At 45.0% G+C, this 507,852-nt stretch overlaps 3 protein-coding genes and 1 non-coding gene across 6 annotated transcripts; 2 read left to right on the forward strand and 2 right to left on the reverse strand.

The window, feature by feature from the left end:
- Positions 1 to 1,219: 1,219 nt before the first annotated feature.
- On the reverse strand, positions 1,220 to 15,266 carry IL17RB (interleukin 17 receptor B). Its single transcript, XM_068559151.1, is given in 14 exon segments — positions 1,220 to 1,725; positions 1,728 to 1,772; positions 2,985 to 3,045; positions 3,047 to 3,083; positions 4,570 to 4,624; positions 4,627 to 4,672; positions 5,500 to 5,506; positions 6,563 to 6,673; positions 8,150 to 8,198; positions 10,040 to 10,166; positions 10,549 to 10,676; positions 12,164 to 12,304; positions 13,079 to 13,103; positions 15,197 to 15,266. Coding segments are annotated over 14 exon segments (1,398 nt in total). The 5' UTR covers positions 15,257 to 15,266.
- Positions 15,267 to 15,427: 161 nt separating this feature from the next.
- CHDH (choline dehydrogenase) lies at positions 15,428 to 77,034 on the forward strand. The gene is made up of 8 exons (XM_068558786.1): positions 15,428 to 15,716; positions 54,957 to 55,715; positions 56,352 to 56,503; positions 57,259 to 57,388; positions 58,336 to 58,470; positions 75,006 to 75,148; positions 75,620 to 75,722; positions 76,481 to 77,034. Exons 2-8 carry the CDS (start codon positions 55,013 to 55,015, stop codon positions 76,897 to 76,899), a joined length of 1,785 nt encoding a protein of 594 aa, XP_068414887.1. The 5' UTR covers positions 15,428 to 15,716; positions 54,957 to 55,012; the 3' UTR covers positions 76,900 to 77,034.
- A 5,662-nt stretch (positions 77,035 to 82,696) lies between these two features.
- CACNA1D (calcium voltage-gated channel subunit alpha1 D) lies at positions 82,697 to 399,144 on the reverse strand. 3 transcript variants are annotated; one of them, XM_068557862.1, is made up of 49 exons: positions 399,023 to 399,144; positions 396,762 to 397,071; positions 392,902 to 393,007; positions 236,268 to 236,407; positions 227,330 to 227,472; positions 222,914 to 223,066; positions 222,174 to 222,370; positions 215,310 to 215,413; positions 186,607 to 186,776; positions 170,552 to 170,639; positions 170,191 to 170,250; positions 169,191 to 169,217; positions 165,252 to 165,412; positions 164,067 to 164,292; positions 163,729 to 163,936; positions 161,289 to 161,409; positions 158,457 to 158,571; positions 157,865 to 157,934; positions 156,936 to 157,002; positions 156,041 to 156,188; positions 153,764 to 153,893; positions 150,449 to 150,508; positions 147,669 to 147,775; positions 146,078 to 146,165; positions 145,166 to 145,273; positions 145,026 to 145,078; positions 143,500 to 143,646; positions 141,550 to 141,751; positions 139,319 to 139,477; positions 137,892 to 138,002; positions 129,577 to 129,660; positions 122,108 to 122,152; positions 121,569 to 121,697; positions 118,911 to 118,976; positions 117,134 to 117,225; positions 116,084 to 116,243; positions 115,387 to 115,514; positions 115,152 to 115,248; positions 111,636 to 111,738; positions 111,197 to 111,298; positions 106,232 to 106,362; positions 92,994 to 93,110; positions 91,913 to 92,280; positions 91,189 to 91,215; positions 89,843 to 89,992; positions 88,294 to 88,463; positions 85,415 to 85,536; positions 83,464 to 83,784; positions 82,697 to 82,990 (listed from the first exon to the last, which is right to left on the reverse strand). In XM_068557862.1, the coding sequence occupies exons 1-49, from the start codon at positions 399,087 to 399,089 to the stop codon at positions 82,697 to 82,699; spliced, it is 6,552 nt and encodes a 2,183-aa protein (XP_068413963.1). In that variant the 5' UTR covers positions 399,090 to 399,144. The 3 variants fall into 3 exon arrangements, with proteins under 3 accessions (XP_068413963.1, XP_068413964.1, XP_068413965.1); XM_068557863.1 differs by lacking the exons at positions 170,191 to 170,250; positions 215,310 to 215,413 and adding an exon at positions 215,973 to 216,076; XM_068557864.1 differs by lacking the exons at positions 91,189 to 91,215; positions 122,108 to 122,152; positions 170,191 to 170,250; positions 215,310 to 215,413 and adding an exon at positions 215,973 to 216,076.
- Positions 84,530 to 84,602, forward strand: TRNAW-CCA (transfer RNA tryptophan (anticodon CCA)). The gene has a single exon. It is a non-coding gene; the product is annotated as a tRNA-Trp (tRNA).
- Positions 399,145 to 507,852: the final 108,708 nt, after the last annotated feature.

Genomic DNA, 507,852 nt, shown 5'->3' on the forward strand with positions numbered 1-507,852 from the left:
GGGTGCTAATATAAACAACCTTTTGGTGACCTCTGCATTAAGAAAAAGATGCTTTGAGAAAAGTAAAAAGTTGGAGGACTTAAAACGCCACACATCTCTACATTCTGTAATTCTATGGTAGATTCTGTTTTTTATTTAAGTAAACCAGTGCAATAATTCATTTATAAAAAGATTAATTACTTCAAGAGGGCTAACTTCAACATAGGAATTATTTTTGTTTTGAACATGGAAAGTTATGTAATAACCATAAAACTCTGAATTCTGACAGTGACTTCTAATAGGTAACTTTGGGCAAAAGTAGACATCAACTCTGCAAGTGATGTATTTTGTTGTTGATGTTAAAAGTCACCTGTACAAGAGTCAGATAGGACATGAATCTAGTTCTGAGAGGGAGGGTCCTATGCAAATACCAAGTATACAAGTGGTTCCACATAGAGTAGGTCATCTGGTCAGCAAAGACAGGTTCAGCTTGTTATTCCCTATTTTTGTTATCTTAGAAATAAGGACTTGTGTGTGTAATAGAAGGTTTTTCACCTAAGAAGTTATTGAGTGAATTAGTGAGGACTCTTAGGTTTGGCATTCATTAATTAAACTTAGAAAGTTATAGAGCTAAACAATTCTCCCTACTCTGCAGAGCATGGACTATTCAAGACTGGATATTCGGCTGGGAGATGCTTTATCATTGATTATCTGAATGGTTATAGTTTAATAAGTGTTCTTGATTTTTAGGTGTGAAATTGACTTAGCTTTATAGTTACAAATTCAGTTTCTGTTCTTTAATGCCATAGTAGTTAGTAAATTTGTAACAATTTTATTAGCATAAAAACTTTTAATTACTAGGCTAAGGTGTATGTATTCAGTTGTGAATCCTACCTTACTTCCTTTTGCTAAAGCAGGTATACATATGGTTGACCCTTGAACAACACAACTTTGGGCAGATTCACTTATATGTAGATTTTTGCAATAAATACATACTACAGGTCTGCAGTTGGTTGAATCCACGGATGCAGAACCACAGATACAGATGGTGGACTGTAAAGTTATACATGAATTTTCGACTGCACAGGGGTCAGCACCCCTACCCCCTGGGTTGTTCAAGGTTCAACTGTAATCCTCCCTACAAGTAGCCCGTACGGTAAACTTCAGAATCATCACAGATGCTTTCCTCCTGTAATTGGAGCAGTAGGAAGGCTTTAAGGTCTCCTGCTTTGTGGCTGGGCTACAGGGAGGAGCAGCTGTAGTGGCAGGCGTGCACCCTTCTCCCCATCGACACACGTTTGGCATGGAGAAGCTCTGTGCAGAAAGCTGTAGCATCCTTCATGAGGCGGTATGTGGGGCAGACACTGAGCGCAGTGTCGTTGTCTTTGGTATCCTCTGTGAAACAGACCACCACGTATTTGTGCAGATGAGTCTGGCTTCTCAGATCGCTGCAGAAGAGGTTAAAGGCGAGGGGGAACAGGTCTTGGGAGTTCTCACAGGGGCTGCCCCCCCTCTTGCCACAGGTACCATCACACATGGTGTTATCATTGGAAAGAAGGAAAATGACCTTATCCGTGGCTTTCTTCTGAGTGGTAAGCCACTGCACGGGACCCATCTCGGCTATTTTCTTTTTCTGCCATTTTTCAAGGATGACTTCACTTCTGCAGTGGTTTTGAAGAAATTCAGTGAAGTAACAAACTGTGTGATGGAAACATATTTCAGATGGGTAAACCACAAGAACCTTAATGGGGGCAGTAGTGTGGTGGTAGAGAAGGAAGTCTTCTTGATCCTTTCTGTGGGGGAGAAAAGCATTTGTCATCTGTGGACAGCAAATAACAGGCATTCACGCTAGTCTAAACCATCGCTGATGAATGATCCCTTGCTAGGGCACATCAGCTGAGCACCAGGGATGTTATTACTGCCAGAGAGTAAAATACCCCTGATGTTCCTTTTGTACACATCACCTGAAACACACCAATGCTTAAACCTTAAAGATGCTTAAAAGATATATTTTCTAAGTCCCTATCACTGAATTAGTCCTCTTGATTAAGCCCGTAGCTTTTCAAATAAATTCATAGAAACTGTTCAGGTTTAAGATACTCTGTTTCAGGTGGGTGGTTGTAAATTTAGTAGTTTTAGTGCCATATGTGAACAAGGACAGCTGACCTCTCTGCCCTTCACATCGCGTTTTGAGTTGGGTCAACTCAGTAGTTGTTCCATCTTCTACCTACAGGTGGTAGAGTTTCTTTACAGTTCCATAAGGTTAAGTGGTACCCCCATTTCAGCTGGAACTCAACTGGAATTCTGTCCTATACATGCTAAAGAATGGAAACTAGGTATGAAACTACTGTAAAGAGTACAAGTCAAACAATATCCATTAATGTAATAAGTATTCTTAAGGTCAAAGTTCGACATGGCTTGCTTACCTAAGAACATGGGATTAATCTTGTTATGTATACAACATCACAAACAACTCAAAGACTACATTTATATTTCCTTGTCTGTGTGTGGAGGGGAGGAGAAGCAGAGGTTTTCAGTGGGCCTCCCTCTAGCTGTGTATCTATATAAATACTCTGATTTCTTATTCAAGTCTTCGGTGTTTTAGAGGTGGCAAGATCCTTAGAGTATATGAATCCAAGTGAGTGTTGTTCTTATGCTTTGGAAGAATTATTTTTCAAAAGTAGGAACTAGCATAGAGTATCTACCACAGGTAAAATGTAATTTGTTATCAGCTATCTTTGGCCCATTACACTCGTCGTAGATGCCTCGATGGTAAAAAGAAAACAGGTGATAGCAGATCTGGAGTCCCAGTCCCTGCTTTACCTTAGCAGGTGTGGTCCAGTCATTATATTAGTCTTTAGGAGAGCTCTGAGGCATTAAATAAATGTCTGACTCTTGTGTAATGCCAAAATGTGATTGCCTTTGGAGGAATCTCCTTTAAAAAAAAAAAATCAGTGTTATTTCCTCATCTGCGTTTCTTTACAGAACTGAATTATAACCCTTACAATGCCTCCAGGTCAGATAGATCCCAACTGCCAGCACCCACGTGGCCACCAGCAGAGCCAGCCGAGAGGAGGAGAGGCAGCCATCCACCCAACACACTTCTGCCTGGAGAAAACAAAGCTTATTCATCTTCAGCAGAACAGAGCCAAATTTATCTCTTATTTGGAAACTAAAACTTTTTACTCAGTGCTTTGTGGAAGTTTTGGTCCCTTTAAAGCCAAGGGTCAGTAGACCTCCAGGGAGTCTGCAGATCAGTGTGTTTTTCCATAGTGTTCAGGTGTTTCATTAGATTCTCAAAAGGGAGAGGGGGCCAGGAGGTTAGGAACAGTCCTCTAAAATCATTTTGGCCTCTTACTCCACATTTTCACTGTGGTAACCAGAGTTTACGTTCATTTTTTTGTTCTTTGCTGAATTAATGTTATTCTGGGTGCAATTACTTAATACATATGGATAGATGGCATTTTTAAAGGCTGTTTTGTCAGACTGACAGATGTGGGGGGTCATGCCACCTGGTTACGGGAATGTTGAGGATCAGTTAAGCTCCAGCGTGTGAAAGTGCTCAGGAATCCATAGGCACTGTGCCTACACAGCAGTCAGGATTGTTAGGAGGGTGGGTTTCTAAGACCAGCACCTTTTAACTTTTTTTTTTTTTAATTAATTATTTATTTTTGGCTGCGTTGGGTCTTCATTGCTGCGCGCGGGCTTTCTCTAGTTGCAGCGAGTGGGGCTACTCTTCGTTGCAGTGCGCAGGCTTCTCATTGCGGTGGCTTCTCTTGTTATGGAGCACGGGCTCTAGGCGCGTGGGCTTCAGTAGTTGCAGTGTGTGGGCTCAGTAGTTGTGGCTCGCGGGCTCTAGAGTGCAGGCTCAGTAGTTGTGGTGCATAGGCTTAGTTGCTCCACGGCTTGTGGGATCTTCCCAGACCAGGGCTCGAACCCATGTCTCATGCACTGGCAGGCGGATTCGTAACCACTGAGCCACCAGGGAAGCCCTCTTTTAACTTTTGACCCCACCCCTGGGCTAGTTCTGGAAGCATTTTATTTGTCAACCTGGAATGAAGGTACTAACATCGCTAAATCCAGAGAGACATTCTCCAGAACCAGCTGCTCTTAGGCACCAATGATGTGTGTCTCTTGGTGCCACTATTCCTAATTTGTTATCCAAATGTCTGTGTGGCCACAGTGAATCACAGTAACAGCCAGGCCTGGGCCACTGAGACGGATAAGAAAGTCAAAAAGCAGTGAAATGCATGTTCCCTCATATACTCAGTCCCTTTACAGCCGTGGCGTTTTTCAGGAGATCCTTGCGGCACTCTGAATATCAATTTTGCACCGTTGATTTTTTTCCCTTCTTGTGTATATCCTGCTTGGTCACGGATCTTGATCTCATAAATGAAGCCTCATTCTTACTCAGTTTGCAGCTCTCGGGCACAGCACCGCCGTCTTTCCCTGTACCCTGTTCAGCACCTGCAGGCAGGGAGCCTCCCTCACGCTCCCCGACCCCCAGCCTGTTGCATATTGAATGGGGGTGGGGCTGGGGGCCTTCATGTCCTCAGCCTCTTTGATCCTCCCATAGAAAGGGCTGGACACTTACTGTGATCCCGAGGGAAGTGGACACCCGTTTGTGGGCAGAGCCCCACAGTTCTCTGCGTCAGATACAGTCGTTGCCACAGGTATGGAAATACGGAGTCAGCTAAGGAGAAATGAGGGGCTCAGCCTTATTTGTACTCTCACCAGAACTTCTCTTCCCTTTTTTTCTGGCTTCAACCCCTCTCTAGCATTGTAATAGGACATTTTTTTTCCTTGGTCATACTTCTGTCACAAAGCCCTAAAATCCAGACTAGTGACTCAAGACCAAACCTTCTAAGACTCCTGAGCTGTGAAGCTAAACTTTGTACATGTTGCTAAGATGTTAATTTCCTTATGTAAAAGGGTTAGGTCACATCCTAATACATATACAAATATGTCCTCCAAAAAACAGAGCAGTGGGACTCCTCTTGACCTAAGCCAGTGCTTTACGACATGTAAGTCCCTTGGGACTAGGAGAGTCTGGTTCCCTGGAAAAGGGGTGCAGTCCTAACGTGCTGATGGGTATCTGCTCCTCCGGGCGTGTCTGAGCTCTGCCTGTATGTCCCGGGAATGAAGAACAAAAAGGCCCTTATGTCTTGGGTGTAGCTGTGTCCCACCGGGACCCTCCATGGCCCCACAGCATACACTCAGAGTGGAAAGAGCTGTGAGAGCACCTGCTAGCCCAACTTCCTGTTCTCCAGCGGAGTAAACTCAGTCCCCAAGGGGACAGAGTTGCCCTTCAAAGTTCATATGCTGATTGGGAACCCAAGCCTGCTGATTTCAAATCCTTTGTTACTTCATTTTGCAGTGAAAATGGAGGCTTGGGATAATAAAATGGCTCAGAATTCCTCTGTGTTTCTGTGACAGAAAATAGGAATAAAAGCACCTTGGAAAGTCAACAGCCACTCACAAAAGCAGAAGGGACCGTGATGATAAGGTCAGCTTCCTGACCTCACAGCTGTGAAGATGGAGGCCGGGGTTCCCCATCAACCTCACATAATGGCGAGACTGCTGGCAGAAGCGAGCTGGGGAGAGAACTCATCTGCTCCAACTAGAAAAACTCCTCAAAGGCATTGAGTGGCGGTGCAGTGGGTCTTCAGTGCCCCTCCCCTCTCCTCCCCTCCCCAGAGCATCTCGTTCAGCTTTACCTGGACCACAGCACCTTAACGTTCCCCAGTCACTTGAACCACCACGGAAGTTCGAGTTAGTTCCTTCTGGTGCAGGTGAGTGAGACAAAAATCAAGAATTAGGAGCCAGGGACTTCCCTGGTGGCACAGTGGTTAAGAATCCGCCTGCCAATGCAGGGGACATGGGTTCGAGCCCTGGTGCGGGAAGATCCCACATGCTGCGGAACAGCTAAGCCCACGTGCCACAACTACTGAGCCTGTGCTCTAGAGCCCGTGAGCCACAACTACTGAGCCCGCGAGCCACAACTACTGAGCCCACGTGCCACAACTACTGAAGCCCTCGTGCCTAGAGCCCATGCTCTGCAACAAGAGAAGCCACTGCAGTGAGAAGCCCGCGCACCACAATGAAGAGTAGCCCCGCTCGCCGCAATTAGAGAAGGCCCGCAGGCAGCAATGAAGACCCCAATGCAGCCAAAAATAAATACATTTAAAAAAAAAAAAAAGGTATTAGGAGCCATACAGACGATTAGATCAAAGACTGCCAATGAAGACACCGCTCTTCCCAAACTGACTTTGAACTCATTAGACTATGTGTGAGTCAGGATTCACTCCATACTTCTGAGACCTCTACCTTTGGTTGGTTTTAGAGTCACAGGGATGTTTCCAGGGATGCTCCCAGGGACTTGTTTTTCTTTGTCTGAATTAATCAAAATAGCCCAGCATATTTGTACAGCAGACAGTTCTGCCCGTGCTCTCTCAAAAGAGAGCCTGTCCAGGGAATCTGCATTCTTCGACAAGAGAAGGAGAGCTGGAGGTTGAGGACGGGGGTGGTGTTGAGGAAATGAAGGGGAAAAAAGTACTTCCAACACATAAGAAGTCCCAATTACAGTGGAATTTGGATGAGAGCCATATATCTGTTTCCAAGGCGACTGGTTGTAAAGTTCACTTCTACCATGGTCTCATTCTTCTTACAAGCAGTGATGTTTGGATCCCACAGACTTCCTGTGAGTTGAGAGAGAATCACAAGACTGGAGTTGCAAACTCAGCCCTCATTTAAGCCCCCATAAGGGCTTGACAAAAACAGATGTACGTTCTGAGGCACATGTCCAATAGATACTTACTCAGTTACACAGTGTGCCTTTTATTTATCATCTCAAAGTAACCTGCTGCCCAAGAAAGTTTAGTGACCCCACGTCACCGCTTTGCTGCAAACAGCTTCCCTGGGCTGAGGGTGGTGAGAGGCACAGGCCGGGTTCTACTACTCCCTTCTATTCTCAACATCCATTTTGAGTGAAGGGCTGGGGTCAGGATTTCCTCCTTTCCAGGATGGGGAGCAGGAGCCACAGGTTAGGAGACATGTCTAAGTTTATAGAGCGAGGGAATTCAGCTAGAACTAGAACACTGCGTTCCAGGAACTCCATCCATCAGACTACTCTGCCCCAGCTTTACTGGATGTCAAGAAATAAGGAAATATCTCATGCTTAGAAGATACCCAGACAGGTCTACTCTGAGAAAAAGCTGGTTGTTTCATTCATGTGGCTTGCAAATCAGCACTCGGTTAATTTCCAGGAATATGATATAGAATACCGTGTATTATTTTCCCCACCCAGGAGGCCATTTCAAGTCCCAGCTCAGAACTGTCTTTAGGAGTTGGGTTCTAGGACTGATTGGAGGCCCTCAGACCCCCTCACATCCCAGTGTCCTCCAACACTCCACATCTCTTCTGGTGGGAGGCGAGAGAGGAGGCACAATGCTCCAAGTCTGCCTTCCAGCGAGGAGACACGTGCACTCAGTCTGCTGGGGTTCATAGGGATGCCTGTGGCGTGGGGGTGCCTAAGAGGCAGGGACTGATCCCCTCAAAACCACTAGCCTCATTAGCATCCTAAGACTGTATTACCCGGAAATGCACAGAAATCCTTGTAAAACCCTTGGAAGTTGGACAGTTGGGACTGATTATCCTGAATGGGCTTATTTAAAAATGCGAAGGGTGGGGGCAGGTTCTAACAGTCTGGCCTGTAGGATGTGGACCCCCGTGAGGTCACAGGTTGAGAGCCTGCTTCTAGTCACTACTTTAGCTAACGCTCCCACCTTGAATGTTTGCACATCCAAGCAGAAGGTGTGCAGGGTGCCCGTGACCACAGTTCAGTGGTACTGGTGTCTGAGCAGGTGGAGGACTTACAGATTCCCATCCAGGCAGGAAGGGCCTTTGGTTTGGCCTAAAATGTTACTTTAACCAAGGGAGCAGGGTGTTTTTTTTCTGTGACTTGCTCACCATATAAACCTACTAAGAGTCTGTCCATCCCTGGGTTCAGTGGGCACGGCGCTGGCCGGGATCAGCCTTCACAGTCTGAGCAATTGGGATACATAACAGCCCCACTGTAGGCCTCAGTTCCTTCATCTTAAAAAGCTTGAGCTGCGCTGATTCACGCTATAAATTTCTTCTAATAACAAAAGCAAATGCTGTATTTACTTACCTGCCTCGATGCACTTTTTTTTTGTATTTCATTATGTGGTCCAGGCAGCCTGGAAATTTGAAAGTTTATATTTTAGAAAAAGGTATCTCTGCTCCACCCCCTTGCCAACAAGTGTGCACACACATATGCTTACCACACCTGTAATGAATTGCCGGAACATTTCACACGTGAGGTCAGATAGCAGATATAAATGAGATGCTAACATCATACTGTTAAACAGAAGGTTATCTATTCATGAAGTGATAACCAGAGTCTAATTTAAATACAGCCTTTATCAAAACTATCTGTGATCCCCAAGAGAAGACTTAGAAACCAACCATTACTCAAAAATGAGGTTTGGTATTATGTGTAGATACTGCCCCTTCCAGGAGGTGGAGCTTAATCCCACCCTATACCCCCCACCCCAGGATGGGGTAGACTTAGTGATTTGTTTCCAAAAACTAAATTTGGGAAAGGGAAAAATACTAGATTACACAGAGAAGCGTGGCAGACACCACTTAACCAGAGACAAAGGTGAGCACCACCTGTGCCGTCCTGTGCATGTCACCCACCCCTGATAGAGTGTCATGAGAAGAGTGCTTCACCTCTGCAGAATTCTCACCAAACACACCTATATCCCCAGTCTAATCATGAGACAAACACCAGACAAACCCAGATTGGGTTTGCAGGATGCATGGCCATCACTCCTCAAGACTGTCATGGTCGTGAAACACAGGGAAAGACTAAGAAACTGTCACAGATCAGATGAGACGAAGGAGACACGGGGGACTAAATGCCACTGGGACAGAAAGAGGACATTAATGGAAAAGCAGGTGAAATCCAATAAAGTCTGGAGTTTTGTTCATAGAAATGTACCAGTGTTGGACTCTTAGTTTTGACAAATAGACCACGGTAATGTAGGATGTTACCGATAAGGGAAACTGGGTGAGAAGAATATGGGATCTCTTCGTACTAGCTTTGCAACTTTTCTGTAAATCTAAAATTATTCCAAAATATAATTTAAAAAATGAGATTTAGCCTCATCAAGAAAGCTGGGCACTACTGTGTAGTAAATGATGTGATGCCAAGAATACACTGGACCACGACCAAGGAACAATGACAGATTGGAAATTGCCCCATTTGGCTTTGATGCTACACCTGGGACAGGGACAGGCATGGGATACAGAACAGGTGACCCAGCCGAGTGGGGGTGACGTGGGAGCTGCTGGGGCCGGGCACCATGCTGGACCCTCCTCACCCATGATCCCGTCTCATCCCCACCCCAACCCCGTGTGTGTTACTGCAGGTGCGACACCAGAGAGCTGATCGTGTGTCATAGAGCAAGGGAAAGAACCCAGCACTCAACTCAGTGCCACCTGCCTCTTCACTGCAGCTCAGGGGACAAACCTTCTGGAGTCTGTACATCCTCAGAGACCAGCCGCACGCTGTCAAGACTACACAGCCTGCCAGGAAGCTGAGGCTGGAACAAGCGTTTTGCATCATCAACAAAGAATGGCTAAAGTGCATCAGTCCAGAAGGACCAGAGTTTGACCGTCAGCTTCACTTCTGCATGTGTAACCAGGGCAAGTTACTTAAGCTCTCAGTTTCTTTATCTGTAAAACGGGGCTGTCCCAACCTCGGGGTTGTTGACGGCTTAAGTGAGATGATGCGTGTCAAGTGCTCAATCAGTGCCTGACACACAGGAATGGGCTTTCCCCTCCATTTCACCTGACTTAATCCTCTCCTTGTGAGTGAGGTGTGGTTACCGTCATGTCCATATTACACACGAGGAAGCCGAGACTCAGCAAGGCCAAACGCCTTGTCCAGGGTACCCGGCCTCTCTGTACCAAACCACACACCAAACAGGTGTCCCAGCAAGACAGAGAGTAAGAGAAGAGTGAGGAAGTATACCTGGTGAGGTGAAGTTCACAGCCAGGGAGGGGCCGTCTTCATTCATATTTGCATTGGGGATGTTATGGGCCCCAACGAAATAGACCGTGTTCAGCTCTACAGGAAAGCCAATGTAGGAAAACGTCCACTGCAAGGCAAAGCGGGAAGCCCTGAATTTCCAAGTTCTTCTCATTTATAATTTCATTCCTTAACCTACTGCTGAAACTCACGTCTCTAGTCAATGTCTGCTAAGGAAATGGACCCTACACGGTTTGCCAGTGAATTCTAGAGCCAGGATGTAATTTAAGTTCAGCTTCCCTCACTTTGCTGATGGGGAAACTGAGGCCCAGGGATGCTGACTCGCCCAAGGCACACAGCAGAGAAATGGCCCCAAATGGGATTTGAACCCAGGCATCCTGCTTCAGGCTCCAGGTTGTAGCTCTCAGCAGCCTGTATGTGAGCACAACATCCACACCCCCAACAAAGGACCTGGATTAGTGACAATTAGCCAAGTGTCTCCAAGTGCTTACTTTGCCACCAGAGGGTCTGGTCTGAGTCTGGAAGGCGTCAGTGTAATTGCACCTGACGCAGCTGAAGGACTGGAAGTGGCTTTTGCCCGTCATGCAGATCTTGGTGGCTTTCAACAAGCGGATGCTGGCTGCCGAGGTGGGCAAGAGGGCAGTTGTGTATTTAGTGCTAAATCTGTGGATGACTTGATGCTAGACAGCCTACCTGCCTCATCGCACTTCACATTCACTGTAGCCCTCAAAGGTAGGCACGATGATTGTCTCCAGTTTACGGATGGGGTAAGTGAGGCTTAGGGAATTTCAGGGAGCTTTGCTGTGGCTTACAAAGTTCATCAGCGGAAGAATATGGATTCAAATTCCAAAGCCTTTCCTCCTCATAGGTGAGCCTGAATTTCACAGATGCCTGCAAAGAGGAGTCTAACTGCACTATTTTGGGTCTCTTTTAAGAGGAACAGGCCTGCTGTATAGAACACCACAAAGGCCTTTCACAGTGTCCTCAGCAGCCATGCCTGTTCCGTCTGCACCTTTACGCATGCTGATCCTTCTCCCTGGGATGCCCTTTCCTCCTATTCTCTGCCTCTCCAAGTCTTACTCCTTCAAGGCCCAACTCATGCACCACCGCCTATAACAACAGCTAACATACATGAGCCTGCTCTGTGCCAGGGATGAAGCCAAATACCTTATTGCAACATCTAATTTAATGTGGTCTCACCAGGGCCCTCTCCTGCTTCTCTCTCCCCAACCCCCTTCGCAGTACAGGTCTCTCCAGGATTCCCCTGATGGAGTCTGTGCCTGTGTCTGCCTCCCCTTGGCCCTCTGGGAACCCGACTGGCACTCCCAGATTATTGACCAGATGGAATTTAGCTGAATTTAGTGGGTGGAACCTACACACATGGCCTTTAGGTCCCCAGGATTGGTTCATCCAAAGAACTCACAAGGTGCCTCAGAGAAATGAGGACTTCAGGACTTCCACGATGCCCTTTGGGAGGTGGAAAATTTATCTACCCGAGAGAATGTTTTCCTACACCTCGGGGATCATCTCTGGCCTTACCCAATTTTCTTCCACGAAGGACAGCATAACATACAGAAAAGCACACCAGCGTGCCATTTGATGAGTTTTCACACTCATGCAGCCAGTACTTAAGGAACACCCCAGGAGTGCCCCTCAGGCCTCCTTTCAGTCATTCCCCACCTGAGAGTAGCCACTGTCCTGACTTCTAACTGCTTAGAGTAGTTTTGCCTGTTTTGCACTTTTTGTTAATGGAATCATCTGGTGGGTAGGACTGCAGGCCTGTGTGCAGATTTGAAGGTATGAACTCCTGAATCTGGCTTCTTTTGTTTGTGAGATTCATCCACACTGTGTGTAGTTACAGAGCATTCATGCTCATTGCTATACTGGATTCCGTTTTGTGATTCTAATTCTACTGTCAGGCATTTGAGGCATTTTTTGGCTGTTATGAATACTGCTACTATGAACATTCTAGTCTGTGGCTTTGGTGCGTGCATGTACGTATTCTGTTGGATGTGTGCCTGGGAGGGGAAGTAATGGGTTGTAGAGTCTGCCCTTTTCTGCTTTAGCAGACACGTCAGGCCTTATCTTTGATTGATGCAAACTTACCATCTGCCCGGAGTATCCAGCTTATGTTCATCAAAACTGAATAGTCCTCCAGCACAACACTGCTTTTAATAGGCTCCACTCGGAGATCCCTCAAGTCTCCTGGGGTCAGGGTGTGTCAGACCATCCATTCTGGAGATGGTCCTGGGAGAAGGCGAGACTGCCCATGACACCCCGCCCCCCCCTCCCCAGCCCAAACCAATGCCACCTGCTCTACGTGACCCACCCTGACCACCCCTCACTCACAATTCATCTCTTCTTCCAGCTAAGGCAGGCCAGACATTTCTCAGTGCTGGTTGATGTGCAGCCGAGGTGATGCTCAACCTCCGGGCCCCAACCGACAGAGCACGTGTCACCACTCTGGGTCCCTTCACACGTATGTGTGTATCTAATATATTTGACATGTTTACTAGGATCAGTCCTGCCTTCCCCACACCTCATCCTGGACTCCGGCCAGCTGGCCCCCATGACTCTCCCGTCCTACCTCCCAGTCTCTGCTGGTACCATCTCCCCTCCAGCTCACCCTGTCCATCCACATTTCTTGGGCAGAAGCCCACCCAGTCTTCAAATGCTACAATCTCCCACACTCCTTCTTCTCTAAAACATTTGCATCCTGTTCCCAACTGTAAGTGACGTCCCTCCCGTGGCACTTGATCTCCCTCCAAGGAGTGGCAGGCTTCCCTTTTTACCTTGCATGGCGATTCCCACCCTTCCTGTGCCTCTAACTTGCCAGGAGTCCAGCCCCAAAACCCGAAACCCTGGGAGCTCTGCCTCGAGCAGATAGAGGCTTCACCCGCATCAGCTAACGAAGCAATGGTTCACCCTGTGCCTGGTCTCTCATGACCTACTGCCGGGATTCGGGTCCCCTAAAGGTCCAACTGTGCTCTTGATGTAAAGCCCTGTTTCTAGTGCACCTACCGGGTTCAGAGCCACACTGAATCGTCTGCAAGAGAGAAAGAAACCGAGTGCCATGTTGAATACCGTCAAACCACAAGCTTTCATTTGCCAATTAGGCAAAACACCATCTTCTTCCTTAAATGCATATACAAGGGATGAATGCTGAGCTGGTTCCACTTCACAGTTTGAGGGAGACTACGTGGCCCCATGGTAGGCTATGATGGGCCATAGATTAACCACTAGTACACTTGACCCTCAAGCCTGGCCATCACCTCCCTTAAAGACCAGAGGTGGGTTTACCCCTCTCTGCACCTCAGCCGTCTCTGCTACAAGCAGGGGATAACTCTGGACCACCATGAAGGTCCCTTCACACGCTAATGTTTACCTGCAGGCTTTCAGGACAGTCTAGAATATTTATTGAGTTTTCCCAGGTTAAGGACTGGCTGTGCCAAGAAGATAAGCAGAAGAGTGCAGTCCATGGTGCCTTTCCCAGGTGCTTTAAAAAATTCTTCTAATATAAAAGGACTCACCTGAGATATTTACAAAATCATAACGCAACTGTGATTTCATCATGTTATCTTTTAAAAAGAACTTTTAGGGCTTCCCTGGTGGCACAGTGGTTAAGAATCTGCCTGCCAATGCAGGGGACACAGGTTCGAGCCCTGGTCCAGGAAGATCCCACGTGCTGTGGAACAACTAAGCCCGCGTGCCACAACTACTGAGCCTGTGCTCTAGAGCCCACGTGCCACAACTACTGAAGCCTATGCTCCGCAACGAAGAGTAGCCCCCGGTCGCTGCAACCAGAGAAAAGCCCACGCTAGCAACGAAGACCCAGTGCAGCCAAAAATAAAATCAATAAAATATATAAAATTTATTTTAAAAAAATAAAGAGAACTTTTAGAAAAATAAATAATATCATCAGTGTCTAAGAAAGGCCAGTATTAAATCCTTTGGAGTTAACTGCTCATGTCTTTCTATAGGAAAAAATAATTAGTACTTTGGTTTTGTAATAAAATACTGGATCTAAAAGGCAGCCGCAAGTTCCAGTGACATGACACAGTGTGGTTAAGTCCACCAGCTCTGGAATCTGATCCCTCACGGCCTCAACGTTTCTAAACACCTTGTATGACAGAAGGCAAGACTTTTGATAGTTTGAGTAATCTGAGTTGGGTGAAATTGTCAGTTGCTCATCTTTGTCTTTTTAAAGCTGAACTCCAACGGATATCATCAGGCAGCTTTTTAAACAAATGAGCCACGATACTGGGAGCTACGTTCTTGTCAAAGGGCTGGTGAGACAAATTTTAGGAAGAAGCAAAGCAACAGCTCTAAACTTTACAGAGTTCAAGCTGTTGGCCTAACAGCAGCTACTGCAAAGGCAATGAATTCTTCCTCTAGTGGAAAAGGCCAGGGACTGAGGGGATGGGCTCTGAACTGAGACAGAGGACAAGGAGAGTAGCTGAAGACGTAAGGGTAGGGAATGGGGTTTGTCTTTCCATCACCAAGTAACACCATGCTTTTATGCTATGTGCTATGCTAAAAGGGCAGCAATATAGCTTCAAATGCTATTTCGCAGATGAGCTTTTCTTTAATGACCCAGAAGATTGCCTCAGTCCTTCAAGGCACAGGGGACGAAAAGAAACCTGCAGTAGAGTTCAGGAGCTTAGCTCTGAGGACAAGGGCCCCAGTACAGCGAAATTAACAGGGCAAAAAAGGCGAGTGGAATGGAGAAGCAGCTCTTGTGCCCCCAAATAGGGCAGACCTCAAGACCCCAGGCAATAACAATAGTGAACACCTACTATGTGCCAGGCTCTTTGCTGCTGCCTTGCAGGCGCTATAGCTGTCCTTCACTAGATCCTGGTAAGTTAGGTATGACCCTTCCTTACACAGATGAGGACAAGAGGCTCCGTGAGTATAAATGGCTGAATCAAGAGCACATGGTGGCATGTGAACCCAGGTTTGTCTGATTCCCTTGCTCCTGACTCAAGCAGCCCGACACCCGGTGCCCCAGAGCATGCACAGCGTCCCCTTCAGACGGCCCTCCGCGAACGCCTTGGAGAAGCATGAGCTGACGGGTGGGACGAATTTGGGTCCGGGCTCGAGGCACGGGAAAGCGGGAGAGGGGCGCGGACGTGGGCTTACCGGCTCCGGAGGCAAGGCACCGCAGCACAGCGCGGCCAGGCTCAGCAGTACTAGCGACATCGCGGGGCCACCGCCCGCCACCGCTCGTGGTCCCGGCCAGCCTTCGGCCGCGCTGTTATCCCGGCGCCCGGGGCCACACCTCCGGGCTCCGCCTCCCCCAGCACCGCCCAGGTAGGGGCGGCCCCCTGGCGCCCTTCCTGGGTAGGGAAAGAAGTGCCCCGGCCTGCAGGGGCCGCGAGGGATGCCTGGGTCCGAGCGTCTCTCGAGCAGCCGCGCACGCGCCGGCTCAGCGAACTCGTGCGTGCAGTGAGCCAGGTGCACTAGTTGCACGCGCGTCCCGCTCGCCCGAGCTCGGCGGGCCCGCCTGGCGTCCGGTCATCTCCCCGAGCAGGTCGGTCCGAGAGGCCCGCGGTGCCCCTCCTGGCCGCCCGGAGCGCGCGGAGCGCCGGCGCCGCCAGTTAAAGTGTAGCGGGGCCGGGCCGCCGCCGACCGTCCCTGCACTCGGGCCGAGCTGCCCACGGTGAGTAGCGGGGACGCGCTAGACCCCGGGTCCACCCGGCCCGAACGGCCCCGGCCGCAGCCCGGAGCCCCAGCGGCCTCAGGCTGAGAGGTCGGGTGGGACCGGAGGACCCCGGCTGGACGCCGAGGCTGGGGCTCCACTTGACGCTGCGGCTGAGCCCCGGGAAACAAAAACGGTGGGACGGGGACAGCAAAGCCTCACTGAGTTCTTCGCGGGAGCTAGTTCCTCGCAGGAACTAAGTTATATGTAATTCGTGTAATAGAAACCCTCCCTTTCCCCGGGTGTTCTGGTCAACGTATGTTTTCACAAAATGAGGCCTGACACTAACACTTCGGTCTCCGGAGGCGGAAGCCTTCACCCTTTGGGTTTGGAGGCGGGTTTTCGAGTTTCACTGAGCTCAGGATTTATGAGCAGCGTTAAATGCAAATTTTGGGCCCGCCTTTCAGAGAGCCAACCCAGCCCCTCAGGTCCAGCAGGGTCCGGAATCTGCATTTAACTTGACATTGCTGGTAATTCTGCGCAGGTGGACCAGGACCATCCTGTGAGGCACAGTGGTTTGGGGGAAGGTTAATAAAAATCAGCTGGGCCAACAGCAGATCAAAGTGCTTGGAACTTTGCTGCTTCAGCTGCCTGCGTTTGCAAAGGACAAGGTGGGGGTGACCAACTCAAGGTCCCTTAAACTTGTAGGCCAAGTTAGGTCCATTCTTTACATGAGACCAAGGCCTAAGGAGGGATGGAATTGTCAGCTGGTGCGAGGTTGACTTAGTCAAGCAGCTCTTTTGCTGAGGTCCTGTGCACCAGGCCTGGCGCACCTGCCTGATCCAGATTCGGGCCAGCATGGAGCGGGCCCAGCTAGAGCTGGGGGCTCTGGCATGCACACATGTAGGTTTCAGGTGACGCTTCTAGAGGATTGGTCTGGTTTCTAACCAAGGAGAGTGGCTCAGGTGAAGCTGTTGCCTCACCCATGCCTGGGGCTGGGCCACCCTGGGCCCCTCGCTCAACCTCTCTGAGTTGCTTTGAGCCCTGGGGTCCCAGAGATCATTTGCAGCTCTAATAGTTGTCTTTCTTCTGAGCAAACATGCGCAGGGTGCCAGCCCTGGGGTGCAAAGGTGCCTTTGGACTGAGGATGAGGGCGGTGAGAACATGTTCAAGGACACATGTGCCCAGCCTGCTGTGGAAGCGCAGATGCAGACAGCCTCGTCTTCCAGCTCTTGAGATCATGAACTTTGTCCCATGGTGCAGAGGAACCACGGCAGGCGTTTTGGCGGTGGTCAGTTTTCAGTTTTAGAAAGCCCACCTGGGTGGCTATGCTAGGCCGTGGGAGGCCAGTCCCTCTGAGGCCAGCGAGGAGGCAGGTGCTAACCAAAATGCGTTCACTGGACAAATAGCCGAGTCCCTGTGGGCCAGGCTTCGAGCTGTGCCAGCTTTACAGCTGGCCCCAAAGCAGGCCCTGCTGCAGGAGCTTGGGCTGTTGAGTGTGAGGGCTTTGGGGACAACCAGGGATGCAGAGGTTAGTCCTCTATCTGGAAATAGAGTTTGTGAGTCAGACATTTATAGGGGTGGTAGAGAGGGGAGGAGGATAGGTCCCCGGGGAAGGAGAACTCCCTGGAGGTAAAGGCTAGGAAAACCTGAGAGTGAGGGGGCAGCCGAGGTGTCAGATGAGGCAGAGGGGCCAGGGGTGGCCTGGCCTGAGGTGGGCCCCTGGCTTAGGTCCTTGGCAAGAAGGGGTGAGACAGGCAGGGGAGGAAGTGGGTTTGGAGGTGGAGTGGGGTGGTTTTCTTTCAAGAAAGGGCAAGGTTAAGATTATTTCTCCAGGGGAAGATACTGGTGGGCAAAGGAGAGAGGAAACATGAGGCCAGCATGGTGCCGAGGTGGCTGAGCATCGGGTAGGAGGAGTAGGAGGAGGGAGCCTGGGCAGCAGGTGCTGGCCATTGACTTGGGACACAGACTGAGTGATCCCCCAGTGCCCTGGGTCCAGGGTTGGGTGTGTGTGGGCAGAGGTGACACTGCCCTGGTCCTGGTTCTCTGATGCCCACAGCAGGACTGCAGAGTGGGCAGTCCCCCGGAGAGCCCTTCAGCCACAGCTGGTGTTCTCTGTGGGCCAGCAAGGTGTGCCTGCCTGTCTTTTCGGGGGGAAGGGGTCTGCTCTGGCTCGGAAGTTCATTCCAAAATGTGTCCCTCCACAAGATGGCTTTGTTGGTTAAGCATGCAGCCTCCAAGGTGGCCTGCTGGAAGGAACACCATTTGTTTGAATGCCTAAGTCCAACAGTGTCGTGGCTTTAAACAGGAGGCGGGGCCATTGCAGGTCAGGAGGTCTCAGCTTCCTCTCTCTCTCTCTAACCTCTGGAAGTCACTGCCCTTCTCAGAGCCTCAGTTTCCTTTGCTGTAAAGTGGGCAGATGAGACAGTGTAATGGCAGTGAAGTGACTCAAGTCTGTGAGGGAAGTGCAGATGCTCTGATCTTCCCCCTTTGGCCATGAATTCTTCTGGGTCTAGCTTTCTGAAAGAGCCACTGTGCAGTGTGCCTTCAAGTCTTGGTATTTAGTAGGCGCTTGTGAAATGCTTGAATGAACGAATGAATGAGTGCATACCTTCCTCCTAGGCCGGCACCAAAGCCTGCCTGCGCAGGAGAGCTGGTTTGAGTTTCTTCCTCCTCTTCCTCCTCTGGTGGGGTGAAGGGCACCTCTCCTGGAGCCTGGAAGACCACTCTGTCTAGTACCCATGGCTGTGACCCCAGAACCCCTGGGACAGGCTCTGTGCCGCTGCTGGGGGTGGAGAGACCAGGGTTCCAGATCCCTGGCTGTGCTAGTTACTCCCCAGTGCCAGCCTCGTATGAGGCTGTGTGTGTCCTGGGGCCTCAGTTTCCCCATCCATAACGTGAAGCTGACATCAGCCCTGGTGGCCTGGCAGGGCTGTTGGGAGACTCTGAAGAGGTGGGAAAAAGCTGAAGGACTTAAAAGTGCTGTGTAAATTTAGGGGCAGGGGAGGTGGGACAAGAAATAAACAGATGATCTCCACGGCCCAAATAGGGAAATTCCTTTGGACCCAAGTGCAGCGATGCCCTCAGGCTGTCGCTTTCATCAGACCTTTGTTTCTCTGCCCTATCCGTCGGCAAGGGAACAAGACCATCAGGGTTGTTGACATGTCCCAGGCCCAGTCTCCACCCACACAGGTGGAATTTTCCACTTTTTTTTTTTTTCAAATATTAATCAAGGCCCCAGCCAGTCAACAGTGGACCCATTGTCTCATGAAGAGCAAGCTGTTTCTGGCAAACACTGGCCACCTCCCAGGGCCCCGGCAGCCCTCCCGAGCTGGGACGGGTGCTGTTGGGAGCACCCCGCCCTCGGTACCACCCTACCCCCGCCACCCAGTGTTCTGCTCCAGCTGGTTGAGTTTTGCAGAGTCCGTGGCCATGCCTGCTTTGAGCCAGGGACCCTGAGGCCGCACTGAGAGCTTGCCCCCGGTTCACAGCGCAGCGGGGCCATGGTTTCTCTGCTCCAGTGAGGAGGGCTGGCCCAGGAAGGCCCACAGACGCGGGCCACGGTGTTCAGTCCATGTTAACACTACCCCTGCCAGTTCCTAGGGCGAAACCCCGTGAGGCCACAGCCTCTGTGTACTTGCGCCGATCTTCACGTGCGCTGTCACACTGGCGCCTGGAAGAAGGTCCAGAACGCGGAGGAGGCTGGTACTGTTTTTCTCTCAAAGCCCCAACTGTACGTGGGTGACAGAGTCGGCCTCCCAGAGCTTGAGGGAGGATTACTGGAGATGTCAGGGGGTGGAGCAGTGGGCATGTGTGGGACTCATACCAAAGGGGCAGCCACCTATCTCTCCATCAGTGATACTTGGAACCAGGGTCCGTGGATGCTGGTTGATGTCCTACCCTAGCCTTGGTGCCTGATTGATTCCTGCACTTTCGTTCAGTGATGGAGCTGTTCGTAGTTGACACAAGGAAGCAGTGGGCGTTTTTAAGCAGCCGACCTGGCAGTCCGTAGGGCCCTCTGCCGCTAAGCCCCTCCAGAAGCTTGAAAGGGACACAGTAGAGGGCATGTGTGGGAAAGTTGGCTGACTCATATCTCGCCTCTGCTTTATAAAAGGAAGTGAGCTGGCTACCTGCAGGGCTGCTGCCGGGTGTGATCTGGCGTCCCTGTCCCGGCCCCGCCGTGGCTGCGATGGTGCATCGACAGGGGGTCGCTTAGCACCTCCAGGGCATTGCTGGCCTCCGGAGGAGTGTGTCTCCGAGCCTGTGGTAGCGCCTGAGTGAATGCGGACTAAAGATCAAGCAGGCCTTGCATTTCTCTAATGATCAGTGATGTTGAGCATCCTTTCATGAGGTATCACCTCACACCAGTCAGAATGGCCATCGTCAAAAAATCTACGAACAGTATATGTGCTTGAAGGAGGAAGCGGGTAGCAAACCTTTGTTGAATGCCCCGACTTCTGTGGAACAGGGTGGAGTCCCATCAGCCTACATCAGGCTCCGGCCTCCGAGTTTCTCCCACTCTGCCTTCATTCCCTCACTCCTTTAGCAGAGAGATCTGAGATTTAAAGCAGATAGCAACAACGAAAGCCCTTTTTGTTATGGAAAATTTGGAACACATACAAAATTAGCCAGAAGAGAGTATTGAATCCCATATCCCATCCCCTCATGGGTGATCCTGTTTCGTCTGCCCCCCAAATCCCTGGGGTTTTTTAAACCAAATCCCAAATATTGCTTATTTTTTTCTGTCAATCTTTCAGTAGGTATTTCTGAAACAGTCATTTTAAACAACATTACCACAGAACCAGTGTCACATCTGACAAACAGTGACTTCTTAATATCCTCAGATATCCGGTCAGTGTTCAAATTCCTAGGTCCTGAGTGAGATCCACACGTCATTCTCTCATGATCTGTGGATTGCCCTCCATCTCTCTCTGCCTTGTTTCTTTTTCACTTGAACTTGTTAAAGAAATGTCGGGCTTTCCCTTGGCCTGGATTCTGTGTGTGGGATCCCACATTCCTCTGATCTTCGAATTTCCTCCAAATTGGTGGATTTAGAAGTGTGAGCAGATTCAGGTCTGGAGTTTGTGGTGAGGATATTTCATTGTGTTCTCTCATTCACACATATCTCATTCAGACATATGCAGAGGCGAGAGGGAAGGAGCTGCAAACATTAGAGGCCCCCGCAGAGGCTGGCGCCCACTGTCGCCAACAGGAAACCCCCAGCCCGGGTCACACAGAAGTCCTGGCAGAGCTGGGGACAAAAGCCTGGCCTGTGGTTGGCATCATACTTGGGGCTCCTCCCTGGGGTTTTCTTGGCATTCTGAGCAGTCTCTGCCCTGTCCTGTGTCCCACCCTCGGCACCAGGAGGGCGCAAGGACAAGGGGGCCCTGCCCAAGCAGCCAGAGTTATCTCCGAGGCAGCAAATGATTAGCTAATTCAAGAGAAGAGGGGAGAGTTTCTGATTCATTTGTTTGTTCGGCACCAAAATGTGGGGGATGAGAGTTTTAGGAAAAGAAACTTGACTTTTGAAGAAAATGAGTTTTTTTTAATTAAAAAAAATTAAGCTACAACATACGGTAAAGTGTACTGATGGTGAATTTTTATCTGTATATGCACCCAGGTGATCATCACCAGGTCAGGATCCAGAATGTTCCTTGTGCCCCTTATTTTATTTTATTTTATTTATTTATTTGCTGTGGCATGCAGGATCTTAGTTCCCCGACCACGTATCGAACCCATGCCCCCTGTAGTGGAAGCACGACCTCTTAACCACTGGACCACCACGGAAGTCCCTCCCTGTGCCCCTTCTAAGTGGTACCTCTCTCTGTCCCGGCACAGATGTCTCAGTTCAGTGTCCGCATCTCAGACTGCCCAGGTGTGGGAGCTGTAGGCTGCATGCTGGCCTGTCCCCATCATGTGTCTACTCAGCTAGCATTACAGAGTGCCAGACTCTGCGTTGGGGGCCAGGCCACAGAGCCTTTGGCTGGGGCAATGGGCCTTTGACAGCTCATTTCACCTCTAGGGTTGAGGTCTCAGTAAGTGGCACAAAGAGAAGTCCCAGGATGGATGTGGCCAGGGGCCGAGAAAGGCTTCTCAGAGGGAGCATTGGCTGAGCAGGGTCTGAGGGAAGGTGAGAAGTGACCCAGGTGCAAGGAGGTGGGGACCCCGTACCTGGAAGAAGGAGCACACGTGCAAAGGCCCAGGGTGGGAGGGAGGGTAGGTGGTCTGGGTGCCTGGAACCCAGAGAGTGAGGCTCATGGTTGGGTGAGGGGTGATGGGTGAGGCGGGGGCAGGAGGCAGGGCTCCTGGGGCTGTGAGGAAGCTTGCTCCACCATCTTGGGAGGATGGGTGGCCTGGGCTGGAGGTGGGCAGTGAGGTTCCTATGGGGGGAGGGGGCAGCTGCCCAGGGTTCTTCACTGGACCATTACTCCCCAGCCCGGCTACCTCTCTGACCAGACCCTTCCCACCGGGGCCACCACCCCAAACTCCCCTCCTCCCACCCCAGGGCTGGGCGATCAGGCGGCTGTGTCATTGAGAAGGCTTTGCCAGGCTGCAGGGAAGCAGCCGAACTTTACCACTTCTTGGCCTCCACAGCCTTGGGTGGTGACTTGTACCCTTTCCATGTGCTGACGGTGACTTTTTAGCTCCCAGAATGTGGCTGTGTTGGGTGGGTCCTGCCTGTGACTTGAAAAGGGACAGGGGCTCCCCTCTCAGGCTTGTTACTTTTCTGTGATGTGGGACTGATGGTGACGGTGATAATGATGATGAAGCCCGCTCCCCAGGGTCTGTGGGAGATTCAGTGCGTGATAACCCACGTGAAGTGCTCAGGATGGGTGGCTGCCCCTATTATGACTACTTTACTTATAACTCTGTTTGGTTTCGTGGCTTAATGGAGCTCCGTGAACAGACCGTGGCAGCTACGGTGCATTATTCATTTGACCCACACAAAGCCCAGCCTAGAAGGTTGAGAACCTTGTCAGAGGTCTCTCAGGAGAGCAGGTCAAAGCTGGGACTAGAAGGCCAAATCAAAGGCAGGTGGCCTGCTCTGAATCCTGCATTGGAGAACAACCCCTCAGAGACCCCCAGAAAGGCGAGGATGGCGGCACCCTCCCCCCCACCCACCCCCCTCTTTCTGCAGTTCTCTCTCAGGATTGTCGTCACCACCCTGGCCCATGGGCTCAGAGACAGTGCCAGCCCTGGGGCACCAAGGGGCTTAGTGCCCACGAGCAGCTGAGCTTTGTGCCTCGGTCTGCTCAAGCCGTGTCTGTAGTGACAGGGCTACCCAGCCACTGTGTAAATGGTTAACAGCATCCTTTCTTGTGACGGGGCCCTTTTTATGGCTCTGTCCCCCATGGGTGGACAGTGAGGTTTTCACCATTGTTTGCCAGCATAAACAACTCGGGACAGACCTCTAGGCTTGTTTTTTCACAGTTGTGCAGAGTTCTCTTTTGGTTAAATTCTTTTTTTTTTTTTTTTTTTGCCTGCAGCATGCAGTGTGTGGGATTTTAGTTCCCCAACCAGGGATCGAAACCATGTGCCCTGCATTGGAAGCACGGAGTCTTTTTTTTTTCCAGGTGGCTTTGCTGTTCTTTTATTCTGACTCCCAAGTCAATAGTTTTCCCATTGCATCATGTCTTACTTTTTTTTTTTAATTAAAAAATTGTTTTTTATTGGAGTATAGTTGCTTTACAATATTGTGTTAGTTTATATTGTACAGCAAAGTGAATCAGCTATATGTATACATATATCCCCTCTTTTTTGGATTTCCTTCTCATTTAGGTCCCCACAGAGCACTGAGTAGAGTTCCCTGTGCTATACAGTAGGTTCTCATTAGTTATTTACTTTCTACATGGTATCAATAGTGTATACATGTCAATCCCAATCTCCCAATTCATCCCACCCCCCACCCCTTTCCCCCTTGGTATCCATGTTTGTTCTCTACGTCTGTGTCTCCATTTCTGCTTTGTAAATAAGATTGTCTATACCAATTTTTTCAGATTCCACATATATGCGTTAATATACGATATTTGTTTTTCTCTTTCTGACTTACTTCACACTGTATGACAGTCTCTAGGTACATCCGTGTCTCTACAAATGACCCAATTTCATTCCTTTTTAATGGCTGAGTAATATTCCATTGTATATATGTACCACATCTTCTGTATCCATTCCTCTGTTGATGGACATTTAGGTTGGGAAGCGTGGAGTCTTAACCACTGGAACACCAGGGAAGTCCCTCTTTCAGATAAATTGTTAGAAGAAGTGGGATTGCTGAGACAGAGGGCTGCACCTTTAGAACCCTGATGCGTCCCTCACCTTCGGGAAGGGTCTACACGTTCCCCAGCTGTGCCCAAAGCAGAATCATTATTTGCCATTGGCCCTGCCTGGCAGAGCTTCTCAAAGGTTGAAGCTGGTCTTGTGCCCTATTTACGTGCAGGCCTGGCCGAGACTGCTGGCCCCTCTCCAGAGTTCTGTCATCTCTTCTTGGGTAACTGACAAAAGCCAGGACCTCAGTGGCCCCAAGGATCTGATCCTAGTCTGGTACAGTGTGCTGGCTCCGAGCTAGAAAGGAAACACACACACACACACACACACGTGTGCATGCGAAGAAATTGTGAAGAACCCTGTTCAAAGGGTCGTTTTGGGAAGTTTTGTCAGTCCTCCAGCTGTGCAACTCTGGAGACAGACTCTGTCCCAAGCATGGGTACTCCAGATGTGGTGGGTAAGCATTTTATTCTAGGCACAGTTCTTTTGCAATTTGACTTTGACAGAATTATCAAGTTTGTTGTGCAATTGGTCACAAGCTCAAAATTACATGGAAATCTGTCTTGTCATACAAGGCAATCAGTGTTCTGACCACAAAATTTGGCAAATTTTTCCATACCAGTCTTTGCTTACTGATTTCAGAACTAAATGAGAATTGTTAGTTGCTACAGAAGACTATGGTGATGAAAGCTGCAGTACTCAGAAGGACATGGTGGCCCTACGTTTGTTCCCCCTCATTTAACGTCACCTCTCCACTTGACATTGTCTCTCCACATACGCTGTGTACATCACTGGTGTTCAGAGTGGGGGCCAGAATTGACCTAAGCCTTGCTTCCCAGCCGGAAGTACCATAGGGTCCAGGTGTCCAGCTCCAACCTGACTGGCCAGATGCCATGTGTGGCTTGGTGGGCTGCCCTGCACCCCAGGAAGATGAGTGAGGATGAGGATGAGGGTCTTCTCTCCTTGACTGGGAGGTGGAGAGGGTGGAAGTGTCCTGTCCCCCATGCACAGTGATTGGCTGACCCTTCCTCTTCCACTCAGAGCCCCAAGAGTGGACAGACAGCCCTAGACACAGAGCCAAGGCTGGTCGCAGGAAACAGGGTGGGTCAGGGGTACAGGCACCCAGAGTCAGAAGAAAGCCTTGGATGCCCCCCACCCACCTTAACCCGCACCCACGTTGTGACCCCTGCCCCACTCCCCACCCCCAGCCTGCGCGCGCGCGCACACTCTCTCTCTCTCTCTCTTCCCTGTGACTCCTGCCCCCTGTTGGTCAGTCTGTCCACCCTCCCAGTCTGGCAGCCTGAGAGGGCACTGCTAGGGGTTGGGGTGTCCCTGCCCCCAAGGAGTCCCCTTTGGGTAGCAGGCAGCTCCCCTGCCACCCCCATTCTCACTGCCCTGTGAGCGCTTGTAGGTCCTGCCACCTCCCAACACTGTGAGGCCACCGAGAGCCGGGAACCTGAGTGACTTCTCTCCTCTCCTCAGCTCAAGGCCTGGCTTCTGAGGGGTAGGGGAGGCAGCCCCCTTGGATGGGCCTCAGGATCAGGGACATGTTGCTTCAAGGTGGGAGCCTCCCTCCAGGCTTGGGCACCAGGATTGCCAGGGGAGAAGAGGAAAGGCCAGCCCACTCCTGGCCATGGCATGGGGTGGAGAGCTGGCCACATGCACCCCCAGGAAGGGGAAGTGAGACTGGGCAAGTGCCCTGGGCTCTCCTGTCTTCATTATTCAGCAAATCCTAAGCTGGGGATTCTTTGGGGAATGTGGGTTGGGGGCAGAGGCGCGTGAGGACGTTTCTTCTCTGCAGAGGTGGGGCCAGACGGAAACGTCCAGTTTGGTCCCCCCATGCCCAGCCCCACCCCTGCCCAGGGACCAGAGAGATCTGTGCCTAGCTCAAGGCCAGACCCAGACCTTTGAGAACAATGAAATGTGCCCTGCACATTGGGGCATGCCGGAGGGGGTTGTTGGAGAAGAACTGTGATAGGAGGTGGGGTCTGGGGATGACTGCGGCCAAGGAGAGTAAATGACCTGCTGCCACTCCATGAGGAAGGGGTCTGGTAAAAATACATCATATAAAACTTACCATTTTAACCATTCTTTTAAAAAGTGTACAATTCAGTGGCATGAAGTACATTCACAGGGTCGTGCAATCATAGCCACTATCCATTTCTAAAACTTTTCATCACCCCAAATAGAAGTTCCATACCCATTGAACAGTAACTCCCCATTCCCTCTCTCCACAGCCCCTGGTAACTTCTTCTCTACTTTCTTTTTCTATGGATTTACCTCATATAAGCGGAATCATACAATAATTGTTGTTTCATGACTGGTTTATTTTACTTAGCATAATATTTTCAAGGTTCACCCATGTTGTAGCATTTTCTTGTTTTGGTTGATATTCATTTTTATTTATTTATGTTAATTTAATTTTTAATTTATATTGGAGTATAGTTGATTTACAATGTTGTGTTAGTTTAAGGCGTACGGCTAAGTGAGTCAGTTATACATGTACATGTGTCCATTCTTTTTCAGATTATTTCCCATATAGGTTATTACAGAATATTGAGTAGAGTTCCCTGTGCTACACAGTAGTAGGTCCCTGTTAAATATCTATATTATATGTAGTAGTGTGCATATGCTAACCCCAAACTCCTAATTTATCCCCCCTACCTTCCCCCCACCCCCACCCCCACAACCACAAGTCTGCTTTCGAAGTCTGTGAGTCTGTTTCTGTTTTGCAAATAAGTTCTTTTGTATCATTTTTTTTCTTAGAGTCCACATATAAGTGACATCGTATGATATTTGTCTTTCTCTGTCTGACTTACTTCACTTAGTATGATCATCTCTAGGTCCATCCATGTTGCTGCAAATGGCATTATTTCATTCTTTTTTATGGCTGAGTGATATTCCATTGTATATATACACCACATCTTCTTTATCCATTCTTCTGTCAGTAGACATTTAGGTTGCTTCCATGTGTTGGCTATTGTGCTGTGAACATAGGGATGCATGTATCTTTTGGAATTATAGTTTTGTTCAGGTATATGCCCAGGAGTGGGATTGCTGGATCATATGGTAGTTCTATTTTTAGTTTTTTGAGGAACCTCCATACTGTTCTCCATAGTGGTTGTACCAACTTACATTCCCACCAACAATGTAGTAGGGTTCCCTTTTCTCCACACCCTCCCCAACATTTATTGTTTGTAGACTTTTTAATGATGCCCATTCTGACTGGTATGAGGTGATACATCATTGTAGTTTTGATTTGCATTTATCTAATAATTAGCAATGTTAAGTATCTTTTCATGTGCTTTTTGGCCATCTGTATGTCTTCTTTGGAGAAATGTCTATTTAGATCTTCTGCCCACTTTCTGACTGGGTTGTTTTGTTTTGTTTTGATATAGAGCTGCACGAGCTGTTTGTATATTTTGGAGATTAATCCCTTGTCTTTTACTTCATTTGCAAACATTTTCTCCCGTTCTGTGGGTTGTCTTTTCATTTTGTTTATGGTTTCCTTTGCTGTGCAAAAGTTTTTAAGTTTAATTAAGTCCCATTTGTTTATTTTTGTTTATATTTTCATTACTTTAGGAGGTGGATCAAAAAAGATATTGCTGTGATTTATGTCAGAGAGTGTTCTGCCTATGTTTTCCTCTAAGAGTTTTATAGTATCTGGCCTTACATTTAGGTCTTTAATCCATTTTGAGTTTATTTTTGTGTATGGTGTTAGAGAATGTTCTAATTTCATCCTTTTACATGTAGCTGTCCAGTTTTCCCAGCACCACTTATTGAAGAGACTGTCTTTTTTCCATTGTATATTCTTGCCTCCTTTGTCGTAGATTAATTAATTATTAATTAATTAGATTAATTATTTCTGAGTGTTCTATCCTGTTCCATTGATCTATATTTCTGTTTTTTTGGTACCAGTACCATACTGTTCTGATTACTGTAGCTTTGTAGTATAGTGTGAAGTCAGGGAGTCTGATTCCTCCAGCTCCATTTTTCTTTCTCAGGATTGCTTTGGCTCTTCAGGGTCTTTTGTGTTCCCATACAAATTCTAAAATTTTCTGTTCTAGTTCTGTGAAAACTGCTATTTGTAATTTGATAGTGATTGCACTGAATCTGTAGATTGCCTTGGGTAGTATAGTCATTTTTGACAATATTGATTCTTCTAATCCAAGAACATGGTATATCTTTCCATCTGTTTGTGTCATCTTTGATTTCTTTCATCAGTGTCTTATAGTTTTCAGAGTACAGGTCTTTTGCCTCCTTAGGTAAGTTTATTCCTAGGTATTTTATTCTTTTTTTTGCAATGCTAAATGGGATTGTTTCCTTAATTTCTCTTTCTGATCTTTCATTGTTAGTGTATAGGAATGCAAGAGATTTCTGTGTATTAATTTTGTATCCTGCAACTTTACTGAATTCATTGATGAGCTCTAGTAATTTTCTGGTAGCATCTTTAGGATTTCCTATGTTTAGTATCAGGTGATCTGCAAACAGTGACAGTTTTACTTCTTCTTTTCCAGTTTGTATTCCTTTTATTTCTTTTTCTTCTCTGATTGCCATGGCTAGGACTTCCAAAACTATGTTGAATAAAAATGGTGAGAGTGGACATCCTTGTCTCATTCCTGATCTTAGAGGAAATGCTTTCAGCTTTCCTCCATTGAGAATGATGTTAGCTGTGGGTTTGTCATATATAGCCTTTATTATGTTGACATAGGTTCCCTCTATGCCCACTTTCTGGAGAGTTTTTATCATAAATGGGTATTGAATTTTGTCTAAAGCTTTTTCTGCATCTATAGAGATGATCATATGGTTTTTATTCTTCACTTCTTTAATGTGGTGTATCACACTGATTGATTTGCGTATATTGAAGAATCCTTGCATCCCTGGGATAAATCCCACTTGATCATGGTGTATGAGCCTTTTGTATTGTTGGATTCAGTTTGCTAGTATTTTGTTGAGGATTTTTTTGTGTCTATGTTCATCAGTGATATTGGCCTGTAATTTTCTTTTTTTGTGGTATCTTTGTCTGGTTTTGTTATCAGCATAATGGTGGCCTCATAGAATGAGTTTGGGAGTGTTCTTTCCTCTGCAATTTTTTGGAAAAGTTTCATAAGGATAGGTGTTAACTCTTTGCTAAATGTTTGATAGAATTGACCTGTGAAGCCATCTGGTCCTGGACTTCTGTTTGTTGGGAGTTTTTAAAGTACATTTTTTTTTTTTTAAATAAATTTATTTATTTATTTATTTATTTATTTTTGGCTGTGTTGGGTCTTCGTTTCTGTGTGAGGGCTTTCTCTAGTTTTGGCAAGCGGGGGCCACTCTTCATCGTGGTGCGCAGGCCTCTCACTATCGCGGCCTCTCTTGTAGCGGAGCATAGGCTCCAAACGCGCAGGCTCAGTAGTTGTGGCTCACGGGCCCAGTTGCTCCGCGGCACGTGGGATCTTCCCAGACCAGGGCTCGAACCCGTGTCCCCTGCGTTGGCAGGCGGATTCTCAACCACTGCACCACCAGGGAAGCCCTGTTGGGAGTTTTTAAATCACAGTTTCAATTTCAGTACTTGTGATTGGTCTGTTCATATTTTCTATTTCTTCCTTGTTCAGTGTTGAAAGGTTGTACCTTTCTAAGAATTTGTCCTTTTTTTTTAGGTTGCTTATAGTAGTCTCTTATGATCCTTTGTGTTTCTGTGGTGTCTGTTGTAACTTCTCCTTTTTCATTTCTAATTCTATTGATTTGAGAGCCCTCTCCCTTCTTTCTTGATAAGTCTGGCTAAATGTTTATCAATTTTGTTTATCTTTTCGTAGAACCAGCTTTTAGTTTCACTGATCTTTTCTTTTGTTTTCTTTCTCTCTATTTCATTTATTTCTGCTCTGAGCTTTATGATTTCTTTTCTTCTACTCACTTTGGGTTTTGTTTGTTCTACTTTAGTTGCTTTAGGTGTAAGTTTAGGTAGTTTATTTGAGATTTTTCCTGTTTTCTGAGGTAGGATTGTATTGCTATAAACTTCCCTCTTAGAACTGCTTTTGCAGTCTAGATGATCTATTAATGAATGTGGGCTGTTAAAATTCCCCATTATTATTGTGTTACTGTTGATTTCTTCTTTTATGGCTGTTAGCATTTGCCTTATATATTGAGGTGCTCCTATGTTGGGTGAATATGTATATTTACAATTGTTATATCTTCTTCTTGGATTGATCCCTTGATCATTTTGTAGTATCCTTCTTTGTCTCTAGTAACAGTCTTTTTTTTAAGATCTATTTTGTCTGATATGAGTATTCCTACTCCAGCTTTCTTTTGATTTCCATTTGCATGGAAGACCTTTTTCCATCCCCTCACTTTCAGTCTGTATGTGTCCCTAGATCTGAAGTGGGTCTCTTGTAAACAACATATATACAGGTCTTGTTTTTGTATCCATTCAGCCAGTCTATGTGTTTTGGTTGGAGCATTTAATCTGTTTACATTTAAGGTAATTATTGTTATGTGTGTTCTTATTGCCATTTTATTAGTTGCTTTGAATTTGTTTTTGTAGGTCTTTTTTCTTCCCTTCCTCTTGTTCTCCTCTCCTGTGATTTGATGACTATCTTTAGTGTTGTATTTGGATTGCTTTTTCTTTTTTGTATGTGTATCTATTGTATATTTTTGGTTTGCGATTCCCATGAGGTTTTGATACAGCAGTCTATACGTATACAAGATTGTTTTAAGTTGCTGGTCTCTTAATTCCAATGGATTTCCAATATCCTGCATCTGTATTCTCCTCTTCTCACAATTGCTAGTTTTGATATCATATTTGTGTATGGATGATTTCCTACCTTTACTTTACGTTTGCCTTTATTGGTTAGCTTTCCCATTCGTAATTTTCTTGTTTCTAGTTGTGGCCTTTTCTTTTATGTAAGAGAAGTTCCTTTAGGATTTGTTGTAAAGCTGGTTTGGTGGTGCTGAATTCTCTTTGCTTTTGCTTGTCTGTACAGCTTTTGATTTCTCCATCAAATCTGAATGAGAGCCTTGCTGGGTAGAGTATTCTTGGTTGTAGGTTTTCCCCTTTCACCACTTTAAATATATCATGCCATTCTCTTCTGGCCTGCAGAATTTCTGCTGAAAAATCAGCTGATAACCTTATTGGGATTCCCGTGTATGTTATTTGTTGCTTTTCCCTTGTTGCTTTTAATATTTTTTCTTTGTGTTTAATTTTTGTCAGTTTGATTAATGTGTCTCAGAGTGTTCCTCCTTGGGTTTATCTTGTATGGACCTCTCTGTGCTTCCTGGACTTGAGTGTTTTCTTTTTCATGTTAGGGAATCTTTCAACTATAATCTCTTCACATATTTTCTCAGGCCATTTCTCTCTCTATTCTTCTTCTGGGACCCCTATAATGTGAATGTTGGTGCGTTTAATGTTGTCCCAGAGGTCTCTGAGACTGTCCTCATTTCGTTTCATTCTTTTTTACTTTATTTTGCTCCACAGCAGTGATTTCCAGCACTCTGTCTTCTAGTTCACGTATTCATTCTTCTGCCTCATTTATTCTGCTATTGATTCCTTCTAGTGTATTTTTCATTCCAGCTATTGTATTGTTCACCTCTGTTTGCTCTTGAAATCTTCTAGGTATTTGTTAAACATTTCTTGTATCTTCCCTGTCTGTGCCTCCATTCTTTTTCTGAGATCTTTGATCATCTTTACTATCATTACTTTGAATTCTTTTTCAGGTAGATTGCCTGTCTCCACTTCACTTAGTTGTTCTGGGTTTTTATCTTGTTCCTTTGTTTGAAACATATTTCTCTGCTGTCTCATTTTGTCTTACTTTCTGGTTTTGTGGTCTCCTTTCCACAGGCTGTAGGATCGTAGTTCTTCTTGCTTCTGGTGCCTGCCCCCTGGTGGGTGAGATTGGTCCAGGGGCTTGTGCAGCCTTCCTGGTGGGAGGGACTGGTGCCTACCCACTGGTGGGTGGAGCTGGGTCTTGTCCCTCTGGTGGGCAGAGCCATGTCCAGGGATGTGTTTAGAGGTGGCTGTGAGCTCAGTACAACTTTAGACAGCCTGTCTGCTGATGGGTGGGGCTGGGTTCCCCCACCTGCTGGTTGTTTGGCCTGAGGCGTCCAAGCACTGGAGCCTACAGGCTGCTGGGTGGGGCCAAGTCCCAGTGCCAAAATGGTGACCTCCAGGAGAGCTCATGCCAATCAGTATTTCCTGAGACCTCTGCCACCAGTGTCCTTGCCCCCACAGTGAGCCACAGCCAACCCCCACCTCCCCAGGAGACCCTCTAAGACCAGCAGGCAGGTGTAGCCCAGGCTCCTATGGAGCCACTGCTTTGTGCTGGGTCCCAGTGCATGTGAAATCTTGTGTGCGTCCACCAAGAATGGAGTTTCTGTTTCCCTCAGTCCTGTGGAGCTCTTTCACTCAAGCCCCACTGGCCTTCAAAGCCAAATGCTCTGGGGACTACTCCTTCTATTGCCAGACCCTCATGCTGGGGAGCTTGATGTGGGGCTCAGAACTCACTCCTGTGGGAGAACCTTTGTGATATAATTATTTTCCAGTTTGTGGGTCGCCCAGCTGGTGGGTATGGGATTTGATTATATTGCGAAAATGCTCCTCCTACCATCTCATGGTGGCTTCCTCTTTGTATTTGGATGTAAAATATCTCTTTTGGTAGGTTTCACTCTTTCTTATCCATGGTTGTTCAGCAGTTCATTGTGATTTTGGTGTTTTCATGAGAGGAGGTGAGCTCAAGTCCTTCTACTCTTCCATCTTGTCCAGAATCGAAGGGCTGCTTTTAGTTTGGATGTTTGCTGCCTCTTTCCTTAGTGTGTGCTAGCCATTATCCCCTTGATATGGGGTGTGTAGATGTGTTGGCCTGTGAGCACTCCCTGTATGGTGTGGGCAGTGATTGGTGCCCACCCTGTGGGTTACCCAGCAGTGATGGTGGACTGTGCACCCCCGGAACAGCAGGAGCTGCGTTTGGCACCTGCTCACATGTCCCCTAGCTGAGGTGGCAGCCCATGCACCCCTGGGCAGCAATTGGTGCCTACTCCCTGCCCATGCATGCTCCCCGGAGGGTGGGGGCAGTGACTGGCACCTGCTCCTGGGTTTCCTAGTGGTGACGACAGCCCGTGCACTCCAGGGACAGCAGGGACAGTGATTAGGACCTGCTCGTGTCCCGTGAGTGCTCCCTGCATGGCGGGGGCAACGTTTGGCACCTGCTTGTGGGTCTCCCAGTGGCAGCGGTGGCCTGGAATAGGAAGGACAGCAATTGGCACTCACTCCTATGTCCCGAATTTCATTCCTTTTTAAGGCTGAATAATGTTGCATAGTATTTATATACCACATTTCGCTTATCCAGTCATCTGTTGATGGACATTTGTGTTGTTTCCACCTTTTTGCTATTGTGAATAATGCTGCTTAAAAATATTGTCATACAAGTATCTGTTTGAGTCCTTGCTTTCAATTATTTTGGATACATACTTAGGAGTGGAATTGCTAGATCATATGGTAATTCTATATTTAACTTTTTGAAGAATCACCAGTTTTCCACGGTGGCTGCACCATTTTGCATTCCCACCAACAGTGTACAAGGGTTCCAACTTCTCCACATTCCTGTCAACATTTGTTATTTTCCATTTTTTGGATAATAGCCATTCTAATGGGTGTGAGGTGGTATTTCATTGTGGTTTTAATTTGCATTAGTGATGCTGAGCATCTTTTCTCATGTTTATTGGCCATTTGTATATCTTTGGAGAAACATCTATTCCAGTTCTTTGCCCTTTTGTGTGTGTGTGTGTGTTGAGTTGTGTGGTTTTTGTTGTAATTGAGTAGTAGGAGTTATTTATATATTCTGGACATTAATCCCTTACAGAGCTATGATTTGCAAATATTTTGTTCCATTTTGTGGGTTATTTCACTCTCTTGATGGGGTCCTTTGATGCACAAAAGTTTTTAATTTTGATGAAATCCAATTTATCTGTTCTTTCCTTTGTTGCCTGTGCTTTTGGTGAAGCATCATCATCAAGCAAGAAATCATTGCCAAATCCAGTGTCGTGAAGATTTTTCCCTATGTTTTTATCTAAGGGTTTTATAATTTTAGTTCTTACATTTAGGTCTTTGGTCTATTTTAATTTTTGTATATGGTATTAGGTAAGGGTCAAACTTCATGCTTTTGCATATGGATATCCAGTTTCCCCAACACAATTTGCTTAAAAAGTGATCGTTTCTCCATCGAATGTGTGTTGTCATCCTAGTAAAATATCAACTACCCATCTATGTGAGGGCTTATTTCTGCACTCTCTTTTCTGTTGTTCTATATGTCTGTCCTTATGCCACCACCATGCTGTTTTGATTACTGGAGCTTTGTAGTAAGCTTTGAAATCAGAAAGTGTCAGTCTTCCAACCTGTTATGTTCCAAGATTGTTTTGGCTATTTAGGGTCCCTTGAGATTGCATATGAATTTTAAGATGGGTTTCTCTATTTCTGAAAAAACACTGTTGGGATTTTGATAGGGATTACATTGAATCTGTAGAGAGCCATAGGTAGTATTGCCATCTTAACAATATTAAGTCTTCCAATCCAGAACACAGGATGTCTTTCCATCTCTTTATACCTTATTTAATTTCTTTCAGCAATATTTTGTAGTTTTCAGTGTTAAGTCTTTCAACTCCTTGGTTAAATTTATTTCTAAATATTTTATTCTTTTTGCTACTATTATAAGTGGAATTGCTGCCTTAATTTCCTTTTTAGAGTGTTCACTGTTAGTGTCTAGAAATGCAACTGATTTTTCTGTGTGTGATTTTGGATCCTGCAACTTTGCTGAATTTACTTATTACCTCTAATAGTTATTGTGTGCATCTCTGTGTAATCTTTAGGATTTTCTACATGTTAGATCATGTCATCTACAAACAGAGATAACTTCTTTGTTTAAAATTTTGATGCCTTTTATTTGCTTTTCTTGCCTAATTTCTTTGGCTAGAACTTCCAGTACTGTGTTGAATAAAAGTGGCAAAAGTGAGTACCCTTGTCTTGTTCCTGATTTTAGGGGAAAGACTTCAGTCTTTCACCATTGAGTATGATGTTAGCCCAGGGTTTTCATATATGACCTTTATCATTTTGAAGAAGTTTCATTCTATTCCTTGTTTACTGAGTGTTTTTATCATGAAAGTGTGTTGAATTATGTCAGATGCTTTTTCTGCATCAGTTGAGATGATTATGTGATTTTTATTCCTTCATTCTATTAACGTGGTGTATTATATTGATTGATTTTCATATGTTGAACCATATTTACACTCCTGGGATAAATCCCACCTGGTCGTGGTAAACAATCCTTTTTAATATGCTGATGAATTCAGTTTGCTTGTATTTTGTTGAGAATTTTTACATCACTATTCATAAGAGATATTGGTCTGTAGTTTTCTTGTTAGTGTCTTTGGCTTTGCTATCTGGTTAATGCCTGCCTCACATGAGTTAGGAAACTTGCCCTCCTCTTCAATTTTTTGGAAGAATTTGAGAAGGATTGATGTTCATTCTGTAAATGTTTGGTAGAATTCACAAGTGAAGCCATTTTCTCCAGGGTTTTTCTTTTTTGGGAGGATTTGGATTATTGATTCTATCTCCTTACTAATTATAGGTTTCTTCATATTTTCTGTTTCTTCATGATTCAGTTTTGGTAGATGGTATATTTCTGGGAATTTGTCTGTTTCATCTAGGTTATCCAATGTGTTGGTATGCAGTTGTTCACAGTACTTTCTTATCATCTTTTTTATATCTGTAAAATCAGCAGTGATGGCTCCCCTTAAATTTCTGATTTTACTAATTTGAGTTTTCACTCTTTTTTTCTTAGTTAACCTACCTAAAGTTTTGATAAAAATATTTTTTTAAGAATCAACTTTTGGATTGACTGTCTCTGTTGTTTTCCTGTTCTTTATTTCATTTATCTCTGCTCTAATCTTTATTATTTCCTTCCTTCTGCTAACTTTGGGTTTAGTTTGCTCTTCTTTTTCTAGTTCCTTAAGATGTAAAGTTTGGTTATTTATTGAAATCTTTCTTCCTTTTTGATGTAAGCGTTTACAACTATAAATTTTTCCTCTTAGCACTGCTTTTGCTTCATCTCATATGTTTTGGCATGCTGTGATTTTATTTTCATTTGTCTTAAAGTATTTTCTAATTTCCCTTGTGATTTCTTCTTTGACACATTGGTTGTTTAAGAGTGTGTTGTTTCGGGCTTCCCTGGTGGCGCAGTGGTTGGGAATCTGCCTGCCAATGCAGGGGACACGGGTTCAAGCCCTGGTCTGGGAAGATCCCACATGCCGCGGAGCGACTAAGCCCGTGAGCCACAAATACTGAGCCTGCTCATCTGGAGCCTGTGCTCCGCAACAAGAGAGGCCGCGATAGTGAGAGGCCTGCGCACCGCGATGAAGAGTGGCCCCCGCTCACCGCAACTGGAGAAAGCCCTCGCACAGAAACGAAGACCCAACACAGCCAAAAATAAAAATATATATATATATAAATAAATTAATTTAAAAAAAGAGTGTGTTGTTTAATGTCCACATATTTGTGAATTTTCCAGTTTTCCTTCTGATATCGATTTCTAGTTTTATTCTATTATGATCAGAAAAGATACTTTGTATTATTTCAGTCTTTTAAAATTTATTAAGATTTGGTTTGTGGCCTAACACATGGTCTGTCCTAGAGAATGTTCCATGTGCACTTGAGGAAAATGTATTCTGCTGTTGTTGGGTGGGGTATTTTGTAAATGTCTGTTAGGTCCATTTGGTTTGTAATGTTATTCAAGTTCTTTATTTCCTTACTGGTCGTCTGTCTGGTTATTCTATCTATTATTGAAATCTGAGTATAGAAGTCTCCATTTATTACTATAGAACTATCTATTTCTCCCTTCAGATCTGTCAATGTTTGCTTTATGTATTTTGGGACTCTGATGTTTGGTACATAAATGAATTGCATGTTTTAAAACTTTATTTATATAAAGGTGTCATTCAGGTCGTACCGTCTTATATCCTTTGTATATTTTGAATCTATTTTTAGGATTCAACCATACTGATATGAGGTGCTCTGGTTCCTTCATTTTCACTGCCTCGCGGGGTTTCTTTTTGTCTGTACTGTAACTTTTTCTGTGTCATTTGTATTTCCATATACATTTTGAAGTCATCGTGTCAATTTCTAAAAAAAAAAAAAAAAGTCCTGCTGAGATTTGATTAGCATTGCATGAAAATCTATAAATCAGTTGGGGAGTACTGACATAACAATATTAGGTCTTCCTACTTGTGGTATCTCTCTCTATATATTTGGATCATCTTTAACTTCTATCAATAATGTTTTGTTGTTTTCAGTGTATAGGTTTTGCACATATTTTGTTAACTCTAATACTAATTATTTCAAATTTCCTGATGCTCTTGTAAGTGGTATTGTTTTGACTTGTGGTTGCCCCACAGAGAGTGGGATCTACCCCCTCCCACCCATAATTTGTTTGAATGTTGGGACTGATGGTACCACACATGTACCAAGAGGCTATGAAAAGGTTTATTACTCACATAATGGGGCTTTCTGGGTAGAGCAGGGCAGACACCCAAGCCAGTCTGGGATAGCTTGAGTGACAGAAAGGGGGAGTGGCCCTGGGTAGTGGGACCAAGGTGAGGATTCCCACATATGGGCTGGATTTGCATGATTTGAACTTACCCACTGACAGCTAAGGCAGAAATTCAGAGTCTTCTTACTGACTTGCTCAGATGTAGGGCAAGAGGGAGGGGTGGAGCTTGAAAGCTGTCAATGACCAAACATAAAAAATGGACTCAAACTCTTTATTACATTTAAAATTTCAGTTGGTCATTAATGGTATATAAAAATACAATTGAGTTTTGTATGTTGACCTTGTATCCTGTGATATTGCTAAATTCACTTATTAATTCCAGTAGCTTTCTTTGTAAATTACTTGGGAATTCTATGTAGATGATCATCTTGTCTGCAAAGAAGGACACTTATAATTCTTTTTTTCCAATCTGTATGCCTTTTACTTTTAATTAATTAATTAACCTTAAATCCCTGGTTAGAACCTTTCAACAGTGTTGAATAAAAGTGATTAGAGTGAACATCCTTGCCTTGTTTCTGATCTCAGGAGGAAAGCTTTAGTCTTTCACCATTGAGTACAAAGTCAGCTGTGGGTATTTCATAGATTCCCTTTATCAGGAAGTTCTCTTCCATTCTTTAAGTACACAGAGATTTTATGGATGTTGTATATATCCAAATGCTTTCTGCATTAACTATGATGATTGTATGTTTTTTCTTTTTTGGTATGTTAAACCACTGACTGATTTTCAAATGTTGAACTGATCTTACATTCCTGGAATAAAACTCTAGTTGGTTATGATGTATGTTTTTTGTTTGTTGCTGGATTTGATTTGCTAAAATTTTAAGATTTTTGCATCTTTGTTCATGGTGGATATTGGTCTATAGTTTTCTTGTGATATCTTTGGTTTTGATAACAGAATACTGCTGGCTTTATAAAATGAGTTGGGAAGTGTTCTCATGTGTTGTCTATAGAATTGGTATTATTCCATCTTGAATGTTTCTTAGCTTTTACCAATGTAGTCTAGAGTTTTCTTTGTGGGAGAAATTTAAGTTAATGAATTTAATTTTTTTAATAAATATATACAGCTATTTAGGTTATATACTTCTTCTTGAGTGAACTTTGATAATCTTTCAAAAAATGTATCCATATCATCTTAATTATCAAATGTATTGCCATAAAGTTGTCATAATAGTCTTACTATCTGTAGAATATGTAAGGATGTTCCCTCTGTCATTGTCAGTGTTGGTAATTTGTGTTATCCTTCTTCTTTTCTTTGACTGGGTAGAGGCTTATTAATTTTATTAATTGTTTTAAAGAACTTCATTTTGGTTTTATTAATTTTTTCCATTTTTAAATTTGTTTTCAGTTTTATTGATGTGTACTGTTATGTTTATTACTTTCTTCTGATCACCATGGGACCAATTTTCGTTTTTTCTGACTTTTTAAAGGTGAAAGTATAAATCCTCAATTTGAGATCTGACTTTTCTAATGTAAGCATTTTAATGCGGTATTTTTCACTCAAAGCAATGCTTTCCTACATCCCACACATTTCTGTCTGTTGTGTTTTCATTTTCATTCACTTCAAACATTTGCTAATTTCTCTTGTGATTTCTTCTTTGACTTGGGTTATTTAAAAGTGTATTGTTTAATTTCTTAGCATTTAGGGATTTTTTCAGATATACTTTTATTATTTATTTCTAAGTCAATTCTTTTGTGGGTAGAGAACATACTTTGTAGCATTCCAGTCCTCTTAAATTTGTTGAGGGTTTTTTAAAAAATTTATTTATTTTTTATTTTTATTTTTGGCTGTGTTGGGTCTTTGTTGCTGTGCACGGGCTTTCTCTGGTTGTGGCGAGCGAGGGCTACTCTTCGTTGCAGTGCACAGGCTTCACATTGCAGTGGCTCCTCTTGTTGTGGAGCACGGGCTCTAGGCACGTGGGCTTCAGTAGTTGTGGCACACAGGCTCAGTAGTTGTGGCACGTGAGCTCTGGAGCACAGGCTCAGTGGTTGTGGTGCATGGGCTTAGTTGCTCCGTGGCATGTGGGATCTTCCCGGGCCAGGGCTCGAACCCGTGTCCCCTGCATTGGCAGGCGGATTCTTAACCACTGCGCCACCAGGGAAGCCCCTGTTGAGATTTTTATAATGGCCCAGAATACTGTCTGTCTTGGTGATGTACACTTGTGAAGGACATGTATTCTGCTGGTGTTTGGGTGTTCATACTAAGTGTTAATTAGGTCAACTTAGTTCATAATGTTATTTAAGTCTTGTATATTCTTACGGACTTTTTATCTAGTAGTTTTATCTATTATGGAGAGGGGAGTATTAAAATCTCCAAAAGTAATTGTGTATTTATTCATTTTTCATTTCAGTTTTATCAATTTATGCTTCATGCTTTGGAAGCTCTACTAGACACATATACACACACAGTCGTTTTTTCTTTATGATATATTGACCTCTTTATCATTTTGAAATGTCTTCTAAACCTTGGTTAATATTCTTTATACTAAAGTCTACATTGTCTGGTATTAATGTAGTCACTCGCTTTTTTGTTTAGTGTTTGTGTAGTATATATTTTTTTCCATTTTCTTATTTGTTACTTACATCTTTATATTTAAAGTGGGTTTTCCTAGTGGGCATAGAGGGAACCTACCTCAACATAATAAAGGCCATATACGACAAACCCACAGCAAACATCATTGTCAGTGGTGAAAAACTGAAAGCATTTCCTCTAAGATCAGGAATGAGACAAGGTTGTCCGCTCTCGCCACTATTATTCAACATAGTTTTGGAAGTCCTAGCCATGGCAATCAGAGAAGAAAAAGAAATAAAAGGAATACAACCACCAGCCAACTATTTTACATTCAGTAGTGTATATTTGTTGATGCTACTCTCACATTGCCCCAGCTTTGCCCTCCCACCCCATGTCATCAAGTCCATTCTCTATGTCTACCTCTTTATTCCTGCCCTGCAACTAGGTTCTTCAGAACCTTTTTTAAAAATTTTTTTAGATTCCATATATATGCGTTAGCATACAGTATTTGTTTTTCTCTTTCTGACTTACTTCACTCTGTATGACAGACTGTAGGCCCATCCACCTCACTACAAATAACGCAGTTTTGTTTCTTTTTATAGTTGAGTAATATTCCATTGTATATATGTGCCACATCTTCTTCATCTATTCATCTATCGATGGACATCTAGGTTGGTTCCATGTCCTGGCTATTGTAAATAGTGGGCCAGTGAACATTGTGGTGCATGTCTCGTTTTGAATTATGGTTTTCTCAGGGTATATACCCAGCAGTGGGATTGCTGGGTCATATGGTTGTTCTATTTTTAAGGAACCTCCATACTGTTTTCCATAGTGGTTGTATCAATTTACATTCCCACCAACAGTGTAGGAGGGTTCCCTTTCACCACACGCTTTCCAGCATTTACTGTTTCTAGCTTTTTTGATAATGGCCATTCTGACCAGCATGAGGTGATACCTCATTGTAGTTTTGATTTGCGTTTCTCTAATAATTAGTGATGTTGAGCATCTTTTCATGTGCCTCTTGACCATCTGTATGTCTTCCTTGGTGAAATGTCTATTTACGTCTTCTGCCCCTTTTTTAACTGGATTGTTTGTTTTTTTGATATTGAGCTCCATGAGCTGTTTGAATATTTTAGAGATTAATCCTTTGTCTGTTGTTTCATTTGCAAATATTTTCTCCCATTCTGAGGGTTGTCTTTTTGTCTTGTTTATGGTTTCCTTTGCTGTGCAAAAGCTTTTCAGTTTAATTAAGTCCCATTTGTTTATTTTTGTTTTTATTTCCATTTCTCTAGGAGGTGGGTCAAAAAGGATCTTGCTGTGATTTATGTCATAGAGTGTTCTGCCTGTGTTTTCCTCTAAGAGTTTGATAGCGTCTGGCCTTACGTTTAGGTCTTTAATCCATTTTGAGTTTATTTTTGTGTATGGTGTTAGGGAGTGTTCTAATTTCATTCTTTTACATGTAGCTGTCCAGTTTTCCCAGCACCACTTATTGAAGAGGCAGTCTTTTCTCCATTGTATGTTCTTGCCTCCTTTGTCGTAAATTAGGTGCCCATATGTGCGTGGTTTTCTCTCTGGGCATTCTATCCTGTACAATTGATCTATATTTCTGTTTTTGTGCCAGTACCATACTGACTTGATTACTGTAGCTTTGTGGTATAGTTTGAAGTTGGGGAGCCAGATTCCTCCAACTCCGTTTTTCTTTCTCAAGATTGCTTTGGCTTCTGCCCATTTTTTGATTGGGTTGTTTGGTTTTTTGTTACTGAGTTGTATGAGCTCTTTGTATATTTTGGAGATTAAGCCCTTGTCTGTCGCATCATTAGCAAATATTTTCTCCCATTCTGTATGTTGTCTTTTTGTTTTGTTTATGGTTTCCTTTGCTGTGCAAAAGCTTGTATGTTTGATTACGTCCCATTTGTTTATTTTTGTTTTTATTTTTTTTGCCTTGGGAGACTGACCTAAGAAATCATTGGTATGATTTATGTTAGAGAATGTTTTGTGTATGCTCTCTTCCAGGAGTTTTATGGTGTCATGTCTTATGTTTAAGTCTTTAAGCCATTTGAGTTTATTTTTGTGCATGGTGTGAGAGTGTGTACTAACTCCATTGATATACATGCAGCTGTTCAACTTTCCTAGCACCACTTGCTGAAGAGACTGTCTTTTTCCTATTTTATATTCTTGCCTCCTTTGTTGAAAATTAAATGACCATAGATGTGTGGGTTTATTGCTGGGCTCTCTATTCTGTTCCATTGATCTGTATGTCTGTTTTTGTACCAATACCATACTGTGTTGATTACTGTAGCTTTGTAGTATTGTCTGAATTCTGGGAGAGTTATGCCTCCTGCTTTGTTTTCTTTCCTCAGGATTGCTTTGGCAATTTTGGGTCTTTTATTGTTCCATATACATTTTTGGATGATTTGTTCTAGTTCTATGAAAAATGTCATGGGTAATTTGATAGGGATTGTATTAAATCTGTAGATTGCTTTGGGTAGTATTGCCATTTTAACAATACTCTTCCAGTCCCAGAGCATGGGATATCATTCCATTTCTTTGAATCCTCTTTTATTTCCTTTATTAATGTTTTATAGTTCTCAGCATATAAGTCTTTCACCTCCTTGGTCAGGTTTATTCCTAGGGTTTTTATGTTTATTTTTATTTGGTGCTATTCTAAAAGTTATTTTTGTTTCCTATTCTATTCCTTTATTTATTTATTTATTTATTTATTTTAAAATTCCTGTATTATTTTTCTTAACATCTTTATTGGAGTATAATTGCTTTACAGTGGTGTGTTAGTTTCTGCTTTATAACAAAGTGAATCAGCTATACATATACATATATCCCCATATCTCCTGCCACCCTCCCTATCCCACCCCTCTAGGTGGTCACAAAGCACGGAGCTGATCTTCCTGTGCTATGTGGCTGCTTCCCACTAGCTATCTATTTTACATTTGAGAGTGTATGTATGTCCATGCCACTCTCTCACTTCGTCCCAGCTTACCCTTCCCACTCCCCGTGTCCTCAAGTCCATTCTCTACATCTGCGTCTTTATTCCTGTCCTGCCCCTAGGTTCTTCAGAACCTTTTTTTTTTTTTTTTAGATTCCATATACATGTGTTAACATAAGGTATTTGTTTTTCTCTTTCTGACTTCTTTCACTCTGTATGACAGACTCTAGGTCCATCCACCTCACTACAAGTAACTCAATTTCATTTCTTTTTATGGCTGAGTAATATTCCATTGTATATATGTGCCCCATCTTCTTTATCCATTCATCTGTCGAGGGACACTTAGGTGGCTTCCATGTCCTGGCTATTGTAAATAGTGCTGCAATGAACATTGTGGTACATGACTCTTTTTGAATTATGGTTTTCTCAGGGTATATGCCCAGTGGTGCGATTGCTAGGTCATATGGTAGTTCTATTTTTAGTTTTTTAAGGAACCTCCTTACTGTTCTCCATAGTGGCTGTATCAATTTACATTCCCACCAACAGTGCAAGAGAGTTCCCTTTTCTCCACACCCTCTCCAGCATTTATTGTTTGTAGATTTTTTGATGATGGCCATTCTGACTGGTGTGAGGTGATACCTCATTGTCGTTTTGATTTGCATTCCTCTAATGATTAGTGATGTTGAGCATCCTTTCATGTGTTTGTTGGCAATCTGTATATCTTCTTTGGAGAAATGTCTATTTAGGTCTTCTGCCCATTTTTGGATTGGGTTGTTTGTTTTTGATATTGAGCTGCATGAGCTGCTTGTAAATTTTGGAGATTAATCCTTTGTCAGTTGCTTCATATGCAAATATTTTCTCCCATTCTGAGGGTTGTCTTTTCATCTTGTTTATGGTTTCCTTTGCTGTGCAAAAGCTTTTCAGTTTCATTAGGTCCCATTTGTATATTTTTGTTTTTATTTCCATTTCCCTAGGAGGTGAGTCAAAAAAGATCTTGCTGTGATTTATGTCATAGAGTGTTCTTCCTATGTTTTCCTCTAAGAGTTTGATAGTGTCTGGCCTTACATTTAGGTCTTTAATCTATTTTGAATTTATTTTTGTGTATGGTGTTAGTGAGTGTTCTAATTTCATTCTTTTACATGTAGCTGTCCAGTTTTCCCAGCACAACTTATTGAAGAGGCTGTCTTTTCTCCATTGTATATTCTTGCCTCCTTTATCAAAAATAAGGTGACCATAGGTGCATGGGTTTATCTCTGGGCTTTCTATCCTGTTCCATTAATCTATTATTCTGTTTTTGTGCCAGTACCATACTGTCTTGATTACTGTAGCCTTGTAGTATAGTCTGAAGTCTGGGCGCCTGATTCCTCCAGCTCTGTTTTTCTTTTTCAGGATTGCTATGGCTATTTGGGGTCTTTTGTGTTTCCATACAGATTGTGAAATTTTTTGTTCTAGTTCTGTGAAAAATGCCAGTGGTAATTTGATAGGGATTGCATTGAATCTGTAGATTGCTTTGGGTAGTATAGTCATTTTCACAGTGTTGATTCTTCCAATCCAAGAACATGGTATATCTCTCCATCTGTTTGTATCATATTTAATTTCTTTTATCAGTATCTTATAGTTTTCTATGTACAGGTCTTTTGTCTCCTTAGGTAGGTTTATTCCTAGGTTTTTTATTCTTTTTGCTGCAATGGTAAATGGGAGTGTTTCCTCAATTTCTCTTTCAGATTTTTCACCATTAGTGTATAGGAATGCAAGAGATTCTGGTGCATTGATTTTGTATCCTGCTACTTTACCAAATTCATTGATTAGCTCTAGTAGTTTTCTGGTAGCATCTTTAGGTTACTCTATTTATAGTATCATGTCATCTGCAAACAGTGACAGTTTTACTTCTTCTTTTCTGATTTGGATTCCTTTTATATCTTTTTCTCCTGTGATTGCTGTGGCTAAAACTTTCAAAACTATGTTGAATAATAGTGGTGAGAGTGGACAACCTTGTTTTGTTCCTGATCTTAGAGGAAATGGTTTCAGTTTTTCACCATTGAGAACGATGTTGGCTGTGGGTTTGTCATATATGGCCTTTATTATGTTGAGGTAAGTTCACTCTATGCCTATTTTCTGGAGGGTTTTTATCATAAATGGGTGTTGAATTTTGTCAAAAGCTTTTTCTGCATCTGTTGAGATGATCATATGGTTTTTCTCCTTCATTTGTTAATATGGTTTATCACATTGATTGATATGCATATATTGAAGAATCCTTGCATTCCTGGGATAAACCCACTTGATCATGGTGTATGATCCTTTTCATGTGCTGTTGGATTCTGTTTGCTAGTATTTTGTTGAGGATTTTTGCATCTATGTTCATCAGTGATATTGGCCTGTAGTTTTCTTTCTTTGTGACATCTTTGTCTGGTTTTGGTATCAGGGTGATGGTGACCTCGTAGATGAGTTTGAGAGTATTCCTACCTCTGCTATATTTTGGAAGAGTTTGAGAAGGAAGGGTGTTAACTATTCTCTAAGTGTTTGATAGAATTTGTCTGTGAAGCCATCTGGTCCTGGGCTTTTGTTTGTTGGAAGATTTTTTTTTTCTATATTTTTGGCTGCGTTGGGTCTTCGTTGCTGCATGTGGGCTTTCTCTAGTTGCGGCGAGCGGGGGCTACTCTTCGTTGCGGTGCGCGGGCTTCTCACTGCAGTGGCCTCTCGTTGCGGAGCACGGGCTCTAGGCACACGGGCTTCAGTAGCTGTGGCACACGGGCTCAGTAGTTGTGGCTCATGGGCTCTAGAGCGCAGGCTCCGTAGTTGTGGTGCACGGGCTTAGTTGCTCCGCGGCATGTGGGATCTTCCCGGACCAGGGATAGAACCCGTGTCCCCCGCATTGACAGGCAGATTCCCAACCACTGCACCACCAGCGAAGCCCTGTTGCAAGATTTTAAATCACAGTTTCAATTTCAGTGCTCGTGACTGGTCTGTTGATATTTTCTATTTATTCCTGGTTGAGTCTTGGAAGCTTGTGCTTTTCTAAGAATTTGTCCATTTCTTCCAGGTTGTCCAGGTTGTTTTATTGGTATATAGTTGCTTGTAGTAATGTCTCGTGATCCTTTTTATTTCTGCAGTGTCAGTTGTTACTTCTCCTTTTCATTTCTAATTTTATTGATTTGAGTCTTCTCCCTTTTTTTTCTTTATGAGTCTGGCTAATGGTTTATCAATTTTGTTTATCTTCCTCAAAGAACCAGCTTTTAGCTTTATTGATATTTGCTATTGTTTCATTCATTTCTTTTTCATTTATTTCTGCTCTGATCTTTATGATTTCTTTCCCTCTGCTAACTTTAGGGGATTTTTGTTCTTCTTTCTCTAATTGCTTTAGGTGTAAGGTTAGGTTGTTTATTTGAGATGTTTCTTTTTTCTTGAGGTAGATTTGTATTGCTATAAACTTCCCTCTTAGAACTGCTTTTGCTGCATCCCATAGGTTTTGGGTTATTATGTTTTCATTGTCATTTGTTTCTAGGTATATTTTGATTTCCTCTTTGATTTCTTCAGTGACCTCTTGGTTATATAGTAGTGTATTGTTTAGCCTCCATGTGTTTGTATTTTTTACAGATTTTTTCCTGTAATTGATATCTAGTCTCATAGCATTGTGGTAGGAAAAGATACTTGATACAATTTCAGTTTTCTTAAATATACCAAGGCTTGCTTTGTGACCCAAGATATGATCTATTCTGGAGAATGTTCCATGAGCACTTGTGAAGAAAGTGTAATCTGCTGTTTTTTTGGATGGAATATCCTATAAATATCAATTAAGTGCATCTTGTTTAATGTATCATTTAAAGCTTGTGTTTCCTTATTTATTTTCCTTTTGGATGATCTGTCCATTGGTGACAGTGGGGTGTTAAAGTCTCTTCCTATGATTGTGTTACTGTTGATTTCCCCTTTTATGGCTGTTAGCATTTGCTTTATGTATTGAGGTGCTCCTATGTTGTGTGCATAAATTTTTACAATTGTTATATCTTCTTCTTGGATTGATCCCTTGATCATTATGTAGTGTCCTTCTTTGTCTCTTGTAATAGTCTGTATTTTAAAGTCTATTTTGTCTGATGTGAGAATTGCTACTCCAGCTTTCTTTTGATTTCCATTTGCATGGAATATCTTTTTCCATCCCTTCACTTCAGTCTGTATGTGTCCCTTGGTCTGAAGTGGGTCTCTTGTAGACAGCATATATATGGGTCTTGTTTTTGTATCCATTCAGCCAGTCTGTGTCTTTTGGTTGGAGCATTTAATCCATTTACCTTTAAGGTATTTATCAATATGTATGTCCCTATTATCATTTTCTTAATTGTTTTGGGTTTGTTATTGTAGGTCTTTTCCTTCTCTTCTGTTTCCTGCCTAGAGGAGTTCCTTTAGCATTTATTGTAAAGCTGCTTTGGTGGTGCTGAATTCTCTTAGTTTTTGCTTGTCTTTGAAGGTTTTAATTTCTCTGTCTAATCTGCATGGGATCCTTGCTGCATAGAGCAATACTGGTTGTAGCTTTTTCCCTTTCATCACTTTAAACATGTCCTGCCACTCCCTTCTGGCTTGCAGAGTTTCTGCTGAAAGATCAGCTGTTAAGCTTATGGGGATTCCCTTGTATGTTATATGTTGTTTTTCCTTTCCTGCTTTTAATATTTTTCCTTTGTATTTAATTTTTGATAGTTTGATTAATATGTGTCTTGGCATGTTTCTCCTTGGATTTATCCTGTATGGGACTCTCTGCACTTCCTGGACTTGACTATTTCCTTACCCATATTAGGGAAGTTTTCAAGTATAATCTCTTCAAATATCTTCTCAGTCCCTTTCTTTTTCTCTTCTTCTTCTGGGACCCCTATAATTTGAATGTTGGTGCATTTAATATTGTCCCAGACGTCTCTGAGACTGTCCTCAATTCTTTTCGTTCTTTTTTCTTTATTCTGCTCTGAGGTAGTTATTTCCAGTATTTTATCTTCCAGGTAAGTTATCCATTCTTCTGCCTCAGTTATTCTGCTATTGATTCCTTCTAGAGAATTTTTAATTTCATTTATTGTGTTGTTCATCAGTGTTTGTTTGCTCTTTTGTTCTTCTAGGTCCTAAAAGTTATTTTTTTTTTCATTCCCTTTCTGATATTTCATTGTTAGTGTAAAGAAATGTGGGGAAGGGAGGGATAGTTTGGGAGTTTGGGATTGACATTTACACACTGCTATATTTAAAATAGATAACCAACAAGGATGTACTGTTTAAAAAAATGCAACCAATTTCTGAATGTTAATCTTGTATCCTGCTACTTTGCTGAATTGATTTATTAGATCTAGTAGTTTTTGTTGAAGTTCTTAGGGTTTTCTATATATAGTATCATGTCATTTGCATATAGTGTCAGTTTTACCTCTTCCCCTCCAAATGAATACGTTTTATTTACTTTTTTCTTGTCTGATTGCTGTGGCTAGGACTTCCAATACTATGTTGAATATAAGTGGTGAGAGTGGGCCTCCTTTTCTTGTTCCAGATTTTAATGGGAAGGGTTTCAGCTTTTCACCATTGAGTATTATATTGGCTGTGGGTTTGTCAGAAATGGCTTTTATTATGTTGAGATATGTTCTCTCTGTACCTACTTTGGTAACAGTTTTTATCATGACTGGATGTTGAATTTTGTCAAATGGTTTTCTGCATTTATTGAGATGGTCATGTGGTTTTTGACTTTTCTTTTGCTTATGTGGTGTATTACATTGATTGATTTGCATATTTTGAACCACCCTTTTGAACTTGGGATGAATCCCACTTCGTTGTGGTGTATGACCTTTTTTATGTGTTGTTGGATTTGGTTTGCTAATATTTTATTGAGGATTTTTGCATCTATATCCATCAAAGATATTGGCCTGTAATTTTCTTATTTGGTGGTATCTTTGTCTGGTCTTGATATCAGGGTGATGGTGGCTTCATAGAATGTCTTTGGGAGTGTACCCTGCCGTTGAATCTTTTGCAAGAGTTTGAGAAGGATCACTATAAGTTCTTCTTTGTATGTTTGGTAGAATTAACGTGTGAAGCCATCTGGTCCTGGACTTTGGTTCGTAGGGAGTTTTTTTGTTTTGTTTTTTGTTTGTTTTTACAGATTCTATTTCACTTCTAGTGATCAGTCTGTTCAAATTAACTATTTCTTCTTGATTTAATTTTGGTGGGCTTTATGTTTCTAGAAAGTTGTCCATTTCTTCTTGGTTGTCAAATGTGTTGGCATATAATTGTTCATAGTATTCTCTTATGTTTTTTTTTTTTTTAATTAAAAAAAATTTTTTTTGGCCACACCATGCATCTTGCAGGATCTCAATTCCCCAACCAGGGATCAAACTTGGGCCCACAGCAGTGAAAGTGCCAAGTCCTAATCACTGGACTGCCAGGGAATTCCCTCTCTTACGGGTTTTGTTTGTTTGTTTGTTTGTTTGTTTTTATATTTCTGCAGTATCAGTTGAGATTTCTCCTTTTTCATTTCTTATTTTGTTTATTTGGGTTCTCTCTCTTTTCTTCTGGTGAGCCTGACCAGAGGTTTGTCAATTTTGTTTACCCTTTCAAAGAACCGGCTCTTGATTTTATTGATTTTTTTTAAATTTTTTTAATCTCTATTTTATTTATTTCCTCCTGCATCTTTATTATTTCCTTCCTTTTGCTGACTTTAGGTTTTGTTTGTTCTTCTTTTTCTAATTCTTTTAGGTGGTATGTTAGGTTGTTTATTTGAGATTTTTCTTATTTTTTAAGGAAGGCCTGTATCACTATGAACTTCCCTCTAAGAACTGCTTTTGCTGCATCCCATAAATTTTGTATGATTGTCTTTTCATTGTCGTTTGTCTCAAGGTATTTTTAAATTTCCTTTTTGATTTCCTTGTTGACCCATTGGTTTTTTAGTAGCATGATGTTTGGTCTCCATGAAATTATTTTTTTCTCATTTCTTTTCCTGTGATTGATTTCTAGTTTCATGCTGTTGTGGTCAGAGAAGATGCTTGAAATAATTTCTATACTCTTAAATTTGCTGAGATTAGTTTTGTGCCCTAGTATGTGGTCAATCCTAGAGACTGTCACATGTGCACTTGAAAAAAATGTGGGTTTTTTTTGATGTAATATCCTGAAAATATCAATTAAATCTGTTCTATTGTATCATTTAGGATCTCTGTTGCCTTAGTGATTTTCTGTCTAGGAGATCTGTCCACTGATGTGAGTGGGGTGTTAAAGTCTCCTATTGCATTCCCATCAGTTTCTCCCTTTATGTCTGTTAGTATTTGTTTTATGTATTTGGGTGCTCCTATATTGGGTGCATATATGTTGACGAGTGTAAAATCCTCTTCTTGTATTGATCCTTTTACCATTATTTACCATTATTACCATTAGTGTCCTTCTTTATCTTTCTCTATGGCCTTTGTTTTAAAGTCTATTTTGTCTGATATGAGTATTGCAACTCTCACTTTCTTGTCATTTCCGTTTGCATGAAATATCTTCTTCCATCCCCTTACTTTGAATCTATGTGTGTCCTTTCCGTAAGGTGGGCCTCTTGTAGGCAGCATATTGTAGGCTCTTGTTTTTTTAATCCAGTCTGCCACTCTATGTCTTTTGATTGGAGGGTTCAGTCCATTGACATTTAAGGTAATTATTGATATATATGTATTTATTGCCATTTTAAATCTTGTTTTCCAGTTGACTCTATGTTTCTTTTTTGTTCCTTTTTCTTTTTGTGGTTTGATGATTTCCTTTTATTTTATACTTGTGTTCTCTTCTTTTTGAGTCTATTGTATGTTTTTGATTTGTGGTTGCCCTGTTTTTCAAGTATGTTAACCCCTTCCTATATCTTCTTGCTTTAGACTTATAGTCATATAGGTTCAAACATATTCTTTAAAAAAAAAAAACAAAAGCTGCATTTTCTTACTCTCCTTCCCCACATTTTATGATTTTGATGTCCTTTTTTACATTTTCATGTTTATCCTTTTTCTGTTCTTTTGTTTATCATCACTTTCACAAATAGGTTTTTGTTTTTGTTTTTTTCTTTTTGATCTGTATATTGGCTAATTTAAATGATTTACTTTCCAATTGTGATTTCCTCCTTTCTATATCTTCTTGCTTCTTTTCTATCTAAAGACGACCTTTCAATATTTCTTTTAGGTTAGATTTAGTATTGCTGTATTCTTTTAGCTTTTGCTTCTCTGAAAAATTCTTTATTTCTTCTCCTATTCTAAATGATAATCTTGCTGGGTAGAGTATTCTAGATTGCAGATTTTTCTCTTTTAAGACTTTGAAAATATTTTGCCACTCCCTTCTGGCCTGCAGTGTTTCTGTAGAGAAGTCAGCTGATAGCCTTATGGGGTTTCCCTTGTAATTAACTCTGTGTTTTTCTCTTGCTGCCTTTAGAATCCTCTCTTTATCTTTAACTTTTGCCATTTTTATTATCATATGTCTTGGTGCAGGTCTGTTTGGGTTCATCTTGTTTGGGACCCTCTGTGCTTCCTGTACCTGAATATCTGTTTCCTTCTTTAGGTTTGGGAAGTTTTCAGCCATAATTTTTTCAAATACATTTTCAATCCCCTTTTCTCTGTCTTCTCCTTCTTCAATCCCTATTATGTGTAGATTGGCATGCTTTACGTTATCTTATATTGCTTTCATTTTTTTTTTCATTTGGCTTTCTGTTTGCTGTTTTGATTGGGTAATTTCCATTATTCTGTCTTCCAGATCATTTATTCTTTCTTCTGCATCGTGCATTCTGCTATTCATTGCCTTTAGCTCAGCTTTCATCTCAGCAAATGAATTTTCTAATTTTTCTTGGCTTCTCCTTATAGTTTCTAGTTCCTTTTTTACAGTAATCTGCATTTCTCTTGATAGCCTTTCTTAATTCCTTCAGTATTTTCATTTTTACCTTTTTTTCTAAACATCTTTATTGGAGTGTAATTGCTTTACAATGTTGTGTTAGTTCACCTCTTTTTTGAACTTGGTGTCTTTTAGACTGAAGAGGTCTCTTTCATTGTTTGTTCCTTCAGGGGAATTCTCTTGGTCTTTTAACTGGGAGTGGTTCCTCTGCTTCTTCATTTTGCTTATATTTCTCTTACTCTGTGAGTTTAGGAGAAACAATTATCTACTGTAGTCTTGGAGGGCTATTTATATGCGGGAGCATCCCTATGTAGCATGTGTGGGTTTAATTTTTTTTGGTGTGAGGGCTGTTTTTGGTTTGGATGCTTGCTGTCTCTTTCCTCAGCATGTGCTGGCCGTTATCCCCTTGACAGGGGGTGTGCAGGTGTGTGGCCCATGCGGGCTCCCGGGAAGGCAGGGGCAGTGTTTGTTGCCCAGTCAACAGACCCTCAGTGGCAGCAACAGTCCATGCCCGCCTCTGGAGTCCAAGGTGGCAACGGTGACTCGCACCTGGTCTCAGAGCTCCAGTAGGCGGTGCCCTACATGGCGAAAGAAGCTCCTATGGTCGCCCTGCCCCTCTCTTTGCACGCCACCCAACAATGGCACCTTGCCTCTCTGGCGTGCCCAGGCTTTTTCCCATACTCCCTCCGTTGTGGCGAGCACACCCTGGCCCCCTCAGGCTGTCTTGACACAGCCAATCCCAGTCCTCTCCCTGGTCTGACCTCCAAAGCCCAAGCCTCAGCCCTCAGTCCCTGCCGCCAGTGAGGGGACTTAGCAGTGTGCAGAAACATTCCCTCTTTCACAGCTCCCTCCTGGGGGCACAGGTCCTACCCCAATTCCTTTCTCTCTCTCTCTCTTTTTTTTCTTTTGTCCTACTCACTGATGTGGAGATTTTCTTGCTCTTTTGGAAGCCTGAGGTCTTTTGCCAGCGTTCAGTAGGTATTCTGTGAGAATCGTTCCACATGTAGATGTATTTTTGATGTATTTGCGGGAGAAGGTGAGCTTCCTGTCCTACTCCCCCACCATCTAGATCCAATCCTGTATTGTAAGTTTTCTGATGAGAAGTTTGCAGCCACTCTTAAATTTATTCCTCTGTACATATGTTTTTTTTGGGGGGTGGGCAGCTGCTTTGATGATTTTTTCCTGGGGTTTCCGCAGTTTGACTGTGATGTACCTAGATGTGTTTCTCTGTGTATTGATCTTGCTGGGGATGCTCTAAGCTTCTTGAATCTGTGGTGTTTTTGTCTTGCATTAATATTGGAAAAGTCTTAGCAATTATCTCTTCAGATAGCTTTTCTCCCCTGTTCTTTCTCTGTCCTTCTCTGCCTCTCTCTCCCCTTCTCCCTCTGCTCCTCTCTCCCCCTCTTCTTTTTTCCCTGTATCCCTTTCCTACTTCTGGGACTCCAGTTGTCTATACTTTATAGACAGTTTGATATCATCCCATACTCTGAGTTGCTCTTTTCTCTCTCTCTCCCCCTCTTTCACTCCTTCTTCTGTTTTTATTTCCATTTGGACAATTTTTATTAACCTAATGTTCGGTTTCACTTACTGTTTTCTCTGCTATGTCCAGTCAAATTATTCATTTCTGGTAATTAAAATTTTTTTTTTTTATTTTTAGCAGTTCTGTTTGTGCCTTTTTTAATAGTTGCCAACTTTTTGCTGAAATTGCCTATCTGTTCAACATGTCCACCTTTTCGACTAAATCTTTTAAGATGTTAAACTTGGTTATTTTAAAGTCTTTGTTTGATAGTTCTAACATCTGGATGGGTCCCCTTGGTCTGGTTCTGTTAACTACTTTTCTCTTTATAATGAGTCATTTCTTTTTCTTATTTCTGTGTCTATTAATTTTTTTATTGAATGCATGATCTTGTGTGTACCAGGATAGTAGGGACTGAGGCAAATAGCGTTTATGCCTAGAAAAGGGCATGCCTTTTATTCTATCAGGTCGTTAGCGTGGAGTGTTGAGTCAACCCATTTGGGAGTTGCACTGTGGGCTGCTGCTGCCTTGCGCTAGCATGAGGCCTGGAGCGCTGGAAGGTTCTCAGAATTCCTGCTTCAGATTTAGCTTTTAGGAGGCCTTGCTGCCTCTTTCTCCTGTGCCTGCAGGAATGGGGGGGTGTGGAACCTTTCTCTCCACTCTCACCTCTTAGTGTGCCTCCAGTGATAGGCTGCTGCTGTTACTTGATATAGGCTCGTGGAAGGGGTGGAGAGATTTATCAGGGTTTTCCTGTTCTCCCTTGCAGCCTCAGTCTTGGGTGGGCCTTGTGTGCCTGAGCCTCATGGGTGGGGCTTTCTCAGAGGTTCCTGTGTCAGTGGAGGTCTTGATGGGATATCTCGGCTCTTTTCCACCTCTGTGCACTGAGCATGTTGGGATTAATATGAACATTGCTGGGAAGGGATCCTCCAGAAGTTATTGGTGTTTGTTAAAACTCCAGCACTCAACAGAGTGATCTTGAAAGATTGTAGCTCTGACCCCATCCCCTGCTGAAAAGCCCTCTCGTGCACTCTGGGGCCCTTAGGTCAAAGGCTTTGAGCTCTTCAGTCTCCAGCCTCTCACCCTGACCTTCCTTTGGTTATTTATGTTAAGTCTTGTCTGTCGCCCTAGTCCCAGACCATCAGTTTTGAGAGCAGATGTCTTGTTTTCTGAGTATTGCTAGAGAGGAAATGGTGCCTGGCACGTGGTAGGGACTCAGCAACTGCCTTACTGTCTTGAATGAATGAGGAGTGAGGGTAAACCTGGAAAGCCCCTGCTTTCCAGCAGGTAGACTCCTGCCCGGCCTCCAGGTTCATGCACAGATGTCACAGGGAAGCCTTTCTGGGGACCTCGCCACTCCAAGCTTGGGGAGGAGACTCTCTCCTGTGCCCCCAGCCCTGTGCTTGTCGGTCCGTGTGCAGATCCCACAGGACTGATATCCCTGCTTGTGCTTCCGCTCGCTCCTCCTGGTTCCCCAGGGCAGTGACGTGCCAGCCAGGCCTGCGCCACCCAGCGCCCGGCAGGCACCTGGCGGGCCTGCAGGGGCCCTTTGCTGCCCTAGCTTTGGGTTGATTCTGCAGTGCATGCTGAGTTAAACTTTTCAAAGCCTCTTTTTCTGTTTTAGGGAAAGTGAATCATCACATTCCCCTCCGTGGAAGTAAGAGGATTTGGGCTGGAAGCATGTGGTGCATCCTTCGAGGCTGGAGGCGAGGGAGCCTGGGCCCATGGGGAGCCCTGGGGCAGCACTGGCCCCGGGGCATCCGTGCCCTGGCCAGCGAGCGCCCCCGGATTGGGGGTGAGTACAGCCACGTGGTGGTGGGTGCGGGCTCCGCTGGCTGCGTGCTGGCCAGCCGGCTCACGGAGGACCCCGACAAGCGAGTGCTGCTGCTGGAGGCCGGGCCCAAGGATGTGTACGTGGGGAGCAAGCGGCTCCTGTGGAAGATCCACATGCCCGCGGCCCTCGTGGCCAACCTGTGCGATGACAGGTACAACTGGTGCTACTACACGGAGCCGCAGCCGGGCCTGGACGGCCGCGTGCTATACTGGCCGCGCGGCCGGGTCTGGGGCGGCTCGTCGTCGCTCAACGCCATGGTCTACGTCCGCGGGCACGCCGAGGACTACGAGCGCTGGCAGCGGGAGGGCGCGGCGGGCTGGGACTACGCGCACTGCCTGCCCTACTTCCGCAAGGCGCAGGCGCACGAGCTGGGCGCCGGGAGGTACCGCGGCGGCAACGGTCCCCTGCGGGTGTCCCGGGGCAAGAGCGGCCACCCGCTGCACCGCGCATTCCTGGAGGCTGCGCAGGAGGCCGGCTACCCCCTCACCGAGGACATGAACGGCTTCCAGCAAGAGGGCTTCGGCTGGATGGACATGACCATCCACGAAGGTAGCGCGAGGCCTCCGATTCCCCGTCTCCCAGGTTCCTCCTCTAAGAACGAAACGCTGCTCTATCACAGTCCCGTCCCTCCTGCCCCCAACTGTCATGGTCAGAAGTGTGGACAGGCGGGCTGGTTTGAGGTGGAGGGGATGTGACAGATTACACTGGCGACAGGCCACAGAATACCATTCAAAGCCAATGAGAAGTGACTCGGAGATGGTGACCCCTTGGGCATCCTCTGGGCCCTGTTGGTGTGGAATGAAGAGGCAGCTCTCCGGCCACACAGCCCCAAGTTTTAGAGCCTTACAGATGGGCGTACTGAGGCACAGAGCAGTGACGGGTCTCGCAGCAGGGCAGAGGCAAGGCCCCGCTGGACCCAGGGCTCTCATTATCAGCCACCCCTGGTCTCTGTCGTGCTGTCAAGGGTGAGGCATGTTTTCCCACCTGCATCCAGGGGCCCCAGGTAGATGTGGATATCAGTTGGACAGGGTATTTTGGTCTCAGCCTTCCTTTGGAGGCAGAGCTTGCACGGTCAGGGGAAGGGCAAATTCCCTCTTTCTCCAGTCCTTGCCTACCTCCCCCTGCACGATAGGTGCCTAGGGAACAGGCTGGGGCTGTGACTGGTCTCCTTGCTCTGTCCTGCAGGCAGGCGCTGGAGCACGGCCTGTGCGTACCTGCATCCGGCACTGCGCCGCCCCACCCTCACGGCTGAGACCCAGACATTTGTGAGCAGGGTGCTGTTTGAAGGTACCCGTGCAGTGGGTGTGGAGTACATCAAGAACGGCCAGAGCCACAGGGTGAGTGAATTACCACCACGTGGGCAGCTCACATGGCAGGGAGGGAGTGGGCAGTGACCCCGTGGTCAGACTCAGTCAGTGTGGGTGGGCAGGAGTCATGTCCTTGTCTCCATCAATATGATGATAAGGAGTGAGCGGCTGGTGGCAACAGCCTGAAAGACTGTCCCCAGGAGGTGGTGGCCTGGCAGAGGTGAGGAAGCCCCAGTCTAGCCACCTGCAAAGGGCCCATGGTGCCCGGGCAGGAGTGCCCCCATGAACCTCTTTCTGCTATTGCCTTCCACACTTGTCCAGAAATTGATAGGTTTATATTAGAGGCTTTAAAAACCATACCTGTGATCACACCCCCCATTTCTGCACTGTGCTGTGTTCCACTTAGGAGCACGTGGGGATTGTTCTGCATCCCACGTGAAGATCTCGCTCACCATGTGCTTTATTTAAACTGCTCGTTTGAGTGCCTGCTTTCATTTGTCTCATTTAAGCTCTACAGTCCTGTTTTTAAGACCATCGTTACTGTCAGGCTGTTGCAGAATATATCAGAGTATGAACCACGCTTGACTTATGATCACACACGCCCACAGCTGCACGTGCGGGCTACTTGCACCTAGCGGCGCCCTGAGCGTCCTCTTCCTTGCTCTGGAGCCTGTGAGCAGGATCCCCACCCACCATGTGGGTACGTCATGCCAAGGCCATGTTCTTGGGGTTCTGACTGGCTTTTCTGGGAAAGTGTGACCTGCATGGCCCCTCGCCTCTTCCAGGCTTACGCCAGCAAGGAGGTGATTCTGAGTGGAGGTGCCATCAACTCTCCACAGCTGCTCATGTTGTCAGGCGTGGGCAATGCAGACGACCTCAAGCAACTGGGCATCCCGGTGGTGTGCCACCTTCCTGGTGAGCTCCCTTCCCCACTGCGCCCCAAAGGTGTCCCTGTTAAATAAAACAGTTTATTATATTTTATTAGCATGGAGTGGGGAGGGGACAGGAGTCAGGGCTCCTCAGAACTGTTACATTGTTCCCGCGAGCCTGAAGGTCCCCCATGCCTCGCTGGACTCCTACCCCCAGCGAAACCCCAAGCTTTTGTGTTGTTTTCCTCCTTTCCCCAGACATGCCATCCCTCTCAGCAGCGAGGCACCTCTAGCAGGGAGCATCTGCCCGTAAAGCCCACGGGGCCAGGCTCAGGCAGGTCAACAGGGCAGCCCTGTGGCAAGAGGGGTCCGGGCCTTTGTGTTTTCCGTCCTCAGGACACACCAGCTACCCTGACATGCTGTTCATGTTCAGATGGTTCTCCCAGGCCTAATATTTATTTCATAGACTGTTTCTGATGCCCTTTGGAGCCTGGCCCTGTCCCTCTTGCCCTCTCTTATAACTCAAGCTCCCAGAGCTTGAGGCTTTATCATAAGAGGTCTTTGAAAGTGCTGGTCCATGACAGTGACCTGCCCAGTGTCCCCTTGAGCTTGGATGGGCTCATGCTGGGTCTGCACAGCATGACGGGCCTGCTTCCCTCCTTCCCCAGGCCAGGGGTGAGGGTGCAGGGTCAGCCATTCCGGGACAGCTCACTGAGTGGTGCCAGCTGGAGGCGTGGGCACTGGCCCGGTGGAGGGTGCTGCTTAGCAGGAAGGCACCTGGATGGTTACAGGTGCTGCCCTGGGAGCGAGTGTCAAGCAGCATCTGAGAGGGCCAGACATGGCTGGGAGTGAGGGAATGGTGTCCCTGGGAATGAGCAGGAGCTGGCCTGGCAGATAAGTGGGTGGAGGAAAAGTTTTCAAAACCAGGGCATGTTGAGAGGCCAGCTAAGCCCCTTTGGGAGACATTCTCCTAACCAGCCCCTCTGGTTTCAGGAGTTGGCCAGAACCTCCAAGACCACCTGGAGATATACATCCAGCAGGCGTGCACCTCCCCCATCACCCTCCACTCAGCACAGAAGCCCTTGAGGAAGGTCCGGATTGGCCTGGAGTGGCTCTGGAAGTTCACAGGTGGGTGTGCTCATCCATGACTTCGGGGGAGATGTTCTGTGGGCAGCACAGCCTCCCTCCTGAGGTGCTTAGCCCGGGCTGTGGCTCCAGATTGCCGGTTCAAAGCTGAGCTATGCCATTTATTTCAGCTCTCTGAGCCTCAGTTTTCCCATCTGCAAAATGGGGATATGCAGTTCCTGTGTGGCAGGTTGGTGTGAGGACCAGACGCGATACACAGGGCTTGCCCGGGCTGAGACTCTGCAGGGGCTGGGTGCTGCCCTTCCTGATGGATGGATAGGGATGGCCTCATCCTGGACACTGCCTGGGGCCCAAGGGGCCAGGAGAAAATGCAGAGAAAGGGCACTTGACGCTGGACTACAGCTTCTATTTCTCAGCATTTTCCATGCAGTTTCTAGCTGGGTCTCAGAGTACTGAGTTTGGCCAGGAAGTAGTGCTTTGAAATCTTATTCACTCAGCATGCATTTCTCGCACACCTACCGTGTGCTGTGCTACATGGTGAGAAGTGCTAATAAGGCAGGTTTTCTAAGGGCGTTTACGCGCTAGTGGAGACAATGGAAGGAAACTAAGTAAACATGCTAAGTTTTAAGTACAGTGAAGGAATAATTAATTAGGATGTTAAACTAGAGAATGGTGGCAGGGGGTCTGTTAGGCAGGAAGAATACGTGCAAAGGCCCCGGGGCTAGGCATTTGGTGTGCTCGAAGAACGAATTTGTTGGGCCAGGGAGACTGCAGCACCTTGAGGAGGAGGCCGTGCAGGTGTTGCAGGGCCTTCCAGGGCCAGAGAGTAAGCTCTTGTCTAACACTCGGAAAGGAACTGTCCGATGAGACACACGTACTGACAAAGCAAAAGACTTTATTGGGAAGGAACCCCAAGGCGGAGAGCCTGGGGGAACCCAGGAGAACTGCTCTGCCACGTGCCTCGCAGTCTCAGGTTTTATGGTAATGGGTTAGTTTCCGGGTTGCCTCTGGCCAGTCATCTCGCTTGCCCCATCGTCTGACTCAGGGTCCTTGCTGGTGGTGCATGCGTCTCTCAGCCAAGATGGATTCCAGCGAGAAGGACTCTGGGAGATTGGTCTTCTCCTCCCTCTTTTGCCCCTCCCGAATTCTCCTGGGAGATATGTTAGCTTTACTGTTGAGACTTCCCGTTTTGATGCTAATGCCTTTCAAATTATGAAAATTATTAATATTACTGCCGTTAGTGAAATAAATGAGCCTATGGATGAGACAGTATTTCATGTTGTGTATGCATCTGGGTAGTCGGAATATTGTCATGGTATTCCAGATAGACCTAGGAAATGTTGTGGGAAGAAGGTTATATTTACAGCTACAAATATACTTACAAAGCGAATTTTTGCTCATGTTGAGTTGAGCGTATAACCTGACAGAATAGTGGGAATCAATGTACGAAGCCTCCCATAATAGTGAATACTGCTCCTGTTGATAACATGTAGTGGAAGTGTGCGACTACATAATATGTATCGTGAAGGACAATGTCTAGTGATGAGTTAGCTAGGACAATTCCTGTTAATTCACCTACTGCAAAAAGGAAAATGAAGCCTAGGGCTCATATTATGGTGGGAGATCATTTGATATTACCTCCATGAAGGGTTGCTAGTCAACTAAATACTTTTACTCCTGTGGAAATAGCAATAATTTTAATGGCTGATGTAAAATATGCTCGTGTGTCAACATCTGTACCTACTGTAAACATATGGTGAGCTCATACAATGAATCCTAAAAATTCGATTGATATTATGGCTCATACTTACCTATATATCCAAAAGTCTCTCTTTTTTTTCCTGAATAATAATTTACAATATGTGAGATTATTCCAAATCCAGGTAAAATCAGAATATAGACTTCAGGTTGTCCGAAGAATCAGAATAGGTGTTGATATAAGATTGGATCACCCCCTCCCGCGGGGTCAAAAATGGTTGTGTTTGGGTTTCGGGCTGTTAATAGCATAGTAATCCTGGCTGCTAATACAGGTAATGATAATAGCAGCAATACAGCTGTAATTAAAACTGATCATTACAAATAATGGTGTTTGATGTTGGGGTATAGTGGGTGGCTTTATATTAATAATTGTAGTAATAAAATTAATAGCACCTAAAATTGAGGAGACACCTGCTAGATGTAGGGAAAAGATAGTAAGGTCTACTGAAGCTCCAGTGTGGGCTAGGTTTCCAGCTAAGGGTGGATATACAGTTCAGCCTGTACCGGCACCGGCTTCAACTATTGATGATGCAAGTAGTAGTAGGAAGGAGGGTGGAAGTAATCAGAAGCTTGTATGATTTATATGGGGAAAGGCTATATCGGGTGCCCCAGCATTCGTGGGACTGACTAGTCAGTTTCTGAAGCCTCCAATTGTGATAGGCATAACTATAAAAAAAATTATTACAAATGCATGGGCTGTTACAAGTACATTGTAAATCTGATCATCTCCTAGCAGTGTTCCAGGTTAGCCTAATTCAGCATGAATTAACAGGCTTAAGGCAGTGTCTACTATTCCAGCCCAAGCACCGAACAGTAAATATAAGGTACTGATATCTTTATGGTTAGTTAAGAATAGTCAGCGGTTTATGAATGTAGGTAAAATGGCTGAGTAAGCATTAGACTGTAAATCTAAAGACAGGGGTTGAGTCCTCTTTTTGCCAAGTGCTGTGGTGAATTTTACATATTGAATTGCAAATTCAGAGAAGCAGCTTCAATCCTGCTGGGGCTTCTTCCGCTTTTTTTTTTTTTTTCTTCCTGGCAGCAGGAGAAGTAGATTGAAGCCAGTTGACTAGGGTATTTAGTTGTTAACTAAAAGTTTCCTGGGAAGAGATATGGGAACATATTGTATGTGTATAACTGATTCACTTTGTTATAAAGCAGAAGCTAACACACCATTGTAAGGCAATTATACTTCAATAAAGATGTTTAAAAAAAAAAAAAGGAAAAAAAAAAAGTTTCGTGGGAAATGTAATCCCACCAATCTAGTGAGGATTTAGCTTAAATTAAAGTGTTTGATTTGCATTCAATTGATGTAGGATATAGTCTTGAAATCCTTATTGAGCAGGAATTAAGTAACTTATACTTGCTTAGTGCTTTGAAGGCTCTTGGTCTGTGTAACCTAAACTCCTAGTCCAATACTGAAAGGACTGGTGTAAGGGATAAGAGTATTGTGGATATTACAATTACTGTTGGTAGAAAAGTTGTTTTGTCAAATCAAATTGTCATTTTACTTTTATTTATAGAGGGAAATATAGTTAGTGCTGTAGAATACATGAGTCGTATGTAGAAGTATAGATTGAGTAACGCTGTGATGGCTATTAGTGTGGGTAAAATAATATTGTTATTTTTTGTTTTTTCTTGAGTAAGTATTCATTTTGGCATAAATCCTGACAGTGGAGGAAGACCTCCTATTGATAAGAGGGTGATGAGAATGAGGGTTGTAATAATGGGTATTTTATTTTGTGTGTGACAGTGTGGTGGTGACTGAGCTGTAAATGAATAGTATGAATATGGTAAGTGTTATTATGATATATATTAGTAGGTTTAGGATTGTTATAGTTGGGTTTTACAGTATAATGGCTGTTATTCACCCTATGTGAGCAATTGATGAATAAGCTATAATTTTTCATTGTTGGGTTTGGTTTAGTTCACCTCATCCTCCAATTATAATAGATGGTATGGATATGGATAATATTAGGTTTAGGCTGATGGATGGTGAGATTTGGTATAATACTGACAAGGGTGCAAGTTTTTGTCATGTTAATAAGATTAAGCATGCTGTTAATGAGATGCCTTGTGTAACTTCAGGTACTCAGAAGTGGAATGGAGATAGCCCTAGTTTTATGGTTAGGGCTATTGCTATTACTATAGATGCTGTTGGATTAAAGATTTTTGTTAATAGTTCATTGGCTGGAGTATAATAGGTTAATGATAATGGCTATTATAAGTAATATGGATGCGGTAGCTTGTGTTAGAAAATATTTAGTGGATGCTTCTATAGCTCATGCGTTAAACTTTTTTATTGTAATGGGAATATAGCTAGTATATTTATTTCAAAACCGATTCAAATAAGTAGTCAGTGGGAGCTAGTTATTACAATTACGGTCTCTGAGATAATGGTTGTTAGGATGATGATAAAGATGATGGAGTTTAGTAGTACGAGAAGGATATAAACCAATATTTTCGGGGCATGGGCCCAATAACTTATTTAACTGACCTTACTATATATTATGGTGTAATGTGGTAGCACGAAGAATTTTGAATTCTTAAGCATAGGCTCAGTTCCTATGATTCTAGAAATAAGAGCGTTTAAACCTCTATAATTTACTCTATCACAGTAACTCTTTTATCAGACATATTTCTTATGTTCGTGGAGGAACGCTTGACGTTATAATAGGTAGTGAGACATGTCATATGCATATGGCTAGCGTTAGTAGTCAGACGTTTTTTCAAAGTAAATGTATTAGTTGATCGTATCAGAGTCGAGAGTAGGATGCTTGAATTCATAGGAAAGAAATTGTTAGTAATGGTGTTTTGATGATAAGGTTGGTTTTGTATAGTTCTGGTATGTAGGGGTTATGGAACGCTCTTAGAAATAGGATCGTTGAGGAAATGTTTATTATGATAATGTTGGCGTATTCTGCTAAGAAAAATATGACAAATGGGTCTGCTGCATATTCTGTGTTGAAGCCTGATACAGGTTCAGATTCTCCTTCTGTTAGGTCAAAGGGAGCTCAGTTAGTTTCTGCTCGAGTGGAAATAAATTATATTATAGCTAAGGGTCATGATGGGAAAAGTTTTCATAAATGCTCTTGTGTTGTGATGGAGGTTGAGAGGGTAAAAGACCTGTTTCTTAAGAGGACTGATAAAAGAATAATTGCTAGTGTTACTTCATATGAAATTGTTTGTGCTACTGCTTGTAGGGCTTCAATTAATGCGTATTTTGAGTTGGAAGCCCATCCGGATCATAAAATGGAGTATACAGCTAGGCTTGATACAGCTAGCATAAATAATACTCCTAGATTTATATTAATAAGGGGGTAACGTATGGGTAGGGGAATTCATATGTTTAGGGCTAGGGTTGGTGCAATGATAAATATGGAAGTGGAGGATGTAGCTGGTCGTAGTGGTTCTTTAGTGAATAATTAGACTGCGTCAGCAATGGGCTGTAATAGGCCACATGGTCCTACGATATTTGGCCCTTTTTGAAGTTGCATATAACCTAAAATTTTTCGTTCAATTAATGTTAGGAATGCTACGGCTAGAAGAATAGGGATAACAAGTGTTAAGATATTAATGATAAACATTTTGTTAAGGGAGAGGATTTGAACCTCTGGTTGTAAAGGTTTAAGTTTTACGCAATTACCGGGCTCTGCCACCTTAACAAACCCTGGTCTTGAGTAATATATTATATGTATTAATTAAGTTAAGATTATATCATTAATTGGTTTTAAGGCACTTTTTAAAGTGGGCCTTATTTCTCTTGTCCTTTCATACTGGGAGAACTATATAATAGATAGAAACCGGTCTGAACTCAGATCATGTAGGACTTTAATCATTGAACAAACAAACCTTTAATAGCTGTTACAGCATTGGGGTGTCCTGATCCAACACTGAGGTCATAAACCCTGTTGTTGATATGAACTCTAGAATAGGATTGAGCTGTTATCCCTAGGGTAACTTGTTGATCAGTTTTTTGGATCAATTAGTGATGATATGTTTTGACTGGTAAGTCTAGACTTTAATCACTCAGAGCCTTTTTGGTGTTCCAAGGTCACCCCAACCAAAATAAAATATAAAACCCATATAAAATTTTTTTATCCCTTGGTGGTTTAGTTAAGTTTTTTTTGCTTAATTAATTAAAGCTCCATAGGGCCTTCTCGTCTTATTTTGTTATTCCCACCTCTTCATGGTAAGGTCAGTTTCACTGATTGAAAGTAAGAGACAGTAAAACCCTCGTGTGGCCATTCGTACAAGGCCTTATTTAGAGAACAAATGATTATGCTACCTTTGCATGGTCAGGACACTGCAGCCATCTAACAGTTGTCACTGGCCAGGCAGTGCCTCTAATACTAGTTATGCTAGAGGTGATGTTTTTGGTAAACAGACAGGGTTTGTGTTTGCCAAGTTCTTTTTACTTTTTTTAATCTTTCCTTGAGTGCCTGCCTGTGTTGGATTAACAGTGTTTAATAAATAATTTAATGTTGAGTTGTATTTATTTACTGTTAATTATCAGTATATTATTAGTTACTGATGTAAACTTATGCAAGGAGAAATACTTCTTGTTGCTCATAATAACATTATTACCTCTGTCGGTCAATAGATTAGTCCAGTACAAATCTAGGAGTTGATTTGCTTGTTATTGGTATTAAGTTATTGCTGAGCTTGAACACTGTCTTAATCGGTGGCTGCTTTTAAGCCAACTATGGTGTTGTTTGTCTTTACTCTCTAGATAAGATTGTATCCATTTCTAAAAAGTTGTACCTATTTAGATAACATTGTAAAATACATTAAAATTTATAATTATTTTGGTAATTTTAAAAGTTGAACTGAAATTCTTTTCCTGGACAACCAGCTATCATCAGGCTCGTTAGGTTTGTCACCTCTACTTATAAATCTTCTATTTTGCTACATAGATGAGTTTGTTGTAATAAACTGTTCCTAAGTAGCTCGTCTGGTTTCACCATGTTTAACTTAAGTTCTTTGTTAGATGTTCCCTAGTTAAATCATTATGCGAAAGGTACAAGGGGTAAACTGCTTTTTGTTACTTTTAATGCTTTTTTCATCATTCCCTTACAGTACCTTCTCTATAGCGCCAGAGGATATTTTAAATTTCTATCCCCTATACTTTAAATGTTGAGTGAATGTTTTATTTAGTCTGCTTATATTAGTAGATATGGGGAGAGGTGTTGGGCTAGATTTAGTTCAGAGTATTCATAAATTATGAAATCTAGGTGTAAACTAGGTGCTTTACTTAAGCTACGCTTTGATTTATCCAAGCACACTTTCCAGTATGCTTGTTACGACTTGTCTCCTCTTGTATGATTAGTATTTGCTGATAGATTATAGGAAATTATTATAATACTTGACGAGGGTGATGGGCAGTGTGTGCGTGCTTCACGGCCTTATTCAATTAAGCACTCTGTTCTTAATTTACTACTAAATCCTCCTTTGGTTTTTAGTTTTCATAATTCATGTGTGAGAAATATATTCTTGAAATAGAAAATGTAGCCCATTTCTTCCCATCCTGTAGGTTACACCTTGACCTAACGTTTTATGTATGATAATTATGCTTGCTTTTATTCTTTTTTAGAGTTCACTGAAGATGGCGGTATACAGACTGAATTAGCCAGGGCTGGCGGGCTGGCGGGCTGGCGGGCTGGCGGGGGTGACCGATTGTGAAACAGGCTGCTCTGGAAGGGTGGGAAGCACTGCCCAATCCTCTGAGTTTTCAGCTGTTGCTAGTAGAACTCTGGCAAATAATTTTGTTCTTGCAGTTATTTGGGTTTAGGGCTAAGCATAGTGGGGTATCTAATCCCATTTTGGGTCTTAGCTGTCCTGTAGTCAGGAAATACTAAAGTCACCTTCGTAGTCTATTTTAGTTATGGCTTTTTACAGCTTAGTTAAAACTTAACTTCATTTTACATCACTCTTTAACACACTTTACACCGAGTTTCTATTAATTTGGGTTAATTATATGACCACGGTGGCTGGCAGAAAATTTACCAACACTAGTTAATATAACTTAGTCGAACTTTCATTTATGGCTTAATCTTTATCACTGCTGTTTCCCATGGGGTGTGGTTAAGCAAGGCATTATGAGCTACTCATATTGGTGTGCTTGAGGCCTGCTCCTTTTAATCTTAATGATTTAGAGGGCATTCTCACTGGGGCACAGATGCTTACATGTGAATTTTATTAAAAATTAATAGAAAGGCTGGGACCAAACCTATGTGTTTATGGACTTGGTAAGCTCATCTGGGCATTTTCAGTGCCTTGCTTTAGATTTTAAGCTACACTAACAAGCTGTTTTTACATAGTGAAGTAACATGTATATGGTTGTTTTATGTGGTTTATGTTGGATTTAGTGTTAAAATTTTGATAAAAGTGGTCTATATAAATGGTAAATATCTAAGTAGTTGATTGGTATGATTGGGGTTTATTTTCTAGGTCTATCTAATTCTGAGCATTCAGTTCATGTTTATTGAGTAGACGGCTAAGTTCCATGTATTTATATGTTTTTGCCTTGTTTTGGGGGTTTGGCAAGGCATTATAGGCATGTAGAGCATGGGATGTAGTGGGGGGTAAAGAGGGTTTGTTAAACAGGTTATTCATCTGCTTACTGCATGTGTGTGTGTACGTACGTGTACGTGTGTGCATGTGTGTCCGTAATTTCCTTATGGCCTGTAACCATTGATTGAATAACACCTTATGGTTGATGATGTTGGTAAATAATATTCAATTAAAGTCCAGCTACAACTTATTTGACTGTGTTAAGGCCTCAGATGGCCATAGCTGAGTCACAGCATCCCTTTAAAAATTAAAAATTAGCAAATGCGTGAAATCACAGTTATGTGTAAGCATGGGCTGATTAGTCGTTGGTCCGACGAGATGTCTTATTTAAGAGGAAAGAGTGGGCTCTTTCAGGTGAGATGGCCCTGAAGTGAGAACCACTTGTCTGATAAAGTTCATTAGTAGAAACCGCCACAAGTTATGGGCCCGGAGCGAGAAGAGGGACCCCCCCAAGCGGGTTGGTGATTTCACACAGCCTGCTGGTTACACTTGTGACGTATTGGATATGGTACAACACGTTGACTAGAATTGATTTGACTCAATGTTCTGTGTACTGTCAATAAGATAATGTACATGCTTATAAGCATGGGGTAAATAATTAATGTACAATTGTACATATAATGTACTGTGTACTGTCAGTAAGATAATGTACATGCTTATAAGCATGGGGTAAGTAATGCACATTATACATATAATGCATTATGTACGATATGGTATTAGGTACATATTAATGTGGTAGTGCACATATGCACGAAGTACATAGTAGTTTATGGTAAAAAGAGGTTATTTAAAAAAAAAAAAAAAGAGGTTATTTTAATACTGACATGGTACTTAATAATCTTGTAAATGTCCCATAACAAAGTTTCAGGGAATGGTTTAAGTAGAATTTCAGTTTTGGGTGCTGATGGTGGATCTGGAGCTTCTTCCTTGAGTCTTAGGGAGAGAATGTTATTCTCCTTTTCTGGTTTACAAGACCAGGGTAATAGATATACTACAAACAAACACTCTTCATTTCAGGAGATTATTTTCAGTGATGCTAGTTGCTGACATTAGTACCCGAATTAAAAAGAAATATAAAATAGATGCTAGTTGTCCGATAGTAAAGAAGGGGTATTCCACGGGTTGTCCTCCAATTCATGTTAGTGTTAATAGGTCTGCTACTAGTACTCAAAATAGGCACTGGCTGAGAGATCGAAATATTATGGTTTAGAGGTCAAAATGTTATGCTTCGTTGTCTAGATGTATGGAGCATTGGGATGAGTGCTAGAATTAAGACTGAAAAGATTAGGGCCAATACTCCTCCTAGTTTATTGGGGATTGATCGCAGGATTGCATATGCAAATAGGAAGTACCAGTCTGGCTTGATATGGGTGGTGTTTTGAGAGGGTTTGCTGGGGTATAGTTATCAGGGTCTCTTAATAAATTGGGCAAAAATACCACTAACATTATTAGTGCTATAACTAGTAATAAGGCACCTAGATGTCTTTGATTGTATAGTAGGGGTGAAATGGAATTTTGTTACATCAGATGAGATTCCTGTGGGGTTATTAGATCCTGTTTTGTGAAGGAATAGTAAGGGGACAGCTGTTAGTGCTGCAATAATGAATGGGAGAATAAAATGGAAAGCAAAGAAGCGTGTAAGAGTTGCTTTATCTACTGAAAAGCCACCTCAGATTCATTTGACAAGGCTTGTGCCGATATATGGAATTGCTGAGAGGAGATTAGTAATAACTGTTGCCCCTCAGAATAGTTGTTCTCAAGGTAAGACGTAGCCTGTAAATACTGTGGCTATGACTGTAAATAATAAGATGATTCCAACGTTTCATGTTTCTAAAAAAGTATAGGATCCATAATAGAAGCCTCATCCTATGTGAATAAATAGGCAAATAAAAAATATGGACGCTCCATTTGCTTGTAGGCATCGGATAACTCACCCATAGTTTACATCTCGGCAGATATGTGTTACCGATGAGAAAGCGGTTATTATGTCTGATGTATTGCTAGGAATAAGCCTGTTAAGATTCGTAATACTAAACAAATGGAACCGAGATCTCATCATGATGAAATGTTTGATGGGGCTGGAAGATCAATAAATGCACTGTTAATAATTTTTATTAATGGGTGTGATGTTGGTCATTAGTGTTCTTATAGGTGAATAACAATGATGATTTTTCACGTCATTGGCCATGTAAGAATAATGATAACATACACTGTATTTATTTTAAGTACTATTTTTGTAATTAGTTTGGTGGGGTTTTCTTCAAAACCTTTGCCTATTTATGGTGGACTTGGGTTGATTGTGGGTGTTGGTTGTGGGACTGTGTGGAATTTTGGTGGCGCATTTTTGGGTTTAATAGTGTTTTTGATTTATGTAGGGGGGATTTGGTAGTGTTTGGTTATACAACAGCTGTAGCTACTGAGCAGTATCCTGAGGTTTGAGTTTCTAAGAAGACTGTTTGAGGTATATTTCTTTCAGGGTTGATAATATAATTTTCAATGGTATTTTATGTTTTAAAAGATGAGGAGGTGGAGATTGTATTTCAAGTTTAACAGGCTACAGGACTGAGTGGATTATAATACAGGTGATTCTGGACTTTTTAGTGAAGAGGCTGTAGGAATTGTGGCGTTGTACAGTTATGGTGCTTGATTAGTGACTGTCACTGGTTGGTCATTGCCTATTGGTGTTGTAGTTACTATAGCGGTTACTCATGGTAATTAAATAGAACTATGCTTAGGGTGAGGGTAAAGAGGAATGAGAGAAAATATAGTTTGATTAGGCCTTTTTGGTCTGATACTAGTGTAGAAAATTTTATTTGAATGAGGGAGGTAGTTTTTGGTAAAATACTTTCTAGTTAGATTAAATCTAGGAGGGATGATGCTGATTGATATGCTTCTTCCCATATCTAGAGTTACACTATAACAATCATTGATCTCATATGTAACTACATATCATCATTTTACCAGAGGCTCAGTCACACATTTGGTAATGAAAGAAACAATTTCGTAAAACAGGCAATATAAAAAATAATATAGCTAGCAGTATTAGTAAGGTCATATGTAAAAATTTAAGTCAAGAACTTCCATTAGGTGCAGCCCAGTATATCCCAGTTCATCTGACTTAGTCTGTTGTGTACCAGTTCTTATCTTGAAGGGACATTATATATTGGCATTGTCCATAAGGCACCCAGCCTAATTTCCTAGTGTTACTAGGCTGGTTATCCCTAGTATGGTTTAATTTCCCCAACATAAGGGAGCCTTTAAATTTAAATGACCATAGATAGCCTGGTGTTAACCTTCTGGTTGCAGATCCTGGAGCAGCTGATCTTCATCCAAAGATAGATTACTGAGTTAAGCTTCAGAAACAAATTTAGAGGAGTGTCCTTTTAATAATTCAATTAAACTTTGCAACAATATAACATAACAGCAAGGAACTATCTGAGAAGTGAGTCTTAGTGAATACAGACCTCGATAAACAGAATTAGAATTTGATATCCACTGAAACGTCTCTTTCTCCCTAAAATTACCCTCATTTTTATCAGATATAGCCAAATCAAGATTAATTTGTCTGCAAATTAAGTTTGATAAAAGGCCTCCCAAGGCCAGGAAAGCCACGCCAAGGGCCTGTCACAGATTTTGCCTTATAGATTTAGGTGAATCCCTCCCTTTTTGAGGTCCGCAAAATAACTTGAGATTCCTGCACCTGTTAGGAGGTGGCTTTACTAATTTACCTTATAAAGCTGCTGGGAGCCTAAGAGTTTCCAATCTCTGGAGGGATCAGGTAGAAAGAAAAGAGAAGTGTTTCAATTCTGCTTACAAAGGTACAATTTACCAAATTGCTATAAGTCATAATTAGTTTGAGGGGGTTTCTTTATATCTGGAAAACACAGATTAAAAGCTAGTAATGTTTCAGACAGAAACCATAAAAATTATAACCACGTTCGTCAGTTTACTCAATCCTATGTAACTAATCCTTTTTGTTAACAGTTTCCATTAGACTGTTAAAAAAAAAATATCTTACTTGGGACTTCCCCGGTGGTCCAGTGGTTAAGACGCCAAGGGTTCCATCCCTGGTCGGGGAACTAAGATCCCACATGCCTCGCGGTGCAGCCAAAAATTAAATAAACGGATAAATAAATAAACTAACAAAGACATAAATAAAATAGCTACTCAAAAAAGAAAGTCTTACCTAGTTTAGTAGTATGATTTAAAAGTTATCAGAAACCTGTACTTGTCTAAAGCCCTTTCTGTGAATCTTCTTGAAGATGAAGCGGTTTTGCAAAGCATCAGTTTAACTGTCTGTGAATGACAAAAAGTCTTAAAAAGGCAAGGTTAAAGATCTGATTACAATGTTTTTGACAAAGAAGCTGAACCAAGTTTCTGTCACATACAACATTTTAAGATAACTAATATTATAACAATACCAGGACATATCCAAATTTCAGAAACTTTATATAATTTCTAGAATGTGTATATTAATAATATTTATCCATACAGTATATTCTAAGTAGGTTTATCACTAGTGTGATAATGCTCTCCATGTAATTTAACATACCAAATACTACTAGTTAAATATTTCTCTCTGAAATGCCTCAGAGACCCTCTAAAGTGTCCCAAAGTTAGCTGGAGGTCAAAAGAACTTTAATTAAAATTTGGTATTTGGGAAGTTTGTCAAAAGGTCTCAAAACACTTGGTCAAATAAGATCATAGGTCATTGTGAGATAATGCTTATTCCTTAACCAAAGTTACAAGAGATCTCAAAAGCAAATACAGATCAGTTAAAGGCATGGAAACTCACACAATCTGTTATCAAAAGCAGCATTCCAAGGAAACTTTGTCCTCTTACTAAAGAGAGAAAACCAGATCCAGTCTTGTACCAGCCTGCTTTTAACAACAAAATTCACTTAATTAACTGTACTCTACACCTAGCCAATCCTGACCATCCACAAACCCTCCATCACTTTGTGTATCCATATCAGTCTGCCCCCCATTCTCTTCTCCATTGAGAAACAACCAGCTCTAAGACAGACTCACTTTCTTTTCCTTTAATAAAATGCAATTCCATTCTCATACCTTCTTCACTGCAAACACACATCCTCCTTTCCTGCTGTACACTGAAATGCTTCCTTTATTATTTCTATTAGCTTTAATTACATGTTTAAAAATTAGAGCCCTCAACTCTTAAAAACCTTAATTTCTAGTGAAAACTGAGGTAAGCAATTATGAGCTTTTTTTTTTTTTTTGGTTGCACTGGGTCTTAGTTGCAGCAGGCAGGCTCCTTAGTTGTGGCATGTGAACTCTTAGTGGTGGCTTGCATGTGGGATCTAGTTCCCTGATCAGGGATCAAACCCGGGCCCACTGCATTAGGAACGCAGCATCCTAACCACTGCACCACCAGGGAAGTCCCAGCAATTATGAACTTTTACATTAGCATTCTGTAGATTGGTAAACATAAACACTAGTTATAATTTCTAAAAACATTTGATTTCTTATACAGAACATCTCAGGGTGGCACCAATGGTGAATATTCCAGGGTGGCATATTCATTAATAGTCCTAAATACCTTTAGTTTCTCTGTTTAGTAATTGATGTCTCAGTATCTTGTTTTATTTGGGAATCACCTAGCTATTCAATAAACTTCCATCACTTAATTTAGAACAACTCTAAATTTCAAGTATATTTCCAAGTATCTGGAGAGATTATTCTCAAGTAGACATTCCTAAAATATAATTATTCCTAAAAAGTTCACCCAAAAGCTCTGATCTCACTTGTATTTAATTCACTTAAAAAATTTCATCATACCAAGTTATTTTCCTTGCTGACAAATTTCACACAGATATAATAAGATCTTATTTGACTTCTATTAAACCTAGGTTCAATAAAGGCATTATACTTAATGTTGATGACAAAGACATGTCTATTTAAGTTAACAAACTTAAACTAAGTTTAATACCAGATATTGATTTAATACTGAATATTTCCCAGTTTACATGAACCTGAAATTAATTCTGGCCAGTTACCTTCTGTATTTTTGAAAATTTATATAAGTGCTAAATTTCCCTTAAGCCAATTAAATAGAGAGTTCATTAAAAAATTAGTTTTGGTAATAACATCCAAAGGTAAGGACATATATATAACGCACACAGATATATAGACAAACACAACCAGAGATCTCAAAGCTTCATTTTCTAAACTTAGTTATGAATCAGGTATTATAAAACTCACTAGTTTATAAATAATGGTTGGAATAAGTAAAATTTAGAAAGCTTTCCTTCCACATTTTTTTTTTCCCCTCAATCTCAGGAATTATAGATGATCTAGATAAGATAAGTGATCCTGAGAGCCCTGGTCTCAAGGCGCAGGGCGAGAAAAGCAAGTTCTCCCGGGGGAGTTGTTCCCTCAGGGTCAGAATTCTGAGAAGACGTTTTATCAAGCTTGCCTTTTCTAACTGTATATGCAAAAAGAACCAGTTTTGGAATTTTCAAGAGTTTCACCTAAACCAGTTTTCTCTGGAGTCTAAAGAATATTCTGGCCACACAGTGTTATAATAGAATATCATCTTTTGCGTAGTCATAGGCTCATAGCTAAAATCTTTCCAGTCAGACGGAATTCTCCCAAGAGGGCTCTGCAGTGGAACAGAACCAGAATTTCCCATTTCATGAGGCAGAATGGCCATCACAAATCGCAACACAGAACACAGAGGACAAAACACACACACGCACGGCTGTCCTGATCAGACACTCCCTTAAATGCAAGATTGCAGTCTCTCAGAAAACCTCCTACAGAGACAGAGAACTTCAGATCCGAGTACTGACCAACAGAGTAAATGGAAATATCTCAGGTCTTCAGAGATTTCAAAGGGAGGAAAGGAGGGCAGGTTGAAAGAAGAGGGGAAGGAGGGGGGACAAAAGGGGTGGCCTTACGGACATCTCCTGCCACCTGCAGACGCCCAGGCGTTACGGGGCTTTTCTCTGGGCTTCCAGGAAGGGAGGACAGGAACTTGGCCCTACCAGGAACCAGAGACCAGATAATTCAAGTTCTCTGCCCACCGGAGGTGATCAGGCTCTGGCGCTCAGATAACTGAGGCCCTTCAACCAGACTCCGGCATCCAGAAGAAAGGAGGGTAGGATAGGAAGGGTTGAGAAGAGGAAGGGGAGAGGGAAGGGCAAAGAGGTCAGCAACATCTCTTGTTCCTTACCTGGGCGGGGCACTCTGGCCAGTCATCTGTGTCAGGTGGAGATCAGGGACAAGAGGGTCCCAGTGGTGGCCTCTGGGTCTGGTCCGTCGGTAGGTGAGCTGGTGCCTGAGCAGTCAGGATGTCAGTCGTAGTGAAGAAGAGATTCCACCAGAGTCGCCAGCTGTTGCAGGAAGGGAGACCCCTTCCAGGGCCCGAGAGTGGGCTCTCTAGTTGTTAGGGAACCCTTAACCAAAACCACCCGCCTTGGCCAGGCACGATGATAGCCTCTTGCCTGAGGTGCCTCACAACAGGAGGTCCTGAAAAAGAACATGGTGCTGCTGGTGAAAACTAACCGGGAGGATTTGGGAGGGGCCAAAAGAGGGCAGAGACGACCAGCCTCCCAGAATCCTTTGCACTGGGATCCATCTTGGCTGAGAGATGGCACGTGCCACCAGGAAGAACCCTGAGTCAGACGATGGGCCAAGCAAGATGCTTGGCCAGAGACAACCTGGAAATTAACCCCATCACCATAAAACCTGAGACTGTGAGCCACGTGGCAGAGCAGTTCTCCTGGGTTCCCTTACCCTCCTGCTCTCTGCCCAGGGCGCCCCTTCCCAATAAAGTCTTTTGCTTTGTCAGCACGTGTGGCTCCTCGGACAATTCATTTCCGAGTGTTAGAGAAGAGCCCACTCTCGGGCCCTGGAAGGGGTTCCCCTTCCTGCAACAGTGGGAGGTTGGATGGAAGAGGGCCTTGACCTTGATCACGGCCTGTGTGTGAAGGGTGGGCTGCAGTAGGTTTGGGATGCCCATAGGACATCAGGTCCCACAGTCCAGTTGGCAGTGGTGGAGTCAGGGGAAGGGGCAAAGCTGAAGCCCCTTGGCACGGAGCTGATATCGAAAGCCATGGTGTTGGGTGAGCCCACCTGGGGGAAGGAGGACAGAGTCGAGGACTTGGGTCCAGGCACTAGAATACAGGCCAGGAAGAGGAGGAGGAAGTGCCCAGGAGAGAGGAGGCTGGCCCACCTGCCACGCCTGGACTTGCTCTTCTGCCTCATCGTCTTCTCATCCTCAGGGGATGGAGCCACGTCCCATCTGGAAACAGGTGGGTTCATCCGGAGCCAGCCTGGGGTCCCCCACCCGGACATCCAGTTCCACTTCCTCCCTTCCCAGGTGATCGACCATGGGCGGGTCCCCCCACAGCAGGAGGCTTACCAGGTGAGCAGGTTGTCTCCCCACTGCAGCAGCGCCTCCAGGGTGGGCGGCCCAGATGGCGATGCCCTGCTGTCCAGCTGCTCAGGGTGTCTGAGGGGAGGGAAGGGGGGTGGGGAGCCAGAGGTAGAGTGAAGCAGACTGCACGGCGCACAGCAAGGCCACACCCGCACCCAGCTCGGGGCAGAGGCGCCGGGTCCTGAGTACTAGAAATGGACAATGAAGCCGGCTCTGCCAGCCCCTGAACATCTGAGCCATCAGGTATAAAGCCAGGGAGCAGGAGAGAGTGATTGAGGTGGTTTGATGCCTTTTGTGTGTGTTGGGGGTGGGTTGGTAAGATGCAGGTAGATTTTAAAATGTATCTGCTCTTAACTGACTCTGGGTGTTGAGTCCCACGGAGCACAGGAAACCCGGGGCCTCTCTAAATGACTAAGCTGGGGGGTTAACAGGGGTCACCGCCTCTCTGGGCTCTTCCAGGTGCATGTGGGGACCATGCGGGGCACGAGCGTGGGCTGGCTCAAACTGAGAAGTGCCAACCCCCATGACCACCCTGTGATCCAGCCCAACTACTTGTCAACAGGTAATTCAGCCACCGTTGTCTCTCCCAGACCTGGGCTTGTTGGGTCATTGATGGATTGATTGAATGAATGAATGCCTTTATGGGGTTCATATTTGTCCCTGAATCTCACCCCTGGACCCCATTTTTGAGACACAAGTCACATTCTGTTCTCCCTCCACCCCATTATCCTGGGCTGTAAACGTGCACGTGTTGCTATGTAGTGCCCTCGGTCACTTGAACTAACCCTGACACACCATTTTACACAGTAGGCAGGATTTGCAGCTTCCAGAACAATCTACCAAGAGACGCAAGGAGATCTGGCTGTGTATAGATAGCTCACAGAACATTTTTCTTACTGTTCCTGTGAGTATCTTCTAAAAGCAAATTACACTCCTGGGCCTGCCTCTTTATGCACAGCAAAACCGCACGGTCCCCACTGGGCAGGTTTTGCCCAATAATACTCACGCTGTGGCAGAGGCAGGACGTGTAGTCTTATCTCTATTTTATAGGTAAGAAAGTTCAGATCCCTGATTTAAACGTAGGGCCTCTGGGGCAAGCTGTGTCCGTCTAGGATGCTGTCTGTTTGGGCTTCGTGGGACTCTGCTTGGTTGCACTGCAACTGCTGATGGGTAGGTGACAAAGCAACCTGGTGGCTCGGACCTCTATGTCCCTCAACTGTGTCCCCTTGGGCAGCTTCTTGAGCCTCTCCCAGTGGAGAATCTTCCAGCGAGGCCAGCACGGTAAGAGGAGGCATCTAACCTGTTTCTTCTCCTTGACAGAAACTGACATCAATGACTTCCGTCGGTGTGTGAGGCTGACCAGAGAAATTTTTGCACAGAAAGCTCTGGCACCGTTCCGGGGGAAGGAGCTTCAGCCAGGAAGCCACGTCCAGTCGGATAAGGAGATAGATGCCTTTGTGCGGGCAAAGGCAGACAGCGCCTACCACCCATCGTGCACCTGCAAGATGGGCCAGCCCTCCGACCCCATGGCAGTGGTGGACCCGCAGACCAGGGTCCTCGGGGTGGAAAACCTCAGGGTGGTCGACGCCTCCATCATGCCCAGTGTGGTCAGCGGCAACCTAAACGCCCCCACCATCATGATCGCAGAGAAGGCAGCCGACATCATCAAGGGGCGGCCAGCTCTCTGGGACGAGGCTGTCCCTGTCTACAAGCCCAGGACCCTGGCCACCCAGCGCTGAGGCTGTCCCTGAGTAAGAAGGCTCAGCACAGCCCTTGCGCCAAATGTGCTTTCCTGGATCTCTCTAGAATGTTACAATTTGATGGCCAAGAATTGGATAATTTCTTAAGAAATGAAACCAGTATTGGTCAGTGAATCGGGTTCTTTCTTCCCAGCATGTCCCTGGGGGCCCTGTGGGGAAGGCCGGCATTCTGGCTGGGGCCCCTCCTCCCTGCCTCCTGGTAGGACAGCAAAGGGGACGGGAGGCCGGTAGAGAATGGGTAACTCTGGCCAGGTCCTTGTCTGGTGTTCCGCGGCGCTCTCCAACCCAGAGTCCTGCTGTGTTCCCGGGTCCTGATAGGACTTGAGGAAAGTGGTTCTCTCCCAGGCTCCCTCTGGAGGCAAGCCCGTCCAAGAGCAGGGTGCTTGCACCGAGGCCGGGGCACCCTCCCCCTCAGGCTGAAAGCTGCAGCGGAGGCCGAGAGTCCCACAGGAGTTAGGGAGCGTGGAGCTCAGCTGGGATGTGTGCACAAGCCTCCAGTGTCCAGAGGGAAAGCTGCCTGCTGGAAGAAACAGGCTTCTCCTTTCTCTGCCGCTTCCTGATTTCACTCCCAGAGTGAGGCAGGATCTGGTGCTCAGTTGGGTCCCTCTGAGGGGCTTGCAGCCCACCTCTCTGATGCTCTGGTTCTTATTAACACCATCAGCCCGATGAGAGGAGTCCTGGGACTTTTTCCAGGACTCAGGAGTCTGCAGGGCCTTTTCACTACCATGGGTTTCAGGGTTTAGCATTTTTAAAGATTTTCCTGTTGCCAGGAAACCTAGAAACCCAGAGCAGACCTGCATCCCTGGCCCGCTCCATGCAAAGCCTCCCTCTCAGCCTGGGGAGATGGATGGCTCAGCAGTGGCCACGGCTGGCTAATTCTCATTCTTCAGACGTCCACAGCAACAGACCAGGCGGGAGCCAGACTGACGGGAAAAGCAGTCAAGTAAAACTATGATCCTCATCCTGTAAAAAAACACAATTGAGTGAAAGAAGAATAAATTGGCAAAGATTTGAGTTTGGGGGGTGGGGGGGAACAGATACAAAGTAACATTTAAGACAGCTCTCTGATCTTTAAACTTCTTATAATTCAATAATGCAATCCCGTAACTTTTATCTTTGAACTGAGACTGTCATTATCCAGACTGTCTTTACAAGGTAATGAAAACTTGAATGCATTTTGGATTGATTTTTCTGACGATATCCAAAAGCCACTGTCTACGGTGAGAAAGAATGGAAGTGCTATATGGAAACCTGTCATGCTGGACCCAGAATCAGGAGGGGAGGAAAATGGAACATTCCTGGCTTCACCCTGGATCACAGTGGATTGAGGTGCCTTGGAGGCCCGACAGCCGCAACTTAACGTTTCTGAGAAAGATTTCCAGAAGGGTGGAAAGAAGAAAGCCATCACACCATCCTTCCTTTAAAAATCTTTAAGCAAATCTTGTTTAATCTTACCTGTATCTTGCTTTATTTTCGGTTCCAATGGAGGGTCAAGAAAGAAAATTCTACATCTGCCAAGAGATGTCTTTCTCCTAGAGAGGTCCCCACCTGCCCACAGGCCTCCTCTGGGTCTTGGAGCTGCCTGCGGGGGCGAAGGAACAGTAGGAGTGCGGGCGCCAGCCCCCTGCTCTGAGGGCCACGAAGTGACACATCAGGTGTGCGGGGGGTCCCAGGCCTGAGTGTGACTGCGCTGACCTCCTCTGGCGCCGGTATGGCAGGTGACAGGGCCATTCAGTTCGGTCACCTCTGCGTACCGTGGTGCCCTCGGCCTCTGAGACAGTGGCTGACGCGCTGGTGTGCGTGTGTCGATGGGCAAAGCGAAGTGCGTAAGGGGAACCTGTACGGTGGATGGCACCCAGGCCCCCCTCCCACCCTGGCTACGGGGCCTCGTCCCATGCGATCACGTGACACTGCCACACACACACACACACACACACACACACACACACGTTTCAAAGGAGAAGAGCATGAGTGTCGTATATCCAGGACCCAACAGAAAACTGCTATTGGAGTTCAGACCCAGGACAGAATATTCTGATCTGAGGCGGTTCGTCCCTCGAGCCCCGACAGCTGAGTGCTGTGGCCACCTGGGCAGAGTGGAGCAGTGGCCCGTGTCCTGACCTGAAGGCTCTGAAGGGTCCGCCACCACGAAGGAGGCTCCGACCTCAGAAAGAGAGGGCTGTTGGCCCAGGAAGCCAGAGAGGGGAGGAAAGCGCGAACTGGAACTGGGGAGGATGAGCCACAGGCTGGCAGCCCGAGGGGCGTGGAGACTGGCCGGCGCTCAGCCTCTGCAAGAACCAGGAAGACGTCGTTTAAGTCCCTTAGCAAAAAGCCTGCAGTACTCCACAAAAGGAAAAACGCACACTTCCAAAAATGGTTGCAAAAGCCTAACAAACAGAAAGCTGCAAATGTGGCTAGTGGTCAGAACACTGACCCCTCTGAAGAAGCCAGTGTTGGAGCTGCTGCGTCAGCAGAGGGTTCTTCCTGGTAGATTAAGAGCCAGAACACACAGCTAGAGGAGCAGCCTGCCCGCAGGTGACCAGGAAAGGGCAGGTCCCAGAGGTGGGACTCTGGCGCCTTAACGTACGGCCTTGTGCGGCCCTTGTGCAGGCTGCAGGTGCCATTTCCACAAGTTCAAATAGCGTCTTCTCTCCAGCCAAACCGTGTGCCTCCGCCCAAAGGTCATTTCAGATTTCCACCGCACGACTTACCATCAGATCAAATACCTAGGTGCCTTTCTCTTAAAAACCAGAAAAAACACACACCCTTCTCCTCTGGCCCCGTCTTGAGACCCAGTCTCCATCGCATCTCCTGCCACTGTCCCCACAGGGCGCCCTCACAACCATTCTCGGTCTCGTTCTCTGGTTAGAAGCAAGGGCCCCAGGCCTGCTCCTATTTCTCGCCTGCCCTCCTAGGTCCCCAGTAGGGAAGGAATATCAGAGAAGTAAAAACTTTTGAAGGCCATAGCTGGAGTCTGGTTTTGAGTCGGGGAGGCTAGTAAAGGAGTTGGAACTGTGTGTGTGGTGCTAACCAGTTTTCAGGACAAACTGACCACCCAGCCTAACAGTAAAAACCTTTGCAGGAAAACAGGCAACGGGCAAAGACACTTCAGGACTGCAAAACATAAACAACACAGAATAAACTGCTCTGGTTTCTCTCACAAGCGTGGCATCAGCCGTAAAGTGGGTTCATCAGGCAGGTTAAGCCCATCCTGCACTGGAGAAGCTTCTGGGGCCTTCACAACCAACCCCTCCCAGCCACTGGCTGATTCTGGAACATCTCAGAATCAGGCTGGCAGGTGCTGCGTGGCCCAGCCGTCTGGATGGAAATCACAGAGACCATTTTAACGAGGTTCTTGCTGCCATTTCTGTTTTGTGATATTATGGAAAACACAAGATGAAAGAAACTAAATGTACTATTCCTGGGGACACAACAAAATGACTTTTTTTAGGGAGTGGGAGGGGAACTGAAAAGGAGAGACATTTAATCTTAAAAGATTCCTGAAAGAAAAAAACCACGCTCTACAACTTCAAATTTTTCTTCCAAAGAAGCAGGCTTAAAGCAGACAGGTATTAGGAGTGGTGCAGCCTGTAAAAATGCCAGTTAAGTGCTGACTAGAAAAGATCACCGACTATACCAGAAAACTCAGTCCTGTTACGGCAGTTTTGGACTGATGATGGTAAGCCAAGCCACACAGTAAGAAAGACCAGTGCTCGGTGGAGAGACACAGAGTCTGAGATGACGGTGATAGTGGGTTAGCCCCTTAGGAGAAACGGTGCTCTCTGCAGCTGGAATTAAGTTACCATCAGCATGAAGATAAGAAAAAAGGAGAAGGCACCAAGAGGATAAGAAAAAAATCTACATAATTACAGAAGTGCCCTCACAGAGTACCTGCCCCTCCCGAAGCTCTCACTAGCAAACACCAGGTCTTTGCAAGGAGAGCTCCCAAGTACAAAAAAATTATTACACAGTTTTATTCTGAAGATCATTTTGCATTTTAATAAAAAAGAATTTACGTCAGGAAATAGTCATTTACAAACCTTGAAGTGTTTTTGCCTGGATCTGGAGTAAGAATGTCTTAAGAAGAGGTGTGTAAGGTCTTCATAACAAAGTGTTATTTACAAAAAAAAAAAAAAAAAAACATTAACAGGTTATGTAATATTTAAAAACTTTGAACCAAAAATCGCTACCAGTCTTTTTGACTGCAGGGAATCCCTGCCAAGGTAACTTGACAAAGTCGGCATAATTCTGTGAACAGAAAAGGAAGCCTTGATGGGTCTAATGATCCAAAAGTGGGTTTTCATCGAGAAGTACAATTGGAGTGTGAGTGCATTCTAATGAAAACTTCAGCCCTCATTCAGTTGCATATAAAAGCCCTCAAAGAGAACACACAGTACAGCAATGTTTTGTAAAAAGGCAACAATACGATTTGTACAGAGCCCGACGTCTAGTCCTATAGATCATCCTTTGCCCCCTCTGTCCCCAGCACTCCTTATTTCTCTCCTAAGACAAGCAGCCTTACCAGTCCCCAGGGGACAACAGCAGAAGGACTTCATTCACCTGTGTGATTATTTCTGCGCCGGAAATGTCCTGTGGGGGGCAGCTGAGAAAACCACAACTATGAATGCCACCGGGTCAGAGTAACCAGCTCGACCTAGGCTGCAGTGTGCTCATCGGAGAGTTACTAAAGCAAAACAAAAGACAGCTGCAACCCATGGTGGATGGGAAGGTACAACATCAAGTCACAGAACCCCTGCCCCAAAAAAAGACTGCAGACAGTCATCTGGCATCTCCTGTGTAAAGACAGATGTATAGTGACTCAAAATAGTTTAGAAAAATCTCTGTAGTGCCAAGTTCTTTTGAACTTAAAATTTCACCCCCAAAAGATTTCCACTGGATAGATGAGAATCGGCTCTATTTCTTCTACTTCTGTATAGCCCGAGTAAAAACACTAATAGTTTCTAGATCTGAGTGGGGAACTACAATTATTAGGACCCATGGATATTGCTGCATTTCAAATACGGTACAATAATTACAAAATATAGACCATCTCTTTACAAATACAAATTATAGTATATTACAAGTCATATACAGTAAATCTAGAATTTTTAAACAAACTAGCGTATCTAAGTTTACCTGGTTGCGAGTGCATTATTATTCCAGTTTACAGTTGCCCTTTGCCTGACAGTCAGAAACCGACCGTCGGAGTGATGCTCTCTCCTGTAAACTGGCGTCACGTCACAGAAAACCCCGTTTACAGGGTCCCGCTCCCCTCTCAGGATGACGGCTGGTAGGTAGGTCCTGACTTACACACTGTATTTCAGAAGAGCCGAACAGGAATCAGGAAGCGGTGTGTTTTGGGGGGAAAGGGGTTTAAAAATGGATACGCTGGGCCCAGTGAACGTCTGATATGCTAGACCGATGGCTGAGGTAATGACATAGGTATGGTGATCGTCATCACCTTTAAACCTTCCCCCCATGCCCGCGGGTGGCGGGCCAGCGCTCTGGACAAGCAGCCAGGGCTTGTCCGACCTCCTCGCTGGTCCTCTCCAGGAGGGCTGGACCTGCTCTTGCCCACAGCCGGGGCTGAGCATGTGGGCGCGGCTGTCCCTTACCAGATTTATGGCTTCCTTGAGGCATGACATCACTTGTACAGAAGTCTAATTGAATAGGGACTCCACACTAGTGCCTAAATTTTCCTAACTACGAGGCACTTTTCCCCCGGCCCTCCGGCGCCCCACCTGAGGCCAGAGCCAGTCGGCCGCTCCCTGGGGGGCTACAGGGTGGTGATGCAAATCATTTCATCTGCCAGGTCCTCCTCATCCCTCCCGGGGTCCGGCTCCTCGTCGCTGTAGCCGGGCCCGAAGTCCTGGAGCTCGTAGTCCTGCCGGTGTGAGACGGGCCCCACGTCCCCATTGGCCCGGGGATGCACATTCCCGTTCAGCAGGTTGCTGGCTGCACTCTCCATCTCGTCGATGGTTAGGTCACAGGCATCGGCGATTTCGTGTTTTGTCGCTGACACGAATTTTGGGTCCCTCGCATACCGTCCTAAGCCTTCGGATATCAGAACCTGTACAGGAAAGAGGATCGGTGGCACGAATGCAAAAGGACAGAAAAAGCACCTCAAGCACTGACTGCACGATGTGACCTTGGGACTCAGCCAGTTATGTCTGCTAGACCCCATACATGGTAACTAAGAGGGAAGGTGAATGGCTTTGAAAATCTGAAGGAGCTCAAACACTGCACGTGGCCCAACGAGAGTGTAACCCACTGCGGACAGATGTTTCAGTACAAGCTAGTCATATTTGCAGGAACAGCACACACAATCCTAGGTACAGCTAGCTGATGAAACCCGGCAGGGGTGCTGTTTTTATATTCATGCTTTAAGTACCATCCTTGCTGCTAAGAAGTGGGCGGTGTCCAGGTTCAGAAGCCCGGCATCGGGGCTCCGGAGCCCACCTGCCCTCAGAACCACCACCCGCTCCTGCTGCGCGCGGCTCTCCCCAGTTCCGCCTCCCGTGCAGACTCCGCGGCCACACTCACCGCCTCCACCAAGCTGTCTGCGCTCCTCTGCTTGTCGCTGTTTTTGTTGTGGAAGCTGCTGGGGACGGTCAGGCTGGCTGGTGTGAACGTCCGATAGGAGACGCCGGGCTCATCCGTGTACCACGAGCTGCGGTGCAGGGACGGTAGGCTGCCGTTGACCTGGTCCGGGGCCTCCGACCGCTCGACCTGGATCAGTGGGGTGTAGCACGGCGTCCAGTCCCTGTACGACGGGGTCGCTGGCGGGGTGGCCCACGACCGGGTGGAGTGGCTCGGCGAGTACTTCTGGGCTTTGCTGGAATCTAGGCCGGCGACTGCCATGATCTGAGGAGAAAGAGGAAGTGGGGAGACCAGAGGTCCTCAGAGGTCCCGGCCTCGGGCCCCCTCAAAACAGACCAGGCTGGAGGCGCTGTTTTACAGGGGCTTCAGAAGGACACAGCACACTGAGTAATTCAATGAAATGGCCGTAAAAACTTGGCTTTCTAGCAGACCGTGTTTTCTTTTCCCCCAAATGCGTAATATATTTCCTGTGACTGTTCCCAGGTAGGAATCAGTTATTGGTGAAATTGCTTAGAAGCATGAACAAACAGGGAAGACACACAAGCTGTGGGGTATAAACATGCCTCCCGGTTCACTCCGGGTTTGAATAGGGAAGTGCGTTCAGGGCAAGCTGACGGCGCCCAGCGCTCGTAGGGAAACAGGCTGGTTCTCTTTAGGGCAACTCATCCCGCGGCCAGCGCTCTGCTCAGAAGCACGAGGTACAAGCCTGCTTCTTCCACCTCCAGAGGCGCCATGGCAGGTCTGCCCCGGCATCCCACTCTGCAGAGGGGGACGGTGAGGCCGGGTTTATGAACAGCACAGGCCTGTGGCCAAATCGGAAGCCAGGACCGCCTGGGGGAGGCAGGGCGGGGCAGCAGGGGACAAGGCACTGTCACGCACAAGCCCACGTAGACCTCCATGCCTACTTGGTGTGTGGCATGCGATGGCCAGGGCCTTCCAGAGGTTTGTCCTCCGTCCAGGACAAAGCAGCACACAAAACTTAACATAAAAAAATGGAAGGCAGTGGACTTCCCTGGTGGTCCAGTGGTTAAGACTCTGCGTTCCAGACGCAGGGGGCCCAGGTTCGATCCCTGGTCAGGGAACTAGATCCCGCCTGCCACAACTAAGATCCAGCATGCTGCAACTATAACCCGGCACAGCCAAATAAATAAGTTTTTTTAAAAAAGGAAGGCAGAAAGGCAAAAGGTTGGCAGACCTGAACAGAAACTCTGAAATGGACGCTCAGGGTAAGAAGCAAACCATACCGTGTGTGCTCCCACCTGACCCAGACACACACGGACACAAGAGGACAGCATCTCTGATGTGCTCTTTTCAGGAAGACAAAGTACCATACCCTTGTCCTGGAGGCAAAGCCCCGCAGGCCCTCCAGGCCCTGGGCTCCCTCCTGTCCGGCCGCCCTGACAGGCCGGTCTCCCTGGACTACACCCCCCCTTGCAGGCAGGTCGGAGGCTCCCACACCCTCGTGACCCCAGGGCCCGGCCCCCAGAGGGCTCCGTAAATGACGGGGCAACCTCTCAGAGCAAAGGGCAGCACCGATTGTTCAGGGTCAGTCAAGCGGCCGCCACTCCCTGCAGTGTGGCTTGTCCCAGGCCCTGCCTTCAGTGCCGAGGAAGGGTGTGTGCAGCTAGGCTGAGAGCCCGGCTCTGGAAGCTGGCAGCCTGGGACTCAAATGCCAACTCGGCCACTCACCTCCTGTGTGAGCTCAGGGATGTCACCTTCCCTCTGTGATGCTTGCTCTCCGTAGAACAGGGTTCATGATAGTTTCTATTTGGCGAGGTTGTCGCAGGACTGAACCAGAGTGTTTGTGAAGGGTCCCCCTTCCCGCCAGTGCTGGCAGCCAAGGGGGACGGGGTGCCCATCGGCCCTGGGGGCAGGGCCAGGTGTGCCGGCTCACCTGTTGCTGCATCAGGTGCAGAGGCAGGGCCGTGCGGTGGGGGAAGGCGGGGGATGGCGGGACCTCCTCCTGGCTGCTGTGCCGGCGCAGGCACTCGAAGTTGAAGGAGGATCTCCGGGGGGCTGAGAAGTTAAAGCACACCATGCAGCTGTGAAACCGGCCGTCAGGGCCCCGGGGCTCTGGGGTCAGGGCAGCCCCCTGGACATTCAGCAGGGGGCCCAGGAGGAAGCAAGCAAGGCATCCAAGAAAAAGCATTGGGCACGGGGGGGGGGGGGGGGGGGGGCGGGGGTGGTGTCTCAGAACTTTGGGAGGGAGGAAGCAGCAGCCCAACTAAGGGATGTTTTCGAAAGAGCAAGTCAATTTCTCCTCCCTGCCACACCTGTTCTCAGGGGGAGGAGCTAGAGGCAGCCAGAGGGTGGCTGTTCTGACCCTAGGCCCCTGTCCCTGCACGTGGTGGGGACACAGCATTCCGGGTCAAGTACACGACGTCGTTCTAGAATCCCAGAGACGCTTGCTGACTGCCCCGTTCTCACCTTCCAGACATCCTGAGTGTCCCTGGGGGCTGGAGCATCCTGCTGGTGCTCCTGTGTTGTGTTTACACTTCTGTTTGCTACCTGCCCTAATAGCTCAACCAGGTAATAAGCAGAGCCTTTTGGGGGGAAAGACCCAGCTTCCCTAGCCCTGAAGACAGAACAAACAAGAAAGGATACCTGGAACTTTAAAAAATGCGGTTGGCTGCCCTGTTAACAGCCACTTTGAATAGAGGCTTATAATAAACACGTCGAGTGATGACAAGATGATCCAGAACTCGTGGCTTCACAGGGCGCCAGGCCCGGGAGATCAGTCTGAATTCTGGGCCCCGAGCACAGGCCAGAGGCCTCCCCAGGACACGTCCCCTCAGGCGCTACCGCCGTGGAGCTGCCTCGGCAGCCTTACTGGTGGCCTGCGAGGCAGCGCTGGGTCACCTCAACAGTCCTTTCTTGAACTCTGCTTTCTAAGCTCACGGGGCGTTTCTCATGCCCCGGCAACACTCCACACCCCCCTAATTACCGCACTGGAAAACTGCAGGGACCAGCTTGGGGAGGCCCCCGGCATCCTGGGACCGCACGCAAAGCTGCAGAGCCCGTTCTCTGGGGGCCAGGCTCCAAAAGCGCATGGAGACCAGACTGAGCCCTTGCCGGCCACTGCCCAACAGGGAGGGACCAGACAGACAACGAGCCCTGTTTCGCGGGCCCGACGCACACCGTGGGGCCTGCTGGGCCTCCTCATCCAGTTGCCGACATGGGACACGGACACCTGCCATCCGCATCAGACAGCCTTCCCTCCACGTGCCACGCGGGACCGAACTTAAGTGTTCTAAGAGGAGGACGGGCCTCCCTGGTCAGCACCACCTCTCGGACCCTCCTAGGGTCAGATGGTGGGGCCAGAGGATGGAGCCAGGAAAGGAAAACTACCACCGCTGTCATTCAGGCAGCACCTTTCAGCTTTGAAAGTGGATCCTCTCTTTTGCTCTGCACCACCGTATCTAATGGGGGAAGTAATCCCGCTGTGGCTGAGAACACAGGGGCTCCGTGGTCTCCCTGCCTGAGGTCCGAATGGATGGGCAGCAAAGCAAATAAGATGCATTTAATTTATTCACTCTTAAAAATAAAGAGGGCAGCCACTCTTGCCCGCTCAGGGTCCTTGATTCACAGAGGCGGCGCCTGCGAATGGTGATTATCGTGGCCACCAAAGGGAGGAAGGGAGGTCACAGGAGGGCAGTGGAACTCACAGGGCCAGGGGCCTCTGTCCAGCCTTGCCTGCGTGTGCATCACCTGGTACTGATGGACCCCAGAACTGCTCTGTTTAGCAGCTTGTGTTTGGGGCTGTAGAATTAAATATTAACCATGGAAACGGGTCTGATTACACTTCCCAGCAGGGCTATGACAGCTGGAGAGAGATAGGACCTGGGCACCACCCAACTGCACTTGTTACCGCGCACTAGATGGCAGACGCAGAGCCGCTGTGTCTTGGTTATTTTTGGTTACTGATTAGAGTCCTACCCCAAAATATGCCTCATTCTTCAGAAACGCCAGAAGTGGATATTCTTTAACCAGCATCAAAATGTCCTCATGTCCAAAATCAAACTACCCAGCCAGGAACTGGCAGGGGCCACTGCTGTGTTTCCTTCCTCCGCTCAAGTTCCTCACTGGGGGTGACCCAGATCTCCTGGTGGCACCACTGATGCCACCTGCACACGAAAACCAGGTCAGGGAGCAGCCAGCCCCTGCCCCTTCTCTGCGGGACGGGATTCCTTGGCCCCAGGATGGGAGCGCCTACCCTAGAGGTCACCAGCAAGGCCACAACCTACCATGAGCAGAGAGCACCGGCAGACCAAGGCAAAGGTGGGAGAGAGGAGGAAGGGTGGACAACAAGAACCCCCAGCTGCTCCTCAGAGGCACGGGCCTTGGTAAGAGGCCTGGGCTCAAGTCCACTCTGTGCGTGGGCCCATCCTCCGCCCTCTAAGGGGTCACTGCCCCATCTGGGGAGTGGGCCTATCAACACCGTGGTGCATGTCTCGCCTACCTGTCAGGGCAGATCCCAAGCTCAAAGGCAGTGATGAGGCGCACAGAAAACCCCTCATCAGGTGCTACATACCGTGCAACTCTGGGCCCTCACACTGTCTCTCTCTGTTCTCAGCAGGAAGCGCTTTAAGCCCTACCACGTGGCACACAGATGAGAAAGAAAGCCAACAGCATCTCCAACTAGGGGGCGGGTCTCGAGGACTGGAGGCCCCCAACATGGCAGGACCACGTCCGTCACCACCCCCGGGCTGGGGCAGGGGGAGAGGCACACTGCTCTCCGTGAGCCTCGCTCCCAAACAAAAAATCTGGCCTCACATGTTGGGGTGGGAGGGAGCAGGCGTCTCCTTGGAGACCTCCGGGAATCATAGCAGACAGGCGAGTCATCATCCTCCGAGAAGCTTTGGGGGTGATGGTAGCCTCGAGGCCGCTCGAAGTCCAAGCTGCTGCCTGGGTATCGGGTGTAGTAGCCACAGCTGTAGCTTTGCCTGGTGATCGAAAAGGCCAGAAGAGAGAGCAAGGGACACGTGAGAGACTAATTAGCAAGCCCACGTCACAGTCCTCTCCCCACCACCTTGGACACAAGTAGAACAAGGCAGCCCTCAGCTCCATGGAAAATTCTAGATGGAGGGCAAGGGCTGCTACAGGAAGGTTCAGGACGGCAGACCTGCGATGAGTGAGGTGCTGGTGTTTTCCCTCCCTGGGGCAGCCTCAGATCCCGGTCAGATGTGGACTGCAGATGCCCTGCAAGCTTGACTATCACCCGCTCACTTCTTCCCGAGGGTCTGCCCTCGGCCAGGTGCTGGGCGGGGCGCCTGGGACACGAAGATGCATGAGGCGCGGTCAAGGAGCTTAGCAAATACCTCATGCACACGGAATTCTAACGCAGGCTGGCGAAGGTGGGCGCTGGAAGAGAGGGGCTCAGGGTGGGGCTCTGTGGGTTCTCGGGGCGGGGGGTGGGGCATTTCAATTCCAGTCAGAGGAGGGAGGGGCAGGCCCTTGAAGGGAAGGTGGGATTAGGTGAGCACAGGTGGGGAAAGGGCATCCAAGGGGTGGTCATGGTTTGAGCAAAGGCCCTGAAGACGGAAACTCAGAATGCAGCTGGCTCAGAACCAGTGGCTCTGCAAGTCAGGCGTCCAGGGAGGCCTGCGGAAGGCCGTGGCGCAGAGCAGGGTGAGGGAGGCTCGGCTGTGGCTGGCCTGAAAGACGAGGCTGATGTTTAACAACATCTCAGACGCCACAAGTGACCTCACCACAGAACCACGTCCACTTCAGTGGGCCACCGGTCACAGTGGGATGCACTTTACAGAGAAGAGGGTGGTGGGTGGCCTTTGTCCCCCTGCACTGCCTGCTACATGTCCTAAAGCAAAGTGTCCACTTTCACCTCATACCTGCCTTCTTCAGGACAGGAGCCTAGAGAGGCACATCTGCTGAGTGGTGGCACTCTGACCTCTTGTCCCCTCACCTCTAGGAGGGACCACCTGATCGGAGCGGGAAGCAGGCGCGGTCCATTAAGACCGACCAAGCTCTGGGCCGATGACCTGCTACACGGCGAGAGCCCCCAGCCCAGAGCGCTCAGCATTTAGCAAAGGCTCTCATTTCTAGAGCCCATACTAAAGCCTCATGGGTGGGCCCCTGGTGGAAATAAGTCAACAGGCCTGCAAAACCAGCCTCCACTCTGCCTCTCTCCAGTCCTATTTCTCCTGCCCTGGCTTCTCCCGTGGCCTGGAGGCTGTGCTCCTGCTTTGCTTCCCAGGACAGTCCCAAGGGCAGCAGCAGGTGGCCCGTGGCTTCGTGAGCAGGCGGAGCCCCAGGGCCAGGAGACAGCAAGGCCTCCTAAGGTCATCCCGAGCCACAGAGCCCTCACCTGCTCCCGGTGGGCGAGCTGTCGTCCTCGTAGCACTCCTCACTGCTGAAGTACTCCTGCTCCCCCAAGCAGCAGGGCTCCCTGAAGTAGCCGTGTATCTCGGGGTCTTCCCGGCAAATAGCTGGGAACTGCTCGTCTCCTGAGTCAGACCTGCAGTTGGGAGGGAGGGCCTGAGCGGCTGGGCGGGCGGCAGACGCTCCTCGGGCCGTGCCTCAGCGGTGGCCACAGCGGCCCTGCCCGAGGTGCCCTGGCATCTCCCTGCGTGCTCCTGCCTCAAGGGGGGCTGGACTGTTAATGCCTCTGGCAACGGGGCTGTGTGTGTGTGTCTATGTGTGTGCGCACGCACGTACCAGGAAGGGGTTTCTCTCTCAGTGCCTTGACGATGCTAGTGCCACACCACTACCCCCAGAGGCCTGAGAACCGAAAGAGTAGATGTAGTTTGGGAATGGAGCAAGAAAATGGACCTAGAGACCTGCAGTGATGGGCTCCCAGGCCACCTGGTCGGATCCCTGCTCCTCCTTACCCCGGCCCAAGGTGCCTTCAGAGCCTGGAGCAAAGAGGGTCCCAACTTCACACTGCATCTGACCCAGGAAAGGTGACAGGAGTTTTGAGTACAGGGCCCCAGGGGAGGGAGACTCTCCCGGACAATGTCCACCACGTTTTCAAAGACAGCCCTGCCCCAGGACTGTCGTGATGCCTCCCCGAAACCCAGATGTCCTGGCCTCAGCCCTCAGGAAAGCCGGCCAGGCCCTGTGGCATCACTGCTCTCCACACGGAGGACTGTGCTTCCTCCAAGCTCTTCACTCTCTCCCACCCTCCTCCAGCTCAAGTAACTTCTAACTTGAGACCATTAAAGCAGGACATCTATCCTCCCTGTGCCCAACACCATGACCATCCCACCCACAGTTCAACTGGGTTCAACAAACAGGGAGCAGGGTATACTGCCCGTGGGTAGGGGGCTGCCCAGGAGACAAAGGAGAAGGCCTGGCTCCTGGTCTTCAGGAGGTGGGGGGGTCACGCTTTTACAAAGCCTCCACAAGAGGCCTGACCCCAGAGACCAGCACGACTGCCCAGCTCCACAGGCCAGGGGCTCTCCCAGCGCCGCACTGAGGCCTGTGGGGCTATAGCTGTGGGCACGCTGCATGTGAACTTAGGTCCTTGGATGGTAACACAGTCTGTGCAGATATGGATCTGAAAGCTCTGCGTCCACAGCCCTGGGCTGTAACGCCCTGCACTAGGCTAGCTGGCTCCCAGGCCTTTCTCATCTCTCAGCACTCAGAGAGGCCATCTGGTCCCACTTAGAACACACAGTATTTAACACATAAGCACAGGCAATGAGCACATACCTAATGTAAGTTTCATAATAGCGGGTTCTATCCAGGAAAGCATAACAGGGGAGGGAGGGAGAAGATAGAAGTTAAATATTTCTAGCAAAATTTAAAAAGCAAATATATCAAGCTACTCCCTAGAGCAGGGGTCGGCAAACTACGGTTCATGGGCTGAATACAGGCCGTCACCTGTTTTTGCATGGCCCACAAGCTACAGTTTTTATTCTTTTAAAGGACTGAAGCAAAATCAAAGGAAGAAAAATATTTCATCGCACATGAGTGCATGAAGTTCACATTTCAGTGTCCACAAATAAAGGTTTATCGGGACACAGCTGCACCCGTACGCTTACATATGATTTATGGCTGGCTTCTTGCTACGATAACAGAGGTGACTAGCTACAACAGAGACTGTATGAGGCTCCAACCCTAAAATATTTACTCTCTGGCCCTTTACAGGAAAAGTCTGCCAGTGCCTAAGTATGCGGTACAGTCGGGGAAGGTAGAGTTTGCGGCTGCTCCTGTGTTAAGGGGCATCGCGTAGAGCAGGATGCAGGGTGGCAGGTGGCCCTTTATCCTTTGGGTTCATCCCATGGCCAGTGCCTGAAGAAGCTGTGACCTGGAGGCACTCACAGGTCCCAACACCAATGCCCGCAGGGAGCCTCCCACCTGTGCCAGAGACGGGAGAAAGACCCGCCTCGGGCCGACACTACATTACCAAGTGCAAACACATCTTAAACGTTACCTTTTAATACTGGACCTTCTTTGAGGCTCACGGCCATGCTTGTGGAAGGAATGATGCCCATTTTCAGACACATGCTCAAGGTTCCCAATGCTGGGCCGTTTTCCAGGGGCAGCTTTGGACATATTGGCATTATTGAGATTGGCATTTGTTGAGCTGGGAACTTGCTTTCCTATGGAATTATGGTTATGATGGTTATGACACACCGAATTTCCTGCTGGAGGAAACAGCGGTTTCTCAGTATCACTTGCAGGTGGAATTGAAGGCCTTTGGACATGCAGGGGACGGTGGGTGGTATTGGTCTGCTGAAGGGAATCTCTCCTATCACTATTAACATGATTGACATGGTTTCCAAGCAGGGCACCATTTCTCTGCAAAATAATGGGAGACAACACCAGGTAATTTAACAAATATTTGATGCAGGCTAGCTATGTTAGGTAATTTTTTTTCTACACGAAAAACAAATTCTAGGTAAGCTCCATAGAATCCCTGTAAAACAGTCTTGAGTGTCTCAGTGACCAGGGTGACTGTGTGCGTCAGCTGGTCCCCCTGAAATGAGGAAGGTTACCGACTCCTGAGCTGGGGAGCAAGCGCTCGGCTGTCATTCAAGTGCACTCTTCCGGTTGCTCCAAGGTGAGCTGACTTTCGCCCAGCAGGGCTGTCGGCAGCCCCAGTGGCTGAGGTTGGGCGGCAGGCAGGTCTCTGGGCCGGGGGCTGGGAAGTGGAGGGCCCGCTGGCAGATCAAAGAGCCGGCCCGGGGAAGAAGGGGTAGGGAGGGCCAGCAGCTGCTAGGAGGACCCAGGATGCTCATCCACGCCGGCCAGTGGTCGTGACCGAGCTCCTCCGAAGTGGCCGGTGTGGGGCAGAGGAGCAAAAGCTCAGGGAAGGAGCAGGCCTGGCCCTAGAAGGGGTGCTGCTGAACGGGGAGGGTCTGCAGGGGGGAGGGCATGGTCCACAAGCCCCTCTAGGCCCTGGGGCTGGTGTGCATTCTCCAGGCTCTTTGGCAGATGGTTAACTGCCCCAACTGGACTCCTGCCCCGCTATTTCCAAGTGGCCAGTGTGTAGCTAGGCGTGGAATAATTACTTTGAACACATCTTCTTCTTCGTCGCCTTTTGTTTCCTCCGGCTCATCATCTTGCAAATCACATGATATAGCACGCCGGATTTCTGGCCCAATGTCGTGCAGTGTCCTTAATCCCGCCTAGATCAATGAAAATGGCAAAACAGGTTAGACAACACGGGTGGCCTGGGCCCAGCCTGGGTCCTGGCTTTGCTCCTGCCTGATTCAGTTGTGGGAGGGGAAGGTTTCTCCAAAGGACAATCCAGGGAACTGACCACTTGTTTGAATGTAACTGATGGTGTCCCTGCAGCCTCAGGGTTGTAGGGTGTGGTCAGGAGTTCAAGATGGTCCTGGGCTGGGATGCTTGAGGCCAGTGACCGCCTTTTCAAATACCCCCACTCGCAGGGAACAGTGCTTGCTTACTAGTACTAGGGTCTGCCATGGCCAGGAGCCCAGGCCCATGTGTAAATGACCGTCTACAGAAGGACGGCCTGCAAAGCGCCATCTCCCAGAGCCTCGGACGGGGCGAGGAGCACGGCGCGGCTGTTTTACAGGGAGGGTGGCAGGCGCTCGCTGGCTGTGTCCAGGATGAGAAGCCTAGTGCAGGTGCCAGAGGGCAAGCAGACCAGGCAGCCAACGGGGCCGCTGGTTCTGCTTCAAAGCCATGGGAACGAGGGAGGGACACAACACACTGCAGCCACCAGCACACTCAGGACCAGAACGCGATGGACGGACACGCACAGACCTGCGCTGCTGTGCAGGGCCAGGCTCCGTGGCCACCTGCTGGCACCTGGGCCCGCAGCCTGTGCTCAGGCGGAGAACTCGCCAATGGTTGGGTCATCCTCTTGAAGACCACAACCCACTGAAAGGGGCTCCAGCCTCTGGAGGCGGTGCCAGACCTGCCAGGTGACCCCTTCAGGCCCCTCACGGACATTATGCATTTCCCTGAGGCCCTCACGGCCGGCCTTCCTCACCCTGGACCCCGGGTTCCAGTGGGACAGGGCCTGGGAGAAGCCCTCCCATTGTACTTAATTTCTCTAGGGAAATATTCGAGATGCTTATGGACTACCTATGGGGGAGGGGTGGTTGCTGGCTCTGAGAAAATTATGATGTTTTGACCAACAATTTGAAGAAAAATGGCATGCTAATAGGGAGAGTACAGTTACTCTATCCTTGGACACAAAAAGACTGGCATCGGAAAGAGGCATTCCCTCCCTGTCCCCAGTCTAAGGTCACCCGTCCTGTACCCGGGTGGTACCCCCTCACCTGCCGGCCGTCTGTCTGCACCTCAGTAGTCACTAAAGGTGTGGAGAACGTCTGAGGCCGTGGCTGTGTGGGTCTCCATCTGCAGCTAACACCCCCCGGTGTGAGGGGGGGAACCACTCCCTGTCCTTCCTCCACAAGCCCCAGCAGCGGGTGGTACAGGGCACAGACAAAGCATGATGACCACGTTTGAGACATGCCCGGCAGTGGAGGGGGAGGGGTGGGGGGAGGGGGGAGGGGAGGGTGGCTCCCATCTTGCCAGATCCGGCAGGACCAAGCCCACGAGTGTGGGAACACTCAGACCGGTCTCCTGCAGTCATATGGAACCGCCCAAGGGGCTCCTGTGAAAATGGCTTCGTTCGTAATAGCCCTCAGCCTACGAGAGGATCCTTTCAAAGATGGCACACCAGGCTGCGTCTGGTTTGAACCATTCTTTGCATACAGGAGCCCCAGACCTTTCCATTTTATGAACTGTGGGGGTGAGCGAGCTGCCTGGAGTCAAAGCCTTAAGGTTCCCGGCTAAGAGGGCTGTGGTCTCGCAGGGGAAGGACACACGGGTCCCAGGGCCAAACCCAGAACAGTTTGTGGTGTGGTCAGTGAGGCTGCCCCTCACTCACCTGTCCCTCTGATCACAGGCACCAGACACACGCACTCAGACGTGCCCACACGTACACCTACATGCACACACATGTACACGCACACACACACACACACGCTCACTCTTTTCCTCTCTCAGGACCCCGCTTCCAGCACATCTGAGCCTGGGAAATCATCTCTCTTAGAGGCAGACCCGCACCATTCTCAGGGAAACATCAAGAAGGCAACTCTAATGCCAAGTGGATGAAAGCTCTTGCACAGCAGAGCGGCAGGCCTGGGCAGCAAAGTTGAACCCAGTAGTACTGAACAGCCTGCAATTCATCCAGGCAGTGTTCTGTAGGGCACAGTTATCAAGGGAAGATAAACGAAGCCAGAGTTTCACCATCTGATTTTGGATCACTGGAAAGAAAGAGCTGTTACATATCTGAGGCTCCCAAACAAGAGACCAGGTTTGAGACACCCACTTCCATTGCCACAAAACACACACAGGTGACAATGCACCGAGTCAACATCCCCAGGTAAATTATGTACCTTAATCCATGTCCCAAGGCAGTGTGGGCCAGGAAAACTGTTTAAATAACGACAGATAATCCTATTCACTGCCATGCAACTGACTGGACTAGGTCTGATTAGAAGAAATAGAAAACTATTTATTTGGATAATTTTTAACATCATCCTCTGTTGACGGGCTGACATTTCACTGAAATACACACATGACATAATTGCATAATAAAAACAAAAACTGTCTCCAGCATGTCTTCAGTGATACACAAGATTAGGAGAGAGCAGTGAACAAACACAGGACAGAGAATTTGCTTGCAACATAAATCATGGAGGAAATTGAGAGGTGGCCCAAGAGGCCACGTCCAAAGACAAATAAGGACAACACATTTATTAAAGAGACATCAAAGGAGGAGATAAAGCATCACTCTTCCCAGACAGGAAAGCAGAGGCTCAGAAATCATGATTATATTTTGCTTGCTCCACGCAGGAAGGAACACACCTTCTATGAGTCAGAGACTGACTTTACTCTTTTACAGGGGATCTGAGGAAGGACAGACGGGGAGGGAGGGGGGAGGTACTATGGGAAGTAGGGGTGTCTGCCAGGGTTGGGAATGAGGGAAACAGAAGTTCCCAAACTTGAATTGAAACGAAGCTTAAGCACAGCACCCTGAATTTATTACATATCACAAAACATGATAATGAAAAATTTTCTAGCACACATATCAAGCTAAAAGGTAGCTTGGGCTGCTCCAAAAATTCCATAGGCACAAGTTCCAATTCCCAAAGTGCAGAAATCTATCTTAAACTCTTGAAAAAATTACCTTTTTCTCACAGCCCTTTAAAAAAAAAAAGAACATTTTTTTTCTTGAAATAAACACTTTGCAATCAGTAAAATTATCTATTCTTTCATATGGCATATCTGTGTCTACCTCTATCAGCAAAATACTATTTTAATTTGAAATGTGGTCATTAGCATTTAAACCAACACAATTAAAGCCATATAAAGTAATTCCATTAACATCACAGTAGAATTACGGTTTTGAATAAACACAGAATTGCTATAAAATATAAACATTATTGATTTGTTTTAAGATGTCCAATCATATAAAATATTAAACAGAATCAAGCCTAGTTTCTGGTTGATTTTTAAATGCTAGATGTTCTCATAAATATTTTTGTTAAAAAAAGAAATATTGGCGCTTCGCCTGTAGACTGCTGCTTTAAATTTTAGACACCATTTAATTGGAATTTTATAGATATTTACTCTAGTGAATGATTAAGTCACCAAAAAAAAAAAAAACCCAAACTATAAATCTCTGTAAATATCTCTGAAGCAATAGCATAAATGTATGATATTTTAACCTCAAGTAGGAACATTCATTTACCTTCCTTTCTCTTGCCCACTTTCAGGGTTAAGTTTTTCCTACCTGGTGCATCTGAAATGCTTTCACTGCCTGTCTCCCTAAGCTAGCGCCATCACTCACACCGGTCGTCTGCCAGCTCTCAGCTCGTAGAAACGCCCAGGAACCCCTCCTGAACCTACACTGTAACAGTGCAGATAAGAGATGTGAGTCTCCAGTCGGGACTGGGCCAGGCCATCCATCTTCGGGTATGAGTGCCAGGCTTTCAGGCTCCAGCCAAAGAGCAGAGCCCGGTCTCTATCACAGGCAGGTCTCCCGCAGCCAAGGCTGGCCCTGCTCGGTCATCTTGTTAAAGGCGAGTTCTGGTTAACCCTTTAGCAGGCTTCTGCCCCTACCCAATTAGAAGGGATCATTTTAGACTAGCTCCCTCGGCAGAAAGAACTGGAGATTAAATTCTCATAGCATACACCTGCTCATCCATAAGCCATCCCACCTCCCCTGCATCCCCACATGCACACACATCACACACAGGCACACCCCTTCTTTTGTCATTGCTCTCCACCAGGGAAAATGTGATGGTGTGGCCTTTGCGTCCATTATGAGCAGTCCTCGAGTTATATATAAACATAAAGGGCTAGAATTACGAGGAAGGCACGCCCGTGAGTCATGCACAGTGATTCCGACCCTCGCTGCAAAGTCAGCTGTAACATTACCATGTAAGTTACCCTGGGGGTGGCACTCAGCTGTGTACATCGAGTTTGTTACCTTCATTTTGAAAGATAAAGGAAACTTTTAAAAAATTACCTAAAGTGATCTATGACATCTCCCTGCGACTTAAAAAAAAAATTATCTAAAGCAATCTGTGACATTTCCTCTGATCTGACAGAGCTATCTGTTTTAGTTCCACCTTAATTCTTGGTTGTAGTTTTAACACCAACATTGGAGAAATGCTCGCCAGTTTCCTGATAACAGAGAGAGTTTTACTTAAAATGTGGGCTTAGCAGAAGTCACAAATCGAGACCTATCCTGCTAGCATCTGTCTCACTGCAATGTAACATACTTTATCCCACTACATCTTGGGAGGGAGGGCCGGGGAGGGGAGAGCCAAGATTATTCCCATTTGGTTAAGTGACCTGCCCACACTAGTGAAGGCTCAGCTAGGAATCTCGATGCGCAGTTCTGCTGTTCCAATGACACCATGCCACGCCACCTTTTTGGGTCTACGGGGAAGAGTGCCAGGATCCAGTCCCCACCATGCGCTCACTCACGACTGCAACCCCACATGGCTGTGGCTGCCACTCAATCAAGGTGAAACTTCTTACAACTAACTCAGCAGCACTCTTGTATCACGGCAATGACAGAAATCACCAGGGATCACGAAAACTGGTCCTACACTCAGCACGTATCCTTGTCTCCGCCGTGCCACTCTCAGGAGCTGAGATCCTTACAGACACTTCTCTCTCACACACTAATTCATACCACCATTCCTCCAGATCAGCACAGGCAGTGAGACATGGCATGTGGGGCACAGCTCTCAGCCTGAACGTGGGCTGGACGCTGGGGGCCCAGGCAGCTCCGTGTACAGGTGAGTGGGCTGGGATTGGGGACGGGCCTGGGAGTTAGGGAACAGTTCAAGGTAGGGGTGGGAGATTGGAAAAAGGCTCCAGCACCCTTTTCCTTTAGGGGGGGGGATATGGGATCAATCCCCCAGAGAAGCAGTTCTCAAAGTGTGGCCCAAGGACCCTGGGGCCCCCTGAGACACCTTAAGGGGTCCAAGAGGTCATTGTGTTTTGCATAATAAGACAAGGATGCTCTCGGCCTTGCACGCTCTCGTCCTCTCCCGAGAGCACAGTGGGGTTTTTCAAAGGCTGCGTGAACCTTGGGGATCTCATCTCTCCGGCATCTTTGTGCTTGCATGTTCTGCATTTTAAAAATCTCTGTTTTAATCCCTAATGTAGTAAATATTGATACATAAGGGTCCTCAGTAATTCTTAAGCGCATAAAAGGTTCCTGAGACCAAAAAGTTTGAGAACTTGATGATAACCCGCCCTCAGACAGGCAACACCATCTTTTCCTGGCGCTGGGCTCTTCCCCCATCCAGGATTCCTGTGATTTCCCCCGACCTTTCTCTACTTTGGGAAGAAACGTCCTTCTCGTGACTTCTCTGAGTTAGCCTTTGGCATGGGTTGCCTTCACTGTGCCTTAGAATGATGTGCCCTCCCATTACCCCAAACAGCCACCTCTCTCAGGGCTACGGTGTGCCAGGGAGAATGAATTCGTGCAGGTACCTACCCAACCAAGGAACCATGAGTGTTCGCAAGCTCCCGCCTGTGGATAACCAAATCGTGATACGTTTGGGCTAAAGAGGGCTACTAGGTGGGTGTTAGTCAATAACATGCCACAGTAATTAAGACCTTTTGCGATGACATAATGTAACTTTCCTTATTTTTAGTAATTCTATCGTCTCAAAGACTTTTGAAAATAATAATTACTATTCTTAGAGAGGAACGATCTCCTGCCTTTAAGAGTAGAGAATCCAGTACCCAATAATCCTGTGGATCAACTGAATTTTTAATTAGGTCACACCATAGAATAAGCTATCGAAGGGGAGCCTGAGGCCTGATCCTACATCTGCGTCCCTCCGATGGATTCTGGCCTGCACTGTGTCTTCCATCCAGGAGCTTAAGAGTTTAGCACCATGGATTCTGGTGTTGGGCACCGAGTTTGCTGAGTCTGTCAATCTGATGTGTTAAACTTGACTTGTCTTTTACAACTTTTCTACGTTTAAAGCTATACTCTTCTTTTAAGGTCTTAGGAAAAAGGACAGAGGTGTCTGCAGTTGGACTGTAAACCAGGTTCCAGGGAAGCCTTGTTTCCCTTTCGAGCGAGGCGGGAGGTGGCCCCCGCAACGTCTGGCTGTCCTTCACCAACTGGTCTCAGCCACCAGCCACCACCAGGGCCGTCACTCAGCACACAGCCAGGCCCACGTGGGGCCAGATTCTCACGTTCCATTTAGACCGCTCCGTAAATCCCACCTAGAAAGTTACTGTTTTCCAGTTTCTGCTTATTTGCAAGGACTGTGCAGAGAGGCATGTGGAGACACCAGCCACATGGATTGCTTAGAGCTGTTCTGCTGAGGCTCTGGCGTATAGAGACTTAGATCTAGAAGACAGCTGGTCACTGTGGGCCTCTGAGATGGGGTGACGCAGACGGGGGTGGGGGTGAGCACATACACTCCCTTTAGTGTTGAATAAACGACATCAGCGTCGGTCAGGGACAGAGGGATCGTTTGTGATGGTGGATAAACTCCTTACCTGTGCCCACAGAGCTGACCAGCTTCTTTTTCAGGGATGCTACACCACTGACTTCATAACTGGTTTATCCCAGGCACTACCCAGTCAGAGCACAGGTGGGCCTTCAGACCAGAATAAGCTCCCAGAGGTCCCCACTACACCAGGCATTTGCCCTTCAGTTACTGAATCACAGAGGGCTTTGGTGCAGGGCTGGGATGTTAGCAGGGGGTGAGGAGACTCAAAGTGCTGGGGGCCACAGCTGTCAACTAGCAGGTACAGCTGTGCTTCAACATTTTCACAGGGGTCACTCCCACGCCCACGCCACCACCCATGGTGCTGTGTGAAGAGGTCAACCCTGTTCCCTGGCCCCATGGACTCTGCTGTGAGAACCCAGAAAACCCACCACGAGCTCCTAGACTTAAGACAGTCTGCACACATGGGAACAGAATCGGGGGTCAGGCCTGTTTCCCAAGTGGAACAAAGGTCATAGCACAGAAGACGTCACTGGAGCAGACCTCCAGGCTGGGAGGGACCCTCTCAGTCATGCATAGGACGGGCCTGGGGGACTTCTGCTAGCACCACTCTTCCCACTGGCTACACGGCTCCCCCACCCTGCCTGGCTGTGGATGAGCACAGCCAGGAGCCGGGCTTCCCCACATCCTGGGGGCTCTCCATGCCCTGCACACACGCACACATGCACACAGCCTCCAGTCTGCACAGACCAGGGCTTGTAACCCTTCTCTTCTCTAGACATTTCAGGAACTTCAAGGTTTCGCACTAAGGTTACTTTTGAATACCTCTGGGTATCTTGGGCTCAGCATCAGGTGTACTGACTCCTCGACTACTGCTTGGAATCAGCTGAGAATTTCAGAGGGGACCCCCCCCCCCACCCCCGAAGCAACTTCTTGTGCAAAAAATCTACTTTTTGTAAGATGTGAGAAAACAACCTGAAGAGTTACTTCTGTTTACATCTTTATGCATTTCCTAGATATCTCAAAAAGGGGAGAATTCTCTTTCTCGATGGATCACTACAGAACAGAGAAGAGGTCAAAGAAAAACAAGATTTCTTAAAGTTCTGGTAGCAAACAGGCATATGATATTATTATTGTTGTAGTCTTAATAATAAGCAATTATACGTTCAAAGTGCTTTACAATCACTTAGCTATTCCTCACAACAGCCCTGTGAGGTAGGTCGACATTATTACCCCCATTTTACAGATGGGGGAAACTGAGGCACAGAGAGGTTAAGTGTCTTGCCCAAGGTCACACAGCAAGTGAACGCTGGAACTGGGACTAGAACCCAGGTTCCCTGACTCCCAGTGTCCTTGAAACTGGACCACACTGCTTCCAAAGAGGCATCCCCGGACTGGCTTTGAATTAAAGACGGACAATGTCGGATGAGGTTTGGGTGTGGTGGTATTTCCCGCGGACGCGTTAAGATGGAACCTGAGGTGTCGCCTGGGTTGGTTTGGGCATGCAGGTGTATGTGTTAGTTTAAATGGGGGTGTCTGAGCTTCCTGTCCTGTCCACATCTCCCTGCATCCTGCACTGGTCACTGCAGAGAGCGGAGCTGGATGGTCAGGAGGTCATGACGGACTGGCGTATATAAAAGGAACTTTGTCAGCCCAGTGCCAAGGGGCCTGCCAGTCTTTGGTAGTTCAGGTAAACTAGGGATGCAGAACTTTGGAATGGAGTCAGCTGCCCACCTTAGGCAGGTCTGCTTAATCTTTTTAATTTTTTTTTTTTTTTTTTTTTTTTTTTTTACTGGCCAGCATCAGGAAGTTGTGTTCATTTCATTTCTCTGTGGGGCGGCTGCCCCCCTCCTTTGCTCTCTCTCACTCTTTCCCTTTCTCTGAGTCTCTGCTTGGAAGGGAAAACTGTTAAGCCTTGCTCGTTCCCTTTCATGAAAAGGAGCCACCACGAGCAGCGTCCACGACAGGAGACCACGGCTCCGCAGTTGAGCCACGGCCCTGCTTCCACCTTCCGGAGGAGTGCTTTGCTTGGAAGGGGTCTCTCTGGGGCCTTGGGTTTGCTTTTTCCTGCATTTCTCCCGAAATGCTGTTTCAGTAGAAATAAGCCCACTTGAGACTTTTCCCTTTCAAGGCCTTAGCCACAAACGCCTTCCGACTAACGAGCTTGGTGCTGTAGCTCAGGCAGAAAATTCTAAAGCATCCGTTCAAGCATCTGAAACAAATGAATCAGCCAGTGAAATCTCATCTGTTAGCATCTGTTCTTCTCTTAGATTAAAAAAGAAAAAAAAAAAAAGCCTTTTTATGGCTTTAGATGGAATCATGCTTTTAAAAAAAAGACAAAAAAATCTTGCTAATTTTTAGACTAGATAACAGGTGTGGGATATTCTACAGGTTCAATGTTTGTGGAGTATCCCATTTTCCTCTATCTTTATGCCCGAGCCTCTCCGAGGGGGCCACATCAGGGACTGAGAGTCATTTGATTCTGGTCCACCACCCACATTTCTACTGGGCCACCTACACCACCACCTGCCAGCTGGGGCTCAGGCTTTCACATTATAAAACCTAACCACCTAATTCTTTACAAGCTGGAAATGACAGTCTCCTCCTTAAACCCAACTTCCAAACAGGTAAGAAAAAAGAAAAGAAAAGAAAAAAGAAAAATCTATCCCTCTCAAGTCCTCCTGTCCTGAGTCGACGGGCAGGCTCCCATCTGGGATGAGTGGGGGACAGTCTCCCCTCAGTCCATCGGAGTGTCTTTTGCAAAAAGGAAATCCTCGAACGTTGAAAGAAAAAGAAATGAACAAAACTTTCCCCACTCTGGGATCTTTTTTCTTTTTCTAATCCGTGAGATACTGGACTAATTAGCGTCTGTATATTGCAGTCCTCATCTGGAAGATCTGATGAGGCATTACTATTTGCTGGGAAGGGGACAGAGTTTTCGTGGCTGCAGAGCTGTGTTCCTTTATTTACTTGCTCCTTGTGGAAATTTGCAGGTCACTGGGATGCAGCAACAATGGATGACGAGCAAAGGCTGAGTCAAACTAAAGTGAATATGGCACGTGGGGGATGAGTGAGAGGAAAAAAGCAAAGCCTGATGCAGCTTCTCTCTGCTTCCCTCTGGAGAGGGGCTGGAGAGAAGGCTGGCTTTAATGATGAAGATGGATGGACGGATGGAAACTGCACACTCATTCAGACCACAGAGGCCAGAGGACACCAGGTGCCAAGCTCCTACCCACACGTGGATCCAGGAGCTCCTCAAGCCACCCCCCTTCATGTAGAAGGGGCCCTGCAGTTGGTCTGAACAGAGGGAGACCAGATGGAGCCCACAGAGTTGATAACCAGAGTGCATCTGTGTGCCCTCCGAAACCATTCCAATGTGGGGTCGGGGGGGGGAGGCGGGGGACAGAGAACGTGGACTCAGCTCTGACCCTGCTCAGACAGACTGCACCCTACGCAGCACAAGCACGCACTGGCCTATGTCTTGACTGCTGTGCTCACCTGACGCCCACACTCCATTTTTCATTAGTAATTGGGCTTTCAGCCTCCCGGCACCCCTGGCACAGGGAGAAGCAACTCATCCCACTTCTCGACAGGCCGTGCCCACCTTGGGGAGCTTTCTTGAGGATCTGTGTACTCATCCTAGAGCCACGGTTGATCCATTTCTCCTCCCACTGCCATCTGACCCCGCTTCCCTAACTGCCACATCGTCACGTAATGTTTCCTCAAGGCAGAAAGGAAGTGCCTCGTAGTGCTAATTAAACGTAGAGTGACAAATCACATTTGAAGCCCTTTCTAGAGCACAGGAAGCCCAAAATGTGATGAGAACTATCCTTCATGGAAACAGAAATTTTCTGTTTTTAATGTTTGCTGCAGAATCAAATGCATTTTCAGAATGTATCTGTCAAGATTATGAACACAATTTACTAGGCTGGGTACTCAACATAAATTATAGTCACAGCCTCAACTCCCAATGGAACCGTGTGGAAATGTGTTGATACTGGCATCTAACCGGAGATATTTGAATTTCACCAAGGAAACGAAACTTTCTACAATGAAATGAAAACATGTGCAGGGGAAAAACATTATTGTGACACAACGTAACAGAGTCTTTTTAATGATGTATAATGTAGCTTCAGCATCATCTGAACTTTCAACTTAAAGACTCAGTGAAACCCACCCATGAAATGTGATTATTAATTACGTAGCCATGTGTTGTTGTTCAGGTTTTTAAAACATCCAAACACTATATCCAGCCACCAGAGCAAGCACTGAAGCCATCTAATTGGGAAGCCTTGGCCAAGGACTCAGTAAAGGTATAACCCTGTATCCAGATGGTCATCGTATATGCCTTCCGCAGAAAACAGAAGGGTCTCAGCACAGCGCTACCTTGGTTACTGTAAATTGCGACACAGCCATCCATGAAAGAGTATGTTTCCCCCTCCAGAAAAGTCATCAAGCCCCACGAACTAGAATCTGAGAACAGCAAGCAGTTCCCTACGAGGAGGGGATCACAACACTCTGGAATCTGGCCCCCTAGTCGTCCAGGCCCAGCGCTGCTCTAGGGAAGAGCCTGCAGAAACATGATCATCACTCCCTGCCCTTGCACCCAGTCTGGCCACACCGCCCTCTAGAACGTACGGACCAGACCCGTTCAAAGTTTGCAAACACATCTCTTCAGTTTGCTTCTCTCTAAGGCTACTTGTGAGCTGTGATCGGGAGAAAGGCTGCCACTTTTGTAAACTGGATGGGTCAGAGGTGAAAGCTTTACTCAAATTCTGCAGGCTGAGATGGCAATCAGCTATTCAAGCCTGTGATTCACTGAACTCCCTTTAGGAGATGTGATCAGAGGAAGAAAGATCAGAAATTGTCTTTGGTCAGATTCAGCATCCATCCTTCCCCACCCCAGCCCCCATCACTGTCTGGGCAGAGCCCAGGTTGCATGATGAATCAACAGGTCACTGTCACACAAGGTCATCTCCTAACCCGCCATATGCACACACCCCACCCTCCTTCCTTCACGCGTTCACTGTCATTCATGTTCATTCTCTCTCAGCGAGATCACAGACAAGCCTTCACTTTGGTAATTACCATCACTGAGAACACAAGACAATGCAGGGCATTTTCCCCCAGAAAAAAAGCAAAAGACTATTCCATGTTGAACCTTACCCATACCGACAAGGCCCAGTTTAAGACAAATGGTGATAACAGGGACATAAAGGAAAAAGTTCTTTATCTTATGCATAATGGACTCAACATGCTCCGGACAGCAGAGATGACAGGGCTTTTGATTAATTTGGACAGTTGTTTCTGACAGCTTGCCAACCTCTGTAGTTCCATTTTTGTAGTCCCTAGCATCTTTTCCTCATTCCTTCTCCACTCTGCTTTCTCAGTCACAGCACTCACAGACTTCCCTTCCTAGCCCCTCTTCGTGCAGGTCTCCACTGGGACTCCCTTTCCCCACACACCTGCTTCCCACCAGGGCTTTGGGCTCACCTAGGATTCTACACCCTTGAATGCATGGACCCGAGTTAGAACCAGAGGTTCCTGAAACCACATCCCCGCTCCAGGAGCCTGGGCGGGACCCGGGCGGGTGAAGGGACCAGAGGCTGGCTGGGTCGAGAGAGAGCAGCATTTGCACAGCAAGCCTCACGGCCATCAGGAGACAACACGCAGAGACAGACACACCGCACGCGCACACACACGCGCATACACACTCACACACACGCGCGCACACACTCACACACACGCGCACACACGCACACATGCACTAGGAGGTGATGGATGTTACTGAGATGGACCGAAAACCAACAAGCAGTGGGGTAAGAAACAAACAGAAACAAAACAAAGCACTTGCGTTCAGATGGAAAGCTGTTTCGTGGGCGGCTAGGGCCCGAGCCTGAGGCTGGGGGAAGGTGGGTGCCTGCTCGGAGGACGCTGCCTTTGGAGAAGCCTGGGGGAGACAAGGCATGAGGGCAGCTGTGGCTCCCCTCCCGCCAAGGATGTGTGCCTCGGCCACTGTCCTGGGGGCCCTGCCCCACGGGCCGGGCCACAGTGGACGCGGATGCAGGGGCACGCCAGAGAAAGCAGGGAGGGGGAGGCACTTACCTGGTGGCCCAGAAATGGCTAATCCACATTTGGGGGAGTGTGCAGTATCTCAGTTTAAACAAAATCCTGGCGGTACTGTTCAACCATGAATAGTCAGCTCTCTAGTATTTCAAATAAGCTCGTAAAATCGTTAGTGAAAAGGAGAAAAAGACAAAACAACAATTCACCTGTAGGGCAATTGTGCTGTTCTTCGCGGGGTATTTTCCCACCAGTCCTTGTTCTTTCCGTTTCTTGAATTTCCTAAAGTAGTCCTGTATCAGGAAAGTGGCATAGAACTTCCCCACGGTTACCTCATCATCTAAACGGAGAGACCAGACAGAGCTCTCCCGAATCAGCATATTTGCAGCAAGAGCCTAAACACTCACTTCTGGCTGGGGCTGGGGGCAGGGCAAGACGGGGCATGAGGCACTGAGCTCTCGCTTAGGACACGGGAGACTAAATCTAGCGAAAAGCAAGGTTGTGCAAAGCAGTTAAGGCTCAAAAATAGAGTCAGTTAAATAAACTGATGCTCAAAATTGCAGAAAATAATACACTTGTCATGAGTTTAATAGAGCAGCATATTAGTAACACTATGAAGTGCCGTCTTGGTTACTGATTCAAAATAAAAATTACAAAACAAAAAAAGGCTTCATGGGTCATATTTTCACCCCTACGCATAGGGATTTGCATGTGTAATTACCACGAACACCCAGGACAATTAACCATCCAAATCCCAATGCCTGGAGATAAAGATAGAGACCTCAGAAAGGTGACAGACAGGCTTGGAAGGAGAGGACGTTTCTGAAAAGTGACTGCAGACCCAGATTTTCATGTGCCCCCTTAATTCTCTGCCAATAGCCTCCACATGTCATTTCTTGGTTTGTAATTCAGAACTGCTTGTTTTCGATACTGCAAGTGACAGCTCCAACTAACCTCAAAGTTGAGCTGACTTATTTCTGCTTTGTTCAGAAACAACCCCATCGTGTGTGGCTGGGGAGCTGGAACTCCGCCGAGCGTGATTAAAGGTGATGCATGAGGCAGAATAGGGGCTCTGGCTGTCTCCTGGGAAACCACCCTGGCAGTGCCCGTGTGCCCGGGGGTCTCCACAAGGCCTGCTCACCCCCACATCTGTCCAGGGCCCCCGGGGGCTACTGACCACGGTTCACAGAGGCTGGGAGGAGGAACGGCTGCTGCCCTCAGGCTTTAGCACAGCTCCACTTGTGGCCAGGCTGCCCTTGCAACTTACGTGCCATCTTGGGTAAGGGGCTCGGCCTCTCTGGGCTTGCGTTCTCACCCGTAAACAGGCCTAAGCCTCTCGGAGGAGGAGCTGTGAGGATATCGGGAGAAGAGGCCCGTAGAGCACTCTGGGTGGTCCTAAGTGCCAGCGGGCGGGGGCTGGTGAGCCATCAGAGTCACCGTTATTTTACAACCTGCCAACAGTGGCATCCACTGAAATGGATCATAGAGCATGACAGGGTGGGGGACACTGGGACCCTCCTGGGTGGGGTGCATTCTGTGGCCGTGAGGGGGGTATCCCTGTCTGGACACTGCTGGGACATTCTGGTCTTCCCCCGGCCCCCAACTTCCTTGTCAGAAGCTACTCAGTGTTACTGTGTAAGAAGATGCCTGGTGGTGGTCAGCCTTGAGAAGCGTGTAGCATACCTTCTAAACCCAAGCCCGGCAAGTCTGGGAACGGTGTAGGGGCCACCAAAGTGAGCCTAGGGCTTTGGATAGATGTGAAACCAGGTCCCTCATCAGTCTCGGGCTGGTCCAAATGGTCCAACAACGCACTGTCCAGAGGCAGGAAGGCGAGAGGGGAGTGGACAGAGGTTCCATGACTTGCCCCAAGCCAGGTGAGTTGGGATGTGGGACCCCTGGGCCTGGGCTCTCCTTCTTTACCCCACCACCTCCCTGCTCCACCACAAGGGCCACCTGCTCCTTTGGGGCCGCCTCTCCCAGAGTACAAGTCTACCTCCCCACCGGGCTACATGCAGGAGGTGGACCGACTGCGGCCTGAGAATCCCAGGGGCAGCCAGCCTCTGCCGGCCAGGGTTTCCAGTCTTCTCTGTGGGCTCCCACGAAAAACACTGGCTGTGCTCACAGAAGGCCCACCTCATCCCATGCTGGGATGCTTCCAGCAAAAGCAGGCCTAACCTTTCTCTCCCTTCCACCTGGATGGTGCTAACCTAGAGGGGCCAAGGGGGCTCCTGTGGGAGGGTCTCGGCTCTCCCTGGCCCAGAACCTGGGGGGCGGTGTACTCAGTGAAGAGGGCAGATCAGGTTTCTGCCCAAGGGGCAGCTCCAGGGCAGAGGGGCCCACCTGGGGCTCTACAGGGCAGGCCTCTCAAGGGTCACTTGGCCTTTTGCACTGAGATGCTGAGCTACTGAAACTGGGCCCAGGAAGAGTCTTAAGAACAGGAAAAGTCAAAGCTACAGCAGGTCAGAAAAGGAAGGAAGAGGAGTGAGTGCAGTGAGGCCGTCCGGGCTCAGGACTGCGGAGCGCGACGGGGTCGGCTCTGAGCGCTCCTCAGGGCAAAAGAGCCAAAGATCCAGGTCCGGGGCAGAGGCCCAAAGACAAAGAAGAGCCCCTGGGAGGAGGAGGGACTTCTAATTAGGAGGGGGGAAGATCCACGAAACGGCAGGAGACTCGAGAGTGGAGGTGAGAACACGAGCAAGAGCCAGATGGGAAATGAGACAGCCCAGCACGGAGAAAGCGGAGAGGCTGTCACCGCGGCCAAAGGCGCCGCGAGAGCCCGGAATTCTGGCCTGGGTTCCGGGCTCATCCCTGAGTATCGCCTCATCAAGCTCATGATGACCTCGGCGGGGAGCGGGGCTCACATCACCCCTGTGCTGGCAAAGCCTTCTAAGATGGGCACCTACTCTGCTCTGTCACCAGGGCTGTAAGGGACCCCCGAGCGACCCACGTCGACCAGTCACAGGTTCAGGGCTGGCCTGGCTCAGTTTTCTGCCCTCTGACCAGGTTACAGTGGGCGGGACACCGAGCCCCTCAGCCGTGGGAGCTACCCGTCCGCTGGCCCAGAGGGTCGTAAATATGCTCTCCTTTTCTAAGTGCTCCACGGTGTGGGAAAGGCTGGGACCCAGTGGTCTACTGGAAGGTAAAAGAGGAAAAACAAAGAGGCAAAGGGTGAATGCAGATGTTACAACCCTGCGCAGCAACTCAACCAGAGTCTGTCCACCGAAGCCTGAAGTTACCACCTATGGAAGTTCAGTGACGAGAGCACTTATTTGAGATTCAACCTGGATAAGCTCCAGCACATCCACAACCCAGGCCATGGAACTTCTGGAGTGTTCCATCCCTTACTGAGGCACTGTTTTTGTCCCAGGTTTCTCAGTGGTCTTACTGCCATTTTGGAAGAGATTAACCCTTGTCATCCTAACCCCCCAATCCATGCTAAGAAATAACAGAGAGAAAACCAGGGCCCGCTATTGGACCAAGAAAGCGGAAGACTACGTAGCCTTCGTGAGAAGACCAGTAGGGCTAAAAGCTGATCAGCTTTTCCAAGGAAGGGAGCCAAATTCTGGACTTTTTTTCTGGTGAAATGAAAAGAAAGGAAGTTTCACAGTAATGCGAATGACTCTCTCCAGGCGAGACTTGCCAGGATGGGCGCTGATGTGAGAGAGACTGGGCTGTAATGAGGCTGGAGTTTCAAGAGAGACGGGAGGTGCGGGTGCCATGGAGGCAGGTCCCCCCGGACAGGTGGGGCCCGCTACTCTGAAGCATGCGTCTGCATCATGAGAAACATGTAGGGGAATACAACTGGCAAGAGATAACTCCGATTCCATGCCACCACCCTAAAACAGAATTGCTTCAGAATATTCTGAAAGACTGAGACTTGAAAGGAATGGAGGCTGCAGAAAAAGCTCAAGCACATTGTTACAACGATTGGAAAAAGCAATTCGTCTCAGCCATGCGAGGACCTGGGTGTGCAGCTAAAAAGAAAAGAACGAAAACCAAAGGGTCGTTTTAAGCGTGCAGTATCCGTTCTCCTGTGGAGAGCCAGGGTTCTCTCTCTAGGCGGGAGTTTTCGTTTTGGTTTTGTTCTTTCAGTGTTTTGTTTTGCACTCTATCCCCTGATCATTTCTTTGTGGGCCATCTTTCCCAGCTTTGAGCCGGTGGCCCTGCCAGCTCTGGGTGGCTCCCTCCAGCCACAAAAAGCTCATCCTGCTGCTGGATTCATACCGAGGAGCAGAGCTGGCCAGCGTGCTGCTCTCTCCGCCCCCGAGAGCCAGAGGTTGTCACCTTCTCAAAAGGAGAGGCCACCGTCCGGGCTCAGCTTCTGGACCTGAGCCAGCCCGATCTGGAGGCTGCGGGAGCAGTGACACTATAAAATTTCAGTCGGTTACAAAACACACCAAACACCTGTAACGTGCCCAGGGCTAGGGGGTAAAGTGCGGGCATGTTGGCACCGAGCGAACGGATCCTGCACCTTTAAAACTCGAAAATAAAAGTCAAAACACAATCACCTCCACTTGTAAGTCCACGTATACTTAGACAAAAATGGAAATACAGTATCTGTATTATATATATATATATGTGTTATATATATATATATATATATATATATATATATATATATAAATCTGAGAAAAGTTTAGTCAGTTATTTTATGATAACAAAAGGAAATAAGCATGCCTGTTAGTTCCGTCTCTACTCTAAATTCTAAACAAAGGGACGTTTTTGGTAATTATGGTAGCAGATCCAGTCTAAAGAACATTTCAGAAACACCATTTTCTGAAAGCTTTTTTGTGTGTGTGAGAAGTTTTCAACAGTATGTTGAAGGATATAGGAAAACTAGTTTTAAACACTTCATTTTGGGCAAAAAAACAAAAAAACAGGCTTTTGGTTTTGAGGCAGCAAGCTTGTTCTCCTAACATTAATTCCTCCACCCACAATAGAACCCCGGCTTCAACCATGTGGGTCTTGATTTCCTGCTCACTGAAGCCTCTCCTTTGTGTGCAATGGTCTTCACGTTACCCCAAATCATTACACCAATGGCTGAAGGGCCTTTAGCTGTTGGCCTCAGTGCTCTGGCTGGTACCTTAAGCATTCTGCAAACACGCTGGGCTTCCTAGAGACTAGCATTGAAACGAATGCGCTGGTCAAGAACTACTTAGGAAATAAATTGCACTGACCACCAGCTGGAGGGACAACTTGGTCAAGTAGTTTCATGCTGGTTTTCTTCCAGATTTTCTTGATCACAGCTCGGAGTTCTTCATTAGCTTGTTCCAGGTTCCCTGAATTCAAAAAGCAAGAGGGGGGAACAAGCCTTGTTTCTTTTGCCCAGCAATGCCTCTCTGTTCTCACCGGGGCTGCTGGTGGCCCGAGTCACCTCTCAACCTTCCAGGATAAGGTGAAGCACGGAGGGAGGGGAGAAGGGTTGAGGGAAGCTGGTCCAGCCAGTGGGGCCAGCAAGGATGTTCTCACTTCACATACCGCCCCATTCCCTGGGCAGGGGAGTGTCCCCCGCCCCGCATCCCACCTTTGACAAGAAGAGGCCCAGATGGGAATCAAGGTGGGATACGGCCTCCCCTTCCTCTTCTCCCACCTGTCCTGCTTCCAGGGAGGGCTCACCTTCCGTCTTGATTTTAAGAGCCGTTCGGACCAAAGCAAACAGAGTTGCATTAAACATGACTGTCCCATCACTGTTGAGCGGCATGTTCATGGCAACTAGTCTCTGTAAACAGAAAGAAAAGTCCCTTAATAGAACGCAAACGAATGATGACAGCTGCAGCCCTTTTCCTCGTTTGTTCTCTGTTTATCCCTCATCTCCTTTCTAATCAACCCTCGATTCAACTCAACAGCCATTTGCGGGGGCATCTACCATCTGAGGAGCTCTGAGCTGACAAAGATCAAAGCTTGAGTCATGAAGCGCAAACGCGGGCACTCAGAAGATGCATTTTGTTTGTTTTTTAGACTCCCTACTTACTGTGCATGCATTCCTCTCCCTTTCTCATTAACCGGCTTTCCCTGTGTCTTGGGGTCAGGCCTCCATTCTGGGCACATCCTTAAGGCTGTTTGGGGGTAAAGTGATGTACCAGGTATGATGGGCCAGGCACAGAGCCTGGGACAAAGGTCCTCCACCAACAGGGTCCATTACTTTTCCTAACGCAGGGAGTGTCCTTCAAGGACCCTGCCCTGGTGAGACCACTGTGGAGTGTTTCATACAAGTCCACGCGGTTCTATGAGTCCAGTGTTTGGTCTCTCAGAGCTGGATCCCCACATCCTGCTTCTCTTTTCTCTCTCTTCGCCCCTGTAACACCACCACTGAGAGTTGGAGAGGACCTGGGTGAGTGAAACTCTCTGTGGCCCCAGTTACTGCAGATGCCATGCCCACAGCAAAGGGCTGTGCAAGGGTTAAAGGAGCTCACAGACACTTAAGACTCCAGCCAGGTGCCTGGCACATGGTAAGTGCTAAATAAGTGGTACTTAGAACTTCTAACAGTTTCAAATTTCTTACTTTTGGCTGACAAGGCATCCCAAGAGAAAGATCTTAAAGCACTTTTCCTCCTCCCTACTAAGGGACTGGAGTCTTGTGTACACATGATTCATCCCACCCAAATTCCTAGTCCTAAGAGAGCCTGCACAGTCACTTGCTTTTCCTGGCAAGTTCCTGAATCAGCAAAATGGACTACTTTGTGCCTGAAGGACACGTAGATCCTTTACATAAAAGGGTCTGGAAATGCAAACACAAAATAACAGCCACGAGCCAGAACCCATCTTGTTCTTGGAAACAGAAAAGAGGCTGATACTGGGAAATTTATGGGAAAAAAGTCAACGTCTGTGGCTTATACTCTGCCTATATCCAGAGTCCAGGATGAGGAGAAGCGAAGACTCAGGCAAGGACCCCAAGGACTTGCCAACTGGACTTCCAGCCCAGGGAACAACGAGTTTTGGCTCAGATTTCTCTGAAAGCCTGAAATACATTGTAGACTCCACTTTTTACTGTGGGTTCTGTCTAGAGCTAGCCCAGCATCCCTTTGGGGGTAGGGTGAACCCCTGACCCCGAATCCCCTTATATCTGTGGGAAGAGGGGACCAGTTGTTGCACAGACTGGCTGGATTTCTATAGGGTAGAGTTTCAACAGGCAAATCTTGCATTTCTCCTTTAAAAAGGGGGATCTTTTTCTATTGCTACAGCTGACTCAAGGTGGTTCGATGTGAGTTCTATGAAAGGAAAACAAATCTCAATGAGAGCTCACAGAGAGCATGGTCTGACGTGAAAACTTCAGGAATGGGGTGAGGTGGTGACAGGGATAGAGTAGGATAATTAAATAGATAGCTTAAAAATCCCACTGGGGGTGGGGGGGACTTCCCTGGTGGTCCAGTGGTTAAGAATCTGCTTTCCAATGCAGGGGATGTGGGTTTGATCCCTGGTCGGGGAACCAAGATCCCACATGCAACGGGCCAACTAAGCCCGTGTGCTGCAACTACTGAGCCCGTGCGTTCTGGAGCCTGTGCGCCGCAACTACTGAGCCCACGTGCCACAACTAGAGAAGCCCACACGCTGCAACGAAGAGCCCACACACCGCAACGAAAGAGCCCGCATGCCACAATGAAGACCCGATGCAACCAAATAAATTAATAAAAAAAAAAAAATCCCACTAGGGGATTAAAGTCAGAAAGGGAATTCTAAGGGAGTTTGGGAGACTGTTTAAGCAGTGGGAGACAACTCAAGAAAAGAATCCAGTAACCAAGCAACAATCTACATATGTAGTTAAAGTACAAGACAATAGATATGAGATCTGAATCTTGTTATATGAAGTCAGGGAATTAATGGTCCTTGAAGAGTTGCATTTCTGCATGTAGCCAAGACAGGAATATAGATGAAAGGGGAAAGAAACTAGGTGAAAGGGGACATTATACCAAAACCTGAGATGAATTACCATGTTTTAGTATATGTTACCACCCTTTTGCTAATATACATGTCATGTAAAGAGCGCCATGACAGTCCTGGTTAGACCATCAAGGGTTAAAAGAGGACCTAAGGATACAAGCCTTGACGTCTAGCCAAAAATGAGGAAGAGGGCGATCTTCTCCCCTACCCCCTTTTTCTTTGATTATAAAAATGTAGCCCTCTTTGTTCTCGGGGCTGCGCTCCCTTGCCTGCCCGCCTGTATCTCTCACAAGCATCCTATGCTAACTCACTCTTTGCCGGCCACTTTGCCTCACGCTGAATTCTTTCTGCATCGAGACAAAAGAACCTGAGTTTCAGTAAGTCCTGACACCAGGTGAGTGGTTTTAACTAAGAGACAGTGGGTTCAAGTCCCCTCCTAAGTCAGGAGTTGTGGGTTCAAGTCTCAATCTGAGGTGCGGACGGGTTCGAGTCCCGTCCGAGGAGGAGTGCGGTTTCAGCAGGAGATCTGAATCCATCCCCGAGACGCCACCGCCGGATGCACACGAGGGGCACGTCGCTGTGTGCACCATCACACAAGTTAGGAAATGTCCAGGCCACCAAGTCCTCTCCACTCTACTCCCTAAGTAGATCCCTAAGCCATCCCCTCCCTCTCCATGCCCACTTCCCTCTGGCTCTCGGTACTTCACAGGGAGATAATGCAACAGCTCTCCTGGGTGTTCTCCTGTCCCCAGTTCACTTCTCCACTGCCAAGAGTCAACTTTCTAGAATGGACGTCTACTCCTGTTTCTTCCATGGGACTCAGCATAGCACAGAAGGCTCCTCGCAGCTACACTCAGCTTGGGCCTGAGGCCTTCTGCCACCTCCTCTGGCGTTCCAGCCACACCGACTCCCCATTCTCTTGCCTCCACGTCTGGGCTCCCTTTCTGCAATGCCCTTCCCCCTCTGACAAACTCCTACTTCTCTCCTGCTGGACCTGATGCAAATGTCACCATCCCCTCCTTCTACCCAGTGACAAATTACACAATTCCCTTCCTATTCTTATTGTTGGCTGACAGGGTGACCTAAGAGTTACACAGCTGAGAACCCCTCAAGGGCAGCAACCACAGGTCATTCATCTCGGCATCTCCAGTGCCTGACAGCAGGCTCCACAGAACATCACTTAGTAAGGGTTTGTTGACTAAAGCAGGGAGTCCCTGCAAGAGAGGCCGTCAGGGATGCCAACAGGACACTTACCTTGCAGGCTACCCTGTGTGGACACAATTTCCCAAACCCCAGGGGGGGCTGGATGCGGCGGAGCAGAGTGACCACGTCCAGGTGCTTGATTCTTCCCCTGGAGACAAAGTACGGCATGAGGTGCAGGGCAGCAGCAGCAGGCCTGGGCTTTCGGTCCATCCCACCTTCCACAGAAAAGCACACCCAACATCCAGAAACAGCCCACACAAGCCAGATGGAATTCTTTTCAACCTACTTTGCCTCGGGGTCATATTCGGACCATATTCTTTTGAATTCGTCTAAATGGTGAGGCCCCAGAATAGACCAGTCCCGGGTCAGATAATCGAAATTGTCCATGATGACAGCCACAAACAGGTTGATGATCTGTAAAAGCCAATCGAGAGGGAGTTTCAGCTGTACTGGGATGAGCTGGGTTCAACCCTAGTGAGTGCCTCCTAATTATAAGGGCCACAAGACATTTGGACCCATTTCTCCTAGAGAGGCTGAAAATCTTTCATTCTGGAGAACGTTTAAGAAAAAGGCAGACGTCTAGCTTTCCAAAATGGCTTGGGTATAGGCCCAGGGGAGGGCAGGGGGGAATGTACTGTCTGTCCTTTTGAAACACACTGCAGTGTTATAATTTGCCACCAAATAACTCACTCTCGTAAGTCGCTACTATGTGCAGTGGCTTTGAGATTTTTATAAAGGAACCAGCAGCCCTAAGAAGCTGGGGTGGTGAAGCCTGTTAGCGAGCACCCAACCCCTGCTCACACCAAAGCTGCTAGTAACACAGGCCTTGCTCAGCAAAACCTCGACGGCCCAGTGGAGTCTAGGCTGCTCATCAGCATAAAATACCCCACAGCTATTTGACGGGGCAACGTCATTGGTCTGAATCCCAAATGCTACATGAATATGTGTCCATTGGTGGTGGGGTGGCTATTCTGATCACTTACCAGAAATGCGCAGAGCATGTAAAAACTGATGAAATAAACAATGGCAAAGTTGCTCCCACAGGTGTACTCCTCCCCGGGGTTGTAATCGGACTCGGGGTCACAGAGCTTTCCCGGGAGGCAGGCCAGCATGATTTCCTGCCAGGCCTCCCCCGTCGCACACCTTTTTTAGATTAAGCAAAGAAACGAAGAAGGCATTTGAGGCTTAGATCTTTAAGAAATTTTAAGAAAAAAAATTGTTTTTTAATTAGACCAAAACCTAAGTACTTTGGGGGGAAAGCCAGTTGGATTTAGTGAAAATTCCTGCACCGAAATTCCTACTTATTTTCAAATGCAACTTACGTATCATTAAGGGAGGCCCTGTTGCAACTCCCTTTGATTTATATCAGTCACTTGATACAAGCACATCAATTCTTTTTGTATAAAGGGATGTTTGTTTTGTTGTCTTCTCTCCTTTAAACGCTTATGCTACGATTTTTAAACGATTATTATTTTTAATGACCTAACATCTGACAACTGGATTAGATCCCCATTCATTCTGTTGAAAGCAAAGAACTGGAAACTATCTAACTTACAAAGAACTTGCTCTCCAGTCATTAGGACTTGCTTGTATGGTTTCTAGAAAGTTCTCTCACTTTAAGGCGCTTTGTTTACAAAGCTATTAAATGGAGTTAAAAACAATCCCATAAAGTTTGAAGTTGCACATCTCAGGATGCTCCCCACTGACTGTGCAAAAGGCCTCTACATTCCTGCTAAATTTTCATTTTTCTGGTTGTTTAAGCACACGCGCCCATGTGTAAGCATATACCCCATACCTTCTCGGCGGCTCAGTAGACCTACTCACTCCCAAGAGGAAAACCTTAAGCCAATCACAATGGGAATGACCAAAAGCCTGCAAAATTCCTCTGTGACTAAAATGCTACCGTGTCTGTTTAATAGTACAAAACCAACAAATACAAAAGGCCACCATGACCAACTGCTTTAAGAACCCGGGTCCTCTGCTGCTCTGGAGCCCAGGACCAGAGAGACTTGCTCCAGGCTGGACTCACTCACCTGAAAAGCAGCAGCACAGCCTGGGGAAAGGTCTGGAAATTGTTGTTCCTGTTGATCTGGTTGTTATCTCTCATGGCAACTTTCCCAAACATCTAGAGAGAGAAATTATTAAGGGAAAAAAGAAAAGATTTTGTCATACCGAAAAAAAAAAAAAAGAAAAAAAAAAAAAACCCCTCCATATGTGAATTTAGAACTCAAGTTTGGTCAATACCCAGAGTGCCTGGCACTTTATTCATCCCACTAAGATATGCTGGGCTCTGTGCTAACCGCTGGGCACATTCTCAGCTCAAAGAGTTCCTACCCTGCGGAAGGGATGCAAAAAGTAACCAGACAGGCAGCCTCTCCAGATGGGAGCTGGGCTGGTCCAGCCCAACGGGGAAGCACAGAATAGGCTCACAGGATCCCTGAGGCTGGGGGCTGGGGTCAGGGAAGGCCTCCAGGGAGAGAGAGGTTAAGGCCCAGAACTGAAGGGGAAGGAGAAGCCAGTCAGGTGACAAGGAGGGTGAAGAATGCTCCAGGCAGAGGGAGCACGACCTGCAAAGGAGCAGAGGCGACATGGCCCGGGCGCTCCAGGAAATGAAAAGAACGTGAGTGTGACGAACAGCCCGAAGACCAGGCTGCAGACAAGCATGGGGGGCCGGTGGGCCATGGGAAGGAGGGTGGGCTTTGCCTTAAGGGCCAGGAGAAGTCAGTAAATTCTTCACTTGTGGGGATTACAGAAGCAGACTGACATTTTCGAAGATCCTGATGGCCGACAAAGACTCTTGAGTGAACACGGGGGTGGTGTGCGAGATGCGGTTTCCAGTTCTCTGCGACCAGTTAAGTTTTATATGAGGACGTTATGGCAGAAAAGACCCTGTGGGGCCCATGGCGTCACAAGCTACTAAATTACAGGGGCTCAAGCACACTGCCTCTTCGTTCAAACCCCCTGGTAAAAGTCCTAGTCACTTGCAAATGCTTCTCTGCCTTCAGAATAAAAAAGCACGTACCACCATTTCTCTGCTGTGGGAATGCTTCACCTCTTTTTCACTCACAGCCCTCCCTTACCTGAAAGGCTGCACCTGAACCAGCAGAGAGCGTGGCAGAGGGACCCTGGGGAGGTCCAGGGCCACAGGCCCCTCCACCTCCCTCTCCTCCAGCAGGCTCTGCCCCCTCCCCACCCACTCTGTGTTAGGGCTCCGCTGTTAGGGAAGCTCCTATCCCCCCTTCCCCACCTCAGGAGGAGCTGGGGAGCATCCCACAGCCCCTCCGCCAGGACCAGGCCACAGAACAGCCTGGTTTCACGCTTCTTTTTAGAGGGGCGCTTCTGAGGCAAGATAATGGTTCCACTTCAGCCCCAGCAGCTAGAAATAGTTTGTAATACTTTCGGATGATAAACAGACTTTTGTATCACTCAGTATCTTCTTAGCAACTTTGATGTAGAAAATAGGACAACTATGGCTTTTTTCAGTGCAGCATTTGCTGTTGCTACAATCAACGATGGGTTTTCTCAATCAGTTGGCTCCCCTCAGACCCAGACTTGGGGTGGGGAGTGCCCTAAACCCAGCTTCCTCTGACATATTCCAACCTCCCCCTGCCCTTCTGAGCCCGGCTCTCGCTGGCACAGGCTCTCTCCTGCAGGGCTACGTCTTTTTCATCTTTATAGCTCTTTAGCAGCCAAGGCATCTGGCTGAAAAATCATGACCTGTCTTTCCAGTCGACCTGGCCAAGGTACAGCCTGCCACAGATCTGGGGCGACGTAGCAAAGGAGACCCGGGGGAGAGGTGCTGGGGCGTACCTGCATGCCGATAACCGCGTAGATGAAGAACAGCATGGCGATGAGAAGGGCGACATACGGAAGCGCCTGGAAGAGAAGCAGCGCTTGGCTCAGCGCGCGCATCCTGTGCCCCCGGATGGCTTGGGGGCAGACTGAAGGCCCGCGTGGGGCACACGCTCTATTCTTTTCCATGTTACATTGAAAGGACATCAATAGTGAGGAAGAGCTTTTTAAACCCCAGCCCAGCAGCACGGCTTCAGCCCTGAGGACGGCAGCCCACGCGCACCTCGGGTTACGAAGCTGCAGGCACGACGTGCTTTCCACAGTTGTTAACAGTGCGTCCTAATCCTAAACAGTGTCGCTCTCAGAAACTACTGTAACTGATGAAACAATTCCAACATGCTAGACAATTAGATAGCTTCCGCTTTCTTTTGTGGGCGTGTTTGAGGTGGGGGCAAGGGGCTCTTTTGCAAAGGAACATCTTTATGCAAAATCACCTTGCATCTGCTTAAGTACTTCCTTAGGGTGAAGCCTTAGGAGTGGAATTACTGGGTCAGAGGGGAAGAACCACTTTCTGGCTGTGGCTGTAGAAAGCAAGACACCTTTCTTAAAATGCACTCTTTCCGAAAGAACCGCGGAGCTGGGGGCTGGGCCAGGGAAGAAAAGGAGCTAGCTGTGTGGTCACCAAGCCTGGGCTCTCCTTAGGAACATCAAATATAAGCACATGTGTCGGGTCAGACCCCTTGTCTTTTTTTTTTTTTTTTTAATTTATTCATTTTTGGCTGCGTTGGGTCTTCGTTGCTGCGAGCGGGCTTTCTCTAGTTGCGGCTAGTGGGGGCTCCTCTTCGTTGCGGTGCACAGGCTCTAAGTGCGCGGGCCTCAGTGGCTCTAGAACGCATGCACAGCAGCTGTGGTGCAAGGGCCTAGTTGCTCCATGGCATGCAGGGTCTTCCTGGATCAGGACTCGAACCCGCATCCCCTGCAATGGCAGGTGGATTCTCAACCACTGCGCCACCAGGGAGGCCCACCACTGGTCTTTTAATCCAAGGCTCCTCAACTGCTTGTCTCCCTCATCTCAAGTGACAGAAGATTTCTGTGTGCTTGGCACGCCTCCAGGGAGTGCCCAGATTGTTAAACTTAAGGCCAAGCTCACATGCATAAAGCCTCCACTTGCTCTCCTATCTGAGAAAGGTCATCAGAAACCCAGTGGCTAAAAAGCCTTCCGACTTGTGCCAGCTCTGGATCTGTGACTGCCAGCTTGGCCCAGTGCAGTAGCACCATCCTGACAACTGGACTGGTTAACAGGGTCCCACAGGGTTAGTTTCAGGCTGTCCTTGCCATACCAGTATGCGTTTTCTCCCTAGATGAGCAAATGTTTAAGAATTCTGTTGGCATAGTTTCTCAATTTTTATGGACATGAATGGTCATGTATGGTCATGTCTCTGTGACATGAATTCATCTTATAGTGACCACAACTTTTAAAACAAAGTTTAATGTAAGAATGACATTATTGCCTGAATCATTCTATTTTTATAGCGGTTCATTCACAAATGTTGGTACTTTGTATTAATAGCAACCGTCTAGGATTTAATCCCTTTCCAGGACCGAGGCTCACCTGCTCGAGGCCCCCCCACCTGCCCTGCCTCTCTCAGAGCTGCATCCCGGCTCCCCCTACAGTCTCATTTTCCCCAACAGGACTTGCGATTTCCCTTCTTTGAGTTTCTGGATCTACCTCCTTCCCCAGATGCCAACCCTTCTCCTCTTTACCTGTTAAAATTCTACCCACTGTGGAAAAATGTTTCCTGGGATATTAACACCAGTTTCCTCAGAGCCGATGGGGTTGTTCTTTGTGTATCTTCGAATAACTTAATTTGTTAATGTGAGCATTTACTACTTTTTTTTTTTTTTTTTTTTTTGAGCATTTACTACTTTTGAATTAAAAAGTCAAAAGATAAAGAAATGAAGATCCGTGACTCATTTTCTAAAGTTCGTGCACATCTACAAACTCCCCCACGCGGTGCACCTCTTAATAAGAATCTGTGCCCCCCTCCCCAATGGAGTAAGTCCAGAAGACCAGAACATCTAGGGTGGGATGCTGGAAGGTACAGGAGAAGCTGGGTTCTGTTTGGAACAGCCAAGAACCAGCCTGCACCAGGCTGGAAAGCCATAGATGACAAGGGGGACCTGGCTTATACCTAGGTGCCCTTCACTCTGTAACCTTCCCAGGCACTGGATAACCCAGGACGGAGGATGGTGTGCTGGCCAAGGCCAAGTAGTCTCTGATTTGTATCTAGATTAGCCAACGGACAGGACTGCCGCAGCCTTATGAGGCTTCCAGGGGTCGGCTGGGACCCTCCCTCTCTCAGACATCAGCATTCATCCCGGGCATCCTGGGGAGGACTGAGGTGCGGGGAGCCCCGTATATCTACCCATCTCAGAAATGCTGCAGATTTCTCAGCTGCAGGCCTTACTGCTTTCTCTTCTGCTTCCTTAAGCAAGTAATCCTATTTGATTTATCCAAGCAATGCTGGGCCCGTCTCCTCAGCATTCCAGGTCCTCTCTGGACCTAGGTGGTCACAGTGGTCCTGCAGAAGGGAGTCTGGATCCTCCACAGCAGGGGACAAGCACTGACTTACATATGCTCTTTGAAGACAAAGAAGCCCTTGGCATGGCTCTTACCTGGAAGGACTTAATAAAAGTCCACAGCAGTGTCCGGATGCCTTCCCCCCTGCTGAGAAGCTTCACCAATCGCATCACTCGGAAAAGACGGAAAAAGGTGATGGAGATTCTATTGCTCTCTTCAGAGTTCTGAAGGGTTATCATGGAGAGGTCAAACCCAATGGAAAGTAGAACATGCAACACTTTCAGAAAAACAGCAACAGATGCAAACAGAGGTGGCAGAGGTAAGAATTAAAGATGTGTTTCTAGGGCCTTTTCACCTTAAAAAGCATGATATGAAAGGGAAAGTTACATGCTAACAACACAGGGCTTGGGAAACCCTGTGTCCACACAGCACATGCATGTCCACGTGGTCTAGTGTGTTAAGAGGACACTGGGCTGGTCAAGAGTACTGGACACTGGTGATGAATGCAAACCACTGCAGACACTGTTCTGGAAGGACAATCATGGAGAATACAGAACAACTAGCGGAGAACTCGACATGGCCAAATAGACTCAAGGAAAAGGCCCAGCCCCTGGAGACTAGTCACTGATCTTACCCCAGGTGTAGCAGTTGGGACAGGGACATTTTCACTTTCAGTTGGCTTTAAGAAATCAAAGATTGAAAATGTATTAATGAACTGGGAAGGAAGCAAGGGTTCAGGAGGGTGTCCCCCCCTTTTTTTAAAAAAAAATCTGTGGTTCATGTCTGAGGATAACACATCTGCTCCCTCCCTGAGGAAATGCCACAGGAACTGCTTGCAACTGGACTTGTGGGTAGGCAGCCACTGATGCAGGCTCAGACACGACCACTTTCTAATTCACACCCCAGGACATGATGTTTCAAGACTGAAAGACATCCAGTAAAAGACAACGCTGCAAGGCCTCAGTTGTCCCCAAGCACAGAAATGCAGAGTGGGATTCTGCTTCTCGTGGGAAGACTGGTCCTCTTTTTTGTGTCAGGGTTGTGGGTCTGAGCAGCTAACTGCTCCGAGGCAGCCCATTCCTATCCCCGAGGAACAGGACGACTACCAAACAGGGCAGAGCGGCAGCTGCCTGCGGCCCACACACCTCCCCCGCCCCACTCTACTCCTGGGGCCGCACAGCCGGGCGGCGGGCGTCCGATGGGCCCTCACTGGCGGGGCTGCCGAGGAGCTGGGCAGGCTGAGTCAGGGCAAGCGGGAGAGGGGCTGGTTTCCCTCCAGAAGCCTTCGCTGCCCCACCAAGAAGGCTCAGCTCTGGGTGACTCTTGGGAAGAAGCAGCTTAGCACCATCATTCCCTGAGCTTCCGCAGTGCTGTCTCACCCGAGGTCTGGCTGGGCTCCTGTCACTTGGGCCCCAGGGTGCAGAATCCCAGCCCTTGTCGCCCTGTGGTCACCGGCTTCCCCACTCAGTCTGTGAGCCCCCAGGGGGCAGGGACCTTGCCTCACTCCACTCGGTGCCCAGCATGGTGTCTGGCAGTTATTAGAGGTTCAGTAAGTGTTTATGAGAATGCAAAGAGGTTGTAAGCCAACTCACAAATATCAGGAGGCACCTTTAAATTAAACAGTAAAGGCTGAACAAGAGTCAGGAAATGATGGCCTTTTTTTTTTCCCCTTCAGTGGGGTCACCTCTGCTGAAGCAGCTGGTCGACCCAGAAGGCAACAAAGGAAGGAGGCTCTTCTGACTGGGGGCCCAGAACTGCTGGGTGCTCTTCAGGGCTCTAGGGAGCCTCTCTGCACGGTGGGCCTGTACAGCTAAGGGATGTGTGTGCACGCACGGATGCACACCCTAATCTGATGGGTTCTCCTCCCGGGAGACACAGGGAAAGGAAACACTCCGCCCTGGAGTCTCACTCTCGTCAATGGCTGCCTCCTGAGATCAAACCTAAACCTCTATAAAATTCATAAAATAGAAGGAGTTTGGGCACATCAAATCACAACTGAAATTCAACGAGATTACTAAGCCAGGACTAACTGATGGGGTTAAAAAGGAGTCCCTGCTTCGCCTGGGATGCTCGGAATGTGACCTCTGCAAGGGGTTGGTCAAAGCCTGGTCACTCTTTTTACATTCCTTCTATCATCTCATCTCAAAAGGGATCACATCTCCTTAAAAGGACGGATGATGGTTTTTAACCCATGACTTTAGCAAATGAAGGAATTCGTTTTCCCAAGTTCTCATGCTTGCCCACACCAACTCCCTAAGGGCTGTGTGCAGCAGGCTCCAGTCTCACCCATACAGCTGGAGTGTGAGGGGGTGTCTGTGTGTGTGTGTGTGTGTGTGTGTGTGTGTGCACTTGCCTATGCTCAAGGGGACCAGAGTGTGCATAAGACAGAACACTCTATAGTGTATTTCTGCAATGTCCATAACTTGTGTGTTGGACTTACAAGAGAATAAGGAGGCCGGGTGGTCACGGAAGACACTCTTTCTGGCCATGACCTGGCCCAAGCCTCTTCTGCTGGCCCCTCCCTAGCCCACGCCAAGTCTGACAGACCTTTTACACTCCCCTTATGACATGAGAAAGTTAGCAGCCAAACTGACTTTTGAAGGGCACATCTCTTTTTCAACTGCTATCTTTGAAGTATGACAAATCTTGGCCTATGAACTTGAAACCATGGGTAGTCTTTTGCTCAAAAAAAACAAAGAAGAGGAAAAGACAGCATTTGTGGAGGGACAAGGCAGCACAACATGCAAGAAAGGAAGGACAGAGCAAATGGCACACCAGGCTGCGTGCACCCCCAGTGCAGCCTGTGACATCCCCCCACGTGCCTCACTGGGCAGGGAGGACTGGGCAGGGGAGAGTGTCACTGGTAGCACTGGGGGAAAGTGCAAGTTGCCAAAATATCTTACAAATGGAGGGACCCTGAGGATGGCTTTGCCTAAACTACAAACGCCAGCCTGATGAAAAGGGCAGGCCAGCTCTCACCCTGGGCTACCAACTGGAACTGCTTGGGGATCTTTAACAACTCTGATGCCTGGCTCTCACCCCAAAGCTTCTTATTTAACTGATCTGGGGTGGCCCCAGGCTTTCCCAGGTGGTTCCAACATACAGCCAGAGCCGAGAGCAGCAGCCCAAGGCCAGGGTAAAGCTGGGCCATGTCTTCAGCTGGTCACCCCTACCAGCTCATTCCCTTTAGGTCTGGAGGGGCCACACAGAATGCGACCACCAGAAAAGCCCATGCAGGCTGTTACAGCTAAGCAATGTGTTCTTCTGGAGTTGATGAGGTTTCAGTACTCAGATGGATGCAAAGAGAGCAGCTGCCATCCCCATCTTCCTTACAAAGGGTGGAGGAGGCTCAGGTACACAGGGAGCTGGTGAAGGCTGGAAATGGACCAGGAGCCAGCTGCCACTCCTGGGATCAACCGCAGGACCCCCCCCCCCAGAGGCTGTGAGACTAGGGAAGGTCTCACTCCCCAGGGAGTTTTCCAACAACAGCACTAGGGGCCGAATGAATGATGTTTCAATAGATGGAATTCCAGTGTCATCCCAGGGCCTGGACTAGATGACCTCGTTAACTCCTTCCCGAGATGCCACAGTCTTCATCTGGAAACCCTACAGGGAAATGGACCCTCAGCCTTAGGAAGCCAAACTATGTGCCAGAGTCTGGAAAGCTCCTTCCCACAGGGCTCCCAAGCAGGCTTTTGCAATGTAGGCTCTGGGCCAACCCCCTGCAACTACAGAAGGCAAATGAGCCCTGAGTTTCCCAAGTGCAAAGGGATCAGTCTGCATTTATGCATTAATTCCCATCTTTTCCTAGAAAAGCTGAAAGGATGCAGTTTTCCAATTCAGACAGGAAGCAAACCAGTTACCCTGAGGCATCCTGGAGAGTTCTTGTTGGGGAGCCTCTCTCTGACTACTTCTGACCTGGTATGTAACACCTCTGGGATGGAAGGCTTCTGTATTTGGGATTGCTGAGTTTGTCTCCAGAAACCAGAGACCTGGTCCCTAGAAAAGGGTTAGCATACAGCATGGAGGGCTGAACAACCTGACCATGGATTTAGAACAAGAGGCTGAGTGTAGCTGCGGGCCACCTGGTCCACCCCGGGTACACAAGTCAGGGACAATTCTTAGGTCCCTGGGAGTGACCTCCCTACTGACTCTGTGCATGCTCTTAAGTAATAACAATGCAGACATTGCTTCTAAACAAGTGTTTTGCCTCCCCGCCAATAATGATAATCGGAAAGACTAAATGTCAGCAACAGCCATTTCCCAGGTTAGGGAGAATATAATGCTGGATCATTTCTCCATTAAAGGAACAAACAGGCATCGAAGAAGGAGCAAAACTGAGCCTGTCAGTCCTCATCTGACATTTTAGCAGCTTGATGACATTATGACCAACTGTGATGAAGACAAGTCCACGAGAGCTATCAAACCATGACCGTGGCAGGGTAGGGGTCATGGGAGGGGGAGGCAGGATGGAGAGGGCCGGGTGAGCATGCAAGCAGGACAACAGAGAGGGCCATCCAAAATGTTTTCACAAAGAATACAAACGCAAGCTCGATTTCTCATTTCCAGGCCACATCGTTCATTCTTGAAGACTATGCTGCCATGTCACAGAGCCAAGCGTGACTGACCAAGATGGCCCCAGCTCAGGCCCCAGGCTGGAGACAACAAAATAGGGCACAGCAAACAATTTAGATGACCACGACCCACAGCACTCCTGTGAAACTCAGCGAAAACCAAAGGTGGGGAAGCCAAAGACAAGTATACAGTCTTTCGAGTGCTTTTGCTTTAACAACGACTTCACCGTATATATGTTTATATATACTTGCCGCTACAATTTTCTAAAAACAAAACCAACATGAAAATCAATTAGGCAACAGAAAAGAAAGAGCAACAGAGGTTGGGAGAGACAGCACAGCAAGTTAAACATTGCAAAAAATGATGACTTATGGCAGCTAAAAACAGCCAACAATGGACCAAGAGTATTCATGCTCAGCTGAGTCAGGAGTGCGGGGGACAGGGCCACCAAGGGAAATGATGTGTGCTGCTTCCCGGGGAACTCGGCATGGGGGGGGGGGTGTGTGTGTGTAGAGGAACCACCGGCTACACTCAGAGAGTTATGTCACCAGAGGTTAAGGACATCCAGTCTCTCCTGTCTTTGTGCCGTGGCCTGAGGGTCGTAGATGCCCAATAAAGATGTGATGAAGGACTGAATAAATCAGAAGGTGGCCTTGAGCATCCCCTCTTCACTGAGGCCAGCACAGAAATGCTGAGGTCCCCTAAGGTGGTCTTCTACTGGGCCAGGGCCTTGAACTCGCGTTGCTCCCGGCTCAGGAAGGTTTGGTCTCAGGCTCCATCTGACCAGGGGAAAGGTCACGTACTGAAAAACAGTACGAGGATGTTGACTGGTAGGATATTTGAGTCTGACTGAATGCCAGTGAAATCCTGTATTACACAGAAACCCCAAAGTCAAATGCTAACTAAAAAATTTCGTGTGGGCTTTTATAGACCTGTGGCTTTCCTGACTGATGGAAGGTGAAGGCGGACATGTCTGAGACACTGCTGGGCAGGGCTGAACCAGAGGGAAGGCACAGTGGGCTCAGCCCCAGCACGCGGCGAGGCAGCCAGGAAGCCGCGCGTATTGTCGGCGGTGCACCAGCTCGGGGGGGTCAGGCATTAGAGAGCTGGGCTGTCCGCTTGGTGAACAAACCCTGGCCACATCCTGGTGCCCAGAAACTAAGCATGGACCCCACCACCTGCACACCACGTGAAGCACGGAGCGCTCCAGGGAGACCTGCTCAAATTGTCACTTATGATATTTTCACTTCCATTATAGACCACCTCTGACTTACATAAGGGTCTGGTTCCAGAATGTTCACGTAAGTGTACTTTGATGGAGGCTGTAAGTGCTTTATGTGGTGAGATGATTAAGCAGGCAGATGTCTGGTCATAAACTCAGGAGAGAGCCCCTGGCAGCCCAGGGAGGGCCCTATGTTCTCCCATTAGCATCAGATTATTTTATAACCAAGCATAATTCACACATTATGAATGGTAATTTTATACCTGACTTGTGGAATATTTCACATAACGTGGAATTTACATAAGTCTGGGCTTAAGGATGTTGGCAGATCTATGTACCTAAGTCTAGTAAAATACCATTTCAGTACCTGGTCTTGGCATGAATTTGAGTGTCATGAGGCTTAACTCACACCCTCATGGACATGGTAATGTCTTACAGTTCATTTCGCTTATTATTACAAGGAAAATCTATACTTAAAATACCATTGTATCTCCCTAACACTTTGGGAGCTTAAGCAAGTATTTTCACAAATATGCCTATCATTTTATCATTGCAACATACCTATGAAGCAGGGAGGGCAGACATCATTCATCCCAGTGGTTCACGAGGGAACTGAGGCCCAGGTCCAGGCTACCACTGTCCTGCTACTCTACACTCCACAGTCAGCCTGGCCCCCAAAGTGGTGGCATACAGAGATCTCATCATTGTTATTTGGTACAGGCTGTCTGGGCACCAGGATGGACCATATGAGCCCGCAGGTGTCAGCCAGGCAGAGCGTGGCAACCCCTTCCCAGCCAGGCATGTGGGGAGGAGGGCCAGGTTGGCACCATGGAGCAGGAAGCCAGCACAGCACGGCAGCCCACCCCATGCTCCACCTGTCCCCGCGAAGGGCTCCACACAACCTGGGCACCCACGGAGGCCTGCTGATGAACTGGGGACGGACCAGGTGGGCAGGGCCAGTTCTGCCCGCATCAGGCCCTCCCGGTCTGGGCATGGGTCAGATCTGAGAGGGGCCAGTGGCAGGCGGTGCTCCCCTCTCTGCAGCCTCTGAATTTTGAGGAAGGTTCTCAGGATGCTTCCTAAAGGTTGGGCAGGGTGGTCACCCCACCTACCACGCTGCTCCTCAACAAAGGATTCAACTGGGTGCAACAAAGGAGCGCTGACACCCTCTCCTAATACACACGAGGCCCTCCTTCCCCTGGCCCAGGGCAGCCTTCAATCTGCGTCACTATTTGGGGAGCTAGGATAGGCATGTTCCCCAGTGTCACCAGTAGGGCTCAGCAGACACAGGGTACAGGTGAGGACACCCGCAGCGGTGGCCACGTGCTCAGGGCACGGCTGTGGGGTTTCCCTCCTGTGCCTTCACAGACCCACAGTGGGTACCAGGGCACACGTTATGAGCTCTGCTTTCCAGCTCAAAAAACTGAGGCACGAAGCAGCCAGGGGCCCTGCCAAGGTCACCCAGCTACTGAGCGATAATGTTCACATACCCACACAATTAACTCCTAGCCCTTAACATTTTAATTTTAAAAATAATGTTTTCCTTCCAAAATGGCAATTCTACATTTACTTCCCCACTCTCATTCAGGGGAAGGGGATGGGGGGCCGGGCGGGGGAGGGAGGAAAGATGACAAAATGTTCTTAGTCTTTTGAAGCAAATGTGTGCTTGAATTTCTAAAGTGTACAGAGGTCCGTGGGGAGGGTTTCTGGTCTCCTCCGTGTTAGACTTAACGAGGTTATAGGACACAAAATTTGCTACTTACATTCACTTCAGTTATAGCAATATCAACGACGCTACCAACAACAATTAAGGCATCAAAAGTGTTCCATGCATCAGTGAAATAGTGCTGTTAGAGCAAGCATTCAGAAGCCACAGAAGAGAGGAAGCACAACAGGAAAAAAAGAAGAAAAGGACAGTGTTATAAAAGGGGAACATTCTAGCATCAAGCCACCTGGCTACTTGAAAAATCACCCTAAAACAAACATGTTATAGGTACGTCACTTCGGGTATTGCTTCTGACACAGCAGATAAAAACAGTTAGAGACGCCTATCTTGCCCTGCCTACCGCTGACTCGGCTTAACTCTGCAAAACAGTCAGTCCTCCAAAAGGCGATGTGTGTCTAAAGGCCTGGGGATCAAGCTCTACGCTAAAAGGCCTCTTTTCTGCAGCTCTCATTAGAAAACTCCTGGTTTTCGATCAAGTACGACTGGGCTCTGTGACTTGTCCAGGTGATGCAGTGCAGGGCCGGGCGGGTGTGCAGACAGAGACAGGATGGGAGGTGGCCCCGGGCGGGCACATACTCACGTCGGCTTCGCTGAGCGCCACGTCTACAATGCTGCCGATTACGATGAGGGAGTCAAACGTGTTCCAGGCATCACTAAAGTACCCCTGGACAGAGCGGGCGGGGGCAGACGTTTATGAGCACGTAGGAAGGAGAAGCCACGCCGACCACGTGGGGACACACCCGGGCCCCGCAGCAACCACGGCAACCAGGGGGTGTGGGAGGGCCAAAGGGAAGTGACCATACCGTCCACCAGTGCAGAGGGACATGGGGCAGGGGCACCTGCATGTGTGAGAGAGGCCACGGGTGCATGGGCCAACACACACACACACACACACACACACACCACAGACACAGACACACACACACACCACACACACACACACCACACACACACACACCACACACATACCTGCAGGACAGAGCGAGGCACTTGGCGACCCTGCCCTGGCACGCAAGGTCACAACCCCAACCCCTTACTAGCTGAGGGAGGAGAAGGCCCTCCTACTCCTCGCATGGGGTCCCCAATCACCTCCTTCTCTTCTTCCACGTCAAGACCACTATGACCGGCGTTTCACACATTCTCACTGCTGTGCCCTTGAAATAAACCAGTATCCCTGCCCCACCTCGACAGTCCAAGTACTGCAAAGGGTGTGCCCCACGGCAGGATGTCCTCACAGAGCTCTCAGTCTAAAGGGACATGAAGGCTTACAGGGAGACAGGCCAGCGATGCATGCCGTCTAAGGCAGAGGTGTGGCTTGTGGGGCTGCGGGATCAGTGCACAGAAGGTCTCACAGGGGAAGGGGCGCTCAGCGCTCCCACTGTCCCCCAGAGCAGCGCCTATGTCCTGACAGGCTCCTTCTTCCTCTCCAGCTCTGGCTTCCCTCCCCTCCCTCTGCATCCTCCAGGCTGAGCGGACTCCTTTCCATCCCTCAAACCAACACCAGGGTTCTTGCCCACCTCCTGAGGCCTCTGCGATCCCGGCCTCCCCACCCCAACTCTACCTGCCCACGTCCACTTCCTCCTTCACACTCAGCTCAAATGCCAACGCCCTGATGGCACGTTTTCAGATCCTCCTGACGTATACCTCCCATCCTGGGGACTCCGAATGTCTCTCAGGTCTTGATCACTGAATCTGGGGCCTCTGCCCGCAGGTCCACCCCATGGAAAACCCTCTGAGGATGAGGACTGTGCTGCCTGCTCTGCCCCCTCCTCCACTAATCCCACCACCCAGCCCAGAGCCGCGAGCCCGGATAGCGCTTGGCACGCGGCAAGCCTCCTCCTTCCACCAACTTGCACCCTCCTGGTCATGCAGCTCTGCCCTATTCTTGTTATTTCAGGTCCTTGGATCTTGTGGAAGGTACAACATCCCTACGACTGTGACTTACAAATCTGTACATACACGGCACACATTTTGCATCCTCTTCTGGGCTCAGCACAGTAGGTGCTAAATTACTGCCTGTTGTCTCCTGACACCCTCCAAGAAGCCCTCAATCGGAGGGGGTGGTGGGGAGAGCAGTGCACGGAGGCTTCTGGTTGCAAGGTCAACGACTGTCTGCAAATCAACTGCATCTTTTCAACAAGTCAGGACGTGTTGTGGAAATAAAAATTCAGGTCTGAAGCATATAAAAAGGGGCCCAGTGTGCTTACAACGGGGTACACTTAGTGCTGGATCAAGAACACCGGAACAGAAGGTACTTTGAAGTGTCAGGTCCCATGAATTGGTGATCAAGTGCAGGCCCAGAGGAAGCCACTGCAGAGCCCCAGCCTTTTATGACGCTATGGAGAATGTGGGCACGCTGGCTGTTCTAACAACCGGAGGAGGGATGTTTGTTCTAATCACTGTTAATCACCCCAGGTGCATTTATGGGGGACCTGTAACGCTGACTTAGGGTTTGAGATTTTTTTAAAATTTCATCTTAAATAATGTAAGATTTTCCCAACCAACTGCCATGACTCCTGACCCCGACCCCGACCCCGCCCCCTCCCCTGCCATCTCCTCTCTCCTCCTCTCCCACAATCCCAGCACCTCTCTCATAGTTACTTACCCTCACGGACTGACTGCCACCCTCCCAGACCCTCCTGTCAGCCCTCTAACAAGTAAACAAAAGCTCGCCTGCACCAGCTCTGATGATCTGTGATAAACGTCTAATGGGAGCGTCTGCTTAACAAAGACAACGTCTTGTTCCTTACAGCTTCTCTTCTCAAGATGCGGGACTCTTGGCTGGCAAAACAGGAGAGGCGGGCCACGGTGAGGACAGGACTGGTGCCCCTCAGGAAGCCGGCTGTGCTGGTCAGAAAGGAGACCCAGAGCCTGTGCCGGGACATTAAGGCACATCCTGCTTCCCTCCCCGAGGACAACGCCAAACCAGAAAGTCAGCTGGATCACATGGTGCGCTGAGTGCCGCCGCTGTACCCGGGTTGTGAGAACACAGGGTTTGCTCTTAAATTATTTGCATCACTGCGAATGGTAACACACAGTGGGCTGACTGGCGGCCTGGCCACAGAGCACACTCTGAGGTGCAGAGCCTGTCCTTTTCTTCATGGATTTAACAGCAACCCAGAACTGCAGAGAGCATGGTGAGCCTTTCCCTCTCCCCTAGAGAGGAACTGATGCCTTAGAAACGCGTGGTCATCAGTAACAACTGGGGCTCTAGGGCACAGAGAGCAGTGAAGACCCACTGTCCCTCCTGTCCTGTCCCACACCACGGGCCCTGCCCCCCTCTTGCTACAGTACATCCTTTACCGGAGGCCAAGCCCACCGCCATTCAGGGCACTGAATGCCCCTCTTACCTACTTGAGACTTTATTCCTGAATAGCTCCTCTCTCTCTGTATGTCTCTGTGTCTCTGTCTCTCCAGAATGATCAGTATTCACCTTTGGATCATTCCTATCAGCCTGCAAACTATTCTCCAACTGGCCCATCCTGGCCCACTGTGATGTATAAAGTCACTTTAAATCAACACGACAGGGGCTTGATGTTTGGGGTCCTGGAACTCTTTGGTAATCTCATCAACACCCTCTCTGGAGGGTCCACTGCACTCACAGAGTTGTGCCCAAATTCTAGAGGGTTCCTGGACTGACACCCTCATCTAGGCGACAGAAGGCTTGAGTTGCTGCAGGTGGCTGGAATCACAGGCTCTGGCCAGATGGCTTGCTAGGGGTCCCGGGGAAGCAGAAAATGCCAGCCCCGCCCCCTTCTTCCCACATCCTGTTTCCCTGTTTAGTAGCCTCCTAGGTAAAAAAATCACTGTCAAGTGAGTATGACTCAGCCCCACCCCTTTCCCATCAAAGCCGCCGCAGTGTCTGGGTGACCAGAAGGTCAGGGCTTCTAGCACAGTGCCCACCTGCATGCTCTCTCCTCTCAGCCAGTCACAAGTGACAGCAGTCCCTACCAGTCTGGCCACAGTTGGCCCTTATTATTTTTTGTCCAGCCTCACCCATTTGAAAGGATCAAGCAAGTCAGCCACACGCAATAACATTTATTACTCGGAAACACTTCTGACTCCGGGAATTTAAAATCATAACCCAGACTAACGTGGGCTTAGGGCCAGGAAGCTCCCTTGTTTCTAAGAACTCTATCTTGATTGTCCATTAACATCATCTCCAGCTAGACTATAGGCTCCTGGAAGGAGAGCTGGACCCCCAGCCAGGATAGAGCATGGGCTTGGCACACGGTGCGTGGCAAGGTCCATGCAACGGAAACAAGAGAAGCAGCCCAAGTCCAGGATCGTTTCGCTGCCCGGCCTTTTGGGGTTTACTGAGGCAGCCGGATCACTTACCAATTTCTGCCAGGGACTGTCTGGGAAGCATTCGACCCAAGGGATGACCCACGGTGCCAACTTTGAGTAGAAACTGTAATTGACAGCTTTCTAACCAGCATAAGCCTTTCCAAAGGTCAAGTGGAGGCTTAAAGAAAAATACATTCACATTTGGCCACTCTGCTCTGCCCACATCTCCGGTGATAGAAAAGCCGGTAGTGCCTGATGGCAAGAGGCTCGTCCATCCGTTCCTTTCTTCCTTCCACCACTTCCCACGGAGTAACCAGCATGTAGCAGGCGTCGCGGGAGACAAACACAACCCAGCCCTGAGCAGCTGCTCATCAGCTAATGGAGAGGGAGACATGGCGGGTATTGATGTTGACAACGCACAGTGAGCATCTAACAGAAGCACATGTGAAGGGGAGAGCTGAACCTGGCTGGGCTGGGGGGACACTGTGACGGAGGAGCCCACATTCCAGACAGGCCTTAAAAGATAACAAGGTGGAAAAAGGGCTTCCAGACACAGAAGCACGTGCCACAGAAAGGTCCCACATGGTAACAGTGGGGATGGGGTGCAGAGGAGGAATGGCTGGGAGCGCGTGGCCGGAAATGAGGCAGAAATGTAAGTGCGCTAGTGTTTGGTGCAGAATATTCGACTATGAAATTACCTTTTTTTTTTTTTCATACAACAGGTGGCATGGTCAGCTTTCGGTTTACAAAGGGAGTGTGTGGAAGATGAAGGGAGGGGGCTGAGGCCAGAGGCAGGAGATGGTTCGGCAGTCAAGGAATGCAAGAGGGAGGAGGGCAGCGGAGGCTGGGGTGAGATGAGCTGGCCACTGAGGCCCTGGGCGTGGATGCATCTTACCAGGGGAGAAGGGGACCAGGAGGGAGCTCGGGAAGCCCTGGCCTTGAAGGGATAGGCTGAGCCCATGAAGGAGTCTGACATCAAGTTCTAGTTAAGGAGAGTTAACATGTCCTCTCAAGCATTATTTGGCATTAAAATAAATCACTGAGATACATTTATGTGACACATATATATATGTGATCGCTGAAGAACTGCAAAGATAGTGTCAGGGTTTCTTCCCAGGAGGTGCAGAATGTGCTCCAGGAAAATTGCTGGGGCTGATTAAGCAGTCTTATTCCTGCCAGGGACCCTGGGGGAGGGAGTGCTGTCCTGGGAGGAATATGGGACCAGGGGACCCAGTGTCCACGACACACCCACTCTGCACAAAAGCACGAGGACAGCACTAAAGCACTTTCTTCTTTCCCCAAACCCAGTAACTCTCAACGTTTTCCAAGCTCAAGTGGCTGGACAGGTAAATTAGACATTTTCAAGGTACAGTTGACGCTTGAACAACGTGGCTTTGAACTGTGAGTGTCCACATACACATGGATGTTTTTCAAGAGTGAATACCACAGCCCTACGTGGTTCGTGGTTGGATGAGTCAATGGGTGCAGAGGAACCTCGGATAGGGAGCGGCGGCTCCAAGTAATACTCAGATTAACCTGCATGTTGTTCAAGGGTCAAGTGTAGAACCAAGATCAAAATGCTTCGAGGTCTAAGACTTGGGAACAAAGTGTGGCTCCCTGAGGAAAAGCCCACATGGAGGCAGGTAACGTACTTGAACAGGTACTGGACAAAACACCAGATGGGCGGCCTCTGGAAGCACAAAGAAGGAACCTCGGATAAATCAGAAGTGCTCTTTAGACCTACGGGAGTCAGTACTGTGGACAAAGCCCTTCTTCTTCAATCTCCCTCCTTGCAGCAAGAGAATTCACTTGAGAAGTCCAGCGGCTGCCCCTTGGGAGTACTGGAGGGGAAGGCCAGGGGAACAGGACTTGGTTCTTATCTACATCATGGCCCACCTTTCAAAACCCTAGGGCGGCTCAGTCGCTCCAAGTGCACGAGGTCGATGCCCGATGGGTGGGTCTTCCCTGGGGAGCCGACACAACCCACTGAGCAGCCTGCTTGCTCGGCCCTCATTCCTTGGCTCTTTGGCGTCTCACCACCTTCCATGCTTGCCTAACCCACACTCAAAACAACTTTTCCCCTGGAGTGATCCCACCTCCCCACCAGGGAAGCTCCCAGCTCAGACCACATCCCTCTAAATGTGCTCTCGCTCAAGAAGCCCCCTTTACCAGTCAGGCCCTTGAGTATAAAAGGAGTCAGGTTCCCCCACTTGTTTGAACCCTTCCTCCTATGATGCCTTCTCACCTCCCAGGAAGGATTCTAACTTCACCCTCTGTATTTCTATTACAAAACAGCTGCAACCCTATCTCTCCTGACAGATGCTGACAAGTTCTCCCAGAATATGTGCCCCTCACTGTGGAGAACACAGCCCCAAAGGACCCCGCGACAAAGCTCCCCAGGAGAGACAAAGACTTTCTGAGATGAAGCTGATGGGCCAGGTTCCCAGCCCTCTGTCCCTCTGGCCATCTCCTCACAGAGATGCTTCCCTCTGCCACCTTTGCACCACGGCCCCTCAGCCCCACTGCCCCTCTGATGGGTAGGAGGGCCTCGCTGACTTCTTTGTGGAAGACTACCCGCCTGGTCTTGCTTTGCTAACACCAAAGAGGAGATAGGAGAGTCAGGAAGCGTTTTAAGAAGAGCTTTGCTTCTTGGTGAAATGACTCTCTCCGGCTCCTCCAGACACACCGTCACAACACCAAAGCCACCTGCTTCGCAAATGCAGCGACAGTGCCCCTCAAGCGTAGAGGTGCTGCTATTGCTGTTTTAAAATTTCTCTCACTTGTGATCTGAGGTTGTCTTCTGCTGCGAAAACACCTTGCGGAGGAAAACTACGAAGCGGCGCAATTTCTAGCGGAAATCACTCATTTAAAAACTCTGATCGATCAGTACTGATTATAAATTAGCTACTCATTTCCCCTCGGCCTCACCAGCCTGTTCACACGCCACTGAACTCTCCTCCCAGGTTTGGTATCAGTGGTTCACTGGACACAGCCGCTGACACTGCACACGCAGACACACACGGACTCACACACATGCCGTGGGCAAATGTGCCTTCTCAGAGCTTAATCACCAGGCAGGGCAAGACACGGCGAGGGCATCTAGGAAATGTTGCATAGATATGTGCCATGTTGCCTTGATCACGTGCTTTTGGAGTCCTTACTCTGCAACCCTTCCATCAGTCCAGACAAATGTTGATCAAAGACGGAAAGGGGAAAGGGAAGCAAACCAAAAACCTCAAAGGAAATTCAGAAGAGTTTGGTGGGGGCGGGGAAGAATGTGCATGTGTGGAGATATGGACAAGTCACAGTAACTAGCATCTGGCCATGCAAAAATGCCAAGTTTGACCCCACTGCAATCACCCCGATCAATCACTTACAAGCGTCCTTTCTTTTTGGTCCACAAAGATCTGATAAAGATTGCATAGGAATTAATTCAAATTAAAGAAAGGAACAGTTCTGAATTAGAATTCCACTTACGGATGGAGTATGTGAAACCGTCATTTCATAATCCGAGTCTTACTTAAATTAGTGTTGTCAGATACCTTACACCCTGATGAACAGACACTGGGGTCACTGAACTCATTCTCTAACTCTGATGGGTGGAGGCTTTGCTAGAAAAGAAACTGAGGGTCAAATGTCTCACAGCTCGGCCAGGATCTGCTCCTCCGTCTAGGGTTTTAGGATGAGGGAACATCACCACTTGATGATGGGGATGGTGGTCGTCATAGTAACAGTCCTGACACGTCTACAGCATGGGGCTACATGTCGAGCACTCTTGTAAGCGTGGCACACAGAGTGATTCTTGCTCCTCCAACCTGCCCTATGAAGTAGGACTACTAGCGCCCTCATTTCATGGGTGAGGAAATGGAGGCACAGAGCATTGAAGTATCAACAACTTGCTCGGGGATTTGAATCCAGTCTGGTCCCAGAATGGTGCGTGCTCTTCGACACTATACTATCTGTCTCTTATGTTACAGACGTTGACAACTGTGGACTGGAGTCACTCTGTCCTAAAGGAGACACAATACGCGAGCACTCCAACACAGTTTAAAATGCTCATGTCTTGTTTTGTCTTAAAGTCAAGTGAAATTTTTCTAAATTAAACAAACGAAAGATGGTATGGCTGTGAGAGGTCTGCAGCTGGTAGAATTTTCCATAAAAGGGGAAAAAGATGCTGTAGACCAAGAACAAAGAAAACCAGTCTTTATGCTGGAAATGTAAAAGTAAAATCAGGGCCGAATTATTTCTGATGGGTTACGTGAGAACAGTGTCTCCAATGCTCAAGTAATGAGGCGAGTTTCCCTGAGACAGTCTGACACACACTCTTCTAGAAACAGAAAATCAGGTTTCAAAACAATCTCCATTCTGCAAATTCCTAATTCTCTCTTCTTCTTTTTCTCAGAATTGTTTTTGTGAGGTTTCGTTTTCGCAGATTTATTTTCCCATATGTACACAGATGCCCTAATCAGATTTTAACGTTCTCAGGTGATAACCTAGTTAACAGCCAGAACAATTCAGCATAATCCAATAACACAAGACTAACAGGAAGTGGGTGATTCTTTGGAGTGATTCAGCTACAGCCTTTGACAAGTGGGTTCAGCAACTCACCTTAGGTTTAAACGCAATGACTTTCAAAACCATCTCGACAGTGAACACCCCGGTGAAGACCATGTTCAGGATGTCCATGGCGTCATTAAACATCTTGGACTGCTCGTAGTGCTGTGGATGGAAGCAGAGGCACAGTTCTCAGGGGTCCACTCCAGACTCGCAAAAGGAGGCTCCCCAGCCCGCCACCCCTGCAGGTGTCCATCCGCCTGCCACGTGGACAGGCAGGCAACCTCCCCGGTCCAGCACCCCCTCCCAGTGATTCCACTGACGCTGCGAGGGCACATGGTTGGCCCCCCACAAAGCGCAGGGGGCCCTGACAAGATGAGGGTGACCGAACGATGAAGGGGAAAGACATCCACTTCCTCTGCTCGGAATAAAGGGAATCCACCCTTTCTCCCAGCAGGGTTTCTACTCAGGGCCTTGACCCAGGCACAATGCAGAACACACCCACAGGTCTATGGACGAAGGTAGGATTCGGTTAGGATATATTATATGCCATTTAGGCCTATATTCAATCAAAGGCACTGTTATCTTGCCCTCATGCTTTTCCCTACATCAGCAGAGGGTCCTCATTCATAAGGAATTCTTATATTTAAGGAAAGGGCCAGAAAACGTACCCTTGGCTGTCTTTACACTCATCTTCCAGACAGCACTGGGAGTTGGTTTGATTTGCTCAAGTTCTTAGAGCCAGTGGGAAACTGAATCTAGACCTTGGCCACTCTTGTCCTAGTGCAATATCCACTAGACAACGCAAGTGCTGGAAATGCTCACTATCAATACCGCCGTGTAATCCAACGTGGCCAATTGAAGTGAGCTGCATTCCTTGCTCCCAGAGTGAGCAAAGAGTCGCTGTCAGGCAGGTCAAACTCAGTACTCCACGGACCAGAAGACTCCCCAATGCCACGCTGAGAGTGACTTGAGGACAGGAATAACACTCTGTGACAGGCCCAGAGCAAAGTGCCTGACACAAATTACCCAGCATAAACTTTGTTTCCCACTTTACCAATTGACAAAGCCAGGCTCGGGGGATTTAAATAACTTTCCCCGGGTCACCCAGCTGCTAAGGAGTCAAGTCAGGATTGAAGACCCTGCCTGTTCATTTCCACACAGACAGAGCTTTTAGTCCACAACCACTCCCTGGCCACAGAAGCCCACAGTAAAGGTTTACAGGCCTGCAAGCCATGCTAGGGCTCCACAGAAATGTCACTTATGCTCACGCTGTACAGTCTCTTACGCAGAAGAGTGATTGTAAACTCCTGCCATGGCAACTGTTAGCCAGAATGGGAGTCTGGCCAAACTACAGCCCACACTCATCAGATAATCAAACCCTTCCTCCTGTGAGGGGGCGGCATTCCACCCTCAGAATTTGGGGCATGGGGCTGCACCGAAGGCCCAGACGTGATCCACGCGGCTGTCTCCATGTTTACCTGCATGGCCAAGCAGAGTGTGTTGAGCATGATGAGGACAAACATCATGTATTCGAAAGGCGAGGAGTTCACCACGTACCAGAACTTGTACTGGTAGGGGTTTTTGGGGATGTATCTCCGCAAGGGACGTGCTTTCAAGGCGTATTCAACACACTGACGCTGCAACGGCAGAAAAGAGCAACGGGGATCTTGAGCACGTCTATGGAGGAAGGACACAGTTCTCGTCTGCCCTGAAAAGCTGGTGCACACCTACTGGGAGGGAGTGAGAACGAGGGGAAACCGCCAGCACAACCCGCACAGGTACCACTCAGCATCACTGACAAAGGGCCCCCAGATCCATCACCTCATCTGGTCCTCACAGCAGCCTTTGAGGGTAAGCAGAGCACCCAGTTTGCTTCCATTTCACTTATTAAAAGACTGAGGTCCTGCGGTGCATTAAGCAGAGATGCAAAGCCTTGACCCACGTCTTATCCCTGCCCTTCCTTGATGCTGGTGGAGTACATCCGTAGTTCTCCTGCCCAGGGAAGGAAGCCAAGTAACGAGAGGCAAGGAAATTCTCAAGAACCAGAGGGGCTGGGCTGAATCCCTGAGATTGGAGGTCCCATGGCTGCTCCAGGATGGACCCACACAAGACGCCTACCAGAAGCCAGAACGAGCGTGTTAACCCTAAGTGACTAGCGGTGAGTGAGCTGTGTGTCTGTCTGAGAGCTTTAGAGGCTCAGGAGCTTGTCGTGTTCATCTTAGAACCCCCAGGACGTGGTCCATGATGATGGCCAGAGCACTGCCCCGCCCACTGATGCTGGGGCCGAGACCGGTCCACCCTTTGCAGCAAGCCCGGAGGGAGCCTCCAGCCCCGAAAGCCATTTCAGCATCATACCCTACTTGCTCCTAGGCCCAGACCGACCACAGGCTCTCTCTGTCCAGGACCTGGCCCTGCTGTGACCTCACATGCTGACTCTTGGGACCCCCAACTGGAGCCTATCCTGGACCTCGTGGTGACCTAGTTTCAGCTCTGGTTCTGCCTAGGTCTTGCCCTGACACTCTTCTTCCTTGGCGGGGGTTGGGAGGGGTGAAGAGCTGGGCCAGGCCTCCCTCAGACTGTCACTGATAAAATCTGCAGGGACGCCCTGACAACTCACAGCAACGTCTTCCTATAAACCAAGCTGTCCTCGTGTTTCCCCCAGTGGAGATGCTGCAGCCTGAGACAGACGGCCTCACCATGCACGGCGACTTCCCGCCAGGAAGCCCAGGCTGGCAGATGATTCTTGCTCTCTATGTAATCATCAAACAGAGATGGCTACTGATAGAGGGCCTGGGGGAAACTCCCAGAACAGAATCTCGATCTCACAGACTATCTTTTAGGGCTGAAAAAGACCTTTAAAAGTAACTCCTTAATGCCCTCAATTTAGAGAGAAGGGAGACAGCCCAGACAGGAGGTGGAGGCACACCCACAGTCACAGAGCAGGTGCAGGTAGAACAGGACCAGACAGGCCTCCCGGCTCCCTCGCATCAGCACACGATCAGAGCCAAAGGCCCCTGCACCTAACAGACTGGTTAAAACAACGTGCTAGATCAAGAGAGTGATGCCAGTGCAATCTTAGTCCCAAGTTTAAAGTTAGCGACTTTCCCGGTGGTGTGATAGGGTACTTCCTCCTAAGTCAATGGTTCTCAACCAGGGCACATTTGACAATGTCTGGAGATGTTTTTGGTTGTCACCAAAAATGGAGCGGGAATGAGGGTGGGGGGCAGAAGGTGCTACTGGAATCTAGTGGGTAGAGGCCAGGGAGGCTTCTCAACCACGCACAGCAAGCATAACAAAGAATTATCCAGCCTCAAACGTCAATAGTCCCGAGGTTGGGGAGATAAAAGGCTATCCCTTGGGAGGGACTGTGCGAGTGTCACTGGGTGCCTTCTGGCCCCAGGCCACACCATCCTACGTGACTCTGAGCTGTCACTAGTGGGTCATGACCACAGAAGGTGGCCTAGGTATCCTGACTTCTCACTCACATGTCTGGGGGTAAATTTCAAAATTACAGCCTAATCTGCATCTGAGAAACTAACTCTCCACACTGATGACCCACAATGGCTGAGAGTGTGCTGTGAGCAGGGCCCAAGCCCCAGGGACAGAGAGCAGGTGGGCACCCTTCTCTGTACACGTGGGAAGCCGTCAAAAGAGAAATCAGTCCTCTTTGGCTCAAGGGACAGAAGCCCAAACAGTGTGTGACTTTAACCTGATTTTTGTCCAGCTCACAGTTCTTATACTCTTTCTCCCCCTGCTCCTGAAACGTGACGATGACGAAGCCCACAAAGATGTTCATCATGAAGAACGCTACGATGATGATGTAGATGATGAAGAAGATGGAGATCTCCACGCGGTAGTTGTAGATGGGGCCGACGTTCTCTCCGTTTGAGTCAATGGCTTTGTACAGCAACCTGGAGAGCAGAGGATCCAGTGAGCACCAGCGCCGCTCGGCCAGCAGCCCAGCCCCGCTGGCTTCTGACCGCCTCTGCGGGCACTGACGGCTGGACCCCTCACTGGGAGCCCACCCCAAGGCCCCAGGACACGTGGAGGTCCCTCAGGAAGGCTCTTGAGCATTGGGCCCATCAGCCCGGCACCTGGCGGAGGGAACACCTGGGATATTTGTTGACTGACTGCTTTGAAGACTGGAAAGGATTTTACAAATATCCAATAATGCTCCTTTCTAGTCACAGACAGAAGAGAGGAAGGACATCACATGGAAGACACGGGTGGCAATAAAAGCTGTAAACGCAAGACAACGAGCGAGCGGCCAGGGCATTTCCAAAGCACTACGAGAGGTTCCCCAAACTGAAACAGGCACTAAAATTAAGTATGTGCCCGGCAGAACTCTGAGCAGAAAGAGGGGCAACTACTGCAACAGCCTCCAATTCAACGTGCGCTCATTCTGATGCAGATTCAGCCCTTCCAGGCACCCGCCCGAGGCATGCACCGTGCTAGGTGCTTTCACGTCCATCTGGAAAGGCGGACGTACTGTCGTCCCTGTCTTACGGAAGCTCAGAGAGGGATCTAAGTGCCAAGGTCACAGTCCTGGGGGCAGAGCAGGAGTTGAGTCCACCTCCCCTGAGCCCCAAGCCCCAAGTCTGTTCATTTCCCTGCCATCCCTGGTGGCAGCTGCCACCCAGATTTCCTGAAGTGCAGTGTGTAAAACCTGAGATGACAGCTCGTGCCTCTGTAGAGTGCAGGCTCTCTCTCCATGCTCCTCTTCTCGCAGGACCAATCCACCAATGAACAAGCCCCACCCAACTGTCCTTCTACATCGCAGACACCCCACACATCCAGAGAGTCCGGCCAGCCTGACCACCCTCCTCTGGGCATGAGAACTTGACATTCAGAATGCTATCAACATATATATGTTCTGGCGGCAGGAGCTGGGGGGCCATCAGAGAGCAGAGAACAACAAAGGTACAAGAGCTCTCCTTTTGTATTCTACCTTCTTTCCACTTTTCTTACCTCACCCATCAAATTCCTAGCCATTCCTCAGGACCCTATGCTGCATGTCTCTGCCACACCAGGACCCTCCTGCTTGGCTTGGCTGAGGACACTGACTAAACGTGGGCTTTGAAAGGGGGAACCACATCTAGACAGCTCTGTTTCTTCCACAGGGCTTAGCACAGCATGTTGCATGGAGCTGGTATCAAGAGCACACTTTATGAATGAGCCAGTGAGCGCGGCAGTGAAAGACGTGGCACAATGGCGTGTGTTAGTACATGACTAGGAGTGAATGAACAAATGAATGAACGGTCTGGGACACTATCAAGGGCCTCTTTAGGAACAGTGTAGTGGCAGCTTTACTGATGAGGTGACACAGGAGCTGGCCTGAAAAATGCCTCTGGGGACTCCCCATCCACATCCAGCGATGCCCCCCAGGAGCCTGCTGAGAGATACCCCACTTCCACCACCCCAGCTTCCCAAATCCGAGAGTCCTGGCTGCCCACAGGGGTTAATCCTTTGCCTAATCAGACAGGGGAGCCCTGTGGGCCAGGAAGTGGGTGATAAGTGGCCCAAAGTTAAAAAGTCATAGAAAAGGCCTACAAAACTGGAGAAAAGCAGCAGGACTCGCTCTCCAGGAGAGCCGGCTCAGCCCAGAGTGCCCGCAAAGCAGCAGGAGCGCCCCTGGGAGACACACGATCTTGGTACTCACGCGGGCCAGCCCTCGAACGTGGAGACCGTGAACAGAGCCATCATAGCTGAGAGGACGTTGTCAAAGTTGAAATCGCTGTTTTGCCAGATCCTCTCACGGACCACAGGGTTATCGACATCCCCATCCTTGTAGAGGATGAAGAGCCCCCTAGAGGGGAAAGGAAGTGGGCGGTCACCCTGGCAGGATGTGGAATCGGTCACACTGCCCGATCCCTAGGCCAGCCAGCCACTGTTCTGAGCATGGCACAGCCTGCGTTTCTCCATATCTTGCCCTGCATTTAGCCTACTCTACGGTTCAAATAACCGTGCAGCAATGACTAAATGAGTATTCTCCAGAGTGACCAGGCAGACGCCCAGCCTGATCACAAATGAAAACTACCGAACAAGAACCGTCCCTCATACAATGGCCTCAAAGTGTGCAATGAAGAACCGAAAGTTTTGGCCATGCAGAATTCCACAAGCTCTGGGAAACAAGCCCAGGCATCCTCTAATCTACATTTTAGTTTTAATCAAATTCCTTCTCTTATACTAACAGCATTCCCAGTTTTCTTTCCAAAACAATTCTATAATCGCTGGCACACAGTATTTCTCCTAGAATGTCTCTATTTCACAGATGAGGAGGCCGACTTAGCGAGGGAAGGGAAAGCGTCTTCGCACGGCTGCTGCGCTGTCACCTCCGTGGGCACCCCTCCCCCACACCAGAGCATGAACGGGGTGAACGGGGCCCCTGAGGTGCACTGCCACAGTCACACGGCCTTTGGTGCTCTCTGACTGCACCTTCTGCTGAAGAGAAACCCTCAATGAACACAGTGCAAGCAGGCCAGCCTTGCCTGGTGACATCTCAAAAGGACAGGGACACGGGGACGTCTATGCTTCTAAGGTCTCAGAACTTCAGGCAATGGTCTCCGTGTCTACCTTCATAGTCTTCTGGATGCATTGGGATAAGAGGAATGAGTATATGCCACCTGCTCTCTCCTCTGCCCATTATTGTGAGCGAACATATGGCCAAGATGTGGGTGATGGGAGCAAGGAGAAAGAAGCATCCTGGGACCTGTCAGAAGAGGGTGGCCAGATCCTGAACTCCAGGAAGTTAAGCTTCAAGTTCTGGTTTGAGGAAAAAATTGGATACGTGGCTGTAGGGGGAGCTTTTGGGGAGCATTTCATAATTGTTATTTTAGGTTTTAGTGCCCACTCTCTCCCCCAGTTTACTGATTCTATACCAAACATCAGAAGTCATCTGTCCATGCCTTAAGGGTGATGAAAAGCTTTGGAACTAGACAAGAGTTGGTGCTCCCTCCACAATGTGACTGTATGAAATGTTACTGAACTGTACAGTTTGAAATGGTTGATTTTACGTTATGTGAATTTCACCTCAAAACAAAACCCTTCCATCTCTCCAGCCATGAGCTGAGCTCTCAGGCCTCTTGTCCTCCACAACAAAAACTTCTGAAATGCTAGCACGAGCGGATTCTTGAAGCTTTTTATCTGTTCTTCCAAATTCCCCACTCCCACGTTCAGGACACTCACCTGCATTCTTCGGGGTTACTTTTGGCTTCATCTGTGCATCGATAAAACTTTCCCTGGATACAAAACAGACAGACAGTCAAATGTGGGCTCCGCTTGAAGAAGATGGGCTGGGCTCCATGCTTGAAGGCCCTTCCCTGTACCTTGAAGAGCTGCACCCCGATGCAGGCAAACATGAACTGGAGGAGGGTGGTGACGATCATGATGTTGCCAATTGTCCGGATGGCCACAAAGACGCACTGGACCACGTGCTAGGGAGAGGGGGTGGGGAGGGGACAGGGGAGCGTTACTTCCCTGTGTTATTTTAGCCACGGGGTGAACTAATACCAGCCAAGATTTTCTATGATTGTATGCATTTTTATATTATTTGCCTACCTGACAGTCCCTTATGCTTTGTTTTTCAGGTAGTTATCTATGGAGTTACCCCCAGTGCATTATGGCCACCTGGGAGGAACGCCCTGTAAGCAGGTCCCTCCTTGGCTTCCTCCAAAGCAGTGAGCTCAGTCAGAAGAAATGCCATGGGGTACAGCACTGCCTGGCATACAGGCCCACAGGGCCCTGTACCCCATAAGACGACTGAGGAAAATGTAAACCCTCTGGCCTTTTGTACAAACTGCACAAGAATAGATTTAAAGACTAAAAGAAACCCAAAGGAATACTATTAATAATGAAAAAAGTAATGATGAACAGTAATCAAATAAAGAAAAACATCTTAAATTAACAAAAAATTTTAAAAATAATTTTTTTCATGGAAAGGCATTTTATTTTAAATATAGCAGTGTGTACATGTCAATCCCAAACTCCCAATTTATCCCTCCCCCTACCCTTCCCCCTGTGGTAACCATAAGATCGTTCTCTAAGTCTGTGAGTAAAATAATAACTTGAAAAACACCACCAGCACTTAGCAGAGGCAGCTTCATTGGTTAGAAATGTTCTTTTCAAAGGCAAAGCCCACTGGAAAATCCATCAGGCCTCAATCCAGTCCCGGCCCAGAAAAATCAGTGATGACAGCTAAACCCAACCGAAGCCAGCCCAGCCTGGAGAGGAATCCAAACCTTAAGTCCTTTTGCTCTGTTGATTGCCCTGAGCGGTCTCAGGACCCGTAAGACTCTCAGGATCTTCACAACAGAGATGGCACTGGATCTAAGGGCGAGAGCAGAGGAAAGCAAGCCAGCAGAGAGCATTACAGTGAGTAAAATACTGCGAGATGATTTCACTTCAGTACAACTATGGTGGGACCACGTGCAGCAGGGCTAATCTCTCCCCACGGCCCACACACGAGGATGCGTCTCCTCCTTCCGCTCCACGCTCCATGGCACCTCCTAAGCCAGGTCCCCCGCACTCTCAGAGACCCTGACAGGCACACAACTAATGCAGCAGAGACACAACTTAGGAGTTTGCTTTATTCTTTCCACCTGATGTAAACACTAGGCAGTACTTGGCTGAGTTGCGTTGGTTTGGTTGGTTTTCTAAGTTTGGAGGCCTGCTGCAGTGCCCTGGTGCTGGGCTTCTCTGGCCTTCAAGGAGTCCGCTGTTGGGCGGGAGAGATGGGCAACCGCAAGCCAGTGTGTAGGTGTGACAACAGAGGGAAGGCAGCCAGGGGAACACACCTTGGGGAGTCTGGGAAGGCTCCATAGAGGTGATATCAGTTGAGTCCCAAGTGGGTATGGGGTTAGCATATGGCGGGGGGGGGGGTGGTGGGCGGCATCTGGAGAGCGCAGGCACAGCTGCGAGCTTACAGGCGTTGCAAAGATACTCATGAGAATGCCTTTCCGAGCTGTGACTACATGGTTCCCTCTCACTGGGTACTGATGGGAGGTGAGGAAGAGGATTTTAACACAGGGCAGTTTCAGGCAGGGGTCCTCCCCCTTCTGAGGGGGATAGAGCCTCTCATTTCCCTTTAGTTCAGAGGCCATGTGCACACACGTGCTCCCATATGGGGGGCACTGATGGTCAGCACCTGAGCAGAGGTGCTTCAAAGTCAGCAGGAAAGCAAGGCCACCCCTGGACGCTCCCACTGGAGCCTCTGCCCCAAACCCCCAGGTACGGCAGGCAGGCAGTGTACAGCTGGGGCTGTTCCCCACCAGAAATCCCTCAATGCCATGGAAAGGTCCTGGGGCTCTGACTTGCAGCTTTGGCCCCTTCTAGCTAAAAATTTTAGATGCCAAAAGAAAAGGGTCATAGCAGCTGATTTATCCTGGAGAGGAAGGGAAGCCTTCAATATCCAAGCTGGAAAGGCCTGAGAGGTCACCTCGTCCAACCCCTCCTGTATAGAGGGGGAACCGAGATCCTGGGAGAGGAGCCCCCGCCGGCCCCGGGCCCTGGACCAGCCCCTGGAGAACCCAGACTAGAGTCCAGCTGCCCTCCCTCCTAGTCTAGACTTCTTTCACCCTCTTTTGAAAAAAATATCACAGAGAATAATGAGCACAACCCAGCAGAGGGCATAAAAAGAAAAACAGAAACACAAGAAAGCATGAGTTGTCCCAATGCTTTCTGGCATGGGCACAAATTAAGCTTTCCCAGATAACCGAATGCCATAATTAAAATGACGCCTAGGCTTTATGAATTATGTTAAGATTCCTCACATAGAACTTCCTGCCCAACAGTCCTGTACACACACGTTCACACACGCCCCAGAATACTTACTGGATCCCAAATGACACCAGAGACACCCCAACAACCAGCATATCCAGTAAGTTGAAGTAGTTCCTGCAGAAAGCCCCTTTGTGGAGGAAAGCTCCAAAAGTCGTCATCTATAAGCAGAATCATGAGTGATTTAGTGTTTTGTTTTGTTTTTTCTCTCTACAGAGGAAAAGAAACCTGGGCTCTTTACAAAAGCTTGAGCAAAGTATGACTCTATGAACAAGTGTGCATTAGGAAGCCAGAAATGTAAACCAACAGGGCAGAGCAACTGAATGCTTTGTTCAAAAATGGAAAAGGGGCAGCTGATTTCCTATACATTTTAAAAGAAGAGAGCAATTATTTCACTGGACATTATTACAGTGAAAACAAATTTCAATTATGAATATATCGTTGGCATGTCCAAAGGCTCTGTCTCAACAGAGAGTCCACTTGACCAGGTTTGTCAGGATGTAATCGCTGCCCAGACAACCTGGCTTCCCCACAAAACGCCAGTTCCGGCCCTTCTGAGACCCCAGCAGAGCCCACATTGCTCCAACCCAGACTTCCCAAGTGGGGCTAGAAGTGCCCGAGCCCCGGGCTCACATGCTCCATTGATATAGAAACTTGCATGGTTTTCCCAGGCCCCGTATTGCTCCTAACAGCCCTTAGTGATGCACCCATTTTAGAGGCTCCTCCAAGTCCAGCTACTCTAGCATGTGCCAGGTGTGGCTCAGAAGCCGTCACCTGCTAAGTCACGTCACCTGCTAAGTCACGGCCCCGAGTGCCCGGAGCCCACACCGCAGGTTCCCCACTGAGCTTCTTGAATACGGAGCTTAGTGAGGAGGTGCTCCAGAATAAAAACTGCAAAATACATGGAGTTACTGCTTCTTTAAAAAAACAGATGGGAGAAGTTTCAGATAAGTACAGGAGAGCAGAGGCAGAGCTGGGAGCTAATTATACTGGCCCATATGGAACTGCCAATAATTAACCCTCTTTAACCTACCAAAAAAAGGCCGCTTCAAATGGTTTAACCCAGTATCCAAACAGCCTTCCAAATCCTCCCCAGGCCACCAGGAACCACCCTTTCGATGTCAGCTGCTTCTCAGAGATTCTGCATTTTCTGAATCCTTCTTGTTTTAGCTCATTTTCCACTCTATGAGATACTTTCAAAATGAGGATTGATTTGGAAGATTTAAGTCACTGAGGCAAATATATAGAAATTGAAAAGCAATAATTGTGGTTTTTTTTTTCTTTTAAATAAACCTGTTATCTCTTTGCCCTGAAGCCCAAGAGGAACTAAATGCATTGAACAACTTAAAAGTGTGGAAAGTAAAACCTCAATTAACCAGGCTAACAGGCTAAAGATAACATTTTCCTGTTCAGTTTGAGGAGAAGGCAAATTGCCAAAAAAAAAAAAAAAAAGCAGCTCAGGATGAAGCAGAGGCCAGGTGAGTGTCCTTGCACCCCATACCCTGTGCCTTCTGCACCAACGCCCATCACCGTGGAGACGGAGGTAGAATCTGCTCTCTGACCCAGGCAGCATCTCACTTAGGACAACCGTCAACCAAATTTACTGGCCTAAAGGCAGGAAAATGAACTCAAATGCCTAGAAGATTTTTAACAAGGGTTTAAACAGAGGTTGGTTGGTTGGTTTTTTGGTTTTCATTAACCAAAAAAAAAAAAAAAGAGAGAGAGAGAAAATAACTAAATACCCTATTGCCTGGAATGTTAACTGAGGTTTCATTTGACAGAAGATTCTGTGAAGAGCCCAAGTTCCACGGTACATTAAAATACATTTTTTTTTCTTCTTTTGTCCTGAGATGCACACACAAAAACCCCAACATGGTTTAAAGAAACTGTGGTTCCAAGACCTCATTCCCCAGCTTGTCTCTCCGCTAGGAGATGGCTGCCCTGACAGTTGTCCCAGGCCGCGTTGTCCCAGTACTGCGAGGACGCATGCCCCTCAGCAAGTCTGGGGTTCTGGGCTCTCTGCTGTGGGTCTCCAGACCTCTGAGTACATAGGAACGAGCTCTCCCCAGGGTGGCCTTCACAGCCAGTACACAAACCACATGCAGCAATGGCAACTGGCAACTCATGCATGGGCAGCACATTCCGGGCCCCCTGTCCAGGGGGTGCTCTGTTCGTTTGTGTAAATGTAAGCCCATCCATTAAAACAGATATATCTTAACACAAAGAGACCCACATTATCTTGCAAATCCTGTTGCAAGAAAATAGTGTGTTACTCTTTTAGGGCACTGAAAACATAATGCAGTCAAAGAAATGAGAAGAGAGACATTCCCTTCGCAGGAGAAATGCTTTTCCTCTGACTTTGATGTCAAGAAGGGTGGAAGAAAGTTCACACATAGTGTTGTATCTGTTATCAGTTGACACATTTCAGAGGACATTAAAAAAGGAGCAAAATATAATTTCCAATCACTATTAGGAAGCCAAAGTAGCTCCTACATGCATTCAAAGGTTAAAAAGAAACAGCAAAAACAAGTTGAATGGTTACAGGAAAAAAATCCTTTGGTTAAAAAAAAAAAAAAAGCGGAGCTTGATCACAGAGGACAAAAACTGAAAATAGCCAAAAGCACGTCACGCGTCTTGGCCGTGTGTCACACACAGGAGCAGGCCCCTGAAACACACTCCTGTGGCACCTGTTACCTTCAAAACGATCTCAAATGCAAAAGTACCAGTGAAGACATAATCTGCATAACCTAGCATCTGGAAGGTAAACAAAGAATTGCCACCGTTATTGCTACCGCTGCTTTAGAGTATGCGAGGATCAATGAAAAAGCCATTACCTTTAACAGGATTTCAACAGTAAAGATGGCTGTGAAAGCATAGTCAAAGTAACCCAGTATCTGCAAGGCACAACACGTGGAGATGAGAAAAAGGCATCCGGACAAACCCCGACAGCTACACGCCCACAAGCGGTCAGAGACCCGTTCTCCCGGGATATGCCTGCCACCCTGGAGGAAAGTGCAGAGATGCTCAAAGGGCCCCACCTTGGTCCAACCAAGAGCTTTGGGGATACTTACCTCCTGTAACCACTCCTGCTGACACCTCTCCACACCCCCCCCACCCCAGCCTCGTGTTCTGGGCAGACAGAGGCTCACTTATGAAAGCACTATGCTGATAAGTAACTTGTGGCACCAGATAAATTAGTCTCACACACATTTTATTTTTTTAACTGCCTTTTTGGTAGAATGAAATATGCTGTCATTCAGCTGAACTTTGGATTGGAGGGAAAATGTAAACAAAGGTATTAGTGGCACCAAATGGGGCCACGTGTCCCCTCCAATTCCAGCCCATTCAATCAGGGAGCAAACACCCTTCCCCCACTGATGTGCCGGACTGGAGAAATCTGCAAGGAAGAGTTTCACTTATCATCTTCCTCTGCCCGCTGCTCTGAATCTAACACCGCTCTCTCTCTCAAGGCAGGTTTTTTCCTTGCTGGGCCCATTCAAAGAACGGACTGACTTGGCCTCTGAATGATGGTCCAGGCCACTTTATCAGCATTCCTGAGAATACTGTCTACTTTCCAACCAGTGGAGTCCTGCTAACCCTTTCTGGGGTCCCTGCTTCTCCTCAGAGCCATGGGGGCTGAAGGGCGGGCAGGTGGGCAGCAGTGGGCCTGACTAAGGCTGCCCACAGGGAATCCTCAGCCACAAACACAGCAGCCGAGACTCTGCCACTGGAAGAGGCTGTCTTGGCTGCTTATCTGCATGACAACTGGGCTCTGTGGTTTGGGGGAACTGAAGAGAGCGGCCCTGGAAGATAACCCGTGGAGCCCACCCAGCCCAACTCCGTTCATTTCACAGATGTGGATGCTGAGAACAGGGGCAGCTGCTCAGGCCACGCGGCCAGTCTCTGCGTTGCTGAGTGGGAAGCCAGGTCTCCGATATGCCAGTCAAGAGCCACGGGCCCTGCTGTGTCCGTGTGGGACCCACCCCAGGGGAGTCCTTACTACTGTTACACTAAGGCGAGGACCTCTGTTTCAAAGGCAGCCCTCCTTGCTGAAGTTCTCTCTCTTCAGACAGTATTATTCATTTTCCAAACTGTTTCCATTTGGGGATGTATAAATTTTGCTGGAACCCTTCTGTGTATCTGTGTTTCTGGCCAGGCAATGAAAGGTCTTTCCCAGTACACTACCAAGGCTGCCCACGGGGAACCCTGCCCCTCCTCCTTAGCCCCTTCGAGGTCGCAGCAGGGCTGTGCCTGCTGAAAGCACATGGGTAGCCAAGAATGACACAGCTGCCGACAAGCCAACAGCTCAGCCTGGTACCCGGGGTCAAAGCTCTTGGACTCAGGTTGTTCTTTCCTCACTCTGCCTCCTTTCTCTTTTTCACTAATGAATCAGCTAAGGTTTAAAAAAAAAAAAAAAAAAGCACTGTATGATATTAGTTATATGACGTATCTAAAGTAGTGAAACTTGCAGAGAGAAAGCAGAAGGGCAGCTGTCTGGGGCTGGGGGAGGTGGACATGGGTAAAGTTTCTGTCACACAAGGTGAGTGAGTTCCAGAGATCTGCCATCCAACATGGTGCCCAAGGTTAAGGGTACTGTCTTGTATCCTTAAAATTTTGTCAAGGAAAATCTCATGTTAAGCGTTCTGACTACGGTCAAATAAAAACACTGTGGTATTTTAAAAGCAAGACACACATACATATGTACATCTATTAAAAAAGAACAATAACATTCTTGGGAAAAGTGGCAGGGAAATAAAACCATGGGGAAGTAATTACAATAAAAAATTAGAACATGAGGCCCGCATGTAAATTAACTCTTTGTCTATCTGTGTTCTAGGACTAGCTTCTGACCTAGTCCATCACATAATGGTATTTTTTTCCCAAACAGCTTTTCCCCCTTGTGTCTCATCTTTAGGATGGAACCAGTGACACTGAGGGCCTTGTTCCATCTGAGTGTTGAGACAGCCTCGAGAATCTTAACAAAAGCCCTAACCTCTGAGTACAGACTGAGACAGGCTCAGGGCCTTCATCTTTACATCACCCACACATGTTTTGAGGGGAAGATCTTTTAATCTTCGTATCAGGGTGCCCGAGTTTCAGCAATCTGATAGATTGGGTTTGCCAGGCTTCAAACCAAGAGCACTGGAAATGAAAAGACAGCACAGGGCTTGGTTGTCACAACTGAAATCGTGGGACACTGATCTGGTGATTTGTCTAAATACACAAATCTCTAAAAATCTGTTGTACAGAAAGAGGTACCAACCAGGCAAGGCAGCGACCCCTGACGGCCTCGCACACTTGCGGGCCTCCATCCCCGGGCAGCTTTCTGGGCGATCATCTGAAACTGCGCTATGGTATTGAGGCCGGGCGGTCAACAGGCTACCGTCCTCTGAAGCTGTCTCGCCTCTGGACTGTTCTCAGTGCTGACAGCTGACCTGCTGAGACTGAACTGCTCAGGCAGGAACTGATTTAGGTACCAGTCTCTGCCCAACATCGATGCTGGGGAAGGGAGCCAGCCCTAAATTATGAAACTGACTACAAAAACGAGACTAAACCCTCTGCTTGTCTTCTTTGTAAAGCCACCTCCTGCCCCAAACTAACCAAAACTTAGTTCTTCTCCACTGAACCCTTCAGGTCCACATCTGTCATCTCCCTAACTTGTATTTCTTGTCAGTAACAGAACCAAGTAGCTTTGTGCATTTAAGTCTTCCTGCCAACCCTACATAAGAGCTCCCGGGCACGTGACACACCTGGTTTCAATTTTCCTTTCTCTCCTGCTGGACGCTGCCACCAGGCGGGAATCTCAAAATAGGTGTGCATGTGAATTGGACCAGGGAGGGGGAAAGAGGGACCAAAATGTTGGCAGCGAGGAACGGAGAAGTAGAGAAGCGGAGCCCCTGAAAATACTCAGTTATTGCAGAATATTTGAAACGAGGTGTAAAATATACGATTCAATAAAGGTTTGTGCCCGTAAAACAAAACCCCTCTGGCACTGACAAACCTGAAAGAAAATGCCTACAGGTGAACAAGAGGCCCACTTGAGCTTTTACCCTCACGGCCCCTGCGGACCCTGCGCGGACGCGGCCTCTGCCCGAGAGCTCAGCGCCGACCCGGGGAGCCCCGCCCTGCCGTCCTCGCTGGGGGCTTACAGTGTTCCGGAAGGAGTGGCTGCGGATGGGGTCCTCGGCGGCGAGGGCAGCGCTGCTCAGCATGATGAAGACGAGGATAAGGTTGGTGAAGATGTGGTGGTTGATGAGCTTGTGGCAGCCCACGCGGATCCTGCAGGGAAAGCCGCCGCATGGACGCAGCCCCAGAAGGGCCCGGGCCCTCGGCACACTAGGGCCACTCCACGGCGACGAACCAGGTGGAGGACAGCTGTCCCTTTGCCGCCCAAGCCCCCACCCAGCAAACGGACCCACGGGACCATCAGCCCCTGGAAACCCCAGGACGGCAGACCCCAAGTGCTCTGTATGAACACGCCGCAGAGACCATTCACTGAGTCCTTAAAAGTGTGGACATCGTCTTCCTGAAGGTGAAGAAACTGAGGCTTCAGCCTGTGAAAGAACTTTCTTAAGGCGACCCAGCTATGGGAATTGCCCGGCGGTCCAGTGGTTAGGACTCTATGCTCTCACTGCCGAGGGCCCAGGTGTGATCCCTGGTCAGGGACCTAAAATCCCACAAGCCGAGCGGTGTGGCCAAAAAAAAAAAAAAAAAGGTGACCCAGATAGTAGGGACTAGGGGCAGAATTCCAATCCAGGTCTGAGGGTGACACAGCCCTACCATAACGTGAAGCCCAGCTGCTCCCTTTCCCTGCCTTGGAACAGAGACCGAGGTCAGAGCTCATCCCAACAGCTCACAAAGAATGGGAGCAATCCCAGCAGTTGGGCTGTATCAAAACATGACCACGGTAAGTGAGGCTTGGTGGAATCTCCTGTTATGTGGAGATTCTGTCATAAGTGCTATCTTTGCGGGGAGGAGGGGGAGTCGACCCGCAACAAGTACTTCTGAGAAAGTCAAGTGGACGTTACACCATCACGCAAGAATCTTAGAAGGATGCCACTGCACATGCTCAGCACCCCCAGCCCTGGCTCTCACGACGGCGCCACAGGCCATCAGAGCCTTTCCTGATGCCCCTGATGTCCCACGGGCTAGTTAGTGCAGTTAGTGCCTGACTTCCCTTAGCCTCAATATTTGACTTCAGAATTCAAAGTTGTTTTTTTTTTTTTGTCTATAGAATACATGTAGGTTTTCCTTTGAAATGTTTTTTTTCGCTTTAAAAACTGGAGTCCACTTTATATGAAGGTGACCCCTTGCTTCAAATCTTCCCCTTTGGGGTTACTTAATGCTGGGATGTTGTCCCTGGAGGGCCTACAAGCCATCAGCAGCTAGGGAAGGCCTTCCAGTGCTGTGAGGGCAAGAGTGCTCAAAGCTTTGGGGGAAAATCAATCCATTCCTCCAATATAGGCAGACACAATGAGCTGCAGATGTCAGTGAGTCGGCTGAATAACTTTTTAAAAGAGATACCCAAACTGGCAACGGTGATGAATGATAAAGACTACCATCCAGTCTTCAAGTCTGTAAGACTGCAGCCCCCCGTGCTTTCCACCTATGTCTCCCTGGAGCCTGTGAATTTATGGAGTTCTTCGCTGACAGCCCAGAACTGCTTCTGCAATTCTAGAAACCTTTCCAGGAGCCATCGATTCCCCCCCGGCATTTCACTCCTTCCCAGATCATTTAAAACCTAGAAACCAGCTAGTAAATACACATCTTCCTCTTACAGTACTTGTGAGTAATTACCATGTTCTTGGTGAGCACCTGATCATTTTAGCAAGAGAAATGCATTTTAAGCAGGATATCAGGGAGCTGAACTGAATAGCTACCATCTATACAATATCACTGAGCGATTATTACTTTATCACCATCAAACTCAATAGGGAAAAGGAATCAGCTAAACTGGATCTCTGGGTGAAGATACGCTGCAGAAGTTGGTCAAAATCCTCATCCCCCACAGCATCTTAACAGAAGGCCCCCTCGTGAAGAAAGGGTCCTTTGGATGGAAAACACTTCACAGGTGACGACTCACGGCACACCAGAGCTGTGGGCTCTGACCAAGCCACAGTGTTGCACCACTGCTGCCCCAGTGCAGGGGTTGGGGGGAGGAGAATCTGGAACAGCACTTCTCCCAGGACCTGGTCACACCCCTAAGCCCCTGGTCCAGGCACAGGAAGGCTAGGAAGAGATGAACAGAGGGCAAAGGCAAGGCTGGAGCAGGACAGGGGTCCGAGGGGGCCTGGGGGCCCTGACGCTCAGGCGCAGAAAGAGACTGAGAACCATCTTCCCTCACCCCATCCCCAGCCACCCCTCAAGCAACCTGTAGGGTCCTGGGGGAGACGGGGCAGCCGCGCAACTAGAAAGGGGATATTTACGGGTTGGTCTTGCTAAGAATGAAGAAAGCGCTCCCTTCGGGGATGGGGGTGATTTTCTCTTTCATGTTCAACTCAGAGATTCTGCGAGGACGGGGGCCAGCAGGAACCTCGGGTTCGTCCTCTTCCTCCTCCTCTTCCTCTTCACCTACTTTAAAGGAGACACTTTTTTTTTAGGCATGAAATAAACAAAGACTGCATTTGGGTTTCGATGGTCATCCTCAATTTCACATGAATATTTGGCTTAAACTTTAACATCATCTATCAGATTACATTAATCAAAACCCTTCCAAATCCAAACGGAGAGTATGTGGGGGTGGGGAGGGGCTGAGAAACGGGCCCGTCTGGTGACCATGCGTAGCTGTGGGAATGAGGCCCCAGCAGTTTAAGATCTGAGCGAAGGTGAAGGTGGCAGCTGTGGGATTCTCACTGCCCATCCCCCCAGCACCTTGCTGCTTCCCCAGCAAGCCCCATGCTCTGCTTCAGCCTGAAAAACTGTGTGGGGTTTCAAGTCACACACAGGCCCCCAGGCTCCCTGACTCCACGGTCCCTCCTATGTCAGCCAGTAAAGGCCCCAGTCGAGGTGGAAGTATCAGGTGAGTGTTGATAACTGGCCGTCTCCTAGAGAGACGTCCCAGCCCAGTGTGGGCTTGCCCTGCTCCACCTGCGCGTTCTCTCCCCACCCCCTGGAGCCCAGGTTACATAAGCTGCCGGCAACCACGAGAAAAAGCAGAGCTAACCGGCCCACGAGGGGACTGCACCCGTGGCCTCGGCGGCCTCGGCAGCCCCGCGTGTGCCCAGCTGGGCCAGCCAGCCGCAGACTCAGCCGCTGATCAGAGTGAGAGCAAAGACACATGGCTCATGCGCTGAGAGCCTGTCTCTGGCCTCCGCCACATACCTGGCACATCACAAGGCGGGTAGGGGTCCTTGTCCTCATCCTCTTCTCGGTAGTCATCGATGGTGACCTGGGAAGACAGAGGGGTCTTGGGAGGAACGGAGACTGACTTAAATGTACTTGAGAGGGGCAAGTAAAGGCTCAACCCTGCGGCTCAGCACGGGGCAGAGGAGTTTTCTCGAGTGTGCGCTGTATGTAAGTGTGTCGGGACAGCAGGTGCCCCCAGATGGTGACTCTGCTGAAAACAGAAGGTCTGAGGGCAGATGAGGAGCAAACTGGTGTAACCCCTGCCCAGCCATGGACAGCCAGCCCCACCCATGCCTCTTCCTCTCCCAACACTGGCACCCACGCTACGTGAGAACTGCCTTACAGATTCCTGCCGCCCCGCCAGACTGAGAGCCCCACGCACGCAGGGACCTCGCTGGTCTTGGCCATTTCCGATCCCCAGTATCTGACACACAGTCACCACTCAAAAAGTCTTTACTGACTCACTGAATAAATGAACAAATTAATGAAAAATCCAGAGCTGACACGGTGCACGAAGTTTCACAGTAGGGCCCTGAGCGCCCAGACCCTCTGATCCTGAGACACCCACGCACTGGGGACAGACATCTTTCAGCAATCCTTGATTTTAATCCCCACTGAGAAGATACTGACGCAGGTCAGGCCTGACCACATCATTCCAATCAAGAAAAAATAAGCGGTCAGACCAGTTCAGTATGCATCATACCAGCTCTCTGGTGAAATACTGTTAACAACCAGCTAAGTGCCTTAATTCACTCAGACACCCCTGGAAAGCCAGTGTCTATGACGGGGCGCCACACTTTCACTACTGCAAAATATCACACACAACGCTGTCATGGTGTAAAGGGTACATTTATGGTGATATCAACAGAATCATTTTGAAACAAAGTGGAGAATGTAACATCTACCTTGTTGTCACTGTTGGCTATCTGGTTGACTTCTGGTTTGTTGTTCTTTTTATTTTCCAGGCTTTCTTTTCTACAGAGAAGAGAAGAGAACAAAAAAAACCAAGTAACCATACTGCTTTGTATAAAAAAGCTAATCAGGATTCTGAATCAACAGTGGCCCAGTGAAGGACAGAAATTAATTGGAAACAACCCTAATAGCAAGAACATAGCACAACCCACACCCAGAGCTTCCTGTTCACCTCACTGCACTGGATTCATTACACAGATCATCTTATTAAAATTCTCATCCAAGAGCTAATCAGCATGGAATGCATCATTTATTTTATGACGCCAAAATTAACTGCAGTGATTCGTTAAGCATGGGGACGTGTGACTCCTACTCTCAGCTCCGAGGGGATGAGAGCCAAGGGCCTGGGTTCTGCCCAAGAGTCCATCCTCTTTGGTCGGCCCCACAGGACCAGCCAGGATCCCCACAAAGCAGCAGCACAGGAGCTGCAGCTGCTGTGCAGCCGGGTGCCCCGGCAGGCCCCACCTGCGAATGGCTCCCCGGGTCAAACCCCTCAGCCAACCGCCCAGGTGAAAATGGGGTTACCTGGCAATCTTCTTCCTTTCCTTTTCTTCAGCTTCCTCTTTCTGAGCAGTATTCAAACTTTCAGCATCAGCCAAATTGTCTACGGCAATGGCCAAGAAGACATTCAGTAGAATATCTAATTTGAAAATGTTAAGGATGCAACACGGTTCTAAGTGCAGCTACACATGGTCAATAATGGCAATGAAACACCCCCGTGTTCAGGAGGCTGGTGACAGGTAACTGTCCCCTAGTGCTATGTTCACTTGGTAAAGCTAGGAGACCAGAGTCCCATTTTTTTCAAAAAGAACTAGAACCTATAGAAGATAAGCTGGCCAAAAACAAAATTAAGATTCACCAAAACCCATGAAAACCTACGAACGCCAACATTCCCCTTCGTGTGTGTGCATGTATGTGCTTGTGCACATGTGTCTACACATCTAGGTGTCTATGGCTATGACACACATTGCATAAAACAATCTATAACATAAGCGTGTTGTTTTTATGCATTTTGCATTTTGCTTTATGCATTTTGTTTTCTTTCTTTTAAAACACTCACACCCACAACATATCTATCTGGGGTGTCCTTTCCAAATAAGACCCTGTAAAGGCTACACATTATTCAAATGATGATCCCATTGCACAAGGCAGCCTGAGCCTTTCTTATTTGAAATGACCTTCCGAGTCTGCAAATACTTCGTTCATTCATTCATTCCACAAACACTGACTGACTCCAGCGCGCCTGCCTTATTGCCCGATGGCGCTGGACTGCTCCTCTGCATTGTGCCCCGGTGGCTGTATCTTAGACTATTGTGGTTGAATTTCATTTTTGCAAAGAGTAAAAAGTTAGGTGACTGAACAAGTTATCAGGTTTTTGGCTCTTACTATAATGTTCTATGTGTGGTTTCCTTGAATGACTGAAAAAAATATCCTGAATAAGGTTCCCAAATCAGACGATGCCTGTTTCTTACTCGTTAGCAGTTAAGTACATTTTGGAGAAGCACAGGGATCAGAGGGCAATAAATAGGTCAAGACGACTCCCTTCCCTGACTGATGCTTCCCTCTAGCTGACGTACCACCACCTACATGCAAGACAACGGGAGCCCAGGGACCCCGACACAGGAGAGGCACAGCACGGTCCCACACGCCCTCCGCAATCTGAACTCTCAGGCGGATTGCTGAACATGTCAACAAACATAACCTAACAAGGCGCTGATAATGAGCAGGCTTCCAGGGGATGTCATGCTTGACCTATTCAAGTCTTTAAGGAGGATAGAAATGTGAGTGGATTCTGTGAAGACTTTCAAAACACCTTTGATACAGTAGGATTATTTTTTAAACAGAGTGGCAAGGAGCCTGGGGAAGCAGTCTGTCCTGGGCTGGGCGATGGCTTGGCAACACGAGCTCTCCTCTGACGGACGTGGGGTAATCATGGCTCAGAAAACGATTAGTGCTGGGAATAACTGCACTGAGAATCCCTACTAATGATTGCAACGAAGAAATACTGCATCTCTAGTCTTACAATGACACTAGATTCTTTTAGGTAGTAGAAAGAAAATGCAGAGTAATAAACCACAGGAAAATCTTACAAGTTTGTAACAGCTGGTTTCCAAGAGCAAATACCCATTATCTGTTTTTAGAAGCATTACCCACCAGACCCTCCTAAACAGTGGTGTGCTGTGGAATCTATTTGAAAACATCTGTCAAGCACCTCTGACGTGCCAGGCACCGTTCTGGGTGCTGGGGACATGGGAGGAAACAGGACAGACTGGAGTCCAAGCTCCCAAGTAGCATCTATTCTAGTTGGGGGGGGGGGCGGGGACAGAACATAAACTACTTAAGGATTTCAGAGAGTGATACATGTACTACAAAGAAAACACAATATCTAACTGGAAAGTGGCCAGGGAACACTTCTCTGCAGATTAGGGCCAGTATATGGCTGTGGCCTAAAGAATTAATCACGAGGAGAGCAGAAAAAGAAAATACTGATCATTCATTTAACAAACACTGACCAAGGGCTGTGTGTGCATGACCCTGTGGTGTAAGCCACGAGACATGCGAATACAAAAAGAGATCGCTGACTCAAGAAGCCTCTCATCTAGTTGGGAAGATGGAGAAATGCCACCCCAAACTCCAGCAGGACCCACAGGCAGTAGGAGGCACATGCAGAGAGCCTGGCAGGAGAGCTGCCCTCTGGGCAGGGGGGCAGGGTGGTTCCCTGCAGCAGGGCTGTTGGAGCTGCATGAGAGGCTCCTAGGATTTCTATGTGTTGAGAGAGGGACTTCCATAGAATACACTGAAGAACAAAGCATTGTCCCCATAGGTTTGCACTGGGGTTTCCACCCTGAAGAAAATTCACTAACAAGCCAGAGAAGATGAAGGGGAAAACAGCTCAAGGGATGTTGTATGAAATTAAATTTGTTTTCCTCCTCTGAATCTGTCTTACCTCAATCTGATTACTAGCCAGCCAAAAGAACCTGGAAGCTAGAGGGACATTTTTCCTCCCTACACCCTCAAGGGTGATGGCGCGGAGAACAACAGGGCTTTGCCCTAAGCCATCCCTTGGGACCTGTACAGGAGACGGGACGTCATGCCGAGTGGGTGACCACTGGTGCAGCCTACGTGCCGTCTCAGGCTCCCTCCCGTGGCTGCTGTCATTCCTCAAAGCCTAACTGAGACTCTGCTTCTCCTGTGCTGCCCTAGCAACAGCGAAGGAGGGCACAGGAGTGAGGTGAGGGCACTCACCTCCCAACCACAACGGATACCACCACCGCCACGGGGAAACTCAGAGAGGAAGACAGCAAACACGACACGGTCAACAAGGCGGCCCAGGTCAGCCTGAAGGCTGAAGGATACAGTTACCGCAAATGAAGAGGATGATGAAGTAGATGCAGACGATCATTCCCGAAGACGACGGGCCCCCGTACGCCATAATGCCATCGTACATCACAGCATTCCAGTCTTCACCTGTCAGAATCTAAGAAGCCAAAACTGGGATCAGCGGGCAGGTGGATTCACAGTTCCCACGGTTCTCCCAGAGCTCCTGGGGGCTGCCCGTGTCCAGTGTAACCTGCCTTTCACAGTTCAGTTTGCACTGAACAAATGCACCTGTTATCCTATAGTTTTTAAAATGTTATGCTTAATCACATAAATACATGAGTTAACTCTTCTGGTGAAAATAAAAGAGCATTCCATGTAAGACTTGTGTACCCTCTAACTACACCCCAGGCCATTCGGTCCCCTCCCCAGAAGCATGCTGTTGGTGTGTCTCTCCAGGACCTTTGTGCATTTAAACACGTATATACATACCCAGAGAAAACAGGCTGTACAACCAAATAGAAATTTGGCAAATGGTTTGAAAAGGTAAAGCAATTCACAGAAAAGGAACTATAAATGGCTCTTGCTCACATGAGAAGACATTCAACATCACTCCTGACAACAGTAATATCAATTAAAACTACAATGAGATACCATTTCCATCTACCAGACTGGCAGTAATCAAAACATCTGAACACTCACTACGGTGAAAGGGAGTTAGGCAATGGGCAGTCCCCACACCCCATCACTGGAGGATGAACTACCACAGCCTTGAAGAGAATACTTGGGCAAGAGTGTCAAAGTTAAAAATGGACACACACCCTTTCAACCAGCAATTCCACTCGGGGGAATTTATCCTACAGACCTACTGTCACACATGTGCCCCATGGTGTATCTTCAAGGTCATCCACTCAGCCAAGACAAGACACAGTGGAATATTCATCAGCAGGGGACTGGACCCATGAATTCTGGCACACCCACACCACAAAACATAGCAGCACTGAAAAGGAGGCAGCAGCTTTTTACGGACCAATAAAGAAGGTTCTTAAGGACACGCTAGGTGTTAAAAGGAAAGGCAAAAAAAAATCACGTAGGATGAGCTACCATCTGTGCAAATTCATCTGTAGGTAGACAGGCAGGTAGGTATGTTTATTTACATCTGAGCGAATACACTGGGAGAATACCGAAGAATCTGCTTAATGGTGGTTGCCTCCGACAACGGGAAATTGGTGGCTGGGTGGGAGGGAGACTTGTCACTTTATATGCTTTTCTAACATTTGAATTTTGTGCCGTGCACACGTACTACAAAAACCACCACCAGCATGCAGGTTTCTCTGAAAGTACCAAAAAAAAAAAAATGACTCATCCACGGCCAAAAATTAAAACTGAGTTATATTATACTTTATTGCTATAGGCCAGGTCTAGAGCAGTGACAGTAATTCCATTCACTTCAAAATGTCCAAGTAGGAAAGAACCTTAGAGATCATTCCCTAGGCTCTCATTTTTCAGAAAATAGTGACTTTCCAAGGTCACAGAGCTGAGCACTGGAGGAGCCACCGTGGGACGTCCATGGCCGCTGCCCCTCCCGCCAGGCCTTCCGCCCTCTCCCGCAGGACTCGCTGCTGGCATCGCATGTGAAAAGCAACAAGGGCAGATGAGGGCAACAAGGGCGCTGCGTGGCTTGTGGGATCTTAGTTTCTCGACCAGGGATGGAACCCACGCCCCCTGCAGTGGAAGCACGGAGTCCTAACCACTGGACCGCCAGGGAAGTCCCAGGCAGATGGGTCTTTTAAATCTACCTGCCAGGCTCTAAGGAAGGGCTTCAGCTCACAACACACAAGGTGGGGGTGTGGGACGCCGCAGCGTACAGCCAGGTGGGCTGGAGAGGCTGGGCCTCTGAGCGCGGGGCCACCTGTGAACCTCTGACACCGCTGCTCCCTTCTCAGCCCGGTGCCCGCAAAGGCCCCCGCAGCAGAGACGTCCTCAGAGTCTGTGTGTCCCCATTACATCACACGAGGGAGGACAACACAGGGCCAGAAAGCTGTCACAACTCCTTAATCACCCTGATTCCTCTGACTATACACCAAGGCATCAGGGCTTTAGAAGTCACTTCTCTGCATAAATCCATTATAACCAGGATTACAAAACTTGCCTGCCGTCAAAAATTAGCAAACGACAAGAAGAGGATTTTAGAGCCTATGTCACAGGAACCTCAGAAACCTCACACAATCAAACACAAATTTTTGGTTGATTATTTCATAATACAACTAGTGGTCTCACAAAAATGTGAAATCACAGCACATAGATCTGGAGCGAGATGCAAAACAAATGACTTAAATGGCACAAAATTAATCAGAGTGTTATTAGGGCAGAGGTTACTAATACAATAACAATGGAGTGTTTTGTCTTATTGATTCGTGGACGGATGAGAAGGCAACCCCTAAGGTGCAGCCCAGGGAAAGGATGGCGGGGGACCCACCTGGAACACCGTTAGAAGCGCTTGAGGGAAATTATCAAAGGTGCTCCGCTTGGTTTGCGTTTCGTCAAAATTAAACTTGCCGCCGAACAGCTGCATCCCCAGCAAGGAAAAGATGATGATGAAGAGAAAAAGCAGAAGCAGCAGCGAAGCGATGGACTTCATGGAGTTTAACAAGGATGCCACCAAGTTGCTCAGGGAGGTCCAGTGCCTGCAAGTCAAGACAAGGGGGTGAGCCCAGAGCGCCACCTGGGATGGGGCAGAAGGTCCCCCAGGCGGGGACAGGGCTGACCACCACCCACGTTCAGAAAACACCTGCAGTGAGATGCGCATGTCCTCACCTGGTCACTTTGAAAATTCTCAAGAGCCGAACACAGCGAAACACAGAGATGCCCAGAGGAGACATGATTTCCAGTTCCACCAAGATCGTTTCAGTAATTCCTCCACACACCACGAAGCAATCAAACCGATTGAAAAGAGAGACGAAATATGCCTGGAGACCCAAGCTGTACATCTTTACAAGCATCTCGCAGGTGAACAGAGCCAAGAGGACTTTGTTAGCGATATCTAGAAAGACAAGGGGGCACATGTCCTTGGGATCTCATCATGGGAGCGGCTCTGACCTCTCCCTCCTCACCTCCCTCTCACCAGCCACTGCCAGAAGTGCCCCAAGAACCTCTGCCCTTGTCTTTGCTCTTGCCCCAATTACAGAAATGCGGCATGAACGCTTATGGTCTGCTTGTCTGTCGGGCTCTAGTCCTGCTTCTGGCTACTACCCAGACATGTGCCCCTTGGAGAAGTTCCTTGGTTTCTCTGGGCCTCAGTTTCACTGACTGTAAAATCGCGAGGGGCGTCTTACCACATAATCTCTGATACTTTCGAGCCCTGAAAGCCTACAATTCTGCATTTAGGCCATCATGTTGTTTTTGTTTGTTTGTTTTTTTCAATCAGAAACAGAAAAAAATCTGTCGGATCTTGCTTACAGCACCATGGTCTAAGAAGCAGTTGCCTATCAAGGTCACTTCAGAAAATGCCACCCAGCAGGCTGGAGAGTCAAACAGAAACAGATTTGACTTGATGTCAGGCAGGGCTTCACAATGGCTCGAAACTGTTGAACTCAGAATGGGATGAGCTCCCGTATCACCCTGCTGGGGCATTCAAGGTAGATGAACAGCCACCGCTTGCCAAGAAAACTACAGAGGAAAATAAAGCTTCCAGTGGAGACGGGGAGAAGGGATTATGAGGTCCCTTCCAGCTGCCTGATTCCTTGATCCCAGGTTGTCACAGGGTTAAGACAATGAGCTGCTCTGGAGTTATCAGCTTCAAGGTGCTTCACGTGCCACATAGCACAGACCGCACCCCCTCTCCAGGTGCGCCCTGTGCTTGGTTCTGCCGCCTTCCAAGCTACTGCTCACTGGAAATGGTCCTGGATGCTACCCTATGTCCATCAGAAAAGACTAGACTGCAGTCAGCCAGCCTCAGGGATCCCCTACTCGGAACAAAAAGAGAACGGCTTCTGCTTATACCTTGAATCTGTGTCAACCAGTCGGGCTGGTCGTAGTGCTCGGAGGAAATGGTTAAGGTGTTGAGAAACACCAGGACAATCACCAGCCAGTAAAACGTGACGGACTTCACGGCGGCCCTGCACCTCCTGCGACTGAAGCGGTTCCAGCGGCGCCAGCGGCGGCTGCAAGAGAAGCAAGCGTCACTCCCTGGATGACAGATGCAGCACCTCATCAACATCACTGAGGAGTAACTGCAATCTGGAGGTCCCAGCTGGGGTCAGGGTGCAGGGAGGAAAGATGAGAACAAATGGCATAGGAATGACCAGACCTCGTAAGACAAATTACTTTGGTTTTAAAATACAACTTTTGAAAGCACAGTCTTGACTTGATCATGCTATCAGTTTCCTTCCTATGGCTTTAGATAACCCCATAATCTGTCATATGCAGTCCTCAAACCAGTTAGGAAATCTAGATATTCACAGAATCATGAGTTCGTACACATATGCAGTTCATGTGCCCACCTTGAGGCACATGGATCTGTCCGAGCTCTCAGGGCAGAGAGACCAGCCTATCATACATATCTCTCGCAGCACCTCAATCATCATGCGGAATTTACCAGGCAGCGAAGTGCTCCCAAACCTGAGTTTTCCTTTTAGGGAAACTTTCAGTCCTTTCTTAAATCTGGAGGTTCCTCTGGAGCCGGAGAGAGCTGTCGACGTTGAGTACTCCTGAGTCATCAGGTGCCCTTTCTAACTAGGGATGCTCAAAATATACCTTCAGGAGAAAAGCTAATATTGAATCATGTTTCCATACAAATAGAATGAGCTGAGCCAAACAGACAAGTAGCATGTCCTCTACCAATTCGCAGTTGCAGTATGTAATTAGAGAAAGTATTCTTTCCCTTAGCCCGTCTCCCTATAGGAAACGTTCCCTGCCACAGGATGGCTTGGTGAAGGGGGTCCCAGGGAAGGGCCGGCCGAGTGGCAGTGTCAGCTCTGTCCAGGCTGTGCTCAGTGACGGGGGTGGTGGGCGCTTCCTCTAGGTGCTTGAGTCAGAAGAATCTCCAGGCTGTGTCCAGGGCTGCAGCCCTGGCCGACTCAGCTGCACCGATCTGCTAAGAACACTGTAACCCAGGGGCCAAAGAAAGAGTTGTGTCAGCTCTTTGGCAAGACCTGGAACAAGCAAGGTGCATTTGGTTACTGCTCTTGCTATGTGGTTTCTGATGGTAATGGCAGCTGGAAACATGATAACCAGCATAGAAGTCCACTGAGGACACTAAAAACTTTCCCCACAAGACTGGGTTTCTCCTGTGATGCATAACTCAGTACACATAAGCAAGGTGGCCTGGACAAGATCCAGCCTTGGTGGGTCTATTCATGCTGCAGTGACAAGTCACAGGTGTCTCCCAAACCTAGGGGACTGTCTCATCCCCGCAAACCCTGCACTAGGCACGTGGAGATGAAGGCATGGTCCATGGCCCCTGTCCTTGAATAGTATACCGGGCTGTGGCAGGTAATTATAAATCCACACCAAGTGTTACACCCAGGGTACTGGGTACAGGAGCAAAGAGAAGGGAGCTGCAAGGGATCTTTGGAAGAGTTGGGGAAGGCTTCTCCAAAAAGCTGAGGTCTGGGCTGGCTCTCAATAGCTGAGTAAGAGTTAGCCAGCAGCGAGAGGGCAGGGCACTCCACTCAGCTCCCCCAAAGAGACTTGGATGGGAAGAACCTGAGTGTGTGGTACATTTGATGGCTTGAAAGCAGTCCAGAGTAACAAAGTGCAGAGTCTGGGAAGGGTGTCAAAACATGAGACCATGTTTTGGTGAGCTGGGGGCCAAATTATGAAGGAATTTGCCCTCTGGCAACAGGAAGTCCATGAAAGGGGGCTTTTAATTTTTTTTTTTTGGCCGTGCCCCACAGCATGCGGGATCTTAGTTCCCTGACCAGGGATTGAACCCGTGTCCCCTGCATTGGGAGTGCGGAGTCTTAACCGCTGGACCACCAGGGAAGTCCCCTTTTTTTTAAGTCAGGTTTACTGAGATCTAATTTACATATGGTAAAATTTACTCTATTTAGTTCTACAGTTTGTAACCACAATCTAGATGTAGAATATTTCCATCACTCAATAAAGTTCCTTCATGGCACTTTGTAGTTAATCCACTCTGCTCACCTCAGCCCCAGAAACTACTGATTCGTTCTCTTTCTCTATTATTTTGCTTCATCCGGAATCCTATGAACAGAATCATACAATATATAGCTTTTTAAGACTGGCTTCCTTCACTTAGTAAAAATTAGTTTGTGATTCATTTGTGTTGTTGATCTCTCAGTAGTTTTTTCCTTTCTTGTTGCTGAGTTTTAGTCCATCATATGGATGAATTATAGTTTGTCTACCCTTTACCATCTGATGGACATTTGAGTTATTTACAGCTTTTGGCAATTTTAAATAAACATGTAAATGTTATATTTATAAATTATACATATATAATGCTTATGAATATAAACATTCATGAAAAAATTTTTCCTGTGTAGATACCTATCTTCATTTCTCTTATATAAATACCTTAGAAGTGGGATTGCTGGGTCATATGGTAAATATCTTTGCTTTATTATTTTTACCAAGACAGAGAAGTATGGTATTGAGAGATATCTATTTTCATAATCAATATGTGCCTAAATTATATTTAAATCATTTCACTCTGTACTATATTTTCAATAATTATAGAATGTGTTGTTCATCCACTTAAGGGTACATCTGTAGACATAACCTAAGACTGCAGAAGAATCTGAAAGATCCAAACACAGTATGCTTAGAAAATGCAGATTTTGCATCTAATGTATACTGCATTAATAAACGATGTGAAATGTTAAAAAAAAAATTACTGTTTGACTTTATAAGAAACTGCCAACTTGCTTTTAAAATGGCTATGTCATTTGACATGTAGCAATGCATAAGAATTTTCATTGATCTGCATCCTTGTCAAATGTGGGATTGCCAGATTTTTTAATTTGATCCATTCTATAGATGTGTCGTGGTATCTCACTGTGATTTTAATTCTCATTTTCCTAATGACCAATGGTCATTTCATGTGCTTATTTGCCATCTGTATCTCTTCTTTGGCTACTTGCCTATTAAAAATCTATTGTCTATTTTTTATTGGGTTGTTTTCTTATTACTGACATTATTCTTTATATATACTGGGTATTAGTCCTTTATCAATTATGTTTTGCAAATATTTTCTCTTCCAGTCTACAGCTGATCTTTTTCTTTCAAAGAGCAGTAGTTTTAATTTTGATGAAGTCCAATTTACCAGCTTTTCCTGTTACGGCCAGTGCTTTGGGTGTTGTACCCAAGAAACTTTTGCCTAACCCAGGGTCACTAAGGTTTTCTCCTATGTTTTCTTCTAGAATATTTACAGTTTTAAGTTTTACATGTAGTTCTACTCCATTTCAAGTTAAGTTTTGTATATAGTGGTAAAACACTGTTTCTAACTGAAAAATAATACTTATATGGAAAAGTATCAAACCATTGGTATACAGTTCAATGAGTTTTTACCAACTGACTGTGTAACCTGCACCCAGAACAAGAAAGAGAACATTACGAGCAACTCAGAAGACCTCTTGAACTTCCTTCCATGGAAAAGCTTTAAGCAGAGAAGTGACAGGAAGTACCTCTCTCAGAGAAAGGACTCTGGGAGGGGATGTAAAGGGTTGATTAGTAGGCACAATGTTGGTCATTGTTGCATCTTATTGGTCTGTCTGTTTTGGAGGGGGGGATCTTTGGCACCTACTACACTGCTCTCCAAGGCAGGTACTTACTGTTTACTGGGCAGATTGACCTTCTACACGAATGTTAGCGCCCACAGAGTGAAAAACCAAGCCTAGAGCAACTCTATGTAAAATTCATAAGTTTGAACATAAAAAACCCACACAGGCTTAAGAAAAAGTACAGAAAGAAGATACTGACCTGAGCTTGGATTTTGAGATGGCTTGACTGAAAGAAAGACAAAAAGAATATGATTCCTGTTAGGAAGTCTTGAGGATACGCTCCCCCCACATTTCAGCAGAGATATCATAAAAGCCATGCATGGAAGCCTGGACCAAGCACCCCCGGCTCCCGCAGCGGGCCAGCTGGGGTGAGCGCGGAGCAGGGGGCCAAGCGAGAGAAGACTCTTAGCTGCCTGAGCAGCCCTGGCACAGGTGGTGATGCCAGGGGTTCTTCTCCCCTCACCCAAATGCCTCACACTGCAGCCAGCAGGCCCTCCCCTGCCCACAGCTCAGCCTCACATCTCAACAGCAGCACATGCTGCTGCTGCTACAGCAAAAGGAGCCCTGGGCTCGGAGTCCTAGCTCTGCTCTTCCCTCACTGCGAGAGCTGGGCAAGCAGCGCACCTTCTTGAGCCTCAGTGTGCTCATCTGTAAAATGGCAAGACAAACCCATTCCCTGCCTACTTCATGCTACTGTAGGAGGGAAGAGCAAGAGAGAGGAGGCAAATTTACTTCATAAACTGTTGAGTTTCCTGCTCCTAACACATCATTTTTATGAACCTCTGCCAAGGAGATCAGATTCTCTTAAAAACGACACCTGTACTCAACAGACATAAGACCCACAGGACACCAGCAGAAAGCAAACAAAACCGCATGGGCCTCCCCCAAAAGCAGGCGATGCTCTGCACGCTGCACGCTGCTGGCGCACCCGCTGCTGCAGCCCAGCTCGTCTAGAAAAAAGCCAGTGGGTGTTAAAGTGATGGCATCCTCCACGGTTAGGAGAGGGTGATGCAGGGTTCCAGACAAAGTGCGTGAGCCGAGGAGGGCAGGATCTCGTTATCCAGCCACTATACATGAGGTCGGGAGACCCCGTGAGTGAAGGAAACTTAAATATGTAGCACATTCTATCAGCAATTCTGCCATACAAGCCCTTCAAAGCACTGACGCCAGCACCAGGCTCAGAGAATCGGGCCTTTTACCCCCACCGCCGACACCCAGAGGGCCCGGCCTTGGTGGCGCCTCTTCTTCTCCACCAGCACCTAGTGGACACAGGGGAATTGCCGGGTTACCTGGCTCAGCCCGCGGCAGGCTCCACCTCAGCGGGACAGACCGCTTTGAGGGAAGAGGCAGGTGAAATGCTGGGGGTCTGGGGGATCTGGGCTAGGGGGAGGACCAAGGGGTCCAGGGTGAGCCCGCCCGCCCCTCTTGCACCTGAGGCCATGGCTCCAGGGCTCCCCTGAAATCTGGGTGTCTTCTTCATATCTGCTTCTCTAAGAAGCCAGGAGGAGCCGAGAGTTCAGGGCACCCCCCCTCCCCCCTCCCCCCTCCCCCCCCACTCACCAGAGGCTCCCACAGCAGCCTTGGTTCTCGCCTTCCCCACTCACGTTCTCCGTGTTCACAGACTCCGTCTCACTGGTGGGCATGCTGGCTGTGGGGAGAAGAAACGCTTTAAATGGTGCCATGGATGCACTGTGCGCCCGGGGACGGGACAGATGTGATCTCTGCCTCCAGGCTGACCCTTGGGGAATCTGGCAAGAGGGCGAGGAGGGTGATGAAGGGTCCTCAGGGGCTTGACTGGCAAAAGGAAATGCCAAGAAGCCATGCGCCTCCACAGCGGGAAGCCCTCATTTCCGTGATCTGTGGAGGAAGCCCACAAAGTCCCCCGACAGGAAATGATCCTGTCCATCCAACTTCCCAAGAAAAGAAGCCTGGGGACCAAACTGATTCCTGCCGCTGTGCCTGGCGCCAGCTTATTCTTCCGATTTCCAGGTTTGCGCTGAGAGGCCATCAAAACATCTCAGTTACAGCTACATCTTTTCTTGTCCCAACAAGAAGTACTCTAGAAAATCTGTGAACAAACCTAATATTTCACAAATTCTTATTTTAAATATACTGAAGGAGAGGAGGTATTATAGAGGGAGGAGTGCATGAAGGTACCAAGTGTAAGATCTTTTTAAAAATTTAAGAATTTGACTCATTTTCCGTTAATCTATCTGATGTCCTTCTGCCCAGCTTGTGAAGCCAAGATGCAGACGGTGCTGACCAAAGGCACCGGCACTAGAGCACCAAGAAGTAGTCTTATGGGGAGAAGAAGGTTTTCTCCCAACCAGCGGCCAGAAGGCAAAGCTGCCTGTGGTCCCAGTGCTACCAGGGTCTCTGGGCACATCTCCCTCCCCCATAGCAGGATCCTGAGAAGAAGTGGAAGAAATGTTGAAATGCACCTGCTAGTGTCAGGAGGCCCTGGGACCCACCCAGAGACACCATCTGGCACACGGGTGTTCCTTCTCCTCCACTTGATTCAACCCTAGAAACATCACGGACGTGTGCTGGAGACCAGGCAGCAAAGGAGATGCGGGACGCAGAGAGGGAGTGGGCTCTGCACCTGCCCTGGAGGACCCGTGGGAGAGGCAGCCCCCTGGCTGGACTTCAATCTACTGTGACAAGAGCTACCGCAGGGGTCTGAGCAAGTGCAGTAACGACTCATTCTGCTCTGGGGTTAGGAGAGGTCGTCAAAGGTTGAAACACAGGAGAATCACCCAAACCCATGCACTTCTATTCCTTGATGCATAACTTTGAACTGCAATGACCTTATGGTTTTTATAGACCTAACGGTGCCAACAGGAAAGCCTTTCCCCCTGCAAGCTCTGCCCATATGTTTCCTCTTAGGAAGGACGCCTTGGTTTCAGCTGTAAAACCCGGCAGTGGTGCCGGGAGTGCTGTGGGGCGGAGTCTGAGACCAGCTCAGGCACACAGTGCGAAGGCGTGGGACCAGCGAGCTCTGTCTGTGCAGTGCACGCCTGCGGACCCTGCTCAGGGGAGAGACAGGGTGTGAATGACAAGGATGGATGCAGACCTGACTCGAAGGGCCCAGAGAGCTGAGAAACATCTTTTCTGAGGCACCAAAGAAGATCCCTTCCCTTCTGTGAGCACCCAGGGAACTGAGCCTGCTTGCGAGGGGTGGGGCTCAATAGCCACCTCCAGGCACATTTAGGCAAAGGTTTCAAAAGTGAAGACAAAATGATCATTACAGACCCATATAATAATACAGCTGGTATTCTCACAGAATAACCTTTTTCTTCCTTAGTTAAGTCAAAACAAACCAGCTACAAACTTTGATTCACTCTTTCACCATTCCATGCAAAAAAACAGACAAAAACACCACCCACCCGCAAAAAAAAAAAAAAAAAAAAAGCCCACAATCCAATCACAGGAAAACCTTTAACAAAAAGCTCCATCACGAGATAGAAACACACATACACAGGAGGCTGCTCATGCAATTCACTTCTCCATGACTGTTCCATGCTCTGACTTCAGCAGAAAGACTGAAAAATCATAAGAGTCAGCCAAGTTCATTGTTAGAGGTTCCTCCTATAGGGTCACCCTTATCTTCAGGAACAGCACAAAGAAAATCACAGTGGGAGACCCTTACAAATATGAGCATGAGTCGTCTTTGTGGAATGTTTTTCTTGGTGCTTAGTGCCACCACTAAGGGGACAGAAGTTGAGAGCAGCATGGGGCGGGGGTGGGGTGGGTGGGTGAGGGTCCTCGGCCTCAGTTAGGTCCTGGCTCTGCCCTGGGCAGTCCCACCTCTCTTCAGGCTTCAGTGTCCTGCCTGTAAAGTGGGGACACTATCTCTAGACTCCTGAGGGTCACTTCCATCTCTAACAGTTTACTACTTCACGGTTCTAATATTAACAACTATTAATCATAGTGTAACTTCAGTCACTATTTCCGAAAGAGCAAACTTCTTCTGAATGGGCTAAAGCTTTGTGGCTTTTTACTCTCTGGGGCCATGTCCCATGATGACATCAACAGAGTTGCTGCATTTCATTCCTAAAGCTTGTTTTTCAAATGATCTGATCCAAACAGATAAATTACACCACCCTGCCTATGGGAAGGGGGGCAGGGGGGATGGACATCATTTTGCATTTCTGGCTCTATGCCAACTACTAGTGAATGAAATGTACAAGCTGCTCCCTGGACTAGGGTGGGGGTGGGGAGATAAGAGATAAAACTGAACTCCCCAAGCAGAAACTGAGGCTGCACTGGTGGAGAGAATCCCCCTGCTCGCCAAGTGGGCTCCATCCTTCAGGTGGGATGGGACAGTGGTTAAAGCGGGCTCTCAGGTTGGCCAGATCTAAGTTTAACCCCACACTTGGGACCGAACATCTCCAAGGCTTCATTTTCTCATCTGTAATCTGGGGAGTACTTAACCTCATAGGGCTGTTGGCAGAACTGTAAGAGATGAGATACAGAGTGGGTCTGCAGTGTCGGGCCATCAGTGAGGCCCATATATGACGAATCCATCATCTCAGAAAAGCTTTCCTGGAGCTCCCTGGAAGCAAGGCGACACTCTCTAGATGGTCCAAATCCAGTGTCACTTCGCCCTGCCCACTTCTACTACTGCACAGAGGACTGTCTTTTGAACAGTCTTCCGTACTTCTGAACCAGCCTCGGCCAACACCCCTGGTTTGTATCTTTTCTGTCTTAAACTGAGTTATTTCTAATTTAGCCTCTTGTATGGAAAGCAACTTTTCTGGCATCACTGTTTGACACCTACAGAGCCATAGGTCCCTAATAAATAAATCTGTTCCAGAATCATGTCCCTAGGGCTCAGGAGGAGGGGGAGAAGGGGCAGGTGAAGGAAGAGAGCAGTGACCACGCTAGAACGTGGTGACCTCATTTGGTCCCAGAAATGGATCTGGATCCAGTCCCTCCCCCAAAGCCGAGGAGCCAGGCTCTGGCCGGGGCCCTGGCACCCTTCCCGTCCACTCCAGCCTCTCCCTGCGGCCAAAGGAGTGTTTCCTTTTCCAGACGTGTAGAAGACACAGGGCCCAGTGGGCATAACCAAGGAGCTTGTTTGTACATTAAAACATTTCACCCTTCACTTGCACCACGCATTCATTTTTTTAATGTTCATAAATTGATATGGATTTCACTTCACTTAGCCCCAATAGGATCCCATCTACGTCTTAAAAAATCAAGACAGGAGAATCACAGACTGTTAGAACTGGAAGGGGCTTCTGAGATGACATGAACAAACGCTGTGATTTCACAGATGAGAGAACTGACCCACTTGCCTTGGGACACGCAGCTCAGACGTGTGAGGAGAAAGCTCTCCTGAGTCCCTGCCACTGTGCCACACCACCCGTGCGGCTTCGGTACATCCTTAAATATACTGGTGTAGGTTTCAGTATTGGTACATGTTGGTATGTGTATGGGTATATACTTAAAACTCCATACATCAAAAAGTTCCAAAAACCAAGCAAGCGTGTTACCCACCAGCCTTGGTGTCTGGTCCTAATTAGCCAGACCACTTCCAGGAGATCAGCCCAGCAAATGTGGGGAGTACAAAAATCCAGGTGGGACAGGGAATACTGGGACTTCATAAAAATGCAAACAGAAAGAATTATAAAAACCCAAGTAAGTAAACCCAAGGACAAATTATCAGAACATGTGCCCTTCTCCCTAACCGGCTGCTGCAGCATCAGAACTGCCCCATTCAGGGTGACCTCTCTGTCCCCTTGAGCAGGGATTCAGCATTCACTGCTGACCAGTGGCTAGGCCTAATTAGGGCTGCAACAGAGAGACCCCCTCAGACCTACAGGCACCAGACCCTCCTGCAGAAGCCGGGGCCATCTGCATGCAGAGAGGCTATTAGTCCTTTTCCTTTACACGTCGTTTCAGGAAACTTTAGAGCTTTGTTGAGGAAGTTTTCATTTTTAAAATATGAATTTGAAAACACTTTTCAATGACTCCAGCTGAAACCAGGCACTAGAGCAAGCCTGTCGCCTGTGCCAGGATGCTGACTTGCCCTGCAATCTGCCTGCGGAAAATCTGGGGTAGCTCAGGGCCTATGCTTTGCAGTCGATTCCAGGCACTGGGATCTCTGGGGAGAGCTCCAAGGCAGACCCTCAGGCTTCGAGTGTGTGCGCGCTGAGAAGGGGCCCAGAGTCGCTGCTGTCGGCGAGGGGATGGTGCCAGCCAGCCAGGAGCCCAGCACACCCTGGACTGCAAGTGAGAGTCGCCAGGGCCACCCAGGCAGCCTGGGCTCGGCCCCCGCTCGGAGCACTCTCTGTGGATAGCGGGTCACACTATTTCTCTTTAGGATCTAACTGTAGGGCCTGGACGCCATCGTGGGTAATGCCACACAAAATAAGCCAGGGAAACACGCTGTTTCTCAGGCTAGCACAACATCATCTTCACCAACGCGTAAACATTCCTCTATCTACCTTCTCTCTGAAGGACGACGTAATTCTCAACTATATCTGCCTGGCTTGTGAATTCAGAGGGAAATCAACACACAAATACACGCACGCACACGTGCATGGGTACGCACGCCCGGGGGGTCTGAATGAGTCTCTGTGTGGGTCCAAATAGGCAGCCCCCAAATTATGTTCACCACTAACAGGCACAGCAAAATCTCAGACTAACTTCCTTCAGTGATGGAGGCTACTGAGCCCAAAGCCTCTAGGACAGATGTCAGAGCAGCTTGGTCTCTGTCATCGGTGGTACGGGGACAAGTCCCCTTTCCTCCCGGGGCTTAGTTACCGAATCTATAAATGAGCTGTTTGGCAGTTGCAACCTCTAAGACCAATTTACCTCTGACCTGACAGAACTGCTGTAAAGAGGAAACACCCAGGCTGTCTGATTTTACTGCCAGCATCAAGGGGGTTCCCTTCGCATGCCCCCACAGCTCGGCAAGGGGAGCAAGACACGAGCAGCACTGGGAAGCTGCTGCCCACCCCTCAGGAGGGTGGCCAGGAGGCCAGCAGCTGGCCCATGAGAACCGGGTCCAAGTCGCGTCCTGGCAGAGCACCCTGGAGAGTGGAGCGGCACAGGAAGGAGAGGCCTCTGCCAGCCGCGGGGCCAGGGACCACGGGGACCCTTGCCAAGTGAGCCTGGAGCTCGCCAGCCTCCTCCTGGGACAGCCTCGCTCACAGATGTCCTGGGCCTCTAGGACCCTCGCTCCCCTGTTCTCCACGGGACAGGCTTCCTTGCACTCTCACAGCTCTCTTCTAGCACTTCCCTCCACGCCCCAGCAGCCTAAAGCTTCTCACTCGTTCCTTTCAAAGGCAGGGGGGCTGGTGAGGTTAGACAGCTGAGCAGTGGCAGGACCATGGCTGCCTTCCTTGGGGACAGGGGCTCCGAAGCCAAGATCTCGTGTTTTTATCTTATTTTCATGACAAGCACGAGCAGGGCCACGACATCCCCTGGAGGAATTTGCCTGTGCTTGCTAGTGGTGACACGCTCAGCCGTCACAGGGTAACGGACTCTCGTTGCTGTAAAGAAGCCAGACTCGTGTTGGAGAATTTGGGTCAAGGCCAGACCAAGGTTTCTGTGTCTAAAGCAAGAATCATGCCCCGATAGTAACTATTTCTGTATGACCAGTGACATGGGGAGCACAGCATCCCGACAAGGGCCCCAACCCCACTAGCACCACCAGTGACGTCAGGGGCCTTCTTTAGGGTTCCTAGGTAGCTCAGCCAATAAAAGACCCCCCGACCCCAACAAAATACAGAAAGTTTCCTGAAAACATTAGGCTGCTTCCTCTTCCTGCAGATCTCAAGGCTCACCCAGAAGCCTCAAGAATCCTTGAAAAGCCACGAGGCGCAAGCCCCCGCTGAGGAGGGTGGGCACCTATGTGCCCAAGGAGGGGTCTCTGCTCCCCTAGGACGGGAACCACTCATCTGCTCGTGACAACCCCCTGGAGCTGTAGGCGCCAGGCTTTGAAAACTTATTTCTCACGGCCATCACAGTATTTCCTGCTTAGCTGAAGCCCATTTCTCCTGCAGAGGCCTTCAGAGCTGCACCAAGCTTCTTCGCAAACCTCTGCAGGCACTAAAGCTGCGGGAGTCAGCTCTGTCTCTGCCCCCAGACCTGCTCCCTATCTCAGGCAAGTTCCTCCTCTCGGGGCCACCACATGCTCTCAGAGTGACGAAGGGCTCATATCTCATACTCAGTGTCCCTTTCCACTTTTGGGCCTTCTGAAGAGAGTAGGAATCTAATACAACCTTCTTTCGGACCATCCAGGACTTGCTCAAGTCCAGTTCCCATCACCGCTGCGCTCGGCATTCCCACGAATGGCTGAGACCACTCTTCAGCAAACGGGGCAACGTGAACCCTCTGCTCTCCTGGCGGCTGGCTTTGTGTCCCTAAGTCTGAATCTTCTCACGCAGACTCCTCCAAAGTCGTCTGGCCAGGGCCGACCTCGGTGACACTAACCAGGTGTGCACAGGCAAAGCCCTGTGCTGCTGTGGGACCACAGGGGTGGCTCGGGCAGGCAGGGCAGGACACCAGTTGTTTGCATAGCTGCCCTGCATGGGGATGGTCCTGACGCCAACCCCAGGGCTTCTGATGAGGGACCATGTTAAGCATTAGTCTAGAGCACAGATTGATACTCAACTGTTTCCCACATAAGCCCTTTCCCCATTCCCACTTGTAAAGGCAAGGGCCCCCAGACTGTAGCATCCTAGAAGTCTGCTTTTAACTTCATTCTCGAAACTGACACTACTAGCTTTAGCCTGGTCCTGGGCAAACCAGCCAGAGATTGGAAGACCCAGAGGCCATGTGAAACATGTAACCTGGAAAAGAAAAAAATCAATCAAATAACATCATTGGAATTTCCAAACAGTTTAGATTAAAAAGCATCATTTGGGGGAAAGTGTTTAAAAAGTCTGTCTTCCAGTCTAAGAATATTCGTGCGGAATTAAATAAATTTTCTGAGTTGGTTCAGCTGCTTCTTTAAAAGGTACAGTTCAAACAGAGGAAACTGCAATGCTATGTTGGCTAAGACACACATCTGGGGGAAAGACAAGAGGAAAACAACACGGCCAAGTTTCAGAGAAATCAAATGAAAACACAGGCATCTTACAAACATAGCACACAGCACATGCACCTCACACCATGCCCATGTGTAAGGAAAAGGCGTCAGAAGTCTGGGGAGAAGAGTCTCCCAAAGAGAAAGTTCAATCTCAGCAGTTTACCGTGATCTTTAGCCCTGTGTTGGCGAAAGCAGCAAAACCTCCTTTTCTTCTTATCCTCTTTTAGTAAGTCGGCCACTGTGACCCCTTGGGTGGAACACAGGCAATTCCATTATGCTTCAGTAGAGGGCAGCAACAGCAACGTCAGCAGGCCCGAGGACGCCAGAGGTGGCCCCATCCACGGGCTCTGATACACAAACCCCGAAACTACCCTCCTTGCACGGAGAAACCTACAGTTCGGGATCTGACGGGGACAGCGGACGTGCACCTTCTGTAGCTAGTATACATAACGCCGGTCTTCGAAAACCTGTCCTAAATAAACAACCAACTAACCCACTCTGGACAAAGGTTTCCAAGGTCTGGCTTCCCCTGTAGGAAGGGCGTCAGGGAGAGGGCACTTCAGCAGGAGTCTTGGGTACTGACCGGCTCTGTGAGTCTAGCCAGCATCGCTATATGAGGCAGGACACTCAGGGTTCAAGTGGTGGCCTCTGGACCTGGACAGACCAGGTCTAATCCCAGCCCTGCCACTTACTGGCTGAATGACTGTGGACGTGGTACCTGATGGTGTTAAACCTTAGTTTCTTCACTTGTAAGATGTTAATAACAGTTGGACCTGTACTTCACAGAGTTGTTCTAAGAGGTGAATTGTAAATATGGTGAAATATAGTGATACAAGCATTGGCGAGGCGTAGTCAACCATGACAACTCCCCTGTGGCCACTGGGTTACAAGAAAGTGATTCTAGGGTCTCCAGCCTCATCCAGCTCTGTGATACGATGGCCACTCTGGAGTAGAGGCCACACGCCCCTGGGCAGTGCAAGGGCAGCGGAAGGAATGGCGGGTGGGCAAGGGCATGGGGGAAACTTGCACACACGACTGGTGGGAAGGGGAAGTGGTGCCACTCGGCATAACACATACATTTCTGACGTGGGCCTCCTCTGGGACCCAGCAAAACCCTTCCTGGTAATCGCTCCCATGGGACGAAGGGCACGGGTGGTCACACAACTGCTGCATTTGGGGGGATGAGTGGCGGCAAACATGCAGACTGTGGCAAAAGCTTGGCTGGAATCCCAGCTCTGCCACTTAGCAGGCATGCGGCCCTGAGAGGCTGCTTACTCCCTTGTGCTTCGTCTTCCCCCTCTGTCAAGTTCTGGTCTCGGAGCTGTGTGAGGAATAACAGACTCACGTACCCACTGCCTTTACAACAGTGTCTGGCACAAAGGAAGCATGTGATGGAGATTATCTGGTGCTATTTCATTCAACAAGTAACCACTGCGAGCTTGTACGTGTGACAAAGACTGTGCCAGGGGCCAGTCACCCCGTGCAGAACAGAAGCAGACCCCATTCCTGCCCCCACGGAGCTCCCAGTCTCGTGGCAGAGGAAGAGAGCTACCAGACAATCACAAACAAGCGTAAAACTGCAACTCTGACAACTGCTGTAGACTCCATGTGCTCTATAGACTACCCAGTCCATTGCGGCAGATTTAAACTGGCCACTTATTGAAAAGAGCCAAAATGTTGTTTACAAAAACACAGAAAGATGTCTACGGCACACGGTTCAGTGAAAAAAGGCAAGTTACAGGACCATCTGTGCTGGGCGATCTAACGGTTGGGACCAGTGAGCGTGCTGTGTGTGCAAATGCAGGTTCTCATGTGCACAGGTGAGGCCGGAAAGAACAGGCCCCCATTGCCACACCTGCTTCCCTCTAAGAAGAGGGATGAGAGAATGGTCTTATTTTCTAAACTTTGATACTGTATGAATTCCTTACAGTGGGCAAATATTGCTTACGTAATCCAAGTATATTAAAAACAAACACCACCCTGAGTCGGGACTCCACAAACCTGGCTGGAGTGCCCGTGGGGCAACCATCCCCAAGTCCATCTCCCACCAGCTCCCGTGAGGCCAGCCCCAGGCAGACGACGGCTCCCAGTACCACCCAGGGGAGGGGGTGTCTCCCGTAACTCCAGCACTGGGCCCTCTCCAGAGAGGGCAGTTGTCCTGGGTGCATGTTTACCATATGCAGCTCTAACTGCTGCTGTTTGCTTTACAGCTTCTACTTGAATGTTTTCCATGTTGAACTTACACCCTGAGGTGGTTTAACTGTGATGAGAGCAGTTTCATAAATCAAAATTTGAAGACACAACCTTTTACACAGGACCAACAAATTCCCATGCCTTGTGCTTGCAAACAGCTATGCCATCTCTGGTTTTCTGCCCACCCCCGCAAATCAAACATTGTAAAAGGCATCAAGGTGGCATGTGCAGAAGGGAGGTGCCAGCTATGACAACCTTGTACACTGAGGGGGCAGCTTCCCAGTGCAAGGCGGGCAGGAACAATGCTCACAGCCTCCAGGACAGCTGATCTGATGAAGAGAAGACAGAGGCCCTCCCCAGCGGTCAGAGTTGGAGTTTCAGGTATCCTCCCCTCTCTTTCTTTGGGCATCAAATACTCCCACTTACAGGGATTACTGACCATTCATAGTTCCCACAGTAAAATGCCTTGCCTTTCTGGCCAGAATTTTAGAATGAGCTTCCTTGAAAAGGATTTCATTGTTTTTAATGCTATTTTTTTAAAAAACTAATCGCTGACAATGAGAAGAGTTTAAAATAGAATTTTAGGCTTTCAGATTTTAATGGCCCCAGCAAAACTCCATTGTTAACTCAGAAACAGCTGCATACGTCTGAAAAAATCACTTTGAGATTTGGCAGAGTTTCTTAAGAAACTTGAAGCTCAGCACAAAGTTAAATAAATTATCCTTGAAAATTTCCCAAATGCTTAGGACTAACTTCCAAGGGAAGCTTGTCCATTCAGTTAATTGTGTAACACCAGCTTTCTATCAGGAAATTTAGGGAAATGGTGTTGTACATAATCTGTGGACGCACAAAGCCAGAGCTACCTGTCACCGTAGCTACCAGATAGGCATAAAGGAAGGAATGTCTCTCCTTCTGTCTTCTTCCAAGTGTGATATTCAGCGTGCTGGCATTCAGGAGTCCCCAACCCTGGTGTCGCACTGGAACCTCCAGGGAGCCATGCGTGGGTGCCATCACAGACCAGTGAATCAGCGTGGGGTGGGGCACGGCACCAGGATGCATCCTCACTCCCCAGGTGACCGTCACGTATTGGGTTGGCCAAAAAGTGCCTTTGGTTTTTAAGTAAAAATAAAAGACACATTTTTCTTTTTCACCAAGAACTTTATTGAACAATGTATTCAGCCTTTTGTTCCACTACCTTCTGCCATTTTTCAGGCAACTTCGTAATTCCACCTTCCCAAAACTTTTTATCTTTTTGAGCAAAGAACTGTTCCAGGTGCCTTTTAACAGTCTTCCAGGGAATTGAAATTTTTTCCATTAAGAGAATTTTGTAAAGACCTAAATGAACGGAAATCCGAAGGTGCAATGTCTGCTGAATACAGTGGGTGAATCAGAACTTCCCAGCCAAGCTGTAACAGTTTTTGCCTGGTCATCAAAGAAACATGCGGTCTTGCATTATCCTGATGGAAGATTATGCGTTTTCTGTTGATTAATTCTGGATGCTTTTCATCAAGTGCTGCTTTCTTTTCAGTTGGTCTAATTCGGAGCAGTACTTGTTGGAATTAACCGTTTGGTTTTCCAGAAGAGGCTCATAACAGAGGACTCCCTTCCAATCCCACCATGTACACAACATCACCTTCTTTGGATGAAGACCAGCCTTTGGTTGGTTGGTGGTGGTTCATTTAGCTTGCCCCACGATCTCTTCCGTTCCACATTATTGTACAGTATCCACTTTTCATCGCCGGTCACAATTTGTTTAAAAACAGAATGCTTTCATTACGTTTAAGTAGAGAATGGCATGTGGAAATACGGTCAAGAAGGTTTTTTTCGCTTAACTTATGTGGAACCCAAACATCAGAGCAATTAACATAACCAAGCTGGTGCAAATGATTTTCAATGTTTGATTTGGATATTTTGAGTATGTTGGCTATCTCCCGGGTGGTATAACGTTGATCGTTCTCAATTAATGTCTCGATTTGATCGCTGTCAACTTCAACTGGTCTACCTGACCGAGGAGCATCGTCCACTAGGAAATCTCCATCGTGAAACTTCACAAACCACTTTCGACACATTCGATCGGCCACAGCACCTTCTCCATACACTGCACAAATCTTTTTTTTGCATTTCGGTTGCATTTTTACCTTTCTTGAAATAATAAAGCATAATACGTCGAAAATGTTGCTTTTTTCTTCCATCTTCAATATTAAAATGGCTACACAAAAATTCACCAATTTTGATGTCTTTTTTTAAATGCACACTGATATGACAGCTGTCACATACAATCTAACAAAATTGTTTTGAATGAAGTTGAAGACAACTAAGTGCTACCAGAGCGATCTTACAGAAAAAACCGAAAGAACCTTTTGGCCAACCCAATACAGCCAGAGTTGGGTACTGCAGATGCAGAGAGTGACATTTAGTGGATCAGAGAGAAAAGATAATGTGAGTGCATCTCCAAGCACCTGATTTGACATCTGTTCTCTGACACCAAGCATCACCACACTAGAAATGGACTTCAAGGGCCAGAAGGCTGTGCTACCACATCTCGAAAGTGACCGAGTCGACAGATTTGTTTTCCATCAATACTTGAGAACCTTATAGTTCTTCAACACGAAAGTACAGGCATGATCCTAAAAGGGGTCCTCACCCTGAGGTTGAGTAGAGATCTAGTAATTCTCCAAAAAGAATTCTGTTTAGGTCAAGTTTTCTTGGAGTTTAATGACAACAGCAGCAGCAAGTACTGTGACAGCTATGACGACTCTCACCGGTTATCGAACATTTAAGCCTCATGACAACTCTGTGGGCAAATAGTTTTTGCCCCTTCCTGCAGGCAAGGAAACTGGGGCTCAGAGATGTTGGGTGATGTGCCTAATACTCCAGTCCAAATTCCAAGTCACCAAACTCAACTGCAGCCAACTCCAGAGAAGGGACATCAACATGCCCCCTGGCCCCGCCCCTGCCTTCGTTGGGCTTATGACACCTGCTGTTATTAATGGCTTCCAAGAGTCCCCCTCATCTAGGCTGAGTCTCAGCCATCAGGGAGGCTTCTTCTCACACTGTCACTTAATTCCTCCATGTCTGGGAGGAAACTGTCCCAGTGCATCCATGACCCAACTGGAAAGGACAGTCGATGGAGTCAGCATCCTGAGGCAGTGTGGACACAGTCGGGAGCCCGAGGGAGTGCCCCACCCGTTTTCCAGAGAGAATGCAGGGCAGGGCTGGGGTCGGGGTGAGTCTCACACACTCGGGGAGGACAGTGGCAATGCCCACACTTCACTGCCTGCCAACAGGTGACAGAGACCAGACCTGGTGTGTGCAGCTGGTAAGTCAGCCACTGTTCGCTGGTGAGGAGGACCACGTGGGCCGGGGTGAACCATTCTCCCCTGTGTTTCTGGCTGTGGCAAGGAGGAAACGGTTGGCAGCCACGGGAGGCCCCAGGGAAACGCTGACAGCACTGCTCCTCCAGGAGGTCTGGGCTGCGGGGAATGTGCTCCTGGGGAGGAGGCTTGGGGTCTCTTCTCAAATCAGTTAAAACTCAACATGGTTCCCACAGCCTGGGATTTACATCTTCATTTCCAACCATCATCCGTCAAGGCTCTGGGACTCTGACGACTAGGGGAATACTGTAAGCCTCGCTCCACAGGACACCCCAGCACCTGGCAAAGGAGCCACTGAAAAGCCAGGGGGCACTGGAAGGAGGTGCCATTCTGGACCAAGCACCAAGCTGGTCCTGCATGTTCACTTGTACATCACTGCGCAGAGCAGAAGCCACGATGCTGACGTCCCGGAGACACGGCGCAGCTTTCTGGGCACTGGAGCACCGGTCGCACAGTGAATTCTGAGGCTCTGCAACTTTTAAGGGGGCTTTATTTCCTTCCTTGATTACTCTACTAAGTAATGCACTTAAGGGTTTTGAACATGTGTACCTCTGCACCTTGTTTATGCCATTTCCTCAGCCTGAAAAGCACTCCCCCGCCAACCTTCCACAGCCAAAGGCTGCTCATCCCTCAGAGCGCAGCAGGGACACGGCCTCTCCGCGGGGCCTTCCCTGCTTCCCCCACAGCCCGCACCCCCGTGCCCTTCTGGGCTCCCACAGTGGACAGCAGGCCCTGGGTTAAGATGCCAGTTTCTCCACTCTGTCTCACACTAAGGTACCACGGCAAGGTCTCCAAAGGCAGAGGCACTGATTTTGCCATTAGACGTTCCCTTACAGGCAGTGGCAGGACACAGGAAATGGGCTAGGACACAAGAGTGGACCCTCAGGACGACTGGGAGACAATGGCTCAAGTCCAGCAAAAATCCCGACTCCTCAAATCACGGGCCATAGAAACAGTTCTAGCACAACTGATGTTGGCTCCGCTAAGGTAGACAGCTGTCTGTTTCTAGAGGTGGAGCAATGAGGAGACGAAAGGACATCCACCTACAAATGAGGGCCCTGCTCAGCCCCTACAGGACACACCTACGCTGGCAGAGCAAGGTGCTCTGCTCCAGAGAAAGGACAGGACCTTTGCCCGTTTACACATAACAGGTGACGGGCTGGGCTTAGGAGAGCAGGGCAGGGGGCTGGTGGTCCTCTGCGGGGCAGCGTCAACACCGCAGCTTGGGAACGAAGAGGGAAAGAGGGGGGCAGGCAGCCCTGAGCTGCAGGCTTGTGCTGGCCATGCTGCAGGGGCAGAAGCTCTGCGAAGGCCATGGGATTCTGGTGCGAACGCCCCAGGCAGAGCTGTGCCGAAGACACGCAGACACTCCTTACACCTCATCACAAAGTGGGCACGTAACGGGTGTGGAACTCACATGAACGTCCACTTAGAAACTCTCATCCCATAGTCGACAAACCTAGTCTAGAGATCTCCCCAGTTCCCTCGGCCTCAGGGGGCGACCCCCAGGCTTTCCTTGAGGAGGCAGTCGTGCAGCCTGGGAAGCAGGGGGCCTGCATGCACCGGCCTCTCCCCACCATTAGCATACAGGACTGAGTCAAGTGCGCAACCCTGATGACAGGAAATACTCTCCACGGAAGCACAGACTCACAGAGTCCCAGGCTTGGAGAATCGCGAAGGCGGTCTTGGTCAAGAATCCCCTCCACCCTGGGTCTCAGCCTCAGCTTCCACTCGGCCATCCTCCCTGCTTCGTCCCACCCTCACCTGCACACCCTCGGGCCTCCAGCTGAAGGAAGAGCCCATCACAGCCCCCCCGAGCCTTTGTCTGCCCACCTCCACGTCCTTCTCACACCACTGCCTCAATTCAGATTGCTTTTCCTGACATATCTCAGGTCCATTTGTCCTTCAAGGCCCAGGTCCCGCGAGCCCACAGCTATGCCCTAGACCCCTAGGCCATCCCTTCCTCCTCTGGGCACACTGCCTGCCTCCTCGCCCGGCCCACATCTCCGTCTCCTCGTGCCGCATTCACCTGTGTGCGGGCCCGCCCTCCCCAGAAGGAGCAAATCACGTCCCCCCACCCATCATGAGTCCGCCCAGCATCCCGCACCCAGCCTTGTTGAACGAAGGGCTGACTGCATGAAGTTGGAGGGGCTCCGCTCCGGGGGGTGGGGGGGCCTACCCAGCCATCTTCCACGGGGCGGGGCCTAACCTGCGTCCCCAGGCCTCTCAATGGACCAGCGCCCTCGGTCTTTACTATCAACTAGTCTAGATTTGAAACACATCACAAACACCTTAGTCAACTCCACTGCCGAACTTCAATTTCCACTTTTACCTGAGGCACAGATGGCCTCAGGAAGAGTAAGAGCAAGAAAAGCATATGATGAAAGAGATGCTTCAGTTGACAATGACAATGAATTCCAGGGGTGGACCGAGCAATGCCTGGTGTCCCCATGTCAGGTACCGGCTGGGTGGGCTCCGGAGCGGCCCCGCTGACTCACATGCCTCCTAACACCGCCCTAAACAGCGAATTGTTGTCTTCCTGGCCGGTGATGGGCTAAGCATTTGGCGTCCCCTGGCTGGTGCAGGTGGGAGCCACTTCAAGGAGCAGAAGGGACGAAGGCGTCCTGCTCTTCAAGGTCCCTTCCAATAACTCACTCTGAATTGGAGGAACCACAACTTCATCTCCTCTGGTGCAAGGGTGTCTTACTGCACCCCTGCCCCAGAGAAGGGGCTTACTCCATTCCAGAGGGGCAACCGGCACATCCGGCTGACCCTCCCCGACCATAAAGCCACAAGACGAGATACGTATCTAAAGCCCACACCCCAGGCAGAAATCCAGAGTCGGTGTAAATGCGTGGCTCTCGCTGATGTGCAGGCCCAGGAACCGGAGGGCTGGGAGGAGGCCTCAGTCTCAGACCGGGTCAGAGGGAGAGACACCTGCGTGGGCGGGCGTCTGAAGGGCACACGGGCTCTGTCTGGTCCCGAGCAGGAGGGGCGCCACCTACTATTTCGTTTGCTCTCCTCTCCTCCTTCTTCTTCGTTCTCGGGATCAATGTCTTCTGCTTGGGTGATCCAATCCAAGTAGCCCCTGAGATCCTCTTCCAGCTGCTGCTTCTCCCGCAGCTTCTGGAAGTCTCCCCGTGCTTTCGCCTTCTCCCTTTCCTTTGAGAATTCTCTGGGGGAGGCAAAGAGAACAGGCACAGGTCAGGACGTCGCCGGGTACCCATGCCGAGAGCCGTCTGCCCTGCTGCACAACAGTGTTGCAGCAGGACACACGGCACCGAGCACAGCCACATGAGCACAGCAATGGGGGCCACACACGTGGACAGGACACACGACAGTGCCTTCCCAAGCAAGACTGTGGGGGTCAGAGTTGCAGAGACCACACCAACGCACATGCACCGTCCCTCAGAAAACGAACTCCCTTCAGGAGCTCTGTGCTCCCAACAAGCCGAGTCCCAAAACACCACGAGCTGCCCGTCACGGCAGGCCCGTGACCCCCCACCAGGGGCCTGGACTCAGAGATGTCCCACCTCCCCAGAGCCTCCTCAGATAGCCGGCATCACGCTTGAGAGAGAAAGGATTCACGAGGGCCAAGCTGTGGTCACAGACGGCTTCTTCCATATTTTGAGGGAACACTCAGCGTTCCTAATGTGTATCGGCCCCTTTGTCCAAACCAAGAGTCCTGAGACCCCAGCTCCCCACCCGCTGCAGTTCTGGCCAGAGCAGAGGACAGGGTCAGAGCAGACCCACCTCACAGCCCCGTTCCCCCTTCCCAGACAGGAAATGGAGCACCCATGAAGCACTGCTATCTTTCTTAACCCTCACTTCTTGCCATGATCTTTTCCCCAGAAGTCCTCCCTATAGAAGGGGAAAAGGCAGTATGATTTGTTGCCCATTTATGGGAACACCTGCCCTGCAAAGGCTCTGGCAGACATGGAAACGTTCCCAACTGTTCGTTGTTTACTCTACCTTTCCCGTCTGCAAGCCTGGATCTCTGCGTATATACAGAATCCCACATTTGCTCAGGCAAGTCAGGAAGTCAGGTGGATGATTACCCAATTCTCATATACAAGGAACCATCTGCGTTTCCAACCGTGAACTGTTCCAGGAGCCAAGCTATGCGTGTTATGGATTTAGGAAGTACGATTAAAAAGCAGCTAAGAAAGCAGATGAGACGACAGGCAGTGCAGCTTCTGCCCACAGAGCCCTGAATGCTGACGGACCCTGCGTCTGCCTTCCTTCCAGCCCAAAGCCAGCACATCTCCCTTGCAGGGACCTCATTAACCCAACCCAGCCCAAGCCAAGGGACGAAGGGGAGGTGGCCTGCTTACCTAAAAAGCCAACCTCTACTATCTCTCCCCACCCCCCCAACTCTGGACTGTCGATGAGCTGAACAGACACTTGAACACCCAGTGACACTGATGCTTCAGGTAAGAAACCGGAATCCTCACCAAGCTGCCACCCTCTCCCCCCGCCCCATGAGAAAGGACAACCTCATCGCCCTTATATCACCCAGTTTTCAGATGCCCTGGGATCTGTCCTTGGCTCTGTTAGGGCTGGTCTGTCCCACCTTCACCCACTGGCAAGTGAGGAGGCGGCGAGGCTGTGGGGCATCCCGAGCCCGGCTCGCGGGGGAGCTGACTCCAGGGGGTTCGCGTGGGGAGCCGAAGCCCATCAAGGACCAGAGAAGCTTTCTGCACTCTCAGCCCAGGACCTTTCCTCCTGGGGAGAACACCTGCCCTCTCAAAATAGAAAGTCCTTTGCAGGCAGCATCTTGCTGCTCACACGAACCATACCCTGAGAATGATGTGGGGCTTCTCAGCCCTGGCTTCCTGAGATACCGGCCATGCATAACTCAGTCCGGGGTAGGTCCGCCAAATGAATCTGAACTTTGAAAATGTCACACCTGAACCAGAATCTCATTCTTGAACAAGTGGAGGCCTTGGAGTGTCACGTGTCAATATGAAAATGCATCATGTAATCTGTTCTCTTAAATACGCTATAAAGACCAAGTCTGTGGGCCTTCAATTCTATTGCTTACCAAAAGTATCCCAGCGCAAATCTTTCTGCATGTTTTGACTCTGAACTGAGAGTATTCAATTCACATGATTATATACAAACAGGGTATTCTTATTTTGGTTACATATATCATCTGAGTTCTTGAAAAAGAAAATTACTACGATAGCAAAAGAGCCACCCTTAGGTTTCACAGGGGATTTTGCTTTAATATCATATTTCATTAAGATTTTTTACATTAGAAATACAAAACCCCTCTCTCTAACAAGCTGCATCACTGTTGCACATTCTTGGTTGTTGGGACACAGCAAAGCGTGCAGAGGTAAAATCCTACTGTGACTAAAATTTCTGAGAATAAAAAACACTGCCGATGGGACTTCCCTGGTGGTTCAGTGGTTAAGAATCTGCCTTCCAATGCAGCGGATGTGGGTTCGATCCCTGGTTGGGTAACTAAGATCCCACATGCTGAAGGGCAACTAAGCCCATGCACTCTAGAGCCCACGTGAACAACTAGAGAGCCTGCACGCCGCAACTACTGAGCCCGCACGCTCTGGAGCCCACGCGCTGCAACGAAGAGCCCACACGCCACAACGAAAGATCCCACGTGTCACAACTAAGATCCGATGCAGCCAAATAAATAAATAAATATATTTTTAAAAATGTTTAAAACAAAAAAACGCTGCGAAGTCCTGGCTTGTAGCCCATTTATTTTAAATAATAATCACTATTATAACTGTTCATGTAACAAAACTGTTAATATAAATGCTCTGAACTGATTTTAGACAGTTCTGAATGGCCTAATACTTAGCAGGTGCGTAACATTTACTGATTTGGACAGAACTGAAACTGACAAGGCATAAATCTCCTTCTGCTGGCTCTGAGACAGGGTGGAGGTGAAGGGAGTTTGTGATAAACTCAGCTGTCCCATCGGTCCTCCCAGACCACACTGGGCTCTAAGTCAGAAGACCTGGACTCTAGTCCCCACTCTGTCACTTTCTTTTTCTGAGCTTCAGTTTCTTCACCTGCAAAACAGACATGCTACCTGTTCTCCTGTCTCACAGGGATTAAGTCAGACATTCAATAAGATGCTATTGTGAACATCACAAAGCACTGTACAATTGTGAAGTCCAAATGTATAACATTTAGTTGTTGAATCTGGGAATAATAAAAGGCAATTGGAGGAGGTTTCTCAAGTACCAAAAGGAGAAAAATTGCAAACCGCTATGAATGGGCTCTAAGCTGCATGATGCCAGCGGAATAGAGGGAAGCACAAAAGGACACATGGGATCAAAGTGGGCTCAGAGTGACCCTGATAAGCCAGCAAGTGCCCCATCAACCCTGTACCACTATCTGCTCAGTGGAAAATAACTCGTTCCCATCACAACAAACCTTGCATCCCAAGAAATCTCATCTGAGTCCACTGAATCTTTATCAACCTCAGTGGATGATGAAAAAACCAGTTTTCCATTTCACTTAAGAATTTATCATTCTAGAAGCCTATTACTAAGGGATTAAATAACAGTCACTATTATAAAAGTTAATTTAACAAAGCTATTGGTAGAAACCGTCAGACTTTCACAAGTGACTAGAAATTTGACAACTCACATGTGATAGAAGCCTACCTGTTCCAGATCAGAAGGGGAAAAAAAAAGAAAAAAGATTTTAAGAAGTGCTTGGACAAAAAAGCACATATATTGTGCTACCCTTTGGATGCAAAAGAAGAGGAAATAAGGAAACAAACACTACTGTAGGATGTATCTGAAAGATAAAGCACAAAATAAGGGATGGGGACAAAGGGAGCAGATGGGATGAAGTAGGAGTGACACTTTCTATAATTTTGACGTTTAGAATCATGGTAACATTTTACACATTAAATTTTTAATTAAATCAACAAGGACGGGAAGGAGGAAAAGTACCCTTAAAGCGGAAGTGAACTGAAACAAATGAATCTGATTGTACTTCAAATGAATACCATAACCACCCTGAAGGAGAAAGACAAAACTAGTTCAAGTAGTTCATGAACATGTGACTGCATCCTTTCCATCTTGGACAGGACTGGGGGAAGGGCAGAACCACAGACAAATGCTCAACTCTTTTTAGTCAGTTTGGTTTTTTGTAGTGATATGGATGAAACCATGCTGAAACTATTTCAGACGTATTACAGGATTTCACAAATGAGTTAATGCGTAAATGCAGTTGGGAGCCAGTGTTCTCTCTGTGGAAGGACGGATATAGAAAGACGGGAAGGGGACCATTAGAAAGAGCCCTCTGGGGATGGAATGCAACTGGGATACTGATGTGAACTCATGATTTCTAAAGATGTATGCATATGACTACACGTATAAAGGTAGGTACGTGTATGTAAATGCATATACCTCCTAGCTCTGCTGGAAAGATCTAGAAACAAAGATACCCCCATACCCGGTAGTTATGAGCATACCTGGCACCCAGATCTCGGTCTCTATTACCATTTCCCATTAAAAGGACCAGTAGTCTTCAGAGAAATGGCTGATTCCAGGACTGGGGCAGGGTAGACACAGTACTAAGAGAGTAAGAAAGTGCTTAAAAAACAAAACAAAACAAAACAAAACAAAACATGATGGGGGCATGAGAAGCACCTCACGGGCCAAATCTGGTATAATGTGAGCCCCCGAATAACTAAAAACAGTAAGGAATTTTAAAATATTTTTAAAAACCTGTTCACACCCCTTACAGATAAATTAAAAAGCAAACAAGATAAAATATTAATAGAATATTAAGTGAATTGGAGTAAAGGGTACCTGGATTGTTTACTAAGATATTCTTATTCTTGCAACTTTTCTGTATATTTGGAATTACTTCCAAATAAAAAATTTGTTAAAATGTTTGGAAAACGTAACTGCTCTAATCAAATGCAAATTTATGTTGTTTTACATTCATTTCCGCTTACCGGGTAGACTGCAGGCTCCTTGTGGGAATGGACAATGCTGTCCATTTCTTTCTTTCCACATCTCTCTCCTCCAAGAGAGCCCCTCTTCAAGCAGGCACACAGGAGACGAGGTATAAAAAGACATAACACACAACAAAACGAGCCCTCCTCCTTAAAGAGGCCAGAAAGCACCAGGACAGAAAGCCCACGGTTCCTGGGACTGGCCAGAAGCCTGAAACGAATGCGTCTGAGCCTGTGGACACCATCAGGAGCAGTCTCCACCACCAGCCTGCCATTTTCCCTAATCACTTACAGGCTTACGGGGTGGAGTTTCTGTCTCAGGTCGTTAGATTCCCTCCAGGTCTATGTCCCGTAAGGAGCGATTTCTCAGGGAGGAATCTCCCTGCCAGCTGGACTTGACAACTCCCCAGGGTCTCACGCTGGCCAGTCTGCACACACCTCACCCATCGAGGCGGCTGGAGGGGCTGGAGCTGGAGTGTTTCCTCAGGGCCTGCCTCCCTCTTGGCTGGTCACCAGCCCTGCACACCTGGACTCCACCATGGTGTCATCCTGCTCAGAATGCCTCAGGGGTCCTCACTGGTGCCCTCGGGAATCAAGGTCAAACACCCTGGCCCGGCGCTCACCTGCTTCCCGACCTGCTATTCCAGCTTTATCTCCCCTTCTCATAAATGCACACCTTGCACTTTGGCTACACTCCTCTTTGCTTCCCCAACCCTGTGAGCCTCTGTCCACAGAACTCTGTCCACCTGAGCAGCCTTCTCCCGTCTTTGAACTCCAGCTCACCTGTCGAGACCCAGCTTTCCCTGGCTACCCCAGCCGAAGAGCTCTGCCCTCCTTGGAGTCACCACAGCGCTCTCCTCACCGACACCAGCCGTGGATCTGCATGCGTGCCCTCTCCCTGCAGCCTCCTCAGCGGTGTCCTTAACGGAGCCCAGCGCAATTCCTTACACGTCATCCTCACTGGATGGAGAGTGTGAACGGCGAGGCAAGGGTGGCATCACCCTCATTACACAGCAACTGAGGTCAGGGAGGTTGGTCCCACAAGCCCATCCAGCTCCTAAATCCACCCTCCTAAGGACCTCTACATGGGCACACAGGAGGCCGAGGAGGAAGAGAGTAAACACAGGAATGGATAAGGATAAAAAAAAAAAAAATCAGCTTATAGTCAGTCCAGGAAGGGCCTTAAGTCCCAAACTAAGGGACGTGCTTCCCCGTAGGCAATGGGGAACCAACAGAAGTTTGATAAGAGAGAGTCACCATCAGCTTTGTTTTCTAGGAGTGATGTGTGAAGATGAGATCATATAAGGAGAAAAACTGGTGAGGAGGTCAGAAGGTATTCAGTAAGCCCTGGGTGATGGACTAGATTTAACATCAATAAAAATGCGAGTAAAAAAATAACAGGGTCCTGATACAATTCCCAACTTTCTTACACCATTTGGAAAAGCAACTATGAAGCCTGACACTGCTGTCCCTCCAACCACCCTCCACTTTACAGTCTGGTCATTTTCACCTCCACCCTTTCCACGTGGTCCCCTAGGTCTGGCACATCCACCGTTGTCTTCTCAGCTAATATGGACCTTCCTGCAGGGCCAGGTGATACACCACCTACCAGGTGAACATTACCTGCCTAAGCGTTCAGGAAAGAAAGGCAGGGTGGGCAGGGGGCAGAGGAAGGGCAAACAGGAGGTCAGACGGAGAAGAGATGCCACAGAAGAGCCACATCCCTGGTCCTCAACCTCTGGAAGGGCTGCCATGGGAAAGAGGAAGCAGACCCGCTGTGTGCCCCAGGGAGTGGATGGACGTTTCAGAAGATTGCTTTCAGCACAACAGAAGGAAAAAATTTCTAATAGTCCAAGTCCAACAAAAATGGGAAGTGGGAGCCTTGGAAGCAGCAGCTCCCTCGAGGGGTACAACGGGGACCTTTGGTAGAAGGACTAAGCCCTCGGCGGAGAAGCTGGCGCACAGGATGTGGTGAAGACCTCGCCGTCTGTCTTCCCCAGGCCCCACCTCATCACCCTGCCCCCCCTCAGGACAGCACCTGCCCCGCGCTGCGTCTGACCGTAGCTGTAACTCGAGTCTCCCCAGGCTCCGCAATGGCTCAGAGGGATGCAGGACACCCAACTGCTGTGAAGTAGTCCCTTCCTCATTTTCTGTTCCTCTCCCTGGGCAGCAGCCTGGAGCCCCCTCTTAGTGCTGGCAGCCGAGAAGCAGAAGGGCTGAGAGGATTCAGAAGAAAGGGTCACGAGGGGTGCTGCCTGCAGAGCAACGGTGCTGCCCCCGGCTCCCTCCCTGCCCCCACGGGGCTCACACAGATGGAGCGACACAAAGAAGAGGACAAGCGGAAGCTCCGAGACAGGCGCAGCCCGAGCCCTCACCGCCCTGAGCAGCCCCTCACCCACGAGCATGTTGGCCCTGGGCCCCAGCCAACCTCCAGCAGCTCCAGAGGGTCTGCGCCTGCACGGCTGGGGGCTGACTTGGTTTCCCGCGGGGGAGCGCATCAGGCCATGGTCCTCTTCCCCGGCAGGAACGGAGCGAACCCCTTTGGTACCGGGATGTGTGTTTGGAGCCCTCGGAGTGTCTTTACATTCGCTGCCCACAGGCCTCACTGCCTCCTACGGCACAGGCAGGACCAGGATTTTCACTCCCGTCTCACAAAGGCCCAAACCGAGGTTCAACAAGGTGACATTACTGCTCCCACGTCACATGCCGGGTAAACAGGACAAAGGACTCTGAACCAGGCTCCAAACCCAGGGCTCTTTTCAAAGGATTCCCGATCCCTCTGCCTCCTGGCTCAGAAGATGCGTAGGCTTGACACTTACTGGTCAGGACCAGGAAGGGAGGGGCAGGGCAGAAAGCACCATTTACCCTCGCATCCTGATTTTCTTCCAGAGCCCTAACTCGGGCTTAGAGAAAGGTGACAGCACCCTTTCTGCTCATCTCCCCACATGCTGACCTTCACTTCCCAAAACCAGCCAGCCTCCCTCCCGGGAGCCCCTACATAACTTCCCCCACCCCAGGAGCCAGGCACGTGCCTCACGCTCTGCAGAGAGCTCCCCGAACCCTGACACTGACCAGGGTTTACAGGCCCTGCCATCCCCAGCTCTGGGAGCCCTGGCTCAGTCAACACTCCTGGAGAGAGAGCACTTAGCCTGAAGCAAACCATCGCCCTGAAATGGCAGCGCAGGTCAAACGTGACTGCCACCAGTGCAGAAGGACGACGCACGGTCTGCTCCGGAATCTGTTATTTCTCAAATGCCCCATAAAATAAATGGGCCACTGGAAATCATGTTGATTTAGAGATGGAGCTTTTTCTTGGGTTGTAGTACTGTTTATTTTAACCAAACCCACACAAATAAAATTTAGACAAGCTAAATGCTTTGAAATTTATACACACACGCACAGAGAAAACAAACACAAACAAGCACAAAAACCTCCAGTGAGCAAGGCCAATGGAATCACTAGGACTCAGACTTCCATAGAGAAGACTCAGAAATTCATCAAAAAAGAAAACAAACCCCCCACAAAAAGGCTAAGAGGAGGGGGAAGTTGAAGAAATAAGCCACTGATTTTTATCAGCAGAGGGCAATCTTCTTTAGACCTAAATTATTTCCCCTACACAGACATAAAGGAAATAAAACAGGATGAAAGAGCAGTTTGGTTCAAAAACATTTTTGCTTAAATTTAATTTTTTGGAAAGTACATAAGTTCAGTTTGAGTTTGAGGAAATAGGGTGTTTTATTTTAAAAAAATCAACAATAGTGTGTGATGCTTCACACACAAAAAAATTTTAAATTGTTGGTACTGGTTTAGTTCAAAGTTCATCAAAATCATTGGCTTTGTTCCAGTTTTCCCTCAACCGCAGAAAGCCAGGAGCAGCCAAAATGTGTTCTCTCTGCATGAAATAAATAGGCCGGAATGGGGGAGAGGGCTTTGGACTGCAGCACCCCATCGATAAGATCTGCTCCCTTGCAGGTAACTCCCACGGAGGGGAAGAGGGCTAATGGATGACAGTGCCCTTTAACGGAAGTTAGGCACTGGCCACCAAGAAGTGAAGGGGAACCACCGGCGAGCCAAAGAGACAAGAGCAAATGGAGGACCCTTGTTTACGCAGCAAGCAGGTCGAGAAAAATGTTTAACAATCACACTTCCCATCAGCCAACTACATCATGACTATTCTTTGGGAGCTCATTCCTGAAACAAACTCCATGGGGAATCCTTGTGTGAAGGGATCCTGTGCCTTCTAATTTTTCTGTTTGTGACGGTTGGGGAATATTAAGAGATTTTCTCAAAGCAATCCTCCCCTTTTCATGTCCTTCGCTTCTTTTATTGACATCAACGTCTGTGAAGATGCTTTATATAGAAAAGAGTTGCCGTCTTTTGGGAAGATGAACCATTTTCAAAGTAGGTGTTTCCTAGCTCTTAATAACTAGGGTGAGTTATCTTCTGTGAACGACGGCAGGGCAGCCAGAACACACCAAAGCTCAGGGACAGGGCGGCACTTATGCTGCCCGAGAGGAAGGGGGGGATGGACGGAGAGAACAAATGCACGATCTGTCCAGTCTTCTCTCTCCCAGTCCTTTCTGACCACTCCCTGGCTTGAACCCTGTGCTCCGGCCATCCTAAAGTTCCCTCATTTTCTCCAAGGCACGGAGAGCTCTTTCAGCTCCAGGCTGTTCCCGAAGTGAGGCTCAACTCACTACTCTTCCAAATACCACCCCACTCAGCTGGGTCAGCCTACAAAAACATTTCTCCAATTTGCCCTGCAATTTGTTATTTAATATTCGCTCTTACACACCAGACTGTAAGCCCTGTGACGGAGGGGCTGTGTCTGTCCTATCTTTGCATGTTGGTTCCTTATCACAAATCCTGGTCATTAGCAGTTGCTCGATAAGATTAGGCTGAATTAAATATATAGTTTTATAGGCTCAGGCCTTAACGTTAATGATGATCAGGTCAAAGACGTGATTGTGGGCTCTGCATGGGACGTACCTGTAACTTTCTATCACCTGAAACCGCACCCATCGTTGTCACAAGCAAAAAACAAAAACTAAGCCAGTCAGAGTCCTGGACAAGTCTAAGAAGTCACCCATGGAGAAAAAGCCTCTTAGAATGAAGTACACTTTCCTTTCAACACTTTCCACATCCCCTTGTCTGAGGACAGAAGAGCTGCTCTTTCTTTGAAGTTAGTTTCCATGGCTACCAAAGACATTTCCCCAAAAGATAAGAATCCGGGTTGTATGCTGAAAGTTACAGACTTCTTGTTTCAATCTGTTTTCTAAAAAACATGTTTTAAGAGGTGTTCTTCAAAAACATGGGCCTCTTGCTTGACATCACTTTCTCCAAGTGAAATGTATCAATCAAGTGAGCCCTGCCAACTATACCACATCTTCTCATGACGGCTTCAAATACTGCTCCTTAAGAAGTCATCTGAGAACCACACTTCACTAGACTTGTCAGATCCTGGTTTTTAAAGAAAAATGAGAAAAATGTGTACCTGACGTCTGACCTGGGAGGGTGGCAGAACCATTCAAAGTCAACATGTGGGAAGAGACCAGCGAGCCCAGGCCCTGTCCTGCTTCTGCATCAAAACAGTTTGCTGCTAAGGGCCTGGTTAAAGAGCCTGAGATGGACAGAGGGCTGCACCACCTATTCGAAGGGCAGCTGGGGGATCTGACCACAGAGGAGCCACACTGGCCCAGGGAAAAAGCTGGAAGAGAGCCCACCAGCTGGGAAGTCCTCAAAGCAATCCCTGTAGGAATTCCAGCCCAAATCCCACTCACTGGTCACGTCAAAGGCAGACCACCTGGAGAGAGGCACTAAGGGAGATGGGGTCCTCCCTCTGCGGAGCTTCTCCTTGAAGGACAGGATGGGTGAAGTGCCCTTTCTGAACCACCAGACTTACTGGAGAACAAGGGAAGAGCATCCTATTATAGGGGAGACTCAGGGACTCAGAGAGATTACCCCCCACCCAGTAACAGAATCCCAAAAGGACCTCTTGAGATAGACTGGGACTTGTTCACATGAGTTTTAAGAGGTAAAAAACCCCAATTTCTCTGAAGTCTCCATATTCCATGATTCCCCTTTACTTTGAGTAATTAATTTGGGGGAAGAGAAAGAAACTGGCAGAGCATGAAGAATGGAACAGCTCAGGATGTATCAGCACAGAGCCAGTCTGATAGATGGGATCCCCCAGGGGCACCCCCTCATCACACACAGAAAGAGCTTCCAACTGATGAGAAAGCAGCCTGGGCTCTGGAGTCGAGCAGATCCAGATTTCATCCCTAGCTTACCCGGAATTCCTTCCTTACTAGCTGTGTGACTTCGAGAAAAACAAACCCTCTCTGAGCATTGCTTCCCTCATCTGTAAAGCTGAGGCAAAAGACACAGCAACTAAAGTAGCTGAGAAGATTGAATGAAATAAACTTTATATAGGCACCTAGCCCAGTGCCGGGCATAGATCTATATATAACTGACATATTAACAACAATAAGTACTAAAGAAAAATTCCCTCACGTGATCCATACCCCAGAGCTGACAAATCCACAGCTCTCTCCTCACCTGAGAGACACTGACCCTCAACCATCTTCCATGAGGTGTCCTTCATTCCCACCCCAGCCGGAACTCCCACCTCCTCACAGCCCGCTCCCTCTGCCACAGTCCCCAGCCCCAGAGCTCTCCTCACTCTGCTCGGCCCAGAGAGGCACAGCTTTACCTTCCAGGCCCGGCCCGCCTCCGTCACCTTGCTGCTCAAACGCCTCCACAGCTCCCATGAACTAAAGACAAAACCCCGCCTCCGTCACCAGGCACTTCCTTCTGCCCCATGACTCCCAGACAGCACACAGCACCACGACGGCCCCACTGGCCAACTCACTGGCTCCTGAAGTGCGTGCCACACCAGGCCCTGCTCCCCTCGCCGCTTCTGGGGTCTGGGATGCATCCTCCTTTCTTGACATCCTTACAAACGCCTTTCCTTCAACGCCCCACCTGAGTCCAGCTTCCTCAGGAGAGCCCTCTCTGACCTGCCAGCCCTCCACTGTTCTCCCAGGGCACACGGCTCGGTACAGATTGTGCTCAAGTACACTTGACTGAGAGCCGGAGGGGAGAGGGTGCAGGTGCTGGCGTGCACACGGGGGGAGGGCCCTGGAGTTCCTCCGTATGTCCCCGTAAGCCTATCTGTAAGTACCAGCATATGATTCAAGGACAGGTAGGCCTCTGGGAACAGCACACCTCTGGGCAGGCGGTGTGCCATCACCCACTGGATTAGAATCCTTCAGATTCAGTGAAAGCCTCCCAGACTCAGAAGCCGAAAAGCCCCAAACGCTTGGATAACTTAAACCAAGATTTATTTTAAAGCAGAATTTCAAGGGAATGATCTAGTTCTGAGTGGATTAATATTTTATCCCTGAATCCAAAACAAACTCTTATGACAATCAGACTTAGAGAAATTAGGTTAGGTCTTCAAGTGCCACTCCAAGTCCTGGAAAGATGCAGGGCCCTGGAGACAACAGCTGGCACGTGAATATTCAGACTGCAAACAAGAAGGCTTTTCAAATTCACAGGAACAGCCTTGTTCCTTATTCACAGGAACAGCCAATGCTGACCACACCTCACATTTGCAAAGGTCTTTACAGTTTACAAGGTCCCTTCCCATCCATTTCTCTCCTTGGTTCTCAGGACAGCATTGTAAGAGAAACCACACGGGGACTTCCCTGGTGGCACAGTGGTTAAGAATCTGCCTGCCAACGCAGGGGACATGGGTTTGAGCCCTGGTCCGGGAAGATCCAACATGCCGCAGAGCAACTAAGCCCGTGCGCCACAGCTACTGAGCCTGCACTCTAGAGCCCGCAGACCCAACACAGCCAAAAATAAATACATAAATAAACTTATAAAAAAAAAAAAAAAGAAGGAAAGAAAAACTACATGGCAATGGGGCCGTCAACTTTAGGAGCAAGAAGACCCTGACTTGGAGAAGTGAAGTATACTGATGAAAGTCACGTCGCCAGGAAATGTGGCACCAGGACAAGAGCCAGGACTCTGACCTCTGAACTTGAGCTCTTCCCACTACGACATGTGGAAACCAATAACCACAGCAACTAGGAATCCCCTGGGCCAAAGGAGCCACCGCAGGCGGGGCAGCACTCAGGGATCCCAGCCACAGCACTGCCACAACCCTCGGCTGTGGATACACCCGCTGGAGTTACCAGCACCCCCAGGCTGTCTCTGCAGAGACTGAAGCTTCTGGCACACATCTCAGGCCAGGTGAGCCCAGACCACAGGGGCTGGATGACATCACCCCAGACCAAGTGAGCCAGGGTCTCCGTTAGCTGAGGACCCTGCCGCATCGGAAGACCTCACCACCACTAAGCCTCGGCTCTCTTCACTGATGCCGGCAGTCACCGAGCAAAGCGCAAGGCACATGTCCAAGGCCCAGTCCCCATCACCCCGTGCGTTGTCATCCTGAGGTCCTCTGAACTTCCCCATCACTGACTCAGCCTCCTCTCACTCTTCACTCTGGAATTGCTGCTCCAGAGGGTACATTCTCCTGTATCCTCAACCTTTTCAAAGGGACCCACCCCCCTTCTCCTTTGCTTTGATGGAAACCTGGGTCATCCTCAAGCTTACTGCTTTGCTTCCCTTGTAGCCCTTCCAGACCCCACCTACCTCGGGTTCTCAAGGTGGCGTTGACAGCCTCCTTGCTTTTCTGTTCCTCTTCACATGTAGACCAATACTCCCTCATCCTGCTGTAAAAATCTAATAAACAAAAAACCCTACTCCTTTCAGGACAGTGCCAGTAGGCTATGTGACCTTCTCCCCTTCCTCTGTGTTGTCTCCTACTTGCCCCCTAGACTGAAGTCTTAGGCTCCCAGCTCCCAGCCTTCCTCCGCATCCCAAGTCCTACCATCTTCCTGGGGGACTCCAGTAGCCCTTGGTTGACCCTGCCAACACCTGGCTTTTCAATCCCTTGACATATTAATCTCCATGACTATCGATCTCCAAATTTTATCACCCCTAATCATGAATTCAAGCTTTCTGCTCTCTGACCACAACCTCCTCTCAGATCAGTTGACTTGTCTCACTCCTCCCACTATAAACAATACTAACCTCTTCGGAACGTCCAGTCCACTGACCGCCCCCATTTTCTCTCAGTCTGTTAGGCTTCCCCTTCCCTCCTAATCTACCTTAGATTTCATGATCCATCAGTAATCCATTTAGTGATGTTCTTGCTGCTACCCTAAACTCTCTTGCATCCTTTTACTATACAGAGAGAGCAAAACCCTCACCCCAGATGACCTCAGATACTCCCCTTCTCCATACCTGGGTAAGAGCATTCAAACGTGGCTACAGAAAAGTCATACGATGCGATAGACTGACATCAATATGGATTCATCATCGCCGGCTTCAAAAAGGACCTCAATGCTACCTATCATCTACGTCAGTTCTCTGGTCCACTCACTCCCCAACTCCCTGCAACCACCATCTTGAACCTCCCCCACTCTCCAGACAGGACTCTGCCACCCACCCGCTTGCCGCCAGCAGTTAACCCTGCCCCCTGCTTCAGAGAAGCTAGGAATCAGGCAGGAACACTCCCAGCTTCCTACGTTCAAACCAAACTCGTATCTGCCCCATATTCTCTTCCTTTCTTCTCACGACAAAGAAAACCTCCTTTTCTTAATATTACCTGTCTTCTGACATCCTAATAAACTGAGTTTTCCAATCCTTCCATTTTTTGAGGTCTTCTTTAATTCCCTTCAGCAAAGTTTTTTGTAGACACGATCTTGTACATCTTTCGTTAGATTTATTCCTGGGATCTTGACTTTTTTAGGCTTTTTTTTTTTTTTGCATCTCCCATGTCTCTGCTTAACATTTTGAACACATGGAATATAGTTATAATGACTCTTTCATGTCCTTTTCTTCTGATTCTAACATCTGAGTGAGTTCTGGGTTGGTTTCAACTGATTGATTAAATCTTCTAATTATGGGTCACGTTTATCTGCTTCTTTGCATGCCTACTGACTTCTGAATCCCAGACATTTTAAGTTTTATCTTGGTAGATATTTTTGTATTCCTACAAATATGCCAGTGCTTTGTTCTGGGATGCAGTTAAGTAACTTGGACTAAACTGATTGATCGTTTCAGGTCTTGCTTTAATAATCTGTTAGGTCAATCTGGAACACTACTTAGTCTAGGACTAGTAATTCCACTACTGAGGCAAATCCTTTCTGAGTACTCTACCCAATGTCCTGTGAATTATGAGTTTTTCCAGTCTGGCTGGTGGGAACAGGCAATATTCCTGGCCCTATGCGAGCACTGAACACCATCCTTTCTAATCCATTCAAATATTCTTTCCCCAGCGTCCTCACACACATGTGCTGAAAAGTACTCTGCTGAATACTTAAGGGGGAACTTCTGGAGTTCTCTTTCTATGAAATTCTCTCCTCTCCAGTACTCTGTCCTGCATACCTTAGCCACCTTAGTTTTTGCAGACTCTTAGCTTCATCTTCTAAACCCAGGGGGACCACAGGGCTCTGCCTGGGTTCCCCCTCCTTGTGCCGTGGCCCAGGAATTCTCTTAAGCCAGTAAACTGGAACAATTATGGAGCTTATTTAGTTTATTTCCTGGTTCTCAGGGATCACTGTCCTTCATTGCCTGACATCCAGTGTCTTGAAAACCGTTGTTTTACATATATTGTCTGTTTTGGGTTTTGTTGTTGTTTCAGGTGGGAGGGTAAATCTGGTATTTGTTACTCCATCTCAACCAGAAGCAGAAAACTCTTTTAAATCTATTTTAATGGTATTTTAAAATCAATTTTACCATGACACAAGTCACGAACAATAAAATGCACACGATTTAAGTTGATGGTTTGGGTAAGGTTGACACCATGTAAAAAACACCCCAATCAAGATAAAGAACATTTATAACACCTCCCAGAAAGGTCTCTCATTGCCTTTCCCAGTAAACTCTTCCTCTTCCCACCCTAGAAAATCAATGACCTGATTTCTACATTATAGACTAATTTTGCCTCTTCCAGAACTTCACCATATGTTATGTTTTGTACCTGGCTTCTTTCCCTCCGCAAAATGTTGTTGAGCATCATTGATAATGTTGTACTAGTACTTCATTCTATTTTTACTGCTGAATGGTATTCCAAAGTTTGACTTGGATACCACAATTTGATTATCTATTTTACCTGCTGATAGACCTTTGGGTTTTTCCAATTTGAAGCTACTATGAAAAATGCTCTATGAATGCTGACATACAAGTCATTTTGTGGACAGAAGACTTTCATTTCTCTTCAGTAAACAACTAGGACTGGAACTGCTGAGCCATATGGTAAGTATATGTTTAACTTTATGAGAACTTGACAAGCTTTTCCAAAGTGGTTGTACCATTTTATGTTTCTATGAGCAACATGTGGGCATTATCAGTTTCTCTATACTCTTGTCAACACTTGATACTGTCCTTTTGATTTTAGCTATTCTACTATTCTACATATGTAGTAGAATTTCACTGCAATTTTAGCCTGCATGTCCCAGATGATTAATAATATTAAACATCTTTACATGTACCTTGGCTATTTGTATATAGTCTTTTGCAAAGTATCTGTTCAGGTCTTTTGCCAATTTTAATTATTTTTTGTTTACTGTATTGTTTACTGTTTATCTTATTATTTAAGAGTTCTTGTATATCCTCCATACAAACCCTTTGTCAGATATATGTATTGTGAATATTTTCTCCCATTGTGTGGTTTTCTTTTCAACTTCTTATTTATGAAGGGCAGAAGTATTTTTAGAAAACGTTTATATTTTAGCTTTTTACTTAGATCATGATCCATTTCAAGTTAGTGTTTGTGTCTAGTGTGACCTAAAGGTCAAGGTTCATTTTTTTTCTTTTTTAAAGACATATCTAGTTTTTCCAGCATTTCACTGAAAAAAAATTATCCTTTTTCCATTGAATTATTTAGCAGCTTTGTCAAAAAGCAATTGACCATATACACATATTTCTGGATTTTCTATTCCATTCGATTGTTCTGTGTATCTATCTTTATGCCAAAATGACACTGTATTTACTGTAGCCTTATGGAAGTCTTGAAATCAGGTAGTGTAAGTCATCCAACTTTGTTCTTTGTCAAGATTGTTTTAGTTATTATAGGTCTTTTGCAACTTACATAAATATTGAAATCATCTTGTCAGTTTTTTTTAAAAAAGCCATTAGCATTTATGAATGGGACAGCACTTAAAAAATAGATAAGTTTGAGGAATGCAGATAAATTCAACATCTTAAAAATATTGACTCTTCCAATCCAGACCAAATGATCATGAGCCATCATCATTTACCTAGATCATCTTTAATTTTACTAACCAGTAGTTTTCAGTGCAGAGGTCTTCCGTATCTTTTCTTATCTTTATTCCTAAGGATTTTAATTTGTTAATGCTATTGTAAATCATATTTTCTCAAATTTCATTTTCCACATGCTTGCAGCTTGTGTATAGGAATAAAATTGATTTTTGTATCCTGAGACCTTGCTATATTCACTTATTAATTCTAGTAGGTTTTCCGGCAATTTGTTAGGACCTTCTAAGTAGACAATCAATCGTGTTTTCTGTGAACAGAAACAGCTTTTGCTTTCTTTCTAATCTTTCTGCCTTTTATATCCTTTACTTGCCTTAATGTACTGTCCAGTACTTCCAGTATAATGTTGAACAAAAGGGGTGAGAGAGGAATGATTACTTTGTTCTTAATCTCAGGGAAAAAAAAGCATCCAGCCTTTCACCATTAAGTATGTTGTCAGTTACAGTTTTTGTGTTTTTTTGTAGATAACCTTTTTCAGGTTGAGGAAGTTCCCATATATTCCTAGTTTGCTAAGAGCTTTTTATCATGAATATTACAGAAAACTGTTGGTGGCATTTTCTGCATTTTCTGAGATGATCATATGATTTTTCTCCTTCATTCTGTTAATATGGTAAATTACATTGTTTGATTTTCCAAAGGTGAACTAACCTTGTGTTTCCTGGATAAACCCCACTTGGTCATGAGGTATTATTCTTTTAATAATTGCTAGATTTAATTTGCTAGTATTTGAGAATTTTTACATCTATATTAATGAAAACTACTGTTCTTTTCTTATGTCTGTTGGATTTGGTACTGAGGTTATTCTGGCCTCATAAAAATACGTTAGGGAATGTCCCTTCCTCCTCTATTATCTGAAAGAGATTTTTTTCTAGAAATGATATTCTTTCTTTCTAAATTGTTTGACAGAATTCACTTTTGACATCACTGAGGCCCCCAGTTTTCTTTGAGAGAAGGTTTATGATTCTGAATTCCATTTGAAAAGCAAATATAGGGCTCTTCAGTCTTTTCTTTCTTTTTGAGTCAGTTCTAATAAGCTGTGTTCTTCAAGGCATTTGTCCATTTCTCCTAAGTTACTGAATTTATTGTCGTAAAATTATTTATCCTAGTCTCTTGTTATCATTTTAATGTCTGTAATATTTGTGTTGACATACCCTCCATCGTTTCTAATACTGATCGATTTTTCTTTTTTGATTAGTCTTGCTAAAGATTTATTAACTTTATTAAGCTTTTCCAAGAGTCCACTCGTCTTTGTTAACTTTACCTATTTCTTGCATTTTCTCTTCTACTGACTTATGTTCTTATTTCTTTTTTCTACTTTCCTTGGATTTAATTTGCTTTTCTTTTCTAGATTCTTAGATGGGAACACAGACCACTGAATTTAAACCTTTCTTCTTTACTAATATAAGCATTTAAAGCTATAAATTTCTAAGCACTGCTTTAGATGGATAATGCAAATTGAGATGTTGCATTTTTATTATCTTTCCATTTAACAAACTTCTCACTTTTATTGTAATGTTTTTCTGAATTGTAAGTTATTTAGAGATGTATCATTTAATTTTCAGTATTTGAAGGACTTTCTAGACAGCGTATTGTTACTGGTTTCTATTTCAAATCAATTGCTATTAGAAAAAATGTACTCTGCAAGATTTAAATCTTTTGATACTTAGTGAGACTTTGTTTTTTTAATACAGTCCACACGTGGTCTATCTTGGTGCTCCTGAACAGAATGAGTATTCTGCAGTTATCGGATATAGTGTTCTATAAGTACCAGTTAGGTCATTCTGGTTGGTAGTGTTCAGATGTTATCTATATTTAGTTTTTTTCATCCTCTTGCTCTTCAGTTATTGAAAGAACTATAAAATTTTCATCTATGTTTGTGGATTTATTGATTTCTCCACTTAATTTTGACAGCTTTCCCTTCATGTATTTCAAAGTCTATTAGGTACAAACTCATGTAGAATCATTGTCTTCTTGATGAATTGACCCTTCCAGGAATATGAAATGTCTCTATCTCTGAAATATCTCTCTCTGCAAATATTCCTTGTATAGAAGTCTATTTTATATATTTGGTATTAATATATTTATCCCTTTTTTTTTAATCTGTGTCTTTATAGTATCTTGCATTTTTATTCACTCTGACAATTTCTGTCTTTTAATTAAAACACTGTGCCCATTTCATTCAATCCAAGTACTGATACAGTTGGGTTTATGTCCACCATCCTGCTATTGGTTTTTTGTTCATCCCATATGTTCTTTGTTCCTTTCCTGCCTTATCTGTCATCTCTCAATTTGTTTCTATTGACACCCCCACCCCATCTTGATTATGGATCACGTTTTCCTGCTTCTTTTCATGTCCTGTAACTTTCAATGACGTGGGGAAACATTTGGGGAACATCTGGGTTTTTGGTGTCTTCCTTTAATGGGTGTTGACTTGTTTTGGCAGGTGTTAAGTTCGCCACTTGTCCTGATCCTTTTGAAGCTTGTTTATAAGATTTGCAGGTCTAGACTGGGGTAGGTCTAGAGTGGCTCTTACTCCAGGGCTAAGGTAACCCTACCCGTAATGCCTGGCCTTTCCGAGGTCTCACTTGAATGTCCAATGTATCATCAATGTCAATCTATTCCAGCTGGTCAGAATCCCTCTGTTTCCCAACACTGAGATTTCCAGCAGCTCACAGCTTTGTAGTAGCTGTTCTCTACCAATAAATTCAACTGGCACATAGCAGCTTGGTATATAGTCAAAGATTTCAGAGACTCCCTATTCAGCTTTCTGGAGCCCCTTCTCTGCATACCTCTCTCTCTCCAGTACCCTGCCCTGAAAATCCCAGCTGTCTTGACCTCTCTAACTCTGCTCTTTGCCTCTCAAGCAAATAGACCACTGTCCTCCTCTGGGCTCTGCCTCCTGTGCCACAATTCTAAAAGCATCTCCAGGCAGACAGCCAGGACAATTGTGGCACTTACTGCATGTGTTTCCCTTCTCCTAAGGAACCCAATCCTGTGTTGCCTATTTCCATCTTCTGAAAAAAAAAAAAAAAACTGCTTCATATATTTTCGCCAGTTTTATAGTTGTTTATAGTAAAAGGTCCATTCTGGCACTGTTACTATATTGTGGCTGGAAGAGGATTACAATAGCCTTAAATGGTCTCCCCACATCCAGTCTTGCATCCATCCAATCCATTCATACTACTGCAGCCAGAGTGATTTTTATATGCTGAATTTTTCCAACGTTAAGAAAAAAGTTCAAATGTTCATGAAAGTAGGAAGACTTACACGGTGAACAGCCATATGCCTATCACCTAGTTTCCACAATTAACATTTGCTACATTTTCTTTATCTCCTATCTATCCATCCCTCTATCCATCCAGTTATATTATATTTTTTGAAGTATTTTAAGGTAAGTTGAAGACATCAGAAAGCAGAGTAATTTTTATAAAACACAAATATAAATCACATCACTTTGGGCTTGAAATTTATCAGTGGGTTCCTTTACCCTTCAGCTAATGACCAGAATCTGTGATGTGATCTTGAAGGACCTTTGTGATCTGGGCTCTGCTGACCAGTCTGTCTTCTTCTTTTCTTCACCATCCTTTCCCAGCTCCCTGAGTGCCTGCCACCCTGGCTTTCTTCAGTTTCTCCAATGCCCTCTGTTCCTTCCCACTGTCGGGCCTTTGCATGGGTTTCTCCTTGACTGTAATACCCTCCCTGAGCGTCTTCTCCCATCTTGCCTGGATATGATGGCTATTCGTTTGTCCTTCTCTTCCTCCAGGATGCTTCCCTTAGACATTTGTTCTCCCTGTTAAACACTCTCACAGCACCATGCACCTTTCCTTCAAAGAACTTATAAAAGTTTATAATTTTTGTCTCCCTCATGAGATACAAGCTTCATGAAGACAAGACTCTGCTTTGTCTCACCATTGAAACCACTGTGTAGGCACACAAAAAATATTCATTGAATGAATAAGTCCTTTTTTCTTAAGTAGTCTGAGAGAGAGAGAAAAATATCGAGCAAGATTTTCTGTTTTTTAGTCTGTTTCACTGAACCTGATCCAGTGGTAACAGGGTTAGTCCTAAATATCGCCTCCAAGCCAATTATTATAGTTGCCCTCATCCAGATTCTTGGGAACAAATTCATTCAGAAAGCCCTCCAAGACAGGAAATTCACCATTTTTTCAGTGCTCTTTTACACAGCCAATCTAAATTCTCGTAATGCTGTGGATCCATATCTTCATTTGATTCTCAGAGATATAGCTCTGAGTCTCAGAGTTTCATTTTGTTTCAGAGAAAATATTTTTAAAATAGTATCTTTAAGGGTTTAACACCAGACAGCGCCTAACACCTCATTCTGTGCCTCTCCGCACACACTCTTACCTTACACACCAGGGCAATAATGACAGCTCTCCTTTGCTTTGTGGTACCTGCGAACACTGTCTCATACGGGAGAAGGATACTTTTGCCTTGGGTGCATAATTTGCTTAAATATTAAAATGTTCCAGGAAAGGAACAACTGCTGAACTTTAATAAAGAGGAGCTCCCTATACCACAGACATATGGGTCTTGCTATACTGAGCTGTCCTGCTATACCAATATTTGATTTCTGTAAGCGATTTTACCAGCCTATAAGAGGTATTACACGGAAGGAAAAAAAGACCGGCATAAAGTTGACAGTAGCGCCTTAGGGCAATCACAGAAGTCAAATTATTAAATTCATAAACAACCCTTCACTGCAGAAGTAACAGTGATTGTTAATGCCGCCAACGGAATAGGGAACACAGGAAAATTATGGCTTTAATTTCAACCATTAAGGTACCAGTGGCTTTATGAAGAGCTGAGCTCTGCATGAGAGCACTATGATGAATTCGCTTAGTACAGAGCTCGCCGTCGGCAAAATGGGTGTTCAGGAGGAAACACGTGGCCAGAGATGCCTCCTGGGTCCTCAGAGGTTTTTGCCAAGTGTTATAAAAAAGGATTCGGTTAGGAATAGATGATAGCCACAGCTGACAAGTGAGAGAGCTCTCCTGAATCTGTTGCTAGTGCCTGGCTGCTGTCCACTGCTGTTGCCAGGGAAACAGGCGTCAGCTTGATGGAAACAAGGATCAGCGAAAACTTTCACTTACCTCATTTCCACTGATCCCAACAGCCATTTCCATGGAAACAGTCGCTTCGAGCCAGCGGCGGAGAGGTTACCACTCACTTGTTAATGTCAGGTGTGGCTACCAGCCTATGCGCTTCAGGTACCACCGTACCTACAGCAGCCGCATCCACCTGCCAGCCACCCCCGACAGCATCTTAACTCTGCAACAGGAAAGTTCAGTGCTTAAAAGTATATATAAATGTTTAACACGGTTCTTTATTAGAAAAAGGAAATTTAGCGTTCTTCCACGTAAAGCTGAAGTGGGGCTTAATTTCTCGTTCTACCAAAACCAAACCACGTGAAGTTACTAAAGGACCACAGCTCTCTCCCTCAGCTTTCAACCCCACTCCCAACATTACTTCCAAGTTCAAGAAAAGAGACCTCCAACTGTATGGACAACTCTTTCACCTATGAGTCTAGTCAAACCAAAGACAAATCCAGCTAAACGTGTCTGGAATTCTGGCAGCCTGATCATCACTAATTACACACTAGAAAAAAAATTTTTTTTTTAATTGTAAGAACTATCTACAAATACCCTCCACTGTCCCTTTGTTTTTGGACTAGATCTTGGTGTGCTTTCTTAGTCTGTTGGTCAAGCACTGTCCCTTTGTTTTTGGACTAGATCTCAGTGTGGTCTCTTAGTCTGTTGGTCAAGATATGGAATTAATTCATTAACTCAATATAATTTTATTCTGTAAAACAGTGGTAACCAACCATGCTGAGAGCCTGGTTATCCCACTACCTAACTATACCCCTTTCAACGTTGCAAGCAATTCAACTATTCTTCTAAGATGTAGATATGTTTATGTACAGGAAGAAATTCTGTTGTTTATTTTTTGTCAGCAGATGCTGGTCAAATATTTAATGAGAGCTAATTCTAATCCCAGTCATGAATAATTTATATGAATGCCTATTCCGAGAAGGTATGTCTCCACAAGCAAACAACCACCATCTACCTGGTATGTTTTGCCCCCTGAGCCAACGTTCAAGGGGAGGAAATTAGAGGCAATCTCCGATTGACCATGGCTCATAATGGTGTGAATTTAATGGGCCAGGGTGTAAATTACGATGCCCTCCCAAACCTGAACCTATTCAGTACAGTGCCCCCCGCAACACCACCCCTCTCCACTTCCTCTATACCAACAGTAACACAGGTAGAGTAGCCATGCCTGAACCTTTGTCTAGGTTTTTTATCCCAACACTTTCAACCAATCACCAAGCATCCTTCCCCCCAATTATTGTGGATTAAAGAGAAACCAAATGGGTTGAAGAGAAATGGAATGTTCTGGACAAATGTGAATCGAGTCTAAGGATTAGGAGATGAAATTAATCACTTTTTTTCCTTTCAAAAAGTGATTAGGATAGAGGTCCATCTCAATATTGGTCATAGTTTGGTAAATAATTCAAGAGCCTTCAGAGTATGATACTGAATTTATAAAAGAAAAGAAAATAGAGTTTTTAAACATTTTTTGGCAAGGAATATCCAGGCACCAAGACAACAGTATTAAAAACAACTGAACAGAAAAAATATTCATAGCATAGGATCCTAAAATTGCCCTTTGGATTTACTATGAAAAATGGCATGTGGGCCCTGACTTCAAAGGCCGACAGAGAACAGATGCATCGAAGTCTGGGTTACATTACACTAATCTCTTAAGGGTCTTCTATCTAATCTCTTTCTGGCCATTGCTAAGTGCCAGGGATATGACTGCCACTATAATAAATATCAGAGATTATCTAAACTTCTCAGGAGAAATCCATCTAACAGACATCAAAACCTGTCTAGGCATTGTGGGCCCTTAGTCTTTCTTTGGCAGAAACAAAGACAAAGGCAAATCAAATCCTTCCTCAACAAGGACCTATAATTTACCAGCTTCTAAATATTTTCATCTTCATTGTACCTTCCTGCACCTCTGATAGCATTTTTGAACATTAGATCCTCTAAAAGGAAAGAGCAGTAGAGAATACTTCGTTTATTAACTCATGAGTAAAATAGTCATGCAAATTAAACCCAATCTATAGGCCTGGTCACAGGGGAAAAAAATTAGCTTAAAAGAACTGACTTGATGAGATTTTTCTTGCATCAAATCCCGTTTTATATACTCTTATTCAAGCTATCATCATAACGATAACCAAGCTCTCTACACCCTTCAGCTCACTGAATCCTCACGCAACTCCACACGGTGAATATTATTAACATCATTTCACAGACAAGGAAAGTGAAGCTCTAAGAGGTAGGTCATTTCACCAAATCTCACAGTTGGTAAAAGGTAGAGCAAAGAGTCAAGTATTGATTACCCGACTCTAAAGCCAGTGTTTAACCATATGTTACAGAAATGCCATGCCCCTCTATTTGTGCAAAGAAATCACTGTCAGACATAACCTCAATCATGATTTACAGCTGCATCATACTTCATAGCTGACAAAGAACCTCCACGGCCTCCTCTCGGGGGGCACCGAGTACAGTATTACTGTGCATACATAGCTCATTTCTCTTGGTCACTTCCTGGGAAACTTCCAGGAAATGGGACACTTCAGATAGTTTCCAAACAGCCCCTCGGCTGTTCCCACCTCACCCAGGGAGGGGACTGGGAGGAGGTCCGTGGATTTAAGAGAAAGACAGATTCAATGAGTAAAATTCTTTATAGTACATATTTTTCAAAGCACTTCTACATTCATGAGCTGACCTAAAGCCAGCTACCCTATGGTGGGGGGGGGGGGGCGGGGGGCGCAGCACGGCAGCATCTTCCCCATTTGAGGGGCCAAGAGACGGAGGCTTAGGGCTCCTAAGTGACGTCCCAGAGTTAGTGGGTGACGCTGGCAGGACCAGAACCAAGGTCTTCCAGTTTCCTTCTCATCTACCAGGTCCCTTCTTGGGGGTCTGACCCCCACCACAGGGGCTCAGAGGGCCCTCTACCTTACCGCAGGTGGGTCCTGCAGGTGAAGACACAAGCCCACTGTCCACGACCACCATTTCCCCCTGGGAATCTGGCAGTGATTCTAAAGAAAAAGCGCGGAAACACCACTGTGTTCTCTTATTTTACCTATCTACGGACAAAATCCTCAATGGGGACAAGGGTTAAGTGAACAATTTTAAAAGTGAAAAACCATCAAAGCCACCATGAGAACAGACACAGTCTGAACTGTAGACTTAATCGAGACAGTCTTTCCAATCCCTGGTCAAAATGGGATCATCTCCTTAATGACGACGTAATGTGAAATCGCAACTCTAGTTACAGATATTCTCCGCTCCTCCCACAGAGCACGAGCACCAGAGAAAAACGTCTTCATCCAGGATCACGCTTGGCTATGCCGGGTGTACAGTTCATGAACCTCGCACTCACCTTGAGAAGAACGGTCTGCGGTAAAACCAAAGATTTTTCCAAAGCATCAGTCTTAATGCTTTAAAAACGTACCAATGCCAAAACAAGTGTGCCAAAAAAAAAAAAAAAAAAAAGGAGGAGCAACAAATATTTCCAAATGGTTAACAGACTTGAAGACACACAGCGTCTTATAATGATTCTTCATTAGAAAGCAGCAGCACGGTCTTAAGTGTCTAAAACAGGAGAACCTTTTAATTCGGTCCTTTCGGAATTACATCTGTGTTGGTCTGATGGTCCCTAAGGGGCTATGCGACATAAGTTGTCTTCCTTTAAACATTTATTTAAAACATTTTTTGTATTCCCTCCAGTGTGCCTAAAAAAAATTGGGAAGAACCCTAAGACTAAAACTAAAATTTAAAAAAAAATTACATTTCTTTAACAAGAAAATGAATACAAACGACCCATTTCGATTTTGTGTTGCTTTTGGGGAAAGTCAAGGAGGAGTACCCAGGCAGAGAAGCCTGGGTAACTAATTGTTAGGGGAGGTGGGAGCAGTCCCTTCTCCGGTTTCTCCACCCCCACCCCCAGAGACACCTTATCATCTTTCAAGATCCAGCTCACAGACATGCAGCTTTCACAGCCCCTCCATCTCCACCTCTGCTCTAGCTTGGCCATCCTGCACTACCTAACAATGGTTTCCCCCTGCCCCGAGACAATGATTGTCTGAGCACAAGGCCCCCATCTGTGTCTTCGACATCTTGGCACCCTGGCTTCTGGCCCAGAGCCGGGCACTCGACAGGAACTCAGGAAAAGCTGACCAATTTAGCGAACGCGGATGCACGACTCTGCTCTGCAGACGTGGCTCTTCCTTTACACAGAGCACAGCTTAGCATTTCCTACCCAAGTGGCCTTACAGGTGGGGCAGAGTCAGTTGCAGCCCCACATCATGGAACGGACTGAAAATTGCTGCGAAATCTCGGATTTTATTGTAAAAATTCACGCGTCATTTGCGCTCTCCTTCATAAGGGATCTAGTTTTGTTCTGATTCAAAACTGTTTTTAAATTACTTACTATTTTCCCCAAAATATATTTTAGTACACTGGTTGTTCCACCATGGTGTGTGCCTGTTTTTGTCCTCCAGCTTTGGGCACCACCCCCCTCGGAGTGCATATTTAACACCCGCCATTGTAACAAGGAGTCCCTCCCTCCCATTTCCCCCCGTTTTCCTTTTTCAGCGGCCTCATCACGCAGGGGTGGTGTTCCTGCTCTGGGAGTGCAGAGGTAAGGCACGTCACTGGCACTGTTAAAATCAATCGCTTCCATGGCCTCAGTTTAGTTGGGTTTAGGAGGCACGGGGTGCCAGGAATTCACAACAGAATTGCTGTTACCCTCGTACGGGCCGTTTCTGTGGTAAAGTCAACACGATGCTGTTTCTCCAGGGATACATTCCACCCTGACCATCCCGACACTAACCTGAGGCCATGGCGGGTCACTAGGAGGAAGGCACTTTTAAAGTTTTAAGTGAAAGAACATGAGGCTCGAAGAGCCATTTATCTATAGAAGGAAGCTCTGGTTGAGGTGGGGGGCAGGGGGTAAGCTGTCACACCCCCAACTCAGTCCCTACTCCCCTCACTGTGGGGCACGGACTCCAGGGCCATTTCTAGACAGGGCTTCACAGGACAGTGTATATCCATGGTGTAAAGTGACCACGCTCGGTCAAGGAGAATTCTAAACGTGTTATCCCTGAAAACAGGCAGGGTAGGTTAGAGGGAAGATGAGGAAAGCAAGCAGAGATGGACCACTAGCTCTGCTTTCTGCTCTGGAAAAGGCAGTGTGGAGAAAAATGCGATAAAGGTCTCTCCACTGACTCAGCGTTACACGAAGACATCACTTCCCCCAAGATACAAGCTTGGAAAGGCACAGATAGAGTGAGTGAGGAGTAGATAAACTCACTGGGAATCAAGCCTACCAGCAGTATCTCCTGAGGATGTCTAAGCTCAGGGAGCGACAGAGGCTCCTCTGGGGAGATGGGCACCTCCCGGGCCTCGGTCGCACTCCCAGCCCCGACCCCGCCCTGGCAATGGCTATATACTGGCTCTCCTTCTGAGAGACTGGAGAGCCCTGGTTCCCTTCTCTGGGGTACTCCCCTGGCTGGGGTGTCTGTGGGATGGGGAGGACGCAGAGCTGCCCAGAAGGGCTCTGGGATGGCAACTACAGGCAGGGCAAAGCCCCCCTCCTGACCCAGTCTCCACCGAACCCCCTGTCAATCCACCGAGCCAAGGGGGTCAACAAAATGAAATTTCAAAAATGGTGACTGAGTGACATGGACGATGATAAGGCCATAGGCAATTTAGGTGCAAAAGCTGATTATTACCCTGCATTAAAGACAGATTCTACAAGTTAAGATTAAAAATGAATTGAAGGGAGCATTCTCACAGTGACAGCAGCAGAAAACCAACCTAAGAAACGATCCCGATCTGCAGGATGTGAGAGTCTGAAACTATTCAGTATTTATGTGCTAATCTAGGCTTATTTCTCTTTTACTGTGAAATCTGAAACACCACTGGAAATCATCATGATACACTGCAGGTTAAAAGGGCCAGGTTATGTACTAATGGGAAGAAAACCACAAAAGACAAAGGCCCTTTCCTGGGGGAGACCAAGGCTGGGAATCCTTTTACTCACTTTTAATCTACTTCTACACACTGGCATATTAACGTGACTGGCTTCAGGGAAATGGTTCCATTAAATTAATAGTGTTTGGCAAGCATCAGAAACACAGAATCTCACAGACAGATACAAGCAGAAAGAATCACAGTTTAGTCCAAAAGCAACACACAGAGGGGACATCAGAGTCCACATGCATGCAGAGAAAGCCGCAGGGAGCAGCTGGGGGACACGCAGAGCCGCCTGACACATGGCAGCAGCAGAATGTGGAACACGGATCCAACTGCTTACCCACTAAGGACACCAAGAACCAGGTTAAGGACGAAAAATGAGCCAAGGATGATCAGACTAACAAAATACACCCATGGCCATTCCCATCCTATCGCATCATTTACCTGTAAAATGTAAGGAGATTAGTTATCAGATATCCATTTGCTAAAGAGCAGAGCCCCAAGAACAGCTGCTGGACCACTAGGGCTTTGATTAAAGACTGGTGCTCCTAGAAGGGGACGCTGCCAAGGGCCTTCCATTTTCGTTCTTTCAATAAGGACAGGTTCTGCTGCTGAAGCCTACAAATGTGGCCTACCAAAAGTCATTTAGCTACTGTTTTGTACCAATTAATCTGCATTATATCTGGATCCAGGCCAATAACACAATTATAGATGTATCTCCTTTTAGGACAGACAAATGGGCAAGCAATGCCAACGATTTAAATCCCAAGTGACAACGCTGATTAACTTCTGGTCAACAATTATCCTATAGCTTTCTTTCATGAAGGCTGGTAAGGTTCCAGGAAACATCTTGATTTGGGGAAGCCTCAGCAGAAAAGAAAGCATCTTGGAGGACACATAAAACGCTTGGCACCCACCCAGCGGCCCCCATCTAGCAAAGCCTGCGTGGTCTTGGCAACTGTCCTCGGGACTCTGCTTTCAAGATGAAAGAGGTGTAGCTTACCCGCTCAATACACCAAGTACAAGATTTAGTACGAAAAATGACCCAAAGATGACGAGACTGACAAAATACACCCAGGGCAATTCAAATCCCATAGCATCATTCATCTGTAAGAAATAAGATGGTCTCATAGGAGTGGGTTAATAAGAAAATCTAATAAGGAGAGAGGGTTACATTAGAGACAGCATTCTATACATTTAATTAAACATTTACTTAGCTTCAAATCAGACAACAGTAGCCAATGCACATTCATTATATATTCCCAAAACACACACACACACACGCACACGCACACGCACACACGCACACAGAGTCATCAAAGCTTTCAGGGCAAATAACAGCAAACTTTGGCCACTGCTAGGGCAATCAGCTGGGATTTGGCTCTTTCTCACAGGAAACTGCCTTGGTAAGGGATTTTCAGAAAAGATCTTGATAGAAGACAAAACTAGTGCTTAGCTGGAAACTATTTTCTACTCTGCCCAAGTTGTCAGTACTATTTTTGCTTTCAAAATTTGTGATGGTGGAAAAGTCTTAGTTATAGAGACAAATTTGCAACATTTGACTCTATAAATTCTTTTCTTTAAAAAAAAAAAAAAAAACCCTAAAATAATAACTTTCCACTGGAAGCCAACCAATCCAAGGAAACCTAACCCACTTTAAATCTGGATTATCTGCTATCAGTGAGTGCAAGCACAGCTAAATTAATGCAAAGAAGGAAAGTATTCAGAAGTCAACTAGCTGACACATTCAGGGGTGCTTTGGGGAATGACATTTTTTTTCCCCAACTGCACCCATAGGAAGGACCCAGGAGAAGGAAAGAAGCCCTTATCCTCCACACCTAGCTTGAACCTACGTGACCCACCCTGGGAGAGCTGGCTCCAGCTGTGAGCTGTTCCAGAGGAACCCGGTGTCCCTACTTCTAGGACAAGCTGAAGCAGCACAGTCAGACGTGGCCTCCCGGATACACCTTCCCAGGAGAGGTCTGATCATGAGCAGCTTTCATGATGGAGCAAACAAGTGCTTTCAGGTTCATGGCTGGATGGAACTTTCCGGCAGCACAGGTCATGTTAAATTGGGCAAACACTTCTCCCAGGAAGGAAGTGTTAAGGACTGGTGAGGGGACAGAATGAATGACCCCGGGCCTGACTTTGTTGGAACAGCCAGAATCTTCGGCTAATAGAACAGTATATAGTCCGGGCTGATTCATCGTTCTTGCCTTGCAGGGTCAGGCCCTTAGGCCTTTAAGCATGTGCTTTCCTTTACATTATCTGGCGCTAGATTTTTAGCTTTACAGACCGAAGCTCAAGCATTTCACTGCCTGCCTCATGCAGAAACCAAACGGAAAAAGAGAACATTAAAAAAAAAAAAATTACCTAACATCTGTTGCTGCAGTCTAGGGAGAGGGCATTAAATCCCTTATGAAACACCTGTTTGGCCACATGAAAATGGATGTGCTTAATAGAACTGCTATCAGTCTGCACATCTTACATCGGCAATTAGAGTAATGAATGAGGCAGGGCCGTGGCTGCAATTGTTGATCTCATTAAGTTGGATAAACTAATTTCAGCAGGAAGGCCAAGGGTAATTCTTCCAAAGCAACTACACCGCTAAACTTATTTAATAATCCAGATGTGGAGGAGAAGAAACAGGCTGCCTGGTGGAGGGAACAGAGCCCAGCCCGGAGTCAGGGCCTTCCACAGAGACCTCTCTGGGCCTGCTTCCCCTCTGTTGGAGCAAGAAGGGTGCACATGACAGGGGAGAGTGGGCCCGCTCACGGGGAATAAGGATGTGCATGTCCAGGACTCCCACCGGAGACCCCGCTCTCCCACAACTCTGGCAAAGTGGGCCAGCCGTCAGCCGAGCACCTGCCCCACCCATCCTCTTTGAGGCCTCAGTCCCATGTTCCAGAGAATGGCTCCAGGAACAGCTGTCTGCTCCAACTTGGGAGGGAACATTTTTTTTAAGTAAAGAAACTTTTAATTTCTTAGAAGTAAGCGTGCAACAGACCCCCATTTGCTCAAATCAGAAATACCACCTGGAATAACAGCTAGGGGCCAAGGGGAAAACAAAGGCCACAGGAGACTCTATAAATCTCCAGAGGGTGAGAAAGAGCAAGAAAAATTAAGCTTTAAGGGCCAGTCTTTCTCCCAAAGAAATCTCCTCAACCCAGGTCTCTTTTCAGAGGCTTACCATACACATGGGACAAGTGAGAACTGGCAAGTGGGTCCCCGAAGTACCCATAGGAAAACAGAGACTCTGCTTGGGATTGTGTCTGAGTGGTCTTTGTCAGCAATGGAAAAATCGGGATGAGCTCAAGCATTTCAATTTAGATTTTTAAAATATTTATATCAAAGTCATCATGTGGTATCACCCGGTACTCAGGAAATAACCTAGTTTCAGTTTCCCCTCATTTCAAAGGCTGAGACGCACATCCATGTCTCCGAGGAAAGGCTAACCTAGGCTTTTGGTTTTTTTCTAACTGTTGCAACTACTACTAGAAACTTGATATATTGGTTGTCATTCTCCTGAGCATGGAATCAGAGAAAAGGGGCAGAAAGGCAAGCTGCTGGCTAACTAGAGAGGGATTTCCCAGGTACCTTGAATGAAGAAGACGGTCAGCTTGGCCAAGGGAACTTCCCGTTTGAGTCAAACAGCCAGCACTGCCATAGGCATGCTCACTGAGAAAAGAGCTTGGCACTAAGGCAAAAGGCCACAAATGCTTTATATGGATAGCTCTCTTCTGAAATCAATAGTCTTTTCATTAATTTCCTACATCTAAAAACATTTCCTCTGAGCTGAAGAAAAAAACAATAGGATCATGTAGGGTTACTCTGCATCTTGTGGACAAAATGAAAGCCCAGAGAGTTTGGGTGGCCTACCCAAGGTCACACGCCCAGCCCTTTCCAGCTTTAAGGCTCTTTCCTTGCACTACACCTTTCTGCCTCTGTGGACAACAGATGCATGTGGGTCAGATGGCACCTTAATTATGTTTATGGAATTCACTTCGTAAAAGAACACTAAAAAAGTCATTTTTCACCAGAAACTAATAATCCCATTGCCCACACATCCAAATGGTCCTATTCTATGTGTGTCTTTCTGCATATCGGGCCCACCCGCACATCCCTTTTCAAGACCCTGCCACCACTTGCCAGGCACTCTTGGGAACTGAGGCATCCCTGAACTTGAGAACACTGACTGAATATAAACCTGACCAGATGCAAACTCATCCCTGGCAAAGACTTTGTCCACCATATACAAACGCCTAAAGGATTGAAAATTTTGCTTGCCATCAATATTTAAAATCTTATCTCAGGTCTCTCTCAAGATGTTCCCTTTACACTCTAGCTGCGGATAAAAACAGGCACTTAAACATGGCCCATCTATAGTGAGGCAATGGGATCATGCACTTCAAGAGTAACAGTAACTGGTGTTTGCTGATCGCTTGCTCTGGGCCGGGCACTGTGCTGGGCAGGGATGTTCTGTTCTGTGCACAGCTATGTGGCCTCCCATTGACTGTGGCCCATAAAGTATGAAGAAGGATGGGGCCCTGGCTCCTGCCTATCTCCGTGCTGAGATAGTAAGTGTAATCAACAAGTAATTAAAAGCAACCTGATGTGTTTCAGAGACTAAGGTCTTAGTGAACACTCTGGAAGACATCACTGAGCTGCCCCCTAGTGTTCTGAAGGGCTCGAAAACCTCTGACAGTGGAAAAATGCCAAGGAAAGAGCGCCGGGTTCTAGTCTAGACCAGGGGTCACCAAACTATGACCTGCAGGCCAAACCAGCCCACCACCTGCTTCTGTACAGCCCGTGAGCTAAACATGGCTTTTACATTTTTAAATGGTAGGAAAAAAATCTGGAGTATCTCATGACACAGGAATGTTATACAAAATTCACACTTCAGCGTCCATAAATAAATATTGGAACGAAGCCACATGTTTGTTTACATGTCGTCTATGGCTGCTTCCAAGCGACATGGGCAGAATTGAGTGGTTGTGACAGAGACATTACAGTCTGCAAGGCCAAATATATTTACTATCTGGCCCCTTATAAAAAAGTCTGTAGACCCCTGTTCTAAATCAAGTGCCACTTGCTCTAGCGGTAGGACCTTGGGGATGTTCAGGAGTCTATATTCCACTGTTTCCCAGACCTTCTATAATGGGATATAGACTGGAATAATGTTGATAAATTACTGGAGTTCCTCCATCAGAATAAAGATGCCATGTAGTTCACAGAGAATGTAATTATTATGTTGTCAAATTATTAGCTCTGTGATTGTCATATGAAAAATAGAGGTAATAATTATACCATCCTAGGTGATACTTAGAGGTTCTCAGGAAAGCAAGTAGAAACTTTTGTTTCTGGGTACGTGGAGTTTTCTCTCCTTTAATCACACGCTTCCAGAGTTTTCACTAGCTTGGCGATAGGAAGACTGTCATGAGACAATCAGTGTGCAGAAACATAACATAAAGTATAAAATTGTCCATTAGTCAGGGCATGTTGGATGGGCAATGGCAATTCACCGTGAAAACAGGGAGAATAGAGCTGAGAGGAGTCACAGGTTTTTCATTTATTTGTTTTAAATCAAAATGTTGTCTTCTGTACTGTTTTGGGGGGAAGGATCAGAGTTTGGGCTATCTGGATGACGCTTTTTCTATTTATCAGAAACTTCAAGGGAAGACTGGGATTGAGCCCTCTGCTAATCTAACTAGGAGTTACAGCTTAGAAGATAATACTGAAAACAAACCCTTTACCTAATAAGAGGGTCCCCTTGCATGGCCATGGCCTTGGCTCATCCAATATAATCTCCCTCCTTCTTCCTCTTCACAAAAGGCATTGTGTTATGGATATAAATAACAGATGTGCATACCCACACAGACACACACACACACTCCCCTATGACAACAGAAAAAGGAGAGAGAGAGAGAGAAACAAGATATAACATGTTGGTGATGCTTTAAAAACCTTATTACCAAACTAGACTCACACTTTGGGGATGAAAATAAAAACACGTCTTCTTTGCCTAACACTGAACATATATAGGGACTTCTACAATCTTGCATGCATGGAGTTCACTTGTGAAGGGAAGCAAAAACCTATTTACAACCATTATATGCTATGTTCTCTGAAGTTACAGAGTAACGGGAAATCCTATAAAGTGTCTGAAATTTAGATCCTGTCGGAAGCTACTTCTCAACTTGCAGGCCTTCTAACTAGAGACTGACCATTCAAGAAGTATGTTATTACCCATTGCCTTTTAACAAATCATTATTGGATTCCTGGTTAATCCCATTTGGACTTGGACTTAGGCTCAAAATCTGCAAGTCAGCTGTTTTTCCCAGCAACTCTGTGTCATGGAAAATAATTTCTAAACTTCTGTGAGCTTTTTCAAATTCTATCAAACACAGAAGTAAACCAACAAACCCAGCTCTGAGAAATGGCTGTTAAAATATGACTGCTCTTCATTTACAGCAAACCTTTCTGGCTCTGTCAGAAACAAGGAGAGCCAGCCCTGAGCCATACAAAGAGTGTCCAACTGTCTTCATGGACAGGTCCACCAGCCCTGGAAGGGCTTATATGCCATTTTTACCCTCTCTGCCAGAGTTCTATAGCTCCAAAGAAAAAAGGAGAGAGAGCTAAGGGCTTATGCTGGGCTGAATAGTGGTAACACTGAAGATGCAAAAGGGAAATACTATAATAGGGGAAAAAACCCATTTGGGCTTTAAGGCTGTACTAAGCTATGGAAAGCATGAAAAGAATTCAGTTAATGTTCCCTATCTTCCATTTAGGATCTGGTAGAGCAACCTGCCTTTAGGTATAAAAGGTCAGTTTTACTCCATGGAAGTCCAGGAGGCTCTTAACCTGGGGAATGACCTCTGGCTCTTTAAGAGTTTAATGAGGACAGCCCTGGCCCTCTGGAGTTCCTCCAGCAAAGGGGACTACGGGGCACGCTCAGCAGTAAGTCCCCAGGCGGCACTGGGGATGCGAGGGAGTCCACATCCTATAGCAGCTTTCTAGAGCTGAAACCAAGGCCCCAACGTGGAGAGATGATAGGTCTTACTGAGTGAAGAGAGGGCCTGCTTCCCTTCCCAAAGAACTCACTTCCAGGGGGTCTTTTTCAGCCAGCTCCCCAAGGGCTCTAGCTAATGAAACACTTTTATCTGAGGAAAGCATACTCCATCAACTCTCTCCTCAAGCTGCTTACCCAGTAGAGCACGTCTGTCCAGCCCTCCATGGTGATGCACTGAAACACGGTGAGCATGGCAAAGGCAAAGTTATCAAAGTTGGTGATGCCGCCATTGGGGCCAACCCAGCCACTCCTACACTCTGTGCCATTGGCGGTACACTGGCGTCCATTCCCTGAGAACGCACACGGTGCTGGGTCCTCCTCAGCTACGATATCTGCAAACAGCAGAGGAAGGCTTGACCACTCAGGGGAGGAATGAACATCAGGAAACCAAGCTGCAGAAGCCAAGTACCCTGCCCAGAGCCTGGAACACTCTACTTCCCAGCTATGCTATCTTGGACTCCTATTGTCCTTCAAGGTTCAAACTTTCCCTCCTCCATGGAATTTGCCATATCCTCTACTCAGAATCCACCCCTCTCTCCTCTGTCCCCACTCTAACAGCACCTTTCCTCAGCCTATACAGAGCAACACTATTGATTCACCTCACGGTCCAGTTTCAGGGGGTCCCTCCCATCTTGTTTGCCAGAACACATTACATAGGAAATCAAGATAGAAAAGGGAACTAAATTCTCATTTATTCTGAATATAATTCACACTAAGAACTGTCTTAGATTCACCAGTGTATTCGGCTATCTTTTTTTTTTTCCCTGTCTCTCTCTCTCTCATTTTGTTTTAGATTTTCCCCAAACCACAAACGTTGTTTTTGGGAGAGCCAAGCTTTTAAATAGTTAGGTTAGCTACCATTTTTTATTACTCACCTGAGTCAGCAAAAAAACATGTTCTGTGCATTTTTCCAATAAAAAGTTCCAATCCTATAATAGCATAGATTATGATTACAAATAACACCAAAAGGGCTATGTGAAGGAGGGGAACCATGGCTTTTATGATGGAGTTCAGGACAACTTGTAAACCTAGGAAAGAGAAAAAAAAGTTTGTGAGCCAGGAAGATATTTCAGTGATGCACAGATATAATTCCTAATGATGCCTGCTCTGTATAGGACACACAGTAATAAAACTCAGAGGTATTTCTCAGCTTTTAATTAACGTTAAACCTGGATGTGAAGGAAGTCAAAGAGGAACCTTAAAGACCATCTAATCCAACTCCCTCAACTTGAAAGATGGAAAAACTAAGGCCTAGAGAGGGCACTGCCAGATACGAAAGTCATTCATTTATGCATTTGTTTATCCATTCAACAAAATTCCTTGAACATCTACCGTGCAGCAAACATAAGGTTTAGTGCTTTGGGGGATATGAAGATGTATTAAATAATGTGGCTTCTCTCAAAGAGGTTATGCTGCAGAAGGAGACATAAGAATTAAAGACAAATTACTCTCAGGTAGCACAGAGATGCTGAATAAGTAATATCACACAGTTAAAATTAAAGAGGGATGAAAGACATCGCTTCTGAGTCGGGGAGAAGAAAGAGGACTGGGCAGTAGCCTCCCTCTCCGGAGGGCCTGAAGCATGAGTAGGATGGATTTCCACAGGCAAGAGGAGAGAGGTTACTCCAGGCAGTGGAAGAAAGTACCAAAAGCATGGAAGTGAGCTAGCGCCACGTGGGCTGGGGGTGGCGAGTCTCGGTTGGCGGTCATGATGTGGAAAAGGGTAACAAGAAAGACAAGCAGATTGCAGCTGGGTAGCTCTGGGTTTTGAATTCAGATCACAGGGCCAGAGTTTAGTCCATCGGCAAAAGGCAGCCTCTTTATTTATTTTAAACAGGAGAGAATCAAACAAAAGTTTAATAACATGTATACACGGGAGAGACCCAGGAATACTCAAAAGGCAGCCTTTTTAGAAAGACAAGTGGGGCAGCAATAGGCAAGACGGGCAGAGAGGCAGCTGGAGGGTGCTGGGCTCTCCAGGGAGGACAGGGTGAGGAGCTGGATGAGATCAGAACTCAGCAAGTGAGTCTGAGTTAGAGGAAGGTGCCCAGGGAGGCAGGGCAAGGTCAAGAGGCTAATCCTAGTGCCTGAACAAAGACAAGCCTGTCAAAGGAGGCTCCCCTGGAGTGGCGGAGGGAGACGAGGGGCCGAGGAAGGAGAGGGTAAGAGCAACTGTCCACCTGGTGAGTCTGATCACTTAACATGAAGGGGGCAGTGCCCTGAGGCTGAAACGTGGACTTGAGAGATGAGGGAGGGACATGGAAACCTGGGAGCTACCCACGGAGCAACACTGAGGGCCATGGTACAGGAAGAGAAAAGACCATGGGAACAGGGACAGCGGGGCGATACTCTGGACTGGGTGGAGGGAAGCAGGAGCTGGAGGGAGCGCGGTCAGCAGGAAACCAGAGCCGGACTAGATCCAGGCCACCTGACGCCCCTGCATGTGCCCTGCGCTCCTCCCACCACCTCGACCTACCTCAGCTTCCACTCAACTAGCTCACTCTTTTCCCCCTTTTTTCTTTCTCTTTCCCTTCCTCTCTCTGCTGTCTCTCCCTCCTCCAAACTGCCCTTTTCTAGTATCTTCTCACTTTCCCAATACATATTCAAAGAATGAAAGAACAGAAGAGGCTGAGATGCTAGAATTAAATACGTTAGAAGTCAGAACACACCAAGCAAAAATACTTATCAGCGATAACAGCAAAAGTTCACCTTGATAAGAAGCACATGGGAAGAGGTGGGGGATGGGATGGGGAGGGAAGGGCAATAAGAGGGTTTCAGACTCTCAAAGAATCTCTTTCCAGACTTTCATTAAGACAAAACTCCTACATACTGTCTTCAGATACTTAAATGTTCAAATGGTTTCCTTTGGAGAAAAAATGATCAATAGGATGACTTTCAATGTTTCCGTCTTCTATAAGGAATAGATGGAGGGGAAAATAAACATATGCTCTAACCTACTTGGGCAAGGGGTTTTTTGTTTGTTTTTTCATTTGGGTTTGTTTGTGTTTTTTTTTTTTTTAAGACATGGATGGGCCATCCAAAATCATCATCCAGCAGTTAGCTCTTCTCAGCTGTATGGCAGTGAGCCCTATGTTTCATAAATGTGTCTATGTTTATTGTAACTATTATATTTCAGATTGGCCAAATTTATGAAATAATGACATTGTATCTTATTGTGAATGTGTACACTTTCATGACATTAGGCTCCTTTGTATATAACCAATGTGTACAACAGATCTCACAGGCCTCTAACCAGGGAGGCAGTGAAATGCAGCAGAAAGAACACGGGGCCAGGACCTAGGAGGCCGCCGGGCTGGTCCTGTTTGGCCACCCACCAGCCATGAGAACCTGCCCAAGGTTTCGATGACCTTCCTCATCTAAAAGATGGTGACCGTGGACCAGATGATCTTGAGGGTTCTTTCCCGTTTGATGGTCTAGGATTCTGATACATATTTATCAGTTACCTGTGTGGGGCTAGTTAAGAGCTTCACAAACATCTGAAGGACTCTATCTGAAACACATGTTTACCTTCCAATGAATGAACACATATTCACATACACACACAAAATCATGTCTTGTAGGACAGTCTGAGTTCTATTTAGAAGGGATTAGACAACTCCCAGATAAGTATAAACAGTCACACCTTCCCAGGCATTTTTAACAACTTCAAGTATTTAGGAAATCACTAGTCCACAGCTGCCAACTGCATGGGAAAGCGCATGACCCACAGCCCCTGACCCATCTCCCCAAAGCCCAGCTGGCTCTGTTGAGAGACTTGGATGCTCCAGGGCAGTTAATGAACATGAGCTGAGAAAGTCCTCACATATGACTCAGATCCACAAAGCCACCGCACCCGCACGTCTGCTCACAGCACATACTGCAGGCAGGCTGGCCTGTCATTTGCTCTTTGGGGGAAAAAAAAGTTGCCGTGGTTACTCTGAAACTAGATTAAGCTGTAACAACTGAATCTGAAACCTCATGTTTGCTCACTGAACTTCTCATTTAATCATGTTAATGTAACAGGGCCAGTCACTTCCAAGGTATTTCTATTTTTCTCAATTGCTTCCAGACGGTTCTGTGGTTTTGACTTGTGCTGATCTTTTTCAATGAAAATAAAGGAACAATCTGGAAAAACAAGTACACATAAAACACCACTTCCTACATTCTAAAATGTTAAATTTGACATTTTTTTTTTCCAGAGAATTTTTGGTGCGTTCTGAGTGCCAACAGGTTTAATAAAATTTCATGAAGAATTTCTGGAGAGGCAAAAACATGATTGTGCTCTTTTGATGCCTTTATGAGCTGTGAGAAAAAGGCACACCCTGCAACCCCACATCTGTCTTGCAGCTGGAAGCAGGCAGCACCTCACAGCCACAGTCCTTGGAGAGGCACTAAAACTTCCACCCTCTGAAGTTCCCCGCAGGGATGTCCTATCATGATTAGAGCCCAGGGAAGCATATGCCACGCTCCTTATGGAAGTTCCTGGCCAGGGCACAGGCGGAGCATCTGTTCCAACTCAGGTGGCACTGAAACTGGCCTGGAGATCTGGAGCAAGAAGCAAACTAGGGCCTGGCACGGACAGGTAGAGTAGGCTAGCGGGTGATACAGCATCTCTCACACTGAGGGCCCTCTCTGTGCTCCAGACCTTGCGCTGAAGGCTCTCCCTGCATTACTGCATTCAGACCTCACAACCACCTTCAGGCAGGTGCTACTGCGCCCTACATGCAGGGAGGACACAGAAGCATTCACCTCTTCACCCCCGAGTGAGACGGGCACAGTCCCTCTGTGGGAGAGTTACATAGACTTTCAGGATTCCAGCCCCTTGCTGCTCTCACTTTGAAAAAAGGCAGTCAGTTGAGGCCTCCAACACCCTCATCCCCATAACCCACCACGTTCAAAGGGACAGGCCTGAGGGTGGGAGGAGTTGATGGCAGCGGATGTCAGAGGACGAAGACCAGACTGCAATCAGGAGGCCTGAACTCAAGGTCTCCTGCCACCACCCACTTGGTCTCTGCACGAGAGAAGATCCTCTCTAATATAAAATCAGGAAGACAACAATCACTACTGCCCCCCTCCACCCCCCTCCACCCCCGGTCGGGGCTGTCACGGGGACCCGAAGTGACAAGACAAGCAAAAGTGCTTTGTTAATGGCGAAGGCCTCCATGGTCACCTGCTGAGCCCTTGGCTGGTGCCAGCACTCACCTCATCGCACCCTGTTTCATAATCCCGAGACCCACCCAGAAGGAAAAGGATCAACAAACTCCTGGCTTTAGGAAACGAAACGTGCTTACTGGGCACTCCTGATACTAGTCGAAGTGGTCGTAACACTCGAAAGGCGCGGAGGGCTTTGACATCAAAGCCTCCCGATTTGCCACTGGAGTGGTTACCGCCTTCTGTTTCTTTGGTTAATTGTTCCAAAATTACACTAAACAATCTGAAAGAAGAAGAGAGGAAGAAATGTTAGAGTCTGTCACCCAGGGAAGCAAAACAGGATGGTGAGAGTAGTTATTTCTGAACAAGGGCCAATTCTGTAAGGCTGCTGCTTAAGTAAAGGGAAGGCAAAGCAGAGGTAAGAACCAGGCTGTGACTCCTGGCCATGATCCCTACATCTAGAAGGACTAGGGATGGGGACTGATCTCACCTGTTTTCTTGCCGATTTCGCATCTTAGCATGTCAGCGCCCTGGATCCCTGGTGAATCCCCTCTTCCAATGATGACAGTGGAATTGCGCCAGCAGCTGCCATTTATGAGCACTCCCCATGTGCTAAACACTTTACATAAATTATCTCCTTAATCCTCAAAAATGTTAGGCAGTGGGAGTTATCACGAACATCATTTTACACATGAAAAAACAAACTTGGCGAGAACAAGTAACTTGCCCAAGGCCACAAACTAATGGCAGAACTAAAACCTGAATCCAGGTATGTTCCCTGCCCTTAGATTCAGTAAGGGCAGGGAACTGTAGTCTGTGTGTTCCTTTGTTCATTTAGTCTGTTCCAGCCTAGCGCCTAGAACAGTTCCTGACACACAGGAGGCACTCAAAAAATATCTGATGAATAAACAATGAATGAATGAATGACTCCAAAGTCCCAAATCTTAAACGATATGTTATGCCACTTCCAATACAGTCACTGACACATACACACCCCCACCTCCACCTCCAAAGGGCTGTTCAGGGAATGATGTAAATCACAGATGTTAAGGAGCTGTGCAAAGGCCAAAAGCAGAAGCCTAAGAGAAGGAATTCACATCGTCATTTTCTCTTTTGAAATGTGAATAATATTGTATCTGGCAGCCACGACAAATTTTTCCCTACTCTCAGAAGGCTTTTCGGATAAAGCTATTTTCAGGCAATCCGCTCATTTGACAGTTACTTTTGCTCTTTCAAATAAACATTTGTTCTTTGGAATTGTTGCTTGTTTTTCAGAATAAATAGAAATTTGCCCATTTCAGATAGAATCAACTCTGGCCAATCAGATTGTGGAAATGATTGGCCCAGCAACAAAGAAAAGGTTTCCAAAGTTTAATTAGCAGCTAAAGCAGGAACTCTGCACCCACTGGCGTGCCTCTGGATGGCCAAGACGCTAAGTCCATAAAACACAGGGTGGTCTGATTACAGTCCTGATGGGGCACAGTCATGTCATTCTGGAGTGTTTAAAGACCGGTCATTTGTTTTAATAACAGTACCGCAATTAGCAATGAACCTGGCGGGGGGTGGGGAACTGGCAGGGAATAAGTCAGGTCTTTACCTTTTCAAAGCTACAGAAGGTGGGCTCTTTCTGGTTATGACTGGGGAAATATATCAGATTTATGATAGGTCTCTCTCATTAGCATAGTTTTGTAATTACTATAAACCCCTGCAGCAAGGCTAAATAAAGTTAAAAGTCTCCCCTCCAAAACTAGTTCACAGTGTCATAAAAACAAAGCAAAAGGAAGAAAGAAAACCTCAAACTCTTCTGAAATGCAGCAGCCACAGGAATTTTCATCCCAAAGAGTTAGGAAAATAATTTATGCAGGTGGCGACTTAAGATTGCTTTCAAGTATCAGTGTACCTTTGCAATGTACAATTTATGGCCCTTTTATCCGTTCTTCAGTGATGCCCTTGAAAACAGGTGAACAACGTCTCTCCCATCACAGAGGAGCCTGACTCAGAGAGGGAAGCCGGCTGCTGTTTCCAGACAGCTGGAGGGCTCAAGGGGTCAGGGCATGCTTCCATTCCTAAGAGTTAGGAGGCATTAGGAAAGTCCCTCTCCTTCTCTGGGCCTAAGTTTCCTTCTCTGAAAACTGATTAAATGATCCAGAGCCCTGCCCTTCCCATTCTAATATTCTGTGATTCTACTCCTTTCACTGCCCCCACCCAAACAAAATAAGTACCATGTGCCTGAAGAGATGAGGACAAGAGGAGAAAGTATTTGATCCTAGACTGTTGTTAAAAGTTTACCCCAAGACAGGGAGAAAAGGCAAGGAGCTACCCAAACTGACACAAATTAGAAGCACCAGAATGAGCCCCCCATGTTCACCAAAGCTTAAGTGATGAGCTTGAATGCTTGAAATACATGTTTATTGAGAAATTTAGAGGAGTGGGATAAAAGTTGACTCAGATCAAACTTTTCTATAAGAGAATTATATCAGCTCCGGTAGACACGCTGAACCTTCCTGTGGTCACATTATTAACAGTTAACATTTTAGAAATATCAATTACTCTCTTGACGTCTCTGTTATTGGGAATCTTGACAAAAGCAATAGGTCATGGTTGACTTGGAACGGAAAATCCATTGGATTAAGATAGAGTTGGCAGTTGGAAACTTCAGTGAGCAGGAGTTTGATTCACGGGAAGACTTAATAATTTTCTTTTTCTTTTTCTTTTTGAACTTTTCTTCTGCTCTTTGACTACAATTTAGTACATATTTTAGATAAAGGGTAATCTGATGTTCTAAAGTTTTTCATATTTAATAAGAAAAAAAAGACCAAGTCCAGTTCGACTTTAGTTTCCTAGATGATTTTTTACTTTTTAAACCAACTTTATTGCAGCTTAATTTATATATAATAAAATACACCCATTTAAGGTGTACAATGAGACGAGTTTTGATGAATGCATAAGGCCCAGTAACAAACACCACAACCCAGACAGAGAGCCTTCCCAATATCTCAAACAGTTCTCTCATGCCTCCTTACAGCCGTCCTCAGCTCAGCCTGAGGTATCCACTGACTTTATCTGGTTTATCGCTTTAGGTTGTTTTTTCCTTTTCTAGAATCTTACATAAATGGAGTCATACAACATGTTCTCCTTTTTGTTTATCTTTTTTTGTTCTCCATGGTTTTGAGATTCATCCAAGCTGTTACATTTATCAGCAGTTCATTTCTTTTTATTGTTGACTGATATCCCACTGTATGAACATACCACAATGAGCTTATTCATTCACCTGTTGAGGAATACTTGGGTTGTTACCAGTTTTTCTCTTTTATGAATGAAGTCTCTTTGTGAACATATATTCTCATTTATTTTGGGTAAGTACCCAGGATAGTCCTGGTAATATGGTCATATGGTTAGTGTATGGTTAACATTGTAAGAAACTGGCAAACTTTTCCAAAGTGATAGTACCATTTTCCATTTCTATCTATAAGCAGTGTGTAAGAGTTCCAGTTGCTCCATATTTTGGTTAAAATCTGGTATCGTCTGGTATCTGGTCTTTTTACTAATACTAGTGGGTATGTAGTGCTATGTCACTGTTGTTTTAATTGGCACTTCTCTAATTACCAATGACATTGAACATCTTTTCAGGTGCTTGTTGACCACTTACATATCTTCTTTTGTGAAGACCAATTCAAATTTTTTTCCCATTTATGTTCTGGGTCATCTCCTTATCTTTGAGTTATAAGAGTTCTTTATAAAGTCTGAATACAAGTCCTTGGTATGTATTGGGAATACAAATATATGTATTGGGAATATTATTTCCCAATCTGTGCCTTATCTTTTCATTTTCTTCACAGTGTCTCCTTTGAAGAAAAGTTTTAAATTTTGATAAGGTTCAAAATTTCAATTATTTCTTTTATGCCAAGTGCTTTTTGGGTCCTAAGAAATCTCTGCCTACCCCAAAGTCATAAAGATTTTCTCCTAGAAATGTTATAGTTTTAGCTTTTAAATACAGGGCTATGATTCATTTTAAGGTAATATTTGTATACGGTATGAGGTAAGAATGGAGAGTCTTCTTTTTCATATGGATAAATAGTTGTTCCAGTGTTATTTGTTGAAAACTGTTTCCTCAACCCATTGAGTCATCAAGGCACCTCTGTCTAAAAACAATTGATCACATCCATATGGGTTTATTTCTAGACTCCCTATTCTGTCCCATTGATCTTTATGTCTATTCCTTACTCTCATATCACACTGTCCTGACTACTGTAGCTTTATAAGAAGTCTTAAAATCAGGTTCCAGATTTGTTCTTACAGATTTCTTTGGCTAGTCTAGAGCCTCTCTAATTTCCATATAAATTTTTGAATAAATCTGTCAATCTCTACAACAATCTTACTGGGATTTAGATTAGGATTCAATCTATACCTCAATTTGGGAAGAACTGATATTCCAACAATACCGAGTCTTCCAGTCCATGAACATGGTACATCATTCCATGTATTTAAGTCTTCTTTCATTTCTCTCAGCAGGTTTAGTCATTTTCAGTGCACTATTTATCCCTAAATAGTTCATGGTTTTTGATGCCATAGTAAATAATAATGTCATTAACATTTTATTTTCAAATTGTTCATGACTAATATATAGAAATTCACATGCTTTTTTTATACTGACCTTTTATCCAGAAACATTGCTAAATTCATTCAAAACATATAATTTAATATGATTTTAATCTTCTTAAATTCACTGAGACTTGTTTTATGGCCCAAAATATGTCTTTCTTGCTGAGTGTTCCATATGCGTGAGAAAAGAATGTGTATTCTGCTCTTGTTGGGTACAGTGTTCTAAAAAAGTCAATTAAGTCAAATTGGTTGATGGCATTGTTCAAATCACCCTATATCCTTAGTGATTTTCTGACTAGATGTTCTATCAACACTCCTCAAGAGAGGGGTATTAAAATGTACAACAACTGAAGGTTTGTCTATTCCCCCTTTCGGTTCTATCAGGTTCTGCTTCATATATTTTGAAGATCTGCTATTGTGTGTATGTATGCATACATGCAGGCACACACACACACACGTGTGTGTGTATACACACTTAGGATTATTACATCATCGTCGTGAAATGACACCTTTATCATCATAAAGTGTCTTTCTTTATCCTTGATAATATTCCCTGAAGTCTACTTTGTTGGTTATTAATATAGCTTTCTTTTGATTAGTTTTGCATGATATATATTTTTCTGTCCTTTTACTTTCAAATTGTTTATGTCTTTATAAATTAGGTTTCTTACAGACACTATAGAGTTGAGTGTTGTTTTTACACACATATAAAATCTGATAACCTCTGGATTTTAAGTAAGGGTGGATTTTAAATAAGGGTGAGTTTAAATCTACCATCTTGCTATTTGTTTTCTATTTGCCCTGTCCATTGTTCCTGTCTTCCCTGCTTTTTTAAAAAATTAATTGAGCTTTTAAAAAATTCCATTTAATCTCCAATATAGATTTATTAACTATACCGCTTTATTTTTCTAGTGTCTCCTCTAGATCAAGTGTCAGCAAAAGTTTTCTGTAGAGTGCCAGATAGTAACTATTTTAGGATTTGCAGGCCATAGGGTCTCTGTCACAACTAGTCAACTTTTCCATCCTAACACCAAATAGCCATAAACATTAGTGAGTGTGCCTGTCTTCCAATAAAACTTAATCTGCTAAAGCAGACAGTAAAATACTTTGTCAGCGTTGGGGGGCAGGGGAGGCAATAAACCGTTCTTGTTCTATGGGCTGAAGTTTTCTGGCCTGTGCTCTAGGGTTTACAATATACATCTTTAACTCCTCATGGTCTACCTTCAAATAACTCCACCAACTGCAAAGCACCTTCCTATAGTATATGGCTATTTCCTTGTTTCTGTCCCTTGTGCTACTGCTGTCATATATTTTACTTTTATAGATGCTATAAACCCCCCCAATACAATGCTATTACTTTTGCTTTAAATAATCAATTACTTTTAAAAGATTTTAAAATGAGAAAAATATTTTTATATTTACACATGCACTCATCCTTTATGGCATTCTTCATTTCTTTTGTATAGATCCATACTTCTATCTATTGTCATTTTCCTTCAGTGTGAAGAAATTCCTTTAACATTTGTTAAGGTGCAGGTCTCCTGATGAATTCTCAGCTGTGGTTTGTCTGAAATTTTTCTTTCTTGCTTCAATTTTTAAAGATATCTTCATTGAATAAGAGTTCTAGGTGGACATCTTCCCCTAGCACTTTAAAAATGTCGATTGTCTTCTGGCTTGCACAGTTGCTTGCATAGTTGCAAGGCTTTTTCTCTCCTTTTAAGATTTTCTCTTTATCTTTGCTTTTGAGCAACTTATGATCATGATGTGCCTTGATGTAGCTTTCTTCATGTTTACTTTGCTTGGGCTTTGTTGAGCTTCTTGGATTTGTCAGTTTATATTTTTCGTCACATTTAGAAAATTTGGACTACTTCTTCAAATATTTTTTTCTGTCTCCCCTCTATCTCCTATCTTCTGGGACTCCAAATGTATGTATGCTAGATTACTTGATATTGCCCCACAGGTCACCAAGGTGGTATTCATTTATTTTCCATCATTATTCTTTGTGTTACTCCTGTATCTTCAAATTCCTTGATTATTTTCTTCTATTGAGTCTAATCTGCTGTTAGGCCAATCCAGGAAATTTTTCATTTCAGATATGTTTTCCAGCTCTCAAAGTTCCATTTGGTTCTTTTTTTACATTGTCCCATCTTTTCTCACTGTAGTCGTATATTCCTTTTAGGTCCATAAACATATTTATAATAGCAGTTTTAAAAGTCCTGTAAAGGAATTCTCCACTAATCCCATCATGTCTGTCATTTCTAGGCCTGTTTCTATTGATGGAGTTTCCTGCTGATTATGGGTCACAATTCTTCACATGTCTAGTAATATCTGACTGGATACTGAACACTTTAATTATCTGGATTTTGTTGTCTTCCTTTAAAGAGTGTTGAGTTTTGCTTTGGCAGGCACTTAAGTTACTTGCATGTCAGTTTGCTCCTTTTCAGGCTTCTTTTCAAATATTATTAGTAAGGGTTTCAGATGGTTTTTACTCTAGAACAAGAGTTGGCAAAATTGTTTTGTAAGGGGCCAGACAGTAAATATTTTAGGCTTTGGGGACCTAAGCCACACAACTCAACTATGTAAACAAATGCTTGTGACTGTGTTACAATAAAACTTTACAAAAATTGGTAGCAGGTTGAATTTGGCCCACTGACCACAGTTTGCCAACCCCTGCTCTAGAGTTAGTTAGGCCGTACTACTAATGGCCCTTCTGGGGTCTCTACTGACAGTCCAGGGTGTTCATCGAGGTCTTTCCACTCTGGCTGGTCATAACTTGAACAACTCCCAGACCTATGTGAGTCCTAGTTATTAGTCAGCTATAGCCCCCCAGATTTTCTTTTTTCCCTAGTCGTAATCTTTGCCTGGCCTTATGGACTATCATCCCATGTAGGGTAGCTTAGTCTTTAGCCGAAACTCAAGAGGACCCCAAGGCATACTTACGGACCTCTTTCTCTCAATATCTCCCTCGCTGCTCTCATATCATGCCTCTCAAATTTCAGCCACCTCAGCCTCCCTGAACTCTTGTCTCTGTCTCTTCAACTCAATGAGACTACCACACTCTTCTTGGTTCCCTGTCTTTGTGTTGTATGATAATCCAAAAAATGCCTCCAGACAGAAAGTTGATTGTAGGGTAGGGACAAAAGAAATGGAGCTAAGCAGCTCCATACTCTAGCTGAACAGGAAGTCCAGAGTCAGGAGAGTCACAGCAAGATTATTCCAGAACCAGGAGACCTGTAAGGCTCCTGCTTGCCACTCCTTGTTAAAGTTCATCAAATACAGGAAGGCATGGTACACATCTTCATTTTAGTTCATGCTGCACTACCTTTGCCACAATACCTTAGAGTCCAATGTACTAGGGTGGTTTTTGGCAAAAGTTAACATTTTTCTCCATAAGTCTAATCATCCTGTTGGGCTACCACTCTGGATCCCGCTTTAACTTCCTAGGTTTGAAAGAACAGGCTCAAAGTTTATCCCACTCTCCCAATATCCAGCAGTATTAGTCTCCCATGAAAAGCTAAAGGATTCATGATAAAGAATAATCCAAAAGAAAAATCACCTTGCTCAACTGCAGAAGGCATTTGAATGAAGTCATGGAGATGAAAACAGAAAGGCCATTTAACATTCTCTCTCTATAGGAGAAAATATAATTTTAGGAGCAACCCATTTTACAGCTAGGCAACTAAGACTCAGCGAAGGAATAGATCTTATTTTCCTATGTGGGTATTTGGTCCAAAGACCCAGCATTCCTCTGACACTGATTCATTTTCTCTTGCTGGAAACATTTCCAGGTGTTGAAGGACCAGAATAACACAGGCCACTGTTTTTTATTTTAACATTCTCCTTTAACTGAAACTGTTGGTGTCTTCTTCCTGTGACAGGATTCGGGGAGAAGGCTTGCTTCTTTGCATTTTCTGGTTTATTTCATTTCATGTCGGATATCTGACATTTTTCAAACGCTTGTTTTGTTATGTGAAATGGGACAGTAGCGTGCCACATCTTTTCTCCCAACTCAGCAGAAAAAAGTAATAGCTTTCCTCAAGGGATGTTAAATAGCAGAGTACCTCGCTGCTATGAAGGATTTATTACTTTTTTACTGTTTTATTTTGGTTTTTTAACTTAATGGGGTGTTAAGCATAAGAGCTGTTCACGTTGAACTCAAAGCACCAGCAGGGCTGGCCTATTTGTGGAGGCCCAAGGCCCTGTAAGATGAACCCTCTCACATCACAAGCTGAGCTTAAACTTCCTTCCTTAACACGTTACTGAAAGAGGGCGTGACAACAAGAGAATTTCAAATTGGTCTCTGCCCAGAGACCGACAGCAGCATCATCAGGCTTCAAAGAACTCCTGACAGGTTCTGGCAGCAATCACTGGCACGAAGGACCAACCCTGTTCCTTTAAAATACTGTTTTCTGTTACTCCCCACCTCCCATTTTCCAAAAAAAAAAAAAAAAATTTCCTCAAATAAAAGGGACTTACCCTACTATTACTATAACAAAATCCAGTAAATTCCATCCATTCCTAACATAAGCATTAGGATGTAGCAATAATCCATACGCTATAATCTTCAAAAATGTTTCGACTGTAAAAATAATCAGGAAGGCATATTCTACTTTTTCCTGTGAAGAGAAACAAAGAAATAAAAAAAAGGGGGGGGGGGATGGGGAAGAAGAAGAAAAGAAACAGGGATTAGATCAGTATCTCAGAGATATAAGCATTTTTCTCCAAGCAAAGTTTTATCATGAGAAATGGAACAATTAACACTGTACCTGGAGCAAGAAGGCATTTTAATTCTAACTGAATTTCTCATAAGCAACTAAGTGTAAAACACTTTTCATCAGTGGCTATATTACTGCACTTTGCAACCTGCCTTGATGTGTGTGCAGTGACTCTGCCTAGGACACAACAGCACGTTTGTTATTTGCACACATTTGCAAAATGCAGCATGTTTTCCTCCTAAGATTGCCAAATCTGGCCCAGAAAAGCACAAGGATGCAACAAAGACTCCCACAGGGCTTTGAACAGAATGTCCTTTGGAAGAAAGCAAATTGCGTCTGCTTAGACCCTCTCTTCCTCTCGGGTTTCCATCTGACTTCTAAGTCAGGATCATCTTTGTCACTGAGCAGCAAGGTGACCTCGGCAAGTCCCTCCAATCCTTGGGACCTAAGTCTCCTCACCTGCACAGTGAGGGGAGGGGATTCAGGACGGCAAACCCACAGCCTCCTTACTGGCGTGCCGCCTCTCCCGGCTGACACAGCTGATGGGTCACCACGCACGTTCCCAGGGAGCCTGGACTCAGCCCCTGAATCCTCCTCTTCTTCCAGACTCAGCAGCCACTCCCATCTGACTGCCACAGACCTCCGAGATGCCACGCTCAGGCTAGAGGGCTCTTAGGACCTTTCCAGTTCCAACTCATGCGATTCCATGAGCTGTAGAAAATGCATCCATCAGCAGGTCTAAAAATGTTGGCTCTTTCCTCTTTTACAAAGTTTTTCTTTATACAGCTTTGGTTTCAATAGAAATATGGACCACTGAGATGTGTGCGATTAATTTTACAAGAGGCATTTGCTGGCAAAAAGCTATTGAAATAATAACTAAATGAAAACTCGTAAGTAATTAAAACTGTTCCATACAGGCCATAAAGTCCTCTGCTAATATTAATTCTCCTCTGTGAGACCTGAGGAAAGTTACCAATGCTTCAGGAAAATGGAAGTCATAGAATTCATTTATTAAGATGCCTGGTGCAAGGGAGCGAATAAATTTGGCTCAGGAAATGCTTAGTGAGCACCTCTTCTGCGCGATGGGTCCCACACCAGGAGCCAAGGTAAGAAAAATGTCTCCACTGTGGTCCTATCTTCGAAAAGTTTAGTCTGGTGCAAGAGGTAGGGGTTCAATTGTGGTACACAGAGGACATCCCAGGAGAGGGGACTGACAAAGAGCAGCTCTGCACCTTCGTAAGCAGTTCTGCCCTCTGATAAGGCCAAAGGGTTAGACCACTTCTCCCCTGCAAGGACTTGCTTTGTTCCATGTGAGCACCGGTCACACTGAAAAGTCAGTTCATCGGTTCTTCCCCCCCAGGTCCCCGTCATTCCTAACGTGCCCCCAGAGCACCCTTGATCCTCAGAACACCATCCTAGCGGTCTAATAAATTCCTCTGTGGTGTCAGTTGGCCAGAGTCAATGTGTTTTCAATTTTAAAAGCCTAGCTCATCCCCAACCTCCACACTCACGCTTCCTCCAGATCTGCCAGCAGGTCCTGCTCTCAGCCGGGCTCATCCCATCCCATGCACCCCGCACCCCTCAGCAGGCTGCGAGGCCTTCTCGGACCACGACCTACTCCCTCCGCACAGCCAGCCACACCCTCCAGGCTGGGGTGAGCAGCTGAAATCTCCCAGAGTAGCAGCGTGCACGCCCCCTCGTGCCACACGCAGACCTCCAAGGACTCCTCTGTTTACTCTCTGCAGTCCTTGTGAGCCTTGTGAGGGCAAGGGCTCGTCTTCCCGTTCACTGCCACATCCCTGGGTGGTGGGTTCCCACGAGAGGTGCACTCAGGCCACTGTGGATATTCTGAGGAATAGCAACTGACTTTGCTACCAGCTACAGAGGAGAGATCCAGGAAAGCTTCAATGAGGCAGTGACGCTAACTTAGAGAGCTAAAAGGAAACGCCACTCTGTTGCTTTAACAAGAAGCAAAAAGTCCCTGAATAAACCAATCTGTTGTACTCAAATTAGACCCTGACCACCAAAGGTAGATCATCAACATGTTTTTGAGAGTTAGAGTTGTAAGGGAACAAGATCAGCTGGAAACAGCACGGGGATTTTACAATTCCTCTTCCCTTTTTATCCTTTCTGCTTTATTTACTGGGCCAGACGGGAAAAAAAAGGCTTTTGCTGCCATCAATATTCATAGCAGTCATATCCCCATATCAACACAGGGCTATACTGCAGAGCAGACAAACAAGACAGGGAACAGAGAGTACACCTACCAAACACAGCTTGTTTTTCCTCTTTAGCGTTTACTTACAAGTAATTTTGCCACAATAATACAAGGGCCATTCATGCAACTGAATTGTTTAGGGTTCTTTTATCCCCTTCTCTTGTCCTCCTCTCTCTCCTTTTTGAAGACTTTGGTTTCTGTTTCCGAAATCCTCAGTGCATTACTTGATGGAATTGATTATAAGAAATATAACCTTGCTGTAACATGATTCTTTCTTACAGAGACTCTACCATGGTGCCAGCTGAACAATCACAGCCTGGAGAGCACGACAGACCAGTCTCCTCAGAAGCCAGTGTCATCCTGGTCCCCAATCCTGCCATTTAAAAGGACTCCAGTAAAACAAATACACCTCCACATTTAAGCAAATGTAGTGTTAAAAAGAAAATCTTGCAAAACAACAATCATGGGAAGGGGAGGTAATTACTTCACAAGAGGATTGTTCATTTGAGAAAAGAATGTTGGGTTAGTGATCTGAAAGGAAGCCGCCAAAAAAGTCAGGTTCCTCGCAGGGTGGGGTGGGAACGTGCAACTGGCTGAAGGACCGTGAGACGTCGCACAGAAAAGATACGGAGTCAGCAGCTGGGATGGAAGAAACCACAGAGAGGATGAAGGAATGGGATGGCTGAAAAGAGGCGAGCAACAGCCCTCAAGAACTGAACATGAAATGAGGTGGCCCCTGGGCAGGGACTGCACCTTAAAAGCCCTACCCAAGGCTAAACAAAAAGAGTACATGATTCCTGCACCCCAGTTTCCCTGCATTTGCCAGGCACACTCAACCAGCCACCAGCAGGGATCCGCCTCACTAACAAGGGATCCTGGGTGGGCAGGGCCAGCAAACCATCTTTTAAGAAAGCACCAATTCTTCACCAGAGACCACCCTATTATGTGGATGGAAAGTCCCCCATGAGACTCAAGTCACTAGAGAAATAAAGGCTTAAAATCAAATTCTGCAACCTGATTTATCTTCTTTAAACAGTGAAGTTTCACCAAGCAGGAGAGGCTCTAAACCAAGTCTCTAAACCAGTTAACCCCTCACAGAGCCTTGAGAAACAGAAACTGTCAACTGGCAGGGAATAGGAGATGCCAGGATCTTTAACTGTACTTGGTTGTCAGCTGTCCTATTTTTAAGCATCCCTTTACTGTGCTGTGGTACTAGCATCCATCCATCCACCATCAATCTATCCATCCATGCATCCACCATCAATCTATCCATCCGTTCATCCATTCATCCACCCATCCATCATCCACCCATCTATCCCTGAGCACCTGGGTCGTCCTCAGAAAGCCTGACCCCTACCTTCACAGAGCTCCCGGCCTGCTGTCAAAAGATCAACAAAGGCTTGATGAGCCACGTAAGGTTCACCTCTCGGCTTTGCTCATCCACCCACAGGGCCCAAGTCTTTGCAGTGGTCTCCTGGCGTACACCCTGGCAGTAGAAGGTACAGAGTCTCCCCTCCACACACATATCCCTTCTGTGTCCTGCAGTCCCAGGCTCCCCACTGGCAGAGATCATCTCTTACTGTCTTTGTAACCCCAGCATCCAGCACCATACAGGGCACACATAAAGTACTCACAGGTGCTAATAGGAGGTAGAGAAGAAAAAAAGAGAAGGAATTAAGCAACAAAGCCAGACTGAAAGGGGACTATAAAAACATGAGAACTTGGGATTCTACCATATGTACCAAAAAGCAAAACAAGCAGGGTAGGAATCTTTCTAAGTTACCAAAAACCCTTCCTAGAACACACCTGGAATCAACGGTCAGAGTGTAGAGACAATAAATAGCTGATCCCAACGTCTCACAGGCCCTCCCTTTCAATCCCAGCCGGAGCCCCTGGTGAACGCCCTCACCTTCCACCCTTCTGTACCTTCTGGCTTGCTTGCTTCTCTCCTGCAGGAGTGTCCACTCCAGGTCATGGGCCGAGCTGCTCCCTCCCACTGTGTTCCCAAGTCCATGCTTTCCCTTCTCCATGCCTCTGCCCACGCTGCTTCACCCACCTGGTGTGCCTACCCCCGTGTGTGTCCACTCCCCTCTTCGGTGAGCACACAACCCTGACACGGCAGTAGCACGAGCCCAGCACAGGGCTGTGGAGAGAACGCAAGGCTTGGAGCTATATCTGTGTTCTGCTAGCCCCAGCTCAGCCTCTGACTGACTCAGGTCCACATCCAGTTCCCTCGCTGTAGAATGCCTCCCCCCACCCCCACCCCCACCCCAATTCCCGCCTTTTCATCAGGCTAAGTTCTACTTATCCTTCGAGGCTTAGCTTAAATGACACTTTCTCAGCAAAAGCTTTGCTGACCTCCCAGACAAAATTTGGGCCCACTGTCAAAGCTCACCATATTTCTGCATAGCCCTATTCACAATGGAAAATTTTAATTTAAAAAAAAAAACTACCTCTTTGATACTTGTCTCTCCCAATAAATGATAATTTCTTATAAAATCAGAGACCATTTCCATTTCATATATCACTGTATTCCCAAGTCTGTCGCAAAAATAGATACTCGGTATTTATAAATGAAGAAATAAATGAGCAAAATGAGAAGTTTTGACCAAACATTATTCAATAGCCCTTCCTGCTAAGACGTTCCATAATTGTTTTAGTCAGCTCAGGCTGCCATAACAAAATACCATAGACTGGGTGGCTGAAACAAACAGAGGCTTATTTCTCACAGTCTGAAGGCTGGGAAGATCAAGGTGCCAGTTGATCTGATGTCTGGTGACAGCCTTTTCCCTGGCTTGCAGATGGCTGACTTCTCATGATGTCCTCACCTGGCCTCTCCTTGGTGGAAATATACACATTGAGAGAGAGATCTCTCTTCCTCTTCTTCTCAGGGCACTAATCCCAACATGAGGGCCCCACCCTCAAGACCTAATGTAACCCAAATCACTTCCCAAAGGCCCCACCCCCATACAACATCCCACTGGGGTTGAGCTTTAAACACATGAACACGGGCGGGGGGTGGGGCGGGACACAGACATCCCACCCATAACAATACTGCAGGCCCCGCCCCAGGAAAACGCCCACGACTAAACACCTGGGAAGAGCCTCACAGCTCCTGCTCTGCACCCACAGCCTCCCCACCTCTAGTCAGAGGTAGGAGCACCCACAAGGGCAAATCAGTCAAGGGTGATGAGAGGTCCAGGGCTGCGGGAGCACAGGCGTGAGGGGAGGGGGAGGATGAAGGGACCGAGGGACACCATGGACTTGGGGGTGGGAGTGAGAGGAGGTAAGGTTCTAAGGCTGGGTCTCTGTTTCTCACCTGTAAAACAAGAAGCCTGAATGGATGATGTCTTCCAGTGTGAAATTACAATTCTCTATGACCTGATGAGCAATGTCCAGACTCAGGCTTCAGAGGGAAGCCATGTGAGGGACCAGGGACCCCAGGGAGGACAGCCAACCAGCAGCAGCAAGATCCAAGAGCAGCCACTGCCTTGTCAGGTGACCAGGTCACCCGAGGTTGCCCGAGAGACCCTCCCACCTGCTGCCTCACACATTCCAGGAGGTGCCCTCAGGAGCTGCGGCCACTCTTACAGGGTTCTGATGTGTGATTCAACCTCTAGTAAACTCTGCCGGGGATCACGGGAGGGGGAGCAGCAGGCGGCCTCAGCTCAGAGCGCTGGGACGTAAACAGAGGTAATGCTTTCCTCTGCAGGTATTAATGAAGTATGTACTTAGAGGGCCGCCAATGGGTAGCTGACACCACATTCACATGAAGAGACTGGCTGGAATAGTCAGCATGCCTTCCTTCTTCTTCACCTTTGGTTTCTAAGTACAAATTGTAGAGCACATGCGAGTGAGCCCATTTCTTGTGGCACTCGGCTAAGTCATTTGCCCCTTCTGCTTCTCAGTTTCCTCATCCATAAAACCAGGATACTCACCCTTGCCCACTCAGGTGACGGTGAAAATCAGATTAAGTGAAGCGGGAAAGAGCCCTGTGAACCATCAGAAGCTCACCATCAAAGGCCACCCGGGACAGGAAGGGGCAAGGCCGCACTCCCGGGCTCTGGAAGTGGAGTCCCAGTAGGAGGACCAGGAGATGGGACAGAAACGTCATAGGACCGTCGCCAGCCCAGTGACCCCATGACCACCCAGGCCAAGCAGGGTCACTGTCCCGGATGCCGTCCAGAATGTACCCGAGATGACAAATGAAGGTGGTCAGCAGGTGGCCTGGCTGACCGCTCCATGGAGACCAACTTCAAAGACATCTGGTCCATGGGAAGAGGGCAGAGGAAGCTGACAGGGCACTCTCGCTGGATGTGGCCTCACTTATCGGCAGCACAGAGGCAGCTGCTGTTTGGCTGCAGGGGTAAAGCAAGCAGCTGGCAGGGGTGGCTCATTATGGTTCTTGCCACCCAGCAAAACTCGCAGGGTAACAGCACCCTGACTTTCCTCTGAGAATTGCTCCTTTCCTACTTTCAGTCCAGGGGCCACAAGGGTCGGCATGTGACCCAGGTTACTGGTTCAGGGATAGGCATGTGTCCCAATGCCCACCAACCAGGTCCACTTAAAGCTAATCCTGGGTTTCACTCAGACACTAGGCCAGAAGTTCTGTCACTGGCTTGACTTAGCTCTCAGAGGCTATAAGCCTAGAGTTACCAGGGGGACATAAAGATGAAAAGCCAACACCTAGGGAAGCCAAGCCAAAAGATGAGGAGAGAGAGGGCCAAACAGAAGGACAGAGAAGCTCAGACAGAGGAAAGCACCTAGCTCTGATGCTATTGTATGAGCCCCTGGATCAAGCTGAACCTGAAGGCAAAATTCTCCTCCCACTTTTGGGCTTTTCAGTTACAAAAGCCAATAAACTGAGCCAGTTTAGGTTCGGTTTTTGGTCAATTGCAAACAAAAGTCCTAACTAGATACCGGGGGCCTACAGGATCACTCTGCTTCTCTGAAAGTTAAAGCATCTAAAGAGAATCTTCAGCAGCTCCTCACTTCTCAAGAGATTCAACTCCTTGGATGATTCCCTTTGACCCACAGGCTTAGGGATGGTTCTCTGTGCACAGGACCCATAAGCCGTGCAAGTCACTGCCTCTGGGAATTCATCTAGGCTCAGTTTTCCAGATTTCCTCCTTCCATCTCATCCATTCTCTGTTGCTGTCTTCAATTCCAACTGGTTTCTGGGACTCTACACACTCCTGAAAACTTGATGCCTCAGACTTGGCTTGCTTCCCATCCCACTTATCCTGGTACCCCATGGTAGTGGGTACATTCTATGGTTGGCAACCATACACTTCCTCACCCAGCTTCACCACGAAGGCACTGCCCACCTCCACCCCACCTTGCTTGGACCTCAGGCACCCTATTTCAATTTAATTCAACCGTATTCACTGGGTATCTACTCCATACCAGGTGCGGTCCTGAGCACTGGAGATAAAAGATGGCTAGGACAGTGTCCATGTCCTGGTGGAAGACAGCAGATATATACATAAACATTTCTAGACATAGCAGATGACAATCAAAGCTAAAGCAGAGTACTGGGAATCTCCTGTGGGGAGATGTGGAATGGAGCAACTAATCGTGTGTGGAGCATTTGGGAAAGCTTCTTGAAAAGCAGAGGACAGTATCACGTCTCAGTTCCTCCATCTGGCATCCCCAAGGACCTCTACACAATCTGTCTGTGCCCTACGTACCAACAAACAACTGATATGTTACCCCGCCGGGCACAGGGCCTCTGTTCCACCCAACTCCCCTTCCTCCTCCACGACTCCCTGTGCTCCAGTCTGTCAGCTCCCATAACACCCTGCATATATGTCACGCCCACTGGACCCTCTGGTCTCTGTCAGCGCTCTTCTCCATCACTGAAAGCATTTTTTTTTCTATTGATCTAAATCCTGCTCCGCCCTTTCAGAGAAGACTGGGGCATTTCATTTCCTCTGAGCGCTCTTCTGCCCCCTCTTTCAAAGGCATGATGTACTTATCGGGGAAGGCAAATGACCGCTGTGTGCCCACTGCCTCTGCTCCCCAGGCACCCCTGCAGCAGACACCCCTCGCCGGTCTCCAGCCAGCACCCCTCCCACTGCACCCTAACACAGCTTCACACAGTGCCCAATCAGGCATCACCCCCAGACTGGAGTGGGCATGTGAGTCAAAACTATTTGCCAGCCGGAGTTAAGAGTTGCACCACCTGCAGTTAATCATGAAAGTAAATCATAACAACAAATGCTTGAGCACCAACTACGTATGAGGCCATGAAAGAAAGCAGAGAGAGGCAAGGCACTGCCCTGCTTTCCAGAGCTCTTGGTCTAAGCTGGGCAGGTGAACCTACGAGGTTTCATCTTGTATTATTTGTAGATTGTCACTACCTTGAGGGCAAGATCCATTGCATCTACCTCTGCAGACCCTCTCACCATACAGAGCAGGGAAATGAGCACTTAGCCTCAATAAATACCAAGATGGCATCATCCACAAAAAAAGGAGAAAAAAAGCAGAGCCCAATGCTGCATTTCTGAGCACCTGGGCCGAGACCTTGTCTCACTGTCAGGGAGCCCCACCAGCAGTTCTGACACCCAGGCCCAGATCCATTCGCCTCTCCTAGGTGGAATTACAGAGCTAGGCTTTCTTTCTTAACTGTGTCAGGCCTTTACATCCTCTTCTGACAGCTCAGGTCAAGGTAAACGGCAGTGAGATTATGTGCCCTACGTGGGGCTGATCAAAGTAGCTTGCTGCCTCCCTGGGATCTAATGGGCCCAGATCATGTGAAAACTGCCAAACCCCATCATTTTATAAAAGAAGTCTTTTCTTAGTATTGCTTCATTTGCCTGACACGAACCAAATGCTCCCACATGTCCACTTCCTTGGCTGAAAAGAAATGAGCAAACATTTCAAAATGGCAGGAACTGAGTAAGTTTAAAGCCAAACATCTTCATTTTGACAAGAAAGCAGTCATTCCTTTTCTCCATTAACAGAGCCTTTCACATCTGTCTATGGTTAAATTTCCTGACATCTGAATTCTAAATGTAATCTCATTTCACGCCCCCGACGCTCACTTGTACCCCTATAAACACACCATGTGCACACCTGCACAGAGTATTTAAGAAAAGAAACATGTTCCTATCCCTCATCTCAGCTGATTCTCCAAGCTACGGAGTAAGACAGGCAAAGACGGGATTACTATTTCCATTCATGTACGAGGGTCACAGTCAACAGGAACAACGAACAGCAGTAAACGTGCCCTCTGGTTTGAAGAGACCTTACTGCACCCACCTGGTGGGGAAGCATACCTCCTTGCCGGTCCCACGGCTGCCAAGTCTCACCTGGGCTTTCATGGAGCTCCACCAGGACCTCAGCCTCGGGTCATCCAGACAACTTGGACGGAGCAGCCTGAGGACGCACCTTGGGGGCGGAGCTGCCGACTGTAATAGTGTTGGTACCTGGTGGGCAGTGCTGCCCCCATTTAAGAACATTTGCAGTCACGTGTTCACATGCACTCTGACATTGTCCAGAGGACAAAGAGCCTGGGGTCAGCTTCCAGATCTGCCCCTTACTGGCTTCGTGGACTCAAGCAAGTGACTTGACCCCTCCTTGCTGCTGCTTCTTCATAAAGTGAGAATAAGAAGGGCAGAAGTGGGCCAGGTTTGTTGTTGAATGTGAATGAGGCAACACGTGTAAAACACGTGAGCCAGGGTCCGTGTGGCGCGCACACCCATGGACGCTGGCTCACTTTACTGGTGCGTCTGTGTTACGCGCTTCCCTGGCCTGGCCACGCCTCAGGAACAGCACAGGGTCTGGCCCAGAGCACCTGCTAACTACTCGCTACGTGGGCACTGGGTCCAGGGCCCAGCTCGCTGCCCACCCTGCAGGTCTGCACACCGCCAGGGCAGGCATCTCCCCCCATGAGGGGGCCGGCCCGGGGTCAGCACCGGCTCCTCTCTGAGGCAGACAGACGCCCATCTAGCCCAGCTCCTACACCGCCTGGACTGTCCAGCGAAGTCTGCCCATCATAGGACAGGACAGGCAGGAGGTGAAACACGGCCCAGCTCCCAGGCCGCGTGTCAACCGTGCCAGCAAAGGCGGGTCAGGGGAGCAGGTGGCATTCAGCTCCCCAGGTGTGTCTCTCCACCGTAAAAACCAGTCTTTGGGATGAACAATCCTCATTCACGGTCAGCTTCTTTCCAGTAAATGTAATGAGACCACAGGAACATAGATCATTTCTTTCTGAATAAATTCATAAAGTCATGAATCAGTGTTTAAAAATACATAAAGTGTGGAGTCTGTAGCTGAGATAAAATATGTGATACATTTACTCAGGAGATTAATTACTCCATGCCTATAATTCATCACTGTTTTAGTATCAGAAAGTAAAATGAAGTTAATTTCAAAGACACTGGGTGGGTTAAAAACCAGGCACCACCTAACTGTGGTCCTGAAGTAGAAATCAATACCCAAGGCCACGACTAAGCAGAACTGAGTGTCTGCAGACCCACTCCGAGCTGGGGAGCATCCCTCGCATTGATCTGGCCTTGCCAGTCAAACCTCTCCCTCTTCTGTCACTTACCAGCTCCCAGAAGCCGGGGCTGGGGTGGCCAGCGAGGGGGTGCAGCAGGGGTGTCTGCCACCGTCCCCCAAGCTCAGACCCACACAGGCTTCCTACGAGCAATTCCATTCTCAGGAAAACTGGTGGCTCCAGAAGCAGTCACTAGAGGGGATTCCGTTTGGTCAAGTGGCTAGGGTTAGTTCCTAACCTCTACTGTTCTTTTTAAGGAAACTTTTTATTTAGTATCTGCCTCGCTCCAAAAAAGAACTCTAGGCATCAAGAGTATAAAAATTTGAAGTAAATAAGTAAATAAGGGAATCCTAGGTGGCTGTTTAAAAGAAGGCGGGAGATCTACATGTAAGGGCGGGGAAGGATGTCTATGGTAGATTACTACAGGAATAATAGGAATAACATGATCCCTTTGATGTCTGAGGAGATCTCTTAATAAGCCAGTCTGCAGCACAGACACCTGAAAATGAAAAGTCTTGCCTCTGAGAGCAAGATCATGGTGGACTTTCTGTCTCTACTTTTAGGTATGTCTGGTTTGTGGTTTTCTCACTGAGCATCTTTTAAAATCAGCTGGAAGTCTAAATATTTAGGACAAATCATAAGATGAGAAATTAAAATTAACAAGGAAAAGAAAATAAAATGAAACAGGAATAAGATCATAACAAAGATGTGTACTGTGAACACACTTTTATTAATGTGTCTCTGAGATTTCTAACAGCTAATGTGGAAGGAAAGCAGACCAGTGACACAAGTCACCTTATCTTTTGAATGAAATTGTTTCTCAGAACATAAAAATATTTCTCTAGAGGATTTGCTTAGAAGAATCCGCTGACAATATGAATTGAGCACTAATTATAGGAATTAGATTAATTTTTGCCTGTCTTCATGGAATGTATACCGTAATGGAGAAGACGCTTAAAGTGGAATGAATATGAAGTTCATTTTGTGGTTTACATCCAGAAATTTTTGAAAAATGAAATAAAATAGAAAGGAAACTATCGGAATGAATGGCAAATATGAGAATTTAGTGAGAGTAAGTATATTTTCATCAAAGTCATGTTTTCAGATGATATATACATAGATGTTTGGGAGCTACAATGTAAAATGTATCTACTACCTTTGCCCCCCCCCTCAAAAAAAAATGTTGACAAACAGAGCTCTGGAAGCCAATAATCTGGACCCACCACTGGACACCAGGGAAATAATAACCACTCTCTTACCCTCATGCTTGGTTACACACACTCTCCCCTTCCACACACATATCCATCCACAAAACCCCTGAAGTTAAAAGGTATTTAAAGAATCCCTAACTGTGTACAGGGCCAAGCACCCAAGAAGCAAACGAAATAGTCAAAAAGAGTTAACCCAGGAAGTGATGGGGATGAGGTATACATCCTAGGTCTGTTTCTGGAGGAAGAACTGAATCTCCACATAAGGAACCAGAGACGTAGGACAAGCTTGGGCAGTGAGTTCCCTGCCTGTCCTAGGAGAAGAAGTGGGGCCATCTTGGAAGTCAGCTGTCTCTAGGGTCACCTGGAGAGGAAGGAAAGGAGAGTGGCTGAGACCAAGAGGGGGTTTTTATGAGAAGGAAGAAGATACAGGCATCTCAGGGGGGCACTGAAGGGAGGACGGGGTGGGGAGGGCTTTAAACCACAGATCCAGAAGGCACTCCAGAGCCCCAGTAGCACCATCCTCCAGTAGATGGAGAAACTGAAACCCAGAGAGGGAAAGGGCAGCACTGGCACGCCGAGCACCGGGGGCAGGAAAAGCAGCAGAGGACACCTGGGCGCTGGACGTAGAAAGGAGGGAAGGTTCTAGCAGACTTGATCTACCCCACAGCCTGCCCACCTTCTCTGATCCACGTCAAGTCCACATGAGGAATGGCTCATAAAAACCAGACCAGGACAGGGAGTGAAATGACACCCACGCTGGGCCCTAAGTGGGGCATCAGGTCACAGAAGCAGGGTAGGGAGCATGGGGGCATGTGAAGACCTGGGCCATGGTCCTCACCCAAGACCGGAGCTCGTAGGGCAACGAGAGTCACATGTATCTCCCGGCAGGCACAGGGCTGCTTGCCGTCAGGCACACACACCTCCTAGGTGGGAGCAGGGCGATCGGGGCAGGGGCGTCTATAATTCACACAGGAGGGGGGGGACACGAGGGAGAAATGGGGTCCCTCTTCTCTAGCTGCTTTATGGGAAAGGTGGTTGGCTAGGGTAAAAGGCCCTCTGAGCTGGGCGGGCTCTACAGAGCCTGAGGCTGTTCTTCTGAATCATGTTTTTGTGTCTTCATTCACTGGATGCAATGAAGTCTTTCCCCAGCTTTCTTAAGACTCCAGCAATCTCCCAAAAGAACACTCTTTTAAGGAAGCACAAGACTGTAGATAATGAAGAATAGTTTCAAACCCCGGTTGTGCTGGACCAGCTGTGTGGCCCGAGGGAAAGCACTGAAATTCTCAGGCAGCAGTTTCCTCATCCTCTCAATGGGGCCACCACCACCCTGGGGGAATTAAGGATTAATACTGATGGCGCAAATGCCTGGCACATGGCTTGCACTCAATAAAATGGCTGCTGTCATCATGCGGCTGTGTTGTTGAATGTTCACGGAAGGGTCTCCCCAAGCGTCTCCCCAGTCAAGGGTGGGGTTCTGGAAAGTTGAGAAACCACCCTACTCCTTTCACTTTACATGTCACAGTGAGGCCCAAGGGGTCGCACCAAGCACTACCCCTCAACCCCACTGTTTGTACCCTGTGACAAAAAACAGTACTGCAGGCTCCGAAAACATAGGAAGGAGCCTAAACAAACAGGCACCTTGAAATCACAACCACTAAAGTCCTGTTTGGCTACAACTACAAAACCTACATCCATCCTGTTAATTCAGGCATAGGCAGATGCCTTTTTAATGGTTTCATAATCACTAAGATCAATCATCATTTTAATAATGATTAGTGTTGAAAAAGGCAACAGGCTTACTCATAACTGCCTCAATTCAAAATTCATTAACACTCTGTGACCAACTGAAATCATCACACTTGAGGCTCTCAATACTTCATAAGCGTACCTCCTGAAAGAACTGTCAAGCTGCTTAATTTCTATACTCTGTATTTTAAAGCTGCCTCTATATGCCAGTATAGTTCACTTTCCATAGTCACTTCCCAGTGAATTCAGTGTTCAGGCAAACTCCTATCTTTAGGATAACTTTGAGACATATGAACAGAAGATCCCATGAAAGCTTCAACAGCTAAATACATGCTATTTGCTAAATATCTAGGTTCATTATTTGTAAAAACATCCTAGTGAGTTAGGATAAAATGGAGCAAACAAATACAGGTTTTTCTTTCATTACAATAGCGTTGGTGAATCAGACCTCAAATGTCTAGAGATTACCACTTTCTACAACTTGTGATTCTGCTCAAATGCTAAACTTTAAAAAAATCCAAATCCAGAACAAAAGTTCAACTGTAACATCCAGTCGTGCATTTTTCCACAGCCCAGACATATGAGAGCACAGAGAGAGGCAAAGATGTGAGATAAGACTACTCCCTCATTACAGCCAGTAAAAGGTAAATAGGTCCTGTATCACCTCTGTAGGGCCTACAACCCACCAGTTTGCTACTGACTTTTAAACAACCAGACATCCCTCAAGGCAGGATAAGGAAAACTGAAATCTAGCGGGATGACTTCTGACTACCAGTTGTAAGCTGGGTAGCACAGTGAATTTTAGTGTCAGACAGCCTGAGTTCAAAGTTCCTACTTGATCCAGCTGTATAACCTGGGACAAGCACTTCACCCTTCTGAGCCTTGGTTTCCTAATCAGTGACAGTCCTGTCAAAGGAATAAATGAACTAACGTGCAATGCTCAGCGCTTGTTAACAATAAACGGTTATTATTTTACTGGGAATTGAGGGTAGAAGTTCAGGTCTTGACCTCTTTTCTAATACGACAGAAGCTCTCTAAATTGATTTGCTTTTAACCATCCGGTCAGATGAACTGACATTCTTCTGGGTAAAAGATAATGACTAAAGCCCATGCCGTACCAAACCCATGTGGCTCCTAAGTTAATTTCTAGAAAGATTATACATTTTTGTCCTCAACACTTGAGTTGTATGCTTGTTACTGTAACTACCTAACTTAATTGCATGGTGTTTGAAATGATGAAACATGAGTGCAAAAAGAGTCGTTGCTTTTACACAAAAACTCAGCTGAATCCCCCGGAAGTACCTGATAAGGAATGTTGCTGAAGGGTTTGGTGTGGAGTCGGATACAGGTGAGATGACAGCAAAGGAAAAGGGAAAACCATACACTTTCAGAATCGCTCTCTGCTTTCTTCTCATGTATCTTTAAGTTCTTACTCTGATTCAAATAAAACACAATCGGATACTGTAAGTATATTACAGGTGCCGCTTATGCAAGAAAGAAAATGGGCACCCTGACCAGTAGATGCATGATACTCAAAAAAGCCTTTGGGGACTTCCCTGGTGGTCCAGTGGGTTAAGACTCCACACTCACAAAGCAAGGGGCCCAGGTTCAACCCCTGGTCAGGGAACTACATTCCACACGCATGCCGCAACAAAGATCCCACGTGCCACGACTAAGACCCAGCGCAGCCAAAAATAAATAAAGAAATATTAAAAAAAAAAAAAAAAAAAAAAGCCTTTGGCCCGACTCCAAAATATTGGCAAATAAATGTTCAGTTATATAGTCTAGGTTAAAATTATCTTTAAGTGTTTCTATCTTTTTAAATGAGTCTCCCTATAACTGACATTTTTAGAATAACCAACTTAGAGGTCAGATTAAAGGGCAGGAACAGCAGGAGGCTGGAGAGACTAACCAGGGCTCACCCTGTCCTCAGTTCCCATCTGAGGTCCAGCATTTGACTATGCTCACCATGAGTTTGTCTCTAGAAAGTGCATAATAGGGTGCAAGCGCATCGTCGGTCATTGGTGAGGATATATTTAAATGAATATCTTACTGCTCTGGTGACCTGACCACTTGTGTGATGCACTGAGACAGCACCAAGTACCACCCACTAGGGACTCGGGCTTGATGGCGGCAAACTTTCCAAAGCTGAATCCATGTCATCATCTCTCTCCTCTCGTGTGCCAGAGTATAGGAAGTGTGTGTGTGTGTGTGTGTGTGTGTGTGTGTGTGTGTGTGTGTGTGTGTGTGTGTGTGTGTGTGTGTGTGTGTGTGTGTTGGTAGTGGCATTATGTGCTGGGGCAAGACAAAGGAAAGGAGGGAGGCAATGTGAGTGAGCATGACTGAGAAAGAGAGAAAGCATCTGAGCAAGAAAGACCTGCACAGTATCACACATGGGAAAGGAGGTTGGCGGCCCCTGGTAGAAATTCACAACTGGTGAGAATTGCCCAGAAGATCATCCAGGTGCTGACTGCTAACCCCTCACCTTAACCATGACTTCATTTAAGTGGTCAAGAATTCTTTCACTCTCTATTTCCTTGTGTTTGATGCACAGTTCCTGAGGTAGAGTGAAGAGGGGAAATGAGGCATTCTCTCGGGAGTCTACATAAATCTCTGCAGGTGTGATCACATCCTCAGGAGAAGACTGAAGAGCAGCCTGGCCTTACGTCCTCATTAACCATCAGCAGGAGACTTGTGTTCATATAAAGGCCATCAAGCGAGGAGTACTACCTTCTGGGGCTGGATTAGACTCTCAGCGACAACTCAAAACTCATACCTCTCACTACACCAGGGGTTGGTAAGTCGCGCCCCACAGGCCAAGTCTGGTCTACCAGCCACACTTTTCTAACTAAAGTTTCACTGCAACACAGCAGGGCTCATTCATTTCTGTACTGTCTATTGCTGCTTTTGCACTACAACAGCCAAGTTGAGTAGCTGTGACCAAAACTGCATGGCCTGCAAAGCCTAAATTATTTACTATTTGGTTCTTTACAGAAAAAGTTTGCTGACCCATGCTCTGGACCCTTAGTGCCCATGAGATAGAATGCCTTTAGGCTTCGCTTCCCTGCAAGATAAAGAAAAGGAGAATGCTACTGATTATCTAGCCCTGATCCTTCTGCTAAGATGAAGGGTGTAACATTTTTGCTTAATGGCTAAGATACGTGTGAAATACTAGCAAAAATCTTTGCAAACACAAACATTTTTAAAAACAGATTCTGACAGTCCTTCGTTACTGTTTCCTGTGAAAACACACGGGCGCTAAAATTACAGTGACCACCGAGGCTTTGGAAACACACACATGCACCATGACATATGGTGCTTATCTTCACCTGGAGGCACACACTACAATTCAGAATTGCAGGCACAAAAGAAACTGCTACTTAGGGAATATTTTTTAAAAGGCGTTGAAGGACCTGACTCCCCATTATTCCCCAAGAAGCTTTCAGTGTTTACTCTGTATTTAACCAAAGTTCCTACGAGACTATAAAGAAACCCGTAGCCACTGTGAAAATGAGTTAAAATAATAGTTTCTGCCAAATACTTTAAGTGCCATGGCATTCATCCTTTAGAACTGGGTTAGGGAGTACTATAATTTGGTCTGTCAGCACCGATGTCAGCGTACAGAAGACCAAGAACAGCGCATGTTGACTCTCTGAGGTTTAGGGAGTGGGGCCGGGGTGACATTATAAGAGCCTTAAATAAGACTTAACATCCATCCTCTACAAGAAATGGTCCTCAGACTTTGACAAACACCACCGTCACAGAGAGAAAACCAGCACCATGAAAAGACAGCCTCACCTAAAGGGTGCAGGTTCTGCATCTGACACTCATGCATGTGTGCAGAGAGGCAGGCAGTGTGCGTGAGGATGAAAGTCTTAACTTTGTACTTAAAAAGGAGTTGGCTGAGATGTGTGCTGTTACCCAGGTATTAGAGGACAGGGCTCCACGCTGAAAACAAGAAATACTAAGCATCTCATTTTCTAAGTAACCAAGAAACAGGATTCAACACCTCCCCACCCAGGGCTTACTAAGCCCAGCCCTCTGCCGCCCCAAGGGCTATAGTCTAATAAGGTTTGAGGGGAAGACAGAGAGCTGATCGCAGTATCTGGGAGGAGAAGCTAGAAGGGGGCGCCTTCCTAAATTCAAGAGAGTCATGAAGATGGTCATGCTCAAACAAAGGAAACACTAGCTCCTTATCCCCCGGCGACTCTGCATCACACAGTCCTAAGGGCCACTCCCCTTCCCAGAACAGGGAGAAGCAAAGAGGCAGGGCAGGCACCATGCTGCCTTCCGGCCTGGCAGGGACCTGCGAGCTTCCTGCGAGCTTCCCATGAGCTTCTCCACGGGGTCTCAGGCTTGAGTTATCTCTGGGGCCTCACCCGAGGGGACTGGTCACCAAGGGAGGTGGGTCAGCCTAGCGACACAGGCCGTGCAGTAGGGATCGGGGGGCTGAGCCAGAGCCGCGAGTACCAGGTCAGGGTCTCTGGGGTGGGGAGGGCTCAGCAAACCCTCCGCAGAACCCCAGAGACCCCTGCGCGTGGATGCCTGCCAGATGGAGGGCCTGCCGCCCGGCCAGTTTCAGCTACGGAAGCTGCAAACCAACCAGGAAGAAACCCTCAGTCGAGCCCCGTTAGGTGAAAAGGTATCTGCCCTCTTACTGCTTCCTCAAAAGTGGAGCAGCTGGAGCCGATATCGGGGGGTGCAGGCTGGGGGCATGGAGGACAGGAAGGGGAAGAGTAGATCCTGCTCCCTTCCTACAATGGCTGGGGCCGGGGGAAGCCTAAATCAGGCTCTGACACTGAAGTTTCAATAACTGAACGTGACTGGGAAGGTATGGGGCCAGCCCAGGGTGTTGTGAAGAAGGGGGGCGAAGGAGCCACCACAGCCCAGGTGAAAGCAGCGACCGGAGACATCAAACCACGTCACGTCCAAATGTGAGATGCCTCAGCGTGTGAAATACAGAGGGGTAAACTGAGGCTCAGAGAGAAGAAAGAATTTATCTGACGTCATAAACCACAACAGTGAATGGGAGTGTTTCCTTAATTTCTCTTTCAGATTTTTCATCATTAGCGTATAGGAATGCAAGAGATTTCTGTGCATTAATTTTGTATCCTGCTACTTTTCCAAATTCACTGATTAGCTCTAGGAGTTTTCTGGTGGCATCTTTAGGATTCTCTATGTATAGTATCAGGTCATCTGCAAACAGTGACAGTTTTACTTCTTCTTTTCCAATTTTTATTCCTTCTATTTCTTTTTCTTCTCTGATTGCCAAAAACACTGATCCCCAAAAAAACTAAAAATAGAATTACCATATGATCCAGCAATCCCACTACTGGGCATATACCCAGGGAAAACCATAATTCAAAAAGACACATGCACCCCAGTGTTCACTGCAGCACTATTTACAATAGTCAAGTCATGGAAGCAACCTAAATGCCCATCGACAGACGAATAAATAAAGAAGATGTGGTACATATATACAATGGAATATTACTCAGCCATAAAAAGGAATGAAATTGGGTCATCTGTTGAGACATGGATGGATCTAGAGACTGTCATACAGAGTGAAGTAAGTCAGAAAGAGAACAAATATTGTATATTAATGCATATATGTGCAACCTAGAAAAATGGTACAGATGAACCAGTTTGCAGGGCAGAAATTGAGACACAGAAGTAGAGAACAAATGTATGGACACCAAGGGGGGAAAGCGGCAGGGGGAGGGCGGTGGTGTGATGAATTGGGAGATTGGGATTGACATGTGTACACTGATGTGTATAAAATGGATGACTAACAAGAACCTGCTGTATAAAAAAATAAAAAGTAAAACAAAAATTCTTAAAATAAATAAATAAAAATAAACCACAACAGTAGCTACGCTGAAACTTTCCCCCGCAATATGACACTGGAGTGTGATTTTATCCATGTTTGACTTAAAAAAAAAAAAATTAGAGGAACTGGCTCTGGGCCTGGGTCAGGTTACAGCTCTTCCCTCTTTGAGGGCTTTCCTAAGAGCCTCCTTCTCTCTCTCCATGTCACGGTTCAGCCTTTCCCTCTCTGGTCTCTCTCCCATCTTCCATGCAGATGGCCTTTATCACCTGCCATAGGTGCCCCACTTTCCCCTCCATCTGACTGGTTTTGACAATCAGGATCTTACTTTCGGCCAGGTTGTCCCCAAATACTCAGGTCTCGATTACTATTCCAGGCTATTTCTAGATCAGGGCCACCAGGACATGACTCTGCAGCAGGCCCTTCTGGAACCTGGCCATCAGCCACCATGCCCTCTTCACCCCTCTGACCATGAAGGCATAGGCCCAGGTCAGCACAGACCAACCCAAGCCCACTGCACTAAGCCAGCCAGAGTCCAGACTTGGAAGCATCTCTGATGAGCCCTGCTTTTAATTAGGGGGAATACAGTGAGCTTCAGACCCTTCTGCTCTAGAATTCTACTAATTCTGTATATCTTATTGGTCAATTTCCAGCATTTAAGCTCATCTAGAAAAACCCAAAGCAGCAGCACTAGAAACAAAACTCTTCCCTTCCCTCCACAGTTTGTGAATTTTCTCACTTGGCTCCCCTCCTGCCCCAAAGGCAGGGAGCTGGACCAGGCGACCCCACGTGTCCCCAAGTTCTCTCTGCACTGGGCATCCTGAACCTCTGCACACCCAGTCGGCCACTCCCCCAAGACGAGTCAGCAGGGAACCAGCCACCCTACTGTAGGACTCATTTTCTTAATTTGTTGCAAACTCATAAACGGACGTGAAGGTCAAACAGAAATCTGGCGGTCGCAAATTGTCTGTAGTTTTAGCAAATTCCTTTTGTCTATACCTGAGACAAAATGGGCACTTAATAATTAATGAACAAATAAATGAACAAATGTGCCCACCCTCTTAAAGTTGTTTATTATTAGAAATCAGGGCACCAACCTGGCAGAGATGGGAGTGCTCGGGTCGCGGGAGGTACAGGCTTGATGCAGAGAACACCCCCGAATCCCAGAGCAGTGAACCTTCCTGGAAGCGTGAATGGTGCCACCATGGCCCTCACACAGCTAAAGAATAAAACAACTGTCTTCAAGAGGAGTGCTGGAAATGGGACCTAATCAAACTTACAAGCTTCCGTACAGCCAAGGAAATTATAAACAAAACAAAAAGACAACCCACAGGGGAGGGGGAAGGGTAAGCTATGACAAAGTGAGAGAGTGGCATGGACATATATATACTACCAAATGTAAAATAGATAGCTAGTGGGAAGCAGCTGCATAGCACAGGGAGATCAGCTAGGTGGTTTGTGACCACCTAGAGGGGTGGGATAGGGAGGGTGGGAGGGAGGGAGATGCAAGAGGGAAGAGATATGGGAACATATGTATATGTATAAGTGATTCACTTTGTTATAAAGCAGAAACTAACACACCATTGTAAAGCAATTATACTCCAATAAAGATGTTAATAAAAAAAAAAAAAAAGACAACCCACAGAATGGGAGGAAATATTTGCAAATGATGCGACCAACAAGGGCTTAATTTCCAAAATATAAAAACAGTTCATACAACTCAATAACAAAAAAAAACCAACCCCATCCAAAAATGGGCAGAAGACCTAAACAGACATTTCTCCAAAGAAGATATACAGATGGCCAACAAACACATGAAAATCTGCTCAACATCACTAATCATTAGAGAAATGCAAATCAAAACTACAATGAGGTATCACCTCACACCAGTCGGAATGGCCATCATTAAAAAGCCTACAAATAATAAAAGTTGGAGAGGGTGTGGAGTAAAGGGAACCCTCTTACACTTCTTGGTAGGAATGTAAATTGGTGCAGCCATTATGAAGAACAGTATGGAGGTTCCTCAAAAAACTAAAAATAGATATACCATATGATCCAGCAATCCCACTCCTGGGCATATAACCAGACAAAACTATAATTCGAAAAGATACATGCACCCCTATGTTCATAGCAGCACTATTCACAACAGCCAAGACTTGGAAGCAACCTAAATGTCCATCGACAGATGCATGGATAAAGAAGATGTGGTACATATACACAATGGAATATTATTCAGCCCTAAAAAAGAATAAAATCATGCCATTTGCAGCAACATGGGCGGAACCAGAGATTATCATACTAAGCGAAGTAAGTCGGAAAGAGAAAGACAAATACATTTGATATCACTTATTTATGGAATCTGAAATAAGACACAAATGAACCTATCTACAAGACAGAAACAGACTCACAGACAGAGAGAACAGACTTGTGGTTGCCAAGGGGGAGGGAGGTGGGGGAGGGAAGGACTGGGAGTTTGGGATTAGCAGATGCAAACTATTATATACAGGATGGATAAACAACAAGGTCTTACTGCATAACACAGGGAACTATATTCAGTATCCTGTGATAAACCATAATGGAAAACAATATGAAAAAGAATATATATATATATATATATATATATATAAAACTGAGTCACTCTGCTGTACAGCAGAAATTAACACATTGTAAATCAACTATACTTCAATAAAATTTTTAAAATAAAATAAAAAATAAATATTACTAATGGAGAAAGAACATATTGGAAATAAATTATATATTAGTAAAAAGATAAAAATAAATTTTTGAAAAAGTTCTGGAGATAAGAGACGGATGTAGGGTGCAAGAAATCAGCAAAGCAGCACTTCTAAACCACCAAGAGGAAAGTGCAGGAGACACAGCAGAGACATGGCCGTGGACACGTTTATAACCATGTGGCACTGCCAAACGTAGGAGGGGTAGACCGTAGGGTCCATCTCGCCAGCATCAGCACCAGTGCTCAGATCCGGCCACCCTCACTGCCCTTGGGGCTCCCTCCAGCCACTCTTTCAATGCTGGGACATGGAGACCCAGGCATGAATGAAATGTGGTCTTTGCCTCTTCATGCTCTGTACCCAGAGTCCACTGTACTGAGTTCTGTCCACTGCCCATGATTTGGAGACAAGTTAAGCCCTCTTTCCTCAGGGCTGAGAACAATGGAAGAAACCCACGGGCCACTGTGACACTCCTTTGCACACTGACACACACTCTTTTCTCCCCTTCCCTCTCTATCCCTTTATAAAAATAGTGCTTTATAAAAAATCAGTTGATCAGCTTTCTTACACTCCTATTCTATCAATGCAATTTTCACTGTCACCAGAATGCTTTGACTTTCTTAAAGTTTCTCAATGTACCAATGGAGTGTACATTTCTGAGATGCCCCTACACAATCCCACTGTCACCACCTGGACAAGTCCAGTCTTGGGTCTATCAGCTGAGGACCTCACAGAGGTTTTATTTCTGATGACTGATCCCATGAAAGCCACAGCTCAAGGATTAATAACTAATACCAACTAAAAGCCTGTTGGGAGACAGCAGAGCACCTCACCAGAGCCCTTCCCGGGTGAAGCGTCATATAATGGGAGGCAAACATCAGGAGAGCACACCTTGCAGATGGGTGATTACAGCTGGGCTCCAGCTGGCAGGAAGAGGGAGAGCAAAGTCCTGCCAAAAATGTACCTGGGTGGGGAAAGCTCAGCATGGCAGAAGCGGAAGGGGCCAGGAAAGAAGGAGAGTGAACCTGACTGGCCAGAGGGTTTGGGTTCACTTTCTTCTGTTGTTTTCATTATCGTGCAAGACCTAACTAGCCAGCGTGCTGACTCCTTTCTTCTAGTTTGTCTTTCCTGTACTTATTATAACACAGATCAGTTCAAAAACTGGGGTCATTGCAAATGACAATGAGAACAACATTGCTCTGACTTCATTCCAGAAAAACAGAAAAAGGAATGAGTGTTGATCTAATCTGTCCTCAGCTCACTCCGTGATTATCTGCGGTGGTTTGTAACTTCCGCTCCCCACTCAACGGCTGGCCTGGTATCGCTAACTTGAACAGCGTCTCAGGCATTTTTGTCTCAGGCCCTGAGAGTTCCAATAGACGGCCATTTCAGCTCTTGCACACGACATTCACCAGGACACTGGAGGTGGGTCACTGGTGACAGAGGGGAAAGAATGACCCAGTTCATCTTTTTATGTAAATCTTTGTTGAAAAGCTAGAACTTTGTTTTGTTCCCTGAGTATCTTTCAAATTACTTAGTGAACTCTGAGTCTCCCCCCATCACTATTTCCCAATCTCCTTCTACTCGTTGGTTTTTTGTTCTCCGAACAGACAGTGAAAACGATTGTGAAACTACTCCAAGCCCTTAGTACTGAGGGAAACACACCTTCGGGAGTTTACATTCAAGGCGGGAGAGAGAATCATGTGATGAGAAAACTAACCCAAAGGTATCCAGGTGACACAAATGAATCAGAAAGGATGGAAGAATTCTTCTGAATTTGATAAATCAGCTCTATTGCAGAGGCTCCTGTGGCAGATTTTAATGGAATTTTGAAGAAGATAAGCAAAATAGCCCCATGTAACAAAGGGCAATAAATCACAGTTATTTTCCATTCATATTGATGCAAATTGCATCCTCTACTTGAGCAAATTTATTCTAACATTTATTATAAACATTTTCAAATACACAGAAAAGCTGAAAGCATTTTACAGTGAATACCCCTACATCCACTACCTAAATTCTGCAAGTAGGATTTTGCTGTACATGCTTTCTCACATATCTAAGCCACCACTCTACACACCCATAATGCATCTTATTTTTAGATACAATTTTAAATAAGGTACAGACCTCTGCAGAAAAGTTGCACTGAGCCTCTTCCCACTTCCCACCCCACGTTCCCTAGAGGTGACCACTGTTGACTCTTACCACCATAGATTAGTTCTCGGACAGGCAAACCTCATTTAAATGGACTCAGTGTAGTGACGCTTTTATGAAAGGTTTCTTTCATTCAGCATAATGATGCTACAGGGACCAGTAATTCATGCCTTTTTCCTGCCAAGTAGTATTCCACTGTATGAATATACCACAGTTTATCCATTCTCCTATTGATGGATACCTATATAGTATCTAGAATTTTTTTCCATTATGAATAAAGATGCAATAATCATTTGTATATAAATCTTTTTGTGGACATGTTTTCATTTCTCTTGGTTAAACAACCAGGAATAAAACTGCTGTGTCACAGGCCTTTTAAAAAACTGCCTGAGGTTCTTCCAAAGCACTTGTACCACCATCCAATCCCACTAACAATGTGTGAGAGCTCCTAGTTGTTCGACAGCCTCACCGACATTTGGCGTTATCACCTTTTTCATTTGCACACTCTGTGGGGTATGGAATGGCAAATCATTATGGTACGTCTGCATTTGTCTGATGACACTAATGCTGAAAATCTCTTCATGGGCCTTTTGGCCATTTGTATCTTCTATTAAAAATATCTGTTAAATCTTTTGCCAATTTTTAAAATGCAAATGTTTGTCTTTTTATTATTGGGCTGTATGGATGCTTTACACATCCTGAATACAAGTGCTTCATCCGTTATGTTTTGCAAACGTTTTCTCCCGCTGGGGGGCTTGCTTATTCATTTTCCTTACAGCATGTTCTGATGAGCACACGTTTGTCATTTCGATGAAGTCACCATATCAGTGTTTTCTTCTAGTTATTGCTTTCTGTGCCCTGTCTTAGAAACCTTTGCTTATGTGAAGAAAATCAAGGACTTGGCATAAGTGGACTTAACTGATTTGCTCCTCTCCCTCCTCTCCCAAGGCAACTGCTGAGCAGCACACACCTGACTCTCCTCCTCACCACCATCCCCACCACCCCTCCCCCGTCCTCACCCCAGCCCCGAAACAGTCAGCATGATGCGGGGGAGCTGGAAAAGCGGGCTCTGGACACACTCAGGTGATCTCTCCGGAGCTCCCTCCGGCTTAGTTCCAGGGCAGAGATTTTGAAAAGACAGAGACACTTAGTCAAGACCCAGGGTCGCCTAGATTCAGCCTCAAATGGGGGGAGAAGCTGAGGGAGCAGTACCCCCAGTCCCACGCATGTCGCTTTCCATGAATTCCCAGCGGCGGTTCATTCTGTTTTTCTCCTTCACTTGCATTCACAGGTCTCTATCCCAGTGTTTAAGGTGCGTTTGTTTTCATTTGTAATAAAACGGTATCCTCTAAGCTTCTAAGTATTGGGGTGGGGGAGGGTGCCGTGCAGAAGAGGAAGTGGCATTTCAGCCTGGCGTCAGAGGCTCTGTGCGCAACTGTATATTCTCGTCCTCATTTAAGAGGTGCCCTTCCTGCTCCTTCCTCCATGTTCTGGGGCCTAGGCTCCTACGGCAGGGCAGGGAAAGGACACCTGACTTAGTGCCTGAAGATGAGGGCTTGATCCCCAGCTCCCTGCACAATGAGGACGGAATAGCAGTAACGGCCCCCTCAGCCACCTCTGGCGCCGTGGACCAAGTCAGCAGCGGTGAAGGTCCCTGGAAGACGCACACCCGTCTAAGAATGCAGGTTATCCTCTCCAGCACCTCACGGACCCCGGCACCTTACCAATGCCTCACAAAGGTTTGCCAAAATTAATTAATCCAAGGAAATAACCTGAAACTGTGATCTTCACAGAGAAAGGAAAGGGGAGAGAATGGAGAAATTTCCATAACGAATGCCAATTCTGAACGTTAATTTTCTGAGGGCCCAAAGAGATAAGGTACGAGCAAGTTCAAAATCAAATCCCACCTCTTTCTGCAAAGACCGGGTCCATGAGCAGCCCCGTGCGAGGTGTGGTGGCCATGGGGTCAGGAAGGGGGTGGAAATTAGAGCCACACGGCCCGGTGCCCGGTGTTGGTGTGGTTTCTGCATCCCGACCGGACCTGCTGTCACGCTGACACTTCACAGGCATGGTTTCCACATGGAAGGAGGTGGAGTTGGCCAGAGAAACAGGCTCGAACCAACACAGGAGAGATGGTGCTGGTAGGAGCGCCCCTGGGGCCCACTAGCTGTCACTTGCAAAGGGCTACAAATACAGTAGCTCACAAACCCTGTCACATCAGGGTTGTTAACCCCACTTCACCAACGACGCTGTGAAGGCCCAAGCAGTTGCATGCTTTTCCCAGGTCACATGGCTAGAGAATGGCAGAACCAGAACTGGAATCCCAGCCTGTTCAAGAGCAACGCCAACGTTTGCACCGCTAGAGTGTACTGCCGTGCAGATGAAAAGTGCCAGACGGAGGCAAGGACAGTCCAGGGGCTACAGGGTTATAAACTGGAAGGAAAGAATTCACTCCAACCAAGGGGAAGAGACTCCTCGTCACGGACGACATTTGAGCAGGGAAGGGGAAACTGGAAAAGCGTGGTGTGCACAGGGCAGAGGCAGGCACAATGAATGCCTATGTGGACAAACAGGGCTCTGGGTATATTTGGGGACAAGCAAACAGTTGAGGTGGCCGAAGCATGGGTTTTGGGGCCTGCCAACTGGGAGCGAGCAGGAGAAGCGACATAGGAAAAGCCGGTGGGGCCAGAACACCTCAGGGGCCTTGAACGCCGTGCTCAGAGGTTTTATCCTGTGGCCGACCAGACCCTGGAGGCTTCCGACCACCAGCGAGACAGTGAAGTAGGGCCCGCTGTCAGAACGCTCTTGACTCTGACGAGGCAGTAGCAACAGCAGCAAATCTGGCTGTCAGGGAAGTCCCTCAGTGTCAGCACAAACCAAAGCTGTCCACGAGCTGAGCACTCCTGCGAAGCCCAGCCAGCCCGGCCATCTGAGGACAGCCACACGCTGCCCGCAGCTCTGCCAGCACCTGGCGCCCTCCCTGCCAGCCAGCCCCGTCGGACCTTCGTGCTCTGGCCTCTCCACCCAGTTCTCCAAAAGCACAACTGAGGTAAGGCACATGCTGGGTGGAGGGCGGCTGCCAGGAGACCTCAGAGAACTGCATCCCTTAAGACCCAGCCCCTCCTGCACTGGGGGTCCCCGTGACTCTGGGGCCACAGCAGCTGTCAGGGTAACCCAGGTCAGGGGGACAGCCAGCACTGCAGCTCAGGGATCCTAGGCGTTCCTTCCCGGAGGAGGACTGAGTACCTATGATGAGGCTGGCCCTGTCCTGGTGCTGGGGGCACTCTCCTCACGGAGCTTCTGTTCTGTGCTCAGGTCAGGCGCTCTCCTCTCTGCACGCAGGTGCCTCCACCCACCTCTCCCAGCATACTGGGTACTCACGGCCAATAGCCTTCCTCCCCACTGCGCCCCCGACTACCAGCCACCGGTCCAGCACAGCGCCCAGGGGCTGGGCTTGGAGGCAGCACTGAAGAATCCAGTGAGGTAACCATCCACAGTCCGTGCTAGGTGGCCATGGCTGACAATGCAACCCGACGGAAGTCGCCTACTCCCCTCACTTCCTTTCCCTCAACTACAGAAGTGTACTCCACCACCCAGCATTCAGAAGCTCTGCCTCCGAACCCGCCATTTTGCTGAGTCCTTCACAGCCACTGTGTCATTCAACTGTCATAACCCTATGAAACTGCAAGTATCACTCTCAGTGATTTACAAAGGAGGAAAGTGAGGCTTAGAAAGCAAAGTAACTTAACCAGGGTCACAGAGAGTAGCAAGGATGCAACTCCAGCATGTGCTTTGAGCCCAAACACTGAGCTATTCCTCCCTGCAGCCCCACCCCCACTGGTGTCAGAGGGCCTCTGGGAGAATCCGGGGAGACACGGGGCACACAGTAAACGGTGCACACGCGAGCACCACACAGAGCTATGGGGAGGCGGCTGTTTCTCCTGCAGACGGAGAGTACTGAGGGTCGCACTCACTATGCATGGTTGGTCCTGACAGCGTCAAGTGCGTGCTGGGCCTTGAGGGATGTGCAGGATTTGGAGAAGCAGAAAAGAGGACGGGGGCGTTCTAGGCAGCTGCGTTGGGGGAGGTAGGCATCGTATAAAAGAAAGGCCCAGAGGCTGGAAGAGATGTTCAAGGCACAGCAGGTCGAACTGTCCAACTATACTCAGTAACACCAGCTCCAAAACTCCCAATGACACCAAGTCCTACCCCCTTTGCCCTCAACCCAGCAGATAGACACAAAATCAGTGTCCAGTGCCTGCCTCCAGGGAAACCTGCCCAGTACATCCTCCTCCTTCAACCCCCAAATGCAGATCCCAAGTACATTTAAAAAAAAAAAAAAAAGGAAAGGCAAATCTGGCATGATTCCAAGTTTCAGGCCTCCTGCCTCATGTCCTATAGGCTCTGGCATAGTGCTTATTTGCATGGCTGATTGGATAACCAATTATAGAGTAGAATATTTTTAGGTCTTCATCTCAAAAAAAAAAAAAAAAAAAAAAAAAAAACCCAACCACCAGGGAGAGAATAGTGTATTTCCTGACAGGCCTGCTGCAACTGCCAAGCACAGCACAGGCCAGGGGCAGGCAGGAGGAAGGAACTGGAATGGCTATCTCCTCATTAAGGCTGGTTAACTCCAAAGCATCTGTATCTGTTTGGAAAGGAGAGAATGTGCGCGTGTGCACCTTTGTGTCGGGGGATGAGGAGAGGGAAGCAGGAGGCACAGCCGGGAAATGTCAAATTCCTCCACCTTCCCGTTCCGGCCATCTCTCCACAATGAGGCCCTTTCCCATCCCTGCCAACAGGTCCCAATCCACACCCACAGAAAGGAGCACCGATCTTAGAGCCCTGGGGCAGAGACGCAGTAACATGATGCTGGAGGGCCAGTACCCTTCCTTCAGCTCCAGAGAGAATGGAAGTCAAGCCCTGGGCAATGATGATGATGATTGATGATGATGATGATGATTGATGATGACGATGACGATGATGATGATGATGGTGGTGGTGGTGGTGGTGGTGGTGGTGGTGGTGGTGGTGGTGGTGGTGGTGGTGGTGATGATGATGATGGATGTATCGCAGCCCAACCCTCCCACTACGTGACAACCCCTGGCATCAACGGCTCACTTTTACCCACACGGTCCCAAGTGATCTCACGACAACCCTGCAAGGTCACTCAAGTAAGAACACACTAGAAGTGGAAGGTTTTCAAAGGATGATAAGTCCAAACCTCCCACTCTTTGGATCGAAAGTTGAAGATCCAGAGAGAGGAAAGGATTTCCCTAAGGTTGCACATCAAGTCATGATAGAAGGCAGATGAGATAGGTAACGTGAGAATCAACAAGCCAGCTATAACAAGAATACAGAAACTGCAGGAAACCTGGTATCAGTACAAGGTCAAGAACTGTCAGTGCCCTGTCCCTGGAAGTGGCTGGCCAGCTGAAGGTGGAAAGGCTTCTAAAGACTCCATTATGGCACCAGGTGGAAGAGAATACCCTGAAAGGATGGAATTCTGTTTTCCAGGAGGCAGCTTATGCTTTGAGTCGGAAACCAACACACGGTGTGATCTCTTTCGTAGCCAGAATACACGATCCAGAATTTAAGGTGTAGAAGTGAGCGAGGCTCCTCTCACTATTACACCTAACAATCAACTCACAGGATATCTGATTCCCATCTCAGCAACTTTGATCTGCTGGTTTGGAGACCTCCATCCCCAAAGAAGGAACAATTCCACCAGGGTGCATGAATTTGAACACGAGAATACCACCTGGACATTTGGGTCCCTTTATGCCACTGAACCAATGGGCAGGGAGAAGGGGGTTAATCCACTGACTATAGTGACTGATTCTGACTGGCAAGGGGGAACTGGGTTGCTTTTACACAACGGAGGCCAGGAGGCAGTCCAGAAACCAGGTGATTCTCTGGGGCACCTCTTAGTACTTCCATGCCCTATCATAAAGGTTAATAGAAAACTCCAGCAAACCAAACCAGGCAGGAAACGGAAGACTCGGACCCTTCAGGAAGGAAGGTGTGGGTCATTCCACCAGGTAAAGAATCCCGACCGGCTGATACTGTGGCTGAGTGCAGGGCAAATACAGAATGCGTAGCAGAAAAAGGAAGCCACTGATGGCAACTGTGGTCATGTGATCAGTTACAGACGTTAGGACTGTAGCAGATGGGCATATTTTCTACTTGCCTGTTACAGGTTTATTTTTTATTTCTACATGTTAATTATTTTCTTCTCTCTCCTTCCCATTTTGATTTTACGTACAAGTTGTTGGAAGTTAACTTAGTTAACAATTTAGTCTTTAGGTAACAGAGTATTCAATGGGATTGTGACTGAATGTGAGTAGTAATTAATAAAGCCAGACAGGAATACAATGGCTCCTGGGACTGTGTGTCTCCTCATTGGGGTTAAGGGTGAGAACGTCACGTGTAACCAAGTCAGCTGTATCTCCTTAGGTAGAAAATCCTCAGTCCTCATCTTGTTACATAGGAGTTCAAGTGTGTCCACATTCAAAGTCAGCAACAGCACTGGATCGAGTCCTTCTCACTCTTTTCATCTAACCTCTTCTACCACACCACTATAACTGGTTCCTCTGCCCTCCTTTTCTGATTTTAAGTGTCCATGTAATTACACTGGCCCATTAACCCCAGGTAATCTCCCTATCTGAAAGTCTACTGATTAGCAACCTTAATTCCATCTACAAGGTCCCTTTTGTAATATAACATATTCACAGGTGTATCACCCAGAGTGGGGGCAAAGATCATGGGGGCCAAAATTCTGCCCACCACACCATATGATCCATCAATTCCAATCTGTTCTTTTTCCCAAGAATAATAGAAGTGTATGTCCACACAAAGACCTGTATAAAAACGCAGCTTTATGCAGCTATGAAGCAGCTTTATTTGTAATAGCCAAAACGATGTTTCCAATGTTTGGACCCAAATGTCCAACAGGAGTTAAGTGGATAAATTGTGCTGTATCCATACAATGGAACGTCATCCAGCAACAAAAAGGACAAACTTTGGATAACCCACATAAGAGTACATTCTGAATCATTTCATTTCTATGAAACTCAAGGAAAGACTAATCTAACCTATAATAGCAAAAAAAAAAAAAAAAAAAAAAAAAGCAAATCAGTGTTTGCCTTGGGTCAAGAATTGGGGTGGGGGCTTCCCTGGTGGCGCAGTGGTTGAGAGTCTGCCTGCCAATGCAGGGGACACGGGTTCGAGCCCTGGTCTGGGAAGATCCCATATGCCGCGGAGCGACTAGGTCCATGAGCCACAATTGCTGAGCCTGCGTGTCTGGAGCCTGTGCTCCGCAACAAGAGAGGCCGCGATAGTAAGAGGCCCGCGCACTGCGATGAAGAGTGGCCCCCACTTGCCGCAACTAGAGAAAGCCCTCGCACAGAAACGAAGACCCAACACAGCCATAAATAAATAAATAAATAAAATTTAAAAAAAAAAAAAAGAATTGGGGTGGAATTGAAGTGTGGTTGATTGGCAACGTTGTGTTGGTTTCTGCTGTGTGGCAGGGTGATTCAGTTATACACATATTTACATTCTTTTTCATATTCTTTTCCATTATGGTTTATCACAGGATATTGAATATAATTCCCTGTGCTATACAGTAGGACCTTATTGTTTACTCATTCTAAATATGATAGTTTGCATCTGCCAATCCCAGTCTCCCAAACCATCCCTCCCCAACTCCCCATACCCCTTGGCAACCACAAGTATATTCTCTGTCTGTCTGCCTGTTTCATAAATAGGTAGAACAAGTCCTCTTGATCTAAACCCTGCAATGCCTTTTAGAAAAGGATCCTTTATCATCATGTGTGTTAGTAAATGTAGAAAATAACTATACAAGTCTAAAAGCAACTGTGTACCTGGGATGTCTTCTACTAATGGACTGCTACACAGCCTTTTCACTATTATTACTGATATGGCTCTTTAAGCAGAGAAAACAGGGAGAAATTTGGAATTTTTTTTAACTTAACAAAATCCTTCTTAGACTCTGGCCAAGTCACTCCTAACCCTTCTTTGCCTCTGTTGTCCCCTTAGCTCACAGAACCACTGAAAATGTCTCTACTTGAGAGACACTCTGCAGTCGCCATGGATGTGTTAGTGTAGCTGGTAGTGGATGTTGGCATAAAACCGACCTAGATTTGAATCCTGATGGCCTCTAGCAGCTGTGTGCCTAGAGCAAGTCAATCTCTCTGTCTTGGTTTCCTCTTCTGTAAAATAACATCTAATCATAGCTAACCCATCTGTAGTGCTTACCTGCATCATTTTTCATTTAATACTTACAACAATCCCTAGAGGAAGAAACTATAGATGAAGCAACTGAGGCACAGAGAGGTTGAGTGACTTCCCCCAAGGTCACACAGCTGGTAAACTGCAGAGCCAAGATTCTGACGCAGGTTGGAGTCCAGGCCCTAACCACCACACCTACAGCCCCTCCAATTGACAGCAATAAATGAGGACACACCTACTAAGGGCTGTTTTGAGGATTAAAGGAGTAAATGTATGAAAAGCCAAAAAAAAAAAAAAAAAAAAAAAAGAATTGGGGTGGAGACTGACCAGACAGGGCACAAGGGAACCTGATGGTGTGGTGGGACTGTTCTGCATCTTCATTGGGGTGGTGATTACAGAGATGTATACATTTATCTAAACTCATCAGTCTGTACAGTGTAAAGTATACATTTTACTGTATATAAATTATACCTCAATAAAGCGAGTAATTTCCTTCCTCAAGCACTTGTGGGAACCAGATCCACACCATCCATAACCTCTGGGATGGTACAGAAAGTCCACATTCCTTGGCCTGTCACTGTGCCCCACGCCCAGATCCTAGGCACCTGCCATTTCCATGTCTCCCCTCCTGTCTTTTTCTTCCATGGTCAGGGATATTAAAGCAGCCAGCTCCCATCAAGGTGTACCCGTAATAATGTAGTTAAATGTAGTTCACCGTAATTGAAGGTAATCTATGCTGTCACATTTGCTGTAACCAGAGGTCTTGGGAGCCAGAGATTCTGCTCACATTAATTGTAACTGACACCTCTTCCCTCCTTCAGGGGAATCCAGCCCCGGTATTGGGGTTTCTTCACTTTGGGTTCAACTAACCCCAACTGGATCTCTCAATCTCTCTTTTTCTTTCAGTGAAAAATGACTAAGATGGTTGAAAGGTAAAAAAGGAAGAGACAGTTGGGAAAGCCCAAGTCAGCCAGTTCGATGTGGTAGCAAAGCTGACTTCAGCACTTTGGGCCTGTCATTATGTCCAAAAGGACCTGCGTACTGACTCGGTTGATGGCTTTCTCTGACTCCTGTGTAGCCTTGCTGGCGTCTCCTGGCCTTTTACTCCTGGGTCCATTTAGAAAACTGGCTGAGAGTAGAAACAAAGAGGCCCAGGGGCCCATCTCCCCGGAGCCGTGCTCAGAGAATGATGGAAGCAGCTCTGGGGACAGGGCAGACACTACGAGACACAACACCTTCTTCCCAAGTGGCTCGGTCCGCAGGGCCCAGGCCTCTACGGGAAGCACCACAAAGCTCTGCAGGCTCCAGGCCACAAGCTATCTTTGCTTTGGTTTGACTGTCTTTGACACTTTATTATCCTTGGAAGAGGAGAACAGTCCTGCTTCATAAGGATGCTATGAACATTAAATGAGATCATATTTATAAATGTTCTCTGAAAATCAGAAACAGTGTATTATGCTTCTGCTCTAAATTTTGGATTGCTGTGTTTTAAAGCACAGTCCCTGCCATCCTAACTGCTTCTCTGATTTTTGCTACCTGTCTGGCTCCTGAAGGCATCGGAATTCACAGTCCTCGTAGAAAACTATATAAAATGTAAAACGCTCTGCACAGAAGTTATTACCCTTGATTCGTGTGATCCATGGCTGCCTGTCCTCCAGCATGCTGATCAATTACACCACTTCAATTATGTTGAGATCTCTTCTCTCTCTGAATAACTCCTATAGAACCTAAAAGCCTACCATCATTTGGACTAAAGTACTTTAAGGGGCCAGGAAAACGATAGACCATCTCTCTCCCCAAGAACTTCCAAAGCACCAGACACATGGGGAAGCCCACCGTGGTGGTCTCAAGTGCGTGGAAACAGTTGACGTCTGGAAGGATCTCCCTACCTGGGGTGGTGGTTCTTATCTTGACAACTGCTGTGTGGGGTATCACATGTATTTCTAACAGGACAGTAGCAAAATCTGTGAATGATCTATTGTTTCGGGTTTTTTTTAATCAGTTGGATGGATTCGAGGTTACCTCTAATGGCCTCACTCTTGCTCACATGTAGTAATAGAGTAAAAGAGAAAGAAATGGAATCACAGCAGAGCTCTGGGAACTGGGCATAACCAGCCACCCAACTGCAACAGCCACAGGGAGAAACCATCACAGTCAGGCCGTTACAGCTGCATCACAGGAGTCAGCACATTGCCCTGCCCTGCAGTGCCCCTTAGGAGGGAGATACTCCTGCATCTTAGACCATGAAATGGGGGCGATGGTACATGTTCCTAGATCCTTAGATCTGGGGCTCTGCTCTCACTAGCAAGTACTCCCACCTCCATCCAGGGGCAGAGACTGTTCTCTCCTCCAACACCAAGGGGGATGCCATGTCCACATCACAGTGTGAATGGCACCTTACAGCTAACAAAGCCGCCATTGATAACCACTATTTCCTCCAACTCTATGGCAGCTCAGCAAAGTAAGGATACTTAACCCCATTCATAGCCAGGGCCAGCAAAAGCAAACCAGCTGCTAGATGCTGGTCCAAGGGCTATCACTGACCCAACCTGACATCTCACTTAGCTTTTATGAACTCCTCATTAAGAAGCTTTTAAAGACTTTTTAGCTACATGAAGAAGAGGAGAGTAGGGAGATGAGGAAGATCCTTCAAAAAGCCCTCCATTTCTAACCCTCCTTCTCAAGGATATGCCAGCCCCCTCTTTTAATTGAACACACAGCCTCCAGCTTGTTCTTTGCTCCCAGACTAATGAGTTTGGAATGACTAGGCTAACTCCCCATCTTCTGGCCAGTCACCCCAATGCCTGCTCACTGCATCTTCTGCACCGTGCCCTCTGCCTGCAGCTTCCCCTTCTGCAAAATCCCACACCCACAGAGCCGTTTCGTCTACACATTCAGACGTGGAGAACCAGTGTGCCTTCCGCAAACCAGGATCCAAAAACTGCCCACTGCCAAATCTTCGCAGTTACACTCACTTCCCACTCCTCACCCAGGTAACAGTCTCCATCACCACTTTACCCCCGTGGCAGGAGAACCAGTCAGCCAGTGGACACTGACCTCGATAAGAAACAGAGCCAGACTCTTCAGTCCCAGGCTTCAGGTGTCTTTAGATGTCTAGAATTTCTTTCAGACAAGCCTGCCTGTGTAGCCTCTCCCTTATTACCTAATGAACATGTATTTAAATGTAGATGCTTGCTATCAGACCCTCTACCAAACTGTCTTGCAGCCCATTAAATGCAACCAAATATAACCAATATAAATCTGTTAGACCATGCCAGTCAGAGGTTCCCAAACATCAGTCTACAGGCCAGCTGCACCAGAATTACCTGGAGAGCTTTCTGTAAAATTATAATAACAACAAAAACAATGACTACAACTTCCTGGGTCCACCCTTCCCCTTGCCCTCCAAAATTCTGATTCTACTGGTCTGGAAAGGAACCAAGCGCTATGGATTTTGAAGTTCCCCAGAGATTTTAATACACAGCTAAGTCCAAGCATCACTGCTCCAGGGAGCTCCGTCATGTCTGTGAGCTCCCCATCACCTCCAACTGGCCAATCTGACTGCTGCTGAATGAACTGGGATTATCAGCTATAGCTTAAACTAGAATGTTCCATTGCTTCATTTTTTTGCCATGAAGAGTATTTGAATGGTATTTTCCAACTTATGAAGCATTCTCATTTGATTTAGAGCATCAAGTGATCTAACAATATGGTATCATCCATCATATACTATGTCCCAGGAACTATTCTGAGTGCTTATAATGTAGAAAATCACTGAATCCTCACAGCAACCCCGTGGGGTAGGTTTATTATCATCTCCGGTTCTACAGATCAGGAACTGGAGGCACAGAGAGGTTGAGGAACCTGCTCAAGGTCTTACAGTTCATGCCAGAGCTGGGGTTCAAGCCCCTGCAGTCTCTGAACCACTCTGCTCTATTGCCTTTCAGAGAAAGCATGAGCATTATTCCTACTTTAAAGCGTTTAGGTGCTAGTTCAACGAAATATCTGGAACAATTGCTCAAGGGGAGTGCATCTGTTCCACGTGTCAGGTGAGGCCTCTCGGAAAACCCCAGATGCCAAAGCACAATCGAGAGCAGGGTTCCGTTATGTGAAAGGCTCCACTTCCCCTCCAGCCCTCCCGGACTTCACAGCTCCAGGATCCTACCCCTGCCACATGCACAGCACATGACCCAACATTCTGTAACTCACTGTCCAACAGGGACAACCTGTTCGGCTAGCGAGAAAGAGCTTATCAAAGCTTCACCGGCTACATAATCAGCTGAGAGTTCTAGAAAGGGACTTGTAGAGGCCAAGTCAAGAAGCAGAAAGCAGGTTCTGTCTTACATGCCAGCTCTGATCAACTGGCAGAGGATGTGAGGCTTAGCAAAAAAGAAAAAGAAAAAGAAAAAGAAAAAAAAGGGAAAGAAAGGAGGAAAGAGAAGGGAATCATAACCAGTTAGTGGTGGACAGGAAGGGAGCTTCCCAAAGTCCCAAAACCACTTAATGACAGGTAAGACCCAGAACTCAGTCTTGGCCAAGATCCAGCCACCGTCCGCCTATAAGCAGGAACTCTAAGCTGGCATTAACTTTCATTAACTGCTACTACAAAGATAAAAGTCATCAGCTCTGACCACAAACACCTTACCATCTAGTGAATGAGACTACATGCATCAACATACACCCAGCTCTCATTCCAGAAAGGGTCTGTGACAGCAAAGACAATACAGGACAATTCAGGTGAGTAAAACCTCTGTGATGGAGCGCAGTGAGGGACTATAGCATGCACGACAAGCGCTGTGAAGCTGCGGCAGGGTGTCAGGGTTAGAAGCACAGGCCTTCAGTCTCAGACGACATGGGCTAAAACCCCAGCACCTCACTAGCTAGTTGTGAGACATGGGAAAAGCTTACCTCCATAAGCCAGTCCCCTCACATCTAAAATGGGGGTGAAATACCTGTAACAGGGGGTCACTGTAAGAATTAAAAATATGAAAAGTGCCTCCCATAATGCTTAGCACATACTCAGTGGTAGCTACTACCATCAGCATCATTATTACTAACATCACCATTTAACAGCTTCTATATGGAGTCAGGAAAATCATTGGTTAAGCTATAAGAGAACAGTATTGTCAGGGCTGACTGAGGTTTGCAGGGCTCTCCTTCCCTACCCAAAATCATTCTGTTTTTAGAATCCTGGGATTTTTAAAATCCTAGGATTTTTAGGATCCTGGGGTTTGTTTTAATCAGTCTCCTGCCTTCTCCCTTGTTACTGAAACAGTGGTTTCTTAACTAAGGGGGGCACCCCAGAGAGGACACATCTCGGTAAAGTGGATAGGCTTACAGCGGTGGGTGTAGATGAAAGGAGAATATTTAGTATTAGAACGTAATTTCATAGTTTAAAATTAAAACTCTCAATACCTATGACAGGAAGCAAAGCTTGACCTAACCTCTGCTGATGGGATGTAGAGAGAAGAAACACAACCCTCTTTGCACATTTAATGATCCTCACGGAGGATGGGTGGGGAGTGGTGAGCAAATACACAACCCTGGAAAGCATATCAGAATCTCTGAAGTGGGCCTGGAGTTTTTATATTCATGACAAAAGGGCATGACCTTGAAAAAGAGGACAAAAAAACACTACGTGGCGTGTGCCTGAGATGGTTTCCCTCCTCACGTCAAACAGAGCGAATTGCAGAGTTACAGAGCCCATAACCCAACATGTCAGGATTGCCAATAAAGGAAAGAACCCAAAGACTAAGCAAGAGCTGGGGTGGAGATGCGGCATAAAGGTTGTATGTGCATATTATGTAAGGATCATCTAGTTTGATCATTCAGAACAAAATTCTTCAGAGATTTTTGGGCTTTAGATCCATATATCAAGCAGGTGAGTTATTTTCATATAATAACAGAGTTATTTTGTTGCTTATACGATTATGTGAAAATTTCCTCTGAGAACAGGGACCATATCATTTTGTCTCTGCAAGCTCCTGTGCGACAATGGCATAACTGGCGGATGAATGATAAGACCCATAGTGCAGACAGGTACAAAACACACGCTGATAAGCAGGTATTTGTTGAAAGACAGTATCATGTGGTGGTTAAAAGCACCAACAATGGAAGCGTACTCTGTGGGGATCTGAATCCCAGTTCTGCCGTTTACGAGCTGCATGTCTCTGGGCTCGTTCCTCTTCATCCCTCAGTCTCCCAGTCTGTTCCTGTCTCCTGGGTAGTGAAGACTGAGTACAGGAGGTAGGACACACTGTGGAATCTGGACTCCCAAACTCAGCCCAAGCTCTCCTGCCCCACAGCCCTTAGTGACAGCCCAAAGGCCAGATCGCTGGGGTTTCAACAGAAAGCAACTCTGTGTTTAAGGGCCCCCGGGTCTCTCCCTCAGGAAAAGGAGGAAGAGAATCAGCAAATGTCTATCTCTATCAACTAACGAGGAAACTAAAAGGGAAAGGAAATCAAAGCCCTGCTTTCCCAGTGAGAAGCTCAGAGCTCCTCAGAGGAGGAGATGAGGAATCACTTCATGACATACACTGGCCAAAGGGAGAGCTGAAGCGGAGGTGGGGTCCTGGGGAATTGCCAGTTCAGCCATGGACAGAGGTCCTGACCGAGGGCCACACCCAGGCGCCCTTGTTTCCAAGTTCACCAGGCCGGCCCTGGTGCCTGTCAATACCTCGCTATCCGCAGAATTTCTCAAGGCTGAGCAACCAATTTCTTCCACGCCTGGGTAATTCCAAAGCAACTAAATGGACTGCTTCATCTAGCTGCAAATAAGCATGAGACATTTCAGCCTGATTAGTTTGTCTGAAAGTATAAATGTCTGAAGGCAGTCTTTCAGAACTAGGACCGACATCTCAACCCTGGGCACAGTGCACCAAGATGGAGGCAGGCTTGCTCGAGCCCACGGCAGCGGCCCGGGAAGAGGGGGCAGCGGAGGGGGGACCGTGCCAGGCCCCACGCGCTTCTGGCGAATGAGGAGAGGTTCCCGTGCAAATTAACAGACTTCCATAGCAAGAGTTCACATGCAGCCTAGGATTTGAGTTATACTACATGATTCTGTTAATGCTCACATTTCATTTAAGGATATTATTATACCCATTTTATAAAGGAGGAAACTGAGCCTCAGAGATGTGAAATAACTTGAAAGTCTGGGTTCTTGAATATTCAATTATTTCAACATCAAAAATTATCAGTTTTACACCCTTTTAAAAGTCAACAACAAAGAAATACTTTGCAACTCACATCAAAAGCACAGCATTCTGGGACTTCCCTGGTGGCACAGTGGTTGGGAGTCCGCCTGCCAACATAGGGGACACGGGTTCGAGCCCTGGTCCGGGAGGATCCCCCATGCCACGGAGCGGCTGAGCCCGTGCACCACAGCTGCTGAGCCTGCACTCTGGAGCCCGCGAGCCACAACTACTGAGCCCGTGTGCCGCAACTGCTGAAGCCCGCACGCCTGGAGCCCGTGCTCCGCAACGGGAAAGGCCACTGCAGTGGGAGGCCTGCTCGCCGCAGCTGCAGAAAGCCCGCGCACAGCAACGAAGACCCAGCACAGCCAAAAATAAATTAATTAATTAATTTAAAAAAGAGTACTTCTCTAAATAAAATGTACGAGGCTTTCTTAAAAAAAAAAAAAATCACACAATTCTGTATTCTGGATACTCTTTGTTGTGCAATTACAGGTCTAAAAATTTATTCTAAGGAAATACATGGACATTTTGCCACCAAGATATCTAATGCAACATGATTTATAGTGGTGAAAAAAAAAACCCTATATTTCCAACAGACCATGAGTTAAATGGAACAACCATTTTAATGAAATATTATGCAGTCAGCAAGGACAGCTATAGAAGATCACAAAAGATATCAAAGACATTCACAACACATTGTTCAGTTTCAAAAGAGTATATTTCAAATGATTCCATTCTTAAAATGTATTTTTTTTTTTTATGTTTCCTACATGTTCTGAAATGGACATGTTTTACCTTAAAACTCTTCTAGGCTGATGTGAAAAAGGAAATGCAGGCAGAGCCCCCGCTTCAGGAGAAACTAATATGTTAAAAAGAAAAGGATTCCTTCCACTGGAAAACTACTTAAAATTCAATTAACGTGCAGCTTTTTACCAGGAACATACCTGTGGTATTTTGTTTAAAAAAGGAGGCACACTGATAACATATCCAAATTTGGCCACTTAAAACTTATTTACTTCCAGGATTGGCTAATCTGCTAGCGCTCTGAAGAACATTTTCAAATGGAATCAAGTTTCTCAGCTGTCCCAGGGCCCAGAAATGTCTTCCAAGATGACAAGGATACCAACTGCAGAGCTACACCAAGACCCCATCTCTCAGTGCCCAGTCCTGGCACATCCTTTTCCACCAGCTGTGCCCCAGCCTTCACTGATTAACCAGAAGTTCAATTCCTTTCACTGCAGCTAGCCCCAGGGGTTAATTCTTCTGAAGTAAGCCTTTCTTTCGGCTTTGTGTAGAAGTAGCAGTAAGAAGAAATAAAAGCACGGCAACAAAGCTTTTCTGCAAACTCCCTTCCTGCAACAGAAGGCACTGCAAAACCAATCTCTAAAATCTACCTTTTGAGCCTGTGAAGATTATTAACAAAACTTACTAATTACTTATTAATTATGACTTGTTAGTATTTAATACTGAAACAATTTACTTCCATTGGTCTTACTGCCAAGCACCCTTCATTGTCAAATCAGACTTTGATTGAGAAGTGAAGTGAATGGAGAGAGGGGCTCTAAGGAACAATTTTAGACTTTCCCTCTAAAGACATGACAGTTCCCTAGAAAAACATATTTCTAAATGACAGGAAATGATAAACACTGAACTACCAGAGAAAGGCCACGCTAAAGATGCAATGATTATTGACACCATTTTCCGCGGGCTGTGGCTTTGCTCTCAGGCCTCCGCTGAGATGGGATGCTGGCGTCCGCAGGGAACGGAACAGGGGCCCGTGTGCGTGCTGTCCTAGCCCGCTGAGCTGACTGCATTCCTTGGCTCGTCACCAGCACCAGAACTGGCCAAGCTTTCTGGCATTTTTATTGCAGAGACGGGAAGGAGTTAAAAATATGAAATCCAGAATGGCAGCAATTTTTTTTTTTTTTTAAGCAACAGCTGGCAATGGGGACTCCTCTCCCTTCGAAAAAACCCAAATAAGCAGAGTAGAGCAGAGCTTTCTACCCGTCTGAGAGAAAGATCAGATCAGGCCTCTGGATCCCAAAAGACCTGTGTTTAAGCCCAGCCCCCTCACCTCCTGGTGCTGCAATTTTGAGCAAATCCTCAGCCCTCTAAGCTTCCTTCTCGCGCCTCTAACGTGGGTATGACTAGTCCCCCAACCTGCTCTATTTCTTTTCCAGACCAATTATCGGCCTCCAACATCATTTATAATTTACTTAGCTATTGTGTTCACAGTTTATCATCCGTCTCCCTAAAGAACAGAGCCTTCAACAGGGAAGAGATTTTTGTCAAGCCTACTCACTGCTATAACCCCAGCACCCAGAACAGCATCTCAAGTACCTTTTGAGTAAGTTTTTTAAAAATGAGAATTCTAAAATGTTTCTTAGATGGTGATATGAATTAAATGACAAAACAGTGGAAAACACCTGGCACACATAGATTAATTGTCCATTTAAATCCTCTCCTTTTAAACTTTTCAAAGCACTGTTAGGCTTATCTTGTTATCTCACAGATCTAGGAACAGAAGAAACTTGGGAAAAAAACCATATGGTCTAGTTCTCAGCCTTCAAGCAGATAACATTTTTGGCCCCCAATTTAGAATAAGGCAACTAAATTCTAGAGGAGTAAGTGATATATTAGTCTCCTAATGCTGCTGGAAAAAACTACCATAAATGTAGTAGCTTAAAACACAAAATTATTATCTTATAGGTTCTGGAGGTCAGATGTCAGAATGGGTCTCATAGGACTGAAATTAAGGTGTTGGCATGACTGCATTCCTTCTCGAGGCTCTAGGGGAGAATTTGTTTCCTTGCCTTTTCCAGCCTCTAGAGGCTGCCCACCTTCCTTAGCTTGTGGCCGTACCACTCTCACCTCTGCTTCCATCATCACATCTTCTGTCTCTGACCCTCTTATAAGGACTAGGTGAGCCCACCCAAAAAGTCCACAATTATCTCTCTAGCTCAAGATCCTTGACCTAATGACATCTGCAAAGTTCCTTTTGCCACATAAGGTAACATATTCACAAGGTTCCAGGGATAAGGATGTGGACATTTTTGGAGAGCTGTTACTCTGCTCGATTTTCCCCAAAATGGCACAGTAAATGAAAAAGGGAGGACCACCATCCAGGGTCCCTGACTCCTAACAGAGTCTCTTCCAACAATGGAGTCACCTCTCTACAAACTCATGGGCTCGTGTGTGTGTGCGTGCGCACACCCATACACACACACACACACAGTAGAGGAAACAACTGTGAGAAAGCAGGGGTCCCCAAAGGGCAGAGGACGAGGCTGAAGGTCATACAGGAAGCCCGAGGTTACCCAGGTTCTCTGTCCCAGCCCTCCCTCCCCAGCGCCATGTGGTTGGCTCGAACATCAGCCAGAAGGAGCGTTCCCGCAGTACATGTGCTATGAGGCTCTCAGTGCCCCATGGATCTTGACCTCATTCTGTGTTTCTTTCTGATATTAAAGCAGTAAGTGGCTAAGCCTTGTTTCTTTAGTGATGACACAATTCTACAACTGAAAAAACCCCAGGAGATCAAGGAAGTCTATCCTATACCAGCCTGGGCTGTTTGTCGACAACAGATGCCACCATCTAGTAATACATTTTACCATACACACCCTACACCCCCCTCCTGCTCAGCCAGTCTGTCTGAACCACCCGCTGGGTGCATGTCGCAAAATGCCTTTATCATTCATGTCCTCATGAGCACTAGACTGTAAAGTCCTTGAAGGCGAGAACCATGAAAACACTTTTAAAACTTTTTTTCATGAATTCTTACCTGGCATCTCCCTTGCAACAAGTTCCACTGCATTCTAGACAAACAGAGGCTGGTCGGGTGTCACTAGGAGCTGGGGTCACTGGTGTGGGGAATGGGCAGGGAAGGGCCCAGGACAGCCATGGGTCTGGCCTGAGTCAGTGGACTCTGGTGAGCTGGTCAGGGAGCACCAGGGAAGCAATTCCAGATGCTGAGCAGCTCCTGGGGCCAGCTGGAGACTGAGAACCAACACAAGGTCCTTCCTGGGTCTCGGGGCCTCCACAGTGATCTGGGGCTTCGGAGATGGTCATATGTGGGTGACGGTTCTGGGGGTGGGGAGTGGCACTTCCTTCACTCCTTGGTTTAACCTCTGGGGTTCATCTTTCCTTCCACATGGAAGTACTGTTAGCATCTGCCCCTCCCTCCAAATGTCCCTACCAGCCTCCTCTCGTGGATGTGCCCTTTGCCACCTCCAGAGGGAAAAACACTGTCTGGGGAGGAAATGGTCATCACAACCTGACTACTAACCCGAAGACGGGCTGAAACCACAAAGGTGAAACTTCCTGTCAAACAACTGTGTATGCTCGCTGAGCTGAACTAATGAACCATTCTAATGGCTAAACAATTAGCTCCACGAAAAGGGACAACCAGTGGACGGACAACACGGAGAAAATACAAATTGAAACCTGAGGAAAGAATCAATAGGAAAGCAGCAACAGGACAAGAGAGCTGCGAGGGATAAAACCCCTGCCAGCGCACGACTCCAGATCAATAAGGGAAGTCGGGTTTTCACAGCTGGGTGACTGGGGGGAAAATGACAGGAGAACAATCTCCAAGCCTCAAGAGGCTCCGTGCTCTGATCCGAACTCTCTACACCTTGGCCCAGGGGAAGATAAAGAGCCTAGAAAAAGAGGCTGCCCGGTGTGCAAGAACCGACCTGCTGCACACACACAAGTCTGTGGGACGCTGGTACAATGGGAGCAAGGGAAGAGGACTCAAGGACACCGCTGCTCTCTCTGCATGCAGCACATGGTATCCGCTGCCCTTCTTTGTGCGCCAAAAAATCCCCACTTCTTTCTGCATCAAAGCCTTTGTATCTTCCTTCTGCTTTGAAAACTCTGTCCCAGAGCCCCACGCGGCCTTCCCGGCCACCTACCAGGCACCACATCATCTCACTTCATTTCCTCTGTAAAGCAGGTGCTCCCCGAAGTCACCTTCTCTGGCTTACCTGTTTACTGCCTGTTCCCCACAGGAGAACATAAACTCCACGTGGAGCCTGTGTTCACCAAACGGCCCCAGTACGGAGCGCGGTGCCTGACACCTAGTAAGCGATAACTGTTTGTTGAACTGACTGAACTAACTAATGGAAAAAAACATGGCCGGAGAAGCTGGGTCTAACTTCTCAGGTGACTTGAGTCTCAGTAAGCCCAGAGCCCTTGAGGGACTTTGTCTCCACCCTCAAGTAAGGCTCTGACAACCAACTTTTAGACGAGTTATTTCAAATGCCTTAAAGGAAAACAATAACGCACCTTAAAGCTGTTGTCTTAAGTTACTCCTATTAACCAGACTTCACACCTATGGGTGAGGGTCTTTCTGGCCAGGGAGTCTCCCACTTCTTTTACCTTTTTCACACACACACACACACACACACACACACACACACACACTCCCTCCCTCCCCACTCCTAGTCAGACAGACTTTGCCAGGCCCGGTGGGTTCTGTCACTGAACTTAATTTCTGTTCTTCCTTCTTCTAAGATTCTGCCTTACTCACATCTTTCTTTTTTTACACCTTCTAAGAAAAGCAGCAGCTCCCTGAAGAATGGAGTCTAACATCATCATTTCTGACCAAAGCTCTTGCAAAGCTGGCTGGGGGTGCAGTCCCCTCTGTCAGTGACCCAGGTATGCAGGCAGGACACAAGGCCACCTCTCAGCCGGACGGGGGAGGCAGCGCCTGTTGCTTACCTGCTGGCTGGGGGTGGAGGCGGCGGAGAGCAGGCCGAGAAGGAAAACAGCCCAGCTGCTTGGGTGGCCTTGGCGCACAGCCCTTCTCATACTTCAAGGGTGAAGAGTGGCCACGCCTTTCCTCCCTCTTTTCTCTCACTTGCTCATGACCTCAGCACTAACAGGATGTTCCTGATAACTTTACATCCTCAGGCAGAGGGGAACAGACCCTCTTGTACAGAGCTACAGTCAACAGCATTCTCATGAAACGCACCAAGTGCCTGTGGGGTTTTACGGAAGTCTGTCGAATAGCTCCAAGGCTTTGAATTCAGACCTCAGAACACCTCACACTGATTTCTTGGATTTGTTTGTGTCCTCCAAAAGGTGCCTAAATTTTTTAAATAGGTACATACACAATACCATTTTAAAATCTAAAAGAAAAACGCGACATCCACAAAAAGTGTTTGGGGTTCTTTGCTTTAGTTAATAAGAGACAGTTTCGCAGTGACAAAAAAAATAAAAAATAAAACCGCTGGGTTCAGGGTGTATTTCTTCCGAAGTGTTTACCGCTTACACATGTGCCAGGAGAGGGCGAAGCAGGAGGCATGTGGAGCCACTTAATTCCACGCAGGCTCCACTCCTTTTGCTTGCGGGCCTTACCCACAAAGTAATTCGACAGGTGCCCTTCTGCTAAAATACAAGTAACTTCCCTCCTCCTACAACTGAGTTTGTTCAATTTCCTTAAGCTCGTGACAGATGTGGGGTGACATTACATAAATGAGATTGTGCCCCTCTGCTCCTCAAAGCACTCAAATGGCTCCCCATCTAATTCGGAATAAAATCCTAGGCCCTTACAGGAGCTGGGAAGGCCCTATGCAATCTGGTCTCCTAAAATTCCCTGTCTCAGCTCCTCCCACCCCCGCCCACACTCCATTCCCATCAAGCACACCTCCTTGCCGTCTTCCCAAGACAACACACACTCTCCCAGCTCCTTGGGGCCTCGGCACTTGCTGTCCCTCTGCCTCAAATATTGTTTTTCTGGATGTGCACAAGGCTTGCTCCCTCACTTCATTCAGGTCCCTGCTGACATACCGCCTCAGCAAAGAAGCCTTTCCTGGCTCCCCAAAATGTGCAACAGCATGGCCCTACCCCTCTTCTCCTCTTCTCACTCCCTCGCTCTGTCCGTCTCCCCAACCAGAATGTAAAAGGGAAGGTCCATCCCTGCTACGTGTGTCTCTCCCGGACCAGGACCAGCGTACAGCTCTGTGGGAACCCAGTCTGGTTCGCCGCTGCTCCTTGGTGCCCAGACAAGGGCCTGCCTGTGACACAGTAGGGAGGTGCCCGGTAACTCCTGTTCAACTGCTGAATGGATGCAAGCAATGCTGCCTTACTGCAGAGAAGCTCAGCTGTTCCTGGAAAGGCAGGGAAAGAACAGAAAGGGGCAGGAGGGACAAGGTCCTGTCACCTGGTTTTGCCAAAAGTTGGTGACAAAACATGCTGAGTGACATGTATTTAACAAGCATCCCAGGCTACACCTGATACCCAGGTATTAATTAATTAACACCAGAACTAGGTCGACTGGTTATTTCCCTCAGTCAATGAGCTTTTCCTGAATGCCTAGGAGGGACTGAGTTCTTTTATCCTTTGTGCAGTTCCCAGGAAAGAGGAAACATCACTCTCGCCTTCAGTAGTTTATCATTTCAGAATTAGAAAGCAACAAACGAGGGCGAATCAACACGGCATTGAGTGGACAGAGGGCCACGTGTACAGGGTCAACAGAGTGGACACACACTGAGAGTTTGTGAAGCTGGTATTAGAGGCGGGTGGACACAATGCTGCATCCAGGGAAAGACAGAGGGCATCCCAGGCAGAACGAGAGGAGGAAGACATAAAGAGCCACTTATGATGTAAAGGTGGAGAGAAGGCAGTGATGCCAGGAGGGCCAGACACGGGGCACGGGGGAACGAGATGCTATTGTAAAGGTGGACAGGGTTTTGCATCGCAGGCTCGAGAGGGTTCAACGCCTTCTAAAATTTTCTTTTCGATCTCCAAATGTTCACTGAAAGCCCATATGTAAGGGAACAGCATGAAGCACAGGTGGTAGGGCTTTATGTCCGTCCCCACAGTGGTGCAGGACACCTCACAGCGGCAGCAGCCAACACTTCCCGGATGCTCCCCTGTGCCCTGAACCCTCTGTGTGCTGCACGCCTGCATCTGCTCATTGAATCCCCTCAACCACACCAGGAGGTGGGCACTACTGTCAGTCTCTAGATGAGGACGCTGAGTTCTGAGAGGTTACCAGATCCAAGGCCATCCAGCTGTAAGAAGTGAGGTCATGATTGCAATCAGCATCTTGGTCCAAAGCCCATGCCCTTGACTAATATGCCACCGCACCTCCTGACACCAGGGATTATAACGACGAGGACCACAGTGCTTTGGGAACCAAGAACCAGGACACATGCTGACAAAAGATTTTTGAGCCACTTCTGAGTAGGAGAGCTGGTCTGGGAGGTGACATTTGGATGCCATAGGAATAGGATTTCTGGGGCATTTCCTGGGCACGAAGGAACAGCAGGGCTGAAGTTAGGGCTGCCCTGGGAAGCCTGGATCAGGTCTGGAACAGAGAAGCACCACACGATGAGGGACATCACAGGGAGACCAACAGACCAGGACAGGGAGAGACCCCGACCTCAACCAAGCAGTCAGAGAAGGGCCCCCCTATGAAGCAAATGAGGGTTTCAGACATGAAGCAGCAGCAGACGAAGTGAGGGAGGAGCACCCCAGGGAGACAGAACAGGCTCTAAAGAGTCTCTGAGGTGGGAAGGAGCTTGACCCACAGGAACAGAAAAGGCGACTGTGGCCACGAACCAGGGGACAGGTGGGCAGGGGCGGAAGAGCTGGCTCCATTCAGCCAGGGCTGGGGACTTCCTGGAAGATGCAGTGGAAAGGACAAATGGGAAGACGGTTTCTGGAAGTGACTTGAAAGGTCTGGAACGTAGGATGGCCAAGGAGGAAAGCAAAGGTCTGCAGGGGTTACAGAGGAAGGAGAACAGGTCCCAGGCAGCACCAAGCAGGGAGGGGGTGCTGAGGCAGAGGCTCAGGAGCTAGAACACTACCCAGCACGACGAGGTCCCAGGTACGGGAGTGGCAGGGGTGACCACAGGGAGAAGGAGCAAGTCCCTTGAAATGAGAGGCCAGAGTATTGCATGAGACATCAACCATATGGTTGAGCCAAAACAGGCACAGAGGAGGATTACAAGCTGGTTGCCAGGGTCATCGGTGAACCAGGGGCACTCTCTGGCCAGTGGGCAGTTCCAAATGACCCTGAATGGGGGCAAGGGCTTGGCTAAAGCCACCCAGTGAGGACGAGACCAACCTTGACCCACACTCAGCCCCTCTGCCTCCAGGTTCCTGCTCTACGCTCCCTCCAGGTTCCTGCTCTACGCTCCCTCCAGGTTCCTGCTCCGTGCTCCCTCCAGGTTCCTGCTCCGTGCTCCCTCCAGGTTCCTGCTCTACGCTGCCTCCAGGTTCCTGCTCTACGCTCCCTCCAGGTTCCTGCTCTGTGCTCCCTCCCAGCTGCATTCCGTCCAAAATGCTGCAGGGACAGCCATGCACTTAGGACAAGTGCTTTCACCCCCGGTGAAATGTGCGCTCCAGCAGCCCACCTTCTCCCACAGCATCTCTAAATGGTCATTTCTGCACACACGTAGAAAGACGTGTGGCTGTGCTCTCCCCACCCCCCCATTCATTGTCTCTGAAATATCCTCCCTCCTTCACTAATCTCTTAGTTTATAAATTATGCTAATGAGAGGGCCTCATAAACAACATTAATAATGAAATATAAGACATGGAGCTCATTTGATAAAATATTCATTAAAGATTTAATTAAATTGAAAAAAAAGACACTGATTTTTGCACTAGGGAAAACCCTACAGATTTGAAGAATTAAAGAATCTCACATCTGCCACCATTCTGAAGCTTTACGAATTAGAACAGTGGCACTGTGCAAAATGGAAAAGTACACGGGGGAACCCTTCCTAAGAAATGAAAGGTGCTCTCCAAAACATGTGAGCACGACAAAATATTAATCGAGACCTTTTCTCTCATTTTCTTCCAGAAGAGATCTTTACTTCTTTTTCCCCCACAAAGGAGGTCAGAATCTGTTATAGTTTTACATATACATCACGTACCTCTAACTATGAGTAGTTAGATGGAACAACTCAATAAATCATAAGTAACTTAAAATTTCCAATTTTTAGAATGATTTCTCAGGGGCATTAAATAACTTTAAGGTCAGAAAAATGCCTCCTTAAAAAGTCGTACCTCAAAACCTAGAAGGTAAAAAGGAGCTGGCTGGGCACGCGTTGCTGGTCCTCACACGGGCCTCCGCCTGCTCTGGGTGAACCGAGGCTCCACCGGCTGACCCCGTGTCCCTCCTCGGCTAGGGCTCTCTGACTCTGCCAGAGACAGGTGGACGCCGAACGAAGGGCACAGAGCCGTCAGTCACCTCCGCCCGTTCACTTGATGGTCGTGAACTCTGTGAAGCACTTCTCTGCTCCCCAACCAGAAGGAACATCTCCTTCTCGAAACTCCCCCCACCTCACGTAGAACTCACGTAAAGCAGAGCACACCCTTGGTGACAATAACCTATGTCATATCGACCCAGCTATGAGGCTCCAGCCCCAGGCTCCCAGGAGGGCTGGGCCTGAGTCACATTTCTGTTCCTCGTGGCAACAGAGGTGCTCAGCCAGCACCAGTGAGGGGGTGCTTGCTCCCCAAGCCCTCCAAGTACCTCATGGAGGGGATCCTTTCAAACCCAGGTGGGCAACCCTTGGAGGGTTTCAGTGGGAGAGACATGTAGCCCAGCAAGTCCAGGGCTCTCACTGATACGAACAATTGGTCACCTCCGTAACAGTAGTCACGACAGATGTATGTACTCTCGAGCCACAGAGGGTAACCTCTGCGTATCTATCCAAAGAGTTAATCCAAAATTTTAAAACAGGATGAAAGTATTTCAGAATTATTTCTAAGTGTGCCACATGCCACAAGGATCTAATGAAGTGAACTTGGGTAAAACAAGCCATAAAAAAGTGTCACCTCAGAGACCACGTGCCAGCATTCCTTCAACCAACCATTCTTTCTTAAATTAGCAACACTCAGATACAACACTAAGTTCTTTTGTGGGTTCCACTGACCTACTGGATTTTCCTTTCACATTACAGGGGCTTTGCTGAGGCCTGATGAATAGCCTTTATTAAACTGTCTCCAGATGTGGTAAGAACTCCCTCAAAGCTCTGGTTCCTAATAAAGGCTTGAGAAAACAACCCCCCAAGAAGTGTGGTAAAGAAACCACACAATTTGGTGACCTAATCCATACCCACTATTTCAGTGACTCACTTTGTGTCAGCGAATCCAAAATTCACGCCTCCAGCCTCCAGCCCGCTTGTCTAAGTTCCTACCCGATCGCTCGACTTGGTGTTTCACAGGCATCTCAAACTCAGCACATCCCAACCTGAGTCCATGATTCCTCCCTCCTTCCCAACACCGGCCTTTCCCCAAGGTTTCCTAACTCAGCAAACGGCCCCATCATCCATCCAAGCCAAAATCCTACGAGGCTTACTTCTCCTCCTCCATCTACCACGACCAGACAATCCCAAGCTCCTCACTCTACCGCTCATGGTTCTTCACTCTTCCACTTCTGTCCCTCCCCACTGTCACCAGCATCATCTATGTCACCGTTATTTTCCCCCTGAACAGCCCCAGTAGCTGCATGACCAGGCTCCCTAGTTTCATTCTTGCCCTTCCCCCAATAGATATCCACTCTGCTGTCAAAGCTGCCTTTCTAAAACACATGTCAACCCCCTGCCTAAAACCCTTCAGAGGCTTCTCACAGCCTTTAGACAAAATCAAAGCTAGTAAGGCCCCCCTGTAAGGTGACCCCGTGGTCCTCAACCCTGGCTCATGCTTGTCCAGCCATGTGAAGCTCCATCTAGTTCCTTGAACGTGCCATGCCCTGAATCATTGTCATCCCTCTTCTTACTTAGCAAGCCAACCTAGCATCCGGGTCTCATTTACCCACCGCTGCCTCTGGGCAGCCCACCCCGACTCCCAGACCAGCTCAGGTCCTTCTTCTTATATCCCTCAGTGTCTTACATTTGTCCTGGTATTTTTTCAATATCTTTCTTCCCAATTAGATTATAACCTTCATGAAGTTAAAGACACATGCCGGTCTGGTTTTGAATTAAAGGATCCGGGTTTAGTTCAGTTGCTCACTAGCTGGCAAGTAACCTTGGGCAAGGACCTTGTCTTCTCTAGGTCTTAATTTCCCCATCTGTAAATGGATATTAAATATTTCCATCTTATCTAATCCAGAGGGTTTCTGGAAATGACAAGTAAGACAACAGAAGTGAAGACAGTCTAAGGTTTTTGAAGATCTCTACAGGAATGTAAAGGATTATAATAATATATATTACATACTATTATATATAATATATATTATTACTGTTGTTTTTATTGATATAATACTAAATCAGTCTCCAGTTCTTGTAAATATTTTTCGTGGACTATGGTGAATTTTAAAAAGTGAAGAGGGTTAGTTTTGCTTTGCTACCTTTTACGATGCCCATTCTTATCACTGGAGACACTGTAGCGTAAATAATCAAGAGACTCTGATTCTCAGAGAGAATCAAGACAATTAAAGAAGGAAACCAGAAGGCTACTGATAAATAAGCAGGAGAGGCCCCTTGGAAGTAGGAGTTATTGGTCTTCCAAAGGGCAAAACCAGAATAGAGGCAAGGAAAAATCAGTGGGCAAATCCCTCTGCGTGAATTCCTCTGCCTGAGGCACTTGCCGTGGGGTTGTTGCAGCCCACGGGGAACCAGAGCCCTTCCCCTTGTCTCGACCGGGAGCCGTGGGACGAGGATGCTCAAGAGACTTCAATGGCCAGCCTGTCACATGAGGATCCTACACAGGGTGGGGGCTACTTTGCTCCTGAACCTCAACCACGGTTGGAACTGCTTAAACCAAGCTAGGAAGAGAACAAAGGATCTGGAAGGGAGAAGAAGCTTCCCAAGGAAGGGGCTCTGGGTCAGGGGCTCCGACAGGTCCCTGGGGAGAGCCAGCGCTGCAGGCTGTAATCTAGGTCCCCACCACCCGCCTGTGCCAGCTTCCCTTTCCTCCTCTGTGGAGCAAGGATGACACGGCCCACCGGGCCTCCCTCCCCAGGCCGCTGTCGAGGTCAAATGGGGAGACGTGAAAGTACTCTGTAAAAGGTAAAGCCCCGTGCTTGGGCTAGACAGCTGCTGCCCTCTGCCAGGAGGTGCTCCCCCAGGCAGGGAGCAAGCATTTGTGGGGTGGCTCTGGGAGGCACTACCCCAAGGCTCAGCCCCCAGGCCCAGCGGGAAATCGCGCTCCCCCAGATAAGGTCTTCACTCTCTGCCCTGCTCAGATCAGGTGTTCAATTCACGTGACACCAATGAAAGCATGCTAGGGAGGTAGAATCACAAAGCAGGCTTTGGGTAGCGCTGCGATGAAAATAGGTCAACCTGTTTTAAGATTCAAACCTGGCCTCAACCCTGAGTCAGATTTTTTTTTTTAAGTCAAAAAAAATTTTAAAGACAATGACAATTCTTTTGGCATCAGGACTGTAAGTGGGCCAGTTGCATCTGCTAAGAAGCAGATCTATGCTACACACTGTTGATGAATGTCCCAGCCTGACTCCCAGAATCCTGGCTCCCCAAGTGCAAATCCAGCTCCAAGAGCAAGGCCTCCCCGGGCAGGCAGGAAGCCACGCTCACCAGAGTCGTCAGCCCTGTGTTTCACCTTCCTATTTCTATTCATTAAACTTAATTTATGAAGCAAGCATTTCAGCAGAAGTCTAGGTGTGATTAGACAAAGGCACGTGAAGGCAGCAGCTCTGACCCACATTAAAAACGAATTAGGCAGCTTCAACTGACACACCCCTTTCTTTAAAAAACAGAAAAAGTGGTAGAAGCATAAGGATGTAAGCTTTCTCATTCCTCAGGAAAGCCTCAAGCACAGGTATACTTTGGGGATCTCTGCTATTGAGACATTATGTTTTTTTCCCCAAGTCCCTCCCAGCACTCTGGATTTATAAACCAGAACTGAGAGCCTCTCACAGAGACGTCTACGCAATGTGGCAAGCAGGAAGGCAGATGTGCTTTGCAGACACACATTTTTTTAAGCCTATCATTAAGCAAAGACACCAGGACTACAGTTCCAGCAATCCACTGAACAACAAGTCTTTCGGTCTTCCATCAATATCAAAGAAGAGCTTGTCTTTGACCTTCAAGGAGCTTACAGTTAAGCTAGGGAACAAAACCCCCAGAGCAATTTGGACAATGAAAAAGCAAATCAAAGATGAGCTCCCCGAGTGCTGGGACTAAGTCTTTTTTCTGCATTCCTGTCTTAAGGCTTTTCAATGTTGGATGGTGAAGGGATGGATGGATGGACAAACAAGCAGATGATGGAAGGGGCTATAAATGCAATGGGGTTAAAGATGGAAACAAGCGGTAAAGATTCTGCAGGCTTAGGAGGATAGAAAAAAAAAATGGGGGCATCTCCGAAGGAGGAGGAGCATGATTCCAGCCACCTCTCACCCCACCCTTCCACCCCCCGACCAGCACAGGTCTCAAAATACTTTACAACACCTAGGTGCTATGGCCTTCCAGAAGGCTCCCTCAACGTAGGATCTGTGTGTGTTCACTGTCTCCTTCTCGGCACACGTTAGACAATCAGTGAGCTACCAGTCAATGAGCTACTGAATGAATGAGAAAGAGCCAGAGGAGAGGGGTTCATGGGAGTGATAACATGGGGTCCCAGGCCCACCTGGATTAGGACTTGCCCGGCTTGGCTTGTCACCCTAGAGCACTACACGCCACAGTTGTTGTCTCTCTCAGAGAGGCCAAAGCCCTTAACAGTGAAAACCAAACACTTTCTTTGTGCTTTCCCAAAAAGGAAAAAAATGACTTTGAACAACCACGAAGGGGCCCACTCCTCTCCCATGATTTCCCCCGCAGTGCTATAAAGCAGTCTACGTCGAGTGGGAACACAAACGACGCTGCCACCACAGCTCCAAGCTGCTCCCCGATGGGCCACAACTCGCATGCCTACTTAAGAGAACCCCGAGGCGGCTGCCAGGGCCCTGCCCTCTGCTGAGCACCTCACGTCCACCTGGCAGAGCTCCCGATTGTGAACAGTGCAGACTCGCCAAGCAGAAAGCCCCAGAGGAGTGTCCCAACTGGTGGTTTTGCAGCCACAGGAAGCCTTTCACTGTCTAACCCCAGCACAGGCTGCTGCTGGGACAAGCCATTCTCAAGTCAAGGAGGGGTGAGCTGAGGTTGACGAGCATGTCCCCCGCATCCTGCCCCGTAACAGGCGGACAGATACATTTGGGTCCAGCCCTCTACCTGGGATCACGGGGCCTAAGTGTTCTTTTGAGAGAAGAGAGCTCAGACTGCATTCGGCAGGTGAGGGGTAGACAGCCCCATCCCTCAGCTGGTCCCCGTGCTGAGCAGGGAGGGATCAGGCAGGGAGGCTGGCATTGGAAATGTCTGCCCCCCACAGGGCCAGCCCCAAGATCCTAGAGGCGGCCAAATGGTCTACAAAGTCCATTCTACTGCAGGTCGCGTACATGCGGACTGAGACCCACAGCAAAGCTGTTTTATTGCCTGAACAAACACCACAAATGGCACACATTTGACGCCAAGTAGTGGGGCTCGGGGAAGACAGAGGAAAGAACGAGACACAGTCCTATTCCTCAGGGGTAGGGTTTAAGATCAGTGAACGTGCCTGAGAAGAGTGATGGCTTTCCAACTGAATGAAACTTGCCCCAATAAACTTTATATGATCCGAGGATTTTTTAAATGATTTGTTAAAATTAATCCACATGCCAACCTTCTTCCTCCTAGACTGTAAGGTGCATAAATTTTCAAGGGTAACAGAGACCTCTGAAAATTGGAGGGGAATAAATGCACACAGATACAAAATCATGCACACAATTTCAGGTAGTTCCCAGATGACTTGAAATCCACTGGAAGGCACCTAGAGGTCCATGGGCCCCTGGTCAAGAGCCCCGTCCTAAAGGAAAGCTAGTTGCATCAACTGGCCAGGCTATTGGCACCACTAGCACTAAAGTAGGAGCAACACAGAAGATGAGGGAGGTGGTCCCCGAGTCCCGGCCTGCGAAGGGGAAGACTCAGCCTGCTTCTGCTGAGTCCCAGACCCCAGGATTCCTGAAGGTCCTTCCTGGCTGCTCCCAACTAGGGATTCACCCCCGACCCTTCTCATCTCATACTCTTTCTCCACCTGGAATGCTTTCCCCTGCAACCTCCAAGTATTCAAACCCTAATCATCCTTTCCAAGTTGAGCTCAAATGTCCCTCCTTTCAAAGCCTTGCCTGCCCATCTCCCTACCCTCTTGCCCTGAGTATCCAGAGTACTTTCTCTGCCCCTCTCTTGGGTCCCCAGTCACAGTATAAACTGAGCCATAACTTTCCTATATACATGTCACCTCTCTTCAGACTCAGATCCTTCAATTAAAGGCAGGGTGTTCACAGATGCAGAGTCCTCCACAGGAGAGCCGTACTGGGGACCTTACACGTGAAATGCTTACTGGTAAATGAGTGCTCAGTGAGACAGCCACGGAGAGGGAGGGGGTGGATTTACACACTTGTGAGAGAGGGAGGCAAGGACCACCCATAGAAAGGAGGAGCCCTTTCCACTGTGCTTTAAAGGCAAGGAAAGAGAAATGTTAGGACATCTAAATAATAAACACAGGAGAATATATTCCCACCAAGACGAGAACGTTAAATCAAGCACAGAGTCTGTGCCTACGTACAAATGATGGTAGCCAGGAGGGAGGCCCCAGATGTAGACCAATACAGAAATCGGCATAATGTTGAGAGAACAGTCCGAAAGCGCCACTGGAAACAGCTGCTTCGAGATATCCAGGCGCTATCCTGAGACAGAGCAGTACCTCCAAACCTACAGATAAAGGCAGACTGAACCAAGCACTGGTTTATGTGCTCAAAGTGCCAACCCCATGGACCTCCCGGCACCTGCACTCATCAGCAGGCAGCACAAGTGGGCAAGAAGACAACAGGTGAGGTTTTGGGTTTTAGCTCTGTTATCATCCAGCCCTGGGGCCCGGGGCCTGCTTTTCACCCTAGGCCTTAGTTTTCCTGTATTTAAAATGAGAACATTCAATTATAATTCAGAATCTTTCCAGCCCTGAGGTTCCAGAAATCTATTAAGTATTTAGCAAATATCTGCTCTGTCTCACACCAGACTAGGGAAGTCACAGAAGAAATGTTAAGACAACACTCTTTCTTCTCCTGGAATGGGCCATTGCTATGGACTGAATGTCTGTGTCCTCCCCAAATTCATATGTTGAAGCCCCAATCCCCTTTGTGATGGTGATTGGAAGTGGGGCCTTTGGGAGGTGATTAGGTCATAAGACTGGAGCCCCCATGAATGGGATTGGTGCCCTTAAAAAAAGAGAACCCAGAAAAAAAAAAAAGAGAGAACCCAGAGAGCTCCCTCGCCCCTTCCACCATGTGAGGACACAGCAAGAAGGCAGCCGTCTGCAAGCCAGGAAGTGGGCTCTCACCAGACACCACATCTGCTGCCACCTTGATCTTGGACTTCTCAGCCTCCAGAACTGTGAGAAATAAATGTTGTTTAAACCACCCAGTCTATAGTATTTGTTACAGCAGCCCAAGCTAAGACAGAAATTTACTTCAGAAAATTATACACAAAAAAAAATAACTGTCAAAAAAAATAAAACTGTCAGATGACTGAAATCATATCGTGCATGTGTGTGTGTGTGTGTGTGTGTGTGTGTGTGTGTGTGAGATGTGTGTATACACCTGCTTAGGAAAGGTTTTAAATTATTCCACAAGGTTAATGGTGGTTATCTCTGGACTACTGCATATGGATGATTATTGTTTTCATATTTATACTTTTCTGTGATATCCTAATTTTCTACACTGAAGTGTATCTGATTTATCTAGTTATCTAGGAAAAATAAAGCCACCAGTCCTCAGGGCAGACTGGGAAGGAGGAACATACATAGTAGCCACACATCCAATATAACTGGATTCCATCCTGTTTTGGTAACAGGAACCAGTTCTCCAATGGGTACAAGACTTGGCTCTTCCCAAGCATTTCCTATCCCTTTTTACCTCTGAGCTGCATAAACAACGCCCAAGGTTACCAGGGCAGCAACTGGCAACCCCATTCTACAAAGCAGGAGACAGCTGGGTGCAGACAGGACACCTGGCTTACTTAACCAAGGTCTCCAGATTGGCTACTGGCCAAACTCCAGACCTTCTAACTCCTACTCATGGAGCTTTCCTTCACCTACTGCCATTTACTTCATTTCCTGAACAAATACCAAATGACTGCTATGTGTCAATCACTGTGCTGAGCATTGGAGAGGCAGAAAGAGGAGGTGGTGAAGGGGGAAGAGGAGGAGGATGTGAAGGAGAAGATCTTGAGGACTAAAGGAACTTGGAGACACACACACACAACTCTTTTAGAAATGAACTTCTTTTAGAATGTAAGAAAGACAGGTGTATCTCACTCATTTGTTCATTCACTCAACAAATATTTATTACCTGCTAACATACCAAGTCCTGCGCTAGGCACCGGGGAATAAACGCTGAGCAAAATAGAAATGGTCTCTGCCTTCACAGCTCTTGGTGCCAGAAAGGGCCACGTGAGGTTATGTGGATGCTTGAGCACAAAGCTGTCCCTGCACCTAGAAGTCACAATTCACGCTCTACAGATGGTGAAGGTATCTTTCTCCAGACAGGTCAAACAGGATTCATTCAACTGCACATTTATTCATTCACCCAACAACAAGTGCTTACTGTACGAAGAGCAAGACACTTGGTGGCGTGGGAGACACCAAGGAGCTGGCCAGGTGTCTACACTACGTTCCCTATTCGCAGTGCCAGGCATCGTGAGAGAGGCCCTTAACTGACCAGCGCCCACAGAGCACTGCTCACCGTCAGTGCAGCAGGAGCATCGAGATAAAATCAAACACATGGCAATCATCGAGGGCCAAAGAGCACAGGAAGGGAACTCTTCCTTTCTCACCTTTCTGGGCCCCCCATTTATGACATCATGTATTCCTCCACACTCCCTTAAAAAAGCAGGTATAGTCTCCATGTTTAGCATGTGGCACATCTGGATGGTACCAAATTACTCCTTTCATAAAAAGGATGCACAAGTCAGAGAAAGCTATTTTTGATGACCAGGTGTGGGCAACACCACAAGGGCAGAAAGAGCTACAGGGGTCTTCGTACCTCCCTGGAGCCTGTTTTCTATAAAACTTTGAAAAGGTATACCAATCTGTCCATGGGACTTAGTTGAAGCCCTTTAATCTTTCCCAAGACTCACACCCTGGTCCCCTCTGGCCCTGAGCTGCTTCCCCAATTTCAAGATGCCCCAGCACAGCATCTGGGACCTAGACAGCACTGTCTTGACCTCGTGTCCTTGCACCAAAAGTGCTTTGTCCATGTCTGCACCAGACAGGAAATAGTACAGTATTTAAAGGTCAGACCTGCAGGTCAAAACCAGATGCCCTTCTCAGCCCCACTTCTCAAAACACTGCTTACAGCTGGTTGGGACCCTAAATTCAGGGCAACCTTGACTTACTTGAAGGGTGTTTTTGAAAAAATCACTGGGTAAATAGGCAGTCGTGTTAATTTCTATGTTAACTGAACAAAGGGAAATAAACTCCCTCATGAATCTTTGTAGGAGATGAAATAACCTTTTGAAACCTCAGAAAGGATATCATTTCCTAAGTGGTAAGGTTTGGGGGGTGGGGGGTCAGATATCATGTATCAGGCATCTTTAACTGGGGTGCCCTATAATAACAACAAGGTCTTTTAAATAAAAGAAACCAAAATAGGAAACTACTTAGGAGATGTTTCCAAATTCAATCAAGAGAAATGTGATTATGATTAACTGAAGTTCAAGTTGTGATTTATTGTTTTTAACATGATTGCTTGGTCCATCTGTTTGATTCCAGAATGTCTTTTCTGGTTATTTTACATTCGTTGAATGAGCCCGCCAGTGTCAGCTTCAGCTTACTATTGAGAGTAAAAATATTAAGACAGTCTTCTAAATGTCGGTTTGGAAAACCAGCCTTATCCACCGGAAGTCCCCTGGCTCAGAGGGTAGCAGTGAGCATGAGAAGCCCCCAGGTCAAGAGCTGAAGCCAGCCCTGGCTCCTCCCTCCCCCGACCCGTCTTGTTCAGTCTGTGGCTCAGGCTCAGCCACAGGTGTCAGATGCGTCCCCTCCCTCTCCATCCTCATCGAGGCCCCTAATCTCTCTTCTGCAAAACTACGTGAACCTTCCCAATTACTGTCCCACCTCTACCCTCCCTCTCTTCTTCACTCCAGTGGGACATGTTCTGAAGCCCAGCTCAGACCACTACCACATTACCCCACTGCAGGCTACGTCATTCTCAGAGCCCAGCACAGAATGAAAACACAGGGCCCTTTGTTTAAAAGGTACTAAGCTCGGTGCTTTGTGACCACCTAGAGGGGTGGGATAGGGAGGGTGGGAGGGAGGCGCAAGAGGGAGGGGATACGGGGATACGTGTGTACATATAGCTGATTCACTTTGTTATACAGCAGAAACTAACACAACATTGTAAAGCAATTATACTCCAATAAAGATGTTAAAGAAAAAAAAAAAAAAAGGTACTAAGAACTTCCAGAGGACAAAAGCAGAGCATTAAGCTGAGCGTGGGGCCCCGGGCAGCTGCAGAGGTCACACTCCCGTGAAGCCTTCCCTGGAGAACTACCGCCCAGAGAATCACAGCAAACGTCTGAACCTGACATCCAAGGTCCTCTACTGCCTGCTCCCTCTCATCTCCTCCTTGTGAGCCTCGGACTCCAGAAACAAAACTGCTCGTCACCCGCCCCCCGCCCTCCGGTCATCTTTCACCATCCCATCTCTGCCTTTGCTCGCACCCTTCACCACTGGGAGTGAGAGCTGACGACCCCCTTTCTCCAGCCCTCACCAGACCCATATGAACTTCTGTCCAGGTGCCTGTGACTGTGACATTCTTCCTCTACCTCACTGCGGAACTCTTACTTATCTCCGAACGCCCAGCGCCACACACAGAGCCCAAGGATGAACCAGCTCCCTTCCCCTCACCTCTCGTTCCTGCCACCCCATCTTGCTCCCTACAGCCGATGCCTGAGCCAGCTCCCCCATCAGACTCTCCCGCATCCTCCCACCGGGATAGGGTCCTGCTCTATCCCGTGCTCCCCACAGCCTCCCTCCTCCCCAGCAGCACTTTCCCATACTCTACTTCACACCACAGTATCTACACACTTGACCTACTACCCACACCAATTGGCCTGTAGACACCCCAAGAAAGGGGCTTTTCCCTGTTCTTTTCCATCCTCTCAGAACGCCTGAGGGTGCCGTCTGTGGCAGTAATTTTTGACTGAATAACAAAAAGAGATTCAGTGACATTTTCCCCTGCGGGCATCCCCCCTTAATGTAGATCTTTTCAAAACACTTCAACGTTGCAGGTAAGTAAAATTAAAAGGTTATGGGATGTGGCACATATACACAATGGAATATTAGTCAGCCATAAAAAGAAATGAAATGGAGGTATTTGTAGTGAGGTGGATGGAGTTAGAGTCTGTCATACAGAGTGAAGTAAGTCAGAAAGAGAAAAATAAATACAGTATGCTAACACATATATATGGAATCTAAGGAAAGAAAAAAAAGGTCATGAAGAACCTAGTGGCAAGACGGGAATAAAGACACAGACCTACTAGAGAATGGACTTGAGGATATGGGGAGGGGGAGGGGTGAGATGTGACAGGGTGAGAGAGTGTCATGGACATATATACACTACCAAATGTAAAATAGATAACTAGTGGGAAGCAGCCGCATAGCACAGGGAGATCAGCTCAGTGCTTTGTGACCACCTAGAGGGGTGGGACGGGGAGGGTGGGAGGGAGGGAGACGCAAGAGGGAAGAGATATGGGAACATATGTATATGTATAACTGATTCACTTTGTTATAAAGCAGAAACTAACACACCATTGTAAAGCAATTATACTCCAATAAAGATGTTTAAAAAAAAAAAAAAAAAAGGTTATGGAAGTATGAAGAGTAGAATCACCTTAAAGAAGTAGCTTTAGAACCAATGTAAAGAAGCTGCGTTCCCTGGGTAGTAAAATGAAGAGTAGTAGAGGAAGGGCTCCATCCAGGGGCCTCTGTCTGCCAGGCACAGCATGAGGTTCTGCCTGCATCACCTCAGCCCTCCCACTGCTGCCGGGGGAGCCACTGTTGCCACCTGACACAGTCATGGACACCCCAGTCCCACTCTCCCACAGAGAGCCTCCTCCCCTGTGGGAACCTTTTCCTCATGTGGTTGGGACAGAGGTGACTCCATCCTCTGGCCACTGCAGGGCCAAAAACCCTCTTCCCCTGGCCGCGGTGAAAAGGACAAGAACAGGCTGTGCTCCAAGCCAAGGGCTAGACTGCATGGGATTTCTCTCATTTTTCTATTGGAAAAAGGCAGTCTCTTTGGGCTGGGTTGCCAAGCTGATAAGGTAGGTATGAATTTGAAGCTGCCAATGGCCATTGAGCCACCACATCCAAGGAGACAGTCAAGCAGAGAAAAGCACCGCTGAGTCATAGAGAGACAGCCCCTCACCACACCATGAGGGCTGGGATCTGGCAACACCCAAGTAAGCGGCACCCCTGGCTTCCTGCCTGTGTGCATGAACTAATAACCACCACACCCCCTCCATTCTGCACAAGTCAGTTTGAATTGGGCTTCTGCCACTTCTAACTTAGGATCTGAGTGAGTACAATTCTACGAGAAGGTACACAGCACCACGACCTTACAGATGAGGATGCTGAGCCTTAGGGACTTGGTGACGCACACAGTCCACACAGCCAGGACACAGTGGGGATAGGAGTTGAACTCAGGACTCTCTGATGCCCATGTCTCACTGTTTTAAGATGGGGCTTATCGGGCAGAGGCTCGACAGCTCTGAGAGCCCCTATAGCAAGAAGAAGTGGAGAGGGACTTCCCTGGAGGCGCAGTAGTTAAGAATCCGCCTGCCAATGCAGGAGACACGGGTTCGAGCCCTGGTCCGGGAAGATCCCACATGCTGCGGAGCAACTAAGCCCATGCGCCACAACTACTGAGCCCGCATGCCGCAACTACTGAAGCCCACGTGCCTAGAGCCCGTGCTCCGCAACAAGAGAAGCCACCGCAATGAGAAGCCCGCGCACCGCAACAAAGAGTAGCCCCCGCTCGTTGCAACTAGAGAAAGCCCACATGCAGCAATGAAGACCCAACGCAGCCAAAAATAAATAAAATTAAATCTTTAAAAAAAAAAGAAGTGGAGAAAATGTCCTTAGAAACTGTACTGTTGACATGATGCAAATAACACAAAGATGTAAAATAAACACAGGTGAATAATGTAAGCATTTGTCAATTCCATGTAGTGAATCAAATGAATAAGTGTGAAAATTCAATGGGAATAAGGACTTCAGCCCTTCACTGGTGACATGGGTAAATTCTGATTGGCTGCTACTCAGACTGGCCACCACGTTCCACCAGATGGTAAAGGCCAAAAATAAAAACTTTTGCAAAAGCAATTTAGACAAATTTGAGAATAATATGAGTACTGGCTCCATAATAGCTTATTAAGGGAAGTTACCCATGTTTGAACCACTCCCCTAAATTTTTAAAGGTGAGGCAAGAAGGGTCAACAGGTCCTCCCACCGTGACTTTCTTAATTCCACTCTCAGCGTCAGAAGGCCGGACTGGAAAAACCATTAGTCTGACGGAGGATGTAGATGCTTATGTTCTTCCAGGAAATCATTACGGAAAGCAATGATTCTCTCAGTACAATGGCTTTTAGTATTCCTGCACACTGAAGAGTTCACTGAGAATTATCACCTCCACAGACCAAATTTTATTTAAATCTATTTAAAATTTAAGAGGAGTTACTCACCAGAAAAAAATGTGCACTGGCCGCCATTTTGTGTTTTTTGTTTTTTTAATTTTTTTTTATTTATTTATTTATTTATTTATTTATTTATGGCTGTGTTGGGGCTTCGTTTCTGTGCGAGGGCTTTCTCTACTTGTGGCAAGTGGGGGCCACTCTTCATCGCGGTGCGCGGGCCTCTCACTATCACGGCCTCTCCTGTTGCGGAGCACAGGCTCCAGACGCGCAGGCTCAGTAATTGTGGCTCATGGGCCTAGTTGCTCCGCGGCATGTGGGATCTTCCCAGACCAGGGCTCGAACCCGTGTCCCCTGCATTGGCAGGCAGATTCTCAACCACTGCGCCACCAGGGAAGCCCCGCCATTTTGTTTTAAGAAAGCAAACTGTCCTATAAGTCAAACTTGAAAGCCCTCTTGTTATTTTTGTGTAATATGTAACAAATGTAACCAACATCAGTGGCATCTTCCAACTTCTTCATGGGCCACCGTGATGGAAACAAATAGTAACATGCCCCAGGTGAAAGACAGTTGCATATCCCACTATAGGTCATACACATGGCCTGAAACCAAGCCATCCAGGAAAACAAATAAAGCAAAGATGCAACAAGGACCATCAGCTTTGTCTGGTCTCGGTGGTGAGAGGGAAGGTGCCCATGAAACACAAACATTTCCTCCGAACTAATAAATAAAGCGTCAGGAAAATAATTGTAATAATCTTTTCATCTGTTTGGCCATTTGTAAGCTTAATTTAATTTTTAAGCTTAAGAACAGAAAAAAAAAAAAAAAAAACTATGCCAACTAATGGGTGTTTTTCCCCTTTCCAACAAGACAATGGAAGCTTTCTCTTAATGAGCTCTGCTGACCCAAAGGTAAAGGTGTGCACTCTGCTATGGGTATAAGTATTCTCAATACTGCAATTAACAATCTAGAACCAAGTCTTATATCACATCAGTGACTCTAAGTGTCTAGCACCTTTTAAGATAAACAAAGAGAATGGACTGGTGATTTTTTTAAGTAGATGTAATTAGCAAAAAAAAAAAAAAAAAAAAAAAAACTATCAAAATAGATTAAACCAATTAGTGTGTGTCTTTACTCTCATGAAGTAACACTTAATAACCTAAAGGGACACTGCTATTTTCTACTTGGCTGGGTAATCCTATGAGTTTAGGTAACACTGAATGCTGCCTGTACCAGCAAAATGCCCACTGACCTTGGACCCCGCAAGACGACTGTGCACCACGACCGCATTTGTGGGAATTCAGTAATTCCCTGACAGATACTCATATCTCTAGTGAAGTCAAGTCAAACAACAAATGATTAGCGCTGACAACAGAAATGAACATAATCCCAATTAAATCCACTTCCTATCTATCACTGATAAGACCAGACAGGAAGCTGGCCCCAACCACAATCCTGCCCTGCACCCCGACTTTCTGCCTCGCTGCTTCCTCCCGCATGGCCTCTGGCCACACCAACGGACCTCTAGCTTTGACAGGTACCTTTGTGAGCTCTCCCCTAACCTTTCCCACACCCCCACCCCACACAGCAGGTTCCTCTCTCTCCTCGGCACTCCCACAGCCTTCTGTGCACAGAACAGGCTGCATTCATAGCACCGAGAAGCAGTCAGGTAGAGACGGCTCTATCTGCAGCGCTGTACTATAGGCTCCCCCAGGGCCCAGCTATGCTCGAATCCTCTCTGAACACCCCAGACCAACACAGCGTCAGGCCCATCGCAGCGGCATACATAAGACGCGAATTCAATAGAGAAGACCCCAAACACTTAGATGTGTCTGCCCTGTGCTTCCGCCTTAAGACTTCAGTGGGGTCATGAAGAAAAGACACCACTGCAATGTCACTGAGGAATCCAGAGCAGGACATGCAGTGGAGAACCTGCCATGTGGGTTTCAGCAGAGCAGGGTCTGAAATGGTGATATGGATGAAAATGTGGATTTCTATAGAATTCAACAAGCTTGTGAGAAAAAACTTTTAAGGGCTTAAAGCAACCCTCCCTTTCCATTCACCTGGGAGAATTTCATAGTCAATGATTCTGACCCACACTTAACATTTTGTGTTCCATGCAATCTGGTTTACTTTAGAATTAAAAATAACACTGCCCTGCCATCAGTGGAATAATCTAAGGGGCCAAGAGCTCCAACAGAGGCATAAAGGTTCCTCTCCTGATGTGGATCCAGTAAGAAAGGTTCAAAGGAGAATGAGCACTTCCCTTTCACATCATCCCATGAGCTCAAAACATTACAAAGTCACATCCTCAGAAGGCACGTGTGTGTGCATGGTGCATGTGTGAGCATGGGTGTGCATTGCAGGGAAAAGGGGAAACAGAGCAGGGCCCTCGTCATTTACAACCCAGACCACGTAGTACACGTGCCACATTCTTTAGCATCTTTGCAGTGGCCACCAGGCATCCTGTGATGATACTCAGGCTCCTCCTCTCACCCTCCTGCCTTCCTGCACCGCACAAGGCAGGGCAAAGAACACTGGGCCCCAAGTCAAGGGACTGTTATTGTAAACCTGCTTTCCATTCACTCAGTTCCTCGCTTATTCTTGGATTCTTTCATTTCAGAAAAGAATACAGAGCAGATGGTGGTGATGGTTGCACAACAGTGAGAATGTATTTAATGCCCCTGAAGTGTACACTTAAAAATGGTTAACAAGTTACATTTTATGTATATTTCATGATTTTTTAAAAAGTGTATAGAGTGCCCACTATGTGCCATTCGCTGAGCATACATTATTCATGCAATTATTCATTCATTCAACAAACATTTATAGAGTGCCCATGTGCCCAGAACTGTTCAAAGTAAAAGAACAGAAACTCACAGAGTTTTCACTGTCATGGGGAAAACAGAGAATAAGTAAGATAAGTAAAATGTGCCATATGGTAGATAGTGATGAGTACAAGGAAGAAAATTAAAGCAGAGAAGGGCAGCATGGAAGTGTCAGGGCAGGTGCAATTTTAGACACAGGGGCCAGAAAAGTCTTCACCAAAAAGGGTAACTTTGAGTAAAAATCTAAAGAAAATGAGTCAGCCATGCAGCTATCTGGGGTGGGGGGATGGCAGGGGGAACAAAAAACCACGTTCAGGACAAACAGCTCAGCAAGTGCAAAGGGCCTGGGGCAGAAGCAAGAGTGGCACTTCTGAAGAACAGCCAGGAAGTAAGTATGGCTGGAGTGGACTGAAGGAAAGGCAGAGTCACAGGAGATGATTTGGAGACAAAAGGGGATTCCCATGGGCGAGCAAAACCAACACAGGCCTTTCCCCGACAGCAATCAGTACAGGAAAATAACCAAATTAACAAATAAACAATTATAGATAATGCTATCAAGAAAATAAGCTGGGTACAATGAGAGAGAAAAATATGGGGGAACTTTTTAGGTAGTAGAATTATCTAAGTCCTAAAGGAGGTGACACTTAAGCTAGGAACTAATGGATAAAAAGGAGTTTCCAGGTGGAAGGAAGGTGTTTGAAAGCCCTGTGGCCATGAGAGCTTATTATTTTAAAGAAACTAAAATGACATGGACGTGGCCGAAGCATCACAGGCAAAGGAGAATGCAGACAGGGGTGTAGGGGAGAAGGCAAGGATCACACAGAGCCTCAGAGACCCCAAAGGGAAAGCCAAGTTCAATTCATGTAAGAACGATCTAGGAAAGGGTATGTAGATGGATGAGTATCATGCTCGGATGTGTGTTTACAAGGCCACCTGGCCACCATGTGGAGAAGAGACTGGAGGCGCAGAAAAAGATGGAGGTTTAGATGGGGAGGCTGTAGAGATGACGAGGTGTGGAGAGAGTCAAAATAAACCCAGAGGCAGAGAGAACAGGACTGGCTGGTGATCCTGATGGTAGGCTCAGGGATAAGAAGCGATCCAGGAAGTCCTCGGACTTGGAGTGTCAGCACCTAGGTGGGTGGGATGCCATCTCTTAGGACAGGAAAGGCTGGGGGTGGCCAGGCTTGGGGGGATCTGGGCTCCTTATTGGATATGTCGCGTTTGAGATGCCTTTGAAACATACAAGTTGAGACGACTGATAGGTCACAGACAGGTATATAAATTTAGGACTCAACAGCAAATAGATGGCATATGAAGAGGGAAAAACCAACAGACAGACAAAAAGAACTTGGTGACCTCAAACAAATCAGTCCACAGGCTGAGGAGCAGTTTTCTCAACTGTAAAACCAGGGTAATATCTAAGGCACTTCCAGGGAATTTGATGAGTCCCAATCACTCAGGGTCAGAAGTTCCCACCACCTATTATTTAGAGAGTATGTGCTGAGCAGGCCAGGGTCCAGCTATGGTCTGGAGTACCCGTGAGAACCGAACAGCTTGGGATTCATGATCACTGTCACACGGGTCATGCTTTTTCTTGTGTAAGCCTTTACAGTAAAGCTCACTGTCTTACAGAGAGGCACTTAAATTGGGGAGGTCCTAAAAAGACAAGGTTATTTTCCTATTTAGGGTTCATGTTTAACCTAAGCATACACCTGCAGCTGTGGTTCCTCTGGAGAAGTCTGGCTGTCACCCTGTGACATTCACGGCCCCTCCTTGTCCAGCCCCCGACTCCATCTCAGCCTCTCCACCAACAGAGAGCCCCTCGTGACTCACGCAAAGGCCTGTGTGAGACTGCGGGCTCTTGGCCACACCCTCCAGCTAGTACAACCAACTACTGACAGCCATGGTTTCCCAGTAAACAGTCCAGAGAGTTGAGCAAGTGAATCAATATAAAACCACTCTCTGGCCACCCCACTGGTCCCATCCCATCCCTACTACATGGCATAATCTACGTTTGGCTTTCAGTGGCTGGGGGAAAAGTAGTTACGAATGGTTCCATGTTTCTTTCTGTCTAAAGCCTGAATCTCCTTTTTCTTCTCCCCCAGAACCACCCACCACACCACCAGAGAAAAACACACAGCCAAAGGTTGTCCTCACGGACCCATCTCCAAAGAATGAGTCAAACACGCACAGGAAACTAGCTGTTCAAACATTTCCCCACAACAAACTTGGTCCTAAACTCTCCTGCCCTTCCAGCTTAAGAACCCTGCCTCCCCAGTCTTAACCCAAAGTCACAAAACACCCAAAATCACAAGTGGCAAACAAGGACATGACTTAGGAATGGTGAGCTGTGTTCACAGGGAAGCTGTGAGGCGATCGCCAGCCCGATCCTCCCAGAGGTGGGTATGGACTGGCCCGAGAGCCCTCCTCTCGTTCCTGGCTGGACCAGCCTCATCAACTGCATCACACGGAAACACGCTCTGACTCACCCTAATCCAGCTCCAGTCTCACTTTTTCCAGGAAGCTTTCTCTGCCCATTTTTAGCCTCTGCTAATTACACCTTCTTTGAAATCACGGTACTTAAATTTATTCTTTTCATTTGGCACTTACCTCATATTGTCCAGTGATATATATTGGGCTGTATTTTCCACTCAAGATTTTGCTCTTGCATTATCACTGAACAGTGTATGTGTGTGAATCCATGTGGATGCCTGGCCACACACGGATATGTGTGTTTGCATGCACTGTCTCAACTTCCTTGCTCAGACTCCTTTGAACTGGGGTCATTTGCAACCAACTCTTCTCCTCTAAGTAGGTACAATCAATAAATAATTACCATGAACATGGCTGCTGTTGACATTTAGGGTTCGAAGCCAAAAAACTCCTATAAGACATCTTTAAGCCTATACTGCATTTGTATTTAGTAGTATCACCTACACTTCCTACAGCTTACAGCTCAGGGCAATCAATAAAGAAGTTCAGGTAAGTATCTCTAGGTCAAAGACAAGTAACCAAGTAGTGACTGAGCACTCGCTGTACACTTGGGAATTACACTCGGGTGTACATATAAAGGCATTTGAGAAAGGCATCCCCCACAAAATGAGTTCCTTTCTCATTAATTAGTAGATTCAATTCCTCCAGAACATTCCATTCCTAAGCACTCCAAGTAAATTTTACTGAAAGGAGGTCCTTGAACTTTGTAGCAGAATAAATTCCTGAAAAAGACTCTGTAAGTTGAAACAATGTAAATCAAATCTAATTTTTACCACAGAAACAATGTTGTATTAAACAATCATGTTTTCAACCAAAGACGAACTGCCAAGGTCTAAAAGGAAAAATTACAAAACTTTTTATTCCAAAAATCTTAGAATCGCAAGGAATCCTACAGATCATCTATACAGCTGAGGACAGGAATCCTGACGGTCATCATTACTGAACACCTATTATGTGCCAAGAATCATGCTAGATGCAGTCCATAGCCTCAGCATTTAATTTCTCCCAACAGCCCTATGAAACAAATATCTTTTCATTTCACCAATGAGAGAAAACTAAAGCCTAGGGTTGCTATGTTTTGACTAAAGCTCTGTAGCTATTTAGTGGCAGAGCAAGAATTTAAACTCAGAAGGATCTGGCTCCAAAGTTAAGATCTTTCTACTACTCCAAATAGCCTCCCTACATCAATCATGAAGAATATACTTAACACTACATACTAAAAATGTCTGATACTAAACAGTGTTATACAGAAATAGTGATACCATTTTGCCAAATGGATTTATTTAGAGATTTCCAAGAGCGGGACCATTGATGAAGGGCTGCAGCACCATCAGATGGAGAGAGAGCTGAGACACGGTGTGGTTAACAGTGAATTATTAGTCTTCACTGAATAATGCAACCTAACACATCCACTCTCCCAGGTGCAGCAGCTATAGCCGTGAACAAAAGACCTCCCTTGTGGAGCTTCCATTCCAGCGGAGGGCACAGAGATGACAACCACCAACCAGCAAGCACAGCAACAGCCTGTCTGTCGGTGGCAACAAGTGCTTTGGAGAACATGCAGGGCAAGCAGGACAGGACGTGTGGATATACAAGCCTGGAGAGCAGGAGCGAAGCTGAGCTGGAGGGCCAGGGGAGATCAGCCTCTGCATATATTTTAAACTGCAGACTGGGTAAGATCACTGACGATGGGAATGCTGACGGAAAGAAGAGGAGGTCCGCTGCCTGCGTCCCAGAGCACACCAGCAGGAAGAGGTCCAGGAGGACCAGGAAAGGAGGCTGACCAGGGAGCAGCAGGGGAGGCAGAGGAAAACCCAGAGAGTGTGGCAAGTGAGAAGACAGTGTATCAAGGAAGAAGGGGGCTGGATGTGGAAAGTACTTCAGGTGCGTCATATACAGAGAGGGCTGAACATGAACCACTGGACTTAGCAACAGGAAGATCAGGAGTCATCTTGATGAGAGCAGTTTTGAGAGTAACGGTAGCAAAAGCATGACTAGATGAGTTCAAAGAGGAATGTGAGATGAGAACAATACTACGGGGAATATAGAAAATAACTTGAAAAGTTTACCTAGAGAGGAAGAGAGAAATATGGGTTCACAGCTGATGGCTGAAAAGGGATCAAGAGAGAGTTTGTACCTAAATGGGGGAAATAATGACAGCATGTTTATGCATTGATGGGAAAGACCCAGTATAGTAAATAAAACCAACAGAGCAGGAGAACTGCAATGCCAGGTACTTGAACGGGCAAGATGGGATGCAATCTGGAGATCAAGTGAAGCGGCTGGCCTTGGCCAGGGGCATGGGTAACAGGGAAGCAGCAGCAGCACCTGCAGACAGAAAGGCAGACAGATGGGTGGGTATGGCTGTGGGAGGTCACAGAAGTTCTCTTCCAGTGGCTTCAGCTTCCTCAGGCAAGAGGGAAGTAAGGCCATCAGCAGAGAACGAGGATGGGAAAGAGGTGCTGGAGCTTTAAGGATACAGGAGAAGATATGAAATCAGTGTCAAGGAATGACAAAAAGAATGGACTTGATTAAAGATAGTATAAATGCCAGGGGCATGAGGTTCTCACTTGAGGCTGGTGATCATTTTAAAGACTACCAATCAACATAGCTAAATGATGCGTGCAACCATGCTTAGCTGCCTTGGTGCAGGCATGTAAGAGGATAAACAGTTGCAGTTATTCAAGTTTGGGGTCTTACCAAGCTCGTATGCAATACTACCTCACCACCTTATTTTCACAGAAATTCACTGTCCACAAAGAATCACATTCTCTCACTTGATCCAAATATCACCCCCCATGATGTCTCTCCCTGTGTTAAGTAAGGACACTGAGCCTCAATTAGCTTAAAGACTTACTTAGGGTCACAAGACTAGGTCTTCTGACTCCTAGGCCAATGCTCTGCCCAGACCACGCTCCTTCCAGTCAGAAAGAAACCCATAAACTAGAACTCTTCATTCTCTAGGAATTCCTGATACAAGCTTGCCTGGAAAAACTGGCAAAAGCTTTGGCCCTTGCTTCTGCCTAAGTACCATCCAGCCACACCCCAGGCAACTATGCCAGACATGGTTTACATTTCATCACAATCAACTGCTTATTAGTGAGGATGTTCTGAACTATAGACAATTGGCTTCACTTATTTTTTATGAATACAGACTTTTCTATCAGTGGCTGTGTTATCTTCCCTTGATCTCTTACATTGATCCTAGACTGTAGGTTCTCATTCTTCAGTAATCTGTGGAATTAACTAAAGAAACCTCAGCCTAAATTAAAGTCAGGACAGGCTACAGGGTGAGCTCTCACGCTCTGCCATGCATCATCAGTTATTCCAACAGGAAGGTGTTGCCTACCTTACTACCCAGCTCGAGAAAAACTCTCCGCCCAACAACAGCCCAGCCAGACACTGTAGCAGCCCAACCAATGAGAAGCTTCCACACTTTGGACTCCCAGCTTCCTCCAATGAACTCTTGGGTTATTACAGCCTCTCCCAAGTCCCCCTCCCCCACTTTATCCCTACAAAAGCAAGTCCCCCTTCTTTGTTCTCTGGATTGGCCTATGGTCCACCATAGTTTGCATATCCTGTATCTCTAGTTCTCTGGCTGTTCCTGAATACACTTGCTTTCGCTGGTAAAATAACTGGCTACACTATTATTAAAGTTGACAAACACTTGAGGCTTAAACTCTCTGATGAGGAGAGAGTAGGAACATAAGTATTTTGGAATGTGTATGAATTCTTTAAGGTCACAAGGGCACCACTGAATGAAGTAAAAGCAGCTACCTATTTACTCAGAAGAGACTTTGAGGTCTGAACATCAGTGAATATACCAACTACAGAATGGGGTACACGTCTCTCTAATCCCTTTGTCCAGCATCACAGGAGGTCAGGTGAACAACAAAGGCTCTTTCACGATGAGATACTTGTTCCCTACACATCCTGTATGGATAGTGTAAGTAGTTCTTGTAAGTTTAAAGTGTAATTTTTTGACGCTAATAATAATAATAATAGATTTCACGCAAGCCAAAGTTAACTTCAGCCATGTGTGATTGGGGAAACATTTACTGGGTGGGTACCATGAGTTGGGCACTGTGCTAGGCCCTGGAGATTCTGTAGTGAACATGTCTCTTACACAAAACTCAAGAAAAGTACATAGTGGAATTCAGAGTGGAAATGCTACTTCAGCCAGAAGTTTGCATAAGAAGTGACAGTGTTGCCTAATTTACTGCTCTCCTCCTTGGGGAAGACAACTGCTACCTGCATCTTCTGTGAACAGATCGCTGAAGAGTCTACCGTGAGCAAAGCAGCATGCAAGGCTCAGTCCTAGGCCCTGAAGGAAGATGGCAGGGATGACAGAGGAAAAAAATTTAACCCAGATCCTGGCCTCAAAGAGCTTAGTGTGTAATGAAAGAAATATCCATGGAAAGAGCTACCTAGACAGTGCAAGTTTCCATCAGAGAGGCAAGCAAGATGCAGTGTGAAAGCTATTATTTTAGAGGTTGGTCAGGGAAGACCTCTCTGGCAAGATGACCTAAGAGCAGAGACCTGGGTGATTAAGAGTGAATCAAAATATTTGGGGAAGCACATTCCAGGTGGAGGAGGGGCATTCTGAAGACTAATGAGGAAGCCATTATGGCTGGAGCAGACTGAAAAGGGGACCTCAGTAAGAGATGAAGGGGGACCAGCCCTGGCAGATGATATATTTCTTTGGTCCATGGTTAGACTCTGCTATGGTCCGCAGGCTGGAAAGACTTCAGACTGTCAAGTTTTACTTAGGGAAATGGCTTCCCATTGTCCAGGAATTCTCTGCCCCTCAGTCAAAATGAAATAGAAATTATAATTTTCACAAAGCCTTATCATGCTTCACTTTGGACAACAAGTTGGGAAAGGCTATGACTTAGAGCACTGGTATTATTTGAAAGTTGACTGCTATTTGCAGCATAAATGATACTTTCTACAGACAAAAGGGTCACAGGAAAGCAGCGTGTGCCTGAACACGTATCATACACATTGCATTTGATACTCTTCTGATAGAACACCTGGGGGGTGAAAGTATTCCCAGTGGAGGTCCTCTAGTTCAATTTCTTTGATAGAGTCAAAATAACATAAGTACCAAACTGTATATCAGCCATTTAAGACCAACTGGGTGCTGTTACCTCTTACTTGGTGAATGAGGCAACTTAATTCATAAGATGCAATATCTTGTTTTTCAACTTATGGAAAGTGCTTAGAAAAGTGTCTAGCACAGAGAAAGTGCTCCACAAGCACTTGCTAAATAAACTAAAGAGAAAAAAAATCCATGAAGGAAAAGATGAATAAATTAGCTACATTAAAATTAAGAACTCTGTTCATCAAAAGACACCACATAGAACAAAAGGACAAGCCACAAACTGGGAAAAATACTTGTATAGAATATAATTGACAAAGGATTAGTAGCCAGAACATATAAAGAATGTCAGTGAATGAATAAAACAAAGGCAATCCAGCAGGAAAATGGGCATAAGACTAGACAGACACTTCACAAAAGGGGAAAACTAAATGGCTATATAAAAAGATGCTCAACCTCAGTAGTCAGAGAAATAAATATTAAAACCTCAATGAGAAACCATTTTGGAACCATTAGATTAGAAAAATTAGAAAGTGTGACATCAAGTGTTAACAAGAATATGAAAGCAAATCCAACACTTATACATTAGTAGAGGAGAACATAAATTTATATGACCCTCTGGAAAACAAGTTGCTGTCATCCAGTAAAGCTGAAGATGAGCACACACCTTGCCACTCCACTCCTAGGTAATCCTTTGCACATGTGCACCGAGAGAAATTCAGAAGACTGTGCCCTATAGCACCATTTGAACTAGGAAAAAAAGGAAACATCACACATGTCCACCACCAGTAAATGTATAAATAGATCATGGTATATTCTAATACACAGCAATGAAAACAAATGACTGCAGACAAATTTCAGAAACGTAATTGAGAGAAAACTACAAGTTAGAAGGAATGTATTCAATCTAATTCCACTTATATAAACTTCAAAAACGTGCACAACTAAAAATAGGTTGCTGAGGGATTAAAACACACGTGGTTTAACTATCAAGAAAAGTAAAGAAGGATAAGCATAAAATTCTGGATAGTGGTCCCCTCTGTGTGGGGAGAGAAAGGGAAGAGGAGGGGTATACAGAGGAGAGAAGGTAATGGTGATTTATTTAATGGGGACTGTAAGTCTGCTGATTTTCACAGTATCTTGAGTTGAATTTTAAAGTATTTTATAAATATTCTTTAGTATCAATGCAAATAAAAAAAGAAGAACATGATTTCCTTCATCTCTAAACACAGGCAAATTCTATTACAGGCCCAGCTGTCATGCTCTTTTCTTGGTTTTCTCTTCTGGACTCCCACTGGCATTCCGTTCAGCCTTGGATAAGCAAAGCAACGGTAAAGCAAAGTGGTAAGATCATACCTAGGTTCTAACTGTGGCTTTACCACTCACACAACTGCATTATCTTAGGCAGACTGCTTACCCTCTTTGTGCCTCAGCTTCCACAACTGTAAATAAGGAACAATAATGGTATCTATGTCACATGGTTATTCTGAGGATGGGATGCATTCCTATGGTCCACAATCCCTTACCAGGAACTTCTGGGTCCGGATGGGTTTTAGAATTCAGAATTTTTCAGATTGCAGAAAATGAATACCTAACATCCCAGAAGGATCTTGGAAAACACCCTATAACCAAATACTTTTCGTGTTTCTTCAGTGGAACATCTGAAAATTGACACCAAAAGGGACAAAAACTATACTATAGTCTCACACAGGCTCAAGAGAACTTGAGAGGATAAAGAAAATGTTGTAAGACTGAATTGTGGTAATAGTAATACAACTCTGTAAGTTTACTGAAAAATCACTGAATTGTACTCTTAAAGCAGGAAGTCTCACATCAATTCAGGTCATGTTTTATCACCAAATGGGTTCATTAAACAAAATCCAATTCAGTTTTACAGATCTTTACATTTAGAGCTGCAGATCAGAAAATATGGACCTGCATTTGTAGAGCTCTCAGAACATATAGGATGTGCTCAACATGCAAGTGTGCATTATTATCAATACTATTATTTCGTTCAGCCCAGTGTTTCTCGAGAGGGGCTCTACGAAAATTTGGGGTGAGGCAATTCTTCACTGTAACGTAATCCCACACACTGCAGCCCAATAGTGCTCTCAGTACTTGTGACAATTACAACCGCACATTTCTAAGTACTGAAGAAGAGTAATGCCAGTTGAGAACCATTAAGCCTATTAAACTCTAAATTCCTTAATGGTAGAAACCAAGTCTTGCTCATCATGGTAAAATGAGACTACTTTCTACAAGAGCATGTACGAAAATCGCTAGCACAAAGCAGCACTCAAATGTGACTTCATTTCTCCTCTTTTTGATTTTTTATGACTGTTTAACATTTTCCATTTTCATCACATTTGAAAGAACATTAAATCAATGACATAATTAAGTCATGTGATGTGAATAACTTTTTAAAATGCTAGAGTGAACAAAGAAAGCAATGAACATTTTCATATTACCCCATCAAGTCTTTAAGAAATGTTTTACTATTTGCAGAACAGTCTTCAAACAAGGTATACCAGTACTTCATCAAGACCCACAGATTCTTAAGCATTTATTACTGACTTCCACTGATAAGAGTTCAAAGAAAATGGCACTAACTTATGTGGCGAACACTAAATCAAGCAAAGTTCAATCTAGGAGTATACTGTGAAAAACTGAAGATAAAAAAGAAGTACGATGTTTATTCTCTTTTTCTTTATAGCTACAGAGCTCTAAGTCAACAGCCATCACAGTGTGGTCCAGGGCCAGGCTTGCTCCTTATGGCTCTCCCCAGCCCTACAGGCACCGCCTCTTCCCAGGGTCCCTGTCCATGGTTATGATGCTCGCTGCCAAAAATCCATAAAACAAAACCCACGAAACCCACAATGACAGACAGACACTGGCTGGCCCAGTTCCCTATTTTATAGGCAGAGAAACTAGGACCCAGAGAAACAAATGATACATGAACTAGTCCAGACCAGAACACAGAGGTCTTAAGTACCAGGTCTTTTAATGACTTACACAGCTATCAACAAGGCCTCTTTGTAAGGACACAAGTTAAAATGGAGAAAGGGGGCTTCCCTGGTGGTGCAGTGGTTGAGAGTCTGCCTGCCAATGCAGGGGACACGGGTTCGAGCCCTGGTCTGGGAGGATCCCACATGCCGCGGAGCAACTAGGCCCGTGAGCCACAACTACTGAGCCTGTGTGTCTGGAGCCTGTGCTCCGCAACAAGAGAGGCCGCGATAGTGAGAGGCCCGCGCACCGCGATGAAGAGTGGCCCCCACTCGCCGCAACTGGAGAAAGCCCTCGCACAGAAACGAAGACCCAACACAGCCAAGAAAATAAATAAATAAATTTTTAAAAAAATAAATAAATAATAAAAAAAAAATGGAGAAAGGAGATCTTCACTGCCCTAGAGTTAAAAGCAACAGCTCCGGATTTCTGGAACTTCTGTTGCTTTCCTACCTATGTTTCTCCATAACGAGTTAAAAAATAACCCCTTATGATCAAGAATCGTTGTTGGCTAGGGTCAGACAGCCATCCATGACAAGAGCCAGGTGTCAGCAAACTTTGGTCCATGGGTTAAGTCTGGCCAACCACCTAGGAAATGGTAGTAAAAATAAAAAGAATAATACTTCGTGACACATGAAAAGAATAAGAAATTCAAATGTCAGTGCCAATAAAGTTGTACTGGAACACAGCCATCTTCATTAGTTTCTGTATTGTTTATGACTGCTCTTACACAACAATAGCCAAGTTAAGAAGTTATGTCAGAGATCGTATGGTCACAGAACTAAAATATTTACCATTTGGCCCATTACAGAAACAGTATGCTAATCTCTCCTTTAAATTAAAGAAAAGTAAGCTTATTAAATCATAAGTATTATGTGAGAATACCATGATACATGTCATGAACACATCCTAGGATCTCAGAAAATCAGACTTGGTAAACCCTATCGTAGCCAGGTTTTGTTTGATAAAAGTTGATGTTAAGACTAATATGGACGCTCCAGTTCCAGGTAAGATGGATTAAGAACACCCACCTTACCTCTTTAACTGTATGTAAATATAAAAGCTGGGTGGAAAACATGGAGCACCTGAGGACTCTAAAAAGTCAATGGTAGCTGGCAGACTGAGGAAGAAAACTAGAACACAGAGGACCACCAAACCAGTGGTGAATTTTCTGTTGCTGTTTTTGTTCTCTCTGGTATCACCCAGGCTGAATTCAAAGGCCCAGCACCCAGAAGTGCTCACTAGGTAAGGAAAGAATGAACTTGGAAGAGAAACCCTCACATTCCAGCCCAAGGAGCAAAAAAAAAAAAGTAACTCCTAATCTCCTAATGTTCAGAGAAATCCCCTGTATTGGTTTTGCTTTTTTCTGATCTCTCCTACCTCAGCGCCAGACAATCCCACAGAGCCACAGAACAACAGCAGAGGTGAGCAGGCACCTAACTCAGAGAAAGGGGAATGATTTTCTCTACGAGGAACTATAGTTCCACAAACAAGAGGATAAATCCCCACTGCTTCTTTTCCTCACTGGCCTTCTGCTGCTTGCGTCTGCACAGTCACAGAAAGTACATAGCAGAGCAAGAGAAACACAGTCCTGTATTTCTGGTTGGAGGACAGCAAAAGAGGGCCTCAGGGAATCAGAAATTGTCAGAGAGATTGCAGAGAGAAGGGAGCTAAGGGAATTTATCACAAAGTGGTATATTAATATATGGTCTCACCTCTGAACTGTTAACCATGTATCTGATCCTAAACAGCATGCCAACAGCTTTGAGATTTGAACTTTGGAAAGGATGATTGCTCAGGTCCCAGACTGGGCAATGGAATACACACACATGGGACAGATTCAAATGACACGGAAAAGGTTTTGAAAACTGAACTATTGTTAGAAACACAGCTCATGGAATGCAAATCAAAACTTCCAACCAGATCAATCATCTGCTTACAAAAGAAAAAATAAACAGTCTCCGTAAGATATAAACAAGACCCAGAAAAGCACAACATAATATCCAAATGTCTAGAAGATAATTTGAAATTACTCAGCATATGAAAAACCAGCTAACTCTCAACTTTCAAGGAAAAGGACAATTAAAAGACATCAACCTCAAGATAACATAGGTATTGGAATTTCTAACAAATAATTTAAAATAGCTATTATAACCATGTTCCAGGAAGTAAGGCTGAACACTGCTGAAACTAATGTAATGACAGAAAATTTTAGCCCTGCCTCAAAAAAGACATAAAGAAGAACCAAATGGAAATTTTATAACTGAAAAATACAATACTACATTTTAAATGTCACTGGATGAACAAAGAATTACAAAGATAGACAGAAGCCCAGGGACATGTAGAATAATACCAAAAGGTCTAACATTCATGTCATCAGAGCCCCAGAAGAAGAGAAGAAAGAGTGTTATGTGGGAAAAATATTTGAAGAAACACTGGCTGAAAACTTCCCGTATTTGTGAAAAGGCCTAAACTGACGGTTTAAAAAACTCTGCAAACCCCAAACAGGATAATCTCAAAGAAATTCATACCCAGACATATCATAACTGCTAAAAACTAAAGACAAAGAAAAAAATCTTGAAAATAGCCAGAGGAAAACAGCATGTAACATATAGGCAACAGAGGACTTCCCTGGTGGTCCAGTGGTTAAGAATCCGCCTTCCAATGCTGGGGATGTGGGTTCAACCCCTGGTCAGGGAACTAAGATCCCACATGCCACGGGGCACTAAGCCCACGCGCCACAACTACTGAGCCCACGCACCGCAAGTACTGAGCTCATGCACTCTGAAGCCCACATGCCACAACTAGAGAGCCCGTGAGCCACACCTGCTGAGTCTGTGCGCTCTGCAGCCTGTGTACCACAGCTAGAGAGAAGCCCGCGTGCTGCAACAAGGAGCCTGTGTGCTGCAACGAAGGATCCCGCATGCCGCAAGGAAGATCCCACGTGCCACAACTAAGACCCGACACAGCCAAATAAATAAATAAATATTTTTAAAAAATATATAGGGAACAATGATTTAAATGACTTCTCAGAAGAAACCATGGAGGTCAGAAAGTAGAGAACGAGTATTTATAAAGTGCTGAAAGAAAAGAACTGTCAACCCAGAATTCTATTAACATCCTTTGGAAATGAAGGTGAATGACATTTTCAGAGGTTGAAAACTAAGAGAATTCATTTCCAGGAGACCTACTATAAAAGAAATGCTCTGGGGGGGAGAGGGAGGAGATAAATTGGAGATTGGGATTGACATATACACTACTATATATAAAATAGATAACCAATAAGGACCTACTGTATAGCACAGGGAACTCTAACCAATACCCTGTAATGACCTATATGGGAAAAGAATCTAAAAAATAGTAGATATATGCATAACTGATTCACTTTGCTGTACAGCAGAAACACAACATTGTAAATCAACTATACTCCAATAAATTTTTTTTTAAAAAAGGAAAAAAAAATTTTTAATGCTGCCAGCAAATTAGATAACCTACATGAAATGGACAAGTTCTTAGGAAGAAACTACTACTACTGATTCAAGATAAAATAGAAAATCTGAACAGGTCTACGATAAGTAAGGAGATTGAAATAGTAACCAAAAACTTCCCACAAAGAACTGCCCAGGCCCATATGGCTTAACTAGTGAATTCTACCAAATGTTTAAAGAATTAACACCAATCCTTCACAACACTTCCACAAAAATCAGAAGCCTTACCTTGATATCAAAACCAGATAAAGACATCACAAGAAAAAAAAACACTATACATAAAATCCAACAACCTCTAATGAAAAAAACACTCAGCAAACTAGGAATAGAAGGAAACTTCTTCAATCCAACAAAAGGTCATTATGAAAAAACCATAGCTAACATCATACTTAATGGTGAAAGACTGAGGGCTTTCCCCCTAAGATCAGGAACAATGGATACATTTAAATGAAATGCTAACAAATATTCAAATAATCCAAAAGGAGGCAGGAAAGGGGCAAAAGAAGAGTGAAAAAGAGACAACAGAATAATAAAATGGTCGGCCTAAATATAAACATATTGATAATAATTTTGAGTGTAGATGATCTAAAAACACTAATGAAAATACAGAGACTGTCCTTAATGAAATAAATCAAAGATGACCTAAATAAACAGAGAAATACACCATGTTTATGAATTGGAAAATTCAGTATATAGCTGACCCTTGAACAACATGGCTTTGAACTGTGCAGGTCCACTTATATGCGGATTTCTCTCAATAAATACATATGCAGTTCTACATGATCCATGGATGGTTGAATCCACAGATGTGGAACTACGGATATAGAGAGCCAACTATAAAGTTATAAGCAGCGTTTTGACTGCACAGAGGGTCAGCACCCCTAGCCCCTACATTGTTCAAGGGTCAACTGTAGTTGAAGTGTCAATTCTACCTAAATCTATAGATTCAATGCAATCAAAATCACTGTAAGCTTTTTTGTTGAAACCAGTAAGCTGAATCTAAAAATTTATGTGAAAAGGCAAAGGAACTAGAATAGACAAAAACAATTCTGAAAAATAAGAATAAAGCTGGAAAACTCAAACCACTCAATTTAAGACTGACATTAAAGCTACAGTAATCAAAACAGTGTGGTACTGGTGAAGGAATAAATTCATGGAACAGAATAGCAAGTCCAGAAAAAGTCTCAAGTATGGCCAGTTGATTTTTGACAAATGTATAAAGACAATTCAATTGAGAAAGGATAGGCTTTTCAACAAACGGTGTTGGAACAACTGGACACCCATGTGCAAAAAAAAACCCTCAACCTAAGCCTCATACTTTATTCAAAAAGTAACTCAAAACAGATCACAGATTTAAATGTAAAACTATAAAACTTTTAGAAATAACACGAGAAAATGTATATGACCTGGGAGAAAGTATAATCCATCAAAGAAAAAACTGGAAAAGTTGATGTCACCAAAATGAAAACTTTTGCTCTGTAAAAGACACTTAAGAGAAAGAAAAGACCAGCCACAGAGTAGGAGAAAATATCTGGAAATTACTTATCTGATAAAAGACCTGGACCCAGAATATATGAGAAACTCTCAAAACTCAACAGTAAGAAACCAAACAAACAATCCAACTTTTTAAATGGGCAAAAGATGGAAACAGATACTTCACCAAAAAGGATACACAGATGGCAAATAAGCAGATGAAATGATGTTTAGCATCATTATCCACTAGGGAAATGAAAATTAAAACCAAAATGAGATGCCACTAAACACCTATTAGAAAGACTAAAATAAAAGGTACTGACACTATTAAGCGTTGACAAGGATGCGAAGTAATTGGAACTTTCATACGTTTCTGATGGGAAAGCAAAATAGCGCTGCCATGCCACTCTGGAGAACAGTTTGGCAGTTTCTTATAACATTAAACATACAATTACTATATGATCCAACAATTCTACTCCTAGGGATTTACACTAGAGAATTCAACACATATTCACACAAAAACCTGTATGTTTATAGCAGCTCTATTGAAAAATCACCAAAAACTGGAAAAAAATGAAATTTCCTTCAACAGGTGAATGGATAAGTAAACTGTGGTATATCCATAAATGTAATACTACTCACCAGTGTAAAGGAACTATTGATACACACTATTGAACATGGATAAACCTCAAAGGCATTATACTGAGTGACTGTATTTACATGACATTTCTAGAAAAGACAAAACTACAGTGATGGAGAACAGATCAGAGGCTGCCCAGGGTTGGGGTGAAGGGAGAGTGTGACTACAAAAAGGCCAAATGAATAAGTTTTGGGGGTGATGGAACTGTTCTGTGTCCTGATTGTGGTGGTGGATTAAGAATTTATGTATGTGTTAAAGCTCACGTAACTGTACAACAAAAACAAAAAACAAAAAAAAAGGTTTACTGTATGTTAATTTTTTTTAAATAAATAAGAGTCGTCTGGGCAGGGTCTATCCGCATAAGACAGAAAGACTAAGGGTAGAGAAAGGAGCCCTCGGTGAGATGCAGGTAGGTTCTCTGCTGAGAGGCAAACAAGGTCTAAAGAGTCTTCCTTCCCCACAGGTCATCTGCAACTGATAAGAGAGGCTAAGTGAGAAATGAAGCATCACTGAGAATGACTTAAAGAGGAAAACAAAGAGGAGTCAATACAGCAGTAAAGGAAAAAGCTATGAGCTTTAGGTATAGAAAGTCATAAATCCCCCTTTTATACTTGCTTTTTGTTGACTTATTTCTCTATTCCCTGGGAAGAACCTCACAGGAAAACAGAAAAAGCAGCCAGAAGGAAACAGGGGAAAGGGCAGGAGATCCACCCTCCAAACTGAACTCTGTCAGCACAGCCCTATCCTACATCGTGTTCTATCACTGTGACTGAGATCCTTGTTCAAAGGTTCAATATTTTCCACGGTTTTATAAAATATGGGGCCATAAAAAAAACATAGCTGGAAATTTAAATTTTCATATAATCCTACATACTTGCCAATAATGTTAACAGAACGCAAATTTAAAAGGAGAGGGGTGTTGTGATTAAATGGATGCGAGAGCGTCAAGGGGAGTTTGCTATCACTCCACCCCCAACAGAACCCTTTCCCATTCATAATCAGAAACGGTCACTGAACTCAACAGATGCAGGGATCAGCTTTAGCAATTATTAATCAACAAAGTATTTATTGATTTCCTACTGAGTGCAAGACCATGTGCTGGTTCCTGAGTGGTGACAAAGGGATAAAATGTCGGCCGCCAAGGTGTATTAACCTCACGCAATGAAAGCCACATACACTGTGCTGTGGGAGAAGGAACAAAGAACCACCTAATCCCTACCCTTGAGGAGACTAAACTGTGAGCAAGGAGGGATGATGAATGCATTTGAAGAAGACCTAGGAAGTAGTAAGGAGCTCGAAGTGCACATTCAACCTCACAGCCATTCTGTTGGGCTGAAAGAAGGGGGAACAAGGAAAGGAGTCTCTTGAGTTCATCAGGGCAAGTTCACAGAGAAGTGAAGTCTGGGGAGAAAGACCCATTCACGATGTTGTTCCTGGAGAGGAGAAACAATCCCCCCATCTGTTAGGATGATGCGAGGCTCGATGCAGCATGGTTTATAGGAACTGCAGTGAATCTAGTTTTTGTAAAACCAGTTCACTGGCTCACAATTTCTTCTACTTTTGTAAATAATTTTTATTATTTAGCTTACATACCTTTTTCCTGCAGCGTGATACTGAAAATTACAGTTTTAAAACACACATGCACACACACAACTTAAGACACTTTCAAAAAGTATTGATATTTACACAGCTGTGTTTTGTAGCATAATTTTCTAGGTTAACACAAGTTTATAAGTAACAGAAACTTGTATGAGTATGGAAAGCTCCTATCACAAAGGTTTATCATAGTCCCTAGAAGAATCTTTGAACTTAATCTTAACAGTGCTAATTTGTACCTTCTCTTCCAATGAGATACTGGCTGCCAGGGAATCAAATATGTTGACTGAATAGGGCTAAATACTACACAGTCTGGAAGCTTAGCCTATGTGTGTTGTGTGTACCCGTGACTTGCAAAATAGCTGGGAAAAGACCCTATTTAGAGTTACACTGCTTCAACCGCTTTGAGAATAAAATGGTTCTTGTTACAAATTTTTAACGTAACAACTCTCTTTTTTCTAATCAGAAGGTATTTGTAGAAATTTTCGAAATCATACACACACTCATAGAAACACACACACACACACACACCCCCTTACTATGTTCTAAAGAGACACAAGGGCAACTGCGTGGAGTCCCTATATTGTGAATGGTCTAAAGATGCTCATACAGACATATAAACAGGGAAGCTCTATCTACCTAGGAGAATTTTTAACTTTGCCATTATTTCCTCCTCTCCAGTGTATATATGTGCCTTGTCATTACTGTGTGGTCACATTTCAGTAATGTGACCACACAGTAATGACTTTTGATCATAATTCTGGCACCTGCACTACTTTCTACCTGAACCACAGGTAACTCTCAGCTGATGATCATTCCGGACTCCTTCCCCCACCTCCAACCACCATCCTCTAGCTCTTATTCACAAACAAGATGGTAATGTTTAGCCTGTGCTCTCATTCTGGGGGAATGTCTTTCTCTTATCAGTAGGCTCTGATTACTTTTCAGTCCATTGAATGTAGCCTTAAGGGAAAAAAGCCTATTTCCCACACCCAACTCTTCCAAGCTGTGTGATCTTAGCATGACAGTTAACCTCTCTGAACTCCCCCCCTCAAAACTAGGGGTAATAATGGCACCTGTCTCATCGGATTAAGTGGAACAGCACGCATACATTGCTCAGAATACAGTGCAACATAAGAGCACTCGTCAAACACTAGCTCCCATTAGCATGGGGTGGGGTGAGGAGTGGTTACAGCAGCAGTGCTGGTAATATTTCCCCTACCCCCACCAGCATGATGTACCTTTGATGAATGGTAGGGATTTGTTCTTAAAATAAGAGTGAACAGGAAGAGAGCAGAGGTGCTCCTGGAGACTCTGTAGCCAGGTGGTGGTGATTCAGCAGACAGACAGCGTAAACACATTTTTTTATAACTTGATAACTAAGAAACAGGGATTGTGTTCAACACAGACTAGCCTAATTAGACAAGTCACAGAACTCAGGAATTTATTAAAAACTTCACTGAAATGCTCCACTAATTTGTAGCAAGTCCATTCTGAATGACTGTAAGTGTCAACTAGAATACATTCACATATTGAGTTGGCCAAAAAGTTCATTCGGGTTTTTCCATGACAGAAAAACCCGAATGAACTTTTTGGCCAACCCAGTAAATAAAACAGCACTACTGTAAACTTGTTTCCTTAGCTAAGATGGTGTTGCCTCGTGGTGGTTCTTAGTGTCACTGCTTTAATGTATGTGCAGGCAGCTTGATTTGTGTCCGCGAGTAATTTTTTAGTGATCCTGAGATCTTTTAACATAACTTGGAAGTAACTGCTCTCTTATACCAGATCAGCACTGCATCATTCTGTCCTGTGTCTATTAAGCACCCAGCAGGTAGAGATACAAGGGGGACACACAGAAGAATGAAATGTAGTTCCTGGTCCAAAGCTTATAGTTTAGAAAGGAAGAAAATTCACAGGAATACTAAATCTTTTTAAAAGTGTATCATGGAAATCAGGAGTTCAAGATGGCAGCACAGGAAGACCCCAAACTTACTTCCTTCCATGGACACAACGAATTGACAGCTACATATGGAATAACTATCCTCAGAAAAGGACCCAAGGACTAGATGAACAGCGGCTCCATAACAAAAGATAAAGAGATGCACTGAGGCTAGCAAGAGGCAGAGACTCAGTCTCGCCCAGGGCTCCACCCTGGGCATGGTGTCCCACAGTTGGGAAGGGACCCCAAAAACATGAAATTTCCCCTTGAGGAGGGATGGGACTTGCCACACAGCAGGCCCCTGGGTCCAGCACCATAAAAAGAGGCCCCAAAATGTCTGGTTTTGAAAATCAACAGGGATTAAGTCCAGGGGAACCACAGAACTGTAGGGAACTGAGAACCTGCTCCTAAAGGCATGCAGACCACTCACCCTGAGATCCAGCACAAAAGCAACAGTGTGGAAAGTGCCAGGACCATAAGCGAGGGAGAACCACTAATTAAGCCCAAAGTGGCTGCTGTAAAGGCAGGAACCTGCAGGGACTTTCTCTGGGGATGGAAACACTGTTGGGTGCCATTTTTGTAATCTCGTTCTAACTTGCTGGTGACAGAACTGGCGGGCACCACTTCTGGTGCTCTCCCTGTAGCCGGCCAGCACCAGTGGGGGTGCTCCACACCCCACGCTCTCAGCGCAGCAGCGCAGCCCCACCATAGCCGCGAGGGCACACAGGTGGCATGAGGGATGCCCCCTGAGCTCTAGGCTCTGAAGGCCAGGGCAGATTGCACTTCTGGGCCCCACAGATCATCTCTTACACAAGATCACACCTTCAAGACTGGGAGAGGTAGCTCTTTCACCTAATACATACAGACAAACACAAAGAGTCAGGCAAAATGAAGAGACAGAGGAAGATGTTCCAAACCAAAGAACAAGACAAATCCTCAGAAAAAGACCCTAACAAAATGGAGATAAGCAACCTACCTTATAAAGGATTCAAAGTAATGGTCATAAAGGTGCTCACTGATCTCAGGAGAAGAATGGATGAACACAGTGATAACTTCAAAGATATACAAAATGTAGGAAAGTGCCAAACAGAGATTATAACTGAACTGAAAAATACACTTGACGGGCTTAACAGCAGACTGGATGACGTAAAAGCACAAATCAGTGAGCTAAAAGACAAAGCAATGGAAATCACCCAGACAGAGCAGCAAAACGGAAAAAGAATTTTTAAAAGGGAGGATAACTTAAGGGACCTCTGGGACAACATCAAGCAGAATAACACTCACATTATAGGGGTTCCAGAAGGAGAAGAGAGAGAGAGAAAGGGCCAGAAAGATTATTTGAAGATATTATGGCAGAAAACTTTCCTAACCTGGGAAAGGAAACAAATATACAACTCCAGGAAGCCCAAAAAGTTCCAAATAAGATGAACCTAAAAAGAACCACACCAAGACACATTATAATTAAGATGGTAAAAGTTAAGGATAAAGAGAGACTCTTAAAAGCAGCAAGAGGAAAACAATTTATTATATACGAGGGAAACCCAAAAAACTATTAGATTATTCAGTATAAACTTACTAGGCCAGAAGGGAGTGGCATGATATATTCAAAGGCCTGAAAGGAAAAGACTTACAACCAAGAATACTCTACCTAGCAAGGTTATCCTACAGAATTTAAGGAGTGATAAAGAGTTTCCCAGATGACCAAGAGATAAAGGAATTCATCACCACTAAACCAGCCTTACAAAAAAATGTTAAAGAAACTTCCTTAAGCTAAGACAAAAAGCTATAACTAAAAATAAGAAAATACATGAAAGAAAAAAATCTCACTGGTAACAGCAAATATGTAGTAAAGGTAGTGGACCAACTACTTAAAAAGCTTGTATGAAAGTTAAACAAAAGTCATAAAATCAACCATAACTATAATATTTAGTTGAGGGATAAAAAAATTTTTTTTAATGTTAATTATGAAACATGGAGAGGGGGATAGAGTTTGTAGAATACTTGCGAAGTTAGGCAACCATCAACTTAAGATAAACCGCCATATATATATGTTGTTATATATAACAAACATATAACCAAAAACTAAAAACTTATAATAGATACATACACGAAAAAGAGAAAGGAATCCAAACATAAAACTAATAAAAGTCATCAAACCACAAAGGAAAAGAATAAGAAAAAAGGAACAAAGAAGAAGTACAAAACAACCAGAAAAAAATTAACAAAATGGCAATAAGTCATGCCTATCAATAATTACTATAAACAATAATTACTATAATTACTAAACAATAATTACTAAACAATAATTACTATAAATGTAAATGAATAGACTAAATTCTCCAATCAAAAGTCAGAGTAGCTGAATGGATTAAAAAAAAAGAAACGAGACTCACTATATACTGCCTATATACCCACTTCAGATCTAAACACACACACCCAGACTGAAAGTGAAGAAAGGGAAAAAGATATTCCACTCAACCGGACATGAAAAGAAAGCTGGGGTAGCAATACTTATAATCAGACAAAATACACTTTAAAACAAAGACTGTAACAAAAGACAAAGTAGGGCATTATATAACGTTCAACTCCAACAACAGGACATAACATTTGTAAATACATATGCACCTACCCAGGAGCACCTAAATACATAAAACAGATATTAACAGACTTAAAGAAAGAAATTGACAGCAATACAATAATAGTAGGAAACTTTAATACCCTACTTACATTAATGGATAGACCATCCAGACAGAAAATCAATAAGGAAACATTAGCCTTAAATAACTCATTTGACTAGATTGACCTTAGTAGATAGACACAGGACATTTCAACCAAAAACAGAAGAATACACTTTGTTTTCAAGTGCACATGGAACATTCTCCAGGACAGATCACATGTTAGGCCACAAAGCAAGTCTCAATAAATTTAAGACTAAAATCATATCAAGTGTCTTTTACAACAGTATGAAACTAGATATCAATTACAAGAGGAAGACACACAAACATGTGGAGACTAAACAACATGTTATTAAACAACCAATGGGTAAACAAAGGAATTAAAGAGGAAGTCCTGAAACAAGAAAATAAAAACACAATGTTCCAAAATCCACAGGACACAGGAAAACCAGTTCTAAGAAGAAAGTTTGTAGCTATACAAGCCTATCTCAAGAAACAAGGAAAATCTCAAATAAACTAACTTTACAACTTAAGAAACTAGAAAAAGAAAAACACACAAAGCCCAAAGTTAGGAGAAGGAAGGAAATAATAAAAATCAGAGAGAGAATAAAATAGAGACTAAAAAAATAGGGAATATCAATAAAATTAAGAGCTGGTTGGTTCTTTGAAAAGACAAACAAAATTGATAAACCTTCAGCCAGATTAATCAAGAAAAAAAAAAGAGCAAGGGCCCAAATAAATAACATCAGAAATGACAGAAGAGAAGTTACAACTAATACCACAAAATACAAAGGATCATGAGAGAATACTATGAAAAATAATACACCAACAAATTGGACAACCTAGAAGAAATGGATAAATTCCTAGAAATATACAATCTTCCAAAACTAAATCATGAAGAAATCAATTACTAACAATGAAGTTAATCAGTAATCAAAAAACTCCCAAACTAAATCCAGGACTAGATGGCTTCACAGGTGAATTCTTCCAAACATTTAAAACACAGTTAATACCTACCCTTCTAAAACTATTCCAAATAATTGAAGAGGAAGGTACGATTCCAAACTCATTTTAACAAGACCAGCATAACCATAATACCAAAACAAAAAAAGTACAAAAAAAAGAAAATTACAAGCCAATATCACTGATGAATTCAGCAGCAAAAATCCTCAAGAAAACTAGGAAACTTAATCCAATGATACATTAAAAGCATCATACACCATAATTAAGTGTGATTTAAGGGATCCAAGGATGGCTCAAACATCTGCAAATCAATGTGATACACCACATAAGAAATCAGGATAAAAATCATATGATCATCTCAAAAGATGCATAAAAAGCTTTTGACAAAATTCAACATCCATATATAATTTTAAAAACTCTCACCAAAGTGAGTATACAGGCAACATACCTCAACATAATAAAAGTTATATATGACAAACCCACAGCTAACATCGTACTCAATGGTGAAAAGCTGAAAGCTTTTCCTCAGATCAGGAAAAAGACAAGGATGACCACTTTCATCACTTCTATCAAGAGAATATTAGGAGTCCCAGCCACAGTGACTAGGCAAGAAAAAAAATATAAAGCGTCCAAATTGGAAAGGAAGAAGTAAAACTGTCACTGTTTGCAGATGACATGACACTGTACATTAAAAAACCCTAAGGACTCCAACAAAAAGGGCCCCGGCCCTGCCCACCAACAGACAGACACCAGCCCGGCACAACCACAGCTGCACAGCCTGCCGTGGCAGGACCCAGCCCACCGGCCAGTAGTCCAGCACCAGCCCCAGGACCCACTGGGCCCCAACCCCACCCACAGACAGGCCAATACTAGGTCTGAGACACCTTGGGCCCTTCAGCCAGCCACCACAGAATCAGGCCCCACTCACCAGTGGGCTGACACAAGCTTTGGGACACCCTGGACCCCACATGCAGCTGTGTCAGGAAACAGCTCCTCCTACCAGCGGTCTGACACCAGCTCTGGGACCAATGGGCCCTGCGTCCAGAGACCCCAGGACACAGCTCTGCTGACCAGTGGGCAGGCACTAGCCCCAGGATCTCCAGGGCCCCAGCCACACACACCAGCAGGTGGACACCAGCCCCAAGACCACTAAAGCCCAGCAGCCTGCCTTGTTAGAAGAACCCAGGCAACACACTAGCAGGCCAGCACCAGCCTCAAGACCCACCAGGCTCCAGCTCTGCCCACCAGCAGGCCAACTCCATTCTGGGACACCTTGTGCCCTTTGGCCAACAGCCCTGAGAGACAACCACACTCACAGCAGGCTGACACCAGCTTCAGGACCCCCAGAGCCCTGCAGCCAGAGCCCCTGGGATCCAGCTCCACCCACCAGTGAACCAGCACAAGCTGTGGCACCTCCTGGGTCCCAGCCCCACCCACCATCAGGCCAATACCAGCTCTAAGATATCCTGGACTCCTCAGCCAGCCACCCCACTCACCAGTGGGCCAGCACCAGCTCTGGGACACCCTGGAACCCACAGCCAGCCATGTCAGGAACCAGCCCCCCCCCCCCGCCCCCCGCTAGCAGGCCAACACTAGATCTGGGAAGACCCAGCTCAGAACTCAGCTCTACCCAGCAGTGAGCCGGCACTAGCCCTGGGGCCTGCCAGGGTTCCACAACCAGCTGCATCATGACCTGGCCCTACCAATCAGTGTCCAGCAGCCTCCACACAAGGCAGGGCCTGGCAAACAACCAGATCAGGGGCCAGCCATGACTACCAGGCTGCCCACAGTAGTCAGCCCACCACAACAGAAGGAACCATGCAGCCCACAGAGGGGACACCCCTAGAGCATACAGCTCTGGTGACCAGAGGGGAGTGCGCTGCTGGGATTCATAGGATGTCTCCTACAAAAGGCCACTTCACCAAGGTCAGGAAACATAATCAACCTAGAAGAAACATAGAAATAAAAACAGCAAATTAAGCAAAATGAGGTGACAGAGAAACATGTTCCAGATGAAGGAACAAGACAAAACCCTAGAAGAAGAACTTACTGAAGTGGAGATAGGCAAACTACTTGAGAAAGAGTTCAAGGTAATGATCATGAAGAAGATCAAAGAACTCGGGAGAAGACTGGATGAACAGAGTGAGAAGTCAGAAGTTTCTAACAAAGAGTTAGAAAATATAAAAAACCAAAAACAGAGGTGAAAAATACAATAAATGAAATGAAAAATACACTAGAAAGAATCAAGTTAATTAAATGATACAGAGGAACAGATCAATGAGCTGTAAGACAGGGTAGTGGAAATCACTGAAGCTGAACAAAAAAAAAAAAAAAGAAAAAAGAAATGAGAACACTTTACGAGATCTCTGTGACATCAAGTGTACCAATATTGACATGATAGGGGTCCCAGAAGGAGAAGAGAGGGAGACAAAGGGGCAGAAAACATATTTGAAAACCTAATAGCTGAAAATTTCCCTAACCTGGGAAAGGAAACAGACATCCAAGTCCAGGAAGCACACAGAGACCCAAACAGGATCAGCCCAAAGAGGCCCACACCAAGACACACTGTAATTAAAATGGCAAAAATTAAAGATAAAGAGAGGGGGCTTCCCTGGTGGCGCAGTGGTTGAGAATCTGCCTGCTAATGCAGGGGACATGGGTGCGAGCCCTGGTCTGGGAAGATCCCACATGCTGCGGAGCAACTAGGCCCGTGAGCCACAACTGCTGAGCCTGCGCGTCTGGAGCCTGTGTTCCGCAACAAGAGAGGCTGCGATAGTGAGAGGCCCGCGCACCGTGATGAAGAGTGGCCCCCGCACCGTGATGAAGAGTGGCCCCCGCTTGCCACACTAGAGAAAGCCCTCTCACAGAAACGAAGACCCAACACAGCCAAAAAATAAATTAATTAAAAATAATAATAATATTGATAAAATTTTTTTTTAATTTTTTTAAAAAAAGATAAAGAGAGAATATCAAAAGCAGCAAGGGAAAATCAACAAGTCGTGTACAAGGGAACTCCCATAAGGCTATTAGTTGACTTTTCAGCAGAAACTCTGCAGGCCAGAAAGAGGTGACACAATATATTTAGAATGATGAAAGGGAAAAACCTACAACCAAGTACACTGTACCCAGCAAGGCTTTCATTCAGATTTGTTGGAGAAATCTAAAGTTTTACAGACAAGCAAAAGCTAATAAAGGAGCTCAGCACCACCAAACCAGCTTTACAAGAGATGTTAAAGGGACTTCTCTAAGCAAAAAAGAAAAGCCCACAACTAGAAACAGGAAAATTATGAAAGGAAAAAGCTCATCAGTAAAGGCAAATATACATTAAAGGTAATAAACCAACTACATACAAAGCTAGTAGGAAAGTTAAAAGACAAAAGTAGTAAAAATCATCTATATCCACAATAAGCAGTTAAGGGCAACACCAAACACATAGATGTAAAATATGATGTCGAAAACAGCAATCATGAGGTAAGGGGAGTAAAAAAGCAGGGTTGTTCAAATGTATTTGGAATTAAGAGATCAGCAACTTAAAATAATCATGTATGTATACAGATTGCTATATATAAACAAAATGGTAACCACATATCAAAAATCTTTAATAGATACACACACAGAAAAAGGAATCCAAACCTAACACTAAAGATAGTCATCAAGTCACAAGGGAAGAGAAAAAAATTAAAAGAACAAAAAAGAATCACAAAACAAGCCCAAAACAATTAACAAAATGGCACTAAGTACATACCTATCAATAATTACTTTAAATGAATATGGACTAAATGCTCCAATCAAAAGACATAGGATGAAAAAGGAATGAAACTGAGTTACTTGTAATGAGGTGGATGGACCCAGAGTCTGTCATACAGAGTGAAGTCAGTCAGAAAGAGAGAAACAAATACCGTATGCTAATGCACATACATGGAATCTAAAAAAAAACGGTACTGATGAACCTAGTGGCAGGGCAGCAATAAAGATGCAGACATAGAAAATGGACTTAAGGACATGGGGGCAGGGGAGAGGAAGCTGGGATGAAGTGAGAGAGTAGCATTGACATATATACACTACCAAATGTAAAATGGATGGCTAGTGGGAAGCTACTGCATAGCATACACAGATCAGCTCAACGCTTTGTGACAACCTAGAGGGGTGGGATAGGGAGGATGGGAGGGAGACTCAAGAGGGAGGGGATATGGGGATATATGTATACTTATAGCTGATTCACTTCGTTGTACAACAGAAACTAATGCAACATTGTAAAGCAGTTATATTCCAATAAAGATTTTTTTAAAAAGACATAGGGTGACTGAACAGACAAAACCCATATCTATGCTGCCTACAAGAGATTCACTTCGATCTAAATACACACACAGACTGAAAGTGAGAGGATGAAAAAAATACTCCGTGAAAATGGAAATAAAAATAAAGCCAGGGTAGCAATACTTATACCAGATAAAATAGATTTTAAAACAAAGATGGTTACAAGAGACAAAGAAGGACATTACATAATGATCAAAGGCTCAAACCAAGAAGTGTAAATATATATGCACCCAAAATAGGGCCACCTAAATACATAAAGCAAATATTAACAGACATCAAGGAAAAAACTGACATTAACACAGTAATAGTAGGAGACTTTAAAGCCCACTTACATTAATGGACAGATCATTCAGACCAAAAATAAATAAATAAGGAAACACTGGCCTTAAATGACACACCAGACCAGACTGACTTAATAGCTATACAGAGAACGTTACATCCAAAAGCAGCAGAACACACATTCTTTTCAACTGTACATGGAACATTCTCCAGGACTGATCACATGCTAGGCCCCAAAACAAGCATCGGTAAATTTAAGAAAATTTAAATTGAGCAAGTACTGGGTTGGCCAAAAAGCTCGCTCGGGTTTTTGGTATGATCTTACAGAAAAACCAATGACCTTTTTGGGCAACTCAATATCTTTTCTGACCACAACACTATGAGACTAGAAATCAACGACAAGAAAAAAAACTGCAAAAAACACAAACACATGGAGACTAAACAATATGCTACTAAACAACCAATGGATCATTGAAGAAATCAAGAAGAAGCTAAAAAATACCTGGAGACAAATGAAAATGAAAACAAAACGATCCAAAAATCTATGGGACACAGCAAAAGCAGTTCTAACAGGGAAGTTTATAGTGATGCAAGCCTACCTCAGGAAACAAGAAAAATCTAAAATAAACAATCTAACCTTACACCTAAAGGAACTAGAAAAATAACACAACACAAAGTTAGTGAAAGGAAAGAAGTCATAAAGGTCAGGGCAGAAAAAAAAAGAGACTAAAAAAATAGAAAAGATCAATGAAACTAAAAGCTGGTTCTTTGAAAAGATACACAGGGACTTCCCTGGTGGTGCAGTGTTTAAGAATCTGCCTGCCAATGCAGGGGACACTGGTTCCTGCCCTGGTCCGGGAAGATCCAACATGCCGCGGAGCAACGAAGCCCGTGTGCCACAACTACTGAGCCTGCGTGCCACAACTACTGAAGCCCATGCACCTAGAGCCCAGGCTCTGCAACAAGAGAAGCCACCACAATAAGAAGCCCGTGCACCACAGTGAAGAGTAGCCCTCACTCGCCACAAATAGAGAAAGCCCATGCGCAGCAACAAAGACCCAATGCAGCCAAAAATGAAAAAAAAATTAGTTTTTTTAAAAAAAGAAAAGATACACAAAACTGATAAACCTTTAGCCAGTTCATCAAGAAAAAGAAAAGGGGGGGGGCCCAAATCAATAAAATCAGAAATGAAAAAGGAGAAGTTACAACCAACACCACAGAAATACATAGAATCATAAAAGACTAGTATGAATAACTGTATACAAATAAAATAGACAACCTAAAAGAAAAAAACAAATTCCTAGAAATGTAAAATCTCCCAAGACAAACAGGAAGAAATAGAAAATATGAACAGACCAATTACCAGTAATGAAACTGAATGAGTAATTTTACAAACTCCCAAAAAACCAAAAGACCAGGAGCAGATTGCTTCACAGTTGAATTCTACCAAACATTTAGAGAAGAGTTAACACCTACCTTTCTCAAACTATTTAAAAAAACTGCAGAGTGGAGAGACCTTCAAGATGGCGGAGGAGTAAGACATGGAAATCACCTTCCTCCCCACAAATACATCAGAAATACATCTACATGTGGAACAACTCCTACAGAACACCTACTGAACGCTGGCAGAAGACCTCAGACTTCCCAAAAGATATATATTTTTTTTCCTTTTCACTTTTTGTGAGTGTGTATGTGTATGCTTCTTTGTGTGATTTTGTCTGTATAACTTTGCTTTTACCATTTGTCCTAGGGTTCTGTCTATCCATTTTTTTTTTTTTGTATAGTTTTTAGCACTTGTTATCATTGGTGGATTTGTTTTTTGGTTTAGTTGCACTCTTCTTTCTTTCCTTCTTTCCCTTTTCTATTACTTTTAAATTTTTTTCTATTTTTAATAATTTTTTTGATTTTAATAAATTTGTTATTTTTTTTCTTTCTCCCTTTTCTTCTGAGCCATGTGGCTGACAGGGTCTTGGTGCTCCAGCTAGGTGTCAGGCCTGTGCCTCTGAGGTGGGAGAGCCGAGTTCAGGACATTGGTCCACCAGAGACCTCCCGGACCAATGTAATATCAAACGGCAAAAGCTCTCCCAGAGATCTCCATCTCAATGCTAAGACCCAGCTCCACTCAATGACCAGCAAGCTACAGTGCTGGACACCCTATGCCAAACAACTAGCAAGACAGGAACACAACCCCACCCATTAGCAGAGAGGCTGCCTAAAATAATAATGTCACAGACACCCCAAAACACACCACCGGACATGGTCCTGCCCACCAGAAAGACAAGATCCAGCCTCATCAACCAGAACACAGGCACCAGTCCTCTCCACCAGGAAGCCACTGAACCAACCTTAGCCACTGGGGCAGACACCAAAAACAATGGGAACAACGAACCTGCAGCCTGTGAAAAGGAGACCCCAAACACAGTAAGTTAAGCAAAATGAGAAGACAGAGAAGCACACAGCAGATGAAGGAGCAAGGTAAAAACCCACCAGACAGAACAAATGAAGAGGAAATAGGCAGTATACCTGAAAAAGAATTCAGAGTAATGATAAAGATGATCCAAAATCGTGGAAATAGAATGGAGAAAATACAAGAAACGTTTAACAAGGACCTAGAAGAACTAAAGAGCAAACAAACAATGATGAACAACACAATAAATCAAATTAAAATTCGCTAGAAGGAATCAATAGCAGAATAACTGAGGTAGATGAACAGATAAGTGACCTGGAAGATAAAATAGTGGAAATAACTACCACAGAGCAGAATAAAGAAAAAAGAATGAAAAGAAATGAGGACAGTCTCAGAGACCTCTGGGACAACATTAAACGCACCAACATTCGAATTATAGGGGTCCCAGAAGAAGAAGAGAAAAAGAAAGGGACTGAGAAAATATTTGAAGAGATTATACTTGAAAACTTCCCTAATATGGCAAAGGAAATAGTCAATCAAATCCAGGAAGTGCAGAGAGTCCTATACAGGATAAATCCAAGGAGAAACACACCAAGACACACATTAATCAAACTATCAAAAATTAAATACAAAGAAAAAATATTAAAAGCAGCAAGGGAAAAACAACAAATAACATACAAGGAAATCCCCATAAGGTTAACAGCTGATCTTTCAGCAGAAACTCTACAAGCCAGAAGGGAGTGGCAGGACATATTTAAAGTGATGAAAGGGAAAAACCTACAACCAAGATTACTCTACCCAGCAAGGATCTCATTCAGATTCGACGGAGAAATTAAAAGCTTTACAGACAAGCAAAAGCTAAGAGAATTCAGCACCACCAAACCAGCTTTACAACAAATGCTAAAGGAAATTCTCTAGGCAGGAAACACAAGAGAAGGAAAAGACCTACAATAACAAACCCAAAACAATTAAGAAAATGGTAATAGAACATACATATCAATAACTTCCTTAAATATACATGGATTAAATGCTCCAACCAAAAGACATAGACTAGCTGAATGGATACAAAAAGAAGACCCGTATATATGCTGTCTACAAGAGACCCACTTCAGACCAAGGGACACATACAGACTGAAAGTGAGGGGATGGAAAAAGATATTCCACGCAAATGGAAATCAAAAGAAAGCTGGAGTAGCAATTCTCATATCAGACAAAATAGACTTTAAAATAAAGACTATTACAAGAGACAAAGAAGGACACTACATAATGATCAAGGGATCAATCCAAGAAGAAGATATAACAACTGCAAATATTTATGCACCCAACATAGGAGCACCTCAATACATAAGGCAAATGCTAACAGCCATAAAAGAGGAAATTGACAGTAACACAATCATAGTAGGGAACTTTAACACCCCACTTTCACCAAAGGACAGATCATCCAAAATGAAAATAAATCAGGAAACACAAGCTTTAAATGATACATTAAACAAGATGGACTTAATTGATATTTATAGGACATTCCATCCAAAAACAAGAGAATACACTTTCTTCTCAAGTGCTCATGGAACACTCTCCAGGATACATCATATCTTGGGTCACAAATCAAGCCTTGGTAAATTTTAAAAAACTGAAATTGTATCAACTATCTTTTCTGACCACAACGTTATGACACTAGATATCAATTACAGGAAAAAAATGTTAAAAATACAAACACATGGAGGCTAAACAATACACTATTAAATAACCAAGAGATCACTGAGGAAATCAAAAAATACCCAGAAACAAATGACAATGAAAACACGACGACCCAAAACCTATGGGATGCAGCAAAAGCAGTTCTAAGAGGGAAGTTTATAGCAATACAATCCTACCTCAAGAAACAAGAAACAACTCAAATAAACAACCTAACCATACACCTAAAGCAATTAGAGAAAGAAGAAGAAGAAGAAAACCCCCAAAGTTACCAGAATGAAGGAAATCATAAAGATCAGAGCAGAAATAAATGAAAAAGAAATGAAGGAAACACAAGCAAAGATCAATAAAACTAAAAGCTGGTTCTTTGAGAAGATAAACAAAAAACTGATAAACCATTAGCCAGAATCATCAAGAAAAACAGGGAGAAGACTCAAGTCAATAGAATTAGAAATGAAAAAGGGGAAGTAATAACTGACACTGCAGAAATACAAAGGATCATGAGAGATTACTATAAGCAACTATATGTCAATAAAATGGACAACCTGGAAGAAACGGACAAATTCTTAGAAAAGCACAACCTTCTGAGACTGAATCAGGAAGAAATAGAAAATATAAACAGACCAATCACAAGCACTGAAATTGAAACTGTGATTAAAAACCTTCCAACAAACAAAAGCTCAGGACTAGATGGCTTCACAGGCGAATTGTATCAAACATTTCGAGAAGAGCTAACACCTATACTTCTCTAACTCTTCCAAAATATAGCAGAGGGCGGAACACTCCCAAACTCATTCTACGAGGCCACCATCACCCTGATACCAAAACCAGACAAAGCTGTCACAAAGAAAGAAAACTACAGGCGAATATTACTGATGAACACAGATGCAAATATCCTCAACAAAATACTAGCAAACAGAATCCAACAGCACATTAAAAGGATCATACACCATGATTAAGTGGGGTTTATCCCAGGAATGCAAGGATTCTTCAAAATATGCAAATCAATCAATGTGATACACCATATTAACAAATTGAAGGAGAAAAACCATGTGATCATCTCAACAGATGCAGAAAAAGCTTTCAACAAAATTCAACACCCATTTCTGATAAAAGCCCTCCAGAAAGTAGGCAGAGAGGGAACTTACCTCAACATAATAAAGGCCATATATGACAAACCCACAGCCAACATTGTGCTCAATGATGAAAAACTGAAACCATTTCCATTAAGATCAGGAACAAGACAAGGTTGCCCACTCTCACCACTATTATTCAACATAGTTTTGGAAGTTTTAGCCACAGCAATCAGAGAAGAAAAAGAAATAAAAGGAATCCAAATCGGAAAAGAAGAGTAAAACTGTCACTGTTTGCAGATGACATGATACTATACATAGAGAATCCTAAAGATGCTACCAGAAACTACTAGAGCTAAGCAATGAATTTGGTAAAGTAGCAGGATACAAAATTAATGCACAGAAATCTCTTGCATTCCTATACACTAATGATGAAGAATCTGACAGAGAAATTAAGGAAACACTCCCATTTACCACTGCAACACAAAGAATAAAATACCTAGGAACAAACCTACCTAAGGAGACAAAAGACCTGTATGCAGAAAACTATAAGACACTGACAAAAGGAATTAAAGATGATACAAACAGATGGAGAGATATACCATGTTCTTGGATTGGAAGAATCAACATTGTGAAAATGACTATACTACCCAAAGCAATATACAGATTCAATGCAATCCCTATCAAACTAGCAATGGCATTTTTCACAGAAATAGAACAAAAAAATTCACACTTTCTATGGAAACACAAAAGACCCCGAATAGCCAAAGCAATCTTGAGAAAGAAAAACGGAGCTGGAGGAATCAGGCTCCCAGACTTCAGACTATACTACAAAGCTACAGTAATCAAGACAGTATGGTACTGGCACAAAAACAGAAATATAGATCAATGGAGCAGGATAGAAAGCCCAGAGTAAACCCACGCACATATGGTCACCTTATTTTTGATAAAGGAGACAAGAATATACAACGGAGAAAAGGCAGCCTCTTCAATAAGTGCTGCTGGCAAAACTGGACAGCTACATGTAAAAGAATGAAATTAGAACACTCCCTAACACCATACACAAAAATAAACTCAAAATGGATTAAAGACCTAAATGTAAGGCCAGACACTATCAAAATCTTAGAGGAAAACATAGGCAGAACACTCTATGACATAAATCACAGCAAGATCCTTTTTGACCCACCTCCTAGAGAAATGGAAATAAAAACAAAAATATACAAATGGGACCTAATGAAACTTAAAAGCTTTTGTACAGCAAAGGAAACCATAAACAAGACAAAAAGACAACCCTCAGAATGGGAGAAAATATTTGCAAATGAAGCAACTGACAAAGGATTAATCTCCAAAATTTACAAGCAGTTCATGCAGCTCAATATAAAAAAACAAACAACCCAATCCAAAAATGGGCAGAAGACCTTAACAGACATTTCTCCAAAGAAGATATACAGATTGGCAATGAACACATGAAAGGATGCTCAACGTCACTAATCATTAGAGAAATGCAAATCAAAACTACAATGAGGTATCACCTCACACCGGTCAGAATGGCCATGATCAAAAAATCTACAAACAATAAATGCTGGAGTGGGTGTGGAGAAAAGGGAACCCTCTTGCACTGTTGGTGGGAATGTAAATTGATACAGCCACTATGGAGAACAGTATGGAGATTCCTTAAAAAACTAAAAATAGAACCACGATACGACACAGCAATCCAACTACTGGGCATGTACCCTGAGAAAACCGTAATTCAAAGAGTCATGTACCACAATGTTCACTGCAGCTCTATTTACAATAGCCAGGAGATGGAAGCAACTTAAGTGTCCATTGACAGATGAATGGATAAAGAAGATGTGGCACATATATACAATGGAATATTACTCAGCCGTGAAAAGAAATGAAATTGAGTTATTTGTAGTGAGGTGGATGGACCTAGAGTCTGTCTGAAGTAAGTCAGAAAGAGAAAAGCAAATGCTGTATGCTAACACACATATATGGAATCTAAAAGAAAAATAAAATTGGTTCTGAAGAACCTAGGCACAGGACAGGAATAAAGATGCAGACGTAGGGAATGGACTTGAGGACATGGGGAAGGGGAAGGGGAAGGGTAAGCTGGGACGAAGTGAGAGAGAGGCATGGACATATATACACTACCAAAAGTAAAACAGCTAGTGGAAAGCAGCTGCATAGCACAGGGAGATCAGCTGGTGCTTTGTGACCACCTAGAGGGGTGGGATAGGAAGGGTGGGAGGGAGATGCAAGAGGGAGGAGATATGGGGATATATGTATATGTATAGTTGATTCACTTTGTTATAAAGCAGAAACTAACACACCTTTGTAAAGCAAGTATACTCCAATAAAGATGTTAAAAAAAAAAAAAAGAACTGCAGAGGAATGAATACTTCCAAACACATTCTATGAGACCAGCATCACCCTGATACCAAAACCAGACAAATATATCACAAAAAAAAGAAATTACAGGCCAATATCACTGATGAGCTTAGATACAAAAATCCTCAAATATTAGCAAACCAAACCCAACAATACATTAAAAGGATCATACACCACAAGCAATTGGGATTTATCCCAGAGATGCAAGGGTAGTTCAATATCCACAAAATCAATGCAATACACCACATTAACAAATTGAAGAATAAAAACCATATGATCATCTCAATAGTTGCAGAAGAAGCTTTTGACAAAATTCAACATCCATCTATGATAAAAACTCTCCACGAATTGGGTATAGAGGGAACATACCTCAACATAATAAAGGCCATAAATGATATGTCCGAAGCTAACATCAAACTCAATGGTGAAAAGTTGAAAGCATTTCCTCTAACACCAGGAATAAGACAAGGATCCCCAGTCTCACCACTTTTATTCAACATAGTACTGGAAGTCCTAGCCACAACAATAAGACAAGAAAAAATAAATAAAAGTAATCCAAATTGGAAAGGAAGAAGTAAAACTGTCACTGTTTGCAGATGACATGATACTATACGTTAAAAAACCCTAGCGACGCCACCAAAAACAGAGTGCAATGAATTTGGTAAAATTGCAGGATACAAAATTAACATATAGAAATCTGTTGCATTTCTATACACTAACAACAAACTATCAGAAAAATTAAGAACATAATCCCATTTACAATCATATCAAAAAGAGTTAAATACCTAGGAATAAAACTAAGGAGGTAAAATACCTGTTCTTGGAAAACTAAAAGACACTGATGAAAGAAACTGAAGATGACACAAACAGATGGAAAGGTATACCATGTTCATGGACTGGAAGAATTAATGCTGTTAAAATGACCATACTACCTAAGGCGATTTACAGATTCAATGCAATCCCTACCAAAATACCAATGGCATTTTTCATAGAACTAGAACAAATAATTTTAAAATTTGTATGGAAACACAAAAGACCTTGAATAGCCAAAACAATCTTGAGAAAGAACATGGAGACGTCATGCTCCCTGACTTCAGACTATACTACAAAGCTACAGTAATCAAAATAGTATGCTACTGGCACTAAAACAGACACATAAATCAATGGAACAGAACAGAGAGCCCAGAAATAAACCCACGCACTTATGGTCAATTAATCTATGACAAAGGAGGCAAGAATATGCAATGGAGAAAAGACAGTCTCTTCAATAAGCAGTGCTGAGGAAACTGGACAGCTACATGTCAAATAATGAAATTAGAACATCTTCTCAAACCATATACAAAAATAAACTCAAAATGGATTACAGACCTAAATGTAAGACTGGAAACCATGAAATTCGCAGAAGAAAACCTAGGCAGAACACTCTTTGACATAAATCACTGCAGTATTTTTCTGGATCTGTCTTCTAAGGCAAAGGAAACAAAAGCAAAAATAAACAAATGGAACCTAATTAAACTTAAAAGCTTTTGCACAGCAAAGGAGACCACTGACAAAGAGAAAGGACAACTTACTGAATGGGAGAAAATATTTGCAAATGATATGACCCACAAGGGAGTTAATATCCAAAATATATAAACATCTCATACAACTCTATCAAAGAAAACAAACCACCTGATTAAAAATGGGCAGAAGAACTGAACAGACATTTTTCCATAGAAGACATACAGATGCCCAACAGGCACATGAAAAGATACTCAAAATCACTAATTATCAGAGAGATGCAAGTCAAAACCACAATGAGATATCACCTCACACCTGTCCGAACGACTATCATCAAAAAGACCACAAACAACAAATGTTAGTGAGGATGTGGAGAAAAGGGAACCCTGTTACACCGTTGGTGAGGATGTAAATTGGTGTAGCCACTACAGAAAGTAGTGTGGAGGCTCCTCAAAAAACTAAAACTAGAACTACCATACGATCAGCAATTCCACTCCTGAGTATATATCCAAAGAAAATAAAAACACTAATTTGAAAAGATACATATACCCCAATGTTCATAGCAGCATTATTTACAATAGCCAATATATGGAAGCAACGTACAACAGATGAATGGATAAAGAAGATGTAGCATGAATGCACACCCACCCGCCCACCCACACACACACAATGAAGTACTACTCAGTCATAAAAAAGAATGAAATTTTGTCATTTGCAACACAGGAATGGACCTCAAGGGTATCATGCTTGGTGAAATAAGTCAGAAAAAGACAAATACTGTATGTTATCACTTATATGTGGAATCTAAAAAATAAAACAAATGAACGAATGCAACAAAACAGAAACAAACTCACGGATATAGAGAACAAACTAATGGTTACCAGTGGGGGGATGGAAGAAGGAAGGGGCAAGAATAGAGGTAGGCAATTAAGAGGTACAAACCACTATGTATAAAATAGATAAGCTTCAAGGATATACTGTACAGCACAGGGAACATAGCCAATATTTTGTAATAAATGGAGTAGAATTTATAAAAATTGTGAATCGGTATGTTGTATGCCTGAAACTATTATAATATCATAAATCAACTATACCTCAAAAAAATGACAACAAATAACAAGTTTTGGCAAGGATGTGGAGAAAAGGGAACCCTTACGCACTGCTACTTGGAAATGTAAGTTGGTACAGCCACTATGGAAAATAGTATGGAGGTTCCCCCCAAAATTAACAGAACTACATCAGAATCCAGCAACTCCACTTCTGGAGATTTATCCAAAGAAAATGAAAACACTAATTTGAAAAGATATATGCACCCCCATGTTCACCGCAGCATTATTTGCAATAGCTACAATATGGAAGCAACGTAAGTGTCCACTGATAGATGAATGGTTAAGAAGATGTGGTGTATATATATATATATACACACACACATACATATATATATACACACATACATATATATATATATACACACATACACATATATATACACACACAATGGAATATTACTCAGCCATAAAAAGAAATGAAATCTTGCCATCTGTGACAACATGGTTGGACCCAGAGAGTATTATGCTCCGTGACATGAGTCAGAGAAAAACAAATACAGTATTATTTCACTTATTTGTATAATCCAGAAAACAAAAAAACAAAACAGAAAGAGAATCAGAGATTCAGAGAACAATTCTGGTGGTTGCCAGAGGGGAGGGTGTTGGGGAAATGGGTAGAATAGGTGAAGGAGATTAAGAAGTACAAACTTCCAGTTATAAAATAAATACCTCACGGGGATATATTGTACAGCACAGGGACTATAGTCAATAATATTGTAATAACTCTCTGGTGACAGATGGTAACCAGAATCATCAGGATGATTTCATAATGTATAAAAATATGGAATCACTATGCTGTACACCTGAAACTAATATTGTAGGTCAATTACAATGCAATAAAAAATAATAAAGTGTAACATGGCAGTTCCAAGTTCAGACGAGGGTAAAGTGGGAACATGTTATCTTTCCACTCCAAAGTCAAGCAAAATGAATATAAGGTAGTTTAGAAAAAAGGTTAAAAAAAAAAAATACCAAGAGCAACGAAACAAGAAAAGGAAATCAACCTTACACTGCATATGTCAAGAACAGAAACAGAAGAACCTGGTGGAAAGGGCAGTGCGGCAGAGCTCCTGACCCCGGCCCCACTCCTGCGGACATCCTGAGAAAAGAAGGGAGTCAAGAAAATCATGGGCTCCAAGCTGCAGGGAAGCAGGCTGGGGAGGTAAAAGTCCTCAGTCTTTAGGAAGCAGAATAAAGGCCTCAGGAGCGGAACCCCACACAACACTGAGGGCACGGGCAGAGATAAGAAGGGCCCAGGGTTTGTCATCTTCCAGGACACATATTGATACTAAGCTGCCCTGGGGAGTGAGATCACTCCCAGATGGAAGAGTGGGCCGGGGTACAGGTCAGGACACCAGGAGAGGTGCAGGAACCAGGCGCCCAGCAGGAGCCCTTGCCCTTGTCCTGGCTCAGCCCTTGCCATCCAAGACCCCACATGCGCAGCACTCCACCTGCAGCCCCAGCAGGAGACACACTGTTCCAAAAAGGTGGGCAGGACACCTGGGAGAATTTACCCAGCCACCACTGAAGCCACGCACAAGGCTCCTGTCAGATACCCAGCGGTGAAAAGAAACAGCCCAGCAAACATGCAGAGGGGGTTTGGGGGAGGAGCAGGACCAGCCTGTCTGGAATGGATGGAGCGTTAGCTGGGAGTCCAGCCTTCATACATCCTTGGTAAAAAGAGAACTAGTAAAGGTGCCTGACCAGGGGTTTGCAAAGAACTGCAGAATGTTATCAGTGTAAGCCTCAAAGTGTGGTTTCAGGAAAACTAAAACTGGTTGATCCCAGGATCTCCCACAGCAGGTGGCAAATATTAACTACCTCCCAGCTCATTACCAGCACCGAGGATGAGCAAGCACACAAAGTGGGAGCTGGCGATTCACACGCAGCAGTGGCCATGACTGAGTGGGGACGAGGAGGAGGTCGGGTTGTACTGGGCAGCAACCGTGCTTCTGTCCCCACCCCCTCTGCTCACAGCAGGCTGGCCCGGGGACAGAGACTCGGGAACCTGGTGACTTCCTGAGGCTGCACTCACGGGGAGCTGGAGAGCGGTAGCTCCCCAGATGGAGGGCAAGCTGGGGCACTCGACCTGAAACCTGCCCAACTCCAAAACCAATCAACCTTCTGGAAAGTCGCCATGTGACCTTGGCCAAGGAAAAGCGCTCGCTCCTGTGCTGTTTAAGTGTACATCAGCACTAAACTGAGGAGAACATTCTTTTCTGGGATTGAAATCTGGCACCCTGGGGCTTCAGCCCAACGCAAATGTATTTCCTCAACTATGAAAACAGTCATCTAATTAAAAAGTGGCCAAAATAAGTGAACAGAACTGTTATGTTCATCAGCTTAAGATGTTTTTTGGCATAGAAATCCCCACCCCACCCCCAAACAATGCAGCTTTAAAGAAAATCTGGCAAACAATTAGGCCTTAATCACTTTGCCTTGATACCTACTCAAACATTTTAAACAGGAATGATATCATCACTGTAATTTTATTTATTTCAGAGGAAGCTGACAAAACAAATTTCAGAACATATTTCCATCCCCAAGCTAAGGATATAATTGCCCAAGTAAGTAAAAAACACTTCTGGGTGTCAGTCTCTGTCTCTTTCTCTCCCCCTTACTAAAATCTCCATAATTCAAAAATCTCTATTTTCCTCCCAGTTCTCTCTCTCTAGCCACCTCTGGAGCAGATTAGGGTCATGTGGGTCTGGGGAGTTCTCATGTAGTTCTACTCAGACAAGAAGCAATAAAATGAAGATGGCAAGAGAGAACCTCTTTAAAAAGTCTAACAGTGGCTGACTGCAAAGACTACAAAACAACCTATCTCAAAGAACAAATGAAAAATTACCCAACCTTCTCAAACCAGGTTGCATATCCATGGAGAATCTTCAAAACGATCCATGAAATGAACATCTTTTCAAAAAAGAAACTGGAAGTGAGCAGGTCACATGGCTGCCTGACCCAATTATAGGGGAAAGCCTGATAGCTCATTAAGAGTCAAGGAATGCAGAGTCAGAGACTCACCCGCCTCCGGGTACCACGGATGCTGGCTAAGGGAGAGAGATCTGGACCTGGGGTGAAGGGAGAAATCTATGCTGTCAGCCCTGCGCCATGGTTCCAGGGGGAACTGAGCACCATTACTCACTGCCCTTGAACGTCTTGGTAATCAGGGAACATTAAAAACACAGAGGAGAACTGAACCGCTTTCTGCACTGCCTGATCCAGGTGCCATATCTCACCAGCTCAAGACTCAAGCACAAAAACGAACCCTGAAGGCCAGCCAAACCCCCCTGCTGCCACCTGCCCTCAGCAGCAGCCCTGGAAGGGCATCCCTGGCTCCCCCCACTCTCCTCCAGCAGGCCTTGGAGGAGAGTGAAGACACTCTTGTGAAAACACTCTTTTTTACAAGGGGCCACGCAGAACAGGCCAACACCACACACCACCCCTTCCTCACAGCAGCTCTGCAGAGGTTTGAGCACAATGACGAGGCTGCTTTTACCCTTCCATGTATCCAGCTGCAATCTCCTCCACTTTAACTCCTTTTATTGTACTTCTGTCCTATATAGATACGCAGAGCTGCTCAGGAGAAAAAAACAACCCTTTGAGTATTTGAAGTCAGGAAGACTTCTCCCCCATGCTCTCTAATTTACTCAGCATTAAAGGGCCAAGGTGAACACACAGCACAAGAACATCATTAACAGAAAATCTACCAGTTTAGAATTTACAATAAAGTAATATGATACAGGGCTGAAAACCACTTCTGAGCTATCCACAAAGAAAATGCTTGAAAAGCCAATGAAGAATATGAAGAAAAGAAAATTTTTAAAATAAGCAAGACTCCAAGGGCCTATATAATATCCTTCAAAGAATCAACTTGCAGAGAATTTTATGAACCAGTGGTTTACATTTAAATACCCCTGCTTATTTAGTCCTCTTCAGAGCAAGTACCTGTAGACCTGTATCTCTGCTTGCAATCATTTGAGACAGAACAGACTCTCCATAGAATGTCCCAGACCAAAAACTCTACCAGATTTCCTTCCCTCCTCATTTTAAAGTAGAGCAGCTTGAGGCCCAGAAAAGTCAACATTTCTGCTCAGGGCCCCCCAACAAGTTGGTAGTAGAGAGTAAACAGGAGCCTAAGTAAACTGTCTAATCATCTAGAGCTGGGTTCACTCTATCTACAGGGTTTCAAAGGCTCAGGAATAGGTAAATTCAAACGCATAGGTGCATGTCATTTCCATCTGGCAGAAGCAATGTAAATGAATTTAAATCAAGCCCCTAGGGCTTCCCTGGTGGCGCAGTGGTTAAGAATCCGCCTGCCAATGCAGGAGACACGTGTTCGAGCCCTGGTCCGGGAAGATCCCACATGCCGCGGAGCAACTAAGCCTGTGCGCCACAACTACTGAGGCTGCGCTCTAGAGCCCACAAGCCACAACTACTGAGCCCGCATGCCACAACTACTGGAGCCGCGCATCTAGAGCCCGTGCTCCGCAACAAGAGAAGCCACCACAATGAGAAGCCTGCGCACCGTCACGAAGAGTAGCCCCCGCTTGCCGCAACTAGAGAAAGCCCAAGTGCAGCAACAAAGACCCAACGAAGCCGAAAATAAATAAAAATAAAGAAATTCATAAAAATTTTTTAAAAATCAAGCCCCTTTCAAGATGAGGATAATTAGACTGTATAAATGAACACAAATTATGATATCAGTATAGGTATCTATACCTATACTGTTTGTTTAGGTGACTACTGCACTTAACTTTGTTCTAGTCTGAACAGCTGAACCCCAAGCAGCAGTGAGAAGACTACCGTTGTTTTTTTTTTTTAAGATTTATTGATTGATTGATTGATTGATTGCTATGTTGGGTCTTCGTTTCTGTGCTAGGGCTTTCTCTAGTTGCGGCAAGCGGGGGCCACTCTTCATCGCGGTGCACGGGCCTCTCACTATCGCGGCCTCTCTTGTTGCGGAGCACAGGCTCCAGACGCGCAGGCTCAGTAGTTGTGGCTCACGGGCCTAGCTGCTCCGCGGCATGTGGGATCTTCCCAGACCAGGGCTCGAACCCATGTCCCCTGCATCAGCAGGCAGATTCTCAACCACTGCACCACCAGGGAAGCCCTACAGTTGCATTTTAATTCAATTTACAAAGACTGTTTCTCTCATGCTTAAATCCCTTTAAGTGTTGTAAAACAGCACAAAGATTTATGAAGCCCTGTAAATAACCAGACTATTTAAGAATATTCTATGATTCAAACTCTTTCACTGTTACTGATCAACACCCCCTACCAATTATTTTTAATTAATGATGCTTAACAAGTACAATACAAGCCCCCAATGAATGCCTGTTGAATTAATTTCCTGTATTTCAAGCAAGAAGGATATGTGGTCGCCTTCTCTGCTGCTCAGTTCCCTCTTCTGTAACATAAGGATGATGAGGCTATGTAGCTCCTGGCGCTGTGTGGGCATTAAACGGGAACATTTGTGAAAAGCACTATTGCAGTGACTACAATAAGAACCCACTATATGGTAGATGTTGTTGTTACATTTCTAAATAAATTGCTCTCTTGTTCCTAAACACACAGATTAGAAGGGGAGAGAAATGGCGAGCAAAAGTAGCACCTAACATAGTGGAAGGCAAAAAAAAAAAAAAAAAAAAAAAGCCCAGATATAAGAATCAGCAAAGTATGAGACTCCGACGCCTTTTACTATAGGGGCAAACAACCCAAAGGCATCATTCCTCCAGCACAGAATAACCTTCGATGTCCCAAACACTGACCCTGTGTGATGGAGAAAACGTCAGGTCAGGTTTCGAACGGTCTGCTTACAAAGGCAGTGTATGTGTATGGGTAATACATTTCAGAGAATTCCCTTCCAATATGGATTTTTAAAAATAAAGAAAAGCTTTGCTGCTTACAATGGATAAAATTCAGCTTCAGCACTCTGGAAAATTCGGCTCTCTGGAAGGATACAATCTGTGAAGGAACACAGCCAAGGTTGTATATTCTTCTTCAGTTTCTCTGTGCACCAACAACTAAGCCACAAAGCTAGTGTATTTAAGATGATTCTAACCATTCCACTAAATCCTCTTTCAGGAGAGAAAGGTGCAAAGAGGGAAAATAAAGACATGCCATGAGGCAGAATGAATCAAAGGACCAAGAGAGGAAGAGGAAAAACAACCACAGAGAAGTCTGCAAATCACCTCTATTCCAGGATGCAAGGGAAAAAACTTTCCTTATTTGATGAGTCCAGACCTCCCTCCACCCACCCACCTGTGAAATCTAGGATAATCCTCCTCAGAGCCTCTTTTCCGGACCAACCCCTCTCACTCATGCTGGAAAGGCTGCCCAGCAGTGCCAAAAAGCGGTCCCGTTTTACTGCCCCCTTAGGGGAAAGCTCTGGTAGGGAGAGGATGTTAGAGGGAAAAAGGCAGAACTTTACTGCCTTGTCATATCCAGCTCTACTCAGAGCAAGTAAACCAGTACTAAAACTTCACAAATAGGACGAGAGGTCCCAGTGAAAGCTGCCAACATCCCACCATGGGTCATGACAGCCAGCAGGAGAGGCAATGCCCCCGAGGGACCACTGTCATCATCTTTAAGAGCTGGTTCCAAATGTGTCTCCTCGGAGAAAGCTCTCTGTCTCTTCTGTCTTCACAGCCCTCCAGCCCACACTAGTGCATCCTCCACTGTCGCCGACTGCTGAGCACGCACAGCCTCGGGCAGAGGCAGGCGGAACCCTAACAGGCACCATTCAAGGAGCTGTCTCAGGACTTCCCACGAGGAGAGAGAGAGAAAGACGAAGCCCAAGGTCAGGGAGCCAAGTCTCTCTCCACCCCCGCCCCTGGCACGTTCACAGGAGGCAGAAGAGAAAGAGGACCGACTGACACTGTAATTATTACAGTCCGCCTCCCCTGCCAGATCGTAGGCTCCCAGAGGGCGAGCGCCAGGGCCCCCTTGTTAACAACATTCCTAACACCCAGCAGAGGGCCTGGGCACCAGCTGCCCTCAGTCAAGAGCTGCTAAGCAAACAAACAAGGGCGGCAGACAGGCAGGTGAGCCCTCAGGGCCGTGATCAATGAGCCCTAGTGCTCTGCACTCAGCACACAGTGATGGCAAGAGCGCTGGCCTCGTATTACTCATGTGGGCATTTATTCAGTAAATAACCCTGGACAAGTCACAACATCCGGGAGCCTCAGTTTCCCTCCTTTGTCAAATGGTGGCAGAGAGTAACGATTCCTGCCTCTTTCTTGCACACAATTGTTGATGGGATCAAAAAGGAATAACAAAATAAAAGCTCTTTGGGCAAATATTAAGTACTTTATAAGTAGAGTATGTAATGATGCAATTTACTACAAACAACTTTTCTACAGAAGGTCTCACTTTACATAAGAATGCCATCTTATTCTATATACATTCCACCATTTGAATAACTTTTACATATTCTTCTTCATAACCATGCTGTATATTGCTACTGTTATCCCCACCATGAAAATTTTAAAAGTAAAAAAAAACCCAGAGACTCAGAAGAGTCAAGCCACTTGCCCAATGTCAGGCGGCAGGGCCGTTTCCTATCCATTTACTTTGCAATGTCTTTGTACGATGCAACGGACTTAGTAATAATCGTGCTGGCAAGGCCAGGCTGATGAGTTGGGCCCTGTAATGCAAAACTTTCCACAAAGACATTGGAGGGCGGGCGGGGGGTGGGGGGGCTCGGTGTAGGAGACAAGGGGCAAAAACAAATGCAGGAGAGATGCCCGATCATAAAGGAAGCAGGGTCTCTTCAGAATTGGCTTCTCATCCCTGCTAGCCAAATCACGGCTCTCACGGCCTTTCAAAGGCTAAATTATGGCTGTGAGCAGTCGGTCACCAGAAGCCTAAGCCAAAAGCCACTCTACGATAACAAAACCAAGGACAGATTAATCTCAACCCTGATCACCAAACAGCTATAAACTCAGTGCCCACCCCTAGAAGTATAAACAGTTGGTTTGGGGACCCCCACCCAAACTCTGGCCCACTAAGGTGAGGGTCCAAGCATCGCTCCAGGGGATCCTGGAATCACACTGACTCAAAATGCAGCCGCCAGTTCCCCCAGGGCCCAAGCCTCCCTCCCAGCACTTCGACAGAGCAGCCTGACACTGCCCTTTCATGGCTGAACAGTGGCAACATCTAAATTACAGCTCAGCCACCGCGGCCTCCACCACAGCCACAGGCCTTGTGCAGCCAGTAAGCCGCTTTGAAGGACCTCAGGTGCTGGAGGGCCTGGCCGAAGAGGCCCAATAATGCAATACTCATGACCCTGTGACCATCATTCCTCCAAGGAAGAATCTCTCCTTGCCCCATCCTTACACACTCCCCACCCTCCACAAGCTGAAGCCAGGTTTGCATCAGTTATCCATTCTAAAGGGCTCTGATCCACTCTGCTACTGCCTATTTGTCCCTGCTCCTGTAATTGCTTTACAAAAAGGATGCGTGAAATGGAAAGTGATAAACCACAGAGGGCAGGCACAGAATTACATCAGGGCACACAATAGAAACAATCTGGCCTTTCCACTGTTGCCAGAGGGGCTTCTCCCCGCCCCCTGCCCCAACACTGTGCCCTGAATCCCAGCTGCTTTTAGAATAAGAAAGTGTCCAGATTGAGCTAATTGCATCAAACAAATCAAATTCTGACATGATAACAAATGGGGATTTTGAGGTCAGTCTTTACAAGCCCTTCCATTTTCCCCTGAACCCCAAGTTACTTTGTTTTCATTTATAAAGAACACCATGACCTTTTCAAGCTGTCAGGAGCCTGTAAATTACTGCTCTACCATGACAGTCCTAGCCTGAAGCTCTCCTGGGAATCATGTCTCCTGAAATCCTCGCTCAGATCCTCCAAGAACCCCTTTCCAGCTCAGTTTCGCCACAAGGACCAAAGCCCAATCGAGGTGCATCCATATTTCACACATTCATTTTAAACGGACCCCGGCCTTCATTTTCTAGAATAATGTTCTTCTCACAAACTCCGAGGTCTGCAAGCCTGCTTCCTCATCTGGGAAAGTGGCAGGATTGGACATTGACCATCAATGTCGTGGCGAGACTCAAACAAGGAAATATTCTGACCAGTAGCTTGTGTTCAGTGAGACAGTCTTTCAAATGACAGAATTGTACGTGGGGTGGGGGATGGGTAAAATGGGTGAAGGGGGTCAAAAGGTACAAATTTCCAGTTACAAACTAAGTCCCGGGGGCGTGATGTACAGCATGGTGACTATAGTTAACAATACTGTATTGCATATTTGAAGGTTGCCGAGAGAGTAGATCTTAAAAGTTATCCCAAGGAAAAAGAAAAACCTGTAACGATATATGGTGTAAAACAAACCGAAAAACTACAGAATCATAGAATTATAGTCATGGGTAGAATCTAAGAGATCGTTTAGAACCATCCTCTCACTGCTGAGGAAACCGAGGCCCCAAACCACGTCGAAGTGACTTACGTAGGCCTCATCGCATGGTTTTCTTTGTGAGCACAAAGAGAAGAATCCAGTTTTCCAACCTAAACATCCATCTCTCCCCCTCTCTAGAATTATAAAACATTAGTTCGTCTTTATTGAGAACTCACTCTGGGCCAGGCACTGTGCTAAATGCAGGTGTCGTGGGTGGCCCCGCATTCTGCAAATGAGAGGCTGAACAATCTGCCAGGTCACACGGCTAGAAAGCAGCACTGCTGCGGTCGGAACTACTGTAGAGAGCCAGGACCTGGGCCCTAACCATTAGGGGTCACTACCCTCAAGCCATTGTGTCAGCTACCCCAGCCTTTACAGCTAAACATGCATGCACATGTGAGGTGCAGCCTGCTTTATAAATATAGCTCTTCTTTTGATATTACTTCAGAGAGGAAGCTCTAACCACCACCATCACCCCAGCCCCCGACACTGGGAAGAGATACAACAGCAGGTGACCCCCACCAATCACCAAGCAAATGACTGATGACTCACCGGGTAAAGTCCCATCTGATTTTTTCCCTCGCCTAGTCCTCCCAGGACTGGAGGTTCTCACGACCTTTTCATAGTACCTGGAACGTTCTCTCCCAGATTTGCAGGTTTTCAACTGGCTGCGAGCCAGACCCAGTGCCATCAGTCTCCGGAAGCCTCCAGCCACCTCTATCCCCACCACCCACCTCACTCACTTATGAGATCCCAAAGCCGTTACTGTTAGCCCTGCACTTTTCCATATTCACCATACACGCCCCATAAGCGTATGGGCTGCAGCACGTGCCCCTGTAGAGAGATTTTTCTTTAAATGTTTCACAGGAGGGACAGTCTAACAGTTGCGGGAGTAGAGAAAGATTAAGGGGACACTTTGGGCAAGTACGACCTTCCCTGAGATGGACTGTGGTGTGAACTTGTCAGGTCTGTGTCCTGACCCCACCCCCACCCCAGTCCCCAGCCCACGAAACATCCTGATTTATGACTTGGGTGTCCTCAGTCCCAAGGTCCTTTAATGAATTAGCAACGGCCTTCACTGATGGGCTGACATAAGAGGTTGGGTGGACATAAAAATAGATCACAAGGCACATAAACAGACTGGAAGGAAATATACATAAACACTAAAGATGGGCATGCCCATGGGGTAGAGCTATGGGTAGCTTTTATTTTTCTTCTTTGTGCTTTCCCTTGTCTTTTAATCTGCGCTAATTGTGGAATAAAAATGTTATCAATTGCATGTCCCCTCTCCCCTGACAAGAAAAAGTTCAGACTCTGGTGTTGGACAGATCTGGGAGTGAATCTACCCATTGCTGGCCATGTGACCCTGGGCAGGACACCTGACTTCTCTGAATGTCTCCTTGCCTGTAAAATAATAGTAAGACTGCCTTCACCACCTCAGTTGTAAGCACTAAATGAGAAAATGACACCTCCGAGTGCCAGAGAGTTTCTTCCTGCTTTTGTAACAACTACAAAATGTACAGGCCAAGCACACAGTAAACAATCCATACATGTTGTTTATTAGGACAACATTTACTATTCACATATTTGTCTCAGTCAGGTGCTATATTCCTGGGTAAGGCCAGAGCATCTTTACATAAGGACAGGCAAGCACTGAGACCTCAGTAAATACACCTCAATTCCTGAGTATAGACTACAGGCCTACCTGAAGAGAGGGCTCTGAATCCTGCACATTTGGGGAATAATGAATACTAACTCAGCGGTACACTCAAGTTCTTTACCCCACCTCCTCACTCCTGGCATCAGAAAAGGGGAGTGAGGAAAAACACCATTTAAAATCTATATTAATTCTAAATTCAGAGAAGTTACAAAAATTTGAGTTCAATGGGTTTCTGGGCAATGTTTTGGTTTGGTTTTTTTGCCCTGCAAAACTAATAATGTTGCTCCCCTCTTTAAAGGGCCTCTGAACAGCACTGACTCATGTTCAGTGAAGAAGGAAATCACAGTTTCCTCTCTATCGGTAAGAAACTGGCTATTTCACTTACATCAAACTGGCATCTGTTTTAGGACCCTTCCTCCAGACCTGGGAATGCCGTATCATCCATTCTTTTAAGCAACCAGAGAACTTACAGGGAAATCTCATTGAGCCAGCAGAGGAAAAACAGCTGCATTGATTTTTTCAATATTTTTTAACAGCTTTGTTGAGATATAATTCACATGCCATATAATTCACCCATTTAAAGTGTACAATTCAATGGTTTTTAGTGTATTCAGTGATACGTGCAACCATCACCACCAATTTTAGAACATATTCATCACTTCAAAAAGAAACCCGTATCGTTTAAGCTATCACCACCCAACTCCCTCTATCACCCAGCCCTTGGCAACTACTCATCTACTTTCTGTCTCTGTCCATTTCCCTATTCTGGACTTTCACGTTAATGGAATCATATAATATGGGATCTTTTGTAACTGGCTCAGCTGCTTTGATTTAAATGATGCCCTGAGGAGAGTAATACCCAATTAATGGTAAAAGCCCATGATACAAATAAACTACCACCTAAACCCCTCTATGTGATGGTATCTGCTTGAAGACAAACAATAAATCTCATAACCGACCCTCTACCTTCCCCAGAGTATTCACTATTCCCTAGAACACAGGTACTCAGGAAATGTTTGAGGAAAAACAGCTATACTCAGAGAATTTCTAAAGCAAGAGGGGGAAAAAGTATTTCCATTTGAATAAAACCTAAGATCCAAAAGGCTGGTCAGAGTCCCTGCTTTGGTGAGGATGATTACTCAGAAGCCCAAGAACTCTCAAGTGAGTTGTCACAAAAAACATCACAGTCCTTCGAAATGGCTTCTCTGTGCTGATTTTATAGCACAGTTAAGCACCTCCTTACCTCCCTGTTCTTCATGATGTATACTCCACACAGCATAGACTCGCCCAAGAAATTTGCTCCAAACTATAATTTGGCTAAATTAGCGATTTCTTCCTTTGAAATATGGAGAATGATAGGTGTCCATCTTTCAAAAATAATCATATACCAAAACCAGACAAAGATGTCACAAAAACAGAAAACTACAGGCCAATATCACTGATGAACACAGATGCAAAACTCCTCAACAAAATACTAGCAAACAGAATCCAACAGCATATTAAAAAGATCATACACCATGATCAAGTGGGGTTTACCCCAGGAATGCAAGGATTCTTCAATATACGCAAATCAATCAACGTGATACACTACATTAACAAACTGAAGGATAATCTCAATAGATGCAGAAAGAGCTTTTGACAAAATTCAACACCCATTTCTGATAAAAACCCTCCAGCAAGTAGGCAGAGAGGGAACTTACCTCAACATAATAAAGGCCATATATGACAAACCCACAGCCAACATTGTCCTCAATGGTGAAAAACTGAAACCATTTCCACTAAGATCAGGGACAAGACAAGGTTGCCCACTCTCACCACTATTATTCAACATAGTTTTGGAAGTTTTAGCCACAGCAATCAGAGAAGAAAAAGAAATAAAAGGAATCCAAATCGGAAAAGAAGAAGTAAAACTGTCACTTTTTGCAGATGAAATGATACTATACGTAGAGAATCCTAAAGATGCTACCAGAAAACTACTAGAGCTAATCAATGAATTTGGTTAAGTAGCAGGATACAAAATTAATGCACAGAAATCTCTTGCATTCCCATACACTAATGATGAAAAATCTGAAAGAGAAATTAAGGAAACGCTCCCCTTTACCACTGCAACAAAAAGAATAAAAAACCTAGGAATAAACCTTCCTAAGAAGACAAAAGACCTGTATGCAGAAAACTATAAGACACTGATGAAAGAAATGAAAGATGATACAAACAGATGGAGAGATAGACCATGTTCTTGGATTGGAAGAATCAACATTGTGAAAATGACTATACTACCCAAAGCAATCTACAGATTCAATGCAATCCTTACCAAACTAGCAATGGCATTTTTCACAGAACTAGAACAAAAAATTTCACACTTTGTATGGAAACACAAAAGACCCCGAATAGCCAAAGCAATCTTGAGAAAGAAAAACGGAGCTGGAGGAATCAGGCTCCCAGGCTTCAGACTATACTACAAGGCTACAGTAATCAAGACAGTATGGTACTGGCACAAAAACAGAATTATAGATTAATGGAACAGGATAGAAAGCCCAGAGACAAACCCATGCACATATGGTCAACTAATCTATGACAAAGGAGGCAAGGATATACAATGGAGAAAAGACAGCCTCTTCAATAAGTGGTGCTGGGAAAACTGGACAGCTACATGTAAAAGAATGAAATTAGAACACTCCCTAACACCACACACAAAAATAAACTCAAAATGGATTAAAGACCTAAATGTAAGGCCAGACACTATCAAACTCTTAGAGGAAAACACAGGCAGAACACTCTATGACATAAATCACAGCAAGATCCTTTTTGACCCACCTCCTAGAGAAATGGAAATAAAAACAAAAATAAACAAATGGGACCTAATTAAACTAAAAAGCTTTTGCACAGCAAAGGAAACCATAAACAAGACAAAAACACAACCCTCAGAATGGGAGAAAATATTTGCAAACGAAGCAACTGACAAAGGATTAATCTCCAAAATGTACAAGCAGCTCACGCAGCTCAATATCAAAAAAACAAACAACCCAATCAAAAAATGGGCAGAAGACCTAAACAGACATTTCTCCAAAGAAGATATACAGATGGCCAACAAACACATGAAAGGATGCTCAACATCACTAATCATTAGAGAAATGCAAATCAAAACTACAATGAGGTATCACCTCACACCAGTCAGAATGGCCATCATCAAAAAATCCACAAACAATAAATGCTGGAGAGGGTGTGGAGAAAAGGGAACCCTCTTGCACTGTTGGTGGGAATGTAAATTGATACAGCCACTATGAAGAACAGTATGGAGGTTCCTTAAAAACTAAAAATAGAACTACCATATGACCCAGCAATCCCACTACTGGGAATATACCCTGAGAAAACCATAATTCAAAAAGAGACATGTACCACAATGTGTATTGTAGCACTATTTACAATAGCCAGGACATGGGAGCAACCAAAGTGTCCATTGACAGATGAATGGATAAAGAAGATGTGGCACATATATACAATGGAATATTACTCAGCCATAAAAAGAAATGAAACTGAGTTATTTGTAGTGAGGTGGATGGACCTAGAGTCGTCATACAGAGTGAAGTAAGTCAGAAAGAGAAAAGCAAATGCCATATGCGAACACATATATACAGAATCTAAAAAAAAAAAAAAAAATGGTTCTGAAGAACCTAGGGGCAGGACAGGAATAAAGATGCAGACATAGAGAATGGACTTGAGCACACAGGGAGGGGGAGGGGGAAGGGTAAGCTGGGATGAAGTGAGAGAGTGGCATTGACAGATATACACTACCAAATGTAAAACAGGTAGTGGGAAGCAGCTGCATAGCACAGGGAGATCAGCTCGGTGCTTTGCGACCACCTAGAGGGGTGGGCTAGGGAGGGTGGGAAGGAGACGCAAGAGGGAGGGGATATGGGGATGTATGTATACATATAGCTGATTCACTTTGTTATACAGCAGAAACTAACACAACATTGTAAAGCAATTATACTCCAATAAAGATGTTAAAAAAAAAAAAAAGAAAGAACCTAAAAAAATAAATAAATAATCATACTGCAATCCATGCAGGTGAGGTCTATAAAACACTTCACATATAGCTAATTTCTCTGGATGTGGTCAGTTGGACTGCTGGCTCTTTCACATTTATTAACTGAGAGCAAATATTAATATCTATTAATATTTAACACAAGCAAATTGTTGGACCCAGAAATTCTACTGTTTAGAATTTGCTTTATCAGTATGCTCACAAAATTATGCCAAGATTATGCACAAGAGTTTTTTTTTTGCAGCACCACATCTTAGTAAGAAATAAAGCTGGAAACAAAGGTAGATTAGCATATGGATGATGTGGAAAGATCTCTAAAATAAAACTTTATGTGAAAAAGTAAGGTACAGTATTACTCCTTTTGTGTAGATTTTTTAAAACAGAATGTACACAGAAAGACAAAGCTGCAAGGTTTTTGAAAGATCAGATCTTATTTATATACTTTTACTATAGAATATTTCATATCTTTATTATATGTTCTAACCTATCTCAGAGTTGAGGAAGATTTCCTAAAATAAGACATAAAAAGCACAAGAACTTGTTAATCAAAAGGCACCATAACGAAAATGAAAAGGCACAGAATGGGAGAAGATACTCACAACCCACAAAACCAATGAGAACCTGTATCCCATACACATAAAAATGCCTACAAATTAATAAGAAAAAGACAGTTCAATGGAAAAATGAGCCAAAGACTTGAACAGAAACGTCACAAAAGGAAGAAATCCAAACAGTCAGTTTAACATACAGAAAGGTGTTTGACCTCACTGGTCATCAGGGAAACACTGGACTAAAGTCACAGAGAGGTACCACTTCAAATCAACAGACTGGAAAGAAAATTAAAAGTCTTACAGTTCCAGGCGTAGGCAAGGACGTGAAGCAATAGGACACCCACACGCTCTTGGTGAGGGTATCAGATGGTACAACTCTTTGGAAAAATACACATACCTTTTGACCCAGCAATTCTACTTCTAAGTATATACCCTTCAGAAATATAGGTACATGTGCGTCAGGAGACAAGCACAAGGATAGTCTTAGCAGCATCTTTTAACAGCTCAAAACTAGAAACAACTCAAATGTACATCACTAGGAGAATCAATAAATGAATTATGGTCTATTCATTCAATGGAATATCATATTGCAAAGAAAACGAAAACAAATGAATCTTACAATGTTGAATGAAAGAAGATATAAAAGAATTCATGCAACCTGATCCATTTATATAAAATGCACAAACAGACAAAACCAAGCTATATTGCTTACGGATGTAGATATATACATGATAAAAAAAAAAAAAAAAAAAAAAGCAAGGAAGTCGTTATCATCAAAATCAAGAGAGCAGTTATGCTGAGGGGAAAAGGGAGAAGATGTGGTCAGAAAGGGACACACTAGGGTATTTCTGAGCTGCTACCATCTTCTTCTTCTTGACCTAGGTGACGGTTACATAAGTGTTGTACTGTATGCTTTATCTATATGTGTGTTTTTTATTATAAAAAGCTGCTTATTTGTTTGTTTGTTTACGGACATGTACCCCTGAGCCTAGACGGTGTCTTGAAATACTATTTCCCACTTAAAAAACAAACAAACAAACAAAACAAACAGGACTGACTTCTTGGAGAAATGGCTGATTCAACAATACCACAGGGATGTGAAACATCTACGTAGCAAATAACCTGGCTTCTTTGAAAAGTAAGCAGTAAGGAGGAAAAAAGAAGAGGTGTTGAGGGAACATACAGATTAAAATTTACTTAAAGGATGACAATCAATCACATCATGTGAACCTTATCCAGATCCTGATTCAACCAAAGAGTAAAAGAAACTATGACATTTAAAAGAGAACTGGGGGTGGGGGGAGAGACAACTTTAAATAATACCCAGTGTTCAAATTTATATTAATTTGGTTTTTTTTACGTTTTTTAGTTTGCGGTCATGTTTTTGAAAGAGTCATCTTTTAGAGATACATACGGAAGTATCTACAGATGAAATGATGTACCTGGAATTTGCTTCAAAATTAACATGGGAAGTGGGTTCCACAGAGAAAACAGGATTTAGCCATGAGGCGAAAATATCAAAGCTGAATAATGGGTTCATGAGGTTTGTTGTACTCTTCTGTCATAGGCTGTACACATTTGGAATTTTTCATAATAAAAGGTTAAATAAATAACTAAGAGGTATTTTACTAGTGAATTAAGCATTCCATGAGAAGCTGTTTTAAAAAGGATATACATATATATTCTGGTGTAACCACAAAAAGGTTTTGGCATGTTAAATATTAGATTATTGTGTTACCTTTGGGTAGAAGAATTGGGATAGTGGAAAAAGTAGGGGACAGGCTTTTATTTTATACCTTTCTTACACTGTTTGAAAAGTTTCTACCATGAGCATTTTTATTTTTATCACAGAAAACGTGAAAGAGGGTGATCTGAGTAGTGGGATTAATAGGCCATGTGGGTTGTTGTTCTTTATACTTTATTAATAAAAGTTTTTAAAAAGCAAAAAGGCTTAAAGTTTAAAAGCTGAACTTCAAAAAGAAGCCATGTATCAACTAATATACCTTAGAACTAAAATTCCTCACCATCTAAATTCCCCACTAAAATTCCTCACCATCTAGATTCGGGATTGGCAATCTTTTTCTGTAAAATGCCAGCCAGTGAATATTTTAGGCAAGTATTCCATTTGACCTTCTAGCACAAAAGCAGCCACAGACAGTATGTAAACAAATGGGAGTGGCTGTGATCCAAAGAAAAACCTTACTTATGGTCACTGAAATATAAATTTTATATAATTTTTACATGTCACGAAATAGTATTCTTCTTTGGATTTTTTTTTTTAACCATTTAAAAATGTAAAACACCATCCTCCGTTCACAGGCCATGCAAAAAGGAGGCAGCGGGTTGGGCCTGGCCAAGGGCCATGGTTTCCAACCCCTGCTCTAGATGCTCTAGACGTTTCTCGTGCCTCTTGGATCCTCTCTAGTCCGCAGATACCATCTGGACTGCATGAAGCACTGGCTATTTTTACGTCTTTTAACCTGGTAGTTCCCATGCCTTTCAACAATGCTTCTGTGAAAAATCAGTACCACATGCTAACAAGACTGTTTGCAATTATTTCATTAGAGATAGAATCTATCTCCTCGGTTTTTTTTTTTAAGAAGTGAATGGTCAAGAAGACACGGATTTGCTTCAACCCATGCCAAGTTCAGCTTAAAAAATGACCAGAGTAAAAGAAAAATCTTTGACTCTTAACCTCCCCTGTTATTAATTACATGACTTAAGCTTCAAACTCTTTTGCAAAAAATAAAAAAGGAAATTCAAAACTTTTCAGCCCTTTTTGGAGCCATTAAGTCCTTTCAAAATTTCTGTGACAACAATATAGTTAAGTCCCTAAAAGAACCAATGTCCACAGAAGCACAAGCAGCATGTGTTATTTTAAGTCCAGCCATATATTATCTAACAAAATAAAACCAACAAATAAAAACGAACCACCCAGGCCTTCAGTAGGCTTATCAAAGGGTTACCAGTTACTAATATTTATTGAACACATACTCTGTGCTTGGCACAAATTTCCCATTCATCTTCACTACCTCCTACGAGGTGGGAATTTGCATTCCCTTAGAGAGCCGATGAAACCAGAGCCCATGGATGTCAAGTGACTTGCCATCACTATGCTAAAACTCAAGACTCTAGAAACTTAATCCAGAGTTCTGTGTATCTGATAGCCTACAAAACATAACCCAACTATCTTAATCTAAAATGCAGTTCTTCTCTTCCAGAAAAGGAATAAAAATTTGTGGTCCAAGACATACTACAATCTTCTAATCTATCTGCCCCAGCTTTCATCTAACTTTTACGGCTGATAAAATGGGATTTCAAGTTATTCATTTACTTTCCACCAGTCTAGGTGGAAGGGGATCCTTGTTTGCATTTCCCAACCTCAAAAGAAACAACATGTTCTAATTCCGCTCAGCAGAAAACATCAAGAAGATATGTCTAAAGCAGAGCTCTAATTTACAGCCTTGCATGCAAGCCTTCCTACTTGGGAGGTGATGCTTGCCAGTCAATATTCACCCACAGGCCAGGCGGCTAGAATTCTAAGCCAGAGATAGATTTTTATTTACCTTTAAACAGAAGTGACAAGCAAACACCACATAATCTATCTTAATACTGGATTCTCTATTCCGTGTCACTCCACTCATAAGCCTCACAGATGGGCTGGTTTCCCTATCACCCATTTGGGGAAGGGGATCACAAGGGACCACAGGCGGGCGGGCCGGGCTCTGATTGCTCCTGCCTGCCTGCCTTTGCATCAGCAATACACTCAGGGGAGGGTGCCCAGGCTCCACGTTCCCGACTACTGATGTGCTGCAGTTTTAGAGCAGCTAGCAAAAGGAAAATAAAGAGCAGGGCATGAAATTTCAGTTCTTTACTGGTTCCTGCGAACGGCCTCTTGACTGAGCACTTCTGTTCCTCCTCACTCACCCAGGGGTCGGTGAGCATCCACAGACAGGGATTTATGGGGAGGAGAGGGGCCAGCCTATAGGAGCGATGTGCATTGGACAGAAAGACAGCAACACACAGAGAGAAATGCACACGGAGCAGAGAGACATAAAGACAGAGAGAGAACCGATGAGGTGCCTGATGAACATCGGCAGGGGAGCTGGCAGGAGTGGACATTTGCAAACAGTGATCTGACCCAGCGCTGACAGCCAGGTCTTTCACGAATATGTGCACGGAGTAACATGCTGATATTAAAATAAACATATTACATATTTAATTATACCAACTGCAGCTCATGATTTAGATGAACAGATGCTTGGAGTAAAAAGAAATAGTGAGCATGTAAATGTGACAGAAGGTAAGAAAAGCCAGACAGCAAGCAAAGAAGGGCAGGATGGGGATGGGAAGGATTTGGGTCAAAAGAAACAAGGAGGCAGAGAGAGACGGGGAGAGAGGACGCAGGACCGGGTCTCAGAAGAAGCAAAATATGTCAATGACAGATGACGAGGCGGGGAACACAGAAAGGAGAGGTTCCAGAGGTTGAAAAGCACCTGGCCAGCCACCTCCCTGTTGCTGCCAGAAAAAGCAGATTACGCAAAGCCCGTTCCTACCCCCTGGGGATGTGGAGGGCCACAGGAGAAGTGGAAGGGACAGAATGAGCACAGGCCCCAGCAATGCTCTGGATGTGCGAGGCTGGAAGAGACAAAATTAGATAAAATAAAGCTTAAGCCAGCAATTTGTAAAGAAAAGCAATCAGATGAATTACAGAAAGGAATAGCCACAAAGAGGGGAGGAGAGGGGAGGGGAAGCACAGCCAGCCTGCATACTCCACGCCCACAGAACTTCTGGAAGTAACTCCAGCATCTCTTTGGGGGCCACACCAAAGGGCTTAGGGGTCTAAGGTACTTTCTCCATAAGCCCAGACATCTGGAATGACTGAGAAGAGGTGTCCCAATAGGCCCTCACACACAAGAAACACAACCTAGCCATGGGACTCTGCTCCCCTACCTTGTCCCACTGTAACCAGCGTCCTCGGTTTCTGCAGGACCCTCCGTTCCTCTACCGGAGCTGCCCACATCTGCCACTAGGAGTCTTTTCAATAGTATTCCTCCAAAATTTATTGCCGGTGTGATGAGTCTATCCTATTTGTAATTATTAACAACTCTGCTGTCATCATTAAGAGCTTTAAAAATACAGCCCCTATCTCAGTGCCCAGCGTATAGTTGATACCAAACAATTGTTTGTCGAGTGCATAAAAGTTACTTCTAGAAGCCAGGCTGGAACAAAGGGGCAGTGGCACCCAGCAACTAGGCCCCAGATCTTCCCTCTCCGTATTTGAGAAGGATCAGCCAGCAGCTGCACGTGCTCAGTGCCCTCACCCCCAGAGCAGCCTTGGGGCTCCAGGGGAGCTGCCTCAGGCCCCAAGCAAGGCAGGAGAGCGAGGGTACGTGGCCCCCACAAACTCAGGGAATCACAGGTCTGCCAACAAGGTCAGAACTGAAGGTTACCCCACCAGTTCTTTCATAATCAAGAAAATAATTGTTATAAAGAAAAACTTTCCCCCGATGCTTACCCCACATAAAAGGACAGTAAAGTGAGCTGTACAGACCACCTGAGGGCAAATAACATAAAAAGGAGTTTAAATACAAAATGTATCCCAAACTTTTTTTTTTTAAACCCAAGTCACCCAAATCTGTTTTTGTTTGTCTGATGGCTCACCTCCCACAGAAATGATTCTTAAATGTATACCTGACCTACTTCTCAAAATGATTTAAGGTGGATGCAATCAAGGACACAAACAAGAAGATTATCAAAAGAAAAAGAAAAAGAAAAAAAATCATGTAAAAAATATATGTATTTAAAACCTTGGCCAACCCAGCAACTGCAATCAAGCAATAAATTTAGCTCTGAGCTTCTTTGAAGCCAAGACAAAAAGGAAAACGTGATGGGAAACGCAGATACTTGAACAACTCACAGAGAGAGCGCTCCAAAGGGGCACGGCTGAGAGACATCAAAAGAAGTCTGATCTCGTAAACAGCCTGGTTCTCAGCCTACATCTCAACCACCCTCGCCAACCGGCCCCGCAGCTGGAGCCAGTGCCACCAGGACAAAACCTGCTCGGAACCCTACAAGGTCAGTCAAGGGTCCCCGAGAAAAGACCTCGGGCTGGGCACCCAAGCCTGACAACGCCAAGAGTCAGCCCCTCCACCGTGTGACGTGGCACCGGGCACGAGTCACGCAGCTGGGTAACAGGAAAGTGACCAGAATCCAAGTCGGCTGCCTCTGCCTCAGCACACCCACTGCCTCCGCCTCAGCACACCCACTGCCTCCCTGCTCCTCCTGGCTATAAGAGTAACCGTCTCAGACCGCCTACAAAGAATATAAAATCCAACAAATGTAAAGGGTTTTCACAAAACAAATACAAAAGCAATAAACATAAAACCAACACACATGCAAAAATCAGTTCCACAACAGATTAATCTCAAACTCTAGCCAATGATGCTTATCTTAAAAATCAAGAGGTGCTAAAATTTTAGTATTCCTGAAGGGCTTAAAATCCCTTACCCTTATCCATCTCTTCGTTCTCTTCTCCTGCCCTGAAGTGCCCACTTGACACTTCTCTCTGAATTCTGCACACCCACCTCAATACAGCCTCTTGGAGCCGCACGTTACTTCTCTGCCCTGTGGTGTGGTTGTGACTATCGGGGACAGTTCTTGGAACACAGCAGCTGCTCCATTAGTGGCGGTTACTGTGGTTAAGGTCCCACCTCCTCAAGACTCTCCGCTCCATGTCTCCCCCTCTCTCTCTCCGTTAATTATTTATTCCCAGATCTCCACGCAGGACACAGAGTAAGATATCCACTGACTTCCTGTGGCCTTAATGACTTCCTAGGTGTTATACTAATGGGTTTTGTTATCACGGGGCTAATATTTTGTACATGTCACACCTGCCACTGGGTAAACACCATGAAAAATGCCTTTGCAACAATTCAGCAAGCTCAAGGGTACAAGCCTGAGCCTGACGACACTCACCTCCCCTTGGCTATCAACTATCAAGGTCACCCTACCCGTAATGTAAGTAGCCCACTGGGAGAGCACTTACTGTGCGCCTCTGATACGCAAGGACAGAGGGGACCCCTGGGGTAGAGCAAGGAGAAGGCTACTGAGCTACCATCAAGAGCTCCTGCCGTGACACGCATTCTCTCAATCTCTGCCACCCCACCGCCACCATCCTGCAAGGCAAGCTTCCTCGTTCTTCTTTTTAAAAGGAGATTGACTTGCTCAGGATTACACAGCCTGGGATCTGGTGCTGGGGGTGTCTGACTCTGATACCAATACCCAAAAAAACAACTGGCAGAGAAGCCTTAATAAAAAGAGAGCTGGAGTACAGAAACCAAAAGGGAAGAATAACTCAAAAATCCAAACAGAGTGGGTGTGGTGGAAAGAATTCATTAATGACAAGAAAGTACCTCTGCAGAAGAATCTTACCACGGAGTCTAAAAGTACAGGGAATAAGGCAATAATCCAGGGGATCAAGCCGAGAAACCAAGACCGCGAATAACTTTGTTTCTTTTAGCCTAAATTCTCCGCTCTCACACTCATAATAACCTAAATTCTCTGCCTGTTGCAAATGCTTCGTTTCCCATTGTGCAGTATAAGAACATTTTTTACTACTGTCAAGTAAATAAACAAAAAGCCTCCATTCTGTGTCACCTTTTTTAAAAAATCAGACCTAGACTATATCTCTGAAAGAAACCTTCAAAATGTGTTCAAAATGTGTTAAGACTATACCAAAAAATACACATGCAAAACGTAGACCCTAAAGAGAAGAAAAGGGGGGGCTTGAGTAGTTAGGGGAGGCTGAAGGAGGCTGGACTTGAAGTAAGCCTTCAAGAATGACGGGATATGTATGGGCGGAGAGCAAGGAGGGACGTTTCATGCTGGGGGACCACTTTATACATATGTGGAAGTGGTCCCCAATCCCAAGACCTTTTTGATAAGCATCCCCCAGAGGAGCAAGGGAGACTGATACAAGGGGCAACATCAAGGTCAGGCCTGTGGCATCTGAGAACATGCACACCACCCCACAAGCATCGTATAACTCAGTCCACACCCAGGAACTGGGGATGACAGCAGGGGGCGGGAACACCTGTCAATCAGAAGTCACCAGGTGCTCCAAGCAATGTTGTGGGTCCCTGCTTATAGGTGCCATAAATCACTGACCTTCCCAGGATTTTTGAAAAGAAACAGGGGAGAAGATCCTTCTAAATCACATGGGGCCATAACTCCCCCAGAGGTACCATCCTCTAGGATTGGAGGGACTAAAGAGAAGCACAGCAAGTACTGCTGAACACACTGTGTAGGATGTGTGTCTAAACACATCATTCTGAAGACAGAGGTGTAGAAGTTGGCGTGCTTCCTGAAGCATCACAACACACTCCCAAAACTCTTCCATAATGATTCCCTTTTTCCCTGTATTTTTCCTGGATGTGCACTATCACTATGGGAACCAGGATGGCTGCTCCCAATTCCCTCTCACCCACTGCTTACTTAACACAAGATTTCTACTCCACCAAAATTGATGGTGTGTTTTTTTCTAACTCCATTCTATACTGAACCGCTGCTGAGTTAGACTGAATTTATAATCCTTCTTTTTGAAGGAAAGTCTCCCCAAAACAGAAACCACAGCAGCAGTGGCAACCTACAATGCCACTAATGAAAAAATATTTTAATTTTATCTGTGGCCATGTGACCACCTTCATGCAAAATAACTCAACAGGTAAAAAAACACTAGCTGACTTATGAATTTAAGCTTTTATTTGGGAGAAATACAACCAAAAGAGGGTAGAGAGAGAAAAAAAATGAGATTCAAATATTAACATACAATAAAACCTTATTAATTGAATACTCCATAAATTACAAAGGAATGACAATCAGATAGATAATTCATTCCCTCGGTGATAAAAGACATTTTGCTACTAAAATATAAATGCAATTTTAGCATAAGGGGAGGTAGGTGTGAACTGTTCATCCCACTTAAAATATTTTTCAGCATCCATGATAAATTGCTTCATATACAACTAATACACTATTCCACAGATGTTTCATATGTTATTAAAGCAGAAATTCTCAGCTGATTATTAAAACAATTCCACCTCTTTCAGCCAACAGCCATCCCTCTATGCACTTAAAAGTAAGAAAACTAGAACTCTGCAGCCAATCATGGCAGAGCAACTGGTACCAGACTACTCCTCATTTCATGAGGCCAGCAGAACACTGATACCAAAACCAGACAGAAACATTATAAAAAAAGAAAATTAAGACCCCAATATCCCTGAAGAACACACACACAAAAATCCTTAACAAAATATTAGAAAATTAAATCCAGCAATACATAAAAAGGATAATATATCAGGACCAAGTGGGGTCTAACTTGGTAATAACATTTGGTTTAACATTCAAAATTCAATGGAATTTACCACATTAATAGAATAAAGGAGAAAAAGCCTATGATTACCTCAACACACGCAGAAAAAGCACTTGATAAAATTCAACACCCTTTCACAACAAAAACTCTCAGCAAACTAGAAACAGAAGGAAGCTTTCTCAACCGATAAAGGACATTTATGCAAAACCTACAATTAACATTGTACTCAATAATGAAAGACTAACTGCCTTTCCTTTGAGTTCAAGAATAAAACAAGGATGTCCATTCTCACCACTTCCATTTCAACACTGTACTAGAGTCCCAGCCCATGCAATAAGCAAGAAAAATACATACATTCATACATATTGGAAAGCAATAAATAAGACTATCTTTTTTCACAAAATGATTGCATTCATAAAAAATCCTAAAGAATCTTCAAAACAACTACTGGAACTGATAAATAAACTTGACAAGATGACAGGTACAAGGCCAATATATAAAAATCAAGCATGGTTCCACATAGTAGCAATAAAAGAAACTGGAAGGGCTTCCTTGGTGGTGTAGTGGTTAAGAATCCACCTGCCAATGCAGGGGACATGGGTTCGAGCCCTGGTCCGGGAAGATCCCACATGCCACGGAGCAACTAAGCCCATGTGCCACAACTACCGAGCCCTCTTGCCACAACTACTGAAGCCCATGCACCTAGAGCCCATGCTCTGCAACAGGAGAAGCCACCACAATGAGAAGCCCGCACACCACAACGAAGAGTAGCCCCCACTCACCACAACTAGAGAAAGCCTGTGCACAGCAATGAAGACCCAACGCAGCCAAAAATAGAAAGGCAGGCAGGCAGGCAGGAAGGGAGGGAAGGAGGGAGGGAGGGAGGGAGGGAGGGAAACTGGAAGATTCTTTTTTAAATTCCATTTACAATAGCACCAAAAACCAAAATATTAGGGATACATTTAATAAAATACGTGTAAGGCCTCTACACTAATAACATTGCTGAGAGAAACTGGAGATCTAAATAAATGAAGAGATACACTATATTCAATGATTGAAAGACTCAATATTGCTAAGCTGTCCTTCTCCCCAAATTGATATATAGATTCAATGTCATCTCAATCAAAATCCCAGAAAGTTGTTTTGTAGAAATTGACGGGTTGATTCTAAAATGTATATGAAAATGCAAAGGACCTAGAATAGCTAATAGATTCTTGGGGGTAAAAACAAAAGAACCAAAATTGGAGAACTTATACTATCTGATTTTATACTTACAACAATAAAGCTTCAGTAACCCAAACAGTGTAGAAATGGCATAAAAACAAACAGATCAATGGAAGAGAAAAAGTCTAGAAATAGGACTAAATTTATATGGGTCATTGATTTTCAACAAAGGTACCAAAGCAATTCAATGGAGATGGGAAAGGTTTTCTACCTATGTTGTTTAAAGGACATAGATATCCATGGGGGGTGGGGGGATGAACCTTGACCCCTACCTCAGGCCATAGGAAAAAAAATTTGAAATGGGACCAAAGTCCTGAATGTAAAAGCTAAAACTGTAAAGCTTCTAGAAGAAAACAGAGTATCTTTGTGACCTTTCTTAGGACCTAGAAAACATTAACCAGAAAAGAAAAAAGTCAAAATGTTCATTGCAGCTCTATTTACAATAGCCAGGACATGGAAGTAACCTAAGTGTCCATCATTGGATGAATGGATAAAGAAGATGTGGCACATATATACAATGGAATATTACTCAGCCATAAAAAGAAATGAAATGGAGGTATTTGTAGTGAGGTGGATGGAGTTAGAGTCTGTCATACAGAGTGAAGTAAGTCAGAAAGAGAAAAGCAAATACAGTATGCTAACACATATATATGGAATCTAAGGGAAAAAAAAAAAAAAGGTCATGAAGAACCTAGTGGCAAGATGGGAATAAAGACACAGACCTACTAGAGAATGGACTTGAGGATATGGGGAGGGGGAGGGGTAAGATGTGCCAGGGTGAGAGAGTGGCATGGACATATATACACTACCAAATGTAAAATAGATAGCTAGTGGGAAGCAGCCGCATAGCACAGGGAGATCAGCTCCGTGCTTTGTGACCACCTAGAGGGGTGGGATAGGGAGGGTGGGAGGGAGGGAGATGCAAGAGGGAAGAGATATGGGAACATATGTATATGTATAACTGATTCACTTTGTTATAAAGCAGAAACTAACACACCATTGTAAAGCAATTATACTCCAATAAAGATGTTTAAAAAAAAAAAAAGAAAAAAGTAAAAATTGATTTCTAAATTAAAAGTAACAAAACTAGATTTCCCGTCAAATATTCTGTACTTCAAACTCAATTCTTCCCTTTTAGTTATAAATATTGTTTAGTTTGATCTGGCTGTGTATATTTGAGAACATTTCCAGAATGTTCTAAGACCTATGGAAAGAAAGAAAAAGTTGTTGTATGTATTATATTTAACATTATTGAAAAGTACTTCCAAATATAGCTGGAACTCTAGCTTCTCCACTTTAAAGGACTATAGTTGGACAAAACAGAGGTTCTTCAGGATTTATTGAGAGTCCAAAAAAGGGAAGAAAAAACAGGAAATGACATATCAAGACAAGAGAAGGGACTCTTAAGACGAGGAATGTAAGTAACAAAAAACAAATAAGGTCTCTTTCTACAAGGTCTTTTACAACCATTCACATTACATATGAGGGAATTATTCCAAGACCAGAAAGAAACAGCTGAAACAGAATACCAGCTAACACATTCCCTGACCACATCACACACCCATTCAAATGTTATCAATCACATGATGTTATACACGTCAGACCCAAGCAGCCAGGACTCTCCAGTGCCTAGGTGGAAGATGCAGAGGCAAGGTGGGGAGGGTAGAATTCCCACCACCAGGTAAAGAAAAGATGTGCCATCAGAAGCTTCCCATTTCATGGAAGTCCTTTTCTTTAGGTGATGTCTGTTTTCCTTGGCCATTATATTATTTTATTTCATGATGGTTCCAGGACATCTCTTATCTCAGAATGTATGTTGCCCACCTGTATAAACCAAGGTTTCTCCAAACATTTTTTTACTCCAGGTGAGTTCTCAAGCTAACCTTAACTGCAGAAAACCTGTGCTTTTGGCATCATACTGAGTGAAAGAAACCAAACATACAACACTACCTACTGCATGATTCAACTTATAATGAAGCTCATGAATAGGCAAACCTTAACTGATGCTAGTAGAAGTCAAAATAGTGATTTCCTGGTGGGGGTTTGAAGGAGTAGAGGTGGGCAAGGGCACAAAGGAACCCTCTTGGAGTGATGGAAATGCTCTATAGCTTGGTCTGCATGGTGGTTACATGGGTCTGTACATGTAAAAATTCATGTTTGTGCACTTCATGCCCTTCACCATATGTACGGCACACCCCAAACACATCTGCTATTCATTTGAGCTCTGGTCTCAGGTGCTTGGTTTATTACACTACAGGAGATGTCTTCACAGAGACACCTGCATACCTTTAGACTAGAAGTCTGGGTTAAGGCCTTGTGTGTCCTCACAGAAAGCCCGTTCCTAGTGTATCACGAGCCCAGTAATCTGGCTTCAGTCTCAACCCTCAGTCAACTAGATGTTACTCACCCTAAAACCACCTAACAACAGATAAACTTGCTCCAGATGATCTTGCTTTTGCTGGTTCTTGTGACCATTTCACTCACACATGAACAAGAGGGTAACACACAGCCACGTATCATGCACGACGCATTCGATTAATCTGGTCTACATTTTCAAATGTCTTGAAACAGAGAACCCAAAAGACCTACAGACCTCCCCGAGTTACGATGGTTCAACTTTACAATGGTGGGAAAGCGAGAGGCATTCAGTAGAAACCATACTTCAAATTTTGGATTTTGATCTTTTCCCAGACTAGAGAGATACCCTCTCCTGACGTGGGACAGGGCAGCAAGCACAGCTCCCAGTCAGCCATGCGATCAGGAGGTAAACAACCAATACACATACAACCATGTGTACCCAGATAGACATTCTGTTTTTCCCTTTCAGTACAGTATTCAATAAATTCCATGATCTATTTAACACTTTATTATAAAACAGGCTTTGTGGCAGATGATTTTGCTCATCTAAGTGTTCTGAGCATGTGTAAGGTAGGCAAGGCTAAGCTATGATGTTTGGAAGGTTGGGTGTGTTTAATGCATTTTCGACTTACGGTATTTTCAACTTACAATGGATGGCTTCATCAGAACGTAACCCCATCATTAAGTCGAGGAAGATGTGTATATGATAATATTAATAATATTCTAACAATAGTCTATTGGCTGCTAGGCACCCTCAATTTTTCTCAAATAATGCCATCGTAATTACTATCCAGTACTGCAAATAGGCTAGTGCACAATGCTTTGATGGGTGTGGTTAGGAAGAAATGAGCTAGGTGTTAACAGATTAAGAATTTAGCATTTAACTCTCTTTCCCAGGAGTCCAACCTCCCTGAGAAATCTCTACCTTGACCAAGATAAATGACTTGGACCTCAGCAAGGCAAGATTTCCGGTCCTAATTGGAAGCTACTGACTATAACTCTGAAATGTTATAAACTTGACTTATGTTATTTCGTAACAACACAAATTGAGCTAATTTGCTTTAATGGCAAGAGAGGCTTGCAGTACAATCCTGATGAATTAAGCCAGTGAACAAAGACAGACGTAGAAGGACAATTTTATTTTTCACTAGATAAATTCAAGGGTTCTTATTTTGATAAGCTGTACAGTATGGCTTTCCAGTCAAATCCATCTGAAACCATGGTAGATCTCTAACAAATTCAATGAATTATATCAGAAAGGCAAATCCACACTGGAGTAGAAGAAAGCTACAATGGACGTAGGATATCTGAGAAGATCCCTGACAGTAGGACTTGCCCTACAGCTCTCCCACTACGAGGTCCTTGAGTCATAGATGAGCTTCCTTATCTATAAAATGGGAATTGTGACTCCTGCTTCGTTTCATCACGGGCTGTTCTAAGGATCAAATGAGAGCATGTACGCAAAAGTACTCAGTGAGCTACATGGTAAGGGCCATGATGTGTGAGAGCTTTCCACCGTCTCATCCCCAGTGAGGAAGCATCTCTCCAACTATGAGAGGTGTGGGCAGTGGAAGAAAGATGTTCATAGATTTACAGAACGGTCACACTAAAGCAAACTCTAAAGCGATTATCTGGCAGCATCCCCTGCTCATCTGAAAAGTTACGAAATGACAATAGCTACCACTATGGACTGTGTACTATGTTCCAGGCACTGGGCTTCACTCGCACCACTTCGTTTATTTCTCACGACAACTCTGAGCTGGTTACCGTTTTACAGATGAGGAACCTGAAGTCAGGATGTACACCCAGGTCTCTTTCCAAACTCTATCTAAAGTCGGCACCACTCCCCACTCTGCTATTCAAACCCCAGAAAGATTAAAACATGCTCATCTGAATGACGTGGCTGATGGGAGGGGTGCCAGTGCACCACTGTCCTTATTCACCTGCATGCATTTGAGAGTCTCAAACAGTAACCACCATGAAGATGTCCGCTATCAGAGTCAAGGTCCTAGTGCTCCCCTGAAATGTTTCCCTCCCAACCCTGGCAGGAACAATGTTCTCAGGGCAGACAAGGTTTAGTGTCTAAATCCACAGTGCAGCTAAACCGCATGGTAACAAGATGCTCTGCTCATTGTAGAATTAAGTTCTGACCCATGGGTATGTCCGGTGGGAGTACAGCCCCAAGTTCAGCCTGCCCTGACGCTGGCTCAGGCCAGAGTTCAAGCCTGATTCTATTACCTTTCCCCAGCAATCAACATTCCAGTTTCTCTCCATTTTTAGCCCAGGGGCTTAGGGTAGAGTTGGCGCCACCCTGGATTCAGAGGTGAATCACAGGACCAGGGCTTAAGTCAGTCAGTGCCTCACGTACCCCAGCCATGTGACAGGTTCAGGATGTGCACGTGACCCAGCCTGAGCCAATGAGATCAAACAAGACTGCCCAGCAGGGCTGGACAAAGACTCTCACACTCTCTTTTGCTGGAAGGAAGGTGGAAGGAGGCAAGCCTAGGAACTTCTGGCAGCCATCCTGCAATTACAAGGCGAGGGCATGTCTGAGAATGGGATCAACACACAGGAAGTGGAGGCAGGATGGGGAGAGAGAAACCAGATCCTGATGACATCATTTGAGTCCCTGAGCTGACTCCAGATTTATCTCTGGACTGGTCAGTTATGGGAGCCAATAAATTCCTTTTTGACTTAATCCAGTCTGTGCTGGGATTGGGCCCATTACTTGTACCAGAGGAGTCCTAATGCACGGGCTCACTAAGGGCCATCTGTCCCGCACTGAACTGTGAGCTCCGTGAGGTCAGGGTCTGACTTGTTTCCCCTTCCATTAGCGTTCTGTGACTTGAGCTGATCCTTGGCACATTCTGAGAGCTCCAAATATATAGGGATTAAATAGGTCACCTCCAGGCTTTACAGAGCAAAACCCATACCCAAAGCAGAAAATAACAAAAACCTGCAAAACCCTCTATTGATCACTTAATCAGCTTATTCCCACTGTACTCCTCACCTCCCCCACTGCAAAGCCACCACGTTACATATGGCCCATTACCTACTCGTCATCCTGGATCTTTTCCTTCCTAGGAGAAGAAGTTTGGGAGAAGACAGGAATTAGTTCATACTCTGATCTAGCTGGGGTTTTTTTTTTCATATTAAAAAAAATGGGGATAACACTGAATCAAGATGTCCACAATATACAGAAATCACTTGTTAAAGGGCCTGTGCTCACTCTTGACACCAGGTTTCTTACTTCTGCTGCCCCGAAGAGCTACGTAACACCTATGAGTTAGAGGCAAAACTGAGACCTTAGTACAGCATCTATCCTGCGGCTGACTCTTAGGAGGAAGGAACAAGAAGAGCCAAGCCCTAAGTGTTCAGCTGGGAGTCCTCGCTGACTCAAGTGAGGACAGGACACAGACCAACCTCTCCTCTAACTGCCAACAAGAGGCATTTCAGAAACTTTTCTCCCCAAATGAAATCTTAAGTGCAAACCTCAAACACACACCCAAGGGAGGGAGGGAGAAAGTGAGAAGGAGAGAGGGAGGGAGGGAGGGGGGGAGGAGAACTGCTCTGTGGGTGACATGGGTGGGAGGGCACAATTCCATTCTCCCTGGCCGCCCCCCCCCACCCCGCTCCAGGCCCCTGAGTTACCTCCAAAGGACCTCAGGGGCCTGCCCCAGTGTCATTTCACTGCTTCTCAAAAGATATGAAAATCAAAGAATAAGCAGCAAATTAATATATGGTTGAAATTCATGGCGCAAGTGAGTGTTTAAAAGCATTTCCATTTTCCTTGGCTGAAAAGGCCAGATATCCACAGGCTATGTGAAAAAGAAAACAAAGGCAATGATCCAAGTAATTCAGCCTGAAAACTTACTCTGCTCCAACCAGAGAAACTCAGGTCCTGGTAAAAGCTGAAAACAAAACATTAATTAAAATGAACCCAAAAAGAGGCTTCAGATGCCAGACGGACAGGTGCTCTGACCTGGGTCACATCCCTGCTTAATGATCTTGTCCCTGCAGCCTTGTCCCTGATAACTAACCTAAAAGTAAACCAGCTGAGCCTACGATGTTTCAACCTGTGTTTAAGATTGTCGTGCAGATCTTTTGTAAACTGCATTTCTAGTGCTAAACTGGTACATAAATTTACCTTGTAGTTCGGTGTGTTGGCACAGTAGTCATTAAGCCTGTCTTTAAAAAGAACTGTTTGCCACCTCTAGAGGAGAGAGCAGAAAAGTTCCACCACTAAGCGAGATATTCTGTGTTTATGGCCTGGAATTCCTTCCACAATTCCCTGCTTAACCCTCACTGCTCTGGGAATTCTACCCAGCATGTCCTGTTGGGTTCTATATACCTACTGCCCAATTCAGCAAAACGTAGCCCTCACTTTCTTGATACAAACATGAAAGTTATCCAGCTCTTATAAAGTTCAAAGTCAAAATGCGCAACTCTCCCTGCAGACAGAAAAAAATGATCCCATTTCTTCTGGTCACTATTTCCAAATTAGAACTGACAAAGTTTCAGGACCACCTGGAGAAGGGACGTCATACCTCAGAAACCCATCCAAAGGGAAAATTTCCTGAAAAAGGGAAAGTCCACAGATATTCCCTATCTGAACGCGCTGCGTCAGTCCCCAAGTGGTGACAGATGACACTGGCCTTGCCCTCAAGGCTCTCGAAGCCCAGTGAACAAGGCTGACCTCAAAAACAACAAGTCTCTGTTTCCCAACGCTTTCTTTAAAGTCAAGGACAGACCTCCCTGCAGAAAATAGATCCTGGAGATAGGATGTAGAGAAGGAATGAGAACCCTGGGTGATCTCACCTTAATTAAAAGGTTGCTTAATATTTTCAAATGACGTGAGCAGCAGAGGAAGGCTTGAAGGCAAGACCTAGTGCCTCATGTGGGTTAAATTAATTCATGTCTCAGCCTGGGCAACATCTCCAAGAAGTCGCTGTGTTTGTCCCTTGTGTAAATGAAGAAATACCTGGCGTGTGGAATGAGCATAAGGCCAGATGCCACAGGACCCGGGTTCTCATTAGTTTTGCCACCACTAACTTGCTGTGACCTGGGTCAGTCCCTTCTCCTCTCTGATATCCTCTAGGCTCATTTCTGCTCTAATGCTCCAACTTGGTACAACCATGATGTCTTCCATCCTTTTACATAAAGCACGTCCTTTGAGAGTCTTTGTGCAGCCCTGGTGACCTTGGGGTCAGTGCTTTGGATGGCCCTCAGGATTACAGGCACCTGAAATGAAGGTGACGCCACAGGGTGCTAAACAGGACAAGGCCAGCATCTGCCATGTCACTGACTTGGGACACTGGGCTTCCAACTCCTCCTGCCTCCCTCCCTGCATCCCTTCGCAATCTTGCAAATCCTTGGGACCGACTGCCTCTAAAGGGAAGGACCCACTCAAAGACTACCCACGAATGCAACCAAAAGAACTAAACTCCAAAGTTCTTCAATCTCTTCCTCTCGTCCACAGAGCATATTGATACGTTCATTCATTCACTTTCGGGAGTTATAGCCTTTCCAAGAAAGCACGCACCCCCCTCCAAGCATCTTCCAGCTCGACTTCTGCAAGTCACATCCACTGGCTGAAGTGAGGGAACACACTGGTCTCTTTACTAGCAACCAAGTCCAGAAGCTACAGAAAAGCGGCATCTCTGCCAGCAGGACCCACAGACCATCTAATCTGAGGAGGGGCCTTGCCAAGAAGCCTACATACATAGGAAGTCTGAGGGGCAGGTGCAGGAGGAACATACAGAAGATGGATCAAGGCTGTGAGTCCAGGGCACCAGCCTGGGTCAGAAGTGAGGACAGAATGCCGGTGCACAGGGCATAAACGTCTCCAGGCCAGCGCCATCCAACAGCACTTGCTGCAAAGATGGTAACATTCCCTACGTGTGCTGTCCCATACGGGAGCCCTATATGGATACTGAACAATGCAAATGAGGCTCGTGTGACTGAGAAAATAAATTTTAACTTTGAGTCAATTTTAACTTAAGTTCTCATAGCTACAGGTGACTAGTGATGACCACTCCCGACAGCACTGATCTACACTAGTCTCTCATAGAGTGCACCCTCCCAGAGAAAGGACCAAATGTGACAGGACCCTCCTCTATTTTAAAACAAATGAACTATGGGGAGGGGTCTCCATCTATAAGGAGAGCTGAGTTTGGAGTCTGTGGGCTTCTAGGAAGATGGGAATGTCCAGAGCTGCCAACTCTCTCCCTCCTCACCTGAACTTACCACCTTCGGAAACAGTGGGGATGAAACTGAGGCTTCCCAGAGGTTAACCTCCAGTCCTGACTTTTATAGCCCGTGACCTTGAGGAAGGCACCTCCTCTCTGGACCACAGGGCATGTCATCACTAGGACAAGAGATTTAGAACAGGCAACCACAAAGGCCCTAGCCAGCTGTAAGATTCTAAGAATGTACATGCCACTTTGTCAAAATGTAAAACTTCTGTGCTCAAAGGACACCATCAAGAAAATGAAGAGACAACCCACAGAAGAGGAGAAAATGTTTGCAAAGCATGTATCTGAAAAGGGACTGGTATCCAGAACATATAAAGAATTGCTATAGCTCAATAATAAAAAAAAATTTCTTTTAAATGGGCAAAGGATCTGAATATGCATTTCTCTAAAGAATACATACAAATGGCTAATAAGCACAAGGAAAGAAGCTCAACATCATTAGTCATGAGAAATGCAAATCTGTAATGAGATACGACTTCATATCCTAAGATGGCTAGAACCCAAAAGATATACATTAACGGGTGTCAGGAAAGATGTGCAGAAACTGGAACTGTCATACGCTATTGGTCGGAATGTAAAATGGCGCAGCTGCTTTGGGAAACAGTTTGGCAGTTCCTCAAAATGTTAAAGCTACCATACAACCCAGCAAATTCTACTCCTAGGTATATATACTAAGAGAATTGAGAACATAAGTTCACGTAAAAACTTGCACATGAATGCTCAAAGCAGTATTCATAACAGCCAAAAAATTGAAACAACACAAATGTCCATCAATTGACGAAGGGATACAGAAAATGTGACATATCCATACGATGGAATATTATTCAGCCACAAAAGGAAATGAAGTACAGATACAGGCTACAACATGAATGAATCTTGAAAACATTATGCTAAGTAAAAGAAGCCAGACTTGATAGATCACATATTATACAATTTAATTTATATAAAATGTCCAAAATAGGAAAATCCATAGACGGAAAGTAGATTAGTGGTTGCCTGGGGCTGGGGAAGGGAGGGAGTGTTGGTGGGAAATACGGAGTGATGGCTAATGCATATGGGGTTTCTTTTCAGGGTGACGAAAATGTTCTAAGATTGATTTTGATGATGGTTGCATGACTGAATATAATAAAAACCACTGAATTGTATAATTTAAAATGGTGAATTGTATGGTATGTGAATTATATCTCAATAAGGCTACGTAAAAAAAAAAAAATGTGCATGCCTTCATCCCACCTACTTAGTGAAGACCAATTAATTGTTATTTATTGCCCCCAGGGCCCAACGCCAGGTGTCAATGCCGAACACCTGAACCTGCACAGAACATGACTTAAGTCGAAGACGCCCCACTTATAAATGAGGGGCTATTTTTAAAGCAGCCTCCGTCGTCTCGCACACTTCACACAGAGCAAGGGTGGAGCTCTCTTTGCTGTAGCTAAGATTAAGAAGTCTAACCTAACTGGGATCAAAAGTGCATTTTTTTTTTTTTTTTAAAGGCAAGAAAAGAAGAAATGCGGAAACTCACATATCCTTCTAAGCCCAAGGAGCCCTCCTGGGAACTGAAGGAATTCTGTCTACTTGTGTAAATCACCCACATGACAGCTATGAATGGTGCAGTTACACCTGTACCCAGGACCCCCGAATCCCGGTAGGGGTCAGGCAGGTATCCCCGCTCCCAAGAAGCCCACATCCACGTCCCCTGACTCTGGGGTAACGTGAAAGTCTGCCTTGCCAGGGATGGGGGAGGCCTTTAAAAGCCAAGCTACAGCTGGGAGTGAAACACCTCACCTGACCATGTTCCTGGGGCCAGTGGCTAAAGAGGAAAGCCTAGGTGGACGGATTCTTGGCACCAGGAGAAGTCAGGCCAGATGAGACTGCAGACTTAGGGAAGTGTGACTACAAAGTAGGAAGGCTGTTCTGTTTAATCAACACACTAGAATCACATAAACAAGTGTTGTTCTCTTCAAAGGAGGAAGCTTGGGAAGCAGGCCGCACTGTGCTGGGAATACTGCCACCCCTCAGAGCAACTCCAAGATGCCAGTGAAGACTTTCTCCAGAGCCCAGGACACATGCCTCTCAAGAGCCTCAAAGATAAGAGAACATGGCTCTCTTTGAAGACAGATTTGACTTTCTTACAAATATCCATGAATTTCTTTAGGAAAACGCTGGTGAATAAGGTCAGTGATCAACGTGGATCACCCCATTTTTCTCCAGAAGCAGAGAAAAATGAAAAGTAGAAATTGGCTCTGAAAGCAATTCTGAAAACAAGCATTCCTGCACCACTGGGACTAGGGTGCAGCCTCAGAAATAACTGCTTTGAAGAGCTCACTGTGTTTTGGTTTTGTAAGTTCTAATGTTTTCATTAAGCAATCACAGTCTCTCCCTAAGGGAGTATCCCTCTCTCTCTCCCCGCCAACCCATGTCTCTCCCCCCTCCCCCGCCTCTGTCTCTATCTCTCTCTCTCCCCTATCTCTGTCTCTCTGTCCTGCAGCCAGTGCCCCTCCGTCCATCTCCCCAGTGCTCTGTTCCCAGCTTGCAAAGAGAGACCATCAGGCCATATAAAGAAAGCAGTCAAAGCGATAAGGCAACCTCAGAGCACCTGATGTAGACACAGTGATGCTTCACTAAATGGTCCATCGTTTACAAACACCCCATGCCAGGAGCTGAGGAGGATGCAGATGAGGGCAAACTGGGTCCCTGCCCATGAAAGGTCACACTCTTGTTGGAAATAAGAAAGGAGCATAAGACCAAACCCAAGCAAGCGTGTGATCCACGGGACAGGGCAGCTCCCACCCGGGGCTAGTCCATGAAGCTCCCCAGGGAAGGCGCTGGACTTCAAGCTCACAAACCACCAGGATGGGAAGGAGTCAAGACCACACGTCAGTATCTCCAGCCTCAATGGCCGCCCAGCCTCGGGCCAGAAGCAGTGACGAGGACCCCGCTCGAAGAGAAGGAAAGGGGCACGCTCCCCTCCCACCTCCACGGACTAGGCCACACTAAGGAAAAGGGAAACAAAAATCCTAGGGCCAAGAAATGCTGCACTCGTGAGAGAACTGGGGGACTTAACAGGTGTGGCCTGGGGCTGATTTTAAAACCCCGCAGCACCACAAGAGCTGAGGGAAAGGAGGTTCCCCCAATACTCAGACACTGCGGACCTTGAACGTCACTGGGAGGTCAGAGACTACCCTCGAGACCATTCCTGACCGATTGAATAACATCTTTGGTGAACTGGGGCTCGCTCACACGTCATTTGATTCACTCCTCAAAGGCCCCCTGCTAAAGGTGAGACAAGCATGACTATACCCCATTTTACAGATGAGAAAACTAAGGCCAAGGGAGGTAACAATTTATTCAGCCACAAAGCTAGTGGGTGGCAAACCTTGGGACCCAGGTCCAGATCTATTTCCTCCAGAGTCTCTGCTCTCCAAAGGATAGGATAACACAGACTGAAAGGGAAGGAGGGAGGGAGTCAGATAAGGGAAAGCCCTAGAAGCCAGGCTTGACGTGTAGGGAAATTAGTGGTGCAGAACGTTCTCTTACAAAATCCCTTTTGATCGTCTCAACACATGGGGCAGTATTATCACCATTACTCCCATCTTACAGGTGAAGAAAACGAGATCAGGGACTTCCCTGGTGGTGCAGTAGTTAAGAATCTGCCTGCCAATGCAGGGGACACGGGTTTGAGCCCTGGTCCGGGAAGATCCCACATGCTGCGGAGCAACTAAGCCTGTGCACCACAACTATTGAGCCCGCATGCCACAACTACTGAAGCCCACGTGCCTAGAGCCCGTGCTCCGCAACAAGAGAAGCCATTGCAATGAGAAGCCCGCACACCACAACAAAGAGTAGCCCCCGCTCGCCGCAACTAGAGAAAGCCCACGCGCAGCAACGAAGACCCAACGCAGCCAAAAATAAATTAATTAATTAAAAAAGAAAAAGAAACTGAGGTCATTTGGCCAAGAAGGACAAACAATTTCCCAGGTCCTGGGGAGCCCTAGCTCTGGCAAGTCACATCCCCTCTGTGAGCCTCAGTCTCCCAGAAGAACCCCCTGCAGGGAGGCCCCCGATAAGCCCTGGAACTGCGTGTGGTGGGAAAAGCCCAAGACGTCCTACCTCTGCCGCGTCCTGGCTATTTGGTCCAGGGTGGGAGGGGGGATCACTTAACGGCCCAGGCCCAGAGATCTGCTTTGTAACCTGTGAGCAGGAGGACGCATGAGGTCGCAGTGAGAGCACATCAGACGCTCTGGTGGCAGCTCATGGCGCTAGCGGTGACTCCACTACCCCAATTCTAGGAACTGCCCCACCTTCCCTTCTGAGAACGCAGCAATCAGGCCAGAACTCCCCTGACACCTGTTCTGCTCCTTACCGCTTGTTTTCTGTTCTCTTCTGACTAACACTTAAATCAAGAGATGGCCAGGGTCTCCCACCTGGGCCGAGCAGGAACAAGACACAGCTGGTCAAGTGGATTCCCAAGCCGCTGAGAAAGCGGTCGGCAGGGACGCCACCAAGCCTCACGGGAGGATTGGGCTCTGGATTGTTCTCTGTAGAGGGGGGGCTTCAGGCTTCCTGGCTGTGGGAATCAGATCCTGATCGCTAACCCAGCCCCCTTCTTTCCTCGGTGTCCCAAGGGAAATCAGCAGCCCTTGACTGTTGTCTAAGCAAGGACGGGTTGCACTCCAGGTCTAGGGCCTCCTACGACCAGTGGGTAACTTTCCGTCGCTACTTCACCAGGTCCCCCCAACACCGTCTCTGACGGCTACGTCTCAGGCTCTTCAGGGGACAGACGGAATGGGTCTGGCGAAAACATCTTCCGTAAAATGGCTTTGGAAAGCCAACCCCTAACCCAGCAAGCCCTCCGTCCAGGAAACCCGTCTGGCGTGGCTGGAGGGGTCGCTCCCTCATGGACGGACGGGAGCAAGCGGTCTGGCTTCCCAGCCCAGGTTCCTCACCTGTGAGGCTGAGGACGGCAACCCCTGCCTCCCAGGGCGGGCCGCGCGGACGCTTGAGGACACGCCAGACTGTCGCCCCAGCCCCAGGAATAGTGAACCCCGCAACTCCACGTACCCTAGGAGCCAGGGTCTGTGCTAACCCTGCCAGCTGCTTAATCTCCTCTTTCACAGAAGAGGGACAGACCGGGCAAGGAGGCGCATCTGGCCCCTCACAGGCGCCGAACTGCGGGCGTGTGTGACTCGGAGCCCGCGGCCTAACTGCTTGCTCCTACGACCTCCCGCGCGCAAGAGCCCCCGCGCTTTCCTTTCACGAGTAACACTTTTCAAGGAATTAAAATGCAATAAAATCTACTTAATGCCCTAATTTAAACTCCTCTGACTCCCATTTCAACTGGATGGTTCACAAGGCGCTTCAGAAGACAGGCAGAGGGCCACCCTGACTTCCGCCACCTCCCCACCCCACCTGGCAACGCCTCTGGGCGACGGGAGTGCATCACATGCAAGGAGTTTCGGTGCCAGTCCCCGAACCTGGGTTCCAAGCCCTAAGCGAAACCAGGCCGTGAAGCCCGCGCAGAGACCCACCTGGCGGTCCTGCCGTCGCTCTAGCCCGCGGCCTTCCCTGCGCTGCTCTGCGCTGCCGGGCGTTTAAGACGGCAAGAGCCTGTGAGCCCTGACTTGTCTGCACCGCCTGGTGGTGGAGTGTGGGCTCTGAGGTCAGGAAGCCCGGATGTGGACCCAGGCCCTGCCAATTACTAGGCCTCATGGCCTCATGTAAGCAATTCGACCCCTCCCAGCTTTTTTTCCTCACCTGCAAAATGAGGATTTCAGTAGTCTCTTCCTCAAGACTTCACGGTGAGGATTAAAGGAGAACTAAGGAGATTATACACACAAAGCCCACCTAGCTCAGCAGATGTCAGCCATGAGCTAGTAACAAAGGCAATTATCTCTGTGCCTCCAGTTACGGTCAAAAAGACAGGGTATGGCAGCCACCCCAGAACCAGATGACTGAGGAAAGACCCACAGCATTTGTCACCAGGCCTGCTGACTCCCTCCTGCCCTCCCACACCCACTGGCCAGCGCCCTGACTCTTTCCATAAGATAATGAGGCCGTCCATGGCCAAATGATTCCTGCATGTTAACAGGCATGAAGAAAGTAAGAGAATAATTTATGAAGTAAAACAGGGGAGGGAGGAATGATCAAAACTATCTTATGGAAGGTAAAGAAATCAGCTGAATGCCCAGCTTGCTTTGAAGAGACATTCTTTTGGCATCTGATTTTCCAGATGTCACAAGTGCCGCTGGCATCCTCAGACCTACCGGTCAGATGGCAAATGTCTGACTTCAACCTGGATTCAGGGCTGTAACGGTGAGGGTGAGAAGGAAACAGACCCAGAGACAGAAGCCCTGGCCTAAGTCCCCACTTGGCTCCTCTCTCACCGTGCGACCTTAAGCAAGTCGACTGCTGGGTCTGAAGAATGAACGCATCCACCTGAAGGTCTCCGGGGTCCTTCCCAATCCCAACCTCACCAGTCTGTGATTCACATTCAGTACCATCCAGGGTAAATCAGAACCAGCATCTAACCTCCTATTCCCCACCCCCTCATCCCCCATCCCGTCTTTAATGATTATCAATTAGCTTATTCAGCTGGCCAACCTAAAATAGTTCCAAAGCTTTCTCTGCCCCGACCAAACTAGTTGCAACCCCATGGGGCTTTCTAGAAAAAGATTTCTTAAACACCTCTCTTTTACCAAATTCTTGCTGGGTGTCACCACTTCCCCACATTCTAATTTAGAACTTTAGATGTTTTAATTTCACTCCCACCAGATAAAAATTCTGAAAAGAGCTTTAGATAGATAAACCATTAAATTATAGTTCAATAATTCAGAAATTGTGAATGCCCAAAGAGAAGCACACTTTCGCATTATCTCAAAAAAGAAAAAGGACTAAGGGACTAATTACTGTTATAAAAGGGCAGCATTTTAACCATTTACTCAGTCAAGCTGTTTTTGTACAATTTGAAAGGAGTCACTTAAATATAAAGTGTTTCATAATACCCCCTTGTTATCTATTTACTGAAGAACATTCGAGGATGTCTTCTTTTAAAAATATTGGTCACGGGCTTCCCCGGTGGTGCAGTGGTTAAGAATCCTCCTGCCAGTGCAGGGGACACGGGTTCGAGCCCTGGTCCGGGAAGATCCCACATGCCGCGGGGCAACTAAGTCCGTGCGCCACAGCTACTGAGCCTGAGCTCTAGAGCCCGTGAGCCACAAGTACTGAGGCCATGTGCCACAACTACTGAAGCATGCACGCCTAGAGCCCGTGCTCCACAACAAGAGAAGCCACCGCAACAACGAGAAGCCCGTGCACCACAAAGAAGAGTAGCCCCCGCACGCCACAACTAGAGAAAGCCCCGGCGCAGCAACAAAGACCCACCGCAGCCAAAAATAAAAAAAGAAATAAAGAAACTTATTTAAAAAAGAAATACATTGGTCACTTCTTTAGTTCACATCAGAGTAAAATAATAAAACCACATCTCTTCCAAAATGAGGGCTTGGGAGGGGTTCTTTGCATTAATACATACTATCCTTTTGTACTCTGACTTAAACCAAGTTAAGCCAGTAAGTGAATGGTTAATGGACTATATTTTACACGTAATAAATGCTCCAGAAAGTACTTTATGTATGATCAAATGATAGCTGTTTTAAACTACTCTTTTTTTAATCTTCCCAGCTTTAGTTCTATAGTAATTTATATAACCAAAAAGCAAAACTGCTATAGAATACAGAAGAGCCTCCAGTATGCCACAGTTTAATGCTGTGTCCTAACCCTTTAGGAACTCTGAATCCAGAGACCATCTGCTTGCAGGGCATTTATTTCTCGTTAACAAAAGCACAGCGAAGACATGGCTCTCCGTGCCCCAACAGTACCTTGTACAAGGACCCATGCTGTAGATTCCTGCTTGGAACTGCTTCCTAGAAAATGCCTCTCTCAATGAATGTGGCTGCTTCCCATTGTTGAGAGGATAAAAACCCTGTAAGTTAGGAGTGCTCCCTTTCGCCACCACTGCTGGAAAGCCTAACGGCCAGTTCAGTGCCCAGGTGTCAGCAATCCATTCATCTCGAGCACCTGGGCAAGTCTGCTTTTTTGTTTTGATTCCCGGTTGCCCCATCCTTCATCAGCTTCCATTTTCTAAGCCACCTCAGAGCTTCTGGAAACAGGAGGGGGTACAAACCCTATAATAAATACCATAATAATAGCGAGGTTCAATCGCCTGTGAAAATAGAATAATTAATCATCAAAGACCACAGGACAGCAGAAACATACCAGGTGAGATATTTTTCTTCTGCAACTAAAAGGAACATAAAGGAAGAATTCGTCTTAGAACTCAGCTGTAGCCAGCAAACACTGCAAAAGCGAGACTCAGTTTTTTGCCTTAGGGACTTATTTATCTGTTAGCCACCTGGAATGAATGTTTCCCTTGAAAGAAGCACGGTCCCCAAGTGCGTGGCACCCAAAGCAAGGGAAAGAATAATGAGCCTTGGTGCCTTTCATCCAAGTCTGTGGTTCAAAAGAGATGACAAGTCTGGTGCTCAGAGTTCCAGGACTTTCTGCTCGAACCAGATGCTCTGGGTGCCTACCAGACATCCAAGAGAGAGGCTGTACCCTCCCCCCAAGATTTCCTTTCCCATGGCCTAAGACAAGGAAAGAATGACGTCACTCGTCAGAGTTAAAGGACGGCTGACCTCAAGGAGCTGTCGGGGTGGGGAGCGTAAATCGTATGGGCTTCGTGGAAGCCAATGCAGCAGTAAGTATGGAATTAAAATGCACTGTCCTCCCACCCAGAGAGTTCCCTTCTAAGTACTTAACCCAGAGAACAGTTTACTTGTACACACAAAGAGCATACACAAGGATATTCAATGCAGCATTGTTTGAAACAGCAAAACTTTAGGAACTAACCTAACTGCTCATCAGAAAGAGGACAATTAAACAAACCATGGCACATACACGGAATATTTTACGGCAACTAAGGAGTTGTTAGATCTCTACACGCAGATACGGAAAGATCTGTAAGACACATCAAGTGGGAAAAAAGGAAGCTTTATAATGCATGCACTCTGTTTCCACTTGTGTAAAACTTACAATACCCAAACTGTATAGATATAGATTTCAAAATGCACAGATGATATACACATACAGACACAGTGAAAAACAATTCTGAAACTGATTACTGTGATTAGAGGAGCTGGGTAGGGAAAAGGAGACTGTCAGTTTACTTGCAGTGTTTTAATAGTTCAGAAGAATGTATTCGTGTATTATTTGTATAAATTTGAATGATGATTTACTGTAAGAATGCAAAATATGAAAAACAAAGAAGGCCTTTCTCGGACCCCATGTTGTGGGCTTTCCTTATGAAAGGGCGACCGGGCACAGTGAGCCCGCAGCAGCGCCGGCTAGAAATCCGGACACATAAGTCTGGTATGCTCTGCAGAGCAGGTCTCAATAAATATTTGTTGAATAATGGTGCCTTGACTTCCTGTCTTATAAACAAGGGTCCTTACAGCGCTACAAAAATATCTGTGAGTATGCCGTGCTAGACCTCCCCATGGGTGCAGGGAAGGGAGGCACGGTGGGCCCCTCAGAAGATGACCACGGCAGGGAAAGCACGAGCCTCACACCCAGCCTGCTGTGAATCCACAGGCCAAGCTGACCAAGGACACCTCCTCCTTCCTTCCCAGGCAGGGTCCATCTGCCAGCTACATCTTCCCTGAGCAGTCTGGAGCCGGCCTTCCCTCCCTCAGGTCACCCCCTGCCAATTCCCTCCAGCCTGACTCTCATGTTCACTCATTCAATAATTTCAACAGGTGGTTTCTAAATTTACCACTCAGCCAGCAGGGAGGGGAAAAAGAAATTAGCAGAAATAACTGCTTTGAGGTTCTGGAGAAGAAAGTCATTTTCCACAGCCTGGGCAGTGTCTGGAGCCCTGCACAGTTAAAATCTCCAGAAGAGGGCTTCACGCTACAAGGTGTATGTTGTCAAAAACACCCAGCGGTCCATCCACCCACCACACTCTCCCCCAGCTCTCACACACACACACAGAGACAGAGGACAGTTCCTTGCTCAGACAGTTCCTCCTCCAACCCCATCTTCGGCTTTTCTCACTGTGCCCACCTCCCAGTGCCAGCTCTGCCTGCCCAGCCAAACACCTCACTGCCCACAAGAACCCCATCTGTGAGAATAGCAATCTCACCTTTCCTCATTTCAATCACATGGGCAGAACAGGACTTGGGGACACATCCTACAGTGCTGATGGCGGAGGGCCCCAGGAGTGTGAGCATGACAGGAGGCTCACGTCTATTCTGGAATGACCTGCCAACCTCCACTGCCACCCCCCAGGGCAAGGACACCCACCGACGTCGCTTCCCGGGGCACGTCGTCCAAGCAGCAGCAACACTCCGCTCAACCACCAGCATCCCAGGGCCTCTGCAATTTCTTTAGAGACTTTCCTAGGGGAGGAGCAGTTGAGGGTCTGTTCTGGAGTCCCACCCCACCACCACCACCTGTAGTTAACAAGACATAAGTGTCTCTGCAGCTGGGCAAGTTGACTCCTCTGTATCAGGCACTTCTCACGTTTTGCAGACAGTTAACAGTTAAATGCTGATGGGAAAGGTTCAAAAAGGAGACTACCCACAAATCTGCTACAAGGGTCTCCTCTTTCTCACACAATCATTTTAAAATACTGAACTTGAGCTGAGGTTAAGGAAGGAATGCATCTCCCCAAAGACCCTCCCCAAAGTGGGCTGACGGGATGCACATTTCAGGCGGTGTGTGAGAGGGACCCGCTGGAGGCCAGTCAGACTGTGCCTGGGAGACGGGAAGGCTGGGGTGCAGGGTGGGATCCTGAGACCCTCTTTTAAGCCCCCTTTCCAGCTGTGTCTGATAACAGTTTCTACCCTTTGGACTTTTCAGTTACCTAAGTTAATAAATTACAAACACACACATACTTTTTTTTTTTCCCCAACTAAGCCAATATGTGTTTCTGCAACTTGTAATCCAACAAGTTCTGGCCAATACACCAACATACCCTCACTCCAAGACAGGTTCATTTTTCAAGAGTCTAAGCAGGGAAGTTCCAGTGTTCGAGGTGTGTCTATAAAGAAATGAGATTCGCTTTTTAACAAACCAAAAGGGTGAGGACCGTTTGGGAATTCCTCTTAAGGAACTGTAATAGTAGTAAATCTGAATTCCTTAAGACTTGGGTTTGATTTCTGAAAAACTGCCGATACTCAATCCAAGTCTGTTCAATAAAACATCAATCTGGGTAACTTGTTCTTTGTCGACATGAGGCAAGACAACAAAAGAGATGCAATTACGTGTACAAGGCATAAACGGGTTCACCAGCTCTGGGTTAAATGTTACTCCCCAAGTCCATCTATTCTGGGCATTCTGCTGCCCCACCAACCTTTACATGAAATGTGACACTCACACACCCACCCAAGTACAACCTCTCACACGTGGCTCACACACAGTGCTGAACACAGAAGCCAGCTTATGAGGCAGGGATTCAAAAAGTATCAAGCATTTGTCTTTCTTCTCTCCTGCTTCAGATATAAAGAGTTAAATTTGCCAAGAAATATACAATCCTGAAATTCAAGGCAAACTCTGACAGGTGCTTCCTGGGATTCTTATTAATATTGGACAATGAAAGTCAGCCTCTCAAGCAAACATTAATCATTAGCCAATTGCTGAAAATTAACTACTGATCTATAAGGACATGCCATGGAACCCCACACGGTCATTCATTTATGGACCCACCCATTCCACGTGCATTTCCTGATGTGCCTACTGTGCGCCCACACAGGGTTAAGTTCACAACACCATCGAGACCAGTCAGACTCAGCACATGCTACTTTCATCCAGAGTCACTCAGCTCGGGACTTCCATGGTGGTGCAGTGATTAAGAATCCGCCTGCCAATGCAAGGGACACGGGTTCAAGCCCTGGTCTGGGAAGATCTCATGTGCCGTGGAGCAACTAAGCCAGTTCGCCACAACTACTAAGCCTGCAAGCCACAACTACTGAAGCTCGCGCACCTAGAGCCCATGCTCCACAACAAGAGAAGCCACCGCAATGAGAAGCCCGCGCACTGCAATGAAGAGTAGCCCCCGCTCGCCGCAACTAGAGAAAGCCCGCGCGCGGCAACTAAGACACAATGCAGCCAAAAACAAATTAATTAATTAATTTAAAAAACAAAAACAAAGTCACTCAGCTCATCAGCCAAAGAGCCAGGCTGTCAGAGCCCAAAGCCCATGTGCAGAACTGCACCCCACACACCAAGCCACTTCCCACAGCAGTTATAGAATAAGGCGGAAAGGGGTGAATATCTGCAAAGAGGAAAGCGAGTACTACTAGCACATAGGCAGGTGGGGTGGAAGGTGGGAACAAGGATCAGAGAAGGCTGAACTGAGGGCAGCACACAAGCTCTCCTAGAAAAACGGCATCTAGGCGTGCAGAACTACACTCGCAATTCAAACAGAAAGAAAACAGAGCAAAGCCACGGAGATGAGGTACGGAAATAAAAGCCACCTTCTAGGCAAAGCCCAAGGAGACAGGTTATGAAACTGTGTTTCAGGTATTTCAATTCACACCACTCACTATGTGAGATGCTAAACTATGGACCATGCAGAGCCCATGAACTTGCTTTTTAAGCCCAGGAAACACTGCGTGGGAATCTCGGCCATGGAGGAGAGAATGCAATCGAAGTAGGCTGTCCCACAGCGTTCCTGGCCCTCATAAGGCATCTGGTCCCCCTGACAGGAGTCCCCAGCCAGCACTGCTTCCCAGAGATGCTCCCACCACTCTGCTACTCCGAGCCCTGGAGCTGGGGCACAAAACGTACAAGGCTGCTCAGCTCGGACACCCAGCTCCCACGGTGCCTTCAGCCAGGGGTACATGAGAAGCAGGGTCACGAGACCCTCAGCTTTTCAGGAGTAAACACGTGGAATTTCCCACCTACCCCCCGCCAAGGACCTCGAAAGAGTCCGCAGAGGAACCTGCCACACAAGGAAATCCTGAGTACGGCTCAGAGGAAAGACTGGGTGAGGAACTTCTCCTGAGAGTGTTCATTCAGTGGCCCTCAACAACCCGCATTCATGACCATCTTCTACACACCGTCAGGCTCGGCACTATTGGGGTTCCAAAATGATTCACTGTGAGTTGTATTCTGAAGAGGCTTGATAAGACAAAGATAAGATGTGCACATAAATAACCAAAATATAAGGTGTTTTATACGCAAAGTGCCAGCAGAGCAGTTCAGATAAGAGTGTTACTTCTAATCAGGGTCAGAAAAGGCTTCACAGAAGAGACATCCTTTGAGATTATTCCTGAGCAGCTCTAAGGACAGTGACGGTGACAAAGGGGTGGAAGAGAGGAAGAGGTATTTCAGACGAAGAGGCCAGGAGGCGGCCAAGAGCAGGGAGGGGTGTTTACGATCAGCTGGTGGACTAACGGACGGGGGTGGGGGGGTGGGTATGAAGGAGAGGCACAGAAGGTGAACCAGAAAAGGTCGGGTAGACCAAGGAGCACCCAGCCTTCCCTCGGGCAACAGGTCGCCCCTGAAACCTCAGGATCACTCCTCTAGCAAAAGCCATCTGACCGCAACGTGAATGGAGAGGAAGGGGAAGACATGAGGGGCTTTATAGAGGCCAAGTGTCAGCAGTCTAAAAACACAAAGGCAAGATGAGAAAGGGGGCAAAAAGGGGGTCAAAGACTGAGTAAACCTTCTCGTTGAGTGTCACAAGCATTTATTGAGCACCTGGTAAAGGGACAGAGCGGCCTAGGCCACGTGCCCCGCCCTCGGTGGCTGCAGACATCAAAGAAGGTCAGGGCTGGCAGCTGGGCGTCCCTCTTTGGACAGTTCTAATTTGAGGCCGGTCAGCGCTATGGAGAACTGGGCCCGGGGGTGGGGTGGGAATTCCAGTAGCAGGATGCCCAGACTGAAGCGTTCAGTCAGTTTGTGACTTAATGAGAAACTGAAGTTTGGGAAGCGAAATAAAGCATTTTCCAACACAGTGAAGTACAGGACTGTGATCATCCCCACACGACACTCCATAAAGAAGCGCTCCCTGCCCCCCATGCTAATAAAAAAATTAAATAAATGATATACGCTTTCAATAAGTGGAACTGAGGAAATCCTGCTACTGACTGATCTAGGAGGGAGATTGCTGTGGGAACTGAGTTGCACCGTTTCCATGGCTGCAGCCTCCACTAGTCCTTGCAAGTCCACAAATGAAAGCTGCATAGAAACTTGAGATTGTTTATATATATATATATATATATATATATATATATATATTTTTTTTTTTTTTTTTTTTTTTTTTTTAAATCTAACCCTGGGAAAACTTGCTGCCCCCAAGGTAGTCTCCAAATCCCCAAAGCTGGCTCAGTTAGGTACAACCCAGACCAAACGCACATTGGACCAAGGGAGATGGCCACATTTCTTACCCAACAAAAGTAATAATTTCACTGCAAACTACCTGTAACAGGCAGAAACATCTTCCACAGAGCTGGCCCTGAACCGTACTCTAAGCGCTCAACATCTACATTCCCGACAGAGCTTGGAGGCAAAGGAAACCACCAGCTCCCTGACACGTACAGCTTTGCAATCCGTATCAGTCTCTGCCTTTTGTTTTGCCATTCACTTTAATTGAAAGGTATTTACTACAGATGAAAAATAAGCTTCGTTCAGCTGCCTCTAAACCGATCCCAAAAATAGAGCAATCACTTTGGTACAAATTGGGTCAAATGTTTTAAAAAAAAAAAAAAAAAACCGGCTCCCTGGCAGGAGGACTGACATGGCATGGGACCTTGCTAAGAGTCAGGGGGGAATCCCCACAAAGATCTTCCCTTCCCACAGTGAGAAAGGAAATATTTAAAGAGTTAGGCAGAGATTAAACTCGTCTGGCCACGTGACCAGCCAAGTGAACACAAGACACAAACTTGAATGCTATAAGTTTCAGAATGTTAAGAGGTCAAAGAAATATACGTTGGGTTTTTTAGAAAGGATTGCCAAACTAGCACACTGCCCTCTCCCACCCACAAAAGGCCAGTGTTTTAAGAACTGTCAATAAAAGATCCACTGGGGAGGGACTGCCAGGGGGAGGAAGAGAGATTTATCCATTTCCTATGTTTTATTCCCTCACTTATTAGCTGAGAAATCCAAATGGCCCAACAGTACTTATATTAGTGCCCTGAATTTCCCTGGGAAAAAAAATCAGAATATTAATTGACTTACACATGCAGCTACATTAATTATTCCATTGATCTGAATTAATCTGCCTTTCAGAAAGGTATCTATTTTCTAAGTTTGTTTAATCATGTTCTCTTGAGCTACAAAAAGCAACAAACTGGGTCACCATCCACGTTGTTAAATTTGGTAACAAGCCTGACACCATCTGTGGCCTAGACTGTGATGATCTAGCCCCATTGATGGGGGCTTTTCACTACTTCTGCTTTTCCTTTGAAATGACTGTCTAAAGTCACATGTCTACAACTAAATCAGAAGCTATTTAAAATATCCAAAGTCACACAGATCATCTCTAGCACAGTATAAATATATACTAACAGTAAGTCTTTACATGTGTTTCCAACTCCCATTTACAGTTGTGCTTTCAGTAGCAGTATCCAAAATTTTTTAAAATTCCCTACACATCAGACTACAAAAGCCCAAATATGAAGAGACATCACACTACATCTGAAATGTGCCACACATTTTAAATGTAACAGGAAATCCTGTACATAAACCATGAAGTCTAAAATCATAAGAGCATAATGTCAACATCTACAGACCCCGGCAGAGCTCTCCCCTCACTAGTTTTGACTTTACAACACTCAGCTAAGAACATCCAGCCCTACAAAAATACAGCTTCAGCATGAGAAACCAAAACCAAATGGAACCAGCTAGGGAACGCAAACAATAGGGAGAATTTCCTGTTATCCGGGACCAGCCCCTCATTCACCTCCTTTCTGCACGGCCTCCACTCTTGAAGGACTGATCCTTGCAAAGAGGATGCTGCAGCACCAGAAAAATCCTGAAATGGCTTCTGAATCATCAAGGAAAGATTACAGGATGTCAGAGGTAAAAACAACCCTGGTGATCTTCCCATCCGATCCCCCGAAATGACAGGGGGTAAACGGCAATGCAAAAAGGGTCTGGGAAATGCCCCAAAATACAGCCAGTTGACAGTCCACTGGGACAACTCCTAGTCCCACTCCAGTGTTCTTCAGTGCTTTTTTTTAAACTATATCAACCTTTCCCAAAGGAAGTTCCATGAAACACTGTGATGCACTCTGCCAAAAAAATGTTTAAAGAATCCATGACCAATTACTTTTAGGGACTAGCTGAGTTAAACAAAATGAAACTGGTTTTTTAACTACAGACCTTCCTGGAGCTTTTACTGAGTTAATGTGCACTATAAATCTTTAAGAGAGCAATAAGGTATATGGAAGTATCCCAATTTATTTCACCATAGAGTCATTTTATCTTGGAGCATTTCATAGGACTAAGTGGAGAAACTTCAATACTCTACTGTACACTCACCAAATTATGCGCTACGTGGATTAGTTTTGTTGTGTTCTACTTCTGTAAAAATTAATAGTTCAGGTACAGAAGCTATGATAACTCTCTACTTACCAGAAAAATTAACCAAAGTACCCACAACTCCCAAATAACACTAGATTTAAAAAAAAAAAAAAAAGGCTAACATTACTAGGAAAAGAATGGTCGACAAAAAAAGCCTATATGGAGAGAAAAGTTATTTTTAAATCTGCTACAAACCTCTTCCATGAAAAGTTCCACATCTATTTATACAAGATTCATGACTTTAAACACTTTCATTCAGTATAAATTTGAGAATACAGGTCAAAAAAAAAAAAACAACACACCACTGTTGCAAAGCTCCGTGAAACATCACATGCATAGCTGTTAACTTCAACCACCCAGAAAGCCAGCTGCCAGCTTCCAGCTTCAGTATAGAGGTAAATGACAAGCACACATCAGGACAAGCAGCAACTCTAAGGACACTTACCAAGTTATGATTTGTTGAATTAGAATCATCTTCAGGGAATGGGATGTAAATAGCTAAGGCCACACAATTGGCAAAAATAGCCAATAATATAAATATGTCAAATGGTCTGAAAATTTTTGTTAAGGTATATATGTGTTACACCAACATAAACCATCTCTCTCGTCACACTCCTGATCACACCACTTTTGAACTGCTTTTTAAATGAAAATTTTACACACAAATCCTTATTCAACTGACTGCTGTGACTACGAGGTTTCCAGCAGGAGTAATAGTTAGTGGTCAACTCACAGCAGATCTTCCTATCAAATGACGTCTCCACGCCCTTTTCTTCTGTTGCAAGGATCACGTTACACTCATTCTTCTGTTGGACATTTTATATGAAAACCTAAAGGTACATCCAATTAGGGCACTGTGTGAAACAGGTTTCTACTTCGTGTCGTTTTCACAGCAACAAGGGCCTTAGAGGGCTAAATTCCTGGCTGTTGTAGACACAAAGAAAAGCCATCATGAGACAAACCTCTTCCACAAATCCTTGTCACCATGTGTTACAGCCGTTTTCTTGGAGGCTCTTCTTGGCTGGGTCAGTCTGAATCTCTGTCTGAACTGGGATAGGACAAGTCACCAAGGACCTTCTCCATTCCACCTGTGACCGTCTGGTGGCTGTTCCAATCCCTCGCTGTAACAAGCAAGCCAGGCTTCACCTCCCTCCTCCGCTTTCCTTCCTTACTAATCAGCGGTTATCACTGTTTTAGATTACAGCCGGACCGGAGCTCCATTTATAACGTGTTGTTATTGTGTTCAATTTATAAACAAATTAAATAAAAGGCCATAAGAAATCACCACCAGACACTTTCAGAGTTCGATTTAACATTTCTAAATCTCAGGGGTCTGTCTGGAAGAATCACTCTGAGAGCAGCCTTCAACAGATACTTGCTTAAACCTTCTGGTGTTATTATGCGACACTGTCAAAACTGGCAATACAAAATTTGACATCTGCCAAAATGACTGTTTTTCCTCTCTTGGTTTTCAGCCTTTCCAAATGCAAGGTTTCACGAGCACCAATCTAATCTCCAACTCCGGGCTTGGTTGTACGACACTGTTTCTCCCATACACTCACCCACAAAAGGCAAGGCTACAGTTTCACTAAACATCTCCAAGTCCTAAAGCTTTGAGGATATGCACAGACCTTCTCCATTCATCCTGATTTCCTTCTGGGAAATCCAAAGACGCTGAAGGAAACAGAGACCCCTCATGTCTCTGGGGATACGTTGAGTTTCATGAAGCCTCAGCCTCTTGAAGAACTTTAACGCTCACTGAAATATGGACGTGAAAGACATTATTCCCTTACTCATTTGATGGGCTTATTTTTAAAGCCAGTTATCCTTCCCTCATAGTTATTCTTTTAACTCATCTAGTATTACAAAATCTCTTATGTAGGGACCCAACTTTAAGGCAGTCCACCTTAAAAAGACTTCAGAATCTCCTTTTCATTTTTCCTTTTGGCAGTTCCTTCCAAGATTTTAAAAGTCAATTGCCCCAGGGCTATCCTATAGGGAAACACACTTACTGTCTCTCCCCTCCCCCACACCACCATTCTGCCTTATTAATTTCCTGCTACCTAAATGATAAACCAGCAAATCTGAGAAGTACTGATGCTGTTCAGGAAAGCAAACATAAGAGTACTTTTTCTTCATGGTGGTCCAGTTTCAGACTCCAGGTACCGGTGGATCCTCATCCACTGCCACAAGATTCTGACAAGCCAAGCAGAACAGAGCATCAGAGAAACGGGTGGGTCTGACCCTAAATATTCCTTCCTCGTTCCCCAAGTGCAGGACACTCTGCTTTGCCTGCATGTAAAGGCAAACAGCAGGTAAAAACTCACTCTCCCCGTGCTGACAGGGCCTGGCACTGCTGGCTTTAGGAGGCTGCCTGTACCCTGCTCCCTGAACCTGAAGAAAACTGTCATTTGAAAAAAACAAATCGTGTATCGTTTCAGGATCTATTGTGCAAACTTCCCCATTTGTAGGGGCGGCTTCTCCCCGCACTGGCAGCCACAGCCCCTAATTCCTGCACACACGTCTGGCAGTGCGGGAAAGGGAGTCGGCAGCACCATCCAGGAATTCTCTCCGTTCACATAAATTACTATATACAAATTACTGTGCACAAAGAGAAACAGCGCCAGGCCTCCCACCTCACTCCACATGAAATTAATGACCCCACCGAGAGGCCTCTGCTTACTCAGAGTCACGTCAAGCCAACCTGAGGAGGACGAGATCTTTCTGGCTAAGTACAGTCTGTGCCTCTGACTGCTGCCGTGCCACTTGAGGGACCCTGTGGAGCCGGCTCCCTCCTGGGCCGACACCAGCGTTCGTCCTCAGACTCAAAAAGAACCTAAAGAGAAAACACATCCACACAACCCCAGCCATGTGAGAGACACCGCAACTCCCTCTGGAGAGGAGACATCTGTTCTAAAAAGGAAAAAGCACATGAAAACCCCTCAAATCCTACACTTGGCTACTCTCTCCGAAACCTTTCTAGACGGTTACCTCATTTTAACTCTCTGAGAGCACAGAAAGTAGCCAGCTAAGACAGAGGGCGTGCAAAGAGCTGCCTAGCTAGGCACTCAAATGATACGGGGGTTTCAGCTCCACTTTCTAGCCCGGGTCACCGACCCCCTCCCTTTGTAGCATGACCGTCCCTCCCCCCCCCCACCCCCCACCCCCCCGGGCTCCGTGAGGAAGCCCTTTATTCATACTCCTTCCCATGCTTAGGAACTGCTCTAAGGCCCAGGTCAACTCCAAATATACTTCTGGGAGAAGGAAATGCTGTGTTTTACCCAAACGGATGAATCATCTGACTAATTAGAAAGCCATTTGCTCAGAAAGAAGGCCTCAGTCAACCTTTTCTGAAGAGTGGCAGGCACTGGAACCTGGCCTCCAGGTTTAGGGGAGGGAGTAAGCAGGCAGCACACCCTAGTTTTCCAAGATCTGGGCCCTAACAACCCTCCTGGGGCAGTTGGAGTTCAGTTTTAAAAATACAAAGGAGACACCCAGAAATGTAACTCCAGTCCAAGGACACAGACAGAATTTTTTTTATAAAGGCAGCAACTGCAAATTCCTCCACTGAGAGGGCTGTGCTCTAACCCACACGGGCGCTGAAAGAAGAGGCACACACAAACCTCTCTCTTCACATGCTCCCTCACGCTCACGTTTCAAATGCTGTTTTGGAACTTGTCAAAAGGAAATTCCAGGAAGTCATAGCATTGATGAGCAAATTGCTCCCTCCCTATGAAGCAAGTGTACATATTTGTAGCTACCTGAACAATCAGACTCACCAAATGTCAGATCTACAAGCCATCTTAGCATTAATTGGAGTTTCCGAAGCAAATTCCAAACCTCAAAATGAGAAGACTCCACTAAAGGTCAAAAATGTATTTATTTCTAGTACAGTTTTTTTTTTAATCAGCATACCTTATTTGCAATAGGTTCAATGCATACCACTGCCAAAAAACAATGGTGCATTTAAACTAACCATCTAGTGTCAAATGACCAAAGGTTAATTTCATATTTTAATTATCTACCACTTTGAAGTTTCAGGTTGTCACTCCCTCCCCCACTACACACACACACACACACACACACACACACACACAGAGTAGCCTATACCTACCCAGAGAGATACCCCTCTGCACCCAGAGGAGATAGGAAATTATATACCATGAAACCCTCTACACACAACTTCTTCTGCTGCTCACATTCCAAAATGCTATCACTTTGTAAGTGCCATTTCAGAAAGCAAATTCTTTTAAAGAACAGATGGTAAAAGAGAAAACGAGAAAGCCTTCCCCCAAAAAAGGATACTTCCATTCCACTATACTAATGCAGGCTCTTCGGATGGGGTTATTGAGTGACAAACAGAAAAGGGCGCGGGCAGGTCGGCTGTTGGACGAGTTACCCTGTTTTTTGCTCTTGGCGTATTGCTGACGTTTTCTTTGGGAGAGAGATCCTACAGGTGTGGGCGCAGAGGTGCTCATAGTTTGGGCAGCCTTGGCCTGTCTAGCAGCGTCGATCGCGGCTTGCCAAGACAGGACAGTTTGCTTGGAGCTATTCGGCTGAGAAGTTGGTCCCTCACCAGAAGGAGGGAGCCTGGTGCCTCTTGCATAGTTTGCCTCTGGGAAGAAGGAGAAAAAGGAAAATTAAAAAACAAAACAAAACAATGAGAATCCAGTGTCAGAAGAAAGCTAAAGTGGTTTCCCATCAAGAACAGTAGGGAAATCATCCCCATGTTTCCATTTGAAACCTCATGTCCTATTTTTCAGAAGCAGGGTTTGGTCAGCAAGAGTAGCCAGAAAAGTCCACAAGCCCTGCCCAAAGTGTCGGTAACACAGGACCACTGCTGCATCACGCCCAATGGGTTAGTAACTCCCTACATCCGTGTCTTCACACGGAGTCTTTCAGTGCATTCCTTCAGACAAACTGAGGTCATTCCCACATTTATTTCAAATCTTTTCTGACTTTTAAAACCCATGTATCTCTAATGAGTTAACAGATACGTACAACAGCTTTTCTTCAAAATAACTACCATCACAAAAAAAAAAAAAGCAGTGGCAATAATTCAACAGTCTTAATCATTTTCAGGGTGTTACTCCAACATCTTTCCATAGCCACAAATGCATTTTTTTCAGCATGGAAAAAAAAATCCTCCACTGGCACCAGGGCAATACCAAAAGCCCCATAACCAATACCTAGATTATGCACTGACACTTCCTGCAAATGAAAATTCATGATGCTTGGTACTCATTTCCTCCACAGTCTTTGGAAAACAGAAAACATCTTTAGGGCTTTTTTGCATTTTAAATTGCAGCTGCAGCAGCCAAGCCAGCATCCAAAGAAACAGACAAGGCAGGCAGCCTGCACCCTTACACCTAGGATAGACAGGCTGGGTTATGCCAGGGGCCCTCAAGGCCTAAACAGGAATCACCTCAGTGTAGGCTGGTATCCAAGTGTACACAGGGTAGAACCCCAAAGGTGTTCCATGTGCAAAGCCCTCTCCAGCCTGGGGTCAGGCCAAGACCCAGGCAGGTCTCCCCGGCACCTGCCTACCTCTGGTCACAACCTCCTTACTGAGACAGAAGTCAAAGGGAGCGTGGTGGCAGAGGTAGAGGGATGGGCATTTGCAAAACCAATTCTTGCTCAGTAAAAAGCAAGGAAGAGTCAAAGCGAGCACACGTCTGCCTGGCCAGCAGCCTGAGAGGGGGCCGCGGGGTTGGGCAGCAGACGGTCTGAGCCAGGGGAGGAGTCGCCCCAAGTCTTCCCTTGGGGAGCGCTCAGCGGGGAGGCTGCGAGCCCATGGAGGGTTGTGGGGGACTCCAGTGACCTCCAAGCAGGAGTGAAGAGGGCTGGCCAGGAGCTGCGCCCCCTTCCCTCGACCCAGCTGGGCCGGCACGGTAACTGCACGTGGCCGGGCTGGGGCGCAGAGCCTCAGAGCGGCAGCGACTCTCCGGGCATTGCTAGGTTACCGACGTGTGCACAGCGGCGCTGCGAGCGGGAATACGCGTTCCACCCGACCCCCTGGCCGGCGACTCCGAGACCCAGCCTCCCTCTCAAGGGTAGGGGGATTCTTCACCCACGGGCAAGAAGGTTGAAACCTGGCAATCCTAGAATTTTCCGGATGCCACCAGAGACCTTCTTCCTAATTAACCAGGGGCCGGGGAAGGAGATGAAGAGGCTGGAAAGGGGGCTCCGGCTGAAGACTCATAGCCACCCCCTTTCCATCGCTCGGGAGCGTTGGAGGAAAGTTGAGCCCGAGGACACTGAAGCCGAATCACCTCGGCTCGCCGCCCCTACGGCGGCACAGTACTCCTCGGACTCCACGGCCGCCCCCACCCCACAAATGCAGAATTAGCTCTGACATTCAAGGCCTGAAGGGGAGAACGGAGTGGCTGTCACGCATCTCCCCTTTCTATGTAGATGACACCGAGCTAGAAGCATCCTCTCCAACCCCCTCAACCCACCAGCGCATCAGAGATGGGAGGGGGGCGAGAAGGAAGAGGGGGGTGGGAAGAGGAGGACCACGACAAGGATTAGATTTGGCAGCGGGTGCCCAGGCTCTGGCTGCTCACCGTTCGCGTGGTCCGCTTGCTGCTGCCGTTGATGCTGCATTTTTTTCATCATCATCATCATCATCATCCACGAACATTTATTGAGCGCCTACTGTGTGCAGGGCACTGTGCTAGGCGTTGGGGCGGGGGAGGAACGGGTAAGGGGGTGACCGATAGGTAGGAGCCGCGATCCCTGCCCTTATTCAAGCTTCAGCAGGGGGTGGGGAGGGACGGGGACAGATAACAGAAAATAAGAATAATTTATAAAAACCGCTGGCCACCCACGCTCCCTCTTTTTCAAAATCGGAGCAAAATAAACTTTTTTTAAAAAATAAGATCGGATGTATATATTATCTTGATAATATATACATGTAATTTTTTGCTGCAAAGGAGAATTGGCTTGGTCCCCCCCCTCTAGCGGAGGGACGCCGCGAGGATGCCGGCCCGGCCGCCGGGGCCGCTCGGCGCGCCCCCCATGCCCGCCCGCTCGCCCGCCCGCCGCGGTGCCCGGTGCCCGGTGCCCGCCGCCGCCGCCGCCGCCCGCGCCGCCGCTGGCTCGCGACCGCGGGCAGCCGGAGCTCACATCCGGGGACGGAGGCGCTCGCTCGCTCGCTCGCTCCGCGCCCGCCGCGCCGCGCCGCACGCCGGCTTCGCCCTAGCGACGCTGCGCGCCCGCCGCCGCGTCCCCCTCCCTCCCCCCGCCCGCCCCGGGCCTCCCACGGGCCGCGCCGCGCCCCGGCGATCGGAGGCCGACCCGCGGCTGCCCCAGCACGGCCCGCGCGGTCGGGGTAGCCGCCGCGTGGGACTCGGGGGCCCGCCACCCCGGCCAGGCTCGGCAGACCCGCGGGCGCCGAAGGGTTAAGCGCGCTCCAGCCGCGGGCCTCCCGCTTAACCCCCTCGGTACCGCGGCGTGCTCTCCCCTTCCCCCCGGCGGGGCCCGCGGATCCCGCCGAGGCCGGGTGCGGATTAACCGCTCCTCCCCCGGCATTTCTTCGGGGCGGGGGCCGGGGGACGCTTAGGCTCCCGCGGCTGGCCTCGGCTGTCGGCGTCGTCCTCCCCCGGAGCACACCTGGAGGAGGCCCCGCCCCCTGGGAGCACAGGTGCCGGCGGGCGGTTGTCGCTCGGTTGGTGAGGAGCTCTGCCCGGCTCCCAAACCGCTCCGGAGCCGGGCTGGAGCCCCCCCCCCCCACTTTTCCTCGGCCCTTTCCGATGGCGGGGGGATGGGGGAGCCCGGCTGTCTGGAGAGCACTCGCCGCCCCAGGTAACAGCACCTTTAGATCTAACCTGGTTTCCAGAGTGTCCCTCATCCCACCCCGCCCAGCGCTGGGTCTGGCGCCGCTGTGGGCTTTAAGACGGTTGGGGGAGGGGGAAGACAGCTCTCTTTCCCACTCCCTCCCTCCCTCTCCACCCCCACGTGTGTTAGGAGGCAGGTACTGGGAAGTAAAAGCCGAGGTCTTGCAAATTGCTTGTGTCGCGTAAAAGAACAGGCAGTGCTGCTAGCAACTGCAGACTCCCGTTTGGGAGCTGAGGAGAGGAGTTTGTTTTACGGTACCTTCACTGCCTCATTTTTGGGGGTGGGGGTTTTTGCAAACGGCAGTTCCCGTCTGGAGGGGAATCTACTGTCTCTAGTGCATGACTGATATTTCCCATTTAGCGTTGTGCTGGTTGTTGAATAAGGACGTCTGCTTTGTTACTTCACAAGATTCGATTTATTTGCTTTTCTGATCTGCACGTTCCTACAGCGTTTTAGAATGTTTGAGAACAAAGTCTTTAAAGCGAAAATAAAGCAAAAAGCTCAGCGTGAACTAGGAAATTAAGGGAAGGTGCTCCTTGGCCAAAGAAGGCACGCTGGGCACCCTCAATTGTTGGGAGCCATCTGGGGAGAGAGAGGGGGGTACCAAACAGACGTTCCAGGGGCCTTCCAGAGAGGGGCACCGGGACTAGATGGATGGAAACAACCAACTTCCTTGTCCTTTTCCTTTTTTGCTTTGTTTTTGGAGGGGAGGAGAGGCAAGGAAAGAGCCCTGAGGCCTAGTTAGTAATATTTATAAAGCTGGCCTGGGCCACCTCACCCGAGGCTGATTCTGAGCCCAAATCTGAAGGGACAGAAGCCGGTTCCCTTCAGAGAGTTTCCCATCCATGGACCCCTGAGTCCTGAAGCATGTTTAAAATTCACAAGTACACTTGTCGCTTTCAGAACTCTAGGTCTAAAGCTTTGCCTCTTGAGACCTGTTCTGCAAAATCCCACCCTAATATTTGCTCACAATTCAGCCAGCATTCACAAGGCACCTGTTAAGAACAGGGTCTAGGCTAGGTGTTGTGGGGATAAATCTATGGCACAGACCCTCCGTCAAGGACATACACTCTAGTAAAGGAAGAAGAGAGTGTGTGTATCTCTAATAATATTTGGAACATAGGAGCTATAACAGGTATGAAGAAAGTGCTATGCAAGCATCAAAGAGATTCATAATAGAGGGATTCTGAGATATTTTCACAAAAGAGATGGCATTTTAACTGATTCTTAAAAACTGACAGGGAGGGGAAGAGGGAGCGATAAGTAGGTGGAGGACAGGGTGATTTTAGGGCAATGAAGCTATTCTGTATGATACTGTAATGGTGGCTATAGGACATTATTCTTATGCATTTGTCAAAACCCATAGTAGTGTACAACACAAAGAGTGAAGCCTAGTGTAAACTATGGACTTTAGTTAAGAATAATGTATCAATACTGGTTTATCAGTTGTAACAAATGGACCACACTAATGCAAGATGTTAATGAAAGGAGAAACTGTTGGGGGAGAGAGTTTATGGGAACTCTACTTTCTATGCAATCTTTCTGTAAACCTGAAAATGCCCTTAAAAATAAAGTCTATTAAAAACAGGTGATTAATTTTATAGTGTATAAATGGGGTAAGAGGAATGAGCTTTGGGGGAAAGAGTGAAGGCAAGGGAGACTGCAGTGCAGGATAGGATGTGTTTGAAAATTAGCAGGAGTGCAGAGCAGCTGAGGCGCAGGCCTCTGGGCTGGGGAAGGAAGGCTGTGATGGCCAACGAAACGTCAGTGAAGGAAGGCTTGCTGGCTTGCTAAAAAGACCAGATTTATCTTTTCTGCAGTGGGAGCCAGTGAAGGTGTTTAAGCTGAGAAGTGACAAGATTAAATTGTGACTTGGGTCTCCCAGTTTTACACTTTAGATCTTAATGAGTTTATGGAATTAGAATTTTTAACATTTTTCCATCCCAGCTTCTGAATCCCATCTTTGCCGTGTCTCCAGGAAGCTTTTTTTTTTTCTTTTTTTGAGGGCCTTCATTCAGCTTAGCACTGAATGCTTTGGCCCATTGGGTAATTTAAATACTTATATTCCCATGATAATGTGAATTACTGAATAAATAAATAATAATAGCTAATATTTTTTAAAGGCCTCCTATGTGCCAGGCGCAAAAATAGGCACTTTACATGTATTACCTCATGTAATTCTCATAACGAGGCTATGAGACAGGTACTATTAAACTATTAATGCCCTCATTTTACAGATGACAAAACCAAGACACCGAGGAGTTAAGTAAACTGCCCAAAACCACACACAATTATTTAGTAGCTGAAACAATAAAACATGAGGAAAGGCTAGAATAAAAGATTTCACCTCTAAATCAGCCACACATGATAAGACCCAATTATGTCACTAACACACTACTGTGGAGTTTTAATCCCTAGGCCTTCATATATAAAACACTGCCATTTAAAGGCTCCACGCTGGCATTCTAGACGTGGTGACCTGCGTGAATTTCATTCCAAAAACCTTGCTGATACCCCAGGCCAGAGCCTCACCACCTCACACCCCTGGGCCATTAACTAGATGCCCCATCTCCATTCCTCTTCCCACAAATAGCCCATCTTTGGCTCAAAAAACACCATGTCACTTACCTAACCAAAAAAAAAAAAAAAAGCCGGTTCTTCCTTCCTTCCAAGTCCAATCTAAACTCCTCTAACCAGCTTTCAACCTTATCATTTCACACCATTCACCTTCACCATGGTCAGCAGCCTCCTCATTAGGCCGTGAACATGCTGTGCTCATTCCTGACTCTGCCCTGGCTTGTGTTTATTTGCTGACCCAAAATCCTGCCTTGCTGGCCTCTAACTAAACCCTCCCTATTTAACGAGTCCCCAGCAAGTCTTTGCCTCCTCCCAGGAGCCTGCTCAGATTTCTCCAGCGACCGCAAACACGCGTGTGCCCTGGCTCCCATCTCCCCTTCCCTAAAGGCCTACAGCACCTGGTTATTCCTTTGATTACATACCTTCTTGTGTCTTGTTTGATTGCTTTTTGGCTATAAATCCTGTCTCTCCAAGCACAGTTCAGGTCCTTAAGCAAGGATCACCTCCTTAGCCCCCTTTCCCCCACTGCCAAGTGTTCTGCTCACAGCAGGCACTAAATACTCTGGTTAATCTGCACAGGATCATAAAAGCCCACAGATATCGGTAGAAATTGTCAGCTAATATTTACAAAAATCCCATAAAGTTTATGGCAGGACACTTGGCCTTTAGATGGGAAAAAATATAAACAGAGGGAAAAATTGGGTCCTTTGCACTCCAGGAATTCTAATTAAGGAAGACAAATAAACAGATCCTGAAGGCTATATGCACAGTATAGCCATAAACAGACTGTGACGTTGGGTCTAAATGAGTCTCTCCATCCTCAGGCCCTAAGGAGGTAGCTCTGACCCACTAACCACCAGACAGGTGGATAAAGGGGGTGTGGACATGTGTTCCAGGTAGAGGAATGGCATGCACAGAGTCAGGCAGACAAGTGCAGAACATGTGCAGAAATCAGTAAGTAGGTGGTTAGGCTGGAACCTGTGGTTACTTCAGAGACAGTCGTGATAAGTGAGGTGGCAAAGGCAGGTTGGAGTAGAATGGCAGGAATCCCTAATATCTGGTTCACCAGTTTAGGTGTTGTCCTGTAGGCCAGTGATTCTCAAGCTTTTTGGTCTCAGAATCCCTTCACACTCTTAAAAATTATGGTAGGGACTCGCCTGGTGGCCCAGTGGGTAAGACTCCGCACCCCCAACGCAAGGGGCCCAGGTTCAATCCCTGGTCGGGGAACTAGATCACGCATGCATGCCACAACAAAGATCCTGTGTGCCACAACTAAGACCCGGCACAGCCTAAATAAATAAGTAAATAAATATTTTTTTAAAAAATTATGGTAGACCCCAAAGAGCTTTTGCCATGTAGATGGTCTCACTTGATATTCACCATATGCAAAATTCAAACAGAGAACATTTCAAAAATCATTTATAGTTCACTTTAAAATGGTAATAAGCCCATTACGTGTTAACATAATTTTTTAAAGGAACGTAACTCTAGTTTCCAAAACAAAATAATGAGAAGAATGGCATTCTTTTATATTTCTGCAAATCTCTTTACTGTCTGGCTGAAAAAGAAGACAGCTAGATTCTCTTATCTCCTTCAGCGTTCAATCTGTAGTGATAGATTGTGTTGAAATAAAGGACGAATATCCAGCCTGACACAAATATGAATTTGAAAAAGGGAGGACCATTTTAATAGCTTTTTCAGATAATTATGGATACTCTTCTTTGGTATGACACCAAAACTGGACTTTTAAAGGTTAGTTGAAATGTGGAATTTAAAACCATATCAGTGCAAACTTTTTATACACTGTTACATTAAAATCACTCAGTTTATATTGCACTGTGAATGGATCTTTCTACCGATGCAGAATTTGGTAATATCATGCATTGGTCATTTGGAATATTTTGACTCACTGAGTTACACAGATTTTCCAAATATTGACATGTTTCATTATAGTATCAAAAAAAAACAAACCCCACATTCATTGTTATTACCACCAAGCTCATCAGAAAGTCTTTGAGCATTGGGAAGTAGTCAAGCTCTCAGTGGTAGACAGAAGTTTTTCAAAATTCTAATTTTCACTTGAAAGCTCAAATTTTATAATTGGCACAAACACTGTCAAGTTTTTTCTTGGAGGTGACTGGCTCACTTTATTCATTTTCAAGAAAGCATCTGCCAAATACTTAGGTCTCAATAACCAAAGTTTGTCAGTAAAAGTGGTGTTCCATGAAAAAAGCAACCATTCAGCTTTGCACCTCAAACCATCACACAAGTGAGACAACCATTGTATGCAGCAGTAATGTTTTATACATACATCCCAATATGTCACCCAGAATATTAAGAAGACATCTACACAAGGATTGAGATTTAATAAAACTAATCATTTTTACTGCTTCATCAAGGAGATTCTTAAGTAAAACTGGCTTCTTTTTTTTTTTTTTTTTTTTTTACTGTGAGCACATGGCAGAGACTGTGCATCACACGACGTCCACCAGTACACTTTGGTGTCACTGCCCTGATTCATGCTAAGACACCAGCACTTTTAACTACTGTTGATTTCGCACCATCAGTGCAAATGTCAACACAGTGGAAACAGCGAAGAAGTTTTAGTGGTCCTGTGAAAATAGTTTTGACCTCAAAGACCCCTTGAAAAGGATCTTAAGGTCCCCCAGGTAGGAGTTACTAGATTAAATACAGGATGCTCAAATATTGCCTGGGACATAGATATACTAAAAAATTTTCTGTTGATTATTTGAAATTCAAACTTAATTGGGTATCCTATATTTTTATTTGCTGCAACTGGCAACCTTACCTCTGGGGTTTCATCGACCACACTTTGAAAATAGCTATTCTGGGGCCATCTTTGGGCAGAGAACTGGTATCAGAGTTGTGCTTCATGAAAATAGCTCTAACCCCAGTGGGCAGGATGGATCAGAGAGTAGAAACATTTGTAGGTGCAGGAAGTTCTGATGGGTCAATTAAGAATATGTTACTTTTTAACTATAGCTATTGAGAGGGGCAATGCTATTCTTAACTTGGGGAGGAAAACATAAAGACCTGCAGAAGGCAGCTTCCAGCCTGGCAGGTGGGGGGAGGGTCCCCTATCCCACTATTTTAACTAGCCACCCTCCTCCCAACACCCCACCCCCATCAGGACTTCTTGATTACAACTGACTTATACCCCCACCCAGCAAAATACACAGGCCTTTCTTCTTGCGTTGGCACATGGAAAGTAGAGCCCAGCTGGTCTTTATCCTTCATCAACTAACTATTCACTTGAAGAGCCAGATTTATGTTTCATGTCAGGCTATGTAATTCCAGTTCCTTTAACTGGTTCATTCCCATCCCCCTTGACCCAATTCTTAAATCTTATCCATCACTCTCTGATGCACCAAATCCTCTCCATTTCCCCAGTTGGGAAATCCTGGCAAAGTCTAGTATATACAGTTGACACCCCATTATCCACGCTGACTGAGGGAAGCAGCAAAGGGGGCAAGTCTTGTTTCCCATCTGTGAAATAAAGTGGTTATAAAACATGATCTCTAAGGTTTCTTACCATTCTAATACGGTGTATTTGAGAGATTAGACTTTAGAGCCAGGTAGATCTGGGTTCAAATCCTGGCCTTGCCAGCTACTAGCTATGTTGCTCTGGGGAAGTCACTTTCTCTCTTGGGACAAAACAGGAATAGTATCACCCATCTTATTGATTTATTGCGAAGATTTAAAATAATGTTGTAGGGACTTCCCTGGTGGTGCAGTGGTGAAGAATCCGCCTGCCAATGCAGGGGACACAGGTTCGAGTCCTGGTCCGGGAAGATCCCACATGCCATGGAGCAAATAAGCCTGTGCGCCACAACTGCTGAGCCTGGGCTCTAGAGCCCGCGAGCCACAACTACTGAGGCTGCATACCACAACTACTGAAGCCCACGTGCCTAGAGCCTATGCTCTGCAACGAGAAGCCACCGCAATAAGAAACAACGCGCACCACAACGAAGAGTAGCCCCCGCTCGCCGCAACTAGAAAAAGCCCGCACACAGCAACGAAGACCCAAAGCAGCCAAAAATAAATAAATTTTTTTTAAAATAAAATAAAGGGCTTCCCTGGTGGCGCAGTGGTTGAGAATCTGCGTGCCAATGCAGGGGACACGGGTTCGAGCCCTGGTCTGGGAAGATCCCACATGCCGCGGAGCAACTAGGCCCGTGAGCCACAATTACTGAGCCTGCGCGTCTGGAGCTTGTGCTCCGCAACAAGAGAGGCCGCGATAGTGAGAGGCCCGCGCACCGCGATGAAGAGTGGCCCCCACTTGCCGCAATTAGAGAAAGCCCTCGCACAGAAACGAAGACCCAACACAGCCATAAATAAATAAATAAAACTAAATTAAATTAAATTTAAAAAATTAAAAAAAAAATAAAGAATAAAAAATAAAAATAAAATAAAATAATGTTGTAGAAGCACTGATACCTACCATCAACTTGAATCATACACCTTATGTGAATTTAAGTATACGCAGTTGCAAGGAGAGAAAGGAAGGAAGGGAGGGCACCATTTAAATGGTGCTGGCAGGAGTCTGCCCTTCCTTTGGTTGGTCTTAGTTCTTACCTTTATGGCCTGACCTCAAAACTTAACTCTTTGCCCCCATTAAGATCAATCCATTGTGATGACTGTCCTTTCGTTCATGAGTATTCTGTCATTCAATATAGTCCCAAAGCAATAGAATGCAGTCAGATTTTTTAAGTAGTTTTTGTATTTTGCTTTACATATTTTAATTTCCTGTACATGCTTTATTATTTAGATTCAACAGTCAATACTGACAACCCCAAAGGAGATAAAGTAGAGGACAGAGATAATAGTGAAATAGGTATTTACATCCATGCACATAAGTGCAGCCCCATGGCACATACTAAATGTGACAGTGGACACACACACACAGCACATCCAACATTGGGTTTAGTCAGCACTACTGCACAGCCACGTCCAGGTTAAAAGCAGCTAACCGCTGGAAATAAAACTGGTATATTCACACGCTGCAATGGAAAAATAACACAAGCCTGCATCTGACCAAGCACAGGAGCAAATTTACGAGGACCGGAAGTTGTTTGGGAGATCCAGAGAGTCAATAAACGTCAGAAATTTTATTGTTCAAACATTATAGTTTCCTTTCGTTTCTTCAGAGCAGTTGTTTATTCAATTCGCAAAACAAAAACTGAAGCTTAAATGGCACCAGTATCTCTCCGACCTGGCACCGACAATATATGCGGACCTGTTCACTTTTCTTACTACTTTAAAGAAAAATCTAAGTCACAGATTCTTGATACTTATATGTCTTTTCAACTTTTAAATCAATGTTTTGGGGGAACATTAAGTAGGAAATGATAAAAATATTAAGAATCTTTATTTCATTAATTTTAAATTGTTTTCATAACACACAGAAATAAGTGGTAACAAATCTTGAGTGATTTGAACCCCTTTAATCCCCTTTGATTAGCAAAGTAGAGAGTACTGGGCCAATTTAAGAACATTTTCTGTTTGACAAAAATGCAACATGAAAATGCAATATCCTTTCTTAGCTTCATGATTATGGTCACAAGTGTATGCTAAAAATTGAAATTGGACCGTGAGTTTGAAATTTTGATAAAGTAGCCAGATCTTTATATGTCCTAGGTTATTAGGACATACACACAGAAAAAAACAAAACAAAACAAAGCTTCTTTTGAAAGGGTTCCAATTTGAACCAAAAAAAAAAAAAAAATTTAAAAAAAAGGGTTCCAATTTGAAAAACTTTTATAAATGAAAAAAAAAAATTGTAGGAGCCAAAAAGACATTTATTTGAAGAAGAATCATTATATAAACTTATATAAGTCACTAAGGATTATCTGTTTTGTGTCCTAATAACGAGGTTGGCAATGTATTGCATCCAAAAATATGGAACTTCCTATTTGTCAGTTTTATCTTTTTTTTTAGGTTGCTATTTTTAATGTGTGTTTATAATACACTGAAGACATCTCAGTCAATCATGTATTGAGCAAAATAATCACCATGGCAGGGAGACGCACCTGGTAGTCTTTATCGTCAACACATCTATAAAACTGGATAAATATTTGTTAGTGTTCCATTTTGATAAATACAAGGAACACATGGGGCTGAGAGGGAAACATATCCAGAGCTTCATAATTTTTCAAAGACTGACACTACTTTAATAGTAAATAGCAAAGAATGCCAGGGTGGATGGGAGGGGCTTCGCAAACACTCTACATCAGAAACAGGCTAGACTTTGATGTGGCAGAGTAACCAAGTGGCTGAAGGACAGAACACCACACACCTTGTCCTGTGAAGCTAAATGCCTAAGTGCTATGAAAGGTCTTTCAGGATTCTTAACTTTCTACTAGCTTGCTCCCCCTCCCCTTTCCCTCAGCAGGCCTCTCCTTGGCTTCCTTTCCCAGCTCCTGCCTAACTGGGACCCTTTCATCACTCACAGACCTTTCTTCTTAGAAACTTCTTCCCTCTAGTCCCTTTGCTTCCTCCTCCAACTATTTCTTCACAAATCTCCAAAATTCCCCAACTATTATAGCTCACTGCAGACTGCAGAAGGCAAAGTGAATAAAAAGAATCCTACAGGAAGAGTTAGAAAATTGATGGTCACGTTTTGGTCACACTTAGCCAACGTCCTAGAACTCCTCAGTGGTACACTTTAGAACTAGAAAAACGGCCGTAAGAGTGAGGGGCTCTGAGTCCCAGCTCTGCTCGCCACTAGCTGGGTGAACTTTAGCAATCACAGTCTTTCTGGACTTACTTCTTCACCTGTGAAGTACCTGCCTCACAAGGTCACAGGGTGTAAGAGGATCATAGGAGATCACTATGGGAGAGCATTTTATAAATTACAAAGCACAGGACCCACAGTTTCCAAAGGTTTCCTACAAGAGCATCATCAGCTTCACCTGAGAACTTCTTAGAAATACAAATTTTCCAACTCACCCCAGACCTACTGAACCAGAAACTCTGGAGGGTTTCTGGGTGAGGTCCAGCCATCTATGCTTTAACAAGTCCTCCAAGTGATTCTGATACCTGCTAAAGTTTGAAGACCCTGCACTATACAGATGAATTGCTTTTCATGAGATTTCTTCTGGTTGCAGCTTTCTATGGCTCTGAATAGATTCTGCCAGCATCAGGAATGTTAATGCCCTTGTATTGCACTGGTACTTATCACGGGATGAACACAATAGCTTACTCTCCTCTGTTCTCTTCTTGTCTCTCACAAAATTCAACAAAGTAATGCAATTGGATCCATCTCACGGAATCCCAGAGCACTTATAATGTGGATCATACAATTTATGACATCTTTGAGGGCTGAGAATTATTCCACCACAAGGCCAGCCTAACACCTCGATGGAAGACTATGTACTATGGTTTCAAGGATACTAGAAAGATCTAATTCTACACGTTTCCACCCAGCTCACTGATGCCAGAAATTCCATCATCAGAGCTTAAAGCTGTAGTCCTCCACCTGAAATGCCAACATCCCTGGAAATATCACAGCAAACCCTTTATTTCCCAGGTAAATGGTCCTGTTCTCAGGAAGTGGGATGCCCACGCCTGCTTTGGGAAGCATACCCTAAAGGGCTATCTGGGGTCACTACCGGTAACTCTGCTTCCTTCACAATTTTGCCCAAAGCCAGGTGTGCACACAGAACCAGGTGTACATCATAGGTGTGTTAAAACTTAAGGATTGACTTGGGGAGTCTCAGGCTGAAGGAGGAAGAATGAATAGACCATAACAGAGACAGAACCAAATGGGAAGATTCCTCCTTTTTGGTGCACTGGGAAAGAGAGAAAACCTCCCAAACTATCATGGAAACAAATCTTCCGATTTCACTGGGTCCTCTTCTTCCTCATCTGTCTATACATTTGACATTCTGGTGTTCTTTTTAAAAAAAATATTGTATTTATAAAAGTATTGTATAGTTTGCAAAGCACTCTTACAGGCAGCATTTCATTTGCTCTCTACAGCCCATGAAGAAGAGAAAATTCCTCATTTTGTCTAGGAGGAAATTTGTGCAAGGATTCCATCAATAAGTAGCAGAGCTCACTTAGATTTGAACCCTGGTTTTGCGACCCCAAGCCTACTTCTTTTTTTTTTTTTTTTTAAGATTTATTATTTATTTATTTATTTTATTAACTTCTGGCTGCATCGGGTCTTCGTTGCAGCATGCGGGATCTTCATTGAGGCATGTGGGATCTTTCGTTGCAGCACGCGGGCTTCTCTCTAGTTGTGGCGTGCGGGTTTTCTCTTCTCTAGCTGTGGCACGCAGGCTTCAGGGTGCGTGGGCTCTGTAGTTGTGGTGTGTGGGTTCCAGAGCGCATGGGCTCTGTAGCTTGTGGCACGCAGGCTCTCTAGTGAGGCTTGCAGGCTCAGTAGTTGTGGCGCTGCGGGCTTAGTTGCCCCGCGGCATGTGGGATCTTAGTTCCCTCACTGGGGGTCGAACCCGCATCCCCTGCATTGTAAGGCAGATTCTTTACCACTGGACCACCAGGGAAGTCCCCCAGGCCTACTTCTTTTATCTTGGTGTGTATTTTCAGTCTGGTTTGCACCCTATTGCTGAGGTGGTCTGTGTATTACTGGTCAACTCCGACCCTCCCTTTAGGAGAGGGCTTCTGGGGGTGTGGAGCCCTGGTGCAGAGCATGAACCCCAGACTCCCATCATCCAAGCAGGCTCCCAGTTCTCTCCAACTGCATACCTCCTCCCTGCTTTTAGAGCACGGAGCTTGATGACTCCACAGATGGGCAACACTGCCAGCCATGGAAAAGAGATTCTGCTACACATAACTGTATTCTGAAAATATCACTCTGGAAGTGTGTAGCTGAGTCACAGAGTTGGCAAGAGAATAACACACAGGCCAGGCCTTTCTGGCAATGAGCTCCACGGGGCTCTAGCAGGGGGCCCAGGGCATGGCCCTTCCCTGATCTAAGCTGACAGCTGCTGAGGCCAACCTGGAAGGACATTCCTTGCACTGTCATTGAGGTCAGGACACTTGGATCATGCATAGAAGTTTGGCCTAAAGTTTTCTAAAATTCCTTCCATGCCTCCCATTCTAACTTATAAGCACAAAAAGTCTTTACTCTGTTATCTGGACTTCTTGTACCATTTGTATGACTCAGGCTCCCACCTCTGGGATAATGGATCACAAATCCACACTTCTAGTGCTGCCCTTTCACCTAAGCCCCAATGCCCCACCACCTAATGCCTGCCAGATGTAGTTGCCATGAAAACTAAGTGGAAATGCCTTAAACCAAACTAACTCCTCCTTATCCTCTGCAAACCAGCTCTCCAACCCCATAGCAACTTCTGGCACAACTATTTTCTCAACCATCAAGACTCAGCGTGGTGGAGTTGTCTTCTCTTTCATTTTATATATTTGGTTCATTGCCATTAATTTCTCTTTCCTGAGCACACTCTTCATACTGCTGCCTGACTTATCTTTATTAAATCTTTCACTGTGCTATTCTCTGATCCAACATTTTCACTCTTGCTTTATAGCCATGGAAACAGTACTTCTTAACCCTGGCTACAGGTTAGAGCTTCTTAAAACCTTTAATGTCCAAGTCCCATCCCTAGAAAATTCTGATTCAGTAGGCCTGGGGGTGGGGGATAAGACATCATATCATTGAGAACCATTGTCCTGAATGACAGTACTTTTCTAACTTTAAGTTGCACGGGAATCACCTTTGGATCTTGTTAAAATAAAGATTTGGATTCAGTAGGGCTGGGGTGGGCCTGAGATGCTGTGTTTCTAACAAACCCAGGTAATGATGATTCTCCTAGTTCCAAGACCATACTTTGAGTCTCAAGGTCCTAGCACACCAAGTGTAGGAGCTTCAGCATTACCTGGGGGCTTTGGTGACTGTAAGGCCGTTCCTCATTTCCCAGGCTTCCTGTCCTCACTAGTACAGCTCTTGACTCCTCCTAACACACCAGCCCTGCCTTGCCATCCTGATTTACTTGGAAAGCCTGACTCCCTTCTCTCTGCCTAGTTAAATCTTACCCCTCTGTCAGTTTCCAGCCTAGGCCCTCTTCTCCCATTTAGTCTTCCCCAACCACTCCATGGCTCATTCATTTCTTTTTCCTCTAATCTTCCACAACTACAGAAAGTGTGGTGATCATTCTATCATACAATAAGCTCTGCAGCTGACAGCAAGAAGAAAACTGGAAGAAGAGAGATGTGGAACCTAGGAACCATTGTTGACACATTGTGACTGCAGGCAGGTCATTTTCTGTTTCTGAAAAATGCCTTTGAATTCAACAATACATTAAAAAGGTCATGCATCATGATCAAGTGGGATTTATTCCAGGAAGACAAGGATGAGTCAATATCTGCAAATCAGTCAACATGATACACCATATTAACAAAATAAAGGATAATCATATGAGCATCTTAATAGATGTACAAAAACATTTGACAAAATTCAACATCTGTTTATTATAAAAACTCTTAACAAAGTGGATATAGAGGGAACACACCTCAACATAATAAAGGCCATATATGACGAGCCCACAGCTAATGTTATACTCAAGGTGAAAATCTGAAAGATTTTCTTCTAAGATAAGGAATGAAACAAGGATGCCCACACTCACCACTTTTACTCAACATAGTGTTAGAAGTCCTAGTCAGAGTTATTAGGCAAGAAAAGGGGAAAAAAGGCCAGCCAAATTGGAAAGGAAGAGGTAAAACTGTCCTATTTGCAGATGACATGATACTATATACAGAAAATCCTAAAGACTCTATCCAAAAACTGTTAGAACTAATAAATGAATTCAATAAAGTCGTACGATACAAAATTAACATACAGAAATCTGTTACATTTTTATACACTAATAACAGACGATCAGAAATAGAAAATTAAGAACACCATCCCATTTACATTTGCATCAAAAAGAATAAAATACCTAGGAATCAATTTAACCAAGGAGATAAAAGACCTACACACTGAAAACTGTAAGACATTGGTGAAAGAAATTGAAGAAGACACAATAAATGAAAAGTATTCTATGCTCATGGATAGGAGGAATTAGTATTCTTAAAATGTCCACACTACCCAAAGCAATATACAGATTCAATGCAATCTACAGATTCAATGCAATCCCTGTCAAAATGCCAATGACATTTTTTACAGAAATAGAACAAACAATCCTAAATTTATATGAAACCACGAAAGAACCCAAATAGCCAAAGCAGTCTTGAGAAAGAAGAACAAAGCTGGAGGTATCATGCTCCCTGATTTCAAACTATATTACCAAGCTAAAGTAACAAAAGAGTGTGGTCCTGTCATAAAAACAGACACATAGATTAGTGGAACAAAAGAGAGAGCCCAGAAATAAACCTACACATTTACAGTCAATTAATTTACAACAAAGGAGCCAAGAATGTACTATAGGGAAAGGTCGGTCTCTTTAATAAATGGTGTTGGGAAAACTGGATAGTCACATGCAAAAGAATGAAACTGGACCACTATCTTACACCATACATAAAAATAAGCCCAAAACGAATTAAAGACTTGAATGTAAGATCTGAAACTATAAAACTCCTAAAAGAAAACGTAGGCAGTAATGTCCTTGACATTGGTCTTGGCAATGATTTTTTGAATGTAACACCAAAAGCAAAGGCAACAAAAGCAGAAATAAAGAAGTGGGACTGCATCAAACTAAAAAGCTTCTGCACAGCAAAGGAAATCACTAGCAAAATGAAAATCCAACTACTGAATGGGAGAAAATATTTGCAAATCATATACGTGATAAGAGGTTAATATCCAAAATATATGAAGAACTCATACAACTTAATAGCAACAAAACAAAACAAAAGAAGTCTGATTTAAAAATGCGGAAAAGATCTGAATAGACATTTTTCCAAAGAAGACATACAGATAGCTAATAGGTACATGAAAAGATGCTCAACATCACTAATCATCAGGGAAATGCAAATCAAAATATAATGAGATATTACCATACACCTGTCAGAATGGCTATTATCAAAAAGATAAGAAATAACAAGTGTTGGCAAGGACGTGGAGAAAAGGGAAACTTCTCTCCCTTTTGCACTGTTGGTGGGAATGTAAACTGGTTCAGCCACTAGGGAGAACAGTATGGAGGTTCCTCAAAAAACTAAAATAGAACTACCATATGATCCAGCAATTCCACTCCTAGACATATATCCAAAGAAAATGAAAACATTAATTCAAAGAGATATATGCTCATATATGCCCTATGTTCATAGCAACATTATTTATAATTATTATTTATATACATATACATACAATGGAATACTCCTCAGCCATAAAAAAGAATGAAATTTTGCCATTTGCAACATGGATGGACCTTGAGGGCACTGTGTTAGGTGAAATAAGTCAGACAGAAAACGACAAGTACTGTATGATCTCACTTACATGTGGAATCTAAAAAGGGTAAAAAAAACAAGCTCATAGATGCCGAGAACAGATTTGTGGTTGCCAGAGGTGGGGGTGGGCAAGTGGGCAAAATGGGTGAGGGGAGTCAAAAGGTACAAACTTCCAGTTATAAAATAAATAAGTCATGGGGCTATAATGTACAGCATGGTGACTATAGGTAATAATACTGTATTGCATATTTGAAAGCTGCTAAAAAGAAATAAATCTTAGAAGTTCTCATCACTTTCTCCATCATTTTATTGATAAGGAAGCTGAAACCCCAAGAAGAGTATAGTTTCCTCACATGACCAATTGAACAGTAGGAAATTCAGTACCAGAGTCCAGATTCCTTGTTTTGTATGTTTTGTTTAGTTGATCCAGTAACTGCATAGCACTTATTTCAGAACAAGAAGCTCTTGATTCTTCCAGAGGTAGCATCTTCCCAGTGTTTAAGGGGAGCCATTACTGTATTACACAAACAACATGCCAATGCCCTGTGACTAGATGGGCTGGATAAACCTCAGGAAACAATTGTAATGGCAAGATGTTACAGGATGGCAATCTGCAAGGTGAACACTTTATCCATAGCAGAATCCTCCTGCCTTCCATAAGAGGTCGGGCCCTATAGTTCAGTGTCAGACTCTGATGGTGGCTTCAAGGTCCCCTATAATCTGGCTCCATCCTAACTTTCCAGCATCCCTCCCTGCTGGGATGGTATACTCAAACTCAGTGTTTCTCACACACACATTATGCCACTGCTGATTCTTAAACCACCAGAGCACTTCTCCACACAGGAGCCCATGTGGATGGGGTTAAATCTGCTCCATGACCTTTGACATCTTGAAGTTTGGAACTGAGCTAGACAACGGCTCAGTCTGAACATGGGTCCAGACCTCACAATGGTTCCACCCTTTCTGGAGCTGTGGGCATGATCTTTCCAGGATAAAGCAGCTTTTCTTTTATCTTTTGGCTTCCTAATGCCACCTCAGGTGAAGTTCCACTCTGTGGAGCCCAGACAATTGTCACGCTGTGGCCAGAGATGTTTAATTGGATTTTAAAAGATGAGAAAGCAGCAGGGAGCTGATTGTCAGCCCTCCGACCAAGTTGCTCGGCATAGGTGGCCTAGCAGCACCGGGGAGGGGTGTCCTGCCCAGTGTCAATTCCTGTCTCCATCTGGGGGCAGGGAGGGCTGAGAAAAGGAGGGGAAAGCTGGCAGTGGTGGCAGAGCCTTTTGCAAACTCAGTGCCACATTGTCCCATGTTCTGTTTTTACCCCCAAGAATAGGACTCTCTCAGGAGTCAACCAAGGCTTCCTTTTTTTAACTTACCCCTCTTCCTATGAAAAACTTCTCTAAGATGTAATATCCATAATTTATTTTTATATTTTTAATAACACTTTTCCACTTCCATGCTAACCTTTAAACCTCACTAAGCCTGTGAAGTACGTGATCAGGGAAAATATTATCACTGCCAGTTTATGAAGCAGTAAACTAGATTAATTAAGCTGGGACAAGAGTTTGCCCAAGGTTATGTAACTAGTAAATGGTTAAGCCAGAACTGGAGATCAGTTGTCAAAGATCACTGATGAAAAAGTAGATAAAAGCTGTTTCAAACATGACAGGTATACAGCTCCAGCTCCTGCATCTTAATACTATTCCCCAAAGAAATAAAGATCCCTTTGTTGTGACAGTGCGTGGAGAGCAGGCTGTGCCCTAAAGGCTAATTAAAAACAGAGGTTCCCACATACACCCTTCATCATTGGATTGACAGAAACTGTACACAGAAACACAGACATTTCCAGGGCACACGAGGATGTCTATGTGCTCCGCTGCTTCTAAACACAAAGGAGTTTATCGGTTTGTGAGAAAGCTAGTGGTTAAGGAGGAGAACCCATGGATGCTACTCTGAGTCAGATAGTACGTGGTGTGGCCATGAACCCAGACTGCTAGATTCATCTTCAAGAAGAATAGAGCTCTAGTGGATGAGACCTGCCAGTGTATATGTGGTGATTCTTTCACATTATTTTTCTCAGAAAGGTCTTAGATTTGAGAATAAACACAGTTTCCTGATGCTGAACTTTCACACTGATGCACACTCCCACTCATACACCATTTTTAAAGGCTTAAGGGATGATACTTTTCCTGAAACCAAGGACAGCCTTCATCCTTCCGGCCTTGCCTGTGAAAAGATTTTCAGCTCTCTCTCAGGATGATCTACACCTCACTGAGAAAGCATAGAGGGTACCTACAGCCCTGTAAGAAAACTGGCTGAGTGGAGGCCTAGAGCAGTGATTCAGAGAAGACAGGAAGGTTGAAGTTTGTTTCTTAGACAGAAACTAAGCCAAACCAGCCAGAAACACTGACACTTTTCAGAGAGCTTTGTGTGTCCAAACCACCTGGATTTCAACATGCACCATGTTCATTTAGCTCTTATAAATTCACGGTGTTGAGAGAATACAAAAGAGATACTATCCTGGTCCAAGAAGAATTTACAATCTAAACACATTTAAGAATAACTCAAGAGACTTCAGGTTTCAAGAGGACAGAGTAAAAATATTTCCACGTTCATTCACCTCCCAGAAATTACTATAAAAATAATAAGGAAAAAAATCCAACTTTGATGAAACTTAGATAGTTGTAATTCTGAATCACAATACATGAAGAGAGAAAACACATGAAGAAAGGTAAATGACGTAGCAGAGCAGAGGAAGGTAAAAATGTAGTACTGCCAGAGAGAGAATCCAACAGGAAGCAAACCAATACTCTCAAAAGAACAGACAGTTACAGGGATTGGAGCACCAGATACTGCAAAACGCTGTGGTTGAAGTTCAGTGATAACAGTAGAGGAGTTTGATCAAAGTGTCCCACCTACAGATGATTGGTATAAAATCAGGAGCAAAATAACTATTTTTTAACTATGTAAATATTGGAGAGTGACCAAAAGGAGGCAGAAACTGGAGGAACATTAACCCTTGAAAGATGGGAACTGTACTAGGTGAGATTTGATGTTTGTGGCTTTTTGCCTGAGCACACTCCTTATCCGTGCAGAGTGGGTTGGCAAAAAGCTCTAGTCTTACTGCCTTGTGATCTTAGAGGACAGAATTCAGAGAGGTCAGAAATTATAAGGGAAACTCCAGAAAGGAGGGCTCCACAGAGGGTACAGTCCCCAAAATATGAGTATAAACTCTACCCATATCGTTTTGTTGACCACTGTACTATTATTTCATGAGGGAGACTCCAGGGGGATAAATCCCCTCCCGCCACAAAAAAATACCTAGGCATATCGTGTTTAAACTACAAAAAAAAAAAAAAAAAAAAAAAAAAATAGTAAAGCTGAAGAAAAAATCCTGAAAGAAGCCAGAGGAAAAATACACCTCACCTATAGAGGAACAAAAATAAGAGTTACAACTGACTTCTCAGAAAGCATGAAAGTCAGAATGAGTGGAGTGAAATATTTAAAGTATTGAGAGAAAAAAACATCAACCTATATTTCTGTACCCTGTGAAAGTATCCTTCTAAGGTGAAGGAGAAATTAAAGATTTTCTCAAACAAAAATTGAGGGAATTTGTTGCCAGTAGACCTGCCCTGCAAGAAATGTCAAAAGAAGTTCTTTAGAGAGAAGGAAAACAATATAGGTCAGAAATTCAGATCTACATAAAGAAAGGAAGAGCAGCAGAGAAGGAATAAGTGACGGTAAAATTAAAAGTTTTATTATTCTTTTTTTTTAACATCTTTGTTGGAGTATAATTGCTTTACAATGATGTGTTAGTTTCTGCTTTATAACAAAGTGAATCAGCTATACATATACATATATCCCCATATCTCCTCCCTCTTGCATCTCCCTCCCACCCTCCTATCCCACCCCTCTAGGTGGTCACAAAGCACCAAGCTGATCTCCCTGTGCTATGTGGCTGCTTCCCACTAGCTATCTATTTTACATTTGGTAGTGTATATATGTCCATGCCACTCTCTCACTTCATCCCAGCTTACCCTTCCCCCTCCCCGTGTCCTCAAGTCCATTCTCTACATCTGCGTCTTTATCCCTGTCCTGCCCCTAGGTTCTTTAGAACCCTTTTTTTTTAGATCCCATATATATGTGAAAAGTTTTATTATTCTTAATTGATCTAACAGATAAAAGTATGTTCAAAATATAATAGCAACAATGTATTTGGTTATGTGTGCTTATGTATCTATGTATGCTTATGTGTAAGTAAAACATAAAATGAGAAAATGAGAAACATAAAAAAACATAATGAGAGCAATGACACAAAGGATGCAAGGGAGGAATCAAGATAATTTTGTTATTACAAAGTACTCATACTACCAGTGAAACAGCATAGTGTTATTTGAAAGTGGACTTAGATTAGTTGGAAATGTATATTGCAAACTCTAGGGCATCCACAAAAAAGGTTTTGTTTTTTTTTCTAAGGTATAATTGATATTCTAGGACAGGAGAGAAAATGGAATCATATAAAATGACCAATTAAAACCACAAAAGGCAGAAAAAGTGTGGAAGACAAAAATAATAACAACAAGCAAGGGCAACAAATGGAAAACAGTAGCAAATATGGTAGCTATTAAACCAATTATATCAATCATCACTTTGAATGTCAATGGGCAAAATACACCAATTAAAAGACAGATTGTCAGAGTGGATCAAAAAACAAGACCAAACTATATGTTTTCTACAAGAAACGTAAAGACACATATAGATTAAATGTAAATGGATGGACTTTCTAAAATCACAATATACTTCAACTAGAAAACAATGACAAAACTGGGCCCCCAAAGCTCATATATTAGAAAAATAATAAAACACATGTGTGAATAATTAATGTTTTAAAAATCATAATGAATATTATTAAGTAATTAAAACTACTTATAAAATGCAGAAAAATTAATACTTAGATGATGACTTATAGGCCTAAATGTGTATATTAAAATATAATAAATATTGAGAATTATGGGGACTTCCCTGGCAGTCCAGTGGTTAAGACTCTGCACTTCCACTGCAGGGGGTGCAGGTTCATCCCTGGCTGGGGAACTAAGATGTCACATGCCACGTGGTGTGACCAGAAAAAAAAAAGAAAGAAAGAGTTATGATCTACCCAAGCAATTCAAGAACTTAGAAAAAGAACAAAAGATTAAACCCAAATAGAAGAAAATAAATATTGAAGGTAATATAAATTAATGAAATAGAGAGTAGTATCAAACACAGAAGATGTTTCTTTAAAATATTAATAAAACAGACAAATCTCTACCATGGTTGATCAATATCAAAAAAAGGAGACTAGATAAATTAACAATGTTAGCAATGATAAATTTATTATTTAGGTAAGGTTAACTGCTAATAAACTTTAAAATGCCAGTGACTTAGCAAAATAAATGTTTACTTCTCACTCATCTAACAGTTGAAGGCAAACATTCTGGTTAACAGGAGATTCTCCCCGACTCACGGGTTTAGGGAACCAGGCTCACTTCATCTTGGAGTTCTGACATCCCCTAGGGCCTAAGAGTCTTCTTCTTGTTTGAAAGAGCAAATGGATGGAGAAAAAGAAACCATATTAACACTAATTTTAAAAAGCTAAATTTATTCCACTCAAAGCAGACTTCAAAGCAAGGAAAGATATCAGGGATAAAGAGGAGCAAGCATTATCTAATGATAAAGGAGTCAATTTTCCAAGACATAACAATCCTTAATGTGTATGTACCTAACAACAAAGCATCTAACTACATGAGGCAAAAACTGACAGAACAGCAAGGGTAAACAGATAAATCCACTATTATAGTTAAAGGTGTCAACACCCCTCTCTCAGAAATGGACAGATCCGGCAGGCAGAGAAAATCAGTAAAGACATAGTTGGACTCAACAGCAGCATCAATCAACAAGATATAATGGACATCTATAGACTACCTTATCCAACAACATCAGAACACACATTCTTCTCAAGCTCACAGGGACTATTCACCAAAATAGACCACATTCTGGGCTTCCCTGGTGGTGCAGTGGTTGAGAATCTGCCTGCCAATGCAGGGGACACGGGTTCGAGCCCTGGTCTGGGAGGATCCCACATACCGCAGAACAACTGGGCCCATGAGCCACAATTACTGAGCCTGCGCGTCTGGAGCCTGTGCTCCGCAACAAGAGAGGCTGCGATAGTAAGAGGCCCGCGCACCGCGATGAAGAGTGGCCCCCGCTTGCCACAACTAGAGAAAGCCCTCGCACAGAAACGAAGACCCAACACAGCCATAAATAAATTAATTAATTAATTAAAATTAAAAAAAAAAAAAATAGACCACATTCTGGTTCTATTAAAATACACCTTAACAAATTTAAAAGGAAAGAAATGATATAATGTCTGCTGTCAGACCACAGTGGCATTAACTAGAAGTTAATAACAAAAAGATAGATAGGAAATCCCAAAATAATGGGAGATTAAATAACACAATTCTAAGTAACACATGGGTTACAGAAGAAATCTCAAGAAACGTTTTTTTAATATCTAGAACTAAATAAAAGTGAGAACACAACTTATCAAATTTTGTGGGATGAAATAAAAACAGGGCTTAGAGGGAATTTTATAACATTGAATGCACATATTAGAAAAGAAAGATCTAAAATCAGTCATCTAAGCTTCCACCTTAGGAAACTAGAAGAAGAGAAAATTAATTCCAAAATAAGCATAAGGAAACAATAAAAATTAGAGCAGAAATCAATGAAATTGGAAACAGGAAATCAATAGAGACAACAATAAAAAAAAACCTGGCTCTTAGAAAAGGTCAATAAAATTCATAAGTTTCTGGCCAAGCTAACTAAGAAAAGACGAGACAGAGAATACAAATAACCAATATCAGAATGAAAGAAGGGGTATCACTACACATTCCATGGACATTAAAAGGATAATAAAGGAATACTATGAACTACTAACTCTATACTCACAAATTTGATAATCAAGACGAAAAGGACCAATTCCTTGAATGATACAATCTGCCAAAACCCACAAAAGAAGAAACAGACTATCTGAATAGACTTACATCTATTAAATAAATTGAAACCATAATTAATAACCTTCCAAGATAGAAAGAATCATACCTAGATGGGTTCACTGATGAATTCCACCAAACATTTAATGAAGAAATTATATCAATTCTCTACAATCTCTTTCAGAGGATAGAGGCAGAGGGAATAATTCCTAACTTATTCTATGAAGTCAGAATTACTTTAATACCAAAATTAGGCAAAGACATTAGCAGAAAATAAAACTACAGACCAAATCTCTCATGAACATACATTTAAAAATCCTCAACAAAAATTGGCAAACTGAATCCAACAATATACAAAAAGAATAAGACTCCATGACCAAGTGGGATTTATCCCAATAATGTAAGGCTGGTTCAGCATTTAAACAACATTTCATGTCATCCATTGCATTGCAGACTAAAGAAGAAAAATCACATGATAATAATATGAACTAGGAATAGGGGGCAACTTCCTCTACTTGATAAAGGATATCTACAAAAAACCTCCAGCTAACATCATACTTAATAGTGAGAAACTAGAAGCTTTCCCACTAAGATCAAGAAGAAGGCAAGGATGTCTCCTCTCACCACTTCTTTTTAGCATTGTACTAGAAGTCCTAGCTAATGCAATAAAACAAGAAAAGGAAATAGAGGGTATATAGATTTGAAAGGAAGAAAGCAAACTGTCTTTGCTTACAGATGATGTGATCATCTATGTCAAAAATCCAAAAGAATTTTTTTTAAAAAAACTTCTGGAGCTAGTAAGCAATTATAACAAGGTTTCATATAAAAGTCAATCACATTTCTATATACCAGCAATGAATATGTGGAATTTGAAATTGAAAACACAACCCCATTTTCATTAGCATCCCCAAAAATGAAATACTTAGTTGTAAGTCCAACAAAATATGTACAAGAGCTATTTGAGGAAAACTACAAAACTTGAATGAAAGAAACAAAGAAGAATTAAGTAAATGGAGAAATATTCCATGTTCATGATAGAAAGACTCAATATTGTCACGATGTCAGTTCTTTCCAAATTGATCTGTAGATTCAATTCAATCTCAATCAAAATCCCAGCAAGTTATTTTATAGATATCAACAAATAGATTCTAAAGTTTATATGGAAAAGCAAAAGACCAAGAACAGCCAACATAATATTGAAGTAGAAGAGAGTAGGACTGACACTATCTGACTTCAAGACTTATTTAAAAAGGTACGATAATCAAGAAAGTATGGTATTTTGAAAAGACATAGACTGGCTGAATGGATACCAAAACAAGACCCGTATATATGCTGTCTACAAGAGACCCACTACAGACCTTGGGAAAAATAAAGACTGATAGTGAGGGGATGGAAAAAGATATTCCATGCAAATGGAAATCAAAAGAAAGCTGGAGTAGCAATTCTCATATCAGACAAAATAGACTTTAAAATAAAGACTATTACAAGACACAAAGAAGGACACTACCTAATGATCAAGGGATCACTCCAATAGCAAAGATCAATAAAACTAAAAGCTGGTTCTTTGAGAAGATAAACAAAATTGATAAACCATAGCCAGACTCATCAAGAAAAAAAGGGAGAAGACTCAAATCATTAGGATTAGAAATGAAAAAGGAGAAGTAAAAACTGACAACTGCAGAAATACAAAGGATCATGAGAGATTACTACAAGCAACTATATGCCAATAAAATGGACAACCTGGAAGAAATGGACAAATTCTTAGAAAAGCACAACCTTCTGAGACTGAACCAGGAAGAAATGGAAAATATAAACAGACCAATCACAAGCACTGAAATTGAGACTGCGATTAAAAATCTTCTAACAAACAAAAGCCCAGGACCAGATGATTTCATGGGAGAATTCTATCAAACATTTAGAGAAAAGCTAACACCTATCCTTCTGAAACTCTTCCAAAATATATCAGAGGGAGGAACACTCCCCAACTCATTCTACAAGGCCACTATCACCCTGACACCAAAACCAGACAAAGATGTCACAAAGGAAGAAAACTACAGGCCAATATCACTGATGAACATAGATGCAATAATCCTCAACAAAATACTAGCAAACAGAATCCAACAACACATTAAAAGGATCATACACCATGATTAAGTGGGGTTTATCCCAGGAATGCAAGGATTCTTCAATATACACAAATCAATCAATGTGATACACCATATTAACAAACTGAAGAAGAAAAACCATGTGATCATCTCAATAGATGCAGAAAAAGCTTTTGACAAAATTCAACACCAATTTATGATAAAAACCCTCCAGAAAGTAGGTACAGAGGGAACTTACCTCAACATAATAAAGGCCATATATGACAAGCCCACAGCCAACATCGTTCTCAATGGTGAAAAACGGAAACCATTTCCTCTAAGATCAGGAAGAAGACAAGGTTGTCCACTCTCACCACTATTATTCAACATAGTTTTGGAAGTTTTAGCCACAGCAATCTGAGAAGAAAAAGAAATAAAAGGATTCCAAATCAGAAAAGAAGAAGTAAAGCTGCCACTGTTTGCAGATGACATGATACTACACATGAGAATCCTAAAGATGCTACCAGAAAACTCCTAGAGCTAATCAATGAATTTGGTAAAGTAGCAGGATACAAAATTAATGCACAGAAATCTCTTCCATTCCTATACACTAATGATGAAAAATCTGACAAAGAAATTAAGGAAACACTCCCATTTACCACTGCAACAAAAAGAATGAAATACCTAGAAATAAACCTACCTAAGGAGACAAAAGACCTGTATGCAGAAAACTATAAGACACTGATGAAAGAAATTAAAGATGATACAAACAGATGGAGAGATATACCATGTTCTTGGATTGGAAGAATCAATATTGTGAAAATGACTATACTACCCAAAGCAATCTACAGATTCAGTGCAATCCCTATCAAACTACCAATGGCATTTGTCACAGAACTAGAACAAAAAATTTCACAATTTGTATGGAAACACAAAAGACCCCGAATAGCCAAAGCAATCTTGAGAAACAAAAACGGAGCTGGAGGAATCAGGCTCCCAGACTTCAGACTATACTACAAAGCTACAGTAATCAAGATAGTATGGTACTGGCACAAAAACAGAAATATAGATCAATGGAACAGGATAGAAAGCCCAGAGATAAACCCACACACATATGGTCACCTTATTTTTGATAAAGGAGGCAAGAACATACAATGGAGAAAAGACAGCCTCTTCAATAAGTGGTGCTGGGAAAACTGGACAGCTACATGTAAAAGAGTGAAATTAGAACACTCCCTAACACCATACACAAAAATAAACTCAAAATGGATTAAATACCTAAATGTAAGGCCAGACACTATAAAACTCTTAGAGGAAAACATAGGCAGAACACTCCATGACATAAATCACAGCAAGATCCTTTTTGACCCACCTCTTAGAGAAATGGAAATAAAAACAAAAATAAACAAATGGGACCTAATGAAACTTAAAAGCTTTTGCACAGCAAAGGAAACCATAAACAAGAAGAAAAGACAACACTCAGAATGGGAGAAAATATTTGCAAATGAAGCAACTGACAAAGGATTAATCTCCAAGATGTACAAACAACTCATGCAGCTCAATATGAAAAAAACAAGCAACCCAATCCAAACATGGGCAGAAGACCTAAATAGAGATTTCTTCAAAGAAGATATACAGATTGCCCACAAACACATGAAAGGATGCTCAACGTCACTAATCATTAGAGAAATGCAAATCAAAACTACAACGAGGTATCACCTCACACTGGTCAGAATGGCCATGATCAAAAAATCCACAAACAGTAAATGCTGGAGAGGGTGAGGAGAAAAGGGAACCCTCTTGCACTGTTGGTGGGAATGTAAATTGATACAGCCACTATGGAGAACAGTATGGAAGTTCCTTTAAAAACTAGAAATAGAACTACCATACGACCCAGTAGTCCCACTATTGGGCATATACCCTGAGAAAACCATAATTCAGAAAGAGTCATGAACCACAATGTTCATTGCAGCTCTATTTACAATAGCCAGGACATGGCAGCAACCAAAGTGTCCATTGACAGATGAATGGATAAAGAAGATGTGGCACATATATACAATGGAATATTACTCAGCCATGAAAAGAAATGAAATTGAGTTATTTGTAGTGAGGTGGGTGGACCTAGAGTCTGTCATACAGAATGAAGTAAATCAGAAAGGGAAAAACAAATACCATATGCTAACACATATATATGGAATCTAAAAAAAAAAAAAAGGTTCTGAAGAAACTAGGGGCAGCACAGGAATAAAGACGCAGACGTAGAGGACTTGAGGACACCAGGAGGGGGAAGGGTAAGCTGGGATGAAGTGAGAGAGCGGCATGGACATGTATACACTACCAAATGTAAAATCGATAGCTAGTGGGAAGCAGCCGCATAGCACAGGGAGATCAGCTCGGTGCTTTGTGACCACCTAAAGGGGTGGGATAGGGAGGGTGGGAGGGAGGGAGACGCAAGAAGGAAGAGATATGGGGATATATGTATATGTATAGCTGATTCACTTTGTTATAAAGCAGAAACTAACACATCATTGTAAAGCAATTATACTCCAATAAAGATGTTAAATTAAAAAAAAGAAATGAACTATCAACCCATAAAAACAATGGAAGGAACCTTAAATACATATTTACTAAGTTCATGAAGCCAATCTGAAAAGACTACCTACTTTATGATTTCAAATATATGATATTCTGGAAAAGACAAAACTATGGAGACAATAAAAAAAAAAATATGGTTGCCAAGTGTTGGGAGAGGAAAAGGAATGAATAGGTAGAACACAGATTTTTAGCACAGTGAAACTACTCTCTATGATATTATAATTGTGGATACATACCATGGTCAATTTTTCAAACTCATAGAATGTACAAGTCCAGGAGTGAGCCCTAATGTAAACTATGGACTTTGGATGATAGTGATGTGTCAACTTAGGTCATCAGTTGTAACAAATATCTCTCATGGGAGATGTTATTAATGGGAAAGGTTATTCACGTGTAGGGGCCTGGAGTATATGGGAAATCTCTGTAACTCTGTTTAATTTTACTGAACCTAAACAGCTCTAAAAAATAAATTATTTTTAAAAAAAAGAAAAAGAAAGTATGCTATTTTGGTAGAATAATGCACAAATAGATAAATGGAACAGAATAGAGAGTCCAAAAATAGACCCACGTAAATATAATCAACTGATCTTTGACAAAGAAGTAACAGCAATACAAGGGAACAAAGATAGTCTCTTCAACAAATTATACCAGAACAACTGGACATCCACATGTTAAAAAATGAATCTAGACACAGATCTTACACCCTTCACAAAAATTACCTCAGAATGGATCATATTCCTAAATGTAAAATGAAAAAATATAAAACTCCTAAAAGATAACATAGGAGAAAATTAAGATGACCTTGCACATGGTGGTGAATGTTTAGATAGAATACCAAATGTACAATCCATGAAAGAAATAATTGACAAACTGGATGCCATTATAATTAAAATTTTCTGCTCTGTGAAAAACAATGACAAGAAAATGAGAAGACAAGCCACAGACAGGGAGAAAATATTTGCAAAAGATACATCTGATAAAGGACTGTTATTCAAAATATGCAAGGAACTCTTAAAACTCGACAATAAGAGAACAAACACCCTGATTAAAAAATGTGTCAAAGAACTTAACAGACACCTCACCAAAGAAGATATACAGATGACAAAGAGTATATGAAAACATGCTCCACATCATTCGCCATCAGGGAAATGCAAATTAAAATAACAATGAGGATACCACTACACACCTACTAGAATGGCCAAAATCTGGAACACTGACAACACCATATACTGGCAAGGATATGGAGTAATAGGAGTTCTCATTCACTGCTGGTGAGAATGCTAAATGGTACAGCCACTTTGGAAGACAGTTTGGCAGTTTCTTATACAACTAAACATACTCTTACCATATGATCCAGCAATCATTCTCCTTGGCATTTACCAAAAGAGTTGAAGATTTATGTCCAGACAAAACCTGCACATGGATGTTTATAGCAGCCTCATGTATAATTGCCAAAACTTGGAATCAATCAAGATGTCCTTCAGTAGGTAAATGGATAAATAAACTTTGGTATACCCAGACAATGAAATATTGTTCAGCACTAAAAAGAAATGAGCTATCGAGCCATGAAAAGACATGAGGGAAACTTAAATGCATATTACTAAAGGACAGAAGCCAATCTGAAAAGGTTATATACTGTAGGATTCCAACTCTATGACATTCTGGCCAGCCCCTGCCATTCCACCTCCATCCCCTGCCTGACTGCAACTGCCTGGGACACATGGAGCCAGAGACAGCCGGTCAAGCCCTGCCTAATTCCTGACCCATCACAACTGTGGGAAAGAAGAAAATGATTCTAGTTGTTTTAAGCCACAAAGATTTGTGATGGTTTGTTAAGCAGCAATAGGTAACTGAAACATTGAGAATCAAATTAACCAAAAGTTGAGATATAAGTATATTGGATTATAGGAAGAGAAGAGGGGAGTAAAAGAAAACTAAAAAATCTTCATCTACCAATGTTTATGTTAGTAGATAATGTATAAATTTGATAAAGCAGGAGATAGTGTATAATATATATTATATATGCTATAATGTATGTAACTATATATAATATATTATATATAGATATATCATATATATGTTATATAATATAGATATGTATGAGAGAGAGAACAATTTCAAGGAGGAGAAAACAGTTAAAGAGTTAAGAAGTGGTTACTTCTGGGGAACAGATTAGAATGTGAGGTTGACAGGGACTACTCTTTTTTTTAATTTATTTTAATTGTAATAAAATACACATAACATAACATTTATCATCTTAGCTATTTTTAAGAGACTGTATTCAGTAGTAGTGTTAAATACATTCATGTTGTGCAACCAATCTCCAGAACTCTTCATCTTGTAAAACTGAAAGTCTATACCCATTAAACAACAACCCCCATTCCTTCCTCCCTCCCTCTAGCCCTGGCAATTACCATACTGCTTTCTGTCTCTATGAACTGGAGGTACGTTCTAGGTACCTCATGTAAGTGTGGAATCATAAGTCTTTTACCCCTGTTTAACTTTTTAATGTATATTCACTTATGACTGTGTTAAAGATAAAAATTTTAGAGAATAACAGAACACACACAAAAGACTCTTCTCTCCAACCTTTGACAAAGAAATACATGGCCCAGCATTGCATAAATACCATACATTTCTGGTACCTACCAGGTATAAATCACGGTGATGTGCCATCTCTATAGGATAAATGACATGCATGCACATGGTTCTAGACTTTGAAATACTTGCAGTTTGGTAGGGAAGAGAGAATGTGAAAATTAAAAAGATAAACAGCATAGATTACCCTGATTTAATCAGATAAGTGGTATGGGTGGCTAGAGCTATAGGAAGTGAGAAGCTGAGAGTGAGCTCTAAGGTGAGGGAGACTGGAGACGGCATTGCTAAAGAAGACAGGGGGCCCTTACCTTGGGGCTAAAGATAGGACCCAGTGTCCGAGTCTGATTCATTACACACATGTTCTTTGGAACCTCGGGTACCTCAGCTCCACTCTGTCACTCTGTCCACTCTCCAATATTCTAGCGGTACCCTTTCCTGTGTTCCAGTGAGCCAGCCAATCTCAGGGTCCCATATTAATATTATTATGGTAATATTGACGTTAAACTCCTAGAAAATCAGCCATAACGATAATAATAATGACAAAGATCACTTACATGTATATAGTACTTTACATATCGCAAAACATTTAATTTTATCTTCATAACTGTGAAGTAGGCAAGAAATTATTGCACCCATTGTACAGATAAGGAATCAGGAGACTCGGAGAAGGTAAGTGAACCCCCTGATATCCCACAGCAAGTAGATGGCAAATTGGAATGCAAATTCATATCTTGTGACTCTGAGATTGGTAGATAAAGTCAATCCAGCCAAAACACAAAGCGGTATAATTCTGTTCATGCTGCCAGACTCCCTGGTCAAGCCAGAGCCACAGGGTTAGAAAGGGGAAGAAAGGGGAAAAGGTAACTCAAATTTTCACATTATCGATGGCATCTGAACTGATGCAGAGGAGTTAGGTTATAAATATATAATAATACTGTTGAAAGAACCGTGGTGTCCAGTACTCACTGGATCTAACTAAAGGCAAAGGGTATTATTGATGGAAGCAGCAATGGTTAGAAAATAGACTATTAGAGAAAAGAAAAGGAAAATGCAGAAAATGAATGTCAAGCCGTGTGCTCAATTCTGAAAATACAAGGAAAATCATATCTAGGAATGAGCAAGCAGTCTCCTTAAAGATCCTGGGGGAAAAAACAGAACTCAAGAACACTCCCAGCTGGAGATGGGAAATTACATGAGTTTTCAAACTTAAGAGGCCTCGAGGGAGAGCAGAAGTAAAAAGCCAGAAACACCAACACCACTTCTGGGAGAGAAAAGCAGGGAGGATCTGACTTTTAAGCCTAGGAACTAGCTTTCAGGAGGGTAGCATGGCCAGAAAAAGAAAGCTCATCAGTGATTCTAATATTGCCCTCAACCACCTGAAACAGGTGCAAAACCCAACTGAACAAAAGCAGCAAAAGCCTGACCAGATTCCCAAGCAGTTGTGAACTGTGGAATATTTACCAGGATTCAAACCACAACATGAGCAATGCCATCTAACAGTCATTTGGCTGTTCTGAGTTTACCAAGCACTTTAATACACGGTAATTGCATGAATGCAGTCTTTCTCATGTTTGATGAGGAAACTGAGGCCCGGAAAAGTAAAACAACTCATCCAAGGTCATATGGTTATTTAGTAAAACTAGAAATAAAACTCCGAGCTTTGGCATCTCAGCTGACTTTAGCTTGAAAAAATTTTTTTCTTGAAAGGTTTTACTTGTTTTAAAGCTCAGAATTCCGCTTTTCTAAGCACTGGAACAGGTCCCATTTTAATTTGATGACTGATTAGTGCTTGTGTAAACCAGGGGTCCCCAACCCCTGGGCCACGGACCACTACGGGGTCGCAGCCTGTTAGGAACCGGGTCACACAGCAGGAGGTGAGCGAAGCTTCATCTGCCGCTCCCCATGGCTCACATTACCGCCTGAACCATCCCCTCCTCCCCCCGTGGAAAAATTGTCTTCCACGAAAACGGTCCCTGGTGCCAAAAAGGTTGGGGACCGCTGGTGTAAACAGACTCATTCCTGCACTCATAGGTAATAAGAAATAGTGCAAAGAATGATTTGGAATACATAGAGGAAAACCAGGTGGACATAGAATTCTCATCCATTTGAGGGAATGTAAACTTGATAAGCCAGGTGAATTCCTAGGGGAGAGAGAGAAAGCGAGCACCGCCCTATAGGGAGGTAAATATTTCCACTGGCCTCAAGGTCATTCAGAAGCACTATCATGACTTCAGAGCTCACAAACCATTTTCACCATGGAAAAAAATTATAAATAGAAACCTCAATTAAACAGAGTCAGGAGACCAGAAGGGGGAGCTCTCATGCCCTGTGATGATAGCAAAGCCCACAAGAAAAAGAAAGATGCTTCTTCTTCCCTTGCAAGGACTCAGCCAATGAGAAGCCATGGACTTTGTTTACTACAGCCCTCCCCACTTCCTTTCTCCTCTATAAAAGCGTTTTCCTTCCCTTGCCAGGGGGGAACTTGGCATGTGGCCTGCCAGGGCTGCAGACCCTGAATTGCAATTCTCTGCTGATCCTGAATAAACCTATCTTTGCTGGAGAAGTATCTGGCAATCTATTTGTTTTAGGTCAATAACCACTACACCCTGCAACCCAGAGGCTAATAGGTGACAGAGCCAGCACCAGGCAAAAGGCTTAGCTCCTGTAGCTCTGCTTCTCCTTAGAGCAATTTCTTTCCATGCCCACACCATCACTGTCTTCTGATCCTCCTCCCCTTTCTCTCAGAAAAATATATGTATCTTTCTCTCAGAAAAGACTCTAGCTTCAGTCATTTACACCTTAATATTATTTAAGCCTTTGTTATCTTTCCCCCAGGAGTTTGCATTTTAAGCCTTTTCTTTAATGGAAGAAAAACACCAGATTAGTCAAAGGAATTTTAGCATTTGCCAACCCCTTTAAGGAAAATCTGCTCCCCCCAACAGAAATACACCCTAGCTAAAGAAGTTAGCCCCTAAAATATCAAAGCTATCCCCAGTTTTCTTTGGAAGAACAGAGAAAGACTCACACAAATATGTAATATAAGGGGAAAAGAAATATCTATACAGGGTCTCCTTGGCATTAAAAATAATGAACCAGACACTTGAATATGAGGAAAGAAGCAGATTTGGGAATAATAACACAACAAAACCTCTGTACTGATTCTGTGTTCTGGTTATGTCTCCTGTTCCCCAGCCAGCCTGCCTAATGCAAAATTCCAAAATAATTAAATCTACTCTCTATACTCTCTCTACTCTCTATAAATCTATCTCCTCTGGCCTCCTTACAAACAGTAATATGGTGTCTGCTAACAGGTAAATGCATCAGTTTAAATAGCCCTAGCTCTATGTCTAGAAGTTCTTTCTGTGTGTAACATAGACCTGAAGGCTGTTCCTCTCGTGTATACGTTGAATTCGTACAATGGTCTCAGCACTGTGTCTGGTGCCAAATATAAGAACTTGGAGTCTAGTAGGGAAGACACACACTACAAGGAAATTAACAACAAACAAAACAGAATAGTGTATTGGTCTCTCCATCTTCTCATTTCAAATTACTCTTTCCTCCATTCCAATGCAGCAGCCTACCTATCCTCATGATGCGCACGTGCGCATGTGCACACACACACACACACACACACACACACACACACACTGCTTCTGTTTTTCCAGATTCAGACTCCAACCTCCTGGTCTTTTGATCTACTTGCTCAAGTACCCCAGCTATAGCAATTCTTCAACATCACTTTGGAACTGCAATGCACTTTCTCACATCATTTCTCTCTCTCTCTCCCTCTCTCTCTCTCTCTTTCTCACCACTTCCCTCCTATACTCTTTGGATCCCATGTTCCATCTTAATAATCACTTCCTTACAAATCCCCTCAATGCTCTTGCCCCTCCCCTTGTATTGCTGTACTCCCCTGACAAACCTCCCTGCTTGGATGTATTAGGCACCTTCCTTCACCATGCCTGTCCCTGAGTTCTGGAAACAGCATATTCCACATCTGGGAATACTGTTCAAACTCATTTACTAAGTGTCAGGAAGACTACAGGTTTTAAGTAGGTCCAGAGTAGGAAAGGACTCTATAACAAGTCCAAGCAGTGATGCATTGATGCATTCCACACTATACCCTAACCATCCGACCTGGCAAAACCTATGATTCTAGAGGTATTTTTGGTAGGGGGAAAAAATGCCATGAGGAGTTTATGGTAAACTCCTGCAGGAGACTCACAACACAAGTCCCAAGAGTTCTGGAGCAAGGCCATTATATATGCAGCAGAGAACTATATACTATTTTTAAAACTTCTTCTAGTGTGTTACTGGGCTAGGAGAGAGATGGAGAGTCTTGTCATAAGACATCGAGTGACCATACAGCTGAAGTTGCTCCTCATGAACAGGGTTCTGTAAGGCCCACCAAGTCATAAGATGGGCCCACCCATGATACATCATAAGCCTGAAGTAGTACACCTAGGATCGAGCATGCAGAGGGCACAAAAAAATGAAGTGGCTAGCACAGACCCCCAGGTCCTCCCCCACTGTTGTAAGCATTTCTCCCTCAACTCACACCTACGGCCACCTGGGAGTCCTGCATGAACAGCTGACAGAGGAGGAAGAAGGCAGAACATGATTCACAGATAGAGTGACTTGATATGTAGGTGCCAAAAATGGACCACTAGTGCACTCAGGGGTGACACTAAAAGACAGCATCTATGCGTGTTGCACCTGGTCATCCACTGTATGTCAAAGGAGAAGTGCCTTGAAGCAAGAATATACACAGACTTCTGGACAGAAGTGAATGACTTGACTGGTTGTTCAGGGGAATGAAAGGAAAATGGAAGATGAAGGACAAGGAGGCTTGGGGAAGAGGCATATGGATGGAACTATGGGGAGAAACATAAAGTGTGGAGATATTTCTATCACATATTAATTCTCCTCAGATAGCATCCACCACAGAAAAGGCATCAAGCAATCAAGGAGGCAGACTGGTGTAGCCAGCTGACATCAGCCAGCCTCTGTCATTGGCTACTCCAGCGCTGGCATGATGGGCTCATGAATGGGGTAGCCATGGTTCAGGGATAAAGGATATGCATGGTCAACAAAGTGGGCTCTCATTCAACAAGCCTGATCGTCCTACTGCTGCTGCCAAATGTCTATCTTGCTAGCAACAGAGACCAACTCCGAGTGCCTGATACAGCATCATTCTTTGAAAAGACCAACCAGCCAACTGGTGGCAAGTTGATTACACCAGACCCCTTCTCCCTGGAAGGGGTAGCAATTCATCTATTGGAATTTGACAGTTTACCTTTCTCTTTCATGCCTACAATTTCTTGGCCAGCACCATTATTGGAGGGTTTATAGAGCGTTTGGTCTACCAACACAGAATCTTGTGCAACAGTGCATTAGACCAAGGAGGTGACACGGTGTGGCACATAACCATGAGATCCACTGGTCCCACCATATTGTTCATCTCTCTAGAAGCTGCCACATTGACAAAGAGACAGAACAGCCCATTGAAGGTGCAACTGAGGTGCCAGTTTAGAGATGATACCCATAGGGTATATACACAGCTTACACCTAAAGCAATGACGATTACATTGTGCTGTGTCACAAGAGGAAGAATGCATGGGTCAGGGAACCAAGGAGTAAAAGTAGGAGTGTCCCCACTTACTATCACCCCCAGCAACCCACTAGGGGAATGCATGCTGCTTCGCCCTGCAACTTCAGACTCTGTGGGTCTTGAGGTCCTCTTTCCCATAGGAGTAGCACTTCTACCAGGGGAGTCATGAGAGATCCACTCAACTTTAAGCTACAGCTGCCACCTAGTCACTTTGAGCTCCTTGTTCCAAAGACCAGCAGATGAGGAAAGGTGTCTCCAGGCTAGCAGAGGTCACTGATCTTGCTCATCAGCAGGCGGTAGGATAGCTACTACACAAGAAGGACCCGGGTGACCCACTGGTCCATCTCTTGGTATTCCACTGCCCAATTTGATGACACATGAACAAGTACAGCATCCATGGATCTCAGGTATTTCTGAAATGAACAGGGGTTCAGCCCCCACCACATAAAGTAAGCCAGCAGCTGTGTGAGCCAAGGGTGAGGGGAATTTAGAGTGAACACAGAGGAAGGATACACTGAGTGTCAGTTGCAGCCTTGAGACCAGCTGCAGTAGAAAGGTATTTCATCCCACTAACTTTGCTCTTCTAGGTTTTCCCAGGAAAAGAGACCAACCAGAATCTCTGAGAATTTCTTTCCAGGTAGGGTGAATGTAAGTACATCATGTAATGAGGGAGGGGTTTACTTTGAACCAGAAGTCAGGTTGAATTGTAAGCTTGCCTAGACTGTATTTTAACCACTCAAATTGACTGGAAATTTATAGGATCTGCCAAACATTCACCAAGAGGTAGGAAATTGTGTGAACAAGGTTGAAAGCAGTCACTGGAAAAACAGATAGGGCTGTTTCAAGTTTATATCCAAATGAACTGAGAATCCTCGATGAACTGTTTATTCCTGTTACTTGTTTATTGTCTGTCCTACTCCTTTGTAACATCCAGGAGGCAGGAATCACCACATCATCTAGCGCCCAGTACAGCCCTGGTAACAAAGCAGCTACCAAAACATAGCTGTGGCTGTTGTACATATGAAACAAGTCATAAATTGTGTGCAGAAGCTGTAAGATCTGAAAGCAGAGGGAAAGCAGTAAACATGGGTGGACAGAGAAGTCTTCATGGGATTAAACTGGACTCTGAAATGTATCTAAATTTCCCTTCTTTCTCCTTGCAGAGTAGGGTCAGCCCTCTTTGTTTTCAGCTGTAGCTTTTTGATCCCATGTAACTGCACACACAAGTTGTTCAAAAAGATCAATGCTTTACATAATGTATGTGAAGTCTTTAGAAATATAACAGCATCCATACTATTTACAATAGCCAAGACATGGAAGCAACCTAAATGTCCATCGACAGAGGAGTGGATAAAGGTGTGGTACTTAGATACAATGGAATACTACTCAGCCATAAAAAAGAATGAAACAATGTCATTTGCAGCAACATGGATGGACCTAGAGACGATCATACTAAGTGAAGTGAGCCAAACAGAGAATGACAAATATCATAAGATATCACCTATATGTGGAATCTTTAAAAAAAATGGTACAAATGAACTTATTTACAAAACAGAAACAGAGTCGCAGATGTAGAAAATAAACTTATGGTTACTGGGGGGAAAGGTGGGGGAGAGATAAAATGGGAGATTGGGATTGACATATACACACTACTATATATAAAATAGGTAACTAATAAGGACCTACTGTATAGCACAGGGAACTCTACTCAATACTCTGTAATGACCTATATGGGAAAAGAATCTAAAAAAGAGTGGATATATGTATATATATAACTGATTCCCTTTACTGTACACCTGAAACTGACACAACATTGTAAATCAACTATAGTCCAATAAAAATTTTTAAAAAAGAAAGAAATATAACAGCATTGCTCCCAAAAGATTCATCAATTTAGTAATCACTAACTATTAAACTCCTCCTATGCACTTAGTGTTGTGTTAACTGCCTCTTAGTAACTAAATCTCCTTGTGAAGGTCCAAGACAGAGTTAACACGGAATTCATCTCTACAGTTAAGAGTATTGCAGTGGAGTTCTAGGATGATTTGTTTTATGTTTAGAGGTCAGTGAACAAAATTTAATAACAGAACTATGGAAATGCTACTGTCATCCCAAACCTCCCCTTTCAAGTAAACAGAAAACACTACAACCTCTGCCATGTGGATCCAAGGACATTAAAGAGGCTAGATCCTCCAAAGCCAAGTCAGAGAATTAAAAGGTCTGGAATAAGGAAGCTCTAAAGTGACTGGTTCAGATATTTTACTCTGATCAGTAAAATTTTCTCAACAAAACACTTTAAGGGTTTGAAATGTATAAAAACTGAGAATTCCAGCCTTTCTGAATTAGTCCAGCTTCTTTATTTTTAGTTAAAGTAGCTGTGCCTAACATTTCTTAACATTTCTACCAAACAAATCCTCCAATTCTGTGAAATGCAGGGAAAGTTCATCTCTTCAAGTGTGCAGCGGTCAACTTCCAACTTTCTTGGGCAAAGATGTCTGTCTGCTGAGCCTAGGTCCAGTATGCATGGTTTCATGAGTATATACAAAAGCATGGCTCTAACAATAAAATTCAAGAGGAATTCAAAAGAGGAAAACCCTTCTATTCCAAAAAGCTAAATGCCCAGAGCAGAAGCTCTTTCCTATGGCACCTACCCATAATGCTCTCTTCTTGTCCACCTGTGCCATACATGGTGTGTACTGAGCTACCTTGAGTCGTGAGCTCGGTCATAGGCTCCTTGGGGCCATGCGTCTCATGTGATGCCTTGCATAATAAGATGCTCAGTACTTGTATATGAGAGGTGAAGGGTGGAAATAGATAATTGTATAGTCAGTGTCAGTTCATGGGCGTGTGAGAAGCTCCTCTAGAACTAGAACAGAAAATACAGATAGTACATATCTCTCCCGCCGCACCACCCCCTTTTTAATGAAAGGCGGGGTGAGTCTGGAAGGAGAGAAAGAGCAAAAGGAATAAGAGAAAGGAAAACAGGGACAAAAAACATACCCTAATATAACATCTGCTTGTCATCCTAGCTTTTGCTTCCCCCCAAGGGCAAGAATTACCCTCCTAGAATTTTCTATGCCTGCGAGTTGGGTAGATGAATGCGGACTGAGTGTGAAGGTTCATTGTGATGATTATTTCTGGAGCCATAATATTTCCCAACATCTCTTTTATGTAATGGAGAGTTTAGGTTCAAGAACTGACCTCTTCACTAAGTAAACAATTTTTCCCTGAATTAAACTCTTCTAGCATTAGTAACTAATATTAGAGTACTTGTCATCTGCATACTCTAAAATTGTCCTACATGCTGGAGAATTTTCCTATGAAATGAACACACTGACTTTGTGTGCAGTGAACATTTATGTGCTTTTCCAAACTTGGTCAAGAATAGGGCTTTTTTTAAAGCTTGGCAGACTATTGGAAAAAGCCATTCTTTTGAAGTACATACAAAGATTATTCTGGAAAGCTGGAAAGTGAAGGCTTATAAGTTTACCAGATAGTCCAAAGGAAAGATAATTGGTTTCCTTGAAAAGGAGTAACTGCTTTATTCCCTTTCACATCTATAGGAGCAGTAGGTACCTAAGAAAGGAAACAGACGCTTTCTTTTGAACTCATTTACAAGCCATAATTTTATATTTTCTGGTGCATATAACACTCATTTTGTGTATCATTAACTGTTTTTTCATCTTTTTAACTGGTTTAAAATAAATTAAATGGCTTTTAATTTAATTGTGCCTTTCAAAAGCTTTCTTACAATAAAAGTAATATGTACTCATCTTGTTTTCATCATTTAATATATCGTGAGCTCTTTTTCCCATTGTTAAACAGTCTTAACAATCTTTTTTAAATATATTTATTTATTTATTTGTTTGCTTATCTATCTATCTATCTATCTATCTATCTATCTATCTATCTTTGGCTGCATTGGGTCTTTGTTGCTGCACACAGGCTTTTCTCTAGTTGTGGCAAGCAGGGTCTACTCTTCACTGCGGTTTGCAGGCTTCTCATTGCGGTGGCTTCTCTTGTTGCAGAGCACAGGCTCTAGGCATGTGGGCTTCAGTGGTTGTGGCACGTGGGCTCAATAATTGTGGCTAGCAGGCTCTAGAGTGCAGGCTCAGTAGTTGTGGCGCACGGGCTTAGTTGCTCTGCAGCATGTGGGATCTTCCTGGACCAGGGCTCGAACCCGTGTCCCCTGCATTGGCAGGCGAATTCTTAACCACTGTGCCACCAGGGAAGTCCCTATCTCTCTTTTTTTGACTTTTCAAAAGTAACTTCAGAAATATCTCTTTTAATATCTGCATAATATTCCAATGAAATATTGTGGTACCAAATTTTATTTTCCTATGGTTTCTCCAGTTTTGACTATATGTTGTGATGAATGTAATTACACTTCTATATTTGTTCAAGTTTCTGAGTATTCCTTTAAGACAGAGTCCTAGAAAGGCAATTACGGGGTCAAAAGGTATGAATTATCTGAAGTGTTGACTGTACACAGTACTTCTCACCCTCTCCTCCAACCCCATTTAACACTTGGGTGATCTGGAATCCTTTTCCTAATGTTCACCTTTAGTACAGAATCAAGCTGCCTCTGGTAAGATTTTCCATTTGTCATCAATATTTTTAGACTTCAAGCGTATCCCCAAGGAGATGTTAAACATCAGGATGAAAATATCCATTAGGATTTTCAGTACTAAGATGGCCTTCTTCTCTCAAAACTCTCTCCAAAATGAGAAGGAAAAGAAGCAGAAAGAGAAACTCCATATAAAGTCAGAAAGTAGATGTAGGAAGGATTAATGACTTCGAAGAGAAAAAGGTCAAACCTGAGGGCATACAAAAGAAGAGGCCAGTGAAAGAGAAACTAACTCACTCTCAAGAACTCTAGAGGAATTCAGGAAATATTAAGTACCAGATAGAAGGCAGAGGTGAGCCAGAGGCAGCAGGTAAGCTCCAAGACCCCAGCCTTCACCTGGCATATTCAATTAATTCTCCTTCCCATAGGAGACAGAAGATCAAGTCTCTGGTGACACTGAACCAGAGAAGATCAAGTCTAGAGGACATTAGGCCTGGGGAGGAGAGGGGGTTTGGTCAGAAGCAAAACTAAAAACTAAAAGATAAAGTAAAAATTTGCATATTGAATATGAGAACCTCAGCCCCTCCCACTGCATAGCTACAAAATAATGGCAGCCAGGCTTCTTATAATCCTCGGGCAGGAGATTGGATGATCCCCTCTTGGAGAAACTGAAGGACACATGAACAAAGGCCTACAGATGCTGAAATTTGGAGGTCCCCAACAAAAAAGCCAGTCAGCCACCCATCCAATTGTCCTATTGTTAAGCCCATCAGACAACAAATCTTGCACAGCACACTCATTTATTTAATACATATTTATGGGGTGACTACTATGTTTTAATACAAGGGATTCAGCAGTAAAGAAAACAGATAGAAAGCCCTATCTTCATAGAGCTTCCATTCTAGTGGGGGATAACAGATAATAAACACAACAAATAGATAAATGATATAGTATATGGAGGAAAATAAAGCAGAAAAAGGGAAAGAGAGTGTCAGGAATTCTAAATAAGGTGGTCAGAGAAGGGTCCTCTGAGGTGACACTTGAACACAGACTTGAAGGAGATGAGAGAGTGAGCTATGTGGACACCTGGGAGAAGAGAGTTCTAGGAGGAGGAGAGAGAAAATGCAAAAGCCCTAAGATTCCTGTGGCTCTAGCAGAGTGAACAAGAATGACGATGGTAGGAAATGATGTCAGAGAGGTAATAGGGAGCCAGACCAGGTATGGCCTTGTGTACCATTTGTGGCAGAGAGAGTCAAGGTGGCAACTCATAATCCTGACTTCTGATGTTCATGCCTTTGTGTTGTTCCCTCCTGGGTGTGGACAAGATTTGTGACTTGATTTTAACCAAAAGATTATGGCAAAGATGATAGGATGTCATTCTTGTGATTAAGTTACATTGTATACGATTCTGCTCTGCTAGTAGACTTGCCCTAGTGCCTCTCTCTCTCTCTCTCTCTCTCCCCCGCAACCCACCACCACCACCTTGCTGGTTTGAGGAAGCAAACTCCTGTGAATCCCACAACCGCAAGGAACTGAATGCTGCCAACCATCACTCAAGTTAGAAAACAGGTGCTTCCCTGGTCGAGGCTCCAGATGAGAACCTAACCCTGGCCAACAGCTTAACTGCAGCCTTGTGAGACCCTAAGCAGAGGACCCAGCTGAGTCATGCCTGGACTTCGGAGCCACAGAAACTAAAATAATAAATGTGTGTTGTTTTAAGTCTCTAAATTTGTGACAACTTATTACACAGCATAGAAAACTAATACCTTATTGTAAGGACTTAGGCTTTTACTTGGAATAAGATGGGAAGCCATTGGGGCATTTGCAACAGAAGTGATATAATATGGCTTACGTTTTTAAAAGATCACTCTAGCCTCTGTTGAGAATAGTCTATAAGGCATAGGTATGGAAGCAGGGAGACCAATTAGGAGAGTATTGCAATAATCTAGGCAAGAGACAATGGTGGTTTGGACCAAGATGGTACAGGTGAAGGTGGCGAGAAGGAGGATTCTAGATAAATTTTGAGATACACAAATAGACCTTTAGACCTCATCCTTACATATGAAGAGACAGCACAGGATCATCAGATATTTGAGAAATATTAGGAATATTTCTAATATAGTAGGAGAAAAGAAAATAAACAAACAAAACCTCAGAGAAAACAGATATAACCAGGGAGCAGAAGAAAACTCATTAGAATATCAGAGAAATGAGAAAAGCTATTTCATCCTTGAAATAATAACAGAACACTATATATAAAAGTTTTAAAGTAATAATCCAAGAACCCAAAAAGGACTCTTCAAGTTAAAAATATATGAAATTTTAAAATCTATGAAAATGTCCTTAAAAATTGAAGTAAAACAAAAAGACCGACACATGAACAATAATACTGAAAAGGAAAGAAAAGTAGAAGCGATACAGGAAGTCCAATTTCTAAATAATAATTCCAGACAGAGAACAAAGAAAACGTGAGAAGGAAATTTTCAAAAACAATTATTTAAAAAAGATAATGAATTAAAAAAAATTTTTTAAAAAGGGAAAATTTCTGAGAACTAAAGGACATCATCTTCCAGACTGAAATGGCCTACCCACCAAGTGTCCAAAACAGTGACTGAAAAACAACACAGGCCAGGCAAATTATTATAAATGTTCAGAACACTAGAGTTAAATAAAAGATCCTGAAACATCCAGAGAGAAGAAACAGGCTATCTACAAAGAACTGGAAATCAAATGGTATCAGACTTATTGAGAGCAACACTGAAGCTGGAAAGCACTAAAACAATGCCTTCAGAATTCTCATGTGATGGGAAATTAATTTTTATCTAGAATTCTACACCCAAAAAAATGAGAGTGGAAAATAAACACTTAAAATTTTTTTCAGTTTCTAAAGATTTATCTCCCATATACTCTTTTTCAAAAAGCTACTGAAAGATGTATTTCACCAAACTAGAGGATTAAGCCAAGAAAAAGAAAGGTATGAGAGCCAGGAAGTGGGGCTAGAACACAGAAGATGAGCTGAACTGAAGGACTTCTCAGATGATGGAAAAAAGAAGTTCTAGGAAAACCCCATATGTGTTCCTGGAGAAGGACAGGTCCAGACTGGGAGGAAAGGACAGAAGGCTGCCAAAGGGATACCTCCAGGAAAGAAACATGAAACTGAAAGCTAAATTTTGCATCTATTAGAATAGAGACAATAAATAACGTCTAAAACAATAACCCAAGAGATCATAGTACATAAATATTGGTTTTGAAAATATAAAGAAAACCTGAAAAACTGGTTTAATGGGTTGAAGGTGGTTGCCTCTTGGATTGGGAGAAGCCATGGGATCACTGATTTTTGTTATTAGCCCTACTTGAATTTTAAAAATATGTTAATTTATTCTTTTACCAGTAGTAAAAAGTAGTTTTTAAAAATTTAAGTGGCTTATAACCCAGAATTTGGCAACATCACAGCGGGGGGAAATGCAATATTTTGCATTAAAATGAAATATTTAAAAGATATTTTTACAGGTCATTTGCAGAAATAAAATATTTCAACCACAGTTGTTGAGAATTTTATCTCTTTCCTCTCCAGCTTCCCTTCTATCACACTTCTAGAGTTGGCACCATTAGAGTAGAGATGATTTGGGGAATCTGGATAAGGGGAAGTTGAATTGTGGATACATTTAGTTTTGCTTTACTGGGAAATATTTATATGACTCTTCTATGTAGAGTTGTTTTTGCTTTCACTTGTAATCTAAGAAAGACCTCCAGGAATGCTCCTACTGTCCACCATATCAGGTATCCATCCTGATATGAAGGTGCAGAAGTAGGGCCGTGTCATGGTATGAACATGTCCTATGACACCCAGCCCCAGAAGTATGTGAGTGGTGCAGGAGAAGCAAGGTTTGAAATGTACATAACTAGAAGCTAGCCTATGGAAAATTCTTCCAATCATCAGACATGTGAAACTGTGAATGAAGGATAAAGTTTTCATTGATGCCAAGTCAAAAGAGAAGTTTTCTCCTAAAAGAAATATACTTTATAGTAAGGCCAATACAAATATTAAAAAAAAAAACCATTTTTTTTCTTTTTTGGTGGGAATCATACAAAACAGAATTTATCAGAATACTTGTCTTTAAATTTCCTGCTGACTTAACATGAAATATGACTTTGATGAAGACAGTATAAATTAACATTAAGCTACTAAAATGAGAACATCAGTGACAAACTGGTTAATGAGTATTGTCAATTTAAGGGCTACTTATGATTGGTCACTGCACAAAAAAAATTTTTTTATTTTATCTTATAGCTTACATATAAAAGAAACTAGAAGCTTTCCCAAATCTGATAACAATCTTAACAATTTATATGATCATAATGAGCTGTGAAGCTAAAAGAAACTTTTCTAAATCATTACCAATAGAAATGAAATTTGATCAACCATGTTAAAGGAAAGACGGAATTATCCTTCCTTGTCTCCATAGAAAATGATATTTATTGTCATGTGAAGAGATGACCAGAGGATGCTGCAGGGAAAAAGTCTTAGAGAGGTATGACAGGCAGTTAACTAATTTTAAACATAGTAGGTGTTTGTGACGTTTGTGGTACTTATCAGCTTTTAAAATTTTTCTATTTTGTTGCCATTTCTTGTCTCATGGTAAATACATGCCCAAGTTCCTACCTAATTTTGTATTTCTAATTTTGATTCTTTGTTTAAAGACAGGGCCCCCAAATTGAATAAGCTTTGTGTCCCATAATATCTGGATCTGCCCTTGGTGGAACTTCCACAGAAGTAGAACATCATCTAATTCAGTAATTCTCAAGGGAGGCAGTACTGCCTGCACCCCCTTACCCCGACTCCAGCATGTTTTCGAAATTGTGGTGGGTGTTTTTGTTGTTCTCCCAGTAATTTGGAGAGAATCTCCTAGCATTTGGTAGAGGTGGTGAGGGACACTCAACATCTTGCACCGTAGGGAAGAGTCCCACCCACAGAAAACTGTCTCACTCCTCCTCTGACTTCCCAAGGTCCAGCCAGCCAATTACATAAGTGAACGTGTGTGTTTAATTATCTGAGCCTAGAACAAAACTCCTTTCTACATATAAACACATGGGTTTTTTTTTTTTGGGGGGGGGGTGGTTTTTTGAACAGTTTAAATATATACTGACTTTTTTTTTTTTAGGAAAGCAACCCAGAAGGGAAGATCATGCTTTATTTTGTTTGGAACTTTACCAAGAAACGTTCACCATTTTGGAAAATAAAATCACTGACAGCAATGCCGCTAGTTGTATTTGATGGCCAATAAAAATGATAAATGAATGCCAACACCACATAGAGTTGCAGCATTTGTAACTGTCACATTTATGGTGATTTTACGTATAGCTGCAAATATCTGATAACTTTATATCTTCTGGTGTAGGTGGGCCTGAGCATTTACATATTGAAATACATATTATTTTATAAAAAATACTTTCCTTTTATTTTTTTCTGTTACAGTTAAGATACTATATTGATTTTTTAAATCATGTATGTTAAGTAGCTTATATTATCTCTGAATTCCATTTCAGAATAGTAAAAGAGGAGCTTCAAATAAAAGAAAGACAATAATATGGCTGAAAACCACTGATTAAGTTTAACTGCCTCATTTCATAATAAAGAAACTGAGGCTATACCTATTCAATCTCTACAGGTTACAAAGTCTGTCAATAACAGTGCTAGGACCAGAACCCAGGACCCCTCTCTGCTTTCGGGGCCCATAGCACCAGACCAAGCAACTTTCCAATATTCTCAGATATTACCAAGAATCTAACCACTGTTAAAATAGGAATGCCACAGAGAAAGGGAGGTGAAACAATGTCCAACATTAACACCTACACTTGAATGGTATGATCTTATTCTTTTTAAGTGGCCCAGAAGTTTAGAGAAGCTTCCTGCCTGGATCAGACACTGGGAAGAGTGTCAAAGTTGTAACAGTCATTAAGAAAGGATGTGGAGAGAAAGTGACCAAAAATGCCAAAGACAAACGTCCTCAGCAGCAGTCTTTTGCCAAATGATAATGCTGAGAGTAATCCTACTGGAGAAGACATTTCATGTGCCATCTGACCTGGCAGTGGCATTGCCATGACCAGTGCATCCCACCTCTGCAGTCTCAGCACCCATCTGACCTGGAGGCAGGGAAGGAAGGTAATGTCACTAGTCATAGGGACTATCCTAGAAGAATGGCCATTGCTATGACACTTGAGAGAATGCTCATGTAAATGGGCTTAATTCCAACCATCTTGAGTCAGGCTCAAAATATTAATTTCCTGGGCATACAGGATCCTGCCTGGATTGAAGTGCAAAAAAAACAGCTGAGTTTCCCAAGTAACCTAGAAATCCACACTGAAAAAGGAAGGTAGGTACTTTCAAACAATCCAAGGATTGGCAATGAGGATGAAGAAGAGGCCAGACCCGCCACTCAAGCATGAGTAGCTTAATTCTGGTATGTTTTCAAGAATCAGGAAAACCAACCATAAAATTAGCTTCAGTAGATAATATTATACATGCATGTGTCTAAAACCACACTTTTATCCCCCCACCACTACCACCCCAAACCAGCTCTTCCTTCTATTTCCAACCAGGGTACCATTATTCTTATAAACTCAAAACCTCAGCCTTTAGACTATACCTGGTCCCTCACACTGTACATTCAATCAGTTGCTAGATTGCCTCTGAAACTTTCTTATGTCCCAATTTTGTACTCTTTCTGCTACTAGTTTAAGCCTCATGCTCTTTCGCCTGAACACCATAGGAACTGCCTAACCTGTCTTTCTCCCTTTTCTCCATTTGTCTTGCCAGGTAAGGATCCAAAAGGGCAGGACCAATTATATCATTCCATCCACGCATTTATTTGCTCATTCTTTCTTTCATTCATGCATCAAATACTTGGACCATTATGTGCCAGGCAATTGGAATACACTGGTGAGTGTGTCACAGTCCCCCCTGAAGGAGCTTCCTACCTGGAAGTGGACACAGAAAATGCAGCAAGTGTTAGAGTTCAGAGAGATGGGTGGTATGACAGGGTGACCATGGGGGAGGGGGCACCCAGCACAAGGGTCCAACTCAGTTAGGGGACAGGGAAGACCTTTGGAGGAAATGATAGGTGAAACCTCAAGAATAAGTTAGAGTGGGCCATAAATAAAGGGATGGGAGAGAAGGTGGAGACACAGAGGCAATAGAACAGGGAGTTTTGGTGAACAGCAAGTAGCTCATCATTTCAGTGGGTGTGTACCTGCAAGTGGGATGTAGAAGGAATAGGCTAGAAAGACCACTGGAGGGAGGATCAAGGGTATTATAAACTCTGCTAAAACTCTTCAAATACTTACCAAATTAAATGCCCTTTCCTCATCCTGGCACTCAAGGTTCTATCCACTGTGACTCGGTCTACTTCCTGGTCTTCTTTCCCGCTCTCTAGACTTTTATTCTGACACTGACTGTTCTATGATGAGGCTTATACGCCTTCCCTCTTCCTCTCTCCTGGCTCACCCTAACCTTGGCATTGGTTCTCAAAACACACACACACACACACACACACACACACACACACACACACACCCCAAAGGTGGGCCTCACTTTAAGAAAATTCAATATGGGAAATCCAGGAGTGGTAAATAGGTATATAATAGGTTGAGGAAAGACAGGATAAATCATGCCTCAACGTACTCAAAGTTAATCACAGTGATTCTAAGTAGCAGGTCTTGAGTATATGATAGTGTTATCTTATATGCCATGAACAGCTTTACAAAGTCCCTGAGCTGGAGGGAAAAAACTTAAAGCTTAAAATGTAAGGAACTACTTTTGAATCAAAGGCAAATTAGAAATAAAGATAGTCATCTTTCTTCTCTGAATGGGAATCAAGAGGAAAGTCACATTCTATTTACTGAAATTCATCTTACATATCACTTTTTAGAAATGTATTTCTTGCAAAAGTAAAATACACTTGTATTATTCACTAAAAAACTAAATAAATAAATAAATAAATAATTCACTAATACCTTCACTCATCCAACATTTACTGGATACATCCGTGTGCCAGGCAGTACAGTACACAGAAGGGATAGAGACTTGAATAAGGTGAGCTTTGAGAGTATATTATTTGGTAGGAGAAGAGTCCCATATCAGAAAATACAATAGGCCCTAACACTGACCTTGGCAGCCTGTAAGGGTCAAGCAGGAGCCAATTCAGATGAGATGGTGAATCATAGGGTGGGGGTGGGGGGAAGTTTCTGAAGTTCAGGTCATAGTTCTGACTTTGCCAGTAAGTTACTATATGGTTTTAGGGCAAAACGCATAAAATTTGGGCCCCGATTTCTCCACCTATAATGTGAGGAAGTGGATCAGATGATTCTAAAGTCCCTTTAATCCAATAGCAATCAAAACTGAGAATAATTATCAGAGGCTTGGCTTTGAACAGTTGGTAGACCAGTGAATATGCAAGCAACTGAGGATGATCACTGGAGTGTGGAAGGGGACGATGATACTGTGTTTGATGTGATCATGTGTGTACACAGGATGGAACATGAGCACGACGAAGAGATGAAGAAACTGAAGCATCGCAAAATTAAATGCCCAAGATGATACCACAGATCTGCTGTAAAATGCACAAATAATTTGCATGAGGTTGTTTACTATATTACTCTCTAATTGGTCTCCACTTGTTCTCCAAAATGAGTGATTTATTTAGAACTTACATGTATTGATAGATAACCAACAATGACCTGCTGTGTAGCATGGGGAACGCTACTCAATATTCTGTGATAACCTATATGAGAAAAGAATCTAAAAAGGAATGAATGTATGTATTATATATGATAACTGAATCACTTTGCTGTACACCTGAAACTAACACAACATTGTAAATTGCTTCCCCCACTAGAGTATAAGATCCATGTGGGCAGGAACTGTGTCTCCCGTACCTTGAACTGGGCCTGATACAGAATAAGCACTTTATAAATATTTTTGATTTGATAGATAAATGTTAAGTGCTCTGAGAGAGACAAACAACCTAAGATATTTTCTCAACCCTAAAGGACATTTTCAAGAGGCACTTGGAACTATTGAACAATACAGAATACTTAATAAGCAAGAATCAAATTATTTAACATAGACTGTACTGTAGAGTTAAGAAAATAGACTAAAATGATCAGGAAATGCTGTAGTGATTGGGGAAGCTGCCAAAAGAAGTGTAACTTGAATCAGACTCTGAAAGATGAAAAGCTTGGGGTTTGGAAGGAGGGAGTTGGAAAGCAATGAGCAAAAGCCAATGAAAATGGCCCAGAAGACCAGACAGACTTTAAGAGAGCTCCTTTTGGGGAAGAAAGTGGGAAGTCAAGTTGTAAAGGCAGGTGAACCACAGATTACCAAAGGTATCCAAACAAAGAGAAGGGTTTGGACTTGACGTGATAGAGATAGGAAGTCCAGAAATAACAAGATTAAAAACTTCCCTTCCAGAGGGTGTAGAGAAAATGGAACCTTCCTACACTGTTGGTGGGAATATAAATTGGTGCAGCCATTATGGAAAATAGTATGGAGGTTCCTCAAAAAACTAAAAATAGAGCTACCATATGATCCAACAATCCCACTCCTGGACATATACCTGGACAAAACTATAATTCGAAAAGATACATGCACCCCTATGTTCATAGCACACAACAGCCAAGACATGGAAACAACCTAAATGTCCATCGACAGATGAATGGATAAAGAAGATGTGATATTATATATAATTAATATATAATATATATTATATTATTCCATTATGTATATATAATGGAATATTACTCAGCCATAAAAAAGAATGAAACAATGCCATTTGCAGCAACATGGATGGACCTAGAGATTATCACACTAAGTGAAGTAAGTCAGAAACAGAAAGACAAATACCATATGATATCACTTTTATGTGGAATCTAAAATATGACACAGATGAACTTATCTACAAAACAGAAACAGACTCATAGACATAGAGAACAGATTCATGGTTGCCAAGAGGGGGTGGGGGAGGGATGGATTGGGAGTATCAGATTAGCAGATGCGAACTATATAGGATGGATAAACAGCAAGGTCCTGCTGTGTAGCACAGAGTACTATATTCAATTCCCTGTGATAAACCATAATGGAAAAGAATATGGAAAAGAAAATATATATGTATGTATAACTGAATCACTTTGCTGTACAGCAGAAATTAACACAACATTGTAAATCAACTATACTTAAATAAAATAAATTAAAAAAACAAAACTTGCCTCCCAGATTAGATTGCACCAACTCTCCTTTTCTTGGGTCTTCAACAAACAATGACCAGGGCTGGTTATACAGTAGTTATTTAATTAGCACTTCTGATTGATAGAATTTCAATCAAAGACCCTAGTCTTCCATCAGTCCTTTATTACTCACAGACACCATACCACTGGAAAGGGGGAATTGCATAATTTTATTTCCCATCCATCTTTTATACCTTTTTTCATGTCTGCTGCTGTTTACAGTCCCGGGGGAAAAAATGTATTACCAACTAAGTCATTGCCTCATTAGGAAGCAGGGTCTGACCTGAAACCAATTTTTCAGAACAATGACTTGTTAAATGCTGAAAAATGCAGTGTTTAGTCATGGAGAAAATAAAGACAATTCACCATGCAATTGGGGGTTTTTTTAATACTAAAAGATGAGAATTTCAACAAGGGGTCGGGGGGGAACCAGTCCATTATCAAGTCTCTGCTCCTTCAAAAAGGGATACAGAACATGCTCCTTCGTGCACAAAGAGAAAAGGCTTCTTTCTCCCCCCACTCCCTATATTTTCTTACTGAAAACTCAGAATGAATGTCAGCCTTGTAAGAAGGTGAGGGAGCTTAGAAAGAAGGGTGTGCGGCGCTCAAAACAAATCTCTCTGTGAAGGACAAATTGGGTGAGCAATCGCAGGTGAGAGCATGAGGGGAGCGCAGGCCTCCAGGGTGGCCAATGGCGGCTGATTTCTCTAAGAAGGACAGCAAGGTCCGGATGCTGAGAGGAAGAGTTATGAAATTCAGAGAGCGGGAAATCAACTGCAAACATCAGCATGAAATGGACCAAAGGTGATGCCGGTTTTACTTAAGAGGTATCTCAGAATAATTCAGTAGGAATAACTCCCATCCTATCATTTATTTGCTCTCTGAAAGATAAATGGATAGCAAGTGGAAAGCATTTGACCCCATCCATTAAGAAGACCTCTGAAGGAAGAAGGAGACAGAATACTAATGCTACAACATTGTTTTAGCATAGATAGAAAATGTCCCAAGCTATTGCTTAACATGGCCCCGAGTGCATAGGTCAGGGTTCATTTCTTCTGTGAACTAGTTGCTCTCCCTCTGTTCCTGGCCACAGATTTTAACCATAACTCCAACAAGCGAGTCAGCAAAATGTGTACCATATGTCACAAGGGAGACCAGATCAGAGAACGGAAGTAGCTTTACTCAAATTTATGTTCACTTTTGGAGAAAATATCTAAAACATAACTTCAAACTATGTCCACCGTATCAGATTTTTTATCTTTAAAAATAATGTAAAATGAAGAAAGCAGAAAACATCCCTGACACAGGGCAGGCTTTCCAGAGTGTCAAGCAGTTGCTACTCCTTTGTCCCGGGTAGTCCCATGCCGGTCCTGTTGAAGAGGATTGTGGAAATGCAGGCTTTCAGGGGCATAGCCCTAACTATTTCAGACATATTCATCCTTCCCTTCCAGCTCTGAGAGTGTGTAGGACTGTAGATCCACTTTTAATTTAGAGCTACATGGTTTGGCTCTTAATTATATAAGCTATATTATCATTATAGTTTAATGTATGCATCTTAATCTCATCTCCTCATCTACTGTAAATTGTAAACTCTTTGGAATGAGAGGTTATCTTCACTTTTGTGTTTTCCAAAATGCCTATAAAAACGTTGGGCATACATTTTGGAAAACACGTTGGCAATTCTTCAAAAATTTAAACACAGAGTTACCCTCTGACCCAGCGATTCACTCTTATACCCAAGAGAACTGAAAACGTACATTCACAAAAATGTGTACACAAATATTCAGATCAGCATTGTTCATAATAGCCAAAAATTGGAAACAATCCCCATGTCCATCAACTGATGAATGGATAAACCAGATGTGGTATATCCATACAAAAGACTATTGTTTAACCATAAAAAGGAATGAAATACTGACACATACTACAACATGAATGACCCTTGAAAGTACTATGCTCAGTGAAAGAAGCCCAGCACAAAAGGCCATATATGTGATTCCATTTATATAAAATGTCCAAAATAGGCAAATCCATGGAGACAGAAAGTAGCTTTGTGGTTGCCAGGAGCAAGGCGGGAGGGAAGAGTGGGGAGTGACCGCTGATGTGTATGGAGTTTCTTTTGCGGGTGATGAAATGTTCCGAAATTAGACTGTCATGATACTTGCACAAGTTTGTGAATATAGGAAAAAACCACTCAATTGTACACTTTAATAGGTGAATTCTACGGTATCTGAATTATATCTCAATTTTTTAAATGTCGGGCACATAGAAGAATTAGTGTTTGAAAGTGACTTGTTTAGAAATATTTTAGGGGAAAAAAACCCCAGAAACTATGCTTAGTGACTTTGGCACAGTTGTTCCTTCCTGTTACCATGTTATAAGCTAGAGGCTTTCTCCATGCCTGGACGCTTCCTGAGAGAGGCTGTGCAGCGGCCAGGAGAAGTGCCCAGGCCCCCTGCAGCAGGGGCATAACTGACTGATGGCCCAGCTGCTCCTGCTCTACATTGGCCACCACACTTGTGCCAGGCTTCTGCTGGCCGCTCGCAACCAATGACTGAGGACAGCAGGGCTACTAAGGCAGGCTCATTCCAGCAGGACACACAGTCTTCCAACAGGCAGCTTTGGCTCGAGGACTCTCCATCCACCTGGCATCACTAAGTTGAGTGGTAGCTCTCCTCGGCGGGCCAGAGCTCATGATAGGAAAGGTCATCACAGAACCAGGCTTGTTAATATCTGTGAGGATGATGGGGTCCAAAGCCACAGTGGCCCAGGGGGCAGTCAAGGGGGCTTGACGCTCAGAGAGTTTGGAGATAGTTAATAGAGCATAGTGTTCCTGGAGGTGAAATAGATAGGCAGCCATCAAGAATGCTACTTAACTTAACGTCGATAAGGGGGGGAAAGGGCAAGAACGGAGGAACAAGAGGCTGAGGGTGGTCACCTCAGTAAAAAGTCACTTTCCCTTTCAAGGCAATTTGTAGATCTGGAATCCACTGCCTTAAAAGACGTGAGGCGGACAGGTATGTAGGACCCACAATAGCACAGCAAGTATATACTGTAATGATTCCTTCTGCAAAGGACCTAGGGCCATTTACTCATGTGATTATATGGATACGGAAATTTCCAGGCTTTTTGAGAACTACCGGACACAGGATCTGAGTTGACATTGATACCTGGGGACCCAAAGCATCATCACGCCCCCCGTTGTTACCTTGGGCGGGGCCACGTAGTAAATAGATCCTGGCGATCATCCGGCTCTCAGTGGGCCCAGTGATCCACCATTGCCCCAGTCCCTGACTGTATGATGGGAACTGATATACGTGGCAGTTGCAGTAACCCTCACCCTGGGTCCTTGGCCTGTGGGGTAAGAGCTATCAGAGTGGAAAAGGCCAGGTGGAAATTCGGAAACTGAGTCCCCACAAGCCAAGATAGTAAATCAAACACAATATCACTTCGTAGGGATGGAGATTAGTGTCATCATTAAAGACCTACAGGATGGAAGACCTATCATATTTTCAGTTCACCAGTCTGGCCCCTGCAGAAACTGGATGGCTTCCAGAGGATGCCTGTAGACTACAAGCTCAACCAAGTAGAAGTCCCGACTGTAGCTGCTGCTCTGGGCCTAGTATTAATGCTAGATCAATCTAACAAGGCCTCAAGTACAGAATGTGTATTCGATTTGGCTAATGCATTCTTTTCCATTCAGCATTCAGCATTCGTGGGACCAATGACAATGTTCATTTACAATAATGCCTCAGGGTTATGTTAATTCTCCTGCCCTCTATCGTGATATAGTCAGAAGCCCTCTGGCCACCTGGCCATCCCACAGAACATCAGACCAAAACATTCCATCAATGACAGGATGAGCAAAAGCTGCTGGTACACTAGAGGCCTTGATAAAACACACTTGTGGCAGGGATGGAAGGTAAACCCTTTGAAGCACCAGGGACCTGCCACTTCAGCGAAGTGTTTAGAGGTCCAATAATCAGGGGCATGCCTGATTTGGGTGGAGCCCAAAGCAGGAAAGGGCTATACGGCAGGTACCACAGACCTGTCCTGATACTTGGGCCATACTGTCCAGCGGACCCTATCATGCAGGGGGAGTTAGTGGTAGAAAAAAAGACACGTTGTGGAGTCTATGGCAGTCCCCAGTGGGAGTATCACAAGGTAGGCCCCTGGGGTTCTGGAGCAAGGCCATGCCATCTGCAGTGGAGGGTTTTATGCCTCTTGAAAAACAGTTCCTGAAGGGGTCCTGATAGAGACAGAATGCTTGGCCCTGGGGTAACCAATATAGCTGTCCATGGAGAGCTGCATCTGTTGGACCTGCCAAGTCTTAAAGTGGGACAGGCCCAGGCTCAGCCCATCATAAGATGCAATGTGCATCTGTAATTGAGCTTGAGCAGGAACAGAGGGCACAGTCCCCAGATCACCCACCACAGCTGCTCCAGTGCCTCTCTCTGAGCTTGCATCGATGGCCATACAGGGAGTTCTACACAACCAGCTGAAAGAGCAGGAAAAGGCCCAAGTCTGGCTTTCCAATGACTTACAAATTTGTACTGTATGTGAATTACGTCTCAATTTTTTAAATGTTTGGTCACAAGCTGTATGTGGATACTAGCTGAAAATGGACAGCAACTGCACTGCAGCCACGTTCAGAGTTGGTCTTGAAAGACAGCAGAGGCAAAAAATCTTCCCTGTGGGCTGAGTTACGAGCAGAGCTCTTGGTCGTGCCCATGTGGAGAAGTGGCCCAAAGTAAGAATATGCAAAGATTCTAGAGCGGTGGCCAGTGGCTGGCCCTTTACTTCAGGGGACCGGGAGAGGGTCTGGGGTAGTGCCTGCTGGTACTGCCTCGCCTTGTAACTGTAAACAGATGTGTAGCAACACCAGCCTGAGAAGGGTATGATTACCAAGAGCTCAGGCCCTTGAGATGAAGGTTTGGGTCACAATACCAGTAAGTTGCCGCCACCTACCAAGGTAATGGCTGAGGGTGAAGGGAATTTAGGATGGATGATGGAGGGAGGAGAGGATGAGCCCTACTTGTGGCCCAGAGACCAACCACAACAATGGGTCATTGTTCATCCCATTAACCTCTTCTAGGTTCCCCTCAGGAAGAGAGGCTGACAGGAGCTATGCAGAAGCTGCTCCCTGAGCTGTGGAAAGCAGTAGATCTGTGCAGAGCAAGGGATGGACCCTGGTGGCCCTGAACATGCACAGCTCAGACCTCCTGCTGTGGGGTGGGTGATTGACAACAATTAAGCACAGTGGGGAGATTAAGGTGACTCACTCCAGCAAGAGGCAGGACCTCTCCAATGTGTAACCGGCTTGAGGACTCCCCATCGGCCTGGCTGAACCTCTTTTGACTGTGTTGTCGTCCAAGACTCTTCTTCTTTCCTTCCTCCTTCCTCGGGTGTCAGATCTACATCACCGTGTCTGCCTTCTCCTGCTCCCCACCTCCCCCTCAAGAACGCTCTTGTGTGTCTAATGCCACCCTGGAGTCTGCTTCTCCACAGACTTGAACTAACACAGGCTGATTTTAGTTGGGCTCTGTGAGCAGAGAATAAACTTGTGAACAGATACTATGTGGATGCAGGGGATTTTTGTCATTATCCACTCTGCCCCAAACAGGTGTCATCATTACCTCCTACCAGGAGCTGAGGAGTGATGGAGTGGCGTGCATTAGCTATCATCTAAAACACTAGAAATGATGAATGAGGTAAATTTCAAAACTGCATTTTATCAGTTCTCTTTATCCACTCCTTTTCTACTGAATAGACAGTGAGAAGTTCCCATCCGTTCTTCACCTGCCCGGTCAGTCCCTAACACACACTGCCAGGAGTGCCAGGATTCGGAGACCTCTGAGGGACTCTGGGTTTGTGCAGAAACACAGATGATTTAGAATCTGACTAGAAAAATAGGCAAGCTCATTTATTGCTGTAGAAGGGCTCCAAACCTCCCATGAGCAAACCAGTGAGCCACAGCCCACTCAACCTAGCTACCCTAGCCAGTGGGGCACATGTCAATGTAGAGCCAGGGCCCATTGGTGTATTTTCAACATTCTCACAGATCTCCTTCCTGGGATCCCTCTCTTCACGTCGGGAGGCTCCTCCCAACATCTTAGGGTGTGAATGAGTGATAGCAACTTAGTACGCTTTCTTTCTCAAGGGTTGAGCACTCTGAAAAGACTTCCAGTGGAAAACAATTTTAACTGTAGGGAAACTTTTCTGGAAAAGGAGGAATCCTTCCACCCCCTATCACTTGTAGCAGGTCCTACTGTGCACAGGGAACCGTGCTAGGCTGGCTGAAGCTTTAAAATCAGAGATCAATTTCAAATACGTTGTCTAACGGCTAATGAGATCCTCAATCAACAGAAGGCAAACAGGGCAGGGACTGGCATTCTAGTTCACAGAGAAGGAAAGAGGCTCAAAGGTGAAATGATTTGCTCAAGACCACAGAGTCACAGCCTGTTCTTCTCACTTCCCGACTAGCTTGCCCACCCTTAAAAGAGCATTTAGTCTTTAAGTTTACTATTTATTCTTTACTATGAAGACAGTCACATCTATTTCATCAACAAAGGCAGATGAGTCTGGAGATGTCACTTTCAAGATTTTAAAAACCCTAAGTAGTGCCTGTGTTGGATGCTCTGATACTCCACACTGATCTCCCTTCAGGGATGAAGGTCACTCCCAGGTCCTAGGAGTGCAGCCAGCAAAAAGCCCTCAGCTGTGAGCCCCTACACAAATCACCCTGGCTGATGACAGCCACGTTTTCAAGCTCATGGCCCCTTACCAAAGCATCTTGCATCCAATGACTTTTTGACATGGCGGTTTAAGACTAAGCTCTCTTGCCCCAACTTGGGGCAATCCTAAAGGGTCATGGATCTCAGCTTCTGAGCCCCCTCTGGGGTCAGCTGAGGCCTCCACTGAGACTGCATCACGGCTCCATTTCCCTTCCCTTCCACAGGTTTTGATCCTAAGAGCAATTCCTAATAAATTGTTTGCATGCTAATCTTAAGCTGGCACCAGGCATAGTCAGAGAAAGTGGACATTAGGTTAGGATTTTGGAAGTGGATCACCCAGTTGGCAACGAGGATCCCATCACTAGTGGCACTGTGTGGTACTAGGTGGCATAAGGTAGCGCTGTAATTGTTAAAATTTCATCTGTGGCGAACGGGGATGCTACACTGGTGGAAAGGAAGGCATTGGCTGGCGTGATGTATCATGCATTAGAGAAATAGTAACAGTAAGGGTAATGAAGTTGCATGGCTATTGCTAAACACAACTGACACTATGGAAAAAGATAATGAGGGCTTCCCTGGTGGCGCAGTGGTTGAGAATCCAAAGGGGACACTTCGATCCCTGGTCCGGGAAGATTCCCACATGTCGCGATGCAACTAAGCCCGTGCACCACAACTACTGAGCCTGCGCTCTAGAGCCCGTGAGCCACAACTACTGAGCCCACGTGCCACAACTACTGAAGCCCACGCACCTAGAGCCTGTGCTCCGCAACAAGAGAAGCCACCACAATGAGAAACCCGCGCACCACAACAAAGAGTAGCCCCTGCTCACCACAACTAGAGAAAGCCCGCGCGCAGCAACGAAGACCCAACGCAGCCAAAAATAAATAAATAAATTTATTTATTTATTTTTTAAAAAATTAATGAAAAGCTGAGAGCGATTAATCATCAATTAAAAGCTGAGTGTAGGGACTTCCCTGTGATCCAGTGGCAAAGACTCCTCACTTCCAATGCGGGGGGGGCGCAGGTTCGATCCCTGGTCAGGGAACTAAGATCCCACATGCCGTGTGGTGCAGCCAGGAAAAAAAAATTTAAAAAGCAAAAAGTTGAGTGTAAAAGCCAGATGGCCTCTTAAATAGCATGTGAAGAGGCTGTCATCATCTGTAGTGGGAGGGCAGAAAAGGCTGAGGGTTGGTCCCAGGACTTAATAGTAAGAGCAGCTGAGCTCCAAGGTACGTTAAAGTCCCGACCAGTATAGATTTGCTATACCAAGGATAGGGTCCTGGTTGGGAAAGAACGGGACCATGACTCATAGGATGGAGGCATCTGGGTTGATCCACCTGAAAATGCTAAATTCCTATATTTCCCCTAAACTTCTGAGCCTGCTGAAGTGGCCCACTCCTCCCTATTAGGGGATAGCACTCCTCCTTATTAGGGGATAGCACTCCCCTCTCGCTTGGAGGTGACACAGAGGCTCCTCTCCCACAAAACAACGTGTTTTGGATTCAACCTCACCTCCCCTTCCCATCATTAGGCCAATAACAAGGTTTAAGTCACAACATAATCCAGCTTTGTAACTGTAAATAGTAAATGCTGTTTAAGTGCAGGCAAGCTGGGAGCAAAGTCGGGGGAAAGGATCTGGCCGTGGAAAGGGAGGAAGGGGCCACCAAGGAGCTGCAGGTCCTCGCCAGCACACAGGAGTGAGGCGGGCACACAGGGCTGCATCCTAAGCGTGCTCCGTCAAGGAGGGCAGAACACAAGGCTGAATAATGGAGAGTTTATCGCTTGGAGAGCACTCTCCTGGGATACATGATGTAACACCCTGGCAAGGATCCCAGGAAATGGTGCCGACACATTCCTAGCATGATTCCTAAAAGCATAGAAAAGGCAATGGGTCCCATTAAGTGAAGTAGAAATACCAGAACTGCCATGGCAGACCACAGAAGAAGGGTTGAAAGGCTGGGGTGGGTGTCGCTAGATGGATAGGAGGCCAGAAAACCCACCAGAGGATGCAGCACTTACCAAAGCTGAGAAGTTCAATGGTGGCTGCCTTCTGTGGGCCAGAGCCGATGGGAGAGATGCCATTACAGAACAACTCGTTGATAGCAATGAGGATGGGATGATACAATCCACGCCCACCACCTTACCCTACCTCCGTGGCCAGGTGGCAATGCTTAATGGTCAGAGGGAAGGTGGATGTAATTATCACAGTGAGCCGCAAGGTTGGGGGCAGCCAGGAGGCCTGAGACACAGAGTTCTGGAGATGATTAACAGAACACAGGATCCCTAAGGACAAAATAAGTGGGGCCCCAATAAGCATATTACTCAAACTGTAAAATCAAAATAAATCAAGGATGGATAATCAGGAAGCTGAGCTCCATTACCCCAGTAAAACGTCATGGTCCCTTGCCAGTTTCTGAACCTGAGCTAGTTTTTTGACACAGAAATAACTGCCTGGAAGAGAAGACAGATTCCCAAATGGAAGGATCCTGTAACATCCTGGCAAGCATACATGGTGATGTTTCCTTATGTTTTCTCTCCACATGGGCCTCTAGAGCCATTACTCAGATAACCATGCACTGAGGAAAGGGAACTGCCCAAAAGGACTGTTGGACACAGGGTCGAAATTGGCATTAGTTTCCAGAGACCTAAAACAGCACAAGCGCTCCCACCCCATCCCTTACAGTGGGGTCATGTGGGATTTAGGTAAAAACTGAAATCCTAGCCCAGGTCCTATTCACAGAAAGTCCACTGGGTCTACGACCCATGTAACAGTCATTTCTTGGATCCCCAAATGTATAACTGGAAGAACACGCTTATTATTTGGTAGAACTTCCATATCAGTTCTTCGCCTGTCAGGTAAGAGCTATCATCATGGGAAGGCCAAGTGAAAACTCTGAAACTGACCACCACCGCTTGGCTTACAAATAAGCCCAGATAGTAAATCCAAATCAATATGGCATCCTGGGGAAATGCCAAAAAAATAGTGCCTCCCTTAAAGATCTAAAGGATGCAGAGAGGATGGTCTTCATCACGTCCTCATCTAATTTACCAATCTGGGACCCTGCAAAAGATAAGACAAATGCTGGAGTATGAAAGGAAACTACTGCAAATTCAACCAAGCAGTATCCCCAATTGCAGCTGCTGTTCCAGATGTGCTCTCTTTGGTAGAGCAGATTAAGGTGGCCTCAGGTATGTGCTATGATCCGCAAATTGCGTTCTTTTCTACTCTCTTAGAAAAGACGATCAGAAACGGTTCCCATTCACTTAGAACAAAACAACAGTATACATTTATAGTCTTGTATACAGGATACATCTACAGTCCTGCCCCAGAGCTATATTAACTCTCCCACTCTCTGAAGAGACCTGGTGGTCTGGCTGAAAAGCCCATAGAACATCACACTGCTGCTCCGTACAGATGATGGTTAGTCAGACCAGATGGACAAGTGGTTAGCACACTGCGGGTCTTAAGACATATGCTCTCCCAGGGGTGGGAGATAAAGCCTACAAAGATTTACTGCCGCATCAGTAAAATCAGCTTACCCAGGAGGACAGTCCAATTAGAATCCTAGAGGAGTTTCCCCCAGACCTTACACAAAAGAGGTGGATCTGAGCAGCACAGAGCTAGACCCTTATGAACACTGAAAAGGAAGGAATTACACTGCTGAGCAGACTGCCAGCAGGAAGCCCTCCACTGTTAGTCCCCACCAGACCCCTGCCGCTGGGACTGCCTTAGATGGAGATTGCCACCTCACCCAAGGTCACGCTTCCTCATCCAATCAATGATCAGTGGGAGGTGTAAAGGCCAAACCCCCTGGTCCCCATGGGATCAACCACAGCATCCTCTGAGATGGCATCAGAGCTTCTCCCTCTGCCCAATCCTGCTTTCTTCCCTTCCCTTTTACAAGTGTCAATCCCAAAAGCACTCCCAAATAAACTTCCTGAAGGTTAATCTCAGTTGCAGAATCTGTTTCCCAACCTAACCTGCAACAATGACGAAGCTGGAATGAGCCTTGAGATGTGATTCCAAATCCTGACTGTGACATCACTATTCGAGAAGGAACTGAGCCCACCTCTACCATAGTCCTGAGTCTACATGCAGAGAGAAGAGAGAACTCCTGCTAGTAATTTTTAAGCTTTGGGGGAAGAGGGGTGGCTATAGGCTCCTTTGAAATTCTGATGAATGATCTGGACCCTTCCCCACCTCCACCAATATATATACACACATATATACATACACTCACATGCATCAAATACTGCACGAATTTCAGATAGTTCATGGAATATCTAAAGACCCCAAATTAAGACTTCCCAAGTTACCTCATCTCTAATAGACCCTACCTTTCTCAAGATTGAACCATATATCTCATGGTGAGACATAGTCTAGGCATCCAGTAGAAGTTTGCTGATTTGCCTTTCATAGGCACTCAGTAAATGCTTGCTGATTTGGTGTGACTTCTGATATAAAGTGAAGGACTAAAACAAAAACTTCTTTCTCTAACTTGCCGTCCGCCTCCCACCCAACAGTGATAACGTCTGGAAAGTCCACCATTGCACACCTTTAGCTCTTCCTCTTGAGGCTTTGCTTCAATTAAATGAAGCTTCTCCTGGGGACTTCCCTGGGGGTCCAGTGGTTAAGAATCCGCCTTCCAAGGCAGGGGACACAGGTTCGATCCCTGGCCGGGGAACTAAGATCCCACATGCCGTGGGGCAACTAAGCCCGCGCGCCACAACGAGAGAGACGCCGGCGCACCCAAAGAGAAGACCGCGCACCGCAGTGGAGGATCCCGCGTGCCGCAACGAAGATCCCAGGTGTGGCAACTAAGACCAGACGCAGCCAAAAATAAAAGAAATAAGTAAATTTTTTTGTTTTTAATGAAGAGGCTCCTGAAAGACATCAAAATAGCTTATCACAAATCAGTTTACCCTAGCCTGCTTCAGTCACATTCAATCTTGAACACGGCTGTTGCTTAGAAGTGAGGGAGAGTCATCAAGAGGGCACTGGCTACCAGATGGGACTCAACAGTTGAAGGGTTGGGAATAGATGAAGACAGGGAAATTGCTGGAAAGGAGTATCAACTTTACAGCCTCAGCTGTTTTGCACAGGAGGATGCGTCCTGAGCCCAGATCCATGTTGTGCCAAATGCAAGCCCAGAGGCAACGATGGTACCGCGAATTTTGCCCGATAAAAATATAGAATTACTTTGTGACATTCGTTTCTTTGTAATTTTTATTGAGTATAGCTGCTTTGCAATGGTGTGTTAGTTTCTACAGTACAGCAAAGTGATCAGCCATACGTATACACATATCCCCTCATTTTGGGATTTCCTTCCCATTTAGGGCCCCACAGAGCACCGAGTAGAGTTCCCCGTGCTCTACGGTAGGTTCTCATTAGTTATCTGTTTTATGCATAGTATCGATAGTGTACACATGTCAATCCCCATCTCCCAATTCATCCCACCCCCGCCCTTTCCCCTTTGGGTGACATTCTTTTTAAGGAAAAACAACAAGCCCGTTATCATAGAGCCATGGTATCAATATAAGGATTCTGTATTAAGTTTAATTTCCTAAGAGGTACGCAAGAGCTTTTTGAGGTCACGTGATTCTCACCTGCCTCTCTTATTTTCTCCCCCTAATCTCCCCTTCAGGCCCCCTGGCTGAGTCGGCCTGGATGCTAAAAGCATTACACAGGGTCACAGATCAAGCAGCTTGTCCTGATTCCTGACATGCTCTGGGGAAGGGAGAAGTCACGTGCATAACACAAACCACAGTTCCAGGCGTCCTGGCTTTGTTTTGAAACCATTCTTTCTACGAAGAGCCAAGGGGATGCAGTGGAAAGGATTCTGGACTAGAAGCAGAAGATCTGCTCTGAAGTTCCAGCCCAGCATTTACAGACTAGATTCTCAGGCAAATCACTTTCCCTCTATGTCCCCTAAAATAAGAATATCACCTGTCTTACCCAGTAGTGTTCTTTGAGGACCAAATGAGATAATATACGTAAGCTGGGATGCAGTAACACTCAGGTAAGTTCTATTTCTATCACCTCTGAGCACACGTCCCCTTCTCCTCTTCATCTCACCCTCCAAGCCCCACCACCCTCTCTGAAATCTCACTATCTCTTCTACCTTCTTTAACCAACTCTTTTCTGGGTTTCTCCTCTGTGTCTAACACATTCCACACAATCCTGCACTTTACATACCATCTTATTCTCTTCACTGTCTCATGGATATTAGTCCTCTCTGCAATTTAAATGTAAGCTCATTGTAAACAAAGACCACGTCACATAGTCTTAAACCACTCTTCTTTAGCTGAAAACATGATAGGTCCCCAATAACGAGGAATTTGATGAGCTGATTCTAAAATATATATGGAATAAAAAGACCACTCAGCAGTCTTGACAAGATCTGAGGGGAAGACATAGCTTTGGAGTTTGAATCCTGCCAAGGTCAAGGGGCTGGGAATGGGCTTGCCACAGAAACGAGCTTTGCACAGATCTATCCTAACAAAGCATAAAACTAACTCTGCACAAATTCAAGGTGACCTGCTGGTAACTGAACTGCCTGATAGAGCAAAAATCACCACTCTTCAGATGAAGACAATAAAATCCAGGGTCTCTACAATGTATCAGCAACAATCTCCAGTATGCAGTTCAAAAGTATTAGACATGCAAAAAAAAAAAAAAAAAAAAAAGGCAGGAAAATGTGACCCCGAGTCGGCACAGATGTTGGATTTTGCAGACAACTTCAAGCAGCTATAAGTGTGTTCCAGGACTTAAAGGAGCATATTGTCTTACTGAGTGAACATATACGGAATCGCAGCAATAAAACAAAACATTTTAAAAGATCTAAATGGATATTATAGAACTGAAAAGAACAATAACTGAAATGAAAAATTCACTGGATGGGCTTAATAGATGAACTAAGTGTTAGCAAACTTGAAGACAGATCTTAAAAATCATCCAATCTGGGAGGGAGACGCAAGAGGGAGGAGATATGGAGATATATGTATATGTATAGCTGATTCACTTTGTTATAAAGCAGAAACTAACACACCATTGTAAAGCAATTATAATCCAATAAAGGTGTTAAAAAAAAAAAAAAAGAACAGAAAGAATAAAACTCAGCCTCAGGAATTTATATGACAATTATCAAATAGTCTCACAAACATGTTTTCCAGTTTTTGTAAATAAAGTCTTATTAGAACACAGTCACACCCATTCACAGAGTTGAGTAGTTCCAACAGAGACTGTGTGGCCTGCAAACCTAAAATATTTACTGTCTGGCCCTTTATAGGAAAGGTCTGATGACTCGTAGTCACAAGGGACAAAGGGAGAAAACAATGTTCTAGAAGCGCATGGACGACAGTCACCTGGCAGAAGCTGGAACCACAGTGGCCTGTCCAGAACCTAGAGCCAGGAGGAGACAGCCACAGCCATTTCCAGAAATACTGCTCAAGACAGAGGGGGAGAAATACCTGGCTTCTCTCTTCCTTGTCCGTCCAATCTCCCCCCAGTGCCTCCCACTCACCAAACCCAGTGGACACAAAAGCCTGAAGCACACAGCCTGCAGGGGTCAGCCTCCTGTAATACAAAGCAGATCAGCAGAAGGGCAAGAAATAGATCTGAGGGTAAATCCAACCAAGGACTGCCAAATACCTTGGAGAAACTCTTGTACATCTGCACCAAGAGACAGGGACAAGAATGTTCTAGCAGCATTATTAGCAAAAAACTGAAAACAACCAAAGTGTCCATCAACAGGAGAATGGTTAAAACACTGCAGAATATTCACACAGTGGAATATTACACAGCAGTAAGAATAAATGAACTGCAGCTACACACAGTAACATTTGTCTGAAAAATATAATGCTAAGTAAAAAAAAAAAATCCAGATACCAAAAGAAAACACACTATATGATATAATTTATCTAAAGTCTAAACATGTAAAACTAAATAATACATTGTTTTGTGATATATGCCTATGTATTAAAATTATAAAGAAGGGAATTCAGGATAGTGATTCACTCAGGTAGGTTTGGGGAAGCAGAGGAATAAAATAAAGGAGAAATGCAAAGGTAGTTTCAACAGTATTGATTACATTTTATTACTAAGTTGAATATCAGCTTCATTGGTATTTTATTTTTGACCTTCATAACTTACATACATGTTTGTGTGTGTGTACATATACACATATTTAGTTAAATATCAAATTTTTTGTAATAACTTTTTCTTGGCCGTGCCACGTGGCTTGTGGGATGTTCCCTGACCAGGGATTGAACCTGGGCCACAACAGTGAAAATCCAGAGTCCTAAGCACTAGGCCATCAGGGAACTCCTATAATAATTATTTTTAAAAAAAGAAAACTAGGGCTTCCCTGGTGGCGCAGTGGTTGAGAATCTGCCTGCCAATGCAGGGGACACGGGTTCGAGCCCTGGTCTGGGAAGATACCACGTGCCGTGGAGCAGCTGGGCCCGTGAGCCACAACTACTGAGCCTGCGCGTCTGGAGCCTGTGCTCCGCAACAAGAGAAGCCACGAAAGTGAGAGGCCCGCGCACCACGATGAAGAGTGGCCCCCGCTTGCCCCAACTAGAGAAAGCCCTTGCACAGAAACGAAGACCCGACACAGCCAAAAATTAATTAATTAATTAATTAATTAATTAATTAATTAAAAGAAAACTATGTTTTCTAGCTAGACCTTAATTCTCTGCCTTTGCCTTAGGGTTTTCAAGGCCCCTACAAAAGGAGAATTACTCCATTTGATTAGAAGACACAAAGAAGGGACTTCCCTGGTGGCGTAGTGGTTAAGAATCCGCCTGCCAATGCAGGGCACACGGGTTCGATCCCTGGTCCGGGAAGATCCCACATGCCGTGGAGCAACTAAGTCCATGAGCCGTAACTACTGAGCCTACACTCTAGAGCCTGTGAGCAACAACTACTGAGCCCACGCACCACAACTACTGAAGCCCGAGCACCCTAGAGCCCACATGCCACAACTACTGAACCCACGCACAGCAACTACTGAAGCACGCACTCTAGGTCCTGCGTACCACAACTACTGAAGCCCGCGTGCCTAGAGCCTGTTCTCCGCTGCAGAACAAGCCACCACAATGAGAAGCCCGCGCACCTTAACGAAGAGTAGCCCCGACTCGCCGCAACTAGAGAAAACCCATGCGCAGCAACGAAGACCCAACGCAGCCAAAAATAAAATAAATAAATAAATTTATATTAAAAAAAAGACACAAACAAGAGGCTTTGTCCCAAAATAGCCAATCATAACTGTAGTATAGACCATAGGTGTTCTGAGAATATCACTTTTCTTTCCTAGATGAGACATAGAAAAGCACAGATACATTTTGGAAGGAGAAGTAGAGAAGATAGAAAGATACGAAAGGGTTGCCATAGAAGGCAACTATGTGCTACACTCTGCTTGAGACACTCAAGAAGCCTACAACCTAGTTGTGGAAACGAGACACAGTACAAAACTGTGTGACCAGGAGCCTGGAGGCTGGGTTCTATAGGAAAGAGGTGGAGAGACCAGTAATGACTGGGAAGGGGAAGGAAGGTTTCTCAAAGGAGAGGAGACTGTCAGGACCTCAAGGGATGGATGAGATGCCATCCTTTCCTGGAACCTGGGATCCCCAGTTTTGTCAGTGACTTGCTGCATGATTTGAGCTGGCCTATTCATATCTATATCTCAGGTTCCACCTTACGGGGAGATAAAAGCCTGTCTGCTTTCAAGAGATGTTTAGGAGAAAATGCCTGGTGATGTGGAAAATTAAGAAAACCCTTTAAAATAAATAAATGAATGAATGAATAAATAAATAAACAAATAAAAACCCTTTATTGGGAACCCTCCTGCACTGTTGGCGGGAATATAAATTGGTGCAGCCACTATGGAAAACGGTATGGAGGTTCCTTAAAAAACTGAAAATAGAGTCACCATATGATCCACCAATCCCTGGGCATGTTATCTGGGAAAGACGAAAACTCTAATTCAAAAAGATACATGCACCCCAATGTTAATAGCAGCACTCTTCACAATAGCCAAGACATGGAAGCAACCTAAGTGTCCATCAACAGATGAATGGATAAAGAAGATGTGATGTATATGTATACAATGGAATATTACTCAGCCATAAAAAAGAACGTAAAATTGCCATTTGCAGCAACATGGATGGACCTAGAGTTTATCATACTGAATGAAATGAGTCAGACAGAGAAAGACAAATATTGTATGATATCACTTACATGTGGAATCTAAAAAACAATACAAATGAATTTATTTACAAAACAGAAACAGATTCACAGACATGGAAAACAAACTTATGGTTACCAAGGGGGAAAAGGGCGGAGGAGGGATAAATTAGGAGTATGGGATTAACAGATACACACTACTATACATAAAATAGATAAACAATAAGGATTTACTGTATAGCACAGGGAACTATATTCAATATCTTGTAATAACCTATAATGGAAAAGAATCTGGAAAAAATATATATGTATAACTGAATCACTTTGCTGTACACCAGAAACTAACACAATATTGTAAATCAACTACACTTCAGTTTTAAAACCCAGGAAAAAAAAAAAAAAGAAAATCCTTTATTTATATGATTAAAAGGAAAGGAGACATCATACACCTAATACCAGCACCTGCTCACCTTGTTCTCTAAATTCCTGGGAAGTCAGTAAAACAACCCTAGGCTTTGCTAGGGAACAGCAGCTTTTTTTCAGGGTGAGGCATCCTGCCAAGGCCTCCCAAGGAAGTCCCCTGCTTCTGGCGTACTGGTGGCAGTAAGAATGATAGAGTGCTTTTAGATCTGGGCTCAAGGCATAGCAGAGGGCCTTGCACATGCTAACTGATTGATGCTGAATGAATGAATGAATGATCTCCCAGCTGGCAATTCACAGTGTGAGATGCTTCCTTGGATACAAATTGCTTGGAATTCAACACACCCAGATATATTAAAACTGTAAGTAATGCCTAAGAATTTAACTGAAACATTTAATAGTTCAACGTAAACATATGCAAAATGTGTAGCAAATGTTTATATAAAGGATCTCGTTCTCGAAAATAGTATATTTAATGCTTCACAAGTTATATTAATGCCCTCTTTTTTTTTTTCAGGCTAAGGCCAAATTAATCTTTCAATAGCCAAACTTCAAAGATAACTCAGCCAACAGGCCATCAAAACAGCTTTATTTGTGCAACCTAAGGGGCCCTGGGAATGTGGGTCTCGGTAAAGGAACACACCTCATGTGTTAGGCTACCTCTCCGGAGTCCCCAGTCACTTAGGGTGTGACACACTAACCCCAAGATGAAGTGGAGTCAGCATTTTACTTTACTGAGATGGCAGATGGCTCAAGGACAGAGGCTTAATGAATGCAGGCGCACAAAGGGAGTGGAGCCAGATAAGGTCTGCGTGAGGGTTTCCAGTAGCCCTGGCTGAAAACACTGAGCTCTTTCTTCTCTAGATTAGCGCATCCACTTTATCACTCCACAGCTGGTAATCAGATTTAAATCATAGGAAGGAAAATCAATAATGCAAAGCTCTCCCCGCTCACCTATTTACACCACAGTCAGCTGACTTTGTGGCTGAGAACCAAAGTTCTACTTAAAGATCCTCAAATTTGACAAACCTTGTCTTTTTTTCGGCCGTGCCGCACAGCTTGTAGGATCTTAGTTACCCAACCAGGGATCGAACCCGTGCCCCCTGCAGTGGAAGTGTGGAGTCCTAACCACTGGACCTCCAGGGAAGTCCCTGACACACATTGTCTTAATTGCTTAAGATTCCACTAAACACAGGCTGCTCAGGAGAGCTACCTAGAGTACAGATCCTCTACAGATTCAGGCCAGTAAAGGATAATAATAACTTACATGTTTCTTCCCCCTTACCAGCCTTTGCCAGTGGGCTATAGGACCTCCAAAGTCTAACACATTCTTTTTATTGCAGTTAAATCATATATATATATATTATATATGTGATTTATATTATAATATAAATATATGATTTATATATATTTATATAATAATATATATAATTTTCCATTCTAATCATTTTAAGTATACAATTCAGGGGCATTAATTGCATTCACAGTCTTGTGCAACCATCACCACTATTAAATGTAGATTCGCTTGTCTGAGAGAAAGAAGAAATTAAGGATAATTTTAACATTATCCAAAAAATCCATCTTGATGGAACAAAGTTTCTCTTGCACGTTCTGTCAGTAAACTTCAGAGGTTGTTAGAGGGATGGAGGCATCCTTGGGGAGGATGACTCAAGGGGGAAGAAAAAAGGGGACACCAGTTATGGATGATCCGCAAGCTGACCCTGTCTGCTAAAGTTAGCGTATGCCCGGGTTGATGAAAAGGACTGACTCACTCGGAGAATGATAAATAACAGCAATCACAGGCATTTGTAGAGTATCGATTTCCCGAAGACTTCCACAAGTTTTTGTATGAATAATCTAATTTATAACCAAGCGGTTCCTGTGACGAGTCTGATGAATATCCTGTATGAGTCTCTGGTGTTCCTCACATCTCGTAGAAAAGGAAACTAAAGGGAGAAGGTACGAGGCTTCCTAAGCACCACATGGGATCTATACCAGATCTCCAGGACGCTGAAGGACGTCCAGGTCTCTGAAGGACGCTAGAACAAATGGTTCCAGATTGCAAGGGTGACCCATAGTTAAATCGTCAAATGCCTCCAATAGACCCTCAAATCCAGTTAAGTCTAAATAATTGTTGTTAATATAATTCTTGTTAACGTCATTGTAAATCTGAATGCAATCATCAAAAGAGTTCCTGAAAGAAATAATACACAGTGTAAAATGGTAATTTAATAACAATAAAGTAAACACACGTCTTGTTTACTATATGCCAGGTACTGTTGTAAGTGCTTTACATATATAGTTGTCCCTTGGCATCCACTGGGCATTAGTTCCAGGACCCCCGAGGATACCAAAAATCCATGAATACTCAAGTCCCTTATATAAAATGACTTAGTATTTGACTATAACCTATACACATCCTCATGGACACTTTGAATCTTCTCTAGATTATTTATAATACCAATACAATATAATTGCTATGTAAATAATTATAAATACAATGTAAATTCTATGCAAATAATTGCCAGTGTGTGGCAAATTCAAGTTGTACTATTTTATTTTTTGGAATTTCTAGAATTTTTAGAATATTTTTGACCTGCTATTGGTTGAATCCGTGGATGTGGAACCCACTAATAGGGGGGGCCGACTGTACCACCTCATTTAATCCTCAGATCTGCCCTCTGATGACGGTATTATTATTACCTCCATCTTTCAAAGGAGGAAACTGAGGCAGAGAAGGTACGTAGAAATGTCACACTGTTGATAAGGGAAAGAGCTGGGATTCAAAGTTTCTGTTGCACGTTCTGTCAGTAAACTTCAGAGGTTTGATCACAGAAGAGTAAACATGCACACAGTAAAATCAAACAGAATTCCAAATGACTGCCCTCAATTGGAGGTCTGGTTCCAAAATCTTAACCACCATTCTAGACTTCCTCTCATACTGCTAACAATAATCCAAAGTGATATTCCTGGAATATATCTACAAAAATTAGCAATGTTGGGGGAAGGAAAGGGGAAGTAAAACAGGCTTTTTTTTTTTTTATTTTACTCAAAAGGAAATCAATTTTGTTCTTGAATTTAATCATTTGAGGAAAAATACATTCAGATTTTAGAGAATTGGAAGGAACATGAGGGAATTTGGGGGTGATGGTAATGTATATCTTGATAGGAGCTACATGGGCATATGCATTTGTCAAAACTCAGTGGATGTACACTACAAATTTGTGCATTTCATGTAAATTTTACATCAAAAGAAAAAAACTGTAAGTAAATATTAAGGTCTGGTTAATCGTATTAGAGTACTGAAGTACTTTGGGGGAAGTATACAAATGTTTGTAATTTACTTTTAAATGCATCCAAAATTAAGATGGATTGATGGATGGATGGAGGGATAGCTTTTGCTATGTGTATGATAAAGCAAGTATAGTAGTGTGTTAATGGAACACTTGGTGAAGTATTCTCTGGGTACCCCATACTAATCACACCTTCCAACTCTCCCTCTAAAAATATAATCACCTTCTTGTGTTACTTTATGGTTTTATCACCCAAGTGGGCACAGTAGTTTAGTTTGCTCCCCTTTTAACTTGGCATATCCCCCTCCATCCCTTTCTTTCCCTTACAGTGTATCTGTTGAAGGACCTGGGCTGTTTAACCTGTGCAGTTTCCTCCAACCTGGACTACTATGACTGCTTGCTTAAGGTACATGTTGGCATATTCCTCTATCCTCTGTTTTTTCCTGCAAATTGGCCACCGGATCCAGAGTATTAATGAGACTCAGATTCCATCTCTTTGACAAGATTAAGTGGTGGTGTATTCTTTCACCAGGGTTTTTGTTTTCTTTTAATGTTGGCAGTTAGTGCTCAATGCCTAGGTTAATTAGTTCATTTGAGATAGTTGGAATGGTGATATTCTAATTCTATCACGTTGTTTTTATTTATTGGCTGGAATCATCTAATAAAAAGATACTTCCCCTTATTTACCATTTGGTTACCCATGTGTTTGCACAATTCATAAAGGAGAAACAAGATAAATAGTCGATTCTTTGTTTTTATTCACATAGTTTTCAAAATAATGAATTGGTTATCTATCATCCTCAGAAGGTGACCAATTAGTTTTCTTTTTAGATACTACTATGAAATCATGGATTTAAACATATTTCAACATTATTCTCACTAATAATGTGGAAGCCTCTTCAGAATGGCCCCTGAGCCTTTTGTCTGCCCCTATAGTAGTCTTTGATAGCCTTCTTGCCCCATTCTATGTCAAGATGCTCCAGTTCTTATTGTACATTTCCTACTCCAGATCTGGAATCAGCCATTTCTCCAAAAAGCCCTGGTTTCTTTTAGTGGAACATGGTATTTCAGGGCCATACTCTGGGCACTGGAGCTACTCATTGTTAATAGGGGATTGCACCCTTTCTTCCATACCAAGAATCCTAGTCTCAAGGATCCAGAGGGTGATAGAATTAGAATATCCCATCATTTACTCTGAGCTATAATAATTGTACAACAGTCTTGGAATAATAATAATACCATCACAAATTATGATTAGAGAAAACACTTTAAAAAATGTTTTTCGGGGACTTCCCTGGTGGTCCAATGGTTAAGACTTCACCTTCCAATGTAGGGGGAGCGGGTTCGATCCCTGCTTGGAGAGCTAAGATTCCACATGCCTTGGGGCCAAAACAACAAAACATAAAACAGAGGCAATATTGTAACAAATTCAATAAAGACTTTAAAAATGGTCCACATCAAAAAAATCTTGGAAAAAAAATGTTTTTCTTAGGCTAACCTCATTCTCTCCTCTTTTTTAATGGTTGTACTAGATCTGTGTTGACAGTTCATATAACCTTTAGATATTATAATCTCCCGCCTTCAACCCTCATTAAGTCCTAGTTCTACAAGCAACCATGTATTTCATGCTCACCGCCAGTTCTTGTGTCAGCGTCTCTCTAATCTTTGTGGTGGACTTGATCTCTAGTGGACACTTTAATAAGGGCCCATGAGAACAATATTCCCCGAGTTCTTGCATGTTGATCACAGCTGGTGTCAATCTTACTGGATATAAAACTTTTTGCTCAGATTTTGTTTCCTCGAGTATCTTAGTATATTATTCCACCTTCTGGCTTAAATGTTTGCTGTCAGAAAGTCTGGTAATACAGTGGGGAGGGGGGAAGGGCAATAAACAGGTGGGGGAGTGGGAGGTACAAACTATTGTGTGTAATATAAGCTCAAGGGTGCATTATACAACACAGGGAATATAGCCAATATTTTGTAACAACTATAAATGGAAAGTAACCTTCCATATAAAAGGTTTTATATAAAACCTTTGTATAAAAAAAAAAAAAAAACTTTGTATAAAAATTTTTTAAAAAATTAAGTCTGGTAATAATCTAATTTCCTTTCTTTCATAAGTCACATGCTATTTGTGCCTTAAAAGAAATCTTTTATTTTTCTTTAAAGTCCAGCAATTGTTCTAGAATGCGTCCTGGTATTTGCAGTTCTGGGTCAATGTAGCTCTTTCAATCTGTAGTTCAAAACATTCCAGAAAATATTTCAAGAAAGTTTTCTTGACTTTCAATTTTAACACTTGTTCTTTCCGTTTCTTTGGACTTCTTCCCCTCCCATTATCTGTATTTCTGACCTTTCTTATCTCCTACGTATCACTTCTCTCAAGTCCTTTTAATTTCTTTCTTCATTTCTTTTTTACTGTTAAATTATATTTCTTTTTACCTTCTACTATCTCTGTTCTACTGTTCCTTCTGGTCTGGTCTTCTTTTCTAAAATGATTTTTTTCCCTTCTATTTCTAGTTCTGTCTTGAAGTTTGTCACCTCATTTGTAAGTTTTTCTAAATCTGATGAATAAGGTTCTTTATGTCTTTTATAATTTTCTTAATCTCTTTTAGTTCTTCTGTAATAGTATATGACTATATTTAATGATATTTCCAGCATGCCTTCTGGCAAGCTCTCATTGTCTATATTCCCTTCATCTTTGCACAAAAACATTGAGGACCAGAGAGTGGTTACTCATACAAGTTCACTTTTTGAAGCACAAAAAACAACTGAATTTTAAAAATAAATTTGCATCCTAAGGTTTCTTTGGAGAAGAGTAAGGAAAAGCAGTTCACAACACCAGTCAACAACACTCTAAGAACCCCCAGAGATAAGTCAGCTTTGCTCCTGAGATGAGGAGTTTCTTTCAGGTAACTGTTTTTTCCTTCCAGACTTCAAAAGCAAATAAACTATCAATTTAGTCAGAGGAAAGTGCACCCACATAACACACTTTCAAAAAGGCCTGATGAATCTTTTTTCAAATCTTCTTCAGTGTCAGTTCAGCTTCTGCTTTTGAGGTCCTCCCGACAGAAAAGAATCATCTCTGTTCCTTTGTGTGAGTCAAAGAGAGAGACGGATGACATACTGAATTAATGTGAAAGGGAGTTTCAAACGCAGACACCATCCAACAGAAACTCTGAGCATAAAACTGTCTTCATTGAAATATTTGATGAATTGTTTGATGTCACGCAGTATTATTTAATTAGATGCTTGTCTCTCTTCACATAAAAAGACAGATTACTGTATTATACAGAGGAATGAATTTTAAAATGTCCTACCAATAAAATAAAAACTTTGCCCTCAAAATGTTTTAACCACTTGAACTTTAAAATGCAAATTGTCTCCACAGTTACTTTCTATTTTCTTTGAATTGATAAGAATAATTTATTTAATATTAAGATAAATACCTATGACTCAAAGACATAGAAAACAAACTTACAGTTACCAGAGGGGATAGCAGGGGGGTGGGGGTAGAAGATAAATTAGGAGGTTGGGATTAATGTATACACGCTACTGTGTATAAAATAGATAAACAACAAGGACCTACTGTATAGTGCAGGGAACTATATTCAATGCCTTGTAATAACTTATAATGGAAAAGAATCTGAAAAAGAATATATATATGTATATATATGTATAATTGAATCACTTTGCTGTACACCTAAAGCTAACACAACATTGTAAATTAACTATACTTTAATTAAAAATGGATAAAATACCAACAAATTCAGAAAAAAAAGATAATTACCTATTAAAAATAATTATCTTGCATGGCAGTATAGAAAACACCCAAGCACTCCTTTGATTAAAGATAAAAATCTCTGAGCAATTGAATATAAAAAAAGAAGCTGTTAGACTTAAATAATTATGGCTGAAAAACTTAGGTTTTTGTTTTCTTTTTTAAAATTTTATTGAGGTATAGTTGATTTATAATGTATCAATTTCTGCTATACAGCAAAGTGACTCACTTATATGTATGTATATTTTTTCATATTATTTTCCATTATGGTTTATCACAGGATATTGAATACAGTTCCCTGTGCTATACAGTAGGACCTTGTTTTTATCCATTCTCTATATAATAATTTGCATCTGCTAAAAAAACCACAGTGTCTTGATTCCTATTCCTTTATTTTTTTTTAAACATCTTTACTGGAGTATAATTACTTTACAGTGGTGTGTTAGTTTCTGCTGTATAACAAAGTGAATCAGCTATACACATACATATGTCCCCACATCTCCTCCCTCTTGTGTCTCCCTCCCACCCTCCCTATCCCACCCCTCTAGGTGGTCACAAAGCACAGAGCTGATCTCCCTGTGCTATGCAGCTGCTTCCCACTAGCTTTCTATTTTACATTTGGTAGTGTATATATGTCCATGCCACTCTCTCACTTTGTCCCAGCTTACCCCTCCCCCTCCCCGTGTCCTCAAGTCCATTCTCTACATCTGCATCTTTATTCCTGTGCTGCCCCTAGGTTCTTCAGAATCATTTTTTCTTAGATTCCATATTTACGTGTTAGCATACGGTATTTGTTTTTCTCTTTCTGACTTACTTCACTCTGTACGATAGTCTCTAGGTCCATCCACCTCACTACAAATAACTCAATTTCATTTCTTTTTATGGCTGAGTAATATTCCATTACATAGGTTTTGCCACCCAAATAAGAGCCTGTGAAATCCAAAAAAATCCGTAAAGAATTTCCCAGCAGTAATTTCCTGCCCATCACCGTACTTGCTCCCAAGTCTTTGTCACGTTCATTCTCAAAGAGTAACAAAGACTGTCGCTCTGTCCTCAGGCTACCAGGTGCTAAGCAATCCATCAGGGAACCACCAATAATGTTAAGATATGAGTTGAGGAGGGAAAAGAAAGGAATATGGAAGAAAAGAAGGGGAAACTAAAAAGGGGAAGATGGAAGTGGAGCCATGGAGTAGGACAAAAGGAGAGAAAGAAATGTTTGAGGGCCATTAACCTCCAGCTCCTAACAGAGACACCTATCACCATTGTTACCACCCTCATCATATGATGTCAACATTTGCTTTGCACTTAACTGTGTACCAAGCACTGGATTTGTGCCTTACATGCAGCCTCTCACTTTATTCTTGCAACAATCTCATAAGGTAGCCATTCCCATTTAAAATCATAGATTGATTTGTAAATGTGTGTTCATGGTAGGATTGTTCATACTAGCCAAAAAGTGAAAAGAACACAAATGTCCATCAACTGACGAACGGATAGACAAAATTTGGCATATCCATACAGGAATACTATTCAGCAATAAAAAGAAATAAAGTACTAATACATGCTACAGCATGGATGAACCCTGAAAACTTTGTGCTAAGTAAAAGAAGTCAGTCACAAAAGACCAAATAGGGTGTGATCCCATTTATGCGAACATTCTAGAATAGGCAAACCTATAGAAATAGAAAGTAGATTAATGGTTGCCTAGGGTTGGGAGCCGGGGGCAGGGGGAGAATTGGGAGTGACTGTTAATGGAAACAGGGTTTCTTTTTTGAGTGAAAAAATGTTCTGACATTGATTATAGTGATGGCTGCACAATCTACCCATATATTAAAACCACTGAATTATATACTTTAAATGGGTGAATTGCATAGTATATGAATCATATCTTAATAAAGCCGTTATTTAAAAATTATAGATTGAAAAAATCATAGATTGAACTGGTATACAGTCACTCCTTGAAGAAGGGAGCCCACGATTATTTATTTAAGAATAACAACTGGCCCATTTCTGAGCTATTTAAGGGGCCCTAAAAATATGGTAGAAAAAACTTCTCCCCATCTGGGCTGGGAGCCCGGGATCTGAGTTCTAGTGTTCCACTAACCTGCTGGTAATTTTGAATAAGCAAAATCTGGAAATATGGGGAGGCACACAATCCGGTGTTACTAAAGGAAATACCATGCATGTACTGCTTTGTAGGTGCCTTAGCTTATAAAGTCAACCTCCACCTCCACCTAATCACCAAGTACTGGAGAGTCTATCTCTTTAACTCCTCTCCCATCTGTTTCCTTTTCTCCATTTCCACCACCCCCTGTCTTGCTCAGGCCTTTATCATTTCTAGGTTACTGTAATCACTCTTAACAGGGTCTCTCTGCCTCTACTCAATGTCCCCTTCCATTTCCCCAAACACTGGGTGCCAGGGTGATCTCTTTAAAAGTAAGGTCTTAATCATTAGGGAAATGCAAATCAAAACTATGATGAGATACCACTGCATACCCATTAGGATGACTACTATCAAAAAACAGAAAACACCAAGTGTTGACAAAGATGTGGAGGGACTTCCCTGGTGGCTCAGTGGTTAAGAATCCGCCTGCCAATGCAGGGGACATGGGTTCGAGCCCTGGTCCAGGAAGATCCAACGTGCCGCGGAGCAACTAAGCCCGTGTGCCACAACTACTGAGCCTGCGCTCTAGACCCCACGAGCCACAACTACTGAGCCTGCGTGCGGCAACTACTGAAGCCCGCAACTACTGAAGCCCGCAACTACTGAAGCCCCCCTAGAGCCCGTGCTCCGCGACAAGAGTAGCCACTGCAGTGAGAAGCCTGCGCACCGCAATGAAGAGTAGCCCCCGCTCGCCGCAACCAGAGAAAGCCCGCGAGCAACAACGAAGACCCAATGCAGACAAAAATAAAAGAAATAAATAAATACATTTATTAAAAAAAAAGATGTGGAGAAATTGGAACCCTTGTGCGCTGTTGATGGGAATGTAAAATGGTATAGCTGTTGTGGAAAATGGTATGATGATTCCTTAGAAAATTAAACAAAGTATTACCATATGATCCAGCCGTTCCATTTCTAGGTATATACCCAAAAGAATTATGAGAGTCTCAAACAGATATTTGTATACCCGAGTTCATAGCAGCATTATTCACAATAGCTAAAACGTGGAAGCAACACAAAAGTCCATCAACAGATGAAAGGATAAGCAAAATACATTTACACAAAATACTGAATACATACAAAGGATTCTGCCTTAAAAAGTAAGGAAATTCTGACATATGCTACAACATAGATGGACCTTGAGGACATCGTGCTAAGTGAAATAAGCCAGCCGCAAAAAGACAAATACTGTATGACTCCACTTATGTGGGGTACCTAAAGTAGTCAAAATCATATGGACAGAAAGTAGAATGATGGTTGCCAGAGACTGGGAGGAGGGGAGAATGGGCAGTTATTATTTACTGGGTAGAGTTTCAGTTTTGCAAGATGGAAAGAGTTCTGGAGATGGATGGTGGTGATGGTTGTACAACAGTATGACGGTATTTAATACCACTGAAATGTACACTTTAAAATGGCTAAGATGGTAAATTTTATGTTGTGTGTATTTGACCTCAATAAAAAGATTGGGATTTTTTAATTAACAAAAAAAACCAATTAAGTTCACTGGTCTTGGTACTAGTACCACTACCCTGCCTGAATCTCTTCCATACTCCTTTTGTCTTATAAGATGAAAGTCAAGTTGCTTGACTGCCCATCCTTTACTGACCTGCCTCCTAGCCTCACCTCTGTCAAACTTCCATCCAACAGAGATGACACTCCCTCAGCCCCAGAGGTACAATGACCAGAGGACAGGAGGTCCCTTACACATATCACAATTGCTCACGTGTCCATGCCTTTGCACGCTGTTCCCTCCGTGGAATTGCCTTTCCTCCACTCTTCCTATTGTAAATGTCTAGACCAAAGACCATTCATCTGGTTGCCTCTGAGGTGGTGGGTTGGGGCGGAGCACTGGCTGGAAAGGAGCACAAAGGAACTCTCTGTGCTGATGAAAATGATTTATATCTTGATTAAAGATCAAAATGCACTGACACGTATTACCATCTGTGCATTTTATTTCAACTGTTTATAATGGGAAGCAACACGAAAAGAGTCAACCCAAAGCATCATTTCTTATAAGAAGTTTTCCCTGAGCCCCACAGGCTGATTCAGATAACCCTCCCCTGTGCCCACATAACACTCCATGAACCCTTCTACTGCAGGACTTACCCTAGCCTACTGTATGTACACAACTGTTGAAGTCATTTGTGTACCTTGCCAGGCCAAAAGCTTTAGCGGGCAAAGACCATGTCTTAACAGCTTTATTTCCCTAGCACCTACTACACCGTTGTGGTATCTCCCGCACCACCAAAAGCACTCCGTAAACAAACATCTATTGGATGGATGCAAATGAGAGACGATGATGGGCAGAAGATGGTGGAGGTGCAAGAGGGAGACAGGAAAATATCTCTGAGGTTGTAACAGAACCAAAAAAATACTACCTCACAGTGAAATGTAATCACCAACCGCAATTAGGATCAGCTTACAAATTACCCCCACCACTGGCTACCACTCTCCGTCTGCAGACTCACATAAACACACCATCACCATCACTTTCTTTATCGTTCCCTTTAAACAGTTTACACCAAGATTAGCGTGTTTGGGGATCATGGGGGACATTTTCCCAATGTGATGTGAGACTTGTCTGTTTATGCCCCTCCAACCTGTATCGACAGTCCTGTAGAAAAACGTCTAGAAGCCATTCCCACAGTGAATTTACATGCTGCTGAGTGATCAGCAGGAATGGTGGCAAATCCGTTTTCCAGGAAAGGCTCCTTGTTTCCTGCTCCTCATGTAGGAAATTCATCACTAATCTCCTCAAAGCACATGTGTAAGTGAGCTTTATCATCCCTATAATTAACCTAATTTAGATAAATATTAGTCTCCATAAATTTTACATCATAAGCTTGGCTACAGCTGAATGCTCCAGGAGGCCCCTATGTGCTGCAGGTATCGATGAAATGTTAACTAGCACTGACATCTCAGCAGGTGCCGCGGAGGAGAGAATCCAGAAAACGGTGGTGCTACACCAGGCATCTCTGTCCCACCTCATCAAGGGTACCTCCTGGCCACTCTTCCACCTCCATTTACTGACCCAGAACCACAGCCTCAGCCTGAGCAGACGGTGACATTCCTCCGCATCTGATACCCTTCCCCATTCCCCTGCCCACTCAGCCCATCGAAACCTCTGTCTGGAAAGAACGGGGGACTCAGCGCTTAACGGTAAATTGACTGATACAGATCCACGTTCTCCCATGAGCAACTCCAAATCCCCAAACTCTGAAAACCAAAAAATGTTTTCTTTTTCTCTTTTTTAAAACAATGTTTTTAACGTCTTCTCTATTTAAAATTTGTTTTCATTTTTTGTTTCTTTGATCCAAAAAACTTTTTAAGGCTTAAGGCAAACTCATTTGACAGAACGTCCTGGCCTGAACTGACAGGAGACCATTTGTAATCTTTATCCCACGTGGCCCAAATACTCATCTTTGATTACAGACTGCTGCCCCAGGCCGTGTTGGCAGTATTACATAATATACGATATAGGCAATGTATCACCTTTCTAAAACCCCAAAATGTCTGGATGCTAAAATACATCCAGCACCAAATATTTTAGATATGGGACTCTGGGCCTGAACCCACGAACAGGCCAATCAGATCTGTTTGTGGTGGGTGCCCATAAGGACATTTCTGGGGCCCGGGTGGAAAGAGCAATCACAACGGTACGTAGCTTCTGGACGTCTAACATTGATGACAGAGCAGGGAGTGGGGCATGCCTGCCTGGCAGCTCCATATCTGGCTCGGAGCATCACGTCTTCCAGGGGGTTTATATTCCAGCAGCCCCAATGCACAGGAGCCACTCATTAGCCATGCCCTTGCTCTGCAAAACAATGATTAGGAGATGGTGAAGACGCACTCACTGCCTCAGAGACAGGGCCCTGATGCAGAGCTCAGAGAGTGCCTACAAAGTTTGGCAACAAACTTTCAGAATGGCTGTGGCTGGGTGTCATCTCCACAGCAGCAGGTCAACTCAGTGGATTCTGGTCCCCATTTAATCACACCAGTTTGTCGATATCATAAACACATACGTATATGGAGGTTGAATTGAATTGTTTTCTTGTTATTGAAACTTACAAACATGCAGAACGGTGCACATATCATAAGCATACCACTGGATGAATTTTCACAAATTGAACATACCCATGAACCAGTGTCCAAGTCAAAATATACAATATCCCCAGCACTGCAGAAACCTCCTCCATGTTTCCTTCCAAGTCATAACCATGCCTCTCCCCACCAAGGGCAACCACAGTCCTAACTAGAATCCTAAGAGTCTATTATTTCCAGCTTGATTTTTAGATTAAATTCATCAAATGTTTTGCCACTGTGTAGACCCAATTTTGGTGATGACCAGGTTTGCTCCCTGCCTTCTGAAGGTAGTACTATAAAATTAGCTGGGCAGCAGGTGAGGCAAAGCAACCACAGTAAAGTTCTGATACAACTCAAGAAGCACATGCCCTAACCCCAACCTGGCGTTGCCTCAAAATCAAACTCTGACAATGGCCATCATCAAAAAAATCTACAAACAATAAATGCTGGAGAGGGTGTGGAGAAAAGGGAACCCTCTTAACACTGTTGGTGGGAATGTAAATTGATACAGCCACTATGGAGAAGAGTATGGAGGTTCCTTTAAAAACTAAAAATAGAACTACCATACGACCCAGCAATCCCACTACTGGGCATATACTCAGAGAAAAGCATAATTCAAAAAGATACACACACCCAGTGTTCATTGCAGCACTATTTACAATAGCCAGGACATGAAAGCAACCTAAATGTCCATCAACAGAGAAATGGATAAAGAAGATGTGGTACATATATACACTGGAATATTACTCAGCCATAAAAAGGAATGAAATTGTGCCATTTGCAGAGATGTGGATGGACCTAGAGACTGTCACACAGAGTGAAGTAAGTCAGAAAGAGAAAAACAAATATCGTATAATATCGCTTGTACGTGGAATCTAGAAAAATGGTACAGATAAACTTATTTGCAAAGCAGAAATAGAAACACAGACGTAGAGTACAAATGTATGGATACCAATGGGGGAAGGTGGGGTGCGATAAATTGGGAGACTGGGATTGACATATATACACTACTATGTATAAAATAGATAACTAATCAGAACCTACTGTATAGCACAGGGAGCTCTGCTCAATGCTCTGTGGTGACCTAAATGGGAAGGAAATCCAAAAAAAAGGAGAAATATGTATATGTATAGCTGATTCACTTTGCTGTACAGCAGAAACTAACACAACATTGTAAAGCAACTATACCCCAATAAAAATTAATTTAAAAAAATCAAACTCTGACAGATACAAAAAGAGGCAACGCTTGCTTGCAATAAAGAGCACAGAAATCTAATTTAAATAAGACTATTCAAATATACGCATCACTTAAAACTTGTAAAATGCCATTTTTTTTTAACTGAGATAAAATTCAATTAACATAAAATTCACCATTTTAGCCATTTTTAAATGTATAACATAGTGGTATATTCACAGAGTTGTACAACCATCATCACTAACTGCAGAACATTTCCATCACACCATAAAGAAACCCCTTATCTGTTAGTAGTTACTCCCAATTTCCCTCTTCCCCCCATCCCTTGGCAACCACCAATCTACTTGTGGTTTCTATGGATCTGCCTATTCTAGACATTTCATATAAATGGAATCATACAATATGTGGCCTTTTCTGTCTGGCGTCTCTCACTTAGGAGAATGTTTTCAAGGTTCATCCATGGTGTAGCATGCATTAGTACTTTGTTCCTCTTTATGGGTGAATAATATTGCATTTTATGGATACACCACATTCTGTTTATCCAATGATAATTTGATGAACATTTGGGGTTGTTTCCTCCTTTTGGCTATTAATGCTGCTATGAGCATTCATGTACAAGTTCTAATGCACTTGTTTTCATATGAAAACATATGTTTTCAACCCTCTTGGGTATGTACCTGGGAATGAAATTGCTGGGTCACAATGATTACTCTAACATTTTGAAGAACTGCCAATTCTGTCTTACAAAGTGACTGCTGCATTTCACATTCCCACCAGCAATGTTTGAAGGTTCCAATTTCTCCACATCCTCACCAACACTTGTTATTTTCCATCATTATTATTTTTATTATTATTATAGCCATTCTAGTAGGTATGAAGTAGTATCTCATTGTGGTTTTGACTTATTGCCCTAATGACTAATGATGTTGAGCATCTTTTCACATTCTTACTTGCCGTTTGTGTATCCACTTTGGAGAAATGTCTGTTCAGATCTTTTGCTTATTTTTATTTTTTTTCTTCCGGTTTTATTGAGATATAATTGACATACAACCCTGTATAAGCTTAAGGTGTACAGCATAGTGATTTTTTTTCCATTTATTTTCCTTTGTTTTTATAATAGTCTAGTTTTATTTTATTTTATTTTATTTTTTAACATCTTTATTGGAGTATAATTGCTTTACAATGTTGCATTAGTTTCTGCTGTATAACAAAGTGAAGCAGCTATATGTATACATATATCCCCATATCCCCTCCCTTTTGCATCTCCCTCCCACCCTTCCTATCCTACCCCTCTAGGTGGTCACAAAGCACCGAGATGATCTCCCTGTGCTATGCGGCTGCTTCCCACTAGCTATCTATTTTACATTCGGTAGTACATATATGTCAATGCTACTCTCTCACTTCATCCCAGCTTACCCTTCCTCCCCACACCCGTGTCCTTTGTTTTAAATTCTTTTTTTTAATTTAATTTTATTTATTTTTTTATACAGCAGGTTCTTATTAGTCATCAATTTTATACACATCAGTGTATACATGTCAATCCCAATCTCCCAATTCATCACACCACCACCACCCCCCGCTGCTTTCCCCGCCTTGGCGTCCATACGTTTTTTCTCTACTTCTGTGTCTCTATTTCTGCCCGCAAACCGGTTCATCTGTACCATTTTTCTAGGTTCCACATATATGCGGTAATATACGATATTTGTTTTTCTCTTTCTGACTTGCTTCACTCTGTATGACAGTCTCTAGGGTCATCCACGTCTCTACAAATGACCCAATTTTGTTCCTTTTTATGGCTGAGTAATATTCCATTGTATATATGGACCACATCTTCTTTATCCATTCGTCTGTCAATGGGCATTTAGGCTGCTTCCATGACTTGGCTATTGTAAATAGTGCTGCAATGAACATTGGGGTGCATGTGTCTTTTTGAATTATGGTTTTCTCTGGGTATATGCCCAGTAGTGGGATTGCTGGGTCATATGGTAATTCTATTTTTAATTTTTTAAGGAACCTCCATACTGTTCTCCATAGTGGCTGCATCAATTTACATTCCCACCGACAGAGCAAGAGGGTTCCCTTTTCTCCACACCCTCTCCAGCATTTGTTGTTTGTAGATTTTCTGATGATGCCCATTCTAACTGGTGTGAGGTGATACCTCATTGTAATTTGGATTTGCATTTCTCTAATATTAGTGATGTTGAGCAGCTTTTCATGTGCTTCTTGGCCATCTGTATGTCTTCTTTGGAGAAATGTCTATTTAGGTCTTCTGCCCATTTTTGAATAGGGTTGTTTGTTTTTTTAATATTGAGCTGCATGTACTATTTATATATTTCGGAGATTAATCCTTTGTTCGTTGATTCGTTTGCAAATATTTTCTCCCGTTCTGAGGGTTGTCTTTTCGTCTTGTTTATGGTTTCCTTTGCTGTGCAAAAGCTTTTAAGTTTCATTAGGTCCCATTTGTTCATTTTTGTTTTTATTTCCATTACTCTAGGAGGTGGGTCAAAAAAGATCTCAGCATAGTGATTTGACTTGCATACATCATGAAATGATTATCACAATAAGTTATTGAATATCCATCATCTCATATAGACACAACATTAAAGAAATAGAAAAAAATGTTTTGTGATGAGATCTCCTAGGATTCACTCTCTTAATGACTTTCATATATGACATGCAGTGGTGTTCATTGTATTTATCATGTTGTACATCACATCCTTAGTACTTATTTATCTTATGACTGGAAGTTTGTACCTTTTGACTGTCTTCATCCAATTCCCCCTCCCCTTCACCACAAATCTGATCTCTTTTTCTATGAGTTGGTTTGTTTATTGTTGAATTTTAATTGACCTACAACACTATGTTAGTTCCTGTTACACAGCATAGTGATTTGGTATTTCTATACATTTCAAAATGATCACCATGGTAAGTCTAGTTACAATATGTCACCATATAGATATTATAGTTATTGACTGTATTCCCCACACTGGACATTTTATACAGGTGACATTTATTTGCGACTGTAAGTTTGTACCTCTTAATCTCCCTTACCTATTTTTCCCTTGCTTATTTTTAAATTGGATTGTTTTTCTTTATATTGTTAAGTTGTAAATATTCTTTATAAATTGTAGATACTAGACCCTTATCAGATAAGATTTGCAGATGTGTTCTCCCACTCTGTGGGTTGTCTTCTCACCTTCTTGATAGTGTCCTTTGAAGAATAAAAATTTTTAATTTTGCAAAAGTTCTATTTGTCTATTTATTCTTTTGTTGCTTATGCCTTTGGTGTCATATTTAGAAACCAATGCCTACTACACCATCACGAAGATTTACACCTATGTCTTCTCCTAAGAGTTTTATACCTTTGTAAAATGTCATTTTAATAAATTGTTTTGATTTATGTAAGACAACTATCATACCAAAACTCTCTTATTATGAGTTACAAAAATACAAAGAAAACTTGCAAAATACATTTTAGTTTTATCTTCCAAAGCGTAAGAGTTTAGAAAGTAGTCACTGGAGTCAAATCCTGGATTCAGCATGTCTGAGGAGCTCCTTTGGAGAATCTGTGTGTCCTGATTTAGAATGAGTGTTTCAAATTATATATGTGGCCTATATATTTTTCTATAATTGTCTGTATGTCCAAGTCTATATAAATATAATATATGGTCCTACCACTAGAAACAATTAACATAAAAAAAAAACAGAAAACTGTATAAACTGGTACAATCCCATACCCACTAAGCCATAGAAAGACAAAGGGTATGTCAGTAGCGGAAGAGCTGTCCACTGACATAATATTAAAAATATTTTTTGAGACTGAAGAAAACCCAATTCCAGTTACCTAATCTCTCCAAGCTTCAGTTTTTGCCTCTATAATGTGGAGATGATAATCGTACCTACCTCGTAGGTTATGAGGATTAAATATGATAATGTATGAAAAGTAACAATAGCATCTGTCACGCAATATGCTTAATGAATGTCAGCTATTATTATTTTTATTAAGTTTAATGTACATTAAAATTGTTTTGTAGTAGGGAATTCCCTGGCAGTCCAGTGGTTAGGACTCCACGCTTCCACTGCTCTGAGCCTGGGTTCAATCCCTGGTCAGGGAACTAAGATCCTGCAAGCTGCGCAACATGGCCAAAAAAATTAAAAATTTGTTTTGTAATAATTTTTTTAAATAACACATTTTCCTTGTGACCCTCTCTGTTCTCTCTTGCCCAAAGAAGGATATAAACTGTCTGCAAGTAAATGAGCAAATAATGATTTGAGCTGAAGATAAATAGCCTTGGGAGAAATCTGCGGGACTAGAGAGGTAAACTGGAAACTTTAGAGTGGTTAAAGACCAAGAAGTGTTCATTTTTCCATCTCTTGGGTGATACTCTAATTACTTGTCCACTGGCACTGAGCTTTTTGAGACCTAAGCAGTTAACTTCTCCAAAAATATTTAATTGAGCATTTTCCTGACAATTTCCTTGTTTACTGGGAAGGTGTCATAATATATTCTAAAGAGTGAGAATTAGGAAACCTGAGTTTGGGTTCTGACTCTGCTATTAATTGTGTGACTCTGGAGATCTGCCTCATTTCTCTGGCCTTTTGTGTCTATTTGAGGAAGGAAGGAAGGAAGGAAGGAAGGAAGGAAGGAAGGAAGGAAGGAAGGAAGGAAGGAAGGAAGGAAGGAAGGAAGGAAGGAAGGAAGGAAAGAATGAAGGAAGGGAGGGAGGGAGGGAGGGAGGGGAGGGGAGGGGCGGGGAGTCGAGTCAAGAAGGGAGGGAGAGAGGGAGGGAAGGACATGCCCTCCTGATCCTAAAAGTCTGATGGTTTGGGAAATTCTACATTTAGAAGTTCTTTTCTCCTCTATCTGTAGCAAGCAGAAATGCTCAAGCCAGTTTTTCAAGCTACTTGTGTGCGCTAGCCTTTGTGATAGCGCTTCTATCACATTTAGCTTTTGGAAGTAATCCATAGCCCAAAAGATAATCTTCCTTTCTTTGTTTAGCATCTCTACCCAAAAGCCAAGCATCCATACATTTGGAGGGAAGGAAGGCTCTGTGCCAGGCTCGCAGATGGGCCTAAATGTTGACTGCCCAGGGATGCTGCGGGAGATCAAAGGGGAAGACGTGCTGACTAAACGTCCAGGAGGAATCGCTGTGAGCCCAGAGCTTGGAGGGACTGTGTCATTCCTGACCAGCTGAGTTTTAGAAAGGCAGCAGAAGCAGAAGGCACCAAAATAATGCTTTAAAGTTCCTGCTCTTGCCATTTGTCTCTGTCAGGGAAAGAAGTATTCACACAATTCATTCACTTATTCCATAAGAATATATTGAGAGCCTATGATTTGCCAAGTACTATTCTAGGTGCTGGGAATACAGCAGGGAAAAAAATTACGTTCCTGTATCCACAAAGCTTACCTTCTAGTGGGGAAGACTGGCAATAGACAAATAAACAAGTAAACAAGTAGGTGTACCTGTGTGTGCACGTATGCAGGCATAGGTGGAGAATGTGTGCACATGTGGATGCATATATTTATGGGTGCGTATATGCGTCAGTAGGTAAGTGCTTTGGAAAAAAACGAAAAACAGAGAAAGTGGCATAGGGAATGGGGAAGGGGTTGGGTACAAGTTATTATTTTAAATAGAGTGAGCTTCATCAATTAGGTGACATATAAACACAGAACTGAAAGATGAGGAATTGAGGTGTCTGGAGGAACAGCATTCTAGCAGAAAAACAGTAAGTGCAAAGGCCTGGAGATGACAACATGTGAGTCGTCTACGAGGAATAGCAAGGAATCCAGTGAGGATGAATCAGAGAAAGCAAGGCAGAGAGCAGCAGGAGGTGAGTGTGATGGGGTGCGGGGAGGGCGCATCACAGAGGGCTTGTAAGACACTGTAAGAACTTCAGCTTTTATTCTGCCCAACATGGGGGTCCACTGAACAATTCTGAGCAGAAGAGACACGTGATCTGACTTAGGCTTTAGAATGACCTCTCGAGCTGCTAGGAATATACCATAGGAGGCTGGCAGAGGGACGCCAGTCAGGAACTTATTGCAATTACCCTACAAGAGGTGATGGGGGCTTAGACAAGGGGATTTAGCCATGAAGGTAATGAGAAGGAGCTGGATTCTGGATGTATTTTGAAGGAAAGGCCAGCGGGATTTGCTGATAGATGTGATGTGGGGAGTAAGAAAAACAGTCAAGCATGACTATGAAGTTTTTGGTCAAAGCATCTAGATGGAAGGCTGTAGGAGGAACAAATTGGAAAGCAGGAAGGTGTGGTGACTCAGGAGTTCAATTTTGGACATGTTGCTTTTGCAATGCATGTGAGACATCCAAGAAGAGATGAAGATATAACTCTGGAATTTAGAGGAAATGTCCTGGCTAGGAATACAAATTCAGGAGTTGATGGCATTTGTATGGGATGTAAACCCATGAGACTGGATGAGGGCCCCTGGGGAGTGAGTATAAAGAAGAGGTCTGGGACTTTGTTTATTCACAAAGTTGTGCAGCCACCACCACTCTCTAATCCCAGAACACTTGGACTTCCCTGGCTGTCCAGTGGCTAAGACTCCACGCTTCCACTGCAGGGGGCACGGGTTCGATTACTGGTCGGGAAACTAAGATCCCACAGGCCGCGTGGCACAGCCAAAAAAAGAAGAAGAAGAAGAGGTCTGATGTCTGAGCCCCGGGCTCACCAATATTAAGAGGACTGGACAATAAGGAGGAAGCATCAAAGAAGACTGAGAAGATGCAGCCAGAGTAGTGAGAGGAACGTAAGAGAGAGGGTGCTCCAGAAGTCAAAAGAACAAACAACAGTGATCAGTCATGTCAAATGCTCCTGATAGGGCAAGGTGAGGACTCAGGATTCACGCTACAATGTGGATGAACTTTGAAAACATTATGGTAAGTGAAAGAAGCCAGTCGCAAAAGGCCACATACTGTACAAGTCCATTTACATAGTATGTCCAGAATACACAAATCCATTGAGACAGAAAGTAGATTAGTGGTTACCAGAAGCTGCAGGAGGGAGAAACGGGGATTAACTGCTATGGGTATGAGGTGGTGAAAGTGTTCTGGCCTCTGTTTTTTGTTTTCATTGGGTTTTGTTGTTGTTGTTGTTTTGTGGGGGGGTTTTGCTGCACCCTATGGCATGTGGAACTTCCCTGACTGGGGATAGAACCAACGCCCCCTGCAGTGGAAGCGCGGAGCCTTAACCACTGGACAGCCAGGGAAGTCCAAGTGTTCTGGGATTAGAGACTGGTGATGGCTGCACAACTTCGTGAATAAAATTAAAAACCCACTGAACTGTATACATTAAAAGAGTGAATATTATGGTATGTGGTATAATTCCATTTAAAAAAATCTTTTAAAAAAGAGAACTCAGAGTTGACTATTGGATTTTGTGGCATGTAGGCCAATGGTGACATTGACAAAAGTGGTGGGGATTACTGAAGTGAGTTTAAGAGAGAGTGGGAATGGGAAAATTCGAGCATCAGTATGAATAACAACTGTAATGGACTGAAACACACCTAATATGTTTAAATACATGAGTTCATAATAACACTTGAAAAAAATCACCCAAAAAACCCAAACTGAGGATGCTAGGGGACCAACTCATTATTCTGAGACTAGTGAATTTTTTAAAAATCAAAGAATTTATCTTGTTTTTCTTATATAAATTGTACCATTGGGTATCCAAATAGTAAATGAAGGTAAATTTCTCTTTTAAAATGTATTCCAGGGACTTCACTGGTGGTCCAGTGGGTAAGACTCCAGGCTCCCACTGAAGGGGTCCGGGTTTGATCCCTGGTCAGGGAAATAGATCCCACATGCCGCAACTAAGAGTTCACACGCCGCAACTAAAGATCCCGCATGCCGCAACGAACGGTCCCGCATGCCACAACTAAACATGCTGCAACAAAGATCCCACGTGCCGCAACTAAGACCCGGTGCAGCCTAAATAAATAAAATTTTTTTTAATTTAAAAAATAGAATTATTCCAGCTAGTAAATAAATGAAAAGGGAAGAATAAAATTAGAATATCACCTAATATATTTTGGAACCCCTAATGAATTAATGGAAATAGGCATTGATCATCAAGAGCAACTAGCATCTCAAGGAGAAAAACAAACAGACTTTATAAGCTTCCTGACGGAAGAACACACCGGCAGCTATAAAGTCATCCTGGTCCCACACCCCCAAAATCAAACCTGTATCTGATCAAGCCTCTAAATTCAGCTACCACTTTTTAGTAGATACGGAGGGCAGAGAAACACATTAAATTACACCACAGGGATACAATTGGCAAAATCCAGATTATGAAAAACTCTAAAGGAAAAGGATCATAGTTTCCTCAACAGACAAATTACAAGGGAGGGGAGACAGAGAAAGAGAGACAGATTCAGAAACAGAGAGAAAAAGAAGAAATGCATTATATGGACAACATTTGAATCCTGTTTCAAGCCCTGTAAAAAAGTTACGACAGAGATGAAACCATTAGAAATTTCAACACTGACCAGATATTTAATGATATCAAGAAATCGTTAATTTTTAAGTTATTGGTTATGGTAAAAGGGTCCTTATCTTTTAGTAACACACACTAAAATATTTACGGATAAAGGGATATGCTATATAAAATTGCTTCGAAGTATGGGAAAGGAAAAGTGAATAAGGGTGTAGATGAAATAAAATTGGCCATGATTGATCACTGTTAAGCCTGGGTGAGGAGCATCCTTGGGTTCATTCTACTATTTGCTCTACAGTTATATCTGTTTCAAACTCACCATCAAAAACTAGTTGAAAGAGAATGGGAAGAGAGGACCTGGAGAGAGCAAGTACGGACTGCTCTAGAGAAGCCAGGAGAGAAGCAGAGAAATGGGGCGGCAGCAAGAAGAGAATGTGGGGTTGACGTTTTCTGAAAGTCAGAAGGGTTTTCTGAAAATAGCGACATTGGAGAAAGTTAGTGTTCCGATGAGAGGATGACCCAGTAGGAAGGGACAACGATGGGACAGGGAGCCATGCTCTGGTGCAGGCGTTAGGCTGTTACCTGCAAATAAACCCAGCACAAGTCTCACAGCCACATTGGCCAGGGACATAGGTTTCTTAGAGAAGAAAACCGTCTCCAAGTTTGTTCTATTTAAGGGACCTAGAGAGGTGAATCTGGGGTACTTCCTCATCCTTGGGAAGCACCTTCCTGAAAACACCCTCTTTCCTATGATCAGACCTTAAATCAGCCATGGTTATTCTTCATTAATAATGATCCCACCTAACACCTCCGAGTCACTCTTTTCCCAAGGGTCTTTTATTTTCTTTTTTTTAATTATTTTTAAGAGAAAATAATAATTAAAACAACAGCCCATAATCCCACTGCCCAAATATGCCATTAATATTTTCTTAAATAGTGAAATTAGGGATCATATTTTTTTTAACTTTCTATAATCAGTTCTCCTTTCTTTTATTGATTTATTTATTTATTTATGGCTGCACCAGGTCTTAGTTGTGGCATGCATCATCTTTCGTTGAGGCTCCCGGGCTCAGTAGTTGCGGTGCACAGGCTTAGTCACCCCATGGCATGTGGGATCTTAGTTCCCCAACCAGGGATCAAATCCGCGTCCCCTGCATTGGAAGGTGAATTCTTAACCACTGGACCTCCAGGGAAGTCCCAATATTTTTAACAGAAAAAAATACCTCCCCACTCCTAGTTCTATTCCCCCAACAGTAACCACAGTTTTTTGTTTACCTTTCTAGTAAATAATAATCATAATGGCATATATTATCAGCATATACGTGTTTGGATAAAAATCCATACACAAAACCATCATACTATAACTACTCTGCACCTTACTCTCTATGCTTATAATGTATCTTGGCAATCCTTATCAACACAGTTATTTTAATGGCCATGCTGTACTTTTAAAAAAGCACTTTGCTATCATACCTTAGTCTCATTGAAATACATTGAAACAGAATATCTCTATTTTGCAGTTAACAAAACTGACCCAGTGTGAGAGTAAATGACCTGTCCACGGTCTCACTGGAGTTGGAAGCTGAGGGCTCATTAGACCTGGGTTCCTTTTATTCCCTGTGCCACAGCGCCCCCCAGTGGCGCTCAGGTCACATTTTCCACCCACAGCACCAGGGTGTCCATCTTTTCAGTCCTCCAGTTCCCAGGAAATTTTTCGTTTGAATTTATTAAGGCCATCTCACACCCTAAGACAAGGCATCTCCTTTTCAATCGAGCTCCTTTATTTGTGAAATAATTTTTATAATCATTGCATTGGGATTTAAAATTCATACTAGAATGAATTTTTACAGGTTGTATATCCTATAATATCTAATATTCTAAGCCTTTAATGTAAAAAGAGAAGGTATAGATGACCAGAGAAGTTTCTTTTTATCAATTTTTAAAATTTAATCCTATGTACTGGGCATTTTAAATGTTTGTGGTTCTTAACCTTTTGGGGGGACATGGACCCTTCTGAGAATCTGATGGAGGCCACCGATCCCCTTCTGAGACAAAAGCACAGACACACAAAACATTGCTTTTAATCCCAAGGCAGTCGAAGAATTTCTAAAGGCCATCCACAGGCCCCAGGTTAAAAACCACTGCAATCATGATTTCACCTCCCCGTTTTAATCAGTGTCACAACATGCTTTTAATTAGCTCTAACTTTTAACATGTATGCCAAATCTTCTCAGCCTGACTGGATATTTAGGGATATCTCAGTATGAGCTCAACTATCTCGGGCAATCTGAACACCCTGAAATATTTTGTTTCAAATGTTTTTAAAACGAAGAGAATTAAATTTCATTTTCCATTGAAATAGTTATTCAACAAAAAAGATATTGAAATTAAGGTTTGACCTACGTTACACAGTGATAACTGATGCTCAATCCTTACTTACACTGAAAACAAAACCAAACCAAAAAAAAAAAAAAAACCCTAGGCTTTGGATATAGTAGGGGGGTGTAGAGGGGACGCAGGATTCATCACCTCAATTAATCATTAACTTCAGAAATATAATGACCCTCAGGGGCAGAGAAAGTTTACCCTATGGCTTTTGGGTGGCAAAAACACCCCCTAAAGGGACTTCCCTGGTGGCTCAGTGGTTAAGACTCTGCACACCCAATGCAGGGGGCCCGGGTTCGATTGCTGGTCAGGGAACTAGATCCCACGTGAATGCCGCAGCTAAGAGTTCACATGCCACAACTAAGGAGCCCACGTGCCGCAACTAAGGAGCCCATGTGCCACAACTAAGGAGTCCGCCTGCCGCAACTAAGACCCGGCACAACCAAATAAATAAATAATTTTTTTTTAATTTATTAAAAAAAAAAAACACCCCCTAAAGAAAATCTTTCTTCTACCACCTTTCAAGTCTGCTACTCTAACTAGGGTACCCTTTCCTGAGGTGTCTTAGGATATCACTCTACAAATGCTCAGATCCTCATCGAAATGGAGTCTGCATATAACACCATCAATAAGTAACAATAAAGGACTGTATCTATTTTTTTCTTCACATGGTTAAAACTACCTTTAATTTCCCTTTTCCACCAAGTGACTATCCAACTTTCCAGCCCAAAGGCCACCCTGAACAAGAATTTAGTCTGCTGCGTAGAGTGTGAAAAAGCTGTTTTCAAGCCTTTCAAAAAAGTGACCCTTTTTTCACTATTTAATAAGGTGAGAAAAAGAGGGAAAGAGGGTAGTAACAATAACATCATTTTCTCACCTCTAAGAGCTTCTCCAAGGCCCTGTTCCCAACACCACCCCTAACCTCATCTCCCAAAGAATAAACACTTTCTTAAACACGAATCCAATCCCTCTTTACTAACTCTGCGTGTTCAGGGAAGAAATAGAGGACAGAGGGCCCTGCAGACTTGGAAGACGGTGGCCTTGCTGTGCCAGAGACTGGTTGCCCAGTGGAAGCAATTCCTCAGAGCCGCAAAGGAGCCTCCCTTCCCATGTTAGTAGCAAATATTAGAACAGGTAGCTTTACCTTTTGGGGTTTTAGGGGATTTTTTGCCTTGGGTCCGTTTCTCTGACTGGAAGTATTTTGTCATTTGTTGTGATTGTTCTTCTTATTATTAATACAACAGAAACCCTAGAGCATAAAGACACAGGACTTATAGGTGTACACCTGATTCACTCTGAAATTGTATTTAGCCTTCAAAGGGATGTTATTTAGCTTGCTAGGGGGTCTGTAATGATGCAACCTCCCCCTTTCTTCAATTCCTAGGCTTACAACAAGCTCTCAAAACAGATTCTCCCCCTCGTGATGACCACTTTCCCAGGAAGATATTTTAATTAATTAAATACAGCACAGAAGCCATTACTCCCCCTCTGTTAGTAGAGAGCAGGTTTAACCAGTGTGTCTGCCCCATCTGAGTGCACTATCAAAGGGCTTTAGAAGGCCACCCAGAAAAATATATGCAAGAAAAATTACTGTAACTCCGTGCTGGGCTAGCTCACTGGGAAACTTCTGATTACCCAGCAATACGCACTTGTCCTTGGCTAACAAATATCCTCACTTTAACATATATGCCTGGCCTCAGCACTTTTCCGTCCTGAACTCTGCTGTCCTTTGATCCTCTTGACAGCACACATGTGTTCCGGGGCTCTTGAGGCTTGTGGGTGGCAATGTACCAGGAAGTGTGACCCTGGGGCCCCCATTCATTCTCCAGACAAGGAACAGCGTCTGTGGGCGGCCACCAGCGAGAGGTCAGGCTTAGGTTTCCAGAAAGGCTGACCACGATTCCAGAGACAAGCATTTCAGCAGAGGTACCACCTTATTCACATGCTGTCAGGAGCCATGATGTCTGTCCCCTACTCAAAAAACAAATCTGTTGTTTATGGCCTATAAGGAGGGACAAGAACCTTGTCATTGATGGAGCCCTTCCTATGTGTTAGGCACTATGTTAGCTAATTTGCCCACGTTTTCTCAGTGTGGGCAAAGTTCCCAATTTCTACAAGCCTGGGAGGTAGAAATTATTAACCCTATTTTTTCAGATGAGAAAACAGATCCAGAGAAAAATGATTTCTCCGGTGGTACCAGCCATCACGCGATGGAGCCAAGACTGGAGTTCTTGTTTCACTTTCTGATTCGAAATGCTCAGATGTTGGACGTCTTAAAGCTACTGGTGAGATACTGCTTTAGCATATGCCAGCAAACAGGAGAAAAGGAGAACATTCTTTCCAAGAGTGTTCCAAGAAACATTATTCAAGAATGTAACCCCAAAGAGAACCCATATGGTTTTCTCTGTAACGAAACATATAGAAAAAGAAGGGAGTTGGCATCCTTTCCTCTCCCCTCAGTCCGTCCTAACCCCACCCACCACTGACTCTGCTCCTCCGTGTGGCTTCTCTGAGTGCCCTTCATCTGGAACACAGCCCTGGCTAGCATAGCAGGACCATTCATTTGGCACTTTACCATATACTGCTTTATAACTGTACCCCTTCTCACTACCCCTCTGAACTCCCAGTTACTCTAATAAGCAGAGAAATGCTAAGAAAAACAAAAAGTAAGCATCTATTGATGGATGAATGGATAAAGAAAATGTGGTATGTATATATATAATAGAAGATATATACAAATACGTATACAATAGAATATTATTAGCCATAAAAAAGAAGGACATCTTGCCATTTGCAACGTGGATGGACTTTGAGGGCATTATGCTAAGTGAAATAAGTCAGACAGAGAGAGACAAATACTGTATGATCTCACTGATATGTGGTATCTAAAAAAAATAAAATAAAACAAAGAAGCTGAACTTATGGATACAGAAGACAGATTGATGATTGGCAGAGGCAGGGGGCGGGGGGAATGAGGTGAAGGGAGTCAAAAGGTACAAACTTCCAGTTATAAAGTAAACCAGTCCTGGGGATGTCATGTACAGCATGGAGACTATACTTAACAATACTGTATTACATATTTGAAAGCTGCTAAGAGAGTGGATCTTAAAAGTTCTCATCACAAGAAAAAAAATTTGTAACTACATATGGTGATGGATGTTAATTGGACTATTGCGGTGATCATTTCGCAAGACATACAGATATCAAACCATTACGTTGTACACCTGAAACTAATATAATTTTCTTTGTCAATTATATCTCAATGTTTTAATATAGTCAAAAAAAAAAAAAAGTAAAGATCCTGGACATTTCACAGATTGAATCATCAGCCCCCGATATCCAGAGCTGACTATTACAGTGGGAGCTTCAGAGCATGGAAGTCTCTGCACGGCCCACTGGCAGAGAGGAAGGGAAGCCAGGACAGAGCTTTCAAGATTCACTTGGAATATATTGAGTTGTTCAGCAGTGAAGGAGCAAGAGACAAGGAAGCCCGTGGCAGCTCCAAGAAAAAGAAAACTCCAGTGACAGAACTGAGTTAAGTCAATCATGAGGGTCTTCCCAAAAGCGTCCCAAAACTTTTTAATGCATCTAACAAAATTGTATGGATGCCAGAATTTTTCTGTTTCTCCTTTTTTTTGTTTCACAACCCAGTTTCCATTATCTTACTAGCCAAAACCATCTTTCATATTTTCCTGAAACACTCACTATGAAAGCGGCTAGTGGGGTACCTGGGAATGGTCCTCCAAACCACCACTGGCACATTAGCATTTGTTTATCAGTTTTGCTACGTGATTCCTTGGACGCCAAAGGGCTGAGATTCCAGCGTCCATGGATAGTGAGGCAGAGTGGTCTTGTGGGATGGGCACCCTGGCAGTGGGTGCTGGCTCCACCTGTGTGGAGACAGGCTCTGTCACTTCACTATCAGAGCACCCATTTTCCCCTAGATGAAACAAGGATAAACATCCTTGCCTTGCCCTGGGTTGCATATTAAAGGAAATAATTTGTATGGATGTTCAATGTGAGAGATGAATATTTCTATGGCAGTGACAGGGTTCAGGACATGCTTACCCCAAACTAGGGCACCTTGGCATATTGGATATTTCTACCTGAGAGAACTTGAGAAACGGCTTGTGCAGGAAGGACTTTTCTGACCTTTCCCTGAAGCAGGTCATAAAACCCTCAAGTGAGACGTGCTCTCCCAATACCCTGAGGAAGGAGCATCACTATCTCTGAAGAAAAAGGGACACAGGGAGGAATTTGAACCAACAGGCCTTGCTGAGTTTCCCCCAGCTTACTACACTTAGCTCATACCCTTCATCCCATCAGCTCTCCACGACTTCCATTCTTCATCCAATCTAGCATAAAAACACTCAGGTTTATACAACGGAATATTACTTGGTCATAAAAAATACTGCCATCTGCAGTGACATGGGTGGACCTAGAGACCGTCAGACTGAGTGAAGCAAGTCAGACAGAGAAAGACAAATATCATATGATATCGCTTATATGTGGAATCTAAAAATATGGTACAATGAACTTATTTATAAAACAGAAATAGAGTCACAGATGTAGAAAACAAACTTATGGTTACCAAAGGGGGAAAGGCAGGGAGGGATAAATTGGGAGATTGGGATTGACATACTCACTACTGTATATAAAATAGATAACTAATAAGGACCTACTATATAGCACAGGGAAGTCTACTCAGTACTCTGTAATGAACTACATGGGAAAAGAATCTAAAAAAGAGTGCAAGCAAGGTCCATTTTGACCCACCTCCTAGAGAAATGGAAATGAAAACAAAAATAAACAAATGAGACCTAATGAAACTTAAAAGCTTTTGCACAGCAAAGGAAACCACAAACAAGATGAAAAGACATCCCTCAGAACGGGAGAAAATATTTGCAAATGAAGCAACTGACAAAGGATTAATCTCCAAAATTTACAAGCAGCTCATGCAACTCAGTATCAAAAAAACAAACAACCCAATCCAAACATGGGCAGAAGACCTAAATAGAGATTTCTCCAAAGAAGATTGCCAACAAACACATGAAAGGATGCTCAACAGCACTAATCATTAGAGAAATGCAAATCAAAACTACAATGAGGTATCACCTCACACCAGTCAGAATGGCCATCATCAAAAAATCTACAAACAATAAATGCTGGAGGGGGTGTGGAGAAAAGGGAACCCTCTTGCACTGTTGGTGGCAATGTAAATTGATACAGCCACTATGGAGAACAGTATAGAGGTTCCTTAAAAAACTACAAATAGAACTACCATACGACCCAGCAATCCCACTACTGGGCATATACCCTGAGAAAACCATAATTCAAAAAGAGTCATGTACCACAATGTTCATTGCAGCTCTATTTACAACAGCCAGGACATGGAAGCAACCTAAGTGTCCATCGACAGATGAATGGATAAAGAAGATGTGGCACATATATACAATGGAATATTACTCAGCCATAAAAAGAAACGAAATTGAGTTATTCGTGGTGAGGTGGATGGACCTAGAGTCTGTCATACAGAGTGAAGTAAGTCAGAAAGAGAAAACAAATACCGTATGCGAACACATATATATGGAATCTAAAAAAAAAAAATGGTTCTGAAGAACCTAGGGGCAGGACAGGAACAAAGACGCAGATGTAGAGAATGGACTTGAGGACATGGGGAGTGGGAAGGGTAAGCTGGGACAAAGTGAGAGAGTGGCATGGACATATATATACTACCAAATGTAAAATAGATAGCTAGTGGGAAGCAGCTGCATAGCACAGGGAGATCAGCTCGGTGCTTTGTGACCACCTAGAGGGGTGGGATAGGGAGGTTGGGAGGGAGATGCAAGAGGGAGGAGATATGGGGATATATGTACATGTATAGCTGATTCACTTTGTTATGAAGCAGAAACTGACACACCACTGTAAAGCAATTATACCCCAATAAAGATGTTAAAAAAAAAAAAAGAGTGGATATTGGAATTCCCTGGTGGTCCAGTGGTTAGGACTCCAGGCTTTCACTGCCGAGGGCCCAGGTTCAGTCACTGGTCGGGGAACTAAGATCCTGCAAGCTACATGGCCAAAAAAATTAAAATTCAAATTAAAAAATAAAATAAATAAAATTAAAAAGAGTGGATATATATATATATATGTATAACTGATTCACTTTGCTGTAAAGCAGAAACTAATACAACATTGTAAATCAACTATACTCCAAAAAAAATTAATTAAAAAAAAAAAACACTCAGGTTTAACCATTTCTTTGGGTCTTCATTTCATTGTGAAGTCTCTTGTGTCACATGAAACTTAAATAAATATGTGTACTTTTCTCCTGTTAATCTTCATCAGTTTCATTTTCAGACCCAGCCATGGACCCTAAAAAGTTTGAGGAAGACTTTTTCCTCACCTATAGCAAGGAGCACATTAAAAGATGAAAGTACCAGAATGCGGTGCTTTGTCATCATGGCAGAGTTTGGATGTAGCTTATCAATGTTCTTACCCTGGAACTGTCAGGTCAAGATTGTTTGGTCAGTTAACTCTATACAAAATCAAAGTGCCTAACTATTTATTGGAAGAAGTGTTACTGAGTCCTCACGGGTTTGTTGCTTATATTTTTTGTTTAAAGTTAAAAGTCAAAGGATTTCCCTGGCGGTACGGTGCTTAAGACTCTGCGCTTCCACTGCAGGGGGCGTGGGTTCAATCCCTGGTCGGGGAACTAAGATCCTACATGCTGTGCGGCAGGGCCAAAAAATAAAAAAAATAAAGTTAAAAGTCAAATATTTTAGTGTACATACATCTGATGGTGATGGTTTTAAATAAAACTGGATTCAAAAGCTGGGTAGAAGATCAAAAGGAAGTCAGGTCTGTGTTTTCCCCTCAGCTTTCAAAATGCTCTTTTCACCCCATCTGCACCTTGGAGGACAGGTGACCCTACAGCAGAAGGCCCGGCCACACCACAATATTACACAGTCAGCAGCTGGCTTTGCTCTGCTCAGACCTATGAAACACTTAGGTCTCATAGATGCAAACCTAACCCATACTTTCATAAAAAGTCAGTTCTCTTCTCTTTCACGATGTTAATATCAATTCATTTACCCTCTGCCTGTCTGAAGAAGGTTGAAATAAACTCATTGGCTTTGCCTCTGAAACCTCGTTTGCACTACCCATCTCCAGTTGGAAGGACAAAAAAAAATCCAAAGACTGCTCCTTTTTTATGGTCAATGATACCTTTTTCAAAGACCTTTCCAGCTCACACCAGGAAAGATCTATGCTATTCCAAACACTTTAAAAATCAGTTGGGGCTTCCCTGGTGGCGCAGTGGTTGAGAATCTGCCTGCCAATGCAGGGGACACGGGTTTGAGCCCTGGTCTGGGAGGATCCCACATGCCGCGGAGCGGCTGGGCCCGTGAGCCACAATTACTGAGCCTGCGCGTCTGGAGCCTGTGCTCCGCAACAGGAGAGGCCGCGACAGTGAGAGGCCCGCGATGAAGAGTGGCCCCCACTTGCCACAACTAGAGAAAGCCCTCGCACAGAAACGAAGACCCAACACAGCCATAAATAAATAAATAAATTTTTTTAAAAAATCAGTTGACCTCTTTTGGGGGAAGAAAAAACTCCTTGTTTATTCTGAGAAGGCATGCCAAAATATGACATTGAGATTTTTAGTTCGGTTCAGCTGATGTATTTCAAGCAATTGCAAGCTACACAGCTCTTTTCTCTGATGTGATATGCCTTTCAACAGATCTCTTGGCTGCTTTCAATAGATGATGTACCTCAATCCTCAGGGATTCAATGACTAAAAAATTCGAGTTTTATTTTTTTGCACATATTCTATTAGCATAAACTGTGGATGGGCATTTTTTCCTCCCAAGCCTTAGTTTTCTGTAGATTACTTTAAATGCAGGAATCTGTGGAAAGCAGAAAATGTCTGTACAGTAATGTTTCACCCAACTAATCATATTTCCATTACCTTTGCTAAACCACAAGGTAATTTAGCTCAAAAACAGATCAATGGAACGCTTGACACTGTGTATCTTCTCAAGCGGTTCATTATGGAAGAATAAAAGGCCATCAAAGGAAAACAGAGGTAGGAAAGGAATCACTGAGCCAGAAAACAAAAATTTTTCTATATGAAAACATCCATCAATACTTAGGAAACACATGATTTTTAGACACTTACAAATAAAATGCCCCAACTCCCCCCAAAATCCCTTAAAACTAAGTTACGTCTATCACTAAACGGGCCCACTTAGATTATTTTCCAGCATTAAATATTATACAAATATACGTGCTTTAAAATACTCTTTAAAAACAACAGCAAAGACTTAGAAGTGTCTGAAAGGATAAAGAACCATTAATAAAAGACTTTTCAAAACTAGATACAGTTCTTTTAAGAAGTAACTTTGCCAGCTTTTGCTGCTGGAAGATTTCACATAAAAATAACAATATAGTATTTTTCATAGCCAGAAGGATACTTACATTGTATGATATTATTAATACCACTCTTTACTTCACCTTCATTGTTTTTTGGCTTGTACTTATCAGCAACCTAAGTAAAATAAAGATACGAATATACAGAGTATACACAAAATGAGATTCTATTTGATTCCCATTTTAACATTACCTTTCTACACCATCTGCCTCTGGATTTCCCATAAAAAATCTTTTGCTTTGAAAATCTTCATCTTTGCCAAAAGACAGTTTGTAGAGCTTTGGAAAGTTGTCCCACTAATACAATCGCAAAATGAAATGGCATGGAGCAGCTTAGGAAGACACAGGAGAGTGGGTGTTTTATTACATTTCTCCACCAGATCATTGTTTCTAGGAGGTAATCCATAAATTTTTAATTCTTCTAGTGTTCCTGAGCCATGTAAAAAGAACCGTTCCTGACCTAGTTCAACCTCTTTTTTCACAGTAGTGGCAATAATTTTATTGTGCAAGAGAAACTGGTTCTTCTGTTACCTTTTGGGTTCATGCTTATTGAATGGTAAAGTATAATTTATGTGCTTCTCTTTAGATAATGAATATCAAGATCCCTTCAAGGCTCAGAACAGGTAATACTCATTAAATTCAAGGCTGCAGACAACATATAGATGAGTGACTGGCTTTTCATATTGTGACAGTTAATCTCCATTAAATTATAGTGGTTCAGTAATTCAGAGTGATTTTTAATGATCCTGTTTGACATCAAAGTCTATAAGTGCACTTGAATTGGGAAAGATAGGATTTCCTAATACGTGAGCCTTCAGGGTGAATGAGTTTGAGTTCACATAATCTGTATCTGAACCACGTTTATTACTCCACAGATCATATAGTGAGTGGTTTACACAAGGAAGACTCCCAATGACTAGTATGTCAGTTTTGTCTCAAGTAGACCACATGTCAGAGAGGCAAATTAGGACAAGATGTAAACAGAAAAACAGAAAGCATTGAACCCTTTAACTATGTAACATTGTGGTTTTACCGCAGAGTGGGAGGGTCTAATAAATATAAATGATTAATTCCTACAGGTATTTCTGTACAGATGCAAACCATAGGAGATCAACAGCTTATGAATATTCCCTGGCCACTGAACAATCAAATTGCAGATTCGAGGGAGCTAAAATTCATTAAATGAATTAAATTCATAGGTAAAAATGATTATGATGTTAATTAAGTCAGAAAAATAAATATTAATAAATGAATAATGGCAATATAAGACTAGAAGAAACCCAGAATTAAAATTGGGGAGTTATAGAAGAGAATCCATGGAGAGAATCTATAGGTTCTATTATCAGTGCTTCTTAGGCTTTCATATTTATCTGGACAGTCACAAAGGAACTATCAGCATTCAGAGTTGACACAACAGAGAGATGCCTTACAATAACTCTTCTTATGGTCTTGGCTTAAGAAATATTGCATTTTCTGGGCAGAAGACCTATAATAGACTTTTCTCCAAAGAAGACATACAGATGGCCAAAAGGCACATGGAAATATGCTCAACATGCAAATTATTAGAGAAACTCACATGAAAACTATAATGAGGTACCACCTCACACCACTCAAAATGGTCATCATCAAAAAGTCTAGGGACTTCCCTCATGGTCCAGTGGTTAAGAATCTGCCTTCCAGGGGCTTCCCTGGTGGCGCAGCGGTTGAGAGTCTGCCTGTCAATGCAGGAGACACGGGTTCGAGCCCTGGTCTGGGAAGATCCCACAGGCCGCGGAGCGGCTGGGCCCGTGAGCCACAACTACTGAGCCTGCGCGTCTGGAGCCTGTGCTCCGCAACAAGAGAGGCCGCGATAGTGAGAGGCATGCGCACCGCGATGAAGAGTGGCCCCCGCTTGCCGCAACTAGAGAAAGCCCTCGCACAGAAACGAAGGCCCAACACAGCCAAAATTAAAAATAATTAAAAAAAAAAAAAAATAAGAATCTGCCTTCCAAAGCAGGGGACACGGGTTCGACCCTGGGTCGGGGAAGTAAGATCCCACATGCCGCGGGGCAACGAAGCCTGCACACTCTACAGCCTGCGCACCACAAATAGAGAGCACTCATGCCGCAACTACTGAGCCCATGTGCCACAATGAAAGATTCCGTGTGCCACAATGAAGACCTGACGCAGCCAAATAAATAAATAAATAAATATTTTTTTAAAAAGTCTAGAAACAATAAATGCTGGGACTTTTCTGGTGGCACAGTGGTTAAGATTCTGTGCTCCCAGTGCAGGGGGCCTGGGTTCGATTCCTGGTGAAGGAATTAGATCCCACATTTATGCTGCAACTAACAGTTCACATGCCACAACTAAGGAGCCCGTGTGACGCAGCTACGGAGCTGTCGAGCCGCAACTAAGGAGCCCACAAGCCACAACTCAGGAGCCCGCCTGCTGCAACTAAGACCCAGCGCAACCAAATAAATAAATAAATATTTTATAAAAAAAAAGAAATGATAGAAACAATAAATGCTGGAGAGAGTGTGGAAAAAAAAAAAATCCTACACTGTTCCTGGGAATGAAAATTGCTAGACCCAATATGGAGATCAGTGTGGAGGTTCCTTAAAAAATTGAAATTCAGATGCCAAACGATGCAGCAATCACACTCCTGGGCATATCTTCAGAGAATACCGTAATTCGAAAGGATACATGCTACTCGGTGTTGAATGGAGCACTATTTACAATGACCAAGATATAGAGGCAACCTAAATGCCCATTGAGAGATGAATGGATAAAGAAGATGTGGTACATATACACAATGGAATAGTACTCAGCCATAAAAAAGAATGAAGTAATGCCAGTTTAACCAACATGGATGGACTAGGGATGTAAATATGAAGTGAAGTAAGGCAGACAAACACCAAAAAACATCATATCATACCACGAATATGTGGAATCTAAAAATAGAAACAAAAAAACTAATTTACAAAACTAAAACAAACTCACAGAATTAGAAAAAAAAACATACGGTTACCAAAGAAAAAGGAGGTAGGGAGGGATAAATTGGGAGACTGGGATTAACACGAACATATTAATATATATAAAATAAATAATAAACACATACCAACTGCAGACCATAGTAAATTTAACTAAACACTGTGTCAAACTCTATGAGGGTAAGGAACCAAAACAGAATAAATATATCTATATGTATAACTGAATCCTCTTGTGGTACAACTAAAAGAAACAAACATTATGAATCAAATATACTCCAATAGAAAAATAAAATCAAATTAAAAAACAAACAAACCCAGGAAGAAATTCTTATAATATTCTCCTCAGGCTCCGGTTACCTAGGCTTTTGTCACCTCCCTGGAGCCTGAGCAGCCTGGGACCCGAGGCTGGCCCACCATAGGGCTGAGGGACCTGGGGAGGATGTGCAGGCACATGAGCCTCCTTTCCGACCTGGAGCGCCTCATCCCCTCTGGATGGCAACACAAACTCCACATCCAGGCAGGCCCTGCTACGGCTGAAGCAGACCGAGTGCACCCAAGGATGCTGGACCCTCTGGGCTGGAAGAGCTTGGAAAAGTCCCCTGGTGTCCACGTCTCTTGCTGCTAAGGTTCCCAACTCCAGCCTTTTTCCTTAGAGTCACCGCCCCCCATTCAGCCGACAGCACATCGGGGAGTTGCAGGCCTTGGCATGAGTCCGGGGGAGGGACTGAAGGAAGAAGCAATGAGACAGAAACTTTTGGGTGTCTCTGCTGGCCCATTCACCGTAATTTCCAGCTCAGGAACACCACTTTGGCTAAGGCTCTGGTGGCGGAAGGAACCAGAGGCGGGCATGATGAAATGCTGCCGCCTTGTGGCCATGGCCCGTAACGACAAGTTTCAACCCGGGCTTCTGGGCTGGAAATAACACCTGCCCTCAAGAGCCCTGGGGTGGGTACTCGCAAAAGAATTCAAAACACAGCTGACTTTCAAGAAGCCAGTTTCCACAGGTACACTGCATGCGCACGCTGCGTCCAGAGGGAACAGAAAAAGCTGCTCAAATTTGCCTATATTTAGACAAATGCCAATCACAGCCACAGTATCATATCACCCCACACCAGTCACAATGGCCATCCTCTAAAAGACTGGAAACCATGCAAGCTGGAGAGAAAGAGGAGAAAAGGGAACCCTCTCCACAATCGAGGAGCGGGGAAGGTAAATTGGTAGAGCCACTATGGAAAACTGTATGGAGGTTCCCTAAAAAAGGAAAAGTGGAGCTACCATGTGATCTGGCAAGTCCAGTCCTGCGTGTATACCCGCAGAAAACCAGGATTGGAAAAGTTACATGCACTTGACGTTGACTGAAGCACCATTTAGAATAGTCACGACACGGAGGCAACCAAAATGTCCATCCAGAGATGAATGCCCAAAGAACACGTGCTGCATATTTACTATGAAGTACTATCAGCCCTAGAAAAGACTGAAATCATGCCATTTGCAGCAACACGGATCGACCTGGAAAGGTCACACAAAGTGAAATAATTCACACAGAGAAGGACAGATATCATATGATATCACGTATATGTAAAGTCTACAAATGGATACAAATGAACGAATTTCCAAACCCAAAACACACCCACAGAAATAGAAAATAAACTTATGGTTAACAAAGGGGAAAGGTGGCGGGCATGGGTAAATTAGGAGGCTGGAATTAACATATACACACGAATGTATATATATAACAGATAATCAACCAGGACCCACTGAGAGCATGGGGAAATCGACTCAACGCTCTGTCATAAGCTATATGGAAAAGAAATCTGAAAGAGATTGGATATATGTATATGTGTAAGCAAGTCACGTTCCTGTACCCCTAAAAAAACACAACAGTGTAAATCAGCTATACTGCCATAGAAAATGAACATCGAATTAACACAAACAAACAAACAAACAAACAAACCCAGAAAGAAATGGCTACTGTATTCTCCTCAGACATCGGGGACCTAGGCTTTTGTCACCTCCCTGCAGCCTGAGCAGCCTGGGTCCCAAGGCTGGACCGTCGTGGGGCTGAGCGAGCTGGGGAGGATGTGCAGGCACATGAGCCTCCTTTCCGACCTGGAGCGCCTCGTCCCCTCTGGATGGCACCACAAACTCCACACCCAGGCAGGCCCTCCTACGGCTAAAGCAGACCGAGTGCACCCAAGGATGCTGGACCCTCTGGGCTGGAAGAGCTTGGAAAAGTCCCCTGGTGTCCACGTCTCTTGCTGCTAAGGTTCCCAACTCCAGCCTTTTTCCTTAGAGTCCCACCACCCCACCTTCAGCCGACAGCACCCTCTGCATCGAGGTATTGCAGGCCTTGGGATGAGGCCAGGGGAGGGACTGAAGGGTAACGGGGAAGAAGCAATGAGACACAAACTTTTGGGTGTCTCTGCTGGCCCATTCACCATAATTTCCAGCCCAGGAACACCACTTTGGCTAAGGCTCTGGTGGCCAGAGGAACCAGAGGCGGGCATGATGAAATGCTGCCGCCTTGTGGCCACGGCCCGTAACGACAAGTTTCAACCCGGGCTTCTGGACACTTCATGTTCACAAAGCCTGCGGGGCTAGAAATAACACCTGCCCTCAAGAAATGTCCTGGGGTGGGTAATCGCAAAAGAATCAAACAGGGCCGACTTTCAATAAGCCAGTTTCTACCCGCACATTGCACGCGCACGCTGTGTCCAAACGGGAACAGAAAAAGCTGTTCAACTTTGCTGATTTTTAGAGAAATGCCCATCACAGCTACCACGACCTATCACCCCACACTAGTCACAATGGCCATCCTCTAAAGGTCTGGAAACAATGCATGCTGGAGAGACCGTGAGAAAAGGGAACCCCCTGCACTACTGGGGGGGAATGTAAATTGGTAGAGCCACTGTGGAAAACTGTGTAGAGATTCCTTAGAAAACAAAAATATGGAGCTACCATGTGATCCGGCTAGCCCAGTCCTGGGTGTACATCTGCAGAAAACCAGGATTGGAAAAGTTACATGCACTTGCCATTGACTGAAGCACCATTTACAATAGCCACGACACGGAGGGAACCGAAACGTCCACCCAGAGATGAATGGGTAAAGATCATGTGCTACACATCTACGATGAAATACTACTCAGCCCTAGAAAAGAATAAAATCATGCCATTTGCAGCATCTCGGATGGACCTAGAGAAGATCATACGAAGTGAAGTAAGTCAGACAGAGTGGACAAATATTATATCGTATCATTTATATGTGGATTCTAAAAATTGATACAAATGACCTAATTTTGAAAAACGAAATAAGTCTCAGTAGTTAGAAAACAAACCTATGGTCACCAAGTGGAAATTTGGGGGGCGGGCAGCTTGAGAGATATATTGGGAGTTTGGGATTGATGCGCACACACTGCCTTTTTAAAATTAGATAATCAACAAAGACCCCTTGTATAGCACAGGGTTCTTTGCTCAACATTCTGTAATAGCGTAGTATAAAAATAATTTGTAAGAGAATAGATATATGTATACGTATAATTGAATCACTTTGCTATACACCTGAAAATGACAGAACATTTTAAATCAAGTGTAGTCTAATATAAAATAAAATAAAAAATTTAAACCCAAAATCTAATTACAAGGAAAAAAATAATGCTTGCCTTTTAATTGCGAAAAATCAGGGCGTAAAAAAAGAAGTCTGAGAGTATCCTTGGAATCTCCCATTGATAAGGACAGTCT

This window comes from Eschrichtius robustus, chromosome 12 (assembly GCF_028021215.1).
Source record: "Eschrichtius robustus isolate mEscRob2 chromosome 12, mEscRob2.pri, whole genome shotgun sequence".
In the NCBI taxonomy this organism is placed as follows: Eukaryota; Metazoa; Chordata; class Mammalia; order Artiodactyla; family Eschrichtiidae; genus Eschrichtius; species Eschrichtius robustus.

What these genes read in the sequence shown, in the direction of transcription:
- CHDH (XM_068558786.1), top strand. Translation starts at nt 55,013, where the DNA reads ATGTGGTGCATCCTTCGAGGCTGGAGGCGAGGGAGCCTGGGCCCATGG. An exon ending in GGACATGACCATCCACGAAG is followed by an intron (nt 55,716 to 56,351) that starts GTAGCGCGAGGC and finishes TCTGTCCTGCAG; the next exon opens with GCAGGCGCTGGAGCACGGCC. An exon ending in GGTGGTGTGCCACCTTCCTG is followed by an intron (nt 57,389 to 58,335) that starts GTGAGCTCCCTT and finishes CTCTGGTTTCAG; the next exon opens with GAGTTGGCCAGAACCTCCAA.
- CACNA1D (XM_068557862.1), bottom strand. Translation starts at nt 399,089, where the DNA reads ATGATGATGATGATGATGATGAAAAAAATGCAGCATCAACGGCAGCAG. An exon ending in CTGGTGTCATTTGGGATCCA is followed by an intron (nt 146,166 to 147,668) that starts GTAAGTATTCTG and finishes TCTCGCCCTTAG; the next exon opens with ATCCAGTGCCATCTCTGTTG. An exon ending in TGGCGCTCAGCGAAGCCGAC is followed by an intron (nt 122,153 to 129,576) that starts GTGAGTATGTGC and finishes GATTTCTTAAAG; the next exon opens with CCAACTGAAAGTGAAAATGT.